Source organism: Diaporthe amygdali (genome assembly GCF_026229845.1).
Source record: "Diaporthe amygdali strain CAA958 chromosome Unknown NODE_3_length_2959817_cov_65_330692, whole genome shotgun sequence".
Classification (NCBI taxonomy): domain Eukaryota; kingdom Fungi; phylum Ascomycota; class Sordariomycetes; order Diaporthales; family Diaporthaceae; genus Diaporthe; species Diaporthe amygdali.
In genome coordinates this window covers 1,889,921-2,430,490 of record NW_026517023.1, presented here as the reverse complement: position 1 = coordinate 2,430,490, position 540,570 = coordinate 1,889,921, and the positions used below count along the sequence as shown (strand labels likewise).

Sequence of the window (540,570 nt, the reverse complement as noted above, 5' to 3'; positions counted from 1 at the left end):
CGCGGGTAGGAACCACACGGGCACGCCCTTTGACACCACCGTCGGCGAGCTCGACTCGTACACCTACTATAGCGAGACCCGGGACGGCTACGCCCCTACCACCCTGCCCAGTGACTTCTCCCTGTCACAGGATCCTGCGACTCGTGACGCCTGGAACGAGTACGCTGCGAGCCAGAGAGCTTGGGAGAAGGACTACGTCGAAGGGTATGTTTTTTTGACTAAATCCTTTGTTTCCTTAGCCTTTCACTATTCATCCTCATGATCTATCTAGTGGTATTGACTAACGGATGTGCAGCTGGACCAAGCTGATCACCCTGGAGAACGATGTCACAACGCTGGTTGACTGTTCCAAGGTCGTCTATAAGGCCTTCGAAGATGACCCATGTGTGGCTGGACTGAACTGCTAAGCATCCAGGGGGAACCGAGTGCGAACGGGTGTCGGTGTTGTTGCATGGACTCTGCGAATCGCCTGCTCGCCGGTTTTGGAAGGTGGATCTAGTCATTGTTGGTCACAAGACGGTAGATGAGAAAATATGCACAAGGTTTGACTTGAAAAGCACATTGTACCGAAGGCGAAGGGAACTCTGGTTTGTAATCACCGGTAGCATAACAACCGACCGAGTTTTCAGACATAAATTTTACCAACCTCTGTTACATTCTAATATATCGAGGTTCCGTCACTAAGAGCGCCAATGGCTTATTGCCTATCTAGGTATTTGGAGGGAGACGAACAGCTGGCACGCGGGGGAAGTGTTGCATTGACGCCCCTGAAAAAGTCAACCCGGAGCCTGGTGAACTAAGCCGAGCTTATTCAGTTGCCTGCCTCATTGAGGTTGAAAGACCTGAATCTCGGACTTGGCAATTAACAGAACACGAGATAATACTATCGTTTCAACATCTGTATTGTAGAGCAGACAGCCTCGCATGACTGATGTTTAAGTATAAAATGTTATCCCAGCCTCAATGGAGAAAGAGTGCTCGGCCATCAAAGAAGCAGCGCCTGGTCATTACTCAAAGTCACATACTCTGCCTTTCTCCAAACTGCACCCTCACTTACGGCACCTTCACCATGCGTTTCGTTACCATCTTTGTAATCGCCCTAATGGCCTTGGGCACATCGGCCCAGGTCTGCCGTGGGCTAGGAAGTGAGTGCTCCTGCTTATGCACCTCATATTCTCCACTCTCACTCGAATCTCCCAATGCTATGAATTCTGTAACATGTGCTAATATCTTGAACAGACTGCTGTGGTGGAGCCGGCGACACATCATGCTGCGCCCAGCCAAACTTGTATTGCAAGGTAGATGCGAATGAACATGGGTGCTACAATATCTGCGCGTATGTGTAGTCCGGAACCCGAATTACCACCCTTCCTAGACTGATCTCGCATAGGGAGAAATCCACCGCGCTTGAGGCTTAGCCGGGGACTTGGATAGGTGTTGGACAAATATAGACGCGTCTATTCGCACGGATGGTTGGGACACTGCAGTGCACTACTTCTGAAAGTATGAATATCAAACAGCTAATTAATGTATGCGGATTGTCTCTACTATAGTTGAATATCAAGTGAGTTAAAGATGCAACGGTACCTCGTCGTCCGTCTTGCTGCGAGATACTCTTGCTCTCTACCTAGAGGCTAGTCTGTAACGCCAAGAGAGCTATTTACAGAAATCTGATTAGTCTGACTGAGACACTATAACTGATGAGAAAGAAGCAGATCATCATATGACATTGTATTAGACACCATGAACCTAGTTGAATCTCTCGCATTCCACTCACATAACCCAAACTGCCCCCCTTCCCCGAGCAGCCCTTTTCTTCAGGATTGCAGTGCCTAGATGCCTCCTACGACACTTCTCTGCCTCAAGCTTGCCTCTGCTAATTGCGTGTGTTGTGTAGAATGTGCTTTGTCTAACGCCAGTGAACGGTGAGATGAATATGAGCTGAAAACTTTGACCCCAATCAAGGTTCTGTAGTGTAGCGGTTAGCACGTAGGATTTTGATGTTGAACATGTTGAAACCTTCCTGAATCCCCGGTTCGAGCCCGGGCAGAACCTGCTTTTCATTTTGCCATCGTGAACGATGCTTTCATCATCTAGATAATCTTTTTGTGTACGGGTGCATCAGAGAATCGATGTATCGCGCCCACCTACAAGAATGCTGGGTGTTGTTGGACGCTGAGGTAAGCGAGTGGTCGGAGAGCTTGAGCCGAGGCTCACGGATGAACACCCGGATGGACCCCCCTTGGTCAGTGAGTGAGACGGCTAGATCAACGATCAAACTCCCGCGGACTGTCTGCCCGCTTCTCAACCAACCCATAGCACAGTCCTCACAATGAAGATATCGGGCCGAACATTTGTGATATCAGGCGGGTGAGTCTTCATCAACCATCCCTAGTGTCCCCGCCAGCTTGGATAGATCAGGCACCATCAAGGGACCGATCACATGCAAGACTGACGCGCCCTGGCTCACTTGGACGTCCACGCCCGCTAACACGTCCACCACAACAGGGCATCCGGCCTCGGCCGCGCAACAGCCGTTGAGCTCAACAAGGAGGGCGGCAACATCGCGATCCTCGACCTCAACGAGGATGCGGGCGCCGAGCTGGTGAAGCAGCTGGGCGGGCCGTCGAGGGCCAAGTTCTTTGCAGTGGACGTCACCGACACGGAGAGCATAGCTGCCGCTGTCAAGGGCACGGCGGAGTGGGTTCACGAGACGGGCAAGCCATTGGGTGGGATAATTCCCGCTGCTGGGGTCGGGAATCCAGCACTGGTATGATGAATCACCTTCACTCAGTGCTCTAACGCTGCCCCCTGCCCTTACCTATACTATCCACGGGGAGATGCAGTCTGCCACCTGGCAACAGGGACAGCATGATACACACGCTTTATCAGCTCCATCAGACTAAATGACTAACGAGAAACGCTAGATCCTCGACGGCAAGAACCGGCCCCTGAGCCTAGAATCCCTAGACTTCGTCCTCAGCATCAACCTCCGCGGCACAGTCGACCTAGTGCGACAGTTCCTCCCGCAGCTATCGCGGTCACCACCCTTCGTGACCCCCTCCAAGGACAAGGAGCACGGCGTGGTGGTGATGGTCTCGTCGGCGGCCGCCTTCGACGGGCAGATGGGCCAGGTGTCGTACGCAGCATCCAAGGGCGCCGTGGCGTCCATGACCCTGCCGATGACGAGGGATCTCTCGCGACACGGTATCCGCGTCGTAACTGTCGCGCCGGGGACATTCGAGACGCCCATGACCAGTGTACTGAGCGACAAGGTTCGGACCAGCCTCGAGAAGGCGATGGAGTTCCCCAAGCGGGGCGGGACGGCGGAGGAGTTCGCGGCGCTAACGAAGCATATCATTGAGAATGTCATGCTGAACGGATGTGTGATTCGTTTGGATGGGGGAGCGAGGATGCCCAGTCGCCTGTGAAGCGCTGAACACCGATAGGCCAGGAGGATGATTCTCAAGGCTTGCGCTTGCGCAGGTCTGTCCTAGGTAAAGAGTCACCACTGAGAGAATACAGATTGTCTCGAGACAACCAACTATGTTCATTCAAAGTCATAGCGACAACTAACTTCGCCTAAAGCCCGATGGTGAAGTGAAATATGTGACAGAAATCACCGTTTGACAAGTATCTCACTCGAGGAGCAAAGGCCGCGGAACTATCACAAGGAATTGGCGTCGCCTAGCCTTCCACAAAATGGTATGGCCTTCCTCTACAGGTACTACCCATCCTTTTTCATCGAAAGTCGAACGAAATCAGAATACTCCGACAAGTGTAAAAATCCACAACAGCTGAACGCCTCGGCCCTTTAAAAGGGGCACCTTGTTCCAGGAAGCTCGCCATGAAAGAATTGCTTAATAGGAAATCCAGAAGGATGGCGAGAGGCTCCCTCCGGGCATCTTCCAGATGCTGGTCCCCGGAGGGGCCGATGCTATGAGCCAGAGATGGGTAGATTCGCTGTTCATGCCCCCGGGAAAACTGGCCACTCTTGCAGACTGGCTAATGGGGGCCATGAATGCGAAGCCCTTGCTTTCCCGTGGACTATGAGCGCAATCTAACTCCAATCTCGGCCTACCAGATTTATGACCACCATAGCAGATCACCAGAAAGAGAGGGGAACCTCAAGACGATAGATAGCCCGTGCCCACTAAAAGAGGAATCTTTTGCGCTCCCACCACCAGTGACACAGGTTCACACCCAGGAAGTGCTCGCGCATGCATCGAACCGTCGTAACATGCGTTTTCGTGCAACATCAAGTCCCTGAAGACTTCCGGTTCAATTCTTCGAGGGAGAGCTGCGGGGCCGATATCTGTCTGTCGAAGGCAAGCGGGAGTCTGCAGAGCCTCATCGGTCAGCTATCGCCCTTTGTAGAAAACAGTCCAATTTGGCTTTCTTAGAGATAACGATCTGCCGAAAAAGCCAAATCATTTCGGGTTGAATTTACATACCATGACGACTACCATCAAAGTAGCGAGGGGGCGAGAAAGCCTCGGTGCCTGTCTTGGTCGCATCACGAATCGGGGAACGTTGGCGGTAGGAATCGTCTGCGTTGCCCTGAGAGCCGCTCCGGCGGCGAGCGGGGGACCGGGATCGACGACGTGACGGCGGAATGCTAGGGGGCGAAGAGCCGCCTCCTGCGGCTTCCCGCTGAGCTGCGAGCTGGCCAACCTTGAAGCCCTCGACGAAGGCACGAGCTTGAGCGGGATCCGTCATATCCACGCCTGAAGAGACTGGGGGGCTGTTCTGAAGCGGCTCAGCGCTCTTCGTCTGCTGACGCTGCTTCAGCATTTGCCTCAGCTCTTCCTGACGTCGACCCAGGTCTTCCACCTGGTTCTTGACAGTGGCAGCTCCCGGGGCGCTGTTGTAAGACGCGGGCAACCCATTCCTAGGCCACTCTCTACGTATGTATTTGAGGGCCTTGTCGGCGACATGGGCTTTTGCGTCCAAAGGGTCATTGAAAAGGGTGTTGCTGTCGATGACGATATCCTTCACAGTGACAATGCACTGATACTTGGGCCTTCCATCCTTGGTGAAAATCTCTCTGGTCTTGAACTCGGGATTGAAGTGGCGTCGTTGGCACTCGAAGCTGAGCCTGGGACAGTCTGTGTAAGTCTTTTGAACAGGTTCAGGAAAAGAGAGAAGCATCAAATGTGGTGGCGAGAACTCCCAGTCTCGCGCGACTCCCGACGATCCTCACCACGGTTCATCGTGGACATTGTCAGTTCCCATTGGCGTGACTTACCAAGTTGTCACTGGGGCGCCTGGCTCAGGCAATGTTGGGCCTCGGCCCCCTCCATTGTTGCTGGACCTGCCAGTGGGTCCTACTTGCGGCTTGTGCACAGCAGGTGCAGCGAGGCTGGGGATAGGCTGGGGCGTAGAGAGGGCTCCAGGAGTAGAGACGCCTGGAGCAGCCAAGTGCATACCGAATGCCGAGGACTGTTGATGGGAGGGAGGCGGGAAAGGCGTGGTGGTGTTCAAGGCCATGCCCAGCAAAGGGGCTGGCAAGGAACTGTAACGAGGTCTGCCCAAAACAGCCGCAAAACGGTCCTGGGGAGTTCCTGGGGCTGGTATGGGGCCACCGGCAAAGGGCCTTACGAAAGGATATCTGGGCGCGCTGGTCATGATGGGGTGCTCGGGCTGGATGGAGTAACTGGGGAAGGGCGGAGCATCTGTGGAGTGATCAGTAGTGACCTCGTCAGGACGGATCCCAAGGGGCAAAGGAAGTAGGAGACACTCACCAGAGCTTGGTGCCTCGCCAGGCTCCATCTTGGGAGGCAACATGTCTGAAGAGCCTGTCTTCTTCATCTTGGCAAGCAGTTTCTCGATGAGATCTGCAGACATTTCGGAGGCGTGTCAGCCAAACAGCGCGATGATTCCCCCAACAAAAGACAACAACACCAAGAGGGAGAAAACAGTTTGGGAGGGACTTGCAAGGGATTTGGGTACCCAAGCAGTCAGTGGAAGATTCAGGCAACAAAAAACGAATGATAAGAGAGAGGCGAAGAGAGGAAAACAGAGAATGAGTCGCTGTGACTGACCGATTTGCCAAACAGAGGCAGGCAGGCACGTCGCGGTATGACGCGACCTTGGTGATGACGGTTGCTATCCAAATAAGGCATCCACGCAGGCAGGAAGGAGACAGGGAGGCAGGCACACACCAGTTGGCGGGCCACAATGTGTGCAGTAAACAAAGACTGGAGATAATGCCAGTCAAGATTGTGGGGGAGTCGGTGCCTGAGACACACAATGGGAAGGCGCCCAGGGCAGGTAGATGGGGTTTGGTTTAGATCAAATGGCAGGTGCATATCACATTATGGGTTGTGGTTTCCACATCACTGCCTTGACCTAACTCATGGACAATGCAGTCAGGTAGCTCTGTCTGAACCTTGTGGACAGTCTCCTTCGAAGCCCAATCTACCTGATCAAGCCATCACATGGGCCAGCGGTTCTCCCTTCTCCCACCTGACAATATTGGCAACCTGCTCCTCGTACCACTTGGTCAGCGTCTCCTTCTCTGCATACCCCGTATGAGGCGTCAGCAGCACTTGGCCCCTCCCGTCTTCTCCCCACCTCGTCGTCCTCCAAGGGCTGTCTAGCGGCAGCGGCTCCAGCTCGAACACGTCCATCGCAGCCGCCCGAATCTTGCCCTGCTCCAGCACGTCCTGCAGGTCCTTGTCCACCACGAGAGGCCCTCTCGAAGTGTTGACAAACAGCGCCTCGGGCTTCATCAGCTCCAGCTCCTTCTTGGTGACCATGCCCCTCGACCGGTCCGACAGCACCACGTGCAAGCTCACCACGTCCGACTGGCTGTACAGCTCCTCCTTGCTCACCGCCTTGAACGTCTTCTCCCCATCCTCGCTCTGGATAGGCAGCCCCGCCTGTTGAGCCTGCTCGTCTGCCTTCTCCTGCGTCAGGTTGGTACTCCAGGCGATCACCTTCATCCCGAACGCGGTGTGCATGATCTTCGCGACAGCAGCACCCAGCCTTCCCAGACCGATAACGCCCAGGACTGCCCCCGACAATTTCACTGCCACTCCTGTCTGCCACCCGCCAGTCTTGATGGACCGATCATCAGGAACGATGTTGCGGGCCAGAGCGAGGATCAGCGCGACGCAGTGCTGCGTCGTGCTGTCGCCTGAACTCACTGCGCCTGCCACAGGGACGCCGTGGTCCTTGAAGGCCTCGAGGTCCAAGCCCTTGTTGCGCGTGCCGGTCGTGAGGAGGAGCTTGAGATCCGGCAATCGTGAGATGAGGTCCCTAGGGAACGGTGTGCGCTCTCTCATGGTGCCTGATACTGGTCAGTCTTGGGCGCACTCTTGCAGATATGAAGGCCGCAATGAAGGGCGCTCACAGATGATTGGAAACGGCTCAAGCCGCTTTGCCAGCTTGTCCTTCTCATCCTGGGGTGTCTCGGGGTGGTTGTAAGGAAGCAGTGTGTCCTTGAAGATGGTCACTTCGAACTTGCTGTGGTCGAGCTTCTGGAAGATGGGCCCGGCGAAGCCAAAGTAGTCATCGAGCACGGCTACTTTGAAAGGCCCTGCCATGGTGATTGTCGCTTTGGCGTTTCTTTCGCTTGGCCCTGAATTTGAGGCGGGTATGTACTTGGCTTGTACTATTATTTAGCTGATGAGGTCAAACAAGGCTATTTGTAATGGTGTACTGTCGTTGTTCTATTACTCAGATGCTCCGAAGCCGGGTCCGGGGACGCCCCGCTTTCCCGATGGTACCGTCCGGATGTCATCATTGAGGGTATTTGATTACCCGTGCGGTGCAAGGTGTTCCGATATATGCCACCATTGGATCCTCAAATGGAACGTGGAACGGTGCAGAATAGAGGGAAATCAACCAGAGGCCAACAAGTCAAAGTCTCTTCTCATCTGGCGGTTGTCGATTGATAGAACCTTTCCCCTTTGATCTTGCCATCGTCCCTAGCCCCACTTCGGGGTTCTCCCAGGCGGGTAAGATCAATCCCACACAAGCGTAAATAGAGCCGATTATACGTATGCCTCCCAATGATCTCGAACTCGGCACTAGCACCCAGACTGCACGCCTGGGAAACTTTTCCCCCCATCCCGAGATCTATTAAAGATTACTTCGTAAGAACATTGTCGGACAGAAAGTATCCTCACGTCGACAAGCACGGGTCCCTTTGTAGTGCGTAGTGAGAATGGTGTGTTGCTCGGCTCCCTATCAGACCGCTTCCAGCCCATAAACAAGTAGAAAAAGCAGTCGATATTCATTGTCAGGAAAGACAGAAATTAGAAACAAGAAAGATGAAACTTCAGCAGGGACAAAAGGGGGTGGGGCAAATGAGCGTGAAAAGAAGGCAAGAGGAAGAAGACACCTCAGGAAGACCTTATGTCACTGGCACATAATCTAGCCAGCGGTTCCACTCTCCTAGATATCCAGTCGTCCTAGTGCATCTGGCAGCAGAGAGCTCTGCCATGGGCGATCATCTGACTCATCTGTGCGCACTGGATTCTCTCTGACTTTGTTCTGCGCCACTTCATTGAGCTCCGCAAGGGTCCGCGTCGGCCTTCGCAAGTTGGAGTTCCTGGCCTGGGGCGCTGGAGTTGTGCAGTAGCCAGCGTCTGATTGAGCCCTGCGGTGCATGCTTCTTAGATTTCCGAGCAGATCGCGGGACGTCTTGCGAACATGGCCTTCTGATAGTACCACCAGCATGTCGTCCTCTATCATGTTCAGCAGGTGGTGGGTCCAGAGTGAGCTCCTTTCGTGCTCGTGAAGTCCACGTATGGTCTGGGAACATTATTAGTGAAATTTTGTGAAGATACAAGGTGTGTGCGAAATCCAGCAAAAGACTTACCCTCGATACGGCACCTTTGACCTGGAAGATGTATTTCCCAGCTGTGTCCCTCCTCGGCTTTTTGATATCGAAGTAGACATCCGCGTTAGCCCCAAAGATGAACGGGGTCGTCCGTCTACTATCGAATTCCAGTTTTCCTTGATTGCCCGTCAGCAACCAGCAGACCAGCTCAAGGTAGAGGCAGCCCAAGGTCCAGATGTCGAAAGCTCTAGACACAACTCCGCCCTTTATATCACACTCTGGAGGCCTATAAGACGGCGTTACCCTCAGGTCCGTGTTTGGTCGCATTGATCTACTCTTTTCGCTGTTGATGGCTGTCAGGCCAAGATCGGAGATGACCAAGATGCCCCGGTCATACGGGTCTTGTGACTTGAACCAGAGAATGTTCTCCGCCTTGATATCTCCGTGCCTGCCAAACCGACTAGCTGACAGGAGGTGAGCAGGGTTGTGAATAACGCTCACTGCTTCCATGATGCCCAAGCATTGTTGCGAAAGCCAGCGTATCAAGCCCACGTCTTCCGGGTCCGGTGTCGGGTGCTTCGCCCAATAACTGTCGAGGTCACATTCAGCCCAAGGAAAGATCATGTGATAGTAGCCGCCATGCGTGAAAGTCGCCAGGAGAGTGACGAGGTGGGGATGGACCTTTCCGTTGAACCTCTCAAGAGCAGTAACCTCCTGCTGAAAGTCTATTCGAGTCTGTTGCCTTAATCTCTTGATGGCGAAGAGGCCACCGGCGACATTGATCTATAATGCGATTTAGAATTATCTGAGACAAAGGGACCATATAATACAACTCACTGCTTTAAGTGTATCATGAAATTCGTGACAGAGCGGGTGAATCCTCACCCGTGTGACTGTTCCAAACCCACCTGACATCGCGTTAATCGGTGCGACAGTATTTTCTTCGCACCATGGTAGAATATCCCTTGCATTCAAATCCAAATGGATGAGAGTGTTATCATCCTTCTTCAACCTGAAGATCGGTATCGTAAGGCGTCTTTGATATGTGTCAAATCCTTCGAGAAGCAAATCCTGCCAATTATCAAAGCAACAACTTGCTTCCGTATTGTCCTTGTGTAGGAGTCTTACTGATCCCCATGGATCAGTGTCCAAGGATAACGGCAGGTTGTGGTCTCGTACACCAACTCGGCACCCCATGATGTGATACACGAAATCGTCGAGTTTGCCCAGAAACAGAAGAATAGTGAAAACCTTAATGGAGGGCCCAGATCTGTCTTGCCACACCTGTCTCGCTATCTCGCTTGCTTTATCTCGGTCAAGTCCTCGGATGGCCTGGGATAACTCATTCGCAATAGCCTCCTTTGTGACCAAGGCTTTCAGAACGCCTGGTGGCCAGAAGGACTGATTATTGACACCGCTTGCGTGTCTGACTTGATTTTGCCGAAGTTGACGTTCCAAACGAGTTTGTTGATTATACATGGGAAGCTGAACCCAAGTTGGTATTGTGCCAATTGCCGTGTTGTTGTTGTTGTACCGCACTGCACCATCGCGCGCGTCATCATATGCCTGTTCGACAAATATTTGGGGCACTCCTGGCCCAGGTGCTCTGTCGAAAGAGGTTTGGTATGCCATTGAGACAGCAAATGCAATCTTTCTACAGAGACACAGATGCAAGGCTCGCTGGGGAGTTGTGGTTGAATGTTGTGTGCCGGATGTTGGGAGAAATTACAATTCGTAGTTGATGACCAACCTATTTTCATAGATACCGTGGCGCTTTTGAAGTACCTAGCTCCATTTTATGTAAATCGGTTTCAGACATGATCATGCGAAGGCTATTTATGGCCACCTTAATTGAGAGCTACAACAAAACTGCGTCCACGTCAAGTCTCCGAAGCACCATTACGGCTGAATGCTGTCGACACCCACCTCTGATAGCGTTCACCGTATGATTATCATGCAAGCCGCAAATAATCAAGCGAATCAAAGACGTCTCACCTGAATTAGAGCGGGGTAAAAGCAGCTGTATCACGGTTCCGATGAATATCGCGACCCAGCTCACCGTTCGCAAATCGCAGAGCCTCATTTCTCAGAGTCTAGCCGACCCCCCGAGCTTTTGGTCCTGCCGCTTCCCTGGCGTTGGCTGCAGTTGTTTGCACACACGATACTCAACCTGGCTAGCAGATCGGGGTCATGTACAGACTGGGTAAGCACATGCACCATAACGGGTAAACCGAGGGCTATGCGCAGCACACACTGGAAATCTGTGGCAGGAAGGGAATGGTGTGCTTACACCTGCACAAAATGTGTGTGGGTCGGACATCAACCTCAAAAGAGCAGCTCCCGTGCCGCCGTTACATGCATCTCGCGTTGCATCTTTGGCCAGTGGGACATATCCACGTTGATGTGGCTGGCCTGCGGCCAGTGACATTCACTTCACTCATGCAAATCCTTCCCTTAGGGACCCTATGGACACTCTTTCCCAATAGACGGCGATAACAAACCTTTTGGTTCCATATAAATTCCTTTCATATTGCTTGCATTGTCAGTCATGCTTAGATAAGAGTTCTACTGTGCACTTATGCGACCTTCTCGTTGAGGGAATATTTATATGCGTCTTATCCCCATCGTTCGTTCATAAATTTTGCTTGTATGCTGAGATGACATTGCGACGATGAAACTTTAAAGATTCGGAAAACAACAGATTGTTGCCTCTGCAAAGGCTGCGTCGGGCTGGAAGATTTCTGCTGGCCATAGCTAAATGCATCATCATCCGGGAAAGAGCGCACTGAAATACATATTTCTCACCTTTTTGCTTCTACAGCCGTCTGAAGTCAATACTGTAGACCTGTAGTATAGCTGGAAGCATTCGCCATAGTCCCGCGCTCGAATCACTGTGACACAAATATTATAGTTGAGACTACAATGTAAACGAAAGATTTTATTGTTCCGCTATTATCGAAGTATGGGAATAGCAGTGCAGAAAGGCATGCACTATTCCAAATTTTGACCAGCTTTGCAATTACAACTAAGAACATCCACCGAACTATGGACCTAACCTTAGACGCAGGCGTATTCGATAGCCTCCATCGCCTACTGTGTGATATCCTCGGTGTGGAGCTTGGCTCGTGCATTGTGGTATCCACCATGCGGCTTGCGTTTATCTCCTTGAGGTCTCTGGTGTGGTCTTCCTGGCGTGCTAGTTTTGAATTCCAATCCTAATATGATCATAGTCCATATATGCTTTACTCGACCAATATCCTGACATTTGTTTTGGTTGCTCTAGTTTGATCCAAAGTCCAACACATGAACTAGAAGAATGCTGAACAAGCGGCAGAACTCCTCTCCAAATGCTGTTGTCTATGTGCCCCAAAATTGATGCAAAATGGACCTGAATACCTCTATAAGCCTTTGGAGACCGAAGAAATTATGCGAGAAAAGAAACGCAGGCTAGTGGTCACATGGCTTGGGTGAAAGACGTCGCGTTGTTGGCTTTGGTGTCATTGATAGTGCTCGTGGTGGATCGCTTTGTCAAGTAGTTCCTGCTCAGCCTGCAAGATAGCACCATGTCAGAAAGTAATATCATCGCCTTGCGGATACTTGGTAGAGAGCCCAGGTCGAAGTATTTGGAGTGTTTGATAGCCAATGAGGAACATACCGGGTGTAGGTTCCGAGGTAGTGTGCATTGAAAACGCCCCCGCTTCCACTGAATGCGCATTTCCTGGGTCAGTCTCATCCCTTGAGCTGTTTGCATTCTTACTATGGCTTCTCACAAGAACCGTGGCTTTCCCATATCCGAATAGTCGGCCGAAGAGTACTTCCAAAGCGGTCTGTTCGGTGTACGTTGCACGAATGCTGATTGTGACCATTGCACGATGTGAGAAGTTTTCAGTGTGACGATACGCCAAGTTGGGGTTGCAGTTTACGGTGAAGGAAGGTGTAAGAAACCGGAACGTGTTCAAATTCTGGGTGAAGATGTTGTGAGCTGGTGATCTTGCTAGTGGCTCTCAAAGGTCTAAATGGATTCTTCGAGAGACATTCTTCGACTCGATTGATATTTGACGTGGAATCTTGAAAATTTTTCAAGAAGCTCATGGAACGAATCTTAATATGGTCATCCAAGTGGATTGTGGCAATCATGCTGCAGGAAACCATCGGCAGAGAACATGCCGCGTGTTCATTCGAGCCACACAGCAGTGCTGCGTTGGACCAGCGGTAAGCACCGAGTCCAACGATTGGGTAAGGGCTCACGTACGCTTTGCAGAACAAGGCTTGCTGCTGAGGAGGGGACAAACTGCTGATCATCCCAATGTCTCACTATGATCTCGAACTGACTATTGTCCGCTATGACCGTCTTGTCATTTTGCGAGAAAAGCCTCGAACATGAGCAATCAGAATATTGATTGAGGCGTGCGTTGTGTAACAAGGTATATATGTGCCAGAGATTTGTGCTGACAAAAGTAGCTTAGCTCAGTAATCAACCCGCTGGACTGCATTATGCAGCATGCACATACAGCTGGCGGTGTTGAGGCAGTGCTGATTGGCATGGAACACAATCCCGCACCTGTGGTCATCGTGCACAAGAAGCAAGTAAGAACTTGCAGAATTGTCTACCCGTAGTAGAGCATATCAAGATCTCACTCTCTGCACATGTGATTCATTCGAAAGTGTCGCAAGTCTCCATTCAATATGGATTGGGCTGAAGACTTCTCTGGCGTGAGTGAGGAGGATTTCCAAAAGGTTTGGAAATATGAGGAGAAGCATACCACTGTGGTTCGCTTGACATCAGCAGATGAGGTATGCCTCTTCACAACCATCGATGTCTCGGAAGACCACTAAAATGAAGAACAGAATCCTATGGTGTATTCGCTGAAAACAAGGAAGGACTGGGAGTCTTGGATCTCCTCGGTTAGCACTAAACGAGGTATTTTGCAAGGTGCTTCGAGCTTACAGAGGAGTAGGGGGAGTGTCCGCAACTTGATGGCCCAGCGCCCTCATCTGGACTCGTACTAATGTAAGCTCAGGCCAAAAGAAGATTTTCTTGGTGACCGACCTGCTAACTACCTTCATGTTTGGCCAAACGAACCGGTGAGATGGAGTTCATGCATCCCAAACGTGTCTCATCCGGCAAGTGGCTGTCTCGGTATGAGGAAGAAAGGCCAGCTATCACTAGCTACAAGAGAGCTTTGACTTTTGGTAGCCTAGCTGAGAAATCGCCTCTCACGCCCCTGAGCAACGGTCAACGCAGCGTTCGAACACTTCCTTTCACCGAGAGTACCTTTCGCCTGATCTCAAAGCGACTTTTTGTTCACCACACCATTTCTGCGATTGTCAGCAGGGCTAATATTCCAACGTTTTCATCGGCCGAGGTCCAAATGGAAGGGGAGAATGGCAACATACATACGGCGACTGGTACGATAGTCGATTTGGTTTGAGCAGATAAATATCAGGGACTAATGTGACTCTCACAAGTGTACAACTGCAGGTCATCGAATGATTGGGAAATGGATTTGGCCCTTACAGCAACGCACTTTCCAAAGCAAGGATTAACATTCGCACTTCTACTTGGTTGCCCACTGTCTATCGAAGAGGAAGTTATTCGGCGCTTGTCTCGAGTGTCTACGGAATCAAGTTACCCACTTGTTCTCCCCGGGATCTTCGTCGAGCTCGAGAGAAGTAGGCATGTGGCAGTAGCAGAAAAGATGATTGATCAGTTGGAGAACAGGATCTCTGAACTTGACTACGCGTCGGGTGGCACCAAACAAGCTCACATGCGGGAAATGAACCAAGCGAAGCGAGAGAACTATCTCGACACATCCTATCTCAGAAATGGACTCGTGAGCTGGAGGAACCAGCTCATTAAAATGGCTAAGCAGGCCGAACTCCTAGAAGACGCGATGTCCGGCCGAGAAGTAAGAGCTAGTCTCGGTCTATATCCCCATTCAAATGCATCCATGGACGGCTTGCCGGTCCAAACAGTGTTCCAGATGCGAAGAACTGGGCGAAAGGTGGTCAGTCGTCTTCAATCAATCATTGATGAGTACGACGACAAAATTCGTGACTGCACGATGCGCTTGGATGGTATGGCCATGGCTACTCAGTGGGTGAGTTCAACTCGAAAGAAATCATGTCCACTTAAGATCCCAGCCTAAGTTCTGGGAACTAGACTTACTCGATTTTAGGCACAAGGGGAGACAAATGTCGATATAGCCTTAGCTACAAGCCGAGACTCCAAGCACATGAGATCCATCGCCTTGGTGACAATGGTATTTCTACCAGGGACCTTTTTTGCGGTAAGCCATACGATCTGAAATTTCCGCAAGTATTTCCTGACTTTTTACGTGCAGAGTGTCTTCTCTATGAGCTTCTTCACATGGTTCGATGATGATGGGAATAGCAGGGCACAAGTTTCGTCATTTGTATGGATCTATGTTCTCTTTGCTTTGGTGTCGACGACCCTCACCATTGGATCCTGGTACCATTTTAACATATGGCGGAAGCACTCTAGACGGATCTCACAAGGGGATGCGTCGTTTTGAATCCGAAAATATCCTTTTGCATTATTTTCAAGCCCTGCTACAGGCGACTAGTTACGTGATGGGGTATATGGGTATATTGAAAGCGAAAGAAAAAAGAAAACGGGCCAAATTGGCACGGTGAAAAAGGAGATCCAGCCCAAATGCGAACATCACAAACTGCTAGGTACAAGATCCTTAACGCCTGCTCTTCAACTAGCACAAAAGAAGTCCCCTGGGAATTGTTGATCAAATCACAGCCAACAAAACAAAAAACGAAGTTTCCGACGTAGTCCACGCCCTTCTATGTCATCTCCCTTCACATCTTCCCTGGCTGGGTTGCGCCTTTTGTCTGCTTGATCCACACTTTCTGACGAGCTTCTCTTTTTTGAAAGTGCCCCCCTTGAGACATGGCCAATATGTTGCCCGTTTCGCGCCTCCTCGGTGATTGGAATAAACCGCATCTTATTCTCGTCCTCGGATAATTGCCTTTCCGTTGGTCGAATCGACTCCTGGTGGCCCTCCTGCGAATTGCGATGCTGATCGTGATCTTGGCTCCTCATCGTGCCGGACCTCGAATTTGACGCCTTGCTATCGTTTGGGTCAAACAAATGAGGCGAAAGCATCGAAAGATCCGTTTTGACGCGTTGCGGTTTGCTAGGAGATGGCTGTAAACAGTAGTCCTCACTAGCTAGGGCAGTCTCATGAATCTTGCGGAATTCATCGACGACTTCTTTGCACGTTGCCCTCTTCTCCGGGTCCATACGGAGCATTTTCTGTTCTATAAATTCCAGAACGTCCACAAGTAGTTCTGTAGCTTTTATATGTTCGCGCAGGCTGTTGAATTGCTGAGGACAATGTCAGTGAGGAAAGCTCCGGACTGTGTTCCTTGGTCATACTACTCACCGTTGCTACCGCTTTCTTAAAAACAGCCCCGCTCAAGACTTTGTCATCGTTTCGATACACATTCCTAACCAGCTTGAAATAGACGTCCTCTCTGATGAGTCCGTTGTCTTCAGCCGCTCGATCCTTGGAAAATTGGTCGAATGCTTGGAAACCCTTGATGTACCAGACGATGAATTCCACTGCCCGACCACGAGAATCAGTATTTGCTGCAACGAAACATTGGCCTGACATTTTCATAGCATCTGAAGCTAATGAAGACAGAAGTGACGGTATGATTCAATCAAATTACTCACATAAGACACATCCCATCGTCCAGATATCATAGCTTTGCGAAATGGTCTCAGAGACGTCGTACTCAGGAGCGCGGTACGTTGGGGACCGTGCCAAGTTCACAGGGTCTACCATCCCCGTTTCGTCTCGATGGAATTCCGTCAAACCAAAGTCTGATATGACGAATTTACCTTCAAAGGCGCTTTGGTCGCCGTTGCATTCGTAAGGTTGGAACCACAGAATGTTCTCAGGCTTGATATCTCCATGCCTGCCATTGATCCTGAGAAGAGCCAGAGCATCAGGTGCATCATCTTCGACAACGCCAGTATCTGGAGGGCATTCGTGTATCGTCATCAATGCCTCCGCGATTCCAAGCCACTGTTTGCTGACCCATACTGCAAATTCATGAGTTCTGGGGATGTCCGCAGGCTCGGGGTGCTTCTCCCAGTAGTCTCTCAAGTTACCATCCGCCCAGCGGAAGAGTAGATGATATCGATCTTGATGATAGTACGTGAGTTCGAGTCTCATCAAGTGAGGGTGATCTTGCTCGCTCAAACGTTTCAATGTCGAGACCTCCTGCTTGAACATGTCGGGATTGCGATAGTCGGGTTTGAGACGCTTCACGGCAAAATAAGGATTTCCACTCTGGATCCTGTCAGTAATGGACCTTGATAGAGTGTTAACTTAGCTCTTGCGGGCCATGCCTTACCGATGGATGACTGTGGTGGGCACGATGTATCCGAACGCGCCATACTTCCGAGGAGCCAGCTGAGATCATATCACCTCGTCCCTCTCCCTCGTAGTCTTCGATGAATGGAAGAATAGTGTCATTTTCCAAGGTATAATGACGAGGCCGCCCGCGTCTACCATTGGTGGGAGTGACAATGAAGAATGGTGCTTGGAACTCCCATTGGTATTGCGCAAACGTCTCTCGGTCAAAAGGTCTCCATCTGGGGACCATAAAACAATGGATGGGGATTTCCTCGCCTCGTTCTGTTCTTCGATACACGGGCTTGTGATCCTCATAGGCACTTGGAAAGTAGAAGGGGAGGTCAGAGTCATAAAGGCCCTCCTTGATGAAGTGAGTGATCTCAGCCGCCTTGTCTATTCGAACCAAGGTTGCAAAAATCTTTCTTCGCGACGTGTAGCCGGTTTTTGGAAGTTCGACCTCATCAAAGACTTGACGCGCAAGAGCATGTAGTTGCTCTTGTGTCTCGTCTTTATAGTGAGTCCGCAACTCCTCCAAAACTGAATTATAAGTGAAGATCTGGTCAAACTTGTCGAAGGGTAGAAATCTTCTCTTTTGTATCCCAGAAGAGACCTGGAGTGCACCCCGAATTCTGCTTTCGAAGCTGGCTGGGGACGGCGAATGCTCCCGCAGTGTCGTCGCTGTCGAATCGGCCGTATCTTCCTCTCCTGAATGATGACTGGGGGAAAGGAACTTAGATCCGACGTCTTTGAAAAGTTGATCCTGATTTGTGGCTTCTGAACAGGCTAGACCGTGCTGCCGTCTCTGCTGCAGTTGGCCAGAATCGCCTCCGTCATGGACTGCACTGCTGCCTCCAGACTCAGAATTAGGTGAGCGGAGGTTTTCGTCAGCTCCAGTCTGGACCTTCAGATCATCGGCCCATGACATGATGGGACGGCCATCGGAAATCTGCAAGTTGTCAATCCAGTGGCAATAGCGAAGGGTTCCCTGTACAACACTCACAACATTAGTTTGGACACCTGTCATATCCACTACGATGTTCATACGTTGCTCAAATTGATTCGTCCAAGCTCAGGCAATTCAGGCTTCAACGCATTGAGAAGGCAGAAATGAGGGACGATTGACACGAATCGAGAAATGGGTCTTTAGTCGTGGCAACTAATGTTGAAGGCAGCCAACTGGTAGAAGTTGTATGTTTTATTTTGCGGGCCCATAACTTTTTAAAAAACATTGACATGGGCACACCATTCTTCATGCAGTTTGTTTGTGCCCCCAAAGAGCTGCGCCCGTCCCTCTGGAATGTTATTCCAGATGTCAGATTTCTAGCGGACAGCGGATGCTGCAGTATAACGCATTGTAGAGTGGCCCTCAAAACACAGACCGGAAGTGTGTGCTTTTTCTTCGAAGTGGATAAATACATCTGATGGTCGGGTCGTCTTCAGTGCCATCAGCCACTTCGAAAAATGATGGAGGGGTCTGGACACGTTGGCATGCAGCGAGGTACATGCATGCAGCTCGTCAGCAGGGAGCAGATGGCGCTCGGGAAGGATTTGGCAAATTACGTTCCACAGCATGCCCAGAGCAGGGCCGGCACAACATACCTAAGTATGCCTACTGTGCCCCCTTCAGAAGGGGTGGGATGGTGCAGACTCTTGCACTCTAGCCTTTCATCAAGCAGCGGATCAAAGAGAAAGAGAGCAGAGCCTTGATTCCCAGGCCGGCGTGACAAGCATATGATGGAGTAAGTTGAAAAACACTTTCGTTGCCTACATGCAGGCTACACCTAGGTACATTAGCTGATACTCTTAGGCGCCGTCTGCCTTGTGGGCAGCCGAAGACACGACGTAACCTGCAACCGTCGAGCCAGATCATCGACAGCCGACTCATAGACCCCCAGAGGCTACACGACAAACTTGTTTGCAGATTTGGCCAGGGAAACTTTCAGATAGAGGTACGCAGCTGCGATACAATCCAATCATAGGCAATGATTCGGTCACGTATTGACACTTCAACAGATGCGCCATAATAAGTTCTTCTTGCTTTCCTGGGCTCCCCTGACGCAGGTGAGCATAGTTGCCCGGCTTCGGCACGTTTGAGCTCCGACCTCCTGACAGATTCTGCAGAATGAGATTCTCGAATGTCGATATTGGCGATGATTTAATCAGAGCCGGCAGGAAGGCTCTAGGGCTCAGAGGAACGCGACGAACGAGCAACAATTTCTGCCCAGAAAGCAGAACACTCGGACTCCGGTATCACGTTCTTTTCCAGAGTTTAGGTCGACAACGTCAGCAGCAGACCGACCCCTCTAAGGAGGTGCCAACTTTGACGCCTGGCCAGTTTGGCAACCCGCATCAAACCACAGCAAGAATAGATCCTAGCAGCAATCAACTTCTGGGTACGGTGCATATTTTCCAATTCGTGATGCCAAATCGCTAACTGTTAGTGCAAATTTCCTGCACCAATTTTTTTGCTACACCTGCTCCTCTTTTCGGTACCCGCGAGACACGCCATGTGCTTTTCTTTCCCGTCTCGTCACCGCTTTGATTCCCTTCCCTTCCTGTTCGTATGACCACCCTATCTCCTACTGGATTCAATCTCCGAGCAACCCCCAAAATAATTTTTAGCCGGATTTGCCGAAGTGGCAACCTGTACGATCCAAATCTTACGGCTGAGTAAAGTCTGCATTCTGCTTGGTCTTCATGCAAATTCCAAAACTCCTTTTTCTTTTTTTTAATGCTGCACAAACCCAAACCTTGGGGTCGTACGAGCGATTTCACTTTTACTCCCAATGTCGTAGCCATCAATTCGAGATTAGGCTATCTACATCATGCTTCAAAAACGCCTAGGCTCACCGCGTTTTCTGTCGGCTGCTGAGTGAATGGAGGGGGGGGGGGGGTTTCCAGGGCTTCCAGGTTTGCCACCTTAGTGTACAGTAGTACAGCAGGGGCGAAGTGTAAAAAGTCGCGCGATTCGCCTTGTGTAAGGACTCAGCCCCCAACACACACCACACCAGCTATCTATAGGCTCAGGCTCCCTGGATGTCAATGTGACAGCATTTCAGCTCTGTGCCGCCCCCCTTAGGCCAAGAAGCCTATCAACCATATATTCTCCCCCATGAAGAACTATTCAAAATGAAAGAGCCTCTTTGGCTTCAACCAGCTATTTTGACAAGGGCTTTAATGCCTCGTCGTGAAGCACCACTGTCGAACCGCTATCCCGCGACCATTTGAATTGTGCTCGAACATTTCCCGGGACCATCACTTGCATTGTTTACCACAGTCTCGATGACAGCCTCAACCACGGACGAACCGGTTGAGTCTCAACTCAACATAGAGCGCGCAGTGCCCGCTAAATATGTCTTGGACCCGAGACTGCTCTCAAATGAGCTAGAAAGACTTTTCGGAGAAGGAAAATTTGCTGTAGAAGTCAGCACCATACTTCGAGGCCACATATCCGATCATGGACTAATTTCCATGCATGCACAGATGCGACATAATTGCTACCAAATCAAAGCATCCAAAGAATTCAAGCTGGTAAGTTGTCAGTTATCTGATAAATTCATTCGATACAAAAAGCTGACTACTCAGGCCGATCTGGTCAGGTCGTGTCCAAGTCTTCGGAGGATACCATCCAATGCATCCGGGCGATTAAGTTTCAAACAGATAGGTGTGCATTAAGGAGTTCAAGGAGTTCGTTGTTGCAAGCAGGTATCTGGGCGTATGTGACTTTGGGCTTTATTTCTATACTATTGTTATGAAATGTCTGCTGGGGAATTGAGTGGTGTTCTTCTTCAGCCAATCTTCTTTTTTGCTACTCTTTTCTATCACATCAACATCCTTATTCCTACGCTCAGTCGCATGAGCAAAGGAAGTATGAAATAATGAATCTACCCTAGCCTAAAGATACAGGCTAATCATACCCAGAACTCCCGTATTTTTTTTCCTCGACAAAGCAAGCTTCCTTTCTGGGTAACTTTCCTCCGGATCGTATCTTGGCTACCTCGCCGTATTTCCCATGACGTTAGCTGTCCTCATTTTCGTTACAGACTATAAATTATCTCAATCAGGCCCGAGCTGAATGAACTAGATTGGAAGATAAAGCCAGCTAACAGGATCGGTATGTCCCCAACGCTCCAAGCCTTCCATGCGAAGTGCTGAATTTCCACATTTGTGGGCAGTCGCTTTTCAAACGCACGCATGCCAAAAGAGACCCAGCCACTGCGAGAAATTAGCAGGAGCGTCAAATCGTACGCAACGTAGAAGGGTAAGAAGATAGAGCAGATGATGTCAGTGCGCCACCAATGTGATGCTGAGAGAGGAATGAGAAAGCAGCACGAGGCGCAAGTTTATGAAATAAATATATTCTTCACATTACAGATCCTACGTATTTAATTGTGTGGAGAAGAAAGTCTCCGCATTTTACGGCGGCGCGACTGCCGTCACAGTAACTGTAACGGTCGCACTTGGAACGTAGACGGTGACAAATCCTGAATGGCCATCTGCATCGGCTACCGTGGTCGTGGGCATACTGCTGAGTGTGACTAGATCTGTGGCTAGGTCTGTAGACAATGGTGCACTTGCAGTGTTAGGAAACAGACTTGTGACAAGAGGTGGCGCCGCCGTGCCTGTGCCTAGCTCGAGGACTTCGAACTGGGTGGCTAGTTGGCTCATTACGGCACGCTTATCGAAAGCCACCCCCTCGTCCAAAACTATTTCAGAGGAACTATCACCTCCTTGCGAAATGAGAACCTCAGAACAGGCAGTGTAGGTCTCATTGGCCCATTTGTCCGTATTCGCCCATAACGGCCATTCCCATACCCAGTACAGAGCAAGGACATCAGACTTTATATCCTGTGGAATTTGAACATCGGTTTGGCAGGTTACGGAGGGTAAGCCCCCGGAAGCGGCTTTGCGCTCAGCGTTGATTTTCGTAGGTGCGGTTCCTTGATCTTGAAAGCATATGAGGTCATCAAAGAAGTGAGTGGAAAGCAACTTACCGTTCTCCAGCGACCCGTCAGCCGTCCAGTTTCCGTGCACGGAGGTGAGCTTCTCGTCTTTGAGACTGGTAGAGGCGTAGACAAAGACGTTACCAGACCTGAACGGTCTTCCCTCTGGAACCTGTGGTGCCGACGTGTGCCCGTTTTCCTGGTATTGTAGGGCGATAAAGGATCCCTCAGAGGCATTCAGACGTGGGTGGAGTGGGTTCTCATACCCGTTGGCCTTTTGCTGAGAGGGATGACAAAGTGGGGTGGAAGAGTCTGGCGCCGTGATTCTGTAGGTCGACGAGTCGTCACTGAAAGCAGGATCATCTCGAGCAATAAAACCGCGCGGGAATCCGGGCTCTCCGGTGAATGCCCCATTTGAACCTATGAGACGCAGAGATTCTAACCACGTATGCCCTAAGGCGCCAGAAAGAAAGATTAGGAAGATGTATTGCATTTCCAAAGTGTTTGGTCAGAGTTTTCCAGAAATTCTGTTACCGTGAAGTTGGCTTTTTGTGTGGCTATTGTTTATTTGTGCTCATGTGTTCTGTGAAGAAATGCTTGGGATTAGGGTATGGAGTTCTTGAATGGAAAGCTACGGATACATTTAAATGGGTTAGTCGGTTAAAGTTAACAAAGCTTTCAGGCCATTACTGGGTCAGCTTTGTGACAACAATGAAGTCTCGGCTCAAGCACAGAATCACAAACGAGGGCGTCGAGGTGAGCAACAGAGTGTCGTCGAAGGTCTTTGAATACATTTCCTCGAAAAGGTGATTTAGTACAATGGACATTGTCTGAGTGCTTCGCTCCATGTTTGTCACTGACGAACTCCATTCAGTGGTGGAGAGCAAATTGTACGTAGATCAAATGCATCGGTCTCCCGTTCTCGACACAGGCTTCTGGATGCTTGTGAGGTCGGGGAACCTTTGGAAGGAGGTCATCAATCTCATCGACCAACCAACGTTCCCAGTCATCAGCGTCAAAGCATGATTCAAGGGTCTGGTTTGAATTCTTTCAGTAAGTACACCTCAATTCATATGTCTCGTCTCCGGAACGGTCATAGCAATCATCTCCTCCGTTTCAAAATTGGCTGGTTTAAGCACCCGACCACCATCCTTCGAATTCTATTATCTATTACCTCTGTATTGAACCTTCAACTTGCCACGACTCCTTCGACACGTCCTGCCCCCTTGTCAGGGGTGAGGGGGTGCTGAAGCTAGACACAAACCTGCTGTCATGTCAAGCTTCATGGGGCCTGCTGAAGGAGCAAGCCTGTGAATCATGACCCGCAAAAGTCATTGGCCCATGAACATGATATGGGACTGGAAACACTGGAAAGCCAGAATGTTAAATTGATAACCTGTTGATGCTTAATTAGCAGGCCGTCTCCTTCCACAATCCAACGGTCTAGTCAATGACATCGCCGAACAATTTCCCAAAAAGGGCTGATGATCTTCGTCCAATGACATATTATACTCCATAGTATGCATATTCTGATACTGATGTGGCACAGGCATCCTCGCCGGTCAGGATACTGATTGCACAGTGGTTTTTCAGGGTACATGAACCAAAGGTCCAACCGCATGGGCGACCCCAAAGTGTCACATCAAAGATATCGGGGGGATTTCCAATCGCATCATGCGTTCCCCGTTTCGAAACCGGTGCCGCCAATCATTGATGCTCCCCACCATAGCCGACAGCCGTGAAGCTTATGCATATCACATTTAAGGTTATACTCTACGACAGTTAACCTGCGTCTCACAATACGCTCGGCCCCAAAGCAACGCACCCAGGGGCTGTGGACTGATGTTAGCGGAGTTCGTATTGCCCCGTACTCAGTGAAGGCTATTCAGGACTCTGACAGCGGCAGTGACTCGCCCGAACTTTGGCTGATAGTTGGGCACGGCGCACTTGCTGTTTTCAATCAAAAGTCAACGGTTCTTCGTCTGCTATGGCCGCGGCACTTGCGTACTTCTGGAGGTCGTACTTTGAGGAGGTCGATGTGCAACAAGATGACCTCCTTGAAAACTTTGCCGAATTACCAACTGCACGGGTTTGCGAGTGTTCCGGAGTTGACTGCTTGGGCCGTGTGTTGGCATGCCACATGGTATATACACAAGTCGGAGCCGCTCACCTGCTCGCATCACTCGTCGTTTTCGTTTGACAAGCCGTTCCTCTCAGGGAAACACTGTCATCATGAATGCCACACTCGCCAACCCGCTATTGCCTCCTCTACCGCAAACGCAGGGCTCAACGACAGTCGTCGTCCAACTATCTGCCGAGGACCGCTACATAGAATCCAAGATCGATGTGTTGGACTGGGTGATGACCATCTTGGCGGGCACCGTGGTGGGCCTGCGGATCTACAACAAGTACAGGAGACGACTCCGGCTCTGGTGGGATGACTATATTGTGATTGTTGCTTGGGTATGAATCTTCCACTCACTGTCACTGCATGCATCGATGTCATACTGACTCTACAACGCTACGCAGACACTGCTCCTTGCTTTCGCCGTCGTCACCATATTCGAAGGGCGTGATGGCATCGGCAGACACGTTTCAAATCTCAGCCCTGGGGACATTCGCGAATTCGCTCTCCTTGCCACAGTTGCCTCCACACTTGCTATCATGACCACCGCACTTTCCAGGATCGCGTTCGCAGTCTCGCTACTCAGGGTCGCAGAGGGCTGGCCACGTCATTTCACTTGGGCAGTCATCTTTGCTTCGAACATCGTTTCTGGCCTGGCGGGACTTTTTCTTTGGGTTCAATGTACGCCTATCAGGAAGAATTGGGATAATCTTAACTTCGGATATTGCTGGGCTCCTCGAGTGCGAGTAGCTATCCCGATCATAAACACTGGTCAGTAACTCGAGATCTCCTCTGACTATTTTATATTTGAGAAATCTCGCTGAGCCCTTACTAGCTGTGGGTGGGTTCTTGAATGTATTCATCTCCCTTGTCGGACTCTATATCGTCCGCAAGAACACGGCAAGACAGAGGGACTGGGTTGGAGCTTTAGTGCTCACAGCGCTCGGGATCTTGTGAGCATCCTCGATTTTGCTTCACTACCAAGCTAACCTAGTGGCAGTGCCGGCATTGCTAGTTGGGTGAAGACATCTGTCATGCACATTCTTATTGGAGATGATGTTACATGTAAGTCGTTTCCCGGGGAAACCATTGTCGTCTAGTGAGCTTTCAGATTCTAACAATTCATCGCAACCACAGTTGATATTGTCACTCTAATTATATGGGGAATGATTGAACCGGCTGTCATCATTATAGCAGGCTCTCTGCCAGAACTTCGCTCCTTTGTTTGGAGAGATACCGCGCCTTCCGCTCCTTACCTCATGCCGTTCACTAGGCGTCGCAATGGGATCCAGTTCGACGCCGACTTCGAATTTGCCCGGCAGCAGTATCTGGAAGCTGGAGGCAAGACTATCAAAGACTACGGCACTGAGTCTAAGAAGAGCTGGGTTTAGGTGCCGTTTAAAGGCAATTAGTCACAGATGGAAACATGCGGCCATCGATTCCACTCTGCCCCAGCTGAACTCATAGATTCAGGCGCCGCATTTCAAGTAATTTTAGTTCTTATTTACAATTGATATATGCATTAAATAGTATTTGGCAACTGCTCCTGTGACAGACACAATCGGTTTCCCTTTCGTATTGCGATAGATACAGCTATTCCTCTTGATGTAACCATCTCACAATGAACGCGTACAGTAAGAGCGTGATACACATTTATTGTTTCTCATTCAAGCATATAGACATTCAATTTATGATTTCTCTGCATCATCCAATAAAGCAATATCTATTTCGACTGTTCTTAGCATTCTAATGTATCGTGGGTTATCTTCTTCCTTGTAACTATAAGACCATCCCGAGACGCCTATTCGAAGCTATCATTAGCCATGCAAAACTCCGATCCAGAGCAGTCACTACCATCCAAATTTCTCGACCGCGAGCTGGACATTTGCTCCCCTCCCAATAGCCCCAGCACACGTATTCCTCACCATCCTGTTCAGGCCATCTGGCCCAGAGACAATCACGGCGGTCTCTCTTCTTTGGAAAACACGGCCGTCACTCTCTTCTATCCAGCCCTCGACAGTGCCAACTACATCTGGACGTCCGGCAACAGCTGTTGAAGGCGGAACTACAAGATCCAGGCCGGCTGCCACAAGTTCCTCCAGCATGGTATCTGGCATCCAATAGCGGTGCTCATCCGAGTGTACGATCCACATCATGTGCACCTTTTGCTTCCTCTTCTGCCTTCTCATTGCGATGAGCCCATCGCGATCATCCTCATCCGCCCCCTCACCCATCAAGAGAGCCCATACCAGAGGGAATGTGACGGCGATACCGCTCCCGCCTGCAATCAGGACTGCGCTGTCAGCTGCACGGAGCATTTCTAAGGCGTGAGATGAGCCGTACGGCCCATCAAGGCGGACGGCGGCGCGATGATGGCGGTGGGCGTAGCACAGAAGGTCAGTGGTAAAGCCCTTCTGAGACCGGATCAGCAGATTCATCCAGCAGTGCGTCGATCGCTCACGGCCATCGCCAGAGTGGCCTTCCGACAGCGGCGCCGCAGACGCGATGGTGAATGGGTGTGCTTGGAGCGCGTGCTTTCGGCCCAATGCTGGCACTGTGAGGAAGACGTGATCGGTAGGCTTCCACCCGTACTTGACGCTCTGACGTGGCCATGAGAACCAGGATGTTTTCGAGGTCGGCTTTTCCCAATTCGCCGACACAACGATAGTCTCACCATCTGGTAGAACGGTAAGGTCCGCAGTCATCGTGGTAGACTTGAGTGCAAAGCGCCAAACGATGCGGTCGATGAGAAAGATGGCTAGTGAGGCAAGGACGTACGGCCTCGCAGTATGGAAGTGTAGATACAGGAAGCCCAGTGCGACGACCTGTAAGAACACATGTGACGCAAGGAATATCTCATACCAACGTTGACGAAAGCTTCCCAAGGATGTGAAATACAGCAGCTCGTATGCGACAAAGGCGCCGATGCCTAGTACGATGAGCGGGTGAGTGAAGTACGCCCACGCACCATCTGTACCCGTCATCCAGGTTGGTTGTGGAAGGCCAAAGCGCCAAATAATCATACCAACGAAATGGACGAGTGCCTCGAAGCACATCCACTCGCCAACTCGCCGATGAAAGACGTTCAGAGCCTCGTATGAGCGTCCTGTGAGAACTTTGATCGGCTGGTTCTTAGCAGCAAGGAGGTAGAGTAGAGGGAGATTGACGATGAACACGAAGCCGGCTCGATCAGCGAAGCAGAAAAAATATTTCCAGTCGAGTAAATGGACTTGGTATATGTGAAAAAAGACGTTGATGCCGATCCAGACTCCGACGAAGAGCGACGTTGCATTTGATGGCAGAGTCCTGTTGACAAGCGGGAGTGGCCTTGGTTGATATTCAAGCCAGTAAGGCACCCTCCTCTTTGTGCGCGCCCAGAGGCTGGTCGTGGCTTGCTTATCACACGGTCCGAGCAGCGGTAGTCCTTCGAGATCCGCTTGGACGACATCTTTCACCGCGCCCGAAGGAGTCGTGATGCCATGAGAGCTGCTCGATGACGAAGAAGATATTGCCTCCGATGCATCATCATCACGTTTGATTTCCCTGTCGGCCACGGTGGAGGACGCGCGCGTCCTCTTATGCCACCTTTTCCGGCACCTCCTCTTCTCCAGGAGATGGAATGCTGTGAAGATAGCTAGCATCACGAGCATCACATAGTTGTATGCCGCAACTATGCTTCTCCCATCCAACAGGACCTTGATTAAATTTCGCACATACTCCATCTGATCAGGCGGGATCTCATCGCCGCGGCCCGTGGCGGCGAAGTCGTCGATGTCATCGAGCAAATCGCCCAGTTTTGCAAGTCGCGCAGACTGGCTGATGAGTCCGGCGAGCCATTGTTCAGTTGAACGACCGCCGACGGTACCATCTGCTGTATTGTCGTCCATAAAGGGTTCGGAAGTCGCCAAAGCGGCGAGGGTAGATCTTAACGAGGCGGGAATAGCGATGGCCGTGTCGGATGTCGTGGAACCAAAGCGGAGTGTGTCACCGTTATCTCGATGATCTGATAAGATTGACAGATAAGATCCGAGATCGGGCAGCGGTGGGTTGCTGTTAGCGAGTGTTAGAAAATCGTAGTAGCCAACGTGAGTCCCCTAACGCAATTCGACATCGGCGTGGGACCCAAACCAACTCGGCGTCCTCAAACGCAAGGAATGACCTTATTGGAATATCACCAAGAACATGTCTACCCTCATAAGGTCCCTGAGGAATTGGAAAACTTCACTCCTGTCATCTGAAAGCTGACATTTTATGTGTGAAAAGATGGGGCCCAGGCGGACAGGTCAAGCATACCTCTGAATTTCGTTTACCTATTCTCCCCTCCACAAGATAAAATAAAAAGTTGCGAGGCGCTGCAGAGATGTATTTAACGCTGCTTACTGCCCAGGTGTCTGTTGTTATCTTCATGCATGTCTCATGACTTCAACCAGACTCTTCGCTCTGGGACCCCTTTCACATCTTTGAAGCTTTATGAACCAGATGGTCTGTCAAAGAGATCTCAGCAAGCTAGGTCAGAAACTTGTTTTCAAAGAATTGACGCACCATCGTGTCGACCATGGAAACGCTAGATAGATTTGGAATATATCTCTATTTTGACTTCAGGACGGGCTGCCTGACAGACTGTTGACACCTCAAAGAGTATCGAGTCTCATCAGAGTCAAAGTATCGTGATAAGTAAATCATGTATACTCGTTCCCTTGAGCGCACTATTCGCAAATTGTCCGCCGCCTCTTCGGCATGTCTTTCAAGTCAGTGAGCACTTCCACGTTTCTGTTCGTGTGGTAGTGAATAGGGGGTTAGTGAATTGGGGGTCCCACGTTTTTAAATAGGGTGCCCTGGGCCCTTCTGCCCTCAGAATCTAGCACACAAGCCCACTTCGAATACAAACAATCGCATATTTGCCAGACCCAGTCTTCCCTGCCACAGTTCGTCCAGCTTTCAATCGCGGCCAATACATGAGCATGCATGAAAGCATTGTGCTTGGGGTTTGAAGCGAGTCACCTGGAGTTTCCGGACCACACGAAGATAAGACCTCTTCACGTCCCGCGCCGCGTTTGAAGTCTGGCTTAATTTCTCTATGGGGTATATGTATATGCTAAAACAGAAAAGGAGAATCACGGCCTGAATACTAGAGCCATGCTATAAAGATACACAGGGTGCTGCCCAGCTCCGCCCGGAATCATTCAACAGGCTCGCTCTATCATCCCCACCAACGCTCGATATGTAGATGTAAGTAGTGGAATTAAAGGTATGTCGTGAGAAGGCGAGGAGACGAAAGAGCTCTAGATGCCTCGACAGAGGTTGCCGCAGGCTTAAGTGATCACTTAGACAGGTCCAAGTGATTTCTAACTTTGGGGGGTGAGTGTTTGTCGGCTCTAACTCTCGTGATGCCCACTCATCATACCCAGTTCTCCCTCGGAGATAAAGGCGGGTGGCTCGTCAATGGACTAGGCGGCGCCTCGCGACCATGTCCCGTCCATTGCGGCTTGGTGAGCTCTTCATCACTGCAGTCCCCAGTGTCCACACTGGACACTGACGAGTTGTCCGCCAGGAAGGCGCTCACTCGCGTTCTCCGCTTCGTCTTCTTCACCTCTGGGATGGGCTCGGGCCTCTCGAAGGGGAATCGCGCAGTCGTGTTTGAGTTGGATAGAGTTGTGATAGGGGAGTCGCCAAGTGATCGACTTGTCGAATGCACCTCGGGACTCCCGGGCAAGCTCGATGGGTTACTGTTGAGCCCCGGTGAATATTCGCCGTAACCAGATTCTGTTATGCGCGAGGGTGGAGGCAAGCCGTCTGCCCCGAAAGTCCCGCGGGAATTATTGCCCTTGGTGGAAGTGCTTGATCTGCTATGGCCTGAGGCGGAAGATGCCATACTGTAGTGTTGTACTCTTGTTGGTAGGTGAAAGCTTGGGGCGGTTGATCTTGGTGTCCTTGGTGATCGGAAGCTATCTTGAGAGCTGGTCGATTGATGCCCATGGCGAGGTGACTGGGTCATAATGGGCGGAGGTGAGCGCAATGACACGTCTGTGTGGACTGCGGGACCGCCTCCGAATGGGGTTGAAACTTGGCCGAAACTGCCCTTCCTGATAGCTTCATGAGAGCGTGAGCTCTGTGGAGATCCGTTGGAATACTGGTCGGTGTAAACAAAATGCCCATTTGTGGCATGTGTTGGGGGTGGCCCTGTCGAAGCTTTGGCCGTGGTCAACATAGGGGCGTCTTGGAGTGATGGACCAGAAGGAGCTGGGCTCAGCCTAGGGCTTGGGCTTGGGCGGAGGCTTTGATGGAAACTTTGGCCCCTGCTGTGAGTACTGCTCCTAGCTGAAGCGCCTGGGCGTATCACCTCATTGACTTCGTCCTCGAGCTGATCGATGCTGTCCTTGGATGATCGCGTGATGACGGACATCTCGAACTCCTTTCTCACTTGAATGCCGCCATCCTTCGTCTCGGGCGCGCTCTTCAGTAGGCCAACTCCCTTGTTCATTGCCGTCGTTTCGGTTACCGTAGGATATCTGTTCGCATCCTGGTTCTGCATTTGAGATGATGACACGAAGGTATTGGTCTTATTAGTAAACCTAGGCAAGCCACCGCTGCCGCCCATCGATGAAGTGAAGCGGCTTGTGAAGTGATTGGTCGCAAGAAGCTTCATTTTGACGAATAGTGGGCGTAGTGTAGCAAGTGACGAAGCTGTGATGGCGATTCCGCATTCGACAATACTCCAAATCGCCAAATCAGCGAAGTTATAGAGGTAGTCGGGATTGGAGAGTAGCTGCTGAGCGTATGGAATACGTGCAATAGTAGCTACCGAGGCCCTGAGATTATGTTGATGTTAGTGGGGCGGTAGGAAGGGGTGACATGACAGGTAGCAAAATCGAATTGAGCAAAATTCAGTCGAGGCGCATCCGTATATGGAAGGGTGAGGTGATGTGGGACTGAAGTGTGACATACAAAGAACCAAGCGAGAGGACGCAAATCACAGAGATCTTGGTCTTCTTGTCCAGTTTCGCGTGCTTGATCAGGGTGATTGGTAGGAGGGCAAGAATCAAGTCTCCCGCAATGCCCAGCAGCACAGCAATGTAGGTAGGTATCGTCGCCATCTTTTTCCCGTTGCACGTGCCAGTGATGGGCGCGTCTGTTGCATAGCGCCACCAATAGAATGGCACAGGCTGGCACTGGAATACCGCAACAAAGACGTAGAAGGCGTTGAAAAGCCCCACGAGAATCAATAGAACCCAGATGGTGATGCGCTGCCATCCATTGTTGACACAGAGGCGGAGCAGGAAAATGCCGACGACGAACTTGACCATCGTTGACACGACGATATAAGCGATCTGTCCTGCCCACTTGAAAATCAAGGCCTTTGGACGTTGATCCTCCGGAACATGTTCCACGTGCGCTCCAAGGCCATGTGATACACCAAGAATCACAAAGGCGCAGAAGGCACACTGAAGGAGCTGGTATCAAGCTGCAACGTCAGCGTGAATTCAACAGCCAGAGATCTCCAATAGTACTCACACAGGTCAAAACAGCTAGCCAGTCCTCGATCAAGAAGCGTTTGAGTATTGCGACCATAGTATAGCAGCGCAGCGCAACCGCAATGACACTCAGGGATGTCATGACGAGGGCCACGGCCGCCATTTCAGGCCCGCGGTTGTCGTCACCATAGTCCCACATCCTCTCGGCCGGCCTTGTTTTCGAGCTCGATGGAAACTGTTCCTCTGCCGCTGTATGATACCCAGGGTCAAGTTCCTCTCCACGGGCGTGGTCTCGAGCTCATTGGCGCATGGTTTGAGCCCGTTCACGGAGAATTGGCATGAGCTTGCGAATGCTATCGGAGGGAAGGCAAGAGAAGTGAGTGTGAAGGGAAACTTCAAAGACGCATCGAATTCATAGAACATGCAGCGGGCAGGACGGGAAGATGCAGTAAGTAGCACCGCGGAGCCCCGGCCGAACCCACTTTCAGGAGCGGACCCAGGGACCAGGCTCGGCTGGCTCGACCTCGAGATTGAGGACGGATGGCCGTTGCCCCAATCCATGTTGAACATGGCCGAATCCGGTGATCTCCACATATTTACGCAAGGTGAGGACAAATGGGAGAGACACCAGGAGGGCGTTGCAAGAGACTACGAGCGGCGGCCCCCTGGTTACCCGCTCGGCCTGGTGAAGCGATCACAGCGACGTCCAAGGACAGAGGCTCGATTGGTCCCTGACCGGGTCGGGTTTCCAGCCTATTGCGTGCTGCAACGACGGCCTCGGGCTGTGAATGGCCCAGAAGTCTTGGGACGATATGGGCCTGTCCTGGTCAACGCGGCGAATGGGAGAGGGAGTTGGCCCCGGGAAACAGAGTTTGACATCCACTTCTGCGCCACTTAGAAAGCAATGCACGCTGGCGGGGCAGCTAGGGTCCCTGAAGCTTGACGGCCCATTGCGACTCTGTTTGGCGGCGGCTGCCTCTCACAAGGCCAGGATGCCTCCTGGCCGCCCCTCACTTTTTACGGGAGAGGCACTCGGATTATTTTCCCAGTGGAGCAGTGTGGCAGGGGTCTCTCTGTCGTCTGTTGCCACCATCGTAGATTCGTACCAAGCAACACCTAACCACCGCGTCACCGGGATTTATTTTAGACGCTGGGCGCAGCACTGGGTCTGTCGGCAGTGGCGCCACAGCCGCGCTCGCCACATCGACACGTCGACAAGTGAGGAATCGGCATATTTGAAAATCCTGTTCAGAAGCAGATCAGCCTGCCATGGGCATGAACCAAAAAAAAAGCCCACGAAAGGGGAGGGACGGGATGTGAAGAATGTTGAGTCTTCTCTTCGCCTCGAAAACCAGTGTTCAATGGCAGGGCACCTGGGGGCTGAGCAACATTGTTCAAGCGCTGTACTTGAGAATTCCCACGTAGAAATTGACCCGCCCAGACTCGGGTTCATCCGGCAGACATGTGCTCAGGTGGTATTGACATTGGAAAGTCAACTGTACGCGTCAAGGTTGAGCTGGCTCGCAGTTGTGCATGCGGCTTCTCTGTCAATATCAGATGTTGCCCTCCTCATGCAGCCGGATCAAGGACTTGATGTCCGTTACAATAAGTGCTCATCTCAGAGGGTTGCACAACAGCGGGCCGAGGGGTCTGTGTTACTTGGATCTCTCCGGTGCCGAACGCTTGGGAGAGACCAACAACCAGACAGGTAATCTGTGCTGTGTTGTTTTGGGCTTCGATACAATCCGTGTCAATTTCACCAGGGTTACGAGATTTCCATTTTCGGACTCTCGTCCCTCGCACTCGCGACGTGGTATTTCGACCTGCACATGTCAGCCGATGCTACATATCAGCGGAGCATCACCTGCACGCCCCTGAAACGGGCAAGCAGAATTTTCCAGTTTTGATAGCGCATCTGGCAAGAGTCTGTCGAGTGCACGCTTTGTACATAACACATACAGGATGAGTTCTTGGGGTGCTCGAACAAATGGCCGTCTTCTGGCCTGGATCCGACTCGCGCACTACTGTATGTCTCACATTGCCCCGGGCATTGGGAGATAGTTTGGACTTGGCGCAACGGCCACGTGCGAGAGACGCATCTGGTCATGACAGCAATGATTCAAACGCGGGTCAAGGTTCAAATGTAACTAGAAACTGACTCAATCGATGCCTCTATCAAGCTGCAGCCGATAGACACTTGTGACGAAGAGGGAAAGTGGCATTCCATCGCCCAAAGAGGAACAACCGCCAGCAAGGCCTTGCATGGTGAAGGCTCTCATGGCGCCCACGTGCAGCCAGCATGACTTGACTGAACAACCACAACGCTGTGCATAGGGCTGAAGGTGTCATATTGAGGTTGCTTGGTTGCGTCATCGAATTAGTCTTTAAGATGCCAGGTTAAGATTCAAGCATCGCTTGCACAAAACCGACGACACATCTTGGTTGCACAGTCGAGTAAGCCAGCACCGTCTCCTTGTTTCATACGCGAAGGTACTGTCGGGACTTGGGAACTCTTTGGTCCAAGCAACCCCACACCTCTTTTGCCGCAGAGAGTGGAGTTTTCTTCTCTGGACGCGACCCACGGACAGCAAATGTGGAAGAAGCCGTGAGAATCCACTTCGAATAACGCGAGAGCATTCATGTCATCCTGTTCTTCATGTGAGAAAGAAAGTACTACAACACAAGCGAGTCCCATGAAGTCTTCCATTCTCCATAGAATACATGTGCTCCTTCCGATCTGGTACGCCCCACCCTTTGGACTGGCTGGTCCCTCTCTTCCTACATCGCAATCGGAGATTTGTCCCAATTCCAGTATCGTGTGGGTCCATAACCCCTACTATGCACAACAATTGAACACCCTTCTGGCCTCATGTCCAGGAGGATCATTGGCCGGAATGAGTACAAGAATCGTATCGGTAGACCTGGGAAGCGCAATTACGATACGGGAGATGTGTGGTCATCGTCAATCTGATGCATTCTCAGGAAGAGACTATTAGTGGGCCGCCTCGGTCCAAGCAGCCGAGTATGGACGTCGGAATACCGAGGAATAGCAAAACGTTTATGTGGACACATTCGCATGGATGCCAGAGGAAATCCGTGTCAACTGACCGACTGCACGTGGGTCTTCATCGTTGGACCAGCTTATAGCAGGATTATGTTGGGTGCGATCACCTTATGAATGAAATACATGCAAAGCATCGTTAGATCATGTGGATTATCTAGGTACATCGCATTCCTTTCAGGGCATGCTCTACCAAATTTTTGGAGAGCTAAATGCTCAGATGGCTGTCGGAACAGCGTGGTCCGTACGCGGAAATCCCCAGTAAAGGACAAAAGAAAACGCACTTCGGTGTAGATAGTGGCAGTAATATGCAGTACAATCTTTTATTCCTGGCTACATATCAGCCCAGATCCAGGGGGAGAGGGTGCAAAAATTCTCCTGTGCAGTCCACCAGTGGCAGTCTAAGTGGATTCCTCGCCAGTCGCGCCGCCCTCACCACTTTCACCACCACCAGAAGTGCCGCTGCTTCCTCCAGCACTTGGTGTGCCAGATGGAGACGCACCTCCTGAACATCCTGTACCAGATCCCGCTCCTGAGCCGGTTCCAGTACCGCTCCCTCCTGTACCAGACTCTCCTGTGCCAGTACCTGTCTCTCCTGTACCAGAACCGGTCCCAGACTCTCCGGTCCCAGATTCTCCCGTGCCAGACTCTCCCGTGCCAGTACCCGACTCTCCTGTGCCAGTGCCTGTCTCTCCTGTGCCAGACTCTCCCGTGCCAGTACCCGACTCTCCTGTGCCAGTGCCTGTCTCTCCGGTACCTGTCTCTCCGGTACCCGTCTCTCCGGTGCCAGTCCCTCCAGCACCAGATTCCTCTTCCCCAGTACCGGTCTCTCCAGTACCAGTTTCTTCCTCTCCTGTCCCGGTTTCCCCGGTTCCTGTTTCTCCAGTAGATGAACCTCCTCCACCTGCGATTTATGTCAGCGTGTGTGATTTCAGTATTGACGACTAGATGAGTGCATTACTCACCTCCTGCACTGCTCAAGCCACTGGTCTCTCCGCCGCCGTGTCGGCTCCTCAGCTTGACAGGCATGGCTCCGGGGAGGTGCCGTGAGAGGAGAGAAGAATCTGTCACAGAGAGTGCATCGTGGTCTCTGACGGCCACTCGCGGCAGCGCCATTGAAGAAGTGAATACAGGGCTGAGTAGGGCAAGGGCCAGAATAGCTCTCTTTGAGTACTGCATGGTGGCTGGTTGGGGGGCTTTGTGTTTTTCAGGTGGTCACTCAATCAAGAAAGTGTTGAAAACTGTTGGACTCTTGAAGTAAGCAAATACTTGTAGAGGTGCGGATTGTCGAAGGCGCGATTGCTTAGTTAGGTTGGATGTGTGTTGGTGAGAGGAAGATGAGGATAGGAAGATGGCATTCAGACAGGTTGACCTGCCATTTATATAGAATCTCGGTCACTACGGCGTAGTGTACAACTGACGGTTTTGTCCAGATCTCTTAGCAGTATAGGGCTCTACTAAGCCAAGCTTCTCACGAGACTTAGCATAAGCAATGCGACCAATCTAGAGGGATCACGGTAGTCACAGAAACATCTGGTCTTGTTTCGTACAAATAGAAGTCGTCGTCAGTGAGGCGTATCAATCATGTTCGTCTCGACGTGATGGGAACGTAGAAGATTCGGTGATGTGTTTCGCTATAAGGGGCGCGACATCAGACGACGTCGCTGTGGGGAGTAACTTTAATCAATCGAAGGCTGAACCGTCAATTCATGCACCAAAGGGTATGCTACGCGACTATGGGAAGGCCTAGATTGCCGATTCTGTCCATCCCGAAGTTCCAAGGTTTGGTGGTAGTCGAGCGGTTGAGTGGTTGTGTAGTCAAAAAGGGAATGACAAGACCCCAGTGTTTGGGTTGAAAATAACTTTAATCAATATAAAGCTGGCGTACACCATGTGCCTGCAGAGAACAGCATATCGGACGATCTAGCACATAGCCGAGCACATGGCGACCAGTCCGGCCAGCTAACAGAGCGCCAAGTTCTAGTCGTCTCAGGGCCTCTCGGGTTTCCCGGAATAGACAGTAGATAGCAGCGCGACTTCTTTGACGGGCCAAGATGTTTTGAGATTTATTTCGAGAGTGCACAGAAAGGCGCCTACTGATGCGCCTACTGATGCGCCATCTTGGCTCACGATTGACGAGGAAGTGGGAGAATCATGCGGTGTGTATGGTGCTCGGGTTCAGAAATGCGCGCGGCTTACCAACCGTGCCAACCCAACCTCCCACTCTCATCCACCGGTTTGATCGAATTCCATGAGTCACTGAAACCGTGATTGAGGTGACGGCAAACATGTTCCAAGGGCTGGTCAAGTCCGCGATGCTATCCGAATGAAGAAATGCACACATGAATGCCTAAATTGTTGCTACAGACAGACTCGCCTCATCCCTTTCCGGTCAAGCACCCGCGGTTATGCCAGAGGCTGAATTTATCTGTGACCGTCCGGGCCGTGGGGTCTCGGACTTGAAGTGGGCGCCGGTACTCGCCGATCCTTGCTGGATAGAGGTGGGTGCTCCCCACATCCGACAGACTTTTCGCTCAATGCTACAATATAATTCTCGAGCCACTTTGCTTCTCAACAACTTGGTCCGGTGGTGTAGTTGGTTTATCACGTCAGTCTAACATTAAATAGCTCATTCCGAGTTGTTTATGAGAGCACTGAAGGTCCCCGGTTCAAGCCCGGGCCAGATCAATTGTTTTTGTTGTTTTGTGGCGGGTGGTGAGATTCCCACCACCACTAGTCACACTTTTGTCTCACCCGCCTTCAGTTTTCACAATTCAAGTCATTGCTCATGCATAATTTCACTGGTTCTTTTGACTCAGCCTTTCAACTTAAGTTTCAATACTGTGCTGAGTGCTCGTTTTCTCCAAGGCGATTCCAAGGATCAAAGGCCTCACGTTCATCCTCCGGGTACTTAGACCCTTGAGATTCGAATCTGCTAGTTTATATCTATCCATACTTATTCATTACATGTATGTCTCGGCACGCGCAGATATTGATTATGAGCATTCATGCCGTGGCGATGTTGAGGACAACTTGATGGGCTTGCAATAGCGCACCTTTTGACCAGCTGTACATGAAAACAGCCTGAGTGTGATTCGCCATGGAAATCGTACTGGCACTTTCGTATCTGCTCTTACATGTGGAGCAAATCCTTAACTCAGTGTCTATGCTAGGATGCACGCATGTCTGTCGGGTATTCGGACCGTATATACACCTACTGCGGCCGCTGGCAACACAGACCATCTGTGGTCGGTATTTGCACTGAAACTAATACCCAGACACTATTTGAGACTTTGGCGAGAATGTCTGCAGATTTTCTTAATGAGGACATCTCAATTCATACCTGACCTTGGTACGCAGAGAGATTGCTTGAATGTGCAGCTATGCACCGCTTCCAACGATGTGCGCTCACCTTCCGCTTCTAAGTTGTGAGCGTCGGATCATATCCGGCAGCACCAACATGTGACGCAGAATCGTCCAGCACAAGAACAGCTCGGAACCGCAGGGAAGTGATGGGAAAACTCGACCCATCGTCAACTGACCACTCAGAACTCCCACCAAGCTATAGGCGACAGCACGAAAGATCAAGAAAAAGAGCATGGGCCTCAAATTAGCAACGAAGGCGAAAATTATCCACCCATATGGGAATGCACCGCGCAAAGCACTCCTATCACATGTTTACACTGCTGCCAGGGTCCCATGCATACCCCGAACACTCTGGAAGACAAAATCGCGGTCTACAGAACCCAATTGAGCAGGGAGTTTCCGATGTGAAAGTGGAGGCTGGAAGGGTCAGGATGACACCCGTACATAGAGTTTATGAAATGGAGTAATATCACACAGCACGTCATCCCACGCTCACCCGGGATGTCTTGCAGGAATTTGGTAAGATTTCTACGACTTATGTCTCATGGCAAAAAAAGCCAATTCTAGATAAACAGTATCGGATTAGATCTACCGCCAACGCCATGCATGCATCAGATACTCCAGGCATCCCAACCCTCAAACTCCGGTGCCAGAATCCGCGCTCATGCAAAAGCACCAACAAGTGCCATGAGCATTGAGCCACCCGCAACCGCGATGAAGGCATTGATTCTCCTACGCCCATGCAGGGTCTTGTAGCTCTTCTCGGTCAAAAAGTCCTCAGCCAGGAGCTGCACCAGTCCTGCGAAGAGCAGCAGCCCGCTGGAGATAGCATTCATGAAGCCGACCATGAGAAGTCCCGTCTGGCTCATTGGGTCATAAAAGTTGTGCACAATAAGCCCAATTGCCTGGCCGATAGGCGTTGTGGTCCCATAGGCAAGAACCATGAGCCACGGCCGAGGCGATGATTTGGGGAGGTGGAGGCCCGCTATTCGAGAGCCAAGCGCAAGTCCCTCAAATGTCTGATGGAAGGCGATGGCCACGAGAAACACCACAAATGGCGGGCCCGTGGCGACCGATATAGCCATCCCGATAAAGACGCTGTGGAAAAGAATGCCGGCCTCAAGGAGCAGACACTGCAGCATCAGACGCCTCTGCTCTTCTGGATTTGGCATGTGAGGTACTGTCGGGCTCTTGGGAGCAGAATCGGGCTTCATCAAGGACCTCGAATTCTCTCCATCAAGGGGCACACTTGAGAGCTCGTCCATGTTCAGCTCCAAATCCATCGACTCACGATCTTCATCGTCATTGTCGTGTCTTCTCCCTGTGGAGTCGCCGGCTACACCACTGCTCTTCCCGTTCACTTGTAAGGTGGGCGTTGATTCCGGAAGCGGAGATGCGCCGGCCATAAGGCCCTCCGACGCGCCTAAATCCTCCAAGGCAATATTGGTTGGCCGGTTCAGTCCACGCCGGGCGGCCAGAATACCTCCGCTGTGCGCAGAATGTGCTCCTCGTTCGTCGTCGCTTTCGTCATCTTCCCACATATGCGAGTGAGAGTGTCTAGCACCTCTTGTTGTCAAGTAGGACTCGATTGCCACAACCACACCCGCGGATACCATGGCAATAAATCCGGGTAGGGGCCTGTAGCCCTTGCTGAAGAAGTATGGAAGGCATGGGTCGTTGAGGGACTGGAAGGCAGTCGGTAGGAGGTGGACGAAGGCAGTGGCGATCAAAACACCGGTGCCGAAGTGCTGGGAGTAGAAAACGATGCTGTTGGAACGTCGGCTGCGGGAATGGCTGGAGATCAGAGGAAACCCGCAGGCTGTGGAGACAGGACGTCAGCGATAACCTCTGGCTCGGTTCCAACGGCAGCAAATAGGTCTTGAATATTTACCTATTGTACTCAGGGCCAGGATCAGAACCAAGGCGAAGACGTGCATAAACGTGTCATAGGAGCCTTTCCTGCCTGACCCGCATTGAGGTTTCGAGTCCGCCACATCGTCGCGCTTCGCAAGCTCAGCCAGGAGCCACTCGGTCGGAAGGGAAGACCAGGAGATGTCTGTAAACACACGAGGTCGAGGTCAGCGCCAGGACGACTTAACAGCGACAATTGAGGTTATCGTGGTTGGAAGGGAGAGCTGATGAAGAGGAGGAGGGGGGGTAAGCACACACCCGTGGCGAGCTGGGTCAGATTATCCATCCTGCGATTCGGACCGAGACAATAGAAATGCTGTGCAGGAGACTTGGATCACGTCGGTCACCATGGCTGGCGGAAGGTGAAGTGAAATGGAATCAAGTCGACCTAGCAGACAGGCTAAGCCACCTCCCAAGGACAAATGCCAATGTCACAAAGGGACGAGCCGGAGAGGTGTTCTCGGCAGCCAAGCTGACAAGGGACAGTAGAGTGGGGCCCGAGGGTCAAGGGCCGGTGCTACAGTATCGTAGTATGCAGCTCGCAGCCTCGTAGTGCAACGCATAGTGCCACTGACAGCTCCATGGATGCAGCGGATTGCGGTTTCAATAGGGGCCACTCTCGCCAATCGGCGCTTTTCCAGGCTCTGGGGTGCCACTACAGCTGGGTGGGGGCTGGCGACCTCGGCCCATTGCGAGCGCCATCTCGGCCCCTTAAATAGATTGTCTCCTCCAACGCCAACTACCATCCCATCCTCGAGCCATCAATGTGCAACCTGCATTACGGTGCCCTGCTTGAAATACATCTGGCAGATCTGTTTCCTCCGATGAGCTGACATGTTTCGAAGGCCAAGACCACTGCTACGAACCCTCCCTGGTCGCAATCGCCACGAGTGAGTTCGACGGATACTGAAGCCTCGAATTGCGACCCGTGTTCGCATGAGGCAGTTTCTCGACCACGCCCCGATATTGCTTGAGTTCACTCGTGAAGACATAAGCCAAGGAGCAACAGGGTGCCAGGCTGTAAAATCCTCGTGCAGCGACTTGGTCACTCCTTGAGCTTGCCATCACGAGTCTGTCTCGCAATGTTGCGAAGCCTTGTGCTTTTCGATTTCCGGGTCACTACAACAAGACATCAACTGGGGCTTCTACTATAAGTCCGCGCCATTTCTTAACCTTGCCTTCGGAACTTCAACGGATGCCAGGCGGGTGGTGCACAGATTGTCCGAGTGTTTTGAGATCTCTGGATGGACGTTCTTTGCCGTGGGAGGTGCCTTCTCGTGTTCGTTCTGGCGAAGAAGCTCACCTGGTGCCATTTGCCATGGATGCGAACCTAATCAAGCAAGACTTTGTTCGCTGGCAAGCACGGGAAGCACAGAAAGAGTTTCGACGCCACGGGGAAATCGATGGCGTTATTTAGTCCACAGTGACACTTATACAAGATGTCACCGTCGTGTTCGCGGATGATTGACTCCATCACCAGTCTCAACTTGGTGAAGGCGCTGATCAGAATTCCAGGGATGCTCTCCTTGCCAAGCCACAGCAGACGAATCGAAGATGACGAGCTCTACAACGGTATCTTACCCTCCCGAATCTACTTGACTTGGTCATCCCTCTGAAGACGCCTAGACGCCTTGACGCCCAACTACCAATTACGGCAGGTCGCTGGAGGTTCCAAACTGTCACGTACAGTCAATCATGTGTGTTTCGTTATTTTACTCGATGACCACAACCCGTTCAGCACAAAAGTCCCCGGGATCTCGAAAGTCAATATGAGTCATCGGGCATGTTCATGTGGGACGACCCCCTCTGCGAGGACAGTTTAGATCATAACCTCCAAAAAGACATCAAACGAGACTCTCTTTGGGCACTGCTCAGTGGTGGATGGGTGACAAACAGTCCAACCCAGCTCAGGATAGCCACACCAAGGTCGACAAAGCCCATCCTCGACACGACAGCCAAAAAGGCAAAAGATGAGGCGATGTTCGCCGGGAATTGAGCCCGACGTGGGGGTCGAACCCACAACCTTGAGATGTATCTCTGTCAGAATCGTGAGGTTCTTAAGAGTCTCACGCTCTACCGATTGAGCTAGCCGGGCGTCTCGAAAGACGCCTGTGTCTTCGTTGAGGATCGGCTGAGAAAATTGAGGTTATATGCGATATCCACTTGTGAAAATTTGAGTCTAAGTGGGCCGGGCCGCTGAACCTGGCACCCTGGGCTACTGTGCAGCACTGCGGCTAACTCTTTTGCTGGCACGGACCAGGTTGCGTGCCGTGGTTAGTGCTAGCTCCTAGTCGGGCAAGCGCCTATTGGGTGATGGGGTGCCCTGAGCGCGTACCCTGAAGTTTGCCTCAGCATAAACCAACTCCAGCCTTCATTTATGAATCATGCTTCGTCTTGCTTGTTTATTGAAGAAATTCTCAAAATTCGCAGTAATGCCTTGGGTTGTCAACTGTTCAAGTTTAATCAAGCAGCAGTTTGATCGAGGAGCTTTTGCCCTTGGCAAGGCATGAAAGTTAGAGGGCAGGCGACCCGGCATTGCGAACTCAGCCCAGAGTGTATTTCAGTTTTTGAACACCGATCTTCCCAGCTACCCGAAACCAACGTGACTGAAAATTTGCCGGATCCATTACTCGAGAAATGTATCCGGCAGGCGTCTAGCGTGACTGTCACTACTGCGTTCAAGGGCAGGCTTCTGTACGCAAAAAGAGTTCTTCATGTGCAAGGGCTGTCTGCTGGAGCGCCTTCGACGAGCACAGGACCTCAGTGTTCAGATCGCTTCCCGTCAAGAAGACGATTTCTGCAAAGCCAGTCATCGGCAGTGATACTCTGTAATTTGATAATCAAGACTACCTCTATGTATGTATTCTATAGAAGCAATGCAAGCATTCGAATGATCCTAAATGATCTACTATCGTCTGGATTTTCTGCCTGTGTTCGTCGATACACCTTGAATCAAATGATGCATCTTATCCCTTGCACCACGAAAAGGTCCAGGCACTCCAACAAGGGACCCTCCACACAATTTCCAAGACCAAAGCTAGCCGGCCTTACCACCCGAAGGAGGATGATCACGGCCATAGTTCAATAGTCTCTTCCCAAGCGCTTCATCAGGCACAGTAATTTGCCCCACACTCTGCATTACGAGGGGCTGACTTGAGTTCCATCTTCAACGCCTCCAGGACGAAATCCCTTCGCTCTTCTCTCAAAGATCCGCGCGGCTTCCATTCCAGCGGACTCGCAATCACCTCCAGCTCCTCCGCCTCACACCACACGGCTCAACTTGCGGTGTTGCAGGAACCGTGGCGGGGCAGAGAATATGCTTCCGGCGGAGAGTCGACACTTCCATGGGCGCGCGAGACCGAGCGTCGAACGAATCCGGTTCCAATTGTCGTGCTTGGCTTTTCCTCAGACACACATTTGTGCGTAGTAAAGTGATTGTATTGTAGTGTGTGTGTGTCTCCCCTGACGAGAGGAAAAGGGAACCGGGCGTGACGTCGTCTAAACTTTCTGCGGAAGATGGCGCCCGTCCGACTTCTCCGGCTTCCAGGCCGCGCTCATCCAGTGTGTGAGATGTGCGCAAGGCCTTCCAGCGGGGCCAGACGGGCTTTGTCCGACAAACACGACCACCCCAAGATCTTGCCCCATGGGTCAAGTAACCGTAGACGAGATCTCGAAGTGTGGGTCAGACAGGTACTAATCCGACAACGCGACCACTTTCAGCCCAGTCCCAGCCAAGCGGCCAGGACTGATGCCTCCAGTAGGGGCCGGACGGGGGGCTCGACATCTGGCTGACTGGGTGGGTTGGTATTGTTGTTGACATCTGCGGCGGGAGGTAGCAGACGGGCCCCAGTCAGCCGACGGAGAATTTTGCGCTCAACACGATCACCGCGAGCAGGAACCGGCAAATTGCGGTCCTGCTCCATCGTGATGCGGATCGCATGTGATGGCTTTCGGTGCTCGACACCTCCGATCTTCCGTCGCAGGGGAGACGGAGCTCAAGAGGCGGAACTGAAAACATCGTTGTCGATGGCTCCTCGGTCACGGTTGGGTTTTTGTGCCGAGGTTCTCGAGTCGCAGGGCGCGAGTCGGACGTCATGGGCCATGTCGTGTTGGTCGGGGCCCAGACTTTTGACGAGTTCAACAACCGCCGAGGAGCTGAACCCCGGGAAACAAAGGGACTGCAGAAGAAAACCTCCAGAACAAAGCAGTTCAGGAGCGGAATTGTTAGAATATATAAGTTGTCGAGCCGCGTAGTTTCGGTGGTCCACTTCCAGTGTCTCATCGGGACAGCAGGCGTTTCAGCCATGTGCTGCATGCCCCTGGGGGTGGCTCGATCTTTGAAACAGCAACGCCTAAGCAATATTGCCCCTGCGTAAAGGTAAGCTTTTTTTTACTCGGGCTTCTGACTTGCCCCAAAGTTTGTACGTTCATCGAATAACCACATGCATATACAGTACATACCAAGTTGGGAAGTCACATTCATGAAGAGACGGATTCGCAAAGAATTTGAGAACGAGCAAATTTATTTCTCTCCATCTGCCCATCTTTGGAAAGAGGGTTGATTAATTGTTGAGTGAGGGTCCTGATCTCTTAAGGGCTGTATGGCCTCATTTACTTTTGCCTCGATTCCCTCTCATCCGACTATGGCAGACTTACAGGACTAGCACATCTAAAACTCGCTCCCATACTTCGCAAAAGCAACAGTGATGCGTGTCTTTGTAATCGTTGTACGGAAGTCGACAACTTGTTACTGCCAATTCGACTGCAGCTGGCAAGGAAGTGGTGTCATTGCTGGATGATAGCAGAATCCTTCCGTCAATCCTTTCTCGAATGTGTGCAAAAGCCGATCATCTTCGCGTCGGTGATTGTCTAACCAAGATGCTCGCTCTTTGTTTGAGAGAGGTGCTCCTCCTTTTTGAAGTAAAGAGGAAAGTTCTCATCCTTCTTTACGCCCATATCTTTGACGCGCACTGTGCATCTGGAATTCAACGTGGCTGGAGTAGTGACCTTATAAACGGGGTAAGTGGTTAGCTATGATTTCATCCCAAGCGCTTATCAGTTTAAACATACCTTGTCTAAATGTGCAAAGACCTTGCGGTCGAGAAAGCCCCAGTTTTCAGCCGGCTGAATCTCGAACTTGGCTTTATTGAGCCTCTCGAAAATCTCGGCCTCCACTTCCATGGAGGGCCACTGCTTCGGATATGTGCCACGAATCGTGAAATCCACCTCCATGTTCCTCTTGTTGAAATGGGCCGAGACGCAGACATTACCGCGCCAAGCCTTGATGGTGTTGCCGAACTTTCTCTTGCGGTTGTTGAGAGTGGCTCCGCCATAATTGGGAGCCTTGAGCAATGGGACAAGTGTGTCAGCGGAGAACGTACCAGAAGAACACGATGCCATTTCATCGGACAGCGCTGATACGACAGAAGCAAAGTGGCAGTCAGTGTGCAGGGATTTAGGGGTCGAGGGCTTATCGGCATGCTGCGGTGCTTTCGAGGAATAGATGACAAACGGCAGGACATTGTGAACCACTTACCAGACTGAGAGGCTTGTGATCTCCGACCTCGGTCTTGGGAGCGATGGTGAAAGAGTTCGAAGATGCGAAGGCGGCGGAAGGAGGTGCCATTGGAATCGATGAAAGACTAAAGTTGTCGTCACCACCCTCCCTTTTGACGCGCTTCGCGTCTGGGTCGGGCTTGATGAACGGCTCAGCTTCTCGTTTGAGAGGCATGGTATTGCCGCGTGAAGGGACTCAAATAAGCAGTTGTTGATATTCGAAATCAGAGGGGCAGGTTGGTACGGCTTGAAGTAGGATTCGAGGTCGCGGTCGAGGAGTCAAAGTCCAGGCGATGAGGTGAGGATTGAGAGGGAGGTCGAGGTCGAAGTCGAGCTTGACGCGTCCAGTCAAACTGTCCTGCAGATTCGCAGGTTTTCGACAAGGGGAGCTCGAGGTCTAAGATTGGGGTTGAAGATCACAGGTACGCATTGCACACAAATTCGGTACGCGTTCAATGGGAAGGTACGCTGGTTTACGGGCTTGCAGTCGACGCTGCTGCTTCTTCCGTTCTAGATGTGGAGGAAAATCTGTAACCACTTCAAGTCACATACACAGGCCCATACTTGGTGTCTATTCAGACCACCGAAGTAATCGAGGGAACTGAGAATTAGTCTTTAGCAAATGGTTTGTGAGATACGCATGGGACACTGTCTCGATGTAGACTCCATGGCCTTTGAATAAATTCTGCAAGATCCATGCATCAGACCGGCCATGAGCATGAAAAGAATTTGGTATTCTCTTTGAGCTATCAGCAACATGTCTGGCTACTTCTCAGCTCCAATGCCCTTTTTGTAAGCTGCTAACGCCCTCTCCCTACAGCCCTTGTGCTCAAGCATCGGCTTCGGATAACCAGCCTTCTTCGCAATCGCCCCGGCCCCTCGGCCGTATGGATCATGAATAGCTTTACCCTTGACATCTTTAAGTTCTGGAATCCACTTCCGAATATAGTCTCCGTCAGCATCGAACTTCTCGCTCTGCAGCAGCGGATTGAACACTCGGAAGTATGGCTGCGGGTCCACTCCCACCGAGGCAGAGAAGCCCCAGCCGCCATTGTTCGATGCAAAATCGCCGTCGATCAGATTTTCCATGAACCACCGCTCACCCATCCTCCAGTCAATGAGCAGGTCCTTGGAGAGGAACGAAGCGACAATCATGCGAGCGCGGTTGTGCATGTACCCCATCTGCTGGACCTGCCTCATGGCAGCGTCAACGATGGGGAAGCCAGTCTTGCCCTGAGTCCACGCGTTGAACTCGTCCTTGTCGTACGACCACTCGATGTTGGAGTATTCAGGCTTGAAAGGCTTGTTCATGCATACATACGGCCAGTTCACGAGGACGTGCTTGTAGAAATCCCGCCAAGCAACCTCGCTGATCCACGTCTGGATCCCCTCATTCCCAGCATTGAGCTTCTTGGTGGTATTGCGGTCCCTGGCCGTCCTTACACAAGTTCTCGCGCTGATTGTCCCGCTTGCGAGGTGGACTGACAGCGTCGAGGTTCCATTCTGCGAAGGAAAATTTCGCTTCGCGCCGTACGTGCCAACTCTCTCCTCACAGAACTTGGCTAGCCTCTTGTGCGCCTCATGCTCTCCGGCCGGCCAGATAGAGGCATATCTCTTCGAGTCTTCGGCCGAGAGTTTCTTGTTCGCTGGTGCCTCTGGGATATCGCTGTCGAAGAGCTTTCCGTACTTTTGCCTCGCAGAAGGGGGGTTCTTTGCTGGGGTTTCGAACGTCTCCAATAGGTCCAGATTAGCATGGACATGTGCGACCCAGGAGCGATACCATGGAGAGTATACAGCATATTGCCTCCCCGACCCGGTGATGAGCTTGCCAGGAGGCACGACACATGTATCATGCGCCATCTCGAAAGCCTTCTCTTGCCCGGCCAACATTTTCACCATGTCTGCTTCTCGCCGCAACTCATCGACTTCGTACTCCATGTTGGCATAGAGATGGTTCGCACCCCAGTCGTCCATCAGAGCAGCAATCCTCTCAGGGATGATCTTCCGCTTCTCCGACACCTCAACGTATAATGGAATATCTAGCTTGGCCAAGTCGGCTTTCAAAACCTCCAGCGTCCTCAGCATGAAATCAACACGGATGGGGGCAGTCAGGTGCGCCTCCCAGTCCTGCGGGCTAACCACATACAACCCAATCAGCGGGACGCCTGCGTCTTTGGCTTTTTGACTCGCCAGCGAGAGTGCTGTGTTGTCCTTTATCCTCAAATCCATCTTGAACCAGTGTACTACGGATTCGCCGACCTTCGCCTTCTTGCGAGCAGCAATGGTCTGCTGTAGTGCGGACTGAAGCTCTTCGATGGGACGAGCGATCGCATTATCGTTGTATGCTAGAGCACGGGCATTGCTCATTTCGTGAGGGTAGTATTTCCGCAACACTATGCCGTGCTCCTCTGCTTCTTTGTGGAATGGGTGGGGATCAGAGAGGGATGCTGTCTTTGGCTTCTTCGTGGTGGCCCCGTTGGCCAGACCAGTGGCTGGCGGTGCTTTGCGTTTGGATGCCATTGTTGCGAGTAGGCGGACTCTGGTAGATGATCCAATGCACGATCTTGCTGCAAAATGAACACAATGTAAACTCATGAAGTGAAATGTGAGACGGAGTTGCAAAGTCAAAAGTTGAATTACTACAAACTACCTATTGAGACCTACAGGCTAACCCTTCACATGATTCCGCCCAAATGGTAACAAAGTGGATTGGTCGCGGTTCTCCAGATCTCTCGATCTCATTATCTGCGTCATGGGCCCTGCAGATCGACCATTGTTCCTGGCTAGCGCGCCTGTGCCGGCGCGTTGCCCCAACCGGCTGCCAGGGCAGGACAGGGCAGGGTTGGGAGCCTGAGGAGCCTAGGAGATAGCCACCACGTGTTGGTATAGTCGATGAAAGGATATGGGCTTGAATTCCACGTTTCCAGTTAACGGACTGAGAAGCGAAGCTGCTAAAGCTCATTCATTGTACTCCCATGAGTGCGCTCTTGAAAAGTATGGAATATAATGCACAGTGTTGTTTCCAGCGGTAAGAGACGTGCAGTCACTGTATGTCGTGTCTCTGGACAAGCTTAGGCGTGCCGACTGGGAGCATTGGCATCGATCTAGTAGGTTACCGACAGGGAGGAGCTGTTTAGGCATAGAACACGAGGAGCTTTTGCCAGTCAACGCTGACCATCGATCAAATCGAGCGGGCTGAGCTCAGTCACCAGTAAATTGGGAACCACCCAGTCATGGAACATGCCATGCTTTGTCTCAATGCAGGACCTCAAATATCTGCAAGTCTTCATATTTGGCAGGTACCATAAGTGGCCAAGTAGAGTCGGTAGTATTTCCGAGAGGTTCTGTGTGATCAAAATCCTGTACTTTGGACCCCATCGCTCCTTCGTGGAAGGTTCTAAGCAGCTTTCCGGACGAGGGCTGATAGGATCCGCAAGCATCGAAGACACGTCCAACAGAGTTTAATAGGTGCAGTGCTTCATAGGCAGTATACGTTAGTCGATAGGAGAATCTTGGAGATCAGTTGACACATGTCATGTTGAAAGTCATCGCGCACCTTTAAGGTTGTCCTACAGAGAGGGTCCCAAGCTCCAGCTGCAAAACCACGCGTGGACGCAAGGGACCTTACGGACCTGAACTACCCGGTTGTTGAGGCCCTTGATGTGGTCGTCGTTCTACTTGTGACGGGTCACCTCATTCCTGGCCTACACATTTGGCTGTATTTTTTTTCGCCGGGTTTCTACAACACTTTCTCTATCACAAGAGTTAGAAGGAATCCAAGGGACGAGAAAGCTGCGCTTGGCAGGGATAAATAGCAGTCGTTCAAAGACTGATCATCCGCCGATGAATGGATCGAGTTGGCAAATGAAAATGTCAGACCCGTATCTGTACCACGGCGTACACCTTGAGCGCCGCGGCTTTTTCAAGGCCTGGTCGATCTACGGCATGGGAGCTATCGAGGTAGCCCCAGAATCCCCGGATATGAGTTGCTCCCGCAGGCGCATCCGGACAGACTTCGCCAGCCGAGGCAATTCACGCATGGTAGGCACGGTCGCAGGAAGTGTGCACAACGCTGGTACGACACGATCGCATAGAGAGCACGATGAAGCGCATGGGGTTCGAAGGGATGTTCGTCACATTCATGTTTGGCTCGTCCGGGTATCGAATTGTTTCGAGAAAAGTCCGGGGACGTTGGTTTCGTGAGATCTCAATACTGGCAAGATGCAGTTCCGTGCCGTCTAACTCCATGAAGCATCATCTTTGATGCCCAATGTCCAGCCATTCCGAGATGCCAAAACAAACAACCGCAGCCCTGTGAGGCAACAAACTATCAGTATGGCCCGATCTGCTGTGCTGTGCTGTACCATGTCGCGCTGTTGACCGATGCGACCGCGCGATCAATGGCCGGGCCCGAGCATACCTTCATGTTCCCATGTTCTTTCACGCCTTCAATTCCCGACCTCCCATTTATCGCTGACCGCTCCAGACGTTCTTGACGAGACCGTCACGCTGGGCCAATCGGTTCAGGGCATCGTCGGACTCGCCCATGGCACGGACGAAACCGCAGAGGGCGTAGACGTGGTTCTCGCCGGAGACGGCGCGGCCAGACTCATCAACCTTGGCGATGGAGATCTGGACGGAGGCGTGGTCCTTGGCCTTGATGATGCGGTTGGTGGCAGAGCACTTGCGGGGGACGTAGCTGTTGAAGTGAGAGGGGTGGATTAGCCAATCTTGTTCCGACTTTGAACACACGCATTCCTTCCGCTGTCCTTCGTTTCCATCTGCAGTCGAGGCCCGGAGAGAGGTTTGCCCTTACAGATCGACGATCTCGCCACGGTCGTTTTCCATTTTGGCGGTGGTTTTGGGGGGTTGTCTGGTTAAACGGGTTGAGTGGGTTTGTCGGGGGTCAAGAAAGTCGTCCAGTCGAGGTCTCCGGTTCACTGAATTTGGGTGATGATGGTGTTTGCTGAAATTTACTGACTTTCTCGACTTTGGTGGGCTGGTCCGAGCGTCCGCCCGCTTTTTTCCACGCTTGGCGTCTTTGCTGGATGTACCCAGGTACCTTCTTAGTCAGATGGCGGGTGGCTGCCCATTGACCAGCTGATCTCGTGGAACCAACGCGCTGTGCCAAGAGCCTCGGGCCATCAGTCGCCAGGGGAGCGTGCCTTTGTTTTGCTGGGAAGGGGAGCCAACACCATGCATGCGAAAGCCAACAATCCAATACCTCCAATTCTCAGAATTCACTCACATACCGGTGTCAGCTGCACCGCAGACACACGTATCCTCCGTTCACACTGAAGCTCCCGAACTTCCAACAATGCGCGTGGCGCAGCCGCTTCTCTGGTTGGAGCCCCGCCCTACGATCATCATCAATGGCTAGCAGCAGCCTTATCGCGACTTCGCCGGGAGCCCACACGTCGCATGAACGACTCATGATGCTTTCTTCGTCGCCTCTTCCCGATATCAAAGAATTTGCCACCAAAAAGCCGAAAGCGACAGCGCTGCGTAGCGGAAGTGCTGCTCTGCCAATCCCTGCGAGTGCAACCACGACGTTCACGAGCGCTGCGGATCTACTCCGCAGTGCACAGGCTGGTGTGGACGACTGTTCCGATATCATCGACGAGCCAGAGAAGCCTGCGCTGAAGAAGACCGCCATCAAGCCAAAGCGCAAGACGACCAAGCCCCCAAAACGTGTGGCGAAGGAGGTGATCGTGCTGTCCTCGGATGGAGTCACGCCCAAGGGCAACGGCGATGATACAAGCGCAGAATTCAAAAGCAACGATTGCGAAAATGGCATTGAGAAGAGCCCACTGGGAGACAAGCCATGGAGGAGATATAAGGTGTCTGCGGAGCTGGGAGACACCGACGCATCAGCCAATGCTGTCGAAACACGCGAACCGAAGACACAGAAGAGGAGGGCAAATAAAGCCGAGACAGTCAGTGGACATTTTGCAAAGAATGGCGGATCCACCAAGTCAAGGACGAGGAACTTGACCCCGGAACCGATCAATCTAGAGCCAGCAGTACAAAGGAGGATGGATTGGACGCCACGAGACGACACACGGACGGAGACATTTCCATCACCAATTGCTCCATCAGGCACCAACCCGGCACACACATCGCCAGCTTTGCTGACATCAGAACATGGGCCTGTCAAAGGAGACATCTTCAAGAACCTACACGATGCATATGCCCACAAAGTCACCGACCAACCCGCATGCGCCCCGGTCAACCCGCAGCCAATTACGTTAGGCAAGAGAAAAGTCATTGAAATGACCTCAACTGGCCAGTCACCGAATAAAATCCCTTTCGAGGTCTCTCCAATAAAGCAGAAGGCGCCCAAGAAGAAGCCTCGGACAATCACGGAAGTCGCCACAGCAGCATACGCCCCGAAGGCTGTCAACCTCCCCGAGGACACAATCAAAGAAGACTCAATCCTCGAATACTTTAACGTTGATAAAGAGGGGAATGTTTCCAAAACAACGGCAGGCAAAAGGAAGGGAAAGACTACGAAGGTTACAAAGAAGAAGGCACCACCAAAGCGGCCTGTACTTCTGTCTCCTAAAGCTGCTATGTGCCAATCGGCCAGACAAGACTTTGTCTTTGGCACATCAAGTCAGCTCGCCCGGGAAGAATCACCAACTGTTTTGAGAGACCTTGAGGCCGCGTTGCGGGCGTCAAACATCATGGGTGAGAATATCCCATCTGCCGAGAACCTTTCCCGCGCAAACGGCTTAGTCGTGGAATCGACGAAACGCGGTAGAGGGCTCTGGTCAGTGAGTGCCAGAGACGAAGATGGCGAAGTAGTAAATGTCGAGATCATTGATCTTGTGGGATCGCCTTTCCCCGAAGACGACGCGGTTGCAATTTTGGATCCTTCCAAAGACTTGCCGCCGGAGCTACCAGCTGCTAGCGGTACCGAGACTGAGACCGCCGAACCATCCCTCATTGAGATTGAGAGCATGCCTGTGGCAACCTCGAATACATCATCACAACCGCCTGTTCCCAAGTCACATTTCTTTTTGACCCAGCCCAAAGTCACAATCAGCTCCGCTGCTGCCGCTGCTGCCAACTCCTCGGACGCGTCATTTAGACAATCATTTTCGCTCATTGAAGACGACGCACCACCACCAAGTAACCAACAACAAAGCCAAGGAGACGTCGGACAGGGTTCATCTACGATGCCGAAAAAGATTCAGAAGACACGGCCCAATTATGAGCTGTTCACAGACGCTAAGCTGGCGAAGGAGGTGTCTTCATTTGGTTTCAAGGCCGTCAAGAGCAGAAGTGGAATGCTTGCACTACTCGATCAATGTTGGAAGAGCAGGACTCAAGCTCCAATTGCAGCAGCATCGTTTTCTACAAGTGCCTTATCAGCCAGTCCGAAAGGAAAGAAGGCGAGTTTTGCAGCGACGCCCAAGACAGCTTCTTCATCAACCAAGAGACCGCGTGCGAAGCCAAAGAAAGTCCCTGATGTGGTCACCAGCGAGCCTGTAGCGGCATCTGAAGGGGCAAGTACTGCATCGCCGCCGAAGAAGCGCGGTCGTCCACGCAAGGATGCATCGGCATCGGCAGCAGCAGATCCCATCATACCCCGGCCGACGAAGGCACAACCTTCCGCTTCGACGCCGAAGCGTCGGAAAACAGGCACTCGAGCACGGGTAGAGGTATTGGATTCTGACCTTGAAAGCGACGACTCTGCAGGCCTCTCTTCACCGGAACGGGTTTTTACCTCGCCTGGGGGTGAGGCTGTGGACATGTCCATTAACGAGGATACGGAGATATCTCTCAACCTCAGCCCTACAGCACAGCAGTCTGTGCTGTTTAGCCACATCACGAGAGCCATTACGTCAGCGCCTCGGACGACCGACCCAGAGAACCCGTCATGGCATGAGAAGATGCTCATGTATGACCCGATCATATTAGAGGACCTTACTGCCTGGCTGAACGCAGGCCAGTTGACGAGGGTGGGCTATGATAGCGAGGCGTCGCCCATGGATGTGAAGAAGTGGTGTGAGTCGAAGAGTATATGTTGCCTTTGGCGGGGGACCTGGCGTGGCACGGAGAGGAAACGACTTTGATAGCTCTAGCGCTTGGGTGCATTCAAGGACTATAGGACATTTTGTATACAGGTGTATGCATGCGGGACCCGCTTCCACAGGGTATATTGGTTTAAAGGTCTGGGTATGTATAAACGTACGCGTAAATTTTGGCCCGTAATTCGATTACTGCACACGAGAAGGGCTTCTCAAATTGCTGCGATATACAGTATGTACGATTTTGTACGATGGAGACCGACTAAATGGCTTGCTATTCCGCCATACGGACTTAGCCCAGAATCTCGTACAATAAACGCCAGATGCTTTTGCAGGGAAATCGACGGGGTCTTATTGAGTCTCTGTCCCGTATCTAAAGTTTCCCTGCTTCTTTGCCCGCTTCTTTAATGGCCTTTTCTTCCCTTAAGACCTCATCTCTTCCTCTAACCTCAACGTCCTGAGGCCCTCCTTTGGCAAATTTAACCAAAACGACCCTCTCGAAGTCACCACCTGCCCCACTGCCTTTCAGCTCCGGGCCAGGTTTATCGATTCCCAGCACGATCCTGTCATCGCTATCCCGTATAAATAGCGTGTGTGGGCTCATGACCTTCTCCGACCACGGGATCAACGCCGATGGATGCAGAGCTTTGCCGCCCGCCTCACCTCTACTCGTCGTGGGCGTCCGGCGCACAAAGTCGACCAGGGCTCTGCGTTGCGCTGCATACCTGGCTTCCGCATCACCCCCGACACTCTCGAGGGATACCGAGTCGAAGATCTGCGCCACGAGGGTGAGGAGGTAGCACTGCGGCGGGAACAGCACGATCTCCCCCTTGCTCTGCTGTCGCAACCACTCCGACGCGTCGGCGAACGTGGCCGCCGTGTGCTCGACACCGCCGTCGGACGTTGGCGTCTGCACGACATCCACGTCGACAGGCCCGTCGCCCCCGCCACCGGGCGTCCGCGGTGAGTCGGCCAGCGGCATGAAATAGAGGTACATCTGCGTCGTGAAGCGCTTCGGCATGTTGGGCGGCGTGACCCACCTGGTGAAGGGCACCAGGTCGTCCACGCACAGCGTGCCTCCCAGTCCAGCCTCTACCCATTCGGTGAACCTCACCTTGTCGCCGTGGATCTCGCGCCGTGCCTTCTCGCGCTCGACCTCCGGCACGACGAGCAGCACGTCGTCTGCCAGGGAGCGCTTGGCGATGAGGATGCCGGACTCCTCGAACGTCTCGCGCACCGCGGCGAGGCGGTATGCCAGTGAGTCCGCATGGCGCTCGCGTGAGTCGGGCGGCGGGGCGGGAGGCTCGTGGAAGGGCGACAGGTTTCCACCGGGGAAGACGTGTGCGGAGGGGAAGGAGCTTGATGTCTGAACTCGGTGGAGGAGCAGGACCTGGTTGGTAGGGGAGAGAAGGATGATGCTGGAGCTTGGCCGTGCCTCCGCGATGGACGGCTTCTCGCTCTTGGGAGAGCCGGCTGACGAGAGCTGACGAGCTTGACCCTGAGACCGAGGCATACTAGACGCGCATAGCCCGGGCGGTCCCAGGTTTTTAGATTGGTGACGCACTCTGCCGTTTGATATCGCAGTCGATGAGCAGCGCGCAGCACCGCGAGGGGACCGGATTGAGAATACCTGGGAGGGGCCTGTAAATCCTGGGAAAGTTATGCGATTTCCACTGAGCCCACGGCGGAGACACCGGGCTGTAGTCATTATTACAGCGGGTTTGGGCGTCCTTCAGATGTCCAGATGGGAATGATGGTCTGGTTAAGGTGGCGCTGCGCGGAGCCGAGGTACACTCAAGCCGGCCATTTTTGGCCGGGCAAGCCGAGGTGATCCCTCATGTGGAGGAACGGCGCAAGTAAAATTCACCACAGCATGAGGACGATACCACTCAATCCGAAGCAATTACATTTTCTGGCCTATGGTAATGTTTCAAGGCGCTGCTAGGAGCATTATTCATATATCTGGGCAACCGGCATGATAAGGGTTTACAGGCGGAACTGGAGCTATACTTGAGTCTTCATCCTGGCAACTAAAGTCTACGTACAGCAGGAGTTCAAATACGTGCCCAGGTACCAATGTTAATTGATGGATTGATGGTGCCTCTAATGCTGGAAGGAATCGCTTTTAATTGGCATCGTACCTCGAAGTACTAATCCTGGAACTTGTTTCTAGGCAAGCCCACACGGGACAGCCTTCCAATAGCATAGCCTACTGTAGAATAACGTGCTGTATTATTATTGCGTATATGACTCCTCATCACACAAAGAGCCATTCTGAATCCGTCATTAAGCGTGCCCAGCGAGATCGGAGGCGCGTCGGCACCGAGGACTACATGACAGGGCGCGCATGACCGACAAAAGAGTTGTTCCAGCCAGTGAGGTCGTCAGACTTCGGCCGAGTGTTTCGGCTCGGCTCAGCAGCCGTGGATGCTACCCGCCAAGGCTCCGAGGCCAGAGCCAGAGCGTCACCACTAACTAATGCAATGGCTGCCATTGACCACATCTGTTGGCAGCAGGATAGCGCTAAGACACTCGCAGGTGTAAATCTGCATACTATAGCTGTATAGCAAGCAGCCCACAGACGGAGACGCAGAGCCGATCGCCCAGCACGCAGCACCTAATCGTGCTAATGCATACCAGAGTTTCGGTCAACAAGCCCCTATGCAGCCATTGGCTCTCACCGACCACTCAGGTAGCATTGGGGCAGAGCGGGAGAGTCTTCCGCCTGCATTGCTGGGGTACCTAGGTAGCGATTGTCTCCAACATACTGTACCCAGTCGAGTTTTCGAGACACGATAGTTTGGTGGCTATCTGTGATTGACCTCACCATAGAATCTAATTCTGAACAGACTTCTGGACAGACAAACCTGTGGACAACCTGTTTTGGGGCAGGCATGACTCGGAAGAATACAGGAAAATTATGGGACATTGGATCTCGATGCGTGCCGTGATAAACGTGATAAAGTGCGTATCTATACGTACGGCAGGACAAGGATTGTCAGTGCCGATGAAGAGATGCCTCATAAGGAATAAAGCCTCGCGGATCGGTGCTAGGCCTGACTGGGTAGACCGGTTGCAGGTGCACCCTGTGCACCCCCTGCTGTTAGTGCCCCGCGCTGACATAATTTTCCTGCAAAAGAGCTGCAGAGCTGCAGAGCTGCAAAGCCAGCCGGTCCCGCAACGGGAGCGCAACGCCATGCAACGGTCTCGCCCGTCCGTCGGTCTTTCGGCGGTGGTAGCGTTGGCGCTGGCGCTGGGCTGGTGGTGGGAGGCAGGAGTCAGAAGGCAGAAGCCAGCAGGTTGGAGAGCGTGACAGAGACGGAGTGTGGAAACGGAGTGTGGGAGCGGGAGCGTCAGTCAGACAGAAGAAATGGACCCTCAAACTTGCCCAAGTGGCCCAGGGGCTGGGCTGGGCTGGGTTGAGCTGGTCTGGTCTTCCTCTTACAACCGTTACCCGGTAGACTAATCTTCACTCACACCTTCTTCTCTTCCTGTCCCTTTGCCCGAACACTGCAGCCGATGAGCAAATTCGCCGGCCCTGCACTGCCCTTATCAGATTGCTCCTGCCTTGCCCTCGCCGTCGAGGTTCAAGTCCAGATTTCAAGTGCCTCAGCCTCGCCAATTTCTGGAAGACTCTCACTCCCCCCTCCCACTCATAGTCCCAATCCCAATCCCAACCACTGAAAAGGGAAGCGTTCGCGTATCGTCGATCCGAGACCAGGGCAAGGTCCGGGTTGCTCATCCTCTCCAAAGCTTGAGTCGCACCGCGCCGCACGGCACAGCGGCTCCCACGGCACCCCAACTAAATTCAACACAACCTCGCCGCCTTGCATCCAGAACTTATTCACTCAGCCTTGAAACCCTCCCATTCCTCCAACCGATAGCCTGTTCCCAATTTCTGGCGGACAGGGTTGGGAAATCCGCACCATACAGGAGTTCCAGCGCAGAGACAAGTCCACGCTCAAGGCTGAGCCGAGCCTGACTGACTGACTGACTGTTCGTCTGGCCTGGCCGCGATCGTTCGTCTCTCCTCATTGCGGCACTTCTGCACGGTCCCTGTGAGACAGACAGTCCCAGTTCAGACCATAGTCCAAGCTTCAATATGGATAACACGGGGCCTCCCCCAACCTCTGGCTCGAATCCGTCCAACCCGACCAGCCCGGACGAGTCCTTCGCCGACTTCAACCTGCCCTCGTCCACCGACTCGCCCAGCAACAATGGCGCATTCAACCACAACACCACATCCCCACAGCCGCATTCACACCCTGCCTTTCCAGGCGCACAGGTGTATACGCCGACGGCCACGCCCTCCGATCGTCTGAACCCGCGCAGCTGTGTCACTTGTCGGAGGAGAAAAGTACGCTGCGACAAGCACATGCCATGTTCGAACTGCCGTCGAGCCCAGATCCCATGCATTTTCCCCGCCCCCGGCCGCGCACCGCGCCGCCCGCGACCAAAGGACCCCAATGCACCACCCAAACAGCCCTCCAGCGAACGCGAGATCGAATTGATGAAGCGACTGCGGAAGCTGGAGGGCATTGTCGAGGAGCTGAGCGGACAGATCGAGGTCGAGACAGCGAGGAATCACTCTAGCAGCGGCAATTCCCCAGAGACCACGGCCGCCAATGCCGCCACCGACTTCCACACGCCTGGCTCTGGGCCTCGACTGGAAAGAGCAGACAGTATGACGGCAGGCAGTACACATAGTCAGGGGTCGCCCTCAGGGCCGGGTGACGGCAGGATGGCGGCCCCTTACAATTTCAATTCCAGCGCTGGCACCCCAGCGGCGCGACACGACAACGTGAACAAGAAGTTTGGGAGGCTGGTGATTAATGACCATGGCAAGACCAGATATGTCAGCAGTGCATTCTGGTCCAAGATTACAGACGAGGTAGGTGCAGTCACCAGTTCTAGGCTCTGTGCAATGGGAACACATATGGCTGACCGACCACAACTTAGCTGGACGAGCTGCGACACGAGACCCAGAAGCTCACGGACGAGGAATCGAGTGACTCGGACGACGAGAGCATAATAGCCACCGCGAACAATCGATCAGGAGGTGATCACCACGCATTTGTTCTTGGATATAGATCAGCCGATGTCGACTTGAGATCTTTGCATCCACTACCCTCACAAATACCGTACATGTGGCAGGTTTACCAAGAGAATGTGGACCCTATTGTCAAGGTATTACACGTGCCGACCGTCGAAAACCTCGTGAAAGAGACGCGAAAAAATCTGGATAGCTTGACACCCGGGAATGAAGCTCTTATGTTTGCAATCTACTTTGCAGCCATCACCTCTATGGACGAGGAAGATGTGAGTGGGCTGTGCGGTCCTTATTCTGCTTATTAGTACTAACAGGGGACAGACCAAGAAGAACTTTGGAGTCGACAGGCCAAGGTTGATTTCGCAGTATCGATTTGCGTTGGAGCAGTCTCTTGCGAAAGCCGAGTTTTTGGTGTCTTCTGAAATGGTTGTCCTCCAGGCCTTCATCCTCTTCCTGGTTCTGGTTAGACGTCACGATGATACTCGAGTGTCCTGGACACTGACAGGGCTCGCTGTTCGAATGGGGCAGTCGATGGGCCTTCATCGCGATGGGACGTCGTTCCCGGGTTTGACGCCATTGGAGATTGAAATGCGGCGGCGACTATTTTGGGCGCTTTGCATTCTGGACCTTCGAGCAGCCGAGGATCAGGGCACTGACTTGACCATCATCGACCGGACCTTCGATACCGAGTTCCCACTCAACATCAACGACGCAGACATTACACCAGAAATGACAGAGATGCCTCAGCCACGGCAAGGCTCGACAGACATGACCTTCTCGCTGATCAGATACGAGATTTGCGGACTTGCGAGGCGTTTGCACACCATGTCATCAGCAAATGCAGGGTCCTGCCCTCGGGACGCAGCAATTTCTTTTGAAGAACGCGAGAACATGGTCAGAGAGGTATACGCGAGCGTGGAGGGGAAATTCTTCCTGGGTCCAGACGCCTCGCAAGATCCGATTCTATGGACGGCGGCGAACATAGCCCGCGTGATTGTCGCAAAGATGACGCTTGTCATTTATCAACCTATGCTCTTCCCTGGGCCTGAAGGCGAGACACTGTCCAGCGAAATCCGCGATCGCATTTTCACCGCAGCCACCGAGATTTTCGAGTACAACCACCAGCTCAACTCAGACCCACGGTCTAGGCCGTGGCGCTGGCTTTTCCAGACCTACACAGCCTGGCACGCTGTCGCATACGTGCTGATGGAGGTCGTTCGTCGCCCATGGAGCGCTGCTGTCGAGCGAGCATGGGCAGCTTTGAATGCTACTTTTGCGAGCCCCAATCCTGAGGATTTGAACCGTATAGCAGGAGATCAATCGGTCTGGTTACCGCTCAAGAAGATCTACCTTAAGGCCAAGAAGCACCGCGAAGGGGAAATTTCTCGATTGAAGGCCGACCCCTCGGCTGCGCAGGAATTGGAGTTACAAGAGCGCAGAAGCGCGGGGGCACCGGCAAGCTTCGCAGCCATGCCTGGGTCAGTCAAGACTGCAGTAGCCAACGAGCGGTGGCGGAAGCTCGTGAACGCACCGCGCCTACCGCCCGAGCTGGAAAAGCAAAATACACCTTTCGCGCCCTTCCTCCAACAGCAGCAACCGCAACAATCGCAACAGAAACCATCAGGACAACAGGGCGATTCTGTCCCGCCGTCACAGGTGCCGACTAGCATGGGCATCGGTGGTGGGCTGCCTGGTCAGAATGTAGGTGACGAGAGGGCCATGGAGATTGTTGAGAACGTCATGAACCAGCCTCATTTCCAGCCCGACAGCTTCTGGCCCATAGCCTTCTCACCTCAATACGCGGACATCGCACGTGCTGCGACGAACAATGTGGGCTTCCCCTTCAGCGACCCCATTCCGAGGCAGGACCCGACTCTTGCGAACTTCGCCAATGGCAATGGCGATGCGGCATCGAATCGCACGGTACCTGGGACGTCGATGTCGACCGACCCAAGAATGCAGCAAACACCTCTTGTCGACGCGCTCAAAGTCGAGGGCAATCTGCCCCCGTGGTTGTGGAGCGACGCGCCGGTTGCGACGACCGCGGCGCAGACGTTTGGAGGCACCCCTGGTTCTGTGACGACGGCAAGCAGTGGGGGCGGCGGACCAATGAGTGCGAGCACGCCGGCGAGGGCGTTCAGCTTCCCGCTGCCTGCTGGAAATACCGACGTTCAACCCGAGGACATTGATGTGAACATGGACGAGGACTTCAACTGGGCGGACTGGGGACAGAGCCTGATGGAGTCGACTGGTGCAAATATGGGAGGCGTCTGGAGCGCACACGGGATGTAGAGGGATAGGGGGTTCCAGCCGGCACGGGCGAGCACTTCGTTGTTGGAAACTGACAAGATCGAGGACAAACAACCCACCCAGCTCATCTCATCGAACATGGCGGTCGTTTCTGAATAAGGCAGGTATAGACGGATTGCAATGCGCGTCGGGCCGGGGGTGGCGCATTATGGGGGACGGCGCCTGGCTGGGCAGATCGGAACTGGGTCGGCTGGGAAAACTTGCGGGTCCAGGGTAGATTATTTTGTTTCGATAATGAACGACATGACATGACGTGGCATGACATGTCTTGAGCTAGATAGATAGGTTTTGGTATTCTTGTGCAGAACTGAATATTGATACCCTCTTTTTTTCATCTCAAGGGCGGTGGTGCTCTGTTCCAGGTTCACGGTGTGTGGCCGGCTTTACAAGGCTCTGGTGAGCAACTTGAAGGAGTATCTTCACTTGGATCTACCTGGCGTGGAGAGACCCCCTGAGCCCCCCTGAATCAGGGGTGAAGATGTCTGGCAGTGATGGTGGTTTTCCAAGGTTCGGCTCGCGACCGGACTGCTCGGAGGTCGCACGGAGAAGCGGGTCGAGATGGTACAAGCCTTGACCCGGCCCCTCCCGTTGCCCGGGGGGCACAGTCCAATTTTGCATCCCTTCTGTCACCACTTTTTTCGATGATCAACATGTCTTCTGGATGTAAGATTGATTTTCGAAGCTAAACTGAATACTGCACACGGGACGGGTCGGGCCATCACGTGCCAACCAGTTGCGCGCTTTTCATTTCAACTACGGCAGATGGAGAGCGCGACACGCTTGTAGCGTCGGAAGTGTTCCGCACACCATTTCCTGCAAGTCCGAGACTCGACCCATTTTGTATATGTCTCATTGAGATCTGATGAGAGTGGTGGTTCCAAACGCGCGATCGGACTCCGCGTGGTGGTGGACACAGCATCGTGCACGCGCGCCTTCGCGCCTTCGAGGACCCTGTTCTGGCAATGCTACAATATTTGCGAGCTCGTGGGAGTCCCTGATCTCTCCACATAGGTGCTTCTACCCAGTCACTTGGGCTATCATCGTTATCATGTAGTGCGCAAGATCTTGTGAAAGGGTGTAGTGACTCCGAAACCGTCCCAAAAGCTTCGTATGGGAGCGTGACCCAGGGCGGAAATGTCCGCAGGACTTTTGGCCAGTGACGGCCCAATTGATGACGTCTTGATTGTTTGCATGCGCAAAGAGTTTCCTCTCTGTGGACCCTAGGCTCTTTGGGGTGGTCAGCAACGCGGTCGACGCTTTGTCCCCGGGGTCGGTCTCACCGCACCGGTGAAGCCACCTTGGAACGAGAACATGATGTTGCGTATTTGATTTACGCAGCTATACATAGTCCCAAGGCGGGTCACAATCTCAAAATACTCCAAAACTAGTTCCACCACATGGAAGCGCCACTCAGAACGAAGGTCACCAATGGCGAGTCCTGTCCAAGGATTGTCGTCCCACGAAAGGAATATGAGTATTCTCACGCAGGTCGTCATGCGACACGGGTTTGCCTCATCAACTGTGGACCCACAATTTAAGCGCAAAGAGATCGAGGTCTCCCACTGAAAACTATCTTGGCACAGTGTACAAAATCGTGTAGGATGGTGTGCAATGGTATCGATCAAGGCGATTTTGCCCTGAGCCCCACCAAATTACTCATCACATAAGCATTTAAGACATCCACGAAGTAAAAAGTCACAACAATTGATCAAAAGCTGCAGACATCCAAGGACGGACTTTTGAAAATGACCGATGGAAAGCTGACAGAAGTCCCGTGAACAAGATACTCCCGTGGTCGCACTCCTTGCTCGCATTAAAACAAATAGTCACTTCAACCTCGGGTTCTCAACGTGGAGACCGGGATTCAAATCCTTCGCCCAGGCAAAAGGCTGGAGCCAGCTATGCGCAACTTCAGACTAACCTGCATGCAGCATGAGCTGAGGCGAGGTTGGGGGCCAGGTCCGATGAGAAGCACTCCTACGCGCAGGATTGACCGGCTCTTTGCAGCTCTTTCATCTCTCAACGGCCTAGTAATCCCTCGCATTTGGCCACTGTCTGCAACTCGATCTCCTAGCGTGGCGGTCCTCGGCATCGGTATCGCAATGTTGACCGGGCGGGAATGTTACTTCTCCGAGCAACGATCTCACTCTTTTGACGAAGAACATTGTTTGGGTCTCTGATTTCCATCCATAGGAATATAGGTCACTGCGGTACCAACCACAAGATCCAGACTAGGCCAGAAACGACGTCCAGATATCACAGCCCTGTCCTTCATTGAACTCGCTTCCTAATTACTGTACTTTGAATGTCACGGCACACCCACATGGTATGCTCCTCGATGCATAATGCACGCATAGTTTTGTTGGATATGATTTGGCTTAGTAGGTAGCTTGAGGGTTCGCGGGATTGCTGCATGTAACTTTGCTACAGCATGGTAGAATTACTCACCAATTGCAGCAAAGGATGGCCTGCTTATCGCGAAACTAAGACATTTCCGAACACACACAAGCGTAAGTCGTGTACGGGTCTTTTTATATCGCGGCCTTGCGTTTTCAACCACACGGTACCGGTATCGTAAAGCAAAGCCCGAAACCGAGCTTAATCCTCGATCATTCGTGCTGCCTTTGCCTTACATCACCATCTGACATTCTCGCGTGCTGTGCAGCGTGACGTATTTTGTTAAAGAGAAGGGAACTGGATTATTGGAGTCTTCTGGGCAGTTGTTGTCAAGATGCACATGTCATTTGCTCGCTACGCCGCGCGCTGTGCGGAGTTCCGGACCGTTGGCAGGATCTGCGAGGCGCGACATCCACTTTACTTCAGCTTCTCTGTGCCGAGCATAATTCAAAAGTAACGTCCCATCTCATGCCAGAGAAAATTTTTCTTTCTAGCGTCGCTACTCGAGCAACTGGCGGCTTGACCGAGTGCCAATCTGTGTCAAGATCAGTCTGATGGGTTTGTGGGCCCAGGACAACACGCTCGTCACTCATCATATCACCATGGTGGAGTGGACTGAAGATCTATACCCGAATGCTACCAATATCCAGCCACACGAACCACCCGAAGACTACCGGCAGGGAGGCTTGCACCCCGTTGCTCTTGGCGATACCTTCCAAGACGGGAGGTTTGTAGTCAGGCACAAGCTAGGCTTTGGGGGCCAAGCGACTGTGTGGCTTGTGCAGGATACCCAATACAGGTACAACCACTGAGCGCCCTCATCACTTGCGACGACTATGCTAACCTCGGACGGCAGCCAATGGGCGTCATTGAAGATCAAACAGTCTCGTATAAGTGAAGGCCCACTAGAACAAGATCAGGAAATCCAAGCCCTGCAGGCGCTGGAGAAATACTACGCCAGCAGTGACCAAAAGGCACCAAGATGTTTCACTCGGCTATTGACGACTTTCCAAGTCTGTGGCCCTAACGGCACGCACAACTGTCTCGTCACGGAATTGGTTGGCCCATCAGTCGCGAAGGTAGTCCGCGCTTGTAGTCTCTTCGGGGAGACCTTACGACCTGATACGGTTCTTAGAGCTTCCAAGCGTGTGCTTCAGGGGGTCGACTTTGCGCATCATGCCGGCATAGTTCATGGAGGTACGTGTTGCTCTTCTACTCCCATAACACAGGTCTAAATAAAGTCCGTTCGCAGATGTTTCTTTTGGTAATGTTGCCTTCACATGCGATGTGGCCTTGAATGGCGAAGAGGACATCTTTGTTGCGTTGGGTGGGCAGCCCATGACCTCAACGAATAATGGCCGAGAGGCACTACCACCGAACATGCCTCGGATGTTAGTGAAAACAGCAGACTGGGATAGTAAGCATCTCCTGAATACAATTTCAACCCTTTCGATAAGAAATATTTATTATCTGTCGTCTGTCTCACCACTTGGCCTATAGCTTGTAATCGGGCTAGACAGGCTATGTGTCTATGGTGGCTTGTTCCTTCCCATTTTCGTGAAGGTCTATTTCTTCGTGTCTTGATAGCTGACTCCAAATGCTGCAGTGTGGACGGACCGAGACGAAGAAGATATCAGGCTCTTAGACTGGGGCTTGGCCTTCCCAGTAACGCAGGCAGTCACGTCGCTTCCTCAACCCATAGATCTCCGGTCGCCAGAGACTTTTTTCTGTGCATCAATAGACTTTCGCCATGATTTATGGAGGGCGGGATGTGTCGTAGGTCTCTTTCATCACGCTAATTAAAGAAGAAGGCCAGGCCTATTTAGGCAATAGCTAACTCACCCCAAACAGATCTATGTGTTGTATTTTCAGCAGTCACCGTTCCCATTTCGGCACGGCACGGATCGTGAATTCATTGGGAAGTTAGTGGAAAAGTTGGGTGCACTTCCACCACAATGGAACTTGATGTGGGAGGAAATGGAAGGACCAAGCGCGAACCATCAACTGAACGGTAGGACACAAAGCGCGTTCTCACAATCAATACCCAAGCTGACACAACTTCTACTATGCTCAGGCCACGATTCAGAAGACAAGGAAGCCTTCGAAGAGAGGAGGAAAGCCATTGTCACAGAGTGTCAGAAAGAGGACGAGTACGAAGCGGACGAGTATTCAGATTACGACTTTGAATCACTTCAGCTGTTATCTCCTGCGATAACTGCATTGCTGAAATGGGAGCCGGAGAGACGTGTCTCTGCCCAGCAGGCGCTCTCATTCTTGGAATGGGTAGACTACCGTAATGAGGCTTGACAGGCTTGTTTATCCGAGAATTCAGAGACGCCTGCTGACTTCCAGACCTGACTGAATACCCTCGACACACTGCCTCCGCAAAGCAAGCGAATTGAATTTTCCGCTCTTCAGCAAGCTAGCCGCTTCTCTCCTATCAACTCTGCACTCACAATATGACTCTAACTCTTATATCGACATATAATCGAGCGCGGTTATTCGCCAAGTTCACAAGCTTTGCTATATTAGCAACGAGAATAAATCCGAAGGCAAAGACACCGAAAATAGTATCATAAGCAATTTCATGAGCGAGAATATGAGAGTTCTTTCGTGAAAATTTCATTTTGGGTCAATCAAATGCATATTGGCATGAGATGTAAAGGACTCAACTCGCCACATTATCGTGGCCGCAGTCGCTGTCAGCATTTTGCGGTCATCGCTGTCAGCCTCCGGTGTCAGCCACAGCCCACCGACACAATACCTCCAAGTCAGGTAACCGCAGTGCATCGTAGAGAAGCCTTGGAGAATGTGCGAATTATGACGTAGAGAATGAAGTCGGCCCCAATACTTCTGACATCTTCGGCTCCCGAGCTTTATTGGGCGCGAAAGAAACGCTCGGCCTTTCCAGCGTGTTGTCAGCCTCGGAAGACAATTCACCCTTTCACGATTTATTGTTTACACAAAGTCAACCCGCCAAGAATTATTTGCCCTTTTCTGGAAACACTTCCTGCCATGAGGCGTCCACATTCGTTCCAATAGCTCGCCGAATCAGTACACTTGGCGATGGACTCCTTTCAAAACAACGCCTTCGTAGTGCTCAGACTACTTCCTTCGCTCGCCCTTGGCATCTTGGCAGCTTTGGTGGGTTATGTTGCGATAAATGAGTATTTGCGCCGGAAAACTATGATTGCTGGCCTCGCAAGCCCGCCACAACAGATTGTATTTGGGCACCTGCCGTTCTTCGCGCATAAGGGTGTGGCAGAGCCTTGTCGAGACTGGTCGCAGAGATACGGGCCTGTGTATCAGATCAAGTTAGGAAATATCACAGCTGTAACTGTCAATACTGCATCGGCGGCCAAGCATATTTTCAGTCATCAGAGCCATGCAACAAGCTCCAGGCCTGAATTATACACTTTGCACAAAGTAAGTTCTGCATGATGCCTAACATTGACTTTGTATAGCTTGATAATTGTTGAGGATTTGCAGCTAAAAGATGTCTCTCAGCTCGTCAATGATGCTTCAGGGACGCCAATCGGACAGACTCCGTACAGTGACTCACTCAAGAGACGCCGTCGAGCTGCAGCAGCAGCTTTGAACAGGCCTATGGTACAGACATATGTAAGTGATTTCGGAACAAACGCGTTGAATCACACCCCCAAAGAAATATGTTCCTCTAAAGACTTGGGATCGCACGTCTGACTTTGAAGCTGCCTTTCAACACAGACCAACCATCTTGATCTAGAGACTCGGCAATTCGTCAAGGATCTATTGAGATACGGGCAAAATGGCACTATTTGCATGGACCCGATGCACGCCATTCAACGCATGTCACTGTCCCTGGTCTTGACACTGAACTGGGGTGTACGAATGCGATCTCAAGATGACGCTCTGTTCTCGGAAATCGTGCACGTCGAAGAGGAACTCAACTACTTCCGTGGATCCAGTGCTTCCCTTCAAGACTATGTGCCACTTTGGCGGCTCTTTCCTACAAAGTCAGCGCGAGCCATCGCCTTGAGGAATCGTCGGGACGCGTATATCCTCAAGTTCGACCAGGAGCTGCGGCAGCGCGTAATGAACGGCACACACTCCTCCTGCATTCAAGCTAACGTCATGGTCGATCCCGAGGCCAAGGTTAGCGAGGAAGAGGTCAGATCCATCAGCCTATCGATGCTGTCCGCTGGCTTCGAAACAGTGGGGGCCACAGTTACGTGGAGTCTAGGCTTTTTCTCCAAGCATCCTGAGATTCAGGAGAAAGCTTACCACGAGATCAGCAAAATGTACAGCGATGAACAACCACTCTGCGACCCACAAGAGGACATGAAGTGTGAATATGTAGCCGCGTTGGTAAAGGAATGCTTGCGATACTTTTGCGTGGTACGGATGAACCTTCCTCGATCGACTATCAAGGAGATAGAATATGACGGCAAGATCATCCCGGCTGGCACTCTAATGCTTTGCAACAACATGGCTTGCAACTTTGGTGTGTGCAACTCCAGCTTCTTCCAAGCACCCAACCGATGCACAGCTTTGACTAATTTTTCAGACCTTGATTTGTGGCCTGATGCCGACATCTTTCGACCGGAACGGTGGATTGAGCACCCAGATGCGCCACTATTCACCTACGGCCTAGGGTACCGGATGTGCGTAGGAGCGCTACTGGCCAACAGGGAGCTGTACTTGATTTTCATGAGAGTGCTTCACAGCTTCAAGATCGAGCAACACGGCAATTTTGACGACAATCCCATCACTGGCATTAGGGATGCCCGCGAGCTAGTGGCCATGCCTAAGCCTTACAAGGCATCATTCATTCCTAGGCACCAGGATTTCTTGGAAAATGCCTTGACTGGGCCTGATTACGAAAAGAGTAAAATATGATGTGGCGCAGGACTTGTATCGTCCGGGTATGGCAGTGCTTATGACACTCGGAGACTTCGGCATCTTGGGGATCGTCATTACATTGTAATAGTATCCATCACCCGAATATGATCTCACCACACTGTGAGCTCGATAAAGCTTCGGTGTTTTTCAATTTATCAAGCGATCTAGGTCAGGACGGAATGACGTGTGCAGGGCCTGATGAGGCGAAGCCTGCGGGCTTGACGCGTAGCCGGGGCTGACCATTTAGTACACATCACAAATAGAGACGAAAGTCATATTTGCAAACTCAAAGAGTCTTGGAATTTGGACCTTGTGAGGGCTTGCCTGACATTGCAAGAGAGGCGACTCGTCGCAAGGTATAGCGGGTGACTATCTGAACACATTCTTCTTACATTACCAGGTTACGATATCGCCTCCGACTCCAAAGTACACCTTGTCTCCCATTATAAAGCCCTCAGTCAACGAATCATGACTTGTTGTTCTATCTTGGATACTTGGGAGGATTCTTGTAGGGAGGAGGCGGCAGCCCTGAAAAGTCATGTTCATTACCAGGCCATCACTCAGGTTAGGATTGTTTCGGGAATGGAGGTCTCTGACTTACGCATGTCAAGTTTGTGCATGGGAACTCCGTCTTCGATCTGTTGATCAAGCCATGCCAATACCTCCGCGGCATGTCGGTCAGACTGCCATTCCCTTGCAATCTTTTCTGCGCGCTTTTCGGCCTTTCGGCGCTTCTTTTCCTCGGATTTGCAGAATAAAGGCATATTCTATCTGTTTGATCTGTGCGGTTTCTCTCTCGATATTTGAGTGGCACATAATAAGCTGCGACTTCCAGCGGATTTGGCAGAGTCCTTTGGTCCAGACACGGGCTTTTATACATAGGGAGGAACGAGCTTTACATGCGTCACGAGAACGAGCCGTGTTGTTGCAAAGTGTCCGGCTGTCACCGAGCCTGGTCATCATGACAGCAATCAACTCCTGAGTAACAAGAGCCATTAGAACAAGGGTGTCACATACAAAGCCTGATCGCATATGTCTGCGCAACTACCCCGACTTCTCTGGAATGATGGAGACGAGCAAGAAATCGTCGCCTGATGCCTCAGTTACGCGAACTTCTTCCAATGGTAGCTTCAACTGGAGAACCCTGCAAGCTGTATCGTATTCCGATAGTACGTTTTAGTACGAGGGCGAAGATGTTTGGCATGTTTCTTGCTCGGCCCAGGTGCTACAACACGGATGAATCCAAGCAGCTGGAGCTCCAGGATATCACAGGCAGGGTCACACCACGTCGACGAAAGTGCCGATATAGGAGGCCTTCCGGAAAGTGCAACTGGTACACAAGGCAGTAAGCCTGCTGAATCCGTTCTTTGTAATACCAATGTGCCTCCCTGGGTGTCTGGGCAGATAAAGATCGACGATGTTACTCGTCCGATGGTGGTGACTGGTAGGGTCACTACTTAAGGACATGATCATGCAGACGCGTGGTACGCTGAATCAGGACTCGAGGTCTCACAAAGAGACGGTAGGGTTGGACCCTGGATTAGACTGCGACAATGCGGAGCTCTGGAGCTCAGCTCTGGAGCTCAAGAGGAGCAGTTTCGCGTAGCTAGCCTGCAAGGTCGTTTCTCTTCTTTTTACACTTCACATACGGAGACCTTCGGCATCTCACCCTGTCCGCCGCGCACGCGATCGAGGCTCACACAGCAGGAAAGACAAGCACACGCAAGCACACGTGCCCCGTGGCACGATCAGCGAGAGGTCACCGCCGTTTGTGCCTGGTTCTGAACCGCGACATGTTGCTACCCACGACTATGGAGGCGCTGCTTGGCAAAGTCTTGGACACGCGACGGTGACGAATGCTTGTGCTCGAAGCCAATATTAGCCAATTTCCTAGCGTCAAGCGCCCCTGAGGACTGGCTAGAACAGGAGAGGTAGGCTGGCAGGACAAGGCAGACAAGGCAGAAAGGTGTGCATGCGCCGAAAAGCAGAGCAGTGCTATCTATCTATGTGCTGCGCTGCACGCACCCAGCCAGCATTGCTGATTCGAGCACCTGCAGCGAGCCGGTGAGATGTGGGCCCCCACAGGGCTATAGGGCCACAACTTACCAGGCCAAATGGCCTCAAAGTCGAATATAGCTGCTGGAGCATCTGCTTCCTGCGCCAAGTGGGCATGGAAAGCTGCCTTGGGGCGTAATTGTTCTGCTGCGCCAGCCCCGAGAAGAGCAAAGGGGCTGTTCCTAAGGGGGTATTCAGCATCCAGAAGCTGTTCAAATTTGGAGGCAGCCCGCCAAGCTGGCCATGGGTAATCGCCAAGCAGCGCCAAGTTGGGCCCAGAATACCTGGAATAACCCCCATGGCTGCCCATGGGCCACACGTCTGCAGCTGCAGTGCCGCCGTGGTGCTGCTGTGGCTCGAATCAACATTGGCGGCGGGCCAGGGCTGTCAGAGTGGTATGCCAAGCTCTGTGTTGACGAGGAGGATGTCAATCCGCTCTCATCCATGGATCCTGTGAGATGAGCTGGCCCGGGGATCGGGCCCCTGGATGGATACCGGCTGGCTGAGTGAGGAACAGGCAATCCCAATGTTTGTGTACAACCGTCCACACACTTCGGCAGCCACGCAGGCAAGGTTTAGGTAGGGAGGGCTGTTTTGTCTCAGATATCATCTTGTTTCCCTTTTCTTTTCCCGATCAAGATTCATCAAGATCTTGCGTCGCCTCGATTTTGCAAGCCTGTTTTCCCTGTTTGGGTTGTTTTGTTTGTTGTCTCTCCCTCCTTCGCCCCTTCCCCTGGTTTTCGTTCTTACTCCTCTCCCACCCTCGTACCACTAAGCACACACTGCCTGGGAACGAGACACATTGAGCTTGAGCTTGATGGGCATGTGTAACCCATCTGACTCCCACCTGCACGCCCCTCAACAAACACATTGTCGAATCAGCTGCTCCAAGCTGCTGAGCTGTCCTGTGGCCTGATCCTTCGCACGTCCCAGACGTGCTGAGAGTGTCGTCTAGCAGACCTTTACCTGGCTCATCCTGGAACGCAACAACATCAACTACATCATACCCAGCATGGCTAGCAACGCAGGGTCTGAGTGGGAGAATGCCACAACGGTGATCGCAGAGAATACGACTACGATGGCCACCGACGAGAAGGACAATGGCCCATCCAAGCATGTCAAGTTCCACCTGGACCTCAACGATGCCCTCACGCCCGACCCTGGCACGGAGGACATGTTCAGAACCATGAAAAACAAGTTCGCCTTCTCTCCTGGTCAGCTTTCCAAGCTGCTAAACCCCAAGAGCCTCAATGCCTTCTACGCAATGGGCGGCTTGGCTGGGCTGGAGAAGGGCCTGCGCTCCGATATCAAAAGCGGGCTTAGCGTTGACGAAGACATTCTCGATGGCGCAGTGGCTTTCGAGGATGTTGCGACCAAAGGTGCGCCGAAGTATGGGGCCCTCGGAAACAATGTACCGGAGCCGAGCGAGGAGAAATCGGCAGCTGCCGCATCTGGTGCACACCAGGCGGCGACCCACGGCTTCTCCGATCGACAGGACGTCTTTAACGACAACAGACTGCCCGAGAAGAAGAGCAAATCACTGCTGGAACTCGCTTGGTTGGCATACAATGACAAGGTCCTGATCCTACTCACTATCGCGGCGATTGTGTCCTTGGCACTCGGTCTCTATCAGACCTTTGGCACTCCTCATGAGCCTGGCGAGGCCAAGGTCGAATGGGTAGAGGGTGTGGCTATCATTGTGGCAATTCTGATTGTCGTGGTGGTAGGCACCCTCAACGACTTTCAGATGGAACGGCAATTCAACAAGCTCAACAAGAAACACAATGACCGTACGGTAAAGGTGATCCGCTCTGGCAAGTCGCAAGAAATTTCGGTGTTCGACGTAATGGTCGGTGACGTAATGCACCTAACGACTGGCGACATGATTCCTGTCGACGGCATCTTCATTGACGGGTACGGTGTCAAATGCGACGAGTCTTCTGCGACTGGCGAATCGGACCTCCTCAAGAAGGTCCCCGGCAACGACGTATTCGCTGCCTTGACTGGTGCAGCCGAAGCTGGCAAGGACCAGCCAGAACTGGAAAAGCTGGACCCATTCATCATTTCCGGAAGCAAAGTCCAGGAGGGAACGGGAACCTTCCTCGTTACTGCTGTCGGTGTCAACTCGAGCTACGGACGAACCGCAATGGCCCTCCGTACAGAACAGGAAGACACCCCACTACAGAAGAAGCTGAACATACTGGCTGACTGGATCGCAAAATTTGGTGCTGGTGCTGCGCTTATCCTTTTTATCGTCCTGTTCATCAAGTTTCTGGCAGCTTTGCCTGGGAATGACGCATCCCCATCGGAAAAAGGCCAGCAATTTCTCACCCTGTTGATTGTCTCGGTAACGGTGGTTGTGGTAGCTGTGCCCGAAGGACTTCCCCTGGCAGTGACGCTCGCTCTCGCTTTCGCGACTACACGCATGATGAAAGACAACAACCTTGTGAGAGTTCTGAAGGCATGCGAAACGATGGGCAATGCAACAACCGTTTGCTCAGACAAGACCGGCACCCTAACCCAAAACAAAATGACTGTGGTTGCTTGCACCCTTGGAAGTTGCAACAGCTTTGGTGGGACGGATCCACCACTCGATGACACAGAGAAGAGCGATGCTCCTGATGAGGTTGTTGAGACTGTTGCCAATGTTCCCGTCAACGACTTCGTGGCTTCCCTGGGAGATGAGACAAAGAAACTTCTAATCCAGTCGAACGCAGTCAACTCGACGGCTTTCGAGGGTGAACAAGACGGAGAGCAGACATTCATCGGCTCGAAGACTGAGGTTGCTCTGTTGACTTTTTCGCGGGATCATCTCGGTGCTGGGCCAGTCCAGGAAGAACGCTCGAATGCCAATATTGTGCAAGTCCTACCATTCGACTCCGCGAATAAGTACATGGCAAGTGTTGTGAAGCTTCCGGATGGAAAATATCGAGTATATGCCAAAGGTGCCTCAGAAATTCTCGTCAAGAAATGCGGTCGCATTCTAGCCGATACCGAGTCCGCCACTAGTGTCGAGATGAAGGATTCGGTGCGCCAATCTATTCTCAATACTATCACATCGTACGCCGGCCAGACACTGCGGACTATTGCATCCTCTTACCGAGACTTTGAGTCGTGGCCACCGGCAGGCATGGAATCCAAGGACGATCCTCGAGCTGCCGATTGGAGCAAGGTCCACGAAGACATGACTCTCGTGGCTATTTTCGGCATCAAAGATCCTCTCCGTCCCTCTGTCAAGGACGCTATCAAGGACTGTCAGCGTGCTGGGGTCATAGTTCGTATGGTTACGGGCGATAATATACTCACAGGTTGCGCAATTGCACGCGAATGTGGCATATACCACCCCGAAGATGGTGGCATCGCTATGGAAGGTCCAGAATTTCGCCGGAAGGACGAGAAGGAACTCAAGGAGCTCGTTCCCAAGCTACAGGTTCTTGCGCGTTCGAGTCCCGAGGACAAGCGTATCCTGGTCCGCACCCTCAAGGAGCTAGGGGAGACGGTCGCGGTCACTGGTGACGGCACAAATGATGCTCCTGCTCTGAAGATGGCCGACATCGGTTTCAGTATGGGAATTGCGGGCACCGAAGTTGCCAAGGAAGCATCTGCTATTATTCTTATGGACGACAACTTTGCTTCGATTGTGAAGGGTATGATGTGGGGACGCGCAGTCAACGACTCCGTCAAGAAGTTTCTGCAATTTCAACTTACCGTCAACGTTACTGCTGTTGTCCTTACGTTTGTATCGGCTGTCGCTTCGGCTGAGGAAGAATCGGTACTCGTAAGTAAACTCTGGAGGAAATACTCGAGCCTCTCTCCTTTTTCTCTAAGCCCCTGGGGGATAGTCTCTGACTTGTACTACAGAACGCCGTGCAACTGCTTTGGGTAAATCTCATCATGGACACATTTGCTGCTCTGGCGTTGGCAACGGATCCCCCGTCTCGATCTGTTTTGGACAGGAAGCCCGATCGGAAGTCCGCATCACTCATTACTCTTCGCATGGCGAAGATGATCATTGGACAGGCAATCTGCCAGTTGGCGATTACGTTCTGTCTAAATTTTGGAGGCAGAACTCTCATGGGCTACGGAACATCTGAGCACGAGGTGACGAGGCTGAAGACGTTGGTCTTCAATACCTTCGTGTGGCTACAAATTTTCAATGAGGTCAACAATCGCCGCCTTGACAACAAGATCAACATCTTCGAAGGCATCACACGCAACTGGTTCTTCATTGGGATTAATCTCATCATGATCGGTGGCCAGGTCTTGATTATTTTCGTCGGCGGCGAAGCCTTCGAGATCACACCCCTCAACGGCAAGGAATGGGGTCTGTCGATTGGTCTCGGTGCTATCTCACTACCATGGGGCGTGCTCATCCGCAAGTGTCCTGACGAATGGGTTGCCTCGTGCCTGCCCTGGTTTATCCGCAAGAGGTGGGCCCCCGAGAGCATCACGCCGAGCAAGATGGAAGCTCACAGGCGGAATACCGTGGAGATGGAGGAGGGCATCCGACCACCTCTGCGCACGCTCTCGACACTGCGTGGAGATCGAGCGAGGCAGAACATTCGTGGTGGGAGTGGTTTCAGGGCGTATATGCATGAACAAAAGGTCAAGGCGAAGAAGGCTATGAAGAAGACAGCTGGGGCTGATTCTGCCAAGACTGTGGAGAGCGCTTCGGAGCAAGGGAAGAGCTGAGGGGTTCCCGGACAGGCCCCAGGAATACGCCAAAATTACATAAACCAACAGGCGAATATAATATTCTTTTTTATGAATGGTTGGAAGGTTGGAATTAGAGATTGCCTTCGACAGTCAGCCCGAACTTCGTTTATTAATCGATCTTTTCATTGTCAGTATTGAGTTCCAGAAGAAAATGAGTCCCCGATGCAGTAGCTACGGATACATTTCCACTTCCAATTGAATAATGGTCATAATCCTCATGCGAGCGGTCCGGCCTTCTCATACGTTCTAGATGCTGAGATAGAAATAGCTCGAGATTCTTTACATACACTATGGGAACCACACCACCCTTCTTTGCTTTTTCTTCTTCCAGAAAACGAAATGCGAAACCATCACTGCGGAGCTCCGTATAGACAACTTCTGACTTCGTCCCAATATAGGATCATCCTATAGGAGATTACCCCATAGACAGTATTCCCACCCGCTACAAAAGGTTATCTTACGGGAGGTTATTCCACAGGAGGTTAGGTTATCCCACAGGAGGTTATCCCACAGGAGGTTATCCCACAGGAGGTTATTCCACAGAAGGCTACCCCACAGAAGGTCATCCTAGAACAGAATATTCTATAGCAGGTTATCCTGTTTATCCTATAGGGGGTTATGTTATGGGAGGTTATCTTATAAGAGGTTATGGGATAACACGTTATCTGACAAGAGATTATTTTATTCTTATCTGGAACTCCCTCCTTTCGATTTTACCTCTTCATCACATAGATACTGTATCCGCGAAGCAGACTCCCGAGCTTAAACTCACCATGAATAGCTGTGCTCGCTCACACGTCGACATAAGGAGTTGGAGTCAATGTTTGCTGGGAAGAGCTGAGCAAGAATGGAGTATGCAATCGAATATTGGAGAGCGGAAATTTAAAAAGTTGGCTTAGCGGCACTGTGCCGAGGGTGACAATCAAGCCTAAAAATGGGCACGCGCCTCTATATTTCTGGATTTCACGACCGAATCCTCGCTTTTGAAATCTGCGATCAAGGATAGAGTTGTCTGCGTACCGCTGAGATACATGCACTAGCCATGCCGAAATAGACGGGGACGTGTACTATGAATTTATACACCGTAGTTGTGCACCATGGCGTATAAAGTGGAAGTATTGCATTGTTTGAATTGTTTAATAGCAATTCCCTGTGGATTGAGACTGTGTTGATCGCCCTGTATTATATGTTTCGCGGCTAAACTGTGCTATACGTAATACATATATAAAGTTGTCTTCGCCTACTGGCGTTTCTGTATGGCGAGGCCTCAAATAATAGAACGCATTTCTCAATCCTTGAGAGCTCCCATTTAGGTAGGTCTTCGGTCCAGCAACCATCATCCTCATGGCTCAAAGACACTGAGGAACCAAATCGTCCTGGGAACCACAGCACCACTTACTCGGCAACCTTACCAAGAGAGTGCCTCGAGAAGAACTGAACGAGGTGCTGATTCGTAAGATTGAAGTTCGCGGTGTGATTAGGCCGCCCAGCTAAGTCTAACCCAATGGTCGAAGGCCACGCATGACCAAGGCCCTCGATGCTTAGCGACCTGACTTCTGCGCCAGGACAGTCCCAGACCTCCTCCCATGCACCCGGATGAACTTCCTCTACGTGATCGGGCTGTGGAAACTGGCCAGGGTACGTGCCTCTAGCGCAGCCGTTGCGTTCTGCCCACTGGCGTCTCCACAACCTGACGTCTGGCTCCGGGCCGAAACTACCTTCCTCGGGTGTTCTTCCGTAGAATGGGGTGATGGTGTCCTCGATACCGTGGACGTGGAATATAGGCGCAGGCCGAGATGGCGTGCAGTTGTGGAAAGCGTAGGTGCCCTGGTACAGAGCCGGGCTGACCGGTGCAAACGCGGCGATGATGCTTGAAGTATCGGGCCGACAAGCCAAGAGACTGGTAAAGCCTCCGCCGTTAGACTTTCCGCATGCGTAGATGCGGGATTGGTCGACGGTATATGTGGATGAGATGGACTTGATGATGTCGAAGACGTAGGCGATATCGTCGACTGAGCTGTTCTCATACGGTGCCCCTTTCCAGATATGTCTCATGTTCCATTCTGTATCATTCACACCCTGTGCATAGGCTGTGAGGAATGGCTTCCCCGCTATGTTCAAGGATGGATCAGAAAGTTCGGTAATGCGTTGCTGCTTTTCACTGAAGCCGCCGGCTGTTGCGCATGTGAGCCAATGTCATATCTTGATCCCAGCACGAACACTGACTAACCTCCGTGGAACGAGAGCACAAGCGGATGTGGTTCTTCGTGTCTATAGGCAGCTGGCACGTTCAGTAGAAAGGTGCGTTCAGTCGGAAGCCTATAGGCAACATTGCCGATTTGGGGCTGTTCGGCGGAAGTATCGCCCAGCACGACTTGCGTTGCCCTCGTGAAGCTCGCTTGTGATGCGAGGAGGGCAGGGAAGATGTGCTTCAATCCAAACACCATGATAAAGGCAATTGCAAGACACTGCAGACAGATTCGAACCGAGAATGCCACACGCACAGGCATTTGATAAGACTGAATGGACGGCGTGTGGCAGTTCAACTGATATCGACAGAGACTGGCAAAACGAGCCCCGCTGGAAAGATGCAAGATAGCGACGTAAGCACGCGAGTTGTACGTACGGTCGAGGATCAAGTCACCGGCAGGTCCGGCAAGAGGTGCTGTCCCACAACTACGCAGACTGTTCAGAGACTTCCGGTCCAGTAGTTTAGGTTGCAAAGGTTTCGGAATATCCAGGGCCAGGTCATTGATCAGGTTTGCCAGCAGACCTTTGAATTTAGCTTTCCTGCAGATTGAGTTTGCCGTGTCCGAGCAAATATACGTATTATACGCGAGTCGATATCGCGTTCGCTGGTAGTTTACTAGTGACATCGATGAAACCTACGCCACTCTAACTGCGTGCTCTAAACACCGTACACGGGCGACATTAAGTCTGGGGCAATAACGTTGTGGAATGATGTGACTAAGGCTTACGAGGGCATTTATTTTGCAGGTTTGGAAGAGTATAGGCGCATACATGAAAATCACAGGACGGGTTGAGCTGTATGAGTTTCTGGCCGGTCACACGTGCAGTGAACCGCTTTTCATTGAGGGCGAACGATTTTCATTCCCGTCTAGTCAAAACCTCAAAATTGCCTTCTCCACGCATCAAGTCCATGTGTGCCCACACCGATTTAAAATTCTCCGGGACCTTTTCCGAAGATCTGACCGTCGGGCACCGTCAGCCAAGGCACAGAGTTGGCATCGTCTGTGTCTGAGCCGACGGTATTCCCCCACCAATTGAGTTTCACGTTGTGGTAGCTCAAGGCGAAGAAGATGACAACCGTGGCGATGGCAGTCCCTGTGTCCATAGCACTCTGCAAGAGATAGTTGTATCTCTTCCACCAAGCGAAGGCCCTCTTACGGATCAGGTAGTTGAACAAGAAACCGAAGATGAACCACAGGCTGTACTGCGTAGTGTTCGCGGGAGGAATGTTTCCAGCTGCATTGAAGAAAATTGGCACGTTGATATATCGCACCCAGCTGTTGGGGTATCTCCTGTAGGTCAAGTAGACCAGGACAGTCACGACGGGTCCTATAAGGAAGAAATACATCGTCGCGTTGTAGATCTGTCCAGATTGGAACATGCGCTGAGGACCGATTGTGCCCCAGATCAAAGATGCGTTGTAAACGACCTTAGCACCGGCACAGGTAAAGCGCTGTGTGTTATCGCTGTGGCACAGCTTGGGAATATTGCCAATCATCCAGCGCAGAACTTGCATTCGTCAGCACGAAACCATCCCAGGGATTGGGTATGACGACTAACCTCCAGTTTGTGTTGCAGTTGCCAGAACTGAAGCGTAAATCTGCCCAACGAACAGAACCCGCGGAGGGATCTTCATGTATTGGCCGAGCTTGAGATCTTGGGCAAAGTCCATGCCATGTTTCACACTATTGTACCCGTAACACTTGACCATCACTGCAGGAATTAGAATCAGCTGTCAAAGCATTGAGGAAGGAATGTTGTCTTGAAGTTGGTGTAGAAGCCTATCATATGCCCATTGCTTATCTCAAAAGCTGCGGCCTGACAACGGGCCTCAGAACAACCACTGAGACAGACTATGGATATGGCGGGAGGCTGTTCCAGGAAGGTTGAAATTGTATACGAGAGGCACTTACTGTTGGCGATTGCCTTTCCAGGCCAGGCATAACCAGCGATGAGTTCTGTGATGATGTTAAGGAAGCTAAGATATCATTTGTCAGTGCCAGGAACTCCAGCCGTGCGGTGCCAGACTTACACTCTTTGATTTGTGGTTCCTTCAAGAATTCCTTCCGGTACGATTAAAATCACACCCATGCCAAAGCAAACCACAATGAAGCCCCAGATTGGCAATCCGGTGTCCCAGTAGCTGACAGTCACGATGCCGAGCGCCATGATGACAACAGTTAAGACACCGTACCACCAGTCAGGCACTTCCTTGTAATTGTTCATCAGCCGCTTGTGGATATCCTCCCCGCCATGCCTCGAATTTTTGAACTTGGCCCAAATTTCAGCGCCGTTGTACAGATAAGTGTGCACCACGATTGCCGTAACCGCTGCGAATGAAAGAGCGTACGTCAACGAGTAAGACATTGAGATGTACATCGGTGAGTATTCCTGGTACTTGGAGAGCACGAAGTTAAGGTTCTCGTCGACGACCCGTGTGATGTTGTACGTTGAGCCGGTGTTGTCGAACGTGCTCGAAGAGAGCAGTGGCAAGTATGCGCTTTGCCATACATTTGAGTAGTACAGAATTGGCGACAGGAATAGATAGAAGAGCACGACCACGGCGAATGCGTTGCAAGTAATGTAAAAAGGCGTGATCAAAGGGTTGCCGGCATAGTTGATCTGCGTCCAGTCAATGCTGATTGGCAGGAGACCAAGGCCCGAGTTCATTCCAAAGATGGTGTTGACCTTTTGGTTGTGCGGCACAATCCAGGTGATGAAGGCAAAAGTGCTTAGGCTTGTCCAGATGTAGTCCGGGAACCAGAACAACACGAACGCGAAGATCGTGAAGTATGAGAAGAATCGATATCGTGAGATAGTCCATCCGTTTGCTGGCGAATTATCCTGCGGCTCGTGCAGAGCCCTGAAAAGAACGGCGGAGGATAGCGTGGACGGCCAAATGAGCGCCCCTGGGTAGACAAGCCATCGACGCGAAAGACCGGCAAGACCAAACCCGAGCATCTGTGTGGTCAGGAGGAAGAGGAACGAGAAGCCCGCGCCATAGTCACGGTCCCAGTACACGGGACTGATGATAGAGACAAGTGCGCCCGAAGCATAAGCTATGCTGGAACTGATGTTGACGCAGATAACAATGAGGGCGTGCTCCTTGATACTGAAGCGGCCGGGATTGATATCGAAAGAGAGGGGGCCCAGAGGAAGCCGCCAGCGAGGGAGAATTTCCCATGCACGACCAATGGGAAAGACCAGAAGTTGCGCAACGACGTAGCCGATGGATAAGGAGGGGTAACGTAGACCGAAAAATTGATTCGCCCCGGCAAAGACGACAACGAATATGGTTGTCAGGAACCAGGCACGGAAAGCTTGGAGAACGTCAGAAGGATTGCCAACAGGAGTCATAGGAGGGACGGAAGGGTATTCACTGTTGCAGGGGAGGTTTGGGTCATCTGTGTTAGGTACACAGGCCGCGACTTCTGGGACTAATATTCACGTCAGTGTTTCGGTGCTCCTAAATTCACGAGCGTTCCAAGAACATACATGGAGACTGGTCGCCTTCAACATTCCACTTGAAAGCCTCCACTGGCGTTAGCTCTGTTGCTTCGGCCCGGTCTGCCACCAAGCGTTTGCTGTCGTCGTCAGAGTTGCCCTCGACGTCTTCCGAGACGACGGTGTTTTTCTCCTCGATGCGGTCCTTCTTGGACGAAGGAGGGCTTTCTGACCCGACCTGGTGGATCTCGGTGGCCATGGCGAAGAACGGTCCGTGAACGCGGACTGATCTCGGACAGCGAGATGAAAAAGAGGTAGGATAGAATGTATCTACCCAAGGGAATGGATCACAAAAACCAACATGAAAGGCGTCTTGGGCCCAGATAAGCGGTCTTGTATTCAAATATACCGCTGCCGGACATTCAATGGACAGGGGCAAGCATAGCAGGTATCATTGCCTCGGCACTGCCGCGCAATGCTTGCCTCCCACCCCTGGACTGTGAGGTGCGGCTCGCAAGTTGCGGCATCGCATCATGCAACCATGGGAACATCATTGGCCGGGGTTGATGCGCGAGATATCTCCAAAGAGATAAGCCAGAATCATAGTATCAAAAGGGCATGACCGAAGGAGGTAGAGTGGACGTCGGAAATGTGGAGGCATGCGGGCGAGGGACCCACACACTACCTAAATTTGGCAAAAGCGCTGGGCTGGTCCAGGTCCAAAGCTTGTCTATGGCTCAGGAAAACTTCAACTTACCTGCTGAGTCGCAGGAAACTACAGTGGCATTCGGTCTGTTGCCAGGGTGGAATCGAGCTCACCATACTGGCCCGCGAACTCGTCACGGCGAGAATTTTGGGGCTTGGACCGAAAATGTGGGAGCGTTGGGCCGGACACTGAAATCAAAACGGCTCTTCCCGTGCTCGCGTGACCGTACCTGAGAAGAACTTGCGATTTAGCTTGTTGGACCTGGGGCATAGAAAAGAATAGGTCGAATCAATGTTACGTGAAACGTAATCGGTTGGGATTGACTGCCGCAAAAACAGACAGCACGTCGAACATATCCGCAATGGCGCAAGCGGGCACAGTCTAGTTTTAACTCTTCTCAAGTCATCGACCCCTGCTAAGATCTGCACCCTAGTCAGGCAATTGTAACAGGCCAACATCCTGGAATCATCGCTCCAAATATGTGATGCTGTACTGGATAAATATAAATATAAGCTCATTAAAGGGCTTGGTCGTGGATATCGAATATGAAGATCGTAAATCTGATTACTTGGGCCGAGCCTACTACCCGGGGTTCACTTCAAATGTCCAAAAATAGTGCAGTACACTTACATCTTGCGGCATGCCTAATGGCACCTCTGAGAGTCATATCGACTGAAATAGTAGTCGACGTATCCGCACTAGATCTTGTTGAGGGCAAATGAGTGGAAGGCAGAGTGGGAAGGGTGCTGAGCCAGAACTGCATTTGGGCGGGTAAAACTGAATCAAGACAAATTGCTGAGATGTTGGACCGCGTCGATCAAGTCATTCAGGGGCCATTCATTTCTACAAGGCTCAGGTAAATTCTTCAAACCTGAATGCATGGAGAATTTTTGGAATCTTGCTCGACCTCAAGACATTGTATGTTTCGTTCCCCATCTCACAACCACATGGCAATGGATGCTTGCCATGTCAGAGAACTCTCGAAACTTGGCCCCATTTGATGAAGATTGAATCCTCAGTCATGTTGGAATTGTATCAGTGATGGCCCGGAATGGGGGCAGGGTGGTATATAGAGTCACTTTCACTGATGTGGCAATATACTGCTTTCATGTTATACAAATACTATGAATACATGGGATAATAGATTGTGAGAATCTCATCATTTATACTCACGGCGCTCATGTTCGTCGCAGGTTCAAGGCTCGAAGACCTTCACACTGCTCACTTAATTTGTTGACATCATAAAGGCCATTGATATTGCTGTGGTTTGTCCCTTAGACGCGGACGATAGCAGTAGTGAAACACTCCCGTGTGTAGCAAGTGTGCGGAGGAGAATAGAAACAAAAGTCTTTGAATAAATCTACGAACACATAGATACACTTGAAACATGCGAGGATCTATTCCTTGAAATTGGAAAAAGATGATGTGCTGAGAGTGCTGAACGACCCCTAGTGTGCCCAGGACGGAGGTGATCAATCGGATCGGCCAAGCTTTGACTGGCATCTTGGCGAGCGCCACAATGTCGACCCATGAGAGCGGCCCGTGAAATGTCCGGCTTTGGCATGATGTCTGGAACGCACCTGCAACCAGCCGTTGGGCCGTCCCATTCGTACATACATATGCAGTCACCCGCGTTCCAAAACGCCGTCAACCAACAGCGATGGCAGAGCATAGCGGTTGCTGCGTTGAGAGATGTAACCAGACTGCTGGGACCTGTAAGCAACAAGGGTATCGACTCGCGCAGATGGGGCCTGACAGGGACGTGAGATTTCGGAGGCGAGTTCGGAATAATTACGGACGATGACAGACCTGGAGGAGATTCGCAACTGTTGCTTGTACATACCAGCAGTGCAAGAGAATATTCACAGACTTGACGGCGGAGTTAAATAGAATGTCGACACTGGAGAGTTCTTATGTCATAAGGAACTCATCAGAAAAATGCCTCTGTACTACTAAATTAGGTGCCCGTCCGCACGCAAACCTACGTGCTGATTATAATGTAGCTTTTTCTAAGCCTCGCGATCAATTTGCGAGTTCTGAGGCCCAATTTATTGGGCAAATGTATAATTCATAAATATTTAGCTCCTGAGCATAAATTGTCCTTAGGTCCCATGAAAGTAAACCAGGACATTACTCATTACCCGGAACAGTTGCCGATACCTAGGTTGACAGGATGTGTCACAGGCGAAGCGATTTGGGGTCAATGAGAGCTATTAGTATATTCATACCAACTGCACCGTACCCACAAATCATGACAATTGAAAGTGAAACGTATCGTTGGAATACCCTGAAGCCTAGAGCCACACTCCCGTCAAAATCGATATTATCATCGACAACAGTCCTGGAATCCTAGCGTTCATGCAGCTATCATTATGCATTCAACGCGATGTTGTCGCAACCTAAAGAATGCCCCTATTCATGTGTGTAGCGAGCGCAAGTCAACTGTGGGGAGATCAGATGACACCTGCCCGCGCAGCCTCACCACCGCCCTCAGCGACGACTTCCTCCATTCTCCTCTTGCCCTTGCCAATGCCGCCCTCACCGACTCCCATCCGTCGGGCGACGTACCTCTGCGCCACCACACCAATCGAGAGCGTGAGCACCTCCTCAACCCACTCAGCCACCCACTCCCGCGGGTCCACTCCACCGCTCTCAACGATGTCCCTGATCTCCTCAGGCACGTTCTCCACCTCACCCCGGCCGCTGCCATCGTTGCTGCTTGCAGGCGTCAACGGAGATGGGGCGTCCAGCCAGCGGACCCACCGGGCTGGCACGGCTTGGCTGATGGCACTGAACTGGATCTCGTGCACAGGGTCGAGTATGAAGACCGCGAAGCAGACCTGCGCGTCGTTGGTGCCCTCCTCAAGCACAGAAGACGATTCCTTCTCCTTCTCGCTGGACGCTGCGCCTGCGAATAGCTCCTTGTCTTCGTCGGTGACGATGGCCTGAACGGACAGGAATAGATCCGAGCTTCGCACAGGGTTACTCTCGCTGACGGGCTGAATGGCTCGCTCCCTGGCGCCTTCAACGCCGCCCGAAGCAGCAAAGTACTCGGTGGAGTAGGCCTCGGCGCTGGCGCGGCAGAGCTTCGTGCCCTCGGTGAGACCCTTGATCAGGCCGAGATCACGGGGCGAGCCGACGTCTCGCCACCAGGGGCCGTCTCTCCAACCGGCTGTGCTGTGCCCCCCGGAGAAGAAACCGCTCTTCTCGTTGGAGGGGGACTTGATGGTGTTCTCGTGCCCGCGCTGAACCACCATCAGGTCACCGCCCTCAACCTGTGCCATAACGCGGCTGAAAACACCGTAGATGATGGGGTCGAGCGATGGGTAGCCAACGAGGTCGTGGGTGATGTGGATAAGAAGCCGCTCGTGCTGCGAAATTGGGGGCGCGAGGGTGTTCATGATATCAGTCAGAGTAGGGAGTGCCCTGTGTGCAAGACCGTCGCCTAGATGTAAGTGTCAGCCTTGCGTCTCAAATGCGCTTAGGTAGCCTTGCCGGTGGCAACGGTGGAATCAATGTGCAGGACTGGTCTGACGAGTGGACGGCATTCTTGGTCCACGTCTCAATACCCACTGGGGCTAGAGATAGGATGGTTCGACTGCTTGAGGTGACGAGGTGGTGCCACAAGGTCGCAAACAGAACCTTATCGCGGAGAAGGATCACATCTCTGTTCTCGTCCTCGATGAACAGTCGAGTTAATGATCCACATTTATGCGCGCTTCCCATGCGGTCGTCTTTAGGCGCTCCTGGTCATATCTCTCCCAGACGTAGCGCATTTCACAGACCTATCAAGTGATCCACTCGAATACACATGTGGTCTGATTGCACACAGGTCAAGAGGGAGGCGCACCAGAGCATGTGTAGGCTGTGATTCCTGATGACGGCTTGGTTCATGGACTGTTTCCCATTCTCTTTTTGCCTTGGCTTGTATAAGGCAATGTGATAAGAATTCGACTTACCCAGCCCTCTAAGAGCACCAACATTGCCTCGCACCTGGTCTGCCCATTTCTTGGCCTCCTCATTCTGCTGGATCTCCTTGACGGCCGCCTCAGCCTGCTTCATAGCAGCCGAAGCTGTTGATAGGATCCCGCCCCACCAGCCGCCGCCGCCGCCTGCTGCTGCTGTCTGCTGCTGCTCGACAGTGCCCTTGGCCTTCTCGGTGTCTTGCAGCTCGGAGGAGGTGGCGCTGGGTGTGAAGCTCGCGTGGAACGATCGAGTGCTCTCTCCTGACTTTCGAGGGAGAGCGGATTTGGGTTCTTCGGTTGACGGACGACCAGCATCTGTTGTAGGGGTCCCGACACGCTTGGCGGGCTTTGTGGTCTCCCTGACGCGGGGAGTGTGAGGCCGTGACGGGACCTTGTCTCCTAGCTCGCTCTCGAGCTCGGCGAGGATGTCGTCGCCTGGCTTCTGCTTTCCGGCTGCGGTAGCCTTGGCTGCAGGCTTCTTAGGGGCTGCTGCATCGTCGCCGATGCCCTCGAACAGCTCGTCGATCTCGTCGGCGGCGGAGGACTTGGTGCCGCGCTTGCTAGCCATTGCGGAGTCCTATGCGATTGGGGGTGGATACAGAGACGAAGACCAGCTATAGCAGAGATCAAATGGATTCTTCAGAAGTGCTAGAGAATGTGTGGTGCAGCAACAATCCGTGAGTCCAGGGGTGCTCAAGCTGGCGATGTTGGCATGTCGTTGGTGGTGGTAGTAGTAGTGATAGTATGATCTTGTTTATGGTTGTTGGTTGAGCTTCCCGTCAAACGCAACCGCCCGCATTGATCTGCTACGTCAAGGCTCTCCCAGCAGCTGCAACAGCTGCAGCAGGGGACCATGACAATGGAGTGGGAAGAAGCAACCCAAAAGGAGCTAGTCCCAGACCGACTAGCCCGAGGCTAGCATGAGTTCTTGAAAGATGATTGGCGGAGCGGGCCTTGCTTTGCAAAACAGCCAGCGGAAGGCCGGAGGTACTTTCTCTCAGGGGTAGGAATGCACGTTGTGAGCTTGTACCTGCTCACGCCCAGAGTAGAGGGTGGCCCGAGCGCCTTAGGGGCTTATTGCAGGTTTGGCAGGGCCATGACCGACAAGAAGAGCCTCCCAAAAATTCCGAAGCCGTCTTGATCAGGAGCCCAGAGCCCAGCAGCAGCGTCAACTCAACTCAACCCTCACGTTTCGCATTGTGATATTGGCACCTTCTGCCCTTGACGACGCCCTGCACTCTACTGCAGCTCATTCGCACTTACACCACGGAGACCTTTCTGTATTTTCTGGTATTATTGAGGTATGTCAAAGACGTCCTTTTCGAGTTGCCGGCCAAAGGGGGCTCGCGGTGCGTGGTGCTTTTTGGCCTGCATTTGCTGTGCAGTGCTGCGCTGAGCTGCAGTGCGAGTGCGAGTGCGTGTGCGGCAAAAGCTGGGCCAGCCCAGCCAAGCCAAGCCTGCTCTGGTGCTCATGTCATCTCAACTGCTATTTTCATCTGACACGTAAATACCCTTACTACCTGTCTGCACCACACCTCATCATGGACTGCGTCGCCCCCATTGTTCTCCGTCATTGAACCCCCGACTGCTCTTGCACTTATCTCAATCTCCTGGCCACCCGTTGATGGAATGCAGCGAACTGGGCTGACGTCTGGCTGCCAGTCTGATCTTTGAATAGCAGCGGCCGGCTCTTCTCCCTATTGTCCTTTCTTTGCCCTGCGCGGGGCCGTCTGATTGGCTGCATGCAGAGCAGAAATGGAGTCTCATCAGTCTCAGCAACAGCGCGGTACCAGGAGAGGTCCTGGCAGGCCTCGGGGCTCATCTCGAGCAGGACGGCCCTCTTCCTCCTCTGGTAACCACCACGGCTATGGTCACTCGCCTGTCTCGCTCACAAACATCATCAACTTCGGGGACTCGCCCTCCTCTATCAACGCCCGCACGCCCTCCTCCAGCCGAGGTCGCGTGAGAGGTGCCAACCACCACACCCCGTCTCACCCTTACATCTCATCACCCACGTCTGTGGACTTCCCATCTGTGGCGACTGACGCCATGAGTCTCGACGACCACCGAGCGGCCTCTCGCTCGGATAAGGTGCCCAGACAAGGCCTTAATCACTCATTTACTTTCTCCACACCCGAGAACCCCCGCCACTCGCCCGGCCGCAAGCGAGCCCGGACGCTCGAGTATCCCACCGACGGGGCTGATCACCAGGACGAAGCCAAAGTCAAGGGTGGCCACTCACTTCGGAAAAGAGTTCGTATTGACTATGCTCAAATGAACGATGACAACGAGGAAGACCAGCCGCCCAAGGAGCTCCAGGACGACAGGACTGAGATCACTGTCTCTGGCGCACGTAGTGCTCGCAAGCGACGGTCGACGGCCGACCCTCACAACGACGAAGAGGGACCACAGCCGCCCTCTTCTGCTGCTATTTCAAAGCGGGGCAGGCCTGAAAAGCAGCGGACTGTGTCGCCCAAGCCCCAACGCCGCAGGACCCAGCAAAGAAAATCAATCTCTGCGCCCGTTGCAAGGCCGGCTGAATCACCCGATCAGCTGCCTTCCGATACGGAGCTCAAAGACACTATTGAGGTTGGCGCGCCGCTGACGATGCAGTTTACTGGCTCCTCGAGTAGTCAACGCTCAGAAACTGCAAGCAACATTTCTGGGCAGTCTCCATCTCAAAATAGAAATGCTCTGCAGTCCACTGTCATTGGGACCCAGGTTGCGTCACCTACGATGATTCAACAAGAAGATGAGGCCGCAACAAGCTTCGTCGCAAAAGAAGAGCCCGCTTCATCAGTTTTGGATGCTACTGAGCCAAATCATTCAGAAGCTATTCCTTTTTCAGTTACAAATGAGCCTGATCAGGAAGATGTGAAAGAGAAGGTTGAGGACCAAGACAGTCAGGATTCTGCTCCTTGCCCACCAGATCTCGGCCAGCAACTTACTTCGGCCCTTTCCGCAGTATCTGAGATTGATAATTCTCAATTTGCTGCTCAAACCTCTCAGGACCCAGAACCTGCGGCCTTTGGGACTGAAATGGAAGCAGGTTCATTTCAAGACCATTCTCAGAGCCTCAAAGTACCAAGTTCTCAAGAATCAATTGATTCAGATGCCACTCAGGACATGCCCCCTGATGGGCCAGTCGGAACCTCGGCGCTCGCCAGAGAATTAAGAAATACTATTTCCTCGGTTGTGGATGAGCAGCCGTCCGAAGAACCGACGAAAGTCTTGGAATCTGATCAGCAGAAGGAGCCTGTGGTCGAGTCTTTGCATAACAGTCAGAACGATCAGAACGATCAGAACGACCAAGACACCCCGAATTCACTTCCGCGCACCCGTGTAAGTTTGTCCGCAGTGAATTAGTTGTAAGTTGGATTATGTTGCAATTGCTGACTATAAGCTCCCTTCAGAGGCGCTTGGGCCGCTTAGCCGGAAACTCAAGTGCAACCGAAGAAGACTCCTCCCAGTTACCCACTCAGACAGAAAGGAGAGCATCTACAAGCAGGAAGGCTGACAAGGCCAAGTCTGACATTAACCCTGTCGCATCCTCGGTGCCTACTCCTGAAAGCCCCGAAACGCCTAAGAAGCGAAGACCTGGAAGGCCTCCAAAGATTCGACAGAGTATTGAGCAAGAGCCTCGAGAGCCCCGAGTACCTCGCAAACGCCGTGTCACGGCTGCAGCCCAGACTATTGCGCAGCCTCGACCGATGCGAGCCCATACTCCTCGGGATTTCTCCTTTCTCACGCCTTATACAGATGCTCAGGATGTATACCCTGAAGTTGCCCAAGACTATGGTGTTCCCACCCCTGGGGAAACCCCAAACCTCCAGAATTCCGAGGATCCTGGTGAACCCGCGGACGATGTTGAATCTTTAGCTCCAGAACGGGACTCAGGCAGCCAAGAGCAAAATCAATCTCGGCTTGATGGTGGCACGGGTTCCAATGCACCTACACCTGCGCCTATGTCGGATATGCCAACGCCGGCTGCTGAGTCGATGCCTGCTAGCAGAAACGCATCACCAGAGCCAGTGATTGAGCCTATTCGTAAAGTCAAGGCACGCAAGCAGTACGCGTTTACACGCATTAGGTCCCCCACCGACTTCATCAATGTCCTTGACGATTACAAGAACATGTCCACTGAAGACCTCTTCAACGCTCTTGAAGCATCTGCCAACGCTTTGGGTGCCTGGCAAGAAGAGTGGAAGAAGCGAAAACTGGTCACCGAAGACGAAGACAACGCAGTCCGTCGTCGCGCTCACGACGCTGCTCTGATGGCTCGAGAAGCCAGAGACATGGCCAAGACGAACGGGGCTATCTCTGTTGAGAAGAGGGACTTCGAAGTCAAGGGCATCCGCGCGAACTTCGTCGAGGAGAACAAGCTTAAGCACCCCGAAAGCAATCCCGAAGTTGCTGAGAGGAATCAAGATCAGGTTGCCGCACAGGCATATGGTTTCGAATGGGACCCACGCCCAAGCATGATCGGAAGGCAAGACCCCATTGGGCAGCGGGATGGTCTTCAGAACAACCGACTCCGCAACAGGCCTAAGCTTAGCCAGCGGGCTGCAGAGGCTGCGGTAGACGACCCCGTGGGTGTTGTCACAGGCAAGCGAACTCGAAAACCCCGCATCCTTTCCGATGACAGTAAGGAGGCTAGTAGAGCCCCTACTCCCATGGAGGCTGTGAAGCCGAAGCAGACTCGCCGCCGCAGAAAGAATGCCGAGAACTTCGATAGCGACTATGAAGCTCAAGCTGCTGCAGACGACAGCACCCCAGCCCAAAAGCCTGAGGTGCCCGAGGCGCCGCCACCAGAGCAGCCAGTGAAGAAGCGAAGGGGACCAAAGCCTGGCGCCAAGGCTGCGCGTGAGGCAGCGGCCAGGGCGGCTGCTGAGAAGGAAGCGGCCGAGAAGGCAGAGCAGGAGGCTTTCGCCAATGCCGAAGCAACCAGAGACCGCGAGTTGTATGGCGTCGAAGACGAGCCACCCCAGACCCGCAAGCGCCGTCGTGGTGCCGCCACGGACGGCCCTGCTTCATCATTCGATGGAGCTAACCATCAGCATCAGCCTTATGCTGAGTCCACGTTCCCGCAAGGAGGCGAGCCGTCTTTGCCAGCTCCAAAGAGGCAGCGCAACCGAAAGTCTGCTGCTGCAACGCAGGTTGAGATACCTCCAAACACATTCTACAGTGCGGGCAGCAGCGTTCCTACGAACGACGACACCGTCACGCCAACCGAAGACTTTCGACCATCTACCTCGTCGTCAACTAGCTCGATGCACACAGTTGGAAGCAACTACTCCTTCCGTAACCGCCCAAGGAAGAATTACTCCGAACTGGCAGATCCGATTAAAGATAAGCTGGCGGAAACCCGACCAAAGAGAGGTCGTAGAGCCAAGAAGGATCAAGAACCCGAGCCCACCTCAGTGCCTCCTAATTTTGCAACGTCTCAGTTCGATGGCAGTTCATATGGACCGCCCGGCCATGGGTACATGCCTCAGCAAGCCGCTTCTGTTCTCGCTCCGCCTAATAATCCCTTCATCAACGTGACGGGAGGCGGTCCTGGCCAGCTACTCGCACCTGCTCCAGTGCGGCTTGGACCAGCGCCAGCACCTCCGCCTCACCCGGTTGGTGCCCAGAACCCCTTCTCCGCCCCTCACACCAACGCCCCCGTCGAACATCCTTCCCATATCGAACATCCCCAGTCTCCCAGGAAGAAACAGCCAAGGATCAAGATTATTAACAGAAACCGCCAGAATGCGACGCCCCAGCCTAACGGACCCCCGCCGCCCCACCAGTCTTATCCTCACTCCGGTCACCAAGCTCCGCTCGCGCCGCTCCAGCCGCCTCCCAGCTTCCACGGACAGACTGGTTATGAGCCACATCTGTACGGTGGTGCCCACCTCCAGCCTCACTCCATGCCCGGAGCCGGCCCGGGACAATTCTCGTTCCCGGTAAACTCTTCTCCCCATGCCACCATGTCCATGCCGCCCATGATGCCGAATGGTCCTCCATTCCCGCCGATGGGCAGCCTGCCAGGTGGTCCGGGATCTCTCCCCTCGACGAACAGCCGGGGCAACTCCAAGCCTCCGGGATCAGGTCGTGCTACTCCCGCGCCTTCTTCTGCGGAAGGAGAGGATTTGAGTGAAAAGGATTATGCGAGCATGACAAAGAGCGAGAAGATGAGCGCAAGCATGAAAGGTAAGTCTTTTCCAACATTCTTAATTTCTCAAGTGCCGTTGACTGCATACTAAACTCTCCTGCACAGCTCGATGGGCGAATGGCTCAATGCGCCAAGCAGTAAACAAACGCAAAGAAACGCTCGCGCGTAAGAAGCAGAAACAGAGCGATGAGAAGAACCCGACCAAGACATCCACACCGACCCCCCAGCCTGAGATGCCACCATCGCAGTCCCGGACCCCGGTGACCTCCTCAGCCCCGAACCTCCCGCCTCCGGCAACAGGGGGTAGTGCGCAGCCGAGTCCAGTTGACATGGGCCAAAGCCTGCCACCCCAAGAGCGCCATCGCGACTTTGGCGGCATGCTCATGAGCGGCGAGTACAACGGTCCGCCTGCCATCCCTGGCGGCATACGCGCTCCATCGCCACCGCGGCAGGTGCCCATGCAGCACGATGACCGGCAGGTCCTCGGGTACATGCAAGATGGGCCACCGCCCGCGCGCATGCCTCTCATCGGGGGTATCTGGGAGGCTCACCCACGGCCGTACGCCAACGGTAGTGGCAGAGAGGAGCTTAACGGTGACAGACACGGCGGAGCAGGACCTGCCCCCGGCTGGGGACCACAGAACTGAGCGAGGTAACGGGTCCAACCAGATGAGGTGATGGTGGATTGTATAATTTCTTTTCTATGTATTCTACTTGTAACAGGAATCGCATCATCTGCTGCATGAACGGGAGAAGGTTGGGCCAAAAAAGAAAACTTCTGAAGGGAGAGGCTGATTGATATTCGTTCCGCGCCCTCTTTCTTCTATACATACATACACTCGAGGGGGGACACACACAGCGCACTGGCTCAGCATAGCGACGGTGGTAACATGGCATTGCATTGGCATCAGGAGGAAATAGGTCCTGATGATTTAACAAACACTGACAATGCTAATTTCAATTGCGTCTACAAAAGTGTACTTGCTTACCCGCCCCTGTAACGACGTTTGTCGAGGCTTAGATCTCGACCGTTGCGCGCCACGTTTGAGAAACGTTGAAAAGTTGAAGTCCTCGGTCTTCATTGATGAGTGAGAACTTGACAATGATCAGCCTTGTAATTTCTGCCTCGGTTCAAACAGCTCACGCGTATCGAGGCATTCAGAAAACCGCACTATCAGAATACGATTGCTGTTTTCTGTGTCCCGATTGACTTCCCAGGCTGTACAGAATTAGGAGAAGATATGCTCATGCAATGTGAGCCGAAAGACGTCTAAAAACAAAGAGCTCATTTGTCTGTGCACACGATATTACTCGGGCCCTCAAAATTTTAGCACGGATTCACGATGGCTCTCTCTGAACTCTCGTTGACTTATCTTGCTAGTTTAAGATTATTTTGGGCGGTGCCGTACTTGTCTAAAATTACCTTGAGTCTACAGTAGCCGCCGTTCGCCCATTTATCTACTCAACGAATCCCATTGGATACGAATCATTCCGCTTGTTTTACGCTACATGTCAATTTGACGGCAGCGTCGTCGCAAGGCAATGAATTCGCTTCAGACAACCCTGTCAAAGACTCGTAATTGATTCTTCCCTGGCGAATGAGATGCTCCACGGAATGGATATGTTTCGATTTTCGAGTCAATCTGATGCTCGCCAACTCTGGACATGCCTCTTCACCCTTGGTGAGCTCTAATTCACCACCATTTTTAGACTCCCAGAGCATCTGCACGCGATGAAATCGTATGCGAGATGAGATTCCTAGATAGCTTGGCTAGTTTGCAAATGCTGTGCCGCAATCCAGCATGGGCTCAGCCACAATTACATGGAGAGGACAGTAACAAGTCATAGGAAGTCATTGTGTCACCAGACATTTCTTGATACTCTGGCCGTCCTGCTAAAATGCTGAAAAGCAGTGTCGCAGGTCAGCAATCTGCATTATCTGGCCAAGCGATCTGCAATTCGCTGTCAGGTCTGGTTCAACATATTTATCAAATAAATTGACTTAGGACCAGGGCTCTCAGATTAAACATTTGGGACTGCAAATATTGGATCGTGTCAATTGTCTTAATGATATACTCTGGCTGAATTATCACATTCGACCTGCCACGCCCAACTTCCACGAGTTTGGCCTCAGTTTTGTCCTCGAAGCGCCGTCGCGCTGCACCTTTGGCTGTACAGAGCTCCACCGCTGCTTGAGACATAAAGGAGTAGATGGCACGAAATCCCTTGACACGGATGCTATGCCTCTCACTGCAGCGCCTGATGTGTTGAGTTACCTAATAATCCGACCAGCCGCATGGGCTGTCAGGGAAGCAAGCAGGGCAGGGGATTTAAGTCGGCGAGGCTGCAGCCTTGTCTTGGCATCATCAAAGCGCCAAAGTGTGGACGGCGCCGGTGAAGGAAGCATTGGGATGATTGGTTCCGCCTTCGGGCAAGTGTGAGGCTTCATACGTAGATTCTCTCAAATAACCAATCTCGCAGACGTGCAGACAGGCACGTGTCAGGATCTGGGTGCGCGAGCTCCAATTACAGACGCCTGCAGACAGTGTGGCGTGGGCTCACGTGAGGTTCCAGCGGTTGTTGCAGCTTGCTACGGAGACAGCTTCTTTGCCACCACACAGGGTCGTCTACACATCGTGAAGCGTGTTTGGTCATTGACGCTGGAATCTTGTGCTATCGGGACATCTTGCAGGGGGCGGGTTTTCCGTTTACCCTGCATCGGCCCACCTCGCAGCATCGAGAGGACTGAACGGGCACCAGCTGAGCCGACCTTATCCCCTTGGTCGGTGAATTTCATGCCATTGGTATGAACCTCCGTTACACGCCAGCCGAAAAATAATGCAAAGCCTGACTTCTTTCCTTTTGCCAGTCACGCCGTAAAAGCCCGTTCATTGCCGAGCCAACATGGTCTCGGATTCGTATTGGATCGTTCTTTTTGTATGACCCGTTTCCTTCGTCGCTGATCCTCGCACGGAAATCTTCCCACCATCGACAACGTCCCAATTTACATCACAACACCGGAGTTGGAGGCAATACGCTGTGTGGGGCGCGGTCAGTATGAACTTGTGGCGTTGGCAATCTGCAGGGTAAACTCACGGGCCAGAGCTCAGCAGCCTCCTTTCCGACGGGGCCAGTGATGGCAGATCCCTTCATCTCACCCTTGGGGTTGACGATCTGATGAATTTCTTGTTAGTAATCATTGCGTTGTCCCCGCGGCTCCATTTGTTTGCGGATTCCTGCTTGGGTTTGATCCTCGGGGTGTACTTACGACACCAGCGTTGTCCTCGAAGTACAGGAAGACACCGTCGGTACGCTTCCAGGGCTTGGATTGACGGACGATGACGGCGGGGTGGACCTTCTTTCGGAGCTCGGGCTTTCCCTTCTTGACAGTGGCCATGCTATTAGGGTGTGATGTCAGCAAAGTGCGCGGCGCGTCGGATTAAGGTCATGAGTTCGGGCGTGTGGCTTTGGGAACGTCGGGTAGGGCTGTGTGTCGTCGAGTGTCTTGGCGGTCCTGTAGAACCTCTTTGTTGTGCATCAGTTTTGGAGATACGTACACCATGTCACCGACACCACCGGCGGGCAGCCTGTTCAGGCGGGCACCGATACCCTTGACGGAGATGATGTACAGGTTTCGTGCGCCGGAGTTGTCTGCACAGTTCATGATGGCACCGCTACAGTCCCGTCAGTTCCCCATCTTTATCTCCAGCTAGTCCGTAAATCATGTTGATTTCGTTGTATCGCGAGTCGATTTCTGCAGGACCGGGAAAACATACACTGGAAGACCCAGGGTCATCTTGAGCTTGCCACCGGGGGCACCACGGCTGTGAGAAGACCTCCGTCAGTAAAACTTTTTCACGAACGCCCTGTCCCTGGTTGTCTATTGCTGTCCATCTCTTCCAGTCGCCTATCCAAGCTGTTCGCGGTCGTGTGACGGTATCGAAATCGGGGTTCGAAGCGCAGCTGTCTCATGTGGTGTAATTTTTTTTTATCGTTCCCAGTTTGTCGTCGATTTTTCGTCGTGCCCGATTGACCACACTTCGCTCGGTCCGTAACAGCTTGGATTGACGCCAGAGTCGGTCCTCCGCCAGTGGAATTGGGGCCGCACTCACGAGATCTTGGCCATTTTGAGTTATTGAAGGGGTATCGACTTGTCGGTGGGAGAAAATGGCCGAAGTTCGGTACGATGTCGCGATGTCGTTGTCGAATAGGTGTGGGGTGGGCGGCCGGTCGCTGGAAGTTTCAATGGCAGCAGAAATTTGGGGTGCGTTGCCGGTAGGGTTCGAGAAAATTGTTAGTGCAATCAGCACGTGCAGATAAGAGGTGCCCCACTACACCCCGCTGCTGATTGGTTTACAGTGCATTCTGTATTACTTGCCCACCTGCAAGCTCTCTTAACTTGACAGCGGCATGGGTAAGTTGGCTGAAGAAAAGCCTGAATTGAAGGCCGGGGCTGTTGGCAAGTGACGGGAGTGAGCTTGCCTCTATCTACACTCCACAACCGCCCATCCAATTACGATTCTGGACGGTCTCTCCCTAACCTCGCGAAACACTCAAAGCATTGACTGTTATTCCTTTTTCAAATATAGAGTGTAGTGCAAGTGCACGTGCAAGTGCATAGCCCAGTGTGCACCTTATCTGTTGCTCAGGGCCACCCGTGCCTGACTAGTCAATCTCATCGATGACTCCCACTTTGGACTTCCTCAAAAGGGACTTCACTCGCGGCTACATGTGCTTACCTAAATCCCTTGTAGGTTCTGAGGAAACTCTGTCTGGCCTTTCGCTTCATTGGCAATCGCGAACACTGCAAAGTCAGTGTCATGTTGAGAATGATGTGCTCGCTCCTTCCTGTGGCAAGGAAACGAAAGCGCTGCTTCCTTTCGTGTGTCTGGACGAACTCAGGAAGGCCCATGGCTTAGTCCCCTTCAAAGCTGCTTGAACTGCATTCTGATCGTATTTGCTGGCCACGTGAATCAACTCTCTTCATACAATCTCGTCGACTGGTTTTGCCATTGCTCTCTCACTTTTGCTGTTGCTGCCTCTGTTTTGCCTTCTACTGAGGACATTTTGTATCGCAGACGTGGATCGTCGGTCCATCAAGATGGTCTTGTTGCCCTTGATGCTCACCATGGCGCTATTCAGTAGCCTGCCTCTCTCAGTGATCCTCGCAGGCTTGTTTCTCGCTTGGCTTGCTGATGCTCAAACCGTCTATGTCACCCAGACAGTATTTACAGCATGCGAGTGCTCTGAGTCCTCGTCGCAATCCTCCCTGTTGTCATTTGACATTCCGGTAGGTAGCATTGAGGCCCTTCAAGACCTCACGGCTAATCAAACAAAGCCACTTACAATCCCCACCGGCACCCCTGGCACGGCTTCTACTCCCGCGGTCGTCTCAATTCTCGGAGGTTCGACGCCTGTGATTGTTGTGCCTTCGCTTTGGACTTCAACTCTGACGGGCACTTTCCCATCTCCTGGTGCTCCGTCGTCTGCAGCTCCAGCCCCAATTTCTCTCTCCATCGTATCCTCGCCATGGTCGGGGCCGTTGTCAAGTCTCCTATCGAATCCACCAGTGTCGACGTCCGCAGTACCCACGGTTGCTTCTGCAATTTCTCTATCCGGTGGCCTCGGACCACTGCTGTCCTCAAGCATTTCAAAAGCCTTGACTGGAGCGTCTGTCATTGGTTCTGGGGTTCCCGGCACCGACACAAGTATCGAGGTGATCTCGTCAATGATCGCCCCGACTGCTGCTTCTTCTGCCTTGACCACTTCAGGAATCCCGGAAGCATTGCCTGCGAATCTTAGCCTCGACAGCGCCGAAATGTCCCTTGCATCGTCTGCGGCATTGATCAGTTTTGGCACTTCTTCACCCGCTGTCATCTCAACAATTCTACCTTCCAGCCTCACACTGGGAACATCTTCGCGGATCTTGACGACCTACTCGACCGTTGCTTTGAACGGTCTGTCGTTGACTGGTGTCACAGTTCTTGTTCCGCGCTCGCCAACGTCGTGCTATGCACTCCCGACACCCTCGGCTTCAATGGATTTGGTCGCTGTAGCGGTCACTCCTCAAGACACAGTCGACTTGACCAATCCCATGATTCTTTCGTTCGGAGAAAATGCCACCAATCCTCGATACATAGGAGCATTTGCCAGTGGAGAATCATACATTCTGGACTTATCTCCAGACAATCCTATCAGTGGTCAGCTTGGTTTACAAATACCAGGAGACAACGCGCTCGTGTTTGAGGGATCTGGAATGTCATTATACAAGGGAAACTGCAGCTTACTCTCGGAGGTAGTGATCGACAATTTCTACAGCCAAGTCGGTGCCATCGGTGGAGCTGGTGCCAAGCACGCGTCAGCTGTGATGGTCGAAAAGAGACAAGATGCCTTGAACTCAAGCACGTTCACCGTCGATATATCTGTCGACAATTATTTGAACACGCCTGATTTCAGCCCTAGCCTAAGCTTCGGCAACTCTCTATGTACTGTGGTGTCGAACGCTATGGGCAGGACTGTGGACAACATTACTTGGTCCTGTCTGTATCCTCCACCCGAAGGTGGCGCGTCGGCTTGTGCAGCCAGGCTCAGTACGTGGCTGAGTGACATCAACTCGCCATCCACCGCTCCTCAGAACACCACTGAGGTTCTGGCAACGCTGAGTCCGTTCCTGGCACTGGCTGGCGACTCTCTTACTGAACTGTTCCCTGGCGCAGATCCCGCTCTTGGCCTTGGTTTCGCGTTCATGAGACAGGTTGAAAATGCAGTTAAAGAAGCAGTGGGTGATGTTGGAGCGGCGGCGTGCAACGTCATGCACGGTTTCGACTCTGATGATCTCGTCATTGAGGACAGTGGGCCACTGGGGACCAAGACCCTCGGCTCATTTATCACCGCTCCGCCACCTTCTCTGGCTATCAATCTCGCCGCATCTGCAACGGCATCGATTGTCGAACTCCCACGCCGTAAGGCTAATCCAACAGACAATTTCCTGTTACAGATCGCAACGGACTTCAAGTCTCTGTTCGCCCCATTCAATTCGTGGCTTCATGGTCTTCCCACACTGGGCATATTTGGCATTGAGGAGACAGGCATGGTTCATATTCCAATGCCAACAACGACTTACGCTCTCACCGCCACTGCTTCGACGACGACTATGGCTTCCGCGCACGGTATGGCCCATATCGAAGTGCCTACCCTTACGGTGACGCATGTCCTCGGCGAAGGATGGTTCTCCCCGAGTACCTATGTAGTCGGTCCTGGCACGACCCCGAGCTTAGGATTCCCGGCCTTCGACATGCATCGGTTCGCCAGTGACATCAGCTCTAGTGTTACATCTCCTTCCCTCGCCAGCTCATCATCAGCCAACATCATTGACAATATAGCAGCCCATTTGGCGGCGATGGATGGTGATCCAGGTGTACGGGCGGAATGGCATGCGGATTGGCCAAGCCAGCTTCTTGACCAGGGTGGAACCACGACTACCACGGGAGCCGCAATGGGCTATGACGGACATATTGTCTTAGTCACGACTACCGTTACTGAATGGATGGGTTCCGGTGGTGACTGATACAATGCATATTTCGTGAGGATGGGTATGAGGTTTCAACATTGTGACGAAAGACATTGCTGCCAAATTAGGTCTGCGTTTCGAGGGTTATAATGCACTGTTTCTCAGCACAACTGCTTCGCATGTTCTCATTAGCTGAAGTACAGTGGTTCTCATAGATTACTGCAATTTTGGAAGCAATTACATCACCTCCTTTGGCCTTCACAATGAATAGACGGCTTCCTCTCGCAATTCTACCTCCCTGTCGGGCGAATCCTAATTCTGGCTTTGACCGTTCTCATGACCCTGTTTTTAAGTGTCTCCTCCATCTAGTCATCTCGACTTCATTAATGCCTCGCCCAAAATCACCACAACCGCACACAGAATGGCCCAGGGAACAACCTCTGACAACCATACCCAGATAATGTCAAATACAGCCCAAGCCACGGTCCAGCTACAGCGGTAAAAGGTAAGCCCCATGAAGCATACATTCCTCACATCCGTATATCCGATCAAAATCACGATGTTCCTGGCGCAGATGAATCCTCGAACCAAGGCATAGATGAGCCAGACCAAAAAGCAGAATTCGCGGTAAGTGATCCGAACTGGGTGCTGAATCAGTTCCGAGACGCGGAAGAGCCGGGGGTTGAAATAGGCGTTGCGTCGGTGGCTCAAGCGGCCATTTTGGATTGTGGGACTGTTATAGGACATGTTGGGGATTTGTCTCTTCTGAGTTGGCCTGGCTGGAGTCAAGATGAGAGTGAAATTTCTCGGAGTGGGTCTGTTGCGGCAGGTCGTATGTTTAGAAGATATGACCGGCAATAGCAATGACTTGTGCTAGGGTGGCAGTGACACGGATACACTGTACGCAGAGGGATGAAGAATAATATTGGGGGCTGCAAATGGTTGTGACACTTTCAAACGCGTCACGGAGTCACAGCTCGCAAGAAATATTTTTGTGAATTAAGGCTGCCGTTGTTCCACAGGGAAATTAGCGGGAATCCTTCCTTCGTGTTGCCTGGGGGCTAAGCGTGGTGGGATTGAGCGCGCCCCAATGGCTGCCTGCGCACTATTCCGCAATTGGCACCATCTCTCGACTTTGAGAGACACGCAAGCCCCTGATGTCTGCGTACTGGGCGCATAAGGCTCTGCTGACCGCTGCAGTACTGAGACCCGACATTGTATTTTTGGCAGTGCAGCACCATTCATTCTCCTCTTGGAAGGAAGGAAAAGGGGGGTTAGGGTTGGTGCAATTGGCTTGCCCACAATTCAGTGTTCATCTCTTCAACAGACAGAAGACACATTTTTCCGCTTCTCATAGTATCAACTTATTATTTGCGTATGAACCAAGCAAACTTAGAATATACATGTTCGTCTTCCCAGAACATCGTGGGTGACTCTGATGAATTGCGAATGCTCTACGGGCCCTGGCTTCATCGTTCACCACTGTTTCTTGCGCAATGGTGTACCCATGAGTAAAAGAATCCTCCAGTCTATGAATTTGGGTAATTGAACTTCTTTCCGTGGTTGTTCAGTGGAAAAGAATTCAGATTTCGCCGCCAACCCCCCCCCCCCCAACCCTTGTCCTTTTCCCGTTTTCTCATTTTTGGATTTTCCAGCCGGGAATAATGGTGAACTGGTACAAATATGGGCCATAAATGGCAACACCAACTTCCATGTCGTAGCAGCTCATGACTTCATGTTGCTCTGCCCAGCATTGATGAAAACAATGCACCCTCCGAATAGGAAGTTGCCCGCAATCCCAGCTCTCTCGCTGTGGGGCATGTCTGAAGACTATACCAAGGCCAAGCGTACAGGATACCCGAATGAAAGCAAGTTCAATAGATATCACCCACTTCCAAATAGGCGTCCCGTGCCTTGGGAATAGATTCGGCCTGGGCTACAGCCACCCGCTGTATCACAACACGCCAAGCTTAGCAAAATCAGCGAGGACGCAGCTCGCTCTGCACGATGTATTCAAAAGAATAAGGCCAATACCAAGCAAGTGCGGTAAATTAGGCCGCATGCGACAAGTTGAAATGTAACGTGCACAAAGCATGCATGCAATGTTCGAGTATCGCTTTTAATTCTGCGAACTCACTCGGACTCAACCGAAGCGAAGACACTACCGCAAGAATTTTTTGGAGGTCTGTGACATTCTTTTTCTTCATGACAGCGTCAATATGGCCTCGCCTCGACACAAAACTGTTCAGATCATAGGAGCCGACTAGAGCATCAAGAGCCAGGTAGTCGTCGCGGCCAAGGGAGATATTTCCCAGCCATCGGCCCCAAGCCGCAGCGTGACAAAGATTGTGGGATAGTGGAGCAGAATTGTTGAATCTAGGAGATACGAGCTAGCCAGCGCTTTGAGGAATCCACATTTCATGATTTTTCTTCCCAATACAGACTTGAGCATTGCGGATCGTTACGTCGAGTTTGCCAACGATTGTGTATAATTGTTTGAGAGAGTCACAAGAGTAGGGAGAACATGAAATATCCAGGAAAAAAAAGTTGGCCTCGGAGGAAACAGCTTTTGGCAAAGAAGATTCATCATACAAGATATCTCCAATCTAGTTATCTAGGCTAAGACGTGTTTGGCGGCGAGAGGCTTAGGCGAAGACAAATTTTGGGCAGTTAGGCGCACGACACTGGGCTGTCTGAGCAATGAGATGGCGCGAAGAGCAGGGAATTCGGATCAATTTCTGTTATCTAGAGCATTGAGGATTCTGCAAACATCCAGTGAATAGATACTGACTGCCTAAGTAGGTGGGTAATTCCCGAGTAGCATAACAGAAACTTTTACAAGATCGCAACCCCGAAGACTAGCAGGAGAGCATGTAGAAGAGGGGCATAAAATAGCAAGTAAGGTTTACCTCACAAACCATAATCTCGAAAATTCTTGTCAGATTCAAGCGGCTGCCAACATTGAAGATCGGATGGAAATTGCCTTTCGCGTCGTCCCGCAAGCTCGACTCTCATCCTATATCCCCCAGCCCCAAAGGCCCATACGCTGGCAGTAGATACAGCTAACGAGCGAAAGTTCTTCACCCGAATTCTGTTTGCCTAATTCAGGTCATCATCACGGCTGCCTTACACCCGTTTGCGTCTTCACTTGGTTTGCACTTCACGCTGTTGTGCACAGTTAGTACACAAACCTCCAGATCTGACTCAAATGCGGTTGGTCTCATTCAATTAATTGCCAAAAGTTCCTTGGCCCTCTTCTCATCATGAAAAGTCAAATCCCCTTTCCCAACCGCAACGACGAAAAAGTTCTGCCCCGGATCTCCCAACTTTGCTCAGAAGAGGCCTGCCTCCCTCATCCACACCATGATCTCCTCGTAGCTGTTGTTCTCGGCGATGTTCGCTGGTCTCATATTGGCCACTGCAGTACTCGGCGTTAGTGATAAAGCTACAAAGAAAAGGTATCGTGTGGAAAGGGGGGAAAGGATATCATGGTCTGTTTTGCAAGTTGCCACCACCCCAGGGCCTTGAGACAGTGTGTGGATCTGGTAGATTTATATTCCAAGAAAATGGGAACAGTGTGCGGGTGCTTCTTACTGTTATATGCGCGTAGATCGGCCTGGAACTCATAGAAGAGAACCTTTAAGCAACCCAGATAGCCCTTGCGGGCGGCGACATGGGCGGGCGTGTCTCCAGACCTCGAAACAGCATTGGGGTTTGCGCCTCTCTGGAGGACCATGCGAAGTAGATCAAGATGGCCGCGGTCCGCGGCGATGTGGGCAACGCGAAAACCGAATGGGCCCTCTGCGTTCAGCTCTGCTCCGTTCTGGAGCAGCGGGTCGACACATGCGGGCTGGTTGTGCTTGATGGCCACGTGGATGGGGGTCTCCGAGTTGTTGTTCTTCGCGTTCAGGATGGACTTGAGCATGCCGGGCTGGAAGTTGAAGGCCTCGTGGCCGCAAACAAACGCGATGATGTCTGAGAAGATGCATTAGTACTGTGCTTCCTAAGGCAAGACTTTCGGGAGGTGTAGCTCACTAGCGTTGCCCATAGTACAGGCAGCGTGGACAACATTGTTGCCAGCATCGTCTTTAGTCCTGAGTAGAATCTCCGCCTTGCCTACTCCCTGGGCTGCCTCACGAGCCGCTAGGCGGTCGACGGCTTTGGCCAGCTCATTGGTATCACCGCGCATTGCCTGGCGGTTGAGGACGTTGGCGTCATCAGTAGTGAGGGTCGGAGCCATCGTGGATTGGTGATGAGATAAGCCGAGTTTGTAAGGAAGTGTGGTAAGATGAGTTGCCGTAGCTGAGTTATGTTCGAGGTCGTTGGAAAGCTGTTGTGCTCGTCTCTGAAGATGCAATAAGGCCTTCCGGATCTGGGGAAGATTTGAGAAATGGAGAGGCAAGAATTCTTGAGGGGGTTTAAATACCCAAACGACGCCGCCGTGAATGCTGCACTCATTCACACATATGAGACGAACCAGTGTCCCAAAGGCCTTGAGCTGCATTCTGCTTTGGTACGCACCAGCTAGCAAACGAGATGTACAATGATGTTCTGTGCAAGGGAGCCCACGGCATATCGGACGGAAACTCGGGAGGGAAGGACGGAAGGCGACAATCATTGATTTCCTGTCAGGGATGGGAGGTTCTCTGGAATTAAGTGTATTTCACATGAGATGAATTTTCAGGAGCACAGTAGGACGGTCATTGATATCTGTCAGGGTTCCGGAAGGTTCTGTACAGTATCATCCTGGAAAGCTGATCGCAATGCACATTAGATGATTTGCAAGACAGAAACAGGACGGTTATGAATCCCTATCCCAGAGCCAATCACTGTTTAGCACTTCTCTATACAACCCCGGCCATTGAAATAAATGGACAATGAGGCAAATCTAAGATTATTATTGAGTATTGTCCCACAATCGACATCAAGAATACAGGCTTGCGCATTTATGAGTCAATATGAGGGTCTTGAAAGCATTCGTATCCCTATTGAAGCTGAGTGTACAATGATATACTTTCTTTCAGTTTTCAAACAACAGAAGGGATGTTGTTTGAATACTGCTCAGGCTAGTCTGTTGTATGGACTAAGTTCGTCGACACAATGGTTCTCAGTCTTGTTGCTTGTGGGCATCCAAAATAACCATAATAGGGATTCTAGACTTCCTAATTTCATCGAAAACATGTTCTATGATCGGTCGGAGGCTCATAAACTGTGGGCATTATGTAGACAACCTCAAAAGCCGCATATTGCAGAGATGCAAGCCAACATGGATGAACAACTTGAAATTGTGCTACTGATTCACAAATTTTAAGATGGTGCACTTGTTTTCTACAAAAGCCTGTGGAACACTACGATTCTGAGGGTCTACGGAGTTGAATTATCGCGATGTTAATATCAGTACCTAGGTATCTGGGAAGGCTCTGGAAATCTGGTAGTACGCAGTGATTAACATGCCAAGTATAATCATTCCACGTATGGTTATTGTGGCAGATTTGCTTGGTTAGACTTTATCCAGTATGCAAAATATGTTGCCTAGTGATGTGATTAGTTCTCACAAGGATCGAAGTGGGTGATGTTATATTAAGGTCAGTTGCCAACCAACTTGCTAACATTAATTCAGCAACATCGATAAGCTGAACTTCAATTGCAAAGTATTGAATCATTCCTGACACTCCTTTGAAGAAGACCACTACGCTCTGGCTGCGGTCTAAATTGGAGATCAGGCGGGTTTCCGGCCTTCTCTGCCGGCTCCAATTGTTAGCAGAGTGTGAGGATGGGAAAGGGCGAATATGTGGAGCTCATGGTGTTGATTGCTAGCTCAAGAAGGCAGTGCGTTACTGAGCATGTGTGCTAGGATTGAGCTTTACAATGAAAGAAATGAGATAAGCAAGCAGCTATGGATAGGGAAAGACGTTATTATAATAAGATTAGTATGCCTGTCCACTAGAGGAGATTGCATCCAATCACTTTGTCGGCGGAGACCAACACTCTGCACTGGCCAAACTGCAAGCGTGTTATACATGTGCGCGCGCAATAAAGAGGGGATGACTTGTCACCCGAAGAAAGCTGCAGAGACAGTCTCCGGATGTAAAGACTGGCATACCCGGCCCTCCATCGTGTTCATGTGAGTTGAGATAGCTGCATGAATGCGGCGAAGCCACCCCTACCCAAGAGCAAAGGTCCCACAATTCCAAATCCTCGGGACCACCTGCTTGCATCATTGAACTTTACCGGTGAGCCATTTGCCACAGATTTAGATGCATAAAGCTGACCTGGGCAGCCTATAATAGTTAGCCTCAGAATGAGGGACGTGGCAGCATTTGCTCAACTTTTCCGCTTGCGAGTGCCACACCCATGCTATCAGACCGAGAAAGTATGCGAATCAGTTACTATTCCATCCCATTTGATATTGACCCACCCTTTTCCCTCCGAGTAAACACATCGAGATATATGTGGACAATCTTTGCCTAACGAGAATGCGCCCGTCTCCAGCTTCCGAACCTCACTTGACCGACGAAGCTGGTGGTGAATGCAGAAGCGAAGCATCAGAGCCAACTCTGCCACCCGGACCAATCGATCTACAGGCAACAACACGCTGTTGTGTACCAAACACGTCCTCCGCTCCTGAGAACATCACAAGCGGCAAAATGACAGATTCAAGAACTCCACTGCCATTACGACCACGCGGGAAACCGTTTCCTTTCATTCTACCTCAACCACTCGGGCCCGTCTCACCACAGAGGCGAAGCTCTCAGACAAATTCAACAGCAACGAGAACGTCGGCGCCAGCAACCCCAGTGCTTATAGATCGGTATGGCCTACCAAACATCAGCATTTGGGGCTCTCAAAGAGCGGATCAGGGAAATTTTGGTGTACTTGCAATGCCTCACCCCACACCTGCTCACGCGGCAGGGCTCGCGAAGCGCACAAGTCTTGGAAATATGACGGGTCCAGGACTCCTTACAACAAACCATGCCTCCCCTCAGCCCAATGAGAGTCAATACTTCCTGCAACATACGGCAAACGAGTGGCATCCACCAACAGCTGACACAAACTTTCCATTCCACCGAGGAAAGCATGCACATTCCCCGCCAGAAAAGCAGCAAGCATCCATAGCTGTTCTTGACAGACCGTCAGGTGGAAGTGCCTCGGAAGCAGTCAACTACCACAAATGTGATGAGTGTCACGAAGCTTTCACGTCCAGCAGCTGGCTGAAGCAGCACAAGGCGACACATTTCCGTAGATTCCGTTGTGGCTGTGGTGCTGCATACATTGATAAGATATTACTTCGCGTGAGTATGTACTCATCTGTATACATCTACCGAGTAAGCTAAAATAAGTGACAGGAGCACCAGAGCAACAGGGAATGTGAGCAAGGCCTCGTGGACATTGATGGGTCCCGACTCTGGGGCCCTTGAAATCGAGTCAACCAGATCGAATTGAAAGATAGAGTCTTCGAAGAGAGTTTTGGTGTTTCGTACTTTGCTTTCCATTGACAGTACCCGTGGCATACAGAGCACCAAACTTACTGTGAGGTGTTAAGAAGTGGATAAATTTTGTAGCCTATCTACATGAATTTAATTTTCTCTTTTGGTCACTCTCGCCATTGAGTACTCTAAGGCAGTCGCAACATGCTCAGTACTTGCTTTTGAAACAAGCCTCCGTTAAGTGATGACCGGCCGCTTTGATAAAGACTGGGAGGAAATTCTCCACGGGATATCTTCCGATTCATCGTGAATGCTATCAAAGATCACTGGAACATTTCTTCGCTGTGCCGGTATTAGAGGATTGCGTTAGCCATTCGTAGCACTCCTTGAGCCCAATCGGAGTCCTTTGCTGAGATATGGATGGTGTAAAGTTGTTCGACTGGTCAGTTTTCGACCCTTGATTCGCGATGCTGAGGTGTACGCAGTCGCTAAAGATTGCCATACGGCCTGCGGAGCCTGGTGGGACCCATTCCCACATCTGATCGCATGTCGTCGCATTATTTTCAGCAAAATTCTGTATATCCTCGGTCTCCCATTTGGCAAGACTCCGTAGTATTTGATGCAACGGATGTCTTGCAGGCAAAGCTGTGGCCCCAAAATTCAGGAGGCTCTTTACCACCCTGAGAAACATTTGCGACTCCTTGTCAGAAACTCCGGCTCGGCGTGGAGCAACCACGACTAAGAACATGAAAATACTACCGATTATGTTGGGTGGCTGCCGTTCAAGGACTATGCTGAACTCCTGAGGTGCTTGTTGCATCACCACAAGAGCCTCGCTTAGATGCATGCTTTCGGACCTGTCAAGCGCGTCGCTGAGCGTCTGAATAAAGCTGCTCCACTTCTGAGTGTATGGAGCTGTCTCTTGGGTGTTGGCGAAAGCTTCTTCAATAGTAACACAGGCGTGGTAGCGGCCAAGCTTTAAAATTTACAAAGGTCAGTCACTCTCAAGGGAATAACATTAGAGTATAAGGGACTACCAACCAGATATGACCTGATATTAACGTAAACTGATTCTGCGAAATAGTATTTATCTGGCGGTTTGATCGTGGGCGGGGTTCGATTTCGATTCATCTTGCGCTGTAAATGGATAGCGAGTAGGTCGGTAGCAACGACCTGACCATTGGAGAGCATGACACTAGTCGGCCGCTGCCGCTGCCTGGATGAGGAAAGGTTCTGATATGTCTGGATGTCCGATCTTGTCGAGCGAATATTCTTCCGACAATTGTATTCCCTCAAACGTCTCTTATACATCTTAATTCTAAGTATGTTCAGCCTGTAGTCACGATATTACTGGGGTGGCTGACTGTACGATGCAAAAAAGGCGTGCTCCGATTGCATGATTGCCATGACTTCCTTAAGAGTTCTGTCTTCATCCAAGTACAGCCGCCTGATAGTTGGCATATGTCTCGCCCACTCGCCTGGCGCCACTTGTTCTGGATCAACAGCACTTTCCATACTGATACTTGCAAGACAGGGGTAGCTTCGATAACAAATGATTTAGATGCATTCAACGTTTGTTCGCTTTAGGGGGAGGGTATGGCGATGGTGAGGTGAATCTTGTCGCTGAGAGAGTTACATCCAATTTCCCCGCCCGCCAACATGCATCAGCCTTCTGCGACATTGCGGCGCAGCACATGCGGCAGTTTGCCTGTGATTTGACCACGCCCCTGCAAAATTTTGATGCTCCACACAAAAGCCGGGCTTGCTTTCATGTGCACGCGCGTTTTTTTCGCCGAACGAAACGCAAAAGGCGGCCCCTGAACATGAGAGATGGCATGCGAGCTAAGCACTGAAGAAGCACAGGAGTTTTGCTCCTTGCGTATGAAATTGATCTGCACGGAGTGTGCGTATCGTAACCAGCAATTCGCGGGCGATGTTTTGTGTTGAAAATCCTCGACTATGTTAAACAACAGTAGATGCTAAAAATTGGAATTCAGGCAACCTCCTTGTGTTCGTGTTTGTCTTTCTCCAGGACCTCCTCATCCGTGCACGAGACTCGATTGCGGGCATAGGCCACGGTCTTCATCACCGAGGGGCTTTCACGGAAGATGAGATCGATGTCCTCGAGCCGCAGCCCCATGGTCTTTTGATACAGAATTCTGGTTAGCCCTTGAAGCGATACAAGTACCAATGGCAAGTTCTAATAGCGGGTGCTCACCTCTGGGTAAAGGAAATACACAGACACCGGGATACAGAACCCAACGATGGTGAATACGATGTAGTACTGATACCCGATCGTGCTGATAGCTACAGGTGTGATCATAGTGACGACGAAGTTCCTATGAATATGTCAGACTTCCTGCAGCCGCCCTTTCATGCGCGAAATGAGCTGGATGGCACTTACCACAACCAATGATTAGCGGTGGATATACTCGCCATGGCTACTCTTAGCCCTAGCGGTGCGATCTCAGTGCAGTACAGAAAATTGGCGCCCAAGAAACCAATTGGAATGAAGAAGTTGAACAGGAAAACGAACAACACGCTCGCCACCTGTGCACCGAAGACGCTCTTGGGAAAGCTAGTCGCGACGGCCAGGCCAAGCATGCACGACGCCATTCCTGTACCGCTGACCATGAGCACGGCTCGCCTGCCAAAGCGGTCAATTGCAAAGAACGACACGAAGCAGCTCAAAAACTTCCAGGTCAGTGTGCCACCGCTTAAAATCCGGGCCGTCTGGGAGCTTAACCCCAGGCCTTGTTCGAAGATGACGGTGCTGTACACTGAGATCAAGTTGCCGCCGCTCATCTGCTGATAGAACTGCAGCAAGATGCACAGACCAAAACGATATAGCAGGCGATCCTCGCCCATTGAAAGCAGGCTGGTAAGGCTAGTCTTTTGCATGGACATAATCTCAAGGGCGCGGTCGATCGCAGCTAGTTCGGCTTTGACAGCTACATCGTTGGCGGCATCTTCTGAAGCCTTGAGTGCCACGATGGTGTTCTCTGCGTCCGCGTGTCTACCCTGTCGAACCAGCCAACGTGGGGACTCAGGCATGAAAAAAACGCTGCCAAGAAGGACGAGGGCGAAAAATATTGGGATAGCGACCGCTGGCCGCCACGTCACAGGACCGGTCTTGAATTGGTAGAAGCCGAGGTTGATCCACGCCTGTAACATGTATCCCAGACTGATGAAAAGTCCGTCCAAGACAACGTGGCGGCCACGATGCTTAGAATCGCAGCACTCGCTCTGCCTGTAAATTATCTGGAGTCAGTCAAGGTCTTTTGGGACATTCGGTCGATTACGACATATAAAGAAAAGGAAACCCCACCAAGTTGGTACGGTGCCACTAAGCATACCGACTCCAGCCCCAAGGATAGTCCTTCCGACGACCAGCTGGGCAAGTTGGAAGGCTGAACACTCGAGTACCATCCCGATCAACGACAAAAGTGCCCCGGCGAAAATGACCATCCTTCGCCCGAACTTGTCAGCCGTATAAGAGCATGAGAGGCAGCCGACCATGGCTCCGAGAGTAAATGTAGCAATAACGACGCCTTGAATGGTAGCATGCTGTGATTTGGCAGCGCCAGTATAGTGTTTTGTGTCGATCTCAGGAAAGTGGTCGGTCCAGTCCGACAAAGACACGAGACCCCCTAGGTTTGACTGGTTGTAGCCGAAGAGGACGAAGGCTGGGAGTACGACAAGGAGGGTTTGTGCTGTCGTCAGGGCGTTGCCGCGCAGCCCCAGAAAGGGAGAGGAACCTGCCATCTGTAATAGAGTTCATCAGCAAGTGGGTTTGTACTCTTGGGGTATTTGGTCCGACCATACTGTCGTGCCTGATATCACCTCGGTAGCGTGTATCTGAATTTTAGTGATAGAGTACCGGATTAACTTTCTGTGAACTGTTCACCGAATGCCACAGTATTTCCCCAGATATTTGTATCCCCAGAGACATTTCCCCAGATCTTGGCGGCCTTACTTTCCATAGACGCGGTAGCGCACAGAACGTGGTCAGGCCATTCCCCGTGGGGTCCGGAATAGGACCCTTAAACCGGACCAAGACGGCCGGCCGGCTCCTTTTCCACGAGCTTTGGCAGTGACATGGGGGCATTAATTCCTCATGCCATGCTATATTCAGCGCCCAGCCTAAAAATACATGGTTTCCTGCGTCCGATTTTGTTGTCGTTGACAAAACATCGAGCCTGCTGCAGCATGGTGCGGAACAACTACCTAGGAATTGGTGGCAATTCCGGATTGAAGTCAAATATCCAGTCCAATGAATCTAGCTGACCCAGTTCCCCTAGATTTGACCCATCAACATCCATGTCAAATATGGACGCTGGGGTTTCCAGCTGCACTTCCTCCCTTATGGTCCTTACCCCCGCACCCAAAGTTGAGTTGATGAGGGCATTTGCGTGGCTGGATGGGATGATTGCATGTGGGTCACCGTGGCTAGCTTGTGACAGAGATTGTAGCAAGCTCACCGCGTCTGACAGGGCCGCTAGCAGTTGAGGAGAGCGCGTAAAGAACGGCTTGCCTGTGCCACGAGTCAAAAACGCAATAGCAAGAGAGACATCGTCTGTGTTCGTGCCCTCTCGAGATGATGCATGGCAGCGGTTGAAAAAGATCATCAACGCGCACTGAAAAACCAGACTGCTCAGAGGCGCTCCGACGCCAGGGGCAAACTGTAGAGATTCCAGGCTGGTAGCCGAATGAATTATCCGGATACACGCAGCGGTGCAAATTCGTAAACAGTCAGAAAATGGTCGCGTAGTTGGATCAAAGGTGAGCCCAGGTCGGTGGATCAGCACACTCATGTAGTCTTCTGCCAGAGATATCCAATGTCCCTGAACCATTGATAACGAAGCTTGACCATGCGGAACGCTTTGCCTCCACGCCTTAAGCTCGTCCCGTAGCACTTCCATCTTTCTCACGCTGTCTCGTCGCTCGGTGGTGGTGTATAACTCCGCAAGCGTTCTTGAAAGCAGTCGGCTGAGGCGGACTAGGGTAATGAAAACACCAATCGATGTGGATTCCCCAGGCAAGGGAAAAGCAAGTTCTGTCGAGGTACTGTCCGTGAGCTCGCAGTCGACGGGATAGTCAGTGTCGACGTCGGCATCGTGTATGACTTTTGGAAGGCCATGAATTGTGGCTGTCAACCTTTAGAAGACGTGCGATGTCAGTAAGTCCCACCGATGAGTATAAGTGACAATGAGGGGGAAGGGAAGTAATAACGCACATATCATGAATGTAAATCCACCACCACAATCTCTTCCTCGTCTCGACCTCACCTACACTGAACTTGAAGCGCCTGGCATGGCGATGAAGACCAAGAGACTTGGCCATCTGGACCATGATGCCACTAATTTTTACCATCTCATTGTATTGGCTGGTCAGTATTGTATAGAGTGCGTATACCGCTATGCTTTGGAGAGCATCTAGATTGGCCAAGGACAGAATACTGGTGTAAAGAGCCTGCTGAAGAGCCTTCAAAATATGAAATTTCTCGCTAGAATGCTGTTCATTCGCACTCAGACCCTGGATCATCAGGATTGTGGATATTGTGAAGAGTGTGGTCCGCTCGAGATGTGCCTCCGCATTCATAATACTCCCGTCCTGCAACTGCGCGAGGAAAGCCGAGAAACGGTGATTGAGAGTCTCTACAGCGAGGATAGGGCATAGTGGCTCCCAAGCCTCAGTGAATTCTCTGGTTGAATCAGCATAATCAGTGAAAATGCCGCGCATCAACGCGCTTCTGAGTGCTTCGTGGAACATCACTGTCCCAGATGGTACAGAGAGGTCCAATCTTGGCGCTAGAAGATGGAGACGGTAACAATTATCGGGGAATTTAGTTGTAAACAGTCCCTGTCTCTGCACAGATTGTTGTACGGACAGGATAAAATGGATCCCTGTCGTAGAGCCAGCGAAGCGCTCGACATCGGCCTCATCGGCAACGATGCGGCCCATGTGCCGTAGAAGAAGGTTGGTGTGTTGTGAATTCCTGGATCGTGTTTGTTCAGAGACAACACTCAAAGGACGGTCCGAGACACTAGCGAGCTCGGTCTGTAGTTTTTGATTCGCCTCCTGCAAAGCCTGGAGACTTTGTTTCATTCTGGCATTGTCGGCGGTGAGGTTTTGAAACTCCTCTGCAGTAGGCGGCCGGTACCCACGAACTTTGGTCTTTCTTCGAAGACGAGTAGCTACAACGCAGGCAACGCCCGCGGTGTTACACGGGCCACACTGGACATTTATTAGTACTAGCATTTGGGAAATCATGTTACGTGGGTAATGATAGAGTTGAGAGAGATAGCGAAAATTCTTACTGTCGGTGTAGCCCCGTCACACTTGACCTTTTTCCTATATAACCATCACATTTAGCCCCAGCATACGACAGTGGATAGAAGCTTTCACGAGTTACATACACTCTACATCTATCACTAGATCGGTCAGCTTGCCCATGATGATGGTGTGTGCAATGATGGGATCGACTTACCAAGCTTGACCTAAAGCGGCCCTTGGTCCCACCGACTGGAGGACTTCATCACTCCGGCCAGGAGACGCGGAGGACGCCGATCTTGGGGATGCAACCTCCATTTTGTCATGTTCGCCTCAGTGCGTGATCGTCTCATACACCATCCGGAAAAAAGGACTATAATGAATGCAGCATGCTGCTGGCCGAGGTCCACGACGGATGTGACCCCTCAAAGGTCACAGTCAAAGACTCGTGGGTCCCTGGTCCTGCCTAGCGCCGGAATAAGAGCTTTATGCCGGATCTTCACAACGTAAGCGAAACCTCAATGTGCAGGGCCGCCAACGAATGTGGACTGAGCCGGTCACCGCTGATGAATAAATATGTCACGCACTCGAGCAAAGGGAGTCGCTCAATTTGGTTTGATGGAGAAAATGAGAATTTACCATTGAATAATCAATTGCAATTTCTTCAATCTAAGTATCCGCCATGAGTGTGTCAGCGCTGGATTCGCGTGTCTTCCGCAATCTCTTTGGGACCCAAGAGATCCGCGACATCTTTACCGATGAGGCCTACGTACGGCGTATGATAGAAACCGAGGCGGCACTGGCTCGCGCTCAGTCCAAAGCCGGCATCATTCCCGCTGAAGCCGGTGAGGAACTTACCAAGGCCTTGAAAGTTGCCAAGATTGAGTATGGAACCCACTCACAGATGCCTTTCCCTGCCCACCCCTTGCAAGGGAAAGGCTCGGCAGAACCGAGAAATTCAGAATGATATTCAGAAGGATTCTACTAACAGCAACTTTTAGCTTCGAAAAACTCTCCAGGGACACCGATATTGTCGGCTATCCTGTCCTGCCCCTGGTGGAACAGCTCGTCCACTCGCAGTCAACGCCTGAAGATGTCTCCAAATACATACATTGGGGGGCTACAACGCAGGACATCATGGATGACGCATCCATGTTGCAAATCAAGGCTGCGCTGCAAGTAGTCAAGCGCTATCTAAATGAGCTTGTTGGTATTCTTCGACGTCTTTCTGCTGAGCACCGCGACACCCCCATGGCCGGTCGCACACATCTCCAACACGCTTTGCCATGTACCTTCGGCTACAAGTGCGCAGTCTATCTATCCGGAATAGAAAGGCATGTTTCAAGGCTTCAAGAGATCGAGAGGCGATGTCTTTATGTACAATTCGGTGGCGCAGCCGGCACGCTGGCCTCGCTAGGCTCCGACGACAAGGGCCTCAGGACACGAGCCTACCTGGCAGAGGAACTGGGCTTGGACAACCCTCCCATCACATGGCACGTAGTACGTGACAACATCGCCGAAGTCTTGAACTTCCTCGCCCTTGTCGGCGGTTCTCTAGGCAAGATCGCCCTCGACGTGATCGTTATGTCATCGAACGAGTTCGGCGAGGTTTCAGAGCCGTTCGTGCCTCTTCGCGGGGCCTCGTCGACTATGCCGCAGAAGCGCAACCCGATATCGAGCGAGGTCATACTCGCAGCCAGCAAGTTGCTACGCGCACACGCTGGCCTGGGCCTTGACGCCATGGTGGTCGACTTCGAGCGGGCCAGCGGCCCATGGCACCTGGAATGGGTCGCCATTCCTGAAGCGTTCGTGCTGTGCGTAGGTGCGCTACATCAGACCTGCTTCGCTATTGGCGGTCTCGTTGTGAACACAGGGGCCATGATGGCAAACCTGTGCTCGACGAAGGGTCTTATTGTTGGTGAGGCTGTCATGATGGGTCTGGCGCCATTCATCGGTCGACAGAATGCGCATGATGTGGTATACAGCTGCTGCAAGGAGTCTATAGAGACAAAAGCTCCGCTGTTGGATGTTCTGCTTTGTCGTAAGGAGATCACCGAGAAGATGGAGGCAGACAAACTAGCTGCACTCTGCAACCCAAGTAACTATTTTGGAGCGAGCCAGTTGATGGTGGACGACGTGCTGAGAGTGCCTACCAACGGGCTGAATGGTCATTGAGAATATGACTCCATTCTACATCATCCTGCTGCTATGCCTTGCCTTTCGCATTTGACAGGTCCTCGAGGTCCCGTCCTACAAGCACTATGGTCACTCCATCCATTTGCCCAGGTCACGGCCAAAATTTGAGTGGTCATCTCATGAATCCAAGGCAAGGACGGTTGACAAACTCACACGCCGTGTTGTCAGAGGGAGTTGGCGCCTAATCTGGGTGAGTAACGTCAGAGGCTTGTCGCCACTGCTGGTATTCAAATAGCTTGATCGCCCGAAGACAGGAACATACCGTTACTCTAAAGAAAGAGTGGGCAATCAGACAGCAAATAGTTCAAGATACTGGCATATGGAATAGTCACAGTGATTCCGAAAAGTCATTCCATCCACAACATGCCGGTTTCCATTGACAAGTATAATACAAAAAGTGGCTAGAAAGCCTATGATACTCCCTAACCCTACGAATGACCGTCAACTAATATGCCACCCTGTATCCCAGAACCTGAATATTCCAAGCAGACCGTGCCATCCGTCGACTGGAAAGCTCTGGTGAATGCAGACCCCTCTTTCCAAGTGAATTGGTCGATCGATAACGGGGGAATGCACCGAAGAGTAACGAGAACGAATAGAAAGAAACGAAATTTCGGAATTGATGGTCGACATGTTGAGGTTGGTGGCCCGTTGCGGCAGTTGTCAAAGGTGAATCTTACTGCCCCAGGCCTTCTTGTCGATGTAGAGAGGGTGCATTGCCGTGATTCGAGAACTGCGGGTAGCTCAGGCAGCTAGGCGCAATGATTGCTTTGTCGCAGCCTTTCAAGAAGTGTCTAGCCTTTCCTGAAATCCGAGACATGATCCCTGGGGCGGAAGCTTTACAAGCCCAAGGCTCGCTGCCCTCAGCCCGTAGACTGGTGCAATGTCCGACTCTTACATGATGACGCACAATCCGTATACGGGAGTGCCCATGGTGCCCATCGGTGTGCCAGGTGCGGTGGGAATTTTCTTGGAGTCCATTTTGAGATTTAGAGAGATTAGTGAGTCTGTGATGAATTTTGTGAAATGTGATTGAAAGATGGTTAGTGAGGTGGAATGTGATGGATTGAGTAGCGAGAAAGGGCACTTTCTGGGGTATTTTAAGTTGAGGGGCTTATATGCAATGATCAAGGGCCGACTCATATTTGCGTTCTTTACAGTGCGTCACTGCAGCGTGCCGCGATTGAGCATTGTCCGTGTATCTACAATTTGATTCGCTTCATATTGTCCCCTGATATTGTGTCGATGCTTTAGGCAGCTTCTCAAAGATTGAAGATCGCCACGGTCACAGGATCCGAAGTTGGCTTCAGAAGGCCTTTGCACTCACTCCGTTTTCTCTTCTTCCGGAAACCCACGTCATTGAACAAAATGTCGTCCATAGATCTGATGTATCCGAGGGCACAAACTTTTGCCATCCGTCAGAACGGCCTCCAGATTTCGCTTTTGTTATCCATTTCACGTGTCTACAGTCCATGGCCCGCTCCTTGTCCTGTGTGCAACAATACTAGGGGACAATATTAAGAATTATCAAAGATGCTCAAGCTTCGATCCTACAGCGTTGACTGATGCGGACCTGCGTGCATCATATGCATTCTCGAATTGTCTAGGGAACGATGAGAGTTTTGTGATGATTTAGTGCGATCGTGCTATTTTTTCGGCATCAGTCTTCTTCGATTGATAGTATCAGCACACGCGGACATCAAGGCGTCGTCATGGAACAGCAAGTAGCTTCTTATTTTACACATATCTCATTTCCCTTTAATGTTGAAAAACCATGCTCTACATATCGCCACCAACCTCTGAAAATCACTTCATCAAATGTGCAACAAGCCAAATATCGGTTTGTTGAAGTCTCCCATACCTGAGTTTAAGTCCAAGAGTTAAGCATTGAATTGCCCGAAAGAAAAGCGACATAGATAGTATGGCAAGGAGCCCATGTTTTTGAGAGGGAACGGGGCTCAGATTTATGTCGTAGCCTGCGCAGAAGCATTGCCTTTGGTGTAGGAGCAGGCCAAGATGGCCACATTTTATTCTACATAGCAACTAGGAGATCTCATATCGGTCAATTGCACGGTCAAGTAGCAGCTGAAAGCACAAATCTGGGGTACTGCGTTATCAGTTTCATTCACCACATCGGTCATTCAAACCCCACTTTTGCTTATCTCCTGGAACGAGTGTCTGGCTATCTCTCGAGCCACACAAATGATATTTCACCATCCGACAAGATCTTTGCTACACCAGTCCACCGGCCTGATAAGTTTTTCGTGCATCATAGAGAAAATGGCGGCCGCAGTGGCACCGAGCCCAGGCAATGTTACCCTCCACGAGATCCGGCAGAACCAAGCTGCCCTGATGAGCCGGATCAATGAAGCCGTGTACTCTAGTAAAGAAGAGACGATTCCTTTGATCGACATCGGCCCTTCTCTCAACGGTGATGGGGCAGCTAGAAGGTCTGTCGCTGCTCAGATCGGGAAAGCATGCCGCGAGATAGGCTTCTTTCAGATCACCAACCACGGCGTCAGTTTGGAGGCCCAGAACGGAGTGCTGGAGCAAGCCAAACGATTCTTCCACCAATATCCACAGGCTAAAAAAGAGGACTTACACATCAACAACTCGGCTCTATTCCGTGGCTGGGAGCCCAGCGACGTGTCGAATGTGAATCCTGACGACTGGAACACCATGGGCAAGGAGACCAAAGAGGCTTTCAACTGGGGATACGAACCCAAACTCGATCCCACAGGCGGCGACGGCAAGTATGTGGAGTTAGACCTGGTTTCATACCCAAATGGGGCAAACGTGTGGCCCAACGAGGAAGATCTTCCTGGGTTCTTTGAGAGCATCAGGAAGTACCACGGCGAGGTAGGCAATTTCCAATCACGACAACGCAGTCTGTGAGTAATTACTGACAAGAGATCCAAGGTCCTAACACTTGCACGTCATCTCCTAAGACTCTTCGCCCTAGCTATGGAACTAGAAGAGTCCTATTTCGATGGGATGACGACGCACCCGGGGACCATAGCTCGCCTGCTGTACTATCCTCCGCAGAAGCCCAAGTCGACACCAGATTCAGCCAAGCAAGAAGAAGAGATCGGCCTAGGTGCGCATACGGACTATGAGTGCTTCACGCTGCTCTTGTCCGACGCGAATCCCGGATTAGAGGTGCTTTCGCCAACTCTGGACCCGGCTTCGGGCCGGCCGAAGTGGATCTCAGCTCCTGCGGCGCCGAATAGCCTGACAGTCAATATCGCGGACTTCTTTCAGCGGTGGACGAGCGGGCAGTTTAAGAGTACTGTCCATCGGGTTGTCAATAGGAGTCCTGAGAAAGAGAGATACAGTGTGCCGTTCTTCTTCTCGGTCAACTACGATCAGAAGGTCTCAACACTGCCATCACCTGATTCAGAGGGTGGCACACCAGAGGTCGACGTGATACAGGCCGGACCATGGGTGCTGGAGAGGCTGCGAGCCACGTTGAAGCAAGAGACAAAGTGAAATGACTAGGATTGCTCTTTTTTGATCAGAGTAGCTGGAAGCTGTCCACGGAAACTGCGCAATTTTCTCTGTGTCTTCCTATGGGAAAAGGCCAGGGGTTCCGCGGGGGTCTTTTAAGACAGAGGGAAAATGTCAAATATATTCCACATGTTGTATTTGTCTACCTTCTTGGGTTATGTCGCGCCATGAGAATTGTAATTGATATGGATTTATGCTTTCCAGAGCGACAAGATGTTGAGTTCGTCTCAGAATGTCGATATTCCAGAAGGTGCTTGCAGCGCAAATTGGGGCTAGAAAATCGAGTGAATTTCTTTTTTCAATGCCCTGTGGATCACAATTATTGTCAGAATGCCGATCCTTTCAATCTTAGCTGTATGAAAAAAAATCTTCTGTTCTTGCCCAGGCTCCATGTTTACACCCGCCGTGTCTGATACTGACGACTTTACAAAAGAAATGCTGCTTTGTAGCAAATGATTAATATGAATTCGCTGCTCCCATCAACTGGTTGAACATTTGTAGCGCTGACACGACATACATGTCGATCGCTCTAGACTAAACGCCGCTTGAAAAGACCAAAAGCCGGATCATGTGAGTCTAGTGGAATATCCATATTGAAGTCAAAATTGAGTCCTGGAGAGCAGCAAACTGAGAATTGTGTACACAAAGCAATCGGCTAGCGGCCCGGCGCCGCGCTGAGGCGTTATAGTGAGGACCGAAAGCCGACCTAGTCACTGCCGAAAGGCACAAGTTACTCGGACTTTTTTCGTTGTATATTTTAACTTGAAAAATGCTCATCAGTGCCTAGGCACCAGATATCTTTCTTCGCAATTTTTACCATTTCAAAATTCTTTTGCTTTCACTATTTAGACCACACCTGGGCCTCCAAAACAACTTTGAAACCACACATATGAATCAGAAGTTTATTCTGGACACTCCCACGCAATTGGATCTTCAAATTTCGAGAGATCCTCTGAATCCATGGACGTCATCGGTGGGAATAAGCAAGCACTGGGCGAGATTCTTTTCCCAAAGGTCTCAAGTCTGGAACCAGCCCTGGCAAGAAAAATCACGGACATGATCCTGGAGATGACACAAATAGATATCATTCGGCTGTAGGTTGCAAGCTCCTCACATGTTAGACTAGGTGGATACAGCTGACACGTGTACATAGCATTGGCGATGATGACGCGCTGCGAGCTCAGGTCCAGCGCTCAAAGGATGCAATTCTGCAGTCCTCCGTGGCGAAGAATGATGAGAATTGCGACTCGGACGATGAGCATATCTCCACTCCAACCAGCTCAGATGAGGAAAGAGAGAATGCCGCTGCTGAACTCTCTTTCTTGATGACCACACAGAACACACAAGCTGAGGTAGGCATAATTCTCTACTATCCGCCTACAGCAAGATCTGACAACAGTAACAGGGCGAGGATGAGCCACGAAGCGGCCTTGAAAGCAATATTCCGTTTCTTTCGTCTGTCACGACAGGTTCTCAGGATCGCCATGCGACGACTCATGCGGAGAGCTCCCGAGATGAAGCTGGACTGGCTGAAAGTATTCGCACCCCTGCCGACCCGGACACCATGGAGGAGGTCGTAGCGAGCTCCACGATGCTCTCAAGAGACGGAACATCCATCGGGTCCGCCCGAGGCTGTAAGTCCTGCAACCCGCTGATTTCCCCACTGAACGCTTCGGCCGTGTTGGCATTCGCTCACACGAGTGTAGCATCGCAGCAAGCGAGGGCGAGAGTGGCCCGAAGCAGGCTTGAGCCAGTCGGCGCATCAGAGCACCCGCTGGCCGGAGACGACGCCATCGGCCGTGGTCACTAAATCGCTAAGCTGGAAGCGCAGTCCTCTCCGGCATTGCCGCCACATCCGCTCTTGTAGTCATTTCGTCGGCCATTCCGTGGCAGCCTCAGGATCAGACGCTACCAAGACACCTGTTCCCTCTACATATTGAGCCGGACTTGTGGCTCTTTTGCACATGGCCAGCCACCTCGAATCATCAGCAAGTCTTACGGCCTTTCATCTTGTCCTTCCGGTCGAGGGTACCGTTGAAGTCTAAAAGCTTTATGGTCAAGTCAATTGGTCTTTCAATTTCCTTGGTGAGACTTAGAACAAGTATGCTCGGCAGAAGCTCTTTGAAATTGCGCTGCAATTTACCATCAACAGGCTACAGTTCCGTCGTCGGATGGAGGCCTTCTCATTAACACTGTTGTCCACCATGCCGACCATTCGGAATCACGTGCTAGGAACCGAAAACAATGAGATAATAAGAACGATGAAACGGATTCATTCAACATCAGTGCACGTAAAGGAACATGAGATTGGTCGCCTAGGCCTATCACAGCCTGAGATCTATCCGAACTTGGGTGGTATTTTTAATTAGACTTTTGTTGTAAGCCAGCCGCTTTCTTTTTTTAACAGAATTTAAATTGCTCATGTGTGCCTACTCGGCATCTAGAGGGCAAATCGGAGGCTTGTTGTTGACCTGGATACCGCCACGCTTCTTCTCGTCACTGTCGTGGAAGGGCAGCGCCCATCCGCCCTCAGACTCAGGCGTAGCAAGCCACAGCCGCAGCAAGTGACGGCGAGGGTGTGGTGGGGGGAAGTCTGTAGTTTAAATTGTCAGCTAGAATGTCCCAGTGTGATAGGCGATAAGCCCTGATGGTGAGAAACAACATACCTGTGTAAGCCGTCCGGGCATGCAGGAGGTGAGCATCGCTGACGAACTGGATGTCGCCGACCTCGAGGACCATGTGCAGCGCGAGGCGCTGGCACGTCTCCTCGAGGATGGTGAGGGCCCTCCACTGGGCCTCGCTCAGGGGCGGGATGACGCCCTTGTCGGAGAAGCGCGTCAGGGACTTGACGAAGTAGGGGTCCCACTTGCAGTAGACGCGGCCCTTGCCGCGGGGCTCGAGGTAGAAGACGCTGGTGCGGATCCACTCCTCCTCGCCGTCGCTGACCTCGCCCTTGCGGTCGAAGTACCACACGGGCTGCGCCAGCAGCTCCGCCACGTCCGGGTGCTCGGCCTGCAGCGTGTTCCACACGTTGTGGATGGACACGATGTCGCTCTCGCCGCCCTCCTGCGCCCGGTTCACGCACAGCAGGCCCACGATGTCGCCCGGGTCCGCGTGGAAGAACTGCCGCGCCGTCGTGCGGTAGATGCGCACCCGGTCGATCTGCGTCGGGTCGTCGCCCACGTCCTTGACGTGGCCCAGCACGTGGCCGCGCCCGTTCTGTGAGATGAAGTAGCCGATGTAGGTGCCCAGGCCCATGTATGCGACAGCGTTCTTGTGTGCGCCCCACTCGCCGGCCGGGAAGCGCTTGAACAGGATGAAGCCCTTGCCATTGAGGAGATCCTCCCGGAGAGCCTGGAGGACCTTGCCTAGTTTAGGGAGCGGGAAGTTTTCCTAGTGCCATTTTGTCAGCTCATGTGGACACAAGCCGCCTTAGTCGGCTCAATTGGGTTGGAATAGTCAAGGCATACTTTGGTGATACCTGTCAAAGGGGTACCGGACGCGATGAATTGGTCGGCGGTGTCACTGAGCTCTTGGACCTCATCGTCCGTGAAGGGGTGGATCCATTTCTCTGGGTTGTTGACGTAGTCTTCCCTCCGCCACAGGGTTGGGCCAGTAATCTCCTTGGGGAACTCGGAGTATGGCTTCAGTTGGTCGTAGATAGGAGGATGCTGACCTGACGTCCTGATGCCGTCTGGGAAGATGTCTCTTGGGGCATCATCGTTCTTGGACCGGATGGCCGCGGTGTTGACGGGCTCGTCAATGAGTGCTCCTGGCGCCATGTTGAAAGACTAGTCTCTGAATCTGAACCAAGATACTACAGTACTTGCTCTTTTCCCCACAGTCAATGGAGGCTTGAGGCTCTTTTACACATCCACCTCCAAAAGGGGACAAGGCATGAGGTGGGCGCCCCAATTGCTCTTATACTGGCAGCGATATTGCGAGTGCGGGGTCTCCCACACTCGAGGGTCCTCTTAGCATGTCTCAATGGTCAATGACGTGACAGGTCTTGTCCACAATGAGTTTTCCGCTGGATCTGCAACTCTGCGCCCGGGTGCTGCGCTGGGTGTCGCTGATGATTGACGAGATCCGAACTACCGATGGCGTGCTCGGTTCCGTATCGCCGCGTCTCGGCGCGACCACCCATTGCACAATGTCCTCTCCCACACCCCGAGCTGGGCGGGGACAGCCGGGATTGAAATTTGAACCCATGGTCGTATGATGATCTCTGATCCACGTGGGTATTGGTCGATGGCCTCGTTGTTGTTTCGAGCTCATTGCGATGACGAAGAGCCCCTGAGGACTGCGATGTCGCTGGTCGAGGTGGGTGCAGTATGCTGTGAGGAGGAGAGACCTGGGGAAAAATCGTCATCAGGAGAGGAGAGAAAGTCAGGGATAGACCAGTCAGGGCAAATTTGCTGTGTGGCACACTCGCGCGCGCAACACAACTTGTTGTTTGCCCCATCTTCTGGTTGCGAACAACAGGCATCCGGTTTGAAGGATCGCCGTGACGGCCTGTGCGACACGGAGCCGTGAGCTGCAGCTGGTCCCGTCCTTGGCCGGTGCTCATCGGAGCTGCCCGGCAGCCGCCCAGTCACCCTAACTCCTATGGTCGGCTCGAGAGAGTTAACATCACCATCACGCTTGTTGAGGTCCAGCCAATGAAGATGTGAATAGTGGTAACTATCATGATTATGGAACTTGGTCATCCTAATCATATGTATACACGCCGGAAGTGCTGCTCTAGCTTTCCAGAGTGGGCGGACGGGCTAGCCCAACATGCAAAGCAGCACGAAACCCATCAAGTACAAATACAATTGCAGCCTATAATTCGCCAGCTGGACATGCCTGCGAGAAGGCACACGCCGAAAGCAGACCAACAACGCCATGCGATCCAAAATCACCCATTACACACTGAGTGATGGCAAGAGGCAGCAGAGCCCTTCTTGCTCGAGAAACAATCAAATCCTGACGACCTTGACAGCTCAATCTCTTTGTTACATGTCCAGATCGAACCAGCGGCATCAATCCCCCGATGGAGGTTTGACTACTTTGTCGCCGTCGAGAGACCTTCGCCACGACGATCGTCTCTCCGGCAACCGCCTCTCAGGCGAAAGCGAGGGGTAGGCTCTCCGGCGCTGATGATCCTATCGCCACACTACACTCGGTCGCTTCGACGTCCCCGCTCCGCCTGGCATGCCAGCAGCGCTGCCGATGGTAATCCTCCTAGCCTTACTATCGAGCCTCGCCTGCGCCGCTGCCGACGATTTGGCCGCAACCCCTCTCGGACTGACCATCCCCTCCAGCCTCATGCTGCCGCCCATGTTCATTCGTCTGGCCTGGCCAGCGGTGAAGGCGCGAGCTGCTCCTCCATTAGCGGGAGGTGAGGCGGCGCAGCTGATCGGAGGACTTCTTCGACGCTCGGAGGTTGCGGTACCCGCTCCAAACCCCTCACCGGATCCGCTTCGTCGTCTTCGGTCTCGGGAGATCCCATTTGTGGATGAGGCAAGCGGTCCGGAGTACGAGGAGGAGACCCGATGAAGAGAGCGTCGCCTGCTGTCGATGCCGCTACCTGAGGAACCGACGCTAGAGACACGCTTCGCGTTGGCGCTCGCAGTGCTCCCCATCGAGGATAGGCGGTCTCTTCTCTTGGCGAGGTGAAGAGCGGTTCGGAGCTTTGTCGGATCGATCGTTTTCGTGGTCGACTCGGCGTCACTGTTCGAAGCGGCAGGCGAGAAGGAGGCGTTGGCGAAATTCGCAGCGGGAGGGCTATTTTCATCCAACGGTGTGAGTCTGGGTGGCTTTGGACTTGACCGCAAGGATCCAGTAGATCGTGGAGAAGAAAGGTGGTTACCCGTTCTGTCCACATCAAGGGCTCGTAATGGAGAAATCCTGTCTGACGCACCGGCTAAATTCAGTCGCATTGAGGGAGGTGCCGAGAGCGGTGACCCGTCGTCCTGAGATGGTTGAGATTTGGACAAGAAACCTGCCTGGAACCTGCTGGGTTTGGCCAAGGAAAGACTGGCGGTCTTGGGCACCACCAGTGAGGGGCTCGAGTCCGATCCGGAGTCGCCTGCACTTTGAAGGTATGACGGCATTGCTGGCCGGGGAGGCACAGCCGCATCTGGAGAAGCCTCCCTGTGTTGTGGGATGGGACTCGGGTCGAATTTCTTGGGCGTCTTGTCATAGTCCGCGAGCGTGCCTGAAGTCTCTTCGTCCCGCCACCGCAGGACCCGCTTTGGGGTTGACTTCTTTTTCACAGGTGTAAAGGAAACTCCTTTCTTTGCATTCACTGCCTTCCGGCGACGGGGGGATTTCAAAGGGGAACCATGCTCGCGGATGGGCGTGGGCGGGGCACCTGCGAGCGCCGGTGCGGGAATGGGCTTGATATGGATGCTGGATCCTTTCTTTCTCTTGGGCGTTCCTCGCTTGGAGGGCGGGAACATCTCAGCAGGCATCACAGAGCCGTCAGGCTTGATGACTTGAGATGCCGCAGAGTAGCCCGTCTCAAGCATGCCTTTGATGATGTCTTTCGCGCGTGCGACAGCATCTTCCTCCTCCATCGCCACAAGCTCGGTCAGACAGGACAACATCTCAAACTGAGCGGTCAGAAGCGACTGTATGGTCGCAGCATCGGCTCCTTTTTCCTGCTCCAATACTTGTTGGTTTGCCTCCCGCATGAGCTGTGCCTTGAGGAGATCGGCTTCACGAGCCAGACCTGCTGCTTCACCGCAGTCTGCTATGCCGTCGCCTGATGGAAGTTGGACAATACTGTGCTGCAAAGCAGAGTCGATGGCCCGTTCCCAGTTCGAGCGTTCCAATTTCTGATGGAGATGTTGCCGACTTGACTCTAACTCTACCAGGATGCCCTGTGCGGTCTTGCGCATCGCCTCCAGGTTCGGTGGCATACCCTCATCTTCCCGCTTATCACAAATGGTATCGAAAGCAGCGATCCAGGCGGAAAGCATACCAATTCGTCGCTCAAAAAGCTTCAGATGCTTCATCGTGTTGATTTTCTCTTGCCTCTCGGCTGACGAGTTCTCATACGCTGTTCGGATGCGCAGGACGCCCTCCCGGTAGACCTGTTGCCTCTTCTCAACATTCTTCTTGAATTTGGCGAAGGATGTGGCTTCTGCAGTCTTTTTCTCCGCCTGCAGTTGCTTGATCTGCTCCATTTGCTCATCAATCTTGACAAGGAAATCCTTGACGTGGCGATTAACGTTAAACACATTTCGGGTGACCTTGGTTTGGATGTTTTTGGCTCGATTGGCGTATCGCAGAGTGTTCTGAGTCTCGTCAAAGTGTTCGCTGGAGGGGCTCACACACACTATCATGACGGTCTTGCAGTTGCCACCGAGCGAGAACTTGAGCAGCCTGGTGAGCTTGCTGTTCCGGTAAGGAACATGATTCTTCTTCTTGGGATCACAAAGGGCGTTGATACAGCTGCCCAGAGCGAGCAAGGACTTGTTGATGTTGGCTCCTTCCATCAATCGTTCTCCCCTATTCTTTGTGGCACTGGCTCGTTCGCTGCCAGCAAGGTCGATTATGCTCAGGGTTGCCATCGTATGTGGCTCATTGACGGAAGCGTTGCGGTCTTTTTGTGCCACGTTGATCTGCAGCACAGCATGAGAACGCGATGACGTCTCGTTGGCTGCTGTCGGAGACACTGTTCGGTATTCGTTTCCCTGGACGATCATGTCCATAACTTCCTGGACATCCTTGGGATGGTGCGTTGTCAGCCCGGACACCGTAACGGCTTGATTCGAATCTTCTCGGAGCATGAGTCCCTGCTTGCTGCCCCCTGGAACCAACAAGTCGCGGATTGTCTCATTGTATATCTCCAGGTATGACAAAGTTATTTCGGCAGCCTTCTCCTCGCTCCGGTCGGCAATTTTCTCGAACAATTCTTGCATGGTCATGAAGATGATGCCGGGCTGTGCAGCCGTGCCAGTAATTGTATGTGTCTTTCCGCACCCTGTCGCTCCGTATGCAAAAACTGTGGCGTTGTATCCGTCCAAAACGCTATCCAGCAGGCTCTTTGTGGTTGCTTCGTAGACTTCGGCTTGGGTGACATTTTCGTCGAAGACTCGGTCGAAGGCAAAGACTTGGTCCTTGACCCTCTTCCCTGAGGCGGGCACGACAGATCGGGAGAACTTCTGGATAGGGTTGTCTTCGGGAGGATCGAAGACGCTGTCGTAGCCAATGATCAGTCGAGGAGGCCAGGATAGGGTTCAGAACAGCCAAGGGGAGGAGGCTTACAGGCATCGGTGGTCAACTACTTTGACGATGTTTCGAATGCCTCGCTGATGCAGCTTAGGGGTTGGCGCCGCGGCCAGCGAGCCGTCGCCCAGGAAGAGTGTGCCATCATCATTTCTCACTCTTCGAAGTGTTAGTTGGGGTTCGTGTGTGTAGCAGATAGTAAGGTGTTGCTCGAAGAGGGCGGACGTACAATTGGGCGGCTTCTCTAATAGTGAAAGGACGCACTCGAACTGCATGCAAAAGTCAGAGGTCACGGCGTTGAGGTGACGATGGCGACAGCAGCGATTAAACACGAACCTGAGACGGTGATTGAAGATGCTCCCGGATCAAGCGCAGACATCTCGATTGGAGTGATCTTTCATGAATGGCTGGAATGCTTGCTTGTCCCGCACGAGGCTTAATGTTCGTTTTCGACTCGACCCGGTCTGGCTTCGAAGAATGGGATGGGATAGGATCAGCAGCGAGAGACAATAAGGGGGGCCGACCAAGAGGCGGTCGAGCACACTGAGGGCAACAGAGGAAAAACAAAAATAGGAGAGCTGGGTGCCTTCGAGGTGAGGCAAGGCTGGTGTTGAGTATGAACAAACAAATGTTGCAGTACAGGAAGCTAATGAAGAAGAGGAAAGAAAGCAGCTGGACTGGAGCGTTGTTGTTGACAGCGACCGAGTGGGCAAGCCAGCTGTCGGCAAGTACAGTACAGTTTACCTGGGGGTTAGTGACGTCGAGGTCGGCGTATAAGCTGTCGGGTTGAGCTTGACCTTTGTCGAGCTCAAGCATCCACGCAGTCCCGTACATGCAGGTAGGTGCATTCTGCCTTTTCAAGGGGGCCGTGCCTGCCTGCCTGCCACTGCCAGTTGGCCCCGTCAATATTTTGGAATCCACGGGCACGGGTGGGTCGTCGTTTCCCCACCAACGGCTTTAATGCCGAGCCCGTGCAGCTCGCTTAATTGGCCAACCACGTCGTCGTGCGGGCAGTACGTACCAATACCATAGCAAGCAGTTGCCCACGTTGTACCGAACCAGACGTGGCCCCCTGGAATTATCATGAAATTGATTGAAGTTTGTTCTAAATTACAGATGTACTGGATATTGGCTGCTACCGCGTTGTTCTTGTCGCCCACCTGCACGGAGCATCTGGTGTTTGTTCTTGGAGGGCCTTTACGCCCTGCCAGATCTCAACCAGGATTCCCACGGTAACATCATGCCTGTCCTCCTGGGTACAATCCTGCAAGTCGGCCAAGGCACATCCACTCTTCGGAAATATACAACGCAAGCATCTTAGATCAGGAGAACATATGATGCCCATTTGAGTGTGTGGTAAATTGTATTACTTTCGAGGATGTTTTGCCACAGGTGAACAGTAAATCTCAAAACAGCAACAATCTCTGAACTTTCTCTGCATCAAGTTGCTCCTCCATACAAGACTGTGTGATTCAGGTTGTCAGCCAGAACGAAGCTACTGCAAAAACATTAACGTGCCACATCAAGTTCAATGCTTGGAGACTTCATGGTCTTCATGCTATAAGATGCGGATGGTATTTACGTTTGAGACCAGTCTCCAGCTCAAGCATTGAGATGAACAGGTCTGAGATTCTGCTGCTTTCAGCAGCTAATGTATGTACAACAATTGCCTCCACCTTGTCCATGCAGCGACACGTGGTCAGGCTGATCGCGGGCTTAGAACCCATAACGGCTCTTCAAGTTACGCCACCAGTCACGCATCATCCACCCGTCGAAATCTGTGATAAGGGTGGCAGAACCAGCCAGCATGATGAAGTTGGTCACTCCAGTTGGGGTCCAGTCTTTGGAAAAGTGTTAGTATGAGGTCTGGCTCAGGGACAAAGACAAAAAAAAACAGATATAGCGCTTACCGTAGACTATGTGCAGCGAAGAGTAAGACATTGGGATTAGTAAACCGCCTTTCAACATTCGGGACAGGGATTCAGGCAGAACAGTCTCAATGAGATTTTGGGTTGAGGAAGGGGACTTACAGTCATCGAGAGCATAGGTGTGGCCCTATTTGATCATTAACGGACGAGACAACTACAAGAGAAAGAATAATGGGCGGGTTCTCACCATCTCATGCAAGAGTATATGGATGTTCGCTGTGCCGAGAGCACCCATGAAGTACTCACGGCCGATACGCTGACCCCAGTCACCACCAGCACCACCCGAGAAGCCATCAGTGAGCCAGAGTGAGACATCGTAGTGACGTGAAGCACCGCCAGGGCAGGATCCGTAGTTGTTGTCCTGGTGGAAGAATCGGCCGCACGCGGGATTGCACTCCGGGGCGCCTGCACTGTCAAGGTTGGTGTAGACGTCGATGCCCGACGTTGAGCCCTGAAGCAGGTTCTTGTCTTTGACTGCCCAGCCGACGACTTTGACTGGGACGCTGCTGTACGGGAATTTGTCGAAGCCGATGAGCCACTGCATCCACTTGTCGTGCTGAGCCTGGAGTACAGTGGCAATCTGGTTTCTTTGGGCCTCTGTCACCGCGGTACCGGACTCCCATCGAACGCAGTAGTTGACTTGCCTAAATGTCACAGTCAATGGCGCTCTCGGTAGACAGAAAACCTTTTCTTACCCCTTGTTAGCAATCAGCTGATCGTAACCATAATTCTTGAATCCAAGCGGGTTGCTGTAAGTAGACATCTCATGGTCCCACACTTGCTTCAGAGGCGTGACCAGGTTCGACGGTGGGTTCCACGTTGTTTGGCGCTTGGCAAGACGTTCTTCCATCTTAGAACGAACATGGAGATCATTCACATTATCCCAGATGGAAGCGTCAGAGTCAGATAGGCTGCTGTTGTGGGCACTGGCATAGCCAGCAGCCAGAATGGTGGACGAAACGAGAGTAGACAGACGCATCTTCGCTAGCTACTCAATTAGTAGAGTCAGTCTTGATGAAGATCCTGGCCAGTCCAGAGAATCTCCCAAGTGGTAGGAGAATAGCAGATCCCTCTCACTTATAGAAACGTATGCGGCAATGCCATGGCTTCAATTCAGTGCTCTCAAGTAATCGAACACAAGATTCAGCCAGTCAGGTTACATCATTAGATGGATATTGAAGACTTTATTGCCAAGGCAGTACGTTTCCACCAGTCATTGAATGTTGTTTCGAGTCCCACAGCCATACTGTAGTATATCTTCGAATTGTTCCGGTTCAGAGCCCCGTTTTTAAGGGATCTTGGAAACATGTCTCTATCTGGCATTGAGCATCAGTGACATCGCCGTCTTAATTGGGTCCGTTAAGATTGAAAAAGGCAGGTATGGAAGTCGGTATCGGAATGGAAGGTCCCTTAATACCTGTTCGAGGACATCAGTTCCAGAAAAGCAATTTAAGAGACGTTGTGGTGGACTTGGCAGGAGGAGTAGAGGTCTTGGTAAGGACGCTTGCATGCTGGAGTCCTGAACATAATTGGCTCTGCTGTTTCGAAACAAGCACGGCTCCTCCATTGACAACAAAGTCCTCTACGATTGGGAATGATTCAAGGTGGGGAACACCTTGTATGTTAACGTGTAGCGTGACACTGCTAATTTCAAGCCCCCAACGCCAGACAGGACATGCCGAGCTAAGCCATTTGTGTGGACTCGGAGAATTTGGTTCAGATATAAGCATAGAAATAAGAATATTCTGCGGTGAGATCTTGGTTTCATTCCCGTGCGATATGTTTCTGACAGTATTCCTGCCTCCCATAGGATGGTGGTGCACATGCAACAGCATCTCGAATTGTTTAGACCACATGGGCGTCTTGGGATGCGAACATACAACAGTCCTTGTAACAGCCCAGAGCAGCACGCGCGGAAAGCTTTGTGATTCGACCCCAACACACCAACACGGGCAATCTCCTAACATTATTGCTCCAATGAAGATCTTTTACATAGAAACAACACTGCTCACAGCCAGATCGGGATAACATCCCTCTCATGAGAAGAATGATGCTCTCTAAGAAGGAAAGAGGCTTGAGAGTTGCAAGGATGAGGCGTGGCGAATGTAACAATCCATCAGCGGCAAGTCTGCCAAATGTGCACAACGCAGTGATCACTTGACCAACCGTTGAAGTCGGTTGCACTATCTGCTCTACATAAACATGCAAGTGATCCAAAAAGGGTTTTTCACACCTCAGACCATTCCTGTTCCAGTATCAATGTGGAAAACATTACTCTTGCTGCGCGCGACCTTCCTCTGTCGAACGGATTTCGAGAGGAGCACGAGGGTTTGACCCTTGAATCAGACCCGATCCCCTCCTCAAGTGGGGGGCAGCTCTCACTCCTCGGCCCTTCGACCTACGGGACCAGTTGACTTCGAATGAGAAGGCGACTGGATGGCCAACTCGAATTCACCACGAGCTGAGCGATCATTTGGGTCTTTTTTCAGTACTCAATGACCGACGGTCAAGGACAGATTACATATACTATTGGGACGACACCGCCACACATTGTTGCGGAAAACTCTGTGGCTTAATACCTTCCTTCTCCAGCAGGTTATTCAACAGGAACGTACCCACAGGAGGTTATTTCACGGGAGGTTATCCCACAGCAGGTTATCCCACAGTAGGTTATCCCACAGTAGGTTATCCCACAGTAGGTTATCCCACAGTAGGTTATCCCACAGTAGGTTATCCCATGCCAGGTTATCCCACAGGAGGTTATCCCGCAGGAGGTTATCGGGGAATGATCCTATCAGAGAATATCTTAGAGTTTATTTTTTTTCCATTACCCCCTCCCATTCCTTTCTTCTTTTCTTCTTCCTGCTTATTCCACGTAAATACTGTGGCCGCAAAGCGGACACCCGAGCTTGAAATCAGAGTCCGAGCGGCTCGCATGCCACATTCTGTCTCTGGTCATGGACAGGACGGGGTGGCCCGTGGTTGGCTGTGTAACCGACTGCCTAGAGGCACCTGCAGCGCAATTAGCCTCCTTGAGGGCTAGCTTGCAACATGTACTGCACGGAATCGATCTTTTACCGGTACATACATGTCGGTACTTCTTATCATCGATGCATCGCATGCACACTCAAAACCAACCGGTCGGGTCAAGGTCTGCTTCTCGCGACACTTGTGCGACGCCTCCAGTTACTTTAGCAGACGCACGTTCGGGTTCCAGCAGCCCAGGACTCGACCAGACTGCTTCCATCCTCATTCAAATTGGCTTTAGGCAGTGAGCAGGCAGTGAATGGTCACCGCCTTAGAGTGAGAACAATAAGGATCGAAGTGGGCCGCTAATGTTAGCCAGCAAAGTCAGCCGTAGTGCCCAGCGAAGGCACCCTGGCAGCTCTAGTGGCACGACACCTGGACTCCGAGTACCATCGACGTTGCTGGGAGATTGGAAGTCATCAGCCTCCTCCTCCTTCATGCGACACAAGCCTCAGCTGGCTGTGTCAATTGGTCACACAGAGACAAGCGCTCGCCTACGTGTCTCTCAGCCCATCCCTTTTGCGCGCAGAATGGCGCAGGCACGGCGACCGACTGCTCAAGTTGAGAGCGCCGGCAACTTTCAAAGTTTATTTCCGAGCGGCCGCTGCCCCACTGCTGCGAGGATAGTCACGTCTGTTACTCGGCATTTTCCACATCCAGGCAGTAATCACCAGCCAGTGCTGGTGTTCCGGGGCGAGCTCTGATACTCAAAGGATTCGGGCCCCTGCATGTGCGCTCAGGAGCATGGCAGCGTATGTACTGTGATGACTGGTGAGATCTATCTGATCCCTTGGGGACCAGACCATTCTTCTCTTTGGCTTGTGGAACAGAGTTGTTCGACAAGGTGATCTCGTCTTTTCACTCGAAGTTTTCGCACCTGTTTCCACTTCTTCCTGCCCGGGCTCCATCGCGACGTCTCTCGTTCAGATTTGGTAGCATCAACCACGGCGATCAGGCAACGCCGGTGAGGCACCAACTTATTATTCGATTTTGCGATCCATAGAAGATCTGCGCTGTGCAGTCCTCAGGGCCCTGAAAAAAGTCTTTGGGTCGCGTTCTCGCCCGCTTCTTTTCTCTCCCTTGGGCCGCCTACCGGAATCCTCAGTGTCCCAAAGTGGCACTGATATTCGCCATCATGACAACAACAACATCGACATACTCGTCCCCAATACAGTCCAGCTTCCCTCTGGACGCCCTTACGACAACGTTCACAGCGCCGGCGAGCTGTAGCGGCGTTTATTCCTCCGCAGGTATCGCTATCATCGATGATGACCTGGCCTGCCTCCCCCAGGGCTTCACATCGCTCTCAACAAATTATTTCTCGCCCGGAATAGCTTGTCCTGCGGGTTACGTAACGGCATGTAGCGACAACGCAGGCGTAAGCTCCATCACAACGGTGACATGCTGCCCGTACCGAGGCGACATCACGTTGGGGTGTGTTACGCCGAGCACGCTGGAAGACGTGTGGAAAACTTTATTTTGCACTTGGATAGCCCCTGAGGCAGGGACTACGGTCAAGGTCACGCAGTCCGCGGACGGCACGACCTCAACGGCCGCAGTCAGTATGGAGAGTCCCGGCGGCATCAACGCACTTGGAGTTAGGATGGTCTACCAGAGCTCCGACATGACGACCGCAGCGGACAAGACGAACGGGGGCTCGGGGACGTCCACGGCGACTTCCAGCGGAGCGACGAGCACAACGGATTCAGGCTCGGGGAGCAGCGCTGGCCTCTCCACCGGCGTGACCATTGCCATCGCCGTGATTATCCCCGTAGTTGCTATCGCTGTCGCAGCGGCATTGTTCTTCTGGATACGCAAGCGGAAGCAAGCGCAGCGAGCACAGCCGAGCGAAGGGGCAGGTACATCGTACGACTACAGCAAAAACGGATACAGCGCCGTGGCTGCGGGAGGTGGCTTCCACGACCCGAAATCAAGCCCGGCGCCACCATCAGAGGTATCTGGAGTGGGCGCATATGGGGTGAGGAATCAGCAGCAGGAGCTGGTGGAGCTGGGACACCAGCAACCGCCGGTAGAATTGCCTGCTGAACACCAATATCGGTAGGGCGGCCGTGTTAGAGGAAGCAAGTAAAGGTGGCCCCCAATTTAGGGAGGGGAACAATTTTGTCGACAAGCATATTGTACATATTTATACTAATACGGGCGACACTTCTGTTGTCATTGTCAGGCTCCAGGACCAGAAGCGCCATGAGCGATTTCACATAAATTGTTGGAACAATACCGCCACATCGTCAAACATAGCAACACATCATAGCAGAGACCACTGTGGCTTCCCGTGAATTATACAACAGAAAAGTATCATACAATTAAGCCAGGGAAGGTTATCCCAGGGAAGGCTTTCCCACAGGAGGTTATCTCACAAGAGGTTTTCCAAGGAAAGCTATCCTAAGGGAGGTTGTCCTAATGGAGTCTATCCCAAAGGAGGCTGCCTAACGAAGGCTATCTCAAGGGAGATTATCCCACGAAAGGCTGTCCCAAGGGGTTTAAAACCAAAGAAGGCTATCCAAAGGAAGGCTGTCCTAAGAGATTATTCTATAGGTGGCTATCCAATAGCTCACCGTTTCTCTTTTATACATTTATCTGGAGAGATACTGTGATTGCGAAGCGGGCACCCGAGCTCAAGCTCATGCTTAGAAAGAGCGAATCTATTTGACCATATCTACATCAGTTCTGTCTTGAAGCGTCTCAAATCAGATGCTAAACGTGTATCTAGGCTACGTCGGCTACAACTGCGCCGCGTAGCATGCAAGGCTGTTGCACAGACCTCAGCCAGATCTTCTGGAAAACCTGTGGAGAAACATCCGCTTCCGTCCCGCCCACTTCGGAGCCGACCCATCAGCACCCTAGGCTGCGGAGTTCGGCGTCGTCGGCGGTCCCACCTGGCCCACGGCCTCCCTTACCACCTCCCGGAAGCTCTCTCCCAGCGCCTCCATGACAACACTGACGTCTGGCGCCTGAGGCACAGCACTATCTTCCTGTTTAGCGATGGCACCGGCGTCCCATCCTTCCTTCACGCCCTCGGGGCCAATCTTGCCCGAGACCTTCTCGCCTTTGACATCTCTGCCTCTTCGAACCGGGCCATGGGGGGTCGCGGGTGTGATGAGCGTGCTGTCGAGGAGTGATTCCCACCGCATCAGATATACGCCGGGCCCGGACATGTCATCCCCTTCCGAGCTGCCTCGCGGGGTGTTACGCTTGCTGCTGCCCTCCTTCTCGTCAACCTTGTTCGAACCATCATTCAATGCGTCGAGTATGCGTTGCATGCGCTGCATGGATAAGCTCGAGGCTTTCGAAAGGTACGCTGCGTGTGAGTCCAGGCCAGCTAGAACCGACTGCTGCGTCTCTGGCGGCAGCTGGGTGAATATCTCCTGCAGGGAGCCGCTCACTGCCCCCGCTGCACCTGGTCTCGCCCCGCCGCTGTTCGCTGCTTCCGTCTCCCCTGCATTTCTAAAATTGTGTACCGTCCCGTTGGCCCAGTTGCGGAACTTCTCCCGGACATCGGTGCAATTCTCGGCAAACTGGTGAAGGTATTTGTAGAGGAGGTGCCGATTCCGCCGCAGAAGGGCCACGTAGTCCTCCACCGACGGAGGTCTCGTCTGCACGGGTGTGTTCTTGCCGCTGCCAGATCCTAGATTCTTCCACTTGCCACCATCGCGGTTCTTTACCTGCTTCGGCTTGCTCGTCTCGATAAAGTCATTCAAAAAAGCCTCCAGTGATGTAACGTGCGGCCGGAGATCCAAGCTGCCGTGAAGACTTCTGATGAATGGCTCGTACGCAGACACTGCATCACGCATTACGGCCGTTAAGTAATCTGGGCTCGATTTACAGAACACATTGCTGATCTCATCTCGGTCTCGAACTGACAGTTGTGCCGAGTACCATTCTAGGCATTGCGTGTGCTGAGATTCGCTCATTGATGCTGTTAGTTTGGGGTCGGTCGATTCAAGGATCACTGCGATAATTGACTTCTGCTCCGCCAGGCTGGTCCGCCGAGCTTCCTCATGAGCCTCTCGTGGCAAGGCCATGTGCTCCCGCAGCGCAGCTAGCTGTTCCTTGCTTGGTTTGTCCTTGGAAGACTCGACCTTTTCGGCCTGCTTTCGGAAGTCGCTGGCGTCCCAAGATAGCACAAGGTTTATTATCCTGAAAACCTCCGGTCAGCACTCCCTTACTGACAAATGCCAATTCATATTCAATAAAAAGCCCATACCTTTGTAGCAGATTCATGCCGTCGTCAGCCTCTTTCGTCCATCCAATCCAGTTAGTCATCGCCGCAACGCTCATCTTGGCGAGGAATATACGCATCATGCCGTTGATCATCGTAGCCGCGTTCCCTATTCTCAGCGTCTGACGAACCATGGTATAAGGCACTAGTTTGTGCACATTTTCGATCAACTTAACCAGGTACTGCCCTTCTGCGGAGAGCACCAATATGTGGTGAAGCAGTGAGGCAATATGCAGTATCGCATAGTCTGCTGCCGCCTTCACTGCGGGCGAATGGGACTCAAAGTCCTCATTTTTGGCACAGTGGTCGAACAGCTCGTCGGCGAGATTCCCATGGACAAGCTCACGGACACACTCGTCCCATGCTCTGGCGAGCTCGGGTGCTCTAGCAGAGTCATACTGGGCCTTTTGCAGGTCGACCCTCTCACTGCCCTTCGCTATACCTCCCAGAAGGCCTCGCGTGATGGCTTCGTGAATCACGCATGCCAGGGTCGCCAGAGTCTTCCTAGTTCCCGGTGCACCCTTGTCATAGGATTCCGAGAGGTCCACGTCGGCCAGCCTGGTTAAGATGCCCTGGAATTTGGTGGGCCAGAAATCTGAAGGCAGGTCGCCTAGTCCGGGAACCGTGAGGATGCATCGGGTGAGGAGAAGTTGAAGCAAGGGGGACGCGGACTTGGGGTTGTAGGTTGGAGTGTTGGGCTGTGATGTGTCGTGGTTGAAGGGATAGCCGTAGTCTTTGACGGCGTGTGGGTATTTGAAATCCGCGGCTTCACGGTACGTCTCGTCGTGGGTGAGAATGTCGAGGAGGGCGTGAAGTTGTGCTGAATCCAGGGTCACAGCCGCTGGTGGTGGATCTGGAGCCATTTTTGGGCTTGGAAACGTGTCGTGAAATCCGATGAAGGTGCAGGAATCAGAATCGAAGAGTGTGTTCCCATGAGCTGCAGATTGGGGTTGAAGCACAAACAGACAGGCAGTAGAGACTGTCTCGTTCTTATAAAGGTGTGAAACAACGGCCCTCCCACGTACTGTCACTAGAAACAAGTGACTCTTGATTCTGATTGTGTGGAGAAGCGTCCTGTCGCTGACAGTGAGTGACGCAAGTAAATGCTCAAGCAGCCTGCATGAGAATGTGTGAAGCCCAATGTGTCCAAACTAGAATACGAGACGAGCGAATTGGCAACATCAAAGAAGAAATAGAGTGATGTCTGTCAACTGAGCCACTGTGTTGCAACGAGATATCAGATGTTAGATGCGACCCATGTTGTAGTCAGACTTGGAGTCGTGGCAGGCCAAGGCAGATCTGAAGGGCGGTTCGGCGCACTAGATATCAGACGGGCGCGAGTCAAATAGGGGACTGGAGGACCGGAGCACTGGACTGCAGTTGTCTGTGGCGTGGCGATCTTGTGAATAGCATGTGCATGCACCCTAGGTCGTTTCTGGTTGAACCGAGATTCGACCAGATCAGCGAAGAGAAAGCGTCCGTATAGCTCTCAGAGCATCAAGCATCAAAAGCCAAGGATGTTACCCAAACAGGGAATTCTTTGCGTTCGATGCTGCAATGTCGTCGCCAGGCCTGTCCTCACTCGGCCGTTGAGTTTGAAGAAGACTCATGCGATTGGCACCGAGTTCGGATTCCAAAGATAGACCTGAAATGGAAGTATAGCTGATTAAATCGTTTGGGCTTGCAGCATGGTCAGATCCAGGACATCGTCAGAGTGAAGTCAAGTGCTGGTTTGCCCCCAGATGAGGCTGCATCCCAGGACAGCTAGCTCCAGGCCTCTTCTCTCCCACATCAATCAGCGAGCAGCATCAGGGGTCCTCCTCGGGGGGCGGATTCTCACGGTGACGTACCCACCCACCTCCCTTACGGTACCTGGGTACCTCAGAAGCCACTAATCTTCATTAGTACTAGCGCAGATCTGTCGCGTATCCTCCATAGGCAGGAGGCTGGACTTTTCGACGTCTTGAGCTTCGTTCATTTGTAGGCCACCTCGCCCAAGCTATCACTCAGCGACCATCACCGCCCGCCCGCCATCAATTCCGCCGGCGCGTTCCCTTCCGTGACGATCCCAAACTGTGGGAGCCCTCTGGATTCTGCATAGCTGTCTTTGTCGGACAAGATGGGCAAGAAGAAGCGCTCACACCCCAACATCGAGGAGCTCCTCGAGCGCCCGTGGTGCTATTACTGTGAGCTCATGCGACCCAATCGCGAGTGCGCTCTATGAGCGAAAGCCGACTGACCATTCCAAGGCGAGCGTGACTTCGAGGATCTGAAGCTCTTGATATCCCATCAGAAGGCGAAGCACTTCAAATGCGATCGTTGCGGTCGCAGGCTGAATACTGCAGGAGGTCGGTCATCCCAGTCCTCCGTCTGTGGTGTACCATTCAACGCTGACTTTCTTGGATCTCTAGGTCTCTCCGTCCACATGAATCAAGTCCACAAGGAGACACTCTCACACGTCGAAAATGCGCTTCCTAATCGCCAGGCTCTGGATGTTGAGATCTTCGGGATGGAAGGTGTGCCCGAGGAGGTTAGGGAGCAGCACAAACAAAGGATCCACCAGAACTATTGGGCAGCCCAGGACGAACGTTTCAAAGCGACAGGAAACCCTCCTCCCGGCCAAGAGCGACCATCCAAGAAGATCAAGGTTGAGACCCCGGAGGAGCTGAAGAAGAGGTTCGCAGATTTCCGCGCAAAGAAGGCAGCAGGAATACCAACGGGCACAAATGGCAACGCGAATCCCGCGCCTGCCAACGTTCAAAGTCCCGCACAGAGTGGCAGTCCAGGCACATTTGTAAGTAGAGGTTGCCAGTCGTACCAGAAACATCAGGATACTAACAACAATGTGCCAGAATTCGCCGTTCGCCCCTCCACAACCATACGCCCAACCTGGTTTCCCGAACTACCCGCCAACTGGCCCGCCCCCAGCTGCTGGCTTCCAACAATACCCTGCTTCCTCTCTTCCCGCCCGTCCACCAAGTCTGCCGACCGCACCAAACCTCCCCCAGCGACCAGGTTATCCGGCTGGGAATTATTATCCAGGCCAACCTGGCGCACCAGGCTTCCCTGCCGCTGGTGGCGCATCAGCAGTGGATGAGCTCGTGGCCAACGCGAGGCAAGGCGATGATATCGATCAGCTCATCCGCATGGCCGAAGCTGGCATCAAGCCAGCCAAGACACCAACGGACGGCGCGCCAAGTGCCCCGCCTCCGGCTGATGGCGGAGAAAAGAAGTCGAAGAAAGAGAAGGGGCGGATGGTGTATGCCGATACAGATTTCAGTCCTGAGGAAAGGATGGCGATGCTGCCCAAGTACGCTTGGACGCCTGCTACAGCAGCGTAGTATGTGTCCATGGATTGGGCGAGAGCGTGGCAATACTGCACAAGTTAGCTTGGACGCCTGCCACGCTTGCTTCGTATGTATTCATAGAGAGGGTAAAGCGGCTGAAATTGGGGCACGAATCCCTCCAATTCGGAATGAGAGTGGGATTTGTTGCGAGTGGGATTATTGCATCTTCTGGGCATTGGGGGATCTTGGGCGTCGATGCCAGGGTGTACTGGAAAATGGCGAGGTGGTTTCTCAATTTCTACTCGGTTCTGCCGACCTCGAGGCTATCCCGACCCGTGCCTCTGGCGGGCGTCATGTCTGCTTAGCCAAATCATTAATTGAATCACGTCCCTATGACTTAGCAATGTCTCAGCCTGAGAAGTTGGATTGCCCCCTAGAGAGACCTAAAATGCCTCCTGCGACGTTGATTCTCGGCATTATGAAGAGCTGCTTTAATGCTGGGGCGAGGGTCCAAGATAAGATCCATAGGACTGTCTTCCAATATGCGATGTAGGAGGCTGCCCTTTGGTACCACATCCGTAGCATACTGCTCTTGCGCAGCCCTTTGACGCATTCCTGTTGAGCGCGACATGTGCGACCCAGCAAAATAACCAGCCAACCACAAATCCATTATACCGACGTCCTCACACACTATAGATTTACAAACAACATATGCACAGTGGGTTTTGAATTTAGACTCAATTTGCAGAGAAAGTACTGCTGCAATACGCCCAACCGTATACAGAAGCTCGCCAACTTATTCTCTTGTTGTCGTTTCGGTTTTCCAGCCGAGTACATGTAATAATGAAATGAATCTAGCTATTCCCATAATTCATACATGCGCAAGAAACTCTCTGTGAGCAGGTGAGATTATATAATTCTAATCCCGCATGTGGATCCGTCCCGCGATACCACCGCAGAGGATTCACAACCATGACATGCCTCGCTCAAGCTCACCTTACGGCCTGATTTATCGGGCAAGGGCTTGTCCTAATCGAATGTTCGATGCATAATGACCCATTCTTTTTCTTTACGTCACCGATCTCTCGGACTTGTGGGGAATCTTTGCTTATAGTCTTCCAATGCCGGATCATTGGGTGCAGCTTGCTGACAGCTTCTCGTAATGATGTTCATGTCAGCCTGAAGGATGAAAGAACACACCACGTGCAGACTAGTCTCCCTACAGTTTCTAAGATTGATTACGTGTGAATCGCCCGTCTGTATTGGCTTTGCGTTTGAACTACCGGAGTTGACTACGGACTTTGCTCCAACCCGGGTCCGAGAGGGGAAAACTTACAACGACCCACGTACGTGACCTAGTCACAAAGGCTCGCCTTGTGCATGCGGAATTCGCGGAACGAATGTGCGCCGATGAAGCCCCCGTCGGGAATAGCGACATCGAATCAGAGTTAGCGAAGCCGCGATGGTATATCTACACGACATCTTCGCATAATCAATGCAGTCTATCGGATCCATCGCTAGGAGCAGCCACAAGAGCCAGGCTTCTCACAACAACAAATGCCAGCAAATATGACTGTTAACACGAGTTCATCTTCTTCTACTGCCTTGGAGCAGATCCTCTTCCTGGAAACGACTTCCTCCTTCCCACCAAAGCTCCCATCGCATATCCTTCGGCACTTTCCAAACAAACTCGACCGTGCTCAAGCCGGGCACATCCGCCATTTCCACAATCTTGCGACTCAGTTAGACGGAGAATGGCACCACAGTAAGCAATATTCAGACATTTATTCCGCGTTGAGACACATGTCATGTGCATGAACCGACTCACTGCTTGTCGAAGAAACCTTTGCGTGGCTTTGAGAGACTCGCCGTGGAGAAGTGACGGTTGGTCCAATCTTCGTCGTTGAACCTCGAGCTGACACCAAACGTTGTAGTGGGCGGCGCCGATCCCGGCCAGGAGTTCTTCGACGCCTACCGATACCAGATCGCAACGATGACTTATGCGGCCGGACTGGCGCATTACCATCGCCTTCCGGCCCTACGCTCTGTCTTCCGAAGCCTGTTTGAACAGCTCATCCACAAGATGATGCGCCGGGACGTCTGGGGGTACTGGTATTTGACCAGTCAGTCCGGGAAGTTCGTAGATCCGGACATCACAGAGTTGCGGAAGCCGTGGCCCGACCCCGTGTGCAGGGAAAATATCATGTATTCAGGCCACTTGCTGCTTATGGTCAGCCTGTACGCGATGCTCTTCGACGACGACAAGTATGACGAGCCCGGCGCGCTCACGTTTGACTGGAACCCAATTTTCTTCGGGATGGGTCCGGAGAAGTTCCCATATAGCCGCACCACCCTGCAGCAGACAATAGTAAAGGAGATGGAGAAGACGGGCTGGATGGGCGTGTGTTGCGAGCCGAACTGCGTATTCATAATATGCAACCAGTTTCCCATCATCGCGATCAGGTACAACGACGTGCGGAATGGCACAGACATCGTGTCTGACGTGCTGGAGAAATACCAAGCTGCGTGGAAGTCCAAGAATGGTGGATTCATTGCCCCCGATCCGTCAGGGGAAGAGAACTTCACCTTCTACTGGCAGATCAAACAGGACTCCATGATCAACCTCGGTGGTATATCTGGCAATGCATGGGCTAGTGCGTTTATGAATTCTTGGAACTCCGAGTACGTCCACACATGGTATCCCAAGCTGGTAAAGGGCTTTCTCACGTGGCATTCTGACGGGCGCGTCAACCTGAACAACATACTCGTTGCCAGTGAGATCCGAGCTTTGCTAAAGAACGGAGAAGAGGAGCTGGACGAGCGCAGCTCGACCGTTTCGCAGGAGACCTTCGCCAGAGCAGCCTCGAAAGTCCAGAAGGGCCTGGAAGGAGGGAAACTCCAGACGCCTATGGGGCCATCTAATTCCTCTATCACTTTCGGCCATACGGTACAATGGGTCTCTGAGGTGGCGCCGCTACCGGCAGAAGGTGAAAGGGATGTTGTGACGGGCTTACTAAAGCATGCAGACACCTACTTGGACCCAACTTGGGAGAAAGGTGGGCTCTTCTACCCTAGAAAAGAAGGGGGTTTGCAAGATGACAAAGGCAACTGGGTTGCCATGGATGTCTATACTGGCAACGCCGCCATTGCGTACGGTCGTCTGAACGTCAGGGATGGGCAGAGGAAGATGTGGGAGAAGCCTTGGATCAGGGACGGACATCATGCCACATACCCCCATGTCGAAGGAGTGGAACTGTCCAGTGGAGTGGACTTCCTTCGTGGTGAGTGGAACGAAGACGTGGGAGCATTCATTGTGACGATGAGGACTTGGGATGGTGGTAAAAGCAGGTACGTATCTCGCTCACTTTTAGGCGCCCGATCGGATCGATGTTACAATGAACTACTGCTGACAGTGCATGCAGAGTCGACTTGAAGATCAAGAACCTCCCAGCTGGAATCTACGGGCTGTACCAATCAGAGCAACTTGTTCAGGTCAAGCAGGTGAAGGTCGGAGAGGTATTTGACGTGATTGATGAAGTAGGTGCTGATGAAGTTGATGTTGTGCTTGTCCGGCAACAGTCTTAGACGTTCTCATGGCCGGCTTGGCTTCTATGGATCCCAAGATTTATCAAAAGACGATGATTGAATCATGTTTGCACGGATGGTCTGAGTATGTAATTTGAGAAACACATGACCAGTCGGCTTTTCTGTACGAACCGGACTACATCTGCGAAGATGCCACACCTGAATCGTGATAGTTCATACCAGCGGCGTGGCCATCTCATCTTGTGGTCTGCATTTAATGCCCCCTTTCTTCGCCCCCTTGATCCCAGATCTCCATGCAGCGCTAAGTCAACGGCCGTGGGGAAATGGAGAAATAGCAGGGGGGGTTTGCATTCCGGCTAAATTCAATTGTTTTCCCCAGATGCTCCCCCGCATTGGGTCTGCTCAGCGTCATCTCCGAACTGACGTCCACCCTTGACACTCGTCGGGGAGACATTACTTTCGTGTCAATTATCTCCGAGCATTGTTCGTGGATGTTTCCGAGTCCAGAGTCCAGGACCAATGGCCATCTACGTCCGTTTCAGTCGCACAAGGACAATCTATACAATGGAACAGAAATTCGGCAAGTTCCCGACTTGTCTATCTCCAAGATCGATGGTAGCATCATCATAGAATTAAATGATTTTCGTGCAGCTCTCCCGTGACGGGGATCCGGATGCGAGAGACGCTGTTGCTACCTCGCGGATGTGAGGCCAGGATTCCGCCTTGATGTGCGCTTCCACCTTCCCTTTACCCGCCATTCCGGCAAGGCGGCCGGGTCTCTTAACACCTTCAGCTTGGGAGAACTCCCAAGATTGCCAATGCTAGTGCGTTGGCGTTCTCCATTTCTTTGTTTACCCAGCAGCATGGTACCCGACCGAGGCTGCACCCGCGAGCTAGGCAAGCTGCTCAGCCGCTGGCCCAACTTCACCGCGTCGTACCATGGTCTCCCCGGGATGTGGTATTTACCCCAAGGTGGGGTGGAGACTCCTACTATTTCCTTTAGTCTGGGGTGGCATATATATCAGGTCTGCTCGTGATCTTTGCTTCGTGTATATGATGGTTTTCTCGTCACCGGTAGTCAGTGGCGGAATATTGCACCCCACAGGCAAGCAAGATCGTGAGTGAAGCTGCTCTCGAGCTTCACCTTTCTCTTCGACCATCCAGCTCTGATCGGCGCGGAAGACCCTTCCGTAGAGCTAGTCGCCAACGATGAAGTCAGAACTCATCCTCGCGCTTTGTACCGCGTTGCCACTTGTTGCCGCCCTTGGTCAGAAACCCGTCATCTCTTTTCAAGGCTCAGACGGAGACTTGCAAATAGCTGGAGGTCCCATTTCCGCCGGTCAAATCCTGGTCTCAGATAATGACTACTGGGGCGTCATCCGAGCAGCTGGGGACCTGGCTGCCGATTTTGGCAGGGTCACAGGCACGAACTACACACTGAGCACTGGTACCAGGGCCTCAAACTCTACGTTTGGAAATGGCACCAGCAGTGCTTCCGCTGCCTTGTACTCGTTTAATCCGGTGAACAACCAGAACAACACAGTCGTGAGTTGACCTTGATTTTGTGGACAACAGCGTGAGCCCGAAGCTTATTAAGTGCACCTAGTATTCCACCACTGCGCCTGAACATTTTACGGGACCAAGCTACGCTGATCCAGATCTGCCATCTGTGGTAGTTATTGCTGGAACCATTGGTAGCAGTACTCTGATAGACGCCCTCGTCTCGTCAGGCGCGATAGACGTGTCGGAAATCGAAGGACAATGGGAGTCCTTCACGTCTCAGCTGGTATCAAGCCCAACCGACGGCGTATCCCAAGCTCTGGTCATCGCAGGCAGCGATCCTCGGGGTACCATATATGGGCTTTACGACGTTTCCGAACAGATCGGTGTGTCCCCGTGGTACTTCTGGGCCGACACGCCCGTGCGACAGAACACAGACATCTTTGTCCCTGGCAACCTGACCAAGGTTCAGGGTTCGCCCTCAGTGAAGTACCGTGGCATCTTTCTGAACGACGAGCAACCAGGCCTCACGAACTGGGTTGCGACCAACTTCGACGACGCTGAGAATGGCGCAGCGGGATACGGTCCGGAGTTCTATGCTCACGTCCTCGAGCTCATCCTCCGCCTGAGAGCAAATTATCTGTGGCCGACCGTGTGGGCATCGATGTACGAGGTTGACTTTCCGCAGAATCAGCCACTTGCGGACGCATATGAGGTCGTTCTTGGGAGCTCACACACTGAGCCGTTGATGCGAGCACAGAACGAGTTCCAGAACTTTTACCCCGGTGCTTGGGCCTACAATCTCAACAATGCTACCATCGACGAGTACTTCCGCTATGGCGTGCAGCGTGCCAAGCCGTATGCCCGGAACTCGCTCTTCACGATGGGAATGCGTGGTACGGGTGACACAGCTATTGAAGGCCTGGGCGTGGACAAGATCGTCTCAATGCTAGAGACGCTGGTGCATAATCAGCAGGAGATCATCAGTGAAGGTCTCGATGGGGTGAACATTTCCACAGTGCCGCAAATGTGGTGCCTGTACAAGGAGGTGCAGACTTACATATTCGATGGCCTGCAGGTCCCCGATGATATCACGCTGCTGTGGGCGGACGATAACTGGGGAAACATCAGGCGTTTCCCGCTTGCGAATGAGACCGGCCGAGCTGGTGGTGCCGGAGTGTACTACCACTTCGACTATGTTGGTGACCCAAGAAACTACAAGTGGATCAACACGGCGCAGTTGGCCAAGACCGCGGAGCAGGTAAGTCTATTAGACCCGGATGAAGTGAGTGAGAACATGGTGTCTGACATCAGAATAGTTGCACATGGCTTACTCACGTGGCGCTGATCGCATCTGGATCGTGAACGTTGGTGATCTGAAGCCCGTTGAGATCCCAATCAGCCACTTCTTGGACATGGCCTACGACGCGGAGACCTGGAATGTCGACAGCGTCGCGGACTGGTCCACGGCTTGGGCAGCGCGAGAGTTTGGCCCTGAAATGGCGGCAAATATTTCATCCTTGATGATTCAGTACGGAATGATGGCGAACCGCCGCAAGTTCGAGCTGATCGAGCCAGAGTCGTACAGTGTCATCAACTACAACGAGGGCGATGCCGTGCTCGCGGAGTGGGCTGCGCTCCAGTCCCAGGCTGAGACTGTGTATGATTCTCTAGACGAAGCTACACAACCGTCGTTCTTCCAGATGGTGCTTCATCCGATTACAGGAGGAAATATTGTCAACCAGATATACATCCAGTCAGCGAAGAATATGCTTTACGCTGGCCAGAAGCGCAACTCGGCCAACCCCAAGATGACGGAGGTCTTCGATCTCAGTGCTGCTGATTCAGACTTGACCGATAGGTGGGATGAGATGCTGGACGGGAAGTGGGCACATATACTTGACCGTAAGTATTTCGTCAAGTTGTAGATGACTGGAAGGAAGCTGACCGACGATCTCATCAGAAACGCATCTTGGCTATGACGGATACTGGCAGCAGCCCATGCGAAATTCGCTGCCCGCCATGAGCTACGTTCAGACGCAACGTGTCTCACTCGCTGGACACGTCGGCATCGGCGTCGAGGGCTCCAACGCAACAGTCCAAGGCGACGACAAGTACCACACAAACAGCGGCAATAGCCTTGCTGTGCCCCCGCTGGAACCTTATGGGCCTGCCACTCGATACTTCGAGGTCTTCTCCCGCGGCACAGAAAGCTGCACGTGGACTGCATCGCCTTGGGTCCCATATGTGAAGCTCTCTCAAGACACTGGCGTCGTCGGTCCTGACGGTGGCGACACCCGAGTGTACATCACGGTTGATTGGGCCAACGCCCCTGCTGCGCCGAACGTCACGACGGTGAATATCAATGTCACGAACTCATGCCGCTCGCTTGACAAGTATGGATACAAGAATCCTATCATCCAAGTGCCGGTGTACAGTCGTCTACCCCCCTCGAACTTCTCGGAAGGTTTCATCGAATCTGATGGGCACGTCGCCATCGAGGGGCCGAACTACCAAGCCGTCGTCCCAGGTACTGGCTCAGCAACCACGATTAACGGTTCCGCCGCCGAGAACGTCACCTACCACACATTCAGCGGCATCAGTCGCACTGGCGACGGTGTGGGCCTCGTACCCCAGGACCTGGAAAAGCTCTCCACCGATGCTGCTCCCGCGCTGGAGTACCAAATGTACCTCTTCAGCAACTCGTCTAAGGCCAACGTCACAGTCTGGATATCGCCATCACACAATTACCTTGGTGATGGCACGCCGCTACAATACGCCATCGACTTGTCTCCAGCAGGCTCGTCTTCGCCGACGAACTTGACAGTCGTCACGCCCGTTGGTCCCACTATTGGGCAGAACCTACCGGCAGGCTGGGGATATGCTGTGGCGGATGGTGTCTGGGGCAAAACGGGCAACTACACCACCAGCTCCTTCAACGTGCCGCAAGAGGGCGCTTATACCTTGCGTGTCTGGGCTTTAATGCCTAGTATTATTGTGCAAAAGGTAGTCGTTGACCTGGGAGGGGTGAGGCCCAGTTACCTTGGTCCCCCGCAAAGCTTCCTGTTGGGAAGCGATGAGCTGGGGACATATAATGGTACCACTGTGTTCTCAGTGTAATGCTTTATTTCTTGCAAGTAGTTGAATTATATTTTACACCTCTATGTGTCCACGTGTCACGTTGAGTCCTAAGTCGTTGCCTGCAAGTGGAACAATGGCTTGTGCTTCACATACACAGGTCACTTATAGCCTGCAAGGGTTGTTCGCCTGCAGGGCTTTGTCTAGATCTAGCTTGTGGATAGCTCAGCAGCTTCGGACCATGTAGCAACCCCCATACCCATATCCCCTCCCTGACTTGGCCCATGGCATTTATACGGAGCCTATCTGCAAATGCACCAGCCTTCCACGCAAACAACCTCTTATCCGTCAACAGCGCTTTACGCGTGCTTGGAATATCGAGTCCTCGTCCAGTCGCAACCACACGGCAATATCATCACAATATTAAGGACTCATCTATCGCAATGGCCCACGACGCGACGAAAGAATCACACGTGGACCCAGGCGAATTGTCCCCACGGTCCTCGCCAGCGACAGTGCGTGCTGTCCAGCCCGCCATCGCGACCAGTTTTCCTCGATTCGCGTCGCTGCCTGAGGAAATCCGTCGCCTCATTTGGCAACATGCTTGCCTTCCGATTAAGATGCACTTCCTACGCTTCCCAAACCACTGCTCTCTACCAGGTGTTGGCCAGTTGACAAATCCAGCCGATGCACCAAGCTTCAGCTATGACGGTGTACGCGATGATCTCGCAATTCTCATCAGGAACTCTGAAAATTACCAGAACAAGTGGGGAATTCCAGGATCTCGCAAGTTTCGAAGGTTTTTCTGGCGGCGCGATTTGAATTTAATCAGCGCTGTTTGCCCAGAGGCTCGCGATGCTTATCTCAATCTAGTCAATCAGAATCGACTGGAGCTCAAGAAAGGAGCCGTTGTCAATGAATCTCGAGATATCTTCCACTTCTCTTCTCACAATTACCAAAAACACGAGACTATGTTCCTCCTGACTATGAGACCGCGAATATCTCGTAAGTCTAGAGTTATTCTGTGCAATGGCCACTTGACTCAAGCGGTTTACCTTGGGTAGCTAACAAAATTCGAAGCAATCAATATCGCCATCGATGTCGGCATTGGTGTCCCAGATGCCAACATCACCCTTGCCGAAGCGGGCAGCGAAACGCATAGCGACCTGCCGCGGTGGCTTTCAAAGGCTATTGAGTGGGGCCGGGAGGCAAAAGAGGGCTATAACAATAGTCCTGCAACCAGCTTGACCCCGTCGATTGATGACCTGGGAATCAACCTGGAGAACCTGCGAACTATTTTCCTACTCGACCATGGTATCAAGCTTCGACACCACCCCCAAGACGATGGCGATGACTACGTCCCGCCTGGTCGAAAGTCAATCGGCAGAACAATTACGTCCAGTCCAACGCCTTTGGTTCATCAGTACAATATCCTCGCTCATGGTATGGAGGGCCGGTTCTACGGACTCAGCCCAGAAAGGGAGGATGTCATGAAGAACTGGGATGTGCCAGCATATGTATGGCCCATATTGGAGAAGATCAAGAAGATTGTCGGAACGTCTGATGACTGGAAGGTCAACATTTATCTGATGGCTTTTATCAGCAAGAAGACCCGATAGCATCGTCGTGTATAGGAGAACTTCGGAAAGTGGAAGAGCAGCGGTGAGAGAAATTGTCAAGGCAAATTCTGTCTGAACCGAAATACTGGCAAGACGCAACCAAGCTCAGCTGATGACAATCGACTTGTCTAAGTCTCCGAAAAAGATGAGAGACTAAATTCACAATGATGAGCTCACACATTGGAACATCTTGTTTTTGGGTGAAACCCCGGGACACTGGAGAGGACGAAATTGTGTATAGAACTTGCTATTCACTGGCTATCTCATCTCCCTGTAGCTAAGTGTTTTAGAATCAAGTCTTTTGTCAAACATTGACTCCGTGGTGACTTTTGAAAACATGATTTTGGGGACGACCACCCAAGTAAAGGTCCTTATTGGCAGCCTCGCTCTGGAGTCTTGCTGCCTTTAAGCATTAAAAACAGGCAACTATAGAGAATAAAGTATATACTATAGGAGCCCGCTTTACTAATCCTTTAAGGTATTTAAAAGTATATTAGCAAGGGGATAACAAAATATTAAAAATAAAAGCTTTTAAAAGAAATAAAAAGCATTTAGGCTTTAATTAGAATATAAATATTACAATTATATATAATAAATATTAAATTTAAAAAAATATAAGTTAATTTATTTATAAAAATTATAATTAAAACAATACTTTTTTAAAGTCTTTATTTAAGATTTATTTTTTAATTATATAAGCTTAAAGCTTACCTTATACTTTATAATATATCCCTTTTTAAGTTTTTGCTTAATAAAAAAAAGTAAAAGTTTATAACTAAAAATTTCCTAATATTAGTTTTTAATTAACTTTAATATATTAATATTTTCTTTTTTATATTTATTTCTTTTTATATTTAGTATAATTCTTTTTATATAATTTTTAATTTAAATTTACTTATTTTAATTCTTTTTTTAATTAAAGCTAATTAACTTTATAATTATAGCTTTTTATTTATAATAGTTAAGCTTAATTATAAGTATAAGTATTAAAACTAATACTTTAATTATATTAATAATAGCTTTTATAAATCTTTAAAGGTTAATTTATATTATTTTTACTTTAAGTAAGCTTTAATAAGTATTTAATTTTTTTAATATATTACTTTTAAATAAGTTTTTAAAAATATTAAAAATTCTTTTAATTATTTTTTTAATATTTAAAAAATTAAAACTAGTATTTAAAAAGAATTCTTTTTTTATTATTATAATATTACTATTATTTAGCTTTATATTATTTTTAATTATAAAGCTTTAACTAATATAATTATTAATAGAAAAAGGCTTTTTACTAATAAAGTTATATAGTATATTTTTTTATTATAATATTATATAAAAAGGCTAAAGTAATATATAAGAAAAGTATAATACTGTATAATAAGAATTAAAAGCTTAAGAGATATTTTTATAAAGGCTTAAGTGTATATTATTTTTATTTATAATTTAAAAATATACTTTGAACTAATTAGTACTATTTAGTTTATTAATAAATATTATATTTATTATAAAAGTTTTTTTTAAAATATAATAATTAATAACTTATTATAAATTTAGTTAGTTAAAATAGCTTTTTAACTTAACTTTAAATATAAGTATTATAAATTAGTTTTTAATATATATTTTCTTTTATATATTATATCTACTAATACTCTTTATTAGCTTAATAATTTTAAGCTGTATTTTAAAATTCTTTTTTTTTAAAGTTCTTAATATTTATTAAGTAAAATATAAAAAGCATTATTTAGCTATTTAATAGCTTTTTTAGTTTTATTAAGTTTTATTTAAATAATAAATATTTAAATTAAAGTTTTAGTATTTTATTTACTTATTTACTTTAGTTTATATTTTAAAATATAAAAAGCTTTTTAATTATTAAATACTTAGTTATTTATACTTTTATTTTTTTAAAAAAATATTTTTATATAGTTAATTATATACTACCTATATATAAAGGTTTCTTTTTATATTAAAATAAAAGCTTTATAAGTAGTTAATAGGGTTATATTAGTTTTAAGCTTTTTTATTAAATATTTAAAAAAATACTTTTTAATTATAATAAAATATTTAATATAATAGTTTATAAAAAGTAAGTATTTATTATTAAAAGCTGTTTTTTATTTTAATTATAAATTATATTAACTTAATAATTATATTTTATTATATTTATTATAATAATAATAAATTAATAATTATTAGTAATTTTTAAAAATTAGTATTATTTAAGTAAGTTTTATTTAAAGTTAATTAGCTTTTTAATTAAATAAATAATATTTTAAAAATTAAAAAGCTATTATTATAAAAATATTTAAATATAAGTAGTTTTTAATATTTTTTTTAAAGCTAGTATTCTTTTTATATTATAAAAATATATAGTAAAGTAAATTTAATATTATTAAAAAAGTAAATTTAATTTTATAAATAATTAAAGTTTAAGATATATAAAAGTAAAAGGAAAATATTATTAAAGTGTTTTATAAGTATTTTTACTTTTATTTATTTTATTATAGTTAAAAAATAATAATAAATAAAATAAAGTATTTATATTTTAAATATTTTTTATTTTAAAGCTATTTATTATAATTTTAATTTTAAATAGGTTTTTAAATAAGTTTATACTTTTTTTTTTATATAAAGTTTTAATAGTTTTTAATATTTATAGAGTTAGGAAAGTATATAGTATATAGGATATTATTAAAGTTTAAAATAAATAGAAGTTTTAAAATTATTTATTATAAGTTAGTATAGCTTTTATAAGCTAACTTAATAGTTAAAAAAGAAATATTAAGGTTTAAAATAATTTTATATTATAAAGGAAAGCTTTTTTAATTACTTTTTTTAAATAATAATATTTTTATAATTATAATTAAAAATTAAAAGTAAAAAAAAGAGTAATATTAAAATAAATAAAGTAAATAATAAAGAGAATATATAGAAAAAAGTAAAAAAAGTTTATTTTTTTTAAAAATATTATAAAAATATTTAAATTAAAAAAGAAAATAATAAAAAAATAAAGGTATAAAAAACTTTTATACTTTTAAAAACTATTATATAAGTAATTAAAAAGGAGAAAAAAGGAAAAGTAAAAAGTAGTAAAGAATAGTAAGTTTATTAAAAAGAGGTAATATATAAAGTTTAAAAATAAATTATACTTAATTTATTATAATACTTTTTTAAAAATTTCTTTTTAGTTAATAATATTTTCTTTTTAAAGCTTTAAGAACTAAATAAGTAAAGTTTTTTTAAAAAAAAAACTATTATTAATATTAAAAAAAAAGAAAAGAAATTTAGTAAAAAGGGGTATAATTAAACCTTTTTTATAGTTAAAATAGTTAGCTATTTAAAGTTAGTTTTTAAATAAGTTATTAAAAATTAAAATTTTTTAATTTATAATATTATTAGCTTAATAAAGTTAAATTTAAATATAAGTAAATTACTAGTTTTAATTAGTTAATTTACTTAAAGTTTATAAACCTTTTTTCCTACTTTATTTTTAAAAACTTAATTATTTTTTTCTTATTTTAGTATTTATTTTATTTTTAATAATAATAATAATTATAACTTTTTTTATAATTTTATTTTTTTTTTACTTTATTTTTAATTAAAAATTAAAAAAATATTTATATTATTAAATAATTCTTTTAGTAATAAGCTAAAGTAAAAGGAAAAAAGTAAAGCTGCTAGTATTTCTTTTTTTTTATTATTATTTTTTTTATTTTTAGTTTTTTATTTTACTTAAGCTATTTTAATTAAAAATAAGAGCATTTATACTTTCTTTAAGCTACTTAATTTTTTAAGTTTTTTTTAAATAAGGAAAATTTTTTTTATAATATTTTTATAAATAATATTAATATTTATTCTATTTATAATAAAAGTAAAAGGCTATATTTAGTTTAATAGTTAATAAATACTATTAATAAAAAGTAAGTTTTTAAACTTTTTATTTTATTTCTTTTTAATCTTAATTAAGTATAGCTTTATTTCTATATTAACTACTTTTTTATAAATAGTATAAATAATATTTTTATTAAGTATATTAATAAAAGCTTATATAAAAAGTATATATTAAATATATATAGTAATATTACTTTTTACTAAAACTAATACTTTTTAATTATTTTTTTTAAATATTAAAATACTTTTTTTTATAACTATTGCTTTAAGTAAATAAATAAAAGTTATATATTAATAAAGTGCTTTAAAAAAATACTTATTATAGTTTTTTTTTTTAAATATAAAAGTTTTAAAAATTTTATTAATAATACTTATACTAATTATATTTATTATATTAAAAAATATTTCTATACTTTTAGTAAATATAGCTACTTTTTCTTTATTTAATAAAGTATTACCTTTTTTAATTAAAATTTTACTAATATATTTCTTATTAATTTAATTATTAATATAAATATAGAAATTAATATAAAGTTTGAATTTAATAAAATATATAATAATAGCTTTTTTAATATATAAAGTAAATATTTAACGCTTATTAAAGTAAAAAAGGAAGATAATAAGCTATAAGAATAAAAAGTTAAATATAAATTAAAATAATATAATAGTTATAAGAATATTGCTGCTTTTAAGAGTTTTTTTAAAATATACATTAAGTAAAGTTAAAAAAAAAAAGGAGGGGTAATTGCAATAATTTTATATAAATAATATATTTCTACTTTTTTTAATATAATACTTAGGGCTTTAATTAAAGCTTAAGTATTTTAATAAAATAGTTTTTAAATTAAAAGAAACTTATATTTTAAAAAACTAATATATTATTTTAGTTATAATAAAGATAATAAAAGAAAATATTTAGCCTATTTTTAAATAAATAAATTAAGTTATATAAATAAAAAAGGGTTTTTAAAAAAATTATAAAAGGTTAAATAATAAAAAATATAAAAGTTGTTTATTTAAATAAGGGCTTATATATATATTTAAAAGTTATATTATAGTTTAAAGTTAAGTTTAAAGGTTATAGTATATAATTTTATTTATAAAGTATTATATAAGGGTTTTAATTTATTAAAGTTAAATTTAAATTTAAAATTATAAAAAGTTTTATTAAAGGTATAAATTATAATAGGTTAGTAGAATAATATATTAAATTAGTTTTAGTATTAATTATTATTTATATTATTTAATATAGTTATTATTAGTTTTAGTATAATAAAAAGATTAAAAGTAAAAATATTAAGTTTAAATATAATAGAATTAATAAAATTATAATTTTAAAATATTAGAATTTTTAGTTTTTATATTTTATTTAATTAAATAAATTTTTTTAACTATTTAAGTAGGAATATACTATTTAATATAATATTGTTAAAAGTTTTAAGTTTATATATATTTTTAAAAAGTATTTTAGTAATATAATATAGTTTAAGTTATTAATAGATTAATTTTTAAAATAAAAAGTAATTAGATTTTTATTATTTATTAATTATTAAAACTAAATTACTTTTTTTTAAAAGCTTTAATTAATAAAGGCTATAATATTTACTTTTTTTAATAGCTTTTTTTTTTTTATATAATAGTTTTTATAGTAGCTTTAATATTTTTTTTAGGCTAATTAGTATTTTTAATTAGAAATTTAAAGTATTTTAATAAGTTATATTTAAAGTTTATAATAGTATATATTAGATTAGGATTTCTATTTTAATAAAAAGAATTAATTTAAAGCTATAAAGTAAATAAAAGGGTATTTTTTTATATAATTTTTTTAATAATATTTAATTAGCAAATAAGGTATATAGCAAGATTTTTATTTACTTTATAGGGTTATTATTTATTATTTTTATAAATACTATAGTAATTAAAAAGTACTTATTTTTAATAATTTTATTAGCTTTAAAGTTATATGTTAATAATAAAATTTACTAGATATATAATAATTAAAGGTATTATATAAAGGTACTTATATTTTCTTAGCCTTTATTTATAATTACCTTTATTAAAAGGCCTTATTAAAAAAGAATTTTATTAATAAAAGATTATTTTAAATTTTAAATATTTATAATTTTTAATAATTAAACTTTAATTTATTTAATTAAGTTATACTTTACTTTTATTAGCTTATTATAACTTTAATTAAAAAGTAAGTATTAGATATTAATATATATTTTATAAAAAAGATAATTAGAAATTATAGTAATTATTTTATTATTAAAGGTTTAAATATTTTATTTATTATAATATAAATAGTTAGTAATAGCTTTTTTTATATCTTTATATAGCTTTTTTTAATAATATAAAGCTTTAATATAAAAGTAAGCTATATTTTTTTTATAATAGCTTATTAAAATATAATAATTTTAAAATATTTTAGCTTTTAAAATAAAGTTATTAATTATATATTTTTAAAGAAAATCTTTTTTAATATATTATTAAAAAGTTTAATTATAAATAATAAAAGCTATAGTTTTTTTTAGAAAACTGCTTTTTTTTTAAAATATTACTTTTATTAGTATAGTACTATTATATAAATATTTAATTATTTTTATAAACAATTTAAATTATTAAATTTTATTTATTAAAGCTAGCTTTTAATTAAAAGCTTTAAGGGTAAAAACTTAGTTAAATATTTTATTATATTATTCTTTAATATCCCTTTCTTTAACTTAATTATTAATATTAAAGGCTTTAAATAGCTTTTAAAATAGGGTATTAGCTATACTATTTTTTAAGCTTTTTATATACTAAACTATAAAGTTATAAGTTTTAATTATAGCTAGCTAATATATAATATATACTTTAAGAATATTAAAGGCTAACCCTTTAAGCTATTAAATAAAGATATTTAAATTTATTTTTAAAAAAAAAATAAATCTTATATAGGTAAAACTTTAGTTATTTAATAATATATAAAATAGTTTAATATTTATACTTTATAATATTATATATTTTTTTAGTATTAAATTATATTTTACTTTTAAAATAAATAAAGTATTTTTTGTTTTTATATTATTATATTAAGTAAATATTTTAGCTTTTTAAGCTAATATTAATTATAAAAATAATATTTTTAAAGCTATAATTAATATTAATTAAATATAGTTTGCTAATAATAATTATTTTAAATATATTTATAATAGTTTAGTATTTAAAAGTTTATTTAAATTTAGTATTTTTTTTAAAAAGGTTAAAAAATAGTTTAGTAATTTTCTTATATTCTAAAATTTAAACTTAATAAAAGTTAAAAAGCTTTATAAATAATTAAACCTTATTAATATTAAAATAAAATTTTTACTTTTTAATTTTAATAATTTTAATATTTATAAATATTTATTTTAAAATTTTATAAATAAATCTTATAAAATTAGCTTATTTTTAATATTATTAAGATTTTTTAATATTAATTCCTTTTTTAATAAGCTCTATATTATATAAAACCTTATTAAAATTTTTAATATACTTAATAATATACCTTTAAATACTTAAAAGTTTAATAATTAGTTTATTATTATAATTTATATTTATACTTTTAATAGTAATATTATTAAAAAAAGGATAATAAATATAAAAGATTAAGTTATAAAATAAGTATATTATACACTTTATAAACTAAATAATAAAATTAGTAATGCTTTAAAGTAACTTATATAATTAAAAAAGTTTAATTAAAATAGTAAAAGTTATAATATTTTAGTTTTTTTTATTAAATTTAATTAAATTATAGTTTAAAAAAAAGTTTAAAAAAAAAGAATTTTATATATTATAAATTTTTTAAAAAACCTATTAATAGTAAATAAAATAAAAATATTTTATATTATAACTTTATTTACTATAAAAATATTATTAATAAGTTAATAATTATTATCTTTTTTTTTAATTAAAAACTATAGGTTATAATATACTATTTAAAATTCCTTAATTATACTATTTACTTATTAATTATAAAGCATTTAAATTATAATTTTATAAAGATTTTTTTAAAATTATTATATTAAAAACTTAATAAGCTTTATATAGGATTATTTTAATATATTAAAGTAAAGTAATATTAGTACTAATTTGCTTAATATAAAACTAATTTTAAATTAAAGCTTTTTTTTAATTAAATAATAAATAAGTAAATATTTTTTTCTTTTTTATTAAAAACTTATTATAATTAAAATTTAAAATATTTAATAATTAATTAAAGGTTAAATAACTTTTTTCTTTAATATTTAAAAACTTTAAGTATACTTAGGAATTATATTTACTTTTTTAGCTAGTATTTATAATATTTACTATTTTAGTTTTATAGTAAAGTTTTTAGTTAATTATTTTTTTAAATATAGATTTATTTAAAAGAAAATTATTTATAAAATATATTTTATTAGTAACTTACTTATATAAGGTTTTAATTATAAAATATAAAGCTTTTTTTATAAATTAAATAAAACTTTTTAAGCTAAAGCTATTTATAAATTATTTTTATAAATATTATTATTATTATTAAAAATAAAAATTATATATATACTATAGCTTTAATTTTTTAATATTTTTATTTAAATAATCTTATTTTATTTTTTTATAAAAGTTTCTTATAAATAATACAGCTATATACTTAATATTTTTATTAAAAAACTAACTTAAAACTATATTTCCTTTCTTTAATAAATTTTTAGCTATAAAAGCATATATAAGGTTTTTAATTAGTATAAATAGTTAGTTAAGCCTAATAATATTAGCAAAAATTAACTAAATAGCTAAAAGGTATTTAAGTATAACCTTTATACCTTTAATAAAAGTAACTTAAAAGGGTTTTTAATTTCTTTTTTTTAACTTATATATAAGCCTTAAAAATTTTAGGATTATATATATAAAAGAATAACTATTTAATTACTTAAATAAAATATTTATATTAAAAAAAATAGTATTTTAAAAAAAATATAATTAGTTATTTTGTAAATAATATTATTAATAATAAAAAAAAACTACTTTTAATTTTTTAATATTAATATAAAGTTAGTTTTTTATAATACTAATTAAAATAAATATTTTTCTATTATATATTATAAAGTTTATATTATTAAATAATATAAAAGTTAATTTATTTTAATAATAGTAAAATAAAGGTATTAAATTTATTTTTATTTTAATATTTAAAAAAGTTAAAATAGAAAAACTAACTTTAAAGCTAATTTAAATTATTAAATAAGTTAAACTATAATATTTTTTATTAATAATATTTATTATAATTAAAAATATTAAGTTAATTTAATAATAAATAATTTACTTAGTTTTTTTAAAAAAAAAGTTTTTATAAAACCCTTTATAGCTACTAAAATTAATAACTTTTAAATTAAAAGCTTAATTAAAGTAAAAGTTAAAATTTTTTATTAGCTTAAATAATATTTTATTTATAATATAAGTATTATTATTTAAAGCTTATAAATATTTAATTAAGGTTTAGCTAATTTATTTAAAGATTAAAAGATTTATTATTTTAAGTTTAATTAATTTAATAAGAATAGCTTAAGCTACTTTTTTTTTAAAAGATAATATTAAAAAATGCTTTTTTTTATATTATTTTTTTAAATTCTTTTAAGTATTTTGTATTTAAGAAGTATTTAATATTTAATTAGAACTAATAGTTTATAGAAATGGGCTTATATTGTTTATAGATGTAGGAGGGTTTGTGAACTTGATATAGATTTCCTTATTTTACTAAATAGGAGGAAATTTAAATATAGCTTTATTATAATTAGTTTTAATAATATATTATTTTCTTTTTATTATATTTACTAATAAAATAAACTAACTTTAATTTTTAATTTATTTGAATTTTTCTTTAATAAGAATAGCTTTTTTAATATTATTATTTAATTTTATAAATATTAGCTTAATATTATTATTTTTTATTTTTAAATTATAAAGAGTATTTAGTATATTTAGTTAAGCCTTTTTTTTTTAAATTAAAGTTACTAGTAATAAGAGTTTAATACTTTTAAATATAAAAGAGGTTTATTTAGTTTTTTTAAAATAGAAGTTTTAATTAGCTTAATATATATTTTATTAGCTTATATTTAGCTTGATTTTAATATTTTTAAATATAAATAGAATTAAAATATTTAGCTAGCTTTTATTAAGCATTATTCTTTATTTTTAGAAATATTAAAGTATTTTTAAGCTTTAAGCTATAAAATAATTTAGTAGATTTAAGCTTTTAAAGTTTATTATAATTATATATATTATAATTAAGCAAGGTATATTTATAATAGATTTGCAAAAGCTTATCTTTTTTTAGCTAAACTATAAATATATTTAAATATTTATTTTTATTTAAAGAATTATTAATATTTAAAAAAGCTAAAATAAATAGTTTAACTAAATTAATTTATTTAAACCTTTTAAATTTAAGCTTATTTTTTTAATTATTATATATAATAACTTTTTAATTTTAATTTAGCTTTTTATATATATTTAAAGCTATTTAAGTAATATTATTAATAATTTATTATTACTAGTTTTATATATTAAGATTATTAAAATATATTTAGTTAAAGGCTTTTATAAATTTATTAATATTTAACTTTAATATTTTAATAGCTTTTTTAAGTTTTTTAATACTTTATAGCCTTTAATTAAATTTTATAAAAGTATTCTTTATTTATATTTAACTAATTTATTAATTTAATTTAGGTTTTTATAATTATATATTATTTTTATTATTTAGTATTAAATATTACTAAAACTTTATAGCTTTTTATAAATAATTAAAAAGAGTATAAATAGTAAAGTAGCAATTTTGCTTTATATATTTTATTTTTTAATTAAGAATTTTAAAAAGTATATATTTAAGGTTAATTTAAGTATAGTTCTTAATAGCTATATTATTTAAGCCTTTTTTTTTAAATTACTTTTTAATTTAAAATAGTAAGGTTTTATAAAAGGGCTAAGCTATATTAATAGTATTTTTAAATGTATTATTTAAGATTTAATTATAATTAGTAACTTTTTATTTTTATTTTTTAATATTATTACTAAAATTTTAGTAAAAAAGGCTTTTAATAATTTTTATTAAATTAATTTAAGAAATTTTATTATAAGCTTTAAAATATTATATTAATTTAAGCTTTTATATTAATTAAAATTGCTAATTTATAGTAACCTTTTTAATAGTATATAAAAGTTTTAAGCTAATATATTATTGCTTAAGGAGAAGTAAGATTTAATTATTATAATATATAAACTATTAAGTAGTTTACTTAAAACTATTAATATATTTAATAATATTAATATTAGTAAATTTTAGTATATTTATACTTTATAATAATAAAAGAAATATTTATACTATTATTATTAAGTTAATAATATATAAGTTTTAAATTATACTAATAAAAGGAATTTTTAGTAATTAAGTTAAAAATTATAGAGTTTAGCTATTATTATTTTTCTAATTAAGTAAAGTTAATAATAAGTTAAATTTTTTTATTTAATTACTTTTTTTTTTAATATTTTTTTTTTATATTTATTTATAATTAAAAGTTTAAGATAAAGAAAAAAAAGAATTATATTTTGCTAGTAAAATAATTAATAGTTAGCTAATAGTTTGTATAAGTATATTAAAAAGATTTTTATTCTTTATTATTTTAAAAAAAAAAAGGTTTTAATTACTTAAAAAGAGAAAGACTTTTAGTAAAACTATTACTTATAAATAAGCCTAAACTAAATATTTTTTTATTTATAAAGATTTAATTAAGTATAAAAGATAATAGTAAGTTTAAATAAAAATAATATAGTAAAATTAATAATAATATATTTTTAAATAAGTTGGTAAAATATATAAGTTAAATATTCCTTTATATACTTATTTAGTATAATAATAATAAGGTATTTAGATATAATTAAATATTTTTCCTTTTTTATTAAGTAATTTATAAATTTAAAATCTTTTAAATTTTAATTAAATATTAATAATTTTATTATAAGGTTTTAATAAACTAATAAATAAAACTTATTATTAAAGTTTTTTTTACTATTATTATTAAAATAAAGTAAATAAAATTTATTTTAAGTATTTTTTAATTTTTTTTATTTTAATAAAGTATAATACTAACTCTTTTTTATATATAAATATAAGCTTAAATTAAAATATACTTTTTAAGCCTTATAGTTAATAGTACTTTTTAATATTATAATTATTTAATCTTTTTAATATATTTAAAATTTTATAAGAGATTTTTAAATTTAATCCTTTTTATTTTAAAATAAGGCTAAGTTTTTTATTAAACTAGTAATTCTTTTTTTAAATACTTTTAGTTAATAAACTATTTTTTATTAATTTTAAAAATTAACTAAATTAATATAAATTTTTAAATTCTTAATACTAATTATATTTTATTAAGAATATTATTTTTTAATAATTATTACTTTAAAGCTGTTAGATTTCCTAATTATTTATTATTAAGGTTTAAAGCGCAATCTTTAAATAATAATTTTTAATAATAATAGAATATGTAGTTTTTATAATTAACTATTAAATATATTTTAGTATTTAATTTTTAAGGCTTTAATTTATTTACTTATAAAAAGTATTAAACTAATAAACTTAAGCTAAATTACTATTAAAAATAAGTAATTATAAAGAATAAAGTATATACTATAAAAGCCTATTTTACTAGTTTTTTAAAATACTTAAAAGTATATTAGTAAAAAAATAATAAAACATTAAAAATAAAAGCTTTTAAAAAAAATAAAAGGCATTTAGGTTTTAATTAAAGTATAAATATTACAATTATATATAATAGGTATTAAATTTAAAAGAATATAGGTTAGTTTATTTATAAAAACTATAGTTAAAGTAATGCTTTTTTAAAGTCTTTGCCTAAGATTTGCCCCTTGATTATGTAAGCTTAAAGCTTACCCTGCACCCTACAATAGCATAAAACAGCCATTTGACACGAAAAGCGTTCAGAGCAAGGCGAGAACAGGCCTAAAGCTTTGTTCTCAAGCTTGGTGCCTAGAACTACAGGTCCAATTTGATGTAGTGGATGCCTAATGAACCCTCCCACCCCTCCCCATGCTCGCGTTGAAGTACCGGCCCCTTTGCCCGCGGATCACTTGAAGGCAGACGCGTTGAGTCAACCGCTCTGAGCTGCATGTTTACTTGGGCAACGTGTATCCCTACCCCTTTACCCTGCCACCCATCACAAAAACCAGACTGCTCTCACCTCACGCACCAACTTTCCATCTCCTAAATGTCCCGTCCAACCAAGAAGCAACACATTGTCTATATTGACCATGTGCACCATTCCAAACCATGGCGGCCGATTCCAGCGTGAATAAGCTCTCAAAGCTCCCTCCTGACCACATGAGCCCCGATCGACCATCTCAACCGTTGGTCCTCTCGCCTCCAGCTACTTCAGACGTCCTTATGGGACCGAGCGTGACGCAGCGGCCTCCAGCTGAAACATTCACCCTATTCAAGCTTCTCCCAAGCGAACTGCGCCTTCGTGTCTGGGAGTTCGCTTGCGCAGCACCTGGGCCAAGGATTCACTTTCTGGAGCCTATAGTCGATTCAGACGGTGCTGAGGGTGGCTTGTTTTGTGACCGACAGATTTTTTGCTGGCGTGATGATTATCGTCCTGGATATGAGAGGGCCAGAAAATGCGCTGGGAGGTTACCAAGTCTAAGGATGATCCTTCTTTCCGATGGTCTGGGCAGGAGCTCTTGGACGTCTGCATTGAAGCGAGAAGTGTGTGTTTGAAACATAAGACAACTGGCAATTCTTTGGGCAGAGAGCAGTCTCACAACAGCATCTCAGACATGGTGCAGACCAGCGACATTGTGTGTGTCCGTATCGAGAAAACGAATAATGGTATCTTTGTGTCCCCATCAAATCCTCGTTTCGGCCGGGTGGAGAAACAGTTTTGCGATCGCGACAAACGTCCTTCCCCGCGCCTACTTGCCCTGGAACTTCCATTAAACCCTCCTAACCAGCATGGATGGTGGTATCCTCTACTCGTGCCTTCTTGGAGTTCTTACGGCGATGTACAGAACCTTCTACAACTCGACCAACTCGACGTCATTTACATCCTCGACCAACACATCAAGCCACGGGATGACTGCAATAACCAGCCTGTTATTGCTCCAGAAAAAGAAACCGAGGTTTTTGAAGGTCATCTTGACAGCAAGTTCATTTCTATCAACCCAGAAGACGACCATGCACTTCACACTGGGGTATCCCTCGCTTCTGTTGGGAGATTTTTCAAAATTATTCTGCTCCTTCGGGTTTACTCCCCGGGACGGAAATGGCTGGGTTCAGTTTCCCGAAAATCCTCGTCGAAGGCACCAAGTGAAATTCTTGGTTTGCGTGAAGGAAGGCTCGCTGGCTCGGCAATTTGATGATGCGCACTTCCACTCCTGTCTTCTGTCCACCAGCCACAGCAGCCTTGTGGTCCCGGAAGCACAGCCCAAAAGCACCTCGACACCAAGGAAAAACCACTGAATGCTACGAGATTGTGACAGGGAAAGTCAGTGAGTCCCATCCACCAGTGCAAGGGGAAATTTGAGGGTCATCGTGTGGAATATCTCGCAAGCAACCCACACACTGCAGACACGCAGCTTTGACCTACAGCCACTATGGATGCGTGTGTGGCACAAGCACAGGATTTGTCCACTTCCATAGAAACAACTGAAGCAAGTACGCTCAGAAACACACCCAGTGAAGCGACTGAAGACGAATCGGCAGAGAAGACATGGGGCGCCGACGAGATCAACACAATAGCAAAACGTCAAGAGACATTCCGCCACAACATGCTACATTTAGACTCAGTTGTGATGAAGATCGTTGAGCGTTCACACATCTCATAGAAGATAGGAAAGACAATGTCACTTGTTGAGGGAAAACAATTCAGCACGAAGCAAGTAGTATTGACACGAAGCACAAGGTAAGTCTATGTACAGGAAGTTGCGCTATCCGGCGCCGACCCGATGCAAACGTTGCTACACCGCTCACTCTCCTCATCATCCTCAACAACCTAAGACACTATCGACGACGCCCTTCATCGCTTAAGCGGACTGGGTGACGTAGACAGTCTTGGTCCTCTTGACGCAAGACGTCTTGCTTGAAGCCAGAGCGGTGGTGGCTGGGGCGGCAGCGGTGGGGACCACAGCAGCAGAGGTAGTGGCAGCGACAGCGGAGGAGGAAGAGGAGGAAGAAGCAGCGACGGCCTCGGCGGAGCTAGCGGGGGCAGAGCTAGATGCAGCAGCCTGAACGCTGGAGCTGGCCACAGCAGAAGAGGCCACAGCGGAAGAGGCCACAGCGGAGGAGGCGGCGGCACCGGAGTCGGAGCCGGAGGAGCCGGCGCTGGAGAAGGTGGTGGTCAGGTCACCGCTCTCAATGTAGACCCCCGAGAAGTAGAGGTCCTCGGTGGCGTCCTCGTAGCCGTCGCGGGCGAGCTCGAGCACACCGACGTGCCAGTCGGCGCCGTTGGAGCTCACGCTGGCCTTGACGGCCTCGACGGCCTTGGTCAGCTCGTCGGAGCCGGTCGAGTGCCAGAAGGCGACGGTGCTGGCGTCGAAGTCGATCTCGTAGGCAAAGTTGTGCCACACGCCGGCCTCGAGCGTCACGTTCCACTGGCTCTGCGAGTTGGCGTACCACCGGAGCTGGTCGTCCGACTCGCCCGCCTCGCCCGAGATCCAGCCGTACTTGAGCTCGGTGAAGTGCGACTCGAAGAAGGCGATCTGGTGCTCGCGGTTCACCGAGGGTGCGTTGGTCTCCTCGCGCTTCATCGAGAAGTGATAGTACAGGGTGCCCGAGGTGATGGAGCTGGTGTCGGTGACGGAGGGGATCAGCTCGGTCCGGCGCATGTTCTGGCCGTTCCAGTAGGCAGTGCTGTCGAGAGTGACCTTGGCGCCCTTGGTGGCTCCCGGGCCGGCGGCATCGGCACTGAAGTCGAGGTACTTGGAGGTATCGGCGGTGCCGTGAATGTACCACTGGTAAGGGCCCTCCTGGTTGGACCAGGACCAGTCGGCGAGGTCGGCAGTGGTCAGGGTGTCGAAGCTGCCATCCCAAACCTTGGTTCCGGCGGCGGCCAGACCGACGAGGTAGGCGGCGAGAGTAGCGAGGGCGGATTGCTTCATCATCTTGACTGAGGAATAACCTGTTGGTCGACGTGTGAAACTACTGAGTCTTGTTTTGGGAAAAAAGATGGATGCTTCTGATGAGATCCTTGTCTTGCTAGAGGGCTATCCGGAGCCTAAAAGAGCGAATTGCTTAAAGAATGAAGCGAACGAAAAGAGTGGTCGTCGAAGAGAGTGAGTGAGAGACACAGCAGCACAATGCAGAAAAGACCAGATGGAGAGCGAGTGAAGAATTCAGGCTCGTGATATTTATTCAACCGTCATGCTCCTTCTGGCCCCCCTGGCAGGGAGGATGCCCATGTAATTGCAGGAGTAGTACCTGAAGTTCACCGTTAACACCCAGATTGCTGTGTTCCCAGTGGGTCGGGGCCCTCGGCGGAGACGACTTAGATAGTGAGATACTGCCATTGGTCTATTTTCTTCCCGCAAGCGCGGGAGGATGGTCTGTTTTGAGGAAACATTAGGGGAAACAGACCGGGGTCCACGATGCGCCGCTGGGGAATGTCGTTTGAGCTTGATGATGGCCCCCTGAGCGAAAAGTGGACAGCCTTTCTCAGCAGGGTTAATGCACCAATGGGAACATTTCCAGGGGCGGCCACTCTTTTCCATCATGCCCAAGACGTGCTCTGCACATCGTGCACAACGCTTTTGATTGCTGCAACGGAAATATTATCACCACAGCTGGCCGTGGATATGACGAGGCAGAGGTGCAAGTAAGTGTCGACCAAGTCCGGCTATCCAATACGTTCCAGATATACAAGATACCAGAGTCTTGAGGTCCATAAGCTTTGCGGCTCTCGTGTGGTGAAAGTGCTCAGTGGCCAGTGTGGGATCTAGGCCGAGCTTGGCCGCTTGGCTGCTTGGCCGAACTCTGATGACATTGACGGAGATGAGCAGGGCTGTGGGACCCTTCAAGCGAGATGTTTCGAAACACCCTATCGAGTCGCGGAAATTGAAGCGCCTCTGTTGCTTCACCTGGCGCCGACTTTCGGCCGGCTTCTTTGATTCGCCGAATTGGGTTCAGATTTGGCTCTCGGGTGTGCTGGAAAATCAGTCGATCCGGTCGATCCAGACAGAGCCTCAGTCGGCGCTCGACGACACTGGTCTGAGCACGCAAACTGAATATGTACTGCAGCTAGAACCACTTCAGATTATCCCTGGATGTAAGACTTGGATCTCCAACACCAATCTATTTCTCCAGAAACATGAATGAATGAACTGGATATACAATTTGGCAGCCGGCAAGAGCAGCCAATTATGCAGTGCATGACAAACATGTGCAAGCCGGAAGCGCACGAGGGTTAGGAGATATCCTGACCATTTTGCCGTCCACCGCCGGTACAGGATGTTCCCAGCATCCCTCCCTGTGTTCGTCAGGGCTTAGATGTTGATCGAAGCAGGCCATCAATATAACTAACCACATCTTGTCATGGCATTAAGACTGGCTACAACCACGCTCAAGCTCCCGGGCGGGCCCCTCGAAGTCGCTGTGGGAGAGGCAACACCTGAACAGCAGCTGCAGTGCTGCAGGCTCGCCGGATCAGCTTTCGCTGCACCTTTATCCCAGGACCAGTATGTAGAACTGGAGTACTACCTCGGCAGTCTCCCGCTCGCTGTTGACGGAGGGAGACGCTACTGGTGCCTTTTCCCGACGAATGATCCCGACTGCATCCTCGCGACGTGTAAGACGCTCCACAGATTCTTGCTCGTCAAAGACGGTCAGACCGCCTTGCGCCAGCAGGATGGCTACTGCATAGCCAGCGTCATCACAAACTCAGAGTACAGGAACGCTGGCCTCGCGTCTGTCTTGATGAGCCATGTGGCAGAGTGGATGGATGGGCCTGGAGCAGGCACAGCAAGTATGCTGTACACCAGCATTGGAGACGTGAGTCTGCTGATTTGAGAGAGTGGGCAACATGCTGATCGGTATCGAAGTTTTACGCCAAAAGAGGCTGGGGCCCGCTTCCTGCTTTTGAGTCTATCTTGACGCTTGCGTCCAATTCCACTTTGAACAGGCGATCGAGCACGTCCGGAACCCGTTTCTTGACTTCTGGAGACATGATAACTCTTTGTGAAAGGGATGTAGAAAGCGTGACAAAAGAGACGCAGAAGACGCAGGTCTCCAAGGACCAAATTCTTGCAGCCGTTGCCCCTTCCGCGGACCTCATTACCTTACTGCAAGAAAGAGCTAGCTTCATGGCCTCCAAACAAGGAAAGGTGACCGAAAATCGCGGCGCGATCAGCAGGTCCGAAGAATCATGGATATATTGGTACCATGATTTCAGAAAGCACCAGTTAGCTGTGCTGAGAATCCATCTCCCTGAAGCGTCGAGTCAAGAACAGGCCGAGCAGGTGGCCTCTCTACTACTAGACGCTTTAGAAGAGGCTTTGGCATGGTCATTACCCAAAGTGACCGTGTGGGATGCAAACTCAGCCGTCCTCCAGGCGCTGAAAATTCTGAAGGACGAGTATGGGGTGAAGGTGGCAAGCGGGCAGCGAGATCGAAGAAGCATTCCATCACTGAGGTGGAAAGGTGGTGATGAGTCAAAGAGGATCACGTTGCATTGCAACGAATTTTACGCGTGGAGCTGATATCTGCCGCAGAGAGACTAGAACTCTTCATACTCTTGCTAGCCATAACGAGACTTTAGAATAGTTGCAACATTTTATTCTGCTAATAATGGCATTTGAAGCTCCCAACAGGGGGAATGAAAAGCCCATTGTACTAAATGGGTACGTCTTGAGAGCTTCCTGAGCCTTGCCAAGATTGTGTTGGTAGTTGAGCATTCATTCGGTCTCGGGCGTCCTGGGGCCGGATTTAAACGTCACCCCGCGCCCTGCGGCAACTCCTCTCCCACCATGAACGCTCACAGCACATGCACGATCGTTTCCACTACTATCGAGGAAGAAATTGAACGACGCCATGAACGAAACGCGTGATCCTGCTATTTTGGCCGGTACGTCATGTCTCTAAGACACCTCAAACTGACGGGTCAGGCATGTTTCTAAATTTAGCATAACAAGTGCTTCCCCACGGTTGCGAGGTCGTCTCTGTCAACGCACATGGTATTGGAAGCTGGTCAACTGGGTACAAGGTCGAGGTGGAGAGCGAAGGGAAAGACCTGGTGTATTTCCTGAAGGTTCTCACAATCTAAGATATCCTCCTAAGTGCAGCTGCTGATAGTGACATCGTCAGATAATCCGCCGACCTCGCCATCTCGAGCTCGCCAAAGGGGAGTATGAGAGCCAAGCAGAGCTTCTCAAGTATCTGCCAGACAACGCTGCAATACCATTGGCATATGGGCCTCTGGAACTCGACTCCTCGGCATCTTTCTTCCTGACGCCATTTCGTAACCTCAGCGACAAAGTTCCTGAGCCAGTACAATTAGCCGAGGTCCTTGAGAAATTGCACAAGACTTCTGCATCTCCTACAGGACAGTTTGGCTTCCATACAACCACTTTCAACGGCATCGTACCATTGGTCAATGAATGGTGCGATACGTGGGAAGAGTTCTTCAGTCGCTAGCTGCGATCCGACATTGAATGGGAGCAAAGCATCCGGGGGCCGGACCCGGAGATGGACGAGATCGCTGGTGAATTCTTTGAGAAGGTCATTCCGAGATTGTTGCGACCACTTCAGACGGGAGGCAGAAGCATCCAGCCGGTCCTTGTCCACGGCGACGTCTGGCCTGGTAACGTGCAGATCGACAGGGACACGCAGCGCGTGATATTGTTCGACTCATGTTGCTGCTATGCACACAACGAGCGTGAGTGGATTGCTCCCCTTGGGAGTGTTTTGTTTTTCCTGCTGATCATCTCATCTTGCCAGTCGATCTCGGCATGATGCGAGAGCCACGATATCGATTCACAGGCGAACACGCTAGCAAGTACCTGGAGGCTGCCAGTCCATCGCAACCGGAGAAGGACTTCGATGATCGCAACGCAGTATATGCAATGCAAGTGTGCACAGAAGCTGTGCTTCCCACGCCTTGACAACCACCCAGACATCAAATGCTTACCTGTGTGCTAAACAAAATAGGCGGGATAATATCATCAACGCTGGGCTACACGAACATCGCGCATTTCTACGGCAATTGTAAGAAGGAAATGACCCCTTAACTTTGAAACAGTATTCTGACATAATATTCTGTAGGGTCAAGGAGGAAATGAAGCGGCTGATTGCCAAACACCCAAAGGGCATAGATGGATTTGAAGAGGTTCATCGTGGACATTCACAACACTCGGTGTTTTGTCATGAATCAGCGAAAGGCTGTATCTGAATTATCCTTCCCCACATTTTTGTAGTATTCCTTTTACGCTTTGGATTCTATTAGGAGCAATCGCTTGCGAAATCAAGTGTCAACCAGGCGAATCTTCGAGGTCATCGTTTTCTCAACTTGCTCAGATTGAGCCCACAATGTGCCTGTCTGCCATGCCCGCGGAATCACCGCCCGAGTCTGGAATTGCCATTTCGAAAGAGCAAATCCATCAAAATAGATGATAAAGTCAAACCCTTCGTCGGCATCTGTGAAGTAAAAGGCCTCGATTCTCCGGTTCTTGAACTCCTCGAACTCGTCTATCGCCTGCTGCATTCTCCTGCCGAACTTGGACTGAGTGAGGATTAGCTGGAAAGCCTGCTGCTCTCCATTGGTCTGCCCATCTCGAAAGATCCCGAGCGGTTGCATCAAGTCAGCTCCCACCATCCGGTATACGCGAATGACCATATCGTTGAGTGTTTGCTCGATAACTGTGTTGAAAACGAGTTCTTTGAGATCGTCAAGGTTCCTGTTCAACGGATTGAGCCTCCAGAAACCGATGACGTCGTCATGCATGAATGCTTTCTGAGTAGGGTCACGCTCATCGCGCCCAGCCCAGATTTCGTATATGCGCATAACGTGGCGATCGTTGTTGTCTTTTGGGACTCCGAAAATCCCGATGCAAGAACAGCCACTTGTTACCCTGGCGTTGGGAAAGTCGATGGACCAGAAGTTCCAGTCAGCCATATCCTCGGGGTTGTTGCTATACGGAGTCACGCTGTACCCGTAAGTTGAAAGGTCCCGGACCTCTTTCGTCGCTTCAGCGGCTGCTAGATCTTTGGCTGGGCTCGCAGGAAAGTCCCCTTCAACTGAGGGTGTTGGTTCAGAGGAGTTCCAACATTTGCAGGTGCCGGGGGTCCACTCGAATAGGTGTTCGTCGGTGAAGACATTGCTCCAGTCATCTTCTTGCAGGTCACCAGCAATACACTGCAAGTGAAGCTGTCAGTGTTTTCAAGCCTTCAAGAGAATTAAAATATCGGGGCGTCGCCATCATGGAATGCATCCAAAGTGCTCACCATGCCACGGAAGAGTACTCACGTCCCAAGTGTTGTATTGAGGGGGATTGCAAAACAGTTCGCAAGAGGCCAGGCCTTCCAGGGTAGCGTTTGCGAATCCGAAGTAGCTCATGCACTGTCCCTTCTTCGCAATGGCGATGATAACTTTGTTGTCGCTCGAATTGGCCGCGAGGTAGTCATTGCTGTAGATGAATGGGACCGGGTTGAAATCGTCCATGGATACGTCAGCATCGCAAACGCCCGCCCATAGATGGAGCAGGCCAAGGAGAAATGTAAACAGCATCGTGGACGCTGGTGTGGAGACTCGAGAGTTCAGAAATTCACAAGACTCTAGGGCAGTAGTGTGCGAAACCTTTTGGCGCTGGGGCTCGTAGTACGTGTTAATGGAAGGCTTGAGGAGGTTTTCGACCTTTGTCGTGCTGGGATGAGGTCGCAAAGATACCGTGTCTCGAACGTGACGGGAGATGCTTGAAGAAAACGAGACACAACAGCCTTCAAAATGTCCCTTACTGTTGCGGTATTGAATGGTTTGGGGTATCAATTGCACGATCGGTCCGACCAAAGGGTACCGAGACAAGAAGAAACTGGATGCCGTGACTTTTGAGTTTCCAGGTGCTGGTCTGGGTGGTGGGGGTGGGAAGGAAAACGGGGCTGACTTCTTGACAAGCCTCTCAAATCATTCCAGAAGGGAAGCTGCCAGGTACTGAAAATCTAGGTTTTAATTACTCAAAATATGGGAAGCTCCTAGATCGAATGTCGAAAGCCTGGATGCCTGGAGACCGGCAAGCCTTGTGTCTTCGGTAGGCCGTCTTGATGTGAAATCTTGCGATAGAAGACTTCACTTCATCATGCGGTACCTGCTATGCCTGCATGCAAAACGGGTGATGCCGAGAAGAGTTTGCAGTGAGACCTGACCGGGGCTAGGTGAATTGAGAAATGCGATGTCACAATATTGGAGACAGGTTTCCGCGAGAGCACGCCCAGGAAACCAGATGTGAAAGGGTTTCATACTCATAATGCTCTGGCTACCTCTACAGACAGCTCACTCTTTACCACTATCGCTGATGTCGAGTAATCATGGCATGTGGAGGGCTCTTGTGTGGTTGCAGCCACCTCCGACCCGGGTGTGCCGTCGAACAAACCTGGCCGCCCTTGTCCATCTGGCCGAGGGGCCCTCATCTCTATCTCATCGGGCTTTGGGCCCTTCCGTGCTCTTTTGAAGCGTGCCCAAACATTTGCTTTCCGCAAGGTCCGTGTCGAGACTCTCTCTAGCTGTCTGTTCTGGTTCAGATCCTTCCTTCGGTAGCCAGGTAGTGTCGGCAATCTAGGTGGCGCCCTTGACTTTGAGGCAGAGTCTCCGACAATTGACTTGAAAAGGGGGCGCAAGAGAGGGAGACAGGCTTGAGAGATGACAAATTTAGCATGCCATATGCGAATGAAAGAATGTTGGTGCTCACCTGATGCGATGGCCAAGTTAACTTCAGCGATTGTCCAAATGAAGATGCTGGCCACGCTCCATGAGAACTCGGTGCTGATGCTAGGATCATATCTGGTCGAGTACACAATAACTGAGATCGTGGCCGCACAGACAAAAATCCCAAACATAAAAAGGGCTGTGAGGCCGAACTTCTTACTTCGATTCAATCGCAATTTCTGCACTTGTAGGGCGGGGATAATAAGAAGAGCAATGTCGGCAAGTAGGTGTATGTACTGAAGTGAGACATTGCCATGATAGAAGGGTGGATCTCGGTAGGGACACCTAGCTCCGAGCACTGAAGCATCCCAATATGCATGTACTGGTATGCAGTGAAGTACGTTGAGAACGAGCTTCATGTTCCTATTTAGCTGCTGACTTCGACGGACAATGGGGATTTTGAAAGGAAAACAAGCCCGATGTGGACTCCAGGACGCTGTCATCACAGACTTAAGGGGAGGAATCCTCGCGAGAAAACTCACCCGTGTTGCTAGCCACAAGATCGCTATGACTGCGAGCACGATGATCGAAACCTTGGCACTTCTGACGCTGTTGAAGATTCTCCAGTAGAATGCAAGTACAGCAAGCTTAGAGAAACTGAGCGAGGGTATGTAGAACATTTCCAAGATGAACAGATCCAGCCTTGCATTACGAAGGATTTCTTGTTCAGGTCGGCCGATGTCTTTCACATGTAGACCGAAGCCGTCACTGGTCCCTATTTGATGAGATGTCAGACGTTATCAGAGCGAAAAATGAATGCTGATGCAAGCTCTCACATTTGATAATTGCAGCAGAAACGCCTACATTGAGTAGCTGCAAGTCGACTTCAGCAACAAATCTATCACCATGACGCGACGGCTTGGGAGTCAGCCTGAGTTTAAGTCTCAGCAGGTTCTTACATATGCGATAATTGCGAAGTAATCATCCCACCACAGCCGATTCTTCGTAATCCTCCGGCATAACAGCCGTAGGACTAGAGTCAATGTCGCAAATGACCAAGTTATTGAGAGAGCGACAAACAGCTCCGGCTGTCTCGTCTGCATGCTGCCAATACATGTGCCGGAGACGGGCTTGATACCCGCGGTGAGTCTCTGGCACTGGAGAATGCACAGGTTGGTGTTCGCCACCTGGGGTGGAAGGTGATCGGGCCAGGCCAAGGAGAAACAAACATCGAGCCGAGATGGCCGGCATGGAAGCAGGAGTCTCTTCGCTCTGGACCGTCGTGTTGCACTAGAATGTGGTTGGAAAGCCCGTGTGTTATTCGAGTCAGAAATGGGAAAGACCGATGATGTGTACACAGGAGGAGGCCTTGTCGCATCAGCTTGGCGTCTTTGAATACTGCGATCAAGATTCAGAGCATGTCATAACAAGCCCAGAATATCGGGGACCGCATTGGGTGACGTTGAGTTTAGAGATGCATGTCATGAATCGCGGCAACAACTCGTGCCCGCTCATCGAGAGTAACACTCCTTTGCTCGGTCTACCTGGTATGATCCAGACGTCTCGCTGAATAAACTTTGCCAGACAAGAACACCTCCACCCCGCCCAAATACATCTTTTGCCCGTTCGCCGGATTAAACCTTCCGATACCGAAGCAAAAACCTTATCACATTGGTAGCAATCGAGTTCTGACCATGCTCTGGTGTCAAGTGATATTCTAAACAAGAAGCAGTAGAATTGTTGCTCTGCTTTGGCTGGTGGTGGTTTCGGCGTCAAACAGCTCTGATCCGCTAAGAACGCCGCTGGTGATGCCCTGCCCTATCCAGCACCCTAAGTATCCAAATTTGTAACATGCCAGTGTTTCACTTATTTTTGCGGTTGCTAGTCCCAGGCCTCATCGTAAAAGAGAGAAGTGCCCCATCAGGACTCTTGGATCATCAACTCTGAAGATCATGCTCTAACCAGCTTATACTTTGTCGGCTTCTGCGGCGATGCACCCTTGGCGGCAACCCTCCAATAGACCACCAGCCCACCAATTCAAGGCTCCGTATTCATTGCCCAGGGACCCTGTCTCTCGAGTCCCGGGGGCCATAAAACCCGTGGCCCGCGGTTGGTTACTACTTGAGCCATTAAGGAGATTACATGCACCTTCTGAATTGTGTTGATTGCTAATTCTACTTTGAGCCTGAAAACCACTCTCGCTTTTGTTCCTGAATTCCCTCCCACCTCATCATCTATAGCGAAACTTTTGTGACAAGAGACGACGTCTGCTTTTGTGCATTAGCAGAACGTCGAGAGCCTCTGTCAGTGTCCGAGCAATCCATTGACAGCTTGCAGGCTAAGCAGCCTTTGAGCTTGAAGTCTTCCTTCTGCCTACTCAAACTTTCGATAAGAAGAGCTACACGATATGTCAGATCACAAGAACGGCAAGTTGTGTTGCTACTGAAGCTCATTCCTAAAGTGCGATCCGGCATGTTTACTTACGCCCAAGCAAACAGGCACGAACCGCCACCACGAAGTGCATCTAAAAGATGATAGTCATTAAAACGCGGTCTTTCGGGAACAATTGCATGTGGCTCTGGTGGAGAAAGGATCATCTGCGACTACACCGTTACCGCAGCGAAGGCAATTCCCAGACGTTCACAAAATCACCGAATATTGCGCAACGCCTGTCCCATTATACTATCGAAAGACACAGAAATCGGAGCAAAATATATCGAGGCTCATTATGCGGCACATGAAGGACTTTCGGTGTCCATTTCAGCATTCCGCGCCCATGATCGACAGGGCTGGCCAAGCCAAGCAAGACGGGCCATTATCCTTGCTGTAGCCCCTCAAAGGATCGAGGCACCATCGAAAGGAATTAATTCGTTCTTACCAAAGCAACTGTTTTCCAAGCTGTCACGGCTCGAAATGCCCACCTTCGTCAGCCGGGGTAGCGGCTTGCCATCTCGGAAGGATGCAGTGCGACCAAGGGGTCCAATCGGCAGCCTCGGGATATCTTCAGCATTTGCTTACTTGCAGTGCTGGGTTGACAAGTCAGGGAAGAGGCCGGCATATCAACGGTTTTGTCCACTTTCGCCCCGCACCCGGGCACGCTACCGGAGACCAGCTTATGCAGCTTGCAAAAGAGCCCTGTCAGGCTATTTAGTTGGACTTGTCACTGGCTAATGGCATTTAGATGTTGGAAATCGGGCAGCGTGGCTCTGGCCGAACATATAAGCAGTGAATCAGTCCACTGTCAAATCTGCCTCGGACATCAATCTAAAGCTGTGTTGAACAACACCTTCTGCCCATTGAGATTAGATTTCTCAATAATCACCAACCATGGCATCCTATCCTCAAATTCCACTGGCGAAGCTGCGAGACGGCACACATATTCCCGTGGTACGTTTCCCTTGAGTAAAATGCCGTCACAGCGGAAAACATTATTCTAATTTGTGACAATAGATGGGCTTCGGCACGGGAACATCTTGGTACAAGCCGGACCGCTTCTCCGCCTTCGACCCAGAGATGGTGACTATGGCGAAAAATGCTATCAAGGCCGGTTATCGCCACCTCGACAGCGCGGAAGGCTACGGCACCGAGGCCGAGCTTGGTCAGGCGATCAAAGAAAGCAGTGTTCCGCGAGAAGAACTGTTCGTTGTTACGAAGGTTGTGCAGACACTCACCGAGGGAAAGATCGACGACCTCCCAAACGCCCTCGAGGACAGCCTCAAGAGGCTTCAGCTAGACTACATCGACTTGTAAGATGCCTAGATAGCTAAATATGCCGGATGCTCCTCATCTAACCCCTTTAGATACCTTCTCCACAGCCCCTACCTTAACGAGAACAAGTATGTCGAAGAGGACGTCGCCAAAGCCTGGAAGCTCATGGAAGCTCTCCAGCGCTCCGGCAAGGCCAAAGCAATCGGCGTCTCGAACTTCCGGCAGCAGCATGTTGAAAACTTGCTCAAGACAGCCGAAATAAAGCCCGTGGTCAACCAGATCCAATTCAACGCGTACATCCAAGGCGCCCCCGAGTATGCGAAATGGCTGCAGTCCAAGGGCATCGCGTGCGAGAGCTACATGGGCCTGGCACCGATCACATGGCTTAAGGGAATGCACCTTGAGGGCACGTTGAAGGGGCTCGCGGGCAAGTATGGCGTGAGCGAGAGTACGGTGCTGATCCGCTGGCAGTTGGACCAGGGGGTTATAGTGCTCAACACAACCAAGAAGACTGAGAGGGTGAAGGAGTATTTTGCCGCTCTGGACCTGAAATTGAGTGATGAGGATAGGGAGGAGATCACGAGGGTCGGGCAAGTGAGCCATACTAGAATCCCACTGCCGGTGCTGTTTGATGGTGGTGAGCAGGGGCCGTATTGAGAGATAAAGGATGACTAAGTTCATGGTGCACACGAGTTCAAGGGAGCGAAGAGTGTTTGTGGTATAATTGCGGTTCTATATGCGATAGGCTGCGCCTGGAAATCTGAGAGGCGTCTGTGCTCCCTAGCTTAGCCTCCAGCAATGTTAATCGTTGTTTCCAAGCGGCAAGGAGGACGACAGAAACACAGCGCCAAAGTTTGTAGGAGCAATACTTTCCTATATCTCGGCGGTTCAGCCCATCTCGCAGAGGTAACCATTATTAAGACCTAGCACAAAGAAGTGGGCTCAGAGATGCCAGTATCTCCCTTGCTCCCCCATACTCAACAACGAACAGGCTTACAGCTGATACAGTTTCATTTAATCAACTGTTTCCTTATCTTTTCATATTTTGCCTTTACCACCGTTCGTTGTGCTAGCACACCTCTCAGAGTCTTCATATCTTCCAGGGACTTCTTTTTGCCTGCTGAGCGAAGCCTCCTGAATCTCTCTTCGATTTGCCTTTGCTGAGTGGCCAGATCTGCCAACTCATTTTTCAGGCGCTTTGCTAGTTTCTCAACATCTTCTGCCTTTGCCGTGACCGGCCCGACCGCTGAATCTTCATGGGGCTGCTTCTGGCCTTGCAACTCAACGCCTACCGCTCGGCTATCTTCTCTGGACTGATTGGGCTCTTTTTCTCTTTTGGAATTATTTCCTGGGGCTTGGAAATCAGCTTCTGTCGGCTCAATGTCACCCACTGATGTGTCTTCCTTGGAGCGGGCGGCCCGTGATTTTGTCTTCGTGGGCGTTGATGACGCCGGTGCTCCAGAAGTCGATCCTTCAGAAACTTCCTGCTTCGGGGCCGGTATTTTTCTTTCTGTCATCTCATCTGGTGCTGGAGCCTGGTCGTCTTCTTCGAAGTGGCCAGACAAGTCCTCCCCAAGGACTTCAGTCCTACCGTTGGAAACATCCTTGGAAGGCGTGGCGGTTGAACCGTTCGCTGCAACCTTTGGCTCTTCGGCTACTGACTGGGAACTGGCTGGTGACTGCGCGGCTAACTTGGAAACAATTTGTCGCCGTCCGCGCAAGCTGCTCTGTATCGCAGTAGTCTTTTCGTTCGGCCTCAGCCACAGCCGCTTGATGCGCTCCCATAGCCCAATTCGATGAGCTGGCGATGGCTGCGTCACCTTTGGCTGCGTCATCTTGGTTTCGAAGATCTTTTCTTGAAGCTTAAACTGATGCCCAATAAAGAATCGATTGGGCAAGGTCAATTTTGATATTACAGCCTCGTGTATCCAAGCACGGTCTACAGGGGTGACGAGCTTGTGGTGGATACCGAAACGATACATGACCTTTTGGACTTGTTCTTCACCGGCACCATCCATTTGCACAGCAGCGAAGACGGCTTCAACTGTGCTGGCGATGTCGTACCGATTCTCGATCCTGTCAGGGACTATGATTTCGTCAGTGAATCACATTTGTCCTGGTAAATCAACACTATTTGTCACAGAGGTGCCTTGGCTTCAAATAGTTCCCATGAGATGACCATGACCCTAAGGAATGCCTTCGAGAAGAAAAAAATGCGTGTTGGAGCCACTTACTTCCACACTCGTCAAGGCCTATAGAGAACCCATTTTGTCCAAGATGCTCATTGGAAAGAGCGGACTCAATATTCTGCCACATCGCCCCTGACAGATTTGGCTTCTTGTACCATTGTTGGGCCAAATAAAGTTTTGCTTGAACATCTCCGACGAAGGCTAGGCGAGAGTTCCTTGTTCGTAGTCGTGCCCGCTTTCCATCGGGTGAGCGAAATCTTTCTCTCTTCTGGTCGAGAGCCTCGTACAGAAGATCAACATTCTTAAATTGGTAGCCGATGACTTTCTCAGCCGTTGCTAGCTTCAATGCTGTTGACGCATTTCTCGACCACCCACGAGGGAGGGCGGCCATCCCGCTGCCGACGACGTATTCGACAGTTGTGATATGCGGATCTCGGTCGCCACCATCTGCCGTAGATTGCAAGTGAACAGACAGACCGGATGATTATGCAAACGAGTTTGACAGCTCTTCTGAGATGAAATCAGGCTCATCTGAGATGGGACAATCTGGGCGGCGTAATCTCGCGACGCGGCAAAATTCTAGAGTGAAATCACGGCGCGGGGTCATCTGACTGCACACGTGACTTGGATGCAGATCTAAGCATAAATCCGCCTTTCAATTCCGCTGCTCGGTTTAAGACTGTCAATTTATGAACGTCACTTAGGAATGAATTTCGGCGAAGCATCAGCTCATGAGCAGTAATAGTGTTTTGATGATGCATTCACGAGCTCGTTGAACTAGCCCGAGATAAGGAGCGCCCTGTCAGAAGCGTGCTAGCAGAGAAGGCACCTCAACTCCAACCTTATAATAAGAATGACATAAAAATTATTTTATAAGAACCTAGCAGTGCAGAATACTTTCTTCGGCCGTGGAAACTCTCAGCTAGGCTAAGTGATCATGTTTGGGACCGACGCACACAAGGGCGTCAAAGTCGTACTCTGCACCTCCACTTGCTGACGCCTGGATAGCACCGGAGCAGAAACGTATCTTCAGTCTTATCATTCTCGTTTTCCTTTTCTTCACTGTCTTCATCAGGTCTACACGACCAGCCTCGTATACTTCGCCGTGATGCTGAACTCATCCCAAGGTCGTGGCAGGGACAAGCCGCGGTAGGAGGGAATCAGCCGTGCTACTCACTTGGAAGCGTCGTCTGCGAGTCCTAAGTCCCTTCAACTCAAGCTGACGGTGAATATGGGGGTCACTGGGGGTACAGGCACTGGGGCTCCCCACGTGAGGTGTAAATATCTAGGTTCTAGCTATAGCTCCACTTCAAATGCAGATATTGCTCGTTTCACTCCATCGTTGCATGCCACAGTAGAGCATTCTGCCCACACAAAGTATAGACAAGCCACCGAATGGAACTAGTTCAAACCGTCGGGCGATTCCAGCACTCCACAGCCCAGTACCTGACATACTTCTCAAAAAGTCCTGCCCACTCATGCCGATCTGCCGCCCACGGTGATGTCATACATCTCTTGGTGATAGCCAGGGCTGGCTCGCTTAATACTGGGCGACCCTCTACCTCAACTCTTCCATACCGTGCTCGAAAAAACTCTAGCAACTTTCTCGGTGGGTTCCTTGTAACGTTCGGGTCTGACTCCTCCAGACGTCGTAGCCACTGGCGCTGCGGTACCAACTCACAGAGGATGCCGTACTGAGCAAGGCAATCCTTGACGGCTGGCGCGAAGTCGCTATTCCATCTCATTGGCGCCGTACTGCTTACATTGAAATAAGACAACGGAAACGAGGGATCGTCCTGCTCATCGCCATGAAACAGCGCCACCTCCGCGATAGCAGCCCCCGCGATATCAGCGGGCAGCCAGTAGTGCTCGTCATGGACCACGCCGTCGCTCGCGGCCTCAATGAGAGGCAGCGCGCCAACCGTCAGCGCACTCTGCACGATGGCCGGATACGCCTCGCTTGTCTTCCAGTGCCCAAGCCTCCTGTCGCCCACGACTTGGCCGAGGCGCGCCACGCGGACCGACTCGAGGCCGTGGTCCGCCGCGGCCGCCCTGGCGAGAATCTCCTCCGCCACCCACTTGCTCTGGCCGTAGCCCATAGAGCCCACACACTCCCACGGGTAAGGCTTCTCCAGTACCTCGGGGCCCGCGCTGAGGACAGTGGCAATGCTTGAGACAAAGGTGAAGGTTGGCTTGGGCCTCAAATTGGATCTCAGCGCGAGGCTGATGAGGTGGTGGGTCGGCCGGATCGCCTGCGCTTCGAAGCTCTGGAAGTTGAGGTTGAAGTTGACGGGCCAAGCGTTATGGATGATGTGAGTTACAGTGTTGAGGATTCGCGAGTAGACTGGGTTGCTGGGGAGGAAGCAACCATTTGGGTCAGATAGGTCCCCTGGGCATGCCACGACTTTCTCGAGCTGGGTCGCAGAGAGCTCGGCCAGAAGCCCGGCGTCACTCAGGGCTATGTGCAGTCGTGCGAGGCCGTCCTGGGGATCCTGCGCGCGGACGAGGCACAAGACGCTTTCTATATCAGGGCGCGACAGCAAGGAGAACAAGAGGTGGGCCCCAACTTGGCCCGTGGCACCTGTCAGGAGCTGCAAGACAGCATGTCAGCGGGCTTTAGTCGTTGCTCGCTTGGGTGCAAAGTAGGTAGGGAGGTGGATAGTAATGCACTACTTACCACAGTCTCTGCTTTGGTTGGAGCATTCGTGACTTCTACATCGGATTCGGTCGACGCGAAGTTGCTATATTTCTCTACCATCGCCCGAGCCAGTTGTTCAGGATCGGTTCGCTCCGAGTGCAAATTGTTGCCAAGGTGCAATTGCATCACATGTTGACCAAGAAGTGCGACCGTTGGGAAGTCAAACACGACGTTCGTCGCTATAGATGCCCCGCAGAGATCAATTTCTCTTTGAATACGACTGCGAATGTTGCTGGCCTGTAACGAGTCTACGCCGAGATCAAAAAGATCTGCGTCGATGGATAAGTCGTCCCAGCTTTTCGTCCCATCAACAGCTTTCCGTTCTGAGGTTGAAGTGTCGTGTGAAGGTTTTGATCGGAGCTCATTCTTCACGATCTCTGAAATTATTGCAAGCACCTCACCATGCGACATTGATACCCGTGTGGCAGCGTTGAATTTGGAGGCTGACCTGCCTGCATATAGTCTCTCGATATCCCCTTCCATCTCTTTTAGGAACGCCGAGCGGATGATGGTGCCTTTATCCGTTGCCGGGAACGGCGTACCTGCTTTCTTCACGATGATCATATCCCTTGCTATTCGAGCATATGCCGGGACTCGTGAGTTTCCCAAGTCGACACTGGGACTTATTGCCCTCACGAACTCTTCGTCAAGGTGATTGACAGATGAAAGAGATTTGATTACCACCAAGCCGAGTGCCTCTTGTCCGGCTCCGAAGACAACAGCAGTGGCGACCTCTGGATTGACTTTCAAAGCGTCCTCAATAGGAATCGGGTCGGCTTTCTCTCCATTGAGCATCACAATGATGTCGTCCTTCCGGGCAGCGAATTTCCATAAGTCTGGTATCGTGGGGTGAATTTGGAACAAGTCCTTAGTACCATACGACCCATCCGGTCGGTCCGAAAGAACCTTTTGTTTCAATCCCGGCCTGATCACGAGGTGGTAAAGATCCTGCGAGGTGCGGCTACTCTCAGGTTCAAACTGGAGATATGGCTTGGCATGAGGCAGAGGCGTGACCCAGCTCCACAGCAACCTGTCAGAAGGCGGCTCCATCAGGGCGCCGCATTCGGTTTGTCCGTACAGATGGAAGATGTTGCCGCCGGCCGTGACTATTTTGTCCCCTAGATCGTCCGGTATTGCTGACCCGGCATTGATGACTTGTCTTAAGGCACCGAGTCTCTCCAGGCCGCCATCCGCCTCGACCAGAAACTTCAAAGTGTACGGAACCGTAACCAAGGCCTCAGAATTGGTGATATCCAGACAATTGATCACGTTGGTTGCGGTCACCGGCCGAGACGCATTGAGGAGACTCAGACGGGTCCCACTGACCAGTGCGCGAAGCAGGGTAGCGAGGCCAAAGCTGTGAAAAAGTGGCAACGTCGAAAGTGTATCGACCTTTGGAATGCGCCGCACAATATCACTGGCTTGAGCGAGCCAAGCAGAGGCAGCAAGAGGTACAGGCTTGGGGAGCCCTGTCGTTCCGCCGCTGTGAATTATGAAACCTGGCGCCCGGTCGAAGCACAACGGCTTGAAGTTGGAGGTGTCAATGGTATCACACTGCTGGGATAAAACTTGAGCATTGATCATGGGTAGAAGAGTGAAAGACTCTGGGAGCGAGCCGTTGTTCTGTAGTCTTTCGAGAGTGGTGTAAGATGAACCACTGGCAATGGCAATATCACATCTGGTCTCCTTCAGTAGGTGTATGTACCCGGAATCTGCTAACCGTGGAGAAATGAAGACGGTAGTGATTCCTAGTCGTTGCAGAGAAAGAAACGTCAGATAATACTCGAAACTCGAGATGCCAACAATTGCCACCACCAATTTCCTTTGGTCCAGCCGGTCATCATGGTTCAAGCCCAGTCCACCGAGTGCTTGCGCAGCAAGAACTGCTACTCGCCGGGTAAGCTGGTCCAGCTCAGTACCGGTGTAGTCGACAAGATCTGTCTCATTTTTGGGGTAGGAAATGAGTGGTCGGTCGGGGTGCGTCAGGGCCCTCGTTTCAAGGACATCGTTCAGAGTTGTGAACAATCTCAAGTCCTCGTGATGAGTTGGCTCTAAGACGCCGAGGCTTCCCATGTTGTTTAGTGGATGGCAAATACTTGGGTGTGTTCATTAATCAATGCTAGGAATTATCCAGCAGGCAGTTAAACGGCCACGCCTGTGGTCATCTGAGGCAGCGGAGAGATATGAAGTGACGTTCCAGCATCTCAGACGAGTTGCTGTCTGCGCCTCGAGTTGAACCCAGTCTTGACTCGAGCGCCATTCTTCCATGGTTCAGAGAGTCTGCCCTGGATTACAAGCATGGCGTGTCGACCTTCGCATCATCCGCAATCCGCAACGCAGATGCTGCCATGCCATCCCGATTTCGCTACAGCTTTCTACTGAAGTAACGCACCCGGAATGCCAATCGGCGGCCGATCGCACGAGGCGCGCGCTCCCCCTGCTTGAGCACTTTCCCGGAGCACTCGTGTGCACTCCACCTGGGTATGCAGTCCCGCTCCGAGCGCACCACTCCTGCGCGTGAGCTTCCTTGGATCACAAAACTGCAGTCTCCATCTCACAGGATATGAAAGCTGTATCTCGAACTCTACTGGTAAAACATAGAGTGCGGAGGCAAGAACAAAGGCATGCTGTTCACAGACTTCGGCGAAGCTTGCAACAAAAGTCCCGTCTCTCTCGGGACGGGACGTATCGCTGCAGAATATAGTCTACTACATAGAGGTGCACAGCTGCAGATAAGCCCGGTCGCGCTAGTCAGGAAGGGACCCGCTGTCTTGCGAATAAGCTTCCCTGCGCACATCAGTGGAATCGGGGACCCATTAACAGATATGCTGCGCATCATAATCTTTCAGATGTGCTGTTCATCGTGATTCTGGAGAGGAGCAGTGGAAATACGGTGAACATTGGTGGCTCGATTCATGTTTCTTTGGTCAAATAGGTGATCATGTACAACCGCGTATTCTGTAATCAAGCCGTGAAGCTGTGAGACCTTTCCTCTACACGTGTGCTCGCGTGTGACATGTGGTACCACCGTACTCTGCTCGAGTACCGAGAAAAGCCTCCACTGTATACTTGATTCTATATGAACTCAAGTATACAATGTAAATCGAAGGACCTTCGGAAGGTTGAGCAGTGTCTGCGGACAGTCCGATTTCAAAATCGCGCAATGCTCTTGCATTTTACATCCCTGACTCGGAGCTCCATTTACCAACAACCCGCGAGAAGCTTCTCTCTCTCGCCCACCATGATAGTGCCTACGGAAGACACTTGTACCACAGTTATCGAGGGAACCTGACGTCGTGTTGCCCCACAACCTTTGCTCATCGGCATCACTTTTACAGTCACTACTGTACTGTCAACGCCGGAAGCCGGTTTCGGAACTGCTGCGGATCAGAGCTGTAGCATTGCATGTGGGAATGAGATGCAGATGGATTAGATTAGATAAAATGCACATGCCAGGGTGGGTTGCACTCAGGGCCAAGGCAAAGCTTAGCGAGTCTACCCACCTGCTTGCGGTCAAAGAGCACCCCAGTTTTATCTCGTCGCAAATCGCTTCGGTGAACCACACCCAACATAAATGCGGCGGGGACAATAATATCAAATATCCACAATTAAAAACTTAGTGAGCTTTCACGAAAGTGCTATATATATATTTACATATTTATGTTATTTTCTGTATAAGAAAATCTTCACCACTTACTAAGAGTCTTTTTTTCCTCATCATTTCTAGTCCTTTGTATTGTAATTAATGATATCAATTTTTGTGCAAAGCTGTGCCAAAAATATCGAAATTATCTAAGCTGCCTTGGTTAGAGTATTTGATGGATTACTTGACCCGCAGCCCTTTCATCGCCGAGGGGTCCTCCAACTTTACATAGCATAAAGACCGACGGTTGGGCTGTTGCGTTCTGTTGCATGTTGTGCCGTTACGCGTGAGCTTTCTTGCCCAGAACCATACATCCTCGCCCAAGATGGAATCTTCGTATACATTTGAGCCCGTAGTCCGTTCTACTGCCCAGAGGCCCCGCGTTCTCTTGTTGGGCAAGACACTGCATGATGGCGGAGAGGCTTTGCGCAACTCAGACTTGTTTGAGATACACGTGAGTCTCACAACATTGAGCACTACTAGAATACTTCGCGAACGGGTGCTGACGCGATTGAAGACTCTGGACGCTGAAGACCGAGATCAACTTCTCGCGAAGATACCCAAACACATCGCGAAATATGGGCCTTATCAGGCCCTCGTGGCCCGTCTAAGCCCCAAGCCATACGAGCCATTTGATGCAGAGCTTCTGTCGCCCTTTATGCCACACTTACGCATCGTCGTGTCGGCGCAATGCGGATACAACGACTTTGACGTGAAATGGATGACAAATCAGGGAATATGGTTCTGCAACTCCAGAAACGCCACTTGTGAAGCGACGGCCGACATGGCAATGTTTCTGGTGCTTGGCGTCTTGAGAAACACCTCTCTCGCCGAGCAGAACTTGCGAAATGGGCTCTGGCGCGCAGGGCTTGGGCTTGGACAGGATCCATCCGGAAAGACCCTTGGGATCGTGGGCATGGGCAAAACTGGCTCACTGCTGGCTCGGAAAGCCAGTATAGCGTTCGGAATGCGAGTTGCTTATTGGAATCACAGCGGAAGATCTGTATCTGCCCCGTCCAATTCTTCCTACAGACGATGCGACACCTTGGATGATCTTTTAAAGTGTTCCGATATTGTGTCTTTGCATTGTCCTCTCACAGAAGGTACAAGAGGTCTCATGTCGCGCGACAAATTCAACAAGATGAGAGATGATTCATATTTCATCAATGCCTCGCGAGGCGCACTGGTCGATGACGAGGCGTTGGTGGAAAGTTTAGAAACGGGGAAAATCCGGCGTGCAGGACTTGACGTGTTTGACAACGAGCCTGCTGGAATTCATCCATACTTCCGTTCACGACCAGACAAAGTCGTCGTTCAACCGCACATGGGTGGATTAACCGAGGCTTCATTCGCCAGAGCAGCAGCGGAATGTTTTGGTAACCTTCGGAACTATTTTGAGACCGGAAGGCCATGGACTGCTGTCAACGAGGTCTCATCTCTGGACTTGTGGACAGTGTCGGGGCGGAGGACATCAGGTATGATCGAGGACAGCATCCCTTTGAACTTGGGAACGGACACGGGGCACCAAAAGGCCGACCACTGCGAGACGCCCCGCATCGCGATTATGCAATTCCACTAGAAGATAAGGTCATACTAGCAATGTGATTTCTTTCGGCTCAAATAGTAGGTGATAATTATTGTGACAACACTGCAGTCAGGCTCAGTGACTGCAGGTGGGCCATAGCGCACAGACCACCTGCAGCCCCAAGGCCCTCTGCGTTCAAGGCCTGACTGCGATCGGAGGCAACCTTCCCTCCTACTCTTTTTTTCTTAGCCAGACAAGGTCTCATTCAGAATTCTACAAGAACGAGCAAGACTTGAGAGAATCGCCTCTTCTATGTTCCTCTCGTGACAATTATCTAGCTGTAAAATGAGATATAAACCCTTCAATGTAATATCAAACCTCTTGTTTTAGTTCTTTTCTTTTTCTAAGAAAAAATATTCTTTATTAATAAGTGATTGTTCTATTATCCTTTGGTTGTTGTAATGTTATAACCGATGGCCTGCTCCCCGTAAATACCCGCACACGATGTGCTCATTTTCTGGGCCATCAGACATTTCAATCTCTGATATTCCTGATTTTGGATGGTACCAGGGCGCAGCAAAAAACCGGGACCACGTCAAGGTCGGGTAAATTAGGCCCACATTGTGTGAGTGGGGAAGGTGTCGACAAAGTACTGCGATGCCAAGGATAATTACAAGGAACGAACATACTGCTTCTCGGGGCATCCAAAAGTTTACGCTCCCCTGTGCATTCTCCATCGACAGGTGTGGATCCAGTAGGTACCACTTTGCCCGGTCTCGCAGCTCGGGTGATTGTGGGAGGAGAGGTCAATAAATAACAATAGGGATGCCTGAGGGGGTATAGAGATGTCATGAGAGGGTTTAAATAAGCTGCAAGACTGTATGACGGTCGTCATTCCCTCAACGTGGCACTTTGCACCAAGGCCGTGATAATTTTGACTTCTCATCTGCCCAAGTCTTACGACTACAGTCGGTCAGGATGAAGTGGTGCAGCGTCATCAGTGCGTGTTTGGGCTTTGCGGCCACTGCCCAAGCTGCTACGGCCTGGCAACAGCGCAATGAAACATTTGCGGTTGCGGACGTTCCTCTTGGAGTCTTTTCCAATTTCACAAGCAAGGCCGACGCGGTGGCCAGTCTCGAGCTCACGCTTAACTCATCCAAGATCTCTCGCCAAGGAGATTTCCGCTACGGGCAGACCATTGCCAGAATTTGGACTGAGCAGCGCAAGATCTGGCCTGAGTTGATTCTCTACCCGGAAAACACAGTCGACGTCAGCGTCATCATGCAATTCTATTCTGCGGCTCACACTTTCTGGGGTGACAATGGATTTGCCATTAGTATGTATTGTTCTCAAATTGTTCATCAAACATTCCCAACCATTGTTCTTGCTAGCATTGTGACTGACTTTGTCACTTGCAGTGGGCGGCGGTCATGCAGACTTTGGAGGAGCACAGTCTCCCAGTGTCATAATCGACCTGTAAGTAGTGGCTTCTGCCGATCCAGTTCATGCAAACAAACCGTAGTTACTAATTCGAAATTCAAGGCACAAATTTGGTCAAACTGAGTTTGCCAGCGGAGCCAACGTGAGCTCCACCAGCCCCAGCACTTCTTGGCCGATCTTGAAGGTGGGCGGCGGGAATGAAGCCGGCGACGTCTACAGCCTGCTCGAGGGTACCGGATGGGCCTTTCTGGGTCCCCGTGCTGCATCCATCGGTGTTGGCGGCTTCCTGCTCGGTGGAGGCATCGCATTCCAGACAAACAAGTATGGTATCGCCAACGACAATCTAGTGGGTCTGGAAGTGGTTCTGCTCGACGGACAAGTCATCTACGCCAACCCTTACAATGAGTACTCGGACCTCTTCTGGGCCTGCACTGGAGCTGGATGGATGGGGGTTGGGGTTATCACCCACTTCTACATTCAAGCGTGAGTGTTCTCATCTTTTACGATATCAAGAGTTTTCAGAATTGTTTACAGATCATGAATGCTGATGCAAGACACTCAAGATATCCCGACCCTGGCGTTGTATACACTGCTACTATCGACTGGGCCGAGGATCAAGCTCCGCATGTCTTCCAGCAGACAACGGACTTTTTTGAGACTAATGAGGATCCTGACGCGTTCCCGGCACTATTGTACTATTACAAAGACCCCCAGGAGCCAAACGCGGTTGTGCCGCTGCGCGAGCGCGAGTTTGTCTTCCAGCTCAACGCGGTGTACTTCGGAGGTAACGAGACCATACTCAACAACACATTTGCTTCATTCTACGAAGGCGCTTCCTCCATCGCCATCCAGGAATGGACACTGAAGAGCCTGGATCAGTACCTCCTCACGAACTATCCCTACGGCTACCAGCGCATCTTCTATGGCAAGAGTCACACCCACTCGACTGTTGACTTCTACAACCAGACATTTGCCATCTACAAGGACACGATCTATGGGATGATTGCCCGTGGTGAGGATCCTGGCCACACCATCTGGGTGGACGAGTGTGAGTGAACCAATACCCCTAATCTGCCAGCCTGTCTTGTGACCTGGAAGCTGACAAGACGTGCGTCAAGACCTCCTGCCCGGCCTCAACGGCAACCTGCCAGCCAGCGACAGCGACACAGCCTGGCCGCACTCCACAAGTGCGCACATCACCCTCACATCGGCCGAGTGGACCAATCACACCAACCAGGCCTACATTTACGACCGCGAGGAGAACCACATGATGGCCTACCTGCGCGACTTTGAGAAGACCCTCGGCGAGCCCGCCATCTACGACTACCCCAACTATCTCGCGCCCTTCAGCGTCGCGAGCGAGGTTTGGGGCGAGGACAACTTTGCGCGCTTGCTGGAGATCAAGTCCAAGTATGACCCTCAGTGTCTTTTCAACCGGGGCCGGGTCTTCGCTACGACTGCCTGTGTGGACAAGGGGCTGGCGACGACGTGGGTTGACAAGTCTGTTGGGGGCTCCATTCAATAATTACTTTTCATTGTACCAACACAGAATAGCCCTAAGTTTATGTGAGCCCGTCCCATCTTCAGGTTCACCCGATATAATGGTTGTCGTGTCTCGCCTGAAGAGCGTGAAAGGGCGACAATAAGCGCCTCTGGATTTTGACACGCCATTCAATGGGCATATAAGTCTTGGCATTTGTACTGTCTTACAGACTTGGACATTACTATTTGTAGTATTAATTATTTCAAACCTATGGATAGTGTATGATATTATACCACTAAATCGAATTTGCAAATGTCTCGTTTGGATGGTAAAGACTTCCTAGTTAGTATCCTCTTGTACACGTTTCTCCGCCCTCCACCTAATTCTCACGCTCTGGCCGCTCTTAGAAATTCCAGGATTCCGCCCGGAAAAACTCTATGACGCGATATCGCTTGCTGATAGGCACAGAGGCGACGCTCCCGGTATGGTTTTACCGCCGTAAAGCCGCAGAGGCGCAAAGATTGGACGGGTTTGTTCGCTACTTTGATGGCAACGCTTTTGAAATATTCAAATTCTGACATCGACTTTATGTTTCGTATCTCTGAGGTCTGCAAAGCAATTCATCGACCATAAACCTGGTGCACTTCACTCTGCGGCTTTTCTATGCAACGATTCCAGCCTTGTGTTATTGTCTGCACTTGCAGCTCTAGTCGCCAGCCCCAATCTTTCAACGACGTTAGGCTGTGATGCAACGACTCATCTTCATTCCGATTGGAGAGTTTGACATCATCGCACGTAGCCTGGTCATTTTGACATCTTTGAGACTCTTGACAAGGAGGAAGTTGTCAGCATTCCGCAGTTGAGGACTCGTAATTCGAGCCAGACCGTCTCCGGAAGAAGCCGCAGTTCACCATCTTCTCACAGGGCATGTTCCCCAACGTCGGCTCCTATGGCGATGCGCGCGATGGGGCCCATCGCAGATGATACAAGATAGAACTTGTCACTGTCGCGAGGGAGGAAGAAAGGTTTTTTGAAGCCATTACGAAGCACATCAACGACTACTACACAGATCACGGGTCATCTCCAGATTGGAATCTGATCTATGCGATCGAGAGCAGTCCTCGGTGTCGCTATAGGCAATTACGATCTAGTTGCACGACTAATCAAGGAAATGTGCATTATGGTCTTCAGCCAGCAGGAATCCTACCAACCATTTCGTTCGACGAAGTCAAGCAGAAGATCCATCTTAGCCTTTTCAGTCATCGCTGCATTTGGAACAGCATCAAGTGCATGTTCCAGCGCGTTGAATTCTCTGAGGACCTCGAGTGTATTGAACGGGGGATCAGAACACGCGAAAGCTCAATCAAGGCCACGTCGCCGGCATCTTTAAACCAGCCAGTTTTGCAGGAAATGAATCCAGCTCTCCAATATCGGTCTCGAGTGGCCCCCAATTTATCCGTCGTACAAAAAACGCTGACACAGATGAGGTTTTCTGTATGCTGTTCCCACACGGCAGACGGATCATTCAGGACCTGGTGGGGGCTATCTATACGAACTGTGCGCCCTTGGTCTGCTCGGATACTCACCTCTTCAGGCGGTTTTGAGGGACGTCTGAGCACACTCTGCTGACACTCTCTTCGTCGATGCGTGTGTACAATGATGAACCCCGGGAAATGTGGTCTAGAAAATTCAAAGACACAAGTTGAGCCCCTTTGCTCGCCTTTTTACACGATCAAGGCAGAAAGCATCGGCCTGAATCTCAACGTGTGCAGTTGGAAAAGTCCTTATCTCGAAGAGGCGGGGAATTTCGTTTATGTTATTCGCGCAGATTTCCTTCAAGATCATCTGACATCTCTTTTGCCTCCCCCCTCTGGGGGGGGGGGTTAGATGCCACTGTTTCATACAATTCAAATAGGAAAAAGTTCAAGCAAGCGGCATGTGCAGACGAAGAGGCATACCCAAAACACCTCTATTCTTCCACTTTCTCCCAGGACACCATTTTGTAAAGTTCGTAGTTGATTATTGAGGTCAAATAAAAATCACCACAAACTTGATCAAACCAAGAGTATATCGCCAAGCGGGCTTGACATGTCTTCTAAAGCTTCTCCATACATAAGACCGTGGATGTATGCCTCGCCAACCATGATCCACTCTTTTCCACTTTCCTTTCTCAAAATGAACGGCGTCTCGGCCCCAGCCAAGATCCAGATGCTGTCTCCTTTGTCGAGAACCTGGTTCGAGATGCCAAAGAATCCTTTGGTAGTCCTAAAAAGCCTTCTTCCAGAGTAAGCCACCCAGAAACTTGACTCAATGTCCCTCAACGAGCACATGCTCTCGTATTCATCATCGCTCTTGTGCTCAAACTTGCTTTTGTTTCCGGCTGTGCTGCTATCTCCTTCCCCTTGGTAGCAAATATCACAGCTTTTCGACCATGTGGAAATTTGTGGCAGTCTCTCTGACAATCCGGAGAGCAGTCTTTTGGTCTTTTCTAAAAGAGGTATAAGTATATTTAACTCATTTGTCTCGCGCGTCATCTGAGCAAGGTCTCCCTTATTGCCGCGCAAAATCTGAATGCTCTCCTGCAGCCCATGTGCCTGCGCACATAGTCCATGAACACGGTGCATGATGAGAGTTGTGAATGCATTTTCCGCTTCCTTTCCTGCAGGTTGATTCCGGAATGTATCTTTGATGAGCGTTCTCCAGAATGCTTCATAACAAGACCACTCCCCCGTAGGCTGATCACGGGTGCAGCCGTCCAACAGTATTTGGAGTAGTGAAAACCAATGGTATTCGCGGTCGATTTGTTCATATGTCGGTCCGATGTCTTCAATTGTGTCCACTTCAAGACCCCGGACGGGCAACTTCCAGCTGTTTCTGTTACTTTTGTCGAACTGCCCTCGAAATCTCAGCCCGCGACCTGCATTCCATCTTCCTGCAGGCGACTCCATATATTTATTCCGAGGCCACCGCGTTAGTGGCTGACTTTCAGCCTTTCGACTGTAATCAGGTACCCATGATGGGAGTTGAAAGGCTGCAGTGCTCGTTCTGTGATCCGCCAGTGCAAGAATTCCAAGGTCTTCAGTTTCCTCGATTGCCAACGCCGTGCCCTCAGCATAAACGTCGGCAATTGGTGATTTGTAATTCACCCGAATACCTCTTAATGTCGATGATCCGTCTTGGCTCGATTCCCAAATGCTAAGAATCGCGTATACATGGTCTCGTGGCTCAGTGGCATTGAGTTTTTTCGAGTAGTACAAGAGCGTTTCCAGTGTTGTGTGAGTAGAACCAATCGGGGAAAGGTCTGCAAAGATTTCGTGATTATTCAGACGATCTTCAAAAAGTCTCGAGACTCTCCCGTTGCGATAGTAGTCGTAGCCATCCAAGGCGAAGAGATAAAGTGCTTGCAATGGATTTGCCAGCCCAGTCTGTTTCAAGGTAGACGCAGCCTTAACAATATGATCCCAAGAAAGCTTTTCGTGACCCACAAAGACCTCAGTATTCTGAGCAAAGACCTTTTCTTGCACAACCCAGATGCGTTCGAACCATTTTCGTTGGAGAAATGCGGCATAATCCCGCCATTCTCCAGCTTCGATGTCAGGCAACCCGAGACTTTTGCCAGCCTCAAGCAGTGTATCGTAGGCAGTAAAAGCATCATAATCATCAAAAAAGGGCGCCTCCTCGAAACCTTTGAGGCTCACTTCTGCTAGCGCCCTCATGGTCTTTAGAGCACCTTCAGTATGGAAGTCTTCTTCCCCAAGCCATATGACAACGGTTTCGGCGTTGCGGTAGATGACATCCATCATCGCGACCTGTGAGCTCTTCTCATCATTGTCTTCCTGATTGATGCAGACGGCGTCAATCCATAGGTATAGTGGATCTAGGTTGTCGAGCGACGATAAATAGCCAGACTCGCCTAGGTGCCTCAAAGCTTGTACCAAGTTCTCGGTGACTTTGACGATAGCTCCATCTGCGTGCCGAATATGCCTGTCGCAAGACGCAGACATTCCTTTCTGAAGAGTATCAGGAGGGTAGAGATCCCGAGACATCGGGTCGCCCCAAGTATAGGACAAGCAGTCATATTTCGGCAGCTTGGCCATATCAAATGCTTCAAGCGAGCACACAATCTCTTTTTCGTTGACAGACAAGATTCTCAAGAGTCGCAGCCACCTTAGCCCGGGCAACGGGGCGTACAGATGTGTGTGTTGCGATTCGGCCATAGCTTCTCAAGTCGAGTAGGTTGGTGTTTTCGTTTCATTTGTCTGCACTAACGCCTGTGTCTTGGAGCTTGTCTTGGAAGAATTATTGCCCAGAGCGTCCCGGTGTTCGGACATCTGGGAAGAGCGCATCAGATTCGAAAATGTAAAAAAAGTACGTTAGATTCGGTTGTCCTTTATATCGTCCCCTGTAGCCAAGTGAAGCTAAATTCAAGGGTAGCCAATGGTGCGTTGCATTGTAAGATTACGGTAGTCTGATGATGCCTCGATGGCAGTGGAGATTGCGGCTGATGATTTTCAGGCAACACAGCTGCAAGGCCTGGCCTCCCTTCTCATGCATCCTTCGATATCCTTCTGGAGTTCACCCTCCAATCGAAGGCTCGCATTCTGACAAGTGTCTTGACTCAAGTTGCACCAGGAAGTAGTCTGCATGAATTGTGTAAGCCACCACGTGCAAGAATGTGCACATTGTGCCACACCCATTTCCCCCGTTATTTTGAGGGCCGAATGGCGGCTGAATGACCCAGACAAGCGGCAATGTAACCTGGGAATTTATAAGTCTAGGAACTTTTGCACAACTTCCATAGAGGCAATCGAGTTCCGTAACTGTTCTTGAAGCAAAGCAATCATGGCCTTCTTGCAGTGGGTGTCTACTTTTCTCTATCTCGGTTTGTTTGCAAGTGTCAGTCACTCCCAACAGACAGAGCCTGCTTGTGGCCAGATAGTGAATGCTTTGGGTGGTATGAGGTCCCTTCCTTTGTCCTTATAATTGTTCAACTTGGCACATACTGACGCAAAGTAGGCCAGGACGTATTCAACGCCAGCCTTGTATATGAGTGTTTGACGAGCGTGCCATTTAATGCAGCCGTTGCCACCAGATTCATCGCATACTGGAACGATACCCTCCAATTCCAAAGCACTCTAACATACCTGAAGAACCCACCAGCGAGTTACCAACAAGCAGGTGTCGATCTGCTTGCTGGCCTCTCTGAGCTACAAGAGGCTGTCAGCAGCGGTGCGTTCGAAAATCAATATGAGTTTGAAGTGGCTTTGCAGCTCCTGTTGGGCTCAGCTCACGATGCACATCTCTATCTAAGCGCCGGCATCCTCGCTGCGTTCACATTTGCGAGTCCGTATGACATAGTGTCATTGTCCATTGATGGGGTTGAAGTTCCCAAAGTCTATTTGGCCGGTGCGCATCTCTGAATCTTATTCCTTGTCGTCAAGAGCGAAAGTTGACGCGACGCAGAGGACGTATACAATAGCATTTCCTTTACGACCTATCAGCCATCCGCCCTCAAATCAATCAACGGTCAAGAAGTGACAACTTATCTCGATGCATTCGCCACCAACAATTCATATGGCAGTTCAGAACCACACGCCGACTGGAATCAGTTGATGCTCAGTGGCGCACAAGACGTGCAAGGATACTTCAATTCCTTTAGTGGCAACACACTCTTCTATCCTGGGGACAATATCAGTTTTACTTTTGAAAACGGAACTACGCTCACCGATAGATACCTAGGGCTCTATTGGAGTCAGGGTCCGACTGGTCCACTTGCAACAGGAGGCGACTTTTACAATTTCTTCGTCCTAGGATTCTGGCCAGCTTCGTATGATCCCACCTCAGATGATGACAGCGCTGGTGAAACTGCATCAACATCGGGGTCGTTCTCGAGCGCCACGGCCACGGCCACGGCCACAGCATCAATGAGTACTTCAACACCGTCAGGTTGGGGCACTACCGAATTTTGGTATCCCCCAGCAGCTGATGTTGCTCAGCCAGATCTGGGTATTTATGGAGGAGGTTACATCACAGGTTCGTAGGAAAGCAGTCCATTATCTACAGCATCCACACTAATGAATATCCAGGATATCTTTTAAACACGTCCTCCACATCAGTTCTGAGCATACCAAGTTTCGACATGTTTGGTGAAGCACTGACCACAGCTCAGTCTGCAGTGGATCAATTCATCAGCATGAGCAAGTCAGGCGAGGTTGAAAAGATAGTCATTGATCTCCAACAAAACACCGGTGGAGAGGTACTGCTTGCTTTCGATGTGTTCAAGCGGCTTTTCCCCAACGTAGATCCGTATGGCGCGTCTCGTATGCGAGCTCACAAAGCTGCAGATGTCATGGGTACTTCCTTGACTGCGTATTATGCTGGCCTATCTACGACAAGCCCAGAGTATGAGACTTTGGCAGCTGATGAATGGATCGCAATTACTCGAATCAATTCTGATACGAATGCTAACTTTACTTCATGGGCGGAATTTTATGGCCCCTATGAAAACAATGGCGATAGTTTTACAACAAACGTAAGTCGTTCTCCATTATGCCCTCTCAATATCGCATGTTCAAGTCTCATACATTCGCTGATACTATTGAAACCTTAGCAACGTTACAACTTGTCCAGCGAAGTCTTCACCTCGAGCGCAATCGGCGATGAATATGGTAGCTTTGCCATATACCAACCACCGTCAGGAGCCACTCCTCCATACGCTGCTGAGGATATCGTTCTGGTATGAATTTTTGGACACGGACGAGCGTCTCCCAGAGCTAACTGTGTTGTTTTCTTGACTATAGTTGACGGACGGTATATGCGGCTCCGCATGTGCTCTTTTTGTCGAAATGATGCACCATCAAGCACAGGTGAAAGTTGTTGCTGTCGGAGGACGCCCAACGACGGGACCTATGCAGGGTGTAGCGGCAGGTCGCGGAGCACGATCCTATTCTGTGTCTGTCCTTGACGCAAATATAGACTTTGCACAGAGCCTTCTCACGTCCGCGGGCTCGCCTGATGCCAACTTCATTCCCAATCGCACTACTGCAAACGACGTCTATATCGTCGACGCAGGCATCAACCTACGAGACCAAGTACGGCAGGACGACGAAACGCCCCTTCAGTTCACGTACGAAGCAGCAGATTGTCGAATATTTTGGACCCCACAGACCATTTTCAACTACGCGGCATTATGGCAATACACTGCGGATGCAATCTGGAGAAATGCGTCGCTATGCGTTGCCGGCTCCACTGGATTTTCAAACAATGGCTCCAAGGACGCAGCCGATGATTCTGCAGGAATCCCAGAGCCTTCATCGAAACCATCCTCTTTCAACATGGCCGAGTACTTATCATCTCTGAGCAACCAGACACCTGCCATAGACTCCAGCAACCTTGAAGACGATCTTTCAGCAGGAGGTGGTGTGTATGGACGAGGGCGAAGCGCTACTTTCAGGGACTGCAGCGTTAATGCCAATGGCAATTACTACTGCAGCCAAGGGTATCAGTGCCAGAGCGTGCAGCGCTGCTCAACAAGCAAAACGCTCACTCCTACCTGTGTAGAGACCTGCAACTATGCGCCCGGGACCGCTTGTGGTGGAGGAAGGTGTAATTCCCGTCCGGTACCAGGGCCGCCAACAATAGGGCAGCAGAATAGATATTCAGGATACTGCAACCCCAAGCCAGCTTCGTGCTTGGCCAATGGACAGCTGATTACGCGTCAGGAGAAGGAGATCATATAGATGAGGAAGGGCATATAATGTAATACGTAGAAATCTCCCAGCAAGTGTCCTTTGGCGTTCATACCACGTTTACAATCATTCTTGATTGGAATGGATGTTATATATTGCTCAACGAATTTGTATTGCAGCTTGAATCAACATCCCGTGATGTGAATATTTTTACTCGTGTCCAAGCTCGCTCAGTCCTTCCTTGTCCAGAATGCCTGAGGGTTGCACCAGCCCTTGAGACCGACAACTCCCCATTCCATCCCCAAACCAGCCTGCTTGTGTCCACCGAAAGGCATGTGCGGGCCAACCTCGAAATGGGTGTTCACCCACACGCTACCGGCCTCAAGCTGGTCTGCGATTTTGGTCGCCTTGGCGATGTCGCTGCTCCAGACAGAGGCACCCAGTCCCGAGTCAAAACCGTTGGCGCGACGTACTACGTCCGCCTCGTTTGACCACCTCATGACAGGCAAGATTGGTCCGAAGGGTTCCTCAGCCTCGATCCGCGAGCCCTCAGCGGGGTCATCGATGATGGTTGGGGGTAGGATGAAACCCTTGCCCTCCTTCTTCTCCTTGAGACCGCCAGTAGCGATCTTCCATCCTTCCTTGTCGGCTGCTTCAAAAAGATTCAGAACTTTGGCATACTGCATGCTGTTCTGAACGGGGCCAACTGCCGTGTTCGGGTCCGCCGCCGGCCCGTGCTTGAGGTTGTTGCGGATGAAATCCACTATGGCCTTCATGAAGTCGTCATAAATCTTCTCATGAACATCTGCTATTTATCAGTATTCTTTCCACGAACACGACTTGGGGAATTCTCCAACGCCCTGGTGAGATTGGAAGCGCAGCATAATAGATTTCAAACTCACATATCCGCTTGATGTTCATACAGATTTGTCCTGAACTAATCAAGGCAAGGGTGCTAACCTATTGTACAGATTAGCCTCAACATGTTCTATCAATCACCACAACCTCAGGTTAAACACACCTTTGGCACGACCTTAGCAAGGTCAGCGTCATCGCAAACAATAGCTGCATCATTACCGCCCAACTCGAGAGTAAGCCTCTTAATTGTCTTGGCGCAAGCCTCCGCAACCTTTTTGCCAGTAGCGGTACTTCCAGTGAAGCTGATCTTGTTGATGCCAGGATGCAGAGTCAGGAGCGGGCCCAGGGCTTCGTCTCCACTGAGCACTTGGATAACACCTGGAGGGAAAATCTTGGCGGCCAACTCAGCGACCTTGATGAGGGTGTATGGCGCGTAGGGCGAGGGCTTCACGATGATCGTATTGCCGGCCATGACACCGGGTCCAATCTTCCCCACACCAAGCAGCAGAGGCCAGTTCCAAGGGACGATTGCACAACCAACACCGAGAGGGCGATACCGAACCACTGCAGTACGCTCATCTGTGTCCTCGACAGTCTCGTCTGGGATGCGAAGCCCGGAAGTCACGCGCAGGTGTCCAATGCTGAATTGCATCTCCATGTTGGCTGTGGAGAACGCCTTGCCAGACTCTGTGACCAAGAGATCCCGGATCTCATCATGGTTTGCCTCGATCGCATCGGCCAGCTTCTGGACATGTGAGGCACGCTCATCCCAGGTCTTGGCACGCCACGCAGGGAATGCCGCCCTGGCGGCTGCCACGGCCTGGTCGACCTCATTCTGCCCGGAGAGAGGCACCTCCGGTAGGGTCTCTTCCGTACTTGGATTCACTCCATGCCTAGTCCTCGCTGTCGAGGTCAGCTCATTATTGATCACGTTCTGGAACGTCTAGATAGAATAGTCAGCCCATCGATCATACATCAGCCGCTGCCACAAGAACAAAATCTTGTCTCAATTATTGCGTCTGTGCAGTGAGATTTGAATACTCACCGTGAAGCCGATCTTGTACTCAGCGGTGGAACTCATGATGGTGGACGAGGGATGCGAACTACTCGGCGTCGAGGCGGGTGTCAGAAAAAGATTTACGGCAGAGAGACTTCTCGTATCGGGCTTCCTGTGCTTCTCTCTCGAGCGGTATTCGTTTACTTATGTAAATCTCACGAGCATGCAGTCAATATCCATAAATCTAGGGGCAGTGGAGACTAGACAGACTGTTGGTTGCCGACATTCCCCTCGCTTACGTGTGAGCTTACCGCATATAGCTCCATCGCTCCAAACGCCCCCTCTTCTGTCAACGATCCACACAAAACGCTGCCGTGCGGTGTCATTGCCCGGCCGGGTGATTTTCACTTGTATCCGCGGCAGCTCGTTGGTCGACAGTGGATCCCGAAGTCTTGGGAGCTGGGCCGTCCCCGCCAGTGTTGCGACAATTGATTCCTTCGCTTAAGTGTTGGCGGTCGATCGAATCATGTAAGATTGGCCTCCGTGTGCAGCGATCCATTCCATGCTTCGGTCCGGAAATGCATTCTGGCGAGACTCATCATTGTCACAACAATATATTCAACAGTTCGAGGCCTCGTCTTCCCCATTTGGAAGCTCACGATCGCGCCCGTCAACCTGGTAGGAGATTGCTCTCGGTTCTTGAGTACCGGCCGATCAATCACCGCGTCGAATTGGCTACCCAATCGAATCGAAGCCCGTACGAAATGTTTATATGATCTTGTCAAACTAAAATGCTAGCTTTCAAAATCGCCTCTTGGCCAAATTCGGCCAGTCCGTCATGAAGGAGGACAGTGAAAGCAGAATATTTCTGCCGTTCTTGACAAGAATCATCTGTCTGGTCAGACCTCCTTTATTTTGCGTCTCAAGACTATTGTCACTATACTGCGCCCTCGAGACCCTTGTAGACGCAGAAAGGGATCCACATAGTTGAACCAAAGCCAAGAAGGCCGGACCGATAGTTGAGGGCTTTCCCCGTGGCGCATGTGACGATCGAGCAATAAGCAGGGGGTTTCGGCATCCCGGGGGTGCTTTGTAGACACAATTATATGCAAGTGGCATTGTTTTGTGGCCCAGTATCCACCAATTCCAATTGGGTTTGGTAATTCAGGGACGACTCTCATAAGGAGATGGACAGTGGATTCCAGCCAGGTTTCGAATGTGACTTATCATGAAAATTCGTGTGGAATCTTCCATTTGTTCGTCTGCAGTCTACAAAATTCTGCCGTTCCTCCGCTTTGCATGCTCTCACATGAAATCACCTCTTCGGTTCGGTGTTTTCCACGTGGCTTTACTTCCTGGTTTGCGAATCTACCACTAAAGAAACGACTATGCGAGTCTGGCTTTACGGTGATCAAAATGGCGTTCACGTACAATCCTCTGGTAGAGATGTGGACGCTCTACGCTGTGGGCTCCCTCATAATCTTCTTGAGAGTTGCCTGTCGATGGAGGATGGTTGGCTTTCAAGGCTTTAAGCCCGACGACTATCTCATTTGGTTTTCATGGGTCTGTATCTTCCATGAGACATTTTGAGCCACAAAATTACTGACTCGAGTGGGAGTAATAGGCTGTATACACTGTTATGTCCGTCGCTGCAGATATTTGCGGTCGGCATGCCGACCTTCACACCCTTTCCCTAGAGAAACGCAGGAGTCTTACAGAAGAAGACGCCTGGCCCTATGTCTGGGTGACGCAGTGGTTCTGCGCGGGTGTCGCGACTTACATTGTCTTCATTTGGTCTCTTAAGTTCAATATGCTCTTCTTTTATCAACGAGTCGTGGATGGACTTAGAGTCGAAAAGTTCATCATGCCTAGTATGGCCCTTGTTTCGTGCACTTTCATCTCTATATTATGCATATTGTTCGCCTCCTGTCGACCTTACTATAGGATGTGGACGGTATACCCGGACCAAGGAAGTAAGGCGAATCCCTCAGATCATGTATATGATCAACACCCAGCGCAGAGCTGACATCAATAGCCAATTGCGAGCCCCAGGCAGAGATTTACATGCTCCCTGCACTCATCATGAACATTTTCACTGATCTTTGTATTGTACGTATAATTCTTCTCCCGCTACTGTTATCCATCCGTCTTTCATCAGAATCTTTTGGGATTCATCCATTCGGGCGCCATAGCAGGTGACTAACGCATGCCAGATGGCTATACCTGCTCCGGCGATTCTATCAGTCAAGACCACCATCCAGCGTAAAATAAGTCTCATAATTATTTTCTCGGCTGGTTTTTTCATTATGATTGCTGCAATCCTACGGGTGTCTATGGTCCTACTGGGAGGCAATGGTGGAACAGCTGCTATCTGGTCGTGCCGCGAGGACTTTGTTGCTATTTGTGTTGGCCAGGCTCCCATCCGTGAGTGCTATTCCAAAACATGATATTATACTGACCTTTTCGAATGTTGCCGCATGTATACTAACAATGAGCACTTTAGTACGCCCTATTTTGACGAAACGATTTTGGACTGGCGAGATGTCTTACGGACATTCCCAACACACCAAATCAACATTGCCAAATCAAAGCGGAAACGACGCTTTCGAGATGAACACGGCCCGCAAAGCCAACTTACACGGCTCAAAGCACGATATGAGTAGAAAGGGAAATGATGTCACCATATTCTCAACCCACGGGAGGGATAGTGATGGCGAATCAACAGATAGAATCATCGACGGCGGTATTGTGGTGAACACTTGGGTGGGAGTTCAGTCCGAGACTGCTGCACATGGGCAAGCAGAGCTTGTGGGCCCCAACTCGTCCGATCGAGACGTACGGCACTCTTAGCAATGTACACGATCCGATTCGACGTAGATTAGGGATACGCCTCGCTTTATAATAGTAATTTCGAGTATTATGCTCTTCCTGGATCAGTTGATCAAGCAATGCCTGATCTTCAAACCGCGCTCTCTTTGCAAGATCAATAATTGCTAGGGCAGAATATTTTTTCTTTTCATCTCGTTCAAGCCCATTGTCTCACACTAGTAATTCCTGAGATACGTAGCGAGCTCGTGGGATCCGATGGGCCATACTGTTTCTCCAGGCTAAGGCGTCGCCAAGTTGTGAAGAGTGCACTGGGCGCTTTCACCGCCAAGGATTCCCGTTCGGCATTTCAAAATTTGTGTCGAAGTGTGGATTCAAAGATTTCGATCCAGCTCTGAGTAATAATTTTCATTCCGTTGGAGCAGGAGGCATCAGTCTGCCCGAGTCTCCGGGACGGAACTCGACCTTCCCGTCGGAGGAAACCCACTTCACCTGAGCCACGAGACCGACATCAAGCCGAAGGTAACTGATTACGCCAGGATCCATTGATTTGCGATGCATCTTTTCTCATGGCCTATATGTAAATAAACATCTCCACGATCGTGTAAGCGGCGTCCTCGTAGTACAGGGTTAGGTGACGTTAATGGGTACCTGTTACAGCAAAAACAAACCTTTATTTTCTTTTAAACTACTCCCCAGTTAGGGCAATTGTTCATCCCGGGCTGTAGAAACACTATAGACAACATCTCAGCTGAACACCATGAGTCAACTTGTGACGCTTTTCACACACCGGTATGCCGGTAATAGTCCGCCTGGCAGATTATCCGTCGATTCAAGTCATCGAGATGCCGTTGCAACACAAGTCTGTCCGGAAGTTCCTCTCTGATACCCTTCAGCCTGGCACCCTCGAAGTGCTGATTGCAGTGGGTCAACGCGCCTCGACTTCTTCAATGCTACAGACATGGAGCGTCATTGCCGTCGAAGATCCTGAACACAAAAGCGCAGTAGCTCAACTTGCAGTATTTTAGAACTTCATTCGCCAAGCCCCCCTTTTCCTAGTCTTCTGTGCGGACCTGAAGCGCTTGACCAACATCTGCGAGCAAAATTCGCAGTCTGGGCAAGGACTCAAGAAGATGAATCCGTTCATCATGGCCACCGTAGATGCTATCCTTGCCCCAAGAGCGTCGCGACGGCTGTGGAATCTCTCGGGTTGGGGTACTGCTTCATCTGGGCTGTTCGCAACAAAGCTCGTGAGATGGCAGAGCTACTGGGTAACCCTCTTCGAACCTTGGCGCTTGTTGGCATGGCGATCGGCAAGCTGGACAGTTCGGGGCTGGCGGACATCAATCAAGCCCCGACTGCCGATGGAAGAAGTGTTGCATAGGGAGAGATGGAGCGAGAAAGACCACACGGGCCTCACATCTTCTTACAACGACAAGGCATTGGGCGAGTTCTACGCGAAGCAGCAGAAGCACAGCCTAAAGCCTTGGAGCCACCATATGGCTCGTATTGTATCATCTGAACAACAAAATAGAAGAGGGTGTTTGCGACAGGTTTTGGAAGAGAAAGGCTTTAGAAGGAGAGATCAAGTCATGCGGTTTGTAGTGATAAGCTTTTAGTGTATCACATAAAATCTCGGTAGGGAGCGTGTCATATCAGTAGTCTTGATTATCTTTGTTGACGTTCGCGGTAGGGGATACTTCACAAACTAAAAGCGTCCAGATTGCGTTCGAGGCTAGCCGTAGCGTGCAACAGCGCAGGCCCCGTAATGACGCCACGGCTTACCGAGCACCACGGTTGAGCACGCCGGGAATAATTGTTGGACACAGGCTCACACTCGTATCTTTTACTAAACTGAGTGGACCCAATTTGTGAGGTTCGAGCTTGGGGCGCAGCTTTTCTTCTTTATCTCTGCCTTGAATATGACTGCGTGTGCCACGCCAAAGTGTCCTTGTCCAAGCCTGTTCGGCCAGGTTCACAGGCCGTGGGCAGAGCCCATCGTGCATCTAAAATTTATTGCATTTCTTTATGTCTGACACTGTAACCTAGCAAAAAGCGCAACTGATTCAATGTTCGATTTGGAAAGAGAGCACCATTGTATAAATGTCAACTGTGTGATTGCTTGATTAAGTTTAGGATAAAAATATACAAAGAATATCGGTTTAGTGCCGCGAAGGATGAAGCCAAGTGTCGGTGGGCGGGTGAATTTGCAGTGCTAGCTTACGATCTGCAGCTGCCGTGCGCGCAGGAAGGGGCGGGGGGGCATCCTTCAAGGGCTGACGACGATCCAGGAGCGGTTACTAGCGATTCACCATGAACTCGAGATCACATTTTTTTCGAGGCTCTGATAGTACAGGATAACTTGGATTCTCGTCTCTGTCTCGATATGGGTCTCATCGAGAAGGTGTTGGGCTCAGGCCTAGGCATGGCAAGTGAAGCAATCCAGTACGTGAATCGTGTGGGCATGCTGTACGCCTACAGGCCTCCACCGGTCGTTTTCATCGAGGAGAATCCATGAAGAAGATGAAGATCTTGATTCAGATTATTTCACATACCGCCCGGATCGTTCAAATTAAGCACATACTGACCTAGTTCAAACAGTGACTATCGTGCTCGCTCTCGTTCCAAGTCTGCACAAGACCAATCAGTTGATTCCGCAACTGCTTCGTCATCTAGATTCGAAGCTTCCCATGAAGCAGCGGCCGATCAGACCATAAATAACAGCCAGATTGAGCGCTCTAACTACTATACAGATGGGAACAAGCGTCAATCCAAAGCTTCTGAGGCTGGTTACGCAGACGAGGATGGCAACTCAACCAGCGACGACGACTCCGACATTGTTGGGCTGAACGATGAAGCTGCTTGGGAGCTAGACGAAATGGCGGAGCATGTTTCACCGCCTTCATATGCTGAGTCAGAGGCAGAGTCACGTACAGCAGAGGCTGCAAGAAATGAGTCTGTTGAGAGCGAAGTGAAGAAGGATGAGCAGGCGATCCGGGACTTGCTGCGTATGGCTGGACCACCACCACACCCTATTCAGCGTATTCCATGTCCAGTAATCATTCCTCAAAGAAGGCCTCGAAATAAAGACCGAGGCTTTGTCAGGGCATATGCTCCTGTGCTGGGGAATTGTGGCGTGACCCAGGAGATCTTTCTGAAGTTTCTGAAGGACTGGCTTGCAGCCAGCCAAGTAAGTGCTCCCTGCTACAACATCGAGAAGCAAGTGGTCTTTGCAGTGCTTATTCGAACCTCAGTCCGACCCTTGGATCGACGTTATATTCATCGCAGCAGGTGCCGTCGGGTTGGTACCAGAACTGGCATCGCAAATTGTCGGAACAGTTGTACAAGTCGTTGCTGGCACAGCAAAAGAGCTGCAGTCGCGCTCAAGACGGAACACCTTTCTCGACAGAGTGAATCAAGAGCTTTTTATTCCCCGCGGCTTGTACGCCATGGTGATGGCGTTCAAGGACGAAGTACCTGGGCAGCAGCCCCGTGGGCCCTTGAGCCAGCTGGCTAATATGACAGGCAAGGCCCTGTTTTCGGCGGAAAGGCTAGATATCAACCAGACCGTTGCGAAATACAGCAACCCCGACCCTGAGATGTCTAAAATGAAGAAAGGAATTCAAAATATCAGGCTCGTTAGTGGAAAGACCCATGGCGAGATTGAACTTCCAGAAGCAGCTGAGCTCATTTTTCCGGACCTCGATCGTGCAGCCGCCTCGGACTTGCATCAACAGGGCAAAGGCAAAGAGAATGTGAACGAAAGCACGAAAGAGAAATGGAAGAGTGCTGGGAAATGGGTTCAAAACTATCTGGACCGGAAGGCGCAGGCCTCTTACGTGAGATTTGCCATCCTTGATATGGATCATCGTCTCAACTAATGGTACTGCAGGAGAGAGAACACCAAGGCTCAACTCTCGCTGTTCCATCAAGCGCGCGGCCGGGGTTCACCCGCGATTCAACGATCCTGACCATCCTGCTAACAGTGGATCTCTGATTTCCCTACTTACAGGTGGGGCTATCAATCCAGTTGCCAGACGCCAAGAGCGGCGCGCCGCGAAACGAGAACGCAGAGCATTGAAGCGAGAGCACAAAGACGAACGTCGAGTGACGCGCGGGAAGGCCCCAAAGGGACCAAGACACGAGCGAAGGCGAAAGGCCCAGCGCAAGGGTGGTATTATCAAGAAGATTCTCCAGCAGGATGTCTTGTACTTGTTAATAGTGAAGTTGCCTACAGAGCAAGAGGTCCAGGAGTCTGTGGCGGAGTTGGAGCGAGCCATGACAGGAAGGTCGTCGGCAACCTGGACGACACATGTGTAACAGCAACTAATGCAGGTGCATTTGGTCAATCTCACCGCTCTCTTTATGATGGGAAACTAAGTCATGTTTTGCAACGAAGGGATAGAAAGGACAATCTGGGGGCCTATCAAGATAGATGACGACCACCGGTGACTACCTCAACCTTCCACCAGCTCTATGGCGTTTTGTGATCACAGAATCTCACAATGGCAAGGGAATTGACCAGAATTTTACTCAATTTACCTCATTATTGCACGTTGTAACACTCTCCATCTCTGTTTGTAGAGCCTATTGGTTATCTATGATCTATGAAAGAACTCTCCAAATCAAACCCAAGCATACATACTCAGCTCGTCACCGGTGTTAGTCTCCCAAACATTCACTCAGGTATCTTCAAATGATATTTGGCCACTCAACATACACTTATGGGAAATTCAGACAGTGAATATCTCTTTGAACATGAATTCACAGCTCACAACCAAGAGTATAAGTGAAGACTGGGCAGACAAAGACCAACTCAGATAATTGTGGGACAAAGGGTAATCACCTCGACTAGATCGATCTCAATTAAAAGTAAATCCGGAAACGAACAGGGCGCCCGTAATGAATTTGTTGAACTCAGCTTGAAACACAACATCAACCTATGAAGATGAAGGCACTCTTACTTTCTACAATTCTTGCGGCCGCCTCTGCCACCAAGGTGCTTCTTCCACTTGTAAGTACCATTAGAGCGCTCTTGACACCTTCCAGGAACATCGATAATTCAATGGCCCTTCCTTGGTGCTTTGTTAACTGACTGCAAGTGCTCCAGTACGTTTGGCCGGCGGAGGGAGCCTGGGACAGGGTCTATAAATCAATTGAGGCAAACAGCCAGCTCACTTTCCAAATCATCATCAACCCCAACTCTGGCCCTGGAAACTCAATTCCAGGAGACAGCCGTGAATATATCGCCGGTGTCACCAGGTTGAATTCTTATTCGAACGTCCAGCTTTTCGGCTATGTCCACTGCAATTATGGAACCAATTCCGGTAACGAGATCAACCAGAATGTGACACAGTGGAATTCTTGGAACACGAACCCAAAGACCTCGATCGATGGCGTTTTCTATGATGAAATTCCCAATAAGGAGGGAAACAGTGAAGGCGTCGAGTTCCTGGCATCATTGGTGAAGACTGCCGAGATCGTATTTGGTGATCGTCCTTGCAGCAGCATCTTCAACCCCGGCGCACCCCCACAACATGTCGAACTCTATGATTCGGCCGACTACGTAGTGGTCTTCGAGTCAGAGGCTTCTTCGTACAGCGATGCAGTTCTCACCAAACATATCCCCTCCGGAAAAGCGGGCCAGTCATCGATCTTGATCTACAACTTCGGCGGCCAGGACCATGACGGCCAACTTGGGTCGTGGCTGCAAAGTATGAGCTCTGCCGGGGTCGCTAGTGCCAACATTTTGAACACTGTTTACAGTGAGGCCAATAGCGATGATGAGCCAGCTGGCATTGGGTCCGTTGCCTCGATTTTGTCTGCTTGTGGGGTTCATTCAGCGGCTAAGCCTGCGAATGGTACTGGATCCAACGCTTCAAAACTGGCCTTGAGTGGCATCTCGTCCGCTCCTGGAACTAGCAGCATCAGCGAATCACTTTACAACCCTCACGACAAGGATAGCGATCATGCCAAAGATGAGGACCATGAGAAGTATGAGCATCGGCAGGATCATGATTGATGCAAGTATTGAGGTTGGGATACTTTTGGGACTACCGCTATACAGAAATAGGCATTACCCACGTGCCTGGGTGCATACGTCCTTGAAATAAACGCACACTCGTCAGATGATATTTTACTTGACGCTGTATATATTGGCCAAGCTAATAGGCATGCGGGAACGTGACCAAGCTCTTCTGCTAAATTTGGCAGTAAATGGGATGAACAGCGATCTAAAAGATGCTTCCAATGATCTTTTCTTAGAGCAATGTGGGCCAGTATTGCTCTCATACTATCGTAACTTCAAGCTTCCAGGTATGTAGATGTTGACTACATGTCACTTTACCTCTCTACCCCTGCCTATACTGAATGCTCGTGTTCTGAAACATCAAGACTTGCACCCTTGATCAGATGGCGCGCGCGGGCGGGATGGCCCAGAAGTAGCCTTTTGCCAAGCTAGAAAGACCGCCTGGGCCTTAGTACGGATCCGTTGGCATGATCCAAGATAGTATGGGCGAGTCATCTCAGATATTGTTCGGACAACCGTTCGTGGCCGGCAAGTTTCCGATGCATGATTGCCAAGGGAGAGCTAGAACACCGTTGCTGTGCGTTGCACTAAAACGGGCTTCGATGCATCAAGGTGAACCGTATGGGCCCATTGTTTCCTGTGACAGTCTTGGCGAACTATCTACTGGAGGCACAGATTGCCTGACACATACATCTGCACCTTATCCAGTCCACCTCCACCGGGCAACAGTTATTACTTTGTTTTCATAGAGGCAGGGGCAAGGGACAAAACATCTTTACCACCAAGATTCGGTATCAAGTCCACTGCGTTCCATGAAGAGAGACAGGGCAGCCAATAAGGTGTTGCTCATCCCTTTGATGGATTGCACCCTCGTCCATCCGGTTTTGTTAACCGGTGGAGGCGGAGAAACACGTTTGAAGATCAGTGAGGCTGAAGAACATTGACAAAGGCCGTTCAACCTTATGAGCTTATCCTGTGGGCACTTGAGCGGAGCAAGTGCTAATTTTGAACATCCTTGGCGGCCTCAGCCCTGTCAACATCATCGGACGATGAAGAGACTCCATCACGCCGAGAGACGCTCTCGAGGCTCACAATGTCAATACTTAAAGATGAGAAGAGACACATCATTTCCAGTCTAGATCCATTCATCAACGCATCAGCCAACAGTCCTCCACATCCAGCACGAGCTGCGTCTTTCGTTTCCATACAGTCATTCCCTCGTTCGGATCATTTCGATTATCACGGCTGTATCTCTCTTTACAGCCCGTTCCACTCACTCATTTGCACTCAGTAGGACCGTTTGTTCAATTATCTCAAGATGTGCACAAAGAAAATCCTGGCATTTGGAGCCGCACTTTTGGCGCTCCAGCCTGTCCTGGCAGTTCCTGTCGCCGACAATGCTCCGGCAAGACTTCTCCCACGCAACGACACTAAAGTGGTTGACCCTCCCAAAGACGCCAAGCCAGATGTTACAGAGATACCGGAGATGACACCAGAGGAGCTCCAAGAACTTATTGATTACTTCAAGGACGAAGGCATGCAGCTTGAAACTAGGACCTACGAGATCGACGAGCTTGCTGCTAGGAATGAGCAACTCATCTCTGGAGATGTTTCACTTCTTAAACGCCAGAGCGGGACATCCAAAGATGGCCCTTTCCTCTCGTTCCTGGACGGCGAAGTAAAGCCAGGCACAAACCCGCAGTGCGAGGACTTTACTCTCAACGGGCCTTTTACAAATATCCAGTAAGAAACCCTATCCTAGCTTCGCGATGAGTTGATATAGCTAACACAACTTGGCGCAGTGTGTTCATGTAAGTGATCATAAGAGCATTCTTCTGTCCTCAGTTGCCCCGATCTGGTTACACACATGCATCAAATTCGACAGCGTGATTTGAGATCAATTTACCACGTCCACTCTTCGCTTGGGGAGCTGTATCAAATTGGCACTTGCTGATTTTTCTTCAATTGAACAGGGGCTCAAGCAACTTGCGCGGGATCAAGGCCACAAGCTTCTCAGGCAACACATCAGAGTTGCACTCCAACGTATCCCTCGCAGATGCCGAGTTCACATTTACCGATAATGAGCGCATTACCAAGTTTTCGATTGCTCGTACCAGCGCAGATAGCATCTACGTTTCTGGTTTCAGATTCGACACCAACGCGGGGAATTCATTTGAAATCCTCGGTTCTATCTTCTCGCTCCCCGATTCAACTGGCCCCGTTTATGTTGATATCCCCGTCGGATCCGGAATCCTGGCTAGACTCCGCGGCACCAACTGCGATTCCATGGAGATCTTCGGCAGTTTCGGCGTTGACTTTCTTGACGAGCTTGACAGCATCTCTATCAGCAACATCGACTACGAAGGTTTCGCCAACAGCATCATGCCTTCCGGCCGGGGAACTCAGCTCTCGATTGGCTCGCAGATTCTGGATAACCGCAACAGCTCGGCCTCGCAGACAATCACCCTTCAGACCACTGATGCCGTCACCGAGTCGAGGACGATCAACACCCAGATCCGAGCTTTGGTTGGAGGCAGCGTCGCTGTTGAAGGGAAGGTTGGCGTCCCACTCATCAGCGAAGGTTCTGTCAGAACCGAGGTCAACTGGCAACTCGAGACATTGAACGTGAGTGTTTCCCCTGCAATAGCTGATTCCAATCTCCGGCCATTGTGTCCTAAGTTGAGTCTCGCTGACAATCCAATTCACAGAACGACGCTGAGATGGTTGGATCTACCACCACTCGTGCGGCAACCTTCGCTCTCGCCTGTCCGGCGGGCAAGTTCTGCACCGCCAAGGCTTTCTTCATGCAATACAAAGTCGACGTCAACATGAATGCGACGTTTACCGCCACTACCAAGTCCGGTTCAACTTATAACTGGATTCAAGGAGGCACGTACAAGGGTGCCGACAGCCTGGCCATGCAGTTCAACGTCACTGAGGTGGACCGCATCAGCTAGATCTCTGCGAGAGATTATCACGTCTGCGTTGATGTTGAAATTGTTCTTTTGACTGCCTTCATTGTATATTAGCTTTTTTGGATTCCGCATCTTGTTTGCGGAGGTTAACGATTGTTATGAACTGCCAGTGCGCCGTTGCGAATTGCATCGTGTCACGGAGCTGCGAGCGACGTGGCACCAATAGAAATGAGAAGATCTTTTATGTACCTAATTCATCTCACTGTTGCGTAAATTTGGGTCGTAATTTGAGGACTGAATTGCTCCAGGGTAGCCCGTGCGAATGCTGACTTTTGCTAAAGCATGGTTCCCCTACAGAAGCCTCTTGACAATCGTGGCCTACCTATGGGATCAGGGGCAACAATGTAGGATCAACTCTTGACCATCTCCTGACGAAATGGTTTGGATGCGATTCAGCGCATTTCTTGGGCATTCTTGGTATTTTGCTGACCCATGGTGCTTTGCCGAGCTCGACACCTTGCCACATGTTTCCGGGGTCCGGCTAAAGTGGTTGTAGGAGTGTGGATTCACTTGTTAGAGTGCAGGTCTGGTCATACTCTGCAGCCTCCTATTGTGCACTGTCACCTGCTGTCTTCGAGACCACACTTGCGATATACCTAGATACCACAAATAAATGTTGACGGTCAATTGGTTATTTGATTCAGAAAGAGAAGAAATACCTGAGATCTTACCTCGCTACAATCCCCCTAGCTGCACCCGGTTGCACATACCAAGATAGGGTTGATCTGCAATATCGCATCTCACATTGAGCAGCAGTTTAGGTATGGTCTCATATGTCTTTGATCTGATAATAATATTCCAGATAGGGCTTTTCCCGCTTACAAGCTTCTGTCATGATCACTCGCCTGGGGATGCCTATTTGAGCAGGTACATGCGAGGTGGCTTGGTATGTTGCCGATATCCTCGCATCCGTCGGGGGCTAGCCAAGGCTGGAAGTCAACACGGGCGTAATTATACTGAGCTTAACAATTCTGGTAGTCATGGAATCGTCGATAGCGCTGTATATGCGGTGGCCAAGATGCCTCCTAACGAGCAATCCGAGAACCTCCGCAATCTCCTTATCTCTGCCGGTACTTGGCGGCTCCACCAGAGGGGGAGATATGTCTGTTGCCAAGATCAGAACTGTTCCCATTCGTAAGCTCGGTTCCCCCTCCCTGGGATCAAATCTTGCTTATCGATGTCCTTACGCTGACCGCTGACTAGCATACACCACGCGACCTCCGGGGAAGGTAGGCCAGTGCGTGCAGTATATGTTGAGCATGGAGCCCTTCTCATCCACCCTGTCGGCAGCACCCGGCGTTCATTCCAACAATCCGAGTCGCTTTTACGCCTAACCGACGCAATGGGTGTTCCAGACGACCACAAGGAGCCTATGGGCATTTCATCCGCCCAGTCTGCATCCGACACCAATGTCGAAGCCGGCGATGTGAAGCCCGCCGCCGGCGGCCTCGAACGACGAGCAAAGTTCGAAACGCAACGAGGCCTCTCACCACGACATGTGCAGCTCATGGCGATTGGTGGAAGCATTGGCACGGGTCTCTTCGTCGGAATTGGCAGCGTCCTGTCGCAAGCAGGCCCACTCTCGCTTGTCCTAGGCTACCTGTTTTGGGGCATTTTGTTCGTGTGGCCTTGCTACCTGTGTGTGGCTGAGATGTGTACCTTCCTACCTATCCGAGGGACTATATTCGAATTGGCATGCCGCTTTGTTGACCCCGCGTTGGGCTTTGCGATGGGTTGGACATACTTCTTTGCTGGTACTATGCTGGTCCGTGGTTCTCAACCCTTTTATCCGTGCTAAATAGCTAATCGCGATCTTTAGGTCTGTGTGGAATATTCAGCTGTGGCCACGGTGATCCAATTCTGGAACACCGAGATCAATCCTGCAGTATGGATCGCGCTTGCAATGGTTGTTTGTGTCTTCTTGAACGTTGTTGCTGTCAAGTGGTACGGCGAGAGCGAGTTCATCATGGCATCGCTCAAAGTCTTGCTCCTTTTCGGACTGGTCATGGTTACTCTTGTGACTATGTGTGGTGGAAACCCTCAGAAAGATGCGTACGGATTCAGGAACTGGGGTGGCGGTAATTACATGATCCCATACTATGCCGAAGGGGACACGGGCAGATTCCTCGGTTGGTGGTGAGTTCAACGAACGATTGTAACCATGGTTGGCTTGTTTGTATTTGCTCACACCGTGCTCAGGTCTGTCGTTATTTACGCAGGATTCACGATCGCAGGCCCTGATATGCTGGCTATCTCTGCTGGAGAGATTCAGAACCCGCGACACACAATCCCACGTCTGGCGAAGCTCATTTTCTATCGTCTTATTGGATTCTACGTTATTGGTGTCCTTGCTGTTGGAATTATCTGCTCTCCAAAGGACGATCGCCTCATGGGGGCGATTGAGGGTTCTGGGTCCGGCGCGGCAGCATCGCCCTGGGTTATTGGAATTCAGAACCTCGGGATCACTGGGCTTCCAAGCCTAATCAACTTCCTGATTCTGACCTCTGGATTGTAAGCTGAGCATCCTCTGTCATTGAGTGGAATCTTGCTAACAAATTTTGATCACAGGTCATGTGGAAATGCCTACCTCTATTCGGCCTCTCGAACCTTGTATGGTCTTGCGCGAGGTTAGTTCTGGATTCCGCCATGAGTAGTACTGGAATGACTTGTAACTGACCAATTCTCTGCAGATGGCCAAGCTCCCAGATTCTTGCTCATATGCACTAAAGCAGGTGTTCCCATTTACTGTGTCGCCGCTGTGTCACTGATCACCTGCATCACGTTCCTGGTGTCGTCCAACTCGACCGTCACAGTCTTCTACTGGTTCGTCGACCTCACGACAACAGCCCTCATTGCGACATACACGGGCATGCTTTGGACTTTCATCGGCTGGTATAGAGCGAGGATGGCACAGCCAGATGCGGTGCCTTTGTCGACATTGCCCTATGTCGCACCTCTGACGCCAGGAGCCGCATACTTCGCCTGTGGACTTGGCTGTGTCACACTCTTCTTCATCGGCTTTGACGTATTCGCACCCTTCGACTACCAGACTTTTATCACAGACTACTTCGCGGTTGCGTTCGGGCCGTTCATGTTTGTGCTCTGGAAAGTCATCAAGCGGACGAAATTCGTGTCCGCGGCTGAAGCGGACTTGCTTAGCGGGAAGGCGGAGTGTGATGAAGAATGCAGAATCTGGGAAGACGGTGGGGTCGAGGAGGTTGAGAGGCAACGTTTGCAGAATATGAACGCTTTCAGAAGGGCCTGGGAGAAGATGTGGTAAAATGGGGAGAATTAGAACATTACATGGGCATCTGGTGTATCATACGAGTCTATCAATGTCATGGCCGAAATCGTCCTTCATTTGGCTTCTCTCTAAGAAAGATAGAGGGAGGGAAAAGAGAAGAATCTTAGGTGATTGCATATACATGTGAGCTGTCTCTCTTTTGCTGCTGCGCAGATGCGCTGCGCACGCCCTTCGGTTCGTCCAGCCCCGCTTTAATCTTACACCCAATTGACGTTGGCCCTGTTTTCGAGTTGACTCATCCAGGACAGATTTGAAAGTCATCACGCTGCTTCTTCCAACCTTCTCCTTCTTTCCAGGCCAACAATCAACCTTTTCGTACACCATATCTCCCCAATCACCATACATCATGAAGACACTAGGCCTCCTTGGTGGCATGAGCTACCATTCCACAGCCCTCTATTACACCTCCATCAACGCCCATGTCCAGCGGAAGCTAGGGGGCTTAGCCTCAGCGTCACTGATATTGCACTCCTTCAACCATGCAGAAACTTCCGCGCTTTTCACTGCCGGACGATGGGACCTAGCGGCGGACAAATTCATCACTGCTTCCAAAAACCTCAAGCTAGCAGGCGCGCAAGGTATCGGCATCGGCTGTAACATCGGGCACAAGGTAGCCTCGCAAGTAGAGGCCGAAGTAGGCTTGCCCTTGCTGCACATTGCTGACTCCGCGGCCGACGAGATCAAGAAGAGAGGCCTCTCGAAAATTGGCCTGCTCGCAACAAAAACGGTGATGGAGGAAGACTTCATTAAGGGCCGCCTGAGTGAGAAAGCTGGCGTGGAGGTCTTGATTCCTGATGAAGACGAGCGGATTGCGGTTGACAAGGCCGTGTTTGAAGAGCTTTGCGCTGGCATCTTCAAAGACGAAACGAAAACCAAGATTGCGGGAATAGTAGACAGGCTGATCCAGAAGGGGGCCCAAGTCGTGGTCCTGGCCTGCACAGAGCTACAATTCGTCGTGAAGGCTGAGAACGTTACGGTCCCCCTCCTTGATACCATGGAACTACATGCAAAGGGACTGGCAGAGTTTGTGCTGTCAGAATGAGATCTTTGTATATTGACGAGTTGCAGTACTCAAATTCCCACACATACTGCCTTTAATCAGTCGAAGTTGGTCAAATAGATAATGTTGCAACCCAGATATATCGGGTTTGGGACACTACGTGCCGCATCATCAGGTTCAGGAATTTGCCGACAACGTATTCTAAACATGTAATTTCTCAAAGCCTACGCATGATGAGCTCGCCCGCCAACGGTCATTACTTCTCATTGCTCACTCTGAGTGCCAGTCACAAGAAGCCTCTTCAGGTGACTTGCACTGGGCAGGAATAGAACCCAGTGTGTATGAATCACTCACTGTCAGCGTAACAACGACGAATGTAGAACCCGTATATTTTTATCGGCTTCGAACGGCGATGGGTCACCGACCGTGTCTCTAACCAGACATCTGCCGATTTATGGAATGGATTCAAGAAGATTACCTACGAGTTACCGACGCAAAGTATGAACAGTTCGATCATTTGACACAACTTTCTTATCAACTAATCCAGACAAGATGCCTGAAGTCCTGATCATATCGAAGCTTTCGGCCAGATTGTCTAAGTGCATCAACCCCTACCATCTAAATACATGGCTGAGGCTGCATTTTGGAAAGGGCACTTTCAAAATCGAAGCGAAGAACAGGATGTATGTGATTTGGGCGCCAAGAAGAATACTGGAGGTGAGCATGGTGCCAAAACACCCCCAGGAGGGTCAATGCGCATGAGGTAACCAGCCGAATTATATGCAGGATGAAGTCGAGCCATTATCCAGATTTGACGTTCTGTATTCTACCTAGTGGGTCGGTCCTGTTATGATTTCATGGGTTCAAAAGCGTGGGGTCTCTCTGGAATCTGCAAGACAACGGAGGACAATCTCCTCTTCGTCAAGCTCTTCAACGAGCGCTGGAAGGTATTAGGGCAACAGTATGAACACTTGAGGGTAGTAGGGCTGGAATATCTGTCCGGTTCTGTGTCATGGCAAGGAAACCTGCAAGGTGAAAGTTCATATATCACACAAGATACTTGGCTGAGACAACAAGGGGCAAAGAAATATCCTGATTGGCACGAGAAGTCAACAGTGCATCCTGGAAGAGTTGGTAACAGTGGCCATCTCGCAAGATCCCTTTTGGAAGAATAGCAATACAATTTTCTCATTTAGGAAATAAGAAGAGGGAAACCTCAATCGATCTCTCAGTATGAGGCCGTTCCACCATCGGTGTAATCACCCGTCTACATTCGACCACAGCTCCACCAAGTGCTGTCCCCAGCGATCAGCTAATTTCCACCAAGATAATCTTTCCGCCTGGAAGCGCATCTAGCCCCCGGTTAATGGTGTCCTGCCAATCTGGGAATCTTCAGCTTGCCTCAGGATGAGCTGAAGAAGTCGGCAGTACTCGTCAATATCGTTAGGTTCATCACTGGAACCGGTGCAGAATTGAGGAACGAATTCGTTCTCCCACATGTCTTGAGACACCTTGCCTTTCAGTATCTCATATCCAGAGTCTCGGGATATCTTCTCCTCGTAGTTCTCTCGGACTTTCAAGTCTTTATTGAAGACCACGTGAGTCTCGGTCGAGAAGCTCTCGACAATGCCCAATCCCTTGAGCCGATTGAGGTCCCAAAATGTCCAGCTCAATTTGCGAAGGTCGTCGATCTTGGGTGTACGATATTCGATAAGAAAGGGATGACAGGGTTTGCCGTTTTCCAACCTTCTGCATGCGTCCCATATGACACTGCGTCCTTTGGCCCATTCCTCATCAGGAGGTTCTAGATATCGAATGTAACGCTGCAGGCGTCTCGACATAAAAATAGCTTCGGAGTCTGGGAAACTTTGAAGCGCACATAGCTTGTGATGTGAAACTCTAGCCCGCGGAAGCATAATTTCAAATGTCTCGACGATGAACCGCCGTCTTGATAAGCGACCGTTCTTGACAAAAGCTTGCAGTGACCCAAGTCCAAGTTTGGCGAGGTTGGCAACATACGTGTTGATACGCGTGTTCTTTTTTGGACGACCAGGAATTTCGAAGACTGGGTCATTTCCATGAGTGAAAAAGCTTGGGCCGTCTTTCTGCAAGAGCACAGCAGCATCTGCTATTTGATGTCGGTCTCGCTGGATCTGAATGCGTTGAAACACGCCAGTCGCATCTTCATTTACTTCTTTGAAGGCCAGTGTATACTTTGAGCAGACATAGTCATGAATGTGTCCCAGTTGTTCCACATAAAGAGCAGGAAAGTAACCCAAAAAGTGCTTCAAGTGGGCTTCATGGTTATCGAAGAAGGGCACCTTTTGAATGGAAAACTGTTGCAAGTATGGCAATCCGTATAATCGACAGATAAGCTCGTACCTGAAAAATGAAATTTGTATTCGGCTCAACTCCCGACTCGTCACAGGGAATGATTGAGCTTTTCTCAAATCCTGCAATTCAGGCTGTTCCTCATCTGAAAGAGACAAAGTTTTGGTGTAATAGACGAGGTCAGAGACAAGCGCGTTGATAACAGCCCTCATTCGACAGACGGCGACAATTTGGGCAGTTTCTCGTGGAAACCCAAGGTCAACGGTAGCTGAGCTGAAGTACCAGTGCTTGAATTTGCTCACTTTCTGCTCCCATTTCGTCTGCCTTTCGGGAGAGACAGGGTTCGTGGTTCTGGACTGGAAGAATCCATCACCGTTTTCGAGGACCGGACATCGGAGTACGCTGTAAGCCTCTCTCAGCACCTCCTCTGGTAGATTATTATGGATGACGGTCGACAGAACTCGTCGACGGTCGCTTTGCATAGCTGCTAGAGCGCGTGGTGAGGCATGGATCAGGGAGGCCAGGTCTTCGGGCGACGCAAGGTTCTTCAGGACAACGCCCATGACTTCGACGGGAAGGCTCTCAAGTTGAACCATTTTGAGCTTTTTTGCTGGAGTTGGTGCTTGATGATTCTGTCATCAAGTGTCCGAGCTGTCCGAGCAGCGAACGGTATGATCGATGGATGTCGAGATCTTGTGGTGGGGGCAAAAACCACGCCTGTAGTATTGTGAGGACGTTTGCTCTTGTGGAGGAGGGCAACACTGAGTCTTCAGGTGCACTTACCTGTCTGAGTCCCCTAAGACGGACAGTGTCTGAATGCTGCGTGAGAAGAAGCACTTCTTCAGCGAAAAGTCAACTGGTTTCAGTTTTGTAGTTCCCCAGAGCTCAGCCTGAAAGCAGGCTTGAGTGGGGCGTGTCAAAAAAGGTCGCATATACGCCAAGTGAATTTCGTAGTAAAGCAGATGTCCAGGCGCAGGATGGGAGGAATTCCGAAGTTGGTTCGCTGTCCAGACTGGCAGGTCGAAATCCCATGAGCAAGAGCTGGCGGGCAGGAGCTGGCGGATAAGGGACGCATTTCAGCAAACAAAAACTCCGAGGCAGGCGCTGACTGCCTTAATCTTCTCGTTCTCGAAGTTTCAAGACCTGAAAATGGAGCTCTTTTCTTTCTTTCAATTTCTCTGGCTCTTTAGGCTTTCTAGGGTGCGAGATAAGCATCTCTTAACCCTTCCGCGTGAATTATCACCAAATGATGCAACTGTACTAGCTTGTGAAAGCCAAAATCTACAGCCGTTTGGACCATCTTCTAAGTTGTTTTTCAGTTCCATGACTGGTGTTTGATTCTTTCAGCCCCTGTCTGTAGATGGAGTCAATATCCACAAGGAGAAACACACTGATGGCCATCTTTGATACTGAATCCGTTGACTAGCTAAAGTACAAGAGAGGCGAGTCTCAAACATCGTGCTTCGGAGTGGTCGTTATAGCCAACTTGACCCATTTGATTCTGAGCACGCAACAGTGCTCAGAGGTGCCAGCGCTTCCTGCTTCCTAATGGCTGGCTGGTCCATGTACTTCTCCTGGATATCACATGCTCCGGTGCTTCTCGACCAGAAGAGACCTGTCAAGATTTTCCTTGTTGTGTATTCGCCCACCATCAAATTGCGAATGTGATAACTCAGTCATGGCTGACTCTGAAATCCCATCATTCATCTTCAAGTCGAGATGCTTCTACGGGAGGTTTACTTCCTGGGCAGCGTGGAGAGAGCCTATCCCATGTGGGAGCAAGCCTCTCACATGATCGCGGAGCGCGTGGAAAACCCGCTGTCGCGCGATTTTAAAATAGCTTAATTACGGATTGGTGGTCCAGGCTGTCGCGGCATGTTGTCTGGGAGATGTCAATGTCATTAATCACCTGCTGTGGGACTCGACAATCATTGTGAGAATCCGGAGTCAGGGCCGGCTGCCCCTCCCCAACGCAACATCGGCGCGGGATAATTGCGGACTACTGTCACACTTGTATATTATAGCGCGGGGGCCAGTAAATGCATTTTGTGACGCCGAGTTGGCAGAAGGTGTCGGTACAAAGCGCATGTACAGGTGGATGCCTGGCAACAAAAAAGATTGACCTTCATGGAGTCCTACACAACCTCGGAAAGAAACTCAGTCCAGGCCTTGATGCTACTCATTCGAAAGATAAAAATGAGGTCTAGACAATGGTCAACTTTTGAATATGAGGAGTTCGTGTCAATGACAAGAAATTTTCATGGTTTTTAGGGCATGCGTTCTCGTTGTCGCTTAAACATCCGCGCACGCGCTGCGGGGAAGGACAGGTAAACACCGGATGACCTCTACTTCTGCTTTCAGAATCTGCTTAGACGCCTTTCTATCGAAAATGAGAGCACCGGAGTGTGCTCTCTACGTCACTTTGGCGTCATTTTTATGCAGCTATCCAGGAATTTAGAGCTTGTGGGCAGAAGGTGTGGTGCAGTCGCGTTTTGCGCTGCAGCTTCACGATTATCCCAGGGCCGCGAAGCTGAAGTCCCAGGAGAGGGCACCCTGCCCCCAAGGATGCCAGCAGCACCGTTGTCTGAGGGAGAGTGGCCTTTCTCCTTAAGTAATTGTAAATTCACACAATTACGTGTCAGCTCCACTAATTGATGGGATTCTCCAACAGCCCCCAAGCAGGGAGGCCTCCTCCTCCTCCTCCTGATGATCCGTTTCCTGAGCACCGAGTCTTCGGCGGTGCTCACCCGAACGGTACGGGCGCTCAGGCATTCCGGTCCCCACTCGACGACCCCACCCGGACGTCCTTGAACGGCACCGAGCCCGACCTGTCAGAGCCGCTTACCCTCGGCGAAACACGCCAACTCACTCGGGCCACCTTTTCCCCGCGGCATTTTGGAACGCCAAGCGCTTCTGCCAGGATTATCATATGATAGTTACATACGGAGACATGCAGAGGACCTGCCGCTTTGCATATGGGTACATAAATAACTGCAACCGCCCACTCTGCGGCCGAGTGGAGAGTGGGCCGGTCAGCAAAGTGACAAAGTACCCGCCCGTTCCGGGGGAACCACATGCCTCCTCTCCCACATTCCCATTTATCCCTAGGCAGAGCCTCGAATGTACTGCTGTACTGACGTCAAGGTTTGTATTCTAGCAGGATTGAGGAGCGAGACTGCATCCTCCCTAGCCCAAAGGGGCGACGGCGACAGGCAGCCCCCAGGGTGCGCATTTTAGTCTTGACGACTTAGATCGCTTGGTCGTCCCTCATGAGGGCTTAACCGTTAGAACTAAGTTGAGCATAGCGGGGAAGGAGTCGAGTTCTAAGCCACGCTCCCCCGGGGTCATTCCAACGGATGACTTCAGGTGACACCTCAGCACCTGCGCGGATCGACGTGATCGGTGGCTACTAGAACGTCCGCTGTCTGTCGCACCCAATGCAGGTACCAAGTGTTTACTACATATTGAGTCTACTCAGACCTAATCCGGTTTAGCGTCATTATAAAGTTATAAAATTATTCAAAATATTTATACAAAAATGATAAATAAAGATTTTTATAATAATAAAAATTATATTTTTTTTAAAAATAAAATTAATTATTTAAAATTTTAGGTAATAGTTTTATTTTAGTATACTAATATTATAATTTAATTACAATTTCTTTAAGAGAAAAAACAAGTCTAATTTTCAAAATTCAAAACAAGTGTAGGGCTCCTTGGTTCTTAAAACAGTCAGACTGATATGCCGAGCTATGTGCTGCGAATACGAGGGCCGGTCTCTGTCGTAGGCACAGGTACTTGACGTAGAGTTCAGCCTACGCAGCTTTGACAGTGAACCGCAGTTCATCAGTCGGCATGTCATTTCTCGCATGCGAACGATTGCGCCATTTGGATGCAGGGACTGAGCTTCCAAGGTGCGTCACATCGCCTGCGGACTCCCAGCAACCAAGTTCCGAGGTGAAGCCTGTGCGGGTGTTGTATGGCCCGATGGACTGAGGGTGGATTCTCGACATGGTACACCATGTAGCTAAAGGTTTGAGCATTCAAGCTATTCCCCCAGCGGCCAATTGTTGACATTAGATGAGGGCGCCTCATGCAGTCCGTGGAACCGTAGTGCTGATCTTCGACATGCCGAGCCTTCGTCGTCGTCGGCATCCGTCAATATGATGCTGAGCGTGGTGTTTAGGAGAATATAAAAGGCTCCAAGGTTCGCGGGTTCGATCGAAAGGAGAGAGGCGCTTCTGTACCCTCAACACCCACCTCCCAAGCCCAAGCATTCTTGCACAACAATTTCCCTCGTTCTCAAAACCCAATCACACACTTAGCCACTCCTCTTGACCAAATTCAACATGTCGGTCACTACCAACACTGCCAACAACCCCCACCTCACCCGTTCCTATGTCCTCAAGAACGTCAACGAGGCGCAGGAGGTGTACGACGCATGGGCAAAGACCTATGACTCTGACCTCCGCGACCCATCCCAGAACTACGTTGGGCCGGCGGCCGTGGCGCGCCTAGTCGCCGGCGCGCTCGGCACGCCCACCATCAGCCCTGATCTGCTGCTCCTGGACGCGGGCTGCGGCACCGGCCTTGCGGGCGTGGAGCTGGCGCGCCTCGGGGCCAAGCACATCGACGGGCGGGACCTGAGCCCAGGCATGCTCGCCGTCGCCCGGCAGTCCGGGGCGTACGAGGCGCTGCAGACCACGGACCTCAACAAGCCCCTCGACGTGCAGGACGGGAAGTACGACGTCGTGGTGTGCGTCGGCACGTTCACGCACACGCACGTGGGGCCCGAGGCGCTGCGCGAGCTCGTCCGCGTCACCAAGCGCGAGGGCGTCGTCGTGGCGACCGTGCTCGACGACATCTGGGAGAGCCAGGGGTTCAAGGCCGAGGTGGCCCGGCTCGAGGCGGATGGTAAGGCCAAGGTGCTGAGCGCCGAGTCCGGGGACTACAGGAAGGGTTGCGGGGTGACGGCTACCTTCGTGGTTCTCAGGGTTCTGGTTTGATTTTGTGCTGTGCGTGAGCGTGTGAGCGTCGTGACAGTGATTGCGTGTGATGCGTGAAAAGCTTTTGCCATTGTGAGCTGCTGCTGTCGCGAAACGTGGTGATATAACAAACCGTGGAAAAGACGAAAAGATCGGGATACCTTCTTCCGGAGTCCACTTACTGGAGCCCAAGCAAACACTGGAGCGCCGGCCAAAAAAATAAAAGTCAACTATCGCACGTCTGTCATCGTCGACCAGACAATGCTTTGAGACGCGCAGAGGCTCTCTTTCTCTCTCTACCTATCTGCGCGTCGCTCTCCCGCTTACCTCTGTGCGCCATGATACCCATGCCTTGAAGTGTTCACACCCAAGAGTAGTTCAAAGTGCGGGGGCCTTTGTGGATATTGTTTGACATGGATGTGGCCCCGGCACTTGTGCAGTGTCTTGGAGACTTCTCGACCTAGACTAATTATTCAATCATTCTTGGTCATGTGCATGTGTGCAACTTTCCCCACCAGCACCTCGTTGGGGCCACCTCTGAAGCCAGCAAGGGACAAAATACTGTAGTATGGATCTCCCAGCCTGCTAAAGCTTGCTGGTATTCCAAGGTATGCCTTTCAAATTACTCAGTTCTTCTCGTACTTATGCAAGTCCAGCAGAGTCGGCTTGTAGAATCAACTGGATTCTTTTGTGCTCTTGGGACAGAGATTGAGATTTCATCGATTCTCTGTAGACTCACAAGTAGACTGAGTCTTACTAAGTGGAGGACAAGATCTTCTCAAACACACGAGGAATTATTACGTTTTCATCTTGAGAAGGAGGCTCGACGTGAATTCATTTTGTATATGTCCCAGGTCTACGATGACGGAAAAGAGTTGCAAGACGAAACCTCAGGTCCGTAAATGCTGCCTTCAATTGAACCCAGAGTGATATGACTCAATGTGCAATCGCTGAGAACCTGGTAATATATATAGAGAAACAATACAGCTAGAAACACCTTTGACAGACGTGTATACTCCCTTTATTTCTTGGGACCAAAAGATTATACGGGGTTCAGAACGGGGTTCGAGTGAAGCCTGCACATGCGAGGTCAATGAAGCATCGGTTGGACATACAAGACGATTAGACGGAGGCGTACAAAAATAACCTTGAATTGACCTTCTCTCGCGGAGGATTAACAGCAGCTCGACGGACCCCTGACCCTGCTGGGGCCAGGAACTCGGAGCTGGATGTGTGCCGAGGTCCGTTGCGATCCTCAGCTGCAGCTTCGTCCCTGAGCAGCTACAACGTGCTGTACCACGCAGGCACATGTACTGCATCTTGCGCAAGTCAACGTCTTCCATCTATAAATTTTTGTGCCCGGCTCTTTGTGCCCGGATAACCAGTGTGGAAGGTCAGATATTAGTCTACATTCTCCCCAGAGGAGGAATCTCTGTAAGGTCCGAAGGCGATCGGCGGTTTTCTCGAATGCTTCCCCGGGAACGAGTGGGGACACCTGGAGCTCCCACCCTTGCTGCCAACCGCCAGGCCCAATGAGACACTGAGAATTACCAACGGGAGCTTGTTCAGCCCCGAGGGTCGCGCCTGGAGCACCTGAAACATTGACCTTTGACAGGCGATGACAGCACCGACTCCGAGATGGCGAGCACACCCAGACCAGAGCTTGCTGGGCTGGACTTGCTGGATGGGCCGAGGCGAGGGCTGACCGATCGTACGACGCTCCTGATGGTGCCATTCTGTCCCTCCTCTACCTGCTCTGCACCGTGCAATCCGCAGCAGCCGGCAGACGTGCAGCAAGCAGCCCGTTAGACAAGAGCGTACATATATCGGCGGACTCCTGGAGGGCCAGCCGCATTCTAAATATCACACTTGGATCGCCAGCATGCCTTCTCCATTTACCCTTTTCCTGGGACTAGCTACACTGCTGTTCGGCGTCTTCGTCTCTCGATCACCGTTCATGATGGCCACAGCTCCAATTTCCGGATCCAAGCCCTGGGCAGATCAGCCCATGAAACTTGTTGCTACTCCCCAGTACGAGACCAAGAAGGTACGAGCATCCAGCTTGGTATCCAGCCCAGCACTGCAGATCTGCAAATGCAGCAGCACCAGGGCATTCCTTTCGAAGTAATGTGAACAAGACGGCTAACATTGACTGCTGCACGTCACAGACGGATCTTTTTAGCACAGGAGCTACGCATATGGCCCTGTTGCACAATTCCATCTTCAGAGGATACAACAGCATCTATCTACAAGCACCACACGTCCAAGATGCGGACAAGGCCGACTTTATCGGCTACGCCTTGACTTGGTTTAAGTTCGTCAAGTCACACCACGATGACGAGGAGGAGTCCCTGTTCACCAAGGTCGAGGAGCTTCTGGATGACAAGAATGTCTTTGAAGAGACGCATAAGGAGCACGGTACGTCGGAGACTTTACTTAGACAGAGGCTGCCTGAAACATGCAGGCCTCCATAAGCAGCACAGCACATCACACTAACAACAACTATTCGCAGAGTCCTTCCTTCCTGGCCTCGCCGAGTTCAACAAGTACCTACTCTCCGTCCAACCCAACCCACAGTCTCTTGACTCGACCGAACTCTTACGCATCATGGACGGGTTCCACGCCAACTTCGAGAACCACTTCCATTCCGAGATCAAGACGATTGCGAACCTAGCATCGCACCCGAACGCGCCCGCGCCCGACACACCCGCGGCCGCCGAGGCATCGAACACCTTTAAGACGTGGGGCAAGAGCACGGTGACCAAGGCCGGTACGACGGACGTGGTCCCCTTCTTCCTGCTGAACCTGGACCGATCCACGCAGTTCGAGGAGGGCCAGTGGGCAAACTGGCCGCCCATCCCCGCGCCTATCAAGTGGGGGCTGATCAACATCGGCGGCTGGATCAACGGCAACTACTGGAAGTTCTCGAGCTGCGACGCCTCTGGCGCCAGGAGGGAGCTGTACGCCCTGCAGAACGAGAAGGCCAAGGCCTAGTGGCCCACGGGTCTGTCGACGCTGTTTTTTTGCAAGCCTGTGGTTTTGTGCGTTGTATTGTCCAGTCTGATGCGATTGTTAATTTGGAATTGGTGGCGGTGAGTATGGCGTTCTTTGGGTTGAAGCGTTGAGAATATGTCCTTCAGCTGGCAGTGCCACTTGTGCCGCCGGAGCACTCGGAGCGCTCGTTGCGTTACCAAAAGCACAAGATACGCCTCTATATAGGCGGACAGTGGAAAGGAGGCGTATTCACACCCTCTGGGTTTTGGTCTGTCGGCATCTAAGCCAACCAGCAACAGAAATTGACACATTCCAATCTTACTACTGCCCCCGGGTAAGAGCGAGCCATGTTGTTGGGACGTGGATGGCAAGGCGAAGCGGAACATCTTCCTAACTGGTACAGGTAGATGTGAGTGATGGCAGGACTTGAGCCGTGTTGACTGCCATGTCAATGTGGCTTTGTGCTGGGAAATGCTAAACGCCATGGGCCTCTCGCAGGAATGCTTGCCATCCTCCTGCCAGCTTGCCAAACCACGATCCGGGTCCTACCGCCTCTCCCAGTTACACTTGTCCGTGCCATTGCAATTCACTTCTTCAAGCCTGTGTTTCACTTTCCTCGTTATTTTTGCATACAATCGGGAAGGTCCTATAAAGCCGCCTGCCGTGTCTGAACGCTCGACGTTCTGAATGTCAACCTGTCTTTCCCAACCAGCAGCGACAAAGCCTCTCATTGCAGCTCCCGCTCCCGAATCTTTTGTCCCAGTACATTTTTAGATGTCCGTGTCTTCTTCGGGAACAGTTCAATTCCTCCTTTCTATAGTTGATTGAGTGAAGGCAACGATCTTCTGCCTTTGTTCCATGAGACCAGAACTCCTCGAACGGGCCCGCTCACTCCTAGCACTCGACTCGCTCCAGCTTTCTCTCCGCCTTTAACTTTGATTCGACTCCTTGCGCTGGACGACAGCCTCCAAACCACAACCTTCTCTAATCGAAGCCAACCTTCCACTCATTTAAAAGAATAAAAGACGACTAAATATGGATATGTCAGGCATGGACATGGGGGGGATGTCAGGGATGGCGATGGGCTCTTCATCCACTACGTTGACCACTTTGACAAGCGCGACGGTCATGTCAGTGACATCGGCGGCAACAAGGACTGCAACCAGAACTATCACAAGCGGCACAACGACGGCAACGGCCACTGCCATGGCGACAGGCTCGGGCTCGATGGGCATGAGCATGAGCAATGTGGTGGGCAGTGCTGGCGAAGTCTGCGAGATACACGTGTGTACCTAGGCCCTTTTCTCCCCCATTACGTTTGAGACCCGTGTACCCATTCCACATCTCAGATGCTCCAGTTCTCGCAATCGAACGACCAACTGACATTCCGACTCCCCTCTTTACAGATGCTCTGGAACTGGCACACGATCGGCGCGTGCTTCATCACACCACAATGGCAGATCGGCTCCCAAGGGGCGATGGTCGGCACCTGCTTCGGCGTGGTCTTCCTAGTCATGGCGCTCGAGGCTCTCCGGCGCAGCACGAAGCAATTCGACCGGTATCTTATCCGGAAACACAGGGAGACGGCCGACGCCCGCTACCACCAGGTGTCGCCAGTAGCCCCGGTGGACGCGAATCACCGAACGCTGCCAGCCCCTGTCACGGCGCCGGCGGAGTGCTGCACCGGGTCTAGGAAGTCCAGCACAACAGCCGTGGCGCCAGACTGGACTGGTAGCGGTGACGCTGCCGCCAGCACGAGGGAGAAGCCGGGCTTGGCTGCGCAGTCTGCCCGGGGCGGTGCCGCCACTGGGGGTATGACTGTGGTCACAAGTGGGGAGCATGCCTGCTCTGCCCCATACCGCCCTAATCTGTGGCAGCAGATGATCAGGGCGCTGTTGCATGCGGCACAGTTCACTGTCGCGTACATCATCATGATGTGAGTGGTTGGCCCCATCTCAGTTTGTCTGCGAACGTCTGGAAAGACGATGACACTGACCCCTTCTTGACCTGTATCACAGGCTGGCGATGAACTACAATGGATACATACTAATCTCGATCATTATTGGTGCATACTTTGGCGCTTTCTTGTTCTCGTGGGAGACGCTGTGGGAGGGCCCGAGGTCGAACACGAGCGCGGCGGAGGAGCCGACCGTGTGCTGCTCATGAGGCAGTTTGTCGAAGAGGTATTGAGCCTGTGCCTATGTGTAGGCATGAAAAGGAAAGTAAGAGTGTTTCTCAACTGTGAGCCATCATGTACAAAATCGAGGATATGGCAACACTCCCTCTGTGTATTCGGTTTGGGATAATGGTTGGCGTCTTCTTGGCTGGGTGTTCGGGATTGGCTATGTACTTACTTGAAGCTTCGCGCCGGCAGCAGCAAGCCTGTAACTGTTGTTCAAACTCAATATTGGTTCCCTGATGATTTGAAACCAGGGTCACAAATAGTGTTGTCTCTTATTGCTCGAACGAGGGACTGCTACACAGCAGCAGCAAGTCTTGTTGATTGAGTGGTCGGGGTCCATGCTGACTCATCATCGCATTGCAATGCACGGGTGAGATCCAAAGGGGAGCATCGTTTGAGGCGATGAGGACTTCTAGCCCAACTACCCATCCCACTCATCGAGAGCTCCAGCTCCACTACCGCGCCGAATCGAATCTCATCAGAGACCTATCCGTACTGCAATGCAGAGTCTGCGCAGCACCAAATAAATCACTCTATCTGAAGGCCTGCTGACAATTCCTGCGGGCTTTCGGTGGCGACGGTTTCGGTTGCGCCATCGGTACCGGCGCCCTTTTCTTGGCACGGCCCGGCTTACCAAGAACGCGCCCCCTCTGCGCTTAGCCTTCACCTTGCAACGTAGATCAAGGAACACTATCTATTCTAGCCTTCCTTCAGCTTCTCACGACTCCGTGGCCACTTCAGGCTTGGCCTGTGAGAAAACCATTCTTGACACAGGATGGCCAGCAAGCCATTAGCACGTAGCTCAGACGGCTGCTGGACCTGCCGTCTCCGCCGCAAGAAATGCGACGAGGCCAGGCCTCAATGCGCTGCATGCGAGGCACTGGAGATATCATGCCTCTACAGTGACGAGAAACCAGAGTGGATGGACGGTGGGGATAGGCAAGCCGAGAAAGCTGAGGAAGTGAAAGCAGAGGTGAAGAAGAAGGCAGCCTGGAGGAGGGAAAGGAAATATCTGACCGGAATTGAGCCTGGCATCGAGGAGTTGAGCGTGGCCGATGGCGCTTCAGAGTTGAATTTCACCACGCAAAATGATGCCAGCAGAAAGAAAACCACCGTGGGGGCGAACAACGCTGCTTCATCGACGAACAGCTCGTGGGACTCTCCGCAGAATTCTTCTTCCGAGGCAACTAGTAACACCACGCCTCCTTCCTCAACTGCCGAACCAGGCGCTTTGTCCTCAGGGGACGGGATGTACATTCAAGGGCAGCAATTTGCTGCCCATGCCACGACTCAAAGCTTCTTATCATCCGCTCCTGTGGGCACAGTACCCTATCACAGCCTCAACGAACGTGAGCTCACCTTCCTCACGATGTACCTCGACTACGTCTTCCCTTTCCTTTTCCCCTTCTACCGGCCACCCTTGCTGCAGTCAGGGCGAGGATGGCTCTTGATTCTGCTCTTGCGGAAGAGGACTCTGTTGCACTCAGCGTTGTCACTGGCCACCTACTTCTTCGCTGTCGCAACAGACAACCTGCTATCAGGACACGAGTTATGCCGCGAGCACAACCGCTCGGAACTGGAGAAGCAGCACGAGCTCACCCTCAAGGAACTGCAACATGATGTTGCAGTAGTGAACGAGAGAGGCGTTGCCTCAGACCTCATCGAGAGTGCACGCATAATGGAGAGCATTGTGCAGCTTGTGGTCTTCGAGGTTGCTGTGACTCGAAGGATAGCGTGCGCGGAGAGCTGGATGGTGCATCTTGACGGCGCTTTCGTTATGTTTGAGCAAATTATGGAGCACCACGCCTCGAGCGGAGAAGGGGATGGGAAGCATTATTGCTGGCATGCAATAATAGGGCAACTAGGCGTAGGGTCGCAGATGCCCACGTTGGGTTTCTCGCCGTCCGGCGACCCCTACCCTTATAATTCCGATCAGGCGGCGATGAGGTTCTTCACGGCGCTCTTGCTCTTTGCGGATGTCATCTCTGCTACAGCGTTGGAGACGACGCCGAGGCTGTACAGATTTCATGGCATCCTACTTGAATCCTCCTCAGGAAGCTTCGCCGGAGTCGACATCACTGGACCGCAGATCAACCTAGAGAGTATTGTTGGCATCAAGAACTCCGTGATCACCCTTCTCGCACAGGCAGCAGACCTACACGCGTGGAAAAAGGAGATGACGAAGAACGGGTCGCTGTCCATGGTGCAGCTCGTTACCCGGGCGTCGCAGATCGAGACGCCCCTGCGGGGCCTGATCGCATGCTTGGAACAGCAGAGACAAAGCGCCAATGACGGCCACGGCAACCAGGTTCCGCCCATGACGAACCCGATCGATTTCATCGCGCAGTACAACGTCGGCCTCCCCATCATCCCGAGCTCAAGCACCGTCTGGACCAGCCTGATCTGGGCGTACGCCTCGCTCACGTATCTGTGCACCGTCGTGTCGGGCTGGCAGCCGTCGTGCCCCGAGATCCGCGCCAGCGTGGCAGCCACCATCGATCTGCTCGCCAGCGCTCCCGTGCCAGCGTCGGTACGGAGCGTCGTCTGGCCGTTCTGCGTGACGGGTTGCCTCGCGCTGCCCGAGGAGGAGGGCATCTTCCGCGGCTTGGTCGAGGCGCTGGGCCCGCTGTCGAGCTTCGGGACGATCGCCGGTGCGCTGCGGGTTATGGAGGCTGTGTGGGCTAGGAGGGGCCAGCTCGGGCCGGACTGGACCATGGCAGAGGGGCTGAGAGGCGTGGGGACGGGCGTCATGCTTGTGTGAGAGGGTGTGTTCCAAATCTCCTTCGCTAATGTTCAGTGACTAGTGTCATGGTGGCTACTGCGGCCACTTGTGCACTTGTTCAAACTCACGGAGCGGGCAATGTGTACTGTTCCCTCTACACCTGATGGGTGGATGAGGAAGTCACTACTAGGGAAAGGAAAATCTAGGATCCCATCCAGGATGTGGGCTCAGATACGCTTCGTACCCATCAGTACAGACACTTGGACACTGAGCAGGGAGGTCCGAGAATCGCCTCGGGAGGCGCGGGCTACCGTGCGTGGAATTCTGTTCAATCGAGGGCTCTCAAGCTTGATCAAGAGGCCGAGGTCGAACCACGAGACCTACGGTTCTCTGGTCCAGGACTACCTGTCACAACACTGAACCACACTCGGTGCTGCCTCAGAACAAGGTCAGCGCTGTATCACATACAATTCCTTGTCATCAAAGGACACATGAATATGACCCGGTCGTTTTTGTGCAAGAATGGGTCTAAGCATATGGGCGTTCAGACAGAACACCGCGCTGTCAGCGAATCCCTCCGGCGATGCTTGGAGACGCGCAGATAGCATGCAGTAGTCACCTGTGGCGACGCCTACCGCTCTGGTCTTCCAGGACTTCCGAGGAGTGCGGTTACGGCAAATACACTCGATCTCGCATCGCTTCATGTCACCGGGCCATTGCAGACCCTGGTCTGCTATGGAATCGTCGCTATGGCTCACTCATCGACCTCACGGAGTGCTACCTGCCCTTGCCGCGCAACGTCTGACGATTCAGGAGTCGACAAGGGAATTCTCATACCATGATCGATTAGAAGCATCTTTGAACTCTGACTCTTGTCAGAATTGGGATGACATTTCGACTCATGGCCTGAAAGAGCGCATTCTCAAAAAGGCACGGGATAACCCGTCATGGCAGGACCAAGACAACTCTGGTAACTATATGGCTCAGGGGTGCATGCATGACGATGGTTCAGTGCAAGCAAGCCTAAGTGCGGATCCCGTTGGTTGCTCTAGCTGAAGCTTAATTCAACGGCAGACTGCATATTTTCCGCAGGCAAGGCTCACAGCCCCTCCAGGATTTGTTCCACAGGGGCCCGAACTTTCCGTGCTGTGCTTCTCTGGTTTTCCAAACACTGGATTCATGCATCATTCAGGAGTGGTCTCGCATTGGTACAGGCAACGGACATCCTCCCACATCTGAGTCTTCGTCTGATCAAGGAGGCGTCTGCACAAGTCTATGAACTGCTAACCTACCACAACTCGATATGATGGATCGCCGGTTCGAAATTTTGTCATGTCGCCCTGTGCAAACCCGTCTGTCTACGGAAGTCAGAAGAACTGGGCTACTGGTCGTAAATAATACATTGGCGCCCTGCATGGATCTTGAGCGAGGCCCACGATGTCCTCCAATCTCGCCTGATTTACGTTGTGGCCGAGTCAGTGTTGAACTTCAATGAGGTCTTGATCAGGACAGGAACAAATTGTGCAGTTGAAGCCCCTTTTGCTACACCTCCCGGAGTTCTAGGCTGGACCCTGATCTTCCGACCGCCGACAGGGGTAATGCAGCGGCAGCACGCCGGTGAAGCCCGCAGTACTGACTCCGACCCCTGAAAAGACCTCCGGGACCTACCAGTCCGCAACGGAGACAACAATGCGACGAGTTCGCCCGTGTCCGCTGGCAAATGACTCCTTGAGCATTTATTAAAGATAGAAGAGTTCCCAGGGCTGTGAAGAAAACAGAACTTGAGATACAAACTCGGGATCTCACAAGACCGCGCCAAGGACTCGAACACGAGAAACAGGATATCTACGAGATGGCTTCGCTAGTACGGTTCATCACGGCCGTCGCTGCCCTAGCGACGACTGCTCAAGCGGCCTCCCTCCAGCAGGTCACCGAGTTCGGCCCCAACACTTCTGGAACTAAGATGTATCTATACGTGCCAGACTCTCTCAGTTCGGCAGGCAATAACACGAACGCACCAGTCATCGTCGCCATCCACTACTGTACCGGCACCGCAGAGGCGTACTTTTCTGCCACGCCATATCCAACTCTCGCCGAGCAGTATGGCTTTATTGTTATCTATCCCGAATCACCTTACGAGGGAACGTGCTGGGATGTCTCCTCGCAGGAGGCGCTCACCCACGGCGGCGGCGCGGACACAAGCTCCATCGCGGAGATGGTTGCTCACACCATCAGCACCTACGGCGCGGATAGCTCTCGGGTGTTCGTAACGGGAAGCAGCTCCGGCGCGATGATGACCAACGTCTTGGCGGCTACGTACCCGGACGTCTTCAAGGCTGCGACGGTGTACTCTGGTGTGCCGGCGGGCTGCTTCTACACGGGCACTATAGACGGATGGAATTCGACATGCTCTTCGGGTGAGAGCATCCACACGCAGAAGGAATGGGCAGATACCGCACTGGCCATGTACCCGGGCTATACTGGCCCGAGGCCGAAGATGTTGATCTTCCACGGAACCGCGGACACGGCTCTGTTGCCTCAGGTAAGGGAAAAGGCTGCTACCTCATCCTTGAGGACTCGTATTTGGAGAGAAAGCTGACCAGATCCGTATAGAATTTCAACGAGACCATCAAGCAGTGGACTGGCGTCTTCGGGTACTCCGACATTCCTGAACAGACGTTGGAGCAGACGCCTTCCGCCGCTTATACCAAATATGTGTATGGAGATAACGTCGTAGGAATATACGGCACGGGCATCGGGCACACGGTCCCGGTCATGGGGGATGAGGACATGGCGTGGTTCGGTATTTCGAACACTACGGCGGCGTCCAAGAGGAAGTTTCGAGTGTTTTGATCCAGCTGAAGGCACTGGAAAAGCAATGCTTCTTGTGTGTATATATTGATTGCAGTGGGTAAATAAATCGTTTCTTGTTGCTTAGCTCATTCCATCTGCAAGGGATGCAGCCCTATTAGCGACATGGCGTGATTCTGCGTGACACCCGGGGCGGTGCTGGCAGGGCTGGAAAACAGTCCTGAACGGAATCCACCTATTACGAGACATAAGTTTGAGACACGTGAGAACGTGCCTTCTAGACCAAATCACGATAGCATTCTCGGATTTATCTCATACTGTCTTTATTGCCGCAACCGATTCGGATCCTTTGGTTTGACTTACATTGCAGTGTCTCGGGCCAGGCCCGGGCAGCGTGACTATCCAATGACAGACGCGTCTGGGAACACTCCCCCATTGTCCTGCCTAATCTCGGCCGCGAGGACAAGCCGATTGTCCGTGGTACAATGATCAGCACTTCTGGTGGGCTGGGCAGAGACTCGCGCAATACCCATATAGAGCTCCCAATTAGGCACGAATGGTGGGTAATCAAGGGTGGCGGATGGGCTGAAAACCAGATGGCGCGTGGCGCTTTTGGGATTCCTTCGAGGAAGTGGGACAGCCAAAGCATCGCGATGCTTTTAGCCTCGAACGAAGAGGAATCTCTTTATCATCTCGCAGAGCGATCCTCCCAGAAAATGGCCGTATTGGGCGTTGGCTTTAGAGATCTTTGCCTGTTTTGGTGTTCAAATTCGACCATCACGAGCACTCGTTGGCAAGAAGCTTTGGGGTGATAATTACATGAGAAGCTTGGCAAGGATTAGTGAGAGTCTTGTTCGCGTAGGCGTGCTGCGGCCAGGTCACACAGACCCGCTGTCAATCTCGTTAATCTCGGGCCTTATCCTCGTGGAGCACACCCTCACACCCTCCCGGGGACACCCCGAGAGTACCCAGGCTATTAGCGCCAGGGGCATGGAAGATTCTGTTTAGGCTAGTGGAATCCTCCTCTGTCACATCAACTCTAATCCCGAGCAATCATTGCCAACCAAAGAGCCACCCCCACAAGCATGATAAGGCTCCCCAACGATCATGGGCTCTTCTCACTCACTCGATATGCAGACGCCCTCGTTGATCTGCCTCGAGGCCCGGTTCCGAAGGGGGGGCGATTTCTACTCGAATGCCCCTTTTTCTCGGTTATGTCGGCGCCTGCTTCCTCCTTCAGCTCCCCATCCGGTGTAGTCTTCCCCATTTTCCCGGGGTCAGGAGAAAAGCCAGACCACGCCAGACGATCTCTGCGGGCCCTGGCTGTCACTCCACAAACACGAATCAACAGCGAGTCGGCCAATGCCGATTTGATGAGCAGCCGTTTCGTATCTGCACAAGACCAGATGAACCCTGCAAGGCACCACGTCCACCCCTGACTCGCAAGAACAGAGCTACTGTGGGCTAAATTTGGGATACGGAACCACTTGACAGCCATGCATGTTTGTTGATCCTCTGATATAAGGTTAAGGTGCATCCGCGTCGCCGGGATGAGGGCCTTTTCTTGTCTTTATCGTTGTTCAACTTCGTCTACGACATACCCACGATCGTTTATTGTGCTTCTAGCCATTCGTCACTCGCTCACGAATCTGTTTTAATTTTCCGGAACGATAATTCCAACAATAATTTTCAAGATGCTCTCCTCCGTTGCTCTCCTCGCCCTCGCCTCCGGCGCCATGGCCCTCAAGGTCACCGAGCCCTCCGACAGCACCATCTGGAGCACCGGCGAGAAGCAGACCATCAAGTGGGACACCGTTTCCAGCGACGAGTCCACCTTCAACATCTACCTTTCCAACAAGGCCTCTTACCCCCCTACCGACGTCCTCCTCGCTTCCGATGTTTCCTCCAGCGACGGCTCCTACGACGTCGACGGCAGCAAGCTCACGGATGGAAACAGCTACACCATCAACTTCACCAACGGAACCAAGACCGAGCAGATCTACGCTCAGTCGGTAAGCTCAATCCCAGGCACCAAACTTACACGGGCCATTTGCTGATATTCTCGCGTCTTATAGAGCCAGTTCAACATCACCGAGGGCACTTCCTCCGGTTCGTCTTCATCTTCCTCCTCCGCGTCCGCTACGGCGTCTGGCTCGTCGACTGCCTCCGCGTCCAGCACTGGGGCTGACTCTACCGGCACAGCTTCGTCCACCTCCAGTGGCAGCGCTAGCGCCACGGCCACGGCCACCAAGAGCTCCTCCACCTCGGATGCCTCTTCCACCTCTGCCTCCTCCTCCGGCAGCGCGAGCGCCAGCGGATCCGCCACCGGTTCCAGCTCCTCCACCAGCGCTACCGCCTCCGCCGGTGCCACCTCGGGCGCTGGCAAGATCGTCGCCAGCTGGTTCGGTATGGCTGCTGTCGCTGCTCTGGCTCTGTAAGAGCTCGGATCAGCACGTGAAATCGGATTGGTGGCTTTAGAAGCGGTCTCGTCTGTGTCTCGGTCACCACACTTATAGACGGGGGTTAATGTGTAATGAAATAGATACCATGCTGCAAGTCATTGAAGGCTAGTTTTATCTGAAAACCCTTTCGAAACGGAAAAAAAGAACGGCATGGCCCCACGTCGTGAGCACCTTTAGTTCGCAGTGTCTACAAGATCTTATTTCTGCAAGGCCAATAACACACAACTTTGTTCCCCCATCCTGCTCAGTGTTGTTTACCCCAGTTTGATGATATTTCCGCGCACTCTGTTTTGTCTTTTTTGAGGCTTGCCAATGAAATCGCGCGAGAAGTCCGTTGTCATGTATATGGTAGCGTGCCAGGTGGCCATCATACCCCACGGAGCATATTGAGCGGTCAGACATCCCATCAAACTGTGGAGTTAAACGAGGGTCGATCAACTGTCCCATATTTGTTGCTCCGAGCGTTGCGATATACCCGACGCATATTCGCCATCGCCTAGGCCCTCGACCTCGTAAGCCGGCACACTTCCAACAGCCTGTCCAAGCTTTTTTGGTCTTCCTCTAGATTCTCCTTGTGGACGTTAGTAGGGAACCCCTCGTCGATCCAAGAATGCAGAGTTCCGTCGTCATCTGCTTCTGGCCAGTGAGTCGGCAAGATGCCGTTGTCGAAGCAAATATATCTTCGGGGGAAAATCCTGACACCACAGTTGTGGCGGTGTTTAAGGCCGTACTTAGTCGCCTGGTCCCGATAATCATAGGTACGGCCCTGGTCGAACCGAAAGTCGACCAGGTTCGGCAAGCTTCCGGCGATGCGGTCGAGACTCTGGCTCCACTTTCCACCGTATGCAAACTCGCCGTCTTCGCTGCCCTCGTAACTTGGCGGCAGCGCGGCCCAGTCATGCGTCCGGACTTTCCACTCCTCCATGTTCTCCGAGTCGACGCGTATCCATGAGGCGATCATACAGTTGTGCAGGATCAGCTTTTTTAGTGATTTAATGGCGAGAATCCAGTCGATATCATTGTCGTGCGCAAGCGTGTAATACCCAAGGGCCAGTGTCTCCAGCTTCGGGAATGAGAGACCGCTGGGGTCAAAATAGCCCGGAAAAGGACCCCAATTGTCCGTCCTATGGTAGATGGACAGAGCCTTTAGATTCTCCGAGATAGGCTGAAGCCATTCCGAGATTAAATGGGCCGGAAAGGTCTGCAGTTCAACCCGAGTATAATCGTGGTCTGGCCCATGTTCATTGTATTCTTGGGTGATCGAGATATGCAATTCCTCTAGCTGGCCCATGACATCACGAAAGAGGTCAGAAGAGGTGAAGTCCGGGATTGGGCAATTCTGGAGGTTGATGATCGTGAGCTTGCGAATCGTCCTATTCCCCTCGTCTGCTGCCCTGTCCTTGATGGCTTGGAAAATCAGTTCGAGCATGTTTTTCCGTCGCGAAACGTCCTCAACGACGTCTTCATACCAGCTCGTTTCACGATCACCCAAGCATTCTGGGGTGAAGCGGATCTCCACCGAGTCGAGGTTGGGAAACTTTGCCAGTGCAGTCAGGGACTCCTCGAAATCATCGCCAACCTCCTCGTCCTCCCTCTCCGATCCAGCGTGGCTGTCCTCGGTATCCGAATGTGTGTGAATAATCGCATGCCGAGGAATCTGCCGAACCTTTTCATCCTGGCTAATACTGTTCCAAGTGCTGACGTGCTCTTCCGATCTGCTATGCGTTAGCCACCTGCTGTGGAGCCTAAAAAAATGACGGATGGGCAACCGTCATGGAATAAGGCTTGCACTTACGGAGAGACAAACACATCCTTGAAGAGCTCCTTTGCGGCATGCTTGTCCAATTCCTTGCATGCCAACCGGACGTTTGAGAGGTCTCTCTTTTTGCTCACTTGCTTGATGACATGTTCGACAACTTCAGGTGCAAGGTTAAGCAACTTTTGGCCAGGTTTTCCCGTGGCGGCGGAAGATTCTTGTGACGACATGATGCTGAATGCTCGTCGGCTGCCAAATGGACTTTTTCGATGTCCAAGATGCAAGTAGAGAGAGATCACTTGGGTTTTGTACCTGGTCGAGAACATTGAGAAGAGGAGATGAACATATTGACGCTGTGAATAGGCACGATAGGCTAGCTTCTGCCTGAAATGTTTCAGTCAACGACCGACCCGTGGACGCTATTCCGAATCCTCGCCCCACCAAACATGGTTGTGTCGATTGGACTAGCCGCGCCAGCTGCCTAGACCAGTCCAGGTATGGGATCCCAGAGCGATTGTGGCTAGCGATGATGCTCCCAATTTGCATCGATACCCTTGTGTCTCTCAATGCTGGGCTGCATTCGTGTACGTCAGTCTCAAATGTGCAGTCATGTGGTCGACGGTGGAGGAGTGCCGAATTGACAGCAGGTTCAGCTTGGCACTAGGGTCCGAACAGTGGGAAGGTCCACGATTCCATTGACCCATACACGAGACCGTTCCTTTGAGTAGCGGAAATCTCAGCCCTCGCGGGTCATTCATACCATCGCATGTGCAAAAGAGACTAAGAGCGCCGAGGTCAGCGCAGGACGGAGCCTTCCATGAAGTGAGCCTCGGAAGACGGGATTGTGTTCTTCGAAAGCTGCATTGCTTGAGTGTCAGCATTCTATCTCAGAACTCTGCCTGGCTATCCCTAGGGCCAAATCTGGGTATGCCATGAGATACGAAAGACAAAAATGTCATCTGGTGGTCGGATGAGATGACAGACTGTTCAACGGCTATTCTGAAAAATACTGATCACCAAAGTTTTGAAATCATTGCCGCGTTGAAGTTCTAATTAGAGTCAACCAGTACCATGGGCTGATGGTCGATCCTCTCCGCAATGTAGCAAAGCAGCCATGTAGAGAAAAGTACCAGTACCCTGTATCAAGTTTTCTCTGGCAACTCACCTTACTACCCTCCAATACGAGCTCAGGCTAAGAGAAGAACCCATCGCAAAAAAGCCATTCACGGCCCGCCCAAAACAAACCCAACCACACCATCAATCCCGCCGAAACTTCAACTCTGTCCGAATTGCAGTGGTACGTGTCCCGGGAAGCACCTCAAAACACCATGAGACCAGAGCAAGTCTGTCATGGAATCTTCTTCCTCCCTAAAATTTGTCTGAGCCGCCACGACCAACCTGGTCGATCTTGACGGCCTCGAGATCCTGGCGAGGATCGATCCAGAGATGAGGGCCCCAGACCTTTCGATCCGAATTGGAGGGACTTCTCTTGACCATCTTTTCTGCATCATCCCGTGCCTGACAGATCATGTCGACGAGAACGCCCTTCTTCATATTGACTTGGTGATTGGCGGTCTCTCCGTACTTCTGCTTGTAGAGGCGGCTAAAGCAGATGACACAGGGCTCAATGAGATTGATGTCTACCGACTGGCCGGTAGCCCGGAGGCCACTGATCATCCAAGCGAGGACATGGTTGTCTATGTCGACGTCCTCGAGATTGGGAAACAGGTCCTGTGCAGAAAAGTAATTAGCTTCGGCTCTTCAGAGCCACGCAAAAACAGGTAGGAAAGGAACCAACCAAGATTTCTCGCAGCTTTCCACAACAAAATTCGGGGTCCTGGTCATTGCGCGAGGAAATGCTTAAATAAGGACCAAGAGCGCTCTTTGGACCAGGCCTGCATCGCTTCTCAATGCAATCCATCATTGTAACACACTGACGTAGACCTGCGGTATCCTGTTTTGCTGCCAACTTATCGACCAGGCTCGTCAGCTTCTTTACAAGGTATTCAGTGTCTTGCTGAGCCACGAACGAAGCGGACTCTGCTCTGACCTCGTGGCCTCGCACGAAATCGTTGCTGCCGAGGCTACCGCCCGTCTTTCTACGGCTGTTGGCAGCCTGTTCTCTGCTGGGCTCGAAGGCGACCCTCTTTCTCTTTTCACCTGGATTCATATCAACTGGCCCGATCACCGAAAGATGGCGCACCATATCGTCGATAAAGGTCATGAAAGGGCGACTGGTGGGAGACACAGCGTGCTCGGGGTAGGCGTCGTCGTCACCATCTTCGTAAAAGATCCCGGCAAGCTCGGGTGGACCTGGCTCCAAGCGAGCTGTTTCAACACCTCTGGTTCCAGGTTTAGCAGCGAGCTGGTTGTCCAGAACAGAGTCTTTGCAGTCGTCAATTTTGTCAACTGGCCCCAAGAATTGACCACCCTCCTGATTCAGAGAGCCTTCAGCATTGTCCGCCTGTCCGACACCAGCAGCTTGTCCAATATTACCACCACTGGTAACGCGACTAGCCTTGCCTTTTCCCTTCCGCTTCGAAGAAGGGGGTGCTGGGAGACTACTACATGGTGGGGTGGGAGTGGAGGACAACTGGGTAGACAGCTGATCGACTGAGACGGAGCGAGTGTCTAAAGAAGGACTTGGATTGGCTGGGAAGGTCACAGCTTTAATCCTCGAGTCTGTCGCTTGCCTCCGTTTCATGAAACCCGTGATTGTATCGTCACGGAATGTCTTGAAGAAAAATACCTCCTCAAAAGGTATCTTCCAGCCTTGGCAGAGCTTGGAAATGCTGTTTTGTCTCGCCAATGCATACAGGAACCGGGCCTTCACGGGCTTGTCGACCTTTTTGGCGACGACGCGGAGAGCGTTTGGGTCGAAGGAGATGACATCCAACTGCTCATCCTCAAGGTCAACGATGGGTGGTTGGACTTTCGTGGCCCTCTTTTTTGTCTTATTGCGAGCTTTGGCTGGTCCATCGACTTGTGTCTGGGCGGCGTCGGTTATGCCATCCTGCGTACCAGGAGAGGTGGGATCGTTCAGAAGCTGAGGCTCCACTGAAGCTGATGCCGTACGCTTATGGCTGTTTTGCGAGCTGGGTAGCATGCCGACCCAAATGCACTCAACGGTTTTGGGAGCGGTCTTCATCTCTAGCGAATGTGGAATAAGTTTTGGGCTCTTGTAGAGTGCGTCTTGCTCCCGAGCCCCTTCGAAATACTGCGAAATTGTGGTGCTCTGTAATAGCTTGCTCGCAAAAAGGGTTCTGCCCCCGGTCAAATTCTGGGGAACACGATGGTTGTAGGCTTGACCGGCGAAGCTGAAGGCGTATTTGTCAAGGCGGTCAATTTCCTCCTCAGATTTGAGTGACATGCGAGACTCAGACTCGTCGCTCATCTCAACGTCTGACAGGTCATCAGATGAGGAATCGTCTCGTTGCTCTCCAGCCTCCGCGACTAAGTCGAAGATTTGAGCTTCTTCTTGTACTTTGGCGTCTTGCTCCGCGTCTTCTTGAGGTATCTTGACTTCTATTTCGTCTTGAATTCCACCTCTCTGGAGCTGCTTCGCGTTCTGATTGGCTTCGAGATTAGAGCAGTCAGGTTCTGTGTCATAATTCTGTGCTCTATTTTCTGGAAAAGGGCTGAGAACGTTCGTCGTAGGCGGTGGCATCATACTTGGCATCACTGAAGGGTCAATGGAATCGCCAGAGATGTGGCTGGTGGTTAGGTCGCTAGGCTTGGCCAACACTCCACTGGCTTGCGTATCCATCGATGCGACAGCTTGAGAAGCCATGTTAAGAGCATCACCGTTTGCTGTGCTGATAAGTTGAGGTGGCTGTTGAGCCATGATAGAGGCGAAATCTCTTAATGTGCTGAGAAAGCAATTAACAAACTAAAACTCCAGTTGGTTTTGCGAAGCTTGGCGAGAAGGCAAAATTCCGAATTGTAAGATAAACAGCCTGTGAGGCTGTTTGTGAGCTCCTGATGCTTAAGTAATTGGGAAAGCATCCGAGGTTGCAAATATCGAACGAAGAAGTTGCAATGAATTTGGTGGACAGGAAGAAAGAGAAAAGAGCAAGTAATCGAGACCTCTAAGCTTCGATTGCCTGTGAGACACCTTGAAGCTCTGCCGTGTGACTGCGTTGTTTGAACAACAATGTTGCAAGCTAAATAACTGGCAGGATCAGGAGGGGTGAGAGTCGAGTAGTAGAAGGTTCGGTTCCAAGGCACTTCTGCAATGAAGTGGTGGAAGAACGGCTTTTAGTATGAGGACAGCATCCCTGAGGAGGACCAGGTATGTGAAGGGACGACACCGGGAGAGGGAGATTTGTAAGAAAGAAAGGCAGAGAGGGCAGCGAGAGGAGTATTGACAACTTGGAAAGCTGTCAAGGTAAATTGACAAATTTCCTAAATCGAGGCAGAGGAGGCCTCGAGAGTACTGCTGATCATCAGTCCAAAGCTGTTGCTGAAAGTTGTGAGGCTCAGATATCAGACGGAACGAATTTGGTGACCACCATGGCAGTTGTGTTCAGGGAAACCACCAAATTTTCAGATGACAGCTTTAAACAGCGAATCGTTCTTGAAAAGTCGAATCTGTGGTGCGTGCGTTTAGAGAAGAAGGTTGGTGACCACCTAAGCTGGGAGGCTCCATGGAACCGGTCGACGGTAGACAGGCAGCGGCTTCACATGGAGCAAATGGAGAAGCACATCCAAAAAAGTTTGAGTAGGTAAGGTCAAAGGGCTTCAGTTCAACAACTTATGTGGAAGAAAAAACGACGACATTGCCGTTTAATTGTTCCAAAAGAAGTAGTCGCTTGAATGAGTCCCGCCCTGCTGGCTTTGCTCTCAGAACATGGGCTCAGGCAAGTGAGCATTTGCTTTACCACTATCTGATGAGAGATGAATAACCTCGACCGATAAATTAAGAGGAAAAAACTCTGAGGCACCTTTGAACCATCTCGCTACTTATGTCTACTCTTGTGTCACAACCTCCCCAGGCCGTTTGCCAACGAGAAGGAGTCGATGAAAGGGGCACCAACTTTGTAGCCCAGGACGAGACCGAACACGTCCAATTTGCTGTACTATGTTTGCGTTAAGCTATGTGATACTTGTGAGCTACGCATGCGAAGCTCCCTGATCCTCCTGATCCTGTCAGGAGGTTGTCAACAAATTCATCTCGTCCTTGAATCGACTTGATGAAGGATGAAGATAAGTTTTGGGGCATGACCACAGCGCTAAGGGAAAAAATTGCAAACTGTCGTTGACTTTGTGAGGGACAAAGAAATACGGAAAGAGACATCAAGTCATTTGAATCCGACGACCACTGGAGATATTGTGCTGAGAGACTTGATAGAAATGCTGGCTAGGGAATCCGACCGGGAAGACTTAGAACTCCCGACATGGTAGGCGGTGAGGAGCTTACCCAGAGATCGGCGGCTAGTGTGCTTGAGAGCGGCAGTAAATTTCGCGGGGCTTGCTTGAAATGCAACGACGCTCGTTTGCTAGAGCTCGCCGTCTCGAGTATTCCACGACGACTCCCACCCTACTTTCACTAGCCGAGTGTAGAGCATCTTTTCTGGGAAATCGATTTCGATCTTAAATTGGCCCATTTCTTTCATATTTAATATCGGACATTCAGTGCATCGCGAACCAGCCCTGTACCTCCTCGTCCCCGACCTTTCTCGGCGCGTGACTCACGTAACATCCAAATCTCGACCTGAGTTTCCGAACTGAATTCGACCCTTGACTTCTCGACTACTAATCGAAACCGCAATTCCCGCTGCCGAACCACAACATGGCCGCCGTCTCCCCATCTGGGTCGGACGCGGACCCAGCCAAGCTTAGCGTTCTGAAAGACGCCCTCTACGAATCATGCCAACACAACGGCGACGAGACCCGGCTTTTCAGCCAAGAAGACCTCCTCTCCCTGGGCGTGACCGACGATGCCAATACCCTCCTCCGCGTGCTCCAGGCACTCATCAACGACCGCCTCCTCATCTCCGTTGCGCGCCAGGGCGGCGGCTACCTATGGAAATGGCGGTCGGCTGCCGACGCCGCCAAGTATAGGGCATTGAACAGGGAGCAGTCCATGGTGTACGAGATGATCGACGACGCGGGCGCCGACGGGATCTGGTCTCGCACCCTCAAGGCGAGGCTGCAGATGCATGACTCCGTGCTTAAGGCGCACCTAAAGTTCCTCGAGTCTAAGGGCTACATTAAGGACATGAAGAGCGTGGAGCACCCCAACAAGAAGATGTACATCAAATCCAGCCTACGACCATCCGAGAAAGCAACCGGCGGGCCTTGGTATACGGATAGCAACCTCGACGAGGCGTTCATCTCGGAGCTGCTGAAGGTCATCTTCGATTTCATCACTAGGCAGAGCACATATCGGAGCGTTCACAGCGTGCACAAGGAGAAACAACCCAAGAAGGGCGTGCTAAAGGGAGACAAAGAGGCAGCTGTCGCTAAGGGCAAGAAGAGGGCTGCAGAGGACATATCCGGCGACGACCCACAACCCGCTCCCGCGCCACGAGAGAAGCACCGACACCGCGAGCCGAAGCGGACCCAGCTCCTGCCCCTGCCCGCGGGCTACAACGCCTACCCGACTGTGCGGCAGATCGCGGAGCTCATCTCGGCGAGCGGGATAACGAACAACACGACGCTGGGCATCGCGGACGTGCAGCAGCTGGTGGACGTGCTCGTGGCGGACGGGCTGGTGGAGCCGGTGCGCGTCGGCAAGGTCAAGGGCTACCGGACGGTCCGCGCGGCCAAGGTGGACCCGACGCCGCTGACGGCGCTGATGCGCGACCACAGCATGGACGAGGATGTCATGGAGCTGCAGGCCCAGGACATGGGCGCCGGCCCCATGAGCAACGGCCTGACGGACGCGCCGTGCGGCAGGTGCCCCGTCTTTGACCTGTGCGAGGAGGGCGGGCCCGTCAACCCGGGGAACTGCGTCTACTTCCAGAGGTGGCTGGGCGACTAGAGATGATCTTTCGGCTCACTATATGTCCATCGAAAGAGGGGACAATATGCCAGTGTGCGTATTTAATTCGATGTAAAACACAGGGACCAAGAGAGGGTAGGGAACGATTTGCATTTGCTTGTCCTGCATATGGGCAGCGAACGGAACGGCGTTTAAGGGTGACACGGACCAAAAAAGGACGCATTATTTGAGATATCCCATAGCCATTGAAAGGGTTAGGAGACTGTTGGCCGTTGAATTATTGTACGATTACGGGGCCGTCTCTACCAAAACGGATGTAGTGTGGACCTAAATAGAGCGAGAATTGTCCCACATCAGTCGCTTCTGTTGCACCAGTCCGGGGAAGAACGGGAGGGCAGCAGCTCAAAGTAGCTTGTCCGGATAGCATTTGAAAGGAAACATCAGCCATTTACGACCAATTAATTACGCATTCACTGTTGACGGCAACACGAGTATATAGGGCCCGCACGGGTCAGAAGAGCAAATCCCTTTTTGTTTTGAATTGCCTACGCCAGATAGCACTAAGCTTGCCGTCCAACGATCAAAGACCTATCATGTAGAGTTCACTTGCTCATCCATCCACCTTCCAGATTGGTGTAGCTGGTTCAACGCCTACATTTTGGGCGGTACCGAGTTCCTCACGCAATCCTTTACTGGTGACCCTCGCCAGAGTCGACAATGGTAGGCTTCTTGCCGTACTTGATGGCACCGCTGGCGGAACCAGCAGCCTCAATGGCCTTGACGACCTTGAAGGACTCGTCGTCGGCAACCTCGCCGAAGACGACGTGGCGGCCGTCCAACCAGGAGGTCACGACGGTGGTGATGAAGAACTGGGAGCCGTTGCTGTGATGGGTCTGTTAGCTTGCGCTCATGCCAAAGGAAGACAAACTTGGGCCTGAGCGGCGACGTACGTGTTGGGGCCAGCGTTGGCCATGGACAGCAGACCAGGGCGGGTGTGCTTGATCTGGAAGTTCTCGTCGGCGAACTTCTCGCCGTAGATGGACTTGCCACCAGTGCCGTTGCCACGGGTGAAGTCACCACCCTGGAGCATGAACTCGGGGATGACACGGTGGAAGGCAGAGCCCTTGTAGCCGAAGCCCTGAGCACCGGTGCACAGCTCCTTGAAGTTCTTGGTGGTCTTGGGAACGACGTCGTCGTAGAGGGTGAAGTTAATCACACCCTGCTGGACTAAATGATGGGGATTGATATTAGCAAGTCGTTTTCAATGGCGTCAGGAGGGGTGGGGAAGCTCGATGATGGCTCGAAGAGTTTTAGTTGGGCAGGTTGCTGGGCCTATTTGACCCGAAGCAGTGTGGCTGTGTGGGGGGAGAGGACAACGAAGCCAACAGTAGCTTGGGTGAAAAGAGAGGTGATGCACGTTGGCGATGGTGATGGTGCACTCGAGACGCATAGATGGAGGTTGCTTACCCTTGACCTCCTTGGTGGGCTTGTTGCTGCCGTCGAGGACGGGACCCTCCCACTCGAGCGAAAAGAAGCTGCAGAACAGGTGTGTTAGTGTCGAAAGCTTCCAGAAGAGGCAGAGGCCGCGGCGAGCGATTGGAGGGGCAACATTGTCGACGGCAAGGGAGCGAAGCCATCGACAGAGGGGTGAGGAGAGGGCAATGGGGTCCAATACTTACACCTTAGACATGATGGGTGATGTTGATGAGAAGAAGCGAGGAGTGTTGAGAGTTGATCGTTGTTGGAAGGGGGAAGTGATCGAAGAAGTCTTGTTGACGAAGCTGGGGATGGAAGAGGGAGAAAATCGAGGGGCAGCAGCAGCTCGGAAGCTGGAAGTAATAACGCGGGGCATGCAGAGCGGGGCGGCCATGACGGATCTGGGCGAATGATGTGATGTTTTAGCAAAACGGGGGTACGCGCAAGTTGGCAACCAGGGATACACCCAATAAGCAGACTCAGGCAGACAAGCACGGCGGGGTTTTGGGAGAGCAGACGAAAAGTCGAGACGAAAGCAGGCCTGGGAAAACAACACAGCAGAAGCAGCAGACCCAGAGCAGACCAAGACCAAGAGCAGGTCAGAGTAGCAAGTTAGAGGCAGAGAGGACAGCGGGGAGGCCCAGAGGCTCAGGGACCCACGCCTCACTCACCACCGTCCTCACCCTCACCCCTCAGGCTCACGGCTCACCTGGGCCCAAAGACTGGGAGAGGGCGGGCAGAGCTTCCAAGCTTTCTGGGAAAAGCTGCCTGGGCCCGGTCCCGAGGTCGCTTGCCTCACCACCCGCTTCAGCTCAGGTACCCAGGTACATGCACGTGCTGCGGTTCACGCGCAATGCCTGCTGTACCCAGGTACCAAGGCATACTGCGCGAGTTGGGCAAAAGGGGGGTGGGGGTTTCAGGGGGTGGATTGCTCGAGCATCTCGAGGCAGCCCTGGAGGCACTGAGGGACAGACTGACAGACCAGCCAAGATCGGCAGAGGAAGCTCCCCAACCATGATGACACGCCCACGCCCTCATGTTGTAGTGTTGGGTTTGGGCATCCAGAGTCTCGAATCAGCTCCAGCAAGCTCTGTGGTGGCTGTGATTTGGGCACACCCCGATCGAGATCTGGAGAAGTTCTCTTGAGACAAGCCCAGACACACTCCTCACGCCCGCAGAGTGAGGAAGAAGCTCAGCTCCATCCAGTACCAGGCGGGAGCAGCTTATGCAAGCCTCAGGTGTCCCGAAGCTGTCCTCGTACGCTGGGCGCGAGAGAGCATCCGTTTCGTCTGCAAGCCTCCTCTGCCTGCCTCTGAGCCCTGATCCCCACTTGAATCGAACGTGTTTCCGGTGTCATGACAGCTGGGAGCATCAGGTCTCCAGAAAGGTACCGCGACGATCCTCGAGCTGGATGCACCGGTGTCGGGTTGACAGCAACAGGAGCTATGGGCTGAGCTCGAGCTGCTTGTCCTTTGGGGGAGAAAGAAGCATAGTAAGAGCTCTCAACATACCTATTCGGCGTGTTCGGATATAAAATACAGCTATGAATGCACTCAAATATGTCAATTGAACAAGTACAAGTCGAAAAGAGACTGTAGAAGATGATGTTGTGGATGGATCTGATCGTCTACTTGCTGAGGAGCTGGCGGGAGAAACTTTTCAGATGCAAGACATCACCAGGGGTCCTCATTGTCAATGACCGCTTGCCAACTCTGGCCTGAGGCAACAACGAGAACAACCACCACGACCGCCTTGACAACGCTTTCTTTACATTCCCGTCAAAGAGGGAAGTCACTGATACCGAGCGAGATTATTGATGGATGGCTATATAACCCATGAAAGCCAGCTTGAATTCCCATGGACTTCCAGGCTGTTGAATGATGACCATAAGAACCCGGTGGAAGACAGTTAGCTCCCTTGCGTCATGAAGCGGGTTAGGGGCGGCATTGTGTGATAGCCGTGGACCTTGACCCTCGAGTCCTACGAGGTCTGCCAGCCCTGTGAATGCGGACTGGTCTCTCAGATTGGCAACTACGCAGTCGAGTATTTCTTATTCGTTACAGCGACCGATTTTGTGCTGCATCTAATTCAGATATGCGTTGAACAGCCCAGCAGCCACCAGAACATTGTTATAAGGGAACATCGGTTGGCAGTAGGAAAAGGGGAGGGAGGTGTCTTAGTCAGAATCCATTAACACACGCCCCTTGGGCCGACACGCCGGTTGGAGTTTGAGGTGCTCGGCAGGGCACTTGCACTTTAGCATTCTGGCCAATTCATTAATTAACTGGGGACAGCAATACCGACACCGACACCAACTCCAGACGCAGACCCAGACAAAGAAAGCTGCCAGCTTCGACAACCTCACCCGACCTGATTGCCCCACGATACTGCACTCATATTTAACAGCATCGTCTGCATCCGCAGATCAATCAGCCACCAAAATGGATCTCAACAGCCTGAAAGACACCGTATCCAACCTGACCTTGTATGATATCAAGGCAGGAGTACGGAAGGTCCAAAATGGTGAGCGACTTGCGGCAAGCAGCGATGGCTTGGATGGCTACTGACTCTCGCGGCGACAGCTGTCATGAACTACACGGAGATGGAGTCAAAGGTAAAGCCACAACGTAACTTGCGCTGATGCTTACAATGCTGACCCGACCATCAACAGGTGCGCGAGGCTACCAACAACGAGCCATGGGGAGCATCATCATCGGTGATGCAGGAGATCGCCAATGGCACCTTTAACTAGTACGATTGAGTGTATCCACTAGACCGTCACTGCATCACAGTCCACTGACCAAGGCTTCAATCGCAGCCAAACCCTCAACGAGATCATGCCCATGATCTACCGGCGGTTCACAGAGAAGGCAGCCGAGGAATGGAGACAAATCTACAAAGCCCTTCAACTGCTCGAGTACCTCATCAAGCACGGCTCGGAGCGTGTCATAGACGACGCTCGATCCCACCTGACCCTCCTGAAGATGCTGCGACAATTCCACTTCATCGACCAAAACGGCAAGGACCAGGGCATCAACGTGCGGAACCGCGCCAAGGAGCTGACTGACCTCCTCGGCGATGTTGACCGAATTCGCTCAGAAAGGAAGAAGGCCCGAGCAAACAAGGCAAAATACACAGGTGTCGAAGGAGGCGCGGGCTTGGGGGGTGGGTTCTCCAGCGGAAGCAGCAGCCGATATGGCGGGTTTGGCAGCGAGAGTGGTGGCTACGGCGGCGGCAACTCTGCGAACTTTGGAGGGTACTCTGGTGGCGTATATGGTGATGGAGGCGGCTTTGGCGGTGAATCGAGCGACTTCCGAGACACAAGCCGACGAACAGGTGGCGGAGACCAGTTTGAGGAATACGACGAGTTTGACGGACATGACAATCCCGAGCCAGCACGCCGCAAGACAACGGAACGAGCTGGCACCAAGAAGACGACGCCTGCACCCGCACCTGCCGAGCCTCCGAAGAAGAAAGAGCCCGAAGTTGATCTGTTCTCGTTCGACGATCCCGCGCCCTCGTCGTCTTCCGCAGCTCCTGCAGCTCCATCCAACGGCTCTGGTCTTGCCTCGTTGTCTACTACTTCTGCTCCCGCTGCCGCCGCTAACGACGACGACGACTTCGACGACTTTCAGTCTGCCACACCGGCAGGACAGACTTCTGTCCCCCAGTCCTCTGCTTTCGGCAACCCGCTCATGACATCGAACGCCTCTGGCGCCACCTTTGCTGCCCCAGCGCCGGTCTCTGCACCAGCCAACCTTACGGACATGATGGGTTTCTCGTCCATGACTCCACCTCCAGCCAGCAGCACGACCACTACTCCCGCGGCGAACTACTCTTCCTTCAGCACTCCTCTCGCGTCGTCCACTACCATGTCGCCTGCCGCCAACAAGCCTCTGGGCGGTGGTTACCAGCCATCCGGGCCGAATTATTTCACTTCTGTGCAATCCGCCACTCCTCAGGCGGCCTCGACACCAACCTCCGCGGGCGGCATGGCGGCCCTCAGACCCACAGGAACTGGGTCATCGGCGGCCAAGAAGCCTGCCGGTGGTGACGCATTTGGTGCACTGTGGGCAAACGCAAGCGGGACTGGCAGCAAGAAACAGAGCACGGCAGGTGGACCTGCTCTGGGCCAACTGGCGAAGGAGAAGAGCAGCGCTGGTATATGGGGTGCTCCCGCCACGCAGTCGAAGCCAGCGGGGAGCAGCCAACCTTCCGCCAACACTGGAAGCTCAGGGCTGGATGATCTACTGGGATAAATCGTCATGATGAGCTGTACGGTGTATGATATGAGCTAGGCACGTATGTAGTGGTTCAAGACAAGGCTAGGCCAGGTTGCAGATCTGGTCAAGGCCGAGGCTTTGGAAGATTCGATTGATTGTTCGCGGGCTCGCTACAGACATAATACAAGCATAGGAGGATCGACAGTTTTCTGATGCGTTTTTTGTTAGACTTGAGATCTCGAGGCGTATCGGCGTTCAAAATCAAGTTTTATTTCTGCGCCCTAAAGGTATTCACTATGCTTGGGCAAAATGTACTGGTTCGGGGTGATCAGTCATTCTAGTCAAGCAGGACTGTATGACATAAATTCTGGCGTGCCTCGAAAGCAGCAGTCCCCACAACAGGTTACAATCATCGTGGCTGGTCTTTGTTGGCTTAGTCTTAAAGAAAATGACATATAGGACAGACAGGCGGCTCCCGTTTAGAAACAACAGCACAGCCTCCGCCTCTGCCAAAATCTCGCGGCAGAAGGGCCCGGCCACCCAGCCGATAGCGCGACCACGGCTGAGACAAGTCCAAGGGAGGCGGCGGCCGTCAAGAGAAGAGAACCATAGGCCTGCGCCGCGATGGCATCCCGGAGGAGGTCAGCACCGTGGCCGGGGGCCTGGGGTCGCCATGAGTGGCCGGGTTGTTTCATCCGCGCGCCTGCGCGCATCGATACTGTGGGTTCGATCTGGATTTGGCTTCGTGTCCCACTCTCGATCTACAGTGCTATTGCCATGCACCTGTTCACTGTGTTGTCGTCAACAACACGAGCATTCCAGTAGATAGCATACGACACAACACACCAAGATCAGTCTACTGCGGGAGAGTGGTGCAGTGAACCTTGCGTGAGAAATTGGTGGATCCGATGGAAACAGAAGAGAAACGCCCCGACCCAATCGAGGCCCTGGCGTCGTTGCCGCTGAGGTGGATCCCGCGCAGTGGGCATGGGCAGAGTCTAGTCTCCTGGTTGGCTGGCTGGCTGGATGTTTGTGCTCCCAATGGGACTTCTGCATGTGTACGAGGAACACATTCTCACGTCGATCAGCCAACAACAAATGGCTCTGGACCCTCGCCCAGTAGTCCCGGTCGAGCATTCCCTGCTGCTGCTGCTCTCAGCCTCGAAGAAGCATAGCTCATCGACTGCCGTGGAGATCACTCCGGCCCTGCAGACGCGGTGGAGTTGGCATCGTGCAGCGTACCTGAGCAGCACGCCATCGCGGCTGTTTAAGCGCTCGCCGACAAGCTGAGAAGCCTTCCCTCTATTCCCATTGGCCTCTTCACCTTAACTCATGCCTGTCTCTCTTCTTTTCTTGGTCTTCCCGTCGTTCGTATGAACTGATATCCCTTGATATACTTTGTATCTGTGGACCTCCAATCTCGCCAGGCGCCGCTGGGAGACATGGATGGACAAAGAACCGGAGCGTGCCCTCGTGGTGCATCCGCCTCTCGTTGGATGCTTACTTTGGCTGCCCTTGCATGCCCTTGACAATGGGTCCTGGTCATGACATGACGACTACCACCTAACCTAGCCACGCCCATGCGGCTCCATGTGTTGGTCGTCGACGGCCCGGAACAGGGCCAAACCCGCCCTGGACATGGTTCATCAACAAAGTACTGCTGCATCTGTATTTGGCAACATCTCGAACGCCCTGTCCCACTCCCAGTGCCGTCTGATTACCCACCTTTGCCAGGCTGGGGACCGGGTCTAGACCTCAGTGAGCATGTACATCGGCCGTCGTCGAGGCAAGACAAGCATTCAGCCTGATATAAGCTGGCCGGCCTCTTCTCTTTGGCATGGCCGGGACTCTTTTTGGGGTCCTTTTTTTCCTTTGGATTTCCTTTCTGTCTACCAAACTCATCTGACGGATTGAGATCACGAGTGTTTTCTTTTCCTCTTGTCATTATTTCCTTTTTCGTCAGGTTTTCTAGGTCATTTTTCTCTTTGGGTTGTTTCCCCAGGTTTCAACGGAGTCTCGTCTGCAGGTTGTCATCAAAGCAACCACCTACCTGCACTTACTAAAGATAATACCTGCGATACTTCTGATTCTCACTGACGACTGGACCCGGGCCTGGCACCGGCATCCTGACCTTCACTTCTCGGCGACCACAAAGATATAATCAAAGTCGCCTGTTCTTGAGACGCCGAGTCTCACTCTCTTCTCTTCCCATTTTTGCACAACCGAACCGTCATCCGAGCCGACCCCACTCATCCACCATGAGGACCGGCTTCAGGAACCACGGCTACTATGGCCATACCTTTGTGTTCTCGCGTCTGCTTTCAGGCATTGCCCTCCTCGCCATCATCGGCCTGGTGGCCAGCTTCACATCCATCATCAACAAGGCCAGCCTCGCTCCACCGCCACAACTTACTGGCGCCCTGATCGTGAGCGCCGCCGCGTTGCTCTGGGTGCTACTTTCCTTCACAGCTTACGACGACACTCACATTCCTTACCTGGCTACAGCCATCGTCGACACCGTGTTTTTGATCCCCTATGTCGTGGTGGTGATCATCCTGGGTGGACAACTGAGCAAGACAGAGTGCTCGACTTTGCCGACCGATTCTGGCAATGGCACCACGCTGCAACTGAACCCGGCCGACAATGCCGGCAATGGAACTCTCTCATACCTTACCTTCGTCGCCTCTGATCAGATGACTTGCTACAAGCTGCAAGGCACCTGGGGTCTTACGATTGCGCTGTGCATCTTGTTCACCTTTTCTGCACTCGCAGCAACTTTTATGTTTATGGGAAAGCGGAAAAATGGCTACAACGGTGCGTTCTTCGGAAAGAACACCGCCCGGTATGGCGATAAATACGGCGCTCCATATTGAGGGCGCGGGGCGGCGGGACGGGAATGGGCTTGGTGGAATGTCTGGAGAATTGGCAAAGGCAAGCCTATCAAGGGCTACAAATCTCCAGAGACGTGGACGAGTCAAAACGTGAACAACACGAGGAGCGCAGGACCTGGATCACCAAAGAAGAGCAAGAAGTCGAAGCAGAAGAAACAACAGAACGGACAGAACCAAGCATCGTCGTATGACAAGGGCTACAGCTTTTTCAAGCCCTCTACTTGGTATGCATCTGGAAGCTCTTCTGCAAATTCGTCATCTTCAACTTCTCGCGGTATCAACAACCCAGGTTCGAGCGGCAACTCTTCGTCGGCTCGAAACGTAACCATGAACAACCAAGCACCCGACTTGTCGCCCAGCAAAAATATTTCAGAGCCACAATCTGGCTCGTCTGAGACCCCCGGAAAGTGGAATTTTGGATTTGGAAGGCTCTGGAGGAAGGGTGGCCGTGGAGTCGACCGCCGCGACCGCTCCAAAAATACCGCCCCACATGGCCATCAGCAGGAGGACATCGCGCTTACGGATGTACCCCAGGGGCGCAGGAACAACCAGAACACCACCAACACCTCTAGCAGCAGAGACATTGGGGGCCAGCAAGGAGAATCAAAAGGCAAGGGCTTCCTTGGTCTCTTCCGGTCCAAGGACAAATCGAGAGACATTTCGTCAACATCCCCTCAGCCCAACAGATCTCTTGACCCTCAAGGACGACCACTACAACCATTCTCACCTGACAGTAACCAAGCAGGCAACTCTGCTCGGTCGCTGCAAGGTGCTGCCGTCGCCGACACAAGTATGCCGGGCAAAAGGCAGGCCCCTCCTGCCCCGAATGGCAGAGGCAATGGTCGTCCCGGTCCCACAGCCCCTGGTAGAGGACAACCCAATGGTCAAGGTTCCTCATCAAAGGCCACGATACCTATGCCCTTTGACAACAACAACAACAAGGCTGGTCCAAAGAATGGTATACCCCCTCGACGTCAAGATGGTCCCACCCCACCCCCTACCCAGGGCCCCATCTCGTCGTCCGCAGGCGTGCAGCGCGGCAGAGGAATGCCGCCGGCTGCAACTAATGGTAAGAACAACACTGACATTACTAACTTGAACAACCCCAAAGCAAACCCAAACATGAAGGGCAGAAACCTCACCGCTGGCGCGGACCAACGCCCTGCAGCCGGTGCTACCATCGGCAACCTCAACGCAAAAGGCGAGCGAAGCATGGGCTTCCAGCGGCCTGGCGCGCCGAACGCTGCTGCTGGATACACACAGCCGTCTGATATCCGGAAACCAGGAGGTGCTCCCATCCCTGGACGTGACGGCCAGAAGTTGGACAAGAAGCAGACTGGTCTAAGTGAACCGGTGAGTAACGTTCTGACAACCATCGGTGGGCTTCTCTGTCTTTAATGTATGGTATACTGACCTGGTATTCAAGAATCGTTCTGTGCCTGGTCAACGACCCGTGCCTGGTGACAAAGAGATCATGACAAAGGATGGGTCCTCAGCCAAGCCTGGAAACGGTTTTCTCTCCAACATGAAGAATCCCCTGAAGCCCAAGCAAGACAAGCAGGGCGATGGATTCCTGCCAGCTTCTTCCGCGAATGACCTCCCTAAAAAGAGTCAAGAAGGTCGTGGCCCTCCAATGCCCGATCTCAAGAACCCTGCAAAACCGGCACAGGGCAAGAACGCTGTCGTTCAGCAGAACCTTCGCCCTACCGAGAGCCAAAATCAGCAAGACGCGTCTCGTGGACTTGGTGTGCCAGGCAAAGGCAAGAAGGCCGCCGTCCCGCCAGCCAAGGGTGAGCATCCACTGAGCAATCGTGCACTGAGTGCAGCTGAGGCCAGCTACTTGGACACACCCCTAAACAAGGCCGCGGAGCAAGCTACTGGACGTGGCAAGACGCGCGCTGAGAAGAAGGGTGAGTTGGAGGCAAAGCCCAAGACTGGAGAGCCCCCAGTGAAGCAGCCCCATCGCTTGCACCCTCAGAGGAACTCGTTCGAGTCTGACGCTGGTGCTGGTGCGATTGTGGCTGGGAATACGCCTCCGAACAAGCAACCGAAGCAGCCACAGCAATCGGCTGGGAAGGGTCGGCCTGAACCTCAACCCGGACGAAACGTGGAGGCGGGCTTGCCTCCTCACATGCCGCCTCATCCAGAGCGTGACGGGAGAGGTCGTCTGGTTCCAGAGGCACAGCGCCACCCTGGCCCACCTAGCAATGAGGTCAAGCCGAATCCACCTGCTCAACCTGCAGCTGGACGCTTCCCCCCAGGCCATCCCGAGAATAAGCAAGGTCCTCCACCACAAATCCGTGGCGGTAAAGACCTGCGGCCCGATCAGCGCCCTGGTCCGAATCAGGACGTGAAGGGTAGTTTGCCTCTGCGTGACGAGAAGGGACGCCCCATGCCTCCACGGCCAACTGATCGCGATCTCCCTGGCGGACAGCAGCCCGTGTCCAATGAACGTGGACGCCCTGTCCCACAACGCACAGCTGGTCCACCAGCCGCGCCGGCTGCTCTTGCTGCTGGCCAGCCTCCACATCAAGCTCCTGCCAAGCTCGATCCACGAGGCAGACCGGGTCCTGCACAGCATACCACTGGGCCTGAGGTTCCTGGTGTACTTTCAGCAGGTGGCAGGAACCAACGCGAACCTCCCGCTATGCGCAATGAGCCCAAGCAACCGATTATCGCAGCTCGTGACGAACATGCAAGGCCGCGTGGCGAGCCTGAGGTTCCGAACGCTTTGGCTCCTGGGCGGAATCCACGTGATGACCGAGCAAGACCGACACCTCAGAAGCATGACGTTGAGGCGCATAACATTCCGAGTGCCCTAGCTCCTGGTGGTCGACCATCTCAGGACTCTGTAAGAGATGCAAATGCTCCAAACGGCCGCCGCCCGCCTTCTCCCAGAGACGGCTCAAGACGGCCTGGCTCGCCTCGAAATGGCAGTGGCCGACGCCGCTCTCCTCCAGGCCGCAACGCCGATGGTCCTCAAAGGCCATCGTCACCGCAGTCATCGCGTGGACGACGCGCTGGGAGCCGCGGTCGTCAGCCGTCTCCGTCGAAAGGCAGACCTCCATCGCCATCCAAGCTGCGAGGACCCCCTGGTACCGACAAGAACCAGGGTGAGATGTTCCTCGGAGACAACCACCCACGAAATGTTGATAAGAGCGGCCGCCCCATGCCTCCTGTCACAGAGACATCGAACCTGTCTGCGAGAAATGAGCGGGAGAAGGGTCGTCCTATGCCTCCTCGTGGTGCTGGCGTTCCTGATGAGACAATGCCTTTGCCACCAGCTCTGAGAGATCCATCAATGGCCAACACATCCTCTCCATCTCGAGGACCACGTGGAGCGGCAGACCGCCAGCCTATGATGAAGGACAGCCGTCCCGTGCCTCCATTCCCGGAAAGATCTCTTGGACCAGAACCTCCTCACATGCGTGGTGAGCGGGAACGGGGCCGGGAAATGCCACCTGCTGTTGCCTCTGGAGAGCCAATTCAACCGCCGCCTTTCTTGAGAGACCCATCGGCAAGGAACGAGTCACCAGCATCGCGAGGTATGCCGCCAGTGTTGCCAGGGAGCCAGCCGCCGTCCCGAGATGGACGTCCGATGCCGTCCAACCAAGACAGGCCATTGAACTCGGGGCCTACACCCTTGCGCAGCGATCAAGGACGCCAAATGCCTCCTGTTGGGGTTGGTGAGCCAGTGCTGCCACCGGCGACACTTGGGAACCCAGCTGCCACCAAGGAGCGATCCACATCGCGACCGCCTCCCAGACTCAGGGACCGGCAGTCTTTCTTCCAGCCTGGTATGCCTTCTCAAGGCTCCGGTGCTGCTCCAATGCCGAGAATGCCCTCTCCGTCTCGGAGTGGGCCACGAGACCTGCCTTCTGAGTTTGCTACTCCCAATGCTCTCCGTCCTGGACAAGGTGGCAACGAGAAGAATGGCACTCGCATGCCTGTGCCACCTAACGGCCAACCAATCCCACCTCGGGAACCTGGCCTTGATGGCCTCCGTGCTCCATTGAGAGATGACCAGAGAGGTCCTCGAGTCGATGAGCGGAATATGTCAGACAAATCGAAGGCACCGTCTAACCCTCGAGAACAAAGACCCCTTGTCAACGAAACGCCTGCTCCTCTCGGTGGCTCTGTAAATGACCCTCGCAACCCAACCTCAAGATCTCAGGGTCCTCGTGAAGAAAGGCGATTTATGGATATGAGACAGGCGCCTCTCCCAGGTGGTGTCAAGACAGACGGCCATGGCGCACAAGCCCCTCCGTCCTCATCACGAGATGAGCCTACAAGAGACAACGCAAGGCCTTCTACTTCTTCTTCGCGGGACATGAGCACTGGGGACGCACGGAGTGCACCATCACCCGAGCCCTCCAGCGCTACGAGTACAAGCAGCCCTTCAAAGCCAAGCGGCTGGATGAAGCGGCTGTTTGGAGGCAAGAAGGGAAATAAGCAAGCTGAGGCAATGACGACTTCCAATATACCACCTGAAACTGTTGCAAAACGACCATCTCTGCTGCCACCAGGCAGGGAGCGACAATCTGTCCTCTCTAATGTGGCTGCCGATGGGGCAGTGCAGCCTGATCAGCGTGGTCGTGCTCTGTTGTCTGAACCAAATGAAGTACGTCCCGACCAGCAGCAGGGCAGAGATTTGCCCCGGGGACTAAAGGACCTCCCGCCCCTCCAAACTGGTGTTGATGGCGCGCGAAAATCTCTTATGAATCCCAGTATTCCTCCCTCACGGAATGGGCTGCCACCACCGCTTCCCGAACCGCCTGTTCGCGAGTCAAGGGGTCGTGCCTCGCCCTTCCCCGCGCGTCCCGGACAGAAGCCATCGCCACCCATGCCAACGGGAGCCAACGTCACCGAGCTTAACTCTGCCACGACTCCTTCACGGGATCTGGCACAAGACCAGCAGCAAAATTCGAAGATGCCGCCTGTGACGGAGACAAAGGAGCAGAAGAAGGCGAACAGGAAGTCACATGTGCTACCTGGTATGATGCCACCAATGCCTGGTCCAGACGAGCCCTTGCCCGTTCCTCCGGTCCCTCAACCACCGTCCGCACTCAAAGACGGGGATGAGCACCCAAATCTTGGCAGTGCACAAATGCCGCCGGTTCCAGTATTGGACGATAAGCAAAGGCGGGCCGCGAACAGGAAATCACGAATGACTGGCTTTGGTCCAGCAGATGTTCAAATGCCGCCTATGCCTGGCATGCCGGAGCAGCCTCCAGCACACCGAGACGCACTGCCAATGGATGGCAAGCCTCATCGCATGGGTCGTTCACGATCTCCTTCGACTCGACGTGAGGGTCCAGGAATGTCCATTGACAATGACGCCCCGGCCGTGCCTGATATGCCGTCCTCGTTGCGCCCTGGCGTCTCCGACGAAATGCCGCAAGGACTACGAGACCTGGTGGATGAGTCTGCGAAGGAGAAGCCCGGCATGATGCCTCCACCAATGGGTATGAGGAGAGGACTTCCATCAAGGCCAACCCCGCGTGGAATGGCCAAGGAACCTTCTCACCCCGCCGACAACGGTTTTGCTCCACAACCAGCTCCCGGAACGGAGGCGTCAGACCTGCCTCCTTCCCTGAGGCCAGGACGACCGGATTTGAAGCTTGACGCCAAGGATGGCGAGCAGTTTCCTCTGGCGGCTGGCACTATCCCAGCCAATTCTCGAGAAATGGGATCAGAGAACTCAGATATGCCCAGCAGCCCCAAGTCCAAGATGGCCAAGCGCGGCAAGGACAAGGGGCAGACCCGCCAGCCTCTCTCTCCCCTCGATGGAAACATGTCTCCTCGGTCACCGTTCGGTGCAGAATTTGGAAACATGCCTCCTTCATCGCAAAAGCCTACTAGCCCTAAGTCTAACAAGCTAAAGGATCTCTTCGGCAAGGGCAAGGGCAAGGGCAAGGACGGCGTCTCTCGGAACATGGGCTCGCCAACAATCGGCAACGAGAAGCCGTTGTCGCCCACGTCTAGATTGGCAAACATGGAGAAGGAACTGGACAGCATTTCAGCATCCCGTCCAGTCAGGAGCGAGAAGGAGCGGTTCTCAGATGCGTCTTTCACAGAATCGATGCTCAACTCGCCACCTCAATCCTACAGTGCCTTCACCTCGGAGACGGACAAGGGTCGCGAGGACATCTATGGGCGAACACCCAGGGATGGTCCAGGATCGCTTGCTGATAGGAAGAACGGTCATCTTGATTCTGCGCAGTCTGCGTCTAAGGACAAGTCTCGTGGCCTCCCAGGTGACAGGAAGGATGAGTCTTCCCTCAAGGAAGAGTCGAAGCCTGACTTCCTTGGCGGTCTCTTCGGTGGCAAGGACCAGATGTCTCCCATCGGCTCACCTATCTTGGGAGATGATGAGTCGTGGGCGGTAGGCAAGGATTCGAAGGCCTCTGGCGACAAGAAGCCTGGTTTCTTTGGACTTGGAGGCGGCAAGAAGGACAAGAAGGAGCGACGTGGCTCACGAGGATCCATGTCTGGGTCTCCAACATTCATGAACGACGCCTCGCGTTCACCTGAGCTGGGTGAAACTTGGTCGACCAGTGATGTGATTGACGAGAAGAATCCACGTGACAAGACTACTGGCTTGTTTGGCCGTGGCAAAGACAAGACCAAGTTCGGATCTAAGTCGCCTACAGAAGAGAAGCACGGCATTTTTGGATTCGGTAAAAGCAAGGACAAGGGCAACAAGCTCCAACCTGGCTCTCCAGGAGAGTCCCCGATAATGGAAGAGAGACCTCCTCTGGATCCATGGTCTATAGAGGACGATTCGCCTGTCGAGAAGAACCCCGACGAGAAGAAGACTGGGCTGTTCAGCAAGTTCGGAAAGGGCAGAGACAAGAAGGACAAGTCAGGTTCTCCTCTTGGCTCGCCGACCTTGAGGGACTCCTCAGCCATGTCCCCCGGCTTGGAGCCATTTTCCGCAGATGAGGATGGCATGCCTGGATCTGAAGACAAAGGAACCGGCCTGTTCAGTAGATTTGGCAAAGACAAGAAGCAACGCCGAGGATCGAAGTCAGACCCAATCTCTCCTGATCGGGACTCAATGCTGCTAGATTCTGCCGACGATCAGCTCGAAGACACCATGCCGGGAGAGAAGAAGTCAGGGCTCAAGGGTCTCTTCAGCAAAGACAAAGATAAGAAGAAACGAAGAGGATCCAACTCGGAGCCACTGTCACCCGGCAAGGAAGGATCCTTGCCTGGATCTCCAACCATGATGGACGATCAGCAACTTGGAAGCAACGGCCAAGTGATGATACCAGCTCTGCTCGTTCTCCAAGGACAGTCGCAGCCAGGTTCTCCAGTGCTATCTGGCGAGAAGAAGCCTGGTCAATCTGACGCGCAATCTATCGATGGCGACCTCGATGAAAGGCCTCTCTCGCCTCAGCTAGACGCCTCTTCCCCATCTGAGAAAGACAAGAAGAACAAGAAGGGCAAGGGCCTGTTCGGTCTTGGAAAAAGCAAAGACAGCAAGAACAGAGACTCTGTCTTGTCGCCTACCGATGACACCTTCGACGGCCAAGACAGCCGGCTAGGCTCGCCTGAGCTCGGGTCCCCTGTGTCGCCCGACATGGACAAGAAAGACAAGAAGGGTCTAGGACTGTTCGGGCGCTTTGGCAAGAGCAAGGACGGAGAAGTGACACCGACGTCGATGGATGGCTTTGATGGTCATGATGATCAGCCACTATCACCTAAGCAAGATTCTCCTATGTCACCTGAAGTGGGCAAGAAGGACAAGAGCGGCAAGGGCATCTTCGGATGGGGCAAGAATAAGAACCGAGACAGCCTTCGAACCTCGCCGGTCGATGACGATTTCAACCTTAACGACAGCCCTCCGCGATCACCGGGTATGGAATCGAACCCACGCCTGTCTGCCGATATGGACTCACTCCCAGCGAACTCACCACCAATAGCCGAGTCTCCCGTCTTCGAGGACTCGATGGCCTCGCCTCGGCAATCCCTCGGCGGCAACTCTCCTCTGTATTCCGAGGAGCCGATGAGCCCCAACGAGCCGGAGAAGATGAAGCCTGCACCTCTGAACATCAAGGACAAGATGCGCAAGTTCTTTGATAAGGTCGGCGGCGTCGATGGCGAGAAAGACAACCGCCGCCGGTCGAGCCGCGACTTTGACACTGCCCCCATGGCGTTGGATGATGGTGACAGGTTCGACCAGCAGGATGACTTCAGCACGAGCAACATGCCGCCCTCACCTGCAGGTGGCATGGATAGCTTCGATGGTAACAACAGTATGCCTCCTTCGCCTGCGGGTGGTATGGACAACTTCGACACCAATAGCATGCCTGCCTCGCCTGCTGGTGGTATGGACAATCTAGAATCAAACAGTCTCCCACCATCGCCTGCTGGCGAAGACAATTTCGGAATGGACAACAGCGTGCCTCCCTCGCCCTCGCACGACATGGGAGGAGATGCCGAGTCCATGCCCGCGGAGTCACCCGTTATGGACAACTTTGCCTCCGATGATGCCGGTGGTCTTGGATCGCCTGGCATGGACGCCCAGTCGCCGGTTGCCCCAATGGACAGCTTTGATGATGGAACGCCCGAAGAGAACGGGATGCCCTCACCGGCGCCTGACATGGGCATGCCGTCGCCAGTCCAGTCCGAGTTTGCTGCTCCAGCTGATATGGCCGACGAGCCTGAGCCCATGGATATGGGAGCTGTCGAGGAGACTCCTCTTTCTCCACCTGCTGGGTCCGACTCACGCGACATGGGCATGCCTGCAGAGTCGCCAGTCATGGACAATTCCGAGGAAGCACTCCCGTCGCCCGCTGAGGATGACTTTGGGGGCCCTGCTAGCCCTGCTGGCGGCATGTCTTCGCCTCCGCCTGCCTTCGATGACTTCGGGGGCGATTCGGCCCCGGTCGAAGACTACTCTGAGCCTGCACCCGCAATGGATGATTTCGGTGGCGAGCCGGGTTCTTTCGACGATGGCTCGTCGGCTCCCGAGCCCGCTTTTGACGACGCCGGTGACAACTTTGACGGTGATAACTTTGGCGATGACGCTCCAGCTGATCTCGAAATGGACCAGGGTCTCGATATGGAGGAGCCTATGCCAGAAATCGAGCCTGAAAGCGATATGCCAGCGGGAGACTTTGAAGAGCCTCTCGATGCCGATGAGCCCTTGGACAGCTTCGAAGACAATGTCGAAGGTGTTGAAGAGGAGCCAATTCTGGGAGACGAAGAGCCGCTCGGTCTTGACGACGGGGCCGAGGGCGAACTCGACAACATGGACGAGGGTGATCGCGGCCTCGACCTAGAGGAGCCCTTGGACGAGGGCGACAACGGAGAATTTGACGACCAACCTATGCCTGAAGATGACGAGATGATTCCGGAGGACGACTTTGGCTCCGCTGACGAACCGGCTGATTTCGACGAGCCTGAACCAGAGCCCATCATGGATGACCCAATTATGGATGACCCAGTTATGGATGACCCAGTTATGGATGACCCAGTTATGGATGACCCAGGCATGGATGACCCAGGCATGGACGAGCCATTCGAAAGTCTCGATGACGGCGGTGACCGCGGGCTCGACGATGATTTCCAGCCAGAAGAACCGATGCTAGATGACTTCGACGGCGGGGATGAGCCTCAGCTAGATGACGAGTTCGCAGGATCTGAGGGTGGAGGGGACTTCGCCGAAGACTTTCCCGGAGACGCCGGCGAGGAATTCCCTATCGAAGACGACCTAGAAGGCGACGGAGATCGCGGATTGGACGATGGCATGATGGACGACGGCTTTGTCGACGATCAAGGAGACGCGGAACCAGAATTCGATGATGGTATGATGGACGATGAATTCGCCGACGACCAGGGTGATGAAGAACCAGAATTTGATGATGGTATGATGGATGATGAGGGTGTTATGGACGAAGAAGGTATGATGGACGACGAAGGGATGATGGACGATGAAGGGATGATGGACGATGAGGGTATGATGGACGAAGAAATTATGGAAGACGAAGAAGGCGACGGAGATCGAGACCTTGATGAAGACATGATGGATGGTGAAATCATGGAAGATGAAGAGGGTCTAGACGATGTTGGCGACGAGGAATTTGAAGGAGAAGACGGTGAAGAGATTGAAGAGGATATGATGGATGGTGAACTTGGAGAGGACGAAGAAGGCATTGATGGTGATGAGTTCCCAGAGGAGGAAGAATTCCCAGAAGAGGAAGAATTCCCAGAAGAGGAAGAACTCCCAGAGGAGGAAGAGATCGAGGAGGAAAATGAAGACATGGAGGAATTGGGCAGTGGCGGCGAAGAGGGCGAGGAGGAAGAGGAGGGAGAACTTGAAGACGATGAGGCCTTGGAAGACGAGGAGCCCTTGGAAGACGAGGAGCCCTTGGAAGACGAGGAGCCCTTGGAAGACGAAGAGCCCTTGGAAGACGAAGAGCCCTTGGAAGACGAAGAGCCCTTGGAAGACGAGGTGGGCGATTCGGAACCTGGCTCACCAACTGGCTCTGAAGGCGATCGCGACATGGACGAATCGGCCGAAGAATTGGAAGATGAAGAGGAAGAGGAAGAGGACGAGGACGATGGGCTCGACGATGAAGATCTCCAAGGGATCATGGACGATTCGAACCCTGGTTCACCGACTGGCTCAGAAGGGGAGCGTGGCTTGGACTCTCCAGGCGTGGAGGAGTCACCCGAGGACCCTGAAAATGACGAAGAGCAAGAAGACGAGGCAGAACTGGACGAACAGACCGACGAGCCCGGGAGCACAAGCGATGTCCGACTATCCCAGCTCTACAGACAATCCGCGATCTTTTCACCTGTTCTCACATCACCTCTCCCACCGAGCCCGCCACCTGAGCAGGACACAAACAGCCCGCAAGACGAGGACCTGGACTCCATGGACCCAGTCCGTTACTCGCATTTGTACCGGCAGAGTGTTGATCTCGACATGGCTCTAACTCTCCAGTCGCCCAACTCGGACGGTGGCTTGTCTGCCATCGCTGAGTCCCCGACCATGGAACAGGGACAGACCTTTGATGTCCCTGTCATGGCTCCAGTCCCTGACTTCGCAAAGACGCGGAGCGCGAGGATGTCAGCAAGGATGTCCACGATGTCGCAGGCATTGAGCCCCATCGCCGCTAGTCCATTGTCTCCTCGCCCGCTGGCGACTCCTCCACCAGAAGAAGAGGAGGACGACATGGATCAGGCTGAACAGCCCGAGTATGACCCGAATTATGATGTCGAGCGTGCCGTCTCCCCTGAAGAGGAGTTCGAAAACTACTACGACGAGGACGACGAGTATGAGCCACATGACCAGCGTGGCTCCGGCCCCACAGGCCCGCAGACATTCGACGAGATGAATCTGTCTCCTCGGCCCGGTCCTTCGCCATCAGAGCGATACAGCTATCATGAGGACCTGGAGCAAGGCCCGCCAATGACGCCGTTTACTCCAAACGGCAACCGCAAGACTTTACGTGAGCGCATGTCTGGGTGGTGGGCGCAAGGCGCGGTTCAGGACAGCCAAGGCCAAACTTACACACCACCGCCTCCGATGCCTTATGACAGTGGCCGGTTCAGAGGAGAAGCCGAGAGCCCTACTTCGTATGTCTAGGGGATAAGAAAACAGAAGCATTGGAAACCACTTTCCATTTGGTGTGGGTGGACTGCGCTCGAAATTACAAAAATTGGACATAGCATGCAATGGGAAGGAGGTTGATTTATTTGGTTTGATACCTAACAGTATATTTCTTATGTGCGGATAGAAACTGGCGTTCTTTGGGTAGTGCGTGGGATTGAGAATTGTTCACATCTACATAATATAGTGAGATGCCTATATACTTGGATGAGAAGACTTTCTGTCGTACTTGCGAGAATTCGAGCCCCAACATGTGATAAGATGCTAGAAACGAGACATGGTCATGTCTTGTGCGGACACGCAAATTCCATTCTTCGTGAGCTTGTGATTGCATTTGATATTTCTCAGGACAAGATTCGGGCTAGCCATCGATTTGGCGAGGAAGACAGAGGCTCATTTGCTTCACGAGGATAAGTATACGTAGCCAGGCAGATTAATAGGTATCTAAATATATGAAACCTTAGTCGATCTCCAACGAATAAATCACCTCAATCAATACTCGCCTTGGACCCAGGGAGCGAAGTCCTCACTAGGATTCATTAGAAATGCCTCGGTGATGTTCATGTACGTCATTTCTTCCGCGATCCAATAATGGGCAAAGTCTGTGATCCTCCCGCTCACGTAGGTGCTACCTGAGGGCTGCACCGTCCAACCACTTTGCTCAGTGTCGACCACTCCATCAGAATGCGCATCCCTCTCCTTCATTTGTATTCACTAGCTATGTTCTACAGTCAACGAACCTACAGCTCATATGGTCACCATCTAAAGTAGCATTTCTCCACAGTGTCGCTCTGACTTTGAGAGCCCGCTTCTGGACCATCGTATTTTTCCGCGACTTCGGAAGCCGCTAAATCAAGAGTTGATCTCGACAGCCTGCGTCATAGTGTAAAGACTCCGGCTGTCGTCTCTTTCAACGTGCAAGGCCAACAGCCAAAGATATCGCCATGGATTCTGCATTATGAAGGTTAGACGTCGGACGTTGGAGGATGGTGACGATCGCCCGTCGACTACATCTGCACGAAGCTTATCACATGAGCAATTTTGTACAGCAGACTGTCTCCTGATACGATGTTCCAAATACTGTGACATACTCCTGACAGGACCGTTGCTATTTCTGTAGTACCTAGACGCTGACGGCGCCCGGTTCGAGCGATGAATTGTCAAACGATGCCACTTACGTACTTGGAGACCATTAAACAAATTGAATCCTCCTTTCTTACAGATGAATTGTAGTGGTATTCAACATCTGATTCTCGAAAGCAGCGCTGTTTAAAACATGTCGTGACCAGTCGCATGACTGCAGGTGTACTTGATCAGCCGTTTGTTCTTTGGATTGATTTGCAGCACACGAGCAAGTAGCTATGAAACCACCTTGAGCTGTCTTCGACACCTGCCTAAGTTTTGACTCCCTGGATCTACAAATAGAGAAGAGCTTAGCAACAACGGGGCTTTTTGACCTCAAACCTGACGGAACCCCAAATTGTGAGCAGACTCACACATTGCTCGCACCACACCCATACCCACCTACTACCTGGGTACCCAGCTTCCTCGTCTGATGAAGCCAGGCTGCGACGAACAACATACTGTTGCAAGTAGTCCTCTCAAGCATTCTTTTTCTTCAAGACTTGGCACAGCACACATACGTGCTCATCGCGTCGACACAAGACTTACAATCTATTGGTCACTTCATTTTTAGGTCTTCACAACGCTCAATTTTTCACAATCCCCTCCCTACGCTGTGATCCATCTTGGGTCTTGCTCCTTCCCACCCACCTCTATATCATTGAGAAAGGCATCATTTCGAGGTTCAAATCCCCCAGAATACAAGCAGCTCAAGCACGCCCTGCATACCCATTTCCAAAGCTTGGACTTCTACAAGCATCGCTTTCATCAGATCGTGCTCTTTCCCTCGCAGTCTACTGAAACAAGTTTATTGGAGACACTTTGATATCAAGTCTACAGCAACATCACACGCCCGCTTCAAGTCACATCCTCGTTTCTTCCATTCTACTTAGGAAAGTACCTCTTCTCAGGCAGCTTGTGTAGCCTTCCCTGCCATCGCTGCAAAACACTTTCCCATCCTCACATATCTTCAGTCCAGTAACAAAGGTCTTCATTTACCCTCCGGCGAAGTAATCAAGTCTCGATCGTCTCAAGTGATCGGAAATTATCAATGAGCATTGCTCTAGACATTTAAGGGTCCATACATGCCCTATTTTATCTCCTTACACTTAGCTTGGGACAGACAGACTTGCAACTCAGCCCCCAAGGATTTCTTCGTTCTTCTTACTGAGGAAAACCATCTGACGAAAGTGGTCAGTACAGAGCTGCATTACATTTCTGAGAAGCTATCATCTCAACCAGGGCAGGGACCTTCCTCATCAAAGTTACCTGACACAAGGTGCGGCTTTTCTCTGGGCTTTTCTGAACTGCCGTTTTTTTCAAAGCCCTCAAGACTCGGACAAGTGAGAACTTTCGTCAAATATCCTCACTCTTGAATCTTTCTGCCCCTCGAATCGAAAGAACTCACTCCACGAAACAAGTATCAACTTCATGGTCTTCCACGAATCAAGCTCAACACTTTGTTTGAGGCAGGTCAGACCCTCGCCCCCTTTATCTCGATTCTACCGACTGCTGCCTCAGCACTGCTGCCCACGAAATGTCTTCAGTCGATCAGAGCCTAAAGCGAGCAGCCTCGCCTGATACGGCGCAGGAAGCGCAGCCAAATAAGCGACAGAAGCAACAAGACGACAGTCACTTTTCCGATTCAGCGCATGAAAAGGAGGAAGCTATTGCTACTTCAGCAAGTGTAGTACCTGAAGAAGGAACTCAACAAGATCCAGACACAGATACATCGACAGAAAATGAAGGAGATACGACCGAAGAAATTCGAAAGACGAATCTAAAGAGAGCTAAGGCCTCTTCGGAACGCAGAAAATGGCAGAAGACCACGAACAAATTCAGCACATACGGCAACGACACCGGGTATTTCTCAGACGAACTAAAGGACAAAGGCCACAATTCCCGCCCTCACATGTCTCCCGATGAGCGCAAACGACTGATGGAGGGCTTCGCCACTCCGGTATGTACATCTGATTCACAGAGTCATGAGATAGAAGACCGTGGACCGCAAATGAAGGTTGGCCTGGACTTTTTAAGCAATTTTTCTGCAACTGTCGACAGTCCGAAAGACGCCGCCGCATTTCTGGATATGGACTTGCAGTCACTCGAAATCTCTCCAAAATCCACACTGAGACTTAGACTGGATCAGGTACAAAACATCGCTTTCATGGTGAAGAAGGCTGAAGGGATCCTGAAAGGTTGCGTGAATGCAAACGACTATGGCACAGGAAAGACAGTCGAGGCTCTTGCTTCCATCTTTTTCCTGGCCCAGAGGAAAGAAGCTCTACCTGACTTCAATGCGCACAAAGTAATCTTCATTCTCTGTCGTCATCAAGCTCTTCGAGGCTGGAAGGAGGTTTACGAAAAATACTTCTCCGGTCTTTTGAATCTGTATATCTGCAGTGAATCATTGGAACCGGGCGAAAGTAGCCAGATGATCGATCCTCCGTCGCCATCAGCACTTGCTGAGTTCTTGGGTGCTTTGTCGCCCTCCGACCCTCAAACGAGTCGTACCGTCATCCTTTCTACATATGGTGAGCTCTCAAACAGGAGGTTCTTGGTTAAGCGGAAAGATAAAGATGCCCGCGAGAAAGAATTATCGTTACGCGGTTCCAAGCTCACTGAGGAGGCGTCAGAAGCTTTCAAGGTGGCAAAAAAGCCCGAACTTTACGACCTCAACTTCGATCCGGCCATGATTGGAACGCTCATTGCTGATGAAGCACATGAAATCAAGCATCCCAAATCTAACAAAGCCCAGGCTGCGTATTTGTTGGACGCGGAAGTTCACTTTCTTCTCACGGCAAATCCTGTGGACAACAAAGTATCCGACTTCCGCGGTCTTTTATTTGCGCTCTACCACTCCAAAACGTGGCAAATCAATTGGCCACAAGGCGCAGAGACTGCGGAGTTTCTGAGAATGTTTGATGATGATTTCGATCCTTTCCAGGCCAGAGGCTCGGGAAACTTCGTCCCACCCAATGTGTCACCCGAGTACGTGGAGGCCCTGAGAAGTGGCCAGCACTTGTGGCGCCTCAACCCACACGCGTATAGGTGGTTGGGTCACCACAAGAATTTTGGTCCGGAATTCTCACGTAGAGTCCTGGGATCAATTCTCCGCCTGTGCCTTCTGCGTCGAGGCGTCGTCTCTGTCGCTCACTTACCCAGCAGTGGGTCTTCGACAATATCGGGAATCTTTGCCTTACCGCCAGTTTCGATCAGTACCATCGAAGTAGGTATGACACAAGAGCAGCAAGATTACGATAAGTTGGCCGGGGTAGGGTTCGACAATATCTTTCGGGCCGGTAAGGACGATTCAGCAGCTTGCGCAGCTCGTGTCATCAACGACAACGAAACACCAGTAGCTGCATTCAACAATTCTTGGGACACTTTCTTGAGCCAAATCACAGCCGACTTCGGTCTAGCCGACGTTCTAAAGAACCCATCTTTTGACATGCCAGCATCTCGTAAGGTTATACCAGATATTGATGTTCTGAAACAGACCAATACGGATTCTGGCATGAGCTTCTACTACAGTATGACAAGGCGCGACAACGATCCCGTTCACGCCCCTGCCGATAGAGCCTCCATGATCAGACATATCGTTCGCCGTTCCCCCAAGTTGCGATGGTTGCTTGTCAAGCTGGAAGAGCTGAAGCAGAAGGGGGAAAAGGTTATCATCTATTGCGTCCATCCCTTGACACAATGGATCATTGAAGGAGTGTGCGCCATGGCCGAATTCAATTTCTTATCTTTGAGGAGCAAGCCGAAGCATGGGGATGAAACCAGATGTGCTATCATTGACGACTTCAACAACAATGCAAAGCGATATGACTTCCTTTTGAGCACAATGCGCGTTTTGGGGCACAGCGTCGATCTTCATGAAGACTGTCACAACATGATCATTTTCGAGCTTCCTGACAGCATCCCGACCATGCTGAGTGCCATCGGACGCATACGCCGCGTCGGCCAGACAAAACCACAGGTAGTCTCCATTTTGTCGATGGAGAGCTCGTACGATAACTATACGCAGTATCGACAGTCTCGGAAATACGCTGTCTCACTCCTGGCTTTCGGTGTGCTGGGTGACCGGTTGGATATCTTGGCGTCGCGCGTGGAAGCTCAGATCGACCGCAACATGTCCGAATTCCGGCGTCAGCACAGGATGTCCAAGCGAGAACTATCAAAGCTTCTGGAGACGCTCAGACGGGACATGCCAAAACTGGACGTGGTAAAATTACTTGGCGCCGGTGAATTGATCAGACAGCTACTAGGTGCACAGTACAACATGAGTTATATCCCCTGGGCTTGTCGCCACAAAATTCTCTACGAACATTACAGAATGAAGCTTTCAGACTTTGCAGGGCCGAAGATGAACTTCAACACCTCAAATGGGAAGCAAATTCTTCGCCTAGCAGCCCAGCTTCCAGAAAGTGGGCCGGCCCTCGCAAGCGTGGGTAGCTTACCCACACTCTTGGGAGACTACGAGATGAGGCTACTGCGAGCAGCACTATCGCGGAGTGGTCGAGGCGCTACTAGAGGTTAGGTTTGGCAGTCATCATGAGTCACGGCTTTACTGGGCTTTGGCATATAGTCTGGGGGAAGGCTCCCTCACTATGGCCAGAACTTCGAGGAATTATGGAAAGGAGCTATAATATGAGCGGACAGCTGCGAAGTTTCTCTACCACACATTGAGGTTGAGTCATCTCCATCCATGAAGTGGAAGGCTTTCTAGGGCCGGCGTCTAGTGTGGATGACATCTTGAGGCAGGAAGGGCTGCTTCCCATGCAGCAGCAGGCAAGGGGCTGGCATTCTTCTCTGATATCGCTATGAAAGCGAGGTGAATGATGGGATCATATGCTGGTTTTGATACGGAAAAGAAGGCGAAACTCACTGGGATGTTACTCAAAAGAACAGTAGCAGCAAGAAAAACCTTGCATTCTAGAGCAGCTTCTTGCTCATAGCGTGGTAGACTCTCTTGGTGAGTTATGGAGGGTCAATAATGCGATGACATTTCTGAATTGCGCTGAGAGATGTTTTAAAGTGATTTGATGCTTTGATTTTCCGTGTGCGTGTATGACAAGACGCCTCAAAAAAATTACTGGAATTAAGATCTGCTGAATCCTTGCTTACTTCTCGACAATGTGATTTTCCCTGGGCCATATTATGGTACATTTTGCACCACTGCAGCTATCGAGACTGCTCCATATCCTTCTTCCATTGAACTACGACTTTCTCTAGCAAACCCTGCGTTGTGAGTATATCCACCGCTGTCCCAGCTAGTGCTTTCCCCGTCCTCAAACACCTCTGGAAAGCGTCTTTTGTCCCGGATGCTTTCTCGAAGCCGGGGCTGTGCGGCCCTTGGCCACCCGGCCCGGGCTCGATAGAGAAACTCGCGTTTAAGCTTGGTATGGCGTGGCTGACATCGCCCTGGTCTGTACTCGCACTGATATGGATTTCTCGATCTATCGAGCCTGGATGTGGCGGGTCTAGCGCGTTCCAATACTTTGCGTATGATGCGGCCAGTACTCGGTTCGGGACGTGTTCGGCGTAGGCCTCCTCGACAGTGATCTTAAGTTCGGCCCCTGTCGCTTCCGCTCCGGCTCGGAAACAGGCTTCGACTTTTCTGCGCAACTCTCGGAGGCGGGAAGGGGTGTGAAGACGCGAAGGAGAGTTTGCACGCACGACAAAAGTCCCAGCAGCGTATGCGGGAATGATCTGTGGCGCCGATCCGCCGTCGGTAATGTAGCCTTGGATGATATCACCTGGCATTGTTTGCTGGCGAAGTACAGAAAGCCCATTATATGCAATCACCAACGCGTCAAGCGCATTTATTCCTAACCAAGGGCTGGTAGCCGCGTGTGCCTCACGGCCAAAGTATTCGACTTTGAATCGGGTGTAACCCGTCGTATGAACAAGTGCACTATCGTGTAGGACGCCCGGGTGGGAAATTAGAGATATATCAACCTCATGGTCTCGATACGCTCCCGCTTCGAGTAAGCGGATCTTGCCGCCTCCCCCTTCTTCTGCTGGTGTGCCAAAGAGAACGACCTTTCCTTTGAGCTGGTGCTGCTGTATCAGCTCAGCCGTTGCCAGGCCGCCGGCCAATGATGCAGTTGCGATGAGGTTGTGCCCGCATGCATGGCCCATTTTGGGCAGAGCGTCTGTTTGAGGTTCGTCAACAGCATCACGGGCACGGGAAAAGTAAATTTACCCATCTCAACGTTCAACGATACCACCGGACCGCTTTCACCACTGTCGTAAACCGCCACCCATGCCGTCTCCATCCCGTAGGCAGAAGTCGTGACCTCCCAGCCCTTCTTGGATTTCAAAAACTTCGTCAATAGCGCGTGAGCCTTGTGCTCCTCATATCCGAGCTCCGGGTTATCGTGTATCTTTTTGTTGATCAGCCACAACTGGTCTGAATTCTTTTCGATGGAATCATTGACATCGTTGAGATATTTCGGGTCGGAGTCAATCGAATCATCTTGGAAATCGTCCAGGCATACAAGCACGTAATCGTCTTCCTCCATCCTCTCAGTTGTCCAGACAGCCATTAAAGAACCACAATAGAAAATGCAAATCCCATCAGAAGATTTCCATCTAAATAAGGTAGGTCGGATATACCTATTGTGCCGTCATTCGTCAGCTCTGCGGGACGGTATGAGAACTATAGTAGGGTTGCACCCCACCTTCAGCCGTCTTGGGTTGCTATCACGGCTATATTAACATGCCGGTAAGACTTGGTATGACGCAATCTTGGGGTGCAGTCGTGAAAGGGGGAACGCGGTAGGTAAGAAAAGAGAAAAAGGAACGGAACAACGCCCAAAATCAATGCACACGTGCTCATGAGGCGTACATCACTACGAGACGTTTACTATAAAATTATCTCTTAATTGACCCGGAAAATTCCACTGGCATGAGTGCATCACCGAGTCCTGGATATGCGCCTTGGATATGCACCTACAAAGCGCTTGCGATGAAGGCATCTGCTCCAAAAACATATTTGAAGAAGCTTCGCAGAACAGTGTAGAGCAAGCTCCAGAGGTCGTTAGTAAAGTCGTACAATGATCGAACTGCGCATTCAAATTGCGGCCGTCACATTGCATCCCCAATACCACATGCATATACGATACAACGATAGCTATTTGCTTGTTTGAACGAGACATCTTATGTCATAGATCGTCAATTGACTATAAACGAGAGGCGATATGCTCAGATTTGGAGACTTTCCCCAGAAGTAGCGATTGACAGCACGAACGTGATCTCCCTTGAAGCATCTGGCATATTCAAATCAGCGCCAACATCTATTGAGGCTGGCAGACAAAGCAACAGTGGACGAATTATGTCTCGACCACAATCTCTTTCGATGCACTTGGGGCCTTTGCAGTAACCTCCTTGTCCTCCTCCTCCTTCATTCCACCTAGAATCATCGAGGGCGGAACGTTGGCCAGGAGCTCGGGCGGGTTGGTGAAAGCGAAGAACTTTTCATCGTGCCACTGGCCGGCCGTAATGTACCTGCCTTCGCTGTCGGTGAACATGGTCGAGTCCTCGGCCCTGAGGAAATACGCGATTGAGTAACGGTGCTCGGTCGGGTCGAAGGGCACGACCCTGTGGATGCACGACTGCATCTTGTGTCCACTCGCGAAACGAAGCGAGTCGCCGACGTTGACAATGGCGCAACCATCCTTAGGCTTGACGAATCCAAACTCGCGGGCACCCGGCGGGCGGATCTGGAGTCCCCACTCCTCGCTGAAGAGCAGGGTCAGCGAGCTGATGTCGGTGTGCTTCTGGTGGCCGATCTTCTGGGCGGCAGGATCGGACGGTATGTAGTGCATCATGGCGAGGGTCGTGGTAGACGGGCGGTCATTACGGTGAGTGTTCTCGAATCGTGCAGCGCCCGTAAGCCCGAGTCCCGTGGACAGCGACGATAGGATAGTCTTTGTGATGATGTTGCAGCCCGCAATGGCGTTTTCCAGGATTTTGATATCCGGGCTATTCTTGATGACGCTGGGCAGGTGGGGGCTGGACTTTTGGATCTCGTCTCGAGCAACCTAATGTTGATTCAGAACACTCAATTAGCCCAAATTAACAATTCAAGGCAATTGCCTTGTCTATGGTGGCAAGTGTCCAACCTTGATCATTTCATATCCATCCTTGGTGTCTTTGAAAACTCCGGTACGTGAGCCAATGGGCTCGTAACTAGTTTTCCAACTGATCAGCACAAAAATGAATACAGGCAAAAATGAATTTTTGATCATGTGTGGCCTACCCGAGATGGGGGGATATAAGCCCATATTGGTTCTTTATCTCAAGGGGCGACTGAAAGAATCGGTGCATAAGCTCAAGAGTCTTCTGCTGGTCTTCCAACATCCGTCGGCCGTCGATGCTCTGCAAGTCGAGGTAAAAGAAACCTTCAGTTTCACAGCAGCGAACCACCTTCTCAAGTTCGGCTGGCTCCTGAGAGAGAAGTCGCTCGAAACTGACCGTCTCCATCGGATAGATGGGGGTCTTCTTTCCGTTCCACTCGACAGACTCTGGGATTTGTTCCGAGATAGCCATGGTGACGAATACTGACAAGATGTTTACAAGGCAAGGTAAGTTTGTTGGTTCACACAAAATTTTCTAATGGGTCGTTCCTCGGTCGCCTTAATGTTGGCTGTACTCATTTATAAATCAACTTTTGAGGTAATGGTAGGAAGCTTGCTTTACAGCCAAGCGGATGCCGACTATAGCTTGCGAATGCCGATTATAGCTTCCCCTCTTTCACGCTGCGGAGATGCATTCTTTAAAATGATATTTCATGTCTCCCATTTATTCATTTGAATCTGGCTAAACTTGGTGATATATAGGATGAACCATACTTGCTTTCTCTTGGCTTTCTATCATTACCAACTCCAGTGACGCACATGTGCCCCAACCCCCCGAGCACAGCTTAAATGAATTTACGTCACCGCTGTGCTTAATTTGGCACATTACGACATTGTATGAAGTCCGGGCAATCTACCAAATTGCGACATATAATTCGTGTTGTGATCGTCACTATACCAAGCGATCAAAGAATTAACGGAGCGAGCTGCGGCCACAAACTTGTCTTTACACTCACGTATCCACTTACTTGCCTAACCCATAAATCACGATGACCTCCCGTTGATCCTGTCAGTGAAAGACAATACCGGTTAAATATACCGATATATATGCCTAGACTGGCCAATTCAGGAATGGATCCACAGCACTGATCGCTTCAGGCAGAGATAAATGCAGGTGAACACTCCAGTATAACAAGTGTCCGCTCAGCCGCGTCCCAGATTGGAGAGAGGGGGGAGGTGCAGAATACTTGCTCTACCACACCAGTTTGATAGCAACTACCGTCTGCTCGACACTGTGCCAAGATCGGCAGATGTCAATTCGGAGCAACGACATCCGATTCGCGGAACACGCATGGCGAATATGTTCATCTATAGACACATCACGGCAGCAGCGCAGACGGAAATTTCACTAAACAACTGCGAACCTAGCAAAGAAAATTTGAGGTGAACCTATGTCAACTATACCCAAACACTGGAGATCGATTCCGGTTCAATGGCGACCGAGATCGGAAAACTTCAAGTTGAAGTGCCAGTTCCAAGACAGCGCTCAGCTCTCAACACGCAACAGGAAAAACACGACGTAGCGACCGAACTGAGCTACTGGGACGACCCTGGTGACGGCTCCAAGCCGACGCCTATTGTGATTGGAAAAGGGAGAATAACAAATGAGCGACCACATGTACCTCACAGCGTTGTGATATCAGATGTAAGCGGCGATGAGGACCACTACACTCTCGACAGCCACGGATTTCAATATTGTCGAAGTAAGAGCAAGGAAAAAGAGTTCACCGACGATGCGAAGATCCAAGCCGAGTACTACTCTGAGTGCAAGCAGCTTCTGAGAGACGTCACGGGAGCTAGCCGTGTCGTCATTTTCAACCACAAAGTGCGACGTGGTCCGACCCAGTGGCATCACTTGGGCCTAAAGAACCTCGCGAATCGCGGGCCTGTCACAAAGACGCACGTGGATCAGTCCTATGACGGAGCTGAGTTACGCCTGAGATGGGAGCTTCCTGAGGAGGCTGAAAACTTGGCGCAGAAAAGATATCAGATCATAAATATCTGGCGTCCCATCAAGACAATTCGAAAGGATCCCATTGCAGTTGCTGATGCATTCTCGGTTCCTGATGCAGATCTTGTCGCAGCGGAAATGGTCGAGGATGACTATCATGGGGAACAATGGGTTGTGCGATATAATGCAGCTCACCGCTGGTATTACAAGCACTTGCTGAGCCCCGACGAAGTGCTTCTGATTAAATGCTTCGACTCGAATGAGTCCGTAGCTCGACGAGCGCTGCATTCGGCATTTGAGGATCCGGTGTATCGAGGGAAAGAGTCTCGACAGAGTATTGAAGTTAGGTGTCTGGTACTCTATGATACATGAGGACTCTTCCTAGATCAAGAATAAGATGGGTGATCATAAATGTATTCACAAATTTCCAACTCAATTCTGGTGAAGCTGTGATTTATGATGTTAACAAGGCAGTAAGATACACTGTGCTCCATCTGCAAATAAAGATGAGGCATACTAGGGCCACGAACATGTGGTACCGAAATAGAAGCAACGTTGCCTCCCGTTGTGATGAGGAGCCTTCTAGGGCCCCAGGAGATGTATTTACACCCCTAAGGAGTCATTTTGGCAGGGCATTTCAATCTTGAACTTCTAACGTACATCGGGACCTGTGATCACTGCCAACTACGGTCCGAGGCGTCCAATTTATGCGCCTCGGTTAGTATGAAGATGTCGCTTGAGTATGATTTGAACTTACCCACGGAACCATACTCGCGGGGTCTGAAGTCAAAAGACATCGAATGCTCGTGGATCGCAGTGGTAGAAGTTGATTAGTGTTAGAGGGAGAAATGCTAGGGACTAGGATTTTTCATACCCTTCAATCACTTTCTAAACCCGGAGCACGTCGGCTTGAAAGGTAGAGATTGCTGTCTTGCTGAGATTTGGCAATACGTTATCTCCAACTCAACCCACGACTCGTATGAATTCTCGGCTTTCATTAACTATACATATCTTGACTTGCAAATAGAGCTCTGGGAGCCCTTTGCTCCACAAAAATCATGCGTGCCTAGTAATCAAATACAGAAGTCGATGTGACGTGCTTCGATAACCCCTGCCAAAATATTAAATAGATAATCAGATTGCCCAAAAGTAAGCACTATACCAGGTTCGGTGCAGCAAAACATCTGCCGACATAGTCTTGTGTCATTACTCCAGTCTGACAAGAACCCGTGTGGGGCAGATTGAAGATTACCTCAAGTATTTACTTCTCGTGAAGTTCAGTCCCTGTTGTTCTTGACCCAACTTACACGGCCTCACTATATACAGACGCGATTAAATTGCATTCATAATTTTGATTTTTGTTTTTTTGAGACACACTAGCACTTGTTTAGGGCATTAAGGGAAACTCAAAATGGCGTCCCGAACCGCACCCGAGAATCCAAAGCTAGAAATCCATCACGGTGAGACAGGAGGAGACGTTGGTTCGAAAATTGACACGACCGCGCCTGAGCTTCGGCTGGATAGGCATGGGCTTCCGCTATCTCCCCAGCCAAGTGGGCGAAAAGATGATCCCTTAGTAACCCACCTCGCTCCTGTTCTGGCGTGTGCGAAGTTCTAATCTCAATCAGAATTGGCACCCGGCCCTCAAACTGGCAGTCTGTCTTCAGGTCTCGTTCCTGGCTTTCATCGGACCCATGTCAAGCGCGACACCGAACCCGACCTTCGTCACGCTCGGCCGCGCGTTTGATAACACGCCCGTTCAGGCATCGTACCAACTAGTGGTATACCTCGTATTCTCCGGCGTCGGGCCGTTATTCGTTGTACCCTTTGCGAGCACGACCGGCCGAAGACCCATCGTGGTGCTAGGTTCGCTCATTGGTGCCGTAATGAACATCCTCGCTGGCTACTGCTCTACCTGGGCCGGCATCATTGTCACGAGAGTGTTCAGCGGGTTTGCCGTCGGCGCTACCGTCTCTCTGGGACCAGCCATCATCTGCGATATGTATTTCCTCCACGAACGTGGCTTTTATATGGGAATTTTTGCATTGTTCATCAATAACGGACCGCATATCGCCCCCTTAATTGGGGGCTTTATCAGTCGAAGTCTTGGATGGCGGTACTGCTTTGCCATTCCAGTAGGTGCCACTTCCCTAGCAGCTGAGAAGCCTCGCTAACGGTACTTTTAGGGTTATATTCAGCTTGGAGTTTTCGTCGTGGTACTTTTCACTTTTCCTGAGACTTATTTTAGACGATACTCGGCCCTAAACAGCGAATCTGTGCCCGAGAGGTCTTTTCTGAGTCTTTTCTCACTACGGCTACCAAGTGCATTCCGAAAGGAGTTCCACCTACGGGAGTTGCTGGGCCCGTTCGAAATGGCTCGCTACGTGTGTGTTCTGGTTCCCAACATCTATTACATGACTTGTATGGCGTACGGCTCTGTCCTTTTCGCTACTACAGGCTCTGTGGTCTATACCACGATTTATGGCTTCAACATAGTTCAAGTCGGTCTGATATTGAGCATTCCACTACTCGTCGGTAACTTACTAGGCGAGGCTACCGCCGGGTGGTTTGTGGATTGGCTAGTGTATAGACATGCAAAAAAGCACAATGGGGTTGAGATTCCCGAGGCACGACTTGATGCGCTCTGGCTTGCACTCGCACTACCAGTTGGGACCATCATCAACGGCGTGTGTATCTCGCATTCTGCAACCACGAGTTGGGTTGGTAATGCCATCGGGATGGCAATTTCTAGTGTGGGATTTCAGGTTGCGACCACTGTCACGTACACTTATTGTACAGATGTAAGTGTTGAGAGAAGAATCCTAGATGAAAAGACTTGCTGACATACTTGGGCAGTGCTACAGATCTCGAAGTGCAGAAGTGGGGACAGTGATCAACTTTACTAGGCACATATTCAGCGCACTGGTCTCTTTCGACGCGTAAGTAATACAGTGTTGTATTGCGTGCCTATTCGAATACTAATCAAAACTCAGTCTCCCTCTTGCTGAAGATATTGGGTTTCAGTACGCTTGGCTGGTGTTCTCATTCATCAACATTATTCTTCTCGTGCCATTCTTGCTCCTGCGGATCTTCGGCCAGAAGATGCGGATGAGCGATTCGAAAAGTTGATCGACTGCCTATCGACTGATCTAGCACGGCCTTCCTAAGTCATAGTTCTGATATCAGATGCAGATCTTGTGATCTTGAAGGTTTTGTGATCGCAATCTTCGGTATGTTCATTTTTGTCGACCGGGTCGCATTCGGCAATATTATGGTTGTGCTTCAAGCAAGGTAGTTGGCGACCGCCTTGGTTGTTTCTAGGGCAGTAATTGTCGTCATGCTTCAGGCGCCAGAGGAGAGATTCGTGAAGCACTGCCTCTTTTGGGATGTCGCGGGTGCTGCCTTTGTTGAGTGGAAAGCGGACGTTCTCCCATCCATGTATTTCAAGCTCCCAGCGGGTAATAAAAGGGAGCCATTCTGTCAAGGCAAGTCAGCCATAAAAGCGAGCGAATATCCGGTGTACTAGTAAAAATGTTTACGAACCCATGAGCTTCCACAGAAGTACTCTGAGAAAGCTTGTACCGCAGCCCAACGCGAGCGAGTCGTGAATAGCACCTTTCATCGCATGCTTTTTCTTCTTTGCGAATCGGTCCTTGAATGCATGCAAGTTGTTGCGCCACTTGACCGCGGCGGAAGGGTTTTGCTCTCCAACAAGCTCAACCTCGCGGATCATCCAAGCAAGCGGGACGTCACTCAATTGGAGACGATCGGCACCCAGAGCCTTGCCGGGTTCTTTGTTCTTTCGCGTCGTCCAGAAGTGCTTGACGCGTTGCCAGAACGTCATCTCTTCACCATTGTCGAATGGGTTGTCTTTGGAGGCAGGCCATCCGCCACCAACATCACCGTGGGCACCGGGAAACCAGACCTCCTTGATGTCCTCATGGTTATCGTCGGCCTTTTCCTTGTCTTGGGCAAGAAGAGCAGCCTTGAATTTGACACGGCGCTCGTCTATAGCCACGGCATGGCGAACGTGGTGTGCTGTGCCGACGACCGGCACTGGTACTGGTGCAGTCCGTTCCAAGACGGCAACGGAGTTTACACAGTCCCAGATGCCGAGGAAGAAGACCTTAATATTGGTCTCCTCCATCTTCCCGCAGTGAATCACCTTCTCCTTGCGGCAGAATGTATCGCTGAAAGCTTCGATCTCGTCGCGAGCGACCTCAAACCTGTGACCATGTCTAGCTGCGTCATCACATGCACCATCTTCGTGGCCGTCGTGAAGAGGTACGGCGTCATCATCCGGTCGCGATGTCGGCGCAGTGCTATGAGCTGCGTCTCCATTGTTCTCATGCCTTTTCTTCTTAGACTTTTTGGGATGCGCCACATTGAAGTCCTCGACTTCACCAGCCAGGTAGCGCTGGTACAGGCGGTACGCGAAGGGAACCATTTCTTCTTGGCCTTTGCAAAGGAGTCCCACGGTGTTGACCATGCGCGCTAAGAATTTAGCAGTGAATGCACCGCGGCTGAATCCGAACATATAGATCTTATCACCCTATGATATATTAGCGTCAGCCGGAACACTATATTGGAGAACAAAACAGTCTTACAGAGTCGTAGTAGCGCATCAGAAAACGATAACCAGCCATGACATGGCTATCGAAGGTAGTGCCAACTCCTTGATCAATTGTCTGGGAAATGTAACTCTTAATCTGGCCAAAAATGCTTTTGTTCACAGATTCATCGTTGATATCGTATGTTCCAATGCCAGCTAACGTTTTACTTTCGTGAGCAGTAGAACCATTTTCAGCGGAAAGGAGACTGACTTTGATAATAATGGTACTGGTGAGGATCATTTCGATCAAGTTTGCTTAACAATTTCACCACATTCGTGTCAGAGTTGGAGCCTGTGAATGTGTTGCCCGTGCCGTCGAAACAGAGGACTAGCTTCTTGGGCATCTTCGCTATTTCAGGGCTTGGGCTGCCATTGATTAAAGCTGAAGACATAGTGGCAATGAAGCTCAGAAGTTGAAAAAGTGGAATCGAAGAGACTTGGAGGATTTGATGAGCATCGAGATGATCGGAGGATAAGAAGTGGCTATTTGAGGTCCCAGAGGCCCGCTGTCTCAACAGCCAAGTGAAATATTCTCGCAGCCCCTCCTAGTTGCTGCCACAACAGCTATTCGATTACCATCAGAGCTTGGATCTCGATACTTCCGCGGGTTTCGCAAGCAAGGGATGGGTCTTGGCAGCCTGTCAATCATGTTCAACTTGGCTCTTGTGGCTTCCGTGGGGGACCCGTCTCACGACATGAAAACACATATTCGGGCTTGACCACTCATCATCTCAACTGTTACGTATTCTTAATTCTAAACAATTATTTTTACAACGGGCCTATCAGTGTGCGGTGCATATCAACGTGTATTGTGAACACTGCTTTCAGCAAGCCATTTGCGGAGATCAGGCACTGCATGTGTCTCTTTTCGTGCCGTCTTGAGGCAGTGTGGACAAACCTCACTGTTGGCTGAGGCTGAAATGCAATGCCAGGCAACCGGTGAACGGCATCTCCGCAGAATTATCGTGTCAATCAGTAAGATGCGTTGCATTCAGCCAGCCACGATCTTCTGATTTGCAATTGTACTTGGATTGTAAAACAATGATTTGCTATCACTGAGCGCACTGACGAATAGCATTACACCGAAATATCTGCAGTTCGCCCAACTTTTGTGGAGAAGATAGGTTGTCCCATTGGAATGTCTCGAACAGTGCCGCAGTACAACATGCCAGCCACAGCCGATGAGGACATGTTCTACGCCGGCATTCCCTTCCCTCCTATAAGATGAGACTCAACTTTCAGCTCCTCAGAATCTTCATGCGGTGCAACCGTCCTGGGCATGCTTGGAGCCCATTTCAGGCGCAATTGATCACTCAGCCAATTTATTGCTCTTTGTCGAAGCTGAATGTTATCTCATTGGCCCTCACTTCCGATGCCCTTTCGGCTGTTAAGCAACCAAGCTTGTTATACATATATGTGTACAAGCACAACTTCTATTCAGTCATACTATTGCTGCATCTGCATTCTTTGCAGTCTGGGTCCCCACACCAACTTGAGACTCCACAGTTGACATGCCCCCGACGGCATTTGGAGTACCTTTTCACATGGCATGGTGTGTACCCGACTTAGTTCTGAGCAAGAAAAGAACCGCTACGGCGCCGGTGACATGTGTTGTACTGAAGGGCTCGTGTGCATCTGCATTGAGGCAATTTACATGACTGGACGCCACCGAAGATTGTTTCTCGCCAAGTGAGGGGTTCCGAAAACTGCAATATCACGGGCAACACTGTACTCATTGACCAAGCGGTAAGCAGAAATGAGCGCCATTTGATTGAACCGTTACTAGTATAAGGTGGATGGGAAATTAGAGCTTTGGCATTTAGTATTCTATCAAATTGATTCAACCTCTCTTTCTTTGAAGCGTATCCGAAGACTTTACGCAAATCATGGCTTCATCCCTTACTGAAAAGTTTCAGGCTGGTGAATCTTACGGAGATGATGAACAGGATCACTCGAACTTCTTCTCCGACCCCGTGAAGGTGGCTGCAGACATACTCAAAGATTATGTGAGCGTTCGGAGCCAGACTTCCCAGGCTGAGCTTGTGGGCGTCATTAAGGACTTGCTCCGGAAGGGTGAGCCTCTTGACGATAAAAAAGGGTGAGTTGAAAAGATTTGTACAGGAATTCAGCTCTAACACTTGATAGAACGACTGAGGTCCTGATTGGAATTCTGACCTCTCTTCCTGCTACCTCAAACGCCCGAGTACAGCTCACCAACAAACTCATCGACACACTATGGGACAACCTCCAGCATCCACCTCTAAGCTACGTTGGTGGTGATGTCAAGTATGAGGTTGTCGACGCCAAGGAGTCTAAGAAAGAGACCCAGGTTACCGACTCGATTGAGTTCAAGGCCCCAGACAGCGAAGTTGTTCTGCGTGAGCATGTACCCCGAGCACCAGATGGCCTTTACCAGTACAGGATGCCTGATGGAAGCTACAACAACATCCTTGAGCCCAACCTAGGTAAGGCCGGCACTCCCTACGCTAAGACAGTCCGGACTATCAAGAGACTCCATGGTGTCAAGCCTGACCCAGGTTTGCTTTTTGACCTCCTGATGGCCCGTGACGAGGGTTCGTTCAAGGAGAATCCCGCTGGAATCTCGTCCATGCTCTTTTATCACGCATCCGTGATTATTCATGATATTTTCCGAACTAATCGTACGGACATGAATAAGTCGGACACCTCATCCTATCTTGACCTGGCACCTCTGTACGGCTCATCACTGAAAGATCAGCTGGAAATTCGCACCATGAAGGAGGGAAGGCTCAAGCCTGATACCTTTCATGAAAAACGTCTCCTTGGACAGCCTGCAGGTGTCAGCGTCATGTTGGTTCTCTACAGCCGCTTCCATAACTACGTTTGCGACATTCTACTGAAGATCAACGAGAACGGGCGCTTCACGCTGCAGTGTCCAGCGGACGCCAACCCCGAGGACAAGGCCAAAGCAGTCGCCAAGCAAGACCATGACCTTTTCAACACGGCTCGCCTCATCGTCGGCGGACTTTACGTCAATATCAGTCTACACGACTACTTGCGTGCCATCACTAACACTCATCATTCCTTAAGTGACTGGACGCTCGATCCTCGCGTTGCGATCGACAAGCAGTTCGACGGTGAAGGCGTGCCTCGCGGGGTTGGTAACCAGGTCAGCGTTGAGTTCAATTTGCTGTACCGCTTCCACGCTTGTATTTCGAAAAAGGATGAGCGCTGGATCGATGAGTTTTTCTCCAAGCTCTTCCCTGATACCAAGCCGGAAGATCTACAGAACGTGGGCATGGCTCAGCTTGGCCAGGCTTTAGTCAACTTTGAGCAGAGCATCCCAAGTGACCCTAGTGTCCGCGTCTTTGGCAACCTCAAGCGCCAGGAAGATGGCAGCTTCAAAGACGATGACCTTGTTCGCGTCCTGAAGGATGCTATGGACGACCCGGCTGGCTGCTTTGGCGCTCGTATGGTCCCCAAGGCGCTGAAAATCGTGGAAATCCTGGGCATCAACCAGGCTCGCAAGTGGCAGGTTGGGTCACTGAATGAGTTCCGAGAGTTCTTCGGCCTAAAGAAGTACGACAAGTTCAGCGAGATCAACTCGAACCCCGACATTGCCAATCTCCTAGAGAAGCTCTACACGGACCCTGACATGGTTGAACTCTACCCAGGCTTAATGATTGAGGATATCAAACCTGTCCGCAACACTGGCAGCGGCATTTGCCCAACATACTCCGTTGGCCGAGCTGTCCTCTCCGATGCAGTCACGCTTGTGCGCTCAGACAGATTCAACACACTCGACTTTACAGTGTCGAATCTGACGGCGTGGGGCTACAATGAAGTGCAGCCGGACTATAAGACCCTCGGAGGCTCAATGTTGTACAAGCTCATCCAGAGAGGTCTTCCACGCTGGTTCCCGTACAACTCCATTGCTATCATGCAGCCCATGTACACCAAAAAGGCCAACGAGAACATCGCCAAAGAACTCGGCACCTTCCATCTGTACACAACAGATGATCCCAAGCCCCCACCAAAGCCCGTTGTTGTCACCACGAGTGCCGCAATAAAGCAGGTCCTCAACAACCCCAAGCAGTTCGTTCTGCCATGGCTCAAGCCCCTCCAGGATCTGTTCACAGATTCGAAAAAGGACATCAGCTGGTTCATGCTTTCAGGTGACGAGCAGAAGAATTTCCAACACCGGATCAATATCAAGAAGGCAATAAGCAAGTTGCCAAATCTTCATGATGCAATTCATGGGTTTGTCGATCGTGTGGGCGCGCTGCTCCTCGAGAAGGAGAGCTTCAAGTTGAAGGAAGGCCTGTACCAGATGGATCTCATTCGTGATATCGCAATCCCACTGAATGCACAGCTACTCGCCGATCTTTTCTACTTCGACCTGAAAACAGATGAGAACCCGAACGGTACCCTCGGAGCAACTGATCTCTATCGCCACTTGCTCAACATTCGCGTCTGGGGCGTCAACGACAACGACCCAGCCCAGTCGTGGAACCGCCGCCGCCGCGCAATCGAGAGTGCCAAGGTCATCATTGATTCCACCCGCACTCTCGTCAACGAGGTCTCGGCCGGCAATGGATTGGGTCTCGGTATCGCCAACGCTGTCTCTGGCGTGGTCGGACGGAGGGCAAACTTCAAAAAGGATTCGCTTCGTTCATGCGGCTACAAGTTCGTCGAAGAGCTCATGAAACAGGGAAACTCAGCAGAGCAAGTCGTCGACAACCTGTGGCTTACCGCCTTCGGCGGTACCGGCATCCCTGTTACGGTGGTACGTCCAACTATAACGGCGTGATAGGTCCCTCTGACTAACTCCTGTGGAGTTCTACGAGATCATGGAATTCTTCCTTCGGCCCGAGAACTCTAATATCTGGGCTGAAGTTCAGAATCTCGCTGAGAAGAAGGACGATGCTGGAATTCATGCGTACGTCGTCGAGGCGCAGCGGCTCACCAGCACGCAACGTAACATGCGCATTGCTACTGCGCCCGCCGAGCTTGATGGCCAGCAAGTCCAGCCCGGCAACGCCATTGTCATGCTTCTTGTAAGTACAAAGACCTTTAAAAAAAATATAACAGAAAGGCAGATGAAGGATCTTAACCACGTGTCTAGGGCGAAGCTGCTCGTAACCCGAAAGAGGTTGTCAACGCCGAAAAGTTTGACTCGCAGCGCAAGGCTGAAGATGTGTCCGCTTTCAGCTACGGCCAGCACGAGTGCTTGGCTAAAGATTTGGCGAGAACTTTCATTGTTGGTCTTGTCAAGCTTGTGGCTGGTCTCAAGCAGCTTCGTCCCGCGCCAGGTCAAATGGGTGTGGTGAAGACAATTCGCGTGGGTTCCGAGAAGGCTTATCTGAACGACAGCTGGTCATATCTCAGCTTCGATGCTAGCAGTACGTTCCTTCTATGCCTTATTGCTGCCCATTTTTAGGGTACTGACATCTCAACAGCATGGAAGGTTCACTTCGAAGGTCATGGAAAGGGACCGTTCCAAGGCGACGCTTCCCCTAACAAGCCCATTGATTTAGGGCAATATTACTACCTGATTAAAAAACGACAGGACGACTTCCTTAACGAAGCAGCCAGTATTCTTGGCTAATGTGTAAGCCTTTCGACACTCTACGTGGGGCCGTTTTCTTTTCCGTTGCTAATTTAACAGCCCTCGCCGGAGACTTTGATTCAGGTTACATGGACCAGCAAGGCCACAAGAACAGACACGCTCCCTTACGCACACAAAGGAACAGTACAGAATGACAGACTGATTATTTAATCAAAATTGAGGTAGTTAAGGGATCAATTGAATACTCTGGCTTGTAATTTTCAGTAACAAATGGATCAAGTGAATATCATTGATGACCTGTTTTTGGAGTTCCAGCACTCTGTGGGGGACAAGTGTTCTGCGGGCATTGCTTGCCGGGGTCTGAGCTTGTGGGGACGACCTAAAACGTGGATCCCTCACCAGCTTGCTTAGCTTCTAGCTCCCTCATCAACCTGGAGTCTTCACCAACCTCCTGCTATCAAACGTAACAGTAAATTAACTCCTTTTTCTGAAACTAGGTCCTATGGGTTGATCATCAGAATTCTGAAACCATGCATTTCCTGGGTCGTCGTATTGTAACGGCCCTATTGCCGCTAGTCGCTGGCCTCATCACCTTCACCGTTGCCAGCGACAAGGAACCCATCTGTCTTATGTACCTCACTGGGTAACAACAGTCGTCCTTCATTCGCATATCTTGAGACACATATGCTGACAGGTTTGGTAGACAACATGATGTGATCCCTAACGACGATGCTCTGATCGACCCAATCACCCACGTCGCGCTTGCCTTCATGCGGTCGGGGCTGTTCCTGGACTCGAATCGCACCGAGTGGCCCAGTGATCGCAGTGTGGACTCGGCAAGGCAGGCTTTCGCCGAGGGCACCAAGATCTTGGTGGCTATTGGTGGATGGGGTGATACGGACTTCTCTCTCGCGGCTTGGAATGACACCTCGCGAAAGCTGTTTGCCCATAATGTGGCCAGGATGGTACAAGCCACTGGTGCTGACGGTACGTTACCCTTTCACGCAAATACAGCGGACTACGAAAGCTGACAGGCCCCTCTGTAGGCGTCGACATCGATTGGGAGTACCCGGGCGGGAACGGCGAGGACTACAAGCAAGTGCCAAACTCGAAGAAAGAGTGGGAAATCGACGCCTACCCGCTCCTGCTCGGCGAGCTTCGCTCCGCATTGGGCCCTCTCAAGTTGATCACAGCTGCAGTCCCCGGTATTGAGCGCGATATGATTGCATTTAGACACAATATCGCAGACATAGAGCCACACCTGGACTTCCTGAACGTCATGACTTACGATCTAATGAATCGCCGAGACAACGCCACGAAGCATCATTCCAGCATCGCGGGCAGTCGTCAGACAATTATGAGATACATTTCTGACGGAGTTCCTCCAGATAAAATCAATCTTGGGCTCGGGTTCTACGTGAAATGGTTCAAAGCAGATAAAGAAGACTGTGACAAAGCAAGGTCGCCTATCGGCTGCAAGACCTTGCTTCTGGAAGACCCTGTCACAGGCGGAGACCTTGGACGAGCGGGGGCGTTCTCCTGGCATGACGAGGTGCCTGAAGACAAGAGAACTTCCTTTCAACGGGCACTGACGAATCGCCAGTACGACAATGAGGAAGGAGCAACGTACTACTACGACTCGGAAGAGGCTCTTTGGTGGACATTCGATGATCCTCACAGCATCGACAACAAAATCAAGCAGTTGAACAAAGAATTGAATGTACGGGGTACGTTTGCTTGGGGACTGGGAGAAGACGCTCCAGACTTCACGCGTTTAAAATCGTTGATCGGAGCTATTAAAGAAGATGTTAGGACTGAGAGGGACGAGTTGTAATTATTGGCGCATATAGCAATCATGACAAAAAAGCTGATGCACTTTTAACCCGGTTCGTACTAGAAGACTCAAGACTGATTGTCTGCTTCTCTCGATGTATCATAATGCCCATTTGACCAAGTATCGAGGGATCTTGAGGGACCCGTTATTCTGACCGTGGTGACCGTAGTGCGGAGTCGGGCAGTGTGCTCTCGGATAAATAAATGACATTCCAAGCTCTCGAGCATTTATGCACATTTGAAGAAAAAAAACTTGGACATTGGACAACGATGAAGACCTTCGACGTGCGTGTTACATCAAGCCCTTCCCTTCATTGAGGTAATCCAGTGGGTATTGATCCTCGGGAATGACTTTTCACAACTTAAGAATGTTTTATCATGATGAAGAATTTTATCCCACCTCAAGGTAAATTTTGGATACCAAGGCACAAAGGTCAAATTTTCTTCTTATTGCTCAAGCTCAGAGAATAAGTTGACTTGATGTCGCCAACTCTTGCAAGCAACTCGAGGTACCTCGGTACTTGGGTACAACATGCCTGCACTAACGCGGGCCGTCCCCCATGTTCAGCTTTTAGTGCACTGACCGGAGCTTGCTTCTAGAACCTTGAAAATCTTCAGTTTCTTGACTCGGCTTCGAGGTCGGTCAACTTTTTGAATGCTCAATTTCAAGACCCGTTCCTCCTTGCTGCATGGCTTGTTGACACAACACAAGTGATGGATCATGTCCACTGAGCTCAATTGACCTTCACGCAAGCCGATACGCAACATGTTTGAGAACCTCTGCACCCTCCCGCTGACTTCGGACCTGTTCACCCAGGCAGTCCACCCTACCGAGCCCGTCCTGACCGTGGGCCTTTCGAGCGGTCATGTCGAGACCTTCCGGATCCCATCCTCAGACAACGATTCCGAGGAAAATGTCGACGAGAACAGCAGTATCACGAGCGGCAAAGGTCTGATCAAGAGTGTGTGGAGCACAAGGAGGCACAAGGGCAGCTGTCGCAGCCTGGCCTACAGCTACGATGGGCAATGTACGTCTCCGCCCAAACCTGAAATCCGTGGAACATGTGTCTGGGATCCCAATGGCTGACAAGATCGATTTCGATAGCTCTCTACTCGGCCGGCACAGACTCGGTAGTCAAGCACTTCTCGCCCGAGACGGGCAAGGTCATATCCAAAATCAACATCCCTCCCCGCGGCTCCTCCGCCGACGACCCTGCCATCATGCGCGTTCTGAGTCCCCAGAACCTCCTCGTCGGGACCGACAGCGGGGCGCTGTATATCTACGACTTGCGCGACAAGTTGCGCGCCGAGAAGGACCCCAGCTCGAGAGACCCGCTCGGCTCGATTGGTGCGCACCCTGTTCGCAAGCACTTCCCCCACGACGACTACGTTACCAGCATCACGCCGTTACCGCCCAGCGCAGAATCGACATCTGGTGTCCCGCGGCAGTGGGTCTCGACCGGAGGAACAACAGTTGCGGTGACCGATATCAGGAGTGGCATCATCACGAGGAGCGAAGACCAAGAGGATGAGCTGCTGTGCGCGGAGCTCATCCCATCCGGCCTGGGTCCCAAGAAGCTGCGAAGTAATGCTGTAGTGGCTGTTGGGACTGGCTCTGGTGTGCTCACGATCTGGGACCGCGGCTCGTGGGATGACCAGCAGGAACGGATCTATGTCGCAGGTGGACGCAACAAGAAAGACGGCGAGAGCCTGGACTGCATTGCGCGCCTGCCAGATGAGCTTGGCTGGGGCAAAAAGGTCGCTGTGGGCGTGGGCGACGGCAGCCTCGCAATCGTGGATCTCAAGGCACGGGAGACCCAGGCCGTTATGAGACACGATGATATTGAGGGAGTCGTGGCTGTCAGCTTCGACTGTGAGGGGCGCATGATCAGTGGCGGCGGAAGGGTTGTGAAAGTCTGGGCAGAACCAGACGGATCAGGTAACCAGGAGGAGGAATCTGGCGAGGAAGACGGCGCCAACGGCAATAGCAAGCGCGCCGCCGATAGCGACGATGATTCCGAAGACAGTGATGACAGCAGCGATAGTGATCGGCCAAGGCCTAAGAAGAAGAAGAGGAAGGGCGGCAAGAAGGGCCAGCCACAGGGCGAGGCCTTCCCTGGTCTAGATTAGGACACCACAAAAGTTTCAACGTCGGCATGATACCCACCAAAAGCCATTTCCACGGGCCAAAGGCCAACCTGTACATTAATGGGGCCACTGAACATACACGCCACAGGGAAACCAAGATGGCATCTCTGCTCATAGACATGTATCAAGACCTGGGCCCAGTCGTTTTGACGACACGGGTCCAAAAGCTTCCAACTCTATTCTGATATCTCAGTTACCACCAATGTTTGGCCTCGAACTGCTGGAACTCAAGCACCCGGTCGACTGTAATCAAGCCCCCTAACTCGCTTCCAAACCTCCCTCACGAGCCTTTCTTGGCCATGACGCGCAGTTTCTGTGGGTGAGGGCCCAGCAGGTCTAATAGCGAGATACAGCCTGCTGCCCAGCCTCACGTCCGGGACGTCTGCTGTGGCCGGGTTCTCAGGTGGATTCGCCGTCGTTACGAGACCGCCTGCCTCCTCGAGGATGGCTATGCCAGCCGCGACGTCCCATTCCCAACAGCCAGCCTCCCACCAGATGTCAAAGGACCCCATCGCCGTGTATGCCAGATCTAGAGTCGCACTTCCAAGACTCCTCACGCCGTGGACCATTCCCCCCTTCCCTCCCCGCCCGCCGATCTCGACGGCCATGTTTGTGAAGCTCTCGAGCTTCCTGCCCAGGTTACCCTCCCCTGAGTCCGGGTCTCGCCTGTCCTTGCCCCATTCGCAGCTGAAGACACAGCCCTTTGGCGCATTGGCCGGAATGGGCACGCCGGGCACCAGGGGCAGTCTCTGCGTCTCGTTGAGGAGCGCACCGCGCCCGCGGCACGAGGTGAAGAGCTGGCCGAGGAATGGCGCGTATATGACGCCTATCACTGGCCTTCCTGCGACGATGAAGGCGATCGAGACGCAGAACATGGGGAACAGGTGCGTGTAATTGACTGTGCCGTCCAGCGGGTCGACGCACCAGGTGGGCTCATCGTTGATCAGGTAATCCTTTGTTGAGCCGGCAGAATAAGTCTCCTCGCCGATAAACCTGTATGGCTTGTTCAATATCACAACATATCAGTGAGCAGATCTAAGTGACTCACTTGTGGCTCGGGTAAGTCTTTGATATAGAGCTATGAATGAACGCCTCAACGTCTGGTGCGGACCTGTGTCAGCCAATGGCGCGAAAGCACTGCTAAGAGAGGCATCGAAGTCACCTGTATCCGTCTTGGTCACAATATCAACCGCGTTCTCCTTCTCCACGGACTCGTGGGCCGCTCCTCCGCTTGCCATCCGCAGCTTCGCGGCATCCATGAGCATCTTGCCCGCATCTTTGCCGAGCTGGACTGCGAAGGCGTAAATCTCATCCAATTCCTTCTCACTGATCTCAGGCGCCATTTTAGGTATATAAAGACAGGGTGATAAGGGCTCTATGCACAATCTATGGTCGTATCAAGGTGAAGACGCAGGCCGGCTCTACGTGAGGACAGCAACCAGAGCTAAGGCAGGAGAGCTTCAACGCCTCAGGCACGACAGGCTTGGACCCCCCGCCAAAGTCATTACAACGCCGCCGCAAACCGAGCGGTCTATTTCCGCTGTAGCGGCATGACGCTCTATAACCCCACTGTAACTACCTCATAGTCCACTGAATCGCAGCGCACGCCTGCGGGATTCCCGAGGTCTACAGGAAACCTTAAGTCGCTTACTCACTATTGAGCATTCAAGTCGACTATGTGTCCATATGCACCACCACACCTCGCCCCAAGAACAAGAGGGCCACTTTCTTTTATATATGGCTTGAATGTGCGTGGACACCCAGACAGGGATCGGATAATGTCAATGTTGCCCACGCGGATGTACAACCGCATTCTCGGGTCAGCACTGGACGGCACCGCTCGGCGGCGTAAGCTGTGGGATAAGTACTTTTCCGCTCGGGAGAGCCTTTAGCCCCGAGTCGCACCGTCCATTCTGCATGCGCTCGGCCTAGGGTTCTACCATTCGGCGTCACGGCTCGATTCAGGCACGACATCGGCCGCAGCGGTACCGACTCGGGATGCGGGCTATGTGGCACCCAAGGGCGTCCCGTAGTACAGCTGCAGCACGACGATGAAATTAGCCGGCATCGGTTGCTCGCAAACTGGACGACTAATACGCCATTGTTCTCTACTATACATGCTGTTGAATCTGCACTACAATTAATACGGAAATCTTCAAGACACGCACCTAGTCTCTATCCACACATTGCATAAGCTTTACATTCACCTCCATCATCAACACTCATCATGGCACGCCGCGTCCTACTCATCAACGGCCCAAACCTAAACCTGCTCGGCACCCGCGAGCCTCAAATCTATGGCTCGACCACCCTCGCCGACGTGATCTCCACAGCAGAGTCACAAGCCCAGTCCCTTGGCGTCACCCTCGAGAGTTTTCAGTCCAACCATGAGGGTGCGATAGTAGACCGCATCCAGGAGGCAGCGGGCTTCGGCCCCAACGGACACCAAAACAAGGAGGGCAAGGTCTCGGCAATAATCATCAACCCCGGGGCGTACACACACACGAGTGTTGCGTAAGTGATGCCCCTTTCTTTCTGTCTCCCTTTACGTGGGGATCACCTCCTCCCCCGGTCTCCTCCCCCGGTCTCCTCCCCCGGAATGCCTTGATTCAGCGCTCCATTGCATGCGACTGACACGTACCAGTATCAGGGACGCGCTGCTGGGCGTGGAGATACCCTTTGTGGAGGTCCACGTGTCAAACGTGCACGCCAGGGAGGCGTGGCGGAAGCACAGCTACTTCAGCGACAAGGCTACGGCGGTTATCGCGGGGCTCGGTGTCTACGGGTACCAGGCTGCGCTGGAGTTCGTGGCGAAGCACCTGAAGCGGTGAGGCGCCGACGAGGACAAGGCTGCTTGTTGCCTGGTTGAGAAAATTGAATTTTTAAGGTTCTATTTCCAAACTGTCTCGACCTCTCTTTGGCCGTGATCGACCCTCGTCCGTAATCGTTCCGGCGATGCATGAGTTTTCTCAGGTCCCTGGTTCGTCTCCATTCTCATCTCCGCAACAATGAATCGAGATTCTGGGGTTTCACCTCGCCGTCTTTATTGGACTGCTTCAGGGGGCAAAGCTGCGAGTGCGAGACCGAGTACAGAGACGGGGTTCATGCCTTGGGTGACGTTCAAACTGGTGACCATTCCCGCATCGTTATCAGCATCCTCGTATCTTCACATGCTTACAGCAAGTAGAGGCTGAGTCCCAGGACATCGGACCCATATCTTAAGGTCTAGGCCTAGTCATGTCAGGGGGGACGGTCACTCATCCCATTGAGGACCAGCACCAAGCTTTCTCGGGCCGCGATGGGTCTTCGGCGTGTAGTGTCACAGCTTTGACCAGATGTGGGCCAAGCTTTTGGTAAAGACTCAGTCTACCCAGTCAGTTTCATTAGCTGGGTAAGGGCTGGGTAAGGGCTGGCTGGATAGCTACGGGATTCAGCGGGCCGCAATAGCTCGATGTCATGCTCAGAGGGACTCAGTTTCCACAATCCCCACATCCCTTTAACACGGGAATGCTTATTCTTTGAGACCTGGATCCTCTTCCACAAGATAGCTAGTCAGTTCCTGCGTCAAATCATTTACCACAGGGCCCAATGTTGATGAACACCGGGATAGCCTGTTGTACGATGTGTTCGGGGACAACATCTGAAAGCTATTATTGGATAAGTGAGAATTTCCCAACAAATAGTTCGTGGGTCGAGAACAACTTATCATTGGTTCTCCATGTTGGGTGGCTTGAATACTAGAAGTAATCATGTTGCGTATGCACGAGTTGTGTATTGTTCAAGCATTTTCTGAAACATAGCATCGCTTTTGCTCAGTGAGTGGCTTCACCTAGATTAAGAGGCAATTACGTATAGTTCGGATAACACCGAAACTTTAGTTCTCCTTGCATACTGTCTCCAAATTGCTGGTCCAATTCCTAGGTAAAGATGACGTGAGTCTCTCGTAAATTGGCTCAAAGTGAATCGCCAACTAAATCACAAAGCCTATCGTGAAGTCTATGTAGGATTCAACTTTGCATCGCATGTTCAACAAATCTCGAATCATTCTCCTCAGAAGGGCTGAAAATACGTCTCGTGTCATTCCTGATTCATATCATGAATTGTATCTGCAATCCTATCTCACATGCTTAGTCGAATTGTATCTCGAATCATATCGTAAAGTATGTCCCGAGTCATTAGTCTCCTCCCACACAAATCGCCGCCGCTTTCCGCTATTGTACTATTCGAATCTCAGCCAGGATTCCGAAAGGGGACTATGCAGGAAGGACGCAGCAAAAGCTTAACAGTAACAAGGCCCTATGCAGACCTCTTGACAATCGCGCAGCTGGCGAACGACGAACCCGGCCCACCTCGAACTCTACTTGAGGACAATCCGATTGGAGAGATCCGGCACTCTGTCTTTGATGAGGCCACCGCCTGAGCTCTCAGACCTCTCTGTGCTGTTGTCTGACTAGCATAGTGGTCTGCTTTGCAACACGAAAGACGTAGTTCTTGCTGTTAGTCCATTCTGTGACAAGTTAGGCAGACACAATAGAGCTACTTGTTGCCAATCGTGAATTGTGCTTTGCTCTCTGCGCTCCAAACATATTGGGCCGGTACCCAATAGAGCTGAAGATAATTGAATTGGTTGAATCAGTCCGCAGTGGATAAAGGTTCAAGATCCGTGCCATTGACGGAAGCAGCTGTGTTTAGTAGGATTTGTGTCCCATTCTTTCTTACTCGTCGACAGAGAATCTGGCAGACGGTGATAAATCTAAGGTTCATGGATACCCCTCGGAACGCAGTTTTGTACGCAGGGAAGCAAGTTGTTGATTGCAAATACGGCTGAGTTATGCCTGTCCTAGATGTTCAGGCGAGAGAAAGCCCGCATGTTTAGATTCAGAGTATCCCCGGCCAGAGAGAGGGCTGATTTCTCGTGGGTCACAACATTTCCTTCACTTTCGGGAGAAGGGAGGTCCTGTAGATAACGAATCCTTGGTGGGACTGTCACAGCTTTCCAGGGACCTTCTCGCTCCAGTTCTTGCCAATAAATCTTGCTGATTGGTGGGGCGCAAATTCGTGTTCGTTTCCTAGGAACCCCAGCCTTGTATTCTCGGCTGAATGGCTCAGCCTCGCGTTTCCCAGCTTCACTTTCACATGTTGAGTCTTCATCGGTCTCAAGGACCAAGATTGATCCTTGATCTCCGTCTGCCTCATGTCTTGGAATTACAAGATAAGGATAAGATTCATTGTCGATATGCTTTGCCCAAATATTTGGGATCCTGACTGCGTGTGATTTTGAACGACTCGCTAACTTTCCCGGCGAACGTTTTACAAAGGAGCTGCACGAGGCTTGATGAGCTTTGAGGATTCACGTGGAATGGTAGCAATAGAAATTGATGGACAATATGAACTCGTTGATTGGAGATCGGCGTAGAAGGTGCTCAATCTGATGAACTATGCTAAAATAAGAAATAAAAATTGAACCTGAACGCCTACGAGACCTCTGAAACCTGTGCTCGAATGCTGTTATGCTTCGCCCCTTGCTGCAAGTTCATTACTCATTTACCAAAGTCAACCACCTTGGACCTGAATCCATGGACCCAAGCCGACACCGCCTTCTGCGCAGTCTCCAGGGACCTGTTTGATCAGGATGGTTAGTGTGGAGAAGGCGGCGGGGTTGAGAGGTGGTTGACATACTGGGAATATGACACTACGGACGCGTATGGCGCAGGGGTGGGTTCGTCCATGTTCAGCTTCATGTCCTTGATCAATTTGGCCCAGGAAACGGCACCCCGGCGAGCCAGCTCCTCGGGGACGTCCTTGCCAGTGTCCGCCATGCGGCGGTTGAATAGCTCCAGGCTGACCCAGCCCTTGAAGTTCAACTTGTTGAAGATTGTGTCAGAGATCTCTCGGACGGGCAGATAGGCACCATACTCTGCCTCGCCATAGAAGAGACGGCAGTTGCGGCTCCAGCTCATACGAGAGGGCTGCTGGGCATCGTAGAAAGCGTGGCCCTGGACAAGTGGCGCAGAGAGCCTCTCGGCGTCGACGATCTGGACGTAGAACACCTTGTGGATGTATGGCTTCAGCTCCCTTACCAGTCTCTCCATGGACTGGCGGACGACCTCTTCGGCGTTCTCGCATTTTCCTGAGACTGCGCAGGGGTCGGCATATATTCTGCCTGCGATGTTGAAGCTGTCAAGGCACAGGCCAAAGTTGTCCCTGTCGATCTTCTTCACAATCTCCCACGAAGTCTCCCACAGATCCGAGCGAGTTCCCCAGCAAAGGGACTCGTATACATATCGGATAGGGGGGGAGGCCGCCGCCCCGATGTCTGCGATCTTCTGCAAGTCGGAGACAATGAGGTTCATGTCTTCGGACACCTGCTCTGCGGGGAGAAATGATGATGGGACTTGAATCATGTCCGTGCCGAGCTCGTGAGCAAGGTCGATCCAGAAGTATAACTTCTCAATCGCCTCGTCGTGTGCTTTTCTGTCCACAAGGCCCTCGTAGTGAGCGAAAGGCTGCAAGCAGATAATGAACAGATTACGCTCTGCACAGAGAGCCCGAATGTGTCGAGCGGTCTCCAGTTGAGCTTCCTTGGAAGGGGGTGCGCCAGACCCGAAGCGGGTGGCTGCCTCTTCGATCAGGTCTTCGTAGAACAGCTCAACTCCGTTATAGCCGTATTTCTGGGCCATGTTGAGTTTGTGTGTCAGGGAGTGGCCAGCTGTGGCGCGGCCCAGCGACATGGAAGTGATTCCCAGCTTATATGACATTTTGAATGAAGTGGTGTGAAATTTGAATTAAATATGAAGATGCGAGGGTATCTTTCAGAGTAATTTCTGTGGTGAAATTCTCTCAGGAAGTTTGTTGTGTAGTAAATATCGATGAAGAACTAGTTGGCTTGTATACTTCAGAGACAGTGTAAGCTGCTTGTCCAGAAAGCTGAATGAGGCTGATGATTGTGATCGATACTGAAAAGGATAGGGAGAAGTCGAACATTAAATACTCGAACTCCAGCGTGTTCCACTTTCGAGTGTTCGCCAACAAGCAGACAGTTGACAAGGGGCCATAAGACACAATCACCTACCTGGTTGACCTGAGTTGCTGTCGGCCATACCCGGAGCACGGCTCCCCTTCCTCGCGTAGCAGCAGCCTTACGAACTTCGAGCTTGTGCAGACCCGCGTGAGGTGTCGTAGCCTGTCATGCGATAGCCTTTCTGCTTGATCGAGATGCAAAACCTTGGTCTAGACGAGTCAGCCAAGGACGACGTCCGAACTCTATCTTGAGATGGTTGCTCACGGTTGCGACTCGTGAGCAGCGTCGGTTCACAAAGATACGACAGGCAAACGAGACGATGTTTTGTTTCAGATGCAGCTCTCTGGGGACGGAAATTGTTGATCGTGAATCAATATTATGAGGCGCGCGGTCGTCCAGAGGATGAAATAAGGTTCTACAATGATAGCAACATGTCAGACACCGCTTTTTATTGCGCCGTTTCTAACTCGACTTGCCTTGAATGCCTCAAACCAAGCCGCTGAAATGTGTTTACTGATTTGCTGAGGTAGGTGTGGAAATGACTAGATTTGTAGCGAGCAAGCAGAGGCTGTACCTAAGTATACATAATATACAAACGACAACCGCCTAGCACCCGTTAATAAGCCCCACGGGAGCCCGTCCCTATTTATCAGCAAAGATTGCACCATGACGAGACATAAGATCATCTCCTCGTGTTGCCGAAGATAAGCGGGCTGGCAGTGAGTATTCCTTCTTCCAGACATGAGACACTGGTTGATGCGTGGGTGTGCTAGAGTGATGGCCTGCTTAATGCCAGTGATGTCAACTAGACACTGACCGGCTAAACATTCAATAGACCCTGCCGAGCCTTTGGCCTGGGCAAACTAGAAGGTGTGGTCGGCAATTGGTGGGGGGCCTCAGGGGATACATGATGGCCCGGCTCATCACCTCGAGACCCAAAGTCGACTGACGACATCCAGTCGAACTTGGAGACACGATGTTAGGCTTGCCAGAATAGGCTAGTCTGCGGAGCTGCCCGACTAGGCCTAGGGCAAAAAGGGCGGCCCTAGTCAGTCAACTTGCTCCTTTACTCGGGCAGCAGAACTCGATTGGTCGGAGTTCCCAGACTCATGAACAAACGTGGATAAGATTGATTCAACCTATTCAGGAGGACCTTAACTTGATGCCAAGCACGTTAATCAAGACATTTGTAAGTGGAGGCTGAGGCTGTCTCGAGCCTCACCCTGAGGATACACATCAACGAATGGCCGGAACTTTGGGAGAGCGAGGTCCGTCGGCTTTGCTTCGAAGAGATTGGGTGGACCCATCGGGAAGTGGCGGTTGAAAAGTCTTTAGCCCTGGCGGGAAAGTATTCAGCAGTACGACTACGTGGACTACGAGCACTCGTACGGCACTGCATAGTTCCCGCCCGATTAGCAGTGGATTGGGTCGCGCCAATTCGGGAGTTGGGGCATCCCTCTGTGGATCAGATCATTCATCACAGTCGGGACCTGGCTAAAGTCCTCGGCGGTCTCACAATCTGTCCCCGACACCTCGGAAGAATGAGTATAAGGATCCTGATGGGATCCATTACTCTACTCTGTTTGTACCATTAGGATTTCAGAACCGCCCCTATTTTTCTGACACTATCAATTCTCAATCCGTCTGCCAACTAGACTAGCTTTCACCTACTCTTAAGATCCGACACACCGGTAGCTCCTCACCTGAGTCAATTGAGTGCATCTACGCACATGCCTCACTCCGTCAGCTTGGAAACCCCTTCGACCGGCATCATGGCGACAATGACCGTGTCCTCCAGGACCACCAGCGCAACCACAACCCGTAGTGCCACACGCCGCAAGGCGGAACAACCAACAGAAGCGCCAAATGTAGACCACCTCGACAGACATGGCTATCTGTTTGGCCAGAAGATCACGGCATCTTTGTCTCCATTGCTACATGACACCATCTACCAAGAAATCGGGCTGAACTGGGCACAAGTCCGGCTAGACTCAACAGACATGGACCTGTTCTTGCAGCTCCGGCAACACCCAAAATTCTACGGTAGGATCCCCTCTGCTCCAACCTGTCATGGCGCAGCCCGTTCTAACTCAGACAACAGGCGCAGCAGTAACAATGCCACACAAAGTCGCCATCCTGTCACATCTGGATGAGCTGACGCCCGAATGCCGGGCCGTGGGTGCCTGCAATACCATGTACATCCGTGACGAGCCAGATTCCTCATCACCAACTGGCTTCAGGAGGATCTTCTGCGGAACCAACACCGACGTCGTTGGCGTCCGCGAGTCGTTCCTGCAGAACATCCCGGCTGACAAGTACGACACGGTCTTCCGCGGCCGCCCGGGGCTTGTCATCGGCGGCGGCGGCGCTGCGCGCTCGGCCGTCTACGCGCTGAGGCAGTGGCTGGGCGCGACCAGCATCTACCTTGTCAACCGCGACAAGGCCGAGGTCGACGCCGTTATCGCCGAGTGCACGGAGAGGGGCTACGGCGACGGGCTGGTCCATGTCGAGACCGTGGAGCAGGCTCGGCAATTAGAAGGCGCCGGCGCGATCGTCGCGTGCGTGCCTGATTTCCCGCCCGTGACTGAGCTGGAGAAACAGGCGCGCGCTGTGACCGAGGTGTTCCTGAAGGAGAAGGAGCACAAGGGCGCCATCCTGGAGATGTGCTACAACCCGACGCCTTTCACAGCGCTGGGTAAGCTCGCGGAAGATGCGGAATGGCAGGTGATCTTGGGCACAGAGGCGATGATATGGCAGGGTATTGAGCAAGATCGTTACTTTACTGGGCGGAGCACAGAAGAATTGCCCGTGCAGAAGGTGAAGGAAGTGATAGGGGCACAGGTCGCACTGAGGGCTCAAGCGCGGTCATAGTATTGGAATGTTGATAAAAGGTCAACCATTCATCTCGAGAAAGCTTGGTATACAGGCATCTACTTCTCTAGAGTAGACACAGACAGAGTCTGCATGTTTATACACGAGATACCATCATAGACGCGAATATGAAGATAATGAAGTCTCCACAGCTCGGAACAATGTAAAAGCTCTGCAGCTCAAGGTAGAAAGGTGCCGAATATGTCGTGCTTAATGGATATTCTCTCGTGATCGTGCAAGAGCACTCAATTACATCCCTCTTGGTCATTAAGGGATGAAACTGTACTACGTACACATACGAAGACGAACACGTGCACGAGAACTTTGTCTCTGTTATTTCCCGACGGCTTTCTTCCAAGGTTTGCTGGGATGGTCAATTGCCGTCGTACAGTTTGAACCCCTTGGGAGATATTCGCTCTTGATATTGGACGATGTTGCATCCCCAACACTCGACGTTACACTACTCCCACGAATCCCAATGCGCCTTATGTCCTCTTAAATCAAAACAGGAAGTTTTCCCCAGCGAAGGAAAGCTATCCATGCAGTGACAGGGTACAACATGCATTTGCATATGCACCTCCCACGCTTGGGATCACTCAAGATAGAATCCTACCCCGGAACTGTCCGAACTTGTTCATACCTTGCGATACGACGCTGTGCAAGACCACCGGGCTCAGTCTGATACGTAGACACCCAAGTAATAGCATGATATTTGATCAAGGACTCGAGCATACTGGAACGGTACAGCCAGTCCAACACGTATATTTGACGACCGTGATGTTCGAATTTATAAAGTGAACCTTGCTGAAGCACACATCATAAAGTGATACTTGCTGGAGCACACCCAGCAATTCCTCCAAAGTACCACAGGTGCGCCAGTGTGTCAAACCCATCCGTCCCTGAATTACAATCATCATTATTCGTACCCTCGCAGACAGTTATATCCGACACCAAAGCATCCGCAGACCCGTTCACCTGCGTAAGCCAGTACTCGGGCGTGACATGCCGGTAGCTGCCCAGAATCCACGAGTTTGGCGGCAAACGGGTGAACGGGTCGTCCGTGTGCGTGATGCGGTATTCATTTCCCTCAGCCTGTCCAGACACGAAGCTCGCGAACTGCTCATTGCCTGCGCGCGGGCTGCCGTAGGTGTAGAGATCGCACGGCAGGCCGTTCACGCGCAAGTAGGCTGCGGCGATGTTGGCCACGCCGGCGCCAAGCGAGTGGCCCGTCACGACAATTCGGTAGTCTGGGTTGGCATCGCGCGCCGACTTCACCAGCGAGATAGTTTCATCCGCGATGTTTTCCCATGCCTTTTTGAATCCGGCGTGGACCTTGCAGTCTTCTGCCAGGTCCGAGCACGAGCTGAGGAAGATGTTGACGTCTGCGATCCAGTTCCTCACAGATCCGGAGCCTCGGAGGGCCACCACGATATTTGATTGGACAGTGTCGATCCCAACATAACCCTCCATGCCAGTGATGGTCTCATCGCTATGACAAAGATTAAGCTTGATGTTATATCTGTGGCAGACATGAAAGACACTCCTACCTAAAGCTACCCACAACTGTTGCGTTGTGAGCCTCAATATCTGGACAGACATCACTGCTGCATGTGATCACAGTGCCGGGGCTAGAGTCATCGTTGCAATAAGCTGAGCCGGCCCATTGCGAGTACAATTTGAAATTCTCAAGGTCCTCTTCACTGGCTACGATATCTTGGTATGCTGTTAGTGGGACCACCAATTCTAACAAGATTTCGGCACTCATACCTCGTCCGTGAATATCCCTGCCAGCAGCAGTCCAGCCATTCGTAACGGGCGAACTTCTACCGCAAACGATTAAAAGCGATAGAGACGTGGAAAAGAACGGAAAGCCCAAAGCCCTCATATTGAAAGACGGAGCAACGAGAAAGAGCGTCGATACAAACGAGTGACAAACAAGTGGAAGAGACCGCGACGAGAAGCAACGCCTTCACCAACACCAGGAAAACACAACGAGAGCGCAAACAAGGGCACACCGAACGTATAGCTACCCGCCTTTGAGGCTCTATCCACAAGACGACAAAATGAATACCCAAGAATAGCTCGGCTCGCCTCATCTCGCCTTGTCAACCACGACCAATGACTCGCGGCTGCTTCTCGAATCCCGTCAGTCGAGGAAGCAGCCAATCCCAAGGCGCGGCGAAAGCCGCGGAACAGGATTGGACCCAGTGTAATATTACACATCATGGGCAATGATGAGTAAAAGGGGATCGTGTCACCCTGACGGTGCTTTCAATCAGTCTGTGTGACGGTCGGAAAGGCTTAGACTGAGACAATGCACATGAAATTTTTAAGACACTGCCGTGTGACCGTAAGCTGTCAGATTGAGGTATGTATGCATACATTTATGAGATACAGGAGGACGATCATTGGGCTAGGGAGCTGTGAACTGAATTGTGGACTGATTTCAGTGGGGATGAAAGGTACAGTAGCATCCAATGTTACCCGCAAACACGTGGCGTGAACATGGCCCTTGCGGCAACCGCAGAGTGACGTTTGAAAAATGGTTGACACTGGTGTGTATATAATCTTTTATCTCATGTCAAAGATATTGCTCGTAACGCTCGAATCCAGCCTCGCTTGCCAGGAACACAATTAAATAAAGATGGTATCATGCATAGTAGTAAGACACCCGCTGTAAAAGAAAAACACCCTAGCCTATCTACACCATGTCCTTCTTCAGGTCCGCGTCCTCCAGCTGGCTGACACCGGCCTTATCCGAGTCGTGCCCAATGTCCAGGTCGCCCGCGGCGCGCCTGAACTCCTCGTCGTGCAGCCTGAGCTCCTCCATGATGACCTTGTTCGCCTTGCGCACCGGCTTGATCTCGAACAGCCTGTCCATCGTCTCGAGGGGGATGGACTTGGTCTCGGGGATGAGGAAGAAGACGAAGATGGCCGACAGGATCATCAAGGAGGCGAAGAACATGTACACGCCGTAGTTCATGGCAAGGAACATCTGCGGCGTGAAGCGCGAGATGATGAAGTTCCAGAACCAGTTGGACGCTGCGGCGGAGGCCTGGCCGAGGGAACGGGTGTTCTGGTCGAACATCTCTGAGTTGATGACCCAGGGCGTTCCGTTCCAAGAAGGCGTGTAGAAGGCGGTCCACAGGTAGAAGAAGAACATCGCAGCAATACCGCCAGATGAAAGCGAGCCCGAGGTATTGGGGTTGCCGGCTGGGTCGGCAACGCAGATGTAGATACCAATGATCCACATGCAGACTGAGCCTCCCAGACCACCATATATAAGTAGGTTTCGTCGGCCGAAGTTATCAATCATGTACCTGTGTAGCGGTTAGCAATCGAAGTTATAAGTAAAGCATGACGAAGTATAATAAACTTACAAGAGCCAGAGGAATGTGAAAACTGTCTTCACACATCCGAACACGCCAGTAGTCAGGAAAGAAGTATTTGTGCCAGTAACGCCGAGGCCCTTGAAGACAGTGGGGCTGTAGTAGTTGATAGCGTTGATACCGGATCCGTTCTGCCATAGGAAGAGCATGGAGCCGAGGAAGAAGCGCCATTGCACCTTGGGCTGCTTAAGTGCGGCGAAAGGCTTGAAGAAGCCGGCGCCAACGTCCCTGCGGTACCTCTCGAGGTCTTCCTCAATGTAGCTAACCTCCTCAACGATGTAAATATCAGTGGGGCTGAGGTTCCTGATCCAGCAAAGGTTCGCCATGCCTAACTCGCGTTGGCCCTTCATGAACAGCCAGCGAGGCGACTCCTTGATCCAGAAGGCGCCGAAGAGGAGCAGGCCACCCGGAATGAGCTGCACCGCAAAGGGGATCAACCATTGGGCGTGGTTGGCCGGCAGGGTTGTGTTCACACCATAGTTGATCCAAAAGCCAACAAGGCCTCCAATCTGCCAGCCAAGCTCGTATATACCGACCAAGCGTCCACGGATGGCAGGAGGGGACAGTTCAGAGATGAAAATAGGCACCATGTTACTCGCTCCACCGACACCGATACCGGCGAGGACACGGCCGGCGAGAATCAGGCCGAGGCCACGCTGGCCATTAGCACCGAGCATGAGGCCGGCGCCCAAGTTGAAGATGATGGCGAAGACCCAGAGGGACTTGCGGCGACCGAGGAAGTAGGAGGTGACATAGGCGAACAGACTGCCGAAGAAGGCGCCGGCCTGGTAGACGGAGACGATGTTGGACTTGAGGAGTGCCAGGCCCGACGTGCTGTAAGAGTCAAACTTGAACTCATCCTCGAACGATGGGAGCGAAAGCGTCGTGCCGATGAAGGCTGAGTCGTAGCCGATCATACATGATGCGAACGAGGCGATGGCGGCGGTGGTGTAGACTCGCCAGTTGTACACGGCCTTTGGCGTGGGCCGGTCCTCTTTGAGTTCCAGCAGCGTCATGGTGTGTGTGTGCAACAGAGACCTGTCTCTTCCTTTGCAAAGCGAAAGAATAATGTGAGAGACGAGGTTGGATTGTCTGTATTGATGCAACGCCTGGGGTTGAGTCGTCAGCGAGGTGGTTGGAGGTAGGCACGGGTTGATATAGAAAAGATTTCACTGCAGTCCGTGCCAGGGGTTGGCTCGATGAAAGGGGGAATCTTGCGGGACCGTGGAGTCGGTATCGGTGGTATTGACTATGCCAGGGCCACCCCTATAGCAAACACGGGGTCCCCAGAGTCGAGCCAGAGTCTCGGCGTTTGACGCCTATCATATTCCAGACACACGAACACAACTATGGGGTATACATCTATCCGATCGTGCACTCCTTCTCGTGGCGTTCTGCTCTTCTCTTGGGTGCGGATGAGGATTGAACCAGGTGGCTGCGTACGAATTTGCGCCAGGCTTGGCCGCTAACTTCGGTCGAGACCCGCTGACTCGCCAATTCCCCAGGACTATGATGAACTCCCCCGCATCCAGGCCATGCGTAAATGATGGAGCACGAAATCGGTAGCCGACCCCACAATCCGGGGGAGCCTGGGGGAGGTCAGCGGTCTGCACGTCTGTGCAGAAAGCCCGCAAGTACCGAGCAACCCACGGAGAGAGCTGACGTATCGGAAGCAGAACATTCTTCAGCAGGAAGCCGACGAGGATTTGGCGTCTTGGTCGGGAAGAATGCTTAACCACCCCGACCGTCCATTTGGGTAGTCACCTTGGCGATTTGGCTAGCGCACTCCAGGTTTTGCGACTGGTCTCCCCCAGCTGACCTGTCGCTGCATAATCTCAGATCGTCTGGGGAAATAACAGGTTTCACGGCGAAAATGCCACTACTGTGAGAGTGGAGGCGGGAAAACTTACTCCAGACTATTGGTCTTTGCATCATTTGCCCGTCGTCGGTACCCTATCACCCTCGGTCCTACGTCCGAGGCCATCGTGGTGTTGTCTAGGTCGAGACACCAGGCCGCGCAAGTCAGCCAGTAAAGACCCCGGTGCCTCGGCAACATCTCGGTTTCCGAAAATCAACCATCTTCTCATACAAATCGTAGGTGGCTAGAAAAGGATTGGCTGCTTGTGTTCACGCACATGTCCTAGAAGTGATACGGTGAAATATTGACCAGTAATGTAAGCGACCTGTTCTTCGCACCATGTTCTCTGGTTAGCATCTGAGGGGATGGGATCACCACGAACAACTGCACTTTTCATGTTCAAAGTGTGGCTGTGGGGAAATTAAAATAATTTGATTGTATGGCGTCCCTCTGTACACTGCCTGACCCTCCAGTGTGTACAATCGGCGAGGAATTCGCGGGTATATTTAGATCGTGTGTTTATGCTGCTACACGGGACAGCCTCCTTTTTAGCCATTTTTCTGCGGGACAGTATCCCATGGGCCAACTTCTTGTAAATAGGCCCTGTGGCCTTCCGTGAGATGACATCTCGTGAGATGAACTCCCGCGGAACAACCGCCTGCGGTATTAAGCCCAGTGGATGGCCGCTGGGCAAAATGAGTTCTGGACTTGACGTGCCTCAAGGCTCCTGCTCTACTATATTTTCTATTCGAGGCCGCAGGTGAGCCGGATGGCGTCCCTGCTCATCGGTGTACGCTCTGAAAACCTCTCGCCTCATGAACCGCCGTGGTGCACGGCGACCGGTGAACAGCTCAAACTGGGCAAACCCCTGCTCTGGGAGGATGTCGAGGCCGTCCATCGTCACCCAGCCTCGATGGGCTTCTCGGTGGCTTTGGTCTAGCAACGGTGTGTGCAACGTTTTGTAGGCGAACTCAACCACTACGCCTCCTGTCGGGCTGTCGAGCCATTGTGGAGGTAGGGTGAAATCCGGGGCGGGCGTGTCGCCGACACCGTGGCCCGGTATGGCGGAGACGATTATTGTTGGTTGTCGCCATGTCTCAGGCCATGCTTCTTCCCTCGACTTGAGGATGTGGAAACGAGTCTCAACTTCAGTGTCAGGGCTGAATAAGGGTAGGTCATCCCTCGCTAGTAATTTTGTAAAATGTGCGACGAGCTTTTCCGCATTTGCATAACTATATGTCCAAGGTTAGAATATATCGACAGGTTCAGCAGCGTATGTGAAACTCACGTGCGGTTGAGAACACAAATGTTCTTCACCCCCATCTGGAGCATAGCGTACACGGCAGCTCTTGCCATGCCGCCTGCTCCCACAACAAGGCCGCAGCTGGTGGACCGCACAGCGTTCGCCGGCGACAGGCCCCGGCGAATACAAGCCCGGATACCAATCCAGTCTGTGTTCTCTCCGTATAGTGCCTTAATCGGCCCGGCTCGGTTGCGGCAATGGAAGAGACGAGCATCCTCAGGGACAGTCCCATCCTCGTTGAGTGCGCGAATGGGTATCAAGGTATTGACAGCCCCGATTGCCTTTGCGTGCTTGCTCAATGAGTGTGTGATGCTGATGATCTCGACCTTGAAAGGCAGGCTGATGGATGCGCCAGCGAAGTAGGGGTCCATGACAACCTCCTGCAGGCTCCGAATCGATGATGTGCTGTGCGGCCGGTAGTGGTGTGGGATACCGAGAGCTTTCAGTGCAGCATTATGCATGCCAGGAGACAGACTGAAGGACACGTAACCGCCAATAACGTAGAGCTTCATTGGGTCGAATACAAACGACGAATAGAGACTCTGCGTTGCTTGGAGAGCGGTGATGGAGGGATGCGGATAATACTCGTCGTCATCTTGTCCTGTGTTGGCGGCCGAGCCAACTGGCAGGACCGATGTCAATATTTGATTGAAACAGGAAGAAGTCTTCCCTTTCCTCCCGGTGTTGTAAGCAATGACAGGCAGCTTCGGCTCGCCCAAGTCATCGAGCCTTGTGCGTAGGGTGCCGATGTCGAAACTCTCGAGGTGATGGCTAGCAACCCGCGACAGTCGGGTCAGGTCACAGCCCAAGTCTCGTGCTTTTTGATATGACCTGAGCCATAGGGAGTCAGCCCAAGACGGTGCGGGTTCTGTTGTTAGCTGAAAATTGCCGATAAGTTTCGAACGCCCTTTGGCCATGCGAAGTTGGGCGATGCAGTCGTTTTCCAGCCGCAGGTCAACTGTCATGTATTCGACGGCCAAGCGCAGGCCATGTTGTAGGTACGCCAGGTACAAGGACTTCCATGCACCATCATGCAGTGCTGACTCGGGGAAAACCACATGGTAAAGTATAGGAATGACAAGATTCCTCCGGATGTCGCCCAAGGCACGACTAATGTCACTTGCGTGTTCAGGACTGAGGCCATCCTTGACTATATCCGAGGCTGAGGGCAAAACCAAGTCGTCAACCACGATTTCGATGGCGTCTGCGCCTGTTTCAATATCTTCGATGTCTACTTTGTTGGCCAAGAGGGCGGATAGGGGAACCGATACGGCGTAGGTGAACTGTCTGTCTTCGGTTGGGATTGACGCGAGGGGGAAGGCGGATTCTATGAAGGGTATGGAACCCCTCGGTAGTATAAGCGACAGGAATTTCAGAAAATGTCTCTCTGCCCTTTTGAGAGTAAGGTATGGGGCGGGCGATCTCTTGTCAAGCGCAGTCTCTAGACCATCCAGCGAGTCGGCCTTGCTCTTTTTTGTCATGTCCTCGGAGACGTTAAAGAACTCGAAGTGGCTGCACCTCCTGAAGAAAAGACCACTGGCGTCGAGTATTTGTTTGAGCCGCGCATCGTCATTTATTTTAAGGTGATGTTTGATAGCTTGTGTGTCCCGAACGATATAAATGACTGGGTGTATGTGGCTGTATTCTCGCAGTAGGGCCTGGGCATTGCGCTCCATCCACGAGCACACTATAATGGTATTCTTGTGATAGCGATGGAAAAGATCCTCCAGTACGTCGGCCTGGCGGCTGTGGTAGCTGGTCAGGCCATGTTTCTTTTTAAAGACCGGAGTAGGGAGGCCAGTCATGTCCTGAAAGGCCCTCTCGGCGTCCATGACCTTGCGCTTCATGGCGCCTGAGGCAATGATGGCCAGGGTAGACTTCCCAGCGCCTCGCAGTCCAGTCAAGACTATGGAGGCATCGGCATCGAAGACTCTGGCGGTGGAGAAGTCAGGTGAGTGTGGAGGAGAGCTCGGCGCAGAGCGAGAAGCTGTGTATCCGAGTTAATACGGTGAGACAGCTTGGACAGACCACGCCATACGCAGACAGGAGCAAACCACATACCTCTGGAGGGCGAGCCGAGCGGTGTTGGCGGGGATGGTTCATATGCATTGACGATATGGCTCAAGAAGGGACTCAGCTTTCTCGAGACGGGCTGTTGTTGCTGCTGGGTGTCCTCCCAATCGGCGGCGACAGTGGCAAAGTTGCGCTTACTGCCAGCCATGACAGAAGCCATCTTGACCTGCGGGCCAGAGGGGCGAGGAGGGGGTCACGCCACGGCCATGTGCTTGGTCCCTGTGCCTGTGCCTGTGCCTGCGCCGGTGAGGGTGAGGGTGACTGCGAGGGTGAGCAGGAGTGCAAGGGGTGAGAGAACCGAGTCGAGGTTGACGATCCAAAGGTGCGGGTCTACTTCGGTCGTCGGCTGCGCATCGTCTGCTGCAACACAACAAGCGAGCCGCGGGCGGAAGGAGGCACACGAGAGTCCAGACAGCTTTGGGGAGCTGACCAAGCTGAGCAGCTAGAGCAATCAGAGGGTGTACAGTACTGTGTGTAATCAGATCAGCTACAGACTAGCCCAGCGCAGGCAGAGAGGCAGGGAGGGCAGACTGACTGACAGACTGAGTGACAGACCGACTGAGGCAGAGAGAAGGCGGGCCAACAGACGGGCGGACAAGTGGTAAAGGCCCGACGGATGGTGGGCGGCGCACATCAATGGACCCTGTCACAACCTGTGTCCCTGTGCAGCAGGGAGTAGCAAGGGAATGACGACTTGGGGGTGGGGCCGCGGAACTGACCGCGGCTTTGAGAAGTTTTGGGAGGCTCGTAATGCGTGGGCAAGGGTAGCTTGGTCATGGTGGGTGGTAGATGGTGGGGTGGATGTGGGTGCGGGACTTTGGGGGTTAAGTGATTATCCACGACCTTTGTCCGAGGAGCACGCTTCTTCCCCAGATCCGATCCACAAGGTCCTGTTCTGGCCTGTCTGTCTGGCTCCTTTCTGCTCCTCCACCTCCACACAAACGGGCACACGCACACGCCCACGTCCACGCCCACGCCAATACGCAGCCTAGCCTAATACCTGCCCCCAGACTGGCAGACTGGGTGCCAGGCACGTACACACACCCACCCACTAGGCTAGAGAAAGACCCTGTGCCGTGGACTACTTTTGCTTTTGCTGCTGGTTTGTGTCACCGTCGGCTACCCGAGGTCGGTTGCATCCGAGTGCAGAGCAGTTAGTTCTAGACTGCACCCAGCACCAGCACCAGCACCAGCTCCCAATTGATCCGTCTAATCCACCCGTCAACCCTTTCCTTTTGCTGCCCCCCCGGACGAGATACGCGGATGAATGCCAATCCATCTTGTCTCGCCCTGCTGCGCTTCACCATGACACAGAGATGAGATCGCCAGGGGGACATGCACACTTGGGCACGACGTGCTGCAACTATTAAGCCACTGGCTTGCGATGCCTCCCAAGCGAAAACAAACCACCACCACCTCCACCACCTCCGAGGCCGACAATGCCCCCTCCGCCACCGCGAGCCCCGCCAACTCCAATACCAACTCGGCCCGTGACGCCCCCGTCAAGCGCCAGCGCGTCTCCAGGGCCTGCGACCAGTGCCGCGCCGCCCGTGAGAAATGCGATGGCATCCAGCCGCTGTGTTTCCCCTGCGTCTCGCAGAACCGCGCCTGCACATACGAGGCCAACCCCAAAAAGAGAGGCGTCCAGACCGGCTACATCAAGACCCTCGAGGTCGCCCTGGCATGGCTCTTCGACAAGGTCCCCGGCTGTGAGGAGTCTCTGGAGAACCTGCTGATGCACGAGGGTGGCCAGGGCCAAAGCCTCTTGGTCGGCAAGGATTCCGAGAAGTCCAACCGCTTACACAAGAGATGGAGGAGGAGCAAAGTCCACAGGGGCATCGACCGCATCCTCTCAGGCGGCGAGGTCTCCCAACCGCGACCTGAATCCGACGATGGTGACAGTGATGCCGAGCAGGCTAACAAGGCATCGATCCTCACTCACAGTCAGACCCCGAGTGCGGGCCCCGAGCCGCCTTCGGCACGAAGTGATGGCCTAATTGTAGCGGACGTGTCTGGGACCTTATTCTTGCCTCCAAATCACTGGAGACTCCTCGATATCTACTTCAGCTACACGCACTGCTGGTTTCCTATCCTCGAGAAACAAGACCTGTTGAAAACGGTCTACCTGTACTCTGCCGAAGGCATCGACGTTCAGCGCACCAGCCCTGCATCTGCCGCTCATGCTGAGCTTTGGGCCGCCATGGCTTTGGCCTCCTACCAGAATGTTTCAAGCGCAAAGCTCTCTGCTCACAGTAACTCTGTCGACGCCAAGTACTCACCAGATAAACTCTACAATATTGCCAGGTCTCTCGTGCCTTCCGAAGAGGGCCAATTCGAAATTCAGCACGCTAGGGCGTTGCTTCTTCTGGCGCTAATAAGTGTTGGCAAAGGCCAGAAGACATGCGCGTGGATACTGGTCGGCCTCGCCCATCGGATTGCCCTAGACGTTTCGGAGGCCCATCTGGGCGATGAGCGGTTCTCGCGGCGAGTTACAGCGACGCTAATGGGATGCTACATCCTCGATACTCTGATATTCGTCCATCGGAGAGGCATGCCGAGTCTCGAGACTGCAGGTATACTCGAGGGCATGAGTATTCCAGAAGATAACTTGGATGAATGGCAGCCATGGGCGCCATGTGATGGTTTCGGTCAGGGCTTTTCTGGCCCGGCTACCCTTTCGCGAAGTCCGGCCTACTCATTGACCACTTTCAACCAGCTTTACGATGTTTTCAAGTTTCTGCGGAAAAGATCGCTGCACAGGCAGAATGGTCGGGCTTTGGAGACTCCCGCAGAAGTAACGATACTGCTACACCAGACAATAAAACCGCGCCTGCCTTTCGGCAACTTCATAGTTGCTCGGGACTCTAGCTCCGCCACGATACCATCCGCCTATGTTCTACGAGTCTTGTTTCTATGGGTCAGCGCATTGCTTAATTCGGCAGAGTCGCCGTGCGCTCTCATTCTAGAATCCATTGAGCAATACCTGGCTCAGTTCGGCCCTTGCGGAACACCGCCCTTCTTCGCCACCTGCCTGGCCATGCTTAGCCAGCACCGCAGCTTCGCCGAGCTCCAGACACCGAGTAGGGAGAGGTGGCAGTCTATTAGGATCATGTTAACAATGATCTGGACACCCGCTGGAAACAGGTTTTCCAGTGAGCCTCGGCCAGGCTCTGCCGTCTCAAACACCGCCGGTGCATCAAATGCATCCATGGGTTCCACGTCCATGCACACATCCAAAAGTATACCAACGGCCACAACAACAGGGTTCATACCAACAAACCGCCTCCAGACTCCGACACTTGCTGCAAAGCAACGCCCACCAGGCGCATCTCCTTTCATGATGGGCCAATTCTCTCCATCTACACAGCCGGCCCTGAACCCAGCTGCCAGCCCACAGGTGAACAACGCAAGCATCAACATGATGGACACCAACCCCATCATACATGGCGGCCCTGGGCCGCGCGCGATGGGACAACATTCACACGCCAACCCCGGCGCGGTGCACCGCGAGAGCTTCGGCGGGGGCTCGCTAGACTACGACGCCATCTTGGACGACCTCTCGTCCATGGACTATATAGATCGCGTCGACGCGGACCCGCAGTTCATGGCGAACTTGGGGTTCGCCCCGGGCTGTGACATCTCCGAGGTATTGAACCGGGAGTTCGGGGCAATATGACACACACACACAAACACATAGACACGCGACGCGACGGAATGGGCTTGTACTTACACGGGTCGCTGGCCTGTTGTTTTATAAATGTTCTACTGTATGCGTGAATATAATGCAATGAAGTAATTTCAATCGTGACCGCAGCTTTCGGGATTCCGTGTTCATCCCTCGTGAGGTTTTGTCCCGAGTTACTCGTTAATTCATCGATGAGTGCTTCAAGAACCCGCTGTACTGTGACTTCGTCTGTCCAATGGTCCTTGCCTAGCTACTGTGCCTATTATGCATCAAATTTTGATCGACTCTCAGTCTATCAATCGTATTCAACCGGCAGTAGTCTTGAGTGCTCATTAGCCGGAGAAAAAATGCGAATTAGGTATCAATTGCATAATTGATCCAATCTGATGCCGTGCCTCAAGCGTCTATAGAAGGGTGTTCCTCTCCAGACAGGGCAAAGAATGATCCGTGACTCCCGGCTAAGAGCGCTCCGTCCAATGGTGCTGGCATTGGATCCTCATCTCCTTTGAATTCAACCTTCCACATGGCCCTTGAACGCTTGAGAAGGCGGTACAAGAGCACCCATCGCCCCTACGCAGCATGCTACTGGGGTGTCCACGCCAGGGAGGCCAAGTCGGCGGTGGAGAACAGCATACGCATCCTCACAATGGTCGACGATGAGGAGCGGCTAGCATGCGTGTTGCAGATCGCGTGGCAGACTCGATCTGATGAGATGAGCTCCTGGGACGTGAGTGGCGGTATACCTCCTCTCCACGCCTGCGCTTTTTATAGGCTGGTTGCCACCTGGCAGGTCCTCCTCAGGTTTGAGCTAGACTGCGTGTTTGTCGGCGATTCCACGTATAAACAGACTGCTGTAATATATGCTTTTAAGCTGGGTAGGGCAAGCCGTGGATAAAAAGTATAGTGTTTCCTTGGACAGCGAAGTACCCACTAGAATTATTCCAGCCCACTCAAACGTCCTTTATTTCAGAGCCAAAGGTGTACAATGTCATCTCATTCGGGTGTTCACAAAGATCACCTCGTAGGATATTATCCCAGAGGAGGGCAGCCAGCATGCAGTCGCGCATCATGGATGATCCAGCGCTGATCCGAGGAAGCCGTGGGGGACGTTGAGGCAAGCTGCCAGCAGGGGAATTTGGTTGACGGCAAGGGTGAACCTCAGCAGAACTAAGCACAGGATGCCAGGAAGGACAACGCACTTTACCCTACCGATATACCAAAAGTACCTAACTAGATAATAAATTAAATAATTCCACTTAGAATTTACTAGGGAAAAAAAGAGAAAGAAAAAGAAAGAAAGAAGAAAAAGAAAAGGAAAAAAAAGGAAAAACAAAAGGGAAAAAAAAATAAAGAAAAAAAAAAGAAATAAAAAAATTAAAAAAGAATAAGAAAAAAAATAAAAGGAATAATAAAAAGAAGAAAAAAAAGAAAAAAAAGAAAGAGAAAAAAAGAAAAAAGAAAAAGAATAAAAAGGAAAAAGAAAAGAAATAAAAGAAATAAAAAAAAAATAAAAAAAAAATAATAAAAGAATAATAAAAGAATAATAAAAGAATAATAAAAGAATAATAAAAGAATAATAAAAGAATAATAAAAAAATAATAAAAGAATAATAAAAAAATAATAAAAGAATAATAAAAGAATAATAAAAGAATAATAAAAGAATAATAAAAGAATAATAAAAGAAAGAAAAAAGAAAGAAAAAAGAAAGAAAAAAGAAAGGGAAAAAAAAGAGAAGAAAAAGAAAAAAAGAAATAAAAAAGAAATAGAAAAAGAAATAAAAGAAATAATAAAAGGAATAAGAAAAGAAAAAGAAAAAAGGGAAAAAAAGAAAAAAAATAAGAAGAAAAAGAAAGAAATACGAAAAAGGAATAAGAGAATAAGAAAAAGAACATCAATCACCCACGGGGCATTCAGCAGGATCCTCAGCAGCTACATCTTTATAATTTGGGCTCTAGATCTCCTCAGTCTCAGTTAAACTCTTACCACTCCCTATTCGATTATACACCACATTGGTCATGAACAAGACTCAGTTAACAAATGCACAAAGTCCTAAACAAATTGCTCAAATCATCAGCAACATTTAATTTCCAACAATACTCAGACCATATGGCTTTATTTTCGCTCTTTTCCCCCTTGTCAACAGATTGAATTGTCAGCAACTTTCAATTTTCAACAATAATCAGACTATGGGGTTTTTTGTCTCGCGTTTTTCCCCGTTGCCGTCTCGGTAGTCAACACTCTTCAGTCACTACAATCAGCAGGCGTCCACAAATACCAGTCACAAATTGTGTGCCACGCCTTCGTCAATCAGCGACGTGGCCTGAATAGCATCAGTCTAGCTGCTCCTGCTCCTAACCTTGACCCTGACAGCGTCAACGTCAACCCAGAGCCCTCCCACGCCTGCGAAGACCTGATCCGTAATACTCGTGCCAGTTTGTCGAGAAAGTGGTCCTGCCAATCCCGCTCAAGTTCAGTGTGGAATGCACTAACATACCTCTAAAAAGATGGTGTTGTGCTGGCTGTTGATGTTTACAACTTCTGGGTGACGGTGCCTATAGACCGAGCGGTTGCCACTCGCTTCATACAGTATTGGAACGACACGATGCAGTTCCAGAGCACTCTCGACTACCTCAAGGAGCCCCCGACTCATTGCCAGCAGCTTGCAGTAGACCTCATCGCCGGTCTGAATGAGATCTATGCTGCTATCGATAATAATTGGTTTGCCAATGAGTATCAGTTCGAGGCCACCATCCAGAACGTTATCTGTTCAGGAAATGATTCATATATCAGCCTGTTCGGCAGCCTAGTATCGTCCTTTAGCTTTGGCACTCCTCATAGACTTACATCCCTTTCGATTGATGGTATTCAGCTGCTCAAGGTGTACTTGATAGGTGAGAATGCCTGAAGTCCTCACTGCATGTAGGTATGGAACTGTACTTGGAAGCTAACAATGAATCAGACAGAACCAAACGCATCAATGGCACCTATGTCGTCGACTAGTTCACCCGTTTTGCAGCCTTAAACTCCTGGGGGACGTCAGAAGCTCATGCAGACTGGAACCTGCTGGTGGACAACCCTGGCATCGATGTGCTGGACGCCAATGCCTCCCTCTGGGGTGGAAGCTCGAGCTTCTCCCCGGCGACACATTAACATATGTGTTTGAGGATGAGTCGACGTTGGACGTCCAGTGGTTGGGCAGCGTATTACAACCCCAAAGAAACAGGCCCGCTGGAAATTGGCGGCAATTTCTACAACTTCTTCGTCCTCGGCTTCTATCCCGCGTTGTACAACATTACGACGGACGAGTTCGAGGCCAACGTCGCGGAAGATGCAGGGGGGCCGCGGCACGTTTCCCCAAGCCGATATATAGCAAAAGAACCTCACCATTACCAGCAACCTCACCATTACCAGCGACCTCACCGTATATTTCTTGCGCGATAAGTCTTTGGCCGTTCTTAGTACCCGACGTTCTGGGCTGACGACGAAGCCATCCAGGCGTTTGCGGATACCGTATAGGACTTTCTCATCCAAAGAAAAGCCGCTGGCATGAAGCGCATCATCATTAATCTCCAGCACAACGCTAACAGTGACATTGCGCTGGCCTACAGCACCTTCAAGCAGTTCTTCCCGGCTACTCAACTGTTTGCCGGTAGCGTTATGCGGGCGAACTCTTGCCATACCTGCTAAGCAGCACCATCACAGTGTATTGGGATACTCTGGATTATACTTACCTGCGGTGCAAAGATCTATCTGCGGCTAAATAGATTGCTACTACTAGAATCAACGCCGCTACGGGACGGAACTTTATTTTGTGGATCAAGATGTACGGCTCGCAATTTGATGGAATCTCAAATTTTACACTTGCAGAGCGCTTGAACACGTTCAACTTTCTTTTTAACTTTTTGATGCTGGGCTAGTATTATTTATACTTGATCGTTCAGGGGTAACTTTGTCTGCACAGTTCTTCGAGCCGCACCCGAGTTAATCCTGCCCACACTCATCTTATAGATCCTCAGGTCTGGCCGCATCACGCGTGTCGACGAACATTTCCTTCGCTGGCTGCTGATGCCGAGGTATGCGCAGCTTGTCGAATGCCAGGAGACAGTTGTCCCAGGTCATGAAGTCCAGCGCCTCCTTCATGGCAGCCTCAAGGGCTGGCTCGTCCTCCCGGGGTAACCGCACGACGCCGTAAATTTTCACGTTACACATGTATTCGGCAAAGTACGCCATGGCCCTGAGCTCGTCGATAGACAGGTCTTTGTCGTCAGCGCGGACTACAAGAGCTCGGTTGTCCCGAAGCAGACCTCCACGGGGCAGACTGAATAACATTCCAGGGGAGGGGGCGTCCAAGTCTTTGGTGAGACTGCGCAGGAGGGCCGTCACGGGACCGCAAGACGGTAGTTCATGCTCCCAGCTGGGTGCGTGCACTTTGCTAGGCTCCGAGATGAGGCGCAAAGGCCGACCCAATCGCTTGGAGATGGGGGAAATCTCTCCCTGAAGCCGGCTGAAGAGCCCGCGGATCGAGCTATCGGCGGGGACATCAACGGCCTTGTAGCGCTCCGTCTCCTTGAACTCCCGGCCGCCTTGGATCTGAACACCTCTGATCGTAGAAAAACAAAAAGATGGCCAGACCTGTTTTAGGTCCAGGGGAGTCCTTGCTGCCGCGACTGCGTAGAGGGCATCTCGAGGGTACATGGCGAACCAGTCGAGGGTGTGGCGAAAGTCAGCCATTGTGACGCTTTCGCAATTGTTACGTGAAACCAGTATGTTGCCATACCAGTAATGGGGTGGGAGTTCGGAGCCAATGGCCTTGACAGAAGTGACGAGGGATTTGTTAGGCATCGGGTTGTTGATCATAACCCGGGTGCGAAGAGTGACTGAGATTTGGTATTTACCAATATTTTCACGGCGCAAGCGGCGATTAAATCCAAATGAAAAGGGCATGAACGACGGGCCAAGCTCTGGGTCTCCAGGAGTACGCAAAAGGTTGACGAAAACAGAGAGCTGACCACTCCCAACATTTGGGCTAGGGAGAGCAACAATCTCTGGCCCTACTGAGTCAAAACGGAAGAGAAATCCTCCGTATTGGCGGCCAGGGTTAAGTTTTCTCAGCTTCTTGGCTTCGACATACTTGCTGCAGAGGATCTTGTGGCTGCGCCAATCTGTCATTTGACATTTTTTGTCGCAGTACCAAACAGATTTGCAGCCGGAGCATTTTTTCATTTTGTCGTCGGATTTAGCACAGATAATGCAGTATTTCTCTCCAGGCCTCGTCCTGAGTGGAGAATCAGCATCGATGCCAACCTCGGATGTCATGATGTCGTCTTTTTCTGTCAAGCACGGGAGGTTAGCGCATGTTTAGCATTTGCCGGCGTTTGCGAAAGGAAACGAAGGACAGCGGCAAGAACCGTGAATGGATAACAGATCTGAACGTAGAAAGGCATTGTAGAGCTTGTGGACATCCGGCGGTGAGGGCTACAGGGAATGCTTTTGAGACGAATATGGTGATGAAAGCCGGGGCTAAGCACAAAGGAGCGTGTATGAGGCATGCGGACAGAAACAGAAAAAAGGGGCTGGCTAGCCATTGAAACTGGAAGATAAGAATCACTTACTGGTAGGAAAAGCCACGACAAATGGCTTTAGCTTAAAAACGAAAACGAAGCAAAGAGCAGTGTAGGTATCTGCAAAGCAGGGCGGTCATTCCATCGACGACGATCACTAGTGATACCCGTATTCCAGTTTTGCGATACCATAAGCTCCTTCATGAGAATGTAATAATGCAATTGTTTGCGTAGAAGCTTGAGCTTGTTCTTGATGAAGAATGTTCCCTAAAATGAGAAGTAAGGATTGTGGCTGGTACGGGCAGGCAGATGGAAGGCCTACCAACAACTTTGAACAGCTATCGAAGCCAGACCAGAAGGCAAGGTCTGTTTGATTCTTTCTCATTTGTAAGATAACATATCAAGTCCGGAAGGTGCAACTTGCAAATTGCGCACGGGTCTGGGTGTGTACCTAAGTACCAAACTAGGTAGGTAGTGAAGAAGGGATAATATTGAAAGGCCTTATTTTCGATACGTTCCTTGATCATCTGCCTACAACTAAAGTCCACTAGCATAACCTAAAACTGGATTACTAGGGATTCTCCCCTGCCTAGCTTCGGCTTGAATGCTAGTTCTCTAGCACATGATATAAGTTTCTATGTCGCGATCGCAAAGCGAGACTAAGTAGACTCAGTTGATCAGACATCAGTATGTTTTAACAAAGCTAGAGTGCTACGATCTGTCACTTTCACAGTAATTTAAAATATACAGCTAGAATTTACTCAGTGGGCAAAATGCAAGAAAAAGTTCCCATTTCCGAGTAAACTCTCTAAGTTTGCACAGGCCCAGTCGGCTTCTCTTTAAATTTGTCACACAATTATCGGCGGATCCACCACACACTGACGCCAATAACAGCCAAAGCAGAGACTGCGAGCGTGGTGAAGGCCTTCTTGATACCGGGTTCCAAAAATCCCTCGGAAATCTTTTTGAACTCATCTGGCAGGTTTCCCCTTGGATACGGTGTCTCAGGAATATCAACACCGAGGAATGGACATACTTGCTCCCACCCTAATCCGTCTTCCAGCCGTACATGGAGCAGCCTCTCTGACGGCACGGACTTTTTTATTTTCTTTATGCTGGAGAAATAGAGTTAGGCACTTCTTCTCAATGGCGTTCAAAGAGCAGAGCTTGATACATGTGATGGACGTGTACTTACTATTCCTCGTACCAACGCTCGATCATCTCGCCGCAATTTGGATCATCCGGCATCTTACCCTGTGCATAGATCTGATACATCTCATCCCCGAGTCTGAAGAACTCCCGATTGTAGGTATCGAAGTATTTCAAAAGCCCCATAGGGAACGAGTGTCCTGCCGTGCAAAAGCGCCCGACCGTATTATTGATGGACCGTGCAAAGGACGCGGGTGTCCTTTCTGTTAGGATGAATTTGACGTCCGGGTCGTCAATGTAGGCATCCACGAAGGGTGTGCCCCCTCCATAGCTTGGAATCTCGCATATTGCCTGTGCTGTATGTTAAACCTCGCACTGGTCATGACAAAAATAAAAGGCAGGCACTCACGTCAAATCCTGTGAACCACTTGTCGAATTCGGGGCGCCCGTATGGTCTCAAGCTACCGCCGTTCTCACGGCTAAGCCTGATAAAGTCGCTAAACATTCGAAAGTGGTCCAAGCCGCCAGCGCACATTTCAACCACATGATAAGGTTTGTATCCCAGCATGTTTAGGCCCTTGTACAAGCTCAAGGTCCCAGTCCTTGCTTACTTGTTAGACAGGATGACTAGTTCTTGTTCATGGGGTTACTGATAACGCTTACCTGCTCGCGCTGAGGACAATCACTTTGATGGGCCTCACCTTTTGAGGGCGAGCGATTGTGTCGATAAATCGAGGTCCGCTGAACTCTTTGGTATCCATACTTGCCTGTAATGGTCGTGATTCTCTGGTTTGTCACTGTTTTGGAGGAGAGTAAGACGAGTTCGTACGAAGAGTAAGATTAAAGTTTTCTTCTCGCTGGACGCATGGAGACAATTTCAACAACAATCACTCTGTCTCCTCCCAACCCACCGCTCATCTGCAAGTGCCACCTCTAGCCATGAGAGGACTGGCCGTCGCCCTTGAGAGGTAAGAACAAGGGTATCATGACCCACTCCAGCGGCCGACTTCCTGCAGCACCGCGGGTATCGGTGCTGTTACCGGATGGAGGGTTCGTCACACTGCATTTATTAGGTGGTCAGCGAATGTGACGATAGCCCATTGCTCAGCAGATAGGGGGATGTGTTTGGCCACTTCGCACGAGTTTCTACCTTTAATTGAGGCTTTCGTCCGAGTCGCTCCAATCAGGGTGAAAGAGAGCATCATTGCGATATCTGGGCGCAGCAAGACGGTGTATGAGATGTAAGCTCACAGACAAAGTTGTTGTGTCAGCATACTTGAGCAGATCACGATTGTGGGCTAGACGGGGGGAAACAAACAAGATCATCACTGCCGAAATGGGAACACCAAGAAGCAGTAAGATTACTTGATGCGCCACTGTAAGATACTCGCTGCCACGTATTGATTATATGTGAACATCAAATTGGGGAGATTCAAATGTCGAAGCGACGCCGTACGCAAGTTTTACATTTGGGGATAGATGATTCGATCATTCAAGTATGCAGTGAATTTGTGGGCGAGTCACTATGAGCAAGGCCTTGAACAAGCAAGCTGGATTACCCACAAATCTCTCAAAAATACTGGAGCATAGCAATGAGTGTGCTCGTCACAGACGTCGCAAGACTGCTGACCGGGCACCTAGGGGCCCCTGCGTGGTTAGGACAGTCAAATATGAACACTGCTGGGCACGATATGCTGCACGAATTCCAAGTGTTGCGAGAGGTATCAATACATAGCAGCAAATAGTATTTGAGTTATTTATATGCAAGAAAATATCGAGTATATGCGGCGAGAGAATATATGCACAAGAAAGTAACAATGATAGGTAGTAGCTCCGGCAAGCCACCAGTGTTGTGAGAGGGGAGAAGCTGTGACGTTACGTAGCGACAGGCCAGCCAGTAGACCAGCTCAGGCCGTTCCAGCCAAACTGATATTTGGCGTCGGCATAGCCAATACTGGTGTCCGCATAATGGTAATATAGGACTGCGCCGCCATGGGCTGCATCAGCGTACACGCCTTGACCACCGGGACCATAAACCTTTCCATGGGACGCCAGAACAGTCGTGCCGCCGCCCTGTGCGCAGTTCACGCCACGCTGGTCGACAAAGGGCCCGTTGACACTCTGGCTACGGCAGACGTTGATCCTGTACTCCTCGCCGGAGGCCGGCTTGGTAGTATCGTAACCGCAGCATATGCCTGACGACCAGAAGAGGTAGTAGTAAGGAGCGCGATAGTATATGAACGGACCCTCTTCGGCGTGAGTACCCGAGGAATTAAACGCGATGTTGTAGCTGCTTCCGGCGGCTTTGGTGGGCGTGCTGGCCATCGGGACTTGGTAAAGATCGTTCCAGAACGAGCCGAAGTTGAGGACAAAACTGCCGTCGGCTTTCTCGACGAGATTGGGGTCGATGGCGTTGTAGTTGCTTCCGGCCTTGGACGAGACACCGGTGGCGCCGTGATCTGTCCAGGAACCGGCCTCGAGCGTTTTTGATGTCGCAACTCCGATGGCTGACGCTTGGCTGCCGAAGGCTGAGACGGCATAGTACATGTAGTAGGTATCTCCAACGAGGCGGACATCTGGAGCCTGATATATGATTAGCCTTGGATGTCTTGGAACTCCTCGAGGCCACTATTTGTTATGCAAATCATGTGCTTGGCTGCTCTAGCAGTAAGGAATCTTACCCATAGGTCATCCTTGCCCGGGAGATTTATAGAGCTCCCACTCGGAATTGCTGCTCCTTGATAAGTCCATGGTCCACTCAGGGAGTCAGAGTTGTAGATCATGATCTTTCCACCAGTATTGAACCGGAAGTATTTGCCATCAGAGGATCTCTTTATCAAGGCTGGGTCATGAGCGAAGCAGTCGCCTGAACAAGCACCTGGATTAGGATAGGCTGCCTGGGTACCGGGGAGAGCGAAAAGAGCCAGGGCAACCAGGCCTCTGGTCAGATTGGAAAGAGTGAACATGGTGAGAATCAGATGTGTCCTCACCAACAAAGTGTAAAAACAGACCAGAGAACACAACAAAAGAATGTAGAGGTGGCGAGGATAGAGCTGGACTTGACAAGGAATTGACGGGGCGATGCGAGTAATATATTACAGGCTGAGAGTGTTTCTCAGGGCACTCCTTGAAAGTGCCGTGAATGGGGGCTTGATGAAACGCAGGACTGCATGTGCAGCCCTTTCCAATATCTCATCTTGCGGGAGTCTAAGCTTTGGGTGGAGTGCCGAGAAAGACAGGGGCGCGTAGGCAAAACTGAACGGGCAGACACAACGGTCCGGGGCAACGAGAACATGGGTGGATACAAAGATGGTATGTTTCGATTCAGCGAAGGGGGCATTAGAGGCGCTTCTAGACCTGTCGGTAATGAATATGGCCGTTGAGGTTTCGGCTCCCTGCCCTGCTTCCTCCGAGGGTCTCTTTACATGACTCTCCGAATGCTTTCAAGGCGAGTACCTTACAGAAACACAGCAAATTTTTCCAGATCTTCATGATGATGATCTGTTCCCGTCATACGCCTAGCGAGCTGCACGGCGGGTCTTGCTGGGACATATGATGCCTGCGTTCGCGTGGATGGCATGGTTGGAAGCGGCACGACCTCATTGGGGCTGATCCACTCGGATCCAGAGGTCCGTATTGTGTAAGCGTTAGCACAAGATCCATAGCGGCAGTCCCATAGAAGGAAAACCTCCGACCACAAAGCCCCGCTGTGGGCTCACGTATTTATATGAGTGCCGAGGGTTGATAGATAGAAATGTCGTGACAAGTGTTGTACTGCTGATTGTGGCTCAGAGGGCAGTAGTTTTCCTGGACGCTTTGCCTGCCCAGACATACACGGGACTTGTTCTAGTGCATGATGCCGGGGAGGTGGACGCGAGAAATAAACAAGTGATGTGGCGGACGGACAACATCCAGCTTCGACAAGTGAAACACCAGGTGGACCCGGACAAGACAGGGAGAGGGCGGCTCGGTCATCGGCCTCGATGCGAGCGAGGCAAGACGGAACATGGATCGCGAAGCGAGGTGTTGAGGCCGGTCGACCGACAGTGAGGCTCTTCAGCATGGGATTGAGGAGGGCAGAGGGTCCGCCACGAGCCAATCTCGTTTATCTTGGACTATGCTTAATGATCGACGGTGCGTCTTGAGATGCTTCAACCGCAGCGTACTGTCGCATTCGGGCCGCTCCCGGTGAGGATGGTGACGACCCTGAATCGATCATCCGAGACCTCGACCTCTGAGGTGTGGCTTGCTTATGGAAAACCGGGTCCTTCAGGGGTTTGGACCCCTAATTGGGACAGAACTGAATTGATCGACAGGTACAGTTCCCAAAAGCTCCGACGGAAACATCCAAAACAAAAAAAGAAAGCATCCAGCGAGATGGAAACAATCGAGGCCCTGATATGCATGACATACCCCAGCCTTGGGGTTGCAGCTTGTTTGGAGAGAAGGAAAACTCCGGGTTGAAGGCCGAGTTGCAGACAACAAGCAATTTTGTCGGGCTTCAGAAGCACTCGCTGACTGGCCCACAACCAACAACAACGACCAACAGCAGGATGGAGATCAAGCTGTGCCGTGCGTCGACGGCGATGCGATGGAAAATACTTCACGATTGACGTCAGTTACTCATTCCCCTGCCAATGCGGCAACCCTGCCTCTTCCTGTTGTCGGACGCATCACTCTTATTTGATGCCCGACTTGTTTCCTTTTCCTCCCTCCTTTTCACCGTCTTGCCCCGCCGTTGACGGTGCCACGCTGCCCGACCGCATATTCTGCAGAAGTACAAGGCTTCGAGTTGTATCGCACTTTCTTTTCTCTGACCTCACTTCGTCGCGGTCGCTGAGCCACCAAAAGCCGGCCAGATGCAACCACAGCTTGAGGCACACAGGCTCCCAGGTCGTGTCCACTTTATCCCACCGCTCATCCAAGTGAGCCCTTGCCGTTAAACAAAGATCATTGGAAGCTCCAATTCTTAAAAAGACTCAGCTCTCAGCCCTTGTCATTGCTCCATGATTCTATCCGCTGCTGTTCTGCGCGGCGGAGGGCTTGAACAGGTAAACGTGGAAACCTCAACCACAGGGAGTGACAATATTGGCCCTCCTTGAGCATGGTTCGGAGTCGCTGATGCTTGGTTTGGCCACAAGCACAGCCCAACGCGATGCTTTTATGGGAAGCACACGCGTCTACCACAGAGCCGTGGGGTCTCGAATTTTGCCGTTCGCTCCGTCTTCAGCCACGACCAGTCTTCCACCTCGAGCCTCAAGCCTTCAGAATTCTTGAGCCGTAGAAGAAGCCACTCATCCCGCTCTGTTCTTCCGGTGCACAGGATTGTCGTCATCAACGTGGTCCACTCATCTGGGTCAAGATTTCCCGGGGGTGGAAGATGTGCGCGGAGGACCAGCACGCCATGCTGGTGTTCGTAACCCCTCGGAGTCACCGCTCATCAGGGTCGTTCATCAGGTAGCAGTATACGCGTCTTTGCGAGTCTCTACTCGATGACAGATTGCCCTATTCCGAAAGAAGTCCTCGTGCTTCTGATATCAGTGGAGCCGACTTACGGCCCAATCGTCCATTAGCCTCGGAGCCGAGCCGACTTTCAAGGCTGGCCTGCCTCTAGACCGATAGCTGATAGTGCCAAGAAGCCATTGGGCCGTCGAGCTGTCCTCTGGTCACACATCATACAACATCTAAAAAGCACCAATCTGCTGTCTTCGGGTGTCCGGCAGTTTCACTCTAAAGAGTAATGCTTGGTAAGAAATCAAGAGGTCTGAGATGGGTGTCGAGAGCCCGACGGTTCGTTATTACGCCTACCAAGTGCGTGTGCCGTCTTGAAGTGCTCAGCGACACTAGGAGCTCATTCCCGACCTGCCTGAAGGGAGAAAACGCCGCGCCTTATCAGTGGGGCGCAGGGCTCTTTGTCTTCACCGGCTGCTTCCCGACGACCAGCTTATGGGCGCGGACTTTTGTATCGTCTCCGTCCGCCCAGATTCCAGGCCTCAAGGATTCATGCAACCATTGCCATACCCCTCATCAGACAGGCCAATCGCTAAATGACCAAATCTCAGGGCTTCGGCGTGCCTGAATTCACGTCCTCACCCAAGCCAATCATTGGAACCCGCCGCGGTGGTAAGGTTTGGAGCCACGGGTAAGATTGCTCGAGGGTGTTGGTTCGATAGAGGCTCGGCTTTACCAGGGGTCCAGGGCATGGCGCTGATAGCTGGCTAGCTGACCAATGGAGCAGCGCTCACCCAATGCATTGAGTGATGGCAACACCCAACCGAAATCTTTCTCACCGGGTCACACCCCCGTTGAGCAACAAACTGCTGGCCCTTCCTCGCCGCTCTCCCCGATGACAGCGCCAGGCCCAACCTGAGCTTCTCTGAAACCAACTCATGCTTTGCAAGCAAATGACCATCATCAGCAATTGAAATTGGCAGAACGAACCCTGGCGTTGGCAAATGGCATCGAAACTACATCGCGCCAAGAGGCTGTGTCCATAAAAGTAACTTGCCACTTATGCTGACAGGTGGGTGAGCCCACTTTCCCACGTTGCTCCCCGGCACCTCTGCGCCTCGACCCCTGCGAGCAACCACGGAACTCTGGTCTGCCAATCGAGCCGCCTTCGTATTGTTCATCTGGTTCAGAATTGTGTGTCTACGGCAGATGCCAGTGCGCCTCCACGTTCGCGACACCTGCCCAAAAGAAAGCCCATGCCGATCAGGGTTGATTCGCCATGCAGGCAGGCAGGCCGGCAACAGAGACATATCGGCGTCCAAACCCACAGTTGGTTACTTTTGCGCTGCTAGTTTTCCTGGTCCCCTTACTTCGCCTTGATTGGGTGCTGTGCCGCATGAAGCTGTGGTCCAAGACCAGCCTGCTGGTGGACTGCCTGCAGGCTGTTTACTCTATCTTCCAACATATTGTTACGCGTACTTCTGTGTCTCGATGAGTGATCACCTTCCAAGCACCTCGGTGCTCCCCTCTTGCTCAGTTGGATTGCGCCGGCCGTTATTATACTACCCTCATTCTTATCATCCTGATTGGATCAAGGACACGAGTCTTCTATTGTATTGACGGTATTGTCCACCCAAAGAGCTCCATCAATCCGCCCTGGGAAGTAAGGCTAGGAAAAGGTTCAGGGATCGGAATGTAACTATGTAAGCTGCACGCAAGGGTCTCGATAAGGCCAAACCGAGCCAAATCGAAGGCAGACAGGAACAAGCTGGTTGCATACCCTGCAGCTAAAAGGGGTCTGGGGTTGAGGATCCTGCCGCGGAGAGCTCCCAATATCCGCCGTGAAGCTACCCAGCAAAAGCACAACTCGTTGGTCGCCTTGGCCATATACATAGTTGGGTCCCCGCCAGCTCACCAAGCTTATTTTCGTCAGGCCCACAAAGTTTCGTCGGATTAGACTCGCGTCTGTCGCATCCTGATGCTTCAGGTTGTCCTCGCCATTGCCATCGCCTTCTGTTGTTCGTCCCTTCTTCAGCATAAATTCTCCTTCTTCATCCTTTCGTGCTTATCACATCAGCTTCACCAGTCATAGTCACACCAAGTCATGATTCTATGCGTGGTGGGACTAGGATGGTCATCATAGTGTAACGTCTCCGTGCGCCCGGCCCCCAGACTGACGATCACCTACGGCCCGATACCGTATCGGTCCGGGACCAGCGATAACAGGCAACCTCTCAACCTGACAGGCACCTCCCACCGACGCTCAGCATCGTCAGCGTCGCCTGATGATTACCACGGCGACGGATAACTAATTTTTTTTGGGCGCCAAATTGGACGGCCCACGCTATCTGGTCGCCGTAGAAGAGTAACGCTGTAAAGTGTCCGAACTTGTTCTTCCTTAGCCATGTCAGGACGCAGTGCGTATGTGCGCAAGAAGATCACCGAACCAAAGGCTAAGGGCCATAATGGATCGGATGCGAATTTTGACGAGCTGCCCACGATAGCTCTGGGCCCAGCTAGACAGGACTCGGCCAGGGCTGGAGCTGCCAATGGGCGCGCAGCAGCGGAGGGCGACGTGCTTTCGCTAGAGGGCAGCCAAAGCAGCGGCAGCATCGATGGTCGGAGACACGATGGCGGTGCACAGCCGAAACATCCTTTGGATGATTTCGCTTATGCCCGAGCCAGGAAGCCTATCATCAAGGCGGAAGATATTTCGGGCGTAGGCATATCAAAGTCCGGAATGAGGAGTAAAATGGACCAGAGCAGTGAGAAGGTCCGCCAAGGTATTGCAAAGGCTTTTACTTTTGGCGGCAAAAAGACCAGACTTGAGGATGTGGGAAGGCCATCGGAAATCAGACCCGAGTCCTCGGCAACAGTACGGCCTGGCCAGGTACCACGGTCAGGCGAGCCTGAGCTGTCACCACTTGAGGATCGAGAGCAACCGCACTATCCACATGCCAACTACGCCTCCTACGATCTGCAGTGGGAAGCATCTCTGGGGCCGGCCTCGCCACCCCCAGCGGCCAAACTGCCTGCAATACCGTCATTAGCATCATCGCCGCAGATAAAGCGGTGGATAGGGACAGGGAGACCAGTGCAGCGATGGAACAAGCTGCGCAAGGACCCCGAACTCTGGGATCCGAATGGCGATGTTTTGATCTACCTAGGCCACAGGGGGCAGAATCCCCGACCAAACCCATCCTTCAGGCTCTCTTCTCATGTAATCGAATCGACTGAGTCTCGGCCTCTCATCACCATGCTTCGCGAAGGGTCTACGGAGGACGAAATGTCACTCTTGCCATCACCCAGGGGCGCGCCGCCGATGTTGTTGCCTCGGCAAAGCAGCTTGTCAGCAGCTGCCCGAGATCAAATGACGGGTTACAAGTCCCAATCTGGTAATCGCAGCGGTGGCCAGCCCACGCCTCCACTGTCCGAGGATACGGTCCTCACCAGCACGGATGGCCAAATTAGTTATGAGATATTTTTCTCCCCGCCTTCGAACGCCAGCAAGACGGAGCAAATTCGATATAATGTTGCCATTCGGAACGTGTTCGCCATACTTTACCACGCCTCTCTTGTTGGGCTGTCCCTGTATCAGGCTCTTTCAGATCTTCACTCGCGTATGGAGCAATACATGCCTTCGGCGGAAACTGACAATTTGATCACCATCATCACTTACATCGGTGCGCGTGGCATCGACGATGTTCGTAATGATGCAGAGACAGCCATCAGTTTGCTGGCATGGTGCGAAGATCCAAAGGTTCGGTGGGAAGAGGGCTGGCGCGAGAGTTTCTTACACGTAGCCGGCATGTACGGCAGCCTCAGAGAGCGGTCGCTGATGGAGTCCTCACCGGATTTCAAGAGGATAAGCCCTATCACTAGGGCACTACTGGAAAGGGCAAGCCTGGAGATGCATCTCCGAGTACAGGCTGCAGAAGAGCCACTCGCGACCTTTTCGTACGAGGACATGTGGCCGCCATCGCTTTCCTCCGTATCGGTAACCTCTGGACCAATCGTCGCGAGCCCAGCGAAGGCATGTGCCGATCGTTTGCAGCGATTCTTCCTGTCTTACTACCGCACTGTATGGGGACGTTGGCCACCTCCGCCACCCGCTGACGCCGTTACCTCTGACGAAGCAGAGGAGCCGTTGTGGCTCACAAGGACAGTCATTCAGGCCCTGCAGAAGGACTTTGGTGCACTTTACGACTATCTCGTCAATCGTGACATTGTGTGGGATGGGTCCGAGACGCGTTCCTCACGGAAATGGCTCATGATATCAGAGAGCGGGAACAAGGCTTTTGAGGCGGATACGGACGATCTGCCAATGACTGACGTCCTGATCGAATATGACAACAAGCAGCGATACCCTCACCTCCCTCACCCATATCCGCTCGTGCCAGAGTCGATCCCGCCGGCGTCAGCCTTGAGCGCCAGCAACAAAGGCAGGAAGCGAAGCAAGACCGGCGAGACCGCGCCCGTGAGCAGCGGGGGCCCGCAGCGTCCAGGGGCCGTGGAGCGCCGCATCCAGCTGGCTTACACGGAGGCGACTAATGTCTATATCCTTGGCAGCGACTTCGAACAGACCGATTTGATCGATGCCTTTGTGAAGTTCGAGAAATTGGACCGAGTCGGCGAGATCGACCCAAGCCTTGCCCGGAGGGGCCGATGGATCCTGATCTACGGCATACTGCAGACACTGGCAAGCATCTCAGCCGATGCGCCCATTGTCCGGTATTCTGAAGGGGTGGCGTACCATCTGGGACCCCGGCTCAAAGGCGCGAGACTCCCACCTTGGGCAAAGAAGGGTAAACACGCCCCCAGCATCCAGCCGCAAGAAGCGTCTCACGAGCTCTCGTACTGCTGGCTCGCGCCACAGGCATGGAACAACAGCAACACTTCGGCAAGCGAGGAGGGTGGCATCGACAGTCAGGCGTCCGACGACAACTCACCCATCGACGCCAGGCACGGCTACTCCTTCCCACAGCCGCCACCCACACCATCAAGCACGGGCCGCGGCATATTGATGGGCTCGTCATCGACCCAGTCCAGCCGCGCCCCCAGCGCCAGCGGGCAGCACCGCGGGTACCCCAACTACGCCGGGAGCGTGACGTCGTACGACGCGCAGAGCGACGCGGGCACGACGTCGTCGTGGCTGCACATGTCGACCACGTCGTCCGTGACCACGGCGCCCCCGGGCGGGCGGACGAGCAAGGCGTCGTCGAGGACGGGGCTGCGCGGCGTGGCGCGCAGCACGGAGACGCTCGGGAGCCGGCGGGGCGGGGCGGCGCCGGGCGGCCACGCGTCGTCGTCGCGGCTCGACGAGATGGAGGAGGCCGTCGCCGGCGGCAGCGAGTGGCCCATGAGATCGGGGCGCGACCGCGGGAAGCTTCACATCTCCACGGGGGTGGACTCGTCGGGGCGGACGCGGCGGTCGGGCTCCCGCAAGGGTAGCTTCGGGGCGGTCAGGGAGGGCGAGGAGGACAGCGATGACCAGGGCTGGGGGGTGAGGCGGAGGCACAGCCGGCCGCTGCTTAGCCCGAGCGAGACGAGCAGTGTTGCGCAGGCCATTCGGGACTTTGATGAGTTGGACGTGGACGATATTATTCCTCGATAGGGTCTTTTAAACATATATTGGGTATATAATATTCACATATAAAATCTGGTGTGTGTGTGGGGGGAGGGGGCAGGGATTCTCAGGCACTGGTGGGCTTTTCTGGGAGGGGACTTAAGGACAATATCATTGGCATCTTGGGGGGTTGGACCGAGGTGAGAAGGTGCAGCCTAGATTCAAGTGTTGGATAATCTCTAAATTCTTAACGCAAGCGTGGTCGCGAATTGACTTAACGTGTGGCATCTTGTTCATCTGCTGATGTTGGTAACTAGTCTGGACGATCCTCTGTACTATTGCCCGTTTGAGGTTCACCAGATCGACAAGCGGCTTGAGCCGAGGAATATGCCTGTCATGCCGTGTTGATGCCACATGGGCGAGACCAAAACACTAAACGTGGGCGCCGGCATAGGACAAAGACATTGTGTCTTGTGTCTTGTGTCTTGTTCTACTGAAGACGCAAGGTGCGTTGACGGGCTTGGAATACTTGCTGTGAGAGCATAGTGTGGAAGTTGTCTACAATGAGATTCACAGACCAGCCTGGTTAATCTCACCGTATCGTCCTTTTGGCCAGCATTGGTTGAATAGCGATGAAGCGCAGGTAATTGTGCCTTGTTGTGGTATGGTGTGAGTGGTGTGATGGAGGGAATCTCGCATCTACTGTCGTGAATGTGGCACGTGGGGTGAGCTGAGCTGATCTGGGCTGGGCTGAGCTGCTAGGAGAGCGAGGTCTGTGTCGATCTGTTTCAGACAACCAAGAGACAGTCCTCAGGCCCCTTGTCAGAAGGGTACTGTACGAATGTCACGGTAGATTCCAAGTTTTGATGCATCTTGGTTGACCAGAGCTGAGTTGGTGATGAACGGGTTGACTTTGGGTGTCATTCCCAGCCTCCCGCCGACCCACACGGGTGCTAAAAACATAGGCTAGCGGGGCCCAGGATTGGGGAGACAGGGAGCTTGGGCCTGATGCGACCCCAAGCTCCCCCAGTCGGCCGTCTCATGGCCCACCGTCCACACCCAGCCCCGCGGATTTTCACCTCCGTTTCCTCCAATGTGGTTGGAACGTTGGAACGTGGGGTGGGAAGGCAGGTAGGGGAAGGAGGGATGGATGGACGGATGAGAGGGAGTGAGGGAACGTCATCATCGTCGCCTGGGCAGAACTTCCTTTCCGCACGCGAGACTGTCAAGACAAGACCGACACGACCAATTCCGTCCAAGAGATTGAACAGTCCGTCAGACGAGATTCCTGTCTGTCACAATTGTATCGGGTCGCTCTCCCGGATTGCCAGGCGATCACAGTGCAGGGCCCCCAGATCTTGGCCGCACATCTCGCGAAGCCCTGGACCGAAACAGCAATCGAGCTGGCGATCAGCGACGTCACATGGTTGCAAGGCACAGGCTTGGAGGGCTGCTGGTTTGCTTCTTGGAAGCCTCATCGAAGGGAAAAGGGCCGCCTGGCTGCTTATGCTTGGTCTAGCCGGCATCAGCATCTAGTCCACATGTGTGCTGTATGTAGCCAAGCTGGCAGCTGGCACTGACGCCCACCTGCAGGTCGCTGCAGCTTGAGCTCATCATCAGAGAAGAGTCCAAAACAATTCCCCGAATCAAGTGTCTCCCCACCAGGGCATTGGTCCCTTGTCTTCGTCCTTTTTCCTTCGCAATCCCACACTCTCCGACCCTGGGCTGAGCAAGCAAGCTGGCAAGCAGGGCTCCCCCATCGACGCAACCTTCTCAGGCCTTGTGGAAACTGGGAACCACCCCTGCACAGCCATCCCAAAACCGACGGGCCAACGGTGTTGTTGTTATTCTAGGCCAGGATACAAGGCTATCTCACCCTCACCCTCGCTCTCGTCCTCGCCCTGCCACCCGACTTTTATACTTCTACCCGTGCAGCACTCTACATCTGTACTCGATTTACCCTCAGGCACCACTCTTGTCCTGTTCCTGTTCCTGTCAGTCCGCCTGCAACGGCCAATCGTGCGACCACCGCCCAGAATAACCCATCTGCTCGTCATTGCGCACTGAGCAATTCGATCCCTCTTCCTCGCTGCATCCTCTGCGCAACCTCTCCCGGGAAACCTTAAAACCCACGAGAACCGCAACCGCCCTGCCCCCCCAAAGGCCTACCAACCACCCACCACCAGGCCTTCGCAACCAAGTCATTCATCATGGCAGTTCTTTTCACCATCGGTTTCGTCTTCTGGCGATTCCTGGAGATCATCACTTTGGTAAGCACTCAGACTTCTTGCGACCTCGGCGCATCCATGTCGTCCGTTCCACACGCCCGGGAGCGCACCTGTGCATCATCTTTGCGAGTCGCAACCACCAATTTTCAATCCAGCTGACATGAGTCCCTCTGCGCCTTGACAGATCCCCACGATGGGCATGCTGGCCTATTTTGTCAATGGCTATGTCAACGCCAATCAGCTGACGCCAAACTACATCTTGATATTATTCATAGTATCGGTGTTAGCCCTGGCGTGGGCTATATTCACGCTCTTCTCCTACCACAGGAGCAGCTCCAATGCGCTGTTTGTCGCCATCATTGATCTCGGTACGAACCTCCTCCCACGAGGCCCATCGCTTCGTTTCCCGGACACCTCAGCGCAGCCCACTAACCCGCGTCTCCCCACAGGATTTGTCGGCGCCTTCATCGCAGCGGTCTACTACCTCCGATTCATCGCCGGCGCAAACTGCACCGACGTCCGCGGCACGACATACGATGTAGACTTCGGCATATTCGGGTCGTTCAACGGCAACGGCATCACGGTCGACACCAACAAGACCTGTGCCATGCTCAAGGCCTGCTTCGCCTTCGGCATCATGAACTGCATTTTCTTCTTCTTCACCGCCGTGCTCGCCTGGTTCCACGGCGAGCGCGTGGGCAAGGACACGAGGTACTACCGCGAGACGCACTACTCGCGCCGCGGCCACCGCAGGCACAGCTCCGGCAGCAGGCACGGCAGCCGGAGGCGCAGCTCCCACTCGCACCGCCGAGTCTACGTCTAGGAGCGTCCCGGCGTGGAGGAGCTGAGGGTTGTGTTTCCTTGATCCAAGACCGACAGATACCTGGATAAGACGGGGGTTCGGCAACGAGGCCGATGGACGGATGGAATGAATACACGATGTTTTGATTATGCTATACTATACGGGAAATGGGCCGGAATATGTGTCATTAATGAATTGGCGATGTGGAGAAGGCGGTTGTATGTGGTCACGATACCTCCGGGGATACCAGGGATACGTTTTTTTCTGAGTTTTGGATTCATGACGACTCACGACGACAGTATGTACGCCGGGCAGAACTTGATGGGCTGGTTGATCTGGCCCTTCCGTCTGCTCATCTTGCAGAATTTTACTTCGAGGTACTATTTGACAATAAATTGTATTTCGAAAGACCCCCTTTGACTTGTCTCCCCTGTCAGTGTTTGCTCCACAAGAATATCCACGGCACATGTCTAGTTTGGAGTTGAAGACTACGTACACCCACTATCCAGCACTTCATCTTCACTCCGACGGTTCTGAAAGTCTGGCAGTTAGAATATCACCTATATGGTATCTTGTCTCAGCTTTCCTTTGCTTGAACACGACAAAACTTCCATTCTGGGGATTCCCCCTAGTAATTGGACATGACTCCCATCGATATCTTCTGGCCGTAGTATTTATGGTGAATCGACCCCATTGCATTATATTGTCATTATACTGTGAGCGCACTGTCTAATATGAGACATCAAATCAGCGGAAGACTGTTGATCAGACACGACCCAAAGCCCAAAGCAGAACCGTGTGCTAAACGCCCCGGCCCCCCTCCAAACCCCTCTGACAAGAACCCCTATTGTGTAAACCTTCACCACGAGATGTACCGTTGTAGCAAAGAGAACAACATCACAGCAACAGCGCAGCAAAAAAGGCAGCAAGAGCAACACCGCCGCCCCAGCCAGCCCACGTACCCACGCCCGCAGCACCGCTCCCCAGCCCGTCCTCCCCACTGAACAGCCCACCACCCTCAACAGAATCGTTCGTCACGGCCGTGACCCCATCAAAGTGAAACCCCGTCCCGTTGATAAACGACCACCTCGGCGCGCCCCCAGCCCCGCGGCCGACCTGGAGCACATCCGCGCCGTCCAGACCCGCGGCGCGCGCGCCCGCAAACTCGAGCGTCACCGTCCCCAGCGGCGCGGCGAGGACGAGCGAGAGCGTGGCCGAGGCGTTGGCGAAGCGCAGGGCGTACGTGAAGGGGGTGGTGGCGTTCCAGACCAGAGGCGGGTAGCGGTACGCGGTGCACGCTTCAGGCTCCGCGGTGTAGTTGGACGGCGGGAAGAACTCCAGCCCGGACCAGTCGATGGTGTCGTTGCTTGCCCAGGTCGACTGGTCGCCGCGCAGGGTGTAAGAGGGCCCGCTGTCGTCGTCGAACGATGCGGTGGTGCTCAGGAGGTCCGGGCCCGTGAGGTTCAGCATCTCCAGGGTGTTGTATGTTGCTGTGCCTTGGTCTGTTGTGCGGACCATGCCGCAGGGCCGGGAGTCCCGCGTGCAGATGGTGTATATGGAGGCGAAGAGGAGGTTCTGGATGCCTCCGGACCCAGTGGTGCTGGGCGGGAGAAGGGGACCTGACATGGCTTGGCTGACGTCCAGACCGCCGGGTGCTGCGAGCAACGCCCTTGGCCGCGATGAGAATATCGGGACGGGTTGCACGGTTGGGTTGGCGAAGGTGAAGGACGGGGCACTAGGCTCCAACGGTGTTGTGCTGTCTGGTCCGAGAGGAGGTGTTGTCGGAGTCGGTATTTCTGTCCCTGGCTCAGGGACCGGCGGGAGGAGCGCTGGCTCGCCTTGCTGGATCATGAAGAACATGGGGTTGGGATCGATGGATGGCGGGTTGACACCGACCCTCACGGTCGAATTGGCCGTGTCGGCGAAGAAGTAGGTCCCGCTCCCGGCGGCGCATTTTGTCGCGTCGAAGGGGAAGTTGGACGAGTTGAGCTGGAGTGAGCCGGACAGTACGCCGGTGTACGTTATGAAGAGGCCAGGAGGCAGGTCGGGTAGTCCGAGAGGAAGGTGGTCGAGTCGTGGGTTGAGGTGAGAATGAGATGACGATGAGAGAGCAGCCGTGAACAGGAGGGCCAAGACAGACAATCGACTGCCTGTCTTCGCCGTCGCAATCTCCAGCATGGCAAAGCTCATCTTGATCCCAAGTCACGGCTGCTTCGTCTGAGCCGTGAAGCTTTCATGTGGTGTGGAGGTGGCGATTGTCCCATCTTTGGGAGAATTATGTTGACAATCTATACTGAACAACGGAGAACAGAGTAAACCTTGATGTTACTATAGTCTGCCCAAGCGGCCATTAAAGGTTGCCAAGCTGGAGGGGTACGGTGTTTTAGGCATGCTACCCTTGTCAGCGGCTATTATATCCATGCGGGCAACAACAGGCTTCCGAGAAGACGTTTGGGCGACAGCCTTATCTCAAGATGGAGTGACATCTCACCTTACGAGACTTAAGATGCCTGTCTGTCCTTAAAGGCTTGTTGATCATGAAGCCTGAGCCTGCTTGCCTAGATACATTGTAAGTGAGTCAAGATTCAGTGGCTGAGATTATTGATTCCTGTCAAGGTGGCCTAAGGACAATGGGTTATTGAGAGCATCCTATCCAGTGATCGAATCAAAGGCTGATTGCTACTCGGCTGCCCGGAGTCTGGAAGTGGAATGCTGTGAAGGAAGCTTTCAAACGGGCTTCCGCTGTGATGATCAAGTACTTGTAAGAAGTAGGGAACGGGATTGGCTACGGAGGTCAACGAGGTGGGGTACTGTACTGGTCTGTAGCTGATACTTACTTCCAAAGTGAAAGTAAGAAGACCGACTAATGGAAATGTGCCTGACATTTAAACGTTCTGGGCTTGGGCACCTACATGCCTGCTTCACTGGAACATGAGCGACTCTTCAAACAAGCGCCCTTCGTCTAATGAATCAAAGAGATTCAGATCTGTAAATGCATATTTAACATCACTGAGAATCGAATATACTTCAAACAAAGAGCCTACAGCTGACTCGGGGTATCTACATGTCTTCAAGCTTCTCGTACTGATTGGTGTTCCAATTCCAGTGCCACACGCGTGCCTTTTCCACGCCGTACTCGCTGGCTTGCTGCAGCGGCTGCGCCATTTCAGACATGCCGCCATCAATCACCCCCTGAGCAAGCAAAATCAGCTTAGCCTCTGCATCTCCATCATGCGCATGCCAGACATCCTGTATCTCGTGTAGATTGCTGTCGCCAGTGATCTGCAGACCCGTCTGGCTGCTTATGACCTCCGCGGTCTTGTCAGCAATGCCCGATGTTACCTTGTGGAATGATGCGTCGAGTACCGCGGCGTTAGGGTGCTCCACCTTGAAATTCTGGTAGATCGTGGCCGGGGAATCGGATACATCGGGCGGGTCGATTGCTTCTCCAGTCGCGTGTACAGCTGCGTGCGAGGCCACGTGAGTGGCGCCGTGCGATACTGATTGCACTGCTGCATTGCTTGTAGCGTCGGTTGCGGCGGCCGCTGTACTCCCAATAGTTGCGCTTCCTAGGTCGGCGAAGTTCTGTGCTATTGTGTCGAAGCCCACAATGCCCATCGTGCTAACGGAAAGGGCCCCGCGAAGACTCACGCCTACGGCAATGTCGCGGGCCTTTTTCCGATTCCGATCTTGTTCACGGAGAGTCTTTGCAAAGTCGGCGTTGCTCCTCGCTCGCTGCTTGACTTCTTGACGAACCCGATGACGGTTGATACATGAAACGGCCATTGTCCATGCGCTGATGCCTACGCCAACAGCAGCCACCGGGCAGGCCACGGAGATGATGGAGCCCGCGCTCACCCCAGTAACCGATGATGCCACTGCGGTACGTGTTAGGTGTTGTTTCTTAATGAGCTCAGTGTCAGATAGGCTCTGGATATTGCCCTTCTTCAAACTACCGTCGGTTTTGTAGTGGAGGAACTCGACGACTTTGGTGGCGCCTTTTTGGCACCGGCGGCGCTGACTTGTGTCACTATCACTGTCACTGTCACCGGGTTTGGGAGATAGCCCGCCCATGATCTTGCACGTTTGTATGCGGTAAGCGATGTCAATCTGTAGTGGGATTTCAAGTAGTTGAAAAGCGTCGATAGCCGTTGGGTGTGATGTTCCTAGCCGTACACATGCGCACATGTACTAAAGCATTTCCCATGGGCATCTTGCATCTATATATATATATACGAAAAGGCCAGACAGCGTTAAATTTGGGATTGTAACACCACATCAGGACGTCGACTTCGTATTTATCTTCTGCATGTCTCGAGTGAAACAGCCATTCCAAGGTTGTGGCTTGGGTGTAGCCTAGACCTCCCTTGCTTAGTTGTGCCCTAGACGATTGTTTCTTGTACTACACACACCGTCGCTTTCGGGCTCGTGAATGGACTAACAGTGATGATCATTTCCTGTGCAGCGGTTGCTGTGTAGAAGCGTGCATGCGTACTGCGCCAACCACGCTGGCGACACAACATCACTAGCTAGTTATTATACCCCGTATCAGTGACTCAATTGCTTTTTCTCAGCCTGCTCAGCCCTGCCCTTGGAAACTTTCAAACTGGTTAGGAGAGGATGTTCAGGGATAGATAGAGAGTATATATTTACCTGTATCTTCACCACTTGAGTTGAGCCGCCCTGAATCTGAATAGGCACGAGGCCGGAATACGACTGTGCTAAAGTAAGGCGGGGTTGAGTCTAAAGCTGGCTGAGAAAATAATTAAGGAGATGGAGTTGTGTATGTAGCGCGGAATCAAGTGCTTTAGCGATTCACAAAACCTACTCCGCATAATATTTCAGTGTCCAGTACTACATCGGGGGGGGGGGGGGTTACTGGTCATTTTTACTTCAATTATGTACCGGGTACCTCAGGCCCATTAATGCGGCCAGTTCAGGGTGCATTTCTCTTTAGGGCCTTTCTTTATCGGAAAATGCACCCAAAACTTACTCACAGCTCTTAATGTTGAAATATCCCCACCTCTCCATTTTAGAGTCTCGAGCCAGCTGAGGAGGAGGTTGAAGAGGTTTCTGAGTGATGTGGGCTTCGGGAACTTCAGCTGCCTGTTCTGTGTGGTCAATCGCCTTTCTACCTCGGACATATAGACGCCAATTTCCTGCTCTGTGTCTCTAATCATCTGCGTCGCCAATTTGACCAATTTACGGCCCCAATCTCTTCTCATAGTAGTGCTCTCTACTGAAACCGAAATTCCGGCAGTCCGCTGTATCTTTTATAGACAATCTAAACCTCTTGATGTTCAATCCATTGTCTTCACCGACGTTGAGTGATCAGAGGTGGATTGCGTGATACTTGACAATGCGCGCATGCACATGGGAGCCATCGGCATGGTAAGCTGTATGCTTGAGTCTTGTCAAGTCGAATTCGACAGCCGGTAGGTTTGGCCTTTCCACGAGCTTGTGATATAGAACGTATATTTTCAGTCCTACACGGGTCTTGCAAGCCCTGACGCACATTTTACCGGTGGTAATACTCCAGAGCAGCACTCACGAACGGGAAGACTTGATATATGAGTCTGACTTGAAGGCGTCCATGTTGGTCTCGGCAATCAAGTATCGTCATTGGAAGCATTGGCAACAGAGCCTGAGACGGAGCTTTCCACACATATGTGATTTTGGGATGTGTGTCTTGGCGATTGGTACCAAGCGCAGTCGAACTCCGTGAGCTCCCGGTTCAGGCCCTTGCTTATGAGAGATGTATCAGACGTCAGGCAGTATTATATGTCCTGCCGAGAAGACAGCACCGTCGACATCAAGCCAACTATTGGCATAGTCTCGCGAAGACTATTCTTGCGTCCTAGGAGCAAGATACTATAGGGCCGATGGCAAGGACTGTATAGAATGCGGCTACAATGTTAGGTGTCATTACTGGGTGGGACGGCGCTGACAGCAAGACGGGCTTATTGCCGTTCAGATCCATACTAAATTACGGAGGGCCATGCGAACAGACGGACGCTCAGGCTTCAACGTCTGTATTTCACAAAGTTTCGTCGCCAAGGTTGAGTCGGAGGGGATTCTCAAGTCGGTTTGGGGGATAGTCGACATGCTGAGAACACAGGTCACAGAGACAGTCGAGTTCCGATTCAGGGGCCAGGTAAGGTCGGACCGTCTGTCATCAGAAAAATAGATGGGCGCTAGGGCTGTGTATCTCAATATTACTTTTGCAGACTATCTCGGCAAGCTGACGGAATACCCCCACAATCTGCATATTACCGTGGACATCAGGGAGTTTTTTGAGATCAGAGGAGGCGAAGTGTCCGGACAGGGACACCCCACAACTCGAACAGGCTGCATATCGCATGCCTGGCTCTGCAAAGTATCTGGCTAACCATCACAGGCGATGGTAAGATCAAGGGAGCGCTGAACTCGTACTCCTTGGACGCAATCATCGTGTCATCCAGAGGACCGGCAAACTATTTTGCAGCTTGCGGTGGTCTCCCGCAGATTACAGTCCCACTGGACTATCAAACTGCAAGTCTGGATTTGGAATACAACAATGCGTGAAATCTGGGTTTGAGAGGGGCCAACACGCCGTACATCTATCGAGTTCGAGCAGCCAATTCGTGTTGCTAATGCTGTGATAGTTATGGGATTTCAGACATCGGAGACGTCTTGTCGGAGCTTATCCTGCTGAGGATCGGCGTTGTTCTTGAGAACATCACACGCGCGAGGGACGAAGCAGATGCCAGGCGCCTCGTGTGATTCCATTGACCGCCAAGACACTTGTTACGTGCGGCCTGGCCTCACCGGTACGCACGTCTTGAAGCCCTCTCAAGCACCTAAAGTCGAAGCACCTAAAGTCGAACATTGCGGCCCGATCAGCCGAAGACGAATAGAGTATGCGAATGGGCGGCGGCTTCATCGGTGCTGATCCCGCCGACTGGTGATGGCGATGAAGACCCCTTGGTGTATCACATCGTGTCTTTAGCTTGGACAAATCTCCCTCCTGAGGGACTGGGGAGTGTGAAGGGAGCTCGGCATGGCTGAAATGGGGGCCGCCAAGAGTCTTGGAAATAGTGTACATGCAGAAGGCGACGCTTGAGTTGGATGTAATTTATGAACGGTCCAAGAGGCAAGTTCATCTGGTGGAATGAAAAGTTTGGGGAAGTTTTGCAGATCAAACCATGGTCAGACGAAACTGTCTCATGGTGGACGTTGACGATGATTAAGCGACGGTGGAGCCAATGGCCTAGGGGCCTAGGCGTTTAGGGGCTCTGGGGTCTGTCTGCCTGCGGAACAGGTCAAGCTTCAGCACATCAATTGATCACTCACTTGGCTCTTCGATCGCCGAGCTGTTCACCAAGACTTCATCCCATATGGGGTCTGATCATCGCTTCGGCCTGCGGCGCGCGCGTATATTGGACTAGACTGGGTAACTGGCTAGTCTGGGTCTGCCGCGCTTGATATCAGACATGCTCAGGAAGGCCAAGCTTGATGCACCCAAACTTCTGCGTCTGCTCTGCCTTGCAGGCGCGCACAACGTCCTGCCAAGTCTCGCTTCTTCGATCCGCGAGCCGACATGAGCCCCTGCTCGCCATCATGCCATGGCACCTCAGACTCAGCTGTTCACTCTCAAGGCTCTGAGGATGCATCTGTCGCAAGGTCGTCTGCTGAAGAGGAGAAGTTTCGCGTCAGCTAGTCTTGTCGGCCGCTCGAAGGCGCTGGCACTGGAAAGAGGGTCAAGTCCACGACCTGCCAAGCTCGGAATGGAACGCTCCCATGCTCTCTCGCTAGCGGTGCATCCACCCGTTACGTTGTTCGTCGGACTTTGGCCGTGACCTACGGCCCGGATGGCGGCAAGCACAGTCATGTCAACATGCGCCAGACTGGTTCAGCTTCATGTCTCTCCCTGCGTGGCTCGAGAGAAGCTTTGGAACTGGAAACGCACCCAGAAGTATGCACTTCGCATGCTTTTGGTATCTGTCGGCTTACCACTCTTAACCGAGATGTTACCACCTACCTTAGTGCCCTCAGCTCGGGCTGCGTCGTCACCTCGCAGACTTCTTGGCATGGCATCTCACCATCCGATGGGCTCGTCTCCTCCCGTCTTGGCGACCAGGCTCTGCTTCCTCGCGGCACTGTCATGAGACTTCATGGCACATCTCATACCGCGCCCGCTCCCAGTATGATCGCCATTGAAGGGGCTGATGACCTTGGGCATACTTCCAACTGACATCTTGGCGAGCAAGTGCTCCCCGTGCCATGGAATCATTGTTTCGCAGGAAACACAGCGCGGCGTCACCCAAAGGGTGTCGATGCCTGGATCGAGAGTGATATATATACTCTATGTATATCGCGAATCCCGTCCATCAAATTCCCTCTTTGGCACCACTGCATTCCTGTCAAGCTCTCGTTTACACTTCTACTTCTCTCCAGCTGTTTACATTCTCTTCTGTGTGTGCTTCAACCGCTAGTCCGGTCGAACTTTATTGATATCCCTTTCTCTCCCTTCAAGATTCTCTGGAAGATCTCAAGTCACAATGTCTCAATTTTTGAAGTATGCTCTGCTTGTGGCCTACGTCGAGGCCCGATTCGGTCAGGAGCAGGTGCCTGTTGCTGCCATCCAGGCCCTGAGTGACTTTGGCAACCCCGGTGACGCTGGCACTCTCTCTGGTCAGGTGCCCGGAGTTCTGCTTGCTGCTGCCAGCCCTTGCGACAAGGTATGCCGGCTGCTTTTCCCACCATATATCTGCCCGCAAGCACATACTGACCCCGATTATCCAGCTGTCCCTGGCAGACGAGATTGTGACCACCCTCGGCAACGACCCGGCCGTGATCGAGGCTGCTGCCGGACTAGTTGCTGCGGAGCAGAACTTCAACCCCTTCGCTGTCGACCAACCGAGCTTGTGTGCCGACGCCACCCTGCCCGCAACGGAGGAGCTTCGTGGAATCGTCCCTCTCGTCGACCCCGACGTTGACGGCTCTGATGTCCAGAATGCCAACTCGGCCCAGTCCCTGACCCAGCCTTTCGATGCCAACGGCCTCTCTGTTGCCGACATCACTTCCGCGCAGGGCTTTTCGACTTTCACGGCCGTGGATGCCGCGGGTGGCAATGCCGATGTCGGCGGTGCTGATGCTGGAGCCGACGCTGGGGCCGATGCCGGAAATGCGGGCGCTGGAGCCGATGCTGGAAATTCTAACGCTGAAGATGATGCGGCTGCTTGTGGAGCCGGCCAGGCCGATCAGAACGCGGACCAGAATGCTGGTCAAGACCAAGCCCAGGACGAGCAAGCCCAGAATGAAGATAACCAGAACAACCAGGGACAGGACAACCAAGCACAAGACGGTCAAGATCAAAACGCTGATGCTGGTGCTGGAGCAGATGCCGCCGGAGCCGACTTTGGCCAGTGCACACCCACAATCGACTTCCAGCTGGGGCGCGAGGGCCGCAAGGCTGACGAAGGCACTTTCTTGCCTACCGACCCCCTCGTCGCTGAGGGACAGCAGGACGCGCTTAACCCCAACATTATCACCAACCGCGTCTGTGACCAGCTGGTCAACGTCTGCGAGGCCAACGACGCTGCTGTTGCAGCCTGTGAGGAGGCCCAAGCGCTTGTCGAGCAGCTTGGCACCAAGGACGCTTCGACTGCGGATGCCTTCAACCAGGCCCTGGGGTTTTAAGGTGATGATTTCTAGCTCAGGAATTCGGGGGATCAAGCCTGTTACTCTTGTGACAGGGCATGGGCTGTCTATATGGACACTGGAAGCCCACTGTACGCGTAATGACACTTAATGCGGACCATGCCAGAATATTGATAGTCAATCCAATACAGGATGTCTCGAAGATGTTGAAAGGACTGCTGAATGCGTGATGTTGACATGTGACCTTGCTTCAGTCTGAATCTAGGTCTTGCATGTTTATTATGTATCAACTCCAGTCTATTGCATTCCATGCGTATGTACATACATCTGGACGCACCTCTACTTAAGTACCAGGATATATACGATGATTCCATGTGCAGTTCCTCCCTGACTAATGAGCAAACCTGAAGTCCAACCTTCTGCTCCCTTGCAGCCTCGTGTTCTTGATATAGTGATCCTGCTCCTCTTTGCTAAGCGCATTCCAAACCCGCTCTTTCTGCTTGTTCCTCCAGATATAGTATGCCTTGGTGAGCAAGAACAGCACAATAGCCAAGAGGTTGATGATGAATAAGTTGCGATTTCCCCGGCGATAGTACGGCTTGTCGTCGTCGCGGTATATGAAATTGGCGATTATGTTTCCTAATTGTACCGACATCTATTTTACAGGCGTATTAGCGTTGTACTTCTTTCATCGAGCCATTATGGTCAGACGCGAAACGAGCAAAGCGTCATCTTGAGAGAACGGGAGTACGTTAGACCTACGTTGTATAGCGCTGCCGAAACGGACCTCGTCCCCACGTTGTTCGAATTCTTCGATGTCCAGGCCACAAGTATAGCATGACAGTAAGGATAACTGAGCAGCACAGTGACAAGCGCAAATGTTCCCCATTTGTTATCAATCATGCCCGGCCACCACTCCAAGGCGATGACACAGGGCACTTTGGTTGGATCAGGTCAGTAAGTGCTACCAATTAATTCTCTCACACCATTCATGACGAGGCTTAGCACTTACGTGTCCACACAGCTTGTATCATAGCCACCAGCGTCCTTTCATTGAAGTATTCTGATAATCTTGTGATCGCGAGCAAAGTGATGATGTGAAATACGCTCTGTGATAAGTCAGTCTGTTATGAATCTGATGGTGAAACTTCAAACTGTAAAAGAGGGATCATCTTACCGATGGAATGGTGAGCAGGTTGGTATTGAAGGTACTGAAACCGAGAGACTTGACGATCAAAGTCAAGTACTTAGACGGAGGGCTTTGAGGGATGAAGATAATCAGGCCAAGAATGTAGAGAGGCCAGAGATCATAGTCCTTCAATGTTTGCCACAGACGTCTAGGCGTCAGGGCTTGTCGGTTGTGCATGTCACCTATATCATCATATTTTAGAATACGTTCGAACTGGAATTAAACGCTGTATTGCACAGCGTTAGAATCAGTGCGCTCTCACCTTTGCTAGGGTCATCTCTCAGCACTCGGTTTACAACGATAGCCACTTCACGATCGCTGAACCACCCGTTGGGACGAAACCAGGTCTTGGTTTGTACAGCTGAGGCGGGCATCAAGAAAAAGGATGCAATGCCAACCAGCAATGTTATGAGGCCCTCGATAAGGAAGCTGAACGTTTTCGTTTTGATGGTCAGCAAAGTCAAGTCCAGGTTGCTTGTAACAGCGAAGATTTCTTCCACAACCAGCAGAGGCAAGACACAAAGAAAGAAGACTCACAGCCAACGCCAGCCAGCATAGCCCAATACACCGCGCATGTGAAGCAGCGCAAAAGCTAACAAAGATGTGAGGATGGTAGTGACAGACAAGGTTGTCCAAAAGTAACTATTCAATTGGTTAGCACTTTGTGAGACTAATGGACACTTTTTCATTTACCTCAGTCTAATGGGCAGTTCCCGAGAGGTGTAAAAGTAGCTCAGCCATAGGACGAGGTCAGGTATGAAACCGCCCTCGAGGACTCCTAGAAGAGCTCTTGTGAGGAGAAATGATCCATTCCCAGAAATGAAGAACTGAGACGAAGCCACGATACTCCACAGACAGATTTGTGTGGGAATCCACCTGTCCGGTCCGATCTTTTTGGAAAGGAGTTGCGAGGGCAGTTCTGCGAAGAGGAAAGAAATCAAAAACACAGTGTTTCCGTAGTTATAGTCTAAATTTCAGCGTATTAGCACAGATTTTACTGAATACGAAAGTAAACTTGGGATGGGATCCATCTCACCATTGGTGTTTAGACCGAGGTCATCCAACATGTTGTCCGAGACAGCCTGGACTAGATTACCCCGGTCGACTTGGAGGCCAAAGAACATTACACAAGCCCAAAGGCAGACGCGCCAATCAAGTTTTCGAATAATAGCCTTTTCTTCTTCTTCCGACCACGTCAGGGTAGGGTCGAAAACGTGGCGACATTCGTACTGCGATTCCTGGTAAACCTGCCTCCAGTGCTCGGCGACAGCTTCGTCCGCAAAGGGGTTCTCGCCATAACCGGCGTACGCGTCTTCCGGGCCCGAGTCCTCGCTGAACTCTTTGATTTCGGACTTTCTGGGTAAAGGGTCTCCTAACTCATCGTCGACGACTGTGCCCGCGACGGGGTAGCCGGACTGGATCGGCGGCACAGACATGCTGGGCTGTGTCTGTTGTCCGCGAAACGTGCTGTAATTCATGTATTATATCGATCAGGCGTATTATTCGGTGTTGAAGCTCGCCGAGCCTGTCCAAGAAGACAGCCAAGATTTCCTAGGAAAATAAGCAATGTTGTACAAGATGCGACTGATATAAAAACATCGATAAGCCTAGAAAGACATTACACAAGAATTTCCATGATGCTTGATTTCTTGGTTGCGACCCTAGGATCACATCGCCAATGCCGCGGACGAATGGCGTGCTCGTGGTCCAGAGTGGGCGAAGACGGGGGTACACAGAACGCACGCATTGTGTGATCGCCCTACCGACACGCGAATTTGCAGTACCTTTCCGAAAAGGTGTGCACCCCCGCGCATTTGGACCAGGTGCTCCCACGCCGCCGTCCAGTGAGCACCTGACGTTGCGAATCACGCGATCGAGGCATCTCAGGGACGCGGTTGCGACGTGCGGGCTGACCTCGGCAAAGCTGGCAGAGCTCCAGCGAGGGCTGAGAAACAACGCGCACGCAATCGCCTTGGCGAGGCGAAATGCGGAGCGATAGCCGGCGTCGCTTCGAGAGTGAAAGGGGGCGTTTAAAAGGATTGATATCGGAGATTATCAGGCATAGTAAGTAATGTGCAAACGTAGTGAGAATTAGAATGCAATTTCTGAACGAGCGTACCCGTGCGCGCGGGCTCTAGAGGCGCATGGTTGATATCGGATCACCGTGAATAATTGCACCAGTCTCGCCTAGTTAAGTTACATTCGTAGACTGTCTGAACTCAAAGTACTCAGTATCGTCATAACCTTGAATTCTTCTACTGAGTACCTCTCTCAAGAAGCGCTGCTCCTTGCTCAGCCTATATAAGCTTACTTATGATGAAGCAGATCACTAGTATGTACAAAAAGAACATGCTGCCTCCGTCTTCACCTGCTATCATCCAGCAAAATGACTATGCCAGAAGAAAAATACTGTATTATATATTTAGCATGTATGCTTCATTCTTAGCCCCTCTCATCTGACCCCTACACACCGAATAATACAGTTCTTATCAGCATGACACTACTCCGTCACATGTGCACCCAAGTGGTGTTCGGGAAGACCCGAGAATCAGAGACTTAAGGTTTGAAAGTTTACTTCTACAGAAATTCGAATATCCGCCTGAATAGTCTCTTCCTTATTTTGGGAGATCTCCGTAAGGTAGTGGATCTTCGTGGATTTACACAGCAATGTAATATTGCCACCTTATTTTTATTTTCCCCTCGATAAAGTAGTATTCCCGACGCAGCCACACTCGCGTCCTGGCTTCGATTGCTTTTTTAGAGGATGGATAACCAGGCCATGGCTTGGCGTTATGTCCGTATCATGTCCACAGGGGAGGCGAGCGCCTCAACCCACATGCAAAGGCACTCTGTGCCGACATATGCGCGCCCCTTGTCAAGAGTTGATAACGAACGGAATTCTTATCTTGATCGCGGAGTTTTCAAGTAGAAGTCAACGACAATAACCTTCAGTGAAAGCAGAATTATAATCGTGACCGGTTCCAAGGTTCAGCAATCTGAGAATAGAGTGTCACGCTTTGACTCAAGCACAGGAAGGGGGTGACAGAAGTATAATTTGAGTCCTAGTCTATATTGGGGGTTCTTTCCAGCCTCGAGCCCAAAATTGGATGCAAGACAGGGATCAATCAGCACATGCAGATACGCAGTCAGGGGTATTCGAATACCACGTACGCGGCATGACCGGGCTGTCATGCCCAAGTAGGGAGCTTTCAAATACATCACAAAATACTGGTCATACAATACGCGTAAACAGGCAAGCGGGTCTGGGACCAGGAACTAAACAAAGATTCATTTCCGTACCTATGCATGTTTTTGACTTCTCGGCCGAGATTTCTCCATAGAGGTCTTATGTACTCTTCAGGTCATGAATCAATCTATATATCTCAGGGACGGTCGTGTTCAATACAAGGTGGATCGTCTTGTCATCACGCTCGTTCTTTGTTTAACTCAAATTTAAACCACCACATTCGTTAGGACAATCTATTACAGTCACTCGTTGACATTTTCACTCCTTGATTGTTTCATTTGACAGTCTCTTCAACCATCCATCTATCATGGGCAAATTCCTCTATTCCCTGGCCATCGCCGTATCCGGGCTCCAAGCTGTATCAGCGGCCTGTACCAACCCCAGCCAACGCAAGTCTTGGTGAGTTGCATAGGCTGCTCTTCTGTCCAGCCTGGGTCCAAATCATCTGACTGAGTGGACAGGTCGACCTTGACAACTGATGAGAAAACGGACTTACATCAACTCGACATTGTGTTTGATGAACCCTGACATGGCGCCTGCGAAGACTGGGCTCTTCGGATCCAAGTCTCGTTGGGACGAAATTCAGGTGACTCACGTGGCTCAGGTCCAGTTCATCCACACGGTAGTGAGTCAAGTCACTCAATGCCTTCAGCATTATTTCGCCCTAACCACAACGGAATACGCAGGGAGCATTCTTTCCGTGGCACCGCTGGTACATGACAGTCTATGAGAACCTTCTTCGTAACGAGTGTGGCTACACTGGCCCTCTTCCGTTAGTCTAACTCGTTGGTAACTTAGCAGGCAGACTCTGACAATAAGTTGTAGATACTGGGACGAGCAGAAAGATCAAGCCACTCTCCCTCTCATAGAAGTGGATATCCTCAGCCCCAGCGCGATGACAGGTTTTGGGAATACCACCGATGAGAACGGATGCGTTGTCGATGGTCCTTTTACCGGCCTCCGTCCAACCCTGCAACCAAACCTCACGCGCACTGCAGAAGAAGGGACCTGCCTGCAGCGTGACTACAAGCAGGCTCAATTCGATTTGGTTTCCCAAGACATTGTGAACTCATGCTTCCAACTCAATCAATATTCAGACCTACTGAACTGTCTCGGCGGCACACCTCACACGAGTGGCCACTACGCCATTGGCGGTACTGTAAGTAACCGAACTGGACAACGGAACTCACCCCCAACGCATCAAGATGCCATCTGATACCGTTTCTCCAAACTAGATGGACAGCGTCTCACTTTCTCCGGCTGATCCTTTATTCTTCCTGCACCACACCAACCTCGACCGCCTATGGTGGGAGTGGCAGTCTCAGAATTCATCCCGCCTCACCGACATGGGAGGGAAGAACGTTGCCACTGCGACTAGTCTCGTAGATTTGCAACCATCGGATATCTACAACGTTGATTCCTTCCTGCCGTACTTTGGCGACAACGGCAATGTCACTACCCTGAACCATGTTCTGTGGATGACTGGGCTGGCTGACAATGTCACGATCGCCGAAGTCATGGATATCAACAGCGACCTGATCTGCGCAGAGTATGTGTAAATTCCAGATCGTGGTTGAGAGAAATTGCCAGCCCTCAACCGACAGGAAGAGCTTGATCTTCACTGGACTGGAATGCGTGCGAGGTATCGTAGGAGCAATTTTCCAATGAGCAGACACGAGTTGATATTTACAGGCTCGGTTTAGAGAAAAGCAAATGGGAAAGTGCAATGCGATGTATCCTCAAGAAAGAAATGGTATAGACTAGACTAGATTCGATTAGATAGCTGATCCAATCAGCACATTCCTTTGACTTACAGCCTGACTAGCCCGTCTGACATATGCAGTAGTCCCTGATCGCGGAAGCCGGTGGATCCCTGGATCCTTGAGATCCACTGCCCAATCATTGTTTACTGCAGCTTCTCAAGACACGTTGGAGGTCTGTGTAATCCTTCTCTTCTTTTCTTTTCTGCTCTTACTCTGTTTGAACACAACGCAATCAAAATGGCGGACATTTCTTCTCCTGCCCAGGCGCCGCTGCGAATAGGAACGCGAAGATCAAATTTGGCCGTGGTCCAAGCCGAGGGCATCCGGGACAGCTTGCAGAAAATTGCACCCGGCCGGTCCTTCGAGATCGAGGCACTCCGCACCCTCGGCGACAAGGACCAATCAACGGCGCTCTACAACTTTGGAGCAAAGAGCTTGTGGACGACTGAGTTGGAGGAGAAGCTCACTTCGGGTGAACTTGACGTTATTGTGCATTGTCTCAAAGGTATGTAGACCCGCCGTCTCCGTGTCCTCCTCCTCTCGTCTGTCAGCGACCCCATGACTGACTATTGAGGCAGACATGCCGACCAATCTGCCCGAATCATGCGACCTGGCAGCCATCCCTCTCCGCGACGATCCTCGCGATGCCCTGATAGTCAAGGCGGGTCTGCCTTACGCCAGCTTGAAGGACCTGCCTCAAGGCGCGGTGGTCGGCACCTCGTCAGTGCGGCGCTCGGCACAGCTCCGCCGTCTCTACCCTCATCTGCGCTTCGCCAATCTGCGTGGCAATGTCGAGACACGCTTGGCAAAGGTTGACAACCCTGAGAGTGAGTATACATGCATGATTATGTCTGCAGCCGGCCTTGAGCGTGTTGGCCTGAAGCATCGCATCACCCAGTACCTCGGGTCCAAAGATGGTGGCATTCTGCACGCAGTCGGCCAGGGAGCTCTCGGTTTGGAAACCCGCAAGGGCGATGACGCAGTCTTGGAATTGCTAAACCAGCTGGTCGATCAGAAGTCAACTCTTGCCTGCCTGGCGGAGCGAGCTCTCATGCGCACCCTTGAAGGCGGTTGCAGTGTTCCTATTGGCGTCGAGACTCAGTGGGTCGGGCAACCACAAGATCTCCTTTTGAGGATGAGGGCAATAGTTGTCAGCCTTGACGGCTCCGAAAGTGTTGAAGACACTATCGATGCAAAGGTGCAGAACAACGATGAAGCAACGGCACTTGGGGAAGAATTGGCCGGGAGACTTGTGAAAGCAGGCGCCGATGCTATTTTGAAAGATATCAACACCAACAGACCGTCAAAAGACTGACGAGAACGCAAAATTGAGGCTCAGTCCTTTGATATAGAAGTTTATTAGAATAAAATTGAACTTTTAAGGTATCACTTGAGCATCTCCCACTTGCTCTGACAAAGCAAGGTCTTGAAGAGACATCACTGCTTGAAGGCAATAAATTGATCTCAACCATATGGACTTCCTTATTGGATTGAACCAGCTCCTGAAAAACTGGTCACTGTTGAATGGAGGCAACGTGGACTCTATTTTCCTCGAATAAGCCACCTCCTGAAAGATCCAGGGTATCTCAATGATATACGTTGATGTTATAAAATCCAGCGCGATTATTGAAAATTATGTTAAGACCATTCTCTGGAATACCATTGAGTTTCACAGGATCAGCCAGGACAGAACTCTCTGTAAATTGGTTCTCATTTCTACGATTAGATATTATGAGCTTTCCTGGCCTTGTATTATGACGAAATTGGTTGTATGTGGGTCTCTCATCGAATACACCATGCAGTGCTGCACACATCTGTAACCCACTGCAGCTATAAGGCTTCCTCTTTCTTAGCTTCCCATCGTATTCAGTCACTAGCTTTCACCTTTAGAGCACAAATTTTGGGTTGGTGTCAAGCTCACCAGGTGGTGGGCTTTGGCAATTCGTCAGATTTCATGCTTGAAGAGTGGGTACCAATCACTTGCACAACCTCGCAAAGATCGGCACCCAGCACTTGCAAATCTGTGACCACCCACTGACGTCAGTTCGTAATGGTTGGAAGAAGTCAACGTAGATGGTTTCCACAACAATTACCTGTTTCCCTTCATTCTAGAAGTCTGAAGGCCTACGTGCTTATAAGCGATTGCGTGACCTCAAACTTGGATGGTTACAGTTCTGAGTCTCTGTTAAAACTCAGTTCCAAACATATCCTTCAAACTGTCAGCTACATAATCGCAAAGTCAAATCAAGTTAAATCAGAGTTCATCATAATCCCCGACCATATCAGCATTACAAAATGGTCAGCAAATCCGGCACCGTTCACCCCGGGTCGATCGCCTCCCGCGTCCGCAAAGCAGCCAAGGACATGGAGAATCTCCTGGCCGGAAGCCTCTGCAACGAGCCCAAGGACGCAAAAGAGCACATCGAATACGACTGTGTAATGGTAAACCCGCTGATCCATCCGGACGGCAAGTCGGAACCTATGCATATGAAGTCGGAGCCGACGCTTACCGAGGCCATTGACAAGCTGGCCGAGAAGGGCCAGCTGATCAGCTGGAAGATCCACAAGGAGGACCCCGAGCCCGCCATCGCTGAGGTCGATATGATGGGCGTCCAGATCATTTACCGCGTCACGGTCATCAAGTCGGATAGCGGCAGCACCGACCTGGACCCGGATGAGATGGATAAGGTGGAGGCGTGGTGCACGAGTACGTGGAGACAACTCGCTGGAGGGGATTGGAAGCTGGTTGCGCAGTTATTCGTACCTATATAATGAGTAATCCAGATCAGACTTACGAGGCGGGCTGCAATGATGTTATGATTCAATTTCCGGTCGCTCAGCAGGGTCTTTCACGATGGAACGATGGCTTGGTATTCAGAGTGTGATCTTCAATTTCACAAGCACAGATTGTTTATGCTAAAGAAACTTGAAGCTCGGCTAGGCTCGAACGTGCGCGACAAAGACGTGTATATCTTTCCGCAACGTTCGGCAAACTTATGCAGGAATAATGCAGGTTGAGTAAAATCAAAACAAAAATTTCTCCCTTCCATAATTTGTGGTCCAGCCCAAGTCGAGATTCAGTTTTCTCTCATATTCCACTTTTAATTGTGAGGAAGGCCTCCCTTTAGCCAGTCTTGGAAAGCCTCAGTCAAAATCGCACTGCCATCTTCATCGTCAGGGTCCATATCATCTCCCAAGAAATCAACCTCATCATCAATATCATCCATGTCATGGTCTTGCGCCTGCGAAGGTGGAGGGGATTCCAACGGGTGAATAGCAGGGCGAAGGTCGCCTCTAGCAGCTTGAACGTCCGGGTCGTTCCACTCTTGTAGGAACCATTGTCGCATGCTTCTAGTGACTTGGTTGTCCTCCTTGAAGGAGCAAGTCGCTAACCTCCGCATCGCCTTGAAGTCGAAATGAGTCTTGAAATCCGCGCCATCGAGTTGTTGGAGAATGAAGGTCCTCTCAGTGCCCTCAACGGCCCGTCCAGTCTTGTCAATCCATTCCAAGCCGCCTCTCGACATGTACTACAGCGTTGTGTCAGTTCGTATGTGGCCGAGAAAAACCATGTTGTATGAAAGGAGGGTATAAGAACGAAAAGTCTTTGCTGTCTTAACAAATGGCTTCGAGATATGTACTGAGAAAGCTACTTGGGAGATTTGAAGGGATCATCAAGGTGGTACAAAGGGTACTGGAAGCTTTTACCCGGTGAGCGCTTCTGGGGCTCAAATTGCGGTGCCCTTCCACGAATTTGCAAGCTTGCTGAGTCATTCCCCAGTATATCTCGTAGGGTGCGACAGACAGCTCTTTCTGCGAGCCTGGGTCCGTAGACATGGTCTTGGCGGCGACATGGTCTTTGCCAAAGAACTTCTTGACCGGTATCAGTGTCAAGTCTCCCTCGACGATGAGGTGAGTGTTGATGCCGTGATGTCCGTGCGGATTCAGACGGTCCGGGACGGTTTTGGGACGAGGGTCTATGTCCGGAGATAGCCAGGTCGGGATCAGACAATTTGTTCGTACCCATGGGTAGCCGGCATTGACGACAGCTTGTTCGTGTGGCGAATGTTTGTTGGGTGGGACAAGGCGGAAGTGCGGGCGCGTTGATCTGCTGGTCGACCGCCCTCGCTCATGACCCGCAAGACGTCGTTTGGTTGACATTTTCAAGATAGCTGTGAAGCGTTGTTCTACAGGCTCTGTCTTGGGCTTCTGCTTAGAAACTTGTTGAGTTTGGTAGAAGCCGAAAATCCATGTCTCTGGCAGGAAGTGTTGCTAATTTATATGTTTGCAGACCTCAGATCGGCCGGGCAGAAGACATAATCTTTACGGTCACGATACTTCCCGCCTCGGAATCTGATTCCAATAGTTCAAAGGGTGGGACATGTTGAATACAGTTTGACAAGCACATGTGTGTCTCAGAGGATAAGGCAATGACGAAAGGAGTCTCTCAGATGCCTTTACCTCACTTTTATGTTGGGAGGTCCATTGTCGTAATAAAGCCGGTAGACTCGAAATGATGAGACACATTGAATATGTTGGATGGTCCGAGATGCGGGCCGGCCTGACTGATGTATATCGCAGCCTGCGTTCTAGCTTCCCTTCAAGGGTTACGGCTGACTGCGCCCAGGAGCATTGCCACTGGCCAGATTCTTAGTGCTATTCCCCTGCTTGACTTCCTCTCTCCAAGTGGCCCTCTCCTGCTCAACCACACCTGGGCCCTTGTACCTTGATCCGTACAGCCCGCTCGCCCAGCTCGCGCCCTCCTTAGCCGCCTGCGTGGCTGGTGCAGCTTTGCCCTTTGTGTGTCTTCGTCGGTACCACTTCCCATAGGCAAGCAGGTAATAGAGTCTGAAGCACAAGAAAGCGAATTTGTCGTTCTCGAGATCCTCGGGGTAATCGGCACCAAGGTCCACCGCCGCCGCGATGCCAGACATGACAGCGACCTCGTGGGCGTTGACCAGGGTCCACGATGCAGCGAAGCGAGTATTGTTCTTAGCCTGGAGGAACATCATCCACGGGATGACGAACATGTAGTGCGTCCAGGAGTGGCAGAGCTGATGCCACCAGTCCTTTCGGATGATCTTGCTTTCATCGATCTCGTTGTCGGACCATAGCTTGCCGTCACGATCTTTGTTCAGGTAGATTGTCTGGAAGACGTGTTGCTCGAATGGCACATTCTCGGGGAATTGGGACTGGTAGTTTGTGGTGTCGAAGCACATCTCCAGCTTGGACCTGTCCTTGTCATACATTTTGATGTAGTACATGGGGCGAAAGCTGGTTTTGGCAAAGTCCAGGCGAGATTGCTGGTCGACACCGTTGGTCTTGCCCACGGCCAGGTCCTCGCGGTAGAAGTTCTCGTAGTGCCTCTTCATGTAGTCAGCGTCGTTGTGGGTGATGGTGATGTCGTCACTAAACTTGGCCGACCCAAGCACTCGCTTCTCCTTCCAGCTGGCCGTCTTTCCCAGAACTTTCTTCGCTGTGTCAGCAAGACAGCAGAGTACTAATTCGTCGTAGGTCTCCTCAGCGGTGGGCGCATCTGGGTCTCCTCCGGCAGGATTGTGCCCATCTGGCGCTGGAGTGCGAGGCTTGAGCTTTACGACAATTCCTTTCTTGCCTCGCTGGACAATTTCTGTCAACTCGGTGGATAAGCGAATGGTCACCCCGCGCGAGATAAGATCCTTCCGCCATGTCTCATAGAAGTCCGAGAATTTTGGAAATACGACCATTGGAGGTTGGTTGCTGACGACGGAGTTCTTATCAGGAGGGTACCACATGCCATAGGTCGGGGAGGTGCACAGCCGCTCGAACATGATGGCTGGGGTCTGAGGTGTGGCGTTTCCAGTGCCCAGGAACAAAGCTGTCATGGGCAAGGCCACAATGTTGATGAAGTCCTCGGAGAACATGAACAGCTTGAAGACCAATCGAAGTGGCAGCAGTGCAAAGAATACCTCGAACATGCGCATGAACTTCAGCAGAGTGACTAGTCGCTTCACCTCCTTTTTGTGCTTCACCATGATGTGGGTTGGGAAGACGTTGGACCAGAATGTCTCATCCTTGCCAAACGAGACCTGCAATTCAACCGGGTCCGCGTGATAACCTTGGCGTTGGAACATGGTGAGAGTGTGGTGGAAGATGTAGGAGCCTCCCTGAACGCCTTGGTTGCACCAAGAGGCGCCATAACGTTCCTTGTCCAATGGAATGGAGAAGGCCTGACCACCACAATAGTCGACCGCGTCAATGAGAGTCACATTGAATTTGTCACGATGCTGAGAAAGATGATATGCAGTGGACATGCTGCCAGAGTCAGCGCCAGCTCAGTTTATTGGGATCGATGCACGTACCCGGCTGCTCCAGCACCCACGACGAGCACGCGCTTGCGTCCATCCTTGGACGAAGATCCGTTCTGAGCCATGGGGCGGACTGTGTCTCTTTCGATATCAGGGCCAAGGGAGTTTCGTGCCATTGATCACTAGGTGCCTTCTTCTTGCTGCAAGAGGGGAGCAGTGGACATTATTAGCACATGCTTTCACTGACAAGCAGACGCAGGACGTCTTTATTTGGATCACAGGCATTTTAGTCTAGCTCCCGGTTGCTGCGAGATGGCTATAGTGTGATTGTTATGTATGACGGGTAGATCCAGCGTTCCCGTCGCTAGTGAAATACGTCATGACCTTGAGTCAAATCGCGTGCCATTGAGATCGGCCGGGAAACCCAAGATCGATATCTGCTACCTTAGGCTAGCTTAACTTAACATTTGACACTTCGACTTCTGAACTTGAGGGCTAGGACCAGAGATGCTGTGAGAATGATTATGAAAGGAGGAGCGATGCCTGCAGCATGATCTCTGTGCTGTGATGGGTACCGAGTACGCATAAGACCGTATCCGTACATTCTCGGGAAATGCCGAGATGCACACACCTCAGTACCCAGGAGCTTAAAATCCATGGACTCACTTCCCACACCTCCGGGACAGGGGTGGAATTTTGTCTTTGGTTCCTGCATGACTGTTCAAGTCGCATCAGGCCTACGAAGTGGTTGACCTATACACAAGAATCTGGAAACAATCTGAGCTGTAGGACAAAGAGAATATTGATCCAGTCAAGCACAGACACACAAGCAAGCCGGAGTTGGAGAGTTGACAGCTGAGAGAGCAAAAATATGGAGGACGCGTAAATGGATAACTGGAGACCTGCATGTCGTCCTGACGCTCTGTTGGTGGTCCGGAATGGGAGTAACCATACTTCGCTGCATGGCATGCCTCCAGATGTGGCGCTCAACCTCCATTTCAACGCCACCAACAATCCGACTGAAGGTCTGAGACAGTGCTCAACACCCAGATAAAGGGTGAACTAGTACGAGAATAAAAATTGCAAAAATGAACAAAAACATGGTGCAGCCGGAGCTGCGATATATCTCGGATACGGGGAATCGAACCCCGAGCTGGTGAGTGAGAGTCACCGATGTTAACCATTACACCATATCCGAATGTACTCATTCGGGAGATGTCCTTGTGAAAATTTTGTAAACTATAATGCAAGAATAATGCGGGGCCGTGTGCTGTGAAGAAGTGTGTGTGGGTGCGAGGGTGTGGGAGAAATGACCGAACCGGGACCGAATGCATGGATCGACGGCCGGGCTGCCGGGACTGGGGATGCCTGCCGGGGTCCCCAAAAAATTATTCGAAATCACTCTGGGCACATTGGAACGCGCCACGCTCCTCTTTTGCCCCAGTCCTTCCTTAGGTCACATCCCCCATGACTTTGTGAAGATGAGGGCCTCAAGAGCCGTGGCCGTCCTTGGTGACGGTCGCATTCTAAGCTCGAGCCCTGGAGCAAAGCTCTTGAACTTGAGCTGGAGCTGCAGGACGAGCTCTGATGCGCCGCGACAATGGCACCAGGCCGCCCAGTTCGAGGGCGCGAGGAGCTTTAGCCAGTCTTCCAAGCGAGGCGCTGCCTTGAATGCTGCCCAAGAAGCGTACGTCCTCCAGGCAGATATTGTGGCTGTTACTAGCAGTATCACTGACTCTCGCTTCCTACAAACAGTCTCAAGGCTGCCAAAGAAGCTGCCAACCTGTCCCCCGAAGTTGTCAAGGCGCGCATGAGTCCCGAAGAGACCAAGCGACTTTCTATGGTTCGAAACATTGGTATTGCAGTAAGCAGAACCCTCTCGAGCACCCAGGAACTTCCCACTGTAAGATCAGAGGCTGAGAGACGCAGGCACACATCGACAGCGGTAAAACAACATGTACCGAACGAGTTCTCTTCTACACCGGCCGTATCAAGTCAATTCACGAGGTTCGAGGTCGAGACAGCGTCGGCGCAAAGATGGACTCTATGGAACTGGAACGCGAGAGAGGAATCACTATTCAATCGGCTGCGACTTTCTGCGACTGGGAAAAAAAGGAAAACGGAAAAACGGAAACCTACCACATCAACTTGATTGACACCCCTGGCCACGTCGACTTTACAATCGAGGTCGAGCGAGCCCTGCGAGTTCTCGATGGTGCCGCTATGATTCTCTGCGCCGTCAGCGGCGTGCAGAGTCAGACAATCACCGTCGACAGGCAGATGAAACGGTACAATGTTCCCCGGATTAGCTTCGTCAATAAGATGGATCGTATGGGTGCCAACCCCTTCAAGGCGGTCGAGCAGATCAACTCCAAGCTTAGGTTCCCTGCTGCTGCTGTTCAGATCCCAATCGGCTCCGAGAAGGAATTCGAGGGCGTTGTGGATCTGATCCACATGCGCTCCATCCGGAACGACGGTCATCGAGGTGTTCAACTCAAGATCTCCGATCAGATCCCCGAGGATCTCAAGGAACTCGCCCAACAGAAGCGTCAAGAGCTCATCGAGAAGCTCGCCGACGTCGACGACGAGATGGCCGAGATGTTCTTGGACGAGAAGGAGCCTACCCCCGAGCAAATCAAAGCTGCCATCCGCAGAGCAACCATCGCCCTGAAGTTCACTCCCGTGCTGATGGGTACCGCTCTTGGAGACAAGTCTATCCAGCCGATGCTCGACGCCATTTGCGATTACCTACCGAACCCCGCCGATGTGCAGAACATGGCTCTTGACCGCTCCCAAAAGGAGAAGCCAACAGCTCTGGTCCCGTACAATGCGCTTCCCTTCGTCGGCCTCGCATTCAAGCTCGAGGAGAACCCTTACGGTCAGCTCACCTACATCCGTGTGTATCAGGGCCAGCTCAAGAAGGGCAGCTACCTGTTCAACTCGCGCACCAACAAGAAAGTCCGTATCCCCCGTATCGTCCGCATGCACTCCAATGAAATGGAGGACGTCAGCGAGATCGGTGCCGGTGAGATCTGCGCCGTGTTCGGCGTCGACTGCGCATCTGGCGACACCTTCACCGACGGCAATCTTCCCTACACGATGAGCTCCATGTACGTTCCCGACGCCGTCATGTCTCTCTCCATCAAGCCCAAGCGAAGCAGCGACGCCGATCCCTTCTCCAAGGCCATGAACCGTTTCCAGCGCGAGGATCCCACCTTCCGCCTGACAGTCGACGAGGAGTCTGAGGAGACCATCATCTCCGGCATGGGCGAACTTCACCTCGAAGTCTACGTTGAGCGTCTCCGCCGCGAGTATAAGGTAGAGTGTGAGACGGGTCAGCCGCGCGTGGCCTACCGTGAGACCATCACTCGCCGCGCCGACTTTGACTACCTCCTCAAGAAGCAGACTGGTGGACCCGGTGACTTTGCTCGTGTCATGGGCTGGCTGGAGCCGTACGAGGAGGACCCGGAGAAGAACCACTTCGAGACGCAGGTTGTGGGCGGCACGATCCCTGACAAGTTCCTGGCGGCTTGCGGTAAAGGTTTCGAGATGGGCTGCGAGCAGGGCCCGCTGTTGGGCCACAAGGTCATCGGCGCCAAGCTGGTGGTCAACGATGGCGCGACGCACGTGACGGACTCTTCGGACTATGCCTTCCAGATGGCGACACAGTCGGCGTTCCGCAAGGCGTTCAAGGACGCCGGCGGCACGGTGCTCGAGCCGCTGATGAAGACAACCATCACGGCACCCAATGAGTTCCAGGGTAACATCATCATGCTCATGAACAAGCGCGGCACCATTGTTGACACTGAGATCGGCCCCGAGGACTTCACACTTATCGCTGACTGCTCGCTGAACGCCATGTTCGGCTTCAGCTCGCACCTTCGTGCCGCGACGCAGGGTAAGGGAGAGTTCAGCATGGAGTTCAGCCACTATGCGGCAGCACCGCCACAGTTGCAGTAAGTTACCACCATACTTTCAACACAACCGTGACAAGACAGACACTAATGAAGTCAATTATAGGAAAGAACTCATTGCCAAGTACGAGAAGGAGAGATTCGCGAAATAGAGAAGTAGCGTGATGGCAAAGACTCATATCCATTAGATGGGCTGTTGAGAGATCACAGCCATGGAACGCGGCCTTCTGAAGAGAGGAACTAAGGCATAGACGATCACGAATATGTTTGTGATCTAGAAGTGTACTATATCAGACATGGCGCACTTGAACATATAGACGAGTGCGCATCTGTACTCTTTATTCTGGCATGGTTAGAAGCCAGACTAGAAGCGGCGAGGGCTGGGAGAAATCTGAAGCGGCCGCTGTTCTCATACAAGTGGTATATAGACCGATGAGACTCTGTATGGAAAATACACACAAACTGTCCCCTCCTGTATGTCGGGAAGCTCACTGGCTATGATGTGTGACCTTCTACAACTTGATGACAAGTTTAGCACATAAGATGTGACTTGCATTGTGGCTCAACGCCTTGGTATCCATTTTGTCTATACCTATTCATTTCTTTCAAGGCCAACAGCAGTTTTCCCATTCTGCTGGCTTACAGGCGCTTCAGAACATCCTCCAGGACCTCCGTGGTGGTGTTCTTGCCGCCCAGGTCAGGGGTGACGACACCCGCAGCGAGGGTGGCATCGACGGCGGCGTAGATCTTGGCGGCGGCCTGCTCGAGGTCCATGAACTCGAGCATGACGCCGACGCTGCGCAGGGTGGCGATGGGGTTGGCCTTGTTCTGACCGACAATGTCCGGGGCGCTGCCGTGGACGGGCTCGCCGATGGCGAAGCCCTCGCCGACGTTGGCGCTGGGGATGAGGCCCAGGGAGCCGAGCAGGCCCGCGCCCTGGTCGGACAGGATGTCGCCGTACAGGTTGGGCGCGACGATGACGTCGTAGTACTCGGGCTGCTGCACCAGCTTCAGGGCCATGGAGTCGACGATCTGCTCCTCGACGCGGACGTTGGGCGTGACCTCGGCGAGCGCCTCGCGGGCGGTGGTGCGGAAGAGCCCGTCGGTCTGCGACAGGACGTTGGACTTGTGCACGACGGTGACGAGCGGCGCGGAGTGGATGCTGCTGGCGCCGGCGTCGCGCATCTTCTGGCGGCGCTGGGCGATCTCGCCGGCCATGGCGGCGATGCGGTACGAGGCGCGGCCCGTGATGCGCTTGATGGCCTCGGCGACGGGGCGGCCGCCCGGGCCGTCCTGTGCGGTCGTCTCCTCCTTGACGTACAGGTCCTCGGTGTTCTCGCGCACGATGACCATGTCGACGGCGGGCTGGCTGAACAGGCTGGTGGCGACGCCCTTGACGGGCCGCACGTTGGCGTACAGGTCGAGCTTCTTGCGCAGGGCCACGATGGGCGACGAGTAGCCCTTGACGGCCTTGGAGGGCGACTGCACGGCGCCGAACAGGGCGCCGTCGCACTCGGCCTTCAGCGTGTCGACGGTCTTCTGCGGCAGGGCGGTGCCCGTCTTCTCGAAGGTCTCGAAGCCGGCGTCCAGGTCGACGAAGGAGACCTTGAGGCCCAGGGAGGCGGGCAGGGCCTCGAGCAGGCGGCGGCCGGCGGGAATGACCTCCTTGCCGATGCCATCGCCGGGAATAAGGCCTGGGTAAAGAGGTGCGAACCTGTCAGTTGATGGTGCTCTTGAGGTTCTTGGGGCTTCAATCTGGGGGCTGCTGGTGTCTTGGAATTTGCATACCGATCCTGAGGGTTCTGGCAGCCATCTTGGGATCAATTGGCTCGTGGAACTTGGAGGAGGATGAAGGGCTGCTCGAAAAAGCTTGCCATGGCGGCACTTTGACGCGTGCTTCCCCCAGAGCTTGTGAAGATCTCAGCGACGTGGGGCCGAGCGAGTCCGGGGTCGGACCTTGCCCTCAGCTCAGTTCAGGGTCCAGTGGGATCATTTGACACCCTGTGCCTGTTTGGGTTAGAGCACTAGGCCTCATCATTGTGTACAGCGAGTATTGACCGTCTGCGTCTTGTTCATTTCTCCCCACAAGTTCTATCAGCGCTTCTGCTCGCTGGACATACATCACGGTCCGAGTCTAACGGTCCTGAGGTAGCTGAAGCAACCGAAATCGGCTTGGTTTCCATCCCATGAATACCAATACCTTCAAGTCATCTCAATCGCTCCCTTCTTTCCAGCAGTCTGGTTGGCAGGTCGCACAGACGCAGCTAAGAGCCGTGGATGGTACCGTTGTGATACTACTTCAACGGCGAGGTTCAGTCCTGTGAATTCAGGCGAACTAATATCTGGGTAGAGGATTCCCCAGACTCTCGTTCATGACCGAGAGGATACTGACCCAAGCCCATCATTTCGGTACACATGGTCAATTTTGTTTCTTGGGTCATCTCTGCAGCCCCTGTCGTCTCACGATGCTCTGACTTGCATACAGAGGCACAGAGCCCGACTTGAAACAGCCGACTCGAACGGGATCATCACGCACACGTGTCTGAACAACCGACTAGGTTTGAACCTCGCCCAGAGCCTGCCTCACCTACAACCCATACAATGTTGTATTTTGTGTATTCTGAGCAACAATGGTGGCCACGATGATGGCCAGCTCGACTGTTCGAATGGGCCTGAGGGGCCAAATGAGGCAGCCCACCCAGGCCCCTTCAGAGGGCACTTCTAATTTAAACCAGCCCTTCCCTTTTCGGCGCGTCCACACTGCCATGGGATGTACATGGTAGTAGTATACGCAGTCTCTACGGTAGTCAGAGTCCAAATCGATGGGCGCCCTCACTACTTGCGGTGTGCACGATGGGCACAGCACTCACAGCGGACAGACGAATGCGCCACAATTATTTTTACCCACCTCGCATCGTCCCGAGGCCACCAACGGCCCAGGTCAAAGGGGGTCAGGAGAGCTGAACTCAGACCCAGACCCAGACTCAGACTCAATGTGTCAGGCGGGCAGCTAGTGGTAAGATGAGGAAAGTGTGAATGATTCTGCTATATTCCAAACGAGCCCTATGAGCCCTGTCGGTGCTGTGGGCCCTGCGACACCCCTCCTGTTATTTGCCTCATACATCCAATCCATTCTGGAGCATCCAGAACCAAATTCAGATAATAAGCCATTGTTGGCCATATCAGACTGTCTGCCCACATTCTGGCTACGGTACTCTGCACACCCTGCTCCATTCCATTCCATTCCATATCATATAACGCATCGCATTGGGTCTCGACTGAAGGTGATTGCGGTCTGGTCTCACCACTGCCACAGTCTATCCGTCTATTTACTACTGCCTCCCGGGAGACGAATCGCAGCTGCAGCTGCGCCAACCTCGGATTACACGCTACAGCTGCACATGCACCTCTCTTGACTCTGTGCTGAGTTCAGACGCGTTCGTCTAGCGTCAGGAGCTCCCGCTCCCGCGTCGCAGAAAAAGGGGCCAGGGATCCGGGCTCGTTTTATTGACCCGGCGCTGCACTTCAAACAGCCCTTAACACCGACTCAAAGACAGCCATTCCTTGACTACCGCTTCCACCACCCAGAGCAAACCACCCACCCGGTAGTAAGCCAAGGCAGCTTCGCAACAGCTGTGGCCAGCTCACGCCTTCCTCTTCCAGGCCCCTCCTTCGCTTCACAACTGGCAGCCCCTCGAGACCCAGCAGCAGGAGGAGGAGCAGCATCAGCCTGCCCTTGCTCCTTCTCTACGAACCACCTCTAGATACCTACCCTACCCGCCGTGTTCGAGCTGTTGTTGCCTTCGCAACCGCCAAAATGAGCGTCAGGAACCTCAGGGCCATGTTCGAGAACAAGACGCAGGAAAGTCCGCCCGAGCGAGGGCGATCACCTGGTGTGTCTTCGAGTACGAATGAATCTGCCTGTTTGTTTGGTCCCTTCTCACTTGCTCTCGTTCCTCGCCTCTCCTTTGCTCTGTGCCCTCTGCCCTCAACACCAACACCCCGCTTGAACAAACCACCGGAGTATCAATCCAAGTTTGGAGCTCCGAAATACCTAAGACCCCCTGCGAATAACAGCATTGTGCTCGAGCATCCTCTTGTCATCTATAGTCTACCAACCCTCAGCTAACTCGATCTCTCTGTCACAGCTGGCACCGAATCCCCTCGTCCCCTTTCCAAGGTCCGCACAAGCTTCGTGGCAATCGAGAAGGACGGTCGCATAGGCCTCCAGCAACGGAACCCAAGCGAAGCCTCCAGTATATCTGGGAGAAAGCTCAGTGGTGATACCGAAGCAACGTCTTCTGTCCAGCTAGAAAACACCAGCACAGATGTCTCTTCTGCGACCAGCCGACCAGAGCTCAACCGGGGCCCACCCCGCGCCTCCTTCCACACCTCACCTCCCCCACCAGATCCCGCATCCAAGTCAGGAGACAGACCATCACCGCCTGCCGAGCCCCCAACCTCCGGGACCCTCATCTCCGGGGCTCACCGGGAAGTCGCCAGCCTTGCCGGCAGCAGCGCCCCTAAAGGTCTCGCCGAGTCTCCGCAAATTAAAGAAAACCAAACTCCCGGTGGCAGGAAATCCGATCAAGGCAGTCAAGCTCGGAAAGCGGGCCAGAGTCAAGCTTCTGGTGACAAAGGTCAAGGTCAAGCTGCTGCACCCGAAAGTGTCCACAAAAACAGTAACGGCATCAGTGCCGGTGGAAGCACCGGTGGAAGCGCCGTCGGGATCGCCGTTGGGCGCACCGTCGCAGCCACGACTGTAAACGGAGCCGACAAGACGAAGGGAGCGAAGCCGGCGGCAGCAGCAGCACCCGCACCAGCAGCACCAGCACCAGCACCTATCAGCAAGATAACAAATACCAACGCTGTGAAGTCACCCGACCCGGCACCGCAACCAAAAGCTGCCAGTAAACCAACCAACGCGACGTCTCATCCTCCAACGACACCAAAGGCTGGGAAACCAGCTGCCGAAAAGAAAGCCGCACCAGCCAGTGTCTCTCCTGGCGGCTTCGTCAAACCCAGGCCAAAGTCGCCTACACGCCCTGTCAAGCTGCCTGCCAGCCTCACTACCCACACTGCTGCCTCCGGATCCAGGACCAGAACTTCTGGCAGCGCTCCTCCTTCCTCTCACGAGAACCTAGCCCGCTCCACAAGCCGATCAAAAGCGTCAGCCAAAGCACTTCAGAGGTCATCCTCGGCGGCAAGCAGACAACGGCCCAGCATCGGACCTCCACCCAAGCAACCTGCCAAGGACCATCCAGTTGTGAAGAAAGACGCTAGGGTCGATGAAGGGTTCCTTGCAAGGATGATGCGACCTACCCAGTCGAGCGCCTCCAAGGTGAACGAAAAAGTGCCAGTGACGCCTCCGAGAAGACCAGCAGCAGCCCCCAAGAAATCTGCAAGTGCAAAGTCTGTCACGACTAGGAGGCCGGTATCCAAGACAACCTCTGCAACAACCTCTGCAGCTCCAAGTCCTGAGAGAACGAAGAAAGAATCTTCTGCAGACAGAGATATTGCAACAGTGATTGAGAAAATGTCTATTGCGGAGAACGTTCAGGAGACCCCCAAGACTCCTGAACGCGAAGCCACAATAATGGAGGAAATGGAGGAGGAGAAATCTGGAGTAATCCCCATGGCCTCGGCCGCACCTGAAGCCTCCAATGAACCGGAGGTCGAGGAAGCGGAGGCACCTTTGGTCAATGGTACTCACAAGGAAGACACAACAGCTCAGCCGGAACAGGAAGAGTGGTGAAAGTGAATGAGTCTGTCAATGAACTGGGTGGTGTTCTATTCTCGATGTCCATTTTGCATGGAAATCACGACGTTAGGGAAGCGATGGGTTTGTTTCATATGATACCTAAAGGAGCAACAGGGAAAAGCACAATAGAACTCGATGTATGGAGTACAAATGGATATACCCTTGCGGTCTTTCGGCCACCTTCATAATCAGTATCCTGCTGTGAACGTCCAGGTTTATTTTCCCAGAGACAACGTTACGTTGCCTGTGTTGGCATATGGACATCTGTGAGTGATGTCTACCTGGATGAATTAGGATAGTCGTGAGAGCCACGGCAGTATAGTCTAGTTCTGTACCTTGGTGGTTTGCGAACGGCGTAGATCACTTCCCTCCCCCAAGACGTAAGAAATCACGCCGACACAAGAGCTTCTCCATGTACAGCAACAGTCTTGAAGGTGAGCCGTGAATTCTATTTCTGGGCTTGAGAGTATGATACAACGATGGCTGCTCTCCGCAACCGAGCCAGTCGATTTTGTTCGACCCATGGCTTGCCTCGCCATGCAGCCAGCACCCTCCAAGTCGAGTCTCGTTTTGGGAGACTCTTCACCTGCCCCTCTCGGTAGCAGACTCCTGCAGTCTACTCTCCTTATTCTCGGCCCTGCCTATGAGATGGACACAACTCTTAGAACCATGGCCATACTGACATCCGTACTCCACTCTCTATGTCTCATTTGTTTCCCTTTCCTCTCGAGTAACCCCTCAGTAAGGTGACACCCGCGCCAGCACCAGCCCGCCAATCTCCTTCTCCAGGGCCTCCCTGATCTCAAGCACGCCCTTGTCGGTGGCGACGAACATGCACTCGCCCATCTTGAGCCCGTCGACGTAGCCGCTCTCGAAGCCGCGGGCGACGCGGCGCAGCCCGGGGAGCTTCATGGTGATGGCGCGCTTCGGCTTGCTGATGGACGTGACGTTGCGCATCACGGGCGTGTCGCCCACGTACTTGAGCCCGAGCCACAGCCGCCGCGTCGCCACGTTGGCGCTCGTCACCGGCTCCGGCGTGAACGTCAGCAGCTCCTCGGGCGCCGGCGGCGTCGGCCCCGCCCGCGTCACGCTCGCGATCAGGCCCGACCGGTGCAGGGCCAGCGCGAACATGAGGTTGTATTTCGTGTTGGGCAGCGACGTCAGCCCCAGCCGTGCGCGGGAGGCGTTTTGCAGGTGCGCGCAGGCGTTTGTGATGTTGAGGATGCCCATTTTGCGGGGGCACTGGGGATGTGGGTGGTGTGTGGCGGGTGGCTGGGAGGTAGGAGGGAAGAGGGAGCGCTCTGCTGTCCGGAGAGGTCCCTCTTGTGACGCTCGGGATGGGATGTCGTTCGCCCTTGGATCTGGGTGTGTAGGTGGTGAGTCGGGATCGCGAGTTGGATGATGGGGTAATGAGGCGGGCTGCGTTGTCAGGTTAGTCATATGGTTTACTTCGCCATTGGAGGGAGAGATGACCTTACCGTCAGAGAGGTATTCCTGTCACCAAGTCGTAGGAGTGCAGTGTTGCGATATGGCCATCAATGTATCATCCGCGCCGGCATCCAGCGCGATCATCGTCTCCAAAATTTCGGGAGCCTCAGGCGCACTGACCACCTGGGATTACCTTCAAGAAGTACATAGACTAGGTACCTCGTCTACATGCAGGCCAGGCAGGTAGCTCCCGCAAGGTCTGGAGCCTACTGCACCCCTGCCCTGCTTCTTTCTTGTTCCCCTCCAACCCCACTCCTCCATTCGCTTCCGTCGAATTCACCCAGCCATTGGCCAACCACTGAGCGATGCCTCCTCTTGACGAGCACAGCTAAGCGCCCAACACCCTCACCAGCGGCCAGTCTCGTGCATCCTGCAGACGTCTGTACCGGGATCGTCGCGATTGCTAAGAGGTGAAACGGACGGTGATTTGAAGATCAGAGTTGCACATGCCCGCTAGTGCTTGCATGTCTGCACCTTGAGAGTTCCTTGTCCCGCTGTGGACCGCCCGAGGTGACGTCCCGAACAGCTGAGTGTGAGTCGCTATTAAAGCTACGAACGAGGTCTGCGTATCTTTTTTATTTTTTCCTCGTTCTTTTCTCTGTCACGAGGTTTGCCTCGATTGCTCTTATTGTTGTTCAAGTGAAGACAGGGTTGGATCAATTCTGCTCGCGCATCATCCTTCTTCTGCCAGCGTCGTTGCATTTATCCTTTTGCTGGAGCTCCTGCGCTCCTCGACCACGACATCATGGCTGTCCGGCCGGGCGAAGAGAATGTGGCTACGCTGTATGTGTGAAACACGGCATCGATTTGTTGTTTGGATCGCAAATGAGGGCGGTTGATGTTGTGCTCAGCGTGGCTGACAGTGCGTGCTCACTCACAGCTTTGGCGATGTCCATTACTTTTACGGCCCGCCCACCGACTCCCCTCCACACCACCGCTTCGACAAGGGCTCATATGTCTATCTGTTCGAGAACGCATATGAGGGAAGAGCGCGAATAGAGGTTGCGAATCATGTTGGCACAGACGATCAGGATGCCTTCGATGGGTGTAAGTTATGACCAGGCCCAGGCCTTTGCGCCAAGTGGAGTGAGATCGGCCCAGCTGACTCTCAGTTCTCATAACCGCCAGTCTTGGATGAAGTCCATGTCACCTACTCTTACAGGCAACATTGCATGGTCAACCTGACAGTCGGCGAAGTTGAAGGCCATGAGGAGTGGCACCTGCCGACCTACGATCCTCAGAACCAAAACAAATACCACTACAAGCTTCACTCTCTCGACATCTACTTCTGGACACAGCAGGATGCCCTGTCGTTCGTGAATGGCATCCGGCGCGTTCTGCCGCCCAACCAGGTCGACGTTCAAGATGAGCCTGGCCCACCTCCACGACGCGAGCAGCAGCACTCAGTCGATGTGAATCCTCTCGTCCAGAAGCTGGAGAATGCCGCAATCTCAGACTCGAAGTTACCGCCGCCTCCCCCTCAACCAAACGGCAGGGACAGCAAAAGCAATAGCAACATCCCCTCCTTCGCTCCTCCGCCTCTATCCGCCGTGACCACGGGCGAGAGTGATCACGACGCCAACTCCACAACCTCGCCGGCCAGCTTCGTCCCGATGGCCTACAACCCCGCAGCCCCGGCCGCACCAGAGCAGATCCGCCACCGCGAGAAGACCCCTCCGCCGGAAGACGGCGACGTGAGCCCCTTACACGCCCGCCTCGTCCAGGACGCAGCGACGCCCTTCTCTCCGGGCCTGGTGTCCGGGATGCCTTCACACCTCAGCCCACTGAGCCCTGGGATCCCCCCACCGCAGTTCAGCGCAGTGCCGGGCGCGCCCAGCTTCCCGGGTCCACCAGTCCAGACCCCAGGCATGCCGCCGCAGGGCTTCGGGACGCACGGCGGCCACCCGGGCCTGGCGCGCGCGGCCACGATGCCCGTCCACGGGATGCCGTCGCCAGCGCTGCAGAGCCCGTACGGCGCACAACAGTTCCCCGGGAGCCCAGGCTTCGCGGCGCCGCCGCTGCAGCACCAGCAGTCGACGCCGGGTGGCCTACCCGGCGCGCCGCCCCCGCCGCAGCAGCTCGGCACGCCGACGCCGCCGGTGACCAGCCCGGGGCTGCCGCCGCCCCCACCCGGGGGATTCTCAAACTACACGTATGCCACGCAGCAGGGCGGCGGGCACGGCGCCAACGAGTATGGAATCCACCAGCAGGCGTACCGGCCGACAGAGGGCGAGCAGGCTGTCAAGTACCGGCCTAAGAAGGAGCCTAGGGGCCGACTCGAGGAGAACGCTGGCAGGCTTGAGAGGGGGGTGACGGGAATGTTTAAGAAATTTGAGAAGAAGTTTGGATAGATGGCGCTGGCTCTTGCTTGGGCTCTTGGTGTGTGTAATAGCTGGAAATATCCACGATGAGTAATGAATGACTATGTCCTCGGTGAATTGCTGTCTTTGAATGCGCCGGTGAAAGAAGGGGTGGACAGTCGTGAGAACCAAGTTATTTTCGCTCCCGAGATTCATCCCTGACGATTTTTCAGCGCGGGATGGGTCTGGCGGAATGGAGTGAATGATTTACCACAGGCGGTATCTATGTAAGGCAAGGGAGACGGACATGGTGCACTGCACATGTGTCTTTGTGATATGGTATTTAGTCATTTTAAATTCATGTTCATTATAGACGAGCATGCCTGAGTTCCCGCGCATGCCTTTCCAGCCCCAAACGCCGGCGCTTTTCGTCAAGAGCAGCCTCTGCATAGACACAAATATCCTCTGCGCAACGATTTCCTTCCAATTCCGCATTCTTCCCATGACGCCCGTCGAGCGCAGGCTGCAACGCGTTCAGATCGGCCGCCGCCAGCCTTGTGCTCCCCAGATGTGAAAGGTGCTGGAGCACAACGTGTCGGAGACCAAGCGCCGGTGACGGCGTCAAGATTTGTTCTCCTCGAAGACTTCATGAAACTCGACTTCGCCAAGTAAGGTCTCGGCTTGGTTGAAACGCGTTCACTGCGCTGCGCGCAACGCGGCAATGCGAGGAGGGTTTCCGAGATGTGTGCTTCTATAAATGAACGTCTGTCCTCCGACGCAGGGCTGGATGCCACAAATATCTGGCGGCCGCATTCTCAACTCATCTGGTTGATGTAATGGGCCTCGTAGATGAGTGATTCGCCCGGAGTCGACACTGGTGTTGTTGCAGTATGGTGGGAGCGGCCGCTTGTTCCCGCTTTGAGATGTTGGATTTATCTTGGCAATCTCACTGACATACTCTTTTTCCTTCGGATACACCCCACTGCCAAGCCGACACGGTGCTCCGGGCATCTTTGCCCATGAAAGCAGTCTCTCTGAATAGCGAGTGAGTGCTCTTGTTGGTTCGCCAGTCTGAATCGGGAGAGGTAGTTGATCTCATCAGTCGGTGCGTCGTGAAACATTCCCAGCTTTCCAGCTGTCAAAAAAATGAGATAGCAGTTCAGCCTCGGCCATGCCAGAAAAAGGTTAAAACAAAACAAGGCTGAATTGTTCATAAGTAACCAGAAACGTGAAACGGCAGGTTGTGTTTGAAGCTAGCGCCCTCCGTGTGACCAGCTCCATTCAATCCGAATTCGAGATGTGTTTCAGCGGGGAGACTATCGCCTCGGGCGGGCCCGTGACCGCCCTTCTCGTGCACCGCGAACCCGCCCTCGTCGTCGTCGTCGTCAAAGTGGCGCCGGCACTCCTGCAGCAGGCGCTGCCTCCTGAGACATCTCCTGGCACTGAAGAGGAACAGCGCCAGCCCCAAGAGCGCCACGGCGCATGCGACCAGAAACACCGTCAACACCAGGGGCTGCCGGCTCAGCCAGGCGTTGATGGCGGTGAGCTGTTGCGAGAAGAAATCTGTTGTGGACTGGAGCACGCCAGGCCTCATGTCGATTTGCTGGAAGGGGCTCTCGTAGTGAGAGTGGGAGTGGTGTAGTGGGCGGCCTGTGAACCATGTTAGCAGGGCTGGAAGAATAACTTGGTAATATTTGGGGTGAAGCATACTGGAATTCCGTGGTGGATTTACTGCTGGCTGAGCAAAGTCGCCGACGAGCGGTTTCTGGGCCGTTGTATACATGGTGGGGTGTGGGGTTGGTTGGACGTCAGATGGATGGGCAAGCTGGTTGTGGTTCTAGTCCGAGTATACGCCTGGGAACGGTGCTTGGGCGGGCACCGGCTGATGTTGGAGAAACGATCAGAAACGAGTCTCCGGCGACGACTCTGGAGGGTGAGGGCCGGAATAAAAAAAAATTATATTCAAGATATGGCCAAAGGGATGCGATGTGAGTGTGAATGTGGGCGGGGAGGGAGTAAGGGTATTTTTAAGCTTGGATTCCTGGGGTGGGACCTTGACAGCCCTTATACGATGGATTCCCAGGACCGGGACTGGAATGCGACGCGATCAGTGGGCACATGCGATGCGATGCGATGCGAGACGGCCACACGCGGGGGGGCCTTGAAGCACCAGCACCCACGCAGCTCAAGCCCTTCTCAGGCCAGGCTAGCTAGCATATAGGGCTACCTAAGGACTTAAGGCCAAGGCTAGCCAGCTGTTGCGTGCCGTGTGCATGCTCGCTTCAACGGCCCTGGGCACGACCGGCTGGGTGGTTACTGGTTACTTTGGGGCCGGGGCGGGGTGAGCGAAGCTGCAAGACCTGACGGTGCCAATCCTGGGCCTCTGGCGCTCTCTCTTGCACTTGAGCAGCGCGCAGGAAGTGACTCAGGTGACCTCGGTGGCGCATTCCAGAAGACGGGATTGGCGGCGAGCCATAGCCAAGAGCGGGAAAGCCTGGGATGAGGGGACGGGGCGACGGGGGTTGTGTCAAAGGGAAGGATGCGGTCAGCATATAGACCTAGTACGTGGTAGCCTAAGCTGGGCCCTGCCAGTCCCGCCAGTCTTCTGCCAGCAAAGAGAAAGGATGAACAAGAAGCAGAAGGAGCAGAAAGCAGCTGCCTCGCGGTGTGGCATTTTGTGTGTGCAAGGGTAAGGTGCAAGGCAGGGTGGGCAGGGTGGCAGGCAGGCTGTTCTTGCAGAGGGAAGGATTCGGCAAGAGGTGGCTCAGTAAGCTTGGATACTACCATCCTCCACCCCTCCACCCTTGCACTCTCTCTTGCACTCTTTCCACTGACTGTTCCCACTCTTTGGATGACAGAAATAAACATCCAGCTACCCTTGTTCTCTGTTCTCGGGACTTTGCCGGGATTTGTGAACAATCAATCAATTGACTCTTCAATCTGGCTCTCCAGCCTCGATGGTGACTGTGCCTCACTGCAGAAGAATCGATCGCTGCATGAGGAAGGTCGCATCCACAATGACGCCGTGAGCCTTACCGTTGGCCCGTCGCCGTGAGACTGGCAGACTGGGCGCATGGTACCACCAAAGAAAGAAAGACAATTGAGTCTCCTTTGGGCATTCGAGGCGACCCATACAGGACCTTGCTTCTCCACTCGGCCGGTTTCCGTCTGCAGGGAACCTAATCTATTAAGCGAGAGAGAGGTCCAGCATCATCGCATGCTGACCCAATTCATTCTTGTCCCCTGGGTCCTGATCTCCATCGACCCTGAGGCAGGCAGCCATCGAGTTCGTTCCTGCAGAGAGCCCGCTTTATTAGCAATTTGGTTCGAGAGTGAGGAAGTAGCCATAGGCGCTTAGATAGTCTGACTTACACAAGACTGCTGCCACATTTGACATGTGCATGCCTTTAGCCGCTTGTTCGCACGGAATGTCTTCGGCCAAGGCGACCCGCCCGTCGAGCCGTCCGTGCTGAGCTGCCGGCCTGCTGCTTTGGCCGGATGTACGGGCACCCGGAATGCATGTACCGCAGCATCGGGTCGCAAGCCCGTGGGCAAGTGTCGGCGACCGTGCTCGTGATCTTCCTGCCAGTCCAAGCCTTCGCCATGTCTACCCACGTCAACTGGAACCTCACCAGCTTAGCGCATCATTCCCTACTTTCGCGTCAGGCTGGGACTGGGCCACTGCCTTCACCCTAGCCACCGGCTCAACGACATCGTCCTCCTCATCCCGTCGCTGCAGCAGAGGCACCTGCTCCTCTAGCCCCCACTTCCGCATCTGGGCCTCAACGCTGGCAGTCCACTTCCTCACAAGCGGGTGCGCCTCAGCGACGTGCGAGAACACGACTTCAGCAGCCTCCTGCCCCTCCCGGCTCCCGACCTCGTACTTCCACGTCCCGTCCGAGTCCCAGTACTCCGGGCTGAACACGGCCTGCAGGCCCAGCTCCCTGCGTGCCTCAGCTAGGAGCTTGCCTGCCTCCGCGTGGGCTGCGGCGAGCGAGGGGTCCTTGCCCAGCGCGCCGGCCACGCCCTCCAGCAACCCTATCAGGTAGCCGACCTTGAGGCCGATCGTCGCCCCGAGCCCGAAGCCCTCGTCGAAGCCCGCCTGGATGCTGGTGCCCTTGGCCACGGTGATGCCCTCGCGGTAGCCTGCCGTGGTGTGCTCCTGCCGCAGCCGGTGGATGTCCGAGGGGTGCGTTTGCGCTGCCGATGTGTCACGGATAATACGTATGTGCGAGGCTTCGTTGCCTCCAAATGCAGGGGTGGTATCATCGTCGCCATCGGACCCGAAGACGTCGTCCAGCGGGTCGATCCGTGGGGCGGTGTCCTGGGCTTGATCGGGGCCCATCGTCGCTGCTGAGATGTAGCCGTCCACGTCTGCTGGCTCTGACTGCCTGAGGAGCATCCTTTCCTGTTTAGCTAGATTATATCCGTGATAGTCAAAGTGCCGGGCCGCGTAGCTTAAACAGGTGTGGGATGAGAGTGAAATTTTTGGAGTACGTTCTGTTTGGCAGGTCTAAAGCAGGATGAATCATCCTCGCTGATGATGACTAATAATACTTTTCACCTGTTCATCCAAACATCACCGCAATCAATCACACGTGTTTTTCTGTTTTCCATGGTGGAAAAGGTGATTTCCTATCGGACGTTCTTTCCCGTCTTAATCTCTATTTCATTCTATTCACGATTTCCCCTTCATTTCACAGTATCGACGCCCAAACATGGATCCCCATACCACAGTTTCGCCTTCAACTTCCTCTGCTTGGCAATATCCACGATGTCTGTAGTCGGCTCGACATACGGGACGATACTTGGCGGCCACAGTCGAGTCGCGTGGGACCTTTGCATCTAGCAGAGCATATAAGCCCCGATGCTGTCCCTGATGAGGGTAGGAATGCCATGTAGCGGCCCCACCTCGTGGCTCCCTCGTAACGCTCCGCATCCGAGCTCCCTGCGATGTCCACTGCGTCTGGGCTCAGGTCGGTGACCACCTGCAAAGTCAAAATGACTTCAATTATTCGAGCAGTATAGGCATTGACGAGATCTATGGCAATCCTCTTTCCAGGGCTCATACCAAATCCTCGAGTGTTGCCTCCATCAAGGACGGCAAGGCGGTCTTGTTGATGAAGGTGCCAGATTCGGCGCTGGATGGGATGAATGGTCCATCTTGGCTCAGGTAATATTTGATTTTAGGTAGGGAAAACCACCTGGACAAACTTTGAGCCAGTATCTTGAGATAACCTAGGGGATGGTGAGCTTTACACGAGACTTCTGCAGGCCGTGGCTTGAGGAAGAATCGCGCAGTGTATTCCAACCTTGTACACAAAAATGACTGACATGCATTCTAACCCGTCGTCCCTACCACTGCAAGTAATAGCATACTTATCACCTTCAAACCTCAATCTCTACTTGACAATTCGGTTGTACGGCTGGCAAGAACTTGATCTATACCAGCTATGGTAAGTTTACTACTTGCCGCTGCCGTCATGAGCCAACCAAACCGTCATGAATTTGGTGGATCAGTTGGCGCAAGGGAAAGGCTCAGTCCACAATACCTATGTATCCATTTGTAGTCATTAGTGAAGTCCGTGTGCGGAATGTTTGAGAAATTACATTCGCTTCTGGCTACGGATGTAGAGAAGATGGAAAACTGTACTCCAAAAGTCTTGACTGGTCAATTTTCACGATTCACAGGATGTGTTAGGATGAGGGACAGTGCGGTACTTCATAGTACACGAACTTTAGAACAGCAATGCCAGAAGCATATACATGGGTAGACCGTTCTGCTCCTCGTCTGAGTTGTCAGAGATTTCACATCTCATTTGTAGCTAGCCCGTGGAGCTACCGACTTGGAAGCATGCTTGGGTCCATCAAACCGGTTTCAGTTGTCCAGAACTCGGCAGTGTAAGCCAAAAAGCAGGTGATGTTCTGCGAAGGGAGTCTTTCCTTCACACAGCGTGAATTTCCATCTGTTTTGAAAGACAGGGATTCGCGTTCATGTTTGAAGAAGTCACAAGTAAACAAGCTATACAGACATGCTCAAGCCACCTAAGCCTCGTCTTGATCTTCGGTGTCTGGATTCTGGACGGCCGTAGTGACTACTCTGGCCCCACGAGCTCAACGCACCTAGGTGCAAGTCGACGAGACAAACCGACGACTGTGGTGGCAAGGTGGGTAGGCCGTGACGGTCAAAGGACAAGTTCAGCTAAAATGCCAACCTAACGTTGAAAGACGGCGCCTGCGCCTGAGCCTGCGCAAGGTACGCGCCCAGGTGCTCATCGCTTTCAATTTCCAGCGGTACCAATTGTCCTTCCATACCCGGCATTTTGATCAAACCTTCTACACGGACACATGTCGAGCCTGGAACTCTCTGTTCGACGATCTGGTTGAGCTCTTCCAACGACTGGGAGGTCAAGAGAGCAATAAAGACCTCACCTCTTGGGTCGATATTTGCGGGGCTTAACAGCCGGATGTAGATCGGTATGGTCCCAGTGTTCGTGACAGGTGCTGTTTGGAACATGACCGGGGCTGCTGCTGGTCGCGGGGGATCGAATGGTGACGGAGCTGCCATTGACGACGGTCCTGAGAGGAATTGTTGATTTGGGTCGACAAACGGGTTCTGAGCATTTGGATCTAGGAGCATCGATGATCCAAGGTGGGTATCCATGGGTACTTGCATGCCCATCTGAGTACCGAGGAGTTGGTGATCAGGAATTAGACGACTTGAGTGAGCGTGCCCTTGCTGAGTATCACCAGCGCTGGGCGGAACAAGCATCTGTGTGCCGAAACCAGAAGCATCCTCGCCCATGTTATCCATGACGGGAGCACCATCTTCGAAATCTTCAACCCCTGCGAGCCCTTCAGAAGACCTGGCCCTGCTCTGCTTAGAACCCTTGCCTCTGCGTTGGTCGTCCCTCAAGCGCTTCATGACATCTCTTGCCAGCGCTTCGACGGCCCTTGTCTTCATGTCGTGGCTCTGTGCATCATCAAGCCTGCTCAAAATCTTCTGCAGCATGTCGGACTCATCAATCCACCTCTGCTTGAGCTCCTTCCAGCGCTCAGGCCCCATAGCCACCTTAGATGTAAAGCCGTCCGACTGCAAAATCTTGTAGAATGCGGACCGGACTCTCCTCGACTCCTCCGGGTTCAAGCCAAGGATATTCTTCGCATCTGCCAACCACAGTTCCTTGTCGCCTCCAGAACGCATGCGTTTAGTGACATCCGAGCATATAACCTCCAACGCGAGCTTCTTCTTATCTATGTTTTCCTTGTCGACCCAGAATGCGTTCTGTAGTTCATTAAATTCGCCAATCAGGGTCTCTTTGGCAGACTCCCAGGCCTCATGGCCTGCTATCGACTTTTTTACGATCCCCGCACCTTCACAAATGGACTGAAATTTGTTCCTAACAGCGTTGTAGGCCGTCTTGTCCAGTCCAAGGATGGCTTGACCTTCACCGAGCGTCGTCTCGGACGGAAATCGAGGGGGCCCGGGTGGATCAGCAGGCATCCCAGCATACTGCCTCGTGCGCCGCCGCCGTTTCTTAGTAGCCCAGCGTTCGGCAGATTCGGCCTGCATTTTGCGTTTACGCTCCTCTCTAAGTTGCGACGCAAGGTCAGGCACAGCAGGGAGGCCATAAGATGGATCTTGCATCGCCAACTGAAGCTCATCATCATCTTCGTCGTCTTCACCATTGCTCGTCCCGGCTTGCAGGGAGAGGTCGGCACCATCCTTGGTCTTACCGGTAGGAACCCGGAGCAGCCATCTGTGCTTGCTGCGCACGCGATTCAGCTCGCGCGACTTGATGTTGTATCCGTCCTCTTCATTCAGGACGTGCAGCATCTCGGCCTGGGAGAGATTGCGCTCCCATAGCTCCTTGATGCGAGCGACAAGCCGGTCATTTTTGAGAGCAGGCTGGTGCTTTGAGGGAAATTCCCAGCGTCGAAACTGAGCCTGATATGCGCGCTTACTACAACAAAAAGACGGGTTCAGCACCAAGTGCAATGCCGGATGAGTGAGAACCTGGGCACCCCTGGTTGCGGCTCCGGCACGGCCGTGAGAACCTGGATGGACACGGAGTCCGCCGTGCGTGCTGGCCGGCGCGGGCCTCTACGGCAGGGGAGAAGACGCGCCGAGGCAGTCCGTAAATGAGAGGTCGCCGTACCGGCTGTTGCCCGAGGTGCAAGCAGACACGACGTGAAGTACAACGTACCTGGGTGCGAAGCTGTGGCTCGTCTGCATATACGAGATTATGTCTTCGATGGATCGCTTCTCGTCCACATATAGCCGCTTTAGTGTGTCTTTATGTGTCTCCCAATCGTAGACCATCGTGTATTGTAAGTACTTCGCTTACCGCTTGCAGTTTGGGCACCTTGATGTCGTGTCGGCGTGTCCGGGCCTGCACTTGCACACCTGGTCTATCTCGCCGCCCAGACTTGGCGTTGTTCCCACTCGATCTCTGGTTGGTGCCAGCTGGCGCCAGCTGGCATAGCCTCTTATCGATAATGGACAGCTCCTCGAAATTTCTCGATTACAGTCTACTCGCGGGGGACGAGACACCACTTTGCACACCAACGACGGATCATGCAATGCTGCCATATATTTTGAAGTGACTCGATCACTTCTAGTAATCTCACTTTGACCACTACTGACATTCCGACTGGCTGGCGACAAGCAGAACACCCGAACGCAAAACAAAAGACTGCGCCGATTTCTTTGCCCAGGTCTCTCAGGGCTTCTCACTGCGCAGCATGGATATCTTCAGGGTTCTGTCACTTGGCACGACCGTGGGGAAGGCTGGCAAATCGGCACCCAGTGGCGCACTCCCATCATCCGGGAGTCGAGCTAACGCACAGCTCTTCCACGACGACGTGGGGACGACCAGAGGCACCAAGAGAAAGAGGGCAGCCCAGAACGAAGAGGACGGAAGTGACGAAGAAGATGTCAGCGACCTGGACTTCTTCGCCCCCAAGGATACCACGAAGGGCGTCAAAAAGGCTTCCGCGCCACCAAAAACAACACAAAACCTGAAGCCATCGCCAAAGGCGAAGCTGCTGGAGGAGGACGAATGCAAACAAATCCTGCGATCGCACCGACTAAAGTTCACGCTCCTCTCGGCGGGGGCTGACAAGAAATCAAAAGTCAAGAAGAGCAAGAAAAAGGCAAAGGCAGCTGCGAAAGAGGTCAAATCAGACAAGAAGCAGTTGTTTCCACAACCGCTGCAGGCTTTTAGCGAGCTGAGATCTACTTACAACATTTCCTCCCGACTGGCGGACAACCTCGATGCTCAGGGATACCGGGAACCGACCGAAGTGCAGATGGCTGGTCTGCCTCTGCTACTAGACCCTGTGCGCGCTCTCGGAAGTGCCTTGGGCGAGGATGTGCCAACCGAGTCCGTCGACTTCATGGGAGTCGCACCCACTGGTAGTGGGAAGACAGTCAGCTTCTTGATCCCTGCCATAAACAGCATTATGAAGAGGAGGGCTGGATCCGAGGATCGGAAGGTGCACACCTTGGAGGCAGTCATAGTTGCGCCCACAAGAGAACTCGCGAATCAAATACACAATGAGGGTCTCAAGTTGACTGCAGGCACGGGAATCAAAATCGCGGCTATGAGAAAGGGCATGCGGATTGTCGCAGAGGACGGTGTCGCCGAGGTCGAAGAGAAGGAGAGCGAGAGCGAGTCTTCCAACGGCAGTGAAGAGGAAGATTCGGGCTCAGAGAGCGACGAGGACGACTCTACAAAGCCAGTCACGAAGGCCGACATACTGGTCACAACGCCCATGCTACTGCTCAATTTTCTCAACAAAAGGAAAACGAAGCGGACGATCCCATCTGTCAAGTCTCTGATTTTGGACGAAGCGGACGTGCTCCTGGATGAGCTTTTTCGTGATCAGACAATTGGCATCTGGACGGCTTGCACCAATCCAGAACTACACCTGACTTTCTGGTCTGCAACGATGGGATCTAACATCGAGACCCTCGCCACGGAGCAGCTGAAGTCTCATTATAAGGTGCTGGGCACCGCATCCAAGCCTCTTATCCGGCTGGTGGTTGGACTGAAGGACACAGCGGTACCGAATGTGACACACAAACTCACATACACTGCCACGGAGCCTGGAAAATTGTACGCCCTCCGCCAGCTCCTTCATCCCGTCTCTGGCTCTGAAACAGGCCCATCTCTCCGACCGCCTTTCATTGTTTTTACTCAGACGATCGATCGGGCCACCGCTCTCCACGAAGAATTGAAATACGACATTCCAATTGAGGCGGGCGGCTCAGCCCGCATTGCCGTGCTCCACTCGTCACTGTCGGACTCAGTCCGTTCCAATATTATGCGCCGTTTCCGCCTCGGCGAAATCTGGGTGCTGATCACCACAGACGTCCTCGCGCGAGGCGTTGACTTCGCCGGCGTAAACGGTGTTGTCAACTATGATGTCCCTACGAGCGCCGCAGCGTACGTGCACCGGGCTGGGCGAACTGGACGGGCAGGTCGCGAGGGAGGTGTGGCAGTGACGCTGTACACTAAGGACGATATGCCCTACATCAAGACGTTCGCAAATGTGATTGCAATGAGCGAGAAGCAGGCGGGCAAGGAGGAGTCAAAGGTATTGAGGGCACTGCTGGATGCGCTGCCGGACGTGAAGAAAGAGGATAAGAAGAAACTCAAGACCAGAGGCGTGGAGAGCCGGAGAACAGGAGCTGCCATGATTACGTCGAAGAGTACTTGGGAGAGGAAGAAGGAGCATAACCGAAAAGCGGCCATCAAAGAGAGCCGGAAGAGAAAGAGTGCTTGAACAGCCACGTGCACGCGGTCTACATGATCCATGCTTGTCAATTGGCATCTTCCTTCCGAAGACCTTCCTAATTACTCCCAATAGTGCTTTTGAGCACCCAAAATTCATATAAGCCACCGCGTCCGTGCTCCTCAAGCCTGCGTTCCAGGTGTGACCGATCCGCCGCCCGAAAGCGTAACCGTCGAGTTCGCCAACCACCCATTGAGCAGCGCGCTCGCATTATAATACACATTAAAGCCGCCACTAGCAATATTCGCCAAACTCTCGTCCACATCCGTGAGATTCTGGACGTACGAGTCCGCAGTCAGGGTCCAGTTGCTCGTCGCATCCAGCGCCACATCGACGTACGAGTCGCCAAAGCCAGAGTACGCGGCGCCATCCCAGCTGCTGTGGGCTGTCAGGTTCCACGAGATGTACGACCCGTTGTAAGCGACTAGGTCGCCGGCGAGCGTCGACTCAGCCACGCTGATAAACACCTCGGCAGGCGACAGAGCCGAGTTGTCGGCGTAGGAGGCGTAGTAGTCGAAGTCCTGGGTGATCTGGGAGTAGTTCGCGACGACGAGGACGCCACTGTCGGGCTCGACGCGCGTGCTGGACAGGCTCACGTCGACGATGGTGTTGCCGAACCACAGGCCGGGGGCATCAGCCGCTGTGACGGCGATGCGGCTGTCGCTGATGTCGATCCGCCCGCCGGACAGCCGCACCTGGCTGCTGAAGATGACCAGGCCGCCCAGCAGGCCGGCCGTGCAGTCGCTGTTGGCGATGCTGACGTTCTGGGCGCCGTCCATGAAGACCACGGGGCCCTTCTCGGATATGGAGAGGACATTGTCAGCGAAGATCTCGCCCAGGGCGTAGAAGGTCGCCGAGCCGATGCCCGCCGTGTGGGCGACACTGTCACTAATATAAATTATGCCCTTGGGCGAGTCTCCTGAGAAGGCAGAGCTGCGGTACCCGCCCGAGAAGTGCGCGATGTTGCTGCCGTAGATGGTGGCGTTGCCGCTGGCGTACAGGCCGTGCGATACCGGGCCCGATGAGTACAGCCATGAGTTAGTCACGTTGACGACGGTGTCGCTGCCGTATGCGTACACATTTGCGGCTCCGTTGTGCACGGTCACGTTCACATGGTCCAGGGATGCTGTTGATGCATTTGCCTGCAATTCGTGGTCAACAAAGCAAGCGCAAGAAAGTGGAGTGCGGGCAGCAATGAGGCGGGCAGTATGAGTTCTGGGGCGTGTGAAGGTGGAACATACCACGTTGATGGCAGCATTGAAACCCCAGAAGCTGGCGGAGAGCAGGTCTGAGGCGTATCCATACTTGACCACATCCACATACGACAAGTCGAGATCTGCCCCGCCAGCCACGAGGATGACGCTGGTGTCGTTGGCATCCGCAGAATAAGTCTCATGGTCGATTGAGGTGCTGTTCTCGTCGAAGGTATTCGCGGCCACGACTGTTTCCCACGAAGTTCATAAGTGAGGTGGTTTTTACACGTCACAGGGAACCCAAAAGAGGCAAATTTGATGTGCACATAGAGAATAGATGCTCACTGTCTGAGGGCTGGTAATCGAGGAACGGGACATTATAGTCGGGGATGATGGCATTGTCCGCCGCCCAGTCGCTGGCAGGGATCACATCAGACGGGTCTTCGAGGGTGACCGATGCAAGGGCTACTCTGGCGGCGAGGAGGCCCAGGGGCTGGAGAGAACGAAGTTGCATCATCCTCGCTGTGTCTAATAACCTATTCCAACAAGATGAGATGAACGAGAGGAAGGGAAGCGACGGGTTCACAGAAGAACCAAAGAAGCTTGGCTGATGGATTCCATGGCTCAAATATCAACATTCTGGTGCCTTTATATCTTTACCTTTATATGCCGTCAATTACCCCAGATTTCCAGTGAAGATATCCATGCCCCACGTCAGTGCCCATTGTTTCCCCATGGGGTTGTAGTCCCCCTTGCAGGGCCGGATGCATGGTGGAGGGCGCTTGCAACGTTTAGTAGTAGCCCGCCATGCGGGGACGGGATGTGAGGTGCCATCGAGGTCGACATCCCGAGATTGGGCTTGCGTAAGCTGGGTAGAATCGTCACAAGAATCATCTCGAATCTCATGAGATAAATGGCGAGGTGAAAATTGACAGAGGCAACGTTGGCAAAGGGGCTATTAGGGTGGATATGTCTCAGTTCGATATTTGACTTTCGAGAAGAACGCAGCGTTTATCAACACCCATATCTGCGATACCCATGCATGGACCCAAAAGATCTGTCAGACAGCAAAAGACAAGGTCAATGCTTGACATAAACGCTCTCAGCATTCATCTGGACGCGTAGTTCTGTGAAGTTATCTAAGACAGTCACATGGAAAATGTGATATCATTCAACAGCCAAAAGGCGTTCGCGTAGATTATTGCCAATTCCTGCTCCCGACAAAACCCACATTCCTTTTCCACGCCCCTAGTAAGAGGAAATGCAACCCGCCCTAGTAAGGCTTGTATCTCCATCCCCTCGGATCCAACACCACCTCAGCCCCCACCTGCCCGAACGTCCCAACCGCGACCGTCAGGTCGTGATACCCTTCTAGGCCGGTGACAGGCTGATCCGTCTCCGCGTCGAGGGACTCGTGCAGGTTCCAGCGCCCATCGATCCTCCCGTTCCTCGTGAAGAAGACTTCCGTCTCGATGACAGCCCCCGCCCCTCCTGCTGCTCCCCCACTTCCCTTACCCTTGCCCGAGGACGACGAAGCCCCCGCGCCAGGGGAGAAAGTCATTCCGATGCCCACGACCTCGCCCTTCTTGAACGGCGCCGTGAAGTCCTTTCCTCCCCAACGGTCATTGACAAACTTGTGCCCATCATCGCCATGCACAGCCAGACTCCCGCGGTGCCAACCCGGCATCCTGAAAGGCGGGTAAGGCAGCGCCGTGAAGCCCACCGCGAACCCGGCGTCCTTGCCCATCTCGCGCACGTAGCACTCAAAGTACACCGTCGCCGGCCGCCCCGTGGCGAGCGGGCTGTCGCGCTGCACGAGGTACGCGTGCGGGTACCCGATGATGCAGCAGTCGCCGCTGCGCCGGTCGGTCTTGACCGCCCAGCTGCCCGTCCCCGGCGACTGCGTCAGGCTGCCGCCGCCGAACACGCCCGCCGGCGGCGTCACCAGCCGCGGCACGATCCCCGGCGCCCGCAGCCCGGGCTCGCGGTCCAGGTTCAGCGGCGCCGACAGCGTGTAGCGCCTGCACCAGTCCTCGCCCGCCTCGGCCTGGTCTGACGTCGCGTTGGTGGCTGGCGACTTGTCCCAGCCTGAGAAGATGTCCGGCGGCGGCGGGAAGCCTGACGTGTCGGGCACGGCGTCCTGCCAGTTGTGCTGTGGCTGTGGCTGCTGCGTGGGCGGGGGGCCTGGCGGCGGGGCGTACTCATCGTGGGCTACATTCTGGCCGTGCTGCTTGGACGGTGGCGGGCCTGCTGGTGGTGCGTAGTCGTCCTTGCTCTGCTGCTGTTGTCCGTAGGATGGCGGGGGTCCCGGGGGTGGTGCGTAGTCTCCTTGTCCCGGACCAGATCCGGATCCGGCGCCGGCGTAGGAGGGTGGCGGGCCTGCTGGTGGGGCCACGTCATCCACATTATTGTTGGATGAGTGGCGGAAGGGGTTGTTAGATTTCAGAGAACTGAACCCCATCGTCACGACTGTGGATTTAATGTGTTTGGTAGAAGAGGAGCAAATGTTGAGAGACTGGTTCGTTTCGTTGATTGAGTGAGCGAAACAGCAACGATGTTTGTTTCAGGTTTCAGTTGTCCTCAAGCAAGAAGTGCAAACACTTGACCCTAGTCCTGCAATTGTCTGTGACTTGCTGCCCTGTTATCTTGACCAGTGACAAGCACAGCCATGTGGTTCAATTGAGTTGAGGCCGCCTAGATGACGCCGTTTCTGGCTATTACAGGAGGATGAACGAGGGGAGGCTGTGCCAACACCAACGCCGCCAAGCCAATCCTTAGCCCGTTGCCAATCAAGACCGAGCAAATTTCCCGCTTACAGTACCACTTGGCTCGTCCTTCGACTGGTCTTTTAGAAGGACGCTGGCCACTGCACTATTCATTTATGGTGGCACAACAGAGGCTACTCCGCCTCTGCTGCATGTTGTCGGCATACATTTCATCATGAAACAAGGAAAGAGCATTTAGCGAGTGACTTTAGTTAGATTTTCAAGTATAAAGCAATCTCGGCGACCCAAAACTCTGGTGGCCGTAGCGGAAACCGTCGAGTCCCTCATCCCAGACGAGTTGGACATCTGTTCAGTTCCAAAAGAATAACCAATAACCCCAGAAAATCACGAGCCAACGGCAATCTCTCCTCCAATCTGTCCCCAAAAGTCCGAGCAGAATCAAAGTAGCGACGATAGCACTCTGATTGCCTACTCCCTTCTCAATCCTTCCTTTTCAACGTCTTATAAACCACGAAGGTGTTCTCGCTAACCCCAAACGCTGGCGTCTTTGGCGTTTGGATAAAAGAACGCCGCCAGAGCAATGATCACGTACGTAGTACACAGCAATGCGCCTTCCAGATAGTTGCTGCGGCCGTCAAGGACCAGGAAGTTGGCGATGAAGGCCGACACGAACAGGCACACCGTCTCGAAGAGCGTGAAATAGAGAGTCATCTCCTTCTGCATAATCCATCCCAGGATGACCACTAGCGGCGTGATGAATAGTGCGATCTGGATGGAGCTTCCCACTGCAACACCAATGGCCAGATCCATCTTGTTCTTCATGGCCACCGTGATGGCCGTGACGTGCTCGGCTGCGTTGCCCACGATTGGCAGGACAATCAGACCGATGAAGGCTTCGCTGATCGTGCTGGTCTCAACGAGTCCGTTGATGGAGTCAACCATGAACTCGGCGCACACAGCGACCAAACCCGTTGAGGCAAGTAGCAATATGACCGCACTCGTTCGTGACAGGTCGTCTGCAAATGGGTCCTCGGCAGCCTCTCCGGCCGCAACGACCGTTGGTAAGGCCCTGGCTGGAATCTGAGAGGGCAGCATTGCTCCAGGCGGGCGGATCTCCGTGTTGAGGCGACCCGGCAGCGAGTTTGTCCTGCGGATCCCATACCGCACACGAGGGATCGGGCCGGTCGGCGCCGCAGGTGTCCCAGCCAAGTTCGTCTGCTGGGTAAAGACGGTTGGAGCTAGGCTCCTAGCCGTAGGCTTCAGGGACAGCAGAGCATCAAACGGTCTCCTAGCCAAGGTAGACTCTCCAGCCGTACCCGCAGCATTTCCAGGGCTGGAGTCGACGGCAAAGTCCACGCGCCGGGGCTCTCCCGGAGTCGCAGTAATTCTCTCCACATTCTCTGGGCTTTCGTCGATTGTCTCTTCAGCCGGGCTGTTTGAGCCATGAGTGTGAGAGCGAGACTTCTTGTAGTATTTGCGATCGCGCTTCGAGCGTTTGTGGTGCTTCCTCCGGTGCCGACGGTGAGATCTTTCATCTTCAATGGCCGACTCGTCGCCCTCGAATGAGATTGTTCTGCCAGGAAAGCCCGGTCGTGATGGATGCTCTCCAGTTGGTCCATCCTCGTTAGTGGGGCTAACCGTCGTTCCGAGAGACGGTGTGCTGCGAAGTGGGCCGGTCTGTGCAGTCTCCACCGTATCCATCGAGGCAACACTGGACTTGCGGCGACGCCCATGACGTACCATGCGCTTCACTCGCTTTGAGACGGTGTCTCTCGAACGCCCGGATGAGTCCGAGTCGGACGAGGAGGAGGAGCTGTCGTCGGAGCTGGAGGAGTCAAACCACGCAACTGCGGGGCCGGGAGTGGATTCCGCATCGATGACATCCTGGGGTGTCGACTCGTACATGTAGGCATGAGACTTCAACTGGAAGACCAAGTATATAATGTACACCAGGAGTAGCACCTATAGCGAACATGATCTGTCAGTGGCTGGCCGGGAAAGTGGGAACATCTTAACTTACCACGCTGGTTCCGCGGCTGATAATGAGAGACTGCTCGTCTGCTTTGTTGTTGTCATTGAACGAAGCATGGAAGGCCGTCTACAGATATCAGTAAGCAAGGGCAGTGGATACGTCAACGGAAATGGCGGAACAAACCGGCAAAACGAGACTGATGACACTCAGACTTAGGAGACAGGCGCTCATCTGGGTCACGGTGCTGTTGTAAATCTGGGGAAAAACGGAGGTCAGTTCAGTAACCGGTTGAGGGTGGTTTGGAGATAGTCCTACCTGCTCGCGAAAGCGTAGACCTCCCAAGACGAAGCACATGCCAAGAATGAGAAGCAGGTTCGCCAGGATGGACCCCAAAAGGGATGCTTGGACAATACGGATTTCATTCTGATGACCACTGTTAGCCGTGGCCAGACATGAGGTGTTCTGGAAGGACTGGGGACTCACCTTAACAAGAGCAATGCTGTAGCGTTGGACGACGAGTGTTAGTGAGCAAAATAAGGATGGAATCGTGGGTGGGCCACAGGCACGCTCGGAAACAGCGGCAGGGACAGGCGGGCACTCATGGGTCAAGGATATGGGACGCGATTTGATTTGATAATACCCGTAAAGGGCTTCTCTCTTCTGTTTCTTGTCTTGATCACTTTAGCAAGGTGGACATACATGCTGTAGAGCCTGTTAGCAACCGTATACGCATTCTAGATTGGGGGACGGCTGGCTGGCAAACGAGTGCCACACCCCAGAAACCAGCCGAACCCCCTAGCACATGTCGTGCTATCACGTACAAGATAATAAGTTCCACAGCATTGCCAAAGGTGATATTCATCAGGGCACCGATGGCGTCGCCGAAACGGTGTGCCACTGTCTCGGTCGCATGGCTGAGGAGGCCGGCGAGCGGGATGATGGCGATTGCATTCATGGCAAAGTTCACACCGGGGCTTATGCCAGGGACGAAGTTGACGGCGATGCCGACAGGGACGAAGACCAGCAGGACATTGATCCAGCTGTGGAAGAGAATCTTCCTGAAGACCAGGACAAAACGCTTGAACACGTTGGGTTTGTCCCTATTCTTGTCCTTGTCTGTCCCGTTTTCTGACTTTTCGTTCTGGGAAGGGGGCCCGGAATCTAACTGAGACCCCTTCCGTGAAGCTTGCGGAGATGTATTGGCAGGCAGGCCTCCTCCAGGACCGTTATGCGGACCCTTGTCTGGGAAGGAGTTGCTGCCACTTGCGCCATCGTTGGCATCGATGCCGAGGCCGACATGACTGCTGGAAGACTTGAAGACGGCATTGCCACTGCCATTGCCATTGCCCTTGCCATTATGACTGCTCTCGGAGGTGTCGAGAGTCGAGGTGGTACGGTTTGTAGGTTTGTTAGTTATGGGAAGCAAGCCTGGGTCGGGGGTGTTGGAGTTGGAAGTCGGTCGTCTCGCCGTGCTACGGTTGCCGCCATGAACTTTGGATTGTGCCCAAGAACGAAGGCGATCTATATACGGTTCGTCAGGTGAAGTTTCCTTCATCGAAGTTCGTTTGGCAGAGCGTAGCAGAGGTTGAGCACGACAGAAGCGTGATGATTGTGGGCGTGTGTGGGCGTGGGTTTTGCTGGAAGGCAAAAGGTTGGGTTGAGGCAGGAGAAAGGGAGGAAGCGCGCAAGGGACAGAGCCAAGTGTGGTGGCAAGTTTATATGGGAAAGGTGAGTTTCACGCAATCGCTATCAGTAACGGAACGGAGGGAGACACAAGCACGAGCACGAGCACGAGCTAGGCGTGGGGGGGGAGGACCCCTGGTGGGTAGGGCAGGGGGGAGGGGGGCAGGGGGCCAGGGGAGTGGGCAAGAGACATCCGCCTGCCGCCTCGCCCGTCGTGCTCGTCTCCACTGATTGGGGTGGCCACTCTGTCACTCATAGGCTCTCTCAGTGCCAGTACTGTAAGCGCAGAGTGACAGACTCGACAGAGTACCCACTACACACAGCCCTGCCCCAGCCCAGTGGATTTGCGCTCCCCCCTAAAGTGGCATGGGCCAGCTACCTAGGTATAGCGCCTCGCCGCGACCCCTGCTGGGTGCTCAGTTGACCTGTGACGGGCCCCCGAAACGGCATCATCATCAGCGCCAACGCCGTCCATCATGTTTATCATCACATTGGGAACAAGTAAAGAAAAACCGAACACGGGCCACTCTGTCGACTGTCATCCTGTACGAATGGAGCATCACCCTACCGTGAGATGAGGATGGGCCATAGAATGTCGCTGTGGAGTCTATCATGACGCGACTCGACAAGTGCCGTGCACATGTCTGCCATCGGCCATGTACAGAGTGGCAGACTATCAACCACCGACCGCCTGCTCTGCTCATCTCTGCTAATCTGCTCTGGTGTCAATTGGGCCTGCCATGGTCTCGACGACATGTGGTCGCGTCCACCTGCAATTCTCAGCAGCAGGACATGCAAGTGGGTGATATCCCAGCCGAGATCGACAAAGTATACCGAGTAGGGTTGAGCTGTCACTTTGCCAACCATCAAAGCGGCACCGGCACTCTGCAACTATCGCGACACGGACCCGATGCTTCTGTGACGGACCAGCAGCACGTGCCCGGGGCGTCTGTGGCCCTTCTATGGCCCCATCTGATAGTGCGCGACGGCGGCACGACACGCAATGCAATGCAATGCAGTCACCTCCCGGGGGTTTTGGCTTCGCGTTTGGTCTCAAGTCAGGGATACGGCCTCGACAAGCTACGCTGCCACATGCCATTCACTGCGCCGCCCAGGCACTTCGGTCTCGCTTTGCCGGGGATTATGCTGCACCCTCACGTTGCATTCCGCTTCCGTTGTGCTTATCGCCGGCTCGGGCATGCGGGCTGGGCACATCCGTTCACCAGTTCTTCTTGAACCCCTCCTGCTCTTGATCCTGCCTGCCAAGTAGACCAAGCTCCAATTGGCAGGTCGACACGCTGATTCCGGTCCTATCTTTCTACCTTGGCCCTGAAGCTTGTCCGAGTCGTAAGAAACACGTAAGGCTGGATAATTGTGGGTACACCATTGTCCAAGGAAACACACGGCTTCCTCTGGTGGGGCGAACAGCTCGCCCTACTAGGACACAACAAGCAGCATGTCAACATCCACAAGTGTGCCATTCCATGACCAAGCAGTTGGTTCCGTGGACATTAGCGAGGAGCGGAGAGTAGCGTAGCACAAGGGGATCTTCGATTACCACACTGTAGCACCCATCTCTTCTAAGCAATCGGCTCCAGTCACAAAAGTCACCTCTACACGTCGTTGATGGGCGTTTGCGCAAGCAGAAATTGGAACAGTGACCACAGTGTGCCGTCGAGAGTTTGACACCCGCCACACTGACATCTCTACGACCAACTTAGCCATTCAATTCCACATGACTCTGAAAGCGATCAATTGACATCAATGTTCAGATTAGACCAAAACTCTAGCCATTCATTCCAACTCAACATGCAGCACACCCTCTTCACGTTCTCATACTCAATTCCCTTGACCTTCATGCAATACGTAGCCGAGAAACATGATGTGTCTGAAAGTACGCACTTGTGCCGGACATCACACTACACGGCTTTACTGTCTCTTTCAGATTCCTGTAACGTTGTCAGATACCCATTCAATATCTGGCCTGCGTATGTCCTCAGCTGCTCAAGCAACACTTACAGTCTGTCACAGCAGACGGCGTCACTTGCTCTCAAGTATGGTTAGTCGCTTTTGCGTCCTTGTGTTGCTTTAGATATGATTTAGGAATAAGTTTGCCATAGCGTAGTACCTCTTACTTGCAAGCTCGGCATGACTCCCGAGACTGGGCCGGGATGATGCTATTTTTAATCAGGTGCATCGTTGTCAAATCTCACAACCTGGAAAGGACGAGATCATTGGATGACCATTCGCCCAGTTCAATAAATACAAGCGTCGAAAAGTCGGGATATTACTTGTATGGTGCTGTCGCATGCCTCGACCCCGATCATATGTAGTCGCAGTGATCGTAGATGAAGCCCCTACTGGCTAAAGGTGGCTGGACACCAAAGGTAGGTATGCTCTTTACTACTGCAAACAAATCACTGCCTAACTCAATCGCATTGTTTTGTTCATCCCAATACATACAATATTCATCCACATGACGAGTCACATCCCTCACTTACTGCCCTTGCCCCTTGGAACTGCCACTGACCAAGTGGGAGCTCCCTAATTAGAGTGGCAAGGTCCTCATAATTACTGATGTCTCTGTTGGAATCGGCCAATTACTTGTTACTGTATTTACCAACGAAACGGTAATGTCTTGAATCGCCACGCGCTCCAGCGTCGCGGACGTGGTGCTGCACCCGGTGATTGGATCCCCACTATGGATTGTGAGAAAAGAAAAGGGGAAAAAGTTCCAAGTACAAGAGAGGTAAGGCTGAAGTGTCGCACACGAGGCTGAGTCTGCGAGATAAACCCAAGAAGATGGCGTTGTCAGCCCTGGTAAGACTTCGCTTCTCATCATGTATCCTCAGTTCGTAATTACTGAAAGATGTCCACAAAAAAATCATGCCCCCCTGGCTTTATTGGAAATCTCAACGGAAAAATGTTGGATCTGCACGGTGCCATAATGGTATTCGTTGCCATTGATCGTCAGATTCTGCAATCCGGTGTTGACAACACATTGCCTAGAGACCACTTCCTTGTCCGACTCAAGAACGGAGCCTACGCAGAGCTCTTCATCCGTCCAAGCCCGCCTGTCACGCAGAAGATCGGGGTGGGTCTATCCATTTGGCATAGTCTCGCTGCGCCTAAAGACCTGCTCCAGCCGGAACTGAGACGCGAATCCTGGGAGTGGGCCAAAGGACATTGTATCCACGATCTACCTCTGCAGTTTTGGAGTATCTCAAGAGTGAACCATAAAATGCAGAAAGAGGGGTAAATAATTAGCACAATCAAGTTTTGACCTTGGTTTAGCAGTGATCATTCAACCACGGTATACGAGTTGTGGCGCAGGAACCTGGCTAAGAAACAACACAAGAATCACACACTGATCCCACACGAGATTCTGGTTCGATCCGTTGTCATGTGGAGGTGGTCTGCAGGTTGCCGAGAGTTATCTTGCAGCTGAGCCGTGCAACATTCAATGACAATCATGTCTGGACTGTGATGGCCCGCATGCAACATCCGAGAGAGTATCGCCGAGATTTCTCGCGAAAATACCCTTCATAGAGGCAGTGACCTTTAGTGCCACCCGGTCAGCCCAGATCGTCGTCGCTTGGCTGCTGTTCGTGAGGTGATACTGCGGGGAAGCTGGGGCGGGATTTTAAGCTTCTTTTCTTCTTTTGGGGAAACGCCATCTGCGGTGCCTGGTACGGAGTATACGGGAGGGGCTTTCCCCAAGCAATTTGCTCTAGTTGGAGCTTGTTCCTAGGCCCGGTGCTACGTTCCTGGAGCTCTACTGACGACACACCTCGATGCCCCTCAGCTCCGTTCGCTGCAAGTCTCGCGACACATGCAGCCATAGGTCTGCAGTCGGCCCGGTGAAATTTAGTTATTAGTTCATGGCACGATTCTGTGGCACCCGACGCACTGCACCTCTCATAGTTGGCTTTCCCCCTTCCGGACACAATTGGCCATCCTATGACATCTCGTGGGCATCACAATGAGTGGAGAGATCCCCAATGGCACATTCACCCCTGGAGGGGTGGCCGCCCTCTTTCGGCCAAATACTCGCCTGGAATCTTCTCTAATATATAAGGTGTTCGACCCTTCTCTGGTCTTCACCTTCTCTTTCTGGATCACATTGAGGCTAGCACTTCCTCGCAAGTTCACCAAGTACGTGGACATGGCAGTGATGGCTTCGCTCTTGTTGACCTGGTTTCTACTGGGAACTTGTCCCGCTGGGTTAGCCCAGACTCACTCCTCCACATCCAGTCAGACGGAGACGACAACGAGTTATAGAGAAGTCTTTACCGTCCCGGCCGATTCTGATGTTGGACAACCCATCCTACCGAATGTTGAGGATCCTCAAGCTGTTGATGCGCAAAGCGTTTGCCCTGGATACACAGCTTCGAACTTGCAAAATACTACCACTGGTTTCACGGCAGACTTGAGCCTGGGCGGTGACGCATGCAATGTCTACGGCAACGAAATCGAGCAGCTAATCTTGACCGTCGAGTATCAGGCTTCGGACCGTCTGCATGTTGGGATCCAGCCGCGGTACATCGGGCCTGAGAATGAGACCTGGTTCCTGCTCCCTGAAGCTATCGTCCCCAAGCCAGCGATATCCAGTGACGGAGACACAAGCTCTGATAGCAGCGACTTCGAGCTGTCATGGACGAACGACCCTACCTTCTCTTTCACGGTGAGGAGGAAGTCCAGCGGTGACACCCTCTTCACCACCGAGGGCAGCAAACTTGTGTACGAGGACCAATTTATCGAGTTCGTCTCGCCCCTTCCGGAAAATTACAATCTTTATGGTCTCGGCGAAGTCATGCACGGCTTTAGACTGGGAAACAATCTCACAAGTAGGTACATACGAAGTTGTTATAGGATCAATGACAGCTAAGCGTAGCGCAGGAACGTTCTTCGCTGCGGATGTCGGTAACCCAATCGATGAGAATATATATGGAGTACACCCAGTCTATTTAGATACCAGGTACTTTCAGGACGGCACATACGTAGCAAACGCCACTGACACATCAACGACGTATACCACATCATCGCACGGCGTCTTTCAAAGGAACGCCCATCCTCAGGAGGTTCTACTGCGGCCGGAGGGAATCACCTGGAGAGCTCTAGGCGGTACAATCGACCTGTATTTCTACTCTGGGCCATCAGCAGCAGATGTGGTCAAATCCTACCATGCTAGCACGGTTGGGCTACCAGCTATGCAGCAATACTGGACGTTCGGATACCATCAATGTAGGTGGGGATACGAGAACTGGACCAAGCTGCAAGAGGTGGTCGACAACTTTGCTGCATCTGACATTCCGCTTGAAACGATCTGGACTGACATCGATTACATGAATCAATATCGCGATTTCGACAACGATCAAAAAAGATTTGGCTATGAGGAAGGCACCCAGTTCCTCGCGAAGCTGCATGCGAATGGCCAACACTATGTGCCGATCGTCGATTCTGCTATATACCACCCGAACCCGGACAATGAGAGTGATGCGTACGCTCCCTATGACCGTGGAGTTGAGGCTGGTGCTTTTATGATGAACCCAGATGAATCGCTATATATTGGAACTGTTTGGCCTGGGTACACTGGTGAGTCTGCTCTCCCACCCTGGCCTGCATTTGGGCCCCGGTTATCCATGTCTGGTGGACGTGCCTCCCGTGTATCAATTACATCGGTAGAATTTATCCAGTGCTGACCATGAAATCCAGTATTCCCTGACTGGGTTGGAGACTCCTTGGGAGCAACCAATGGCTCAGGTGCCTTCTCCTGGTGGAGAAATGAGATTACCAGCTGGTACCAGAATGTCTCCTTTGACGGGATCTGGATCGACATGAGCGAAGTCTCGTCGTTCTGCGTCGGGAGCTGCGGCAGTGCCAATGTTTCTCTCAACCCCGTTCACCCACCGTTCCTGCTTCCAGGCGAGCCAGGGAACGAGGTGCTTGGATACCCTGAAGGTTTCAACCTTACCAATGCAACAGAGGCTGCCTCAGCGTCATCTGCGAGCGCGTCACAGGCTTCGGCGACAGCGTCAAGCTCGGCATCCTCTACGACCACCTCATACCTTCGCACGACGCCTACTCCTGGCGCTCGGAATGTCAATTATCCGCCCTATTCCATTAATCACGTGAGCGGAGACCTCGCAGTACACGCAGTATCTCCAAATGCTACCCACCATGACGGCTCGCAGGAGTATGACTTCCACAATCTATTCGGTCATCAGATCCTAAATGCCACATACCACGGTCTTCTCGCTACTCTACCCACCAAGCGACCATTTATCATCGGCCGTGCCACGTTCGCTGGCTCTGGCAAATGGGCCGGGCACTGGGGCGGTGATAATTATAGCGTGTGGTCCTCCATGGTCTTAGCTATCTCACAGGCCTTGTCCTTCAGCATTTTCGGCATTCCCATGTTCGGACCCGACGTGTGTGGTTTCTCAGGAAACTCAGACCTGGAGCTTTGCAACCGCTGGATGCAGGTTGGGGCTTTCTTCCCCTTCTACCGCAACCACAACACCCTTGGCGCAAACTCCCAGGAGCCTTACGTGTGGGCGAGCGTGGCCGAGGCGAGTCGTACAGCGATGGCGATCCGATATACCCTTCTCCCATACATGTATACTCTATTTGCACATGCACATTCGAACGGGACCACCGTCCTGCGCGCATTGGTGTGGGAATTTCCCGAGGAGCCATGGCTGGCGAACGCGGACCACCAGTTCCTTCTTGGCGGTTCGGTCTTGGTCACACCGGTCCTGACACAGGGCGCTGAGAGCGTCGATGGTGTGTTCCCTGGCTCGGGCGATGGTACTACAGTTTGGTATGACTGGTACAACCAGACTGCTATCACGGGTGTGTCAAGAGGTCAGAATGTCACCATCGACGCGCCGTTGGGGCACATCCCGGTGTACATCCGGGGTGGAAGTGTGATCCCCACCCAGAAGCCGGGCAAGACGACCGCAGAGAGTCGACAGAATCCGTGGGGCCTGCTCGTGGCGCTGGACCTGCAGGGCGCCGCTGAGGGGACGTTGTACCTGGACGATGGCGAAAGCTTGGTACCTAATGCTACCACTTGGGTGCAGGTACGTTCTGCTGTGATACCTTGACGTGGGCTTTTCGTGAGACTAACAACTCTTGTAGCTTTCTGCCTCAAATACATCTGTGACTGCGCAGCCGACGGGCAACTACAAGGACTCAGTTGCCCTAGCCAACGTTACAGTCCTGGGCGTGACTGGCCAAGTATCTAATGTGACGCTCAATGGGCAGGCGGTGACGAGTGGTTGGTCTTGGGACAGCGCAACCAACATTCTTAGCATTACAGGTCTCGAAAACTCGACTTCCGACGGGGCATGGAATTCGAAATGGGAGCTGCAATGGAGTTTATCTAACAATGGCTCTGGCGTATCCAACAGCAATACCGGTTCGTCTCGAGGAGCGGAAGGTGATGGTCAGTCGCCCGCCAGTGGAGGCTCAGGATATGTCATTGTCCCCCTAGCCAGCATGGTAGCTATGCTTGTGGGTGCTCTGGCGATTTTGTGAGCGGGAGAATGTGTTACAAAGCACCACCGAGAGCTATCACGGATGAAGACCATCAAATGGAGACGCTTCTTGTACACAGATCTTATTCCATACAAACTCTAGCTTGACCAATAACTGGATACCAGTCCCAGGCTGCTGTACAGATCCTTGACTTCCTCGGGCGTCTTTCGTGCGTATTCGTATGTGTGCTTGTCGCCGTACCAAGCCTGGGAGAAAGTCAGCTCACGAAGAAAAGCCCACTTGCGAATTTTCACGTACCACGGAGAGCTTCCAGAGAGTTTCGACATCCATCACGTCACCTTTCCCAAAACCGTGGCGCTCGTGATAATGCTCAGCTTCGTCCCTGGTCGTGCACAGCTGGATGGTGCTGCAAGCGTAGTGCACATCGTTCCACCACGTCGACGGCGGTGTGCAAAAGACTGCACAGAGTTCCTTGTGCGAAGCTCTCGGCTCCAGCCTGCCATCTGCCATGCTAACGGTGATCAGCTCTCCTCTGGCGTCTACAACCTTGACCAATGTCTTGGCTGGGGAGAGCATGGCGGCAGCGCCGAATGCGCACCATGCACAGTTCGTCCACTACGACTTGTCGCCGGACGTCTATAATGTGACAAGCGGCAAATTAGTCGTCACCGCTAGTCACTTGATCATGTCGGGCATGACTATTCTTACCACAACATTCGGCGTTGGTCTATTGTAGAGTTTCTCAGTAAATCGAAACGTTAAAGCCAGAATGGCTGTGCTTAGGGAATCCTACAAATGCGAGAATGGATGGGCCATAGCAATTGGAGTAGGGGAGGGTATACCATCGGCATACAGCTTCACATGGTGAAGATCTCGCAGTCTTTCTAGGCCTCGAGATACATCTTCATTGGGTATTGATAGTTTGCTGGATAGGTCTTGAACAGTAGGTGGTCGACAATTGTCCAAAAAGAACTGGAAAATCTGGTACCGAAGGTTACGCTCGAATGAGTCCATAATTATCAATGAGGGTGATGCTCTGTGAGAAGACGATGAAGATACTTGAGTGATAACAGTCGAAGATTGAATAACAGATGCGACAACGGTATGCGATGGACACATTTGTAGAGCCCCTCGCGGTTCTTTACCCGAGACAAGACGAGTGGCATATTCCGATGTCGGGACAAAGCTGGGCGATGGCACCTAATTAGAATACTAGTACGACTTTCTGTCTTTATTGCCTTCTCGTCACCCAACATAAATCCCAGCTAAATGTTCAAATTTTCAGCCCAGATTTCTATATTCCACGCTAAGTAAAGATACTATGTAGTTGATGCTGGATTCTTCTTTCAACGAAAAATGCAAGCACACAATCCCACAGCGGTGACTTTGGTGTAAACTGCGGCATATAGAGCTTGGATCAGCAGCGATATTTTCAGGTACCTTTTTGCGCATTTGCGCGCGGCTCATCTGCACTACTCATTCGCGCGCTGCATGCCGATTTTCGCACCATATGCGAAAGCTCAAATCCTGACCCCATGGAGAACAGAATTAATTTTCAATCCACTTCTCTGATAACGCGGGTGAGAGGGCTGCTCAATTTCCTTGAACTCGCCACTGCCAGCATTCTCGCCAACTTCAACCTCTTGACGTACAAGGCACTGATCGACTGGACGAACGACGGCGACACGGTATTCCGATGGCCTCCAAATTATAAAATTCAGATCTAGAGCCCTTTTCATTGACCAGGGGCAAGAGCTCGCTCTACCACCGAAGGCCTGACGACAACATCATGGGGGCACCTCTCCTAGTACAACTCTCAGCGTATCGTCGTGCACCCTGACCGGGACTTCGGCACCAGTGTAAGCTCCATGAAAGAGATAAAGTATCTGTATGAAAGACTTGAAAATTTTATAGTAGTACAATGATATCTTGTTGCTCTATTCACACGCCAGGGGATGCGATATCAACTCCAAGGCGCTCTAAGTGATGCAAGGGACCAAGCTTATCCCATGCTTCTCGTTCTGCCTGACTACCAAGCCACACTAGGCCAAGCATACCGGCAGCGTTTGTGCCAACGCCCTCTAAACGACCATGTCGACGGGGAATAAGACATATCCAGGAATTTGTGAGGCACACGTTGTAAGCTCTAATTTCACGACTCTTATCCTGTGCCGTCCTCATTACAGACAACAGCTGAGCATAGCATTGGAAGATGTAACGCGCTTGGCAACGCTCGGGAAGTCGGAGCACGAAATGCTGGTAAGGAATACCTGAGATTCTAGTTGCAACGTCTACTGAAAGTTAGAGAAGATCTAAATTAATACTAGAGGTGAGGGGCTTACTGACCTTGGGTGGATTGGACCTGTTCTGGAAACAAAGGAAAGGGCGAAGGAGACGCAAATATTTGCAAATGCTTGTGACCTTGAGAAGCCCCCGCCTCTGCGCCGCAGTTGTAGATGGCCATTTGCGGCACCTTGCGTCCGAGGTTCGCCATCACAGCATGGACTGCGCTTAAGTCATCAAGGTCGAGGTCATCATCTTGTGACACGAACTCGCGAGTATGCAAAATGTACATTGGTCGATGGATGCAATGCATGTTGAGCTCGAGGATATGCCGGTGTCCAACGTGGCTGACCACGAAGGCCGGATCAGGGTGGAGGAACGGCCCTCCAACGCCACGGCGTTCAGGTGCATCATGGGTCAGGATAGGTTTCTTTGATAAGGCCTGACTTATGCGGAATTCGAACTGGTAAAGTTTGTCAGCTCTTTACTAAAAACAAGACAACAAAGTAGGTCTAGACTTGTGGTCACTTACCTTGAACCCCTTATCTTCGGCTATCTCGCCCTGTGTTTCCTCATAGAATAAGTTCCCTTGTGAAACCAGAGTATCAAATCTGGTCAGGGCTTGGAGCTCCAGGTCGTCTGGTAGCTTTATTGGAGACATTGGTAGCGGATGGTCGAATAAAGCTGCTTGGCCACCAAAGTCAGATATGTGTATTGAACCACTCAGACCTCCAGCTGGAGATTCGGATTCCGTAAGCCGTGAGATAGATCTTCTGTACAATTCGAAGATTGTGGAATGGACGTGACGCATGTATTCACGTACACCACTTTCCCCGCTCAGGATTTGCTAAACCACACATGACTACTGCCGTGAAGCAAGGCGAACACAGAGCAGCCACAACAGGGGTTGAGATTGTGGCTGGATGTGGGTCCTTGGCAGTAAACAACTATAAGCGAGTAAGCACGAGATTTTGGCAGTGAAGACAAGACACTAGAAACACAGACAAATTGTCATCGATGATATGATCGAGAAGAAGATTTGCACATCCACGAAGCCACTGGTATTCGACGACGATACTTCGTCTCTCGTGGCCCAGTCCGAGGTTCAAGAGACGCTTGCGAGGCTCAACTTTGATGTATCGTAGCTCATTCGAGAGGCAAAGTTTTCGTCTAAAGAAGTCATGAGACCCAGAAGTCCCCCAGCAACGGAAGATGAGTAGCACGGCGAGTAGCACGATCTTAGCCAAGCCACGACAACGAATGAGCTACTCCGAGAGTCACCGCTCTCAATAGCGCAACGCGAGTCCATGACTGCTGACGCGGCCGGAGGAGATCCGTAGGCAGATTGGAATCGACGAGCAACCGCCGTCCAGCAGGGAATGGTGCGCGGAAGGTGCTTTACTTCTTTTATGGCCCTCTAATGGACCCGAAGCAGCTGCAGCGTGTTCTCAGCCTCAAGGACCGACCCAGAAGCTTGAAGCCGGCTGAGATCGTTGGGTACCATATTCAGATGTGGTGGCCGTATCCGGTGTTGATCGATGGGCCTCCTGGAAATGTGGCTAAGGGCACAGCATATGAGATTAAGGGCGGGGAAAATAAGGACAAATTGGCTCATTACGAGACGAACAACTATAAAGACCGCGAATGTATTGTTCGCCTTGGGACAGAGTCTAAAATCTCTGACACGACGTTTGAGTAGGTTGGAGATACGGAAGAATCGAAGGACGGCAGATTTGATCTGAGGAACTGGCAAATGACGCATTTGTTGGAGGACTGATTCATCGCTGTCTTTCCAGCCTCGGTGCCTCATCTGTCACGCTGAAATTTATTGCAACAAAAGAGTTCACATGCATACGGGCATCTCGATCGTTCTCTCCCAAACTCAGATCCTAATGACTCGTTGATTTTCGACATTGGCAAAGGCACAACATTTATGAGGCTGCAGCATGGCATCAGCAAACCCATCATTGATGCATTTGAGGAATCCCCGAGGAGACCAACTGAGTTGTCAGGCCATGCCACAAACATTCCGGCCGAGACCTCTGTCGGGCGCTGAAAATAGCGTTTTTTTATTGTGCACTAAGAAAAGATATCTGTTGAAGCAGTCAAAGGAAGCCTCCACTGGGGACTTGACACTGGCACAGCGTGCAGAGCTTGCAGCAAACGTGCTAGTCATTTGTCGTAAATAAAGCTTTGCGGAGGTGGGATAGTGTTTTATGTGTAGTAGAATTTTACTTTTGAAAGATACCAGGGTAACGGAAAAGCTTGCCCTATTTGTCGCTTGCATTGCTGTTGTTTCGTGATGTGGCGGAACGGGAGGCCCGGGGGTCCATCACGGAGCCGAGATAGGAGAATCGTCAGGGGAGTTCTACGAGGACGCGCACAACAGAGGCTGCAAATTCGCCAAGCAGCCGGTTCATCCCAGAAGCTCGAGGCGTCCCGAGTCCGCCCCTTTCCAGGATCCAGTGGGCTTTTGTGCCCAGAAGTCGGAATCTGGGGCTGAGCCTCATGCCAAGCATCGTGACCCCGTCGGGAAATAATTGCCTTTCGGGTTTCCCCGTGGCCCTGTCTCTCTGTACATAGGATCTGTGGCATGCTGATATTGTATACCTAAATACGGCGATCTTTCCCCAAAAGGGCCCATCTCCAAATTAAGATTTCCAGAGCTGCGCATAGCAGCCAACCATGACTATGTTGACGCCGCAGCAGATGGCGTAAGATAGGGGCATCCCTAGTCGGCAAGACCGCAACCTCATGTGAGAAGTCGTCGTTTCTGCCGCTCCTTTACTGATGTAAACCGATTAAGACTTTCGAGGCGCAAGTCTTTTGGGTGGAGTATTCTTATTTCCCTTCAACGGCTTGAGGCATACTTTGTAACTAGTTTACATTTAACTTGGCAGATGAACTTGCCGAGGCACAGGTGCACATGCTCGAATTGCCAATTGTGGCACGTTACCGAAATGCGAGATTGAAAAATCTATCGCCATGGATCATTCTGCTCAGCAAAGCTTCAATGAAATAGACTATGGTGCAGTTGTGCGTGTAAACCGTCAAAAACATTCTAAAGAAACATGTCAGTCAAGCTTTTGCATGACACTATTCTAGGATGTCAGATCCTAGTTGGGGCAGGGTCTAGGCATTAAGTAAGATCAACACATATAGAGCCGCCAGGGGCTTGCATCCTCGTTACGTGCACCACTGCGTGCGCGTCAAAGCGGGTCTCTGTAGCATCCATAGCGCTGGGGGCACGACATACACATACGAAGGCTTTTGAGCCTCATGCATTTTGAGATAAGGTGACGAATGCCGGTTAATCGGATCCGGTCTGTAGAGCTATGGGCAATGTTCTATTTTCATTATGTAAGTGGGCCGGAATGAGAAACAATTGCACTATCCTTGTTTACCGAGACTGGGCAACATCAAAGTGAGCGTCGGCGCCGAAAGACGATGTCTCCTACGCCGTCATTGTTGATCACATCAAGATATATAGCAAAGCCAAACACCCGTGAGATGATAACTTTCCTATGATGTCTTCATCCAACCTTCTTTTCATTCTTCGCACTCTTGTCTAGGATTGTCTCATTCCTTTTGCAATCCTGATCAGTCTCTACTTTGTGCACTGCGAATCACTTTTCACTCTCTATTGTGATTCCCAAGCGTTTTTTCGCTCAGTTCTGGTCCCTACCGACTTTTCAACTTTCTTTGATCAGCAAAAATGGCGCGTGTATCCATTTTGGCCGGATTGGTCTGCCTTGCAACATTGGCTACGGCATCTCCGCTCGCTTCCAGGCAGTCCAGCACGAACTCCACGTGCACCGAAGTTCACCAGCGCAAGGCATGGCACAACCTCAGCGACGATGAGAAGTCTGCCTACATCGATGCGGAGCTCTGTCTTATCAACTCTCCCGCAAAAGACAATCTTCCCTACTCGAAGACTCGCTGGGACGAACTTACTTACTCTCATGCAATTCAGACCAACTGGGTCCACGACGTTGGCAGTTTCCTTCCGTGGCACCGTTATTACATGTGGGCCCACGAGAAGCTTCTTCGTGACGAATGCAACTATACCGGATATCAGCCCTACTGGGAAGAGTCGCTCGACTCTGGCAACATCTCGGCCAGTGTTGTCTTTGACCCTGTCACGGGATTCGGAGGCGAGGGCGGCGACTGTGTGGACGACGGGCCGTTCGCGAACCTGACGCTTAGCCTGAGCTCCAATGGCTCCCAGATCTGGGAGGAGGAATACTGCCTGGCCCGCTCATTCTCCGATACTATCTTTAACATGGGAAATACGACGTACATCGAAGAGTGTCTCGCGTCAGAAAACTGTGAGTTGATTCTGAGAGCATAGACGGCCTTGCCCCGACAATCCGAGTCAGCTGGCGGACAACCCTAGACATGCTCTCTCTCCACAGTCCAGGACCCCCGTATTTTACAGTAAACTAACTCCTCTGCTCCCACAGACACAACCGCATTGGATTGCTACATGACGTCGCCCCACGTAGCCGGCCACGGCGGTGTTGGCGGCACTGTTCTAAGCGTCGCCGGTTCTCCCGCGGAGCCGCTCTTCTTCCTGCACCACACCAACCTGGACCGCCTCTGGTGGAACTGGCAGCAGGTCGACCCGGACACGAGGACGTACGACATCGGAAACTGGTCAAACATCCCGCCTTACTCGTACCTGTCGCAGCAGTACCTCGACTATCCCTCAGCGTCACTGATTGATTACTCCGGAGACAACGGCAACATCACTACGCTGCAACACGTGCTGTGGATTGCAGGCCTCGTGCCGAATGTTACGATTGAGGATGTCATGGATCTGAGTGGCGAGACGATCTGTGCTGAGTATGTTTAGGTTGAAGTGGAGATTGGGCCTCCTGGCCCTGATATTATGCGCGTCTTGTTTGCTAGACTTTAGAATTAGATCTTGTCCTATCCTCAGTCAAATAGATCAACTCGAATTGTGTTAGTATTGATTGAATCAGGTGCTTTTTATTGGTGCTATTGTTAGACTACTAAGGGTATGGGCGAATTTGACAGCAGTCCCAAAAAGTTGTTAGGCGCCCTCGAGGTGGGGAATTTGGCAGGTCTGAGAGTGACAGTAAAGATGGTTATGAGTTGAATGCTAATGTTCCTGGACAGTGAATCTGTGCAATGCTCCTGTCGACGATCCTCGCGAAACAGCCAGAATGTGGTTAGCCAGGTGCTCCGACTCAGACGAACGTTGCTGTGGCAAACGATAGCACCGGTTGCCGTCCAGGTTGATCTGGATTGGCCCTGATGTCCTAAAATTGGTTTTGATGGTAAACTTACGCACACCTCCTCGATACGCTACCTTGGTCCAAGAGGGACTTCTGCACCGGACAAAATAGCATAACGGGGGCTTTATTGCCCGAATAACGACAAGTGACTATTACGGAAAGCAGAACTTTCATAGTAAACAGGTCTATGAAGAATCAGCCACCGAAACTCACTTGGCTACGAGAGCCTGGGCTTTCCAGGAAAGACTCCTCCCACCTCGGACAATTTACTTTGGCGACACAGGCGTCTCTTGGGAATGCCGTACTTGCATTGGCTCAGAGTTCCTACCAGACGGGTTTCCGGGCCGCCATGGCATTTAGTCAGCCCAGAGGACAGGCCTTGGGATTGATGGGACATTGTCCGGCACTATTCTCGAGCCAATTTGACTTATAGCCTAGATCGGTTGCCAGCGCTCTCTGGGATAGCTACACGCCAGCAACAAATTACCGGCGACTAGTACCTAGCAGGCATGTGGAGAGAATCGCTCATCACACAGCTGGTACGGCAACTGGTCGGCAAGAAAAGCCGCAGGCCCGACTGGCGATCGCCGACTTGGTCATGGATATCGATAGATGGTGCAATAAGTTACTGGGGATGCTGGAATCAGAAGTTCTGGAGACTCATTGAGTACGCTCAGGTGTTAGAGGCCTGGGCAAGGCCTTCCGGGCCAGATCCTTACGGGGCGGTCACCGACGGAGAGCTCACCGTCTCTTGTACGCTCCTTGTTCGAGACTACATGATCACAGATGGGAACGTGGGAGAACAATCTGACGATCTAGTACGGGTCGAGGGTGGATTTGGAATCTTCCCCGTCATGATTGACTATTTAAGGGCAAGCATCGGCTCGAAGTGACGGCGCCGTATCTCTGCTTCCACTCATTGAAAGCGACTCAGGCTTCTTTCGATATGACCCAGGCTCGGACGAGAAATTCATTGAGCGGCATATAATTAAAGGCCTCGTCCTCCGGGCTTGCGATGAGTCCAAAGTTCTCCGGCACTTTCGGAGGTTCGGCAGCTTTTTTCTCAGTAGCCAATTGGACGGCAACGGGGACGAAGACTGATATCAGGCGTTCATAAATGTTTTGGGCAGATTGGACTCATTGGTGGCAGCACCTGGGTTTGCGCAGTCCACGTCCGTCTCAAAGAATCAGAACCAGCGCCATGTTATCATCATCAGGTGATACAGACGGCCACAGACAGATAAAGAGACCTAGTTAAGCTGGTAGTGAGCCCACATGGGCAAGGTAACGACTTGAAAGTCGACTAAAATTAGTCCAGCTGCGCGTCATGCCAAGCTGGAAAAGAGAACTGCCGAGTGCAGTATAAGAGCTTTAGCAGAAATGTTGAAAATGGCTGGCGCACGAGTTCCGCCATCACCAGTTGACTGCGTGAAGTCGTCTGAAACCGCCATGGTATTAATGCTAGCGCCGGGAGAGTGGCAGTGCGTGTTGAGAATGGTCGTGAATGTGCCGTTATGAGATGGATGAAACGCCAACCTCTCGGTCCGATCTTCAGACTTAACCCCTGCCTACCCCTAATGAGGTGCCACAGGCTGGACACAACGTTATAAACAAGCTTAATTTTTAAGATGCCCCGTCTGTGTTTTCTTGTGCTTGATCGATCAAAGTCCAGCAGACTTTCTTTGGTCTGATAATTCCGGACGACAGATTCGCACTATGGGTCTGTCTATTACGTTGATACACACAGCTCTGTGGCTGCTCTGCAACCTAGCCGCCACAGTTTTTGCCCAGAGCATCATCCCGCCAGGACTTTCATCCGGGTTTTCAGACAATATCGGCCTGGAAGTCAGTTTTCAAGGGTTAGGCAGCCGGTTTGATGGCATCCCGGACGGGAGTACCGTCCCAGCGGCGGGCGTATCGTCGAACCCCGTGTTCGCGCTCAGCGACCAGTCGGCGGTGAACACGCGGGTCGAATTCCTCGTTATGATGCTCGACACCACGGACGCCGCCAATCCAGTGCTCCATTTTGCCCAGGATCAGTTCAAGGCCGACGGCGTGCAGACGGGCATTGCCTCGCAGGCCCAGCCGCTTGTGCCCTACGCGGCCCCGGGCAGCCTCGGCGAGACTGGCTCGCGCCAGTACTCCTTCTTACTTTTCCAGCAGCTAGCCGACATCTCCGGCCTACCCCGTGCCGGCGAGACCCTTGATGTCGCCCAATTCCTGACGGCGAATAATATGAAGGCAGCCCGCGCTGGCGTCGGCATTTCGGTCAACATGGCTGGTGGTGCGGCGGTGCCGTCGTCATCTGCGAGCCAGGTCGCGCCGAGCAATACACCTATTGCTACCCTTACCCCGGCTGTCCCCACTCCCATCTCATCTGAGACTCCGGTCAGTCAAATACGTTCATTCTCCAACTCCCTGAGGTCCGGCACATAATTTCTAATCTCAACTCTCTTGTAGGTCACTGTTCTCCCGACCACATCGATTGCGACAGGGCAACCTCTGCCCTCCAGCACGCTACTCACGTCAGCGGCAACGGGCACAGCCACTTCCTCGACTTCCGCAGCGTCCGGGACCTCGGGTACATCAGGCAGCCAGACGAGCTCCGGCGACGGTACCGTCACGGCCGGCGGCAGTATCATTGAGTCCGTATCAACGGGGACGCTGGGCCTGGTCGCCTGCGTCATTGGCGGCATGCTGCTGGGATGAGAGAGGGATCGGCGCTGGTGGACCACGGAATGGGCGTGTAGCAGCACAGAACGCCCCGATGATGTGTTACGGATCTTCGCCATGACGCGGAAGCTCTGACTGGTTTGTCATTGTTGCGCGTGGGAATCATGCTATGCTACAGCCGCTGGTGAGCTGGGCAGCTTTCATCTAAAGAACTGTTTTGAAATGGAGATCGGAATAAGAAAACTACAGGTATAGTGCAATGCACTAGGGTCATAGTATAAAGAAATGCTCTATTGAGCTTTAATTAAACAAGTATCACCAGAGGGATTTGCAAGAGGCGAAGCTCTCAAGTCTGAGGCATTGTTATTACAAGGTACAAGGGACGTGGGGCTATATACGAGCTAGGCCTTGTGCGCAGTGTTTCTTTTTGTGTCCTCATCGAAAGAGCTATATGATTAGCCCACTGCCTATGTGTGAATAGCCTTCATGACTGCGCAGCTGCGATTCTCTTTTCCTTTCTGGTCGATAGGCAATCCTCAACGAAAATCAAGTCGTTTCTACTGTCAAATCGGGTCTTCACGCCGCGACGACAAAGGCGCCATTTATTAAAGCTGTTAATTTATAAATGGAAATGAGACCTTTAATGAAGGTAAACTTTCTTAGGAGACAACATGCGTTGTCGAAGCCACTCCCCAAACATAATGCCTTGAACATAAGCACAGCCAACAGAATCAAACGCATCGCCAGTATCAAAATGATGACGAGGCCTTATTACGAATGGGTTGTTGGCCCCGTTCAGTATCCACACCTCATCCCCAACCCGCGTGTCCCAGGGACCCAATCCCATCATGCCAGAGGCCGTGAGGAAGAAGACCTGATCAAAGAGTTGGCCTGGCATATGCCACTGCTTGATCCAGATCTCACCCGGCTTCCGTTTTCCTTCTGTTACAAATCGCCAAACATGTTCCAAAACCTCTTTAGTTGGCATTGAATACGACGCTTCATTTCCGCGTGATTCTAATATGTCTCCAACCACCAGCCGGCAGAACTCTTCCTGAGTCTCGGGCCTGACTGAGGTGCTTTCCAGTCGATTGGCAACGGCCAGCTTGTACCAAGCTTGCAGTCTCTCAGAAACTTTGAGGTCAGAGTCCGGTACCGCGCATTGCTCCGGGCTGATAATTTGAACCTTGTCAACCTTGACGCCTGAGACGCCGAGGATGTGGGTGGAGCCAGCCTGTTCCATGACTGTGCTCCGCAGCAATGATTGATCCAAGGCTCCTCCGTTGCACGCATCATAGTTGTCATTTGTCCAAACCTTATAGAATAAAATCTGCCGATAGGAACCGTTCTTTCAAGTCCATCGCCCATCTCGGAACATGTTCTGTGGCAATGTCATCTTTCAATCTTGGATCAAGTACAAGGGGCTGTAGACTGTTCTTCGCTATGATAGCATCCAACGTGAAAGCACTATAGACATCTGCCGCAGACGATTCGCAAGTGAAACGCTTCGTGAATTCTAGTTCTGTCTCGTGGCGGATCAATCCACGAAGCCCGAATACTTTGTCGCATGAATATGTTGCTTTGCGTCCACGCCATTTCACGGCCAGGATCGAGGGAAGGTCGGTGTTGCGTCCATCATTGATCCATACAACGTTGGAAGACAGAACATTCATTTCCTTGATATCCTGATCAAGGAGAACATCGTTCAAAGGGGCTATGTATCTTGTGGTCCAGGTATACATGGCTCTGCTGAGGAGTTCCCATGACAATTCATGTGGGCCCCAAATGATGGTCTTCTTCCGTGGCAGGATGACCTCTTGCACTGTCCAAATTCGAGACCACCAGCTGTTTCTATGGGGATGGATTTCGCACAAGACTTTGAAGACTTTTCTGAACTCGTCGTTCGAGGTGAGATACGAGGGCGCATTAATGTTCTCTGGTGCCGCCATGAACTTAAGCAGGTGTATTGCAGCTTCGACATCGGATGCAGGAATCGACTCTGGAATTTCGCCCATCCATATCAAACACTGGCGGCACTTTGAATAGACATCTCCCATCATGTGCACCTGGGCAGTCTTTTCGTCCACGTTACCCTGGTCAATGCAAATTTGATCCGCCCAGATGTCTCTTTTTCTGTTGGAGTGACGGATTCTTTGTAGCAGTGTCGCTAGATTCATCGAGATTTGGACATCGCGTCCATCTATTTCGATGCCTGTCGTTTGTTTCGGGTCGCCCCAGACGTAGGAGACGGCCTCGTAGTCAGGATCTCTGGAAAGCGACGCAGTGTGAACATGGCATCGAAGCGGAGCAGCTGGGCCCTCGGTTGCGTACGGGAGCAATTCAAAGATATGAATCTCGTCGCCGGAGAGCATTTTGGGAAAGGACTTAGGTTGGTGATTAATATTTGTATTGATGAGCGAATAAGCGAGTGCTCACTGTGACCTAAGAACCTGGTTTCAATGCCAGGGGAAGAAGTGAATTGGGTGAAGAAAAGAGGGCAAAATATTGCAAGTTTAGCTCGAACATGCTAGGTGCTGGTCACTCACTGCTGACCACCCTCCCGGAGATGTGCCTGGGATCCAATCTGCAGGTTCCCTTTTATCCCTCCCTGCTCCGCCCCAAGGATTCTTTCTTGGCTGTTTAGCGTTGCATGATATCCGAATCTCGCTCAAATCAGTAGAACTCAAATTGTCAATATGAATGTGGTCGCATAAGGAGAATAGGAACAATATAAAGGAAAACCCAGACTGAGTCTTATTATAGAGAAGCCTACTCGTCTTACATGGCCATATAGCCTACTAGTAGAGAAGGAGGCTCGTGCTGTAGACCTTTGCTTATTCGCCCTGTCAGTAGCTGGGCTTGCCTGCAATACTGTCCACTTGTTTAGGGTGCTCTATGTTCGATTTCACCTGATTTCCCCTGACTTGGAACAAAATTTGCAGCGAGGATCCGCCTGATTTAAAATTGTCGTCTATAAAGGGAGGCCACCCCAGTATAGCTAATGAGCGGAAGAGTATCGAAACCATGTGGAATCTACCTCTGAACACGCACCCCGATCCACCACTCCACCAAACACCCTACTCGAATGCCAGCATCAAGTAAAGCCCCCCGTGCCACTGATTTAGCTTCCTACCTTCCACCCGACATGTACCAAGCGTCTACAACTGCCCAGGCCCAGTGGTTCGCGCTGGCGTTAGCGCCCTTTCGCCCCGTCGGGGGGTCGGCGGCCATGGTTGCGTTGATCTTCGCGTTGCGGGTAGCGCTGTTCATCTTCTCCGCCTCGTCGGAAGCCTTCTTGACCAGTCCCAGGAACTTGGCCTCGTCCGTAATGGTCGAGCCGACACAGGCGATTTCCCTGCTCTTGTGCTTCCAGGCGTCCTTCGCGACAGCCCTCATCGACCTCATCTTGTCGTTCTTCTCCTTGTTCATCGCCGACTTCATCGCATTCTGGAAGGCACTGTCAAGTACAAAAGTTAATATGAATCACAGTCACTCGGGTATGTCTGCGGTGGATAGTGGAAGGGTTGACGATGGAATGACTGTACCTCATTTTGACGGAAGTTTGGTGGGCTGACTGGGGTAATTTGATAGAATTTGAACCTTAAAGAGGTTGATAATACAAGTTGTAGAAATGTAGAATGAAAGAGATTGATGGATGCTGTTGAATGGGTTTGTCTGCTGAAGCTCAATTCTATAAAGTAGCAAGCAGAGCTGTCCTTATATACTCAAGTCATTAGAATAACATCCCTTTGGTTCATCCCACAGCCAATTTTATGTCCGGGTGCTTTCCACGGCCTTGTATCGTCCTTTGGTCCTGTTTCGGGTGTGATCCAATCTAAGTCCCTAGGTTCTCGCATCTTGACATCCTCGGACTTCATGAAGAGGTGTCAATGTCGTCGTGAAAGTGGTTATTTCGAGCACACTTTTCTGCAATCCAACATCTAACAGCTTCTGCCCTGCGGTCCGAGGTCAGCGGCCTGCTCCATCTGGCCGCGTTCTAGTTTGGTGGCCGGGCCTGTGGGGGCGCCTCCCCACAGCCTGCAGTACAACATTGGGGCTATCTTGTGCATAGTGATCAACAGGGTGTCCCCTGCTCCAGGACGTATAATCCTCCGGTACCAATCCTTCCCGATCTCATATCTAAAAGCGTACTGTCCTTTCAAAGTACATAGCCGTAAGGCAGCAGTCAAAACTCAATCTTTGCGACACATGAGACTCACAGAAAAAGAAATGTGGCCGTCTGCCAGGCACGGAAGCGTCAGCAGGTGGCCGCTCCTGCGCCTCCTATACCGCTTGTTTTTGAGTGACCTGGCCCGCGATCGCTACTCAAGATACTGACCCAGAAACAAGGCTCGGCATGCTAGACCACGGTTTCAACGCGTTTTGTTTCTACCTGGAACCTCTTTGGAAGCAAATTTCAGATTGCTGGTACGACCGACCGTCCTGCAGTGACGGATCAAGCTGAACATCTCTCAGATACCAGGATCTCTCCTGCCTGGCCTGGCATTCTAGATCACTATGAGAGGTCAGTCGAACCAATGACAGCAGAAACCATAAAAATGAAAGTCCAGCTGCTTTTGAGGTTCATAAAAATAGATTGAGATTCATGATAAGAATCCCACCGACTTGTTCGATTCCTTCCGAATGTTTGGCTCTACCGTGTAACCTGACTTGGCCCATGTCGGTGACAACTAGTCTATACCCTTTCCTGCCGCTTGGCATTTGCTACATTGGGCAGCGACATCAGTGAAGAGGCGTGAGAAAGTGCTCCCGACTGGAATTACTAGAACATTTTCGGCCTGTATCTCGGCCGCGACTCGTACCCGTGATGCAATATACTCAGCAAGCCCTGATACTGCGCGAGATCATCGGCCGGAATTCACAGCAAATGGCAGAAGGAAACCTGACTATTTATCTTTCGGCCTCTTGCTCATTCTGATTCCATTCAAGTTGTGAAGAGCGTCATTGACCGGGTCGAGGCCAGGGACAGAGACTAATTTTATACGATACCGAGACGACGGGGCTTGCTCGTGCAGCCGCGCCTCCTGAGTCTCGTTGAAAAGGATTCGATGAATCATAAAACTCAAAACAAGAAGCTTAGGTCAGAAGATGTCAGGTCGATGGATGCTGCATGATCAATTGTAAGACAAGGTGAAGGAGCCGGAGACAGACTTGGGGTTCCACGGTCAGATATGCAATACCATAATACACAAGGGCACGAATGTTGCTTTTGTTCTCAATTTCAAATCGCTTGAAAATAAACATCGCTGCGACCTACCCAAGACCTTTCACCCATACTAACTCCTGCACGGCAAACATAGTACAATCCCAATTCAATTCAAATCGAGCTATGTAGACGATGCAAATCAGCCCAGTTGATAGAGAGAATTACCTCCTGCGACGCCGCGAAGGTCTCAAACGAACCGACTGTTCACATTACAGGTCCGCTGTAAAGGCAGTCCAGGACACCAAAACACGTTCTGTTTGGTGTCTTAAATTGTGCACTCTGAATAAAACGCTTGTACATCGCTGATTCCGTTTGTGGATTCCCCAACATGTGATTTATGAGCGCCTGACCGCATGCGCATGAGCAAGATCCTTTTGCTGCCTCTCAGAGTCCCAGCAGACAATGCTCATCGAATTGATTTCAGCAATCAATCCCGGCAAATTTGCACCATGCACTGATCTTGCATGCGAGTTCAGGTGCTGCTTAATGTAGGTGCACATCATAATGGCAGGGGACTGAGTGTGTGATTGCCTCGCCCACAGAACAAGATGCCACGGTTGAAACCCAGGGCCAGCGAATTTAAAAACAGCACAATTTGAGCCTAGGGTCAGACTGGACGGAGGCCCACCCCCAAGAGCGGGCATTGGCCACCTAATCAAAAGACGCGGGTTCGAGCCCTTCTTGGAGCATTACAAGAACGGCTCCCAGGAGTTTCAAAATGATCGGCCTGGATAGCATTTCAGATTTGTTTGTTAATCAGCCATATTTATCTTTTCTGGTATACTTCAACGGGCTTGAAGCCCTCGGTTTTATTGTGACCACATTGTCCGCTGACTAATTTCATACCTGGCTCCGCTGCGTACGCTGAACAGGAGGATAGCTGCTGTGCCTCTCCCAGCAATCCCCTCTTTCACGCCCAGCCAAAATGGGTGCTGCATTCTCGAGCACGACAAGGCAGTGCGGCGTCTGCTACTTCGAGCTCCCTAAGGGATCCAAGCCGGTGAAGCGACACGTCCGGCGCCGCTTTCTGTGGAGATTAGACCGAGTACCCGCGGCCACCGAGGCCCATGAGCCGTTTGACGCGCCGCTCAAGCACACCACCCTCAAGAAATCCCAGTACGCCACAGTGGTCCTCGTGACCGATTGGGAGGGCCTGCAAGAGTCGGTCTCGCGCGGCTGTCGAGGCTGTCAAGCCATCACTGAGCTCCTATCCGCGGCTGCCGCCGATGACGATGTCGTTCTGGACGAGAAGTCCAAAATAGTCTTTGAGTGGATTGGCGGGTGGAAGGGAGGGCTCTCTAGACTGTCGCAGAATGGCAGTTTTAATCGAAGGGGACTGCTGGAACTGCGCATGAAAGTCCGGAGTGCCAGCCCACGCGAGACGCCGTACGACGCTTTGATCCCGTTGGGATCCTCAGATTTCAAGGTCGAAGATGACGATTCTGGGACTGAAGACCCTCTGTCAAGTATTTGGACTTTCCGATTTGACGTTGACCGCCTGGATGATGAAAAGGATAGGAGACGCTGTGAGCACACGACATATGGGGTTGATGGACCTCCGTTTTGGTACAAGTGACTGACACATAATTGGATCTAGCTCATCCTTTCGCGTACGAAGCTTATGTGGCCTTTGGTGATACCGGATCGGAACGCTCCTTGCAACAGGTGAATGACTGGGTTAAAGAGTGCATAAGCACACACGAGCTGTGCGGCGAAGAGCAGACAAGGCTTCCAGACAGAGTCCTCGAGATCACTACCGTAGCCGATGGCAAACCTCCGCGAGTGCGTCTTGTGGAGAATGTAGGCATTGAAGCCCCATATGTCTGCCTTAGCCATCGTTGGGGTCCATCAACGCCATCATGTCGAACATTGAAGAGCAACCTGGTCGAACAGAAGAAGAACATCGAATGGAGCAAGCTGCTGAAGACCTTCCAGGACGCAGCCCTAGTCACAGCGCGCTTGGGCTTGAAGTATGTGTGGGTAGACTCCCTCTGCATAATTCAAGATAGTGTGGAAGACTGGAAAGCCCAGGCAGCCCAAATGTGCGACATCTACCGCGGAGCCTACGTCACAGTGGCCGCCTCATGTTCCGACGACAGCACTCAGGGGCTGTTCCGAAAGAGTTCATGTTGTCGCACGGTGAAGCCACAGCACCAGGGCCCTTCGTACGTGGTGCGGCGGATCCCCGAGCATCCGACCTGGGACTGGGTCGGCATCCAGCAGATGAAACCCGAGCTTCCCCTCCTGACGCGAAGCTGGGTCTATCAGGAGCGTCTGCTATCGTCTCGCATCGCCCACTTCACCCGTTATGAGATCATGTTCGAGTGCTCGCGGCCAGGCGAAGGCCCGAGCTATTGCGAGTGCCACAACGCTACCGGCGGCGCATGGGGGGGCGCCGCGGGCGGCTATGGCGCATCGGACGACGACATGACCAAGCTGAGGAAGCTGCACCACGCCGAAGCGCTGCGGGCATCGGCGGCGGCCGCCGCCGCATCATCCTCGGGCGACAGCGGTGGTAGCGACAATATCGATGTGGTTCGGAAGTATTGGCAGAAGGTCTTGCACGAATACTCCGGGTACCACATCACGTCGACTTCAGACAAGCTGCCGGCACTGGCGGGCATCGCGCGGCAGTATGGCACCGCGCACCCGGAGCTGGGAGACTACGTCGCCGGCATGTGGGAGCGCACGCTGGTCCACGACCTGATGTGGTTCTGCCCGAAGGGCGACCCCAACGTGCGCGCCATGCATCTATGGCGCCCGCCGCACATCCCCCAACCGGAGAGCGGGTCGTTCCCAACGTGGTCGTGGATCGCGGCTGGACAGCATGTCACCACCAAATCGGCTTGTCCCCGCGTGCGCCCGGAGGACCTGCGAGTGGTGACTTACGATTTTGAACTCTCGGGACCAGATGAGTACGGCGCCATTCGTAACGCGTCGCTGGAACTCGAGGGCTTCATGGCTGCTGGGAGGCTGGTGCTTTTTGACATATCCGAGCTGGGCACGGGGCTTGTTGGCGAGTGGCCCGGCTTTCAGGGCCCTCGAGGAGGCCCGTATGATATCTACGCGGACTATGCCTTCTTTAAGTCCAGTCCTGATGAGCCCAATCCTGACATGTTGGAAATTGGCATGGAGATATTCTGCATGAGAACGGGCTTCGCGTGGGGGGGTAAATACCTTTCGCTCGTGTTGCGCCGTGTCAGTGAAGAAGACGGCACCGGTATTTTCGAGCGTATCGGAATGATCACCAATGCACCGCGCGACTGGATGGATGCAATCTTTGCAGAAACGACGTCCAAGACGAAAATCAAGATTATATAAATGATTATATAGATTGGTACCTATCATTGTAGTCAAATTTCCTCGTTGTCCAATACTCATTTGTGCTGAACATCCGAGGGTGCATTGCGAAAATCCATCAAAGGACTGAGAGACATGTTTCTTCTAGGAAGGGCTAGACACCTATAAGCAGTATTGATTATGACAGTGCAGACTTTATCCAGATTGACTAGGTGAAACTTTGGGACAAATTTGCTAGTTGGTTATGTGTAATTGTACTGGAGTGTCTATGGCTAATCTTGCACAGTGATGCGACACTTATATCAATGCTATTATCTAAAACCTCAGAAGATACATTTTTTTTTTTTTTTGCTTGCCTTAGCATCGTGGGGCTTGTGCGGTTGATTAATTACCGTGCCGGCAAATAGACTATACACAGCGAATTGACTGCATCGACATCTAAATGCAATCTGGCTTTGATTCTGACATTACACGTATCAAAGATTTGAAATCTTGTTAATTTCCAGTTCAAAGCTCCCAAGTCTTCAAATCCATCAAAGAACAATAAAATTCAGGTGCTATCTTCTTATCTAGGCAAGTATTCCAGCCAGGATGAATTCTATGCCCATTGAACTGCCCTGCGTCCTTCTCACTCAAGATGTAACCTGCCAGGCATGATACGGATGCCACTTACTCCGAAAACAGTCTTATATGGACGCCCCTCATCTGAAACATAGGAGAAATGTTCGCGATCCAGGGCAACCTGTAAAGATTTCACAATGCCTTCTTTGGGATCGGGTCCCCATTCATCAAGGGCCGCAGCGAAGGCCTGCTCGAACCAGTCTCGAGCATCGCTCCATCCCATATGAGTCTGAACAACAATTCCAATGGTAATAAGAATCCAGATCGTCCTTTCATCAGTTGTCCCGAAAGTCTTGGCTGCCAGCTCAACAGCCTCCTCGAAGAATCGTCGTGCCTCATTTTTATAGCCGCTCTTTAACATATTGGCTATCAGTTGAAGCGATGCTTCCATAATCTCGAAGTGCTCCAAGCGGTCTTCATCCCAGTCAACGAGGTCCCAGGTCTGTTTGAGAGCATTCATTGCGCTTTCAAACGCCGCGACGCGCTGGTCCGCAACATCGAGCTTCTCGTAAAGCGCAAGAAGCTCACCTCTTGCTACAAGATGCTGTCGCAGGTTTTCATTAGGATATATCTCACAGTGAGTGATGATGGCACGCAGCAACATTTCTGCATTCTCACTCCGAGCCAACACTTGACGACGAGCGACCGTTAGGGCCCAGCTGATCTTGTCAGGATCAGAGTCATTAAATTCTGTGGCAAGAATTTGAGAGACCTCGTCTGCGCCAGTGGACCGTTCCTTCTCCCTCGCATGGCGTCTAGTCTTGGCTTTGCGGGGACTCCTCCTCTGATCAAGACCAGACGTGCCAAGCAATTCGTTGGAGCGAGAGAGCATACCCAGTGCTTCGGCATGTCGGTTCCAGCCGTTGAGAATCTCTGCAGCTAGAAGAACCCGCTGCTGTGTGATTTTGCTCTCATAACCAAGAATCTTCACATGGTCTTGAATGACACGCTCGACGAGACCGACAGCTTTGTCCATGCGACCCGTATCAGCATACAAGTTTGCAAGGCTGTAGGCAACCTTGTTAGTGTCTTCGTTTGTTACGCCTGAGATGTGGCGGAGGCCGGTCCAAACCCGTTCGAGATGATACTCGGCCTCATTCACTTTTCCTTCATCACGGTATTGAAGCGCCAACTTCCACAGGGTGAGGAATTCGGGGCCGGTGTGACCTTCCCATGTGAGCCTCAACATGTTCTCGCCACCGCTGGCCTCTGAGTCAGTATCCGAGATTGAGTTTGCATCAGAGCGGTCATTCTCGTCCTTCTCGTTATAGAGGTGGCTTTTTTCCGGAGAGAGAACGAGCGCCGCAGGAGTCTCGTACGTCATGCCTTGTGGAGTTTCGACGACTACGACATGTCGTCTGTTAGATAGTCCATCGTGTGAAAGAGTTGATGATGTAGCCTCATACTCACTTATCATATGATCCTCGTCTCTCTGTCTCTTCGATCTCGAGACAGTAGTCTCGGCCTTTTGCAACGGCCATTCCCTTCCTCCGTAATGAAAAGTCGTGTCCTTGCCGAAATTCCTTTTCCGCTGCTTGGCCTTCTGCACCATAAATAGAGCAGTATCTGCAGAAAGGTTCTTCTGCCACCGCCACTCGCTAAATTTGTTCTTGTAGAGCTTGTCACTTGAGTTTGGTGGGTTAGCTCATTCCCTTACTACAGGCTGAGGATAGATCCAAGCACCATCAAAGCACTTACGAAGCGTTAAAAGCATGGTCCCGAACCATGGTCTCTCTGATTTGTTTCAAGGTCTTGTTCTCAAAGTATAGTTTCTGAATGTGATGCTTGTGGGTATCCCAATCAAGTTGAGCATATTTGGACCGATGAGATTTCCTCGCAACCTGGTTTGGAACTCCAGTTGGTAGTTCCACTGAAGGTAATGGGAGTTCCATCAGTCCATCGTCCATCATCTGCAGGTCTTCTTGATGGGCAGCCTGATCTTCTGGTTGGTGTTGGTACGGTCCATTTGAGCTGCGGAAGATGGTCGGGGCGGCAGCAAAATCAGGTTCAGGTTGGAGGCTAGATCCAGATTGGGCAGAAAGAGGATTGAAATGGAACCCTTGTTCGTGCGGAGAGCGAGAATTGTAGTTCATCCCAAAAGAAAAGTCACGAGAATCCATAGCTTATTGGAGCATGACGCGCCCATAAACTCATGGGCTGCAGTTCCAAGGGGAGTATTGCAAAAAGAGTCAGTATGGAATCGGCTGGGAATTGCAGAGGGCTTTAAGTAGTAAGACTCGCGGACAATAAAGCCGGCCTACGAAATTTAGCTGACAGGCATGAAAATGTGGTACACAGCTGCTGTACCTCCAAATACTGGGTGCTGGGAAGAGGAGCAAACATTCCCAAAAATCCCCAAAAGGCCATTGGATCACCTTTATGCAGAGAGGAGGCGCAGCAAAGACGGGGCGAGAAGTGCCGCAAGTTACGTGGCAGGCTTCGCTATTCTGCCTTGATACGGGCTGTTGTGGAACATGTGCCCTGCATCCTGATGCTGACATAGGCGCCAGCCTTCTTGGCAAGTCATCCCGTCTAGTCTAGAAGGGACGGTTCCGCATACAACCTCAGAAGCCCTCATAGGGCGCGAACCAGGTTCTGTGGCTGCTCATTGACCCAATCAATCTTGGTCCTCACCTCACAGCTACAGTCGGAAGCAGTCTTACTCTCCACCATTGTTAAATGATTGGGTTATCAGGCGGCATGGTGTTCCTGGGCCTTTTTGCATCAATTCAGCCTCCTAAAAAAGTTCCCAAAGAGTCCTCCCAAATCCAGTGCAATGAGATATCAAAAGTCTCTAGGCAACAAATTGTGGCAATGGACAACGGACCAGGCAAGCAGCACGAGCCTTTTGAAATCGGCCTCCCAGCCATTCGAGTCCTTGGAACAGAAATTGCAAAAGATCCCAAAGAGTCCCCTGGGTACGGACCCGAACACAAACTATCCGCAGATGGATCTGTATATATATAGCAAAAGTCAACACTCAATAAAAGCGTTGCCTCTCTACTCACCCAAGTGCCTCAAATTCAATTCTCCATAATTTGAAATCATCAAAGTTTCGTCAGCTCTCCTGGCTTGCAAACCCAACTCAATACAACATATTCATTCTTCTAGACTTGAACCTGCCCGACAGCTCCAACAAGTCCATCATTCCATCGACACATTTTTAGGGATCGTTTCTGCCAATTACTAAGGTAAAACCAAGTCGTAGATGCCTGAAATTCGATGATTGACTTTTTGAAGCACTAGCCATGTCACAATCCTACAACAATAGCCAAAAGGGGTCTGAAAAATATGTCCCTGTGAACAGAGATTTTGGAACTAGACCGAGCCGTGGGGATGGCAGACAGCTGACTGGACTGTCGCCGATGCAGCGCTGGCTGGCAGAAGTTCCCGGCGATTCACCCTACCACACCATCGCCACTATCGGCACCACGACTCACAAGGAGCCTAGCGCGTGCCCAGATGCGGGGGTAGGGTCATCTTCCAGCAATAGAGCCACGTACGGCAGTCATGCAGGAAGTCCGAGCAAATAGTAGGGCTAGGAGTCTTTAGGAGTTGGAAGGTTGAACATCATGTAATTCAAGCTTGAAATACTTCCATCTATTACTATGCCTGGTTTCTGTTTCAATATTTTAAGGGTTCAATGCTTCTACATTATTTGTAGTATTCGTTTGCTGGGGCAATTTCAGTGGCCCCTTGCACAAAGAACAATTGAAGAATCGCCTTGTCAAGTTGCGCAGATAACCAAAATATTGGCTGGGTGCCAACGACGTACGTATGCAGAGACTGGAGGTACCTTCTAGGTACATACCTGTCATTGCTTGTGTGACCTGCATCTGCCCGCCCTCCCGTTTCCGTCTCGTCGTGTGTGGGTAATTATGCAGGTGTGGTTTGACGTCTCACAACATGCGGCAATACCTTCCCCTCCCCCTCCCCCCGCCAGGATCCGCCCGTGATCGTGAGACTCATTCGCAATATGCTGAATTATAATTTGCCATAATACTCTGAACACTCCGTGTGGCCGAAATTCCACTATAAAAACTCCTTCTTTCCGTCTTCCTCAGTTTGACTTCACTCCAAACGTTGACATTTTCACTGGTTTCTTGATCTGCTAGCACGCACATCCTGTTTGCGAGACCTTGAAATTTACGCAACTTGAGCGCGGCTCTATTTCCCCACACCATGAATTCCAGGTCGAATCGAAAAGTTTTCCAGCCAAGATCAAAGCGCAGGATTATGTCACCGACAATTGGCAAGAAAAAGCTGTTTCAGGCAAGAAGAAAACTTCCATCGAAAGGGAATCATGGAAGCACACTATCAGATACCAGCTGGGAGTCATATGTCAGCGATGGAACGTCGAATGAAGATGCGAGTCCATATGTGAGCGATGTATCGTCGGGTGAAAATGTGAGTGTTGATCTACAACCCTGAATGCCACACGATCCTGGAGTAGCCTTCATTGCGAGCCATCCTGAGCAGAGCCGCATGGACTCCGGTGCTGACAAAATTAATAGCAGACCGAAGCAAAATTGGGAGACCAAATGAGCGAGGTTTCTCGAGTTGTCGAAGATGAAGATGAAGACGGAGAGGATTGCGAGTTCCACATCTACGAGTCGAAATACGACACCCGTGGAGAACAAATTTTGCTTCGAGTGGGAGCTAAATCACAATTCAACGTTGAGAAGAACAGGAGCCATCGAGCGTGCCTTGTTCTTACCCGATACTACTTCCGCCAAAGCCGTGGGTTTTATTCGAACCTCAAAGTCCAATCCAAGCACATTATCAAAGCATTGAAAGATGTCATTGGCTCATATCCCGGGGAAGATTTTGACACAGCAACAGTCATTATCTCAGTACCGCCGAAATGCCTGTTCCACTATCGCAGGGAGCTGAAGGCCTACGCAGAGAAATCCGACGACACCAAAATCAAGGATCATGTCTCTTTATGTCTGAAATATGTGGAAAAGACAATGGCAGAAGAAATCAGGATATTCGAAGAAGGTATCCAAGATCCATTCGCGCTTCAACTCGATCTGACTCGTTTATGGCTCATCTTCAAGCCGGGATGTTTGATTTACGAAAATCATGATGGTATAGACATCGTGTCCAAATTACAAACGATAACTGAAAATGATGATGATGATGATGAGACCGGATTGATCGGATGGCATGTATGGACAGAACGAGTGCTGTACAATGGTGAAGCCTTCGGTCACATTGAAAAGTACAGCTGGATAGATAAATTCGAGGGGCGTCAGGCTGTTAAGCATTTCACCGTCTTTCCGTTGCTCTTCCATCCGGAGGCGGATCGCATTCAACACTTAGCAGAGCAGAGGGGCCGCAAGTACTTATCCTTCTGCGGAGTCCATTACTGTCTCTACAATGGTCTTGCACGATTCCAAGAATCATCCACATTTTACAACTCAGGGGCTAACAAGGTTCACGTCAGTTCATCCGGCACGTTATCAAAACATGTTACAGCACTGATTCCCACTTAGGTCACACATCGAATCATTTTGGATCCCAAAGCATACAGACACTTTAAGGATAGCAGCTGGGACGACTTCGTCCAGGGCACCAAGATTCCTGTTAAAGATCCTCCCGAGCTTTCAATTGAACAGTTGATGATATGCACGCACGAGATACGTGGATACGCCCTTGAGTCGAAAAAATGGGGTATCTTCAATATCGAGTGCGTTCAAGATATGCAGTTCAACTCAAAGGCATTCCAAGGTCTAATGTTTGAGGAGAACAAGAAAAGACTGATCCATTCTCTCGTATCGCAACACGGCATGGAAAGTGATGATTTTGATGACCTTGTTAAAGGCAAGGGCAAAGGCTTGATATTCCTTCTGTACGGTCCCCCCGGTGTTGGAAAGACTCTCACTGCAGGTTAGTAAGTCCTTGTGGCACGAGCCCAACAGCCGCGAATCTGTACACACGTTATTATATGACTAATTGTCGAGACAGAAAGTATTGCCGATCTGACTAAACGGCCTTTGTTCACTATCAACTCTGGGGATGTGATTGGCAAACGCAATGCTGAAGAAGCCCTTACAAGCACTCTCAGACTCGCGACGAGCTGGAACGCGGTCGTGCTGCTCGACGAAGCCGATGTCTTCATGCAGCAGAGGAACCTCGCTACGCCATTTGCAAACGAACTTGTTGCGGGTACGGGTCCTACTCCAGCCACATTCGTGTGCTTGCTTGCTCATTCGCTCTAGTTCTTCTCAGGGTGATAGAGTACTTTGAGGGTATACTCTTCCTTACTAGCAACCGTCCTGCCTCAATCGACCCAGCGTTTAGGTCACGAATACACTTGGCCCTTTCTTATCCACCCTTGTCAGCATCCGCTCGCCGTTCACTCTGGGAATACTGGATCTTGAGCACTTACTCCTGCAAGAGGCCCGCGTGTATGGAAGATGATGTAATGCAACAATTAGCAAGCAAGAAAATTAACGGCCGGGAGATCAAAAACATCATGCGCGTAGCGCATGCTCTCGCAAGGAACGAGAAGCGAGGGATCGAGTCCATTGATATATTTCAGGCACTGGAAGCACACCAACAGTTTCAATCTGACTTTGAAGAAGATCCCGAGAAAGAAAAGAGTTCTGTTGAGTCGAAGATGATTGAGTCACGTTCCTTGGGCGAAAGGTTGCTAGTATTTGCGCTTGTGGTCTTTGGGTACCTACGAAGGTTGTTGCTTGGCCACCTGTATGCATGAATATAAGAGTAAGAATAATCCGATCTACCGGTCCAGGGTTGTGCAAAACGGCATTTCCAAGTCAACAATATAACGCGGGTTGGATGTTTAGTACGTATGTAAACATATTACTTTCATATTTTAAAATTGTAATCTCCCCAAAAACGGCCACCGGCGAATTCAAACTGTAAACAACTAGATTCGAGTTGAGCATTTGGAAATCGGGACTGAAAATCTGAACAATATTGATTGGCCGAGCGCACACGGGTTTACCTGAAGGCACAACTGTGCCTATGTATCGGGCGATTATCTTTAACAATCGAAAGGTTGAGTGTCCTGTAAATGAAACTTGAGATACTTCCATGTATTCTTACGCCTAGTTTCTATTCGGTGACTCAATAAACAAACCTGGGTATCGGATCCAAGTATCCGGCTGCGTCTGGAGGAGTGCTCCTTCAATATCGATGGCAAATTTACCTCGATAAATCACGCCACGCCTTATTATTATCTTGACTTGAGTCAACGAACTCACACATTCCATGGACCTTCATATGTATCCGCCCGCGGCGACACAACCAAGGCTAGCATGGAACCTGGTGTTGGTGCGGAAGGTGACCGCAACATCGGGATAGCAATAGCTTGGTTGAGACGTCCAACTCGGGCAATACGCAGCCATCTAAAGCTTCGATGGCGTTGCAAGATTTACATGAATGGCTTTGGTGTTGGAATAGGCAGCAAGACCAGCCTCGCCCAGCTCCCTACCAATGCCGCTCTGCTTTACCCCCCCAAAGGGGATCCGCCAGTCACTATCATTACTTGAGTTGATCCACACCATGCCAGCCTGTATTTTCTTAGCCAAGCTACTATGAGTTAGCCTCTTGTTACGGATCCTGAAGCGAGCAATTCTGGAAGGTTCTTATAAAATGCGGATGGGTAATCGTAGCGGGAGGAGGTTTATGCTTACGTATGGGCACGAATCAGGTTAGTAGTAAAGAGAGCGCTTCCCAGGCCGTACTGAGTATCATTGGCGAGGGCTATGGCGTCCTCTTCAGTCTTAAAACGGCAGATAACAACAAAAGGGCCAAAAACCTCCTCCTGGAAAACCCTCATCTGAGAGTGGACGCCAGTGAAGACCGTGGGCTCGACGAAGAAGCCCTTGCCGTCGGACCGGAAAGGCTTGCCTCCGAGCTGAAGCTTTGCGCCCTCTTGCTTGCCGATTTCGGCATAGGCTAGAATTCTCTCGAACTGGGCCTTGGAGACCTGGGGCCCTTGGAATGTGCTTTCGTCGAAGGGGTTGCCGACTTTGGAGATATTGGTCACCTGTTCTAGGAACTTTGCTAAGAACTCATCGTAAACAGCGTCCTGGACCAGGATCCTTGACGTTGCGGTACAGATCTGGCCTTGATTCGACATAACGCCTGCGTGAGCCCAGTGGACAGCGACATCTAGGTCAGCGTCGTCGAATATGATTAGGGGGCTCTTTCCGCCCGATTCGAGTGTGATATTCTTCAGGTTGTGGCTCGCCAGTTTCATGATCTGCCTTGCCGTGCTCGTGGATCCGGTAAAAGCGATCTTGTCGACGTCCGGGTGGGAGGCGAGGGCGGCGCCTGCAACGGCCCCCAGACCGTTGATGACGTTCACAACCCCGGGTGGGAAGCCAGCCTCGATTACGAGATTGGCAACGAACAGGATGGAGAGTGGAGTCTGCTCTGCTGGTTTGAGGACTATTGTGTTGCCGCAGGCTAAGGCAGGGCCGAGTTTCCAGGCCGCCATTGCCAAGGGATAATTCCAGCTGTTTTGCAAACATCCTGAGCTCAAGTTCGATATTGCGTTTCGCTGCAAGTTTCAAGGAGTGACAGAGTGGGGAGGAGAAGAAATGATACTGACGGGATGATCTGCCCGCACACTCCGACCGGTTCGCGAATAGTATAGGCAAACTTGTTGGGCGTCGTCTCAATTACCTGGCCAAATACTTTATCAGCGAAGCCAGCGTAATACTTCAGCGTCTCGACAGCCTCGGTCAGGTCTTCGTTGAGCGATACTGAGTACGGCTTGCCGTTGTCCCACGTCTCTATTGTGGCCAAGATCTCCCGATGCTGGTCCACGAGCTCGGCGAGGCGTCCAATGAGCTTGCCGCGGTCTGTGGCAGGAAGGTCTCGCCAGCTTGGGTGACACAGAGCCTCTCGTGCTGCTCGTACAGCTTTGTCAACATCTTGGCTTGTTGCGGCGGAGACCGAGACTATTTCTTGCTCGTTGCTATGGCCCAATGTAGTGTTAGCAACGAGCGCTGTGTGACTGAGGAAAGGTGAGGGCATCTTACGTGGGGTTGATACTAGCTATCTTGCCCCCATCCGATGACTGCACCCATTCACTGTTGATGAATAGTCCCGTTGGTTGGTGGTATGTCCGCCCATTGGGGGCAGTGAGCTCTACAGAGGCCATGGGGAAGATGTCGACGATTCTGAATTATGAAACGAGGGAAGTAGCCTGTCTGCTAAGATCAGAACGATCTTCTCGACTTCCTCTGCCACAAAATCGTTTTCATTTGACGGAAAAAAAGGCGATGTCAAAGACTGTTGAAATATTCTGACAGAAGCATTATTATAAATACGGAACATCATAATTCCTATGGGCTATACACTCTGTTCGGGATCCTAACATGTTATAATGGTGGCTCTCGCCCTACCCCGGCGTAGCAATAGCTAGACTAAGACTAATTGACCAAGCATTCCGACTGTTAATCTGAAAAAGACCCCTTGGGATACCAGGTCCTAACTTGCTATGTCGTGAGAACGCATGCTAATTTAGTTCGGTTATCATTCAGCTGCATCGAGCCAAGTGATTATCCAATTCTATCGCTTCAACTACAAGCTTGGAGCAGATTGTCACGGACCAACGACGTGGAGCCACTCCCTCCCCAGCTTGGTATCAACTGTATAGCATCTGTGGGACCCAGCAGTGGGCGGGCACGACAGGACGAAATAGGAAAGAAAATCGACCAAGTTGTCCCCGTGATTCATAATACGTGAGAAGCTGCTCTGACTCGTCAATTGGCACCCTCACGTCTCCACCCTCGCGACTCCACCCCCGCCAGACGTCGCGTTGCCCCTGCTCGCAATGGAGCTAGTCTGGGATTGCGCCAGTCTCGTTGCCACGCTACCGCTGTTAGAAGACTCGGTGCTGGAAAGGGAAAGAAATTTGGCCAAATCCCAACTTGGGTGGGCGCTTATTGTGATACTGTTCACCTTCGGAGGATTTCTGTTCGGCAATCCGGATCTTTCAGTCACCCTCGCTCGTACGTAATGCGATCTAACTTATTACCATCTGCCATCGAAGGCGCACCGGCGTTATTTAGCTGTGCCGTAATTTGCAGGGATTAGTCGTAACTGATAGTGATAGAAGGAGACAGACAACTCAGGGATGTCTCAATGGCTGGATTGAGACCTTTTTTCTCAATTGGATCGTCACCCGGAGGAAACCACAAAGATAGCCATTAGCTTGCTCCTGCGTCAAGCTCCCAGGGCACGACCATTGAGATCTAAAATGCCCTGCTATATAATCCAGAAAACCCTTTGGCAACCTGCTTCTTGACAAAGTGCTAGCGACGAGCTTTGCATTCTGTTTGCCGGCGCCTGCATCAAAATTTTCCAACAAGACGAACCTCTTTTAAATCCCGATTCAACCCTTTTCGAACGGATGCCATGGCGAAAGACCCGGAATCGAACGCACCATTGAACCAGCTCGAAACCACAGACCAGGCCGCTCAAGATGCGCAGGAGCTTACTTACCTCGGCCACGAGCAGGCCCTGTCGCGAAAATTCAGCGCGACGAGCATGCTATTCCTCGCCTTGTCTGTCCTGGGCACCTGGTCGACCTTCGCCCAAGGGCTCTCGAGCGGACTGACCAGCGGCGGGCCTATCTCGATACTCTGGGGCCTCGTCCTCGTCATGTTCTGCAACGTCTGCGTGGCTGTCTCGCTGGGCGAGCTCTGCAGCAGCATGCCCACGGCCCTGGGGCAGGCGTACTGGGTATACCGACTCTGCCGAGGGTCCCCGACTGGGCGTTTTGTGTCTTATATCTGCGCCTGGATCAACACATTTGGCTGGTGGACGCTGGCAGCCTCGCAGCTCGCCTTTATGACAAATTTTATCCTCAGCATGAAGGTCCTTTTTGTCCAAAACTGGACCCAGGCCAGTGTTGGTTGGGTCAACTTTTTGCTTTATCTTGGCGTTACCCTTGTGGTTACAGTCGTCAATCTCGTCGCCTGCCGTCGAGATGCTATCCTCCCAGCTTTCAACAATTTTGTCGGCGTCTGCTTCATTGGGCTCTTTTTCATATTTTGCCTGGCGTTGCTCATATCCGTCGGTGTGAGAGAGGGCCTGGAATTTCAGCCGGCATCGTTTGTTTTTGGGCGGTGGATTAATCAGACCGGCTGGGGAGATGGCGTAGCCTGGTTTACTGGCCTTGTGCAGGCCGCGTATGGCCTCACTGCCTTTGATTCAGCTGTGCATCTCGCAGAGGAAATCCCGGCTCCCCGCAAGAACATCCCGCGCGTCATCTGGCTCTCAGTCGTTCTTGGAGCCGTTACTGGCTTCATTTTCATGGTGGCCTGCCTCTTCAGTATCCAAGACCTCGACACCGTTCTCAACCCTCCAACTGGCCTTCCCTTCGTGGATCTTGTCCACGGGGCCGTTGGGCTGCAGGGCGCTGCAGTACTACTGTCCTTGTTTATTTTCAACGGAATGGGCCAGGCTGTGAGCATCGTTACAACATCCTCCCGCCTCACTTGGGGCTTCGCGCGAGACGGCGGTCTGCCATGGAGCACCTACTTTTCCAAGGTGAATGACACCTGGAAGGTGCCGGCGCGCGCCTTGTGGCTCCAAGGTGGCCTTATTGGCCTCGTGAGCATACTATACATCTTTGCCAATACAGTGCTTGAGGCGATTCTGAGTGTTAGCACAGTCGCCCTCACTATCTCCTACGCAATGCCCATCCTGACAGTTCTTATTGTGGGTCGCGAAAAGCTCCCGCCTGGGGAGTTCACATTAGGCCGGTTTGGCTCTTTCGCCAACGTGATCTCCGTCATATACTGCACCATTACTAGTATCTTCTTTTTCTTCCCCATCGAGCCTAACCCGGCACCCGCTGATATGAATTACGCCGTCGCTGTCTTTGGAGTTATGTTGGTTGTTACTTTAGGATTTTGGGTGTTGAAGGGACGCTACACGTATTTGGCTACACACGATGCAGCGGAGCGCATTATTGAGGCGCAGAATGCAGAGCTTGTTCTTTCGCCTGTAACACCTCAGAAAAGTTGATTTGTACTTTCGATTAGCTGGTGCATATAATATTTTGGGTTCCAGATTTCAAGACCACGATGCCAATTTCTAAATTAATCATTGTGATAGATCCGTTCTTGACTTGCAACAACCCGAGTCTAGCCGGTCGAAGATGGCGTTAAGGCGTGTTAGAGGCTCCTCCATAGAGACAGGGGCTCCCCATGCAGCCGTAGTCGATACTGTAGCAACGCTACTGTAGCGTGTGGAGAACTCGCGTCTGGTCAGGACCGGCCCACCGGAGCCGCGTCACACTAAATCTTGAGGGTTGCACGAATCAACGGCTTGATCATGCGCCCTGCATGGTCGATTTTCTTGCCTAATTCAGCAAACTAAGTGTCCCCCGCGTGCGAGTCAAGTGGCCCAGCGGTGCCGGCCGCCTCCGGTCCCGTCCCGATCCCACGCATCGAGCTCCGACTCGCTGAGGTGATAGAGGCCAGGCCCATTCTCCTGAAGGATCCCAGTTGAGGGCGTCAGTGTTGGTGGGACAATGGGCACTGGTAAGGGAAAGGTTGTCTGCTCGTTGAAGGGATCATGATTGGTTAGCGATGTGATCCCGGTGGACCACGATGTGGGCCGCAGCTACAATGTACATGATATCAATTGCATAGCTGAGTCTAATACTTTTGTCATCTAGGTGATTCCAATATTCAGCTGCAGCTAGCCCTGGTGTGATTCTGAGGAACCCATAAAGGATGGCGATAGTCATTTCCGACTATAAGTATGAGGAACAAGCAAGTGAATTTGGTCGTGGATTCCCTCCTTCCTCCTCCAGGTCCCGAACCAGGAATATTCAACGAGTTGCTCACCATTCTCAGTGCCGCTCGAGCTTCCCTTGCAACAACACCGAGCCTCGAGGCATCACTGAATCCTCTCCCCATCAACAATCGACCTTGGTCGACTTGCACAAAGACCCCCGTATGGCACAGTCGCTCAGTCCAGAAAGCCCCCATCATGATTGCAGACACCTCGTCCATAGCCGGCTACACCATCTTGCGGGAAGAGCCCAGCGACGCCGCTCCAGACCTGCCCACGCAGTGCTTAGCACATCCTCTCGGTAAGTGAAAAGGCATCAACATCCAAGAGAAGAGATTTGGCTGGAGGCAAATTCGGCTATAAATCTTGAGCTGACTGTCGCACTGTACGTATAGATCAGCTATCGATTGAGGAGATCCAGCGCGCTGCCAAACTCATCAAGGAGTATGCCAGTGCCAAGACCCTGAAATTCAACTGCCTCACTCTTCGGGAACCCAAGAAGAATGAGTACGCAGCCTTCAAGTCAGGCTGCGGCCCTCGCCCGGACCGTCGCGCCTTCGCCATCGTTATTGAGCAGGGCTCCTCGCAGGTGTCCGAGGTTGTTGTCAACCTGAGGAGCTCTCAAGTCGAGATCTGGAAGGACGTCGCGGACGTTGGTCCCACTCTCACTCTGGAGGACCTCGACGTCTGCGAGAGCGTCACCAGAAAAGATCTTCGGGTCATCGAGGCGTGTCGCGAAATCGGCATCCACGACATGTCAAAGGTCTTCATCGATGCGTGGGCCATTGGCTTTGACCACCGTTGGGGCACCGACCGTCGCTTGCAGCAGGGGATTGTCTACTACCGCAACTCCCCTGGAGATAACCAGTACGCCCATCCACTCGATTTCTCTGTTGTCGTCGATACAGAGAAGGCCGAGGTTCTGTCTGTCGACATCCGCCTGGTCAACGGTGAACGCACCAGAGTGCCCCTGGAGGAGCACAACTACATGCCAGCCTTCATCGGCAATGACTACCAGCATGGTAGGCTCAAGCCCATCGACATCACCCAGCCCCAGGGCGTCTCGTTCCGTATGTCCGGCAATGAGATCTTTTGGGCGGGACTGAAGATGCACATCGGCTTCAACTACCGCGAGGGCATCGTCCTGTCCGATGTCCGCATCGACGACCAGGCTGAGGGGCGCGAGCGCAGCCTCTTCAACCGCATCAGCGTGGTCGAGATGGTCGTCCCGTATGGCAATCCCGATCCTCCTCACCACCGAAAGCACGCTTTCGACGTGGGCGAGTACGGCACTGGTCTAATGACTAACTCTCTCAAGCTTGGCTGTGATTGCAAAGGTGTTATTCATTATATCGATGCAATCATGGCGGTAAGCTCGGGAGAGGCGGCTGTACTTAAAAATGCTATTTGTATTCACGAAGAGGATAACGGTCTCCTCTACAAACATACCGATTACCGTGATGGCACTGTCATCTCGGCTCGCGATCGCAAGCTTATCATCTCGCAAATCATCACAGCTGCCAATTACGAGTACTGTTTCTACCACACGTTTACCTTGGACGGTACCTATAAGCTTGAAATTAAGCTCACAGGCATGTTGAACACTTACTGTATGCATCCTAGTGAGACCGCCGCACCGTACGGCACAGAGGTCGCTCCGTCTATCAACGCACATAACCACCAGCATATTTTCTCCTTGCGTGTGGATCCCGAAGTTGACGGACCCAACAACACGGTCGTACAAAACGACGCCGCTCTCTCCGATGACGCACTCGGGTCAGCCGGAAACCCGCACGGGAACGGCTTCTATTGCAAGAAGACGCCCCTCCGGACGGCACTGGAGGGCGCCGCCGACTACTGCCATGAGACGGGCCGATCATGGGACATCATCAACCCCAACAGCATCAACACCGTAGCCAAGAAGCCCGTCGCCTACAAGATCCTGAACAACAACTGCCCGTCCATCCTTGCCAAGCCGGGGAGCACGGTGTGGAAGCGGGCCGGGTTCGCGCGCAAGGCGCTGTGGGTCACTCCGTACAGGGATTACGAGCTGTTCCCCGCAGGCGACTACGTGTGCCAGTCGAGCGGCGAGGGCGGCCACCCCTTCAACGAGACGGTGGTGGACTGGGCCGCCAGGGACGAGCCGATCGAGAATACGGATATCGTCTGTTATATCCAATTCGGCCTGACGCACTTCCCGCGTACCGAGGACTTCCCCATCATGCCGGCCGAGCCGGTCGGCGTCATGATCAGGGCCTCCAACTTCTTTAAGAAGAACCCGGCGCTCTGGGTGGCCCCTTCCGTTGTTGATGCTGATAAGATTTCTAAGAATGCCTTTTCCAAAGCGACTGAGCCTGCTGTGTCTTGCTGCAGTAACAGGGATAGCAAGCTTTAGAAAGTTTGGGACCGTGTGCTCTGAGGAAGACGAAACACATCGGGCTAGAGTGCCACGCCGATTTCAATTCCCCCTAGTCTATCCCGATATATAGCTTCAACATTCAATACTAGTCATGGTTGCGTACAACTTCAAGTTCATATAAGGCTATAGCTGCCGCCGATTCCGTACACAGCGCCCATGGGCCACATGATCTGCAAAATCCATCAGTAATCCTGATTAGCATATGATTGCATTGTATTGTGAATCTTGACAAATCCCTGCCTATCTTATCTAACCCGTTGTAGTATTCAAAAGATATCCCGAAGATCCATGTCAAGAGCCGCGGCTAATCCGGATGTGGCATCTACATCCGACTACAATTCAGGCGCGTACTAGTAATGCTAGATCAAGTGTGGCGTTTAATATATTTACCCCTCCAACACTCTCATCTTCCCCAGACTTTGCCATCGACAACCTACCGGATCAAAGCACTTATTTACACAACGCACAAAGAGTCTGCGTTTTCTCAGCACAAGCGGTAGACATTATCGACAATCACAAGCCCCTCTGAACGCTCTACGAAGACGCAATTCCTCATCTACCCAATCCATATATTCATAGATACAAACCTCTGGTCTATATCAAGTTAAGCTGCCGCATGCGAACGCCCACCCGTGATTGTGAATTGGATATTACACCTCATTATCAACCTTGATGACAGAGTGTTTGATAGTTATGGAGAATGTGAGATGATGCCTATACAAATTCTAGGAAATGCACCACAGTTTGCGAAGAAAATGTGAGTACAACAGGTTAACCGAAGTGATACAGACATCGTCCACTATCGACGCCCGCCGCAATCTTCAACCGCACGGAGAAAATACCCTGTTGTTTCATTTCGGTATCAAACGCAAGTCTCCCTTCGACTACTGAATCAAAGAGAGGAAAACAAAGAAGGACGTCGTCCCAAAAGCAATGCCGGCAAACCGGATCAGGATTGCCAAGGGCTCATGCTGGCCATGCAAGAAGAGACGCGTCAAATGTGACCTCTCCAAGCCAGACTGTCGGCGCTGCACCTCTTCCGGTACAACATGCGACTACAACACCCGCCTGATAAGGTGGAGCACGCGGCCGAGCGGCCACATAACTCCGGCGTACGGCAGCATCCCCCGGAATGACGTGCAACTGGCAGTGTTCCTTGATGTGTGTGAGCGGCGTGCCCTCGACTATTTCCATCGTCGCGTCTGGCCCCTCCTCTCCACGTCCAAGGAGCCCTGTGCCGCCCCGACCCCGGTCGCCTTGGAACACCGGGTGGTTCTTCTTGCAGCCTGTGTGCTGTCTGACTCTCATAGGCGGTTGCAGGATGGTGGCTTGCGTGGCCACGATGCCCTCGGTAAGCGGCGTCTTGAGTGTCTGGCTGCTGTGAGGACCGAGATCGCTCGCTGCTGCGTTGACGTGCAGGGAACTGGCCCCCTCGTCGTATTGCTGTTCGCAGTCATCTTGCTCTATTTTGACGACGGCTACGTAGGGTGCGCGTTGAAGTCCGCCTCGACGTCTAGCCACTATAGCGGTGTCCTGGCTATTCTCGAGCGCCTCGGTGGCATCCATGCTACATTGAAGAAGGCTCCCGAGCCGCTCCACATGCTGGTCTCGGAATTTGCAACCACAGATCTCACGAGTTCCATCATCCGTGGACGGCCTCCCTACTTCGCGCCTACAGTATGGGACCTCGTCGATCAGGGCCCGGTCTGGTGGGGTCGAGACCCTTTGGGCAGAGTATCACTCGCATCCGTCTTTCGCGAGATGGCCAGCATGAGCCTGTATCTACAGGCGACCACCACCATGGTCGAAGACTTCTCAATGGAGCGCGTCCGCCAGTTCGAGGCTGCCCTTCGTCCCGTATATGCGCCCTTAACAGTTGAGGACTGCGACGGCCAGAGCACATCCTCGGAGGGATTCGACGTTCTCTCAGACATGGAAATGGAAGCCGTGCATGCCTTCACTCTCATCCGCACCTTTCAACATGCCGCATTGCTGTACCTATACAGGGCCCTCTGTGGTCTCCCAAAACGGCACGCGCTTGTCCAACAGCACGTCAAGTGCTGTCTTGCATGTATATTCGAGATCCCGCGGCAAGCTAAGGTCCTAAACTGTGTTATTTTCCCGCTCTTCATCGCTGGAGCTCACTCCGTGTCCACAGAAGAGCAGAGAGCAGTGCTGAACATGGCCGACGTGCTCTACGACGACATGCGGTTCGCTTCCATTGAAGCTATCAAGTCTGTCTTTAAGAGGGCCTGGTTCTCTGAATCTACAAATCAGTCTTGGTTTGACATCTTCAACCATCTAGAACCCCACGTTTTGGTGCTGTAAGTTTGATGTTAGTCACTGAGGATGCTTTGTATGAAGTGGCACATACTTGTACTGTCTTGGGCTTGGTATCATTGTTGCGATCGTACAGCCTCTGTTAAAATTGAGGATAAAAACTTTGAGATTTTCTATCTCTGAATATGTCTTGTTCTCTCGCTGGCTTCAATTTCTCAGTACGCATCGACTCAATGGGCAATGGCCGAAGGCGATCACGTCAACTATTACACAAACCAAGTTCCAGCAGTACGAGCGGTATTTCTTTGTAACTGTCTTTCTTTTTCCAAAAAAGAAAAAAGAAAAGGAAAACGAGGGAAGTGGTTACTTGGCAGCTAGCACATTTTCAAATCTATGTCAGCCTCTGTCGCGTCTAGATAAGCAGCCATGATCTTCTTGAGAGTACCATCCCAGCACCACGGACTGTCGACACTGTGGCAATCAACTACCGCAGAGAATATTTCCAGGGCTCCTCTTTCTCAGCGCATCAGCTAGCAGTGCTCGACTAAGCTCATTGCTTTCTTTCATTCGAGCACGTGGTTTAACCACAACGAATTTATCTGAATGTGTACGACAAGCTTACTGGTTGCATTTTGAAAAAGCGATCTCCACGTAGGTGCTTCAGAAATGATTGTGCTTTTGACACTGAACATTGCGATGATAGAAAGTTTGCTGGGATTTCTTCTGTACCTAGGAATATTATATGCTAATATGTTCGTCGGACGATACAATCTCACGCCGCAATATTCGCCATCAACGTAAATTGCAATAGAGTTGCTGATATCGAAGTCAATGGGTAGTTATTGAAATTATCCATTACAAAGTAAGGAAGGATACCTGGGCATGAAAAATCATATTAATTTTGTTCGTGATAAGACATTACAAGTGTGCCCTCCTTCGGTTCCCTCTGCCCTCCCTTCCTCGGTCACTCCATCTATATACCGATCATCCTCAACGTTAGCACAAATATTGCAATCCGCAAAGGAGCCTCTGACAATATTTGGATGCAAATATGCTCCCGCACGTCTCTCGACTCGTTGTGTCGAAGCCGTAATGATATCTGGTCATCTTTTGCCCTTGGCTGCGGGCAGAGACGCGTGATGCATGCTCTCGCGACACGTAGACTAACGAACTAAGCCGACAACAGCTGCGGAGTCGAACTCATGTCTAGCTCTTACAAGAATTGAATCGCAAGGCCAGCAACACTAGCCATGCCCACGACCATGACCTGCTGCACAGCTGCCGCCGGCGCTCCGCTGTCATCGTCACCATTCGTGCTGGACGCGTCACCGGAGGAAGAAGTAGAAGAAGAGGAAGAAGTCGATGTGCTAGTGCTTGCCGAGCTCGAAGTGACGGCAGCGGGCGTCGTCTGCGACGTCTCGGTCACACCAGGGCACGCATTGATGCATTCCTTCATGGTGTTGTAAGCGTTCTCGTCGGTCAGGTCGTCTGGGTAGCTCGCGTCGGCGCACTTCCTGGCGCATGCGTATGCGGAGCAAGGTAGGTCGTCGGCGTCCCAGAAAGGGGATCCATCGAGATGTGTCTCGTACTCAGTGTAATTGGCGGTCCCACCAGTGAAGCTGAACTTATTGCTGTACGTTATATCATCTTCGTCGCCGTCGACCTCACCTACTCCAATCGAGTAATAGCTTGCCGAAGGGCCGACCGCCGCTGGAATCGTGAAGTTGCTGGAAGAAGAGAGAGCGGTGGAGTTGACGAGCCAGCCTACATGTTTTGTCATGTCAGTATCTGATCTGGTCGAATCATGTTGATCTCGGCAGATTGTCACATGTCAGACGTACAAGTCGGTCCAGTATCGCCTCCAAGCGCCGCTGCCAAGTATACACGATACTTGTCGGCGCTATCCAGGTCGTCGACAGTCAGTTGGAAGCTCGTTCCGGCAGCAATGGTGCTTGGCACAGTGACGCTGTCTACCGCCTGTGTGAGTCTGAACAGAGAAGCAGCCAAAGCGGCATAGTTCGCGATGTAGTAATGCATCTTGTATGAAAGAATGTGGAGCGACGATCAGCTGAAGTCGCGTGTGGGTGTTTTCAAAGCAACAAAACGAATGACGAGCTTAAGGAAAGTTCATAGAGACTAAATGCAGTCGACAATCGATTTTCAAGTTTTACGAGTTGAAAATCGATTTTTGCGCAAACGTCCTTGCAATAAACAAAAACGCGGACAATAGGGGCATTATTTCCAGGAATTCCAATATACGGCCCCTGACTCGCTGCTAACAACAAACCTGGAATCCCGGCTGGCCCACAAGTTGTCTCGGCCCAGCATCTTCTCTTGTCCAATACACGCGCCCTCGCCCAATTTGGCACCGATTGCAACATGTGCTGGTCGCACAGTGATGACATGTTACTGTACCAAAGCTCGAGACTTTTCTTTTTTTTCGTGTTGAGCAACAGTAATCCCCGAGACTCTTTGACCTCGAGGGCTGCAGGCTTCGTTGCCGATCAAGCCCTTGGCAAAGCTTAGTCAATTTACGTAGACTCAAGTATGCGCGAAGCGATTCTAAAGAATGACTACGCGCTAAATGAGAGCCACAGCTAGCGATTGATACGGCCCGATCGCTCAGGATAAGCTCAGCCGTCGACCAACGCCGTAAGATATCATTGAGGCGGCCTTGAAAAGCCGAGGGAAATTTTGTGAAGACCCCGTCGAAAATCGGTCCGGAGTGGTCTCCATGAAGCGGGTGACGTCGCCGAGGTGATGCGACCCGCATTTCACTCTCTTCCGTTGCGGGTCGACTCCACCGCCTTGCTCTATCTCAAACAAGATTGATCTGCAAGATTGAAAGCCCCGACTGGGTATGGGCCATGGCCCGCAAGATGAAGACAGTGAAATGTGAATCTTCCTAGGAGTGAGCAGGTTCATTCCACATGCGTAGAGTCCACAACTTTAGAATGCATCCGAGATCATGACTGGGCGGTGTCGGCCAGGTGGCTAGTCGAGACAGGTCAATGAATGAATGGATTGACGAACGCAGTATCTCTTTTTGTTGTCTTCCAAATAGGCGCCGCTTTCTGGACTAGCACAACCAACAATTATCACGGCAAAGCCTATACTTCGTGAACACATCCATACAGCACATAAGTTGGGGACACTGCCTAATAATTCTGCTTGTTAGCTATATTACTTTGTTTATACTTGTGCTACCTGACCCTTTTCCACATCCCTGAAACATCTGCATACAGGACCATGCGCGGCTGTACGATTTGGTATGACAGCGCGCGTCGACTTGCAACCGCCCTGGGAACCAGCCGCCCACCCGCTTCCGAAGCCGCTGCCCCCGCCACTGTATCGAAGAGAAGCATCGTGGTGGATTTGCAGCTGTCCGTACGCCAGGGCAAGCCATGTTTGGTGGGCTATAGGTGATGCGAGCAGCGAGCAGCCCACGAAACAGCAGCAGGAAGAGAGACTACTTAATAAGCCTGAGTCTCTTTGGGGGGGGGGGGGGGCGGGGCGGCGAAAAGATACTGGGTGGCCGAACTCATGCAGCGGAGTAAATAGCTGAGTTGACTTTGTTACAAAGCTCTATGGAACCAAACTGTTTCAAAAGATCGAAGTTATGCGGCTCGAACAGCCAAACAATCAAGGGGGTAAATGTGTAGGTACTGTAGTATGCGTTCATGAACGAGGCCTGGCGTGATTGGATGCTGTTATGAATGAATATGTCAGGCTTTGGAGGCAGCTAATGGAGCTGCACAAAACGCCGCTACATAGTGAGTCGTCTTTACTTGGGTCATACTACTTAGGGAGTGGCTGCGATGCACGCGTGCATATCAGCTTGAACAGCGCGTAGTCGTGGCTGCCTTGCTCATCCTGTGCTCAAATGAGAATGATGATTTAACAGAAAAGATGATGTTGTCATATACATATTTAGCGAGAAAAAAGAAATTGGAAGGAGACAACAGGAAGATGCATACTTTTTATGCCCAGATCTGCCCCTGTGTGTAGAGCCTTGGTGGTTGCTCACATAGGTACGACACCCGGTCTTAGGTACCGTCGTACGTATGGGTCACTTGACCGGCCCTTCCCGTCCGACCAGACCCCAACGATATTCTTCTTCACCTTTGCCTTCAAATGTCCCAAAGTAGTGTGGAACGTTCCCCTGCGCGGGGCGATGCGAAGACTCATATTTTTCAGCGAGGACTCCAACACGGCAAATGAGCTCCCCAAACACACTTTGGTTAGAAGGGTGGTAACATTTCATCAACCATGGTGCGCACCGGCAGGACAGGTCCCGAGCTAAAGCCCACAGCAGCCGCCGGCTCGTCTCGTGCGCAGCCACTGCTTCGAAACGACCGCGACACATTCACCGCCGACATTGGCCTCATACTCGCCTGTCAGGTGAGCGATGCACCGAACACTGTGATCCTCCTGCCTCCAGAATACATCCACGACCCAGACCCTGACTCCCCCGACGCCTCGTGGCGGCAAGAATATGAGGCCAAGCGCTGTTGGAAGACCACCGTCGCATACGAGCAGATCAGCAGCAACGGTGTACATCCTCATCCTCGTCTGGCAACATTCATTGGTCGGGATCCCTGGACCGCTCTTCCCATCTTGGTCAAGCCGTCGAGCCCGCCACTCAACAGATTCCTCGACCAGAACAAAACGGCAATATATGACAAAGGCAGGCACCGAATCCGAGCGACACATCTCCCTCTCGCCTACAAATGGGCCCTCCACCTCGCGTCCGCCCTGGAGTTCGTCCACGCACAAGATATAGTCATCGGCGATCTTAGCACCGCGCATTGCTGGCTCTCTGGCAGCCGCGCGCTATCGCTCTGCCTGGTCGGATTCCTGGACGCCAGCTTCAGGGACAGGAACGCGGGGCTACAGTACCTCGGCGGGACGAGCAGCAACGAGCCGTTCCATCCGTTAAATGCCAGGCAACCTGGATCACGGCGGTCGCCCGAGCCGAGCATGCAAACAGACTTGTTCCTGTGGGGCTGCATTGTCTACGAGCTCATGGTCGGGCAGTGGCCGGGACATCAAGAAGGCTTGGGGAGATCGTGGGGTGATATGGACCAAATGATTTCTTCGCAGGAGTGGCCTGAGCTGGAGAGGAATTATCTCGGAGAGGTGGTGAGCAAGTGCTGGACTGGCGGATATGAGTCAAGTCAGAGCTTGCAGAGGAGTCTTTTGGAGTTTTTGCAAGCAGAAGGCTGGCAGGTGGAGGCTGGTGATGATTTGCAGTTTGATCCCTCGCCACTTTTTCCTGAGACCGCTGAACGCTGAGCCTTCGACTGTTCCACTACGGCGTCTAGTGTTAGGCTCTATACTGAGGTTGGGCAACATGGGGTTATTACTGCAATACGACAGCATTGGCCATTCCCCTCCACCCCACCGCCAGTATTTTGTTCCCATCAATAAGAAGCCAGTAGAAGAGGCGGTAATCCCTGTGAAGAATCCGGTGTATCGAAGACACTGACGAGAATCCAGCAGACAAAAGAATTAATACTTTACTCGAGCTGGCTCATTACTTTCAATCATCGTAGATTGATGCTGTGCGCCTCAAGTATCTACCGTCAGCAACGCCCCAGTATTAGGTACGACACTAAATGTTTTTACAGACATAACGGCTGTCAAGAAGGCGTAATGCCTTAGATGCGGATAGGATCATCACTCTTTGCGGCCAGAATTGCCTAAATTAATTGATAGACACTGTCTGAATTATGAGCACCGGCACTAAGACCCCGTCATGTCGAATAGACAAGCATATAATCTATCAATCATGCCCAGCACTTCCTCTCCGCTCTTCACCCGTCCGCTAGTCAAAAACGTTTGTCAGGAGCTGCCACCGTATCGCCGCCTAATCTTACTTATCACTGCTGGTGACAATGACATTTCATGGGTAGGTTTTGTGAAAGACCTGGCCGCGAGTGTAGGCTGAGGGAACGTCAAAATCAACGCATGTAGGGATGATGAGTTCGGCAAGCTCGGCAAGCTCATAGGCAGGAGCAGTTGCTCCAATGAGATCCTGTTGATTGGGGCACGATTCTCAGTACCACGAGTTGTGAGGGCATATCAAACATGTAAATGGCAAATCGCGCAGGGATTTACTCACATCGTTGCACCAGCAAATTGCCGCCCTGCGGCCCGTAGAGTCCTCGCGGCACCGAACTTGGGAGCAGGTCTTGGGGCCTGGACCCAGATTGAAGAAGTGGTTACCGAGCTGTTTTAGGTCCTTGAGAGAGTCGTTCGCCAGGTTGTACGGGACGAGGGTGAAGATATTGCAGTTCGGCGTCGGGTTGTCTTGAACCGGCTGCTCCATTGAGATGGTGTTAAGCACATCGATGTCGGGCCAGATATACAGGGCGAAGTGGGTATTTATGTATGCAATGACTTGATCGGCGGCGCCCGTGACTTTGATCTTGTCAAGGACTTCTGGGACGTTGAGCTCCGAGGTCATGTTGACACTGGTGTGGATCAACATCTCGCCGTGGACATTAGGAGCAAGTAGTGCACCGTTGTCATGAAAGGTAGCGATGTCGTGGGGAGCAGCCTGATTCGACTCTTCGTCAGCAATTACTGCTCTGATGGTTTGTTTGTAAACCAAAGATCATTGCTAGCGTTTGCTTGTTTGGGATCTGCAAGACCGACACACATCAGCCGACCCATAAGAACCACGATGGTCATGTCGGAGCCGGAGCTGTTTGCAGTGCGTCGTGAGCCTCGAGACTAGAGCACTTGATATTCTTTCAGCAAGGGCCACTATGGCCCTCTTATCATACACGCATGTCTGCTCCGTCACATTGGCCATTTCAAGCTAATCAATTAACATGTATTGACAAAATACATTTATTTACCCAGAACTTTTCAACCGATCGATGATTCTATGCCGTACAATAATCCACCACGAGCCTATCTACATACCACCTAGCAACTAATTGCATATCACGTATACTATTAGCATAACGCAGCCATACTCTCAATACCCGCAACACGTCATTACGGAGTTCCCTGTGGCTTATCTACTTCCCCGCTATATAACACAGTCCTCCACTGAGACATATTTGTTCTAGCGCGCCACCGAATGTCGAAAAGTATTTGTTAATTTATCCAGGGACCTCTTGAAGTACAAATGGGAATGGCAAAGCACGAAAGACGACGGCCCCGTAGCTACAGAAAAATGTAATGCTCACGGGTAAAAACTGAGATGATGAGACGGAATCCGGTTCCGGATCTAGTCCCAACTTAGCACTGGTTGTGATCGCCCGGCATCGTCTCACGTTCTCGGATATGGGGGCCTGTCGCAGTCGGAATCACGTTCCGAGCAATCCCTCTTCGCCCAATCCACTTGAGCCATTCCAGCAAAAGTCGGTATAACAATTCGATTGCGCAAGCCCAAGAAAAACAAAGTAACATAATAAAACAAGAAACTCACTTCATAACACGCAGGCCAAGACACACACGGAAGTCCGTCTTTGAGACCGCATTGGGCTTCTGAAAAAGCCACGAAGGCCGCACGAAGTTCTGCATACCATCTTATGAAGGCGACTTGAGTGTCACCTAATTTCTTCTTTTTTCAAACAAATTTTAGCAGCCATGATCATAGCCAATGTTCGGGCATTGCGATTTGCCACATACCGGTGAGTTGCATATCAACCTTTCAAGGGAAGTAACACGGCTGACCTTAAATCGTCAAGGTCGCTAGGTTTATCGCAGATGCAGCAACCCTGGATGTCAAAATTACCCTCCACGGCAATCAGAACAAACTCGTCCGCTGCTGGAGCTGCGGCCAAGCCAAGATTTTCGGCTGTGCAACAAGTGACTAATTTCAAGGAGACTATTGCGAATCGGCCTAACTTTGACCACTCTGGCGCACCCATCGAAGTCACAAAGTCTCCTGATCCCGCCTGGTCATTTGGAGAAGGTGTCCGCACTGGTCCTTCGCATACTGTCGATAAAGTTCATCGGGAAATCGACCCCTACTCCTCGGACCGATCTATCACACAAAACTACCGTCTACTGGTCTCCGGCATCGCACCTCGCCCCCTTGGCTTTATTAGCACGAATTTCGCTGATGGCAAGACCAAGAACCTCGCGCCATTCAGTTATTTTCAGATCGTTGATCACGACCCACCGATGTTCATCGTCAGCTTCTCGTCCCGTTTCGGACCGGTGAAGGATACCTACAAAAACCTGAAAGAGACAGGTGAATGTGTTATAAACACGGTATCGGAAAACATGATCGAGGCAGTTATTGCTTCCTCTATCGATGCCCCTTACGGTCTCTCTGAGTGGGATATCACCGGTTTAACCGAAGCTCCGACTACCACAGTTGAGCCTTCTCGCGTCAAGGAGTCAGTTTTATCCATTGAGGGCAAAGTTGTTGATATCAAAGAGTTTGAAGCCCGTGGGCCTGGTATGAGCCGTGCTGCTATTTGTCTCATCAAGGCAACACGATTCTGGGTGCAAGAAGATGCTGCCAATGATGACTTCAGCCATATCGAACTTGATAAGCTACGCCCGGTCGCCCAGATTGGTGGCATTTCTTATGGGCGAATCTCTTCTACTTTTGAGCTGCCTCGTACAAGATGGGAGGACGAAAAGCCGAAGAGCAAATTTTTAACTCAGCTGCATGACTCAAGGCCGGATGTTTAAAAGAGTTATAGACAATAGAATCAATAGACACCTGGGTTTGGTGATTGTAGGCATATTTATATCTCGGCACCGAACCCTGGTCATGATGACCATATTACTCGGCTATCATTGCGTGTAATCAACATAGGAGGGCGAGCACTTTCGCTGCGCTTTTACATGATAAATAACAAATACGTCCTCTGAAATTGTTTATTGAGTCTGAAATAAGATCGGCGATAAGACTGATCACCAATTTCCGGAGACATGATTTCTCTCTTCGGGGTCTTGAGGATCACCGTTGTTATGTCTGGTTTGGAGCTCAACATGACCACATCAACTTTTCTCATTATTTCTAGATCCGGAAGAAAACGGAAAGACTTGAGAGCTATGGCTGACAAGATGATGCCCGAGTCTCTTTGTTGTCTTGACTGTTTCAGTATCAATATACAATCATTTCCTAATGTCACACTGTCTACTGACTAGTACAAGGCACAGAGCGTGTATATGTGACGAGCGCGTTTGGAGGCAATGATATTGATATGAGACTAGGATAAACCATTCTCGTTTCTTCTCTCTCTAAGGAACCTACTGAACGGCTGATTCCCTGTGGCAGTATTCTTGCAATTACGCTTCTTGCCACCTCTACAGGAAGTCTTTCTTTGTTCTTTCCTTCCTTTTTTCCTTCTTCTTTTCCCATTCATTCTCATTTTCTTCTTTTGTTTTTCTCGAAGGGTGGATACAGATGCTCCCGATGTCCGCTGGCCCCGGATCTACGGTCGGGCCGAAAATGCTATCAACTTACCGGCCCCGCACCTTGACGCCTCAAGGCTGGGACGCCTTCAGTAATGTACAACAAAATGAGCCCACAATCATCCCGACAAAACGTCCGTCAACGGAAAAAGATTTTGAATGCGTGAGTAGCGACTCAATTGATCCAGTATATGCCCCGCTTTGACCCTGGGATGTAGGTGTCTGAGTTGTCGCAATCGCAAGCTCCGATGCTCAGGGCGGGACCCTTGTGAAAGATGTGCTAGCCGCCAAGAGCCATGCATCTATGAGGAAAAGGAGAGAAGAGTGACCATATCTGTTGAGTAAGTCCATACTCTAATAGAGAGGAACCGGGAATACTCACTCCAACATAGCTATCTAGATCAGTTACATGCCCGTGTGAACTCTCTCGAGGCTCAGCTTGAAGCCTCACAAAGTTCACGTATAGGTGCCTCTTCACCTTTCCAAGAAGAAGAGGTGAGACAAAATCTATCAAAAGCATCATCTGGGACTCCTCGAAGCATCCCTGAAGAGCAGGCGTTGGTATGGTCAGTCTTCATCATTCACGGTGTTATTGCTAAACAGATAGCTAGCACCCAGCGTCCGAGGGCTTGACCAACACTCTGGTCACCTCCGAGCCACAGATCAAGGTACATCGTTACGGCCATGCAGGTATGTCTTCGTATCATCCTACTCCTTATCGAATCTGACACGTCGAAGCCTACCTTGGCCATAGTTCGACATTAAGCTTCAGCCGAAACGTCCGCAATCTCCTTCAGCGATCATCATCCATCGCGGACCCCGATAGTATATCTCTGGAACGTGAAGATACATCCTACACAACACCTTTGCCACCTATTGCTCTTGATCTAGCAAGCACTCCTCTCCCTCGGCTATCTTATGCCGAGTACTTGACCAACACTGTGTTCATACACGCTGGCTCCTTATACTCCTTATTTGACCCTGCAGTGTTTTTGGAACGGTTGAGAGAATTTTATGATGAGCGTACCAGAGGTGTTGCTCCTAATGCGAGACTTTGGCATGTCCAGATGCTTCTCATCCTGGGCTTCGGCGAGTCAATACTCGCCCGGGAGCACTCAGAGTCAGGACCGTCTGGAATGGCCTACTTTACCCGAGCTATTGAGGCTATGTCAGATATTCGCAGGCTTTATGAGGACCCGCTATTATCAATCGAGATCCTCTGTCTGGCGACTCTTTTCATGCATGCAACTGATTTGCTGCAGGAATCGTATGTTACTGTGAGTCTGCCCGATGTATGCCAAAAGTTTTCTCTCAATTGACTTGGGCGCTTCAGATCGGAAAGGCTTTGCGAATTGCTGTTACTAAGATCATGAATGTATCCGTTCCTGATGCACTCCAACCAACGAATGTCGAGTATCAGAGAAGGCTTTGGTGGACAGTTTACTGCATTGATAGGAAAAGCGCAGCTATGCTGGGCAGCACTTTGCTTATGCGAGACGAGGATATTTCTGTTCCGTTCCCGGAGATAAAGGAGGGAGATGAATGTCAGAATACATTTGCCATCCATGTCACTCTCTCGTCCCACCTCGGCAAGATCCTCGATGGTACGCTACAGACGACCTGAAAATTCTGGCTGTGTCAAATCAACTTACTTGGCCACAGTTATCTATGGGGTACACAATCAGCAAGAACGGAACTTCATGGTTGAAGTTAAAGCGATTCTAGCTCGCCTGGCTGAAACCTTGGTTGTGCTACGAAAGTATCTGCCTCTAGATTTTCATGCACCGACCCAACCACTTTCTCGTGACGCCGCGACCTTGCATTTACTGCTCCACCAGGTTTGTAGACTGCAACAAAAAAATCAAGCGGAGGCAGTTGGCTGACGGTAGGTCTCACAGTGTGTTATTTTAACCGTCCGACCAGTGGTATTCTCGCTGCTGAAGCCTTTGTTAAGCACAGATTCCACGGAAGGAATTTGCCGTCCTTCATCACCCCCGCTTGAGTCTATGCTGAGGATGTGTGTTGAGTCTGCTGTCCATATCCTCAAAATTATGTTCACCCTGAAGCATCAGATGATTTGCGGTAAATTTTCGCATTTTCCTCCTGAAATGAGTTGTTGGACTAATCCCTTCTAGATCTCTTCCTGCCATATGACCTTGACGCATTATTCTCTGCTGCCTTTGCACTCGTCTTGATTGATATTATTAGACCAGCAAATGAGCTCCTCTGGGATCTACCTCAAGTCATGCATTTGCTCGATGAGTTTGTATCACGGCATATCGCCCCGGCTCAGGCTTATCGATCCGATCTGCTGCAAATTCTTGAGCTGCACACGAAGCTACGCAGTGTTGATGGGGCTTTGCAAGAACGGGCAAATGACAATATCGAACTTGGGTCCACGTCAGAGCTGACTGGATTTGCGATTACTGACCCTGCCCCAGCAAATGCGCTATCAGATCCAGTGTGGTCACGCGTGCGGCATGGGGATGATGGTTCTGCGCCGACGCACTTGGAGACAATCAGGTCGGTTATAGATAACCTCGATATGGAAGGAACGAACATGCTTGGTGCTGCAATGCTCGATGGGGATTGGGTGTGGGAGCTGGACAATCTGTGGGGTGTTTTCTGAGATGGTCGTAATTTAGATAACTGGATAGGCTCTCCCGCAAGTCTCTGATGATCTAGTAATGCTTCGGTTGTCAGCGCTCGACGGCGGGCTGGATTGACTCTCAGTAGACTAGACTAAAACTTGCGTCACGATGTGGTCCTGAATCGTTTCAAGCCGGCCTCGTACGCATAGCCGCTCACATTGGCGCTCCATTAAAAAGATCTCGCAGACCTTTGTGGTCTTCAGTTACACTACGAAATTTAGAGACGAGATGTATAGACGAACTAACCAATAGGACAGAATGAAAGGCACCTCAGATTGACTAAGTCGATATAACCTCCTATTCACACTCCCACTCCACTTGTTCTTTTTTATTCTTCTTTTTCCTTCTTTTTTTTTTGGGGGGGGGGGTCGGAAACAAAGCTGTATTATCACTGAGTTTGCACGAGATATGTTGTTCGGAAGACTGACAGGGTTAGACTTCGCAATCACATGGGAATGAGGAATAATAAGAGGGTAACAAGACAAGAAATCGAGACAACTCGCAGGTGCGTTGAGTCATATTGAGATTGAAGACTGTTTTGATATAGAATACGGAAAGTTCACAATGTACTAATTCCGATAGCGGCGTGCTCTTTTCTTCTTTTAATAGAGTGAAAAAAAAACTGCCTATCTCAAGCTTCCATGAGCATACTATATGCATGTAAATCTTCCCGGCTAGGATACCCGGCTCTCCATATTATAAGCCTCCTGACCTGACCACCTTGGGTTAATTAACCATGTCTTCCCGCCGTGGCCAATCTTTAAATTTCTTTCCATCATTTTCTCAATGGCTCGCGGACAGCTGGAACATACTGGAAGGACAAAAAAGGTCAGCAGGCGGCTTGTTTATGATGTCTGGGAGTGACTAGTGCTACATGCTTACCGGAATTATCTGGACCCTGTCAAGATCCCACACTCCGCTTTTAGAATAGACGTCGTTTTGAATAATCTCACGGACTTGCTCGATACTCTCAGCGATGTAAACAACAACGCTGCCTTTGAACAAGGCAGATTCGCCGTCGACAGGATGCTTTTCGAAGATTGCCCCTTTTCCGCTAAAGTATTAGACACCCGACGCGACGGTTGATTCTCATGGCCCACTCACCTCCTGCAGGTAACTTTCCAGACGCAATCAATGGCTTGATTCCCTCGTAATGATCACTAAGACTCGGTTCACTTTAATCATACTGGTCCATTTGTCGGTGAAAGAAGATTAACAAGATAACAGTTGCATCAAGGTTATTTACCTTTTCACCTTCTTCCTGATCTCCAGGACATCTAAGTTATCGGGAAGAATCGCGAGCCATTCTTTCTTTTGGGTGCTCGTCGCCATTGTGCGCCAGCTGTATCTGCAAGAGTAAGAGAACGGAAGGAGATCCGCCAGAACGGGCCGGATCGTAGAACGTAGAGCAGAAACAGGCATGATGAGGGGGCAGGTTTGATCTGGTTTGAAAATTGAAACTTAGGATTCGCTACTCTTGGACCTAGATCATTGTAGATGATTCAGACTGGCGACGCGGCATGTAAAGTGGTGGGGTGTTGAGTCACACAGCCAATTAAATGAATACTTGGTTCGCCGACGATAGATACACCAAGATTCTGTGTTTCTCTTGTCCATTGTGCTCGAAACATATGCAAGAAGAAATGAAAGCACACAGCACGTTGGATCTTGTTCCGGCCAATCGGAACAGAGCTCCGTGGTACAAGATACAAAAGCGGAACGCGATTCCGGCCAATCAGTGCATCCAAGCCGTTATCGTCATGAAAGCCAGTATCTTGCAGATAGACCAAGAGTCCGACTTGTCCGCGCTTTTATCGGTCAGCATAACGTGTACATTTGATCGCTCGATTGCTACTCGGTGCCTCTAGCACTCTCTCAGAGTATCGGCTATACCATGCGGCCGCAGTACAACGTCAGCCCCCCCCCCTCTTGGTGCATTCGCAGTTAGATCACGTCTCCCCGCCGGGTTCTGCAATCCTCGCCTCGAACATGGCTGGTCTGAAAATGTACGAATCAGAAAGACACTTCGTTTAGCTTTATCGCAACGTTCTTAAGCCATTATTTAATCTTGCTTATTACACGGCGATGTAGTTCCTTTTTCAACGCATCTAGCATATGCTGTGTCCGCTCCACTGCCCCACGATTCTCGATGGCGCGACGATGCAGGTAACCCATACACTCCGCAACGGATCCCCAAGGAAGATACTTGAAAACGCCCGGAACCATCAAACTATTAGTGGACGCATCAATGACATATCTTTCGCAACTGGCGAGCAAAGCACAGCTCAGCTCGTCCGCCATACCATAGATTTGGCCACAATCCAGACTCGTCGTCGACCGACCCTCGTTGAGCCTGAGAAGGTACATTTCCACCGCCTTTGCAACACTAGCATGGTTATGTGTGGCTAGGAAGAGGGCAGCAGCGGGGAAAGTGAGCTTTTCACACTCCTCTGTCTTGGGGAGCTTGCGGGAAATCATCATTTCGACAATATCGTCGTACGAGCGGTCGGTCTCGTCCTTAGTATCGTGGATCAGTGAACGAACATCATGCTCGATGTAGGCCCCTCGGACGAGCTTGACACCTAGCGTCCACCCTTCTTTCGCAGCCAGTATGATGTGGCGAGCAGCATTGTATCTTGCTGCTTTCAGATAGGCCTGGATTGTATTGTAAATGAGCGCCTTTCCATCTTGGTTGTACTGCCTCATTAATTCAATCACCCAATCATCAAGACCAATCTGGAGAATTTGTTGCTCGGCATCGACCCAGAGCCGCGATCCCCGCTGTTTTGTCTCAATACAGATCTCGTGCATTGCGTCTTGTATGATCTGGGGCATTGATTCACGTGCCTGCATCGCGTCGAGGCAGATTGGGCCGGCACCTGTGAGCCTACCCAGTGTCAGCCTCCTGCAGGAAACAAGAAGATGGAGGGGGTGTGGTTGGGATACGAAGCGAGGGTGACTTGAGAACATTCCAAATGTGTCTGTAGGGAGTAATCCTTACTTGACAGCAAGGAAATCTCCGGGCTGGAGCATGCGTAACGTTTCAAGGGAACTTTTCTTCCATTCTTCTACCATTTGGTAGCAAGCCGGCCCGTATTTATGATCACTGGAGTACACTCCTCCCGCCTCCGGGTCAAGAACGGCCTCTTTGGCATGTCCCAGGATTACACCCTGATAGCCCAAGCCCTTAACCTCATCCATAGATCGGGCAACTTGCGTCTTGTTGGATCCAGCACAGAAATGATTGTAAATGGTCCATCGTAGCAAACGATTCAAGATGGGATTGCGATCTGCGTTAAGCCAGAAGCTTTTTGCCGTTGTCATTACCTCAAGAAATTTAAGCGACGGCCGCATAATCCAGTGCCTCCTCATTACTGAGGTTAATATCAGTGACCGAATTAGAGTCTTGTTGGAGATTCTCTCCAGAGCAGTTTCGCTGGAATTGACTGCATTCTGTGCCTTTGCGGCAATGCTAGTGGCAAGGCCGGAAGCGGGCCTCGAAAAAGATGCCTTAGCCTGTCGACTGGCGACATTTCTTAGAAGCATGGTTGGTGGTTCAAAGTCGAATTCTGCGGACGGTCTTGCTAAGAGTAAGGAAGATGATGGCGATGATAGGTAAGAAGGTCGCCTCGTGGATGAGATCCGGTACAGTCTCAAGTCCACAGGGGTAAAGGGCCAGCTTATAGCGACAAGTTTCAACAGCCGCCCTCCTCTTGAGGTTGAAAATCTTGGACTAAGAATGAACCAGTGGCTGATTGACTTCGGATTTCCCGTCTATGGTATCTACACTCGAAGGCTTGCGACTCGGAAGGAGTCTCCGATTGGCGAATCTGGGACGTACGCTCACTTAGAAGCGGAAGAGTCTCGGAGTGGGGTAGCAAACAGCTCGGAGTCAAGCACCGAGTGGCATCCCAGTTCGAAGTGGACGTGATGCTTTAAGGGCATATTCCCCTCTCGGCCAACGCGGTCCAAAAAAGAATGGCTTCCCTTCAAACGCAGCCCCGTTGAACTTTGATAAGGAATCGCTTTTCCGACTGACTCTCATCGGAATCGAGGAAAATATGATCTCCCGCCTCAACGTGCAGCGAATCGCCCGGGCGAGCACCCGCCAGAAAGCCACGGCGTTGCCCATTGGACGAAGGCAACTGACCCTCTTGCATCCTCCGAAGTTCGCGAATGAGAAATTTGTACGTATCAGTTCTCTACAAACTATGTGTAAGGAGTCCAATTGTCTTACTCCGTATTTAAGCTCGATTACGCCAAAGGTTCCCCCGAGAGAGCCTCCCTCATCGAGGCTTTGGGACAGTTGAAAAGCCAGATGCCCATTAAGATCCCAATCGTTGTCAATGGGACTACGGTAAGTGCTGCTTGATCCCCCAGGTTAGAGCTTGGTTGACCCGCGGAACCTTTACAGCTCAAATCGAATAATTTCAAACCTCAAGTGAATCCTTCCAAGCACAGCCAGTCTTTAGCCGAGTATGCCTGCGCCACGCCGGATCAAACTAATGCAGCTATTGATGCTGCGTTGAAGGCCAAGCCTGACTGGGAGGCTCTCCCTTTTGAGGACCGTGCCTCTATCTTCCTGAGGGCCTCGGAACTAATTGCTGGTAAATACCGATCTGACGTTGTTGCTTCAACCATGCTCGGCCAAGGTAAGAATATTTGGCAAGCCGAGATTGAGGCTCCCAGTGAGACTGTCGACTTCTTCCGATACTACGTCCAAGACGCCTGGAAGCTTTATTCGTACCAGCCGACAGAGCAGCCTGCTGGCAACTGGAACAAGATGGAGTACCGACCATTAGAGGGTTTCGTGTACTCTGTTGCTCCGTTCAACTTCACTGCTCTCGGCGCAACTCTGATCGGGCCAGCTGCTCTGCTTGGTAATGTCGTGGTCTGGAAACCCTCGGACTACGCTATTCACTCTGCCTACCTCATCCACCAAATACTTCTAGAGGCTGGACTTCCTAGGGACGTGATCCAGTTCCTCCCGGGTGATGCCGAGACGATCACAAATACCGTCCTCAGGCGACCCGAGTTTGCCGGCATCAGCTTTATCGGGTCTACCCAGGTCTTCAAGGGTATTCAGAAAAAGATTGGGGATGGCGTGGGGAAGGGTGTTTACAACTCATACCCTCGAGTTGTAGGCGAGACTGGCGGCAAGAACTGGGGCGTGGTTCATTCCTCAGCCGATGTCAAGAGCGCAGCTTTTCATACTATTCGGGGAGCTTTTGAATACCAGGGCCAAAAGTGCTCTGCGTGCTCTAGAGTATATGTTGCGGAATCTGCCTGGCCAAGGTTCAAAAAGCATCTCCAAGAACAGCTTTCCAAGCTCAAGGTTGGCGATGTGGAGGAGTTCGATAACTTCATCAACCCAGTCATTCACGAGGCCTCTTTCGATAAGCTGAATAGGGTAATCGAGGACGCCAAGAACGATCCCGAGCTTGAGCTCGTTGCAGGAGGTAAAGCTTCCAAAAAGAAGGGCTATTTCGTTCATCCGACGGTCTATCAGACGACTAATCCGCGACATGACATCATGTCCCGTGAACTATTTGGCCCTATCTTGGGCGTTTATGTCTATCCTGATGCTGAATGGGAGAAAACGCTAGAGCTAGTTGACACCACCTCGCGCTATGGCCTGACAGGCAGCATCTTTGCCATGGACCCTTTCGCATCACGGCAAGCGCAGACGAAGCTCAAGCATGCTGCAGGAATGTTGTACATCAATACTAAATGCACGGGATCTGTCGTTGGGCAACAACCTTTCGGCGGCAGTCGGGATTCCGGTACTAACGACAAGACTGGCACGCTTGCTCATCTCCAGCGTTTTACGAGTGTCAGGTCAATCAAGGAGGAGTACAATCCTCTGAACGAAATCCAGTACCCTTCTAATCAGGTGTAAAATACGCGGTCAATGCTCCTGGGTCGGGGTAAAATTGAGTGTGTTCTGCGCTGAGACGTCGGATTTGAAAGGGAGCCTATTACTGAATAAGACAGGGGTGTCACACCATCTAGGTAGAGACTGTAAAAAGATGTGATAAGAATGATCAGAGAAGTCGTCAAATGCTTTCTATGTCCTGCTGAAATACCCATACTCTCGGATTCCTCCATTTTTAAGGATAAAACACCAACTTGGGCTATTGAACTAAATGAATATGTCCACAATGACTGCCAATTACTGATCATGCATCCCGATATGCTTCTGCTTGTTGACACGCCTTTTCTGTGTAGCTTTGGGGCCATCAAGTCCATTTACCATCTAGCCATGCAGTCATTCCCTTGCAATAAGTAAGAGAAGCAGTCTGACAACTGTTAGCATTCACTAGGGCAGGGGAAAAAAGAGAAAAATAACAATCGATGAGCGAAACTGGGCATCGCATCGAATCAACACGCATGGATAGGGTTGTTGCCCAAGATCGGCTTCGTAGAAGTTCAATTTTGGTAATCATCAGTAGTTCCAAGTACAACCCGTTCTGACCTCGTCAAACTTCCTGCTGCATCTACTTCATAGACCAATCTGCTCTGATATGCCTCTCATCTTCCAATAGTGACGTGTCAAAGTGTTTAGATTTCATCACAGACGTTTCACCCATACAGGCATACAGTAACCCTCTCTTCCCCGAACACGTGGCCTGTCAACAATCTGAACCTCACCGTAGACGTGCTTCATCTCATCATGCTTTTTGAACTCAAAGTTGGACACCAATACCGCAAGGCCAACCTTGAACTCGGCCACCGCCATCCTATAGCCGATGCAATTTCTCGGCCCGAGCGAAAACGTCATCAGATTGCTCCATCCCGAGGTTTTACAATTCTTGACTCCTGGGGGCAGTCCGCCCACGAAGTGTGGGTGCCACTGACTCTCAATCCAGCGTTCCGGCTTGAACACGTGTGCGTCGGGGCCCCATTTGGCCGGGTCGATATTCATCCACTTCTGTGGGATTACGACGTCGTCACCCGCAGCGATGCGTACTTGGTCCGTCCATGTGCCGTCGCGCAACTGGATCGGCTTGTCGAGAGGGATGATATCGTCCTTGGAGCAGGTGCGGGGGATCGAGTGCGCGGAGCTGTATAGCCGGAGGACTTCCCGCGTCACGGCATCTAGGTAGGGCAGGCGGTCCAGAGCGCGGAGGCTGTCTCTCCAGCTGGAACATTCTTTTGGGGGGTGTAGGAGCTCGTCTCTAAGACGGTCCTGGGTTTCGGGGAAGTGTGCCAGGCCGTAGACAGCGTAGGACATGACGGCTGCGTTGTTGTCGTACCCACCAGAGAGGAATGTCGGCACCATGGATACAATTTCCTCTTCAGGAAGACGATCTTTCTCATCGCTTGACAGGTTAGATTGGACAAGAAGGGTCAGTATGTCTCTGTTTCGAGGGCTCCTGTGATCGCCGGCCTCGTCAAGTCGTTCACTTGGTTGCTTTATTCTGCTCCTGGCCCCTTGAACCAGCTTTTTACTGATGTCCTCAATATCGCTTTTGTAGCGATCGAGCTGAATCTGCTCCTTGCTCAGAAAGTGGCCCAGTGCTCCAATCAAGGGAAACTGTGCTCTCAGGGATGCATATGCAGATCCTGTAGCAGCACTCTTAGTGACATTGACGAAGGCGGCTTCCAACTGAGAACGTTGACCTTGGAGGGACTTGAAGTCGTACTTGAAGCCTGCCAGCCCGATGATATCCATGGACAAGGCTTCGAAATCACGGTAGGCGTTTGTCTCGAACACTTTTCTTCCCGAGAACCTAGTCTTCCAGTTGTTGGCGAGTTTCTCGGCCATCAGAAAGAAGACCGGTGCCATTCCGTCTACGGCGACGCTGCTGAAAGCTGGGCCGACCACCTTTCGCTGTCTCTTGTGTTGAGGGCCGTCTACACCGACCAGACCCTCTCCGAAGACCAGTCGTGTCACTCGCATCTGTGCTTCGGCCCTTATGTACGTCTGAGCGTTATTTAGAACGTAGTTAATGGCCTCCTGGTCCCCGAGAACAAGTGTTGGTCTGCGGTTTGTGAAGGTTGCGTGCCAGACCCCGTCGTACTGTGAACAGTATTCTAGAAGTTTCGGTGACATTTGAAGTTCTCTTGCCTCGGCTGGAGTGAGGAACCCATAGAACCAGTGTTTCGTCTTCGGACCTCTAATGCAAGCGAGTGGCGATGCATAAGGCGCGTACCAGTAGTTCCAGAGCGAGAACAGAACGAAGAGAATAGGCCCGGTCACAAGCAAGTAGAACACATGCCATGAAAGTTGTGTACGAGCCTTGAACACATCCCAGATGAAGTTGTACATTATTAAACAGCATATAGTCAGCAGGGTAGAACATTGATGTTTACTGCAGGTACCGTCGGTGATATGGTCGAAGCCGATGAGGTATCAGCAATGATTCCCATTATATAGACAGACCAAAGCACAATATCGGCAGTGCGTTCACATGAGACCCGTGAATCAACCACAGTCGGCCCACTCAGCCCTCTCGATCTGCCCACCCAGTACACATGTTTCACAACAAATACTAAGAAAACATCTTGCATCTCATTAGGTAATTAGAAATCTTTTAGCCAATGGTCTCCTTGATGAATTCTTTCCTCGGATTACAATTTCCATGCATTACATACGTAACCCTCTCTGCGCTACTGGCACACAGGACTGGCTCCAGCTTCCCTGTCAATGCCGCACGTCGAAGCACAAGAAACTCAATTATAAGGCATCTTTACTAATCAAGGAGGGGACCGAAAGCTTTGCTATTGAGTGGGCGAAAAGTCTATGTGGTGGACGAAAAGTTTATGTTGTCTGCCCTAATTGGGTCGGCTGAATATCGGAGCTAGGTGTGCCGACTGAAATGCTGGGGGATAGATTCTCGCTGGTGGTTTCTCGACATATTAAATCACTCCTCCATCTGATTACAATTTCGAATGTTACAAAATTAGGCAAAAGTGTGTTTTCATTCCAATGACTACTAGAACCGAAAGCCATAGCTTCGGTGGAGAGGCACATACTACAATCCATCCGCCTAGACTCCCCGACAGGATAGAACAGAAGCCATCATCCGACGAGCCTACAGGACTGGCCAGCGAGCATCAAGAACAGCATGATGCCAATCATGACTCAGTTCCGTCGACGATTGTGCCCTTATCAAAAGCAAGGTATATTGCTCTTGTGGCCACAGTGACCGGAGCAACATTTCTGAATGTAAGTCTTTTCCAACTCACACGTGAGTGAAACCTGTTCCTGACATGGACTTCAGACATTTGCCGTTCAATCAGCTGTCATCATACTGCCAACCATCGCGGAGGACTTGGACATACCGGCAAGCCGGATGCAATGGATAGTGTCCGCATATATGCTTACATTTGGCTGTTTCCTTCTGTTATGGGGGAGAATCGCAGATCTTTACGGCAAACGAAAGGTCTTCATTTTAGGGACCGCCTGGGTTACACTTACGACTGCTGCGAATCCTTTTTTGCCCAATGAAATTTCCTTTGATGTTTTTAGAGGGTTGCAAGGGCTTGTGAGTATTTCTTGACACTTAGCTGATGTGCAAACTGGGTGTTAACTGTTCCAGGGTGCCGCTGCCAACGTTCCGACAGCAATCGGAATCTTGGGCACTGCGTTTTCGCCAGGGCAGGCCAAGACGTATGCATTTACTGTCTATTGTAAGTCACAACATCAACACCTCCAATAAGGGTCGTAGGAAGATTGGAGCTCAATTTTGAACAATCACAGCCGCCGGCGCCCCATTAGGAAGCGTCTGTGGCAATATTGTCGGCGGCTTCATTGCTTCATTCGCAAGCTGGAAATGGGTATTTGGTGCAATGGCGATGCTCGCTGCGGTTGTGACCATTGCGGCCATCTTCGTCATCCCACCGCCCAAAGAGATGCTCCGCGAGAAGGAAATCTCAGCACGAGAAACAGTGGATTGGGTTGGAGCGTTCCTCATCACTGCCAGCCTCCTGTGCCTCCTCTTTGCTCTCACTGAAGGCAACGTCGTCGGCTGGTCTACGCCCTGGGTCCCAGTCCTCATCGTAGTATCACTTCTCCTCATCGCCCTATTCATCCTCTGGCAGTGGCACCTCGAAACCAAAACCACGCGCGCACCGCTCATGAAGCCCTCCATCTTCAGTATTGACCGGCGTTTCGGCGCGGCACTACTGACCAACGGGCTCTTTAACGCCTCCTTCAACGGCTATCTCATCTTCGTAACCTCCTTCTACCAAGATTACCAGAATCTGTCCCCGCTCCAGACGACCCTCCGATTCCTTCCCACAGGCATCACCGGCATCATCACCGCTGGCGTCGCCTCCCAACTCCTCCTTCGCATCCCGGCCTCGCGCCTGCTCGTCACTTCCACCTTCTGCGTCAGTGCCTCCTCGCTCCTCTTCGCCGTGCCCATCCCTCCGAGGACAACATCTTATTTTGCCTATGGCTTCTGGGCCATGATGCTGTCGACCTTTGGCGCCGATATGATAGGCCCTTGCCTGGCGCTATTTACGTCGCTCACCCTGCCGCTCGCGCACCAGGCGCTCGGCGGAGGCCTACTATTCGCTACGATGCAGCTGGGCCGTGCGATCGGACTGGCAGTCGCAACTGCGGTGCAGACGGCAGTGGTGGCGAGAGAAAAGGGCTTCAGTGTTCAGGATGTGCGAGAGGTGCAGCCGTGGGAGGAGGCGTCGTTAAAAGGTCTGAGGGCGGGCTGCTGGCTGAATTTTGGGTTTGGAGTTACAGCATTAGGGCTTGTACTTGTGACATTTCGAGGGTTGGGAGTCATTGGGAAGTCGCGGGCTGTGGATAAGTAGAGCGAGGGCGGATTTCGCAATGGCTTTTCTTCCGGGGTAGATTCTGTACACATTGTCATCTTTCGTCAGCCTTCTTTAACTTATGATTCCGCTTCGTTTCCGATTCTTGTGTCTATATTTAGACGTGTAATTTATGGCTCCATTTATTGTGCTCTCTCCGCGACTCCATTATGTGGTTTACGAAGGTTTAACGGTTGTCAAAATAATATATGAGACGCTGGGTTTGAGTAGAATCATAAAACGCCAATTTTCCAGGATTGTGACAGGTTGAGACCGATGACGGAGACTCAAGACAGAAGTCAGCATGAACAAATTTTCAGTGGCCCCATGTTGGCTGGCTGTCTACCCTCGCCCTCTCCCTCTATCTTTTCCACTTACTCGCTCGATCGGTCGATTTGTTCAGCCCACAAACCATTCCCTACGCCATGCCTCTGCCCCTTCCCCTTCCTCCACGGCGTGAACTTTGTCCCCGTCTCCAAGACGCTCCTGAAGAGTCACTTGCGGCTGACTGGTCATAGCCCCCCCGGTGATAGAACTGTACCAGGTCAATTGAGCCGGAGCCCTCGGAAGGTCGAAGCTCTCTTGGTGCAGCCGCGAAAAGCTCGACCTCTGACACGTCTACTCCAAGCCCGTCGTAGATTCCAGGACCGGCACCGTCCCATGGTATAGACTCGACGCGAAGTGACTCGACCAGATTAGTGGTTGTGCGCTCGACAAGCCTGTCGATAGGCACGCCCAGATCCTCCGGGTACTTGCACTCAAGGGCATCGGGGTCCTGTCCGCGTTCCGCACATATTCTCCTCAAGGATGCCAGGTAATGCGGATTAGCGCTGGCTTTCGCTTCCACCATCAGTTCGTTGTAGGGCTCGATATCGGCGACGCTGTCCCAGGCCTCCTGGTAGTCCGCCACGATGAGCGCCCGGGCGACGGCGGCTCGCGCTGCCGGCTTGCGCCGCGCCAATTCCACGTATGTCTCGGCGCAGGCTCGCAGAGGATACCAGATCTGCCGCGGAAGATCTGCATCGGGAGTGTCGTCTGTGATGCGTGATAAGTCGTTGGTCATAATGAAACGGGCGTTGATCGCGCTGGCGTGCTGACCGGCATCAGACTGGAGGGAACACCACTTGGCAAACATGGTATTGTGATAGATGCCGCGGATGACGCAGTAAGCCTCGGCCCTGGAAACACGAAATGGCCGCCGCAGGCGTGCGTACCTGTCGACGTTGCCGTAGTACGCGGCCATAAGGATCAGCAGGTCTTTGTTGCCCCAGGGAAGGTCTACGGGTAAAGGGCTCCACAGAAGCTCTGTCATCTCCTCGCTCGTTAGACAATCAGAACCCTGTGCGTCGCCAAACGCAGATGCGTGCTCATCGACATTCCAATCTTCGGTGATATTGAAGTAGCACGGCGCGAGTTCCTCATCGATCACATAAGGATGGTCAAGACGCGTCTTGTCGCTGTTAAACCGTGATAGTGGAAGCAGGCGCCGAAAGTCGCGCCTCAGCTCCAAAGTGGAAAAGACTGCTGTATCTCCGTTGAGGCCATACCTTGCAGGCCTCGGGCAGTCCAGGTCCACCTTTCCCACGTAGTCGTCCATCACCTGCCAACGCACAGGGTGGCGGACGATCTTGTGGAAAATATCTTGGCTTCCGTCGTTGCTACGGCCCTCGTCACCTCCGTGACTTCGGCTTCGCGTGAAGCTATCTCGAGCCTCCTCAGCTATAGCGACGTCAGGGAGGAGATCAAGCTCTGAGTAGAGGTCCTTGTAGCCAGCAACGGCACAGGCACGCCCGACCTGGTAGCACATCTGTGGGTAGCGCCTTGCGAGCTGCCGGTACGTGTCCTCACTTGCGGTATCGGGGTACCAGATCCAGTAAGGGAACTCCTCGGCCGCTGAAATATCTGGTATCTCATTGCTCATTATGGCGCGGGCGTGCAGTGCCCGGGCGAACGCAGGGTCCTGCTCGGCTGATCTTGGTAGTAACTCAACAGCGAAGCCATGGTGATGCCGGATGCCACGCAGCACGCAGAGGCCGGTCACATGGGATATGCGGCTGAGGTTGTTGGTTGGTAGCTTCTCGCCTCGTAGAATGGCTTTGCAGATGTCCTCGCTATAGATCTTGTCGGCATCGCCGCTAAGGATGGACAACCAATCTGCGAGGCAAAAATCAGCCATCCGTCGCATGGGGAATCTTGAGGGTGGTTCTCAGTCATTTACCATTTTCAGCTGGATCGGCTGCCCAGTCTATATCGTTTGCTGTGTCCCAGGATTGAGATGCCATCTGCACTGTGTTGTGTTGGCCTCAGCAGACGGCCTCACGGTTTGGACATCAAAATGGCGGCATGGCATACCTAGATGGGTTTGCCTGACCCCGAATTTGACTACTACTGAGCTGTTGATGAATGGGAGATCAAAGTAGCACATTCCTGCAAAGATTGGAGAGGACAGTGGTGGTGGTGAACCCGAACAAGTTGCAGGTACTATTTATGTTGCATGCGCGGGTTCCTGAGACAAGGGCTCTAATGCATGGCCTGCCTCAATTGGCCTCAATTGGCCTCAACCCTGCGTCCAGCCAGGCTCTACCATCCCAGTAAGCAGTGTCACACGCTTCTTACTACTAATCATGGAGTGAAGCATCCTGTCCAATATCCTATATGTATCTGATAATACGTAATAGAAAATCACTGCGCTGCAGCGGCAGATAAACTTTGGAGTATCCAATTATGAGGCACGGATCCAGGCAACAGAGTCATAAGAGCGAAAGTCGTTTAGGGGAAGGTTTAGTCTCAATCGTTCTGCGCGCGTTACAGCCTTGCCTTCACCAGATGTAGGAGTAGGATCGCAGCCAGGCCTGGAAGGTATCGGGTCACCTGACCGTTTGCTTGACTTCTAACAATACACTATAAATAAAACAATAAAAATCGTAACCCAAATCGTCGCCTAATGTGGACTCGACCAAATCAACATAACACCTATCTACCGGCGTGACGTTGTTTCTCTCGAACCAGTTGGCGCCTCAACACCTTCTGATACTCCGACTATTTCATGGTTCTCAAGCCTTCGCGTCTACCATGCGCTCAAGAATCTTGCCGCACAGCGCGACCATGCTCCCCGCGTTGACAATGTCCAGCGACGTGAGCTGCACGCCCAGCGCGGCGCGCGCCCAGTTGCGCAGCTCGACGGCCGCCAGCGAGTCGAGCCCATATGCGCGCGGTGGCCGGCTCGGGTCCATGTCTGCCTCATCGAGGCGCAGGGTCTGCGCGAACCGCCTCTGCAGGACCGCGAGGGCGGCGGCCTGGACGTCGGGGCTGGTGGCGGAGCTGCCCGGCGCCCGCAGGGCCAGGAGCAGGTCTTTGATCGCCTTTGCGTCTTTCTGCGTGCCGGCTGAGGAGCTCCGCTCCGTGTCGGTGTTCATGCGCAAGGAGGAGGTGCGCAGGCCCTGGAAGCGCGCGTCTCGCAGCAGCTCGCTCCCGCTGGGCTGTGGAACAGGGATCCCGGTCACGATCTGGGCCGAGCTCATCCGTACAGGCGACAGCGACGAGACCGTGGTCGCTTGTCGCTGGCCGTCCTGCTGGTAGATGCTGTACTCCAGTATCCGCCGCAGAAGGCCCTCGCTAATGGTTGCCCATTGTCTACTACCAAGCTTTTCCGAGACGTCGCCGTGTGCGGCTACGTATCCGACATCTTCGATCACTCCGAGGTCAACGGAGCAGGCTGGCAGATGGAGCTGGTCCCGGCGGTAGGATGCCAGAGCATCGAGGTACACGCTCGCGCCAGCGTAATTGGCTTGCCCCATATTCCCCACGATGCCCGATGCCGAAGAGAGAAGAGTGAAGAAACGGAGCGGCAGGGCTTTCTCGAGAGAGACGACATGTAAGTTCCACGAACCCTGCACCTTTGGCCTGAGTGCGTCATGATAGTCGGCGTGAGTCATGGAAGCGAACATGCGGTCCTAGGATCCGATCAGCTCTTATGGCCTCATTTATTGGTCCCCGTGGATAGTGGGAGAGACAATGGAGCGACGTAGGGAAGGAGAGTGCCTTACATGAAGAACCATGGCGCCTTGTATGATGCCCGCGACCGGCACCGTCATGTCTACGAAGCATCTGCGTACGTCCTCAAGCTCAGCGACGTCCCCGATAAGCCTGTCAACTGAGCAACCCAGCGCCTCGAGATCTCTGATCACCTCTTGGGACCGGTCATCGTCGTACCCGCTGCGACACATAATAGCAAGATGTCTCGCGCCGCCTGTCTTGGCCAGGTGGAGGGCCAGGCTACCGCAAACACCCCTCAGCCCGCCGACGATGAGGTATGACTCTCGAGGATCAAGGGAGCTGGAGAGCTTGCGGCGGTGGCGACGAACCTGGCAATGGTCAGGGTTTTCATGTTCCTGTTGATGTCTTTGGAGGATGATCGCATGAAAATGTGCATACCTGGACTTCGACCTTCGCATCCGGCCCGTTAGACACAATGAGCTTCCCGATGTGCTTGCTCCCTCGCATGGTGCGGCAGGCTGCCGGTATGTTGTCCCATGGGAACACTTGTCGAGGAGAAATTGGGTTTACATGTCCGTGCTCCAGAAGATCGAAGATCTCGGCGAACATACTACCATGATCGTGGGCTTAGCCATTGTCCATGTTTCTGACTACTGCACTAGAAAGGGTTTAACTTACTCAGCAAGGAGCTCATCCGATATCTCACGATAGGACAGGTCCATGGCGCGGAAGCTCGCATTGCGTCCAAAAGGCTCCATGGGCAAACTGTTTTTGGCCAATATGTCCTTCTTGCCAAGCTCGACCATGGTTCCGCCGTCGGCGATGATGCGCCAGCTCTCGTTAAGCAGCTCTCCGGCCAGCGAGTTGAGGATCACGTCGACGCCGCGTGCGTTCGTGGCGGCCATGATGCCCGTGGCGAACTCGGCCGTGCGCGAGGAAAAGACGTGGTCCGGCTGGATTCCGAAGGTGTCGACGAGAAAGCGCCGTTTGTCCTCCGTGCCCGCTGTCGCGAAAATGTCACAGCCCCGGTGCTGGCACAGCTGAATGGCCGCGATGCCCACGCCGCCGGACGCGCAGTGAATCAGCACGCTCTGGCCGGCCTTGATATTCGCGAGGCGGTGCAGCCCGTAGATGCTCGTCAGGTATACCGCAGGCAGCGTCGTTGCTTCCTCAAAACTCATGGTCGCGGGTATGGGAAAGGTCCGCCGCGCGCTGGCGACAATGCGGTTGGCGAACGTGCCCTTCTCGAAAACGACGACACGCTGCCCGATATGCCGGTCCCGGACATTCTCTCCTTTTCGCAAGATCACGCCCGCCCCCTCCACGCCGAGCAGATGGCCGTCCTCCGGCACGATGCCCATGGCCACGGCGACGTCCTTGAAGTTCACCGCCGCCGCGTGTATCTGGATCTCAACGGCATCGGGCCCAATCTGTGTGTTGGTTTCCACTTCGACATAGTGGAGCGAGTCCAGACTTCCAGTCTGCTCCGTCACTAGCCGTACAGTCGTAGCCATGTCGTGGATGTCAACTCTGCGCGCCGGCATCGTCCCCTGCGGTGCGTCCTCAAACTTGACCCTGTTCAGTGCTTCATCCTGAAGCACGCGATTGATGTGCAGGACACCGCCCCGCTCAGCGTATTCGAAGTCATTAGGCTGCAGCTTCAACGGTCCCAAGGTCATCTTTAGAACCGTATCCACCGCCTCCACAGTATTGGCAAGTGTCTCGGCAGTGGCGACCGATTCCACGTCGAGCGTCATCAGCTTCAAAGCAGGCTCCTCGGCGCGTATGGTGCGGAATAGGCCGTGAACGATGGACCTTTCCGGATCTGTCACGGCCATCTGCGACCCCGAAGTGACCCAGAGAATGCTGCACTCGCTTCTTACGAGTTGCTTGATGGAGTCCCACTGTATTTTCGAAGCCGTCGTGAGAACTGGGCTGACGATTTCGTCAAGGACAAGCACAGTGGATTTGGAAGTGATAGACTCGGTGGTCTCGGCGTTCTGCTCCTCGACTCTCCAGCCCAGCTCGCGCAAAGACGACAAGACAGACAGTACGCTTTCATTTTCCATATGTCCGGACGAGAGACGGATGAGGACAATATCATCCCTACTTCCGGGCTGAGGTTGGCTGTCGCTTGTGACTCCAGCGAGGTAGCCATGCCGGGAGAAATTGCGGATGTTGGTAAAGCCTGTGCAGGATAGCGTCTTTCCCACATCACAACTGTCCATGCAAGCTTCACCGGGTTGCGTCTCGATTATTAAAGCACTCCCATCCTCTCTGAGTGTCCTCCGGATGTTGCGACCGAGCAGCTCTAAGTCGTTGGCTACAAGCTGTGGAACTTTTACTACAACGAGATCAAATGTCTCAGACGGAGGTGTAAAGTCCAGCTTCATGGGATCCGAGAGACTGAACTCAATGGTGTCCACGGCAGTAGCGTATCTCTCCTGGGCATCCATTAGAGCCTTGGGATCACTTATCGCCAAGTGGTAAGACCCGTATGCAGCCCTGATATCACATTCACTAGCTGGTCTGGAAAGCCACAAGCTGGATCCATCACCAGGGCTCAGGTTGAGTTCAAGGACGGCCAGGTTAGGGTTCTTGTAGGCCGCGAGATCGATGACACTCTGCAATGCATCCTGGGTGCTGTCATCGCCAGATAATGCAAGAGCTCTGTGGAACTTGGTGTCTTCCTTCAAGAGGCCGAAGTCGGGTTTCCACACGGCCCGCAGGTATGTGTACGATGTATATACATCCGCACGCGTCTCGAGGCGACTATAATGCACTCCTTTGAGCTCGGACATGACTTCCCCGTCCACTGGATTGTACATGGTGCCCTGGGAGATGTAATTTGTCTTGTCCTCGCGACGACCGGTGCCGATGTAATCCGCACTCGTGACCACAACACCCTCGCGAGCTCTCGGTCTGGCGGCGATGATGACGCTGTCGATGCTCGAAGGAATCAGCACCGCATTCATGCTACTCCGGTCACCCTCCCAAAGTGACGCGGTCGTGGTCTGGAAGAAGCCATCCAAACAGGCTGGGTGCAAGGGATAGTCGGACTGCGGGCACCATGTCGACGCCGGAGCATCTAGAGATACGATAGATCGCGAGTAACGTCTCCCCAACGTCGTCTCCAACTCCAATTGCTTTTGAAAGCTGGGCCCGAAGTTGTATCCGGCATCCTGCATTGGTTTGTACCACAGCCTTCCTGGTGTCGGGCTTCTCAGAGGCAAGGCTAGTGACTCGGGCGCTGCCGTCTGTTGCCCCTTGTAGATGCCCACGCTGAGAGTAATGAGTCCGCTGTGATTCTCATCCCACGCCTCATCTTCTCCCAACGACCATACCTTATACTGCAACCAGGTCTGGTCGGAGCCTGTCACCGGGTGCATCGTCAGCATCAGCTTGGCAGTAGCCATCGGGTCCAACACCAAAGCACGCCGGAAATTGAGGTCTCGCAGGCGGAAATGGTAGTTTCCCCTAGCCAGGTTGCCGGTGTCTTCTTCAGTTGCCGCCACGAGACGTCTCTGATATACTGCCTCGACTGCCATGGAAATATACGCAGCTCCAGGGAATACGATGTCGGGACCCATCTTATGGTCCTCAAGCCAGGGCACGTCTTGGAGCCGCAGATACTTTTTCCAGCTCGGGGCCTCCCACGAAGTCCCTAGAATCTTGCTTCCGAGGAGGTCATGGTGCGGAAATCTGCGGAAGCGCCAGTCTTTGCTAGACTCGCCTTCTTCCCAATACTTGACGGTGTGATTCCATGCGTAGTTGGGCAGGTCGACGATGAAGGCTGGTGTGGGGAATGACGCGCCAGGCTGCTCCTCATTGACCTTGGCTAAGTCCACGTCGCCTCCTGCAAGGAAAAGACGCCCAGCAACGCCGAAAAGAGAGAGAATGGTGTCCGGACCTCGGCTGGCGGCCGCTGTGTATGTAATACCCGCACCCTTACTGGGAAGCGTCTTGCATATCTGGCTCAGAGGACCAGCAAGAGCGTTGCTAGGGCCGATCTCGATCATGAAATCTGCGGAGCGGTTTTTATCCAGGAGCATTGCCCGGCACGCCTGTTCGAAGCGTACCGGAAAAAACAGGTTGTCTTTCCAATACGACCAGGCTGTTTTCTCACCTGCATCCAGCCTGTGCCCTGTCAACGAGGAGAACATGGTTACTTCTTGATAGCATGATGCGCAAACGAAAGCACTGTCGGTACAGTACTGCTGGAAAAGCTGCTCGTATCGCTTGCCAGCACTGGCTACGTAACGCGAATGATAAGCCATATCGATCTGGAGCATGCGGACAAAATACCCATCTCCTTTCAAAGCGTCCCGCACAATTTCAAGAGCTTGGAGAGCCCCCGAGAGCGTCGAGCTGGACGGGCTGTTGAAGCACGCGACCTGCACCACCTCCCCGGTGCCACCGCCGGGCCTGTTTACAAGGTCCAGATACGGCCGCACCGCGTCGCCGCCAAGGCCGACAGCCATCATGCCGACGGGCTCGGTGGGCGGCGTCTGCTTGGCGGCGAGGCCGCGGAAGTACGCGATCTTGATGGCCTGCTCCCGCGTCAGCAGGCCGGCGGCATACGCGGCCGCGACCTCGCCTGACGAGTGTCCCACGACACACTCCACGCGGACCCCCCAGTATCTGAGCACGGCCAGCATGGCGACCTGGAGCGCTGTGGCAAGCGGCTGCGCGAATTCCGGCCGGCGGAGATGCTCGGGGCTGCGCGGCTCGCTGAGTTCGGCGCGCAGCGTCCAGCCCGGGCGCACCTCTGCCGGTAGGCCCTGCAATGCGTGGTCCATGAGGTCGACGGCAAGGCCGGCCGTCATGGGGAACAGTGCAAGCAGCTCGCGGCCCATCTGCGGCCACTGCGCGCCCTGGCCTGTGAAGACGAAGCCGACCCTGGGGGCGGTGGCTGCGCGCTTCGCGAAGACGGCGGCTTCCGGGACGATGCTGCTCAGCTTTTCAGTGGGCGAGGCGCCGACGACTGTGAAGGCGCGCTGGTAGTGGCGGGACCGGTGCTGGGACAGGGTATGCGCGAGGTCTGATATTGTCACGTTTACGGAAGGGTCCGCGAGGTGGGCCGATAGGCTCTTGATGTAAGATCTAAGTGAGTACTCGTCGTTTGCCGAGAAGATTAAGAGTTTAGGTCCGGTATATGGAACATTGGCATCTTTTCTCACGTCCTCAAGGCGGTAATCGTCCAGGGATTGGCCGAAAGACGACACTTGTCTTGCGACACGTTGTATTTGATTGCGACTAAGGAAGTGCTGCGCACAGTCGAGGATGGCGTGGCCATTGCTACCTCCAATGCTATGCACACTTTAGAATTGCTCATTTCTCGTAGACAGTGAAGGATTTTGTGAGCGCCAGAACTGGCTCTTGGAAAGGGGATGCATTTAAAACATCATCAAAGGGTGCAACGAATGAGATGACATACCCAAACGAGTTCACACTTGCTCGACGATATCCACGCGTGGCTTCGGGCCAGTTGATGGTCCGTCGCGTAGCCCGGACACGGAGGCCATCGAAGTCGATGTTGGGGTTTGGGTGGACAAAAGTTGGGTTTCCGGGTATGCTGCCCCTTTCGACGGCCAAAACCGCCTTGATCAGACCAGACAGTCCTGCTGCTGGCTCTGAGTGCCCAATGTTGCTCTTGATCTATCACTAGACGTTAGTGTGTGTTGGCTTGAAAATTCCATCTTCCGAAGCTCTTCGTAAAAGATGCGCGACATGCCGAGAAAGGGGACGAACCGACCGAGCCGATGATAAGTGGGTCTTTCGGGTTGCGGGAGATCCCAAAGACGGAGCCGACGCCTTCGACCTCTGCCGGATCTCCGGCGGGTGTGCCGGTTCCGTGGCACTCCAGCTGTTGAATAGAATTGGTTAGCCAACCATTTTTGGGTCTCACTGCGTAGCAAGTGTTCAAATGATTGCAAGAATAGCACAAGGCAAAAGGAAATAGCAGGTCATTTCTAGTACTCACGTAGCCTGTCTCGTTGAAGTTGTCAATGTCGGCATTGGCATACGCCATCCGAATATTCCTAGCTTGGGCCTCAGAGCTCGGGTTGCTGATCCCTGGCGTCCAGCCGTCCGAGTTTGTGGACGTTGCCCGGATCACGGCACGGATCGGATTGCCATCTCTGATGGCGTCGTCGAGGCGTTTGAGGAAAACAGCGTTGACACCTTCTGCCTTGATATACCCATCGGCCTTTTCGTCAAAGGTGTGACACCGCCCTGTAGTTGATGATACACCTCTCATCGTGCCCATGTCTTGGATATGCTCGGGGCTCAGGTAGATGTTCGCGCCGGCCACGATGCAGCCCTGAGCCTGGCCGGAATGGAGATATCGGCAAGCGGTATCGACGCTGACCAGGCCGCCGGAGCAGGCTGTGTCGATGGTCATGCTACATGGACTTGTGAGTAGGTGGAGAGTAAAAGTCTCTTTCCATCATTCTTAAACCCACCTAGGTCCTTTGATGTTGAGGAAATGGCTGACTCGATTACTCAAGCTTGCACGTATGGTACCAATCGTGAAGGACTCGGGTTTCTCTTCCGGGTTGCGTGCTTGTATATCGGCAAAATCTTGCTCCTGTCAACCATCATCGAAAGTATAGAACACTGTCACACTCACCAACGGCGTAGCTGGCTGTAAAGCAGCCAATCTGCTTGTCGCTGATGCTCTCCAGTGTAATGCCACTGTTCTCGAGACATTCAACGACGACCTCAAGCAGCTGGCGCTGCTTTGGATCCATGGCAATAGCATCGGCTCTGGGGAGATTGAAGAACTGAGCATCTACGGCGTGCAAGTCGATATCCTCGAGGAACATGCCGCCCGGCGACCGTATGGTATGTGGTTTAGCTGACCCATCGTGGTGACCATCAAGATGCCACCTTGACTGTGGAACGTCGTTTTGGGCAACGCTCCCAGTTGATATAAAGCTCCAGAGCTTTTCGATGTTCGTACAATGACCCGGCAAGCGGCAGGACATTCCCACAACGGCAATGGGCTCCTGCACATTGCATCTTAAAGTGCTGGTGTGAGATACTGTGAACGATCGACCGGAGTTGCTCTCACAATCGTCGTCAGTGAGAACCTCGACCACGGATGCTGTTGCTGTTTCCTTGAGAACCTTCTCTGCTGTCTGGAGGGACTCATTGACTGGGATGACGATGGCCGCCATGGTGGTCCCAGGCGGTACCTGAATAAACCTCGGTGAATTCAATCGGTGCAGGAAGAATCTACGAGACGGAATCCCAGGCACGAAGTCTCTACGCGTACTCAAGCGGAAAATATGCTACGTCTATATGTCCATTCACTTTGCACTGAGAGACCTCCGTAAGACTCCTTCTTGGAACGCGCTGACGTGGTCCAGATCCCCATAGACTCGCTAAGTGAACATGCGACCCTTGGCGAAGCCTGGAATCCTTCAACAACCTCCTTCATCGTAGCCTCTGTCTTACTTTAGATGTCGTATATTCTTTCGATTCGTCACCGTTTAGAGTGGCTGATGCTGGTGGCTGCTAGCGCTGAGCGGAGTTAAGAATGAAGAGCCCGAGAGGTGCTTGAACAGGCAGACAAATGAACAGCACGGACTGCTTTGGTTTACCATGGCCACTTCACAGTTACATAGTCCTGTCAAAGGATTCCGGGTACTAGCGGGCGACTATCCAGCTTAGCTGCTCGCTCGTATCTTCTGACCTCTCATGTCTCATCTGATTCCATTTTCTTGGTTTCCTATAAATACCTCCCTACCTTTGGCACCTGCCCAGCTTACCCGAAGAATTTGGGTTATCTAGGGGTTGGCTTGTCAAGATCCGACGCCGATATTATCACACCAAGCCAACATCACAGATCCACTGTAACCCGCTGTCCAGCGAACATCCAGGACAACGCGCTTGCCGCTAATCATCCGCGATCCTTGGGCAAACAGCTCGTGTGGCACCCAAATGAAGATCAGCTAGATACCTTGATGGCCTCTGCGAACTTCAAGTTTATCATCACCTAGAAAGCAAGGGCAGATCCCGGTCCTCTCACCAGAACAGAACAGGGTGGACACTTTGGTGCCTTCTAATTGAAGGAATTGCGTACCACCTTTGTAGGCTGGAAAGTTCGGACAGCCTCGGGCCCTTAGGCGTCTTGGGCGAACTCCCACAGCACTACTGGGTACCTAGGCACACAGTAGGGAGCTCATGGCAGGCTTGCTATACAAGTAATCCGGCCATCTTACCTAAGCAGTCTAGGGTAAGGTCTCCCGTACCCTTTCCTCACGACCTCGCCCCATTCAGCAAGGCCTTCATGGTGCTTGGTCAAATGAGACCTCCCCATGTTGTCAACATCGACTTGATCGCACCCACAGTGAAGCATTCAAGGCCACTTGTGATGTTATTTATGTTTCATTTCCTCTCATTGGCCCGCGGTCTACATGACTCCGCTGCGATGGGTATCAGGAGTCCAACCATCCTAAGTTCCTGCTTCATTAACTCGATTTGCCCTGGGAAAGAGGCCTTTTTCTAAGATGCGGGTGCCCGTAAGTTGTAACTTGTACATCGCAAAGTTTTATCATCGAATTGTCTGTAGGCAGCAAAATCGCGCAATCACACATCCACCCACCTGTTGAACTGATACTTTGTCAGTGACACTCAGCTTGTAACCTAGAATATCGGAGGACCCAGAACACGAGAAGGCTTGAGGGTCCGAAGTCGGTTTCAATTGGCCGATCAATACTGTGATTTGGACGTTTTCTTCCTTCACCTGGCATGGCAATTCATCCAGCGCCTACCACAAACACAGATTTTTCATCTCCTAAAACGCAACTTCAATTGCTTTATAAATTAGCGCTGAAGTCCCTTTGGCAAGCACTCAGTGTTACTTACCGTGTGTTCACGCGAACTGCTCGACAAGCAGCATTTGCTCCTGCCACCACCAACATAACGAATCACAAAATGTTTCTCCAGATCGATCCGTCCATTCGTAGGTGTTGGACGCATTCTGGAAAGAGAACTCTGCTTACCTTTCTTTGCCCCTCCAGAGGTATCGCACAGCGACAACCCGAAGTCGCTTGCGTATCCGACCGCCAGAGCCCGTTGGCCTGCCATCTTAAGAGGATGCCTCGCCGATGTTGAGGATACCAGATCGCAATTTGAGCGCACCGTCGAGGAAGTCGATGATGGAGAAAAAATCCTCTCTGATATCCGCCTAGTCCTGGAGCACATGAACAATGACAACCCCATCGTCCCCATCCTGGAGGATGGCGGCTCAGACATCGAGGCTTACAACGATGAACTCGAGGCAATTGGTCCCATGACATGGCACAGCTCTCCTGGGCTTTTCACCGAGGACTTCCTCTACAGACGGCTTCAGACGTGTTTCTCTCTTCGGAACACACCATTCTGGAAAAATCACGATGTCTTCGCCCGCCAAAAGTCTCGCGCTTTCGTCAGCTCAACGGTCTCCGTCCTCGAGTTGGTCCAATTCGTCAACTCATCCCTGGACGCTGCAGCACGCGGCCAGTTGAACAACCGGAGTGACGCGAAAACCCTTCTTGAAGAAATTTTGGATATTAGTCTCCGGGGAAACTCAGTGGATCTGTTGCTTCGCGTACACCTCTCGGTCGAGGAGCTTCAATCCAGGCAAGGGAAGACAGCGCGCCAGTCGTTCAAGCAGAACGTCGTCGATGATGACACAGACGAGGTCTGCGAGCTACTTGCTGGTCTCAAATATAAGAAGCGCCCTCGCGAGATTCATATCGTTCTGGACAACGCTGGCTTCGAATTTCTCGCCTATTTGGTCTTGGTGACCTACTTGCTTGGCGCCGACTACGCCTCGACTGTGATCCTTCACGGAAAGGCCTTTCCGTGGTTCGTTTCGAATGTGACCTCGCGGGATCTTGAGTTCACACTGTACACGTTGCGCGAGGCCTCGTTCAATGGCGAGGTCCAAGGCGAGGGGGTGAGTGGACTCAAGACTTTCGGTGCCACGATTAAGCAGCATCTGGCTGCCGGTCGTCTTCGATTCGAAGCGCATCCCTTCTGGACAACCCAGCACTGCTACGCACGTATGGCCGAGTATGCGTCGGACCTTTGGAATCAGCTAGCCGGCGGCGAGTTGGTGATATTCAAGGGCGATTTGAACTACCGCAAGCTCGTATTCGATGGACAGTGGCCCCGGCTAATGACTTTCCAGCATGCACTTGGTCCTCTTGGAACGGCTCCGCTGGAGAGCAGCCCGGGACTGCGCATCTTATCCCTACGTACTTGCAAGGCAGATATTGTGGTTGGTCTTCAGCCAGGCCAACCTGCCTGCAGACGCACGAGACCAGAATCTAACGAATTGGAGCCCGCCATATCAACTAGCGCCCTGCGTGCAGCGGATGTGAAAGAGCACAATCGCCTCAGCCCCATGTTAGATGATGCTAGGCATGCAAACCACAGGTTTTGGTCGCTGATGTACTGGTACAACGGTTGTCGTTGCAGCCTCCTGAACAGGTAGAAGGTTTCTGTGCAGCTGCAACACAGCCAACGGTGGTTTCAGCATACGTAATGCAAATGGAGTTCATAATTATCAAATCTGAGCTCTTAGCATCGACATGGGGACGTGGCGCAACGGCTAGCGCATCTGATTCCAGAAATGGAGTTTCCAGAAGGTTGTCTGTTCAAATCAGGCCGTCCTCAACTTAAATCTTTGTTTTATTTAATCTCAATTTTTTTTTGAATATCTTTCTGGTCGGCCAATCTTGGTGAGCTTTTCTTTTCTCCCTTGTTCGTCGCCCTCAGATCCCTCAATTCTCATTCCACAACCCTTCTGCACGTCTCTGTGGCCCATCGAGCTGAACTGTTGAGTGATAGTCAGCCAGCTCATGGATCGACTGGCACCGAAGACACGATGCTGCAACACATCAGATATTTTTACATTATCATCAAACAGTGACTAACTGACTGTTATATAGTTCATCAAATATTACAACAGAGATTTTTGTAAACCTTTACTTTCTTCTATATACGTCCAACCACAAGGACTGACCAGGTGCATAGATTCAGCAAATCGGTCAAGATGGCCCCGAAGAGAACTATATATACTCATAGTCAACTTAACCAGCACATGAGACCTTGACTCTAAGCAATAAAGGGCACAGATAATTGATTTTACGTGCTCGCCGCGCGCCGGCTTTTTGCCGGAGGCCTATTCATAGGTCAGTTTATTTGTCCAACTGCCAAGCTTAAATATCTGACACATGCAGACAGCTTACCTTCTTCTCGGCCTGTTCCTCCTCGTCTTCTTCCTTCTCCTCGGCCTCGGCCTCGGCCTTCTAAAGTGCCCTCGGTGACTGAGATGTCATGGTATAGCCGGTTGGGATCTTACGCGCTTTTGGGCCCGGGGAGGGCCCGCCGCCCGCACCGCCGCCCGCAGCAGGACCGCCTTCTCCTTGACGGAGACCGGGACGGTGGTCTTCACCCCCTCCGGGGTATTGATGACTGATCAATGGTCAGTATAAAGCAGCTTCTTGAAGGTTTGTGGTACCTTGAATCATTAATCACTTACCCACGGGCTGGTGGGGCCGGGGCCGGGGCGGCTGGGACTGGGACTGGGACTGGGCTGGGCCGGAGTCCGAGGCGGTTCTTCTTGGGGGCCATCTTGACTAATTTTCTGTTCTTGTACACCTGGTCAGTCCTTGCAGCTGGACACGTATATGAGGGAGTGAAGCCTTACGAGATCGAATTGGTATTTGAGAATCTATATAACAAATATGTTAGTCACCGTCCATTGAGACTGCGGAAAATGTTTGGGATATTGAGAGGAGACGGCACGTCTCCAGTGCGAGGCCATAAGCTGGTTGACTGTCACTCGACACGTCGGCCTGTCGCAGCTCGATGGGACTTAAGGACATGCAGGAAGATGGCAGGATAGATGTATAGGGAGAGGAGTGCAACAGTCAACGGGAATTGTCTTTAAAGGGGAGATAATTATACATACGAAGACGGTCTCGGGGCTGGAGGGAAAAGGAATTTCTCAGAAGGCCGACAGGAAAAAATATCAGTCTTAGTCTACCGCTCCAGGAAGTTCGCTCCTTCCTTCCTTACCTGGAGCTCATCAGCCACTCGTGTCCGACGTGCACCAGCTGACTTGAAAATGAATATCTAAAACGATATTAAGTCAATAAAGACTTTCTCTATCGATGCATCTAACTCAAAATACGATTTGGATCAGTCGAAGTGGTGTTTGTGGACAAGATTGTGCAGCACTAGGGAGGGTCCCCAGGTGTGTCCACACGGAGCAGACTGCCCGTGGCACGCGGACCTTTCCAGCAGGCATTTTCAGGTGCGCCTTCATCATTCACAGTCCCTTCCAAGATCAAATGGTACTCTATGGCCTTACTCCCTCAGCTGGCATTCCGATGCTCCTGGTACAAGATCAGTCTAATACTGGACCTGCTTGGGTTGGCTGGCAGCTCTCAGACCAGCTGGTGCTGGCGATCTCTTTCTGCTCCAACTTGTCCATGCCCACCTGGGTAGGCTCCTACTCCCCCTTGGTCCTGGCTCAAGTCTTGCACCCAATTGATTGCCCCGTGCAGACTTCTCGTATCTCGTCGATCGAGCCGCGTGTGCTGGGCAAGATCTAACTCACCTAATTCAGACAGGCTCAAGGGTCGCAGGCCTTAGCCGCCATGATGGACAGGAACGAATGACCCAGCGACGGCCCTGTTCTCTTGATTTCTTCGCTGGATAGATTCGTGACACATATGACAGTGTGCACTCTCAGTGCTTTCTCATATGCTACGAGTCGAGGTACCAGTCCAGCTGTGTGAAGGCTAATAAGCTTTATCCGGGTAGGTTGTCATAATACCTGCTGTTCTCTGCCAGCTTTCCAAGGGTATATTAATCTTGTTGTATTTAAATCTAGATTATTAAATATAATAAAATAAATAGATATATAAAAAAAAGCTTGGGATGTGTAAGATAAGGGTTGAGTCAGACGTTTATTTGCAGGCCGTATAGTATCTACATGCTACATACACATGATGCTATAATTTTGAAAGTGTCTACATGAATCATCACTTGGGGGCGTGGCGCAACGGTAGCGCGTCTGATTCCAGATGTGGAAATTCCAGAAGGATGTCTGTTCGAATCAGGCCGTCCTCACATGAAGTGGCTTTCTTTTTGGAACTTTTTGTAACCTTTTACAAAGCGATTTATGAAACAGGAGTTTCGACAAAACGCCGCTAAAGCGGCTCTCAAAATCAACTTGAAGAATTCAGCTGATACGGGCACAAGTAGGGAGTAAGGTGGAATCACAAAGGCATCTCGCGCGGTAGACCTTACGCTAGAGCATCCTAAATAGTTTAGCAGATGTCCCACGACTTCGAATGTTGAAGGCAAGTCTAAGAAGAAAGTGGACAGTCTAGAGCAGCACAATATTAGAACTTAATTTCTTGTTTCTCAGCCCAGAGCGTTTCTCAAGCCTCTGTCGCTCAACTTGGGTGGTGGGTGGATCCGGATCACCGCTCCCGCGGCGTGATATTTGTTGCTTGCATGTGCAACCGTTATTTTCTAGCATTTTGAGCGTTGGCCTTACATCCCTGCAAGCCTGGCTTGGCTTCAGCCATGGCATTGATATAGCGAAGGTCAGATAGGATGTGAATCGCTCCCAACGTCCGCGAGTGCTGGTAGACACACGCCATTGCGAGGGAAATCTAACGGCCATTAGGCACTGACGAATAGCGCCGGGCTACCACATGGACCGGGTTTCCGTTTGGTTGAACTCGCCGGACCAACTCGGTGGAATGCTTCAAGATGTTGTCCCCCATCAGTGAACACTAATGCCGATGGGATCTGGCTGTGTACGAACGTGAAGGCGGGCGAGACTGAGCAAGTCCGAGAGCTCAGACCATGTATCTTGCATGCTGGGCAGGGGACTCGTGGCTGGATCGAGAACAGCCCGCATGCCTTGGGGGATGTCCTAATTGCTGTGGGAGAACGTGGTTGCAGTATAGAGACTGCGCTTTCATTTGACTAGAGCAAGCAAGCTACAGCTGTGCCAGGAAAGCAGTCAACTGTTTTGCACGGGTCCCATCGTCGCGAGTCGGACTTCAGCCTCACTGTATCGGTGTAATTTGGAGCTGGTGGTACGCATTGTACGAGACGGGGAACCACACCTTTCGCGTCCTAGATGCTCGTAGTGCAGAATTGTCATCGGCTGCCTCGATTTCTGGATCCGGTGTTAACTCCGACGATACATTATCTTCATCAACCAGCTCCTGAACATCTTCAGTAATTGTGAGGAATCAACAAAGCGTTTCGGTGGAGATAATTATCGTCGTACTTTCCGCCCAGCGAGCAAGCGTAGAGGATAATTACCGGAGTATGTTGTTTGGGATGAAGTCTTCCAGAACCAGACACGGGTGGCCAGTGCTAGCCAACGCGTTACCCGCTGCATCCAGGAAAGCGACGTTGTGGGCGATACGTTCTGAACGGCAGAAGAGGCAGAACAACACACTTCGGTCCACTTCAACATTAACACCCTCTCCTTGAACAAATATGCTCCACTTTAACAGTCAGTACTATCTTGATCCTGCCCTACTCCCTTCCTAATATTCCTTGACCAACTATTGTAAAGACTGCGCATTCTGACTGTACCTTATCTTCATAACAACCTGTAGGTACCGACTGCTTTTGAATTTGTATAGATGTCGAGCTAACAACTTCAGGGCACGAGTATGGCAGCTGACTTCAGTGTCAACACTTAACTTATACGTATTCTTGTAGAGAATGACCGCGAAGCTTTGTTTGGGGCCATGGGTTCATTTTGTAGGAGGTCGCAGTAAGTCTCTGCGATGAACCTTCACACTGAATGAATGCCGTGCCAATGAGCCAACTAATAAAGACTAGACAATATCACCTGGGAAGACGTAAAAACGAGCATCAGCAGTACTGGGAAAGTGATTAGCCACCGCCCGCCCGACTTCGCGGACGATCTATCCCTGCTGGCCTCGTTTCCCGCGACTTCGAGCCTTACCGCACAGTTCCAATTTCTCAGAATGTTCGAGCTAAAGTGGTCCGAAAACTGTCTTCGTCTGTATGTCTGCGACCTAGCCTTCCCGACGGCAGACACATCTAGACAGGTGAAAAGTTATCTTTCCGCGAGGGTTGGGCAGAGAAAGGGCTGGGAAAGGACATATGGGGGTAAGCGCAGCATTGTCCACAGAGCAAGTCCTGCTAGAGCATTGCTAATTGTGTCTAGAGAATCCGCCATACCTCAAAAATGAGTGTCTTGAGCCTTGGATTATACAGCAAGATGAAGGAAAGGGCATTGATTTCGTTAAATACAAGCGCCCCGGGCGTCTCTGGACGCAGGATGAAGTAGATGGCGTCGCAGAGACTGTTTTTGCAGAGTTTGGCGAAGAATTTGGCAAGGAAGAAGAAGAAGTACCTGTGGAGCTCCGAGCGGCTGTGATGAGCTACTTTTGAGCCAGAGCTCCGACCGTAACAACAACTGCCAAACTTCCATCAAGCCTCATAGATAACCTCAGGAAAGTCTGCACTGGGGCTTTCAAGGATTTGATTCTCTCAGCGCTTCTAGTCCGCCACATATCGTACTGATATCAGAACCCTTACCCATACACACTTGGGATAGATACCCCCTAATCTAGCCGGATCGACTTACTACTACGTGACAGCTCTTTCTAGAGACATGAGGGTATAGCGGAGCTGCGAACATCCGTGTGAAATCTAGTCTGGCGCGACAAGCCAGCAAGGAATAGGGATGGTGCTTATTGGAGCATTGCGTCGCCATGCTCACGCTCGTTGTGGCTTCACGAAAGCGCTAGATATAGGTCATATTATCAATGGACCTTGATGGCTACCTAGTTATGCACCTACAGGTAGATAATATTACATATGGACATGCCTAGGGTCATGCGGCCTGCTTTTTCCTGAAACTGTAGGTACAAACCTAGGAAGCAAGATAAAATTCACCAAGAAACAAAACAAAGCAGTAGATCGTGGCACACCGGCAGTGCATGTTAGCGAGATAACGAGGAGAGCCATAAGAGCAGTTACATTGGCCTAAACACATTAGCAAGACAAAACCGGCCCTTCAAAGTAGCCCTTCACTTCTCCTAAGCAGAACCCCTACCATCTACCAGCCTGGCCATTGCACCTGCCAGACCGCGAGGTGACGTCTATTGACATTAGACCAGTATTCTCCTGTTCCTTTGCCCTTTACCATTCTCCTGCCCGTCAAAGCCAACACAGAAGAGTGTCGAGTGAAGTAGTCAGTGGCCGTTTGTCCTAGACCTGGAATGAGGTATCTGCGATTTTAGTCAGGATCATTTAGTCAAAGCATCGAGGCCAGAAAACTTGAGACCCCTTCTCACATGTACTTTTACAGTAATTATCTAAGCTCCAGAAACCCTGTCGAGGCTGCGTGGCGGTGTGGAACGCTTCGCGGTCTATCAAAAGCGATAGTCTACTCCAGGGGGGTGAAAGCGGATATCAAGGACAGCATACTTGGCGGCATGGGTTGTGAAGAAAGTTAAAATATGTTAGTAATCAAAAGACACTTTCCCTGCTGGTAACCTTAATTGACATGTTTCGAATTCCCGTTTTCCTGCTTCTTCTGTACCGTTTTCCATTCTCCGTTTCTCGTTTTCTCTCTGTTTTCTCTCCTCAACCCAGATGGGATTTCACAGAAATAAATTGAGGAAACAAGAAATTCTAGACATAAGAGAACGGTGACAGCAATCAGAAACTAGAAAAGAGAGAATTGGAAAAGAAGAAAGGTGGGTGGCTAGGCTAGAAAACGGGCCAAAAAGCAAAAGATCATGATGAGACTGGGACTTGAACCCAGGAGGATTGCTCCACCAGGAATGAATGTTAAGATTAACCTTAACCTGGCGCCATAACCAACTCGGCCATCTCACCTGTTTCCTTGTGCTTGTTGGTAATTTTGAGCAACTATAAATGCTGTGTGACATTGTGGTGGGCCCGGATAACAGCCCGAGACACACAGACTCCACCAAGATCTGCAGACTACACAAAGGCGCTAAGAGCGCACAGCCAATGACTGATGCACTATCTCCGCACGCAAATTTCATCTGACAATGCATTTCCCCCAAAAGATTGAGTGGCAGAGTGGAAATGCTGCTAGTGTTGGCGACTAGTGGCTGAAGTACTGTGGTACAAGTGTACGGGTATGCCGTCTGTTAGTCGGCTTATCTGCAGCTACATTGCAGTGCCGCATTGGCAGAAGTCAAGCAACGCATACAACCCAACAGGTCCCATCTGCAGTCTCTGTCACAAAACTGAAACGCTTCTCAACCTTGTAATCCTACACTGATCAGCTGGTTTTTGTGTCGTCCGTCACTTAAAGTTCACGTACACCAGATGATTGGCTGGAACGGGATGCGGCTTTCAACCTTAAGTCGGGAGCTTCCTGTGGACCCACTCCATGGCCCGCTCCAATCCCATGATCTGATTGGCTACAACCTCGAAACAGCGGAAAGATACTGTGATGTTTTCCCGGCACGCATACAGGACCTTCAAATTTGCCTGGCTTGTGTCTGTCTAGTCAGCTCCGCTTCCTCCTCCCTCCAGCACGATATTCCAGGCTCTAGCCACATCCGCCTTCCACTCCTCCACATTCACAGTTGCATCCCCGTCTCCTGAAACCTCCAAAATTTGGTGATCTTCATGCCGCTGTTGCACCTTCGGAGACCTGAGACTTGTTGCTTGGGGCCCGACGTACAAACCTGAACTAGGCAGTGGGAGCTTCAACCATCGGTGTTTGCTGCTGCACACCGTGGATTCGATGTCAGAGCATCTTTCAGGGTCTCGGAGACGCCCCAGACAATCATTGCAGAAATCGATGTCTGTGCAGTAGATGCAATGGTAGACCTCTCTTTTGGTGCATTCCTTTCCGTCCATCGTGCGTCCGTCACACGACCAGGTCCAGTCACTCACCTCGGTGATGTCCTGTTGGGCAGCGCGCAGTCGGTCTTGGATCATGTGATATGCTGCGACAGTCTCTGAATCATGGAGGGCAAGTCGACTTTGTCCTTCACCGCCTTCCAAGGCATCATTTGAGGAGCTGATAGCACCTAGACACGTGTCTATATGCTCTCTGGCGATACTGAGACGCTGATGCTGCGGCGAGATCTCGGGGAGTTGACTTCTGACGACCTCGAGAGTCTTCCCTGCCAATTTCCGCACCGTATCTAATAGCCGTTGGTTATCCAGGCCCTTATCATCCTGAACGTCTTTGGATTCGGAATTGAGTGCATCAGCCAGAACGTCTGGGGAAATGCAGAACAGTAGTGCGATTACCGCGTTAGTGAAGTCGCCGTTCTGCACCAATGCCTGCCAAAGAAGGTAGAATCCAAGGTTGTCATTTTGAGGTGTCTCGTCCGAGAGAACTTCCAAACCAAACCTGGCTTTTCGAACAAGTGCCGCTCTGGACTGGGTCGTGTTCCCATGGTGGGCATAAAGCGCAGAGAGGAATCCAGAAGCTTCCCACTCCCACTCCCCTTGGACTTGATTTTCAGACCTGGCAAGCTGGGCCAGCTTATCAACATCATCGAGACGGTCTCTAGCCAACATATCCTCGAAGTAATGCTGGGCGATCTTAACCTTGGCTTTCTTCCGAATGAAGTTGGCGTTGCCACTGCCGATGTTGGACAGCTGGTCGCAACATTCTTCCCAAAGCCTTAATGCTTCTCTTGTGGGATCCACGGTTTCGGATGCCACCTTGTGCCTGTATGTATACATAGCAAGGGCCCGGTAGTATTTGAGGACGCCGACCACTTCATCATCGAGGAGAGGATTAACTTCGTCAGACTCTGCGCCAGGCCCAGGTCGAGCGGTCGCCGTCTCCATCGCCCGTACGACGCCCTTCAGGGTGTCTGGCTTATCACTCGCCAAAGTGAACATTTTGGGGATGAAATCTCCATGATCATCTTCTCTGGCAGCCATCTTGAGAATGTCACACAGTCTTCGCCCCTCAGTTTCTTCGGACAGTTTGTCCTGAAGCCATTTCGTCGCATACTGTGGATCCGGAGACCTCATCAATGCCTTCATATGCCCCAACTGTGCTTTCATAGCTTGGTCTACATCCTTGCTGGAGCTAGCCTGCAGGTAGAATTCCGCCGCTTTCTTCAGGTCCCCGATGTTTAAAGCACAGCGGCCTGTGAGTAGATGCATCTCAAAGAGGTCTGTCAGTTCTGGCTTGGGCACCGCCCCATCTTTTTTGGCCTCCGCTATCGAGAGCTCGAAACATTCCATGGCCTCGGCGAATTTCTCTTCATGGTCATATGTTGTACCCAAACCTCGGTGGCATAGCCAGCTAGGCTTTTCCTTCTCCAGAGCGAGTTGGAAAAGTTCCCGGGCCTTCGTCACTTTGTCGTCATGATGGAGCGCAGTCGATGCAAGTCGTTCGTACCAGAGTGAGTCGAGGTCTGCGTCGGACAAGTTCAGGAAGTTTCGACACCATTCGCTGATCAGAGTCCAGTCGATGTTGTCGTAATATGAGCTAGAGCTGCTGGATTTACCTTTTTCGTCAGAGTCCCCTTGATGAGACATACTGACGGCCTCATCGTCCTGATCAGGTTTTGAAATTATCATCAGCCCTCTCGCTACTATTGCCTGAGGTATGTTTCCTTTGCACGACCATAGGTCCCTGGCTAAATCATGTGAATTGAGCCGGCGCGACAACAAGGGAAATTACTCACCGCATCCTTCAGCTGTAAAACCCAATAAGACGCTTGCCAGACATCGCAGCTCCTTCCCCTCAATAGACTCTCTACGAGCGGACGCGCAAAGTAACGCAGATAGCCATTCGCCGGGCTAATAGTGTTCTTCACTTGATTTCGCCAAGACTTATCTTGTACCCCCCTCATAACGCTCGTGTCTGTTAGCCAATCTCGGATTTCCTTCAGGTCTTGCACGTTCCAGAAGATTCTCTCGAAGTTGGCTCTGTGACGCTCAAATATTGTGCCATCCTTGAAGAGCGTATATAGGTTCTGGCCAATCTCTTGGTATTGTTGAGGCCTAAGAAATTGATTTTCGTCTTCTTGGAGATGTCGGATGCCTGCGAGGTGATCTGGCAGAAAAGCGGCAAGATGAATACCGATGTCGCTGGTTCGCTCATTGGGCTCTTCATTCAGATACTGGAAGGTCCTCAAGACGATGGTATGATAAGCGTCGAGCTCATCCACAGCAATTCGAGCCGTGCTGTTGCCAACTTGGTGTGCTTCGAAGTCAAAGTTGAACTTTTGTCTATTCGCTTTGTGCGCCAGATCCCATAAGAAATTGCCGCAGGTCTCCCGGTCGACGTTATTGATGGTGATGGTCATACTGATGGTCGCGCTGTCCTCAGGCTCTTGAGACGCTGCAGAGGTGATGTCGGCTTTCTTTAGAAAGTCAAGGGCTAAATCTTGGACATGGACGTTGCCGTTTTCAATTTTAAGTACCTTGGAGTACTTGTTCTTAATGGTGTTCTGCAACGACACAAGAGACTCGGTCCCTGAAGAGAGAAACTTTGCAAAAGTGATTAGTATTATGATCAGATTCTAGTCTAAGCGACAATTCCTCGCGCGAATGAGACTCACCTTGGCCTGCTCAAGTTGCTGCAAGCTCAAAGGGTCGATTGTGTCAGCGAATGGGTACACCCATTTCAATAGCTCGTTGAGTTCATTGACATCGTCCCCTGACAACGATCTCTGGAGCGTCTCTATAGCTGCTTCGTGGCTGATGATCGGTTGATCTAGTTTGCGCTCAAGCTCTTTGATGGTCACTCGCGTACGCAGCCGGTGAATGATGTCGTCGAGGCCAAGCTCCAGACTCGTGTAGCTGCCTTTGGCATTCCTGGGTAAACGTTGCAAGATCATCTCTCTTACCATGTGCTGGTCCGATTCGGGCTTCGGATGCTGCAAGATGTCTTGCTCTTTAAGCTTCCGGCTGATGAAGATACGCATGTCCGGCTGGTTCTCCTCTTCCATTCGAATTTGCAGCGCGGTCCTCGTATTCGAATTTTCAAACATGTCCTGCTTCCCGCTCACCAAAAAACGTAGATTGCTCTCCGACTTCGAGTCCTCGGACCGCTGGAGACCGAGGACGAACTTTATCAGGCTCTCAGCATCCGACGAAACCAGATTCTCAAGGCCGTCAAAGACGAGGTAGTACGTGGCCCTAGACCCCGTTGCCTCGATTTTCAATCTCTCCCAGAGAACGTTTAGTTCTGATGCGCGGCGAATCGCACTGGGATCTTGAGATGCGTTGTATAGCGCATTCCTCACGATAGTGTCGACCTTTGCAATTTGATGGGCCATGGATTTCAGAGCCAAACGTATCGGGTCAGCCGCCTGCTTGGTATCACTGTCAGGCTTTCTACTATCGCTGTCCTGCTTCTTGCTCTCTTGCTTTTTAGGGAAGAAGTAGTGAGCCACATATGTGCGATCTTGCTGATCCTCAAGTCGTCTGGCGATGAGAGCGCAGGCTGAGCTTTTGCCTGAACCAGGAGGTCCTGAAATGAACAGCACTCGAGATCCGGAATTCCTCTCCTTGGGAGCAGTCCACTGGTCGTAAGTCTCATGAGTCCAGATCCACGAGCCCGTGCCCTCGTAACAGCCTTCAGAGAATCTGGTTCGTGTGTCGGTGCTCGTGTCGACAGAGGGTAGTTCGAGAGTTTCCTTGATTTTGGTGAGTTGGTCATTGCGGTCGGCATTGCTTCGGATAGATTGCAGATCCTGTTGCATCGACTCGGACGCAATTTGGATCGACTGAACTCCCCGCTGCGTTGACTCTACCGTCGTCTGGAGCATGCTGTTTTTCTCAATCAGCAAAACAATATCCTGTCGCGTCTCGACCACTACAGCAAGCGTAACAGTGCTTTCGACATCGCGCTGATACTGTAAGACTCTTTTGAAGACACCCATTTCGTCATTCAGACCCGAGTCATTATTGAAGATGGACTTGAGCTTCTGTAGCCCGCGCTCCCTCTTGCCGCCCTGTTGATACTTCACCACGTGAGCAGAGAGCCTGACAATGCTGACCATTACGAGATGTATCTGGTAAAGGAGAGACCCGTCAACTTTCTCCATCGACTCATAGATCCGCATTTGGGCAAGCGCTGAGGAGATTTCTTCGAAAACCTGATTGACGGCGTCGTTGTAGGCCTTGATAGCCTGTGGGATGTCAAAGACAAACCCCAGAGCGCTCGTGGCCGTATTTGCCGCGATTGGAGGTAGAGGTATCTAGAGCATGATATCTTAGCTAACGAACACCAGGAAGTATTTGGGGCCCTAGCATGGGTTTCATACAAGCGAAGCACCCTGGGCAGCCACGTTGGCAAGCAATTTGAGGCATTTCAGTGTCTTCAATCCCACGCTCTTGGCTTTCTCCCATCCATCCTGCTGCACAGCATCATGAGACGTCGTACTTCGGTCCTTCTCAATAATCCGTTTGACGTCGTCGAAAGTCTTCACTCTGCCTTGTCGAAGTGACTTGCCACAGATTGTCTCAAAGTCCGCCGCTGCCTGGTCCCAGAGCTCCTTGATGGCAGGTTGGCCATCTTTTGGCTTCTGGTCCTGGCTGAATTGCTGTTGTTCACGTATTTCAGACATTGGTGACGGTTGCACCTGATGCTAGGGTAAGGCTCTGATGGCAATCTCGCGGACGGAAGCCCTGCGCGACTTTATGTAAAAGTCGGCTTGTGGCACACCATTGGAGACAGGGGCGGACTGGAAACCACCGTAAGCGGAGCTTTTGTTTCATTGGAGTGTGGCTGCATATCGATTGAGCCTCAATTTCGTCTCGCTCTGCAGGACCCCTGCTGATAGCGAAGTTTTGGAAGGCTGGCATGCAAGAAGTCAATAATTGCTCTTCGTTACGACTGAGTTGTTCGCGCCGCAATGCCCCTGCTAGTTACATCTGGTCAGCAACATCTGACTGACCGCAGCCTGCTTATTCCAGCAGTCGAGCGACGCTTGATGCTGATCTTTCAGCTGTCTAGAGCCCCCTGCTGAGGTATGTCTGCCTTGCAGCGCAGCGGCGTGAGACAACCCGTGCCCTTTGCTGGTCTCGTCAAGCATACCAACTTAGAAGCACCTGCACGACTTGTGATGGTGAAAGCCGAAGAGCAATGAGCTGCACACTTGCCTCATAATATAACATCTCGCCTTTGAAGCCGTCGATAATCTTTAAGGCTCGGCCTTTAACAGGCGTCCGAAGTAACACGAGGTCACATCCTCGGTCGTACTGGAGTGCCTCCGACCGAAGGTCACATGTACTACCGCTCACGTAAGACGTAGCCAAGCTGTCGATCAACGCACAGAGACAGTAATACTCAGCTCATGCACAGCTTGCCACTTACTATTGCTCGTGCAAATTACCTAAGCCAAGTCACGAACATCTGATATAGTAAAGAAATGACGAGATTTGTGGCGAAGGCTTTGATGTGCCTACTCTGCTCGGGGCAAGAACGACTGCATTGGCTATGGTCCCCAATTCAACTTCAACTCCACAATGCAGCTCTTCAAATACTTGCTGGCTCTTAATGTCTGGGGGATGCTGCAGGTTGGTTTGAAGTCCTCACCTGCTCCCTGGGCCTTAATTGATGATTGACCACGCGAAGCCGTGAAAGCAGAGCGTGGTCACTGCTGCCCTCACCTTTTCTGGACCTGGCAGAGGACTCTCACTGACATGGGTGGATTTAGCTTACAATAAAGACTGTTGGGACCGGCTCACAGAATATCAAGTTGACTGTGGAATAATATGCAGAAATAGCCAGCCCGAGCCCTTGAGATGACCTTCCACAGGACATCGAATCGTTTTTACCTACGGCCCAGACGGGCATTCACGTATCCCTTAAATTATATTCTGCTGTGATTTATTGTACTATCTGTGGCTCGCCTTGCAGTGAAAGATTGTAATCATGACATCTGCGCTCTGCTCCCAGGAACTGAGGTTCGCATCAACCCAGATATACGAGCTCTTCAATTATCTGTAGAGGATATAGGAACCGCCCATGAAACTAGCTCAAACGTTTAATCCTCATGCATGTCTAAGGTCCATAGAATTTTAATTCGTTCATAAGGGGTGTTCTCGCTACACGTTAAGTCTTCATACCTCTCTCGTGCTAACGATCACAGCGAGGCAACATTCTCTCTGGAAGACTCTAATCCAGCCTATAATATTCCTCCACTATAAATTGAAAGACTGATGGGCATGCTAATCTGTCCGTAATTCAAAATCAGATTCGATACAGATCCAACTCTACAATCTGAACACCATAACACAGGCTCTAGCAGATTTGTGATTAATGCCATGTTTCTATGAGTAGCGGTGATACTGGCTAACACGATAAAATCCATAAACCCCCAATTCCCACCCACTCAACATATTTATTGACTACAGCGTCATCAGCGCCTTGAATGTTCTCTGAAGACAAGACAACGCAGCTTGATTTCAGGCATCAAGGTCAGCCCTGGAAAAAAAATTCTTCGCATCCAAATTGTTCCAGGAGCAGATATGAGACGCAGAAAATGAACGTGAATGTCTCATCATTCCAATATTGCGTTGAGAGAAACACTCCTCTGACAGACTCATAAACGTCGGCAATGCATCTTGTGGTTGGTGGAACACGTTCACGAACACAAGCCGGCGGCTACATATCATACGAGGTGATATGTTATGCACAACGGCGGGCACGTTGCTTGATTTGGCAGTTCAATAAGAATTCCTTCCCCCAAGACTTCAACGTTACTATCATGGTGGAGTTTTGTCGACCCCAGTCTGGTTCGCCAAGCACTTAGACCTCGTGTTCACGAGGACACTACATGAGAGCACGACATTATTTACCCAGTGCCGCCGAAAGGCCAAAGAGAAAATTATATAAATGGGTGCATTTATGATATTGGGAGTGACCAGCGGTTCCCGGTGGCTTTTTCTCCCCACCTCCTTCATAAGGCCACAAAGCGAGCGTGTATGATTCTTGGCTTCGAGTCAGCAGAACAGGCCAACTGGGACAAGATGTTTATGCGTGTTGCGACTGCTTCTATAGCGCTTCTCTTCTCTTTGGGAACTTCGCCGGTGCTGGCTCTGCAATGTCTCAACGATGATCTTGCGACCGTGGAGCCGATGGGCGTTGCCCTCCCAATGTACACAAAGCGGCAGGAGGAGCCCACCGCGGTCGATGTGTACTTCCATGTCACCAGCACCGAGGCAAACAAGGACAGAATTACGGATGATATCGTTGATGCCCAGGTAGGAAGGCATCCGTCACGCAAGTGGACAACTGCTGAGTAGAAAATTAGTTCGATGTACTGCACTCCACATTCCTTGACTACGGCTTCGAGCTAAAGCTGGTCAATGTCTCACGCCTCGTCGACGACGTGGCGGGCAAGGGCTTCTACGCAGATGACGGTATCGAAATCGTGGACTTCGACGCATACGTAGCGTGGCGGACGCAAACCCGGCGGGGCGGCTACGACGCTCTCAACGTCTACTTTTTCACGGATCTCAACGACGGTATTGGAGGGTACTGCAACACGCCGACCGTTGTCGAGGACGGGTCCCAGTACTTCTACCTCGACGGCTGCTGGGTGAACGGCGATTCCATGCCTGGGCTAGGTCGCAACGAGACGGCGCCCCCCAACAAGGGCCATGCTGCTATCCACGAGGTTGGCCACTGGTTTGGCTTGCTACATACCTTCCACGGGAGGCCATGTGAGAGCATCAACGACCAGGTTGCCGATACGCCGGCTCAGTCCGGTTCAAGTCTCGGCTGCCCAGTTGGCAGAGACTCTTGCCCCGACTCGCCTGGTCTGGATCCAATACATAATTTCATGGACTATTCAGATGATACATGGTAAGTTCCCTGCTTCAAGGACTACTCGTTTATATTAGTGCGGAATTGAGTTGATTGTTGATGGTTTTGTTGCTATAGCACTACGGAGTTCACCCCAGGGCAGTCGGAGCGAATGCATCAGCAATTTGGTGTGTATAGAAGGTGGCAGGGCTAGGAAGAAACTGTCCATCGGCATCAAATCATGTTACACTCCGGGTACCATGTAGACAGAAAATCTAAGATGTTTGAGAAATGAGTATAGAGCCAGCTGAGTGCTGGTGCATAGTACCAAGGAGTATGTCAGCCCTTGCCGCTGAGTAGCTACAAAGCTGCAAATCATCTATATAGGCACAATCTTGCTTAGTCAATCTGATCCGGTCTACTTGCCCTAGTTCTGGCGATGGTGAAAAGGATTAACGATGTACCCATCTATCCTTGTAAGCAAAGTGCGTGGCCATTGAAGATGCACGGGAAATGTCTTTTAAGACTCCATGGAGGAATATCGAAATCTATGATGGCGGGCATACTATGATGTATCTCTTCCCTATACTAAGGGTAGAGGTCCCCCCGGAAAACTCTAGGAGCTACTCTGCTTGATAAAAGAGACTTGTATTTGGTCAACAGGTCTTTTATGCTACAAAGTGCCGAATAAGTCGGGCCTTGCCGTGTTCCACTCACCACGTATCCTGCTGTCTCATGAGGTCCTTGACACTATCCAACCAAGAAAGAGTGATCAATTAATATGATCGAAAATTGGGATAGGTCGTGCCTCGCGTCATGATCAGAATCAGGGCCAAGATCGACCTATCATCAAAAGGCGACCTTTCGTCTGCCAGGAATTGGCGAATGGTGAGGCCCCGGGGGTTCATAATAGGAGGCCAATTCGCTGGGCCGAGCTCCACATTGAGCTGATCCCACCCAAAAAGCAGGGTAAGCGCATCCATAGCAGCTTCGGCCACACCCACGAAGGGGAAAGCAGTGCCAGCCTGCGCTGCAGTATAGTCTAGCCGATTGTTGGTTGTGTCGGCACCGCCTGCGATCAAGGCGAAGATAATTTGCAGCGTTTTCATGTTGGGGATGTGTGCAGTTTCCAAAGTTGCCGCCAGTTCCAGAGGCTGAACGTTGTCCACCCTCTGATTGACGTCTTCACCCATCAGGATGAGCAGGTGTACTACTTCCAACTGGCCCTGGCGGACGGCCTGCCCCAGGACTGGATTGACGCCGACTTCACGCAACAACCCCACGATATTTTCCACGCGTCCCTCTGGCAAGGAACCTTGGTTTGGATATGTTTCCACGTAAGCTCTCACCACACGCTGGATGAGGTCTCGGTTGCTGGTTCGGAACTCCACCTCGTTCGCAGCTCGCTGTGAGACCCATTCCAGAAGAGACACGCGGGTATTAATACCATTATTTCTTTGGTTTCGAGCTTCAAGTAAAAATGCGTCGGTGCCGCCCAACAAGAACTCCCGCGGGGCCGCTGATACCAAGTTAAAAACCCCTCCAGCGTCGAGGTTGTCGATGATGTTCACATTCAATTCCACTGGCATCTCAGTCAACCCCCTGGATCTTCTAGCAGGTAGCTGGTCTATGTCATCTCCATCATCGTCTCTGGTGCGTTTTCTGCCCCTTTGATTACCAGAGGGAGGGTTATTGGGCCCATCATCGTCTGTTTCAGCGTCGTCGTGATCCGAATCGTCGTCCTCAGAATTGTCATCCTCAGAAGAATCATCTTCTCTATCATCATTATAGAGCCGGTGCCCGTTGATAATTAGCCGCTGGTAAAGATCATACTTCAGACCAGCCGTATTCAGGTCGGCTTCCCGAAGCTGGTTCCGTAGATTGGCTGTGGTGGCGGCAATAAAATAACGCAGGTCCTCGTTAGGGACGAAATCTTGGTTTTTCGCTGGAGGCATGTTCCTTGAGTTGCTTGTATTAATCGTGATTTTGTTGTTCTGTTGTTGTTACGTAGTTATTTATGGTAAAGGAGAGACTTTCCGGCGAGAGATGACAATAGAAGGTAAATATTAATCAATTGATCTCTTCAGGGGCTTGATGATTTTCTGGGTAGCTGTTCATATCAACGACTAATTTGGTTTTGTTTTGACCTACACTTTGCTATGTGGGTTGCAAATGTCTGTCGGACTCTGCTCATATGCAAAAGTGCACTCTTCTTGTTATCAATCGACCAGCACCTTTCTTTGATCCAGTTCTGAATGTTGGCGTTGTCTTTGTCCACAGGGTAGCATGGTTGCACTCGCAGTACACGAAATCGAGATTGTCCGCATTCGGTGCCGTGTTGAAGTGTCTGCCTTCGACAACATCCCGTTCTCTTCTGCCTACCCTAGCCTACCGACCTTGCTTGTGTCGGCTGATGAGATCCATTAGATTGTGTTGTGTTTAATTTTCAGTTTCTATGTATGCATCTTGGCATTCCTGGCGGCTTCATTTCCCTTGTCCAAATGCCGCGCCAGAGCGGTTCAAGACACGTTATACCCTATAGCGATTGTCTGACCCTTCCAGAGCATGATACAACACAACAGCAGCGACTCCCCCGAGCTCCGATTTGTCAGGAGACCAATGCAAGGCTTAAAATCTAATCATCTACTGATCATGCCAATTCCAGTATCCTGTTGTGATAACGCCGATGTATACCAGTCCCCCTTGCCTCGCGCAACGCCATTGTAACCATGTTTAAATTGTGTCCCTTTTCCTTGCACCTGTCCAGCACACAGCCTGTAAGTTCAGAAATGGTGAGCCCCATTGACACCATTTGTGAGCTTGGAGGCCCGCGCAAGGCCCTCCTTCAGAACCTTTTCGAGGAGTCCAGCACTTGCGGCAATAAAGCCCAGGTAGGGGCTCTGTCAAAATCAGTCAGTCAATCATATTTCGAATCCATGGAGTACAAAGCCGCTGTTTGGACTTACGCTTGGGTTGAGCACCTTGGACTGGTATTCAGCATGGAATTGTGTGCCTTCCAAAATTGTTAGTGATTGGCCAAGAGCGAAGTGATCAAGAGTAATGCTACTCACCAACGAAGTATGAGTGGTCTTTCAGTTCGAAGATCTCCATACGCTGGCCTGTCTCGTCCTTTCCGACAAAGTGCAAACCAGCTGTCTCCAGGCGGTGAATATACGCGGGATTGACTTCGTACCGGTGACGATGTCTCTCCTCAATTTCAACCCCGCCACCGTATAGGGCACGAATCTTTGCCCATTCGCTACCCTCCTGGAAGATCGTCTTCCTAGACCCGAGACGCATTGTGCCTCCCATATTGTGCTTGTCGAGCTCGGGCATAGAAATGACGACGCAGTCTTTCGCCAAGGAATGAAACTCTTCCGAGTTGGCCTCTGCCATGCCACAGATGTCTCGCGCGTACTGTATAGCAGCGGTTTGGAACCCCAGGCAAACCTGTGGAGTAAATTAGTCATACATGCCCAATGGAGGTGATCTTGTGTAAACGTACTCCCAGGAAGGGTGTGCCATTCTCCCTGGCGAATTTGGAGGCCAGCATCATGCCCTCTGTGCCTCGTGTTCCGAAGCCTCCTGGAACAATGACACCCGAGGCGGTGCGCACTGCCTGCCATGCTTCGTTGTATTTCTCCCCGTCGGTCGACTTCGTCTTGGGCTCGAGGTGCTCAGCATCGACCCAAATCAGGTTGAGCTTCCGTCGCAAGTGCATCGAAGAGTGCTCAAGAGACTTGACCACGGACAGGTAGGCGTCATGTGTTTCCACGTACTTGCCGACCAGCGCAATATTGATGGTCGCTTCATGCTCCTGAGTGACCACGAACTTCCATGTGTCCCAAAGCTCAGCGCCGCTGGAAATGTTCGCGGGCGAGATGGTCAGAGCATCTAGGTTAAGCCTGCTCCGGAGAAGAGGGATGATCTTCTGCTCCTCCAAGAGCAGGGGGACTTGGTAGACCGTGGGCATGTCCCGAACGACAAGGATCTGGTCCAGCTCCACCTGGCAGTGCAGTGCTAGCTTTGCAAGGGTGCTGTCCGCGAGAGGCTGTTCACATCGACATGCAACCTTGAGTTGTGTTAGTGACAGTCAGGCAACAGGGACCATCAGTACATACAAGGTCGGGGATGAGACCGTAGCTGCGAACAGACTTGACCGCATGTTGGGTAGGCTTCGTCTTCTGCTCTCCGTGAATGGTGGGAACGTAGGAGACGTGGATGTTCATGAAGTTCCTTGGGCCGGCTTCGTGACGCAGTTGAGTCAACGCCTCGACAAAGGGCATGCTCTCAATGTCACCAACTGTGCCTCCTAACTCGATGATGCACACGTCAGGTTCCTCGCTCGATCCATCAACGGGGACTTTGGCGACGCGCTTGATCCAGTCTTTGATCGCGTTCGTGACGTGAGGAACGCTACGAAGGTCAGCAAAGGTGCGACAAGGATAAAACAACAGCAAGATGACAGGCAAATGGACCATGCGCCCCGCAAGGGCAAGTGAGAAAAGATGGACACAGAGACAAATCGGGCATGATGCTGAGCACGTACATCTGGACAGTTTTTCCAAGATAATCGCCTCGACGCTCCTTTTGGATGACCTGGATCAAACTGTCAGATGAGGGACGCAACACACTTGTCATGGAGGGCACGTACATGTTGGTAGATCTTGCCAGTGGTGATGTTGTTATCGCCGGCAAGGGTCAAGGCCAGGTACCTTTCGTAATTCCCGAGATCCAAATCGACTTCGGAACCTGGACAAAGACTCAATATGCAGTCGAGCAGGCGAGGGTGTTCTGGTACGAACCGGATTGCAGAACGAAGCATTCACCGTGCTCTGCGGGGGCCATCAGGCCTGCATCGACCGACACATAGGGGTCGATTTTGACGCAGCTGACCCTCAATCCGAGTGTCTTCAGAAGCTGTTGAAGGTCCTATCAGAATCTCCTATGCTGGGATACTTGAGCTCATGGCAAACGAACCAGACCAGTGGATGAGGCGATGATGCCCTTCCCCACGCCTGCACTCCGAAAGTCAGCGAGACGCGGCCTCGGGTACGGAGAACCCGCACTGGCAAAGGTGGGATGGAATGGGTTGGACAGTACCAGAGATAACTCCGCCGGAGACGAGGACGTAACGCATCTTGAACGCGGTGGTTCTGTAATGATAGGCCAACAGCTTCGATAGTAGATCAAGGTGTGAGAACAAACAGTGCCTTTATTTCGTCGTCAAAGGAGCAATTGATGAAGATGGGCTGCGCAAAGATTTTTCCAAAACGCGGTCGCGTCCTCCAAAAAAAACCCAGGAGAGGTCGCGGGGTCTTTTTGGGTCCCTTATCGATAAGAAATGACTCGGAAGGACCAAGACAAGGTACCTCCCTTGCCGAGTCACAATCATGGGCCCAATCAAGCTAGCATCAGCCAGCCATCATCACGGTCATTCTAGGCACCCAGGCACGGCGGGTATATGTGAAGGGCAATATTTGACGTGAATTGATTGGCAATCTCGTGCCTCAGAAGTGGCTATCATTAGAGTCTCAGACGTTCCAACAATCTACTCAACGTTCAATGCGATGACGTAGGTACTTTCAAGTCGACTGAATGCCCAAGGTTTCAATTTTTTTTTGGGAGGTCACATGCAAGTACCTAGGTACCTTCTCACGGCTGTGAGAACTCGTCCCAAGTCAACTAAGGCACATATATTTGCCCGCCTTGGATTTTAAACAGGTTGATCCTCTTCATGGATCTTATCAAGCCGAACATAAGAGAAAACCAAGGACAAAATGATTTTAACACTGTACAAGTAGCAAAAGGGAAGACAAAAAAAAGCATGCATAGCTTTAATTCAGTAGAGAAATTACCCAGGCTAAAGATACTCCTTGCCTCTTTTTCCTATACTTAGGGTATGTTTTTCTTCTTCTTCTTTTTATTCTATAGAATCTAATAGAAAACTGCGACTCAAAGCAAAGAAAAAAGAATTAAATTGTCTCTCAGGTCCAAACCAAAGTCTTCCAATATATTCAAAAAGGAGGGACGAGAGGGAAGAAAGGTCTAAGACTTCCAATGGATAGTGGGAGACAGCAGGAAATCACTAGCTTTCTCAAAAACATTAGACTCCGGGTTATCTGCAACCGCTTGCTGAAGTTTGACATTATCTGCCATTTCCTCACTTCGTACCCCACCACCTCCTTCCCACCAACACATACACCAACACCGTATGAAGACCCAGAAAGCGAACACACTACTTCGTCTCCTTCTGCCAACTTCTTCAGAAAGGTTAGAAAAGCCACAAAAATGACGACTTCATCAATCGTCACCATGGAGAACTTCATCCTTATAATCACTGCCGTCATGGGTGGCCTCGTCGCCAACGTAAGTTACTCTCTGTCAAACTTATCTCAGTCCTGCATCTGCCTCTGTTTCTTTCCGAACATTCAGATGCGCCCGTCTCATCAACTCCTCAGAGTCTCTCAGCTTCTCACGAACAATGGACCTGCTGCTTCTGGTGGTACTGTGCGCCTTTGAACCTCTTCGCGAGATTGTGGCGGAGGCATCCCCCTATCTGTTATGCAAGCGATGGCTAACTTTGGAGTGTCATCAATAGGCTGTTGGCCTTTCAGCCCCCATCGGTGGCTACGAGATTGTGAACATAACCTGGTGCGTACCTCGGGCAAATTACCTGAGATAAGTCTGTCATTTTAATTGGGCGCCGACCTCCAGAAACCATACTCCGTGTGCAAGGTCTTGTCAACCAGACACGTCATGAAACCCCCGTCGTCAAAGGTCACTACACGGCCAACAAAGTGTCTCCTTTCCCGGTCGAATCGCTTGCTGATCGAGACGCGTGGGAGCAGGAACATCCGGCCCAACATCTCCGGCGCCACCCTGTCAACCTCACTGGAACGGTCCAGGACGTCTAGGACCAGATCAACAGCACGTGGCCTGGTTTACCCTCTCCCCACATGTGAGCCGCTATACCAGCGACCTAGCTGGTGTCAAGTCTCGCCCTATGGAGCTCGCTGCTTCTATGACCAAAGGGTCTGTGAAGCGTTATTTCTGGCCCATCACGGAAGTGGGCAGGGTCAATAAGGGCATCGCGTACCTCCGAGAGGTTCCCGACAAGCCAGGCCTGCCGCCTGGTCCGCGCCAGTGTGGTCGGGTCTCCTGCGCGTAGTCGGCTATCTGTGAGTCGGCCTGGCAAGCGTTACTAACACGTTCGTTGGGCAGGGTGGTGCAACGACAACGACCCCAGCGTGGAGCTGAACAGCTTCACGGATATGTGCTTACGAATTAGCACACGTCATATCCGGGACCAGCGGCCAGAACTTCGTTCCGGGAGGCTAGAATGTCATCGTCAAGTCCGACAACTACTAAGTTATAGAGCCAACGGCTAACACTTTCTGACGTGGCCTAGGATGCGAAGATGGCTCGGGTTATGGGGCAGTCCTAAAGAAAGAAAGACGAATTCAACTCGGGTGGTAAGGTTAGGCTAACACAGCTTGCAAGGCAAAAGCTATAATTTGCCTCCGAAGCATAATAGTCTCCATGAAGATTTCCTGCTCCTGGAATGCGACAAATGTCCCTGCAGTGGATTCATTAGTGCCTTGATCTCATGATGGGGTTAATGGAGTGATCACGATAGCAGCTGGATTTTTATGGACTTCGTTGGAGCTTCACACCTGTTGGAGGGCGTTTGATAATGGGCAATTCCAGGGAGGTCCAGAGACAATGAGACCGAAATAGAAAAGCAACTACAATGCGACCTGCCCGAAACTAGGTAGAGCCTACCGCAAGATAGAGGGGACAGAAAACTGCAGTCTACCCGTATTTTCCCTGAAGGGGTGGCACTGGCTCTCGCCTGGATCGCACGAATCACAAGACTGGGAAAGCCGAGAAGTCTGGACTCATTCAGAGAGATTTATTTCATTACCCAAATCCAGCTGGCCATTTTAAGGATTTTATATGTATATCCTCAACCCTGAGCTGTCAGCGGCTGGCCGACCGGAGATTCGAATCTATCAAGCGGCGTGTCGCAGCCCACTTTTCGTCGGCGCTTACTGCAAGTTCTCAATCACAATAGCAGAAGCGCCACCGCCACCATTGCAGATACCAGCACAGCCGATCTTGGCCTTCTTCTCCTTGAGCACCGTTGTCAGGGTAGTGACAATACGAGCGCCAGAGCAGCCGAGAGGGTGGCCAATGGCAACGGAGCCACCGAAAACGTTGACCGTCTCAGGGTCGAGGTTCAGCAGCTTGATGTTGGCGAGGGCAACGACGGAGAAGGCCTCGTTGATTTCGTAGAACTCGACCTTGTCGGCGGTCAGACCGGCGTGCTTGATGGCCTTGGGGATGGCCAGCGAAGGGGCGGTCGTGAACTTCTCGGGCGCGTTGGCGGCATCTCCCCAGCCGAGGATCTTAGCGATGGGCTTGATGCCCAGCTCCTTCAGCTTGGCCTCGGAGACGAGGACCACGGCTGAAGCACCGTCGTTGATGGGGGAGGCATTAGCAGCGGTGACAGTGCCGGTGCCGGGGATGAAGACGGGCCTGGCGCTCTTGAGCCTGTCAATGTTGAGGTTCTTGACCTCCTCGTCGCGGTCAACCTTGATAGCGGGCTTGCCACGACCGCCGCTGACCTCGATGGGAGCGATCTCGCTCTTGAAGACACCGGCCTCGGTGGCGGCCTGAGCCTTCTGGTAAGTCTTGATGGCGTACTCGTCCTGCGCCTCACGGGTGAGATCGTGAGTGGTTGCGCACAGCTCGCCCTGCATGCCCATGAGCTCCTTCTTGCCGTACGCGTCCCTCAGGCCATCTTTCTGAACGCCATCAATCAGGGTACCGTCGCCGTACTTGACGCCAGTGCGCAGGTTGGGGAGATAGTGAGGTGTGTTGGACATGGACTCAGTGCCTCCGGCCACGACAATGGACGCGTTGCCGGTCATGATGGTCTGAGCGCCCAGAATGATGGCCTTCAGACCCGAGGCGCAGACCTTGTTCACCGTTGTGGCCACAACGGCGTCACTCAGACCAGCGTTGATGGCGCATTGGCGGGCAGGTGCCTGACCCAGGCTGAGAGCGCGCGTCAGTACAGTGATACGGAACACGCCAGAAAAGAGGACTGCCTACCCAGCCGAGAGCACATTGCCGAAGAAGACTTCCTCGACATCCTCGGGCTTGATCTCCGGCACTCGCTCAACAGCAGCTGTGCAACCGTGTCAGCAACTCGGGGCTCCCAGAAGAGGGGATGCCGGAAACAGGCCCAGATACATACCCTTGATGGCGTGAGAGCCAAGCTGAGTAGCGGTGAGGCTGGAGAGAGACCTATGAACAGACGCAGGCCAATGTTAGTTCGGAGGGCCTCTGTGGCATAGCTGCCTCTGCCTTATGTGCCAAGTGAGACAGGCCGTGCTTACCCGAGGAAAGATCCAACGGGGGTTCGTGCCACGGAGGCAATGTAGACGGGAGGGAGGCTAGACATGATAAAGGATATCTAGCTGTGATAAGGGCTCTAGAGCGAACAAGCAATAAAACTTCTCGACGGCAAACTGGGATCTGGCAGGGCAAGAGAGGACGGACGTGACAAGACAGGACAGGACAGGACAGGACAAGACAGGACAGTCGGGAAGCAGATCGTCGTCAGCGCTTAGAGGTGTCTTTTTGTAGACCGTTGGGGATTGATCCGACGTGGTGGAATGCCGTTCGATGTGGATTGCGGTGTGGGACCCAACAGAGTGCAGAACCATGCGAAGACTAATCGAATATCCCCACCGCTGCCGAACTCGGGAACGTGCTTCGGACTGCGGCTGAGTCGTCTGTTGCTGTTGCTTCGGAGTTACTCGCTCCAAGTCCAGCACCCAAACTTCTTCGCGCCAGGGGTCCAAGTACCTTGCATGTGCTGCCGACCACTCAGGGCCGCGCCCCAATTTTTAAGTGGGGCAGCAGCTTTGGCCTTGGACCTTCAGCCTCGCGAAATTTGAGATTGGAGCTACCTACAGTGCTGCCGTGCTGCAGTAGCTAGCTCACCTCCAGAACGCGACCAGACTGAGAGGCTGTCTGCCATCCCCGCCTCCTACTCTTCCCCTCCACAAACCACAGTCGCCATGGATGACCTCTATGATGAGTACGTGATTGCCCCCAACTCCACGCGACACTTGTTCCGCAACTGACAATCGATCCCTTCTCTAGATTCGGCAACTTTATCGGCGAGGAGGCCGATGCATCAGAGGACGAGTCCCAGCATGGCGTCGACGCGGGCAACTACGTCTACGACGACGAGTATGCGGAGGATGAGCAAGGAGCGGCCGGTCAGGAGCTAATGGAGGTAGACGGTATGGCGCCCCTTCGAGGCGCGACACAGGCTCAATGCGTCTTGCTGACTTCCTCTACGACAGATGGCCCATCGAACGCCGTTGTGCTCCACGAAGACAAACAGTACTACCCGACCGCAGCGCAGGTATATGGAGAAGGCGTCGAGACACTCGTACAAGAGGAGGATGCGCAACCCCTGACCGAGCCGATCATCGCCCCCGTGGAGCAGAAGAAGTTCACCGTGGAGGAGGCCGACCTACCGCCTGTCTTCTTCGACAGGAGCTTCATGACAGACCTGATGAACTTCCCAGAGCAGACGCGAAACGTTGCACTGGCAGGGCACCTCCACCACGGCAAGACGGCGCTCATGGACATGCTGGTGCTGGAAACCCATGATATCAACGACCGCTTGGAGAAGCGCACTGGCAAGAATCGTGACGAGCAGATGAGATACACCGACGTGCATGTTATCGAGAGGGACCGCGGCCTTTCCGTGAAAGCATCACCTATGAGCCTTGTGCTGCCGAGCACAAAAGGCAAATCACACCTTATCAACGTCATCGACACTCCCGGTCATGTGAACTTCGTGGACGAGGTTGCAGCATCATTACGACTGGTGGACGGTGTGTGCCTCGTGGTCGACGTCGTCGAAGGTGTCCAGGTCAACACAGAACAGATAATCAGGCACGCGGTTCTGGAAGATTTACCCCTGACACTCATCATCAACAAGATGGACCGTCTCATCTTGGAGCTCAAGCTGCCACCAAATGACGCATATTTCAAGCTCAAGCATGTTGTAGAGGAGGTCAACACCGTCATAGAGAATACGGTCCCTGGGAGAGGAGAGGACAGGCGGCTGAGCCCTGAAAAGGGCAATGTCCTCTTCGCTTGTGCCGAAATGGGTTGGTGCTTCACACTGAAGTCGTTTGCGAAGATGTACTCGGACAGCTTCGGTGGTGTCAACACGGAAGAGTTTGCCCGACGCTTGTGGGGTGACGTGTTCTTCAACCCAAGGAAACGCTCATTCACCAGGAAGGCGGTTGAGGAAGGGGCGAAGAGGTCTTTCCTCAACTTTGTCTTGGAGCCGATTTACAAGTTGTACTCGCACACCATCAGCGAAAGCCCAGAAGAGCTCAAAGCTACTCTGGCGCCTCTCGGTATAGCCCTGAAGCCGTCGCAGTACAAGTCAGATGCCAAGGTACTCCTCAAATTGGTATGCGAGCAGTTCTTCGGTCCATCTACAGCATTCGTCGACATGATCGTTCAGCACATTCCGTCCCCGGCTGAGGCAGCCGAGAGGCATCTCGAACGGTACTACACGGGTCCACTGGACAGCAAGGTTGCAGAGTCTATGAAGACGTGTGATCAGAACGGTCCACTGGTTGTGCACGTTACGAAACTGTTCAACTCCTCTGATGCCAAGAGCTTCTACTCCCTGGGTCGTGTAATGAGCGGCATCGCTCGTCCGGGAGCAGAGGTTCGTGTTTTGGGAGAGGGTTATTCATTAGATGACGAGGAAGACATGGCTATGGCACGGGTATCAGACGTCTGGATCGCAGAGACAAGATACAATATTCCAGTGGATGGCGTACCAGCAGGCAGCTGGGTGCTCCTCGGTGGCGTTGACAACTCCATTGTCAAGTCTGCCACCATCGTCGACAAGCAATTCGAAGACGACGAAGACGCATACATCTTCAAACCTGTCACTCATTTCACTGAGTCAGTCTTGAAGATCGCAGTCGAGCCAATAAACCCTTCAGAACTTCCGAAGATGCTTGACGGCATACGGAAAATCAACAAGAGCTACCCGTTGATCAACACTAAGGTGGAGGAGTCTGGCGAGCACATTATTCTGGGCACGGGTGAGCTCTACATGGATTGCGTGCTGCACGACTTGCGGCGCTTGTACGCAGACATGGAGATCAAAGTCTCTGATCCTGTCACTCGATTCTGTGAGACGGTTGTTGAACAATCACGGACCAAATGCTACGCCATAACACCCAACAAGAAGAACAAAATCACAATGGTGGCTGAGCCGCTGGAGGACGGCATCGCACGGGACATCGAGTTAGGCGCCGTCAGCATCAAGGAACCAATCCGCAAAATCGCCAAGTACTTTGAAGACAAGTACGAGTGGGACAAGTTGGCAGCCCGCAGCATATGGGCATTTGGTCCGGATGAGATGGGCCCAAATATCTTGCAAGATGATACTCTCCCTGGTGAGGTAAGTGCAATTGCCAAGTCCCCTGTCCTGTGATGGGGTGAGTTGGGCTGTCAGAGAGTCTGCACGTTGTCAGCCATCGCTTCATCTTGACGACTCGCTAACTCTGATCTGCGACAGGTGGACAAACGACTCCTTAACACAGTAAAAGAGCCAATCCGTCAAGGGTTTAGTTGGGCCACTCGAGAAGGTCCACTCTGTGAAGAACGTAAGTGCACAACTATTCCATATTTTTTTTTACGTCTATCTTTGTTCGGCTACTGTACGCGTGGCTGTCATTCACACCTGCCCTCCTCATCCACTACTGTTATCACTGCCGGTCAACAGCCGACTTCGAGGTCAGGGCGCCTTCCTTAACCAGTAACGGCTGTGTGAAGACGGTGCGGTGAGGTCTGATGCTGTCAGCGGCGACCGTCAGCTCACTCTCCTCTCCAGTTGGGGGGACGGCGCCCGCGGACCCATGTTGAATGCAGCCACGACAACAAAATCCCATGCCAAGCCTTTCGCGTCTGCTCTATATCCCAACTTCTGTCGTGGCTGTCACATTCTTGTGTAGCAGCACACACATCTGCAAGTCTGATCTCTTACTGACACTACCTGCAGCCATCCGCAACACAAAATTCAAGATTACAGACATATCACTGGCTGACGAGGCGATTTTCCGGGGAGGCGGGCAGGTCATCCCCACTTCCCGAAGAGCTTGCTATTCGTCATTTCTCATGGCGTCCCCCCGCCTGATGGAGCCCATGTACTCAGTGTCGATGACAGGAAGCCAGGACGCAGTGTCGTCCCTTTACACGGTCCTGGCAAGGCGGCGGGGACACGTGCTGCAAGACGGGCCGATCGTGGGCACCCCGTTGTATCGTGTGAGCGGGCTGATACCCGTGATCGACTCGTTCGGCTTCGAGACCGATCTGCGGATCAACACAGAGGGCGCCATGCTGTCTTTGGTATTCGACAGATGGAGCATCGTGCCGGGCGACCCCCTCGATAGGGACATTGTCATTAGGCCCCTGCAGCCCGCCAGTGCGCAGGCGACGGCCCGCGATTTCGTGCTCAAGACGCGCAGGAGGAAGGGCCTTAGTGAGGATGTATCCGTTGCCAAATTCTTAGAGCCCGAGTTCTACCAAGATCTCATCGAGGGCGGTACTCTGGGGGAGATCTAATGAAAAAAGAAAATAGCTGGGGTATTCCTGCTTACGCGCACTCAAAAAAACAGAACGGTCGGCCCAGCCGCCGGCCCACCCGCTGGAAATCCCGAGATCTCTGTTTTGATGTAGCAAAATCAGGCCTGGAGTTGCATGGCATTGGAGTTCCGGGGAAATAATCAAGCACGACTTGGCCAACGCTCAGATAATTCGAGCTTTGAGGGGAAAATGTGCCACAAAAATTGACTTCTATTGAGCCTAAGCTACGGCATACACGTAGACACGGGAGCGCCGCTTGTGTGTGGAGGTGGAGAGTCACTCCGTAGTGCTACCTCTCGACATCGACTGGACGTGCGGCTCCAGTTACAGATGAATGTGACCCTGCCGCTTCCACCCAGCGCTTGCCACCGCGGTTCAGATGAGACGGCGACACTATTTATGGTCGCCGACGCAGAAACAGTCGGTCCGTCTGGTTGCTTAGCACTGGATGTAACGACATCGACCATGTACGTATATATACATATGTACATGGGACGTGTTTATACATCTATACGTATACGTATACATATACAGTCATACGTACACCGATCGGGGTACCCAGTGGCGAAACGCAGCCTCTTCCTTATTTAACCCGGGCCAGCAAAAAGAAGGGGGATCAGCAGGAAAAGGTAACAAAATAGGACTGACGCAGCACAAGAAGTAGGGCCGACAGACAGACTGGTGCACGAAAGAAAAAAACAACCCGCGGAAGCGCACCACTCGAAGCGCTCTGTCACGAAAGGGCCCGCTGCTACGGTGCCAGCGCCTAGCCGTTGATTGCTGCTGTGGCGGTTGGGCTTGATTTCGACAGGCAAGCATCCCCCTGGAGTCGGGCACTCGAGGGGGATGCGGTTCGGTGGTTTAGTGTGTGTACCTTGGGTTTATTTGGGCCCTAGGGGTAGAGTGTGAGGGACAGGACAGCCAGCCACACGACGCCTCCTGCCCCAGGTCCCCCCGCCTCTTTTTGCTCCAAAACCTCCACCCCCTCACACTGCAATTTGCACTGCTGAGTAACTAGATTGGCCCTTTTGCACGCTTAATTGCCCTTGAAGGCCTTTCCTGCTCAATAGGTGCCGTAGTGTGTTAGTTTGCTATAGCAGGGCGTCGGAGTTCGTCTCACAAGTACGCTACGTGAGTTACCCTCACCCCTACGAATGCATGCAGAGCGCACAGCTGTCTGCCTACCATTCTGGCCCATCCAGGGACAAGGATGCAGGTCAGAGAAGCTTCTTTAGTGTCGAGAAACCAGACCATCTTGAGGAAGGCTCGCGCGTGTGTTCCTGAAGGCTGGAATTCCTTCTGGAATGTTGTGTTAGAAAATGTCCCTCCCCCTCCCCCTCTCTCTCTCTCGTTTGCGGGGAAAACCAGTCCCCTCAAGTGCACCCGGTGCCCTCTCCCCCCCAACACTAACCACCCGCCCGCCCCCCTTCCCCCCAAATTCCCCCAAGAACAAAGGACAGCGAGAGGGAAAGGGGACCAAGTACCCCAAGGGACCTGCCTGCGTCCTGCCGAGGTAGAACCTTAAGCTGACCTAGTCTGGGGGCAAGAAGTCGGGGCTAGCCTGCTGACGGGGGGGGGATGCCCAACTGCCAGGCCCACCGGGGGGGCCCTCTGCCAGCCACCCCCCTCCCCAGGTTTTAGCCAGGCTGAGTAGCAGGTTTTCCATCCCCTGGGCGTTTGTTCAGCTGTGCTATAACCTAGGGGATTGCGTATGTACGTAAGTAAAGGGTAGCGCGCATTTTCCCCTTCGCTCCACACCGTACACCGTAGATCAGGTAATGCCCGACGGGAAAGCAGCCAGGAGGCGGCGGCGGCGGCGGCGCTGGCCGCGGACTCGGGAATTATCCCTCCATCTCGCGAAAAAGAGAGAAGGGGACTCACAAGAGCCCTGATCCCCAAGGGCACAGCAGCGATGCGTTGTTTTGTTGCAGATGCCACTGCAACAGCGGCAGTTGCGTGTGATCCCCCTCCCTGCCGCTGCGCGCTGCCCTGCCCAGCCCCACGCCCAGCAACCAGATCAAGAAATACAGACATGAGATTGATGTGGTTGTGCGCCCTTTGTTGCGCTGTCGTAGTTTCAGCGAATCTCCTACCTCCTTGGGCATGGGGGAGGAGGAGGGGAAACTCTGGACGAAAGGACCTTTCCTGTTCTCGCGCCAAGCAAAACCTTATCGAGCGTTCGCCAGCAATGCTAAATTTGTCCCAACCCAGCCCAACCTTCCCCCCAAGTTTGTTGTGTGGAAGAATGTTGCTGGAAGCACCTGAGACAAACGGGGGACCGGATCTTCGTCGATCGCGGTAAGACTCTGGGTCGAGAGATCAGACGCATCCCACGGACGTTCTCATCGCTCTCGGTAGGGCCGAACAACCAGGGTAGTGGTGGTGGTGGTTGTTGTTGCGGCTGCTTGTCTGTGCTGCTGTGCTAGTGTTGTCGCAGCATACGATTGCGAAAGGGCAGACAGCCAGCCGGCCATATCGGACGAGGCTCGCAGCATGCGAGCTTCTTTTTTCTTTTTCTCCCTTTCGCAAAGTTTGTAAGGCTGTGGGTATCAATGTGCGTGCGTGCTGCTGTCATCGCATCTCTCTTCACTAACTTCTTCTGTGCACAGATGTATGCAGGTAGTATCGGGGATGCGAAATCCCGCAGGCTTGAGGCTCCTAACAAACAAATACAGAGACCGGATGGCCGGCCGCCCCCCCCCCCCCAGGATCAAGGTGAGGAGGGAAAAAAAAAAGCGTGGGGAAAACATGCATACACGGTCAGCAACTCGGTACTTGGGGGTGGGCTGGCACACTGGCAAACGCATGCCAAAAGTTGTGTTAAAAGTCCACACCGGGCACCGAATCGGGTCAAAAGGTGGCCACAGCCGTCGGTTTGGGGGTCGTGGCTGACCAGAAACCTGGAACCAGCCCGCATTCGCTTCGCATGGGTGCCGCGTTAGATCCGAGCACGTTATTACTTCTCACACGCCTGCTACGGCGGGTACGGCCAGTACGTGATAGATCGCGGAAGCTGCCACGAGGGGTGCGTCCAGCCCAACGCCTAGCGTACCAGACTACCGAGGTGTTTGGTACGACGTTTGCGGTCTAAAATACAACGTTGGCAAAAGGTTGTCTCTCCGTTGGCCCGCCCGCTGTCTTGGGGGACCGGACTACTAACTAACTACCTAGGACCAAGTAACAAACCAAGGACCTAGGGGACCTAGGGGACTCATGAACCGTTGAGACCGCCATCCCTGGAGGGCAAGCCTAGCTTCTGGGCACACTGACAGCCGGATTCTAGAAACCCGCTCAGAATTCTCTAACATAGTACGGATGTAAAGTACATCAGATTACCTGGGGGAGGGGGGCGGTGTGTGTGTATGTCCTTGTGGGATGATACACCATGGCGCAGACCCCAACCCAAGTTTCGAAAGCGCTCGCTCCTTGAACCGTTCCCATTCGGCAACCTCAGCAACTGGTGCTCGAGGTGCTTCACCCAAGCCCCGGTCCCGATACTGCAGACAAAGTCCAGCATTTCGCAACCGCCGAGACAGCGGAAGCCTTCCATGGTCAAAAGCTTAAACTTGGCGGGTGATTCGAAACCCCGCCATCAGCGCCGGGGGATGCCCAGGACACAGATCCTCGCTGCAGCGTGTGGGAGGACGTACGTTCGAGGTCTCATCGTAGCATTGATACTCTGGCATTTCATCGTCAAGTATAGGGTAAGGTAGGCTCGCTTCCTTGGTTGCATTCCCCTATTCCCAGGACGTGGCATCCTCAGCATCTGCGACGCTGCGCCGTGGAGGCCATGCTAGGGCACGCCTATGCGCTGTGAATACTTGGTCTTACACGAATCAACGTGGAGAGTCGATGCTACTCAGACCGAGTCAATATCTTTGGCATATCCGCTGATGCATGTCTCCATCATCGTATCAAGAGTTCGCTTGAGTGTGTCGTTCTCCAGGGCGGCGGCCACGCGCTCCTTGTCAGCGAGCTGCTTGTTGACCTGGTCATCCTGCGCGTGGGAGCCGTCCTTCATGCAGACGTCGACCCTGTAGTTTGGCGGCAGGCATGCCTCGAGCCGCACGCGCACGGCAAGCCCTATGATGGTGGCCAGGCTGCAGTGATTGACAGTGGGTGTGAGCTCGACCGTAACAGTTGTCACGGTGTCCAGGCTGGGCCCCACCCCCGGAGCGGGCGTCGGATCGAGGCGGATATCCGGAAGATTGACAACGGCGAGCTGGCCAAGAGTGAGGGGATGCTCCGGATCGGAAATCGTGGAGATCAGATCTGTGAGACGTCAGCTGTTCCATGTTCTGAAAGGTGCCTGTGAAACAAATGATTGCCCAATGCCCGCCCGCCGCTACACGTTCTAGAACGCGACCCCGACCCTGCCAGCTCCGAGAAAATGAAACCGAACTTTAACAGAGAGGCCAATGGCCTATGAAACCAGGTGCTGGGCTGCCAGAAATGGCAGCACATCAGGGACGGGAGTGCATGTGTGCAGCAACCGGAAAAGCCATGAAACAAATCTGCGAGGATCGATGGACACGGCATAGCGTGGTGCACTGCACTGCAGCAAGGCACAGGGGTGTATGGCGGATATCCCACTGACTGACTGAAAGAAAGAGGGAAATGCTTAGGGCTTTCTGGAACACGTACCAAAGATTTCTTGCTCGTCGATAGGGTCTTCGGCATCGGAGCTGTCCGAGAGAGACTTGCTCTCGAACCCTTCGAAGTCCTCATGGAGCACCTTTTCCCAGTGGGGCGGCCTCGGCGAGAAGGTGGTGAGGTCGTCATCGGGCCGCCGAGGGCCCAGCTTCTGGCGCCTCCGGGTGGGAAGTTCAGACAAGTTGAGGATGGTAGGGTTGGCGTTCTGTAGCTCTGCCATGGTGGGCTGTGTTTGAAACGGATGAGGATATCAAGAATTCTATTCTCAGTGTGTGTCTCTGTCGATGTTTCTGTGGGAGTGGAGCCTCTGTTGGCGCCGTGGATGAGGCAGTCGTCGCAGGTTAAGTGAAGGACTGGCGAGTCCGAAAGCCCTGTCCTGAGCGGAAGTGCCGGACGCGCGATCACACGACACCCAATAGAGATCCTCTCGTTTGTTTTGCACAAGATGCAGAGACGTGTTTCGACCTGGCTGGATGCTGGCAAAGATCAGGTCAGGTCAGGTCAGGTCAGGGGTTTGCCGTCGAGATTCAACGCGTGGCTGGTGCCCAGGAACGATGTAGAGTTCGCTGGTGAGGCAGAGCTTGACGTGGGTGGATGGATTTTTGGATTGCCTCATGGACTCGACTTGATTTGATAAGCAGCTTCTGCTGCTGCTGCTACTGGACTGGCACTGGAACGAAGTGAGCTAGGCAGGCTAGGCGGTGGATGCCCCGCGATCGGCTGTCTGTCCAGAGATCGGAGTCCAGTTTAACAAGCGACCACTGACTGACACGCTTCGGTCTGATAGTGCACAACGCTTACATAACCCGCCCCCGCATTCATTATCGCTGTTCACTATCATCATCAGTACGTACAGCAAGTTATTCACAGCGCTGTCAACTGGAGGACAGCTGCTACCAAGGTCTACCTTCCACAAAACGCGTCGGCCATTCCCGCATTGTTACAGAGGCTCGACTCTTGACTCGCGCACCCTGAAGCTCCCAACTCAACGGCCGCAACAGCCTGGCACCTGGCGGCAGAGGAGGCTCTCTTGCGTGACGTCGGAGCTTACCGAGCTGCCGAGCCTTTCAGGGGCCCGCGCCTTGCCCAGTTGAGCATGCGGCTGTCGTCTTGAGACAGCGGCAGCAACCCTTCACTTCTTCAGGTTGTCTTGACGATCTTCGCCAGTCCCCACACCACGACACTTGCTGCTTATGTTACTTGCCGTCAGGAACTTTTGTCTTTCGCCATCCACCTTCATCCACCATCAGCTCGAGATGCATCCCCATCTCCATCCTGACTGCACGTACCCTGGGCACTGGCACAGCATCGGCACATGCTCGGCCTCCGTGAACTATTTCAGGAGTCTGAACCTGGGCGTGTGGCCCAGGGCCCTGGACTGGGACTGGGACTTGGACATGTTCCCCCCCGAGCCGAGGGAAATATCGAAAAAGTACCGGTACAAAAGATGCGCCCCGCTGAAAGCACGCACCAACGCACTCCTGTCCTGACGATCCGATTAAAGTTGATCACCCATGTAACGTCTTCTGCGAAATGGAGCATGGCATCATATTATCTGTCTGTCTGTTTGTCTGCACTGCACTGCACTGCACTGCACTGCGCTGCACGTCACACACACCTTATCTGTCCACCTGCCACAGCAACGGTAACGCCTGGGCACAAATCCATGTCTTAGTCAACAACTGAAGTAATCCCACGCGACTGAACGACACCAGACGACACGAGACGACCATTGATTGAATAGAGTTGTACTCGTGTGGAAAATAATAGACTTGATATTCGCAAAAGGAGGCCAGTTCCGGACCGAGTCTCAATGCTGGAAGGGAAAAAAAAAAAGAATAACCCTCACCCTCTCTGCCCAGTGCGCTTAGCAGTGGCCAACCCATGCGACACTACAGCATCCTAACCCCCCACCCCCGAGGGCTGAATTCATCTCATGTGTGCAAGGCTGAATACCAATGTTGCCCACTTGGTATTTTTGCCAGCGACATAGTGACGGACTTTTGTCCGCAGCAAAAGGGGTGGGGGCCTCCGGGGGGGAGGGTTCGTAATCATATCGTCGTCTTGTTGCCCTCCAAAATGCTGTCGGAGGGTCCACAGTCTATACTATTGGCAATATTTCATATGAGTCTGCATGGCAATATTAGCATTCCCATGGTTTAAGGCATTCGTAAAGGCATACGCCCTGCCACGATCGTAGTCATGCTCATCTGTCCCGGTGGGCTGCAGATTCATGCGACCCCTTGTCGTCCCATATCCGCCCTCGTCCCTGCCGCCCTGGGGCAGCCCTGGGGCTCAGGCGTCGTCATTTTTGGGGGCGAGCAGGAGGGTTCTTTTCGGTGGCTTAGTCCATAGGCGAGTCAACCAGGCAGCCAGGGTGATTTTCGGAGGAATCCAGGATCCACGACATGGCTATTGATGGGGTCAATGGAGAAGAGGCAGGCATTCTCGATGAGTGGTAGACCCCGGGAGGATGTAATTGCACAGGATTAGGCGAGCAACCCTTGGATGCCGCTGCAAGGGGACACGCGGGTTGCTGGAGCTCACGTACCCTGATTCATAGGGTCACCGCCTCATTGGAAATCAAAATTGACGCTTTCAGTTCGGCCTGTTGCTGATCATGCGAAGTATAATCGAACGTGCACCATCCGGATGTCAACCTGCATGATGTCAGAAAGGCAGACCGGCGCATGATACTGCCTGTAAAACATCCTACTCGGCTCTCCCGTCGACGTCCGTGCTCGCGTGTCGAACCTCAAACCGCATGCAAAGCTTCCACGATCCCTGCGTGGAATGAGGATGGAAGCATCGAGGTGCAGAGTGCACAGAAGGGGTTCGACTCCCGATCACTTGTGTCAAACAGGCCGCCCCGAGCCTGTCCGATGTTTACCAAAGTTTCCTCACATTTTAGGGTTGCTAGCCTCGGGAGCTCCCTCCACGCATCTCAGGGCACGGAGCGCGGATCTCGGACGAAACTCCTGAAAGAGGTGGAGGGAGGGCCCAACAATAGATTTTGACATCGCACCGCCCCTCGGCGAATATCTGGTAGCAACGGGGCCACGATGAACAAGAATGATCAGATCCGCGCCTGGTGGGTTCCCCTACGTTGGGAGCCGGACTCGCTTCCGCGGTTCAGGGTCAGAATGTGGATAAACATCAACAACCGCGCCTCGTTAGCCGAGGTGGGAGCAGGTGCGGCGGGCAACGATGCCAGCCTCGATATGCAGAGCAGGGAAAGTTTCTCGCCATTCCGGTCGCCGAAATACGTCCTGAAGTAATTAGCAGGGCTTGAGCGGTGGCTTCGGTGCTGACGAAGTGTCCAGCAGGGGTGCGCCGAAAGTGGGAAGCACTTTGGATCGTGGGCAACTTTCGAGTGCGGAGAGAGGCGACCCGATGCTGTGGCATCGGTAGCGTTGACAGCCCTTGTTGGTACCTAGATGCCGCGATTGGCGCCGAGGAGACATTGCGGGATCCCTCCCCGTCAGGGGTCGATGGCACAAGGGAATGAGTGCCTTCGCCTGCCTCTTTGTCGGCTTGAATTTGGACTTGCACGTTGTCAGTCCGGCGACATGCAGTCTGTTGTTTGCATCACCTGAAACGCATGCTGAATACTCAGCTTTGAGAGTCAATTTCGTGTCATGCTCTGACGAGCTCGAGCCTGTCATTTTTGTTGCCCTGCTCAACCTGGGCTGGTCAACTGATATCTTGAAACGTGGGGACTCGCTTATTCGCAGCCACCAACTGGAGTTTTGGGAAGGTGGTTCGTGCTACGACGTACGCCACATGCAACAGGGACTTGGCTGGGCACTGGGCCCTCGGTAAAAGATTGTCATCCCCTTGATTACAGACTTTTGGTGTATCTCTGCATCGGACTGCCGCACCTGCGGGACATACCCACGTTTTCTGGAATCTCGATGCCACGACGGCAATTGAGCATGTGAAACGTCTTGACGAATAAGATCGTAAGGCGCAAATTCCCTACATCCTGATATGCTGCCGCCAGAGACCTGGCGAGGTGGTAGCAGTGGGCTGTTGAGATCTCAACTCTGGTATGGGCACATCCAACCTGGGATCCCAATTCGTCGTTCGGTCAGCGATGTGTGGGAGTTGGCTGTGCGGCAACATGTAAGAACCACGCCATTCGGCCCGGGCAAAGCTGAAAAGTACCAAGGTGGAATTGGCATGCATCGCTGAGTGATTCCTGGTCTGGCTTTGACTTTGACTTTCTGTGTAATGTGGTGAAAGATCGACAGGCAACTCCATCGTACTCGGTCCGCCATCATCCGGGGTGTCTTGTTGCTGAATACCGACAGCACCTGGCGGTATCTGTATGCACTGCAACTCTCCGCCCTGGAAATGCTGTCGACCAACCGTACACAGTACCTACCGGCCCAAAGAGGACCCCGGCAGCTTTTGCGGGCGGTCTGACTCTGACCTGGACTGGAATGCTGGGCTGCCTGTCGAGGGGGTCATCTCGGCTAACACTGCTCGGGGCAGATCCCCCAGAGAAAATCCACCAGTGCGGGTGGGTATCGATGATGCAGCATACATAATAGTGTAGATAAAGTACACTACGCGGTAATCTTTGGTGTTCTGTACTTGAGAGTCACAGACAGAAGCGCTGCGGTGCCCACACTCGGTCACCGCTCTATGACTGATCAAGCAGCTGACCAGGCGCCAATGGATTCAGGGTCGACGACCGTTGACCTTGGTCAACGGACGGCATTTGCTAGCTGCCGCAACGCCGGGGACCCGACGTCCATACAAATGCGAGCATCACGCTGCTGGCAGCGTGGAGTCAGCCAGAAAGTCAGCTTCTCCATAGTAAATCTGGATTCGGACCCTGGTGAACAATATCTATAGTCACAATCATTATAGTCCAATAGTCGTATTTGATGCCTCCTTTTGGGTTCGTGAGCGAGAAAAAGCTTGATCAAAAGATGAGAGTGTACCTTGGCGAGTGGGTATCGAAATGACAAAGCTTAGGACTGAGCGAACCCAAGGCCAATGCCAGGATCATTGTTCCTGGGGCCCAGAGGACGAACAGGAGGGTGGTCACGATGATTGGGTTCATTGGCAGCAATAGCCAAAGGGAGGACGCGTCGGAACCAACACCGAGTCAGCATCGGCCGAGAACCCACGATCTGCCTCTGTATCGGATGGATCCACGGAGATCCGCCAGACAGGTACCAGGCCGGTTGTGATCCGAAAACGAGGATTCATATCGGCTGTCGCTAACAGCCGCGCGCTGTGTCGATGATCAACAGCTACCCAGCCGGACGACGGATACCAAGCCTGGAATAAACCGGTGGGGAGCCGCGTTCCCATTGATTACCTGGTCGTATCCAGCCTTGGGGGAGGCGAAGAAAGGTTTGGTTGCAAACAACAAGATAGGCCTGATTCGTCAGCGGCAAGGGCCTGGGTGTGGTGTACCCAGGACGCGCATTTACACACCCACGCACGCACACACACGACCTGGGTAAATAGAGTGCTAGCTAGGTAGAGCAGGTCGTATGGGTACTGACCGAGACGAACTGCAGGTACGGTGGCATCTGCGCAAGCGATGGAGCTGTGTTGGGTTTAGTTGCTGTAGCAGGTCAAACGCAGTTGACGCAATCAGGCGAAATAGTTCGTGCCGTCAACGGCTGCTAGTTTTGCTCTAGCGCCGACCCTGTCGTTTCTCAAGCTCGTGGCGCACACCCCTCTCCCTCCCCCAAATTCGAGTCGTGACCCAGCTGGCAGGTCGAATCTCTCGGCCCGTCCAGAGTAAACCGATCGTGTGACGAGGGCGTCAACCTTCTTTCTCGACCATGCCGGTACCTTACAGGAAACATGGGACGAATTCGGTCGTGCCGTGCCAAGGTAGGTCAGAACACCGACAGCAGACCGCGGTACGTACCGACAACCAAACGTCATATCAAATATAACTTTCGTACTGCTTCGGGAAGCAATTACATGGCACATGCTAGCGCTGAAGTGAGCATGAGCCCCTGGATATGCATCTCGTTGCTCGGAAGAACGATCTGTGCCGCTGTCGTTCATGAGCCGTACCATGGCAGGGTGGTACGGCGTGCTCGAGAGTCGAGCGTCGTGACCCACAGCTTCCACATGGCAGAAGATCGAAAAAACCGCGAGCGGGCGGAAGTTGTCTGGCCACCCCCACAAATACTGCCGGTGGGACGGTGGGCCGGATGGGGTTCAACGTCTGAACTTTGCGCGCGTTTAGACCATGCCCTTCTCGTGATTGCTGGTGCTGCTGCCGGTGCTGGTGCTGATACAGTACATATCTAGTACAGAAAACAGTAGACTGCCACAGCACTGTTAGTACAGATGCTCCGGCACGGCACGGCACTGTCTTGTCCCTTGTCTGATGATACCTCGGGGCGAACACAAACCAGATTTGCCCTCGAGCAGAATCGTACGAGTATTGCGAATCTCTTCGAGCCCATCAATAATTCATTACTTTGATATCGTATTCATTACGTGGGGCGTTGGGTCTTGTTGCGCCCGCCCAAAAGGCCTGAGTCCTTGTCGTGGCAGCCATCCAGCCTGGGATATCCCTCTGTATGTTAGCCCTCTGCACTGACAATGCGGACGTCTCATCCAGTCGACCCCAACTTGGTTCTCTTGGCGATGGGGTTGTCTGCCGCGTGCAGGAGCTAAAAGTCGATTACTCTAGTGGACGTTGCAAACCCAACGGCCGCGACTGACTTGACAGATGACCCGACCCGCGACGGCCGTGGAGACATTGCGGAACTGTAGGAAACGAGAACGAAAGGTTAGCAAATTTGACACGAGAGCTTGTCGACTGTGGCCCCTATATGCGATCTGATATTGGCTGCTTACGATACCGTTGGTAAGTCGGATCGAGGTGCAGACGTGCATGTACTGTACCGTGTGTACGTTGCACCAGTCTGTTGTGCCACCGTAGGTGCAGATAGAGTTTCTGTGGTTCCAGGGCTGCTGGCTGGGTCCGACAACGGGTGCCGACCTGTACTGCTACAATACAGTAGACGCTAGATTCTGTGGTGGATGGGGAGGAGGAGCCCCCACTGCCCAGCCAGGGCCTGTCTGTATGTACCGTAGCTTTTTTTTCCCCCTCGACATGCAACGGCAGAGCGAGTCGGATAGGAGCACGAGCTGCAAGTCGAGTCCCAGTCCCAGTCCTAGCCCCAGTCGTGTTTTTTTTCCTTTTGCCATTTCCAGCAGCTCAAGGATGGATAGGAGGCAGTGAGGACGCGGGCGAGTCGTCAGCAGAGGACGCTGTCATGACCCTGACTGACTAGAGGAGGCAATACACACCCCAGCAGCCCAGCAGCCGAGCCAGCAGGGAGGGCATGGACATGCAGAGTGCGAAAGGAGAGGCGCGTGGACAGTCAGCCAGTGTTCCCCGTCGTTGGCATCAAGGGTTTAATGCTGGCTAATGCTGGTATCTGCTGGGCAGGCCGGGCAGCACCGACAGCAGAGGCAAAGGCAGAGGCAGAGCGCCTGCTGCAGCTGGTGCAGCAGCAGTCAGCACAGCACCTGCCTACATACATGATGCACTCCTGTCACAGGCAAGAGCAGGCAAGCGCAGGCAAGAGCAGAGCAGGTGGGCGGCGGGTGCAAGCCAGCAGCCTAATCAGGTTAGCAGCACAAGCAGCTAGCGTGCGTCTTTCCTTCTTTCTCCCCCTTAGCTCCTGGGTCTGGTCTTACTGTCTGTTAGCTGTGGCTCTCTCTACCGTCTCTCTCTCTCTCTCTCTTTCGCTCTCCACACCTCCTGTGGCCTGTGTGTGACAGGGTTTGCCGATTTGACGCACTCGCGCCTCCATTTTTCAGGTGTTTCTTGTCTTCTCCAAATGGGCCCCTTCATCAACTGGATCGAAAGCCCCCCCCTCCCCTCGCACCTTGCACCTCGCTACACCTCACATAGCAGGCACATCACACACACACTCATACACTCATACTCTCGCATATCCACCACACACTCACACACACACCACCTCCTCCAATCCACACACCCTGACACCCACGCACCCGCACATTACTGGGAGGGTCCTTCTCTTTTGGATGGAGCTGCTCAACGCCGTCAGCCACAATATCTGAGCAGGCGAAGACCAGGTACACCCATCAATGCGCCCTAATGATGGGTCATTCCCTGCCCTGCTGATTGCTCATCATCTTGCCCTCGTGGAGCCCTTGCCGGACAGGACGACAGACAGAGAGAGAGAGACAGACAGACAGACAGACAAGCAGACAAGCAAAGACGGACGGACAAGCAGAGACGGGCACCAGGTAGACAGACAAGTCAAGACAAGACAAGACAAGCGCACGCACTCACGCACGTACTCACGCACCGCTCGCTCTCAGCTCCCTCGCAGCGGGCCACCCGAGCATCGCTCCCACTTTCCATTATTCTTGTACTACGGTACCTCCACTTGCACATAGACCATCACTGCCCATCATCATAGCTTTGAAAGGCTGAGTTCGGTGCAGTGCTAGGACGTTGTTCTATCGTTAGATCCAACCCTTGTCTGCCCTTTCTTCTCAGCAGCCCACTCCATCACCAACACCCCCCCTCACCTCCCAACCTTGACCTTTGAGCCCACCTTTTCCTGCTTCCCAGTCCCCAGTCCAAATCCCAATCCCAGGCCCAGTCAGTCCCAGGCCCAGTCCCCCCCAGTCCCTAGTCCCTGGTCGTGGTCCCGGCTCCGGCCCCTGGCCCATACCCATACCCATACCCATACCCATACCCCTGGACTCGCCTCGCCTTCCCCTCCATGTCTCGAGTATTGCAATGCAACCTGTACTCCAGAACAGCAACAGTACTTACATAGCTCTGTGCCGGGACCTTGTCCTGCCTGCATGTTCCCTGCCGTCCCAAAGTCCCAAAGAGGTTCACCAGGTCCTTTTCCCTTGCCTGTCCTAAGCAGCAGTCGCTACTCCATGCGTACATGTCCATGTCCCTCCTGGTCTTCAAACTTTATCGCCCTCACCCACGCCTTTGGACAAAACGGCCCTCCCGACCACTCTCTCGACATCTTGAACGGGGGCAAAAGGACGCCTCTTCCAAAACAGAAACATAAACTGGGCGAAACGATCTGGAGGTGGATTTGAAGTCAAGCTCGTGTGCACCTGTCACCTGTCACTTGTCCTGTCTCGTCTCGTTGGACGTAGCAACTTGCCGCCGTGTGCCGCATCACACCTACCACTACACCGCACCGCACCGCACCGTACCGCACACAATCGCACACACCATTACTACAACGAGAGCCTCCTTCGCACACCCTCTCGCCTCTTCTACACATTTCCGCCATCTCCGTGACAACTACGGCAACGACACCAGCAACACGCCCCCAGAGCATTGATCTTTTACTGGCCGCAATCACTTTTCTCTGAGGACCAGCAGCTCCCCATCCGTCACCACCATGTCGGGCGATCCATCCGCCAGGCGGCTGCTCCCGCAGAGCTCCCAAATGACCAACTTCAGCTTCGCGCCCCAACCATACCAGCCGAGGGAAACACAAAAGAGTGCGCTTCCTCTCTCACATCCGAACCGACTAGGTCTGTCTGTTTGTGGCCTGATTGTTAATGCTGTTTGATTTCCAGATTATGTCTTCGTCGATGAGCATAATCGTCATAAGCGACTCAAGGGTATGGAATCCACTCCCAAAAAGACACGATTGAATGATCCAATCGCGCCCCGTACGCCACGGTCGATGCTAACTGCTTGTCCCAGTCATGAGAGCCTGTGAGGGCTGCCGGAGAAGAAAGATTAAGTGCGATGCCGCAACCACCAACACGTGGCCATGCTCCGCCTGCATACGGTTGAAGCTTCACTGCGTCCGGCCCAACGGTTACGATGGTGCAGCAGAGCCTCAGGTCTTCGAGCCCACTCGCCCCGAGTACGAGACTCTTGGAGTCCAGGATTTTCGACAGCATATGCCAATGCATCCTCCTCACCTTATGGCTGGCGCTCCCAACCCTTCGCCCATGTCCTCGTCCATGTCCTCGTCCATGTACGCTCCGAACCGCGGGAGCTATTCAGAGCAGTCGGGACTCTACCAGCCGATGCAGTATCCGGATCACTCACCGCAGCACGGCATCCATTATACTACTGTCCCTGCTCCTGTAGGCGTTGTGGACCATTCTTACGCACAACAGCAGGCACAGCAGGCGCAGCAGCCTTCGATTTTCCCCACGCCACCCATGCAACAAGCGACGCGCCCCGAGTCCCCTCCGGAGGTCTACAACCAAGACCAGTACGGGCAGCAGGATTTATCGGAACTGCTTGGCACACTGAAGCTGAACGACGCAGGCACAGGTGAGTTCTTTGACAGATAGCTTTGTTTTGTTTTTATTACCGTCGGACTGCTCCTAACGTCAGTAAAGCGCCGTACCTGAGCCACAGACTCAGGCTGAAGGGAATGGCCGAGGAAGAGCCCCTTCTTCCTGAGGACGAAGACTACAAGACCTCGCTACCACCACTCGTCTCTGGGCCCGGGCACAAAGTCAGAATCCCACCAGAGTTGATGCCGGACGAAGAGACCGCGTTGCATTATTTCGATCTATTCTTCAGCAACGTTCACCCCTACGTACCAGTGCTCGACAGGTCAGCTTTCTACCGACAATGGCAGACAAGCAGGGATTCGATCTCTCCTTTGGTTTTGGAAGCTGTCTTTGCTTTGGCTGGAAGAATTGCAGACGAGCCAGGTGAAGGACAGCAATGGCTCGCTTTGGCAACAAGTGCGTATTGTGACGACGCGTTTTGTTTGCATTGGAATACTAACACCCCGTAGGGCACGCCGACTCCTTCATGGACACCCCTAGATTGAGCACAATCCAGGCCCTTCTGCTCATTCTAAAGGCGAGAGAAGCAGCTCCGAGACGTGGCTATTTCTACCGTTCCTGGATGGCCATCGTCCAGTGTGTCCAAATGGGCAAGGAGCTGGGTCTCGATGAGCATTTCGAGGACCACAAAGCCGGGCGTTCTTGCAACTCCTCTGCAGCCGACTGTGCCCTTAAGAGCCGAATTTGGCAGACCGTTTTCGTCTGCGAGACCATGATAGGGTCTGCGCAAGGTATATATCCATCTCTAGGCCTAGAAGATGGGTGCAGCTCCACTGACATTCAAAATAGGTCGCACGGATCTCTCGGTGGATCTCGATTCGGTTGACTTTGGGCTCCCACGTCCGTTGGCAGGGGGTGACGATCAGGACTACCAAGTCGCCCGAAACTTTGCGTACATGGCTCGAGTTGTCCGCAACATCGCACGGATGAACAGGGTTTATTCTCGCATTCACAAGCACAAGGATTGGGGCTGCGATCCTGAATTCGTTCAGCTCAACCCCAATGCAACTGCCTGGCTGGACGAGCTCCCTGCTGATCTATCAGTCAACTACCCTCCTGATGGGTCCGCGCCGTGGTTGTCTTCTGCGTTCATCGGCAATCTGCACTCCTACTACCACCTCAGCATCATACTACTGCACCGACCGCAACTGACACACTTGGAGCCGACCAGTATGGATGGCCAATGGAAGCACCATATGATGCTCTGCTACAACTCTGCGAAGACGATCTGCAGGCTCCAAGAGGCTACCCTGCAATCCTTTGGCCTGCATGGGCTGCAATGCATGCAGAGGGGCATCAACTTCTCACTTTACTGCATAATGTCATGCATTGTACTGCATCTTGTAAGTCTGACTTTCCTACATCCGACATCTCTAGTCACCTGACAAGGTTTAGGTTGCCCTCACTTCCCCAGATCCGGACTTGAATTCCGACGCCCGTGAGTTCTTCACGAGACACATGAGGGTGCTAGAGAAGGTTATGCACGCATGGCCGATGCCAGACGTGCAGAAACAAATAGACTCTATCCGAGAGGCCTTCTCGGCCGACACGAGGAAGCCTTTCGTGCTGAAGCCTAGCTTCCCGTACGGCAGCCCGCACTCGACCACGCGTCCAACCCCGCCGCGTCTTAATCCCAATAACTACAGGCCATCCATCCCTCGCGGATCAATGGACCACCACCAGCAGACAATCGACACTCAGGGCGCTGTTCAGCATTCTCAAGTCAGTTACCCCGGACAGCACCCAATTACGCCTCCAATATCGGCGGGTCCTATGGACATGAAGAGTGACTCTCCAGCGGGTCTACAGTTGCCCATGATTTCTGGCAGTCAGACCAGCTCGTCGCAAGCACCTTCAATGCAGTCGTCTATGCCTATGACTTCTGACGCGGGATCCGGGTGGAATCCCACAAGAATATTTGAGTTAGTTTAAAAACACCTGTGAAACCTCTGGATTTTGAAACAAACAAAACTAACTTTGCGCCACTAGTCAATGGAACAACTCATTCGGTACGCCGTCAGCCCAGTCTGCACCAGTAGTGACTGGTGCTCCACCTCCCAATAGCTCTCTAAGTATTCCAAATTCAGGTGCCACGGAAATCCCGTCGATTCAGGATATCCAACACGTGCACGCCACCGTGCCGTCAGTTGCTGCCGCTGCCGCTGCCTCCCAGATTTCACCTTCCCAGGCATACTCGTCTGCACCTGTGCAGACGTTTGTGACTCCTGCTATGTGGCAGGACTCCGTGGCCAGTGTCTACGAGGGCGGGTTAAAGAGGGGATGGGACTACGATGCCAGTGGGCTACCCCTGACAAAACGCAGATAGACGACGCTCGCACAGCAACAAGCATAATTCGGCACTTGGGGCATATTTCTTTTCCACGCCAATCACTTTATCTTGATCATCTAGCGCCACGATCAAGCCCTGATAGAGGTTCATCATTACTCGGAAGCATTTACTCAATTTGGCAAGTCCCTTGAATTTCCTGGCGTTTTTACGGAAGGTTGAGGTGGGGGGGGGCCATGTTCGGCGACAGTGGGCGCAACCGGACATGGGCTGCATTTGGTCCGGATTTTGCGATACCACCACAAAATTCCAACATCTATGTACTATATACCTCGGAGGGACGATGGGAGAATGTTCGATGGTGGCCATCTGCCGTGGTCAACCAATATCTGTATCAACAATCTAACGACGCTGAAGCGATGTGCTTCTGACACTGTTTCTTATTGGTTTACTATCACCTGCTACCGTATCGTGACAGGGTCTGTCCGAGCTACTATGATGCCAGAAACAGAACGACTCCAGCTGAGGGACAGTCAGTGCCGCACGCAAGTATCAAAGGGACTAGCCATATGGGCGCGCGACCTAGCAGCAACTGATGATGATTGACTTCTCTGACATCAAGTGTCGCCGGTAGGCTTCGCCTCTCTGACAAGCTCTCCCCAGCTTCTGTGAAGATCTCGGCTTGCTCGTTGTTCAGATGGTTGCTGAGGGGCTGGTCTGCAGCCAGATCGCCTCAGCTCACCCCGAGTACATACGCCGCCCGCACCCGCCTTCTCCGAGGACACGAGCTGGTTTTCGGGATGAGACTGCATGTACTGAGCAGGTCACGGCCAGTCCAAGGATTATGATGGTTTCTCGTACCTCGACGACTCAGGAGGCTCGCGCGCGTTGAGCACGTGGGACGGCTGTTCTTTGCGAAGAGGCACTGGGGCAGCTGGGATGTTGTTCTGTGAGAGGAGGCAATAGAGCGCGAGGGAGCGTTGTTTGTTTGACCCATGACCCCAGGGAAAACCTTGGTGCCCACGGCGTCCAGGCCCGCTTGCATGGTTATAGATAGAGCAAAACAAGAGACGACTTCCGACGACTATTAGTTGTTTCTCTTTTCCGCCACCCCCATCGCCTCCCCCGAGCTGCCATGGCGATGAATGGGCTGGAGTTTTTTCGGGGGCACCTCAGCGGGTAAGCAACCCCTTCCCCGGAAGCTTCGCAACCTCCTTCCTCCTAGACGCGCATCTCTACGGGTAAGTGGATGTATAATTACTAATGTTATACATGTCCCGCTTGTTGTTTCACGGCCTGTCGTTCCCCAGGTGGCCCAGCCCCCCCCCCCCTCTCCCCCTCCCTTTCGGTACGGTTTTCCCAAGGCCAGACGCGCCGCCGCGGGCGCCGGGTTGGAAGATGGGTTGTCATTCGAATGACACGTGCAGGAGACATAGATACACGCACGACATCATGGGAATGGATACCCCAGGGCAAGCAAGTCCTGGTCAGTCGTCGTCCAGGTGCGAGTCATTCCCTGGTGTCGAGATCTGTACTCTGTACGCGTCGTCTGAACCTCCCTATCCTCCCCTTTTCCCTTTTTTTCTTGCTTCCTCGTGTGTGTGCACAGGCTGCCATGGGGCGCGCGGCTCCTAGTCTTTGCCTTTCGGGTGCCGACTTTCCCTTGTGTTTGTTTTCTAGCCTCTTCTCGGGGGGTCCCCACAGCTGCCCCATAGAGGATGGGGGAGGTTCGCGGTGGCTAGTCAGGATCGACGGGGGATCCCCATGGTCCTGGCAGGTAGATGGGTGATCGGTTACTTGCGGCCTGTGCAGCAGTCCCTCGCCACAATTCTATCATGGCTACAGGGTTGGTTCATTGCTTGTGCCAGCAAGGCCTGTGTGGGAGATACTCATGGAGACACCTTCGGCTGGACGTGTTACCGCCCTCAAGCAAGTACCCTGAAGATCAAGCCACCTGGTTTAGTAACAGTCCACAGAGAAGACCGTACGCATGAGAGTAGGAGTATGGCCGTCTTTGGAATTGCCGTGGCTTCTTCTCACCGGCCTACCGGCCTATCTCCTTACCCGCAGCTGTGATGACCCTAGTGCTGGCCAGTTCAGAGTGTGGCCTCTGCGTGTAATTCAATCTGGACTCTTCCAAGAAAACACTCTACTTAGAATAACCTCCAGTGGTGTGCAACAGGATAGTTTCAAAGCATAGTGTCTCATATCTTGTGGGATACTTTGTAGTGACCTGTGTCTAGACGTGGATGTCTGGCGTGGGTGACGGGGAAATCTCTGATATCCCTTCGAGCTATTCATCTCAGCACGAAGTGCCTCACATTACTGTTTCGTCTTCGACCCTGAAATCCAGATGGAGGTCTCACCATAAGAGCATCCTGACTGTCATAGCACACATACTGGTGGTCATCACGAGGGGAATTGCCCATTTAGACGCTCATGTGTGAGCAGCAGCAGCGGTCTTGGAAGGGGGCACCTGATTGCGTAAGCATTGTTGATTGGGTCATGCAACGCACGGATCTCCCCTCGGCCGCTCCGTGTTAGCCGTCCGGCTTAGTCTGCATATCTCGGCGGATACCCGGCCCACCCGAGCGAAATTTTCATAGTTGCAACTCCATATACCTCAATTTCCTCCCAGATTCCAACAAGAACTGGTCCCGTAGCTCAGCTGGTTAGAGCGTGGTACTAATAATTCCCTGAATGGGAATCATCGGTGATGCCAAGGTCGCGAGTTCGATCCTCTCCGGGACCATTTCCTTTCTTTTGCATTATTTGCCAAGAGACTTTTTTTGTAGGGATCACGGAGGAAACAGCTAGTCGACCTTGCTCATTGGAATGACTCAGCATGACTGTGCTGGGTGTGTATGTATGTAATGTCCTGGCCTCGCCAGCCGAGCACCAATGTGACAGGATATGGCAAAGTTTGGGGGTAGGATACTATGATAGTCTTAAGTTGCAGACGAAACATAAGGCTGAAGGGTTTGTTGAGATGGCAAGTGACGAGGAGAGGAGAAGGTGGGAATAAAGGCGAGGAGACATGCCTTTGATCTCAGGAGTCCGCGTTCAACCCCTCGGCATTCTCGAATCCGGAATCAGGGCGAGCTTTGAGTATGTTGTGTCTGGCATTTTGTACAAATATCTCTCCACTGAACGCCACCATTCCAAGCGTTCTCAATACACAAATATACAGACATGGTTCGAGTAGATAGATATCCCTGAACTCCGCCATAGCTCATTCCGTTTCCAGAGCATGTGTACATCAACCTCCCCGTCCCACAAAGAAATCGACATCAAAAGCACTCGTATGCAGACCCTCCGCGCCCACGAAGAATGTCTCGCGAAGCGTACACCGTCCCAACAACCACCCAGGGCAGTAGCCCAAGCGGAGCGGACTCATCTACGCAGCCGCCCAGCCGTCAGGTCGAACACGCGACTCTGCAAAAGCCAGTCTACGAGAGACTCGCTGGCGGGAACCCCCCAGTCACGTACAAATGCGCCGCCTGTTCCACAAGGGTAACGCGGAGGAAAGGCGAACGTCTCCAGTGCGACTTCTGCGGCGGGTGGACATTCCATAAATTGCGAACAAAGGCTTTTTGTCAGTTCGAGGCACGTTGAGGTTGGAATAGGATGAGATTGAGCTTTGAGGCGGTGGACCTGCAGCTGGGCTTGCTTTTGGCTGTACTGGTGTAAGATGGCATTAATGTATTAATATGGCGGTTGTGTACGAAGGGGCTTCAAGGATGTCGCAGAATGTACGGCCGGTTGGATTAGCCATTGCATGCGTGGGTGGCCTTCCAAAGGGGTCACTGTAAAAGCCACATCCTTTGAAACAATCTCCATGATCATGGAGCCATCGTCTCTAGTTCAAGATAGTCACTCTGAGTACCCTTCGGGTTTGAACTCCAATTTACTACAAGCTGTCAGGCCTCTGCAAATTCTTAACAATTCAAAATAGACTTTGGATTGCAGAAGTGGGTACGGAATGGAATTGGATTTTGAGGCTGTGATTGGATTTGGAATCAAAGTCACATTTTTCAAAGAGGCTCCTTCTCTGAGAGTGTTCCTTTGCAATATCGAAGTACCTTGATGACATTGGCTAACCGGAAAAGCTTTGCTTTTTGAAAGACTTTCTTTCTTATTTCAGGTCTTCTCGCAGTGTGAACCAAGGATTCTACTCAATCGAACTCGTGAGTTCATTATTTTGTAATTGAAATTCAGGGAAGGCAGTGAAGTTGACTGAATGTTTTATCCCTGGGTGAGCAAATGGATAGGTACTTTGTTGTATATCAGAATCATTAATCTAAATAAACACTGGTTGGAAACCCCTTTTAGTCTTCTTGCTACCTCCGTCCCAGCTCCTTCCCGTGGCCATTTCGTTTCGAAAGGCTACCAAATCGTTCATTAAAATGCTTCAGAATTGGGGATTTCTACTAGAGGAAATCACTGCCGGATGCATTTACAGAAGAAGTGGTTATTTGAGTGTATGAGGGCTATATTGATCCTTTCTGCAGATACCCCTGGGCACCGTACGGAGTGTCTGCTCTAAATGTTCTCAAGTAAAGTTCTTTACATTTGCTTCAAATGAATTCCCACGCAAAGACCGTTGGGGTGCAAACAACCTATAGTCCGCAGACTGTTGCCTCTACATTGCCATGAATTTTTTGTGTGGACTGCATATAAGTCTGTGTGCCTCGCTCTTAGCAAACATTTAAACGTATTTCCTTCCAGTACCAGGCTTCCTTATCGATTATTCTGACTCTCAGTTTCAATTGACTGTAATTAGAAGCTTATAGTTATCCCCATAGACACGTTGTAGCATCGTCTACGTCCATTGTATGACATTCTCTATACATAACATATATGAAATTGCTTGAAGCTGCAAGCGCTCAATTTCTAAGGATCTCAATACTACATGTGCAATGATGTTTCGAAAGATATTCCTACAAAAGCCTATTTTTCATCCATGTTTTGAGGATCCGTTCATCTAGAAACCTCAGTGCAAGCCAAACCAGGCTCGACAACTAGAAAGAGAGAATGGAGCTTCTGCGACGTGGTGCAGCCCATGCCAATTCTAATTTTATATCATAGAGTCCGCTGGCTATGCAAGACAGCACATTGGATGAGCTGACCGTAGAGTTACAGTGGATCTCAATGATACGAGCTCGCGCCTGTATTTATCTGATTAATGCTACTTTGTTGGTATTGACCGATTGCGCAGGAATCATTGGGCTTGGCGGGGCAAGTTAGGAAGAATAGGGAAGGTCGTTAGTTCGTCGCCGGGGTAATAATACGACCCAAGACGCATTTCAGTGGGCAGCGTCTTGGCCTGCCTTACCCTTGGATAATTGGTTCTCCTGTCGAGTGATACGAGATTGAGAAAGATATAGAAAACAGCGACAATGATTCTCACCATGTAAGTCTACTTTGAAAGGGGCACGCGATAGTAACAGGCAAGCAACTGGAGATAGCTGAATGACATCCGGCCTCGCTGGTCATGTTTCAATGGACCCGGCCCATGTACGGAGTCCCGGGCCCGCGCCGGTCAGGACAACGGCCGGGGGTCGGATCTACCCGTGGCAGCTTACACCGTCGAGCTTCTTCATTGGGACAACGGCTCCGTATCACGCAACGGCAGTTGGCTATTACCCCTGATCCCTCAACCAACTTGATAATAGGAGTTACCACAGCCACCATGGTAAGAGCACTTATTTAACCTCCCAAGGCTGGCCAGGCTTCTGCTTGATGAAGGGAGCTCAGTTCAGGACTTGTTCTCCCAACCGGTCGACCAAGATGAAGACATCCTCACTGGCCTACCTCCTCGGCGCCGTCGTGCCCGCCCTCGCGGCACCGAATGGCATCAACCGCCGCGCCGATCCCGCCTTCATTGAGGGCAAGTACATCGTCCAGCTCAAGCCCGGCACGAGCCCGGAGGCCGTCACATCGCACCATAACACCGTGCGCAGCCTCCTCCGGCGGCGCGATGGGTCTGCCGGCGCTCTCGACAAGACGTTCCAAATCGGCGACTTCAACGCCTACAGCGGCAGCTTCGACGACGCCACCCTCGCGGCCATCTCGGAGCTTGACGAGGTCCTCGTCGTCGAGCCCGACCAGGTCATCCGCGTCGACCAGACTGAGGGCACGTCGAGCGTGTGGCAGCGCGACCTGACGACGCAGGCCGACAGCATCTGGTCCCTTGGGGATCTGTCGCATCTCGAGGCCGGTGCGACCGAGTATGTCTATGACGAGACTGCCGGCGAGGGCACGACCGCGTACGTCTTCGACACTGGCATTCGCCTGTCGCACGAGGAGTTCGAGGGCAGGGCCAGCTTCGGCATCAATGGTGTCACGGGATCGACCACGCAGACCAGCTCGAACTCGGACACTGATGGCCACGGCACCCATGTTGCGGCCACCATTGTTGGCAAGACCTACGGAGTTGCGAAGAAGGCCAAGGTCGTTGACGTGAAGGTGTTTGATGGCGATACGGTAAGGTTCCCTTCCTTTTCCATCGACTCATTGTGGCCAAAACACTAACCTCTCCCAGGGCTCCACCTCGGCCATTCTCACTGGCCTCACATGGGCCGTGAACGATATAACTTCTAAAGGTGCCAAGGGCAAGTCGGTGCTGAACATGTCGCTGAGCGCCAAGAACGTCAGCGCCCTCGACAACGCAGTCCTCGCCGCCTACAACGACGGCGTCCTCACCGTCGTCGCAGCCGGCAACGACAACCAGCCCGCCACCGACACATCCCCGGCCAGGCTCCCCGAGGCCTTCACCGTCGGCATGACACAGCCCGACCGCGCCCGCGTCAACATCATCGAGGGCATCTACGGCAGCTCCTACGGGCCGGAGCTCGACGTCTTCGCGCCCGGCCGCGACATCGTCAGCGCGAGCCACCTGTCCGACACGGGCTCCCGGTCCGCGACGGGCACCAGCATGGCTTCGCCGCTCGTCGCCGGGCTCGTGTGCTACCTACGGGGCCTAGAGGCCGGCCTCGTGACGCCCAAGGAGGTGACGGACCGGATCCTCCAGCTGGCCATCCCGGGCGCCGTTGCGGACCCCATGGGATCACCGAACTTGTTGGTTAACAATGGAAGCGGCCGTTAATGCCGATTGACCGTGGAATGACCGGGAAGATTACAGGCCATCAGTCGGTCTGTAGTGTAGTAAAAGCCGTCTACTCTCAGTCCCTGGCTAGACAATGGGAACCTCTAGCTTTACCAGAGGATATAATTAGAACTAGAAAGTGTATACAATTGTTACTATCAACCTATTGAGGAAAATTACAGCTTTCAGCAATTATTGGTTTACCTGATGCCATCAAAGTGACCTTGCTTTCTTAGGACCCAATGTGTCACGATACTGAGGACGTGAAAGTTCGATGGCTTTCGCTGACCGGCCGTTCAAATGCATGGAATAGAGGCATTCATCTTCGTGGCTTGAGGCTAACAGCCGGTCACTCCGAGGTCTTGCTTCAACAAACACAGTCTTGTGACAGCCTCGGTAGGCCGGTCATTGCGCACAGAGCCCAAGCCGTTAGTTGGGGACTTGGTATATCCCGTCTTCGATAACCCAACAGATTAGTAGCTTTAGCTTCAGCATAACCAGGACGGGATATCTCTCGAAACGGCTGGGCACCAACTTAGTGCACTCGCCCTGAGAGCTATACATAAGTTCCGAAGAAAGCCTCGAGATGACGTGCATTCCGCAGCCCACATTCCGGGGCGCGGTCCTCGCCCGCACCTTGGCCGAGACAGTGCTTCCCGTCCACACCATATTAGTTTCCACTCTATTGAAACAAATGAGGCTTGACAGGATGTGGATCGAGATCCGCAGGGCGCATTGGACGATATGTGCGGCACAAACAACACGAGCCCAAGACAGGTGTGCCGCCAAGGGTCTTGACAGGAATTAGTGATACTTTCCACGAGATCGGATCGAATGTCGGTCTCGCTTCACCATCCCGGAAACGGGCGGTAGTGCTTCCGCCTAGTGATTGGTGTGCGCGGACTCGTATGATCCAAATAGCCTCATACTATACATGAGATGCAGTACTGTGCGGTGGGTACTGTGCGGTAGGCACCCTGCAAGCCATGCGACTTCTCAGCCTTATCGTCCCAAGATCACGATCCAGGCCCGAACGACGCCGTGGCGGACATTTCGGTCCGACAAGAGACACCGCGAGTTCCGTCCTGTAACTGTCTCAGTTGACCTACAGCCTCAAGACGCCCCTGGAATTTCATCTGGGGCCACCTCGGGCATCTGCGTCGACGTGATCCAATTCTCCATCACAGCCTGTCCACCGCCGGGTGCGGCCGATTGCCCGCTCCTACGCCCGGCCTTGGCTGGCGCATTCCTTCCGGCGCTGGGACCATCGCGCCTCTTTACCACGAGGCAGAGAACACGGCCGTAGATTGAAAACCCCTCGTACGATATGTCCATTGCTAGCTTCTTCTTGTCGTCCCGTAGAGCTTCGTGTTGGGCAGGGCTAGCGTCGTCCTTGCGACGCTTGGCCGGAGGCGGTGCCGTTGCCGAGCCGTCTGAGTTTTCATCGTCTACGAACAGGTTGTCGTCGCCCTCCTCTTCGTCCGAAATCAGTAATCCGGCATCGTGTTCGGCGCCGTCGTCGTCGTCGTCGTCGTCGTCGTCCCTGGGTAGCCCTGCGCCCCTCCCGCGGCGGCGTTTCGATGGTCGCATTAATGGTGGCGAGCCGACGGGTGCTGTTATTGTTTCACCTTCGTCCATAGTCGGGATGTCAAAGAGAGCCACCGCGTCATCGTCCCCCTCCTCGCGCACTACTGTCACCTGTTCGGCATCTTCGGCCGGTTCCTCGACATTGATGGGTAGTTCTCGGGACGCACCCGTGAGCTTGGTCGAGTTTGATGTCAGCTTTGTCTGTGTCTTGTCGCGGAAGTGCTTGTGTTTGTAGAGCAGCGAGTGGCGGGTGCTTGTCTCGGTCAAGAAAATGGACACCTCGAAATCGTCTGGGAAGCGCATGGTGATCAGCATTGGCAAGAATGTTTCGCAACCTACGCAGTAGTCTGCGCCGCAAATAGATGGCTGAGAATGTTTCAAACAAAGAAAGGGGACGCACCCTCGACCACGATATCCTTGATGCCACGCTTTTTGGTGCTCTTCTTGCGGCTGCGCTCCCGTTCTTCACGGAGCTTGGGGAGTACCAAGGGTCGTACACTGGCAATAACCCTGGGCAAGATCGGGTTGCGCGGGTTGAGCAGCCAGGAGTGTGCCAAAGCAGGATTGTCGAGATAGATCCGGCACTCAAGCACCGAGTACTTGGAGATCTTGAGGTATCGTCGGATTGGCGCCATGTCTGCGTAGCCGTGCTTGTGCTTCGACGAGTGCGCACTGCTGTGCGTGCAGAAGCGCGTCGTGCGTCGTGTGGCGTCTGGGCTACTGCAAGCAGCTTTCGAGAATCATCGTGATGGTGGACTTCGGATCATTCTGTTGGTTGAACTTGTGAAGGACCGTGGAGCTCGGTTTGGATGGGACGAAAGCTCCCTAGACGCTGAGCGGGAGGTGAGGTCATGGTTCCATTAGGTACCGAGGTACTTGGGTACATGGGCACTTCATCCCCGCAAGTCTCGAGCTTGGGCCTCAGGAGCACTGCAACGCATCCATGTGCAAGCACACTCGAGTGAAGAGTCTGGAGACGCTCAGAGAGTGTGGCTTGGAGAAAAAGAAATGTGCGGTCTCACTCCAAGCGAAGATTCCGAACACATGTCTCAATACAAGGTGGCGTCGTCATCTGTGCCGGCTTTCGGGCTCTCACATCTGACGATGGCTACATGGAGAATGGACGATGTCTTCATAGCCCACACAACTCTCGTCAAGTTTTGGTCTCTTGGATCTGAAGATGCTGGGCTAACTGAAGGAGTTCAACATTGGAAGCATTAAATTGGGAACACGCGGGACAATGTTTGCTGTCAAGGCCATTGTTATATTATCCAACGGTTACGTGGAGTACTTTCCCGACATTATAATAGCAAGCAAGCCTAGCAGTTATTTTAGCATATCTGAGAATATATATGTAACGCCGTGCCAAAATAGAAACTTCTCTTCAACTCACTCGTACCTGATAGTTTTGTATATCCCCAGCTTTTGATCTGGTGAGGACTTTGGGCTGTGTTTACTGTAATTGTCTACAGTCATATACGAGATAGACTTCTCATCAACATTGCCCCGGACCGGTTCTACACTAGGGCGACTATACGGAGGAAACCTCACTAGCTGCAGGTTCTATTCGGGTCGCGAAGCAGCTTTCGTGAAGTACCTAGTTACATACTGAGCTGGAGAGAATAAAATCAGGTCCTTCAACGGGTCTTGCTATTGTCATTGTTACCAACGTCGAAGCCCTCTCTTTCAATTTACTTACATAAAATTTGGGTAGACTGATCTTGCGATCGTTGTATCAAAATACGATATTTGGTTTGCATGTATCTTGATTGGGAACTTCAAGCAATGAACATTTGAATTAAAAGGATTGTCACAACGGTCAGGTTTTTTTTGAGATATGTCCGCTTCCACAACTGCTACACTTCACATAAGTTAATGTGAGATCATTACTCGGTTGTTGGCTGAATTAATTTGATTATACCGATTATTTCTCCGTCAATTTCAGAGACGGAACATTTTGTCTGGCACCCTATGCCAGCTAGACAGTTGTGAATATGGATTTTCACCATTTACACTACGCTTAACCACATGATAGCATCTACCTGCTCTACCTCGGGTGCTTGGCTACGGATACTTTCTTGGTTTGCCACCCTGCCTGCTGCCTTATTTGTCAGTGAAAGACGTGGACACGCTTCACTTGTTGGGAAATTATTTTACAACTGCAGACCTGACCGTTCTCGACAGGTGATTGGGGCGGAAAACTTATGGTTCGCAGCGTCCAGCGCTGCCCGTATGACGAGCATCAACAATGAGGCAACCAAGATCGACCAGAGTATGACCGAGACCCCGGGCGTTGGAACCTCGTGGAGGAGTCGGATGCGGATGGGATGGCAGTCGGCCCAGTCACAATCCGTCTAGCAAGGGACGCAGCTCGGCGTTCCTAAGGCGCGGTAACCAATGAGGGTCGGATCCTGTGATAAGTTTAGGTTCAAGTGAAACATGGCCTCTCAGGTAGATTTGTCCCGCCCCCAGTGCGGCCTCTTAGCCCCCCCAAGCAGCGGCGTGCCTGGGCAAAAAAAGTTTATTTTCAATCCCGCACTCGCACCACCCCGCGACACGGTGTCTTGGGAGTCGCGTCCCGTCAGGAGAATGACGACGAAAACAGCGACAGTGGCAACGCCCAGCGTGGAATGTGAAACAGTAGCTGACCCGCGCACACACTAGGTGCGCACTCCCGACGGAGAAACCAGCGCTTTGGAGCGAGCAAGCTAGGAGCCAGAACAACGGCCGACGGTCCCGGTGGGCGGTGCTCTGTGTGCCCGTGCACCGGCGGCCTTGAAGCGCCGGGGACCGAAATCTCGTGTTTTTCTCTTGTCCCTTACGATGTCTACTGCCGTGAATGGATGTGCATACAGGATTACCCCGCGCTGCCTCGGGTTTCAGGAACAGGAAAAAGCACTGGGGATGTAGGTCATGGGAATTCCAACCAACCCCCCCGCCCACGCTCGCCATGCCTCCCTAGCGTTTCCCGGCCCCTTGGAAGCGGGAGGGAAAAGGAACAAGAAACAAGTCCTGACCTTGTGATCCGGTGGGAGCCAACCCTAGGCTGACAGGTGCAGCTTGGAAGCGTGAGTGCTTGCAGGACAAGCGTGCGAGCAGCGGGTACAAGTCGCCAAAGTACCTTCGCCCCCATCCCATCCCATGCAGGCGGCTTGGAATGGAAGTGCTGATGTGTGCGTTGAACCAAAAAAAGAGACCAACCAGACCGTACAGCCGTATTGGCAGGCCACCTTGACCAGCCACTGGATGCCCGCGGGATGACGGTGATGTGACCAGGTACCTCGGGATGTGAATCATCTCTGCCTTTTCATGATGTATTGACACAAGAGATTGGTTGCCTACCTCGTATCTTGTCGCTGCCTTCCCACCCCTGGCTATAGTGACACTGATCCAGGGCCAGAGGGACACGCAGTCATTCCCACGTGGTATTGCCTAAGCACTATTGTCCTCAAAACGGAGGGAGTAGGTATGCGGGTGGAAAGATAAGAAGCAGCACATAAGCACACCTATTTGGCCTGACCACCATCTTGCTTGAGGTAAAGTAGGCAGGCCGGGCCGCAGGAGAGCCTACCGCCAGTCTGACAAAGGACGCCGCGAGGCTTGCTGTGCCCCCGGGAAGATCTTCCCCAGCAGAATACTGTAGGGTGTTGGCTCCGCTTTTCGTGTAGATCTCGCATGGCCCCATATTGTTCTGCCTCATTGCCCCCGCATTCAAACACGGGCGATGACGATGTTTCCCGTATCGCCGAGTCCACGCGACTGTTTGATGTTGATGAAGCTCTCGAGACCGCAGTGGGCTCATCGTGTGGCTTGGACGGGCTGTGACAGCCGTGCAACCGAATCTAGTGCGCTGCGCAGTCATAATTAGCCGCCCGTTTCAAGGCCATCTTGAACTTTATCGGGAGATGCTGCAGCTGCCTGCTGTCAGATGGGGCCAGCCACCCCGTCGAGGCCGATTAAGCTTCGTGGGAGGTAACCTCGCTCCGAGCTCCCGTGAGCGAGGCACGCGGCGATAAGGTACACATCCGAACCGAGGGGGGGAGGTATTATCGTCGCAAAGTCGCAAATATCAGCTGATATTCGCAATTGCAAGCATGTTGCATAGTACGAGGCCTATGCTGCCGGCCGCGACCAGTACAACCTTTAATTGCTAAGCGAGCTGTATATACACCTATCCCTGCTATCAGTCTGTTATATAATTGTATGCAAGCGTGCGATTTGGGAAATCTCGATGCATCCAGATGGGGCCACGCGGCAGGAAAGTGCAGAATTTGGGGTCTTAGATGCAGTTTTATTGATGGACATGATAGAAACCGCATGCCATGGATAAGTGGTCGCAGATCAGGTTGCAGACTGATGAGATGTTGATGGTCAGATGATGTGTGATTCGACAAGGGCCTCCGCAGGCAGGCAGCGGGCATACGGAGGAGGGGAGCAGGGGGAGGAGTGACTGGTCCGGGTGTGCCATGATGTTCATCACCATCATCATGTGTTGCCGAGACAGGACTGGCAGACTGGTCAAGAAGTGGGCTGGCTGTGTAGGTCCTCAATCCGGTTGCAGCAAAAAAGCTGAAACATCAACATTAACCAACCCCTCCCTTCTCTGTCCCTTGCCGGGCGCTCGCAGTCAATCTCTCATCCCGCTGCTTCCGGAACAGCGTTTCGCGTGCTGCTCAGCTGAAGGATGATTGAAATGCGCAGCAGCAGGTACACCGCTGAATTGTATTGCATGTGCACGGCACAGCCGCAAAACCCCAGCTGTTGTCTGTCTGGGTGTCTGGGTACGCGTAAAGCTGACAGCATTGGCTGAATTGGGCGCTGGTGCCTTCTGGTCTGCAAGGGAGCAATGGACAGCACCCCGAAGCAGACAAGACCAGTGCAGCCAGGCTGACAACCCTCGTGATCTGCAGGGGTTGGCGCTCTCGTCGATGCGACACCCTGTCACCCACGTGGGATACGGTTTGGCTTGCGTAGACGGGCGGAAGACACCACCACCCCCCCTGCGGGTGCTGTGCCGGCTGCGGCTGGCTGGTCACAGTAATGAAATGATCGCCCGCACCTTTCAAGGCACCGGGGTGCGTCATTGGTTCAGGCGGACGCGAGCTGCGCCCAGGCACCGCGATGAGTAAGAATCTCACCCAAGCAACCCGACAATTCGGGACCGGGCGATCCACGGGCATAAAATCCTTCGAGAAAAGGACCACCAACAAGCCCGATGCATTGGGTGGCAGACGACGCCTTCGCTCGGCATTTCCCAATCTGTCCCCAGTCTCGCACGAGAAGGTCAAGCCCTGGACGGAAGCACAGACCTGGTGTGGGTGTCTGTGTTGGCGTGGAGAAAGACAAACCGTCCATCTTGGCTTTTCGAACAGATCGCAATGAAAGGCCGGATAAAAAGCTCCTCTCCGTCCCTCTTAGGGTACGGAGAGGCCTCTTAGGGCTGCCTGTCCATCCCGGGGCCTGGGTTCGGGCTGTCGGCCGCCTGTTAGATTAGTATTGACTGTGCGGGCTAAATATCGTGGTAATGTAGCAAAGATAAGATGGGCCAACGTGTGGCCTAACCAATATCGGGTTCGCGGGTTGCAGGGTGCGCAGAGCGACAGTGAGATGCGAGGCTTGTTCCGTTTAAGGACGCGCACCTCTTGCTTCCATCTCCCTGCCGTCGTGGCGTGGTTGGTCTCGCGATGCCCGGGGTCGATGGTCAGGGCGCGAAAACGAGGCCTGCGTCAGCTTGATGATATGTGAGGCCGACATGGTGCCAGCCATAGTACCAGTGCTCGTGAGTCGTCCGAGCCGGCCTGCGAAATATTGCACCGTGTGCCATTTGCCGTATCGGCCATCTCACATCCCGGCCTCAAGCTGGGCAAACCCGGAGCCCCAGAACGACTTCGCTGGAAAGTACTGCGTGAACAGCCTGTATTGCATGCCTCGCCAGGATGTGATGAGCTGCCGTGATGGAAAATTCTGATGTTTTGATTGATGACGGCACCTCGCCGATTATCACGGCGCTTGACGGTGATGATGGCGAAAATCATCACTTTCCCATTCGCCAGGGCTATCCGGCGGTGAAGACGGTGTATGAGAGCCGCCGTCAAAGCAAGCTGTTGATTTTTGTTGGGGCCTGAAGTGGATCGAGAAGATCTTCTGGGGCCCAGTTCTTCTTGTCTCGTCAGGGACCTTTTGTCTGGATGGTCTGTGCCAGCGCCAGCGACGGGCCCCAGAAGGCATCCACACCTTCGAAAAAATGTTCGCCGAACGAACCGTGGAGACGGGAAATTGACCGACCAGCTGGCGGGTGGCTGTGCCAGGGCAAGCAAAGGCCAGCGGCAGGGCTGCGTGCGGCGAGCGAAGGACCCCCCCATGTCGGTCCTGCGACAGACCCACGATGCAGTCATCATTGAAAATGCGTCAGATGACTGTTTTCGAAATTGCATGGTACTGTATCATAGGCACGTATGGCGCCCCGCATCGCACGCCCTGCCTTGTCTCGCAGCCGAGCGAGTGGGTTTGATCCATCGATTGCACCACGGCCACTCATTCGCAAAGACTCACCCACTCGGGCCGACGTGGACTCGGTTCAGGCGGCAGAATCGTTGATTGTCTCGACAAGAAAAGCACAAAACCTGCTGTGTCTGTTCCCTGGCGGGGGGAGGATCATCTTTGAGGGCCCGCTAAGGCGCAGGATCGGGCTAGAGAGAGCAAGGGCCCTAGACAGGCCAAACAAGGCTGGCAGAAACATGCTCGTGGGGACATACGAGGCTCGGCAGTGTGCAGGTATGACAGGACGAGACAAGTGACAAGGCACAAAATGTCCATGCTGAGAGTGTCAGCGACAGCATCATGGAAGGATCCAAGCTTGTGTCGAGGGATGCGTATGTACCCCAGGCTCGGCTGATGGTCAAGCCATGCTCGTGGCCCATGACTCCCGTGGCTGCGTGGTCTGTCGATCCAAGGATTCTGCGCTGGCGATCCATCGTCCCCAGCATCACATTGCTGCAGCTGCATATGCTGGCTGCATGCTGTCTGCAGTCTGCAAGCCCCGATCACAGGCCTGCTTGCCTGGTGGTGGTAGAGGCCGTGGAGGTATAGTCGAGTTCGCGATGATAACCGGCAACTGTACTGTACTATGACACCAACCTGCTGCCGGCCGCGATGTCGTCGTCGATGAGCAGCAGACCCATTCGTCGGTGAGCAGTACCATGGATCAGATCCTTGTTTTGGGGCGCGTGGCTATCGTGGTTGCCATCGTATGGGCAAATTGCGTGTGGGCCCCTCTCGTTCAGCCTCGTGAGAGGCGAGCACCAGAAGAGCAGGGGACCAGGTGACCTGGTGACCAGGCTCGGCACTGGCCAAGTTTGGTCAGAATTTCATCAAATCTACATCTTGGTTCCAAGCTGCTGGGATCTGAGTCGCAGGCAATTCTCCACGCCCTGCCCTTCGTGCAGCTGGGTACGGCAAGGTTCGGGAACCTGCCAGCACGGGCGCACAGTACGCGCAGCACCTCAGTCCAGTCTGACCCGCGTCCCCGTATTAGGTTCGCCGTCATCTTTCTCTCCGAGGGCTTGTGTCGGTCACCGGCAACCTTCCAGCCATTAGAGTTGGAACTGGTCTGAGCGCTCGTCGTCTTCGACCCACTGGGGGCGCCTTGCTACATTGTAGGGTTTGGCACGGAAGCCAAAGTAGAGATCGCGTGGTGGCTTAAACGCTATCGTCCAATAAATCACCTGCCGCTCATCCGGGAACTGAATCAAGAAGCTCATCGAGCTGTAGCCAGAGACCGTTTGGTGGCTGCCGAGCGACTCAGAAATGTCCGACTCGGGACGACATCTGTCCCTGGGGGCAGGATCTGGGGACAGCTCTGCGAACCGAAAGACCGTGAGAAGCTTCAAGGGCTGGTGGGCCGCGCACACACAAATCCTCCGGCACCGAACTCTGGCAAGCGAGAGACAGCATCACCGCCTGTGCATCCAGTGACTGAAACAAAATGCGGTCCGTGGTTACATTGGCACCGAGGTCAGAGCTCCCACACGCACACGGACGGGTACGCAGCATCACGGTACAGTCAGATTGAGCACCCGCGGCAGATGCAAGACGCAGGTCCTAGACACGACTCAGCTTACCAGATCTTGCCCCCAGCCAGCAACAAGCTCATGAACCTTGCCGCACACCACCAGGCCGTGGGACAGTGTCTCATCGCGATCTGGTATAACCTCGTTTGGCGTCCGTCGCACATTGTGCTTCACCGCAGCGCCGTTGCGATCGGTGCCAGCGAGACCGCCGACCGCCGCCACGGCTTGAGTCGCTCACCGAGGCGGGCGGTCAGCCCCTCCAAGCTTTCCCGCTCGACCCATACGTCCTGGAGCTCCGGTGATTTCCTCTGACAGGGCTTGGCACCCAATGCTCTTTGTCATCAGCCCGCCCGCCAGCCAGTCACTGTGTAGACCTTCGGCTCCCACGGGCAACTCTAACGCACAGATATCCTGCTGAGGGAGGGTCTTCCCATGATCGCAAGCTTCCGGACTCGTTTTATCAGCCGCCGGATGGACAGATCCAATGGCACGGGCTCAGCGTATCAGCGATAGCAGGCGACAATTATACGCACGAGGAAAGCCAGTTGGTGTGTAAGACATATATGTCTTACACTCTTACTCAGCTGTGCCCACAGTCCGCAGCCAACACGCGCTAGAAGGAATCCTTCCCCCAGGGCTTTGTGAGGCTCTATCACAGCATCAACCCTCAGGGATCCATCGGTACCGCCCAAGTCTGTAGCCAAGTTGCTATGACTCCACCTGCCTCGTGAGGAGGAGAAGAAGCAAGCAAGCATCCAAGCTCAAGGCAGCTAAAAGGTGCCAACGCATCGTGACGAACCTAGGTGTGAGTCAGAAGCCAGCTTTATTACCTGCCTTGCATTATCAGGAAGCACATACGTACCCACACAAGCTGCGAGGCACACCTGGGGTGGAGTCGCTAATCCCACCGCCGGCCTCGCCCAATGACGACCTGCGATCGTCTGGAGCCCGCCTGCCTGCAGCCCAAGGCTATAACCCCAGGTAACGCACGGCTGCTACAGCGGTTGCTGGGTTCGGGCTCGTGATGCTCGGCTGGGTGAAGTGAGGCCCGATTGTGGATCCTCCCTTCGTCCTTCCTCGCCCGATCACCGCCAAAGTGGAGCGCGCTGTAAACCAAGCTCTTAAACCTGTGGGGGTAATCATGTTCACACAGTACTGAGGTCCTGTCACGGGACGAGTCAAGGACCCAGCGCCGTGCAGTATCACATCACACCAATATGGGGGGGGGATGGAGGACTAGTAACCTGTAGGCGCACGCTTTCGGAGGGAAATAGACAGTCTGCATGTTGGCTGCGGTGTAAGTGTGTACATATGCAGTGTGGCACAAGGCTGGCCCAGAGACGGACCAGTCTCAAGCCACGTTTTCGCCAACATCGGCAGGCTGTCCTCCCTTCCGAAGTGCAGGACGCATCGGATGCCATCGCTGCACTTATCAGATAGCTTATTCTTACTAACCCCGGTTGGGAATCTCATGACTGCAACCCTGATGACATGGGACCATCGATGATGCTCAGTAAGTGACGATGATTTTTTTTAAGCATCAGGACTTTGACGGCGGGCAATCTAGCTGGCACGAGGCGGGAAGGTTTGGGCATGCCGCACATCTGGGAAGAGAAGCTTCTATCACGCGAGGGGGCCGCCCTCCTTGAGGGCCCTATTGCGAGTGGCCTGGAAAGTTTAAGGCCGCCTGAGTTCAGCGCTGGGCCCGGACGGTAGGCCTACGATAGGGTTGGCAGCTGAAAAAGTCAAAGTCGCTCTGACCCCTTCCGCCGGGCGGGAGGTTGTGCGGTGCGACTCGAGCCAAGATGGGATCGCTGATGCGCGCTCATGGCAGTGGTTGCAGAATCAAAAGTGAGATATCGACGATGGAGGGAGTGACTCCGCGTCCATGTATCTGTTGGTTTGAGTAATGTCTGCAGACAACCATCCTGTGTGGCTTGGTCTAAGACTGGCGGTGGTCGCACACGGATCATAAGACATGAGTTGATGGGATGGTGTGGGATCGCTGATTGACAGGCACATTAACACCAACCATAATGCCCGGCTGCTTACACAAGCTTCGTTGATTACTGTTTGTTACGAGGACCTACCCGAGACCGAGGCTTGCTTGATATCTGATCATCATCATGCGAGAGCGGGAAGGCCCAAGACCATTGTCGCAGCGAAATATGCTTCTTCGGATATGTCGCTAAGTAATCACGGCTGGAGACAATGCCCTGATGTGGAACCTGAGTGCATGTGAGGAGGACGGCCAAATAGTCACGGGCCATGTCCGAAACGGTCCATTGATCAAGATGCGCTGCCGATTCCAGGGTCGTACTCACGCAGAGGGTAGCAGTAGCTTATTAGGCGAGCCAGACATAGACGAAGGCGTAGCGGAGCCATTGTCCGATATCTAACACACCATGTGAGCCAAGAACTGTATCAATTCCAAGAAGGTTTCCCGCGCCCGATGATTGAATTGAGATCTCGTCCGCGGGCAGCCTCAAACCCTCACGGTGTCATTGTAAAGCGCGCCCGGTATCCTCGGAGCTAGAAGGCCAGGGAAAGCTAACGCATCAGCCCAAGCCCCGAGGAAACACACATGCTCCTTGGCGCCGGGCCTTGGGAGCGAAACAAGCCCGCCTGCTTACGATAGCACCGGTTTGCGATAGACACGGTAAGCCAGAAGGGGAGGCAAGGCTGAGCAAGCTTCCCAAACAGTCCTCCGTCTCCGTCAGATTGAGTTTCTCAGGCCGACGACGAGGAGAGAGATCCTGTTGCCAAAATTGGAAGCTGGATTTAGGGTCCAGGGTGACGCCTGAAGGTTTCCATGAGAAGACAATCTCACCAAACGATCTGCCAATTTCACAAATCTGACAGGGACTCGTGGTAAGACTCAAAGCCCGACGGCCTTCCATCAGGAGAGTCGGATTCGGACGCGTACGGAGATGATAATGGTTCCCAAACTCACCGTTCCCCCTTCCCCTTACCCCCTACAGTGACACACCCTCCTCCCCCCTGCCCACGCCCGACGCACAGGGCTGCCATAGGGCCAGGCGATGCAAGGCTGATGAATGGTCCTGGACAGCCATGGTCAAATCTCCAGCGTCCCCATTGAATCGTCTGGGGAAGGCCCTGGAGGAATAAAATTGGGGACCTGCCAAAGGGCACGCTGACACGGTGACACGGTGAGAGGCCAATTTGACAGACCGACGACTTTTTTCTCACGTCCGACGGCAGCTCCGGAGGCCCGGCGATTCCAGTTCAGTCGAATCTCACTCGCGGTGGGTCGCGCATACCCTTGGTGGAGTCACGAATTGTTCCATCGAAAATTCTATGGGTGGAGAAGGGATCCCGTCAGACCGCAAGCTGGGCCTTGTTGGTGGCTGAAAAAAGAAAAAAAGGGCTGTCCAGGTTTCCCCAACCATCGAGTTTGATGAAGAAATGGAACCCGTGGGACTGTCACCGCAATTCATTATCGGACAGCAGCGATGTTGCCTCTCCGGCGCGATCGGTAGTTAGAGGCAGATTGTGGGTTTTCTCAGAGCCCACCCGGAAGCTTGACGAAGGTTTGACAGGGCGATGACGGTCATGACATTTTTTTTTGTGCTGTCCCTCTCACCGTCCGCCGTGTCCTGATTGAGACGAGACCATTCCTGGTTTGTGTTGAGGTAGCATCGGGAGAACTGGGCAAAAAGAAGGAAGAAGAAGGCGGCCGGCGGACCAATGCACCAGGCCACGAGGCCATTGACCCACGGGAAGTGGCCGACGAGGCAGAAGAAATTTGTTGGCGACCGACATCACCGCTACTCTTTAGGCGCGCAATGCAACACAAGTCATCAGCGCCATGCTGCTTTGGCTCGGTGAAGTGGGCATTGCCCGATTGCGAACTGCAAATGCGATGCTGCACTGCGCAGTACCCGTACTGCACTGTACTGCATGCACAGTTTGATTGATTGTATACTAGAATTGTTCTTTTCTTCTTCTCTGAGACTGACCGACTGGAATTGGATTGCATTGCATTTTGACTTTCGGCCCCCTTTCTCCAGCCTCGTCAGATGTCTGCGTATGTTGTGTATGTGAGTGCATAAACACACAATATCACACAGATGCGCGACAGCCAGGGCGGGCGCGGGGGCCACCAGGTGGCATCTGTCCTCGGTGCTCTGCCCTCTTCCATCTTGCCCTCTGGTGCCCCCGTGGTCACCCGTGGTCCCCCAACAAGGTTGACAAGGTAAGGTGGCCAGGTGACAAGTTGACAAGGCGACGACGCCGAACGACAGCGACAGCGACATGGCCATGGCTTCTTCGGCGGGGTGGATAGAATGGGGTCTCGGTAATAACGAAATGTGCGCTTCTGTCAATCTCATCAATCATGCTCGCCCATCAGGCCAGCAGCAGGCCAGGAGGAGGCGCATCAGCAGGGGTCAGAGCACCCCACCAGCCCGCGAGGTGTTTCATTTTCGATGGGTACGGAGGGTACGTACCTGATGGAGCCATGGAGAGCATGAGCATGTACCTCCGTACACAGTCCCCACCCTCTTCGCATCCCACATCTGGGCACTGGGCACTGGGCACTGGGCAGCAGCAGCAGCAGCAGCACCCGCAAACAGTGAAGAAGAAGCCACCCTTGACCGCCGTCGGGCCCACTTCAACGAACAAGGTACGTACCTGGACCAGGACCACAGGTACGTACCCATGGTCCATGGTCCATGGTCCCACCCACCCCATCCCACCCACACGCACACGGCCGCCCAGGCTGGCTGCGTCACCGCCATGTTTCTTGCTGTTCGCCCACGGGCACTTGGGGAAGTATTTTTGTCTCGTTCCTGGCCCCGTCAAATCACGGCCCTGCAGGGATCATGCGGTTACAGCGGTACAAACGCCCCAGGTACCTCTGGCCCTCGTACCTGAGCTGGCTCTGCTGATGCCCTCCCTCCCTCCCTTGCTTCCCACCTGCGACAGGGCATGGCAGGCCATGGCAGAGGGCACTGACAGACAGGCTTACTCCCCTGCAACACGCCTTTTGGCCTTCGTTTTGTCGAAATGGGCAATCTTGGAATGGACTGCCACGGCGCGCACACCACGGACATAATTATATAGTGTCGGCCTTCCCACCTCTCCCACCTACCTCTTCCCTCTTGTTCCATCATCAGACCAAACATCATCGAAACAATTCAGTTGTCCTTGCCTCAAAGCTCTCAAACATCTATCTGAGATACAAATACAACACACAACCCACACCAACCCAACAAACCACAACCACACAACAACCACACAACAGGGCTCTCCACTGTTTGTCGATTCCGCCACACCCAGTCACCAACAGCCTCGCCACCCGCAAGGCTCTCGTATAACGAACAATACTCGAACACCACAAACCCACATTCGCAATGGCCGCCGTCAGCACAATGTCCTCCCTGGAGCAGCGCCCCTCGCAGCTGCCTCCCTGCCCTGGCCCACCACCAAACCGCCCTCTGCCTGCTCTCCCCAAGCAGAGCTAAATGGCTCCTAGTCTTTCTCAACTTGACATCTGATACCTACCGACGAGGAGGTTCACAACAACCAAGAGCATGCTAGTCAAGACTCTAGCCCCTGCTACTCACCCCTGGTAGACCCTCAGTCTTCCAGTCCACTACCGCGACCAGCCTGGAACCGCGCCGAGCACAGATTGGAGAACGGCAGCCTCGTCTGGCGCCGTCTCAGGACCAGGCTGCTGCGCCAACCTGAAGCTGGTTGGCTGTCACTGGAAGGGTTCCACGACAGCCTGCACATCGAGCCAGCTCCAGAACAATACAACTTCTCACACCATTCACTACCAACCTCCGCAAACCAACAACACCGACAACATCATCTCGTTGGTCCCGAAGAGCCGGCTCGACGGGAATGATGCACCTTCGCTATCAAACAACACACCAACAAACCACCAAACAAACCTGGGTCAGCCTTGGGCGCGCCCTGTACCACCAACATCTACTACATCTTTTTAATCTACATCGATTTTCGGGAAGCGGGGTCACGATATCAGCCATTTCAATTCGGCTTTTTCACAAACATTTTCGGGTCTAGACGGGTCGGGGACATGATTTCCTTTCCAAGTATTTCCTCATGTACCACTACCAAACAGCATTTACGGCGTCATCTAAAAAAAGAGAAGGGAGGATGCCCGTTGATGATACCCCCGAGGGAAGGAAATGAGGCGAAACGCCCTTTCTGATGAGAGAATGGGTTTTTTATTTAGGGGGTAGCATATGGCTTTAACGGGATACAGACATGAACTGGAGGGGAATTTTCTTCATCTGGGAAAGAATCACGAGCGAGCACGAAGATAACGGACCGGACTTCTGGGGCCAAGCAGCAATTGGCAGGACAGAACAATTCATTCACACAATTAGTAGAGTGGACACATCAAATCATACAATCTCAATAATTGTTCGAACTTTCAAAATCATTCTCCATGCCTTGCTCAAGTGCCTTGTGTCTCTTGCTGCCCAATCGCAAATCATCTCGCAAAGTGAACAATTCTCCGGGCGCGTGCATCAGATTTCATGATCAAACGTGTGAGCTCAGCCTTATTCTTGCCGCCTCTTGCGATGTTGAGACGAACTGAGGATGCCGATTTTCTAATAATAAGCAGGGTGACCTGACTGACTGACTAACTACCTGACTGGTGCTACCGTGTCGTCCGCCACCGACCCCATACACAACAGCTGCTGCAGTCAGCACAAGGTGACCGTGCCTTGCCCACTTACACAAACTACACCAAGAGGTATGACAGCCCCCCCTTTCGCAGATCTGTGACCATGTGTCTGACTTGGCCCTGTTGGGGGTTTCCCTGATCTGCGCCTGGACGGGGCTGAACGATTTCAAGTTTAGACTGAAGGTTGGAAATGTAGCATGTGTAGCAGCAACATCATCTGGAAACATATGCACGCACCAGACAAAATCAAAATGCGCAAAAATTCAAAATCGAAAATAAAAGGTTAAAGTATGGATGGATGTAGGGTAGCATCTGCCGGGAGCGCGCGTTTGATACTGGTCCAGCCTCGAAGTTGGAGGGCAGCAACAGCCAAAAAAAAAAAAAGCAAACCCTCGGGAGGTGCACCCGATTCCTTCCAAACCTAAGGGGACCGACCAACCGACCAACCGCCCTCTCACCCGCTCAACCCTCCCCTCCGAAATCCCTCCGCCGCGCGGAAACACTATATTATCAGACGCAACGATCTCATATGATGCACGCACGGGAAGCAAATATGCACAACACCCGTCCGCACACACCCATACCCCCCCAAACCATGCCATGCTCATGGCCCATCCATCCCAACGGCAAGGTTCCGTCGCGGTTGATGCGCCGGAGACTCAGAAACGAAAATTTTCAATGCCCTTCCCATCCCCCATCCATCCGCTTCCCACACACAAACACACACCTTGCTTGTCTAAACCGCCCCCCAGTCTCGTCTCGAACAGATTCGGCACCCGACTGTAACATAGGTCCGCCCCGAGATGGGGAAACTCCACGAGAAAACAGAGTTGCCAACCCGCTAGTCCCTCCTGTACCTCTGCATACTTTGCTTTCTTGTTCACTTCACTCTCCGTCTCTCCGTCTCTCTCTCTCTCTCTCTCTCTCTTGGCATTTCAAAACCCCCTCAGGACAGAGGACAACTGCCAGTGGAGAGATGGAGCACTCCCCTCTTTCTTGCCTTGTCTTGCCTGCAGGTCTTTCTCAATGCATGCAATGCAACGCCATGCAATGCCACACAAGCGTGCGGTGTTCGCGCTTGCCCCGTAGCAGGCACGGAACCACCCGGGGCTACAGCACAGATGGGGCCACTGCCCAGGCATGGCATGGACGGCGGGCAGTCACCGTGGTGAGTTGAGAAGAGAGGGGACGAGGAAGCGGAGGAGGAGGAGGAGGATGAGGGGCCCACGAAAACAAAATATCCCCACAGCTCGGTTACGGTGGTGGTGGTCTCTCTCTGGTCGGCCGCCGCATCGAAGGCCAGCCTCGTACTAGCCTCAGTCACAAGCGAGAGAGGCAAGGGTTGAACCAGCGACGACGATGACGGTCCTTCTGCGGGGCTCTTTCGTGGTACGGCTCGCTGTCGTGGTCGCGGTGGGCCACCTGGGGGCCGGCTACATACTGTGGTACAATACGTACATTACATGCTACTGTGGTATCTAAGCGAACGTGATGCGCGATATCTCTGACATACACAAATGACGCTCAGCTCGGGCGGGGTGAGATGATAATCTGTAGATGAGCATGTTCCTCGCTGCGCGCCGGGCTCGTGGCTGAGACACTGGGGCACGACGTTGCGCGATTTGCGGCGCGCCCGGCGCAGATGAGACACGTGTGTGTATATGCAGCCTTGCAGAAACAACAGAAAGACAGAAAGAAGCAATGGTCGGCCGACAGTCTGATTTGGTTCTTCCTCCTCAGTCTCGCAGGTCTCATCTCAAGTTCGCCGCCTCCCCGTCTCCCCACGGGAGTGGTTGCAAGGGTGTGTGCATCACGAACGAACGCAAGGCAGGGGTTTTTTTTGCGGACGTCGCATGGCGTGCCAATGATGCAGGGGATTTGATCCTCGCGCGGATCAACAGTGCCCCAAAAGAGGTCACGAGGACGACATGCTCATATTGCAGTACTGCAAAGTGGTTGTAGAAAGAGCGGGCACGCGAGGGAGCCCGCGTTTGACTTGTCTGCATGGGTGGGGAGAGATGAGCCATCTCTGCCATCACGTCAGGATCACCATCATCGTGATCATAGGGCTGGCCCGGCTGTCGCGGCCTGTCCATCTGTGTGATAGATACATCGGGTCGATGTCAAAGGTCGGACCAGGCCGGGCAGCCCACACGAAAATAGACAGAGACGAGATGAAGGAGATTTGGGTTGGCTGGGGGTCGTGCACACCGACTGCTTCGTCTCAGAAGTTTGCCCTGTGTGCCTGCCTCTCTCGTCATTGGAAACCGGTGCTAGGAAAGGCAAAAAGAGGGTTTCTGCCCAAAACCCCGAGGGGACGGTGGGTTTGGACAGGTTGGACAGGTGGATAGGCTGGGCTTTCTCGGTCCATGCACGCCATCATGCCACATCTTCGACACGGTCGTGACGGTCCTACCCCATATGCCATGCCATCCCATGCCCTGCTTTTCGTGTGTGCCTGGGGCTTGATACGGAGAGCACACCTGGGGGGGATTTCTGAGGGAGATTTCGTCCGATGCTAAAACCTCACAGACGTGGGTGATACTCCATCACCCTGAAACCGCTAGCAGCCGAGAGAGACCGAGAAAACCGAAGGTGGCGCGGGGATGGGAACGGGAATGGGTTTGAAGTCAACAATGGCTGGGAGGCATGTATGGGATAAGTGCAGACGCGCAAGATACTTTGTCTGCTTGTTCCGTGTTGACAGGAACAAGCCATACACTGTGGGGCCAGCGAGTACTTTGGTGCTCAGTGCTCGGTGCTCAGTGCTCGATGCTCAGTGCTCAGTGCTCAGTGTTCCGTTGAGTGCTCAGATGCATTCCAGAAGGTTACACTCTGTTTAATTTCACGGCCTTGCTGAAATTGCAGCGCGGCAGAATCAGAAAGCAGCAGGCTGGGGGTTACCGGCCCATCAAACCTTGTTTGTTGTCGGTGTCAGAGTCGGTGTCACTCACTCGGTCGCTGTACTGTACATACTCGCGGTACTATGTGTCTGTGTATGTGTCTGTGCTGCGTCGTGTTATGATATGTTGTGGTCTTTGTGTGCGTGTTGCAACGGACTACGCGAACTGGCATGATACCCCTGAGGCTTGACCGAAAGGAGGCTGGGGCTGGTGAGTGATGCAGTGGTGCTGCTGTAGCCATGTAGGGAAAAGGGATCAATCAAGCTTCTTACTGCAGGGCCAGCATGTCTTTTTTTTTTCTTTCGTCTTTTTCGCCACCGCCCTCATTTTTGGCCGTTGGGGTCCTGCCAATTGGCTTGCACTCGCCACTCGCACTTGCCTTGCCTAGCTCTTGCCATGGGATTGCCACGTGCGCAACACGCAGTCACATCACATCGTACCTGCCTCTGCCTCTGCCTCTGC

General features: G+C 51.5%; 171 protein-coding genes across 171 annotated transcripts in view; 92 read left to right on the top strand and 79 right to left on the bottom strand.

Annotated features, from left to right (window-relative positions):
• Positions 1-407, top strand: part of J7T55_003148 (ligninase lg6 precursor) — a gene marked incomplete at both ends in the record, with an annotated part of 1,006 nt that extends 599 nt beyond the window's left edge. Inside the window, 2 exons of the mRNA XM_053138295.1 lie at positions 1-204; positions 296-407. The exon at positions 1-204 is cut by the window's left edge and continues 187 nt beyond it. Of these exons, the coding sequence (XP_052999014.1) occupies positions 1-204; positions 296-407 (316 nt within the window). The remainder of the gene's footprint in view (positions 205-295) is intronic.
• A 1,925-nt stretch (positions 408-2,332) lies between these two features.
• J7T55_003147 (3-hydroxyacyldehydrogenase type-2) lies at positions 2,333-3,431 on the top strand (the record flags this gene model as incomplete). The annotated part of the gene is made up of 3 exons (XM_053138294.1): positions 2,333-2,370; positions 2,509-2,770; positions 2,928-3,431. The coding sequence occupies 3 exons, from the start codon at positions 2,333-2,335 to the stop codon at positions 3,429-3,431; spliced, it is 804 nt and encodes a 267-aa protein (XP_052999013.1).
• A 1,015-nt stretch (positions 3,432-4,446) lies between these two features.
• On the bottom strand, positions 4,447-5,847 carry J7T55_003146 (uncharacterized protein; the record flags this gene model as incomplete). The annotated part of the gene is made up of 3 exons (XM_053138293.1): positions 4,447-5,098; positions 5,249-5,675; positions 5,745-5,847. 3 exons carry the CDS (start codon positions 5,845-5,847, stop codon positions 4,447-4,449), a joined length of 1,182 nt encoding a protein of 393 aa, XP_052999012.1.
• Positions 5,848-6,428: 581 nt separating this feature from the next.
• On the bottom strand, positions 6,429-7,550 carry J7T55_003145 (d-isomer-specific 2-hydroxyacid dehydrogenase-like protein; the record flags this gene model as incomplete). The annotated part of the gene is made up of 2 exons (XM_053138292.1): positions 6,429-7,294; positions 7,358-7,550. 2 exons carry the CDS (start codon positions 7,548-7,550, stop codon positions 6,429-6,431), a joined length of 1,059 nt encoding a protein of 352 aa, XP_052999011.1.
• Positions 7,551-8,403: 853 nt separating this feature from the next.
• J7T55_003144 (kinase-like protein) lies at positions 8,404-10,423 on the bottom strand (the record flags this gene model as incomplete). The annotated part of the gene is made up of 4 exons (XM_053138291.1): positions 8,404-8,763; positions 8,831-9,574; positions 9,677-9,862; positions 9,920-10,423. 4 exons carry the CDS (start codon positions 10,421-10,423, stop codon positions 8,404-8,406), a joined length of 1,794 nt encoding a protein of 597 aa, XP_052999010.1.
• A 2,503-nt stretch (positions 10,424-12,926) lies between these two features.
• On the top strand, positions 12,927-13,627 carry J7T55_003143 (uncharacterized protein; the record flags this gene model as incomplete). The annotated part of the gene is made up of 3 exons (XM_053138290.1): positions 12,927-13,003; positions 13,258-13,378; positions 13,457-13,627. The coding sequence occupies 3 exons, from the start codon at positions 12,927-12,929 to the stop codon at positions 13,625-13,627; spliced, it is 369 nt and encodes a 122-aa protein (XP_052999009.1).
• Positions 13,628-13,881: 254 nt separating this feature from the next.
• Positions 13,882-15,327, top strand: J7T55_003142 (uncharacterized protein; the record flags this gene model as incomplete). Its single annotated transcript, XM_053138288.1, has 4 exons — positions 13,882-13,931; positions 13,989-14,200; positions 14,261-14,892; positions 15,136-15,327. The coding sequence occupies 4 exons, from the start codon at positions 13,882-13,884 to the stop codon at positions 15,325-15,327; spliced, it is 1,086 nt and encodes a 361-aa protein (XP_052999008.1).
• Positions 15,328-15,515: 188 nt separating this feature from the next.
• J7T55_003141 (kinase-like protein) lies at positions 15,516-18,115 on the bottom strand (the record flags this gene model as incomplete). The annotated part of the gene is made up of 5 exons (XM_053138287.1): positions 15,516-15,538; positions 15,602-16,151; positions 16,210-16,388; positions 16,503-17,124; positions 17,189-18,115. 5 exons carry the CDS (start codon positions 18,113-18,115, stop codon positions 15,516-15,518), a joined length of 2,301 nt encoding a protein of 766 aa, XP_052999007.1.
• Positions 18,116-21,606: 3,491 nt separating this feature from the next.
• On the bottom strand, positions 21,607-22,626 carry J7T55_003140 (uncharacterized protein; the record flags this gene model as incomplete). Its single annotated transcript, XM_053138286.1, has 1 exon — positions 21,607-22,626. The coding sequence occupies one exon, from the start codon at positions 22,624-22,626 to the stop codon at positions 21,607-21,609; it is 1,020 nt and encodes a 339-aa protein (XP_052999006.1).
• Positions 22,627-22,844: 218 nt separating this feature from the next.
• J7T55_003139 (uncharacterized protein) lies at positions 22,845-25,649 on the top strand (the record flags this gene model as incomplete). The annotated part of the gene is made up of 10 exons (XM_053138285.1): positions 22,845-22,939; positions 23,008-23,023; positions 23,683-23,727; positions 23,963-24,038; positions 24,101-24,276; positions 24,351-24,596; positions 24,663-25,029; positions 25,094-25,211; positions 25,259-25,323; positions 25,396-25,649. 10 exons carry the CDS (start codon positions 22,845-22,847, stop codon positions 25,647-25,649), a joined length of 1,458 nt encoding a protein of 485 aa, XP_052999005.1.
• A 459-nt stretch (positions 25,650-26,108) lies between these two features.
• Positions 26,109-28,803, bottom strand: J7T55_003138 (uncharacterized protein; the record flags this gene model as incomplete). Its single annotated transcript, XM_053138284.1, has 3 exons — positions 26,109-28,308; positions 28,639-28,649; positions 28,801-28,803. 3 exons carry the CDS (start codon positions 28,801-28,803, stop codon positions 26,109-26,111), a joined length of 2,214 nt encoding a protein of 737 aa, XP_052999004.1.
• Positions 28,804-29,656: 853 nt separating this feature from the next.
• On the bottom strand, positions 29,657-31,929 carry J7T55_003137 (uncharacterized protein; the record flags this gene model as incomplete). Its single annotated transcript, XM_053138283.1, has 3 exons — positions 29,657-31,067; positions 31,204-31,709; positions 31,771-31,929. 3 exons carry the CDS (start codon positions 31,927-31,929, stop codon positions 29,657-29,659), a joined length of 2,076 nt encoding a protein of 691 aa, XP_052999003.1.
• Positions 31,930-31,983: 54 nt separating this feature from the next.
• On the top strand, positions 31,984-32,628 carry J7T55_003136 (uncharacterized protein; the record flags this gene model as incomplete). The annotated part of the gene is made up of 2 exons (XM_053138282.1): positions 31,984-32,106; positions 32,158-32,628. The coding sequence occupies 2 exons, from the start codon at positions 31,984-31,986 to the stop codon at positions 32,626-32,628; spliced, it is 594 nt and encodes a 197-aa protein (XP_052999002.1).
• Positions 32,629-35,192: 2,564 nt separating this feature from the next.
• On the bottom strand, positions 35,193-35,970 carry J7T55_003135 (uncharacterized protein; the record flags this gene model as incomplete). Its single annotated transcript, XM_053138281.1, has 2 exons — positions 35,193-35,695; positions 35,757-35,970. 2 exons carry the CDS (start codon positions 35,968-35,970, stop codon positions 35,193-35,195), a joined length of 717 nt encoding a protein of 238 aa, XP_052999001.1.
• A 2,849-nt stretch (positions 35,971-38,819) lies between these two features.
• J7T55_003134 (ZIP family zinc transporter) lies at positions 38,820-40,354 on the bottom strand (the record flags this gene model as incomplete). Its single annotated transcript, XM_053138280.1, has 3 exons — positions 38,820-39,976; positions 40,058-40,213; positions 40,327-40,354. The coding sequence occupies 3 exons, from the start codon at positions 40,352-40,354 to the stop codon at positions 38,820-38,822; spliced, it is 1,341 nt and encodes a 446-aa protein (XP_052999000.1).
• Positions 40,355-44,937: 4,583 nt separating this feature from the next.
• On the bottom strand, positions 44,938-45,799 carry J7T55_003133 (uncharacterized protein; the record flags this gene model as incomplete). Its single annotated transcript, XM_053138279.1, has 3 exons — positions 44,938-45,075; positions 45,139-45,411; positions 45,605-45,799. 3 exons carry the CDS (start codon positions 45,797-45,799, stop codon positions 44,938-44,940), a joined length of 606 nt encoding a protein of 201 aa, XP_052998999.1.
• Positions 45,800-46,389: 590 nt separating this feature from the next.
• On the bottom strand, positions 46,390-48,144 carry J7T55_003132 (deoxyribodipyrimidine photo-lyase; the record flags this gene model as incomplete). Its single annotated transcript, XM_053138277.1, has 1 exon — positions 46,390-48,144. The coding sequence occupies one exon, from the start codon at positions 48,142-48,144 to the stop codon at positions 46,390-46,392; it is 1,755 nt and encodes a 584-aa protein (XP_052998998.1).
• A 1,947-nt stretch (positions 48,145-50,091) lies between these two features.
• On the bottom strand, positions 50,092-50,472 carry J7T55_003131 (40S ribosomal protein S21; the record flags this gene model as incomplete). Its single annotated transcript, XM_053138276.1, has 2 exons — positions 50,092-50,323; positions 50,441-50,472. 2 exons carry the CDS (start codon positions 50,470-50,472, stop codon positions 50,092-50,094), a joined length of 264 nt encoding a protein of 87 aa, XP_052998997.1.
• Positions 50,473-50,996: 524 nt separating this feature from the next.
• J7T55_003130 (uncharacterized protein) lies at positions 50,997-53,705 on the top strand (the record flags this gene model as incomplete). The annotated part of the gene is made up of 1 exon (XM_053138275.1): positions 50,997-53,705. One exon carries the CDS (start codon positions 50,997-50,999, stop codon positions 53,703-53,705), a length of 2,709 nt encoding a protein of 902 aa, XP_052998996.1.
• A 328-nt stretch (positions 53,706-54,033) lies between these two features.
• On the bottom strand, positions 54,034-55,173 carry J7T55_003129 (NUDIX domain-containing protein; the record flags this gene model as incomplete). Its single annotated transcript, XM_053138274.1, has 1 exon — positions 54,034-55,173. One exon carries the CDS (start codon positions 55,171-55,173, stop codon positions 54,034-54,036), a length of 1,140 nt encoding a protein of 379 aa, XP_052998995.1.
• Positions 55,174-57,762: 2,589 nt separating this feature from the next.
• J7T55_003128 (all development altered-3) lies at positions 57,763-61,002 on the top strand (the record flags this gene model as incomplete). Its single annotated transcript, XM_053138273.1, has 3 exons — positions 57,763-58,551; positions 58,620-58,979; positions 59,032-61,002. 3 exons carry the CDS (start codon positions 57,763-57,765, stop codon positions 61,000-61,002), a joined length of 3,120 nt encoding a protein of 1,039 aa, XP_052998994.1.
• A 3,017-nt stretch (positions 61,003-64,019) lies between these two features.
• Positions 64,020-65,724, top strand: J7T55_003127 (Serine/threonine-protein kinase SKY1; the record flags this gene model as incomplete). The annotated part of the gene is made up of 6 exons (XM_053138272.1): positions 64,020-64,216; positions 64,274-64,614; positions 64,670-64,834; positions 65,024-65,193; positions 65,269-65,428; positions 65,492-65,724. 6 exons carry the CDS (start codon positions 64,020-64,022, stop codon positions 65,722-65,724), a joined length of 1,266 nt encoding a protein of 421 aa, XP_052998993.1.
• A 759-nt stretch (positions 65,725-66,483) lies between these two features.
• Positions 66,484-68,295, top strand: J7T55_003126 (3-hydroxyphenylacetate 6-hydroxylase; the record flags this gene model as incomplete). The annotated part of the gene is made up of 4 exons (XM_053138271.1): positions 66,484-66,843; positions 66,925-67,038; positions 67,144-67,900; positions 67,964-68,295. 4 exons carry the CDS (start codon positions 66,484-66,486, stop codon positions 68,293-68,295), a joined length of 1,563 nt encoding a protein of 520 aa, XP_052998992.1.
• A 484-nt stretch (positions 68,296-68,779) lies between these two features.
• On the bottom strand, positions 68,780-69,062 carry J7T55_003125 (uncharacterized protein; the record flags this gene model as incomplete). The annotated part of the gene is made up of 2 exons (XM_053138270.1): positions 68,780-68,826; positions 68,900-69,062. The coding sequence occupies 2 exons, from the start codon at positions 69,060-69,062 to the stop codon at positions 68,780-68,782; spliced, it is 210 nt and encodes a 69-aa protein (XP_052998991.1).
• Positions 69,063-69,364: 302 nt separating this feature from the next.
• On the top strand, positions 69,365-69,904 carry J7T55_003124 (uncharacterized protein; the record flags this gene model as incomplete). The annotated part of the gene is made up of 3 exons (XM_053138269.1): positions 69,365-69,467; positions 69,521-69,643; positions 69,747-69,904. 3 exons carry the CDS (start codon positions 69,365-69,367, stop codon positions 69,902-69,904), a joined length of 384 nt encoding a protein of 127 aa, XP_052998990.1.
• Positions 69,905-70,596: 692 nt separating this feature from the next.
• On the top strand, positions 70,597-75,045 carry J7T55_003123 (plasma membrane calcium-transporting atpase 4; the record flags this gene model as incomplete). The annotated part of the gene is made up of 3 exons (XM_053138268.1): positions 70,597-70,806; positions 71,312-74,131; positions 74,215-75,045. 3 exons carry the CDS (start codon positions 70,597-70,599, stop codon positions 75,043-75,045), a joined length of 3,861 nt encoding a protein of 1,286 aa, XP_052998989.1.
• Positions 75,046-76,464: 1,419 nt separating this feature from the next.
• Positions 76,465-81,022, bottom strand: J7T55_003122 (oligopeptide transporter; the record flags this gene model as incomplete). The annotated part of the gene is made up of 7 exons (XM_053138266.1): positions 76,465-77,243; positions 77,300-77,842; positions 78,265-78,828; positions 78,880-79,032; positions 79,233-79,297; positions 79,352-80,756; positions 80,815-81,022. The coding sequence occupies 7 exons, from the start codon at positions 81,020-81,022 to the stop codon at positions 76,465-76,467; spliced, it is 3,717 nt and encodes a 1,238-aa protein (XP_052998988.1).
• A 2,900-nt stretch (positions 81,023-83,922) lies between these two features.
• J7T55_003121 (uncharacterized protein) lies at positions 83,923-86,002 on the bottom strand (the record flags this gene model as incomplete). Its single annotated transcript, XM_053138265.1, has 2 exons — positions 83,923-84,914; positions 85,429-86,002. The coding sequence occupies 2 exons, from the start codon at positions 86,000-86,002 to the stop codon at positions 83,923-83,925; spliced, it is 1,566 nt and encodes a 521-aa protein (XP_052998987.1).
• Positions 86,003-87,189: 1,187 nt separating this feature from the next.
• On the top strand, positions 87,190-92,238 carry J7T55_003120 (uncharacterized protein; the record flags this gene model as incomplete). The annotated part of the gene is made up of 3 exons (XM_053138264.1): positions 87,190-88,776; positions 88,848-91,629; positions 91,697-92,238. The coding sequence occupies 3 exons, from the start codon at positions 87,190-87,192 to the stop codon at positions 92,236-92,238; spliced, it is 4,911 nt and encodes a 1,636-aa protein (XP_052998986.1).
• Positions 92,239-94,595: 2,357 nt separating this feature from the next.
• On the bottom strand, positions 94,596-95,717 carry J7T55_003119 (60S ribosomal protein L23-like protein; the record flags this gene model as incomplete). Its single annotated transcript, XM_053138263.1, has 6 exons — positions 94,596-94,628; positions 94,688-94,765; positions 94,860-94,989; positions 95,149-95,265; positions 95,368-95,415; positions 95,704-95,717. 6 exons carry the CDS (start codon positions 95,715-95,717, stop codon positions 94,596-94,598), a joined length of 420 nt encoding a protein of 139 aa, XP_052998985.1.
• A 975-nt stretch (positions 95,718-96,692) lies between these two features.
• Positions 96,693-99,158, top strand: J7T55_003118 (uncharacterized protein; the record flags this gene model as incomplete). The annotated part of the gene is made up of 1 exon (XM_053138262.1): positions 96,693-99,158. One exon carries the CDS (start codon positions 96,693-96,695, stop codon positions 99,156-99,158), a length of 2,466 nt encoding a protein of 821 aa, XP_052998984.1.
• A 312-nt stretch (positions 99,159-99,470) lies between these two features.
• On the bottom strand, positions 99,471-99,848 carry J7T55_003117 (uncharacterized protein; the record flags this gene model as incomplete). The annotated part of the gene is made up of 1 exon (XM_053138261.1): positions 99,471-99,848. One exon carries the CDS (start codon positions 99,846-99,848, stop codon positions 99,471-99,473), a length of 378 nt encoding a protein of 125 aa, XP_052998983.1.
• A 2,585-nt stretch (positions 99,849-102,433) lies between these two features.
• J7T55_003116 (nkyrin repeat domain protein) lies at positions 102,434-103,341 on the bottom strand (the record flags this gene model as incomplete). The annotated part of the gene is made up of 3 exons (XM_053138260.1): positions 102,434-102,519; positions 102,696-103,076; positions 103,137-103,341. 3 exons carry the CDS (start codon positions 103,339-103,341, stop codon positions 102,434-102,436), a joined length of 672 nt encoding a protein of 223 aa, XP_052998982.1.
• A 3,503-nt stretch (positions 103,342-106,844) lies between these two features.
• On the bottom strand, positions 106,845-107,719 carry J7T55_003115 (uncharacterized protein; the record flags this gene model as incomplete). The annotated part of the gene is made up of 2 exons (XM_053138259.1): positions 106,845-107,504; positions 107,570-107,719. The coding sequence occupies 2 exons, from the start codon at positions 107,717-107,719 to the stop codon at positions 106,845-106,847; spliced, it is 810 nt and encodes a 269-aa protein (XP_052998981.1).
• A 5,764-nt stretch (positions 107,720-113,483) lies between these two features.
• Positions 113,484-114,976, top strand: J7T55_003113 (rgininosuccinate lyase; the record flags this gene model as incomplete). The annotated part of the gene is made up of 2 exons (XM_053138258.1): positions 113,484-113,686; positions 113,803-114,976. 2 exons carry the CDS (start codon positions 113,484-113,486, stop codon positions 114,974-114,976), a joined length of 1,377 nt encoding a protein of 458 aa, XP_052998980.1.
• A 2,301-nt stretch (positions 114,977-117,277) lies between these two features.
• J7T55_003112 (flavanone 3-hydroxylase) lies at positions 117,278-118,486 on the top strand (the record flags this gene model as incomplete). Its single annotated transcript, XM_053138256.1, has 2 exons — positions 117,278-117,856; positions 117,917-118,486. The coding sequence occupies 2 exons, from the start codon at positions 117,278-117,280 to the stop codon at positions 118,484-118,486; spliced, it is 1,149 nt and encodes a 382-aa protein (XP_052998979.1).
• Positions 118,487-119,464: 978 nt separating this feature from the next.
• On the top strand, positions 119,465-120,314 carry J7T55_003111 (uncharacterized protein; the record flags this gene model as incomplete). Its single annotated transcript, XM_053138255.1, has 4 exons — positions 119,465-119,598; positions 119,658-119,856; positions 119,910-120,138; positions 120,211-120,314. The coding sequence occupies 4 exons, from the start codon at positions 119,465-119,467 to the stop codon at positions 120,312-120,314; spliced, it is 666 nt and encodes a 221-aa protein (XP_052998978.1).
• A 619-nt stretch (positions 120,315-120,933) lies between these two features.
• J7T55_003110 (taurine catabolism dioxygenase) lies at positions 120,934-122,286 on the bottom strand (the record flags this gene model as incomplete). Its single annotated transcript, XM_053138254.1, has 3 exons — positions 120,934-121,097; positions 121,171-121,897; positions 121,975-122,286. The coding sequence occupies 3 exons, from the start codon at positions 122,284-122,286 to the stop codon at positions 120,934-120,936; spliced, it is 1,203 nt and encodes a 400-aa protein (XP_052998977.1).
• Positions 122,287-123,651: 1,365 nt separating this feature from the next.
• J7T55_003109 (kinesin motor domain-containing protein) lies at positions 123,652-127,103 on the bottom strand (the record flags this gene model as incomplete). Its single annotated transcript, XM_053138253.1, has 4 exons — positions 123,652-126,694; positions 126,764-126,883; positions 126,954-126,993; positions 127,061-127,103. The coding sequence occupies 4 exons, from the start codon at positions 127,101-127,103 to the stop codon at positions 123,652-123,654; spliced, it is 3,246 nt and encodes a 1,081-aa protein (XP_052998976.1).
• A 1,337-nt stretch (positions 127,104-128,440) lies between these two features.
• On the bottom strand, positions 128,441-129,631 carry J7T55_003108 (uncharacterized protein; the record flags this gene model as incomplete). Its single annotated transcript, XM_053138252.1, has 5 exons — positions 128,441-128,565; positions 128,635-128,640; positions 128,755-128,779; positions 128,840-129,296; positions 129,348-129,631. 5 exons carry the CDS (start codon positions 129,629-129,631, stop codon positions 128,441-128,443), a joined length of 897 nt encoding a protein of 298 aa, XP_052998975.1.
• A 3,183-nt stretch (positions 129,632-132,814) lies between these two features.
• J7T55_003107 (uncharacterized protein) lies at positions 132,815-133,741 on the top strand (the record flags this gene model as incomplete). The annotated part of the gene is made up of 1 exon (XM_053138251.1): positions 132,815-133,741. One exon carries the CDS (start codon positions 132,815-132,817, stop codon positions 133,739-133,741), a length of 927 nt encoding a protein of 308 aa, XP_052998974.1.
• A 799-nt stretch (positions 133,742-134,540) lies between these two features.
• J7T55_003106 (uncharacterized protein) lies at positions 134,541-136,782 on the bottom strand (the record flags this gene model as incomplete). Its single annotated transcript, XM_053138250.1, has 2 exons — positions 134,541-135,837; positions 135,905-136,782. 2 exons carry the CDS (start codon positions 136,780-136,782, stop codon positions 134,541-134,543), a joined length of 2,175 nt encoding a protein of 724 aa, XP_052998973.1.
• Positions 136,783-138,038: 1,256 nt separating this feature from the next.
• On the top strand, positions 138,039-139,260 carry J7T55_003105 (uncharacterized protein; the record flags this gene model as incomplete). Its single annotated transcript, XM_053138249.1, has 4 exons — positions 138,039-138,105; positions 138,169-138,267; positions 138,331-138,713; positions 138,772-139,260. The coding sequence occupies 4 exons, from the start codon at positions 138,039-138,041 to the stop codon at positions 139,258-139,260; spliced, it is 1,038 nt and encodes a 345-aa protein (XP_052998972.1).
• A 1,515-nt stretch (positions 139,261-140,775) lies between these two features.
• J7T55_003104 (uncharacterized protein) lies at positions 140,776-142,961 on the top strand (the record flags this gene model as incomplete). The annotated part of the gene is made up of 4 exons (XM_053138248.1): positions 140,776-140,971; positions 141,141-142,554; positions 142,629-142,743; positions 142,905-142,961. 4 exons carry the CDS (start codon positions 140,776-140,778, stop codon positions 142,959-142,961), a joined length of 1,782 nt encoding a protein of 593 aa, XP_052998971.1.
• A 1,000-nt stretch (positions 142,962-143,961) lies between these two features.
• On the top strand, positions 143,962-149,081 carry J7T55_003103 (uncharacterized protein; the record flags this gene model as incomplete). Its single annotated transcript, XM_053138247.1, has 7 exons — positions 143,962-144,297; positions 144,359-145,513; positions 145,572-146,157; positions 146,216-147,368; positions 147,578-148,335; positions 148,411-148,904; positions 148,965-149,081. 7 exons carry the CDS (start codon positions 143,962-143,964, stop codon positions 149,079-149,081), a joined length of 4,599 nt encoding a protein of 1,532 aa, XP_052998970.1.
• A 13,108-nt stretch (positions 149,082-162,189) lies between these two features.
• Positions 162,190-163,742, top strand: J7T55_003102 (uncharacterized protein; the record flags this gene model as incomplete). Its single annotated transcript, XM_053138245.1, has 4 exons — positions 162,190-162,463; positions 162,526-163,224; positions 163,311-163,406; positions 163,507-163,742. The coding sequence occupies 4 exons, from the start codon at positions 162,190-162,192 to the stop codon at positions 163,740-163,742; spliced, it is 1,305 nt and encodes a 434-aa protein (XP_052998969.1).
• A 198-nt stretch (positions 163,743-163,940) lies between these two features.
• On the bottom strand, positions 163,941-165,017 carry J7T55_003101 (uncharacterized protein; the record flags this gene model as incomplete). The annotated part of the gene is made up of 1 exon (XM_053138244.1): positions 163,941-165,017. One exon carries the CDS (start codon positions 165,015-165,017, stop codon positions 163,941-163,943), a length of 1,077 nt encoding a protein of 358 aa, XP_052998968.1.
• Positions 165,018-165,500: 483 nt separating this feature from the next.
• J7T55_003100 (uncharacterized protein) lies at positions 165,501-167,606 on the top strand (the record flags this gene model as incomplete). Its single annotated transcript, XM_053138243.1, has 4 exons — positions 165,501-165,727; positions 165,912-166,140; positions 166,477-166,899; positions 166,950-167,606. 4 exons carry the CDS (start codon positions 165,501-165,503, stop codon positions 167,604-167,606), a joined length of 1,536 nt encoding a protein of 511 aa, XP_052998967.1.
• Positions 167,607-167,937: 331 nt separating this feature from the next.
• J7T55_003099 (uncharacterized protein) lies at positions 167,938-169,294 on the top strand (the record flags this gene model as incomplete). Its single annotated transcript, XM_053138242.1, has 7 exons — positions 167,938-167,971; positions 168,039-168,154; positions 168,211-168,506; positions 168,570-168,781; positions 168,844-168,976; positions 169,054-169,110; positions 169,168-169,294. The coding sequence occupies 7 exons, from the start codon at positions 167,938-167,940 to the stop codon at positions 169,292-169,294; spliced, it is 975 nt and encodes a 324-aa protein (XP_052998966.1).
• A 72-nt stretch (positions 169,295-169,366) lies between these two features.
• Positions 169,367-172,932, bottom strand: J7T55_003098 (uncharacterized protein; the record flags this gene model as incomplete). The annotated part of the gene is made up of 9 exons (XM_053138241.1): positions 169,367-170,257; positions 170,369-170,765; positions 170,857-170,966; positions 171,226-171,266; positions 171,393-171,746; positions 171,804-172,056; positions 172,303-172,535; positions 172,597-172,633; positions 172,720-172,932. The coding sequence occupies 9 exons, from the start codon at positions 172,930-172,932 to the stop codon at positions 169,367-169,369; spliced, it is 2,529 nt and encodes an 842-aa protein (XP_052998965.1).
• Positions 172,933-175,087: 2,155 nt separating this feature from the next.
• Positions 175,088-176,125, top strand: J7T55_003097 (ketoreductase; the record flags this gene model as incomplete). Its single annotated transcript, XM_053138240.1, has 3 exons — positions 175,088-175,147; positions 175,211-175,506; positions 175,561-176,125. The coding sequence occupies 3 exons, from the start codon at positions 175,088-175,090 to the stop codon at positions 176,123-176,125; spliced, it is 921 nt and encodes a 306-aa protein (XP_052998964.1).
• A 353-nt stretch (positions 176,126-176,478) lies between these two features.
• J7T55_003096 (uncharacterized protein) lies at positions 176,479-182,428 on the bottom strand (the record flags this gene model as incomplete). Its single annotated transcript, XM_053138239.1, has 5 exons — positions 176,479-177,554; positions 177,703-178,104; positions 178,606-178,719; positions 179,339-180,248; positions 180,335-182,428. 5 exons carry the CDS (start codon positions 182,426-182,428, stop codon positions 176,479-176,481), a joined length of 4,596 nt encoding a protein of 1,531 aa, XP_052998963.1.
• Positions 182,429-184,323: 1,895 nt separating this feature from the next.
• Positions 184,324-185,577, top strand: J7T55_003095 (glycerate-and formate-dehydrogenase protein; the record flags this gene model as incomplete). Its single annotated transcript, XM_053138238.1, has 2 exons — positions 184,324-184,452; positions 184,516-185,577. 2 exons carry the CDS (start codon positions 184,324-184,326, stop codon positions 185,575-185,577), a joined length of 1,191 nt encoding a protein of 396 aa, XP_052998962.1.
• Positions 185,578-186,501: 924 nt separating this feature from the next.
• J7T55_003094 (fad binding domain-containing protein) lies at positions 186,502-188,488 on the top strand (the record flags this gene model as incomplete). The annotated part of the gene is made up of 5 exons (XM_053138237.1): positions 186,502-186,859; positions 186,942-186,999; positions 187,066-187,446; positions 187,527-188,011; positions 188,082-188,488. 5 exons carry the CDS (start codon positions 186,502-186,504, stop codon positions 188,486-188,488), a joined length of 1,689 nt encoding a protein of 562 aa, XP_052998961.1.
• An 876-nt stretch (positions 188,489-189,364) lies between these two features.
• J7T55_003093 (HET-domain-containing protein) lies at positions 189,365-192,663 on the bottom strand (the record flags this gene model as incomplete). The annotated part of the gene is made up of 6 exons (XM_053138236.1): positions 189,365-189,504; positions 189,658-189,758; positions 190,033-190,126; positions 190,297-190,316; positions 190,559-190,847; positions 191,049-192,663. The coding sequence occupies 6 exons, from the start codon at positions 192,661-192,663 to the stop codon at positions 189,365-189,367; spliced, it is 2,259 nt and encodes a 752-aa protein (XP_052998960.1).
• A 625-nt stretch (positions 192,664-193,288) lies between these two features.
• J7T55_003092 (uncharacterized protein) lies at positions 193,289-196,185 on the top strand (the record flags this gene model as incomplete). Its single annotated transcript, XM_053138234.1, has 6 exons — positions 193,289-193,328; positions 193,463-193,852; positions 193,910-194,479; positions 194,563-194,978; positions 195,057-195,182; positions 195,247-196,185. The coding sequence occupies 6 exons, from the start codon at positions 193,289-193,291 to the stop codon at positions 196,183-196,185; spliced, it is 2,481 nt and encodes an 826-aa protein (XP_052998959.1).
• Positions 196,186-196,364: 179 nt separating this feature from the next.
• On the bottom strand, positions 196,365-198,073 carry J7T55_003091 (ldehyde dehydrogenase; the record flags this gene model as incomplete). Its single annotated transcript, XM_053138233.1, has 4 exons — positions 196,365-196,939; positions 197,037-197,094; positions 197,156-197,935; positions 198,038-198,073. The coding sequence occupies 4 exons, from the start codon at positions 198,071-198,073 to the stop codon at positions 196,365-196,367; spliced, it is 1,449 nt and encodes a 482-aa protein (XP_052998958.1).
• Positions 198,074-200,295: 2,222 nt separating this feature from the next.
• On the top strand, positions 200,296-200,839 carry J7T55_003090 (uncharacterized protein; the record flags this gene model as incomplete). Its single annotated transcript, XM_053138232.1, has 2 exons — positions 200,296-200,413; positions 200,493-200,839. The coding sequence occupies 2 exons, from the start codon at positions 200,296-200,298 to the stop codon at positions 200,837-200,839; spliced, it is 465 nt and encodes a 154-aa protein (XP_052998957.1).
• A 736-nt stretch (positions 200,840-201,575) lies between these two features.
• On the top strand, positions 201,576-205,135 carry J7T55_003089 (uncharacterized protein; the record flags this gene model as incomplete). Its single annotated transcript, XM_053138231.1, has 6 exons — positions 201,576-201,621; positions 201,875-202,321; positions 203,167-203,260; positions 203,417-204,005; positions 204,070-204,654; positions 204,749-205,135. The coding sequence occupies 6 exons, from the start codon at positions 201,576-201,578 to the stop codon at positions 205,133-205,135; spliced, it is 2,148 nt and encodes a 715-aa protein (XP_052998956.1).
• A 628-nt stretch (positions 205,136-205,763) lies between these two features.
• On the top strand, positions 205,764-206,837 carry J7T55_003088 (Spherulation-specific family 4-domain-containing protein; the record flags this gene model as incomplete). The annotated part of the gene is made up of 2 exons (XM_053138230.1): positions 205,764-205,829; positions 205,926-206,837. The coding sequence occupies 2 exons, from the start codon at positions 205,764-205,766 to the stop codon at positions 206,835-206,837; spliced, it is 978 nt and encodes a 325-aa protein (XP_052998955.1).
• A 1,324-nt stretch (positions 206,838-208,161) lies between these two features.
• Positions 208,162-209,800, top strand: J7T55_003087 (natterin-like protein; the record flags this gene model as incomplete). The annotated part of the gene is made up of 4 exons (XM_053138229.1): positions 208,162-208,586; positions 208,646-208,654; positions 208,817-209,468; positions 209,552-209,800. The coding sequence occupies 4 exons, from the start codon at positions 208,162-208,164 to the stop codon at positions 209,798-209,800; spliced, it is 1,335 nt and encodes a 444-aa protein (XP_052998954.1).
• Positions 209,801-210,836: 1,036 nt separating this feature from the next.
• Positions 210,837-213,098, top strand: J7T55_003086 (uncharacterized protein; the record flags this gene model as incomplete). Its single annotated transcript, XM_053138228.1, has 6 exons — positions 210,837-210,952; positions 211,022-211,583; positions 211,638-211,954; positions 212,018-212,329; positions 212,387-212,445; positions 212,509-213,098. The coding sequence occupies 6 exons, from the start codon at positions 210,837-210,839 to the stop codon at positions 213,096-213,098; spliced, it is 1,956 nt and encodes a 651-aa protein (XP_052998953.1).
• A 370-nt stretch (positions 213,099-213,468) lies between these two features.
• J7T55_003085 (proline permease) lies at positions 213,469-214,164 on the top strand (the record flags this gene model as incomplete). Its single annotated transcript, XM_053138227.1, has 1 exon — positions 213,469-214,164. One exon carries the CDS (start codon positions 213,469-213,471, stop codon positions 214,162-214,164), a length of 696 nt encoding a protein of 231 aa, XP_052998952.1.
• A 1,310-nt stretch (positions 214,165-215,474) lies between these two features.
• Positions 215,475-217,049, bottom strand: J7T55_003084 (uncharacterized protein; the record flags this gene model as incomplete). The annotated part of the gene is made up of 1 exon (XM_053138226.1): positions 215,475-217,049. The coding sequence occupies one exon, from the start codon at positions 217,047-217,049 to the stop codon at positions 215,475-215,477; it is 1,575 nt and encodes a 524-aa protein (XP_052998951.1).
• Positions 217,050-219,107: 2,058 nt separating this feature from the next.
• Positions 219,108-219,386, top strand: J7T55_003083 (uncharacterized protein; the record flags this gene model as incomplete). The annotated part of the gene is made up of 1 exon (XM_053138225.1): positions 219,108-219,386. The coding sequence occupies one exon, from the start codon at positions 219,108-219,110 to the stop codon at positions 219,384-219,386; it is 279 nt and encodes a 92-aa protein (XP_052998950.1).
• Positions 219,387-220,802: 1,416 nt separating this feature from the next.
• On the top strand, positions 220,803-221,459 carry J7T55_003082 (methyltransferase domain-containing protein; the record flags this gene model as incomplete). The annotated part of the gene is made up of 1 exon (XM_053138223.1): positions 220,803-221,459. One exon carries the CDS (start codon positions 220,803-220,805, stop codon positions 221,457-221,459), a length of 657 nt encoding a protein of 218 aa, XP_052998949.1.
• A 1,861-nt stretch (positions 221,460-223,320) lies between these two features.
• On the top strand, positions 223,321-224,432 carry J7T55_003081 (uncharacterized protein; the record flags this gene model as incomplete). Its single annotated transcript, XM_053138222.1, has 3 exons — positions 223,321-223,485; positions 223,607-223,856; positions 223,951-224,432. 3 exons carry the CDS (start codon positions 223,321-223,323, stop codon positions 224,430-224,432), a joined length of 897 nt encoding a protein of 298 aa, XP_052998948.1.
• Positions 224,433-225,560: 1,128 nt separating this feature from the next.
• On the top strand, positions 225,561-226,598 carry J7T55_003080 (ctr copper transporter; the record flags this gene model as incomplete). The annotated part of the gene is made up of 3 exons (XM_053138221.1): positions 225,561-225,716; positions 225,782-226,368; positions 226,451-226,598. 3 exons carry the CDS (start codon positions 225,561-225,563, stop codon positions 226,596-226,598), a joined length of 891 nt encoding a protein of 296 aa, XP_052998947.1.
• A 791-nt stretch (positions 226,599-227,389) lies between these two features.
• Positions 227,390-229,375, top strand: J7T55_003079 (uncharacterized protein; the record flags this gene model as incomplete). The annotated part of the gene is made up of 1 exon (XM_053138220.1): positions 227,390-229,375. The coding sequence occupies one exon, from the start codon at positions 227,390-227,392 to the stop codon at positions 229,373-229,375; it is 1,986 nt and encodes a 661-aa protein (XP_052998946.1).
• Positions 229,376-231,188: 1,813 nt separating this feature from the next.
• Positions 231,189-232,189, top strand: J7T55_003078 (carbohydrate esterase family 1 protein; the record flags this gene model as incomplete). Its single annotated transcript, XM_053138219.1, has 2 exons — positions 231,189-231,878; positions 231,950-232,189. The coding sequence occupies 2 exons, from the start codon at positions 231,189-231,191 to the stop codon at positions 232,187-232,189; spliced, it is 930 nt and encodes a 309-aa protein (XP_052998945.1).
• Positions 232,190-233,841: 1,652 nt separating this feature from the next.
• Positions 233,842-234,585, top strand: J7T55_003077 (extracellular conserved serine-rich protein; the record flags this gene model as incomplete). The annotated part of the gene is made up of 2 exons (XM_053138218.1): positions 233,842-234,159; positions 234,223-234,585. 2 exons carry the CDS (start codon positions 233,842-233,844, stop codon positions 234,583-234,585), a joined length of 681 nt encoding a protein of 226 aa, XP_052998944.1.
• A 520-nt stretch (positions 234,586-235,105) lies between these two features.
• On the bottom strand, positions 235,106-236,595 carry J7T55_003076 (f-box domain-containing protein; the record flags this gene model as incomplete). The annotated part of the gene is made up of 2 exons (XM_053138217.1): positions 235,106-236,324; positions 236,405-236,595. The coding sequence occupies 2 exons, from the start codon at positions 236,593-236,595 to the stop codon at positions 235,106-235,108; spliced, it is 1,410 nt and encodes a 469-aa protein (XP_052998943.1).
• A 565-nt stretch (positions 236,596-237,160) lies between these two features.
• J7T55_003075 (uncharacterized protein) lies at positions 237,161-240,209 on the bottom strand (the record flags this gene model as incomplete). Its single annotated transcript, XM_053138216.1, has 5 exons — positions 237,161-237,223; positions 237,531-237,557; positions 237,764-238,096; positions 238,164-239,941; positions 240,038-240,209. The coding sequence occupies 5 exons, from the start codon at positions 240,207-240,209 to the stop codon at positions 237,161-237,163; spliced, it is 2,373 nt and encodes a 790-aa protein (XP_052998942.1).
• A 1,947-nt stretch (positions 240,210-242,156) lies between these two features.
• On the top strand, positions 242,157-243,350 carry J7T55_003074 (dna-directed rna polymerase iii subunit rpc6; the record flags this gene model as incomplete). Its single annotated transcript, XM_053138215.1, has 1 exon — positions 242,157-243,350. The coding sequence occupies one exon, from the start codon at positions 242,157-242,159 to the stop codon at positions 243,348-243,350; it is 1,194 nt and encodes a 397-aa protein (XP_052998941.1).
• Positions 243,351-244,000: 650 nt separating this feature from the next.
• Positions 244,001-245,181, bottom strand: J7T55_003073 (Peptidyl-prolyl cis-trans isomerase; the record flags this gene model as incomplete). Its single annotated transcript, XM_053138214.1, has 4 exons — positions 244,001-244,193; positions 244,262-244,538; positions 244,779-244,846; positions 244,991-245,181. 4 exons carry the CDS (start codon positions 245,179-245,181, stop codon positions 244,001-244,003), a joined length of 729 nt encoding a protein of 242 aa, XP_052998940.1.
• A 2,047-nt stretch (positions 245,182-247,228) lies between these two features.
• On the top strand, positions 247,229-249,046 carry J7T55_003072 (golgi to endosome transport protein; the record flags this gene model as incomplete). The annotated part of the gene is made up of 4 exons (XM_053138212.1): positions 247,229-247,310; positions 247,370-247,401; positions 247,459-247,538; positions 247,606-249,046. 4 exons carry the CDS (start codon positions 247,229-247,231, stop codon positions 249,044-249,046), a joined length of 1,635 nt encoding a protein of 544 aa, XP_052998939.1.
• Positions 249,047-251,268: 2,222 nt separating this feature from the next.
• On the top strand, positions 251,269-263,503 carry J7T55_003071 (uncharacterized protein; the record flags this gene model as incomplete). The annotated part of the gene is made up of 4 exons (XM_053138211.1): positions 251,269-251,824; positions 251,942-252,970; positions 253,013-253,254; positions 253,328-263,503. 4 exons carry the CDS (start codon positions 251,269-251,271, stop codon positions 263,501-263,503), a joined length of 12,003 nt encoding a protein of 4,000 aa, XP_052998938.1.
• A 516-nt stretch (positions 263,504-264,019) lies between these two features.
• J7T55_003070 (uncharacterized protein) lies at positions 264,020-264,347 on the bottom strand (the record flags this gene model as incomplete). The annotated part of the gene is made up of 2 exons (XM_053138210.1): positions 264,020-264,201; positions 264,272-264,347. 2 exons carry the CDS (start codon positions 264,345-264,347, stop codon positions 264,020-264,022), a joined length of 258 nt encoding a protein of 85 aa, XP_052998937.1.
• Positions 264,348-266,186: 1,839 nt separating this feature from the next.
• Positions 266,187-269,192, top strand: J7T55_003069 (uncharacterized protein; the record flags this gene model as incomplete). The annotated part of the gene is made up of 1 exon (XM_053138209.1): positions 266,187-269,192. The coding sequence occupies one exon, from the start codon at positions 266,187-266,189 to the stop codon at positions 269,190-269,192; it is 3,006 nt and encodes a 1,001-aa protein (XP_052998936.1).
• A 644-nt stretch (positions 269,193-269,836) lies between these two features.
• On the bottom strand, positions 269,837-271,179 carry J7T55_003068 (uncharacterized protein; the record flags this gene model as incomplete). The annotated part of the gene is made up of 2 exons (XM_053138208.1): positions 269,837-270,810; positions 270,861-271,179. 2 exons carry the CDS (start codon positions 271,177-271,179, stop codon positions 269,837-269,839), a joined length of 1,293 nt encoding a protein of 430 aa, XP_052998935.1.
• An 810-nt stretch (positions 271,180-271,989) lies between these two features.
• J7T55_003067 (2OG-Fe(II)oxygenase superfamily protein) lies at positions 271,990-273,208 on the bottom strand (the record flags this gene model as incomplete). The annotated part of the gene is made up of 3 exons (XM_053138207.1): positions 271,990-272,700; positions 272,782-272,848; positions 272,919-273,208. The coding sequence occupies 3 exons, from the start codon at positions 273,206-273,208 to the stop codon at positions 271,990-271,992; spliced, it is 1,068 nt and encodes a 355-aa protein (XP_052998934.1).
• A 1,020-nt stretch (positions 273,209-274,228) lies between these two features.
• Positions 274,229-275,119, top strand: J7T55_003066 (uncharacterized protein; the record flags this gene model as incomplete). The annotated part of the gene is made up of 1 exon (XM_053138206.1): positions 274,229-275,119. The coding sequence occupies one exon, from the start codon at positions 274,229-274,231 to the stop codon at positions 275,117-275,119; it is 891 nt and encodes a 296-aa protein (XP_052998933.1).
• Positions 275,120-276,158: 1,039 nt separating this feature from the next.
• J7T55_003065 (uncharacterized protein) lies at positions 276,159-277,876 on the top strand (the record flags this gene model as incomplete). The annotated part of the gene is made up of 5 exons (XM_053138205.1): positions 276,159-276,207; positions 276,404-276,882; positions 276,934-277,548; positions 277,604-277,686; positions 277,741-277,876. 5 exons carry the CDS (start codon positions 276,159-276,161, stop codon positions 277,874-277,876), a joined length of 1,362 nt encoding a protein of 453 aa, XP_052998932.1.
• A 34-nt stretch (positions 277,877-277,910) lies between these two features.
• On the bottom strand, positions 277,911-279,703 carry J7T55_003064 (sporulation associated protein; the record flags this gene model as incomplete). The annotated part of the gene is made up of 4 exons (XM_053138204.1): positions 277,911-278,224; positions 278,291-279,299; positions 279,355-279,515; positions 279,571-279,703. The coding sequence occupies 4 exons, from the start codon at positions 279,701-279,703 to the stop codon at positions 277,911-277,913; spliced, it is 1,617 nt and encodes a 538-aa protein (XP_052998931.1).
• A 1,542-nt stretch (positions 279,704-281,245) lies between these two features.
• Positions 281,246-284,946, top strand: J7T55_003063 (prostaglandin g h synthase 2 cyclooxygenase pgh2; the record flags this gene model as incomplete). The annotated part of the gene is made up of 5 exons (XM_053138203.1): positions 281,246-281,457; positions 281,505-284,124; positions 284,177-284,395; positions 284,464-284,740; positions 284,798-284,946. The coding sequence occupies 5 exons, from the start codon at positions 281,246-281,248 to the stop codon at positions 284,944-284,946; spliced, it is 3,477 nt and encodes a 1,158-aa protein (XP_052998930.1).
• A 491-nt stretch (positions 284,947-285,437) lies between these two features.
• Positions 285,438-288,870, top strand: J7T55_003062 (wd repeat-containing protein jip5; the record flags this gene model as incomplete). The annotated part of the gene is made up of 5 exons (XM_053138200.1): positions 285,438-285,538; positions 285,611-285,894; positions 285,954-286,627; positions 287,495-287,768; positions 287,846-288,870. The coding sequence occupies 5 exons, from the start codon at positions 285,438-285,440 to the stop codon at positions 288,868-288,870; spliced, it is 2,358 nt and encodes a 785-aa protein (XP_052998929.1).
• A 298-nt stretch (positions 288,871-289,168) lies between these two features.
• Positions 289,169-290,231, bottom strand: J7T55_003061 (inositol monophosphatase; the record flags this gene model as incomplete). Its single annotated transcript, XM_053138199.1, has 4 exons — positions 289,169-289,201; positions 289,260-289,881; positions 289,937-289,988; positions 290,051-290,231. The coding sequence occupies 4 exons, from the start codon at positions 290,229-290,231 to the stop codon at positions 289,169-289,171; spliced, it is 888 nt and encodes a 295-aa protein (XP_052998928.1).
• An 884-nt stretch (positions 290,232-291,115) lies between these two features.
• Positions 291,116-291,719, top strand: J7T55_003060 (catabolic 3-dehydroquinase; the record flags this gene model as incomplete). The annotated part of the gene is made up of 2 exons (XM_053138198.1): positions 291,116-291,402; positions 291,539-291,719. 2 exons carry the CDS (start codon positions 291,116-291,118, stop codon positions 291,717-291,719), a joined length of 468 nt encoding a protein of 155 aa, XP_052998927.1.
• Positions 291,720-293,874: 2,155 nt separating this feature from the next.
• On the bottom strand, positions 293,875-295,646 carry J7T55_003059 (3-dehydroshikimate dehydratase; the record flags this gene model as incomplete). Its single annotated transcript, XM_053138197.1, has 3 exons — positions 293,875-294,086; positions 294,437-294,507; positions 294,568-295,646. The coding sequence occupies 3 exons, from the start codon at positions 295,644-295,646 to the stop codon at positions 293,875-293,877; spliced, it is 1,362 nt and encodes a 453-aa protein (XP_052998926.1).
• A 2,035-nt stretch (positions 295,647-297,681) lies between these two features.
• J7T55_003058 (quinate-3) lies at positions 297,682-298,780 on the top strand (the record flags this gene model as incomplete). Its single annotated transcript, XM_053138196.1, has 2 exons — positions 297,682-297,952; positions 298,011-298,780. The coding sequence occupies 2 exons, from the start codon at positions 297,682-297,684 to the stop codon at positions 298,778-298,780; spliced, it is 1,041 nt and encodes a 346-aa protein (XP_052998925.1).
• Positions 298,781-299,596: 816 nt separating this feature from the next.
• On the bottom strand, positions 299,597-300,665 carry J7T55_003057 (lipase; the record flags this gene model as incomplete). Its single annotated transcript, XM_053138195.1, has 3 exons — positions 299,597-300,269; positions 300,328-300,484; positions 300,548-300,665. The coding sequence occupies 3 exons, from the start codon at positions 300,663-300,665 to the stop codon at positions 299,597-299,599; spliced, it is 948 nt and encodes a 315-aa protein (XP_052998924.1).
• An 816-nt stretch (positions 300,666-301,481) lies between these two features.
• On the bottom strand, positions 301,482-303,185 carry J7T55_003056 (quinate permease; the record flags this gene model as incomplete). Its single annotated transcript, XM_053138194.1, has 2 exons — positions 301,482-302,100; positions 302,161-303,185. The coding sequence occupies 2 exons, from the start codon at positions 303,183-303,185 to the stop codon at positions 301,482-301,484; spliced, it is 1,644 nt and encodes a 547-aa protein (XP_052998923.1).
• A 1,560-nt stretch (positions 303,186-304,745) lies between these two features.
• J7T55_003055 (shikimate dehydrogenase substrate binding domain-containing protein) lies at positions 304,746-307,563 on the bottom strand (the record flags this gene model as incomplete). The annotated part of the gene is made up of 3 exons (XM_053138193.1): positions 304,746-305,259; positions 305,316-307,317; positions 307,392-307,563. The coding sequence occupies 3 exons, from the start codon at positions 307,561-307,563 to the stop codon at positions 304,746-304,748; spliced, it is 2,688 nt and encodes an 895-aa protein (XP_052998922.1).
• Positions 307,564-307,596: 33 nt separating this feature from the next.
• J7T55_003054 (uncharacterized protein) lies at positions 307,597-308,180 on the bottom strand (the record flags this gene model as incomplete). Its single annotated transcript, XM_053138192.1, has 2 exons — positions 307,597-307,760; positions 308,057-308,180. 2 exons carry the CDS (start codon positions 308,178-308,180, stop codon positions 307,597-307,599), a joined length of 288 nt encoding a protein of 95 aa, XP_052998921.1.
• A 607-nt stretch (positions 308,181-308,787) lies between these two features.
• On the top strand, positions 308,788-311,079 carry J7T55_003053 (quinic acid utilization activator; the record flags this gene model as incomplete). Its single annotated transcript, XM_053138191.1, has 1 exon — positions 308,788-311,079. One exon carries the CDS (start codon positions 308,788-308,790, stop codon positions 311,077-311,079), a length of 2,292 nt encoding a protein of 763 aa, XP_052998920.1.
• Positions 311,080-311,611: 532 nt separating this feature from the next.
• J7T55_003052 (peptidase S41 family protein) lies at positions 311,612-314,088 on the top strand (the record flags this gene model as incomplete). Its single annotated transcript, XM_053138189.1, has 4 exons — positions 311,612-311,815; positions 313,334-313,520; positions 313,593-313,979; positions 314,048-314,088. The coding sequence occupies 4 exons, from the start codon at positions 311,612-311,614 to the stop codon at positions 314,086-314,088; spliced, it is 819 nt and encodes a 272-aa protein (XP_052998919.1).
• Positions 314,089-319,673: 5,585 nt separating this feature from the next.
• J7T55_003050 (extracellular endo-alpha-l) lies at positions 319,674-320,764 on the bottom strand (the record flags this gene model as incomplete). Its single annotated transcript, XM_053138188.1, has 2 exons — positions 319,674-320,381; positions 320,480-320,764. 2 exons carry the CDS (start codon positions 320,762-320,764, stop codon positions 319,674-319,676), a joined length of 993 nt encoding a protein of 330 aa, XP_052998918.1.
• A 327-nt stretch (positions 320,765-321,091) lies between these two features.
• Positions 321,092-321,848, top strand: J7T55_003049 (uncharacterized protein; the record flags this gene model as incomplete). Its single annotated transcript, XM_053138187.1, has 3 exons — positions 321,092-321,110; positions 321,321-321,427; positions 321,591-321,848. 3 exons carry the CDS (start codon positions 321,092-321,094, stop codon positions 321,846-321,848), a joined length of 384 nt encoding a protein of 127 aa, XP_052998917.1.
• Positions 321,849-325,653: 3,805 nt separating this feature from the next.
• On the top strand, positions 325,654-328,863 carry J7T55_003048 (uncharacterized protein; the record flags this gene model as incomplete). Its single annotated transcript, XM_053138186.1, has 1 exon — positions 325,654-328,863. The coding sequence occupies one exon, from the start codon at positions 325,654-325,656 to the stop codon at positions 328,861-328,863; it is 3,210 nt and encodes a 1,069-aa protein (XP_052998916.1).
• A 2,162-nt stretch (positions 328,864-331,025) lies between these two features.
• J7T55_003047 (uncharacterized protein) lies at positions 331,026-331,866 on the top strand (the record flags this gene model as incomplete). The annotated part of the gene is made up of 3 exons (XM_053138185.1): positions 331,026-331,085; positions 331,228-331,411; positions 331,493-331,866. 3 exons carry the CDS (start codon positions 331,026-331,028, stop codon positions 331,864-331,866), a joined length of 618 nt encoding a protein of 205 aa, XP_052998915.1.
• An 876-nt stretch (positions 331,867-332,742) lies between these two features.
• On the bottom strand, positions 332,743-334,035 carry J7T55_003046 (uncharacterized protein; the record flags this gene model as incomplete). Its single annotated transcript, XM_053138184.1, has 1 exon — positions 332,743-334,035. The coding sequence occupies one exon, from the start codon at positions 334,033-334,035 to the stop codon at positions 332,743-332,745; it is 1,293 nt and encodes a 430-aa protein (XP_052998914.1).
• Positions 334,036-334,905: 870 nt separating this feature from the next.
• J7T55_003045 (uncharacterized protein) lies at positions 334,906-335,919 on the bottom strand (the record flags this gene model as incomplete). Its single annotated transcript, XM_053138183.1, has 1 exon — positions 334,906-335,919. One exon carries the CDS (start codon positions 335,917-335,919, stop codon positions 334,906-334,908), a length of 1,014 nt encoding a protein of 337 aa, XP_052998913.1.
• Positions 335,920-337,948: 2,029 nt separating this feature from the next.
• Positions 337,949-338,607, top strand: J7T55_003044 (amidase; the record flags this gene model as incomplete). The annotated part of the gene is made up of 3 exons (XM_053138182.1): positions 337,949-338,004; positions 338,193-338,405; positions 338,490-338,607. 3 exons carry the CDS (start codon positions 337,949-337,951, stop codon positions 338,605-338,607), a joined length of 387 nt encoding a protein of 128 aa, XP_052998912.1.
• A 704-nt stretch (positions 338,608-339,311) lies between these two features.
• On the bottom strand, positions 339,312-340,081 carry J7T55_003043 (uncharacterized protein; the record flags this gene model as incomplete). Its single annotated transcript, XM_053138181.1, has 3 exons — positions 339,312-339,515; positions 339,689-339,731; positions 339,927-340,081. The coding sequence occupies 3 exons, from the start codon at positions 340,079-340,081 to the stop codon at positions 339,312-339,314; spliced, it is 402 nt and encodes a 133-aa protein (XP_052998911.1).
• Positions 340,082-340,385: 304 nt separating this feature from the next.
• On the top strand, positions 340,386-341,526 carry J7T55_003042 (uncharacterized protein; the record flags this gene model as incomplete). Its single annotated transcript, XM_053138179.1, has 2 exons — positions 340,386-340,565; positions 340,630-341,526. The coding sequence occupies 2 exons, from the start codon at positions 340,386-340,388 to the stop codon at positions 341,524-341,526; spliced, it is 1,077 nt and encodes a 358-aa protein (XP_052998910.1).
• A 352-nt stretch (positions 341,527-341,878) lies between these two features.
• Positions 341,879-344,112, bottom strand: J7T55_003041 (uncharacterized protein; the record flags this gene model as incomplete). The annotated part of the gene is made up of 8 exons (XM_053138178.1): positions 341,879-342,142; positions 342,250-342,425; positions 342,500-342,596; positions 342,665-342,858; positions 342,939-343,105; positions 343,214-343,318; positions 343,370-343,643; positions 343,713-344,112. The coding sequence occupies 8 exons, from the start codon at positions 344,110-344,112 to the stop codon at positions 341,879-341,881; spliced, it is 1,677 nt and encodes a 558-aa protein (XP_052998909.1).
• Positions 344,113-344,354: 242 nt separating this feature from the next.
• J7T55_003040 (uncharacterized protein) lies at positions 344,355-344,675 on the top strand (the record flags this gene model as incomplete). Its single annotated transcript, XM_053138177.1, has 1 exon — positions 344,355-344,675. The coding sequence occupies one exon, from the start codon at positions 344,355-344,357 to the stop codon at positions 344,673-344,675; it is 321 nt and encodes a 106-aa protein (XP_052998908.1).
• A 1,555-nt stretch (positions 344,676-346,230) lies between these two features.
• Positions 346,231-347,808, top strand: J7T55_003039 (uncharacterized protein; the record flags this gene model as incomplete). Its single annotated transcript, XM_053138176.1, has 7 exons — positions 346,231-346,316; positions 346,407-346,548; positions 346,610-346,695; positions 346,749-347,082; positions 347,159-347,472; positions 347,616-347,676; positions 347,770-347,808. The coding sequence occupies 7 exons, from the start codon at positions 346,231-346,233 to the stop codon at positions 347,806-347,808; spliced, it is 1,062 nt and encodes a 353-aa protein (XP_052998907.1).
• A 115-nt stretch (positions 347,809-347,923) lies between these two features.
• J7T55_003038 (uncharacterized protein) lies at positions 347,924-349,001 on the top strand (the record flags this gene model as incomplete). The annotated part of the gene is made up of 2 exons (XM_053138175.1): positions 347,924-348,191; positions 348,265-349,001. 2 exons carry the CDS (start codon positions 347,924-347,926, stop codon positions 348,999-349,001), a joined length of 1,005 nt encoding a protein of 334 aa, XP_052998906.1.
• A 980-nt stretch (positions 349,002-349,981) lies between these two features.
• J7T55_003037 (uncharacterized protein) lies at positions 349,982-350,458 on the top strand (the record flags this gene model as incomplete). The annotated part of the gene is made up of 1 exon (XM_053138174.1): positions 349,982-350,458. One exon carries the CDS (start codon positions 349,982-349,984, stop codon positions 350,456-350,458), a length of 477 nt encoding a protein of 158 aa, XP_052998905.1.
• A 329-nt stretch (positions 350,459-350,787) lies between these two features.
• On the bottom strand, positions 350,788-351,844 carry J7T55_003036 (uncharacterized protein; the record flags this gene model as incomplete). Its single annotated transcript, XM_053138173.1, has 2 exons — positions 350,788-351,213; positions 351,392-351,844. The coding sequence occupies 2 exons, from the start codon at positions 351,842-351,844 to the stop codon at positions 350,788-350,790; spliced, it is 879 nt and encodes a 292-aa protein (XP_052998904.1).
• A 446-nt stretch (positions 351,845-352,290) lies between these two features.
• On the bottom strand, positions 352,291-354,095 carry J7T55_003035 (fad dependent oxidoreductase; the record flags this gene model as incomplete). The annotated part of the gene is made up of 2 exons (XM_053138172.1): positions 352,291-353,977; positions 354,025-354,095. The coding sequence occupies 2 exons, from the start codon at positions 354,093-354,095 to the stop codon at positions 352,291-352,293; spliced, it is 1,758 nt and encodes a 585-aa protein (XP_052998903.1).
• Positions 354,096-355,451: 1,356 nt separating this feature from the next.
• J7T55_003034 (elongation factor g) lies at positions 355,452-358,036 on the top strand (the record flags this gene model as incomplete). The annotated part of the gene is made up of 4 exons (XM_053138171.1): positions 355,452-355,657; positions 355,726-355,834; positions 355,900-357,926; positions 357,991-358,036. The coding sequence occupies 4 exons, from the start codon at positions 355,452-355,454 to the stop codon at positions 358,034-358,036; spliced, it is 2,388 nt and encodes a 795-aa protein (XP_052998902.1).
• Positions 358,037-358,523: 487 nt separating this feature from the next.
• Positions 358,524-359,697, bottom strand: J7T55_003033 (homoisocitrate dehydrogenase; the record flags this gene model as incomplete). Its single annotated transcript, XM_053138170.1, has 2 exons — positions 358,524-359,578; positions 359,673-359,697. The coding sequence occupies 2 exons, from the start codon at positions 359,695-359,697 to the stop codon at positions 358,524-358,526; spliced, it is 1,080 nt and encodes a 359-aa protein (XP_052998901.1).
• Positions 359,698-361,701: 2,004 nt separating this feature from the next.
• Positions 361,702-363,639, top strand: J7T55_003032 (uncharacterized protein; the record flags this gene model as incomplete). The annotated part of the gene is made up of 2 exons (XM_053138168.1): positions 361,702-361,777; positions 362,033-363,639. The coding sequence occupies 2 exons, from the start codon at positions 361,702-361,704 to the stop codon at positions 363,637-363,639; spliced, it is 1,683 nt and encodes a 560-aa protein (XP_052998900.1).
• A 744-nt stretch (positions 363,640-364,383) lies between these two features.
• On the bottom strand, positions 364,384-364,875 carry J7T55_003031 (mitochondrial 37s ribosomal protein s8; the record flags this gene model as incomplete). Its single annotated transcript, XM_053138167.1, has 1 exon — positions 364,384-364,875. One exon carries the CDS (start codon positions 364,873-364,875, stop codon positions 364,384-364,386), a length of 492 nt encoding a protein of 163 aa, XP_052998899.1.
• Positions 364,876-365,878: 1,003 nt separating this feature from the next.
• J7T55_003030 (uncharacterized protein) lies at positions 365,879-367,484 on the top strand (the record flags this gene model as incomplete). The annotated part of the gene is made up of 3 exons (XM_053138166.1): positions 365,879-365,916; positions 366,014-366,180; positions 366,262-367,484. 3 exons carry the CDS (start codon positions 365,879-365,881, stop codon positions 367,482-367,484), a joined length of 1,428 nt encoding a protein of 475 aa, XP_052998898.1.
• A 1,159-nt stretch (positions 367,485-368,643) lies between these two features.
• Positions 368,644-369,216, bottom strand: J7T55_003029 (uncharacterized protein; the record flags this gene model as incomplete). Its single annotated transcript, XM_053138165.1, has 2 exons — positions 368,644-369,083; positions 369,144-369,216. 2 exons carry the CDS (start codon positions 369,214-369,216, stop codon positions 368,644-368,646), a joined length of 513 nt encoding a protein of 170 aa, XP_052998897.1.
• A 1,845-nt stretch (positions 369,217-371,061) lies between these two features.
• J7T55_003028 (bc1 domain containing protein) lies at positions 371,062-372,528 on the bottom strand (the record flags this gene model as incomplete). Its single annotated transcript, XM_053138164.1, has 4 exons — positions 371,062-371,836; positions 372,166-372,211; positions 372,271-372,421; positions 372,505-372,528. The coding sequence occupies 4 exons, from the start codon at positions 372,526-372,528 to the stop codon at positions 371,062-371,064; spliced, it is 996 nt and encodes a 331-aa protein (XP_052998896.1).
• Positions 372,529-373,635: 1,107 nt separating this feature from the next.
• Positions 373,636-375,756, bottom strand: J7T55_003027 (uncharacterized protein; the record flags this gene model as incomplete). The annotated part of the gene is made up of 2 exons (XM_053138163.1): positions 373,636-375,397; positions 375,641-375,756. The coding sequence occupies 2 exons, from the start codon at positions 375,754-375,756 to the stop codon at positions 373,636-373,638; spliced, it is 1,878 nt and encodes a 625-aa protein (XP_052998895.1).
• A 176-nt stretch (positions 375,757-375,932) lies between these two features.
• J7T55_003026 (tp-dependent rna helicase rok1) lies at positions 375,933-378,224 on the top strand (the record flags this gene model as incomplete). The annotated part of the gene is made up of 2 exons (XM_053138162.1): positions 375,933-376,036; positions 376,106-378,224. The coding sequence occupies 2 exons, from the start codon at positions 375,933-375,935 to the stop codon at positions 378,222-378,224; spliced, it is 2,223 nt and encodes a 740-aa protein (XP_052998894.1).
• A 131-nt stretch (positions 378,225-378,355) lies between these two features.
• On the bottom strand, positions 378,356-379,943 carry J7T55_003025 (uncharacterized protein; the record flags this gene model as incomplete). Its single annotated transcript, XM_053138161.1, has 3 exons — positions 378,356-379,375; positions 379,475-379,674; positions 379,772-379,943. The coding sequence occupies 3 exons, from the start codon at positions 379,941-379,943 to the stop codon at positions 378,356-378,358; spliced, it is 1,392 nt and encodes a 463-aa protein (XP_052998893.1).
• Positions 379,944-380,699: 756 nt separating this feature from the next.
• On the bottom strand, positions 380,700-381,887 carry J7T55_003024 (spry domain-containing protein; the record flags this gene model as incomplete). The annotated part of the gene is made up of 1 exon (XM_053138160.1): positions 380,700-381,887. The coding sequence occupies one exon, from the start codon at positions 381,885-381,887 to the stop codon at positions 380,700-380,702; it is 1,188 nt and encodes a 395-aa protein (XP_052998892.1).
• A 790-nt stretch (positions 381,888-382,677) lies between these two features.
• Positions 382,678-385,679, bottom strand: J7T55_003023 (membrane bound cation transporter; the record flags this gene model as incomplete). The annotated part of the gene is made up of 6 exons (XM_053138159.1): positions 382,678-384,114; positions 384,173-384,250; positions 384,308-384,379; positions 384,440-384,547; positions 384,608-384,623; positions 384,946-385,679. The coding sequence occupies 6 exons, from the start codon at positions 385,677-385,679 to the stop codon at positions 382,678-382,680; spliced, it is 2,445 nt and encodes an 814-aa protein (XP_052998891.1).
• Positions 385,680-389,789: 4,110 nt separating this feature from the next.
• On the top strand, positions 389,790-393,349 carry J7T55_003022 (Alpha-glucosidase; the record flags this gene model as incomplete). The annotated part of the gene is made up of 5 exons (XM_053138157.1): positions 389,790-389,962; positions 390,062-390,654; positions 390,707-391,402; positions 391,523-392,892; positions 392,951-393,349. 5 exons carry the CDS (start codon positions 389,790-389,792, stop codon positions 393,347-393,349), a joined length of 3,231 nt encoding a protein of 1,076 aa, XP_052998890.1.
• Positions 393,350-393,447: 98 nt separating this feature from the next.
• On the bottom strand, positions 393,448-393,886 carry J7T55_003021 (alkylmercury lyase domain-containing protein; the record flags this gene model as incomplete). The annotated part of the gene is made up of 2 exons (XM_053138156.1): positions 393,448-393,555; positions 393,608-393,886. The coding sequence occupies 2 exons, from the start codon at positions 393,884-393,886 to the stop codon at positions 393,448-393,450; spliced, it is 387 nt and encodes a 128-aa protein (XP_052998889.1).
• Positions 393,887-394,845: 959 nt separating this feature from the next.
• Positions 394,846-395,395, top strand: J7T55_003020 (uncharacterized protein; the record flags this gene model as incomplete). The annotated part of the gene is made up of 3 exons (XM_053138155.1): positions 394,846-394,998; positions 395,119-395,169; positions 395,357-395,395. The coding sequence occupies 3 exons, from the start codon at positions 394,846-394,848 to the stop codon at positions 395,393-395,395; spliced, it is 243 nt and encodes an 80-aa protein (XP_052998888.1).
• Positions 395,396-395,490: 95 nt separating this feature from the next.
• On the bottom strand, positions 395,491-396,254 carry J7T55_003019 (tetraphosphate phosphorylase; the record flags this gene model as incomplete). The annotated part of the gene is made up of 3 exons (XM_053138154.1): positions 395,491-395,566; positions 395,653-396,056; positions 396,126-396,254. 3 exons carry the CDS (start codon positions 396,252-396,254, stop codon positions 395,491-395,493), a joined length of 609 nt encoding a protein of 202 aa, XP_052998887.1.
• A 46-nt stretch (positions 396,255-396,300) lies between these two features.
• J7T55_003018 (poly polymerase protein) lies at positions 396,301-397,649 on the top strand (the record flags this gene model as incomplete). The annotated part of the gene is made up of 6 exons (XM_053138153.1): positions 396,301-396,395; positions 396,470-396,532; positions 396,597-396,734; positions 396,934-396,975; positions 397,046-397,288; positions 397,436-397,649. 6 exons carry the CDS (start codon positions 396,301-396,303, stop codon positions 397,647-397,649), a joined length of 795 nt encoding a protein of 264 aa, XP_052998886.1.
• Positions 397,650-399,308: 1,659 nt separating this feature from the next.
• J7T55_003017 (mino acid transporter) lies at positions 399,309-400,874 on the top strand (the record flags this gene model as incomplete). Its single annotated transcript, XM_053138152.1, has 3 exons — positions 399,309-399,921; positions 400,057-400,438; positions 400,736-400,874. 3 exons carry the CDS (start codon positions 399,309-399,311, stop codon positions 400,872-400,874), a joined length of 1,134 nt encoding a protein of 377 aa, XP_052998885.1.
• Positions 400,875-401,363: 489 nt separating this feature from the next.
• J7T55_003016 (uncharacterized protein) lies at positions 401,364-401,747 on the top strand (the record flags this gene model as incomplete). The annotated part of the gene is made up of 1 exon (XM_053138151.1): positions 401,364-401,747. One exon carries the CDS (start codon positions 401,364-401,366, stop codon positions 401,745-401,747), a length of 384 nt encoding a protein of 127 aa, XP_052998884.1.
• Positions 401,748-402,570: 823 nt separating this feature from the next.
• Positions 402,571-403,563, top strand: J7T55_003015 (uncharacterized protein; the record flags this gene model as incomplete). Its single annotated transcript, XM_053138150.1, has 2 exons — positions 402,571-403,242; positions 403,315-403,563. 2 exons carry the CDS (start codon positions 402,571-402,573, stop codon positions 403,561-403,563), a joined length of 921 nt encoding a protein of 306 aa, XP_052998883.1.
• Positions 403,564-404,167: 604 nt separating this feature from the next.
• J7T55_003014 (Heterokaryon incompatibility protein 6) lies at positions 404,168-405,899 on the bottom strand (the record flags this gene model as incomplete). Its single annotated transcript, XM_053138149.1, has 2 exons — positions 404,168-404,772; positions 405,119-405,899. The coding sequence occupies 2 exons, from the start codon at positions 405,897-405,899 to the stop codon at positions 404,168-404,170; spliced, it is 1,386 nt and encodes a 461-aa protein (XP_052998882.1).
• A 757-nt stretch (positions 405,900-406,656) lies between these two features.
• Positions 406,657-407,077, bottom strand: J7T55_003013 (uncharacterized protein; the record flags this gene model as incomplete). The annotated part of the gene is made up of 2 exons (XM_053138148.1): positions 406,657-406,984; positions 407,073-407,077. The coding sequence occupies 2 exons, from the start codon at positions 407,075-407,077 to the stop codon at positions 406,657-406,659; spliced, it is 333 nt and encodes a 110-aa protein (XP_052998881.1).
• A 2,602-nt stretch (positions 407,078-409,679) lies between these two features.
• Positions 409,680-412,075, top strand: J7T55_003012 (heterokaryon incompatibility protein; the record flags this gene model as incomplete). Its single annotated transcript, XM_053138146.1, has 2 exons — positions 409,680-410,280; positions 410,352-412,075. 2 exons carry the CDS (start codon positions 409,680-409,682, stop codon positions 412,073-412,075), a joined length of 2,325 nt encoding a protein of 774 aa, XP_052998880.1.
• A 607-nt stretch (positions 412,076-412,682) lies between these two features.
• On the bottom strand, positions 412,683-414,795 carry J7T55_003011 (uncharacterized protein; the record flags this gene model as incomplete). Its single annotated transcript, XM_053138145.1, has 3 exons — positions 412,683-414,019; positions 414,086-414,300; positions 414,374-414,795. 3 exons carry the CDS (start codon positions 414,793-414,795, stop codon positions 412,683-412,685), a joined length of 1,974 nt encoding a protein of 657 aa, XP_052998879.1.
• Positions 414,796-416,911: 2,116 nt separating this feature from the next.
• J7T55_003010 (uncharacterized protein) lies at positions 416,912-418,899 on the top strand (the record flags this gene model as incomplete). The annotated part of the gene is made up of 4 exons (XM_053138144.1): positions 416,912-417,082; positions 417,193-418,119; positions 418,174-418,567; positions 418,646-418,899. The coding sequence occupies 4 exons, from the start codon at positions 416,912-416,914 to the stop codon at positions 418,897-418,899; spliced, it is 1,746 nt and encodes a 581-aa protein (XP_052998878.1).
• A 1,155-nt stretch (positions 418,900-420,054) lies between these two features.
• J7T55_003009 (ldehyde dehydrogenase) lies at positions 420,055-421,820 on the bottom strand (the record flags this gene model as incomplete). Its single annotated transcript, XM_053138143.1, has 4 exons — positions 420,055-420,238; positions 420,343-421,170; positions 421,266-421,634; positions 421,699-421,820. 4 exons carry the CDS (start codon positions 421,818-421,820, stop codon positions 420,055-420,057), a joined length of 1,503 nt encoding a protein of 500 aa, XP_052998877.1.
• A 1,259-nt stretch (positions 421,821-423,079) lies between these two features.
• Positions 423,080-424,696, top strand: J7T55_003008 (choline transport protein; the record flags this gene model as incomplete). The annotated part of the gene is made up of 1 exon (XM_053138142.1): positions 423,080-424,696. One exon carries the CDS (start codon positions 423,080-423,082, stop codon positions 424,694-424,696), a length of 1,617 nt encoding a protein of 538 aa, XP_052998876.1.
• A 972-nt stretch (positions 424,697-425,668) lies between these two features.
• Positions 425,669-427,865, top strand: J7T55_003007 (primary-amine oxidase; the record flags this gene model as incomplete). Its single annotated transcript, XM_053138141.1, has 3 exons — positions 425,669-425,771; positions 425,866-427,000; positions 427,094-427,865. 3 exons carry the CDS (start codon positions 425,669-425,671, stop codon positions 427,863-427,865), a joined length of 2,010 nt encoding a protein of 669 aa, XP_052998875.1.
• Positions 427,866-428,822: 957 nt separating this feature from the next.
• J7T55_003006 (uncharacterized protein) lies at positions 428,823-430,217 on the top strand (the record flags this gene model as incomplete). The annotated part of the gene is made up of 1 exon (XM_053138140.1): positions 428,823-430,217. One exon carries the CDS (start codon positions 428,823-428,825, stop codon positions 430,215-430,217), a length of 1,395 nt encoding a protein of 464 aa, XP_052998874.1.
• A 1,165-nt stretch (positions 430,218-431,382) lies between these two features.
• On the bottom strand, positions 431,383-432,206 carry J7T55_003005 (uncharacterized protein; the record flags this gene model as incomplete). Its single annotated transcript, XM_053138139.1, has 2 exons — positions 431,383-431,933; positions 432,011-432,206. 2 exons carry the CDS (start codon positions 432,204-432,206, stop codon positions 431,383-431,385), a joined length of 747 nt encoding a protein of 248 aa, XP_052998873.1.
• A 585-nt stretch (positions 432,207-432,791) lies between these two features.
• On the bottom strand, positions 432,792-433,534 carry J7T55_003004 (uncharacterized protein; the record flags this gene model as incomplete). Its single annotated transcript, XM_053138138.1, has 2 exons — positions 432,792-433,002; positions 433,413-433,534. The coding sequence occupies 2 exons, from the start codon at positions 433,532-433,534 to the stop codon at positions 432,792-432,794; spliced, it is 333 nt and encodes a 110-aa protein (XP_052998872.1).
• Positions 433,535-434,438: 904 nt separating this feature from the next.
• J7T55_003003 (uncharacterized protein) lies at positions 434,439-435,464 on the top strand (the record flags this gene model as incomplete). The annotated part of the gene is made up of 1 exon (XM_053138137.1): positions 434,439-435,464. The coding sequence occupies one exon, from the start codon at positions 434,439-434,441 to the stop codon at positions 435,462-435,464; it is 1,026 nt and encodes a 341-aa protein (XP_052998871.1).
• Positions 435,465-436,074: 610 nt separating this feature from the next.
• J7T55_003002 (uncharacterized protein) lies at positions 436,075-437,708 on the bottom strand (the record flags this gene model as incomplete). Its single annotated transcript, XM_053138135.1, has 4 exons — positions 436,075-436,206; positions 436,294-436,762; positions 436,834-436,878; positions 437,614-437,708. The coding sequence occupies 4 exons, from the start codon at positions 437,706-437,708 to the stop codon at positions 436,075-436,077; spliced, it is 741 nt and encodes a 246-aa protein (XP_052998870.1).
• Positions 437,709-437,774: 66 nt separating this feature from the next.
• On the top strand, positions 437,775-438,833 carry J7T55_003001 (uncharacterized protein; the record flags this gene model as incomplete). The annotated part of the gene is made up of 2 exons (XM_053138134.1): positions 437,775-437,818; positions 437,939-438,833. 2 exons carry the CDS (start codon positions 437,775-437,777, stop codon positions 438,831-438,833), a joined length of 939 nt encoding a protein of 312 aa, XP_052998869.1.
• Positions 438,834-439,599: 766 nt separating this feature from the next.
• J7T55_003000 (uncharacterized protein) lies at positions 439,600-442,191 on the top strand (the record flags this gene model as incomplete). Its single annotated transcript, XM_053138133.1, has 5 exons — positions 439,600-439,725; positions 440,174-440,252; positions 440,301-440,839; positions 440,896-441,166; positions 441,698-442,191. The coding sequence occupies 5 exons, from the start codon at positions 439,600-439,602 to the stop codon at positions 442,189-442,191; spliced, it is 1,509 nt and encodes a 502-aa protein (XP_052998868.1).
• A 1,971-nt stretch (positions 442,192-444,162) lies between these two features.
• J7T55_002999 (uncharacterized protein) lies at positions 444,163-445,024 on the bottom strand (the record flags this gene model as incomplete). Its single annotated transcript, XM_053138132.1, has 2 exons — positions 444,163-444,206; positions 444,517-445,024. The coding sequence occupies 2 exons, from the start codon at positions 445,022-445,024 to the stop codon at positions 444,163-444,165; spliced, it is 552 nt and encodes a 183-aa protein (XP_052998867.1).
• A 288-nt stretch (positions 445,025-445,312) lies between these two features.
• Positions 445,313-448,112, top strand: J7T55_002998 (Delta-1-pyrroline-5-carboxylate dehydrogenase; the record flags this gene model as incomplete). The annotated part of the gene is made up of 5 exons (XM_053138131.1): positions 445,313-445,459; positions 445,962-446,127; positions 446,213-446,400; positions 446,463-446,570; positions 446,628-448,112. The coding sequence occupies 5 exons, from the start codon at positions 445,313-445,315 to the stop codon at positions 448,110-448,112; spliced, it is 2,094 nt and encodes a 697-aa protein (XP_052998866.1).
• Positions 448,113-448,784: 672 nt separating this feature from the next.
• Positions 448,785-450,485, bottom strand: J7T55_002997 (uncharacterized protein; the record flags this gene model as incomplete). The annotated part of the gene is made up of 1 exon (XM_053138130.1): positions 448,785-450,485. One exon carries the CDS (start codon positions 450,483-450,485, stop codon positions 448,785-448,787), a length of 1,701 nt encoding a protein of 566 aa, XP_052998865.1.
• Positions 450,486-451,145: 660 nt separating this feature from the next.
• On the top strand, positions 451,146-452,989 carry J7T55_002996 (uncharacterized protein; the record flags this gene model as incomplete). The annotated part of the gene is made up of 3 exons (XM_053138129.1): positions 451,146-451,385; positions 451,759-451,849; positions 451,920-452,989. 3 exons carry the CDS (start codon positions 451,146-451,148, stop codon positions 452,987-452,989), a joined length of 1,401 nt encoding a protein of 466 aa, XP_052998864.1.
• Positions 452,990-453,407: 418 nt separating this feature from the next.
• Positions 453,408-455,271, bottom strand: J7T55_002995 (uncharacterized protein; the record flags this gene model as incomplete). The annotated part of the gene is made up of 2 exons (XM_053138128.1): positions 453,408-455,143; positions 455,208-455,271. The coding sequence occupies 2 exons, from the start codon at positions 455,269-455,271 to the stop codon at positions 453,408-453,410; spliced, it is 1,800 nt and encodes a 599-aa protein (XP_052998863.1).
• A 771-nt stretch (positions 455,272-456,042) lies between these two features.
• Positions 456,043-464,166, bottom strand: J7T55_002994 (Lovastatin diketide synthase LovF; the record flags this gene model as incomplete). The annotated part of the gene is made up of 9 exons (XM_053138127.1): positions 456,043-456,942; positions 457,036-457,353; positions 457,424-457,595; positions 457,664-462,295; positions 462,423-462,643; positions 462,741-462,851; positions 462,969-463,372; positions 463,617-463,844; positions 464,061-464,166. 9 exons carry the CDS (start codon positions 464,164-464,166, stop codon positions 456,043-456,045), a joined length of 7,092 nt encoding a protein of 2,363 aa, XP_052998862.1.
• Positions 464,167-465,928: 1,762 nt separating this feature from the next.
• On the top strand, positions 465,929-467,595 carry J7T55_002993 (uncharacterized protein; the record flags this gene model as incomplete). Its single annotated transcript, XM_053138126.1, has 3 exons — positions 465,929-465,956; positions 466,015-467,470; positions 467,565-467,595. The coding sequence occupies 3 exons, from the start codon at positions 465,929-465,931 to the stop codon at positions 467,593-467,595; spliced, it is 1,515 nt and encodes a 504-aa protein (XP_052998861.1).
• Positions 467,596-467,763: 168 nt separating this feature from the next.
• J7T55_002992 (uncharacterized protein) lies at positions 467,764-468,616 on the bottom strand (the record flags this gene model as incomplete). Its single annotated transcript, XM_053138124.1, has 4 exons — positions 467,764-467,811; positions 468,232-468,291; positions 468,345-468,457; positions 468,529-468,616. The coding sequence occupies 4 exons, from the start codon at positions 468,614-468,616 to the stop codon at positions 467,764-467,766; spliced, it is 309 nt and encodes a 102-aa protein (XP_052998860.1).
• A 722-nt stretch (positions 468,617-469,338) lies between these two features.
• On the top strand, positions 469,339-469,602 carry J7T55_002991 (uncharacterized protein; the record flags this gene model as incomplete). The annotated part of the gene is made up of 1 exon (XM_053138123.1): positions 469,339-469,602. The coding sequence occupies one exon, from the start codon at positions 469,339-469,341 to the stop codon at positions 469,600-469,602; it is 264 nt and encodes an 87-aa protein (XP_052998859.1).
• Positions 469,603-471,774: 2,172 nt separating this feature from the next.
• On the top strand, positions 471,775-472,447 carry J7T55_002990 (uncharacterized protein; the record flags this gene model as incomplete). Its single annotated transcript, XM_053138122.1, has 3 exons — positions 471,775-471,800; positions 471,927-472,162; positions 472,221-472,447. 3 exons carry the CDS (start codon positions 471,775-471,777, stop codon positions 472,445-472,447), a joined length of 489 nt encoding a protein of 162 aa, XP_052998858.1.
• Positions 472,448-474,544: 2,097 nt separating this feature from the next.
• J7T55_002989 (neutral permease protein) lies at positions 474,545-479,595 on the bottom strand (the record flags this gene model as incomplete). The annotated part of the gene is made up of 5 exons (XM_053138121.1): positions 474,545-476,572; positions 476,704-476,715; positions 476,779-477,510; positions 477,583-479,226; positions 479,293-479,595. 5 exons carry the CDS (start codon positions 479,593-479,595, stop codon positions 474,545-474,547), a joined length of 4,719 nt encoding a protein of 1,572 aa, XP_052998857.1.
• Positions 479,596-482,002: 2,407 nt separating this feature from the next.
• J7T55_002988 (metalloprotease MEP1) lies at positions 482,003-482,994 on the top strand (the record flags this gene model as incomplete). The annotated part of the gene is made up of 3 exons (XM_053138120.1): positions 482,003-482,236; positions 482,287-482,840; positions 482,919-482,994. 3 exons carry the CDS (start codon positions 482,003-482,005, stop codon positions 482,992-482,994), a joined length of 864 nt encoding a protein of 287 aa, XP_052998856.1.
• Positions 482,995-483,556: 562 nt separating this feature from the next.
• On the bottom strand, positions 483,557-484,735 carry J7T55_002987 (uncharacterized protein; the record flags this gene model as incomplete). Its single annotated transcript, XM_053138119.1, has 1 exon — positions 483,557-484,735. The coding sequence occupies one exon, from the start codon at positions 484,733-484,735 to the stop codon at positions 483,557-483,559; it is 1,179 nt and encodes a 392-aa protein (XP_052998855.1).
• An 828-nt stretch (positions 484,736-485,563) lies between these two features.
• J7T55_002986 (ctp synthase) lies at positions 485,564-487,920 on the bottom strand (the record flags this gene model as incomplete). The annotated part of the gene is made up of 10 exons (XM_053138118.1): positions 485,564-485,680; positions 485,747-485,793; positions 485,852-486,230; positions 486,286-486,831; positions 486,902-487,196; positions 487,330-487,379; positions 487,435-487,532; positions 487,586-487,700; positions 487,761-487,798; positions 487,884-487,920. 10 exons carry the CDS (start codon positions 487,918-487,920, stop codon positions 485,564-485,566), a joined length of 1,722 nt encoding a protein of 573 aa, XP_052998854.1.
• A 1,151-nt stretch (positions 487,921-489,071) lies between these two features.
• On the top strand, positions 489,072-489,951 carry J7T55_002985 (uncharacterized protein; the record flags this gene model as incomplete). Its single annotated transcript, XM_053138117.1, has 4 exons — positions 489,072-489,149; positions 489,382-489,434; positions 489,632-489,741; positions 489,815-489,951. The coding sequence occupies 4 exons, from the start codon at positions 489,072-489,074 to the stop codon at positions 489,949-489,951; spliced, it is 378 nt and encodes a 125-aa protein (XP_052998853.1).
• Positions 489,952-490,831: 880 nt separating this feature from the next.
• On the bottom strand, positions 490,832-492,252 carry J7T55_002984 (Acetyl-CoA acetyltransferase IA; the record flags this gene model as incomplete). Its single annotated transcript, XM_053138116.1, has 4 exons — positions 490,832-491,843; positions 491,901-491,976; positions 492,046-492,095; positions 492,188-492,252. The coding sequence occupies 4 exons, from the start codon at positions 492,250-492,252 to the stop codon at positions 490,832-490,834; spliced, it is 1,203 nt and encodes a 400-aa protein (XP_052998852.1).
• A 622-nt stretch (positions 492,253-492,874) lies between these two features.
• Positions 492,875-496,469, top strand: J7T55_002983 (U5 small nuclear ribonucleoprotein component; the record flags this gene model as incomplete). Its single annotated transcript, XM_053138115.1, has 4 exons — positions 492,875-492,894; positions 492,960-495,306; positions 495,424-495,511; positions 495,907-496,469. The coding sequence occupies 4 exons, from the start codon at positions 492,875-492,877 to the stop codon at positions 496,467-496,469; spliced, it is 3,018 nt and encodes a 1,005-aa protein (XP_052998851.1).
• A 3,880-nt stretch (positions 496,470-500,349) lies between these two features.
• On the bottom strand, positions 500,350-501,363 carry J7T55_002982 (fam96b-like protein; the record flags this gene model as incomplete). Its single annotated transcript, XM_053138113.1, has 2 exons — positions 500,350-500,762; positions 501,135-501,363. 2 exons carry the CDS (start codon positions 501,361-501,363, stop codon positions 500,350-500,352), a joined length of 642 nt encoding a protein of 213 aa, XP_052998850.1.
• Positions 501,364-501,588: 225 nt separating this feature from the next.
• Positions 501,589-502,633, top strand: J7T55_002981 (uncharacterized protein; the record flags this gene model as incomplete). The annotated part of the gene is made up of 5 exons (XM_053138112.1): positions 501,589-501,712; positions 501,785-501,869; positions 501,931-501,989; positions 502,121-502,232; positions 502,354-502,633. The coding sequence occupies 5 exons, from the start codon at positions 501,589-501,591 to the stop codon at positions 502,631-502,633; spliced, it is 660 nt and encodes a 219-aa protein (XP_052998849.1).
• Positions 502,634-504,205: 1,572 nt separating this feature from the next.
• Positions 504,206-504,421, top strand: J7T55_002980 (uncharacterized protein; the record flags this gene model as incomplete). The annotated part of the gene is made up of 1 exon (XM_053138111.1): positions 504,206-504,421. One exon carries the CDS (start codon positions 504,206-504,208, stop codon positions 504,419-504,421), a length of 216 nt encoding a protein of 71 aa, XP_052998848.1.
• Positions 504,422-510,550: 6,129 nt separating this feature from the next.
• J7T55_002979 (uncharacterized protein) lies at positions 510,551-513,798 on the top strand (the record flags this gene model as incomplete). Its single annotated transcript, XM_053138110.1, has 9 exons — positions 510,551-510,653; positions 510,732-510,776; positions 510,862-511,446; positions 511,515-511,868; positions 511,922-512,203; positions 512,262-512,815; positions 512,868-513,394; positions 513,462-513,481; positions 513,560-513,798. The coding sequence occupies 9 exons, from the start codon at positions 510,551-510,553 to the stop codon at positions 513,796-513,798; spliced, it is 2,709 nt and encodes a 902-aa protein (XP_052998847.1).
• A 5,751-nt stretch (positions 513,799-519,549) lies between these two features.
• Positions 519,550-520,867, top strand: J7T55_002978 (proteinase; the record flags this gene model as incomplete). The annotated part of the gene is made up of 2 exons (XM_053138109.1): positions 519,550-520,245; positions 520,304-520,867. 2 exons carry the CDS (start codon positions 519,550-519,552, stop codon positions 520,865-520,867), a joined length of 1,260 nt encoding a protein of 419 aa, XP_052998846.1.
• Positions 520,868-521,980: 1,113 nt separating this feature from the next.
• On the bottom strand, positions 521,981-523,089 carry J7T55_002977 (uncharacterized protein; the record flags this gene model as incomplete). The annotated part of the gene is made up of 2 exons (XM_053138108.1): positions 521,981-522,744; positions 522,855-523,089. 2 exons carry the CDS (start codon positions 523,087-523,089, stop codon positions 521,981-521,983), a joined length of 999 nt encoding a protein of 332 aa, XP_052998845.1.
• A 6,489-nt stretch (positions 523,090-529,578) lies between these two features.
• On the bottom strand, positions 529,579-530,957 carry J7T55_002976 (uncharacterized protein; the record flags this gene model as incomplete). Its single annotated transcript, XM_053138107.1, has 5 exons — positions 529,579-529,792; positions 530,060-530,346; positions 530,575-530,756; positions 530,808-530,856; positions 530,928-530,957. 5 exons carry the CDS (start codon positions 530,955-530,957, stop codon positions 529,579-529,581), a joined length of 762 nt encoding a protein of 253 aa, XP_052998844.1.
• Positions 530,958-540,570: the final 9,613 nt, after the last annotated feature.